The following is a 575,004-nucleotide window of genomic DNA, read 5'->3' as shown; positions in this document are numbered from 1 at the left end:
GTGACCTACACCACTGCTCATGGCAATACCGGGTCCTTAACCCACTGAGCAAGGCCAGGGATCGAACCCGCAATGTCATGGTTCCTAGTCAGATTCATTAACCACTGAGCCACAACGGGAACTCACCCTTCTCTTCTAACTAACTGGACTGTGACAGACTGAATAATCAGGCAGATATATTGGAACACTGGCCAACAAAGATTTTTCAGAAATGTTCAAAGGCTGTTTAAAAAATTCCGTCCAGGGAGTTCTTGTGTGTGGTGCAGCGGGTTAAGGATCCAGCGTTGCTGCAGCTGTGGTGGTGCAGACTGCAACTGCAGCATGGGTTCAGTCTCTGGCTGGGGAAACTTCCACATGCCACAGATGCAGAAAAAATAATCCATCCAGTATGAACTGCTGTAAACTTTATAAATAGGCAAAAGCAGCAAGTAAATATGGTCTGTTGATCAGGAAACTGGGTTTCAGCAAGTGGATCTGCTTCCTTTACCAGCATATCTGTCTCAATACCTCAAAATGTGACTGCTTTTCTTAGTTTTATATGTCTATTTCCCCTTCTTAGTCATTACCTTTAATCATTTTCTTTTGTAGTCGCACAGAAACACATTTTATTTTGGAAAGGTTTAAAATACACATATATTTGTAGATAACTGTAGTAGACATTTTTGGTGCCTGCCCAATAATCATTCTTCCTTCACCCATGATAGCCAAGCCTGGATTTTGCTAGGGTATCTGCTCAAACTTGTTAATTGGATTGTTTAATTCTCCAATTTACTAACTGACTTACAAATTTCTGAGTAAGTTACATTAAGAGAAGAGGTAGGAGAAACCCAGAAATCATGGTTTCAGAGCTCCACACGTGCTGTAAGACTGGGGGAACCTCACCGATGACCACAGTGGGAGAGGAACCACTCACTCAACCACAGTGTAGTTAGCCTGCCTTTGTGCCTGTTGAGGGTTCCACTTAGAAAGTGCTCATGCAAGTTCTAAAGGGGTCTAAAGTGGATTTGGTGTGCAGTGGTTTACAGAACTGGTGGGCTGGCGAGCCCAGTAGATATCTAGTCCTATGAGGGCTTCAGGTGAGAGAACTTGGCAGAAGTGTGATAGATATTGGCATCCTGCCTGATCTTAGGGGAGAGGGGACTGAGCCAGAGCAGAGAAGGTCTTTTTATGAGGGACTTTGTACAGCTTGAACTGACGGCCTTGTGAATGTGGTGAGACTGCACATGTGGCAAGAGGTCTGGGACTCTCAGGTTACAAGTCAAATATCACAAATATGTTGTTGACACAGACTCAAAGAGCCATGAAAGGCTCACAGAATTCCTGAGAGCCCAACAGTGTACAGTTGGGGCCAATATACCAGATGAATATGCTGCAAAACAGACACAATGCTTACATAGAGGAAGGGAAATCTTCTCTTCCATACATTCTTTTAACTTTTTTGTTATAAAATATCTCACACAGAAAATAATTGAACATGTATGAGATAAAGAAGGTGAATAAACATCACATATTCATCTAGCTTAAGAACGAGAACTCCACCAATCCCTTTTCCTATGTATATTTTCATTTAATACCCTGAGCTGAAAACTGAACACAACACCAACACCTCACTTCATATTTCATTTTGGCCAGAACTGCACCACATGCCCACACCTGAACATGCCATTTCAAGGGTGACAGGACTATTGTGATTGCTTAGACAGTGGTTTTCAAACTCTTTGGTCTCAGGACCCCCATACACTCTTAAAAATTACTGAGGAGGAGCTCCTGCTGTGGCTCAGCAGTTATCGAGTCCAACTAGCATCCACAAAGATGGAGGTTTGATCCCTGGTCTCACTCAGGGGGTTAAAGATCCAGTGTTGCCATGAGCTGTGGTGTATGTAGCAGATGCCACTCAAATCCCGAGTTGCTGTGGCTGTGGCGTAGTCCAGGGGCTACAGCTCCAATTGGGCCCCTAGCCTGGGAACCTCCATATTCCATGGGTGCGGCCCTAAAAAGACAAAAAAATTTTTTAAAATAACTTTTAAAAATTACTGAGGATGCCAAAGAACTTTTGTTTTTGGGTTATATCTATCAGTAATGACTATATTAGAAATTAAAACTGAGAAAATATTTACTTCACTTTAAAATTATAGTAATAAATCCAATACTTGTCAACACACACACTTTTTAAGAAAAATATATTTTCCAAAACAAAAAGTAATCAGAAGAGTTGCACTGTTTCACATTTTTGCAAATCTGTCTGGCTTAAAAGAAGAGGGTTGGATTCTCATATCTGCTTCTGTATTCCAGTCTGTTCTAATGTTGTTTTGGATGAACTATATGAAGAAACTTTGGCCTCAGAGATAAGCAGTTGAAAATGAGGGGATTATCTTAATAGCCTTTTCAGATATTTTTGGAGATTCACCTTTTGACGCTACACCAAAACTCAACAAATCATAGCTTCTTGGTAGCAATGTGGAGTCTAAAACCACATCAATGAACTTTTCATACTCTGTTACATTAAAAATCAACTATAATAGAAAAAACAAAAATCTTACCAAAAAATCCATTGGGCTATCTTATAATTGGAATGCAATTTTTTTTTTTTTACCCATGCATCATGGTTTTGTAATATCGTGTATTGGACATTTGGAAAATATCAGTTCACTAAATGTAGTGCTATTAAAATATGTCCACATATTCTTTGGTACTCCTTCCTTTAGGAGGTGGAGCTTAATTTCCCTCTTTTTGAGTAGCGGCTGTGCATATGACTAGGTTCTGATGAGTAGAATATGGTAGAAATTACAGACTGTGACTTATGAGGGTAGATCATAAAAGACACTGGGGCTTCAATCTTGTTCCCTCTCTCGGATCACTTGCTCCGGGGGAAGTAAGCTGCCATGTTATGAGAACACACAAAGCCCTGTGGAGAGGTCCATGTGATGCGAAACAGAGTCTCCTGCCAACAGCCAGGAGTGCGTTATCTTAGAAGCAGGCAGTCTAGCTCCAGGCATGCCTTTGGATGACTGCAGCCTCAAGAGGCAGACATCTGGTCTGCAACTGTAGCTGAAACCCTAAGTCAGAACCACCTGTATAAGTCGCTCCCAAATTCTTGACACAGAAACTGTGAGATCATAAATAGTTGTTGTTTTAAACCACTATGTTTTCTAATAATTTGTTATGCAACAACATGCATCTAATATACTGAGCTTTGAAGATCTTCTAAATGTTGACACATTTTATTATTCGATATATTCAAGAAGTCACATTTGCCAATATCACCATCAAGCTCATCAGAAGAATCCTTTAAGTGTGTGAAGCTGTCAAGATGGTAGACAGATTTTTCAAAATTCTAATTTTTGCTTGAAAGACCAAATTTTATCACTGGGAATGAATATGTAAATTGTTCCCCTTAAAGTGACAAGCTGACTTTTTCATCTTCTAGAAATGTCTATCAGATACCTAAGTCTGAAAAATCTCTGTTATCCAGTTACTCAAGTAAAAGAAGTATTTATCAGAGGAGCATCTAGTACACCTAGCAAATCAAAGAAGCAAAGAATTGCTTTTTGCCAAGCAAGTGACACCTATTGCCACCTCCAGGGCAGGAGTCCTACCACAAGAGGACAGCAATGGGTATACAATGCCTGCTGCCAGAGTAGCAGCCCCAGGGTATCAACCTACTTCATGGTTTGCAAGTGTTGGAGGTGCTAGAAAGACACAACTCATACAGGCACTAGGCGGAACAACGCTTTACTCCCTACTCTCCAAGACAAAGAGCAAGATCAGCTTCAATGGTGATTTCCCCCACAGCCAGCAGATCTTTATGCATGCTTCTTGTACCACAAGTAAAATACCTCACTTCCTTCCCTCTAGGAACAGATACAGCAGCAGGTTTGGTCAGGCGCCATACGACACATATGCTCAAGCAGAACAAAGTACACATCCAGTCTGCAAGTGGGAAAGATATTTCCAAACAAAGACATATACCCAGCACAGGATATGATAGCTCTTTTTATCTTTGCAAGGAAATGTTCTAGGCCCGTGGCACATTCTTACACAACTGTACAGGGGTTGAAAGACTGAGAACCTGACTCCATTTCCTAACACTTCTCCTCAAGACAAATACAGTAATTTGGAACGCAGGAGACTTGCTTGATGTATACTTCCCATTCTATCACACAGAATAACAAAAGGACAGGTACCCAAGGTTCAAAATTGAGTAAAATGAATATTTTTAAAGCTTTCATTAAGGAAATTCTGTTAAAAGAAGAAAAAAACAGCGTCCAAATGGAGTCACTGGTGCTAAGGCTCATGTCAGCAAACAAGGACTTAATACTTTTTTTTTTTTTTTTTTTTTGGCTTTTTGCCATTTCTTGGTCTGCTCCCGTGGCATATGGAGGTTCCCAGACTAGGGGTCCAATCGGAGCTGTAGCTGCCAGCCTACGCCAGAGCCACAGCAACGCGGGATCCGAGCCGCATCTGCGACCTACTGCACAGCTCACGGCAACGCCAGATCGTTAACCCACTGAACAAGGGCAGGGATCAAACCCTCAACCTCATGGTTCCTAGTCGGATTCGTTAACCACTACGCCACGACGGTAACTCCATGGACTTAATACTTAACCTAAGTGCAGTTTTGGCCTCTCCCAGAAATGTGACCTTTATTCAGTCACTCTGAAATTTCATGACCAGCAAGCATGAGGTAATCCATCTGACAGACCCCTGCCTTTCATCAAGGAAGATTTCCTTGCCTGAAACTCTATAAAATGTATTCTTCATCTGCCTGCTTACGGATACATATAGTTCTGTCTTTCGAGATACACAGTAATGGTGGGCCTCATTTCCTCTCATTTCCCAAGGCCTTCACGCTAACCCTCCCATTTTGCTTCTGTAACTTTGTCTCGAATATTTTACAGCTCCTTCTCAGTCCTTTCCTTCCCTTCTATTTTCCTCTTTCCCTCCAAACGCTCCAGACCCCCTATCTCTATCCCAATCCCACTGTTGCTCCCATTTCTAGCCAGGTACTCTAAGTGACCTCCAAGGGGAAAAGTGAAAATAAGCATTGGGGCCCAAAGAGGCTTTGGTGGGATCTGAGAGATGAGGTTGGGACCGCAGGGTCTGAGGACGGAGGCTGATTTTTTCCAGAATCCAATTATTAAAGGACATGTGCTGGACAGGTCCCATATAGCCATAGGGCTGGGGCCACAGATATATTATCTTCTTGGGAACCAGGACAGCCAGTCAGGAACCACAGACCTCTCACCTCCCTGCTACTGTCCACATCTGTCTCACTGCCCACAGTTTCAACTCCTGCAGCTACTGCTGGAAAAAGCAAAAGAGCTGTGGGATCCACACGGGGAACCCTATGGGTAATGCCCTTAAAGCTAAGACCTTCACTTCTTAGTGGAAGACAGGCAATGCAGAGTTGGGAATAGCGGTACCCGAGACCGTCTAGTCATCGGCCTCCATTCCCAGAAACGCCCAGAGGTAGGGAGACAGCACCAAGGGGCGGGAGGGCGACAAGACTGCAGCAGGCCTGGTTGTGCGCACCAGAGGGAACAGAACAATGCACTGAAGCCCTGTCGCCAGGTCCCTGCCTTCAAAAGTCCCGGTTTCTCTGACTCACAAACGACCTCTGGAGGTAGACAATGCGCAAAACCGCGCACAGTTCCACTCTTTCAGAAACCAACTCCAGCACCAGACTCACCCTAACTTCCGCTTTTGAGCGCAGTTCCGGAGGGGGGGGGTCCGCGGGGCTTTCTGGGAAATAGAGTCTCGGTCAGGAGGGTTCTGGGAATCGTAGTCCCTACTGGTCCGTATGCGCATGTGCATTTCCGTCTTCACAGCACAGCTTCCAGTGCCCCACGGCGCGGGAAAGAAACATGTGAGTTTGTGTATGGCGGGTTTCTGATCTGCGGCGGTTCAGGCTTTCTCCGCTGGGGCGGGGTCCCGAGGTGGGACGTGATAGACGGACTTGGGCCCTCGGTCGATCACAATTGCCAGTTGTAATTGGGCAATTACAGCGGCAAGTGATAATCTCTGAGATGTTGGGTGTAGGAGCAGCGCGTAAAAGCTGAGAGGACGAAGCATTAGAGCCGAAACTTTGGAATGTGGCGTAGGACCAGACACGGGGCTACGTGTTTAAAAACCCGGGGCCTTGAGAGAGCAGAGTTCCCAGTGAGCAGGCTAGGGACCTGAAGGAATCCTCGAATCACACAGAGGAGATGGGCATTATCCGCTGATCGTGTAAATCTGTTGTCGGTTTCAGGTGGGGCGCGTTGCTATCCTGACTTCATTTTTTAAGGTCACTGCGGTTGGGGTTCAGAGGATTCGCGAGGGGAGGGCATTGAAGACCGAGTAGTAGTTCAGGGAGCAGTGATGGGAGCCGATGCTGGCAGTGGACTGACGGATTGATGCGGGCTCAAGGAGGGTGAAGAATCGAAGATTCCCAGATTTCTGATGTGGGCCACTGGTGTGTCAGTAGATATTATTACTTGTGAAATTCTTTTTCAGAATCTGTTTCAACCCCGCCCCCAAGACTGGAGGGGTCCACGAGTGAGCAACTTCATTCATGAAACTATTCATCTGCACTCTGACCCAAAGGACATTCATGCATATATCCACCTTGTGAGTACACCAGTGTGTGTAAATACACACAGCCACGTAGCTACTCATAATCACATGCTCACATATACTCCCTACCCCAAACAAAGGCCTTAGTAAATGTAATCTTAATACCTTAGTAAATCTCAGCACAAAGAGCCTCTGCCCAGAGCTGAGGGCGCCACCATCTTGGGCTTAGTGTAGCCTGCAAACCAAAAGGACACACACTATCTTCCGGCCTCTCTCCAGAAACTTCACCCACAGCTCAGCCTTTTTCCTTCCACCCTGCTACGTACATGTCCTCTTTGACTCTCTAACTCTTCCTAGTTAACCTTCCTGCCACCTTGACCTAATGTGAGAGAGAAATGGGGCTTGAATTTAGGTAAGGACTTTGCTTATCTAAATACATATGCTGAGGTCTTTCCAGAGCAGTAGTACCGAAGATATGTGTGTGTGTTGGATTCTTTTGAGAATTCAGTGAAAACTGTGGACCCTCTTCCAGATAACACACATCTTTTATATCCACACTGTTTGGAAAACAAAATTGAAATCCACCTGTGGAGGCTTAGCTAAGATGCTCACTAGAAGTAAATCAGAAGGTCTTTTTCCTGGTTGCCCCTCTGTGGCCTTCAGGTAGCTCTGGAGAGGAGGCCCCCAAACCTGAAGAGGAATCAGGGTATAGGGAAGGTGCAGCCTTTCCTCCCATCCAACTGTTATCCCCAGTTAAGGAGCCAGGCTGTCAGTCTTGCTAGACTTCTGCTGGGCAAAGTCAGTCCTAACCACTAAATGGTTAGTAGGAGAGTCAACCAGGCAGGTAGTTCAAGCTTTCAAGTGTTTAGTTATTTAGGCTTACTTAGTAGGTCAGTTAGAAGGACAATAGGTCAATCTGTCTTTGATTTGTGATTTAGAAGCTAAATCAAACAACCAGCCAGTTAGTTACTCAGAATTAGTTTTTCAGACAGTAGTCCATCAGGATCTATCAGTCAGAAGGTCAATTTAATGGTCTATCTATCAAGGAGCCAGTTAGGAGACTGCTAAACAGCTGTTTTATCACTAGACAAAAGGGCAATTGGGGTGAGACCATCTGGAGACAGTGTGTCTCCACCTGTTACATCTTGAAGGCAGTAGGCTGCAGGTGGAGAGAAGCGTTGACTCCTAGGCCACCAGAGGGAGCTTCAGTTTGGGGAAAGAGGCCTCATCTGGTGAGGGGAAGAGGGAAAGAAGAAAAGAAGAAAAACTGCAGAAAAGGGGCCAGACGGAGTTACCACTAGAGGGCGTCCCTTTACAGGTACACAGCACAGCTTCAGGCTTGTGGGAGCCCAGTCTCTGGCCAGCTTCTGAAAGGATTTGTCATTTGGAGCGTGCCTAACCAAGACACACTTGGTTCCAAGCTAGGAGGAAGCAGCCAGCTGCCCACCAGAAGGACTTGCCTTTCCTGGGCACTGCAGCCAAGGTCATGCCAGCACTGAGCACTGGCCAGGGGTGGGGGTGGGGGTTGGAGGAGAACTGCCTCACCAATCGATCCCAGGAGCATGGAAAGGAGCAGCTCCCTAAAACAGCCACTGAAAGCAGGATCTGTCCTCTGTCAAGATGTCACTTCCCAGGCTACTTCTCCTTCCATGCCTGTAAGAGCCAAGGAGGTACCAGACCAATGGCCTAAAGCCGCCAGACCTCCATTCCTTTGCTGAACTCTGGGGTCAGCTGCTGCTTCTGCAATGGACAGCAACTCTAACTAAAGCAGGAAGAGGGAGGTTACACATTGATAATGAAGGAAACACAAGGAAAGGATGAGCAGTGAGCAGCCTTTCCCTTGAGGAATAATTGAGATGTTTATATAATGTGTCAAAATCGGCCCTGGCACAAAGGCAGGACTCAGAAGATTTGAATTTTTTACCTCAAAGAGAAGTACATGAGCTTGGGGAGTTATAGCTCCCAGTTATGCTTAGAGCATGATATTGTACTTCCAGGCAGGCTTCCTGGCTTAAAAAAAATGGGCAGGGACACTTCGTGGTTCCAGCTGGTTTTGGTGACTCAGCACAGTAAAGAAAGCCTGAGGGGGGACAGTCGTGCAGGCTCCCATTGTAGAGGCGCCCCATGTACCCCGGGCTTTATGTACACTCTCCCTCGGGAGGTGTCATGCTGGCTTAACAGATGAGGAACTTGAGGCTGAGAGAGATTTGATATCTTGCCTGAGGCCTCATAGCTAGGGAGTGATATAGAACTGGATTTGAACTCTGTGTACTTTCAAAACACTTTCCTTTTCTGGGCTATGGGGGAGGGGACATGGATGGGAGGAAGGGAAGAGGGTGAAGGACTATGGGTTTCTAGGTTCTGGGGAGGCTTGCTGGTTGGGGATGGGAGGTGGCTCTTTGCAGAGACTCTAAAGTTGACATCCCACATGGTGATTTGAACCCCTTTTCCTCTCTCCCAAGGATGCAAAAAATGCATCGACAACTACCATCTGCGGACAACCCTTCAGTCTTGTACTGCTGCAAATAATAAAGCTGGAGAGGTTAGTGGGGGCTAGAGTGTGAAGAGCTTGGTGAATCACCTTAGGGAGCTTGCATTTGCTCTAGAAGGCAGTGGAGGGCCAAAGAGTGGCATGATTTGATCTGCACTGACATTCCGTATGGGACAGAAATACTGAGTGCCTATCAGTAAGCGCTCACACATACGTCATGTGGGCCATGGGAAGAATGTTTAATATAACGGTGCAGTGATCCCCATTGAGGGCTCAGGGGACAGTCAGGTTTGACTCCCAGTTCTGTCACTTCCTGCCTGTGAAGGCTTGGTGAGTGATCTCTCCATTTCTTTCCTCCTCTGACAAATGAGAGGTGATAATGATGATTTCTAAGCCACGGGGTTGCTATAAGGATGAGACAAGGTTATGCATATAAAATATAGCACAGCGCCTGGAACATTCACACACTCAGGGAATGCTGGCCTGATCTCACACCCCACACATTGTCTGCTCCACTTCCAGTCCTTTTTTTTTTTGTCTTTTTAGGGCTGTAGCCATGGCATATGGAAGTTCCCAGGCTAGGGACTGAATCCAGAGCCACAGCTGCCAGCCTACACCACAGCCACAGACATAGCAACGTGGTATCCAAGCCACATCTGCGACCCACACTACAGCTCATGGCAACACCAGATCCTTAACCCACTGAGTGAGGCCAGGGATCGAACCCCATCCTCATGGATATTAGTTGGGTTGGTTACCACTGAGCCATGACGGGAACTCCCCACTTCCAGACCTCTTGGCCTTTTGTCTTTTCCCAGCTACTGTGGTGCCCAGGCCCATGCAGGCTTTGATCTAATAGCACCTCCTTCTTTTGCTTCCCCTCCGAGAGCTTCTTGGATGCTCACATGGACCTGTTCATGCATTTTCCCTCCAGAAGCATGGGTCAGACAGCTGTGGACAGAGCCGAGGAATGAATGTACCCCTCCATTCCCCAGGTGACCAGTGAGGAGACACATTTCATAAGGTTTCTGGGAGGTCCTGCCACTGGAGTAGCCTGTCTCCATGGTCAGCTCAACATGCATCTTCACTCTTTCTCCTCTCCTCTCTCCCTCCCTATCTTTCACCTCTGCTCCTTGGGACCACTTTCCCTATTGAACACCTACACTTTTTTTTTTTTTTTCTCAGACTCTGCTTTTCAGAAGGACCCAGGCTAAAACAACCCATTATAAGATGATCCTACTTTCTTGGAAATGCTAGAAACATGAACATCTATAAGAGAGAATCATTCCTTGTGGTTGGGTAGCCTCCTCCCTATAACCTAAGGTTCCAGTTTTACTTATTCACTAGTGTGAGGGTAGAGGAGCTGGTGAACTAAGGGAGCTGGAAGAACTCTGAGGTCCAAGGACATGTAGGTGGAGCCCTGTCCAGTCCTGAGTCTGCTGGTGACTGGGCCATCCTAGGCAGGTGTCTCCCTCTGAGCCTCCTTCTCCTTACCTGTAAAACGGAGATAACAGATGCCTACTTGTACTGTGGAGAGACTCTGTGAGTTGAGTGCTTGGCCCTGTCCAGCCCCTGATACGTGTTCAGTGAATGGTGAGCCTTGGTCTGTAATCACCGCTGGACTGTCCTAGATCTAGGGTCTCCTATTGCTTCATATGTGCTTCCTTAGCTTCCACAGTGAAATGGTGAGCCCGTCACACTGCAGTGGTAGAAGAAATTTGTGATCAATAGATCCATGATCTCTTTCAAATAAATGACTCCAGCTTTATTGTCCTAAATAGCAGAGGCTTTGGTATTCCTGGGACAAGGGAGTTCCTGTTGTGGCTCAGGTAATGAACCTGACTAATATCCATGAGGACGAGAGTTTGATCCCTGGCCTCACTCAGTGGGTTAAAGATCTGGTGTTGCCATGAACTGTAATGTAGGTTGCAGATGTGGCTCGGATCCCACGTTGCTGTGTCTGTGGCTGTGGTGTAGGCTGGCAACTGTGGCTCTGATTCAACCCCTAGGATTTTCTTGCCTTCCATATTGAGGGCCTGGTTTGTTTGAGACAGGAAGTGCCCAATAAAATTACTCACTTTCCTGGCAGTGGAGGTGGGCTGAGGGACCCCATTCTGGCCAGACAGTGGTAAATAGCAGCCTGGGTTCCTGATGACACGGTAGAGCCAGTGGAGAAAATGGAGGACTTTATTTGCTTCATCTCTGTAGTTAGGTTTCTGTTGTATGTAACCAAACAGTTCTGGATGGTTCAGAGACACATTATCATATCCTGCTTAAGAGCATGGGCCTTTGAGTTAACAGATGACAGCTTTCAGTCTCAGCTCTGTTGCATACTAGCCAGCTGTGTGACACCTCAGACTAGTCACTCCGTCACGCTTCCCTGTTTCTATAAAACGGGAGTGACAGTACCTCCTAATGTGTGTCTCATATAACATGAAAGTAATCAACTTGTTCCAGTTTGCCTGGAACTTGTCCAGTTTTAGCACTGAAATTCGCACATCCTAGGAAACCCCTCAGTCCCAGACAAGCCCGGCAGCTGGTCACCCTATTAAAACACCTCCCCAAATACCTACCTCCTTTACCAATGGAAGAGTGGGCCCTGAAGGCCAACACTTCTATTTGATGTTGCCATCTAGTGGCTGAGCAGAATAAAACATCACTGCAAAGACTAGTTTTCCATTATATAAGCCGTTTTTTCTTAACAAAAACGAACCACAGGTCAAAATGGAATATTCTACTAACCATTTAAATTTATAGCTGTTGTAATCCCACTATATTTTAAGACACACTGGTATTTGCCAGCAGATATGGTATCCTGTTGAGCTATTGTGAGGATTTAATGAGTGTAGGAAGGCCTCTTCCATGGTGTATCACAGTTTATGTGCTTAAGGGTCACTGGTGTCACGTAAACATGGGTTAGACTCTGTGCTTTGACTCATCCTTTGAAAAGTGATTTCATCCCCCTGAATCTGTTTCCTTGTTTGTATTGGGGGTAATAGGACCTTCCTCAGAGGGTTGTCTAGATTGATAGCGAGATGCTTGTGGGCCCCTTGAGGGAAGCACAACCCCCAAATAGTGCTTTTCCTACCGAGTTCTCCAGAAGCCAAGCCTCAGGCCACCCCCCTTTGGGGGGGTTTGCAGCTCTGGGAGGAACTGACCTGGAGATAACTTTTCTGCATCAAGGCCAGTCTCAGCTGGAAGTAGGGCTTCAGAGGCCAGGAAGGCCTGACTGGACACTGTGATGAATTCAGCTGGTTCCTCTTAAGCTAAAGCTATTATCCCTCCTCTGAGATGGATACTAGGCAGGCACTATACAGGGGCATGACCCAGTACTCAATTCAGTGGCCTTAAGCAGTGGGAGCTAACTAGTGCCCAGGCCAGTACTGTGGGCGAGCCCTGATCAAAGCCAGAACTGCAATGTAAACCCCAGCTGTTTTCTGCTTTCTACTTATGCTGTGTTCAAACACACTAGGGTATGCCTGTACCAGCCTGGCCTGCTCAGTCTGTTCAGAAGGCTTCCTAAAGATTCAGAGAAACAGACGCATCCCTGCCTTTCCTGCACCGGTCTTTGTGAGTTCTAGAAAAAAGAATCACTCAAATCTTTCAAACATCTAATTCTGCTATAGCTATGAAGACCCACAAATAGGCTTAATAGCAACACTGGATTTAAGTTCTTCAATTCTATTTCTAAGTGAAATTAGAGAAAGATACATATGCTACTTATATTAATCAACACATATAACTGCTGGCCTCTGCTTTGTTCTGTGTACCTCCAATGCCTTGTAGTCCTGTTTTAGTGCCTGGGTGTTAAGTTTTAATTTCATTCATTTTTAATGAAAATTTTAAAATGTCTCATCTGTATCGTCAGATATTATGCTATGGCTATAAAAAGAGCTGTCTTTCTTTCTACATTTCCCCTGGCCTGCTTCTCTCAATGTAGAAATTTCCAAGACATGCTGTTAAGGGAAGGAAGTTAATGAGAACGATGTCTAAGGCATAATGTTAAAGGAAACAAATGAATAAAATATATTCAAAGGAAGCAAGTCACAGAACAATACATATTAAATGGTCTTGTTCCTATTAAAAATGTATATTTATTTCTGTTATCTCCATGTTAAATTTCTGCAAGAATATCTGTCAGGCAGCTCACAGTGTTCTCTCTGGAGGTGAGATTAGAGGAGAACTTCACCTTTGAAGTTGTTTTCAGTATTGTTTGATTGTTTCTCAATGTGCACGTATTAATTTTAATCACGAAAACAAGAAAGCTGAATATGCAGTGCACACCCACACCTTTCACAAACTGAGCCTGTGAGACCATTGTCCTGAAACCAAGGACAAACTCTGTCAACTTTAGCTGGGTGCTCTGCATTTGTTTATGGAAACAGAATGTCTCAGTACTTGATACTGAGGAGGACTACTTTAATGCCTTACATACCTGGTGTGTCTTCGGAGGTAAAACCTCTATCTGCATTTTTAATGTTGGTTCCTGTGCAAAATATTCACCTTTAACAACAGATGTTGCAAAGTTATTTTTTATTTATTTTATCATTACTTTTTGGCTGCACCTGCAGCATGCAGAAGTTCTCAGGCCAGGGATCAAATCCACACTATAGCAGCAACCCAAGCTGCTGCAGTAACAACACTGGATCCTTAACCCACTGAGCCACCAAGGAACTCCTCAAATTGATATTTAAAACATCTTCTGATTTCCCTTTATTTTTAAATCTTCAAGCTGTGTTTCGCAGTTCTGATTCAGATAGACTGGGAGTGAGAGCCAAAAAAAAAAAAAATTGCTTAGGCTTTAAATACTTGAGGGACAACACATGATTTTCAGCAGTAAAATAAGCACTTGAGATAAATTTTCACCCAGTCCGAGGCCATGCGCATGACACGTCGTCCCACCCGCCACACCCTGATGCTGCAGTTAGAGAAGGAAGTTGCAGCCCCTCTGTGGCCCAGTGCAAGACTCTGTCCCTTCCTGTCACTCATGCTGAGCCCAGCATGGCCCACGGCTAACCACATGAGGCTGAGAGGGCCTGGCCCTCCCTTCTACACGTGTATTGCAGAGTTTTCTAATTTAAAGCACTATTATTTTACTTTTTGAAAAAAATGATAAATTAAGAGTTCCCGTTGTGACGCAGCAGAAACAAATCTGACTAGGAACCATGAGGTTGCGGGTTCCATCCCTGGCCTCACTCAGTGGGTTAAAGATCCGGCGTTGCGGTGAGCTATGGTGTAGGTTGCAGACACGGCTCAGATCCCGTGTGGCAGTGGCTGTGGTGTAGGCCGGCAGCTGTAGCTCTGATTGGACCCCTAGCCTGGGAACCTCCATATGCAGCGGGTGCAGCCCTAAAAACCAAAAAAAAAAAAAAAAAGATAAATTACAAAATATTGGAACTCACTTGAAAAGAAAGTGACTTACAGGTACAACCCATGACTTTGTGTGCAAGTATTCTTCAAAAATTTATTAATAGAAGCAGATTCATATGCAACAAATGCAACACTGGACAAAAACAGAGAGAAGGTTGGAATGCCAATGACACTGGAGAATCTCACTTGCACTTTTAAGTTCCTTCACACAGAGCTAGCACCATTTTAGTCAGAAATCACAGATTTAATTATAATTGCTTCTACTGTATAAAATACCTTATAAAGATTATTTTACTGTCTAGTAACAAAGTTCTTCCAAAAACTTATTTAAAAATCAATTCCAATTTACCATTTAAAACTGACAAAAATGGTTTAAAAATCGATCCAATTCTACAGCTTCTCAAAGGGAATGAGCCATAATTCGTTTTATTGGAAGAAAGTGCCTGAATTCAGCTTCTGGCTCCCTCCTAACCACCAAGCAGAGAGAGTAAATTGACTATTACATGGGGATTAAGAGCACATCTAAAACTGGTCTTAGAAAATACTTTCCTAGACTATAAAAATACTAAGTGGAATACAAAAATTTCAGCATATACAGCAAGTAGACTACAGCAGACACATATTTAAGATACTCGAAACTATCTTATACCACAATCATCATGAACATCAAGTATTATTCTAATAGTTTTTCTGTGATTCATTCTGATCGAATGTTTGTTTCCCCTCAAGTTCTGACATAATATCAGATACAGACCAGATTCTGTGTTTCTAGCAGAAATTACTGGAGGCACCACTGAATAATTCTTGGTATTCAACTGGTTCCCTCTCAAAGTGCTGAAAGTGCAATTGTAGTAGAGCCTGTTTTTGAGATTGGGGTCAGCAAACAAGAGGCCTCGCACCACACCCGGCCCACTGCCTGTTTTGTGCAGCCTGTGGACACAGCCACGCTTATGCATTCACATGTTGTCTGTGGCTGCTTTCACGTTATAAGAACAGAGTCAAGTAGCTGTGACAGACCCTGCATGTGGCCTTTTGGTCCACAAAGTCGATAATATTTACTCTCTGGCCCTTTACAGAACAAGTCTTCTCACTGTTATTTTCAATATATCACTTCAGGAATATTTTCACTGAACAAGGACAAGGTAAGACTGTCCTATATTAAGAAACTTTCAGCTGAGGTTTGCTGGTTCCATCATACAGTACTAAGGCAGATCAAAAGAATACACATTGGGATTGGCAACTTTGGGTATTAGAGTATTATTCTGGCATCGTAAGCAAAGTCTGGCTATGATAAAGTAGCTTCCTTTCTCTCTGAACTGGCCATTGTGTACCAAGGAACTCATGTACCCAATTATAACAGCATAGTCGCTGTTCAACCCAAACCACCTCTGCCCAAGCATGGATTTCCAGTCTTTAAAAATCATCCCGTGCCCTTAGCAATGGAGAGAACTAAAAGCAGACTTTTCCCACCCCTCCTTATTGGCATAGATTCTGTGAGTGCTTCACTGTGTACCTTTTAGACTCCTTCCCTGTGACAGGCATCATAATAATTAGTAGTGCCGCCCAGGGCCACAAACATGTCCCTTTTGACAAAGCGGACTAAGTTTTCAAGGGGGCACATGGGCTTGGGAGACCGCTTGTGGTGGTCCTGGCAGAACGAGGTGTGGAACGTGACGTCAACACCGTTGTAGAGAATCCGGACAGCGTGCTCACTGGGCTTCTCTCTGTCTTGCCAGAGCTCAAAGATCAACCTGGCTGCAAACCTTGGGAATCTGGCTTCTGTAAGGCCCAAGGCACTGAGAACTGGGGACAGGGTGACGTCGTGAGCAGAGTAGAGAGCAAAGAGCTCCTCCCTCCTGCCCTCGGCAGCGCGCTGCATGCGGCCCACAGTTTGGTTCAGGATGGGGTGGGCACCCAGGAGCGCGTACCCAAGGTACAGTTTCTTCTCCTGCCTCTCCCTCTCGTCCTCTATCTGATGCATCTTGATCACCTTGAAGTGCTCCATGTCAATGCAGCCGTTCTTGGTGCAGGGGAAGCTGACGTTGTGGCAGAAGTGGCAGAGCATGGAATCTATGGGGTTGGCAGCGCGGAGCTGCTTGGTGGGGATGTCCACGATCCTGGCCATCTCCCCGTAGGTCTTCTCCAGCTGGCTGTTCTTCAGACGTAAGAGGTACTGCCGCCGCTGCTCCTTTTCCAGGTACTGGTTTCTTACAGGGCAATAGCAGTTCCCAGAGCAGAATAGAGCGCTAGGCTGGTGCCTGAAATAAATCTTCTTCCAGTCAAAATCTGGGAGGAAGCCATAAAGCAAGGCCAGCCCACTCTGCAGCGTCCGGCTTTTGCCAGTGGTCTCTAAGTAAAGCTGGTCTGTGGACCAGTCACCAGGCAGGAGTTTGTGTTTCTTTAAATAGATGTCCCTCAGCAGCTGGCCATTCTGCAGATGCTGCACGACCCCTGAAACACAAGAGTGCCACACGCTTCCTTACTACCAGCTCAGCAAAAGGAACAGCAAGGGGAGTCGAGCCTGTCCAACCCTGGATGCTTTAGACAGTGAACGATTAAATAATTGAGCCCGGCCCCCACTTTGTGCAAGCCACAAGAGCAGGCTCACGTCAGTGTGCGAAGGGAGCCCCGTGGGGTTACCCACAAAGGGAGCACAGTGGGGCCCTGTCCTCTGACCCACGGAGCCCAAGGATCAGGTATCTGCCTGGATCCCTCCCTCTTGACTGGCCCCTCCCCTGGAGGAGAGCTGTATCTGGTGGGCCTCAGAGGGTGGGACTCACTCTGCTGGTGGACGTCTAGGAGGTAAGTGAAAGGGGCCTAAGGAAAGTTTTCTCCCTCTTGCCGCAGGAGCACATCATTCCTCAGTGTGCCCAGAAACTCACAGAAATCAGTCAGGCAAGGAGAACAAGTCACTTGCTGGCTGCCTAGTCCCCTCGCTGTGGGACCCCATCCTCCCCGCTCTGCCAGCTGAAGGCTCTCTGCTCACCTTCTGGGTACATTCTGCCCAATCCTGCTGGGGCTTTACCTGCTCATCAGCAAGGATACTCTCTTGGTAGGGATATGGAATGACCTCCCAGATAGAATATTTGAAAAAAGAAAAATAAACTGCAGAACAATATGTTTATTATGCTTTTAAATAAAAATGAGGGAAAAATATGAATGTGTATTGGCAGCCACCTGTGTTTTGTATAAAGAAACTTTGGAAGGATGCACAATGGTTACCTGGGGATGATGGGGGCACAGAAATGGGGGGGATGGACCATGAATTTTAAATTTTAAGTTTACCTTTTAGTTGTTATAGTTTTGAACTATGCACCACAGTATAGTATTTTTTTTCCCCGGCATGCCCGTGGCATGCAGAAGTTCCCGGGCCAGGGATCCAACTCAAGCCACAGCATCGACCCAAGCCACAGAGGTGACAATGCCAAGTTCTTTAACCACTAGGCCACCAGGGAACTCCCACAGTATAATATCTTGAAAAAAAAAGCAAACTGAAAAAGCCTTCTTTTCATGTAGGAGAGGGCAATTCAAGATAAAAGCAAGTATATCCTCTAGCCAACAGGATGTTGGGATGCCATTTCAGTGAGATATCTGCATTCTCTGAGAGTGTAAATCATAGGTAGGCCCTGTAACAGTAATGCCACTATTCAGATGCCCAAATGGTTTGAAAAGCCCCACTACAAAGATGAGACAATTTCAGGCTGAAATGAGTAAAACAGAGGGACTGGTGTTGGCCCAGGAAGAGAAATAGCTCAGCTAAAAAATGTGAAGGATGTCTAGGTCCTCCTCTGAATGAGGAGTATTGAGAGTGGATTCCCTCAGAGATCTGGGCTGAGGCAGGTCTCAGCATTTCTAAATGACCTGCAAAGAGGGCCAACCATGAGTGACAAACATCCAGAGTCAGTGTCTGGTCCCCATTCCTCTCTTGGCCTCCCCTGTATTCTGAGGCTACATTTCTTAAGGTTGGCATGCTCACTGTGTGCCAGACTGTTTTCCTTTAATCCTAAAAAAAACCCAGCAAAGAATGCATATTATTTTTATCCCCCTTTCCCTTACTTTATAGATGAGAAAACTGAGGCCCAAGCCATTCACAGTTAAGAAGTGGCCAAGCTAGCACTCCAGCCCCTGTCTGGCCCCAACCTATGCTCTTAGCCCTGCTCACACCTACAGGGTCCTACAGAAATACTGAGGTCTACCCACTCAGGGCTTCTCCTCTCCAAACACAGCCTGGATCTTCATGACTCTGTTCACGCCCCTCCCTTTCTCTGCCCAGTGAAATCCTCACGCAACAACCAGCTCCAGCACTACCCTCTCTTTCCTCCTTCTCGCCCACATCGAATTAATCATTCCTTTCTGTTCACATAGGCTGCTGGACCTCTAAGGCACTGGCTTCATCGTTGAGCCTAGTCTATGCTAGCTCTGTGCAAGGTGCTCTCACACGACTCACCACTAGCTCCGGGGAGACGTCATGAGCCCCATTTCACAGGTCTGTCTATGCCAAAGCCTATGTTTATTTTGAAAGAGCTTACAGCTTGCAGCAGTACCCTCAGGGGTCTCCATGCGCTGTCCCACTGCAGCTGCAGGCTTCCCTAGGACAGGCAGGGGAGCGCCTCAGTCATCCAACCACCCTCCTCACCTACACACAGTAGCTGCCAAAGCATCGGGGGCAGAGTAGGCACTAATGATCAATCGCATCTTAAACAGTTCCTGTGGGGTGCCCAAAGTGTGCCAGTTATATGTGTGATTATTCTAATGGTGATGCAGAAGTTCATATAGAAGACAAAAAAGTGACCATTAAACAAAAAAAGTGACCATTACCCATTCAGAATGGATAAACAACAAGGTCCTAGTGTATAGCACAGGGATAGACCATGATGGAAAAGAATATAAAAAAAGAATACATACACACACACACACACACACATATATCACTGAGTCACTTTGATCTACAGCAGAAATTGGTAGTATGGTGTAAATCAACTATAATAAAAAAATAAAGTACAAAAAATAAATCTTAACACTTTAAAAAAGGAGAACAAGGGAATGGGAGCAAGTAGTACTGCAAAAATGATTTCTAGAGTAATACTAATTTAGAAAAATGACGATGATAATAGATCAATTGAGAAGAAAGGTCAGAATGAATAGCTGCTCATGCAGTTACCCTGACCTTCTAGCTATTAATGGACACTGACCCTCAAGGACCCCATCAGATTCTCTCAAGAGCCTGAACCTGTAAGTTCATCTCTGCATGTAGCTAGTACTGTCTCTGTGGACAGACACACAACCATAGAGGCAGGGACAGACAACTTTTTTATTCCTGGTTCCAGACTCTGGAGACTCAGTCACATTCCTGCCCTTAGAGCCTGTGTGTTCACCTTGAATCTTTCTAATAAATGTCTTTTTTTTTTTTTTTTGGCTTGAGTTAGTTTCTGTTTCTTGTAACCAGAATTCTCAGCAAGCACAGTCCTGCCCTCTGGGAGTGTCTGGTTTGTTACAATAACATGGCAGGACCATTCTTGACTCCCTAGTGGGTGGAGGCCAAGAGCTGGACAGTTCCACATAACTATTTGGCATGTATAAGACATTCCCACATGTGAAAACCCTGTTTAAATACTTTAGTCTTGAACAGGTTTTTTTGTGTGTCTATAAACACAAAACCATTTATTTTTTATTTTTAGGGCCTCACCTGCTGCATATGGAATTTCCTAGACCAGGGGTCAAATCGGAGCTATAGTGACCGGCCTGCACCACAGCCACAGCAACATGGTATCCAAGCTGCATTTGTGATCTACACCACAGCTCCACAGCCTGTGGCAATGCTAGATCCTTAACCCACTGAGAGAGTCCACGGATAGAACCTGCATCCTCATGGACACTATGTTGGGTTCCTAACCTACTGAGCCACAACGGGAATGTGCACAAAACCATTTTTGAATAACATTAACATCCACTGAATTTTCCAGAAATGCAATATAAATTGAGACATTTATATTCTGTTTCCATCAAAACTTGTCAAAAAAATCATGTCCTAATATGTGGTTTTAGAGTCACCAATACACACCCCTCAATCAGTCTGCATTTGTAGCTGTCACAGACACCAAGCTACATTTCAATGCAAGCAACTGATTACTTCATTCTATTTTCTAGTAAAGATGTGCTCAAGCATTTATACTGAGATATATGGAATTGTCTAACAAATTAGTTTCTTTTTATTTCTACTTTATATTACAGTTAGGGTGCCTGATATAACTTTCTAAAAATTATGTATATAGGAAGGTTATATTTGAATTTTACTTCTGGATAACGAAGGGAGCACCACAAAACACTTGTTAATAAAAGGGGGCATTGGATCTGGTAGGAGGAGAATTCCCGTTTTAAAACTAACACAGAGCTTGTGCACATGAAATTAACTTTCAAAAGCTTTTGACAAGACTCCTCATTCAAGGCTTGTTCTCTAGAGCCTTCAGCTTGGCCTCCTCTGTCACTATCATTCTCTCCAGTAATAATGGCTTTCGAAACATGACAAAACCAGAATTCCTGTCGTGGCTCAGTGGTGATGAACCAGACTAGGACCCATGAGGATGTGGGTTCAATCCCTGGCTTTGCTTAGTGGGTTAAGGATCCGGCATTACTGTGAGCTGTGGTGTAGGTCGCTGACACAGCTCAGATCCTATGTTGCTGTGGCTGTGGCCTCCCTATAGCTCTGATTTAACCTCTAGTCTGGGAATTTCTGTATGTCACAGGTGTGGCCCTAAAAAGCAAAAAAAAAAAAAAAAAAAAAAAAGACATGATGAAACCAACATGGCCAAGTACAGGACAGAGACCTTCCTTCCATCAAAGCTGAGGTCCTATGATGCTGGTAGATCCAGGAAAACAACATAGCCAGTAGGTTATCCACATTTCTCCAGAAAGGCTGGTGACTAAGCAAAGGTCTTTGAGGTCCCAGACTGAAGTAGGAAGCTGGAACCTCTTAGGGGACCACCAGTTCATTCTCTTCCCAACAAAGGTGACCCCACAGTTAACTCACTAACCTATGCTGACAATGAATTGGCTGTACCACAGTATCAACAGGGCTGCAGAGGGAGACAGGCTTCTGTGAGCAACAGGCTCACCCAAGTCCACACTCAGTGGGGCTCTGCCATACTCGTGTCTCCCCAGAATCTTGCAGATTAAAACCTTTTGGCTGTTTTGTTTGAAGTATCTAAGAACCTGGGATTGGTTACATCAGTCATGGCCCATTCATAGTGGAACATGAAGCCATCAGAAAGGAAGTTATTGATGACTATTTATTGATGGGGAAAGAGTATCATATATTAAGTGAGAAAGTGGGTTACAAAATAGTGTTTAGGAAAATAGCACTATGAGTGTGTGTGTGTGTGTGTGCGTGCGCACGTGTGGACATAAATAGGAAGGAAGATAACTGATTTCTTTGGTGGGATTATGGATGCTTTAATTTTTTCTTCCTTTTGCTTGTCTTTCCTTCTTTCTCTTCCATGAACATATATTATTTCTTAATAGGGAAAAAAGCTTATTTTTAATTTTTAGAAATCAGATGTTTAATTAGAAGCCTTGGTAGGCCCATTGAGGCTGAAGATGCTGGTCAGGACTCACCCCTGTGGCCACGGCTCCTTGCTGCACACATCCGCCAAGTGAAGGAGCGGGGGGCAGAGGAAGCAGGGGCATGGCATTGCACGTACCTGTCTGCGTGAGCTCTCCCATCTCACACAGCGGGTGACTGGGGTAAAGAGGCAGTGAGTGCAAGGGGCTTTCGAGAGAGGCTCCAGATCCTTTGGCCATGTGACTAACGAAAGCCTCCAGTTTGGGGTGATACGGTTTCCTAAAGAGACGACACGGAGAATTAGTGGTCAGCGTGCTCCAAAGCCGTCCATAACAGTTTCAGCTTCAGCCAGTACGACCCCAAGTAAGTACAATCCAACTTCATGATTGCTCAACCACTGACCCCTACATGTGAAATCCCTACCATGCAGGGCTGGCCCGAGCCCCTGCCCTCTTCCCCAGCCCTTGCCGCTCCTGTCTTCTTCTCCAGGAGGCCACTGACCCCCTCCAGGCAGCCAAGCCTAGCTAGGCTAGGGGATCTCTCTGACCCCTGGCCCTGCACATGTGCCCTCCTGGGCTTTCCTGCCCCTCTCTCCTGCATCCCTGCATCTCTGGGCAGGTTCTGGCTCAGGCAGCTTTTGTCTGGATGGCATGGGTGCTCCCTGTCTGCCTGCTGGCTAACCTTGCCTTCTCCACGGCCAGGGAGATCTACATAAAAGGCAACCCCGACTGTCACTGCCTTTCCACAGTGCTACCTTCCCAAGGAGCCACACACAACTGGCAGTCTATTCTGGCCCCACCTCACTCGGAGGCCCAGGACTCCCTAACGCTGCACTCTGGCCACACGCAATATCCACCTCTGTGGTCCAGCACACCTGTTCTTTTGTGCTTCCAAGATGTTCCACATGCTGCCTCTTCCTCCTAGAAAACCCAGCCCAGCCTTCACAGGGATAACCCTTAATCTTTAACTGATGTGACCCCCTGGAAATCTCCTGAGAAGAAAGTAAACTGATTAAGATAACCCAGATCTCTATAACTCACTATACATTTTGCACATAGGTATTTCATTGCCTGTGTGGTGGTAATGAATAGTGAAAAAACAGGTTATTTATGTGATCTGACATTATTTGTATTTCTGCCATGAAGCACACATGGTGAATCGAGATTTATCCTTTTTGTCACTAATACACAATTTCCCTGAAAAATGAAATGACCTATGAATATATACGCATTTTCTCTGAATAATGAAATGACCTATCAATATACACACCTTTTCACTGAATAATGAAATGGCCTATAAATGTTTACACATTTTCCATCTGAATAGAGGTAGATAGATAGAGCAGTTCCCAACTAAACTAAATCAGCATGAAAAGAAGCAAAGATAAATTGTTTAATGGCAGACCCCTGCTGTCTGAAAGCCTAATTAACTGTGGCAATGCTTTTAGAATGGCTGCCAAAATAGATTTATTATCTTTCAAAATACATAAAGCTAAAAAAAATTCCATTAAAAATATGTTTTAAAATTAGAGAATGCTAATCCTGTCATGCAGTGGAGTCCAATAAATCACCCTGGATTGCTGTAGGACATTATGGCTTTCCATAAAAACAGAGGGGATGTTATTTTTCCTGAAGCTAAAATACATAAATATCTGCAAACTGGGAAATAAAATGTCCAGACTGATAATGAGGCTGCCAAAACAAATCCACATAAACAAAGGCTATCCATCAACGGGAGTCAAATGTTCTGCTCCAGGCCATTATTTCAGGTTGGTGATTTCTGAGGATCTGAGAAAGCTTTGCTGCCAATTTTAGAAATGAAATTTCACTACTGAGAATATTTGCTGTGATGTCCTAGGTTTTCAGGGCATCCGACTGCTTAAGGATGCATTACTATCTAACTGTATTCATGGGAACTTGTTTTTGATATGGAAAGATGAAGATTTATCTTCTATCTCTTCACTTATGGTAGAGATCACAAATGACTGGGTCTTTTGTACAGGAAGAAGATCAGGTAACCTGACTCAGGGAGCCTCTCTTGGATCTGAATGACCAGGTCCTGCCGCTATCTCTGGAGCTGAGAGGGCACCTACCTAGCATGTGGCAGAGACCCCCAAAACACATGTGAATGAATCCCACTGTGAAGTACCCCATCCTTAGATGCTCCATGTAAAGTTCATGCCTTCTATAGTTTGCAGTAATGAATATGGCAAGTTCCAACTGTGTTTATTAAAAGAGTCAGATTTTGATGTAAATATTAAAAATAAAGGCCAGGTGGAGTTCCGGTTGTGGGTTACCACTAACAAACCCGACTAAGTATCCATGAAGATGCGGATTCAATCCCTGGCCTCGCTCAGTGGGTTAAGGATCGGTCATTGCCATGAGCTGTGGTACAGTTCACAGACAGGCTTGGAGCCCACGTGGCTGTGGCTGTGGCGTAGGCCAGCAGCTGCAGCTCTGACTAGACCCCTAGCCCAGGAACTTCCAAATGCTGCACGTCTGGCCCTAAAAAGCAAAATAAGTAAAGGCCAAGAGTTCCTGCTGTGGCACAATGGGATTGCTGGTGTCTCTGCAGAACCAGGACACAGGTTCGATCCCTGGCCCAGCACAGTGGGTTAAAAGGATGCAGTGTTGCTACTGCTGCAGTGTAGGTTGCAACTGTGGCTCAGATTCAGTCTCTGGCCTGAGAACTTCATGTGCTGCGGGGTGGCCAATAAATAAATAAATAAATGCCACCGAGAGTGAAACTATTACTTGTGAACCTCTTTGACCAAACTTTAGTCTCCTCTGAACCCTCTTCGGAACAAGGCCTTAACCTTTGGACTTTCATGGTCTTTGTTTTTTTTCGCGTCTTTTTTTTTTTTTTTTGTCCTCTTAGGGCTGCACCGGTGGCATATGGAGATTCCCAGGCTAGGGGTCTAATCCGAGCTACAGCTGCCAGCCTACGCCACAGCCATAGCAACGCCAGGTCCTTAACCCACTGAGCGAGGCCAGGGTTCGAACCTGCAACCTCATGGTTCCTAGTTGATTCGTTTCCACTGTGCCACTAGGGGAAATCCTGGACTTTCATGGTCTTTGGATTTATGTATATCTTTGCATATCCCAGTTTTAGCAAAAATCCTGCTAAGTCAGTTTAACCAGACTCTCCCACTCTTGATATTTGACCAGATCCCTGAACTTCCCACCCCCATGGTATCTGATCACCCTAGTCTGCCTTCAGCAAGATGCCTGTGGAGTCAGTTTAGCCAGAACCCCTCACCCCTGATATCTCCTCTGAGTAATTCTCCATCCATTGACCACCCCCCCACACCCTGCTCCTTGGCTGTAAGGCCCCATTTGTTCATTCTGCATTTGGAATTGAGCCCAATTCTACCCCTACTGTTTTTACTGCTTTGTCTACTGTCTGGCTCTGGTTTTTCTTCAACAGTTATACACTAAAATCTATTCTTCTCTTCTTGGGAACTTGGTTAGATCCCATTTCTGAGGTCCTGGTTCAGGGGGCCATGTGACTAAGTATTCACTAATGGAATGGAAGGATGTTAGGCTTTCAGATCATGGACATGCCCCCTCCACACTCTCTTCCTTCCCTCTGGCCACTGCTCAGGCACAGCTGCAACCAAGGTTCAGTCACATAGACATCCCTAGGGCATGGTGGAAACAACCTGGAAAGAACCCGGGACCCTGAATGACCAGGTGGAACCAAGTCATACAACCTGGAACACTCATTCAGACCTTCATGCAAGGAAGAGATAAACCTCTGTAATCCAAGGCAATGCATCCTTGGCTCTCTTTATTATAACAGCATGCAGCCTGGCCTTACCCTAACTAACACAGAAATGATTATGAGTTTTCTTCAGGAAAAACCCATGTATTCGCCTTGGAATTCTACTTTCATTTTGGAAATTGAAAGAACCAGCAGTGCTACTACCTTAGGCCTTCAAACAATTCACTGCAGAGCTCTTATTTACATTTCTATATGCATTTTATTTACATTTTTTATACCCATTTATGCCACAAAGTTTGGGACAGAAGGCTAATCTACACGCCTATAAGAAAACATTGTGCTTTGGTCACAATCAAAGCAACTACTGAATTCTGCACAGAACACTGAAACAAGCCGAGAAGAGGTATAAGACTAGTGACCCTGGGAATTCCTGTCTTGGAGCAGCGGAAACAAATCTGACTAGGAACCATGAGGTTGTGGGTTCAATCCCTGGCCTTGCCCAGTGGGTTGGGGATCTGGCATTGCTGTGAGCTGTGGTGTAGGTCACAGATGAGGCTCCGATCTGATGTGGCTGTGGCTGTGGCTATGGTGTAGGCCGGCAGCTGTAGCTCCAATTAGTCCCCTAGACTGGGAGCCTTCAAATGCCACCGGTGCGGCCCTAAAAAAATAGCAAAAGACTAGTGACACTTTTATCAGAAAAAAGTTTAAAAACTTTATGTGACTGGACACTGGAATAAGTTTTTACCATTTACGTTAATTCAAGAATGTATTATATTTTTATAAACAAAAAAGATAATATACTTTCTTTAGTCTTTAGGTTCCTAGTTTTTTTTTTTTTGCTCTATTTGACGTGATTACCCGCCTTCCTTCCCCTTCCTGAAACCCTCCTGCCTTCTTCCTCTTTGCAAATTCACCATCTCCTCCTGGGCCCCTCCTTTCTCTCTGGGCTATAACTGGTTGCGGCTCTCATAGGACTGTTTCTGGCCCTTCCCTCGCTCCACAGGCTATGTGTGTGTGTTACTATGCAAGCCTCAGCTTCACCTGCCATCTACATACATGCTGAACTGTCAAATCAACCTCTGTCTCGCAGCAAGACCATGTTCCTGAGCCCCACAGCTACACAGAGGCAGCTTCCCCTACAAAGACGTTGAGAGTCATGGAAGGCGTCCCTGTGAAGGGAAACAGCAGGGCGTCTGGCTGTACTGATTCTGCTTCTTGCAAATCCCCACCCTTGCTGGCCCAGACAGGCTCCTTCACAAGGCAGGCAGGAGTCATGGGCACACTTCAGGACATACAGCCTTCAAAGAGGCCACAATTTATGAAGCCTCGTGAGGCTGAACTGGCACCTGGGAAGGCAGCAGGCATAGCTGGTGACCCAAATCCCACAGTCACAGGAGATTCAGAGGCCCAAAGTGGGTCCCCTTTGCTGGGAGTCCTGTTCACTCTTACCCAGAAATGTGTGCTTATAGTGACAAGTCAACTTCGATTGTTTTTAAAGCTGGAATTCATTAAATGCCATTAATTAATTAAACATGCATACCCCACCCATTTTCTATAAAGGCCTGAAAGTAGCTTCTAAAAATACAGAACGCTGAATAACACAGAACTAGGCCAAAAGATCAAGGCGAAGGGAAATGAGGACAGAGGTGGCCAGATCAGCTGGTCCCCAGGACATTCGCCCCTCAAGTGGGAGTTCCAGAAACAGGGCCCTGCCATTGCTGGGGCAGAACAGCGGCCCTGGGAGCTGGCCTGGCTTTATGACCACAACTGAGAGAGGAAGAGTCTGGGCCTGGAAGACTCCAGGCTGTGGTGATAAATAAAACACCACTTATCAAGTTTTCAGTGGAGATCAGGCTCAGAGCTTTACCCCATCACCTTAGTTGGATTTCAGAGGGATATTTTAGGGAAGTATTACTATCCCCTGCTCCAGAACAAAACACTGAGGCTCAGAGAGGTGAAGGGATTTGCCTTCCATCAAATAGGTGACCACGGCTTTAGAGGATTTCACCGCTGAGGTTCAAATCTACTACAATAGATACACGAAGCAATGATGACCTGTGATTCTCACTGAGGTCCTGAGTTCATTCTGCAATGGACCCAGTCCAACAACGATTACATGTGGGCTCGGGCTGGGCACAGTGATACAGGAAGGAGTGAGACTCGGTGCCCTGAGAGCTGGTGGTGAGTGGAGGGAAGAGAGAACGATGCCGGGCAGACAAGCTGCAGAGTACCCCAGGGATGGCTGTGAGCTGCCCAGTGGCCCCACCCCATGGGTCCCGTCCCTGGGAACAACTAAGTGGCCTCCAGAGGCCTCCTGGTGCCCAGGTGCCTGCCAGCAACCACTGACTGGTCTAGGGACAGACCCATTCTCACACCTGGGAATCTGAAGTCCAACAAGAGAAAGGGGGGCAGAAGCTGTGAGCTGCCTGGGCTGAAGCATGGTACCACCCACAGAGTTCTGAGGCTGCCCTATGTCCGGCCAGCTCAGAGGCCTAGTAGTCCAGCCAGGTCACTGTTCAAAGGGCAGATATCCAGTGAGCAATGGCAGGGCTGTGCCAGTTGTTAACACGCTAATGCTCTGCTGTGCCCGGTGGAGCAAAGCCACTTCCCTGAGCTGCCCTCCCTTCATCCCACCCTGTGCTCTCCCGCCACTCTGGATGCTCTAGCCCAGAAACTAAAGGCTGCAAGCACACCACCAGCACAGCACCTTTCCCCTAGTCCTAAAGCCAGCTGAGGTCTGGTCATTAAATATTTTGTCCTGGGATCCTTCCCATATACCCTGCTTTTCGGGTTGAGTGAGGTGGTGGCAGTGCCAAATATAAGCAGAGGATCCCTCCTAACACACAGGGAGTTTCCTAGGAGGGGTTCTATCTCAGGAGGCCTGGAGGGATCTAGAGGAGGGGGCCAGCAAGCCAAACGGCAGGTGCAAAGGCCTAAAGGGGGAAGGGCTGGCAGGCAGTGGTTGGCAGGGGCAGAGGGTTCCAGCAGAAAGGCTGGTAGAGAGGGCTGGAGATGAGGAAGAGAGCCAGCGTCTGTGCAGGTTGGACTCGACCTAGGGTGTTTTCCAGCCCTTGGAACAAGAGGACATGCATCCATGATTGCTGAACATAGAAAAATAAGGCTGTCAACTTCGTGACCTCCAGCAGGAAATGAAAGGCTAGAGTCACACGGTATTTCATGATGTTTTTACATAAAATGATTCACTTCATCTTCCCCAGGATATTAGACAATAAGAAGGCTGAGATGCAAAAGATGAACCTGGAACTCCTGGGTCCACACCACAGCCCACTGTAAACTGACAGCCAGACTGCAGGGAGGCAATGCATAGTTCCAGCAGGCTGGCACCACCTGGGGCAAGGTGGCACTCAAGGCACCCCATCAAAATAATGTCTTCCCCACCGAGCACTTCCCCCCGTTTCCTCTCCTCATTAGTAAATGCTACTTGGGGTGTTACGTGCCTCCAAACCATTTGCTGAGGCCTGGCCCATCACTTTATTGCTAACTGTGCCTCTCATTTTATAAAGAGCCTTGCCATTTCCACATGCACACTTTCTTTTCTCTTTCCAAGTATTTTTCATCCAAAGGCCTCTCAACTGAGAACAGGCTGTCTCTACTCCCATGAAGAATGAAAAGGCAGAAGGAATGTCTTCCATGTGTGTGGCTTTGCAACTGGTAACGTGCATCCTCCTCTCATCCCACCTACTCCTCACCCCAACCCCACACGGTCAGCATCGTCACCCCCATTTTACAGACAGAAGACTGAGGCTTAGTGAGACTAAGGGTCTTAGCTGCTACTCTAAACGGAATGGCCAAGGGGTCCCAGGACTCCTAACCCAGTGCTCACTGCACCATGTCCCAGATGTTTCTCACCCTGAAGAACAGCTGGGTGGGAGCCTGCAGACAACAGACTGGCCTGGGCTCAAATCCCAGTTTATCTGCTGTGTGGCCTTAAAAAAGGTGTCCTCACCTCTCTGGGCTTCTGTCCTCTCAAGTGTGAAATGGGATTAACCTGCAGGATGGTTCTGAAGATCATATTCCTGGCCAACAGCCCTCACTGTCAAGTGCAGGCCATTCCCCATCCTGTAATTCTCCAGTCAGCCTTTTGATTCAGGGACAACAGATTCTTGAAAATGACTTTTAGGAAAAGTGCAATTTACCTGTTAGCCACCAGAGTGCAGTCAATTTCTGGGCGCTTGGTTTTGGGAATGACATACAGTGGGTACCTGTCTCCGTGTCGGATAAACACGTGCACGGAGACCAGCTTAAAATGATGCGGAGCGTGACCTGCAGGAGAGAAGCACATGGTCAGGATTACCCGGGAAGGGTCCAGCCCTTTTACCTTGCAGAGGCAGGAAGGGGTGACCATGGTGGAAGGGTTCCATTCTGGGTGGGGGGCCTCTGATGAGCCTCATAAGGCAGGGCAGAGGAATGCGAGAGGGCTGGCTGTGTCCCAGACCTCTGGAAGTCACTGGGAGGCTCTGGAAGTGTGGCTGGGGGTGGAGGCCAGTGAAATGTGGAGAAGACTATTCATGGAGCCTCGAACACTTCCACAGACTAGGGGGAGGCCCACAGAAATACTGGCAACAGTGACTTCTGCCATATGCAACATCATTCTTTTATATACTTTCCAAAAAGCAAATCTCAACATGGAAATCATTTTCCTAAATTTTTACTGCAAGACACCAGGGGGCATGCTGTGGAGGTCCTAGGCCCTGAGAGAGCCTGCCCGGGAAAGGGATTGGCCAAGGTGACACCCTAGAGCCCGATGATGCCATCTTTCCATCCTGCTGTCTCATTAGAGAATCAGGATGATGGCAAACATTTGTGGAGGGCTTATCGCGAGCCTCATGATACTCAAGGCGGTTACTCAATCCTCCCAGCAGCCCTGTGAGGAGGTACTGCTAGTTACTCCCACTTTACAAGAGAGGAAACTGACCTGGGAACTCATTCAAGGGCACAGCCTGTGCAAGTGCAGGATTTGGGCCCTGGCCTTCTAGCTCCTTAGATGCTTCGGGAAGATGGTACCCAGTTGGGCAGCGCAGCCAGGCCTACCTTCCATGCTGCGCTCGGCCACACTTGGAATGTTGCAGTACAGAAGAGCTTCGTAAACAGGGTCCATCACAGGGGGCTCCGTCACCGGGTCGGGCATGATTCTCTTTCGACTCTTGCCATTCACTCCATTCTTAGCTACCGACACCGGGATCAGGTGGACTGCGGGGAAAGCAAAGCAGGTCACGACATGCATGGTCTGGGGAAGGCGCAGTTTGGCTGGAGGGGCCCAGAGGGCAGCTGGATTTTCACCATGAGCAACTATCTTCTCTCTCTGAATTAGGCTGGACTTCAGAGTTGCAACAAGTCTGCTTCCCATTCAAGAAGTGTTTCTTGAGCCCCCTCCAGGCCCTGCCTCTTTCACAATGCCATTACCCTCTTGTCATCAATAATTATCTATGCAACACCAGATGGGTCACGCAGGGAAAGGGGGCCTCGCCCATGTGGTAAAGGAAGAATTTACACACTAACTTTATGCACCCTGATTACTTCATCATGAACACCCTTTGAATTCCAGAAAATACTAAGGCAGAAAGTTATCACCTATTGAGCCTACAAAGTGCTAGACACGTATGACGTAGCTCACTTAATGACACCTGTTTTGCATTCTGTGGCCCCTTGAGCCCAGTCACAGGCATCTGCTCATTAATCCTTAAGAGACCATTTTAGACACAAGAGACACAGACCCAAGGGGAGGCTGTGGCAGCTGCCCATGGTGTACACAGTGGATGGAAAGTCACCTCAAGCTCACATCTCTGCCTCCAGGCCAGGTTCTCCCCCACCACCTGCCGGATGTCATGCCTGGGCCCTGAAGTCTGTTACGCTTGTCCATCTAGCACCCCTCTATCTGTTGGTGAACAACTCCCCTCCCCCTTCATGTGGTTTGGCTGAATTGTCAATCACGATGTCTTGCCCCTTTGAGAGAGAAGAAAGGTTTCTTTTCTCCTGGACGCTGATCTCTAAGAATGAAAACCTGGGGCTAGGAGTTCTGTGGCACGGCATGTCAAAGATTTAGCATTGTTGCTACGGCAGCTTGGGTCACTGCTGTGGTGTGTGTTCGATCTCTGGCCTGGGAATTTCCACACGCCACAGGTGCAACTAAAACAAAAAATTTTTAATCGAAAAAAAAAAAAAGGAATTTCCACTGTGGTGCAACTGGATCGGCAGTATCTCTGGAGCACTGGAATGCAGGTTCGATCCCCAGCCTGGCACAGTGTGTTAAAGATCTGGCCTTGTCAGAGCTGCTGTGTAGGTTACAACTGTGGCTTGGATCTGATCCCTCGCCTGGGAACTCCATATATTGCAGGATGGCCAAAAAATAAAAATAAAAATCTTCTTAATTTAAAAAAAAAGAAAGAAAAGAAAAAAGAAAACCCTGGGCTGCTCCAGCCATCTGTCCCTCCGTGAACAAACAGCCTCTGTCTACATGGAAGAAAATGAAGATAAGGAGACAAGCCAGATCAACAAATGAGGAGAGGAAAGAGGAAGGAAGATCTGAGGCCATCCATCCTCTGAGCCCCTGGGTTCAGGTGTGGTCCAGGTGTCCCTTAGGTGTCCCAGTTCTTACTTAAAACTAGTTTGAGTTGGGTTTCTGTTACTTTCAGTCAAGTAAGTCCTGATTCAGACACTTTATCAATTATTTATAAGCAGATGTCAGTCCATCCTCTGGGTCAGTCTTTCCAAGTATTCCCAATCCAGAATGCCCCACATAATAACAGTTGTATTTTTAGCACCTGCCAACTTAGGAAATACACAAAAATAGGTGTGTCCTTGAATCATTTAACTTCTAAAGGACTTATTAATCATTATATAGTATATATGCATACATTTGAACAATAGTTAAAATGGGGCCCAAACCCTAGTCTAAATCCATTTAAATTCCCTAACTTCTTCGACAAATTCTTCTTTTTTTTTTTTTTTTTTTGTTTTGTTTTTTTGTCTTTTGAGGGCCACACCCTTGGCACATGGAGGTTCCCAGGCTAGGGGTCTAATCACAGCTGTAGCCGCCAGCCTACACCAGAGCCACAGTAACGCCAGATTCAAGCTGTGTCTGTGACCTACACCACAGCTCATGGCAACGCCAGATCCTTAACCCACTAAGCAAGGGCAGGGATCAAACCCGCAACCTCATGGTTCCCAGCTGGATTCATTTTCGCTGCACCATGACGGGAACTCCGACAAATTCTTCTAAATAAATGTTTAAAACTTCCTTTGGCAAACAGATGTTATAAACAAAGGTAAAAGACAAGCAATCCACTGAGAGGAAAATATTTGCAACATATATATAACAAATTATTAATATCCAAAGTGCAGAGATGTCCTATAATTGAAAAATCAATAAAAGGATACAAGTAGGCTAATTATAGGGAAATGAATACCAGGGGCATTTATAACTTATGAAAAATGTTCAGCACTATACATACTTAAAGAAATACAAAATAAAACAAAAAAATATGATTTCCTATCTACCCCACCAGACTAGAAACTCATGCTTAATAATATCAGTACTGGCCAAGGTGTGAAACCCACACTCCCATATACTGCAGGTAATAGTGAAAACTGGAGGGACTTTTCAGAAGGAATATATGGCAGTCAGAACCAAAATGTTACCTGTGCTTTATCCATGATCTCATTTTTCTACCTCTTGGAATCTATTTGACAAAATATCAATTCCCATCACAACATCCCATGGCCAAAGAGATTCACTGCAGTGCTGTTAATAATAACAAAAAGGGGGAAATGACCCAAATATCTTTCATCAGCTGCACAAAATGTTGCATCCACAGTGTGGAATATTCTGCCACAGTTAAAAAGAATGGACATTTAGGTTGCTTCCATGTCTTGGCTATTGCAGAGAGTGCTGCAATGAACATTGGGATACATGTATCTTTTTGAGTCATGGGTTTCTCTGGATAGATGCCCAAGAGTGGGATTGCTGGATCAAATGCTAATTCTATTTTTAGTTTTCTGTGGTATCTTCATACTGTTTTCCACAGTGGTTGCACCAATTTACATTCCCACCAACAGTGCAATAGGGTTCCCCTTTCTCCACACCCTCTCCAGCATTTATTGTTTGTAGACTTTTTGATGATGGCCATTGTGGCTGGCATAGGTGGCACCTCATAGTAATTTTGATTTGCATTCCTCTACTTATTAGTGACATCAAACATCTTTTCATGTGTTTCTTGGCCATCTGTATGTCTTCTTTGGAGAATTGTCTGTTTAGCTCTTCTGCCCATTTTTTGATAGGATTGTTTGTGTTTATATATTTTGGAGATTAATCCTTTGTCAGTTACTTCATTCACAAATATTTTCTCCCATTCTGTGGGTTGTCTTTTCATTTCGTTTAGGGTTTTCTTTGCTGTGCAAAAACTTTTAAATTTAATTAGGTCCCATTTGTTTATTTTTGTTTTTATTGTCATTACTCTAGGTGGATCTGAAAAAATATTGCTGTGGTTTATGTCAGAGAGTGCTCAGCCTATGTTTTCCTCTGACTTTTAGAGTATCCGGTCTTGTATTTAGGTCTTTAATCCATTTTGAATTTATTTTTGTGTGTGGTATTAGGGAGTGTTCTAATTTCATTTTTTACATGTAATTGTCCAGTTTTCCCAGCACCACTTATTGAAGGGACTGTCTTTTCCCCATTGTATATTCCTGCCTCCTTTGTCATAGATTAGTTGACTGTAGGTGCATGGGTTTATGTCCATCAACAGGAGTGGATAAAGAAGATGTGGTACATATACACAATGGAATATTACTCAGCCATAAAAAGGAATGAAATAGTAGCATTTGCAGCAACATGAACGGACCTGAAATTATCATGTTAAGGGAAGTTAGTCAGACAGTGAGACACAAACATCATATGCTATCACTTACATGTGGAATCTAAAAAAAGGAAACAATGAACTTTGCAGAACAGAAACTGACTCACAGACTTTGAAAAACCTATGGTTACCAAAGGAGAAAGGTTGTGGGGGGAGGGATGAGCTAGGGGTTTGGGATGGAAATGTTGTAAAGTTGGGTTGTGATGATGGTTGTATAACTATAAAAATAATAAAATTCACTGAGAAAAAAAGAAAAGAATCAAAGACAAATGAAGTGAATAAACCAAGTCACTGAATATTTATATAATCCTCCTTGTGGAAAGAAAAAAATAAATCATAAATATACGACTATATATAAGCTTTTGTTAATTATGTAAGTGAGCAGAAAAATGTCTTCAAGGACACCCACAACAATGCAGCAGTGGTTTCCTCCGGGGAATGGGTGAAATGGGATGTGAAGAAGAATTTTCACTTTTTTTTCTCTAACTGCCCATATTGTTTTATAAACCCATGCATATATATAGTAAGCACATATTACATATATTCTATATGTATAGAAATGTCTATATCTTTCTATACTGTCTACATACTTTTTTTTCCAACAAGCATATTTTCATTCACTACTTCTCTCTCTCTTTTTTTTTTTTTAGGGCTTCACTCGAGGCATATGGAGGTTCCCAGGCTAGGGGTCCAATCGGAGCTATAGCTGCTGGCCTACACCACAGCCACAGCAACACCAGGTCTGAGCCACATCTGCAACCTACACCACAGCTCAGGGCAATGCCAGATCCTTAACCCACTGAGCAAGGCCAGGGATCGAACCCACAACCTCATGGTTCCTAGTTGGATTCATTTCTGCTGCGCCACGATGGGAACTCCACCTTTCATTACTTCTGATAAAACAATAACCCCAGAGCTACAGAACTGGCCCTTCACTAACTCAAATTAACCCTTTGGTTGGTCCTAGAGCCACTTTCTTCCCAGCATCTGGAAGAGTCCAGAGCAGCTACCACATAGGTGTCCAGATATCATTTATCCCAGGGGGTGGGGGTAGGGATTTGTGCCAGAGAAAGAGAATGATGAAAGTAGAGCTCCTAAGGCATTATGTTAATGAGCCAGCCCTTCCAACTGTGTGGCACCTCTCAATTCATGACTCTGGTCTTTCTGGAAGTAGTACCAGGTCCTGACCCCTTGACCATGCCTATGGGCACACTCCCTTTGAGTCTGGGCCAGGAAAAGGTGAAGCAATGGAAACATGATAATATGAGTGACAGAGGGACAGAGGGGTACCCGTCCCTGGGCAGAGTCCCCACAGCTTGCTGCTTTATCTGAGAGCACTCAGGGTAAGGCTTGTTGGGGTTGCTACCTGGGAACTGCTGCAAGCTGAAGGTTTATGTCCCCTCAGATTCACATGTTGAAATCCTGTCAATGTGATGGTATTTGGAGGTGGGGGTCTTTGGGTCAAGAGGGTGGAGCCCCCATTAATGGGATTAGTGCCCTTGTAAAATAGACTCCAAAGAGTTCCCCTAGCCCTTTTCTGCCACATGAGGCTATAGCAACAAGATGCCTTCCAGGAAGGGAGCTCTCACTAGATACTAAATCTGCCAATGCTCTGATCTTTGACTTCCCAGTCTCAAGAACCATGAAAAATAAACCTCTGTTGTTTATAAGCCAAACAGTCTATGGCATTTTTATGAAGCAGCCCAATGGACTAAGACAGGATCCACCCACAACTCAAGGAAGCAATGGTTTGAAAGCCACAGGTAGAGAGACCTTCCATCTAGAAAGATTTTATCTACTGCTTCCTCCGGCATCTGGGGCCTGTCTGCCTCACCCACTAGCTGTGGAGATTACCTTGCCCTGTTTCGTACCTTCCTAAGTCACCAGGACACAGGGTCAGTCCAAGTGGGGCCCTTCAACAGGCCCTCCAGGTACTAAACAATCAGGGGAAGTTCGGGTGATGCATAGACACCATGGGTGAGACGTCTCCCCAGCTCCATCTCCCTGCTTTCCCTCCCCTAAATCAGTTCTCTTTATCCTGAACTGCTCAGAGCCCCCCCCACTCCCACAGGATGTTTCCCTCCCCTTGCTTGTGACTCTACTCTTACCCCAACCTCTGTTTCCCAGATCTGACCGATTCCATAACTGATCCTAGGGGCCACCTCCTCCAGGAGGCCCACCTTGAATCCCCAAGTAGTTTGGATATCCCTCTTTTATGAGCCCAGCTGGTTCTTACTGCCCTCCTGGCTCACACTACACTACATGTAAGCAGGGGTGTCCATAGTTTGTAAACCTGCCTCCCTGATGGTCCAGAGGTCCAGAACCATGTCTCTTCTAACTTTATAGTCCCCCGCCAACCAGCACAGTGCAGGTCCTCCATAGATGCTTACTGAACTGAGGACCTGCTCTGGAGTTCCTCTCGTAGCGCAGCAGTTAACAAATCTGACTACGAACTATGAGGTTGCGGGTTCGATGCCAGGCCTCACTCAGTGGGTTGGGGATCTGGCGTTGCCGTGAGCTGTGGTGTAAGTCGCAGATGCAGCTTGGATCCTGAGTTGTTGTGGCTGTGGCGTAGGCCGGCAGCTATAGCTTGGATTAGACCCCTAGCCTGGGAACCTCCATATGCTGCTGGTACGGCCCTAGAAAAGACACACACACACACACACACACACAGACCTGCTTAAATGCGTCCTTGAATCCTCGTGTGGGAGAACTGAGGGAGGGGGGTTACTGTGGTACTTCAAGGCCTCTTCAAGGAGACAGAACTCAAAGCCTCTGGCCAAGACAAGGATTACCAGACACTTATCATCACCACACCCGTCTCATTGTAATGCCCCCTCCCCCATCTTGAGCAACCTGACCTACTCCTTCCTGCCCCTACAAGGAAAGGTATGTGGTCCACTCCTCACCCCACCCCCCAGGCAAACCCCAACCAACTGGCAAGTGTATCATAACACCCCTCTTTCCCCAACCAATCAGCAGGTCAGCAGATGCATCATAAGACCTCTCCTCTCCCTGGGTTATAAAAACAGAGGTGAGCACATGCCCAGGAGTAAGGGCAGCTCTCGCTGACAATCAGGAAATCTCCCACTGTGCTAGCAGCATCTCTTATCTTACTCTTTCTCTTCACCGGGTAATGCTGGAAATTTTTCTTTTTTCTTTCTTTCTTTCTTTTTTTTTTTTTTGTCTTTTTAGGTCTGCACCCAGGGCATATAGAGGTTCCCAGGCTATGGCCTGAATCAGATCTGCAGCTGCCAGCCTACGTCACAGCCACAGCAACGCAGGATCTGAGCCATGTCTGTGATGTACATCACAGCTCACAGCAACGCCAGATCCGTAACCTACTGAGTGAGGCCAAGGATTGAACCCGCATCCTCATGGATGCTAGTTGGGTTCGTTAACTGCTGAGCCACAATGGGAGCTCCTGGAAAATTCTTTTTCTGACCCACCTGCATGGCCCATGACAGTTACCTGACCAGCTAGGGATGGGGATTGACCAAGCAGGTTTCCTTGAGACACCCAAGCAGAGACTGAGAGGCTAAAATGAGCCTAGCTACATGGGGAAGAGGAGCAGAAGGCAAGGGAGAACAGCAGACAAGAGGCAGCAGGTGGCCCTAGGTACCTTTGAAGCCTGGCCCCGTTGGCCCCCAGGGCTTCCTGGCATGAAAGGATCCTGGGAGAGGTGGGCTGCAAAAGATCCTGATGGAGCAGACCTGGGCTGGAGGCACCCCTGCCCTGGCTGCTGCCTGACTCGCCACATTTGCCGTCCCAGGCGGGCTTGCCTTTTCATCGCAAAGGGGACTGAGGGGCAGACTCAGGGGCTGGGGAGCAGATTTGATATTTGGGGCTGCAGGACACTGCTTCCCTGGCAGGCCAACCCAGCTGTTCTGCCCTGGAACAATTAAGAACTCTGGTGGTCCCAAGCAGAGGACAGCAGCTCAGATGTCATCAGGCAAGAAAGTGGGGCCCTGGGGACATCAGAATGGACATTGGGCAGGCAAATAGATGGAAGGATAATGAGTTTCATTATGTAGGTGTAAAAAACCCCATGAACCTAGATGAGTGACCTGAGGCCACTGTACCACTATGGCCAACATGAGTTTTAGAACAGGAGACAGCTTGTATTGATAATTAGCTCAGCACCAACAGGCAGGAAATTCCCTTGTGGTGTGATTTTGTAACCAAGCAGGACCCTATGGAGGTCTGCCCAGGGGCAGGCCCTTCCCGCATTTCTTCTGCTGTAGCTCCTATCTGAGGTACCGAGAAAATGGCATAATTGTATCTGATGTGCATTTCCTGAGTTGCTTTACAAATGTGAACCGCTTCCCCCCCACCCCCCGGCCCAAATGGAAGATGTTAACTACTTCATGATCATGGGCACAAAGCCCCAGTCCTCCTGGAGCCTAAAGATTGATCATGCTCACCCCTGTGACACCACTGCCCTGTTACCTCACCATCAGCCAATCAGAGAATTGTGCACAAGCTGATCACTTACCCTGCCACCCCCTCACCCCTTCACCTGGCTTTCAGAAATGCTTTCGAATTTTAGTTCCTGGAGTTCAGGCTTTTTTAGGGGGCATGAGCCACCCGTCTCCTTGCACAGCCTGCAATAAACCTTTCTCAGCTCCAAACTCCGATGTTTCCATTTGTTTGGCCTCCCTGTGCATCAGGCACATGAACTTGCACTAACTACTTCCCAGCAGAAGATAAGACTTCATCAGCCACCTGTGGATATGGGTCTTTCCCATCTATGTCTGCTTTACCTGCTCATCTTACCTATAATCATTTTCATCCCGTCCTCACATCCATAAGCTTCTTGTAGAAGGATACCCATGAGGTCCCTGTGTCAAAGGAGGGCAGAGAACAGGGCCTCTAAAGCAGGTACTTGGGCCCCACAATCATAATAGCAACCAGGAAACTTTTCAGAATCACCAGTAAAACAATCAGGTGCTTTCCACTTGGGCCCCTCCCCTGTCTCACTGCCACCCTTTCCAATGCACAGAGAATGGATCCATATGCCTCATTGGCAAACATTCCTGCAGCTATGACTAAGATTCAAGCCAAGCTGACCCACACTGCTTTTTCAGCCTTGGACCTCATCCTAGGAAGGGTAATCATCAGCCAGGCAATGGACCTCGGGCAGAGGCAGGTCAAGAGCCTTGACCTGAGGTCCGGCAGCCTATAAGCCTCGGCCTGCTAACCTGCCAGACCTGGTATTTATGCATCTCCCAAACAGCCATCCAACCTTTACTGAGTACATGCTGGGACTTCTTCAGAGAATAAGAAACTAAGATTGAGAATTAGGTTAATATTGCCTTCCGTGGAGTTCTCATCGTGGTGCAGCGGAAACAAATCCAATTAGGAACCATGAGGTTGCGGGTTCGATCCCTGGCCTTGCTCAGTGGGTTAAGAATCTGGCGTTGCTACGAGCTGTGGTGTAGGTTGCAGACGCGGCTCGGATCTGGTGTTGCAGTGGCTGTGGCATAGGCCGGCAGCTGTAGCTCCGATTAGACCCCTAGCCTGGGAACCTCCATATGCCGCAGGTGCGGCCCTAAAAGGACAAAAAAGACCCCCCCCAAAAAAAAGCCTTCCATATCAGTAAATAAAGGATGTCACAGTCATTCGCAATTGTAGCCATCTCCCAGGGTGAGCCCTCAGTATGTGAAAACACAGGATACTGTCCCCAAATAGCTGAAGTGTGTATCAAAGGAATCATTTCAGTGAATCTTGTTGCCTCTTCCCATACATTAAAAAGCGCTCAATTCCTTGAGATGTCTGGTTTTCTTTTATTAACAGTAATCTTTTGTTCTGACTACCTGTCCTTAGTTGCAAAATCCTAGCTCCCCCTCTTGCCTCCTGGGAGCAGTTTTCTCAGGGTTACTTGAGATGCTGCCTCCCAGGCTAAAGTTCTCAATTTTGTCCACCAAATAAAACATAACTCTCAGCTTTTAGGTTGCACGTGTTTTTTAGTTGACAAGGTCTCTGCCCTTCTGCTGGAGCTTACAATCCAGTTGAGGAGGGTGGTCATAAGATATTTCAGTTTATTCTATTGATGGTCCCCACAGAAGAGAGGAGAGGAGAATAAGAAAGAGCCCAGGGTCCAGGACAGATCAGGACTTATCAGCAGAGGCTCCTAGGCCACAAATTTCTTGCTGTCTCCTTGGGTCTCGGGCCCCCTTGGTTGCTTCCATAGGCTCAGTGATGCACAGGCTCAGTGGGTCGTGTTAGAGCCAGGTGTGTGCAGCCAGGTCATTACCTGGGAGTTCCTCCCATTCAGGGCACCAAGCCCACAGCCATAGTCTCGAGCTCTTCATCCCATATTAGGATCTACCTGCTTCCTGGCCTTCTTGCTCCAGCTCTAGGCTTAAGAACCTCTGTATGCAGCCCTTTACAGGTGATTTTGACAGAGCATGGTGAGCCCACCCCCGGGTGAGAGCGCCACCCCTCTTTTCCTTCTTTGTGGCAGCTTCTCTCCCATGCCAACCCCATGGTGCGGTGGGGGTTGTCACACCACTCCTCTAGGACCGTGTCCCTGCCATGCTGACAGCCCCAGAGATGGGACCTGGCACTAGTCAACTGTGCCAATAACGGCCTTTCCAGGAAGAAGCTTCCCCAGGTGGAAGAGTCAGTTTTACAGGGAGTCAGGTGACTTCCAAATCTCTGCCTCCTGCCATCCCTGCCCTATAGTTGTTTGGTTATCCTGCTGCTGTTTAGTTGTCAGCTCTTCCTCTGATTACACAGACTCTGGAAGATTGAAGTCAGGTGTCAGGTATTCACAGGCGTCCCATTGCAGGTGAGCACGACAAGGCTAAAGTGTCGGCTGAACTCAACTGCTCTGAGCTCAGCTGCCCCAAGTCTCACCACTGACTGTGCCAGCAAAGAACCTGGTGGGGCTGACGTGTGGCCCTGATAGGGATGGCATAGGCACAGGTAGTTGCAGAAGTCCCAATAAGGGACCATAGATAGAGAGTGAAACTTAGGGGACTTTGGAAGGTCACTGTAGGTTAATAAGTTGCTCAAGAAAGCCATCAGAACAAGCTAGGCTTGCTGGACTAGTGGAGGTGGGAGAATTGCCTCAAGTCATTGGGTGGGGGATGGGATGAGCCCTGCATTCAGATTCAGACCAAGGACAAGAGTTTGAGGCTGGCCCTTCAGCTGATTTGAATATACACCTTACTGGATACCCAGGAGGAGCTACTACTCTCAGAAAGGAAGAGCTTGTCTTTTCCAACCCCCACTCCCCTTGGATTATAAAACTGTGGCCCACCAGATCCTGGGGGCAGAGCCTCCTTGCCTGCTGCTTGCATCTCCCACAAGCGTCCTATCTTAATAGATCTATTTCTTGCGTATCACTTTGTCTCTTGCTGAATTGCTTCTGCGCAGAGGCATAAAGAACCTGAACCTCAGTATGTCCAGACATCAGGTGAGTGATTCTAATTTAAAACGTGGGTTCAAGTCCCAATCTGGGTTTAGGCTGAGTTCAAGTCCCAGCTTGTGGGTTCAAGTTCCAGTCTGTGTTCTGACTGGGTTCCAGCTAGCGTGCTGTCAGCTTCAGCCCCACCACCTGCTTTTCACCCTTCTAGCTCCAGAGCCTGCCTTACCCTTGTTGGGACCTCAACCCTGGGCTGGTCACCTCCCTAAGGGACTATAGTCACCTCTTTCTTTTTCCACTCAAGCCTGTCCTTAGCCACCTGTGGCCAGGATTGTTCATGGTTCTGAATGCAGGGAGGTGGCGCGGGGCCAGGGTCATGAGACCTGGGCTTAAGTCCTGACTATGTTCCTTCCTAGCTGTGTGACCCAGGGCAAGTGTTCCTGACTCTCTGGGCCCTGTTTCCTTCACCTATGAAATGAAGATGATGAAACCCGTGTCAGGGTGATGGTTAGGATGATGCGAGACGTCCCCTGTGAAAGGCGGTACTGTGCCTGGAATGTGTAAGAGATCAAGAAGAGCTATTTCTACATCTGTCCCCCGGATGCGATTATTTGTATATCTCATGGGCACTTAAAAGGTATTCCCTTCACCTTGGGATGCGGAAGGGACGCTGACGTGCTGTGTCCACGCCTTTCACAGAAGCACAGTGAGCCAGCCTTCCCTTCCCCTCTCGACAACCCCAATTTCAGCTTTTCTGACTCCCTTAAATAATTCAGCGTATCCACGATGGCGCCTTCTCATAAGGCAAACACCCCTTATCCTGTCACCTGATTTCTCTGCTTTCTTTCTCCCAATAGTCCAAAAGGCTCCTCAATGCCCTCCCCTTCACTGGCCACAAAGAATGATTTGCTCTGACAGGCAATTCCCACAGCTCCCTTAGTGTTCCTCAGTCCACTAGGGTGTCTTTCATGCCCTTTCTGCCTCCAGCCTGCACTGCAGATCAACATGTGTACAATTCTCAAATAGAAACCAGAACCACACCATCACCAGCACCCACAGTTCTGCTATTTAAGTCATTTGCTTTTAAAGGCAGGGGTAGAACTCACATTTGCAGGTGCAAAGTGAAAAATCAAGGACACATTGAGTGGCTCGGTTCTACACACACAAGTCTGATCAGACAGCTGAATCCACAGTTCCCTTCAGATTGATCCACTTTTGGTCACAACACAACGCCTACCTTCCTTGGTCTCCTCATTCTTAGTCATTTGACATCCCTCATTCTTGCACCCGAGGCATATGGAGCGTCCCAGGCTAGGGGTTGAATTAGAGCTACAGCTGCCAGCCTACGCCACAGCCACAACAACACCAGATCCGAGCCACATCTGCAACCTACACCACAGCTCACAGCAAGATCCTTAACCTTAAGGATCACCAGATCTTTAACCCACTGAGCGAGGCCAGGGATCAAACCCGCAACCTCATGGTTCCTAGTCAGATTTGTTTCCACTGCGCCACAACAGGAACTTCTGGACATCCCTCATTCTTGCTGCCTCATGGTGAATCACTGTTAGGTAAGAATCTGGTAAGTGCTTTTGGTGTCAGTGATAAGCCTGGTCCCATTCAGGGAGCCGGGGACCACAGCAGGGGGCGCTCAGGGGATTGGGGACTCAGCTCCTGCCAGAGGCTGTTCCCAAGTTTCTCTTTCCTCCCTGCCTGACCCCCTCTGACATGTGAGACCTAGGTCCACAGGACGGCCAGAGTGCAAGGGAAGGAGTCCCACTGTGGCCTAAGCTGGAGCCCAGCTGTGGCCTCCTGGAGGAGCCAGGAAACCTTACACTCCTCTGGGGCCACTGGTAACTGGCCTTGACCTAGCTGTGTCCCTGGGGTGAGATGCTGCAAGCACCAAGGATTCTGAATCATAATGGAAACTAGAAATCAGAGAGATGTTCAAGACAGGTCCCTCCAAAGAAACTATGAAGAGAACCTCAGCCATCCTTAATCATCACAGGACCTGGATCCCCTCTGCTGCACCTCTGAGAATCTGATGAAAGCCACTGATCCTCAGCCCTGGAAAAGGACTGAAGCACACATAAGTTTTTTTGTTTATTTGTTTGGTTTTGCTTTTTAGGGTCACACCTGCTGAGAGCATATGGAGGTTCCCAGGCTAGGGATCAAATTGGAGCTATAGCTGCTGGCCTCCACCACTGCACAGCAACATGGGATCCGAGCCACATCTGCGACCTATACCAAAGCTCACGGCAGCACCAGATCCTTAACCCACTGAGTGAGGCCAGGGATCAAACTCATGTCCTCATGGATATCAGTCAAGTTTGTAATCTGCTGAGCCACAACAGGAACTCCCACACACATAAGCTTTTAAATTTGACTTCTGGGGGTTCACGGCACCCCTGAAGCCATGTGAGTCAATGCAGACATCCATGGACTGAGGCTAAGAACCCAAGGTACCTGGAAACAGGTTTCCAATTTCAACCCCCTTGAGAAGAGATTTTTCTTTTTTACAAACTGAAAAAGGATCTTCACAGTTCATATAAACATGCATTCATCCTAAAATAGCTATTCGAAATGAAGGTATAAAAAGAAGTGAGTCACACATATTCTCACCACCCAGAGAAACCCACAGTGAACACTGCAGTGTGAGTGTGTGTGTGTGTGTGCGCGCGCGCGCGCACACACACACACACACATCTGTCTGGATGTCCTGCTGGAGGTGAAACTGTGCTTCTGCCTCTGCTCTGGTGGTAATGGTGACAGGGTCACTATGGCCAAAGGACCCTGCTCCCCCTTCCCCAAGAGCAAAATGTTTTCTTGGTCTCAAAAGTCTGCATCCATTGAGGCCACCAAAACAATGGCCCCGGAAGGTGGGTCAAGACTGGTCATCTGCTTCTGCAAAAGAGTCAAAAGGAAGAGCCGCCACTGGGTGGGTGTGAGAGCTTTGGGGAGGCCACTTTGGCGAGAGACCATGAGCTGTAAGAGGGCCACGTCCTCAGGAATCCAGATGCTGTGAAGACCGACCATCCCACCCTCTGGTAGACACCTGGGGCTGGGGACAGGGAGAGCTGGGTTCCAAGTTCCCCAAAAGGCAGACCCCTAGCCAGTGGGGTCCAGCCCCTCAGATGACCCAGGAAAAAGAGGGAGGGAGGCAGGGAGGGTAAGAGGTGATGCTGGAGCCTGAACCAAATGAACCAGAGAGGGCCCTGCATGGTGGCCAACTCCCTGCCCCCGTCCTAAGGCAGGCTGGCTCTGCGGGGCCTCAGTGAGGCATCGTGTGCTGGGGCTATGCTGGCAGGAAGGACGGTGAAGTGGTTCCAGAGCCCTGTGTGGACTTCCTGACGTCCTCCCCTTATTCATAATTCAGGTTCTGCCCCAAGACCTCATTTCTGAATAGTCTCAAAAACCTCCCCCTCCAACCCCTTCCCCCAAGGTGGGATGCTACCAAGATCACCGGGCTCTGCCTCTGATTGCCACTTACCTCACTTCATTTTTTTTTTTTTTTAATGTTACCAGCTTGGAGCCCTGTTGTCAGGACCACAAGAAGTGAGACCCAAGCTGATCCGTGCAAACTCCACCTGGGCAGACTCCTGCTGTGTCCCCAGCTCACCCCTGTTCAATGCCTCCTCCTAGGTTGACATCCTGCAGCTTCCTCTCTCACTTTGTCTCTCCCTTCATCATACGGTCTTGGCGATCTGCACGAACTCTCCTGGACTCACTGACTCATTTTATTAACACTTCCTGGTTTTACTAAAATGGGAGATTCCCTGGAATTCCCATCATGCCTCCGAGGTTAATGAACCCGACTAGCATCCATGAGGACGTGGGTTCAATCCCTGGCCTCGCTCAGTGGGTTAAGAATCCGGCGTTGCCGTGAGCTGTGGTGTAGGTTGCAGACACAGCTCAGATCCCATGTTGCTGTGGCTGTGGTGTAGGCTGGCAGCTGTAGCTCCGATTGGACCCCTAGCCTGGGAACCTCCATATGCCCTAAAAAGAAAAAATAAGTAAATAAAATAAAATGGGAGATTCCTCTTTTTATCAATACTGCTGACTACACACACAAACACACACTCCTGTATAAAAGTACCACAAGTCCTTTTAGTTAGTACATTATGGGCAACCTTCCAAGTCCATACAGACAGGTTTATGCAAACAAACAGGTGGTGTAATGCCTATAGGAGTATTTACTGTTGGACACTTTTGTTGTCTACCCCACTTTCCTGTTATAAGCAGTGCTGCAATAAACAACTTTTTTTTTTTGGCATGTGGAAGTTCCCAGGCCAGGGATCAAACCCGCGCCACAGCAGCAGCCAGGACTGCTGCAGGGACAACGCCAGATCCTTAACCTGCTGTGCCGTGAGGGAACATCTTTGTGCTTACATTTTTATCCTCCTGTCTATTCTTAGGAGAAATTCTCTAAGATCAGAAACAAGGAAGAAAGGAAGGAAGGAAGGGAGGAAGGAAGAATGAAAGGGTGGGGGTCAGGGGTGGAGGGGAGAGAGAGAAATAATGTCCCTACCCTAGAAAACCAGAAATGACCCGTGGACACAAATGTGTCCCGTGTTTAGTTCATGGAAGGGCCTGGTACCTGACACACTCACCTCCTCCAATGGAACTATGACAAGAGCTTAAGAGGCTGTCATAAAAGCTGACTTGTCAGACTTAATTTTGTCACTTATCTATAGAAATTTTTTAACACAGATACTTAACACTATGTGGGAGTTAGATGAGAAACATTCAAAGAAAGAACTCTCGGAAATCAAACAAATTAAATCTCCAAGAAAAGGATCAAAAAAATTTTTTTTTAATTTTATGGCCACATCCAAGGAACTTGGATGTTTCTGGGCCAGGGATTGAATCAGAGCCACAGTTGCAACCTACACCACAGCTGCAGCAACACTGGATCCTTTAAACCACTGCACCAGGCCAGAGATCAAACCCCTGCTTCCACAGTGACCTCAAGCTGCTGCAGTCGGATTCTTAATCCACTGTGCCATGGCAGGAACTCCAGGATCAAGGTTAATTTAACAAAATACTAAATAAAAAATTTTAGCAATAATGATGAGATGCAGATATTGGGACAGAACCTTTAGGTTAAAAATGCAAGCCATCATTTTAAAGTTCTCATTCTTTTTGACTTCAGCTCAGCAAAATAAATACCCAGGAAGAATCTTACTGTGTTTTTTTAAATATACAGTGCACAAGTGCCTTGGCTTTCTAAGGGTTGCACCCCTAAACCTTTGTCACCAAAACATATTAAGATCTCCATGAATCCCCAAATGTACACACACCACTGGGACACACGCTTTTCTCCATAAAATGTACCCCAGATGGAGAGGAGGAAATGACAAAGCACCCCCCTCCTTGCCCTGCAGCTGGAAGGCAGGATGCAGGACCAGGTCTGCTCAGCAGCCGAGGAGCCCACTGGCAGCTATGATGACATGAATTTGTGCCTCAGAAAAATCCCTGCCACCATACACCATGGACCTGCAGGGCGCCCACAAAGAGCTGGAGCTGTAAGTGCCCACAGCCTGCCGAGACTGAGGAAGCCAGGGCCTGGTGGACCAACGTGAGTGTCACAACACCCGGGTACCTTGCAGGGGCTCCTTGCTCTCCTGCTCAGAGGCAGTTTTCTTTTAATTTACACACTGTTCTACCAAACCTAGTTATTCTCTTTCCTAGCAGACAACAGGCTCCAAGCAGCATAAGGGAGGGGACATGGGGGCTGTAGGATACGGAAAATGATGGTTTTGCAGGATAGGAAAGTGCTGGGGAAACTACTGAATGTGCACATATACCACTCACACACATGCCACTCACACACTACATTCACACACACACACACACCATATTCACACACATACCACACATATCACAGCATACTGTATTCAGACACATCACTCACACACACCCCACACGCATCAAATACACCCTACATTCACACAACATACACCCCACCACACACCCTACTCCCTACATTCACACAACACACACCCCACTACACACCCCACTCCCAGAGTACATTCACACACAAACATACTACTCACACATATACACCACACACACATGCGCATCTCACTTACATACACATTCACACACACACACACACACACACACACACATCAAATACAGCCCACATTAACACATACCACTCACACACACACAGGCACACAGCTGGTTAGGCTGGGCCTCCTCAGCCACCCACCTGAGGATTTGGGACGGGTACCCTGCCTCCCTCCACTTCAGGGCCCCATTTCCCTGCTGCTGTTCACCTCATAGATGGCCTCTCCTTCTCCATATGCCCAGATCCCACCTCTTCCCCTGTCCTCTCCCTCCACCTGCACCCTGACGACAAACTCCAGAGCCTCCTAGGCCCGGCAGGCGGCTGTGGAGAAAGCCGGGCTCGTGCTCCCCCTGAATGCAAGGCCCCCACCCAGCTGTGTCTCTAGCGCAGTGTCCCTGCAGGGAGGGGACTGTGGACCTCAGCTTGTGGACAGTCTAGTGTTTAAAAGAGGGGCTGGAAGTTTATGTGAAATTGCCTAGTTTTAAAACATTGGTAAATACATTTAAAAATGTGAAAACACTGGTTGTGCCAAACAAAACAAGTCCACAGCTGTGGGTCTGGAGCAGCCTCCAGATGCTCCTGGGAGACGAGGGCACATGGAATGTGAAGTCCCCCAAAAGGGGCTCTGACGGGGTCTCCCTTAGTCTCAGCCCCTAGACTCCACCCACCAGGCCCCTGGGTGCCTCCAATGGTCTCCATGCACCTTACCGACACCCCCACTTCCCTCCTGCTCTGCCCCTAGCTCATCCTGCTGCCTGGGCTTGCCCTGCTCCTCTGCCTGCTCAGAGCACTGTCCCGGGCCTCCTCGTCCAGCCAGACCCAGGGTGCCACCAGCCTCACAGGGTGAAGCTCTCAGACTCTGTTCTATGCATTTCCTTAGGCCCTCAGCATGCTGTACTCCAGATTGGGTGTGGGGGGAGGCATCTGTGTGAGTGATCATGTGAATGCACAGACAAAGGCAGCATCTACTGGAGCCCCAAGCCCAACTCTGAGGTCAGGGTGGGACCTCTCCTCATCTCTCTTCCCCCTGGTCCGATAACACCACACCCACAGCCTCACCTGACACTCTCAGCTTCGCTCCTTCCTTTCAGGGCCAACACCTTCATTGGAGGCACCCTCAGCCTTCAACTGGGGGAGGAAAAAGGCACCTGAGTTGTCTGCCAGCATCACCCTCCTACTTGCCTCTGAACAGGCAGCAGCCAAATTTTGTGCACCTTAGAATCCCCCCGGGACCCCTCACCCTTGCCACAATCCTGAATCTGTGAGGAGAAGCATAAGAGACACTCTTTTTGAAGTAATGTTTCCAAAGGTCTTGAGAAGTTCAACCAGAAGTTTACCAGAATCAAATAACTAGGAGATGTAAGACCAAATGGGAAGGTAGGATTGAGGGGTGAGCTGAGCAGAGGCTTGAGAAGAGAAAGCTTAGAGCTGGTATCCAAGCAGATAGACTAGGACGAGGAGATCAACAAAAACAGGGGGCTAAACCAGCATTGATTTGATATTAACACCAGACAAAAAAGACATCACAAGGAAAATGAAACTGTAGATCAATATCACTCATAAACATAGAAACAAAAATCTTTACTAAAAAAAAAATAAAAAAAAAAAAGACACTCTTTTTTGTTTTGGGAACATGCATTTTAACAAATTCCTGGGGCTATCAAGGCACTCGGGAGACCACGCTCAGGCAACTGCTGTATCAGACTGTGGTCTTTCCCAGACACTCATCTGACTATGAGGTCTTCCCTGCTTTAGCAGCTCCCCATGTCTTCAGGATATAATGGGGAGCTGGAGGAGCCCGGCCTTTGTCCACCCTCACAACTGGTCCCGTGTCCTCTCCCCCTGCCTTTGCACACCCCCACCTCCCTCTGCTGGGGAGGCCCTCCCCAGCTTCCTCCTTGGCCAACTCCAACTCACCCCTAAGGGCTGAAGCTCGGATATCACCCCCTCAGGAGAGAGTCTCTCCTGCCCTCCCTGGCTGGGTTAGCTTTTTTGTTGTTTTTGTTGTTTCTTTTTTCAGGGCCGCATCCACGGCATATGGAGGTTCCCAGGCTATGGGTCGAATTGGAGCTACAGCTGCCAGCCTACACCACAGCCCCAGCAACACCAGATCCAAGCCATGTCTGCGACCTACACCACAGCTCACAGCAACTCCGAACACTTAACCCACTGAGTGAGGGCAAGGATTGAACCCATGTCCTCATGGATACTACTAGTTGGTTTGTTTCCACTGCACCACGATGGGAACTCCTGGGTCAGCATCTCGTCCTCCATCCTTCCATGTGATCCTGCCATGAATCACTGTTAATTCATTTTACTTAACATGCATATAGGGATTACTATGTGCCAGGAACTATTCTAGGTGTGTTATAATTATCCCTTACCAACCCGAGGAAATAGGTACTCTCGTTAGCCCCATTTTAAAGATGAGGAAACTGAGGCATGGATAGGGTAAATAACATGCCTGAAGTCCCACAGCTGCTAAGTGGCAGGACAGGGATTTGATCCGGCAGTCTGGCTCTGGAATCCACGTTCTTTCCCACCTCCTCATACTGCACCTCCTTCCTGTCACAGCACATGGTACATGCACTGTGTTCCAATTCTCTGCTCATCATTCTCGGCACTAGACAGAGCACTCCTGTGGCTCCTGAGAGAGGAAACTCTCAGCCCAGGCCCCAGCATGCAGTGGAAAGTCAAGAAGTGTTTGCTGGGAGTTTCCATTGTGGCTCACTGGGTTAAGAGCCCAGCTAATATCCATGAGGATGCAGGTTTGATCCCTGGCCTTGCTCAGTGGGTTAAGGATCCAGTGTTGCCACAAGCTGTGGTGTAGGTCACAGATGCTGCTCGGATCTAGAACTTCCATATGCTGCAGGTACAGCCCTAAGAGGAAAAAAGAAAAAAAAAAAGTGTTTGCTAAAGGACAAAGCTGTGCAAACTCATAGCACCACAACCACCGGGAAAGATGAAATTCCTAAAACCTCTGAGTCTGAAGAGGCTTTCCTCCTTTCTTCCTTCCTTTCTTTCTTCCTTCCTTCCTTTTTTTCTTTTTTTGGGGGCAGCACATGGAAGTTCCAGCTAGGTGTTGAATCAGAGCTATAGCTGCCGGCCTACACCACAGCCACAGCAATACAGGATCTAAGCCACGTCTGCGACCTACACCACAGCTCGTGGCAATGCCGGATCCTTAACTCACTGAGCGAGGCCAGGGATCGAACCTGAATCCTCAAGGACACTAGTCAGGTTCATTACCACTGAGCCACAATGGGAACTCCATGAAGAAGCTTTCAATGGGATCAGGTCCAACAACCTGCCTGCTATTCTATTCTGCACAGATGGAGGCTCCAGGCTGTGCACACTGCCCACTCTACCTCCACATGATGATGACGCTCAGGAGGCTCCACCTGACGCTTAACTGAAAGGTGTCTCCATGGTCACAGGCCACACAGATTTGGCTCCTCTTGCAGATACTGGATACAGACAAGGACTCTTCAGATACTGATGACAACCCGGCTTCACTTCAGCAGGTTAGCCCCCACCCCTTCCACCTGGAGATCTGAGTTTCCAGGACACCCTGGACATTACCTCAGAACCTGCTCTGGCTACCCAGAAGGTGACCCCCAGATACAGGAGCCATGTGCCCACTGTAGACTGACCCCTATCATGGCCAGTGAACTCTGATCAAAAAGGAAGAAATGTATGATAGACTATTTCAAAAGCTCTCTCACCAAGTGGCTGGAGCAGCCTTGGGGCACCAGGAGCCCTGGATCCTGACAATGATGAGTCAGAAGAGGACTCTGCCCTACGTACACTGACTGTGCTTCCCCAGGCCAAGGGTTTTCCCACAAAATCCCATTCTCATGACAATGTTGCAAAGTAGCAACAAGTAACTCCCTTTTTTTTTTTTTTTCCTGGCTGCATCCACGGCATGTGGAAATTCCCAGACCAGGGACTGGACCCGTGCCACAGCTGCAACTCGAGCCGCTACAGTGACTATGCCATATCCTTAACCCACTGCACCACAAGGGAACTCCTTAATTCTGTTTTACAGAAGAAGAAACAGAGGCTCTGGCAGGTCCCACCTGCTGAGAGCACAGGGTTGCTAAGTGGTAGGGCAGCATTCAAACCCAAAGCTGTGGCTCCACAGCCCATGAACTCCCGCCAACCTGCCATTTTGGGAACACGGGATGGAACGTGGCAAGATGAGCACAGAATAAGCTTGAAGCAAAGGCTGGGCTGAAGCAGGAAAATGGAGGACTGCAAAGCGGGAAAAGCAGCAACGTAACTAATCACCCGCAAATCCCCATAACCCAGTGGTCTTTTTTTGTTGCACAGGAGCCCCTCAATTTGAGAAGTTATTTTCCCACTTGTACTCATTGTAACTGGCATAATTCATGAGATTTACACCTTCCTTGTTCCCTTCTTTGAGTATCAGGAATCCATCAATTTCCAAACTCAAAAACATCAAGGACTTGAAAATACAAAATGAACAATTCTCATTAAAGTCTATTAGAATACAGCAAGTCATCACCACCATTTCAAATAAACCTATTTTGAGGTACTATGAATTGTACCTCAATCTTTTTTTTTGGTATCCATTCCCTACACCTCCACCCCAAAAGTGTAGAAAAATATCCAACAGACAAAAGCACTTAATAAGGATATGTGGGTTCATATACACACTTTCTGTACTGAGAGGAAGAAGTGCTTATTTAAACAACCTGAGATTTTCATTGTAAGTTGCATCATAACTCTCTCATATTTAAAACATCAGAAAAAGAAAACTACCAATGAGACAAAATAAATTATACAATCATTCAGAAAATAAATAAAACAATACTGTTCACTTAAAACATGAGAAAATCAAGTTATTGCCTCAAATATTTTACCTAAAACAATTACATGTGCTAATCCGGTATTCCTAAATTAGTCAAAAGAATATTCTGAGGTAAGGATGAAAAGATGTTACTTAGCAGACATCTTTGTGTTATGAATTAGTGCAGTTTCTTACCCCGTAATAATTAGCAACCGATGAAGCAATTAAATACATAAAGCCATTAAACTCAATGTTCACAGAAATTGTTAAATTCCAAAGTTACAGTTTACCTAGAAGTAGAAGAGCAGTAAGAAGGTCCATATCTTTAAAATCCTTCCGTACTCCAATGGACTCAAGAATAAAGACCTCAGACCCAGGCAGGCTAATTTACCCTGCAAAATTTTCCCTAAAAAAAGTACGGCTGAAAATTAGTTCTCCTAAAACAGAAGGTACTTTCAGAAGAGTTATATAAGCAAAACACACAGGCCAATTCAGTGACGTGGAAACCACCTCATGCAAGAGAAACACAGCAAACACAAGGAACCCACATTCACGTCTCAGAACCCGTCAGCTTCTCAGAATAAGAATCAAGGTTGACTGTAACCAAGGTTGATTTCCAACCAAAGCATGGAAATTTTTTAATGAAAAGTTATAAACAAACAATTGACATTCCCTAACACACTTTTTGGAAAGGGTTATTTTTTTTTTCATAGTTCATTAACTGTCTGGAGTATCGTTAAACCTCTTTTCTTGATGTTCTTTCCTTATTTTTTTTTTTTTTTTTTTTTTTTTTTTTGCTTTTTAGGGCTGCACCCATAGCATGTGGAAGCTCCTAGTCTAGGGGTCCAACCAGAGTTGCAACCACTGGCCTACACTACAGCCACAGCTACAGCCACGCCGGATCCCAGCCACATCTGCAATCTACACCACAGCTCACAGCAATGCTGGATCCTTAACCCACTGAGCAAGGCCAGGGGTCAAACCCACATCCTCATGGATACTAGTCAGGTTCTTTACCACTGAGCCATGACGGGAACTCCTCTTGACCTCTTTTCCTATTCTGGAAGAGTAAAGTGAGTATTTTTAATTCTCTTTACTATTATAAATGGCTGTCATGGGCACCAAATGTGTGAATGGAATATGTCACAAACTGGAAGTGAAGTAGAGAAATTTGCTTAAAGCCTTCTCCCTTGAAACCACTTATTCCAAATGCCATTCAGCACACTCGGAACATCCCACCCTCACAACCACCTGTTCCTCCGTCCATCACTCAAGCTGTGACAGCAATGCCACCTCCTGACAGAACTGTCCGAGGCGGTGACAGTGGATGAGCACTTGTGTCCCACCTATCAGGGTGAGGTAGAAAGTGGAGGGAAGGTAGCTGGTAGCAAAAACGCAATAGCCAGCATCTCATGGATGTTTTCCCCGCTTCAAGGACACAGCACCAGAAGGACGGGGCAGCAGGGGAAGCCTGCTTTCCCCACAGGTACAGATTCACTTAACAAACATTCCTGAGACACCTACGGTGTGGTTAGCAATGCTGGTGCATGCGATAAAGAGGGAAACAGGCATAGTCCCTGCTCTCAAAGAACAGACAGTCTTGCAGAAGGAAAAGATGCAAGAACTGAAAATTAGAAGACCACAAGGCTAGTGTAAGGAGGGGAACAGGTTTAGGGCACCTCAAATGTACAACCAAGGAGCCCATCCGTTAGGGAGTCCTGGAAGGTTCCCAGAGGAGAAAGGGCTGAGTGAACAATGTGGAGGAGAGGCCAGAAGGGAGGTGAGGAGAGCAGTCCAGGCAGAGGGGCTGGCGGGATCTGGGCACAGAGAGTAGCCTGAATGTGCAGAGAGTGCCAAGCAACTTGGCAAGGCTGCGGCATAGAGTTCAAGACAAGAGAGGGGCCCAGGGAGGCAGGGAATCTCCCAGAGACCACGGGCCACCACCGAAGGGTTACAACCAAGGAGGTGCCGGGCTGGACCTGAGGCAGAATATTAACTCAGGTGGTCAGTGTAGGAACATGGGCTCCATACATTCTTTTGATATGGATGTTGATTAACATTTGTGGCTTAAGGGCTCCAGGGAGTAACATGTCCACGGGCCTTGCTTTATTATAGGAAATGTGCCTTCCCCACAGACTTTGTTTACTGTAGGAAATGCGAATCTCTAGCCCACTCCTCAATGGATAAAAAAAGGAATGAGAGGAATGGTGACTTAATCTAAAGAAAAGGACAAAGAAACCATAAAACTTCCGGGACATTTCCAACACTAAGACCCCTATTGGACAAGGACTGATACATGTAATTGAGCAAGGCCAATGGGAGAAAACCACATCTTTCTGGACCCCATATTGGTACCTCCCCATCTTTCAGAAAGAAAAACCCTTAAAGGACAATAGAGAAAGGGGGCTCTTCTCCCCTCTCCCAGCTGTCCTGGGAGGTATTTGCTTTTCTTCAATAGAGACTTTACTTGCTTTCTGCGGAGCAAGTTCTCGGAGTTCATTCTTCGACTGCTGTGAACAAGAACCCGGATTCCGGGATCATCTTTCAGGTATCAGATCTGTGTTGAGGACGACAACCCCAGAGAGCAGTGGGGTACACAGATTTGGAGCCCAGCCTGAGCACAGGCTCCCAGGAAGGGCACAGGTGGTGAGGCCTGTGGACTGGCTTCCTCAGCTGGGTTCCTGCCCTGCCACGTGGGGTTTCCCACGCCGGGTCCCTTAATCCTCGCACCCTCCCCAGCAGCTCCAGCCCCACTGCTCACTGAACATAATGGCCATCTGACCCCCAAAGAGCTAAGCCGTGGGCCAGGCACCTCTGCTGTGCGGTCCAGCACAAGGGGACAAGCTGGCCACTCCCTGTCTCCTCCTTGGGAACCTGAACTAATGATCCAGGAATAACCAGGCAGTTTAGGAATCCAGGGAGAAGCCAAAAATGAGTCATGAGGCCTAGTGATGGCCCTTGTTCAAACCCAGACTCCTAGCCACACTCATCCACCATGAGCGCCAACAGTACTAGGACTTGGAAGTTTGAAACCTCACTGTGCATTTAAAGAACCAAGGCTTTGGGGCCTAGGTGTTTCCTCCCCATGGGTTCCTCTATTTCACAGAGAAGCCCCCCTCCTCCTGGGACCCACAGCCATACTCACAGAACTGCAGGCTGAGGCTCACAAAGGCCAGCAGCGCAGCCAGGGCCAGCAGCAGCAAGAAGCGATTTCGGAAAAGCATTATTATTTGTTCTATCTTCTCTTCATGGTTTCACCTTAAATCGGAACATATCCTGCAAAGAGAGGAGGGGCAAGAAATGTGTGCTGAGGTGGAAAACCAGGTTTGTCAACTGAAGATAATCCAATTAGCCCCGCGCTCCTGCAGGGAAGCGTGAATCTCAAGTGAATCCCAATCGGAGAACAATCACACATTGTTATTGATGTTTCTGCTCCCAAATAAGCCCAGCTGAGAAGGCGCCCTTTAAATGAATAAGCAGGGCCGGTCTGTGAGTGCTTCCAGCTATCTGACCTCACAGGGAAGGAGATTTTACAGCAGGGTCTTTACAAAGAAAACGGACAGGAAGTTTATCAAGCACTTACAGTGCATCAGACATACAAAATTTCTATAAGGACCAGCAGCAAATGCTTACCCCCTTCTGACCCCCAACATCTGAATTTTCAACCTTGTCCTTTCTTCTTTCTTGCTTTCCTGTTGTTTAGGGCCACACCTGTGGCATTTGGAAGTTCCCAGGCTGAGGAACTGCAGCTACCAGCCTATACCACAGCCACAGCAATACCGGATCTGAGCCACATCTGTGACCTACATCAGAGCTTGTGGCGATGCCAGATCCTTAACCCAATGAGTGACGCCAAGGATCGAACCCACATCCTCACGGACTCCATGTCAGATTCTTAACCCACTGAGCCACAACAGGAACTCCTAAATTTTCAACCCTTTCTGATGAACACTTTGCTAAGATGACCCTGCTTCTTTAATATCGTGACCCTGAACGTCAATCGCTGTCTCTTGCCCCATTTTTCATGCCTACAGGGATGGCCGGGGTGTGCCTCAGAGGATCTATCCCTACGCTAAGTAGACCCATCTGCTCATGAGAGACCTCCCCCAATCCTGGACCACTGGGTCTATTTCAGCTGCATTCATGGGCCTGCAACCCCACCCATCATCCTGATTTCCTCTGACCATGTTAGGACTGTGCAAAAGGACTTTTAAAAGATGCTGAATGAGGCTCTAAATGTATGTCCCTTGTGTGAAAAAGTGAATGGTTGCTACAGGTTTTACCCTATCAGTCTTAGATACCAAGTTTATTTCCTGATTCTCACTGGGGTTTAAAACAGAACTTGAAAATCACCATCTCTTCCAAAAAAGTTTATAACTGCAGCCAGATTATATGCCATTTCAAACCTGATTTCAGTGGCAGGACCTTTTTCTCCTTCAGATACAATAGAAAAGCAATCAGATAAAAGCTCAACTCTATGAATATGTTAAAAGCTACTGAATGATACATTTTGGGTGAGTTGTTTGGTATGTGAATTAACTCCCCACGAAGCTGGTTAAAAAAAGAACACATGCAAGAAATGAAGCAAGAGTCCTTTGCTCCCCAGCTGCCCTTCCCCACCACCTCACCCCTACTCCAAGGGCCCTACGGGGGAGTTTGAGAGCCAGTCCTTTGAGGGACCTGTCAGATTTTCTACCACAAAAGAACGTTGCCTAAAAGGCTGACTTGTACCTCACAATAACGCCTCCATGTCCAGCGTCTGGCAACTCTTAGCTAACAGATGCCAACATACATCTTCAAGTGAGCACTGCTTCTGTCCCTTTAGTCACCACTGATACCCACAGGCCAGCACCTTGAGTTCCAAGATGATCTGCAGCTCCTCCTGGGGAGGCTCCCTCCTGCCCTGGTGAGCACTCACCAGCCTCACCAGCATTCTGGCTAAAACAACACACCACCCTGGCTGATCCCACCCAGGATTTAATATATTTAGGACCCCAAATAAACCTTTTCCAAAATTCATATTCCCCATAGCCTCCACCGGAGGGTGTTGGCAAAGACACGTACAGCCCCTGAAGGCAGCTCACCGGATCCGCACTTGGTAAGGGGCCAAGGCCAGGACTCCTGCCCTAAACCACTAAGGTGGCTGAGGTCACAATAAGAGATAGCATGTGGGCCCATCTGACTGTGGGCCTGCAGGGGTTCCCTCCTGAAGCAACAAAGAGGGTGAAGCCTTCATGCTGACAAAAACCCAATCCCACAAGTAAAGCATCAAGCCTGGGTGGCTCTGGGTCCCTAGTCCAGGTGGGCGAGTTCCTTGCCTGGGCTGCCTGGGAGGCATCATGGTCCATTCTCTCGTATCCTTGACCTTGGGGATGTCCTTGGTAATGCTCATCTGATAATCTAACAGCAACCACCAGCACTCTCCCTCTCCCCTACAAGGAAAACAACCTAAGCCAAATCCAAGTCACAGTCTCTCTACCCTTGACCCTGGGCAGGTTCTGCTGCCTGGCCAAGCTTGCCAAGGAGGGCATGGAAGGCACCAACATTCACCTGCAAACACTGGTCACAGTGTTTCCAAAGCATACCCCACCTGGGTGGCATGTCAGCGTTCCCCCACAGCAGCCTCCTCTGCCCAGCCTCCTGCCAGTTAGCCTCCAACTTCTGCTCTGCTCTTCCAAAAGCCAGGAACTCCTAACTGCTCAAAATCACCCATTTCCTTAGGTTTCCACTCACTGAGCACAGTGTGAGCCAACAGCCACGTGGGGCCCTTGACATCCCCTGAGGACAGGCTCAGCAATTTCTAACACGTAAGCAGAAAACCGAAACTCAAGGGCACAGGTTATTAAGCAGTGGGGATGCGATACAAAATGAGATCTGTGCCTCTATAGTTCTCTCTTATGCCTTAGAGTATCACCCGCACGTCTGCACACTGATTCTAGTTGCCACCAGAACAAATTAACTCTTGGCATGTGCTGGCTTCCTAGATATCTGAGGATGGTGGCTGGCAGCTTCTGGCTCACCAGCCTGTGCATTTCAGCACCCTCTCGGTATCTCAGTCCTTCCAGGTTGGGTCTATTCTACTTTACAGTGACCCTCTTATAAGGGGATCCTTTTAATCTGGGGAAGGTAAGTGGGGTGTGGGGGTGGAGATTAGATCAGAGAATAGGGAGACAGCAAATGTCTCCTTTTTGGGTGGGTGTCATGCATCCCCAACAAGAAATATGCTGTGGCCTTCCTTCAAACATTTCTCTCTCTTCTACTATATTACCCCGTTCTTTTGAGGCTAAGACACCTTTGGAAGGGCTCCTTTTCCTTTACATGAGTGTCCTCAAATGTCCCTGCTGGGCAGATGGCCTTCGGGGGCTTTCAGAGTTCTCTTAGGAGATGCTGCCTGGAGATGCTTCTCCAGTGGACCACAGCAGCAGCACGTGCAGAGAAAGGGCGCAGCACTCTGGAGGCAGACATACCCAGGTCAGAACCTTGAGCCCAGTGACCATGGCCCAAGTGACAACCTTTCTGAGACTCAGTTTCCTCACCTGTAAATTGGGACTAATGAGCCAGCGATGTTGTGAGAACTCAATTAAAGGCTAAGTACAATCCCAGCATATGATAGAAACTCAAAAGGAAACGCCTGTCATCAGCTTTGTTACCCACTCATCTTCTATCAGTTCATGTGGCTGCTTCTTCCCTCCTCCTGGGAAGCAGGAATCATTTGTTGGTTCCTCTGGGTATGTGGGGACTGAGGCTCACATGCTCTTGTCCCCATCCCTCCTCTGTCACTCTGGCTCAAATGCTGCCTTCAGTGCCTCACCCTGGGCCCGGGACGCCACCTTGCTGGCTCAGGAAACCACCCTCCCCTAAGGTCTGAGCCTGGTGCTGTCTCTTGCTTGTGCATCTCGGAGACCAGACTTGCCGCTGGGGTGCTCTGAATTTGGGTGTGGGAGGTGAGAACTTTCTCTGTGCCAGGCCAGGTCTGACCCTTCAACCACTTCCTGCCTCCAGTCTCTCGGGAGACTTTCCCCCACTCTTACCAGCAGAAGAGGCCGCTAAAATTGCTATATGCACTGCCTATAGTTTTACCTAACACTGCCTTTCACACGAGGATGAATCACCCTGGTTCAGGGCCGGCTTCAGATGGGCATTAGGTGGCAACAACTGCTTTGGCTGAGTTAAATCTCAGGCTTATAGACACATTTGATTTGTTGCATTGGGGGTCCCCAATTTGTTCATGCCTTTGTGCCTTCATGGTCTTGAGAAGTCTCTTCCCGAAATGACTTTTAAGTTGGACAAGGTATATGTTTGGCTAATGGGACAACAGCAAAAAAGCTGAAAGGAGAGTCATGACAGGTGCCTATGCATTGGAGCTGGGCCCCTTTGGCTGCTACTGAAACACTGAGACCAACATGTGAAGATGCCCAGGCAAGTGCTGGAGGATGAGGGATCACGTGGGCTGAGGTGAGCCGTCTCGGCTGAGGCTCTCTTCAAACAGCCAGCCTGCCAATCACCACACATGTGAGCAAGGCCAGCCCAGACCATCCAGCCCAGCCACACCACCCGCAGACGGGTATCAGGAGAGCCAGCCCAGACAGACAGCACTGTGTGGCCAGGCCCCAGATCACAGCAAATATAAAGGTTGTTGTTTGAAGCCAGTAAGTTTTGGGAGCTTGGTATATGTAAAGCCAAAGCTATCTAAAAATATATATATATACTTTGGGTCTTTACCAGGAAATTCTAAGCCAGGCAAGTCTAGCTCTCCATAGGCTCATCTTGCTTTTGCAGGCACCGCATGCAAATTTGCTCCATCTTGTCTACATCCATTGATATGCTGAGTGCTTTTGGGGAAAGCGGCTATATTTAGTTCTTGATTTAAAACACTGAGGCTATGTGGGTTAACCAGATGGCTGGGATCATGTGACGGCCTCACGACTTTTAGTTTTCGGGCTGCTGACATGTCTACATATCTGTGGCTTTTCATGTGATGATACAGGCCTCCATCAGGGAACACCCACCATTGGCCCTGGGTATGCTCTGGGTTTCCGTGCCTCTGCTTTCTGACTCTCTTTTGGCAGATGTCAAGTGGCAACTAATGGTCAGGATCTCATTACTTCTACCTGTGCTAGGACCAGCCTGGTATGCACACAGACCAAGGGCGGGGGCAGCACAATGACGCACAGTTGTGGGATAAACATGCATCTCCTCCTGAAGCTTATTCTCCTAGAAAATTTGGTGAGAAAGGTCATGCTCTGTTCTTTTTACTATTTCCTTTAAATGGCTAAACAATAATGATCTAAAGCAAAATTCTCATGGCTTTGGAGTCTGTGTTTGCAGCTGGAGCTACGACCTTGGCATCTGTGTATGCATGTGTGAGTCCAACGTGGGAACCCGGTGCATGGCTCTGCCCTGGGGTGTTTCTTCACTGGGGACACTTCCTCAGTGGAAGAGACCAAGGGAAGCCCTGATACAGTGAAAAGCATGAGGCTCCAGGGTCTGGCAGATCTGTGTCAGTTCTCTCTTCTGCCACCCTCCTGACAACTTTGCTGAGTTTCAAGATCTTGAACCTTTCTTTTCTTTTTTGGCTACACCCGCAGCATGTGTAAGTTCCTAGGCCTGGGACCAAACCTGTGCCACAGTTGCGACCCGAGCTGCTATGCTGACAACACTGGATCTTTAACCTGCTGAGCCATCAGGAAACTCCAGGATCCTGATCTTTAAATAGGATTGGGGATAATAGTATGAAAGAGCAGGAAGACGGTGAGGAGTAAATATCAGGATATGCAAAGCAGGGATGTGCTAACCCGCCAGCTCTGCAGGAGTCATAAAGACTCCTAAACACAAAGACTCCATCATCTAAGCACAAAGATTCACCCTTTCACAAGCTGCTGCTTCTGCCCCATGCTGTGGTTCCCCTTCCAAATCCTGGCCACTTCCCTATTCCTGGGCCCGGCTCCATCCATCAGGGCAAGCAGCCACGTCTGCAGCCCGTTCCTGGCCCCTCTAACCACACGAGCCTTCCTTGGGGCTGACTCAGCTGTGGTGTCCCGCCTCACCACAGGTTTCCTAGCCTGGAACATCTGTCTAAACTTCTGAAGACAGGATTACTAGCCAAGGGGCTCTGTCTCTGTGGCCCAAATTCTAGCCCCATTCTTCAGAACCCCTTTCTCCTTTTTCACCCCTAGAGAAGAGGAGGCCCACGGTCACTCTGGAAGTCAAGCATTCCTTGGGTTCCTTTCTGGCCATCTTCCTGCATATTACCTCCATGGGAGATCTGAGCTCGCACACCCCTGGGGTCTATGGCAGCTCCTCCAGATACCCCATCAGACCTGCCCAACTCATGCCAAGTGACAGCTGGGACTTGGATTACAGTAGAAGCCCCACAGCCTGCTCACCCAGAGCCCCAGAAAGAAAGTCCACAGGAAGAGTCATGGCCACATCAGCAGGATGAGATGCTGTGGGGTTACAACCTACTTTGATCCAGCTCCCAAATCTCCTAATCCTCAAACATCTCTCTCCAGTGCCATCACTTTCCATGGGAGATGCTCAACTCAATGGGGCATCATGATCAAACCCAACTCCTATAGATACTTCAGTGGAAACAACTGTTTTATGAAGCAGGCTGGACATATAACAGTTACCAGTCATCAAATGTCTACTAGGCACAGCCTCAGTCCCCTGTGCTAAACTCACATGGTAAAATATCTTACGTCTCAGAAGTAGAATTGTTACTCTGAATGCCTAATGAAGCAGCGAAAAAGAAAACAAACTGAAAGCTCAGTTATTTCAACTTTACAGTAGATTTGAATAGTGAAAGAAACTATTTCAGAATTTAATTTTGAAAAAAAGCACTAGCTAATAGGCAGTTCCATTATATTATTATGGTAAATAGCGTTGATGAATTAAGAGGAAAAGGAATATATCAAAGGCATTTTTACAAGCCTCCATTCTACCACTAGAGATTTCCAAAGCCCAAGTCTGGCCTGATTTTCACATTGTAAAAGCTGGAAATGCCACATCTAGTGACTCTGGCCTCAGAGTCCTCTTCAAAGTGTACAGAATTTAGGGTTTTAAACATGATCGTGACTGTTGGAAAGAAAAATGTGCATTCAATTATCTCTCATTTGTGTAGTTAAAATACCATTTCTATTTACAGGAATAGAAAGATGGTATTAAAGAAAATGCTTTTGATGTATTCTATACTTTGATCTTTTTTTTTTTTTTTCGGTCCTAATCATTTTGGTCTGAGTAAATACAGCGTTATAATTAAAAAAAAACAAAAACCCCTCAAGTCTATAATTGTGACTAAACATAAACCAAGCAAAGGTAAAATCTACATGTTCATAGTCCTCCCTCTCCAAGGTCACCTCAAAGTAGAGTTTAATTGCAAAATCAAAGATACACAGCTAAGAATAAACCAACCTTAAAGGCTGATGAGTGAGAGTAGGACAGATTCCAGAACCTCCTGGAAAGCCCAGGCAGTGGGCTAGGCACCAAGGAGACTGTGGGATCCAAGCAGTCATTACACTCCAGCTCTTCAAATCCAGCTCATGTGCGGGCTGGGCTCTGAGGGCTGAAACCAATTCATTCATCCAGCCTATCAGCTGATTCGAAATAACCTAATTCCCCAAAGCCCATTGTATCAGGCAGCATCCAAAGTGCTAGGGACACAGGACATAGGATACTGGACAGTTTCTGCCATCTCCAAGCCTGCAGCCAGAGTGTACTTATAGGAGAAAGGATATGAGATCTTAGAACTGCTTTAAGATATTCTGGAAGGAGGGAGTTCCCATCATGGCGCAGCGGAAACGAATCCGACCAGGAACCATGAGGTTGTGGGTTCGATACCTTGCCTTGCACAGTAGGTTAAGGATCGGGTGTTGCCGTGAGCTGTGGTGTAGGTCGAAGACACAGCTGGGATCCGGTGTTGCTGTGGCTGTGGTGTAGGCCAGTGGCTGTAGCTCTGATTCGACCCCTAGCCTGGGAACCTCCATATGCCATGGGTGGGGCCCTAAAAAAGCAAAATAAATTAATAAATAAATAAAATAAAATAAAATAAAAAAGATATTTGGAAGGACAGCAGGGCAGGTCAAGGAGGAATTAATGAAACAAAATGGACAAAATGTTGACAACTGCTAAAGCTGGCTGATGAGTCCTAGAGGGCACTCCTTGCGATCTTCTGTGCTTTTGTATATGTTTGAGGTTAAAAAAAAAAGTTCTAAGGGGTTTTGTTGTTGTTGTTTTAAAGGAACCTCACACTCTGGTCAGTGGAGCAGTGAGTAAAGAGACCATTAGTCCTATAAAACTAGTACCTCCAGGGGGAAGCAGAGTTGGGGAGGGGCGGGAACCCACCAGGGTCTAGAGAGGGTGGTAGGTTTCCTATGGAGGAGGCTCAGCCCAAGTTCAGACTTTAAGAGCAGCTTGGAAATGGTGCATTTGTAATTCCATTTTAGGAAAACATTTGCATTTTAGGAATGAACCAAAGAAACAGCACTAAGACTGACCTGACTACTGGGGGGCAGCAGGAGAGTCTGCATCTTTGTGAGTGAGAAGAGCCAGAGCAGGGAGATGGGTTAGTCTGGGCATCACTCCACAGCTGCACATGCAGTGAGTCTGTTACGCCGGGAATGGCTGGCTGCCCAGAGGCCCAGAGGGGTTGGGCCAGGGAGCCTGTACCCCGTCCGGGTCTGCTTCTCCACGGGGAGTTTGCCTGTGGCATGGCCTGGTGTTTGCCCCCCACCTAGGTGACCCATCTCAGACCCCAAGGAACCCCACCACCAAGGGGACTAGACTGCACACCCACTGATGCCATACCCGGAGTCCCCCTCTAGGCACAAAGCTATTGACCTCTAGGTTGGGGCGGGAGGTGGGGTCTGATTCCAGGAGCCAGGCCACCAAGCAGTGCCCGTCTGGGGGACAGGCCTACATTATGGACTGACCCAAATTCTCTAGGGCCGGGGTTCTACCTTTCCCAGCACCAGCCTCCTCCAGGAATACAGGACAGGAACAGGCCCAGACGCTCCCTGTCCCTCTCAGTAGGGGCGACACTTTAAAGGATGCAATGTGCCTCCCCTGGAACATTCTGTGCTGTGCCACCGCATCCACCCACCTGGGCACCTCTCTCACCACATTACTCTCCTCCGGAAGAACAGCCTGTCTTCCGCCCTGGGTTGGTACAGGGTGATGGAACCCACGACAATATGATGCCCAAATGTGACATGGAGTGGCAACAGCCACCTCCTGGCTATGGGGTCACCAATCAACACGGTAGATTGCCCCCGAAGCTGGCTCTTGCTCAGCGTGGCATCAGGCCCTGTGCTCTCCTGCCCTGCTTGCTGGGCTCACTAGGACCTGGCCACACCCCACAAAACATGCTGCAGGGCCCCGCCGTCCTTTCACAACATGGAGTTAAGCATGTGGCTCGGGGTCAGTTGGCCTGGACTAGAGCCCTCCTCTATCTAACCCTTCCAGAGCCACAGTTGCCCATCTATGAAATGGGAACAATCCATCTCATTGGGTGTGAAGGGCTCACAGATTAATCCATACAAGGGATACAGCTCAGTACCGGGCTCCTAATAAGCTCTCAGTAAATGTCAGCAGTGACTTCTCTTAGGGCCTAATCCCCACCACTCACACAGCGGGTACTCACACTGCTGTCTCCTCATCTCTGCGCCCACTCTAGAAATAAGACGCCTGTGCTATGGCGCCATGCCAGAACAAGTCAGATTTGAAGAGGTTTTAACCACCACCTAGTAGAAGTCCTCTGTCTGGCCAGGAGAAAGGCCAAGGGCAGGTCAGATCTGGCACACGGCTCGAGGCTGCCCAGGGAGCCAGGCCCTCGTGGCTTATAACTCTGCTTCATAATCAGAGAGTGGCAGCCAACACTCTGCCTTTGTCACGTTCTTCCTCTTTACTGCAGAGGACACATGTGGCAGGCACTCCTAACTGTCCTCCAGTGTCTATTCTCTCCTTCTTACTAAGAGAATACTCTACGTTTCAGCTGGATACCTGGCCACCTAGCTAGAGACAGTTATTTCCCAGACTCCCTTGCAACTAGTTGCCATCACGTGATCAATGAGTTGTGATTGGAAGTAATACGTGCAATTCTGGACCAAAAGGAGAGTGACTAGGAGTTCCTTTGTGGCACAACAGGTTAAGGATCCAGTGCTGTCACTGCAGCAGCTTGGGTCACTGCTGTGGGGGTTTCAGTCCCTGGCCTGGGATCTTCCACATGTTTTGGGCTCAGACCGGAAAAAAAAAAAAAAAAGGAAAGTGCCTAAGCTACCTAACTCTGCCTCCTTCTCCCCCACTCCCTGTGCTCTAAAACACTGGCATGGTGGTGAACCAGCTGTCTCAGTGCCCATGGAGACAACATCCCAGCAGATGACAAAGAAGAAGCCTGGATAACCCCATGGGGCAGGTCACTATCTCCTTGACCTCCTACCAGCTCAAACTGTTTTGGGAGAGAAACATCAATCTCACCACCTTTTGAAGTCATTGTTACTTTACTTCTGCTAGAGCAGCCAGAGCAATCTCTTAACTAGATCTCACCATGAGCTCTAAAGAACATTGGTCCTCTCCATGGGGGTTCCCTCTGTGGGGTGTGATGACTAAGCATCCACATTCATGACAAATTGCGTTAGGCAGGAAAGGCTCATCACTGACCAGGCTGAACATCACACTTAGATGTGCTATAAATGAGACAGGCTCGTGGTATCCTTTGTTCTTTTTGAGTTATATTTTTTTGTTTTATCTTAAACGATTCATGCATCTGTGAAGATGGTTTGGCCATAGGTAGTTTTTAAAAAAACCCTGATGGTATTCCCGTCATGGCGCAGCGGAAGTGAATCCGACTAGAAACCATGAGGTTGCAAGTTCAATCACTGGCCTTGCTCAGTGGGTTAAGGATCCGGTGTTGCCCATGAGCTCGGATCTGGCATTGCTGTGGCTGTGGCATAGGCCAGCTGCTCTGGCTCTGATTCAACCCCTAGCCTGGGAACCTCCATTTGCCGCGGGTGCAGCCCTAAAAAAAAAAACCCTGAAAACGCAGTGACCCACAAACATTCTTACATCACGAGTCACAGCATTAAGAACTGCTGCTCCAGGGCTCTTAATTTAGCAACTCAAAGGCATCATCAGGAAGCTAGAATCTCCCCATCTCTGGGCTCTCTGCCATCCTCTGTGTTTGATCTTGTCCCTAGGATGGTTTCCCTCAAGGATCACAGATGGTGCCCACTTTCCAGGCATCACAGTTGCTCTTGGCAACATGCAGAGGCGGAAGGGACCACCCTGTACATTTCTTGGGAAGCAAGGATGCCTTTCCCAGAGGCCTTTCAGCGGCCTTCCCCAAACGCATAAGGTCCAGAACTGTATCCCAAGCTCATGCCCAAACTGATCACCAGCACCGGGAATGGACCAATCAGGATTCAGCTCCTGGAGGAGGCCCACACAGGGAGGGAGACGGTGGAGGCCAGAACAGAACTGGAGACTTGTAAAGTACTGGAGGGAGGGGAGGGCTGTAAAAGCCCACAGCTGGAGAGGATTTGACAACACACACAATTTTTCTAAAAAATTACCCTCAAACCCAGTCATCTGATGACAGTCCCGGCCCTTTTCAGATCCAGCAATCAAAGCAGATGGAGTCATAATTATATGTTTAAGGAACATCAGTCAGTGCTGGTTTGGCTCAGGAACAGTTTAGCAGCGACAGTCAGCAGCATAGCATCCCTCAGCCTACTGACTACATGTTCTGCCAACAAGACCTTTTATTCCATATTTCACATGTGCTTAAATATGCAGCATGAATTATTTATCTATCGTTTCTTTCCCAAAAGGATTTTTCGGCAGACAATCTGCAGATTTAGTGGGGTTTTTTTCTGGGGGGGAGTACATCCATGGCATATGGAAGTTCTAGGGCCAGGGACTGAATCCAAGCCACAGCTTCAGCAATGCTGGATCCTTAACCCACTCTGCTGCGCCAGGGATCAAACCTGCACTGCCACAGAGACAACGCCAGATCTTAAACCGCTGCATCACAGCAGGAACTTTCAGATTTAGTAATTTTAAATCCCTCCAATAATAAAAAGTTTTTCCTCTGGATTTGTGAGCTACCCATACCCACCACCCTCCCCTTTGAGGTTTTTTTCCAGCTCGACAAAGAATAAACTTGTCAGGGCTACTGATCATTTCTCAGGACCAGAATAAGACTGAAATAAACAATTCAGCAAGCCAGGATTTCCACTTTTATGTACTCTCCAGTGATTTTTTTCCCCCTGACATTCAGGGAAAAGTCTGGATTCCAGCCAATTTGGCTGCTTTGCTCTTTCTTGAGTTTTAGAAGCATCACATGTGAAACTGGCATTCTTATTTTAGAATGTCAAGAGCAACGATAAGTACTTCAACAACAAAAAAAGGAGAACACGGAGTTGGCATGCCTTACTCACCACAAAGCCCTTAAAAAATACAGCTGATTCTTTTTATTTTGCAAGCAAACTGTGTCAATGAAAAGTTTCTTAAAATGTCAAGGAAAGCACAAAAAGGATTAAATAGGCAGGGCTGTAAAACTGGAAATATAAGTGGTGTACAATTGAAGATTTCAGTGACATAGTTAAAATCTTAAAGAAAAAAAAAAAAAAAGCTTACCAGGTCCTGAGAATCTCAGCTGTGCAAAGCAAATCAGGTGAAATTGCAGGTTGCCAAGGCCACCTGGGCTTTGTGAAAGCTGCATTTTCTATGTTAACAATACTATACAGAAATCGGATTTTGCCCTGGAGGGATACATGAACAGAATACTCATCCATGCCATAGATTGAGGCATTTCTCCCAGGGAAGCCTTTCTCAGGTTGGCAGCACACTCAGCCACAGAGCTTTGACAAAACTTTGTGTCCACTGCTGGCCCATCCATGACTCAACCGTGGGTGAGGCATGAGGCCCCAGGTGCTCTGTGGGTCATTATCATAGCCAGTGCTGCTGGGCTGGAACTCCACTTCCCTAAAATACCTGTTAGAAAACTACTGGGGAGTTCCCGTTGTGGCGAAATGGTTAACGAATCCAACTAGGAACCATGAGGTTGCGGGTTCGGTCCCTGCCCTTGCTCAGTGGGTTAACAATCCGGTGTTGCCGTGAGCTGTGGTGTAGGTTGCAGACACGGCTCGGATCCCGCGTTGCTGTGGCTCTGGCGTAGGCTGATGGCTACAGGTCCGATTCGACCCCTAGCCTGGGAACCTCCATATGCCGCGGGAGCGGCCCAAAGAAATAGCAAAAAGACAAAAAAAAAAAAAAAAAGAAAACTACTGGGTGCTTCAGTGGGAGGCTGGCAACATCAGTGTCAATAAAGAATGAGCCTTCCTGCCAAGAAGGTGAGCGAGTGGGCAGCTACCTGCTGGAGGTGCTGTGGAGGGGCTGACATGTAGGAGCATCCACATGCTGAGATCCAAAGATTCTCTGATTCGGATGTTTTGAGAAGCTCTCAAAACTTTTTTTGGTTCCTTTGCATGTATTAAGGGACAAGTAGAGCAAAAACAGAGCTAAGAACATAGTCACACAGACTCACAGACATTTAGCTTGGAAGGAATCTGAATTGCAGTTTAATCCCAGCTCCCTTCCAACAAAATAGGGAATAACGCTGTAATAAACTGCATTTAAACTGATTCAGCTTAGATTAAAATTGGAATGAAACACAAGCCTCAAAGTCAATGGTACTCCTATTCACAATGGTGAAAAGCTAAAATCATTCCCTCTAAGACCAGAAACAAGACAAGGATGCCCACTTCCACCACTTCTATTCAACACAGTACTAGAAGTCCTAGCCAAAGCAATTAGGTAAGGTTAACAATTAAAAGGCATCCAAATCAGAATGGAGTAAGTGGAGTTCCTGTTGTGGCTCAGCAGGTTATGAACCCAACTAATATCCATGAGGAAGCAGGTTTGATCCCTGGCCTTGCCCAGTGGCTTAAGGATCTGGCATTGCCGCGAGCTGTGGTGGAGGTTGCAGACATGGCTCAGATCCCACGTTGCTGTGGCTGTGGTGTAGGCTGGTGGCTACAGATTTGATTTGACCCCTAGCCTGGGAACTTCCATATGCCGCAGGTTCAACCCTAAAAAAATAAATAAATAAAACAAGAATGGACTAAGTCTCTATTTCCAGATGACACATTATACATAGAAAACCCTAAGGACTCCTCAAAAAACTGTTAGAATTAACAAAGGATTTCAGTAAAGTTGCAGTACAAAATCGATACACAAAAATCAGTTGCCTTTCGGAGTTTCTGTTGCGGCTCAGTGGTTAGTGAACCCGACTAGCATCCATGAAGACGTGGGTTCCACCCCTGGCCTTGCTTAGTGGGTTAAGGATCCAGCATTGCCATGAGCTGTGATGCAGGTCACAGATGTGGCTCGGATCCCACGTTGCTGTGGCTCTGGTGTAGGCCAGTGGCTATAGCTCTGATTCAACCCCTAGCCTGGGAACCTCCATGTGTCTTTGCCAAGTAAAGACAAAATAAATGGAAAGATATTCTATGTTCATGGATCAGAAGAATTAATATTGTTAATATGTCCATAACTCCCAAAGCAATCTACACATTCTATCAAAATTCCAATGGCATTTTTCCATAGAAATAGAAAAACAACCCTAGGAGTTCTCTCATGGATCAGCAGGTTAAGGATCCAGTGTTGTCACTGCTATGGCCCTGGTTACAACTGTGGCAGGGGTTCAGTCTTTGGCCTGGAAACTTCTGCATGCCATGGGAGCAGCCAAAAGAAAAAAATCCTAAAATTTGTAAGGATCCACAAAAGACCCCAAATAGCCAAAGCAATACTGAGAAAGAACAAAGCTGGCGGCATCACACTGCCTGATTTCAAGCTGTATTATAAAACTATAGTCATCCAAAAAGTATGCTATTGGCATAAACACAGATCTAGAGATTAATGGCACAGAACAGAGAACCCAGAAATAAACACACGCATATATAGTTAATTAATTCACAACAAAACAGCCAGGAATATACAATGGGGAAAGGGTAGCCTCTTCAATAAATGGCATTAGAAAACTGTACAGGCACATGCAAAAGAATGGAACTGGATCCCTATCTCATACCAAACACAAAAATTGACTCAAAATGGATTAAAGACTTAAATGTAAGACCTGAAACGACAAAACTCCTAGAAGAAAAGATGGTGGGTAAGCTCCTCGGCAATGATTTTCTGGATTTGGACACCATAAGCAAAGGCAACAAAAGCAAAAAGAAGCAAGTGGGACTATATCAAACTGGAAAGCTTCTGCACAGCGATCAAAAACAAAATGAAAAGGCAATCTATGGCGTGAGATAAAATATTTGCAAATCACATATCAAAGAAGGGATTAATATCTAAACTATATGTGAAGAACTCATACAGCTCCACAGCAAAAAAAAAATCTGATTTTAAAAGGGGCAGAGGACCCGAACATTTTTCCAAAGAAAACACTCAAATGGCCAAGAGGTACATGAAAAGATGTTCAGCATTACCAATGCCTATTCACACCTCTGTGTTCACCAACCTGGAAGCTCCCTACACCACATTGCTTAGAGGGTTTTTGTTTTTTGTCTTTTTAGGGCTGCACCTGTGGCATATGTAAGTTTCCAGGCTAGGGGTCAAATCAGAGCTGCAGCTGCCAGCCTACGCCACCACCACAGCAATGCCAGATCCGAGCTGTGTCTGCAACCTATACCACAGCTCAGGTCAGCACTGGATCCTTAACCTGCTGAGAAAGGCCAGGGATTGAACTTGCGTCCTCATGGATAATAGTCCAGTTTGTTACTGCTGAGCCATGACAGGAACTCCCTAGAGTTTTTTATAGAGGCTTTACGTAGGCAAGATTGATTATATCACTGGCCACTGATGGCTGACTGAATTCAACCTGCAGCTTTCTTCTCTCCCCTACCTGGAGTTGGGCTGATCATTACAACTCTAATCAAGTCTTAGTCTTTTTGGCACAAGCCCCCATCCCGAAGCTATGTAGCACGCACCCTCATCTCCCTATCCCCCTGCACCTCAGCTCCACATCCCACCAGCTACCTGTCATCTCATTAGCATATAAAAGACACTGCACTCTGGAGATCCCAAGGGTTTTAGGAGCTCTGTGCCAGGAACCTGGGACAAAGACTAAATATTAATTTTTTTGTAACACCACAACAGCCAATCCAAGTACTAGAAAGTGCTAATTCTTGGAATTTTCATTAATATTAAGCTAGAGGAGTTCCCGTCGTGGAGCAGTTGTTAACGAATCCGAGTAGGAACATGAGGTTGCAGGTTCGATCCCTGGCCTTGCTCAGTGGGTTAAGGATTCGGCGTTGCTGTGAGCTGTGGTGTAGGTCACAGACTTGGCTCGGATCCCGCGTTGCTGTGGCTCTGGCATGGGCCAGTGGCTACGGCTCTGATTAGACGCCTAGCCTGGGAACCTCCATATGTCACGGGAAGCGGCCCTAGAAAAAGCAAAAGGACAAAAAAAAGCTAGAATTAGCCTCTAACGACTAGCCCACTCTTCCCCAGGCTTTCCAAATACACTCACACGCTGGTCATCCTCACTGCACAGACCCCAGGGAACCCCAGAGGTTGGGTGTCTTCTCCAGGGTTATACAGCAATCGGGGATGTGGGTGGGGAGAGCCAGAGTCTGGAGCCAGCTCTCCACCTGGCCAGTTCAGTGCTATATTCCCATCACACCACACTGCCTCCTGGATGTTTTCACAGCTGTTGAATGCTCTGGAAGCATCATAATCCCTCCAGCCAAACAACAACAAACAAAGCTGGGCACTCTTCACAATGGGACATCTGAAACTGGTGAAGCTTCTTTATATGTGACATATGATAGTTATAATCTACATTGAACAAGAGTTTGTGTGATTCTTCTGCCAAATACCTATGGAGTGAACCCCCAAGCAAACATCTAATTCAGATTTCAGTTTGGTTCCTATTTACTGGACAGACCCTGTGTCAATTCTCTGCAGAGAGTTTCATTTCTCTTCTTTGTCATTCCCAGGGTCTTTGGAGATGAAGGCCAGAAATAAACTCTGGGTGATCCGCAAGAGTTCACCCCCGAACAACTGAGCTTTTGAAAACAATGCAATGACCAGGAAAAGAAAAGGTGAAAATTTTAACGTGACTTAATGTGAAAAAGAAAAAAAAAAGCATACAGAATCATATACTGTACCACTCCAATTTTTAAAAATGTATATAGATATATGATGGCAAGAAATACAAATTTTTTAAATGATATGGCATTTCTCACCCTTCAGATGGACAAAAAAAATAGCAGATCATTCATTTCCGGTGAATGCTAATCTTGATAGGGATGAGTTCTTTCACATACCGTTGGTGAGAGGGTTAACTGGAATGGAATTTGTGGAGAACCAGTGGTCTTATTAAAATAATAAACACACATATCCTTTGCCCCAAGAATCACATTCTGGGTATCTCGTGTCCCAGACTGCTCACTCACGTGTACAAAGCAGCGATAGGGACAGCTCTAAAAACGTGAAAACACCAAAACATTCACCTGTACAGGAATGGCTGGAAAATTACAATGGAACATTGTAAGGAAGAGCCTTAAAAGAAAGGTGGATTTAGGTGTGGACATGGACAGATGTCCAGAAGACAACACCCAGAGAAAACTAGATGAGAGAGAGTGCCTACAGCAGCTGATACAGGAGAATGTCATATAGATAAAAAGTGTATTTGCATATCTCCACATACATATGGAAATTTTAAGACAACATGTAAACTTACAGAAAAAGGTCTGGAAGGAGACAGCCTCCTCCCCCCACCCCCATCAACAGGATGGACATTTTTTTTGGTTTTGTTTTGGCCAGGCCCGAAACCATGCAGAAATTCTCGGGCCAAGGATCAAACCCTTGCCATAGCAGTGACAGAATCCACAGCAGAGACAATGCCAGATCCTTAATCCACTGTACCACTAGGGAACTCCATAGTCTGCTGTGGACTTTTCAGGATTTACTGACATATTTAATGCTTACTTTTTACATCACATTGTGTACAAATTTTAAAAATTTCCTACTGATAGAAGAAAATGTTATGTCGCTAAATCAAAATGAAACGCTATAATACAGCATGTACTGTTTTAACTCAATTATGTCACAAAGAAAATATGTTACCAACTGGACTGAGTGGTTTGAAACAGGGATAGGAGTGGGATTTTTATTGTTTACTCTTCAGAATTTTGAACCTATTAACTTTTTTTGGGGGGGGGGCGGTTTTTTTTTTTGGCCAAGCCCACAGCATGCAGAAGTCCCCAGGCCAGGGATCAAACCTGCGCCACAGCAGTGACAATGCCAGGCCCTTTACCCATTGAGCCACCAGGGAACTCTGAGCCTATTACTATTTTTTTTAATGAATACAAATAACAATTTTTTAAAAACACTGGAAAGAGAAACTATGTCCTTAATATTACAAGTGTTTATAGTTGGGATTACAAGCAATCTTGATTTTCCTTAAAACAAACAAATTGCAAGAGAGAAGACTGGCTTACAACTCTTTAAGCAAGTGGTGGGATCCTAGAAGATTTCTTTTCTCATTTATAATTTTCTGCATTTTCCAAAGTTTCTTAAGTAAACATGTCTTCCTTTTAAAATCAGAAAAAAGAAAGCTGCAAAATTTATCTAAATTATTTTTAAATAATGTAGTTAAGCAAGAAGTCACAAGGGGAGGTACATGATAAATTATAGAGACTAGTGGTTTTGAAAGCGTGTCCCCTTTCAAAGCTCAGTGCAACATGAAACTTGAAGTTTAAGAAAAACAAAAGGAGGAGTTCCCATCGCTGCGCAGCAGAAACAAATTCCACTAGGAAACATGAGGTCTCGGGTTCCATCCCTGACCTCACTCAGTGGGTTAAGGATCCGGCATTGCCATGAGCTGTGGTGAAGGTTGCAGTCATGGCTTGGATCTGGCGTTGCTGTGGCTGTAGCGTAGGCTGGCAGCTACAGCTCTGATTCAGCCCCTATCCTGGGAACCTCCATATGCCAAGGGTGAGGCCCTGGTGAAAAAAAAAAAACAAAAACAAAAAAAATAAAAGGAGTGTTTGGTAGAAGGGGCCTCATGCCCTACTCAATTAGAGCCCCAACGTATTGCAGAAGTCAGGGTTCTAGGGACACTGTTAGGAAACACAACTCTATAGACAGACTGGGCCTCAGGAAGTTGGCGAGGGAGCGGGGGCTGGCTTGTGCTAGAATGGTCAAAGAAGACTTCAGCAGAGAGGCAGAAACTGGGGTAAAACTCAAATGGCAGGGCGTTGGTCAGTGGGCACGCCTGATGTGAGCGGGCATTTGGAGGAGGATCAATGATGTGTGCAAAGGGCCAAGCCCAGCCCTCCCTGAACTGCTGAACTGCTTTATGCTGGGACTTATCAGTGAACAGGGTGGAGAATGATTGGGACCAGACTAGGTTCCCTAGGTTCCCAAAGGAGTAGAGAGCCACAGAAAGTTTCTGAACGCTTGCATAACAGGATGAAGGTGGCATTATAGCAATGTCACTCTCTGTGGGTGGGTACACTCCTGCATATTCATTCCATCCTTGAGTTACAGCAAGAACACAGAAAACATTCTGGGCCTTGAGCTTGTTGTTAATCAACCCAAGGTTTCATCATGGCTGTGCTGCATTTGGTCAATGCTATCCTAGAAATAACCCATATTCCAAGGGCAACAGGGCTGGGAACCCCAAACCGCAGCTCATAGTACCTCCCTGGAACCGAGATCCAGGCCACTGATCAGCTGTGGCCCCTCAGGCAAGTTGCTTTACCTCTCGGAGCTGTAGTTTCCTCACCTGTAAATGGTGATTCGATTATTCACTCGATATTTACCCAGCATCTGCTATGTGCCAGGTATAGTCACAGAAACTGGGGAGCAGTAGTGACCGAATCAGTTCAAAATTACTACTCTTGTGGTACTTAGATTCTAGTGGAATCTAACCTACCCAACTCCTGAGGTTGTGGAAGGAATTAGATATTTCCTGGAAAGCACTCAGGGTAGTAATAATTCTACATCTAATTCCAATGTATATGGGGTTTTCTTCCCCACAGCACCAAGCTATTCTCAAACACCAGCTGGGCGTCCTACCATTCCACTCAATTCTGACACTATCTACTGGAAATGGCCTCAGATCTCACAGGTTAAGGGCTTAATTGCACAACACTGTCTCATTATCACTTGCAAATTGCAAAATCCAATTGCAAACCCAGGTTGTCACCCATGCTTTGAACTAGCTATAGCTTGGTGGTTCCAATGCCGTCGCCCCCTACCCCCCCGAATTCTTTGGGTTCAATTAATTTGCTAGAGTGGCTCTCAGAACTCAGAGAAACATTTTACTTACTAGATGACCAGTATATTATAAAAGGATAGACTCAGGAACAGCCAGATGGAAAACATGCATTGGCAAGGCATGTGGGAAGGGGCCCATAGCTTTCACATTCTCCCTCAGAGCACCACTCTCCCTATACCTCCGTGTGTTCAACAGCCTAGAAGCTCCCCTAACCCTGTCCTTTCAGTTTGTTTTTTGTTTTGTGGGTATTTGTTTTGTTTTTGTTTTGTTTTGTTTTTTGCTCTTTAGGGCCACACTGGCGGCATATGGAGGTTCCCAGGCTAGGGGTCAAATCGGAGCTACAGCTGCTGGCCTACACCACAGCCACACCAATGCCAGGTCCTTAACCCACTGAGTGAGGCCAGGGATCGAACCTGCAACCTCCTGGTGCCCGGTTGGATTCAATTCCTCTGTGCCACAAGGGAAACCAAAAAACTCTGGTTTTTACGGAGACATCATTACAGAGGGATAACTGATTATGTCATTAGCCACTGGCAACAGATACAGCCCTCAGCCCCCCCACTCCTCCTCAGAGGTCAGGGGTGGGGCTGTAAGTTCCAATCCTCCAAACACAAGGTTGGCTCTCCAGGCAACCAGACCCCTTCCGGAGAGTACCTGGGGGCTTGCCAAAGCTCACCTCATTAACATAATAAAAGACACCTTTCCGGTCTCCTCTAGGAAATTTCAAGGGTTTGGGGAGCTCTGTGCCAGAAACAGTGACAAAGAACAAAAGTATTTCTTACTCTAAATCACAGTATCACAGGTTGTAATAATCCTTCTCCTCCTCGTTGTGTTGCTATGCACTTTCCCTACAGCACTTGGCACCAAACTGGTACCCAACAAACACCGCAGGACTGGCCCTCAGAGTGGGATCTCCTGCCTGGAAACAAATGCCCTACCTTCAGCAGTAGGCTTAGACTAGCATGAAGGTTCCTCTCGCTGCACCCCGCCCCCAGCACTGTCAATTCCAGCTTAATAAACAAGGCTGGGAAGGGAGAAAGAAGGAAACCACCCTTGGGGCCATTCATCACAATGAAGGCAGCTGACAGCTCTTCCAAACCCTGACTCAACCCTCATTTCCTTGGGGAGATGAGTAAAACTTTTCAGGCTTCAGAGAGCTGGTCCCTTCTCAGGCAGTGTTGACCACAGTCCTCCCCTGGACGTGAACCCCAGATGGGCTGCCCCACGGCGATGACCCAGGCCCTCCAATCACGCCTACTCAGGGCAAGGCCAGCCCTCACTTGGTGAATTTCAGCGTTAAAAGTTCCTTTCAATGTGCTCAAGGCACAACCAGGACGTATTTGTTCTGAGCCAAGGGGCCAGAAGTTTTGGTAGGAGTTGAAAGGAAGCAAAAAAAAAAAATTGTAAGCAAATATTAGAACCTTATCCTTGAGGCTCCAAGAAAGTGCTCCACCAAAAATCTAGCTGACACATTCATACCTTGACGGTTTCCGCTTCCCTCACCAACTACACGCTGGTGTTATGGTGCCAGCCTCTATTTTTATAGCCTGAGTAACGCCTGGGCAAAGGACCAGATGAGAGTTGGAGACAGAGAGACGGAGCACCAGAGGTGATGGCACAGGCAAGGGGGCTCACATCCTACTCGGTCTCCTACAGCAAACCCTTCGGACAGAGTCTGGGACAGCAGCCAGGCCCTCCACAGGTTCTAGCCCACCCTCCTCTGCAGCCTCACCCCCTTTCAGGGTCCAGACCTCAAGCTCCCTTGGGGCTGGGACTTTCTCTGGCTTGTCCATTGCTCTAACCTCAGGGCCTGGAGCACAGCAGCGTTAAATGAATGAATGACCACACAGTCCCACCCCAACTTCAGCACACTGGACTCCCTTGCTGCTCCCCGAACCCCAAGGGCCCCTTCTTCCAACTCAGCATCTGTGCCATTTCACACTCTTGGCCCAGATGCCTTCTTGACTGTGTTAACCTTTGTTCATCCTTAAACTCAGCTCAAATGCCACCTCCTCCCAGAAGCCTTCCCTAATTCCACAGCTGGGTGAGGTCCCCCCCATATTGGGTAACTACAGCCCTCCCATTAGCACTCTTCAGCAGCACAGGCTCACATCAGCTTCCTGGCCTACCTCCCCCAGGGCTGGGGAGGATGCAGAGCTGAGTCAGCAGCAGATACCCTTTAGGTGTGTTTGGGAAGAAGAAAGAGAAGGAGGGAAGAAAGAAGGACACCCCAGAAAGGATGCTGTGGATGGAGAGGCACCTGTCACTGAAACCTACAACAAAGGGAACAAGAACAAAGCACTGAAGCCCAAGGGATCAATGAATGATTCACCAATGTTTACTGAGAAAAAATAGCAGGACATGGTGGGAAAATACTTCTCAGTGGGTTCAAGTAGGACGCAGAAGGGTGGACTACGCCGCAGCTTCTCCTCCCCTCTGGGTGTGGGCTGGGGTGGGGGCTAGAGAGGAAGAGAAATGTTGGAAGGCAGGGTGAGTGGGGGTTCTTGAAAGGCTCATGAGCAAGGAGCTCTCAAAGGCTGGCTGTTCTCAGAGACAACTCTGGTCTTAAGGAGGCTGAAGGCCATTTCTTCTGGGGTAGCTTCCACCTGCTGAGGGAGAGCCACTAAGACTCACTCCCTCAAAGCTGGTAAGAACATGGCCTGGGTCAAGCAAGTGGGATAATGAGGACTTTGCACTGTCCTGCTGGCCCAGTTCCCAAAGGAACAGAAGCCAGCATTTAAGATGGATGATCTGGGAATAAAGGTTATATTTGCCTGGAGCTTTCTGAGTACAGCATTTCCTTCCAAGTTGCCGCCCCCATATTCATTCCTTCCTTGCTAACAAAATTCTGGGGTGGCGGGCAATGTGGCAGAGACTGCCAGCTCACCGGGAAACCCATCTCCTCTTCGTCTTAGGCACAGGGCTGGACCACATTTCCCAGCATCCCTTGCAGGAGGTGTGGCCATGTGACTGGGCCCTGGCCAATGGAATGCCAGTGGAAGTAATTCTCCATTTCCAAGCCTGGTCCATAATATCACTCCTATATACCATCCCCCATGCTCCTTCCTTTCCCACTGATTGAAGCAAACTGGCATGGCAACCTTAAGAGCCCAGGTCCCTTAATCACCTTTTGGAAAAGAGCCCCTCCCACCTCTTCTCTTATCAGGAGCAGCCACTTTAGACTTCATGTAAGCAGAAAGTAAATGTCCATCAAATCTGAGTCATTAAATGAACAGCTGACCCTTGAATAACATGGGTCCACACACAGGCAAATTTTTTTCTATAGTAAATACAGTACTATACGCGCTGAGGTTGGTTGAACCTGCAAATGTGGAACTGTGAATATGGAGGGGCATCTATAAAGTTATATGCAGGAATTCCCTTGTGGCTCAGTGGTTAAGGACCTGGTATTGTGGTTAAGGACTGCGGTATCTCTGGTTACAGCTGTGGCACAGGCTCAATCTCTGGCCCAAGAACTTCCACGTGCTGAGGGTGTGGCCAAAATAATAAAAATAATGAAGTTATATGCAGATTTTTCACTGGGGGGTGCTCAGTGCCCCAAACGCCTGTCATTGACGAGTCAACTCTATTTGGTTTGCTTATATCAGCAATGATCCTGCCTAAATCTTATAAGCCTTGTTCAATATTCATATGGCCCTTTTAACTGGGAGTGGTCATGTGACACAGTTCTGGCCATGAAATGTCAGCAGAGGTCTGCTGGATGTTTTGGGGAAAATCTCTGCTTTGCTGATAAAAGGTATTAATATGGCTGGTGCCTCCTTCCTGCAGGAACCATTTTGCCATCATAAGGAAAGGGCAAGGAAAATAACAGAGTGTCTGTCCAGACAGACATCAGCTATTGAAACCACTGCCAACAACCACCTACCTTCAAACGTCTTGTTACATAAGAAAAATAAACCGCTATTTACTTAAGCCACTAAGGTAGGGGTTTCTCTTACTTTGCAGCCAAACCCAATCCTAACTGCTTTGTAGCCATTCATTCATTCATTCACCTAACCTTTATTGAGACCTATTTCCTGAATTCTTGTGCTAAAGGCTGAAGATGCAGAGATGAGCTGGTTATAGCCCCTTCCGTCTATAAGCTCCCAGTCAAGCTGGGGAGAGAGGCCTCTGAGCAGACTTCTGAATGCAGTGGGAACTGATGCTGCGGTTTCACATGATGATGGAGGGTGGAGTGGTGTGAATAGTGGGTGGTGGGTGGACACTGAGGCAAGGAGTTCCCAAATCCCTTTTTGGAGCTGAGCACACAGAGCAAACAGCCCTCAAGCTAAAAAGCAAGTAACGAGAATGTGCTATGATCAGCCAAGCCAGAGGCAATTACTTAACTGCAATGTTGGGTCGCTAAACACCACCAATGAATGCAGCTGTTTCAAGATAATCAACAGTCATTAGAGCAGGATGTGCAGGAGAAGAATATAAAAAATTATCAAATGCCGCTAGCTTAGAAATGCTGGAAATTCTCTGAACCAAGGATGAGGCAGGCTGGCTTAGATCCTCCTGACCGCTGACGTTAAAATCTCCTAAAATATACTTTCTTTCTCAAAGACACAGTAATTTTTCACCTTGAAGACAGAGCCAAAGAAATCAAATGTCTGTGCCATGACCTTCAACCATAAATGTCCAAGCTTCAATTCTCAGGTCTGTGTTTCCATTAAGAACTGTGATGGAGACAAATGGGTCACAAAACTCAACCCCATTTGGGAAATCAAAAGGCAACCAAGTCAAAGAAGTCTGAGCAGCTGGGGAACCATTTTGGAAACTAGAGGAGAGGTTTTCCTTCTCTTAACTCAATGCTGCCTTCATACAATAAATGGCTTAAAAAAACCCCGAAAAACAGGGAGCTTCCACCCTGGCACAGTGGGTTAAAAATCTGACTGCCTTGGCTCAAGATGCAGGTTCAATTCCTGGCCTGGCACAGTGGATTAAAGGATCCAGCATACTGCAACTGTGGCACAGGTTGCAGCTGTGGCTCAGATTCAGTCCCTGGCCTGGGAATTTCCATATGCCAAGGATGTGGCCATCAAATAAATAAATAATAAAAATTTTTAAATTAAAAATTAAAAAAAATTTTCAAAAAGCAAAAATGAATGGCATTATTTGCCATTTCTTTCCTTCCAAGTATGGGGGAAGTATTTTAAGGAAAAAAGACAAAGCCTCATTGACTTTAAGTTCCAGACATTTTAAAATGAATAAAATAAGCAGACTCCTCACTCAGAGAATTGATTCTCAGGTTTCCAGTCTGACCGCTGACTCATGAGTGAAAAGAACTCCAGTGTAGACAGAGCATGTGCTGATCACAGAGGACAGAGACACAAGCAAGTTCTGAAGCAGCAATCCTAAACTGCTCGAATCCCCAGCCCATCGCTGGAAGACATCACAAGATGGCAAAGGCTGGCTGGGCGGGCTGCCATGCTGGAGTGTCTTTGCAGGATGCATGGAGCAAAGGAGAGTGGGGTCCGAGGAGGAAGGACCTCCCTTTCCAGGACCAGTCATCAAACCCAAGTCCGTCAATAGCTTCCCAGAGACCTTCAGATCAAGAAGGTTCCAGCTATGGCAGACACAGGACTCATGGTAGCATTAAGGAGAAAACCACAGGCCCCAAATGGCATCACTTGTGCTAAAACCCATGATTCCAAACCCAGATTTAACACCTGACCTAAGTGCAGTTTCAACCTTCCCCAGAAATGCAATCTTAATGGGCCAGTCTGGAATTTTCTGGCCAGCATCAATGAGGTAATGTGTCTCACAGGTTTTATCTATACCATTCTCCCAAAGGAAGTAGAGGTAAACTACATACAGACCCTCACCCTTCACCCAGAAGGTGACAGGGCCAGAAACAACCTGTGATTTTCTTTTGCTGATAGCCTCCTTGGCCCTCCCTCCTTCTACTTATAAAAACCGACTTAAGTAGTTCCCTTTGTGGTGCAGCGAAAATGAATCCAACTAGGAGCCATAAGGTTGTGGGTTCGATCCCTAGCCTTGCTCAGTGGGTGAAGATCTGGTGTTGCCATGAGCTGTGGTGTAGGCCAGCAGCTGTAGCTCTGACTTGACCCCTAGCCTGGGAACCTGAGAACCTTCATATGCCGTGGGTACGGCCCTAAAAAGAAAAAAAAAAAAAACCCAAAAACAAAAACAAAAAATCCGACTTTGCACAATCCCTCAGAGTGTCCTATTTACTAGATGGGAGGCTACCCAATTCACGAATCATTGGATAAAAGCCAATTAGGTCTTCACATTTACTGGTTGGATTTTGTTTTTTAGCAGCTGTCTGACCTTCTGCCTCAGGCTATTCCCCTATGGCCCCAGGAGCAGCTGTGCCATTCCTCACTCCAAGAACTGGGTTTCTGCTGGGATCATGGGTTTCCGGGGCTGCTGGAGAGCCAGTCAAAAACAGTGGTCAGGGCATCTGGGGCTGTCAACTAAGACCAAGAACAGTGCTGGCAACCCAGGTGAATAAATACTGACTTTACGGTCTCTAATCATGCTTCCCACTAACAACCTGAGGCTGAGAGTGAGTTAAAACGTGAACCACCAGCATGGGTCAGACTCAGACCACCAGTCCAATGACTGCCTGTCTTCAACACCTGGCAAGGCCAGGTCACCAGTGTGAACCAGCTGTAGATCAGTTGCTGCCCCTCCCCGCTCCATGGTCAACCCTTTATAGGCCACACCCTGGCTTTGCTTAGCCACAACAGGTGCCCAAGAGCCAGGATGAATGCCTGGGAAATGCCCGCACCATCACTCATGGCCTTTACCGTGAGGACAGAGGCTATGATCCTACAGCCATCATCTCAGTGCAGTTGATTGGTACCAAAAATATTTTTGAATAAATAAGATAAGGATTGAATAAATAGTAAAAAAATAGCAAACATTTAAGCATGTACTATGGGCCTAGGCCCTGTTCTAAGTCCTTGTCATGTATGATCTCATTTCAGCTTCACAGCAATACCACACAGTAGGTATTATTATCATCACTTCGGTTTTATAAAAAAAAGGAAACTGAGGCATAGGGAGGTTAAGCGATTTCTCCAAGGGTACAAGGCTAATCATGACAGACCCAGGATGCAAAGCTAGTCTGGCTTCAGAGTCTACACTCTTAACCACCGCACTGTGCTGAATACACACCTTCAAGAAATTTTGTTCTAGAAAATCATCAACAGAGAACCTCAGACAAAATCCTAAGAAATTCTTCCAGGAGATTTCTGGTGGTACTGTTCTTGTTTGACTTGCAGAACATTTTATTTATTTTTGCCACACCCACAGCATGAGGAAGTTCCCAGGCCAGGGACTGAACCTATGCCACAACAGCGACCCAAGTCACTGCAGTGACAAATGACGGATCCTTAACCCACTGTGCCACAAGGGAACCCCTGCAGAACAATTTAAAGAAAACTAATACATATTTTTACTCCTAAGCAAGAGACTACCTATAATTTTTCAGGTAAGTGTGTAACCACATTGAGTTATCAAGCAACTATAGCAAGAAGATCTAGGAACAGAATATTTCTTTCTTCAAGAGATCTGAATTCTAGGGGAAGCTTTTTTTTTTTTTTTTGGCTGCACTTCCAGCATGCATAAGTTTCCAGGCCAGGGATCAAACCAACCCATGCCACAGCAGCAATCTGAACCACTGCAGTGACAACGGTGGATCCTTAACCAGCTAAGCCACACAGGAACTCCTAGGGGAAGCTTTTTAAACACCCTGTGGTCTAAGAAGATCCCAGACTTGCCTGGAGGATTGAACAAGACCATGGACACAGTCACCTATTTAAATAAGTTACTAAATAAGCATAATATATGATAATAGAGTTCAATAATGTGACAGATCAAAATTTCTATGCTCATCAGTCTATACCTGTCAAAATTCAATACTTGGGGATACTTCCATGGAAGTTCCTATTTATATCTCTCCAGGTTTTAGTAACAAGGTTTAAAGCTTAGTTTATTTTGGAGTTCCCGTGGTGGCCCAGTGGTTAACGAATCCGACTAGGAACCATGAGGTTGCAGGTTGATCCCTGGCCTTGCTCAGTGGGTTAAGGATCCGGCATTGCTGTGAGCTGTGGTGCAGGTTGCAGATGTGGCTTGGATCCATTGTTGCTGTGGCTCTGGCGTAGGCCGGCAGCTGTAGCTCCGATTGGACCCCTAGTCTGGGAACCTCCATGTGCCATGGGAGCAGCCCAAGAAATGGCAAAAAGACAAAAAAAAAAAAAAAAGTTTAGTTTACTTTTCTAAGACTGAGTCCCACTCTGAGCTTTCAGACATTTCTACTACAACTTTAATAACTTTTCTCTACCTTAATCCAACTGCTTCTTTCATCTTAGAAGCATAGTTAATAAGGTAGTAAAGGTCTTTTTCTAACTTCAGCGTCTATGTGAGCAGCTGACAACAATTAGCAAGCGAGAGCTTCATTTTGCTTTTTAATTAAAAAGCTCAAAATGATACTGCTCTCTCTGAAGCCCTGAAGTTTGGCATCAGAGCCAAGAATGAGGTGGGTCCAGGAAAGTAAGCCGTGGTTTTTGTTAGCTGGAAAGACACACGTCTCCATATAATTGAGGGGTAGGACAAATAGTATTCAAACTATTTGTAAATTTGGTGTAAATGATGACCTTAACCACAAACAGGAGTGGAGAGGAGAGGAGGGGAGGCGGTGTCAAAACCGGGTGCAAGAATTTTCACCTTAGTCTGTTCTTTAAAGCTCTGGTTTCTGAGCTATTGATGACGGCTCTCTCTAAGGAAGTCGGTTATACAGAGGCAGAGAGAGTGGTAAGCAAATGAAAAAAGGATGCGTCATAATACAGAAACATGAACGAATAATTTGGGGAAGTGAGTGTGCAAATATGCACAGCATTTTTAAGTTCCTAAGTTGCTACCAGTAGCTATTTGAGTTGCCCCAACTCTCTCCTACCCTAGTACCAGCCCAGAGGTGGCTCAAATGGTGTGTGCGGTGGAGGAGGATGGGCCTGGGGGAGAAGGAAGGAGGGAGGAACAGGGATTCAGGGATGAATCAGATACTCTTCGTGGAGTAGTTTTTGCAGCCAGGAGGCAGCCTAGAGGATATGGGTGAGGGCTGCCTCCTGGATGCAGGAACTACCCTACAAGACTCCTCTAAGTTCTTTTGCAGTGCCTTTCCCATCATTAGCATCCTGCATGCTCCTGTGATGGCTTCCTCTCTTGGTTACGGGCTCCTCTCTTGATTACTGATGGCCCTATTCCTTTGCCAAAGCCAGTGGCTTCCCCAAGCAAGGCCCAAGAAGATTCAGAGCCACTTTCTGGTCCTGGGGCGGGTAGTGGGGGAGGCTACTGACTGTGTTGGATGTGGCTCAATTAGCTCACCCCGGCCCTCCTGCCTTTTGGACTCAGAGTAGACCCCACAGGTCATTCCCAGCTCACAGGTGCCCCCCATGGCTGCCCCACAGGAGCTCCAGGTTGAGGGACTTCCTCCGCCTACAAGGCTGTCCAGCAGGTTTAAGAGTCCCCAGGAGGCTGCTTCTGCCAAAAGGCCCACCCTTACTAGAAGGCAGCTGTTGCCTCTTCTTCGCCTTCTAAGTGCAGGTGCAAAGACCCTCCCAGCTGCCTCTCTTTTGGCCACTCCCCTGCACGATCCCCTTAGCATCTCTGGTGGGAGCTGGCTTCCCAGACCAGACCCTAGATTGAGGTCATCGCTCAAGTCACCACTTGCCAAGGGGCACAACCCTCATGCAAAACTTCATATGGCTCAGGGCCCTCCCATCTCACCTCATCCAGCCCTCACCTGGCTTTCAAGGTCTTCAAGGAAGCAGAACAGTGGGCCCAGCACACGTCATTTCAGGTAACTGTGGGGCCATTTTTCCTATCGCAGTGACTCTGCTTCTAATAGGAACCTCTCCACCAGAATGCAGGTCCCCATTTATCCGCCAACCAAGAACCTCATCCCAGGGCTGAAGTCCACCTCTGGGAACTTCCAGGACCTTGGCTATTCTGTCACCCTTTTCCCTACCCCCCTCCAGAGAGCAAGTTCGCTCTCTCTTTTCCTCCCTCCCTTTCTCACTCACAAACTGCAGGCATTAATTAAACCTCTTCTAGAAAACAGATTTTCACCAGCTGCAGGAATCCTGGGGATGAGCCAGACATGACGATTGAGATAGTCCGGGTGAGGAAGCCAGCTTGTGAACCCATGCGCAGTGGCACTCTGAATTCCAGCTCTTCCCAGATTCCTGAATAAAGGGGACATGAGTTGCTCCCACCCCATTAGCCTCTAGCCGTCCTCCCCAGGGCTGGCCTTTGACAGGGACAGAGCTGGACTTTACTCCACCTGCCAGCGGATCCCCACCACCTCCCAGAGACAGAGACACCTTCCCCAAACACAGCCTCCCCCCGCCCCAACAGAGGAGCAGACCAGACTGCCAGAAAAGTGCACGAAGAGGTGCTCCCAGCCCTCCCCCGGGGGTGGGCAGGACCCACTGAAGTGGCGATGGTGTGATCTGACACAGCCAGCAGGGCTCCTCAAGTGTCTTCCCCCCATCATGTGTAGGGATGAGGGATACTAAAGGGAGCTGTAGCCACAGCACTATGGGTTAGGTTGGACCCACCCCTCAGCAAAAAGCTATAGCTCCCTTAGTGCCAATCACCTTCTCACCCCAATTGCGTGGGGGAGGATAACTGCTTTTCTTCATGGAAATTCTGGAGTCCTCACTGCAGTTAGAGACCCAGGGGTCAAAGCCTAACCTATAAATTGAGTTCTCTGCCCCCAGTACAGACAGAAATGAATGTCTATACTGAGCGAAGAGATTTCCTAAAAATGTGATAAATTTAAGGATAACATTTTGAAAGCAGTGTAGCACAATGGGAAACCATGGGTTACGGACTTGGATTGGATTCAGAAGGGAGACTCAACTTTTTTTATGGCCACATCTGTGGGATGTGGAAGTTCTCAGTCTAGGGGTTGATTCTGATATGAGGCTACAGATCGAACCTGCATCCTCACGGACACTCCGTCAGGTTCTTAACCCCCCGAGCCACAATAGGAACTCTGAGACTCACTTCTTTGTGAGACAAACACTGAGTACCAACCACTTAGAGGGTGCCAGGCTGGGCGCTGGGGCCACAGACATGGTTCCGCCCCACCTCTGAAGGGGCTCCTGGCCAGTGGGGCATCAGGCATTCAACAACTCATCACGTAGCAGCCTGGCCAGGGCTGAGGAGATACCCACAGGGATTTGTGGGCACCCAGAGGGAGCCTACTGAGCCCCAGTATGCCCTGGGTCTAATTACTTATTAGTTCACTATTGAGCTAATTACTATTCAAGCCAACCACCAGGAAGGGCTGCAGATACCCAGTTCTGCAAATGCTCTAAGTGCAGTGGTCCAAAGGCCACATGGCCTATCTGGTCCGAGGTGCCCAAAAGTAGCCTCCCAAACCTCAGTGCGGGTGGGCTGGCTAGGAGCTCATCCCTGAAAGAGAATTACCTCCTACATGCCCTTTCTCTTCAATAGGCAATTAATTTAATCCAAGACTTAATGAAAACCAGGAGAAGGGATGGGGCAGGTTGACGCACTGGCTTTCTGGCTGTCACCCTGCATCTCCACCTCTCTCCAGGGACCATGAGGCTTTTCAAACCATCTGTTCTAAACCCTCTTCCCACAGATGTCCAGACTGGGCACCAACACCTCTGAGGAGGAGTTGTTGCCAAGCCCATCTGCAGTCTCGTCACGTTTGTAAGGCTGGATGGGCACTGCCTGCTGCACGCAGGTTCATTCGCGGGCCTTCTGCAAATAGCAACAAATATCTACAAGTTGTGGAGCCTACTTGAGGCTCCCTCTGCCGTCCACCCCCCACTTCCCCATTCGCACGCCATCTGATTCCACATCTCTCCTGATTTTACTTTTTGAATGCTTACAAAGCATCCTTGTCTTCCCACGAAGGCACTGGGCATCCAGGCAGTGACAGCCAGCCTCTCTCCCCAAGAAACGCCCCGCCGAAGCGGGGAGAAAAAATGGCTCCACATCTTCCTGCTCCGGTAATCCTTTAACCACTCACAGGTACAACCTGAGAGATCGCTGCAGCCGCTAAGAAAGCAATCAGCTCTAAGCACATCCAATTGTGTGTGTGTGTGTGACAAAGCCGGCTTCTCTAAAGGACTGAGACCAATGCAAGTTCACGAGCAAAAGCAACTTCGTGGGTATAAACCACGTAGCCCTAACCTGAGTGACCATTCAGTTAGGTTAAGCTGCGCATGGAGCGGCCCCTCCGCGGGGCCTCGGGACTCCCGGGGGGACGCCCGGCACAGGTAGCTGCCCAGAGGAGCCCGCCCCACTCCCGAGGAAGGCCGCGGAGAAGTTGCCGCCTCCTCCTCCTTACCTGGAGATCAGCGGGATCGGAACTGCCGGGGAAGGGGGATCCTGGGAGCTCCGGTTCAGGCAGGAATCAGACGGCAGGAATGCGGGGGCCCGGAGGGAGCGGGCTGGAGGGGCGGGGATGCGAATGGAGGCAAGCGAGGCTGGCGAGGTGCGGAGCTGGAGGCGGAGAAGCAGGAGGCGGCGAGGGTTAGGAGACGCACCCAAAGGGGGCGACAGGTCAAGGGCTTGGGGAAAGGACCGCGGAATCGTAGGCTGGGTTCGGGGGCGCTGGGGCTCGGAGAGGGGGCGGCAGAACAGACAACGGGGGCTGGGATCGGGGCACGCGGGGTAGGAGGTGGTTTGAGGAGAGGGAGCGAGTCCGGGGCTGAGGTTTGGGGAGGGGGCGGGAATGGAGGAGGGAGCTTAGTCGTGGGTTCAGAACCGGTGATCGGAGCCCGCCGCCAACGCCACCCCCCAACTCATTTTCGTCCCAGCCTTGGCGCGGACCCTTTCTGTCTGCGAGCCCCGCACCCCAAGACACCCGCCTGCCCGGAGCCTCTGTGCCTCTCAGCCTCAACAGCAACCACCCCGGCCGCAGCCCGCGCCGCGCTCACCGCTCATGGTCCCGGCTCGGCCCGGGCTCCGCCGCTGCGCTCCGGGTTCGGCGCTCGCCGCCTGCTCCGCCCCGCACCGGGGGAGGCGAGGGCGGCCCGCTCCGACTACTGGGCAGCGCTGCATCTCGCAGCGCCCCCTACTGACCTCGCCTATCTTCGGGCTCGGCCCTCCCCGAGCTGGGCGCCCTCGAGCTCCGCCCCGGAGGCGGAGTTGTGGTGCGGCCCGGCGGACCAAGAAGGGACCGGAAGGAGTTGCGGAGAGGTAACTTCCAGGAGGAGGCCAAACACCGGCCCAAGAGACCCGCCAGTCTGTGGAGATCCTGGCATGCGAAAGCCACGGTCACCGGCACTCTGAGTGCGCAGGGCCGCTGAGCGCCTAAGAACGCGGGACTCAGGATCAGAGACTGCGTGGACGCACCCCTAGGCCGGGTACACAGACACGGCCCGGGCCGGGAACCCCAGTGTGGGTGCCTGTGGGCCATGTGCCTGGCCAGGCGCCTCCCGGGGCTCGGAGCTGTGCTGGGTGCACATGTTTGGTGGCAGCCACTGCCGGTGACTGCTGCCGCGTGGACCCAAACTGTCACAATTCTAGCCACCTGCTCCCCTCCCCCCAACCTACTCCACGTTTCCCTTCCGGCTCTGACCACATCCGGCCCAGTGTGTCAAATCTAGTCCTTGGTGCTGCTGTCTCAGGAAGGCCTGCAGGCGCCCTGGGGAGGTCTGGGTCCGGGCAGCCTCCTTCTCCACCTGCTCCAGGCCCGGTGGCTCTCAGCCTTCTCCGAGTGAGCTACAGGAGATCCATGGAGCACTTGACTGATTTCCGTTAACTCTGTTAAACACCCGAGAGGCCCACAGTTGAACCAGATTCGATACTGTATATGTCATTTCTTTCAAATGCTGAGTTCCAGCTGGTGTTATTCCTATCTGATTTCTCTGCGTGAGATGATCTGACCAACTGTGTCTGTGAGAAAGGTCTTTGGTGACTGTCCGAGATCTACAGTGACCCCTGTGTGCCCTAGCGCAACTGCTCTTGAGCAAAATAGGCTCATAAGTATATACTATTGACCTTGCCAGTGCACTCTCTGTAGGAACTTCTCGCTTGCCTCTTCTTTCACTCCCGTATTGATGGCTCCCAAATCCATACTCATCACCGAGGTATTTTACCCATATTTCTACCTAATCTCTGGTTTTCTGCTTAGAACATTCTGTCTCAATTCAGTTCTCCCAGCACCAAATTCTCTCTCTTCCCAGCGCTAAACCCCACCTACTCAAGTGGTCTCACCAACCACTGAGATGCCCTCCTCACCTGAAGGCTTAATATCCTGGCAGCCTTTGCTTTCAGATCTGGCTAACCTGCCATTCCCACCCCCATTCCTGGGACACCATACTGTACTCAGCTCCTTCCTGCCTCACCACTGATGCAACCCCTCCTAGTCATGAACCACACCTCCCAGCACAAAATTGCTTCACTGTCCCCTTTAGCATCACTCCAGTCTCTCCCACCTGGGTCTCAGTCCACCTCATCCCACCCAAGATTTCTTCCCACCACAGTCTCACTGATTGTCCTCTTACTAATTCCAGGTTCTACCCCTTCTCTGATGCTACCTCCCTCTTGCCTACATGAGTTAGGGTGCTTTCTGCCGTAAATGACAGACAACTCAATTCACATTTGCTTAAATGAAAAGGAACTGATTGACTTACGTAAGTTAAAATCCCAGGGCAGGTCTACCTCAGGCCTAGATTTAATTCCAGAAACTAAAGCCTTCAGGGACTCTCCATCTCACAGCTTTGCTTTGTTCCATGTGAGCTGTACTCTTAGGCCCTAGGTAAGACCCCAGCAGATGCAGGCTCACAACCTCAGAGCAGCCAGGCTAGCAGAAAAACAGATTCTCCTTGCCATTCCTGCAAGCCTGGGGCCTGACCCTGGCTGGCACAATGGGGTCACCTGTCTATCCTGCTCTCTCAGCCATTGTGACCCCATGGTGGTCCCCTCTCTCTCTGCTACCTTCTTCTTCTTCTTCTTTTTTTTTTTTTTTTTTTTTTTTTTTTTGCTTTTTAGGGCTGCAGATGTAGCATATGGAAGTTCCCAGGCTAGGGGTCAGATTGGAGCTACAGCTGCCGGCCTATGCCACAGCCACAGCAATGCCAGATCTGGGCTTCGTCTGGGACCTACACCACAGCTCATGGCAACATTGGATCCTTAACCCACTGAGCAAGGCCACGGATCGAATCTGCATCCATGTGGATACAAGTTGGGTTCCTTACTACTGAGCCGTAATGGGAACTCCTCTGCTACCTTCTCATCCCCCCCAGGGAACAAGTGCTTGCTCCCTGATCTCTTCCCTGTCACAGCGGGACTGCAGGTGACACAGGGACACCGTCACTAACCATTGCTGCAGCCCTCCTGTATTGGCACAGGACGTGTCGTGGGACCAGACAGAAAGTGGGGCACAGGCCCTGTCTGCTTAGAGCTTCCTCCTCAGCCTAGCTGGGTTCTGTCTTTATATCATACCCCTCCCTAGGTCAAGATTTGGTCCAGAAGTGGCCTCAGGGAACTGGGCATCATACTCTCTCTAGACTCATTTTCTCAGTCTCTCTCCTCATTATCTCTAGTCTCTGATGGCTTCAATCCCCCCTTCCATCCTGGAGGAGGTATCTTCCCCCTCCTCCCTGTAGACTTCAGGTTCCCAGTGGTACTCCCTGCACCTAAGGCAGTAACACCTCTTGGCTGAAACTTAAAAGAGGAAGGGGCTACAAGGAAAGAAAAAGAAAAGGTTCCTGCAGGGAAAATAGTTTCAGGCAAGCATCTCAAAACCATTATTCCCACTGAACCCCTTTCCTCTGTGATTGTTGAGGAGGTAAATTGTGGACTGAAGCAGCTGGTGGCCTTCTGGTCAGCACCTGGGGTGGCTGTGCCAGAGACTGTAGCAGACACAGGGGGAAAACAAAGCCAAGAGATAGACAGCTTTCAGTCCTGCCTAAAACCCGGACCTGGATTTTTCATGTACATGTCCAGTAAATCCCTGCTTTTCCCCAAGCAAACTGGAGTTGACTTTTTTATCACTTGCTACCAAGAGTCCTGAGTAGCACAAGCCCATAGCACAGTGGCTGGCACATGGGTCCCTGCAAAATAGTAACTATTTTCATTGTTATTCACCTGATAGAGGTGCAAGCTATGCTCATTGATGACCAGAAAACAGAGCAGAAAGGAAAAAGTGCAGTGCCATTTGCTTGTAAGGCTGGTCTCCTGTTCTCAGCCTTTATCCTTTCTGCACATACATTTTGGCGCCCACAGAAGCTTAAAATTCACTGAAAGTCAAACCCTCCCATTGTGTAAAAATAGTCCCAGACTCACCCAAGTCATGAATATTCTGCCAGGCAGCACTTGCTGTGATTTTATGCAAGCAGCCCCTGCCTGGAGCAGCTGGGAGCAGGTGTCTGTCTTCAATTCAGTTTCAGTCCGTTGAGCACAAAAGCTGAGCAAATATTTGTACAGCGTCCTTTGTGCAGCTTTCCTGCACTGTAGACATAGGGAAACAGTGGGCTATGCCCCTACCTTTAAAGGGCTGATGAGGGGGAAGACAACTCATCTAGGATGGAGACTGAGGTAACTTAATGAAACCAGGGAGGCCCTGAGGTGTCCAGATGAGGTGGTTTATTAGCACCAGGTTCTAAGTTCCAAAGATCTGTGCTATCCACTACACTGCCTTCTGACAGAATTATAGAACCATACAAAACATTTCTTTTGTGCCCCCCATAATACGTACATTAAGAATTTTTTTGGCCATGCCCAATATGTACATTAAGATTTTTTTTTTGGAGTTCCCATCATGGCTCAGTGGAAATGAATCTGACTAGGAACCATAAGGTTGCGGGTTCAATCCCTGGGTTAAGGATCCAGCGTTGCTGTGAGCTGTGGAGTAGTTCGCAGACATGGCTCCTATCTGGTACTGCTGTGGTGTAGACCAGCAGCTGTAGCCCTGATTAGATCCCTAGCCTGGGAACCTCCATATGCCACGGGTGCAGCCCTGAAAAGACAAAAAAAAAAAAAGAATTTTTTTTCTGGTCACACTTGTGGCATGTGGAAATTCCTGGGCCAGGGATCAAACCCACGCCACAGCAGCAACCCGAACCCCTGCAGTGATAACACCAGATTCTTAACCGACTGCATCACAGCAGGAATTCCGTGAATATTGTTATTCTTATTTAATGGCCTTGCCCCCAGCATATGGAAGTTCCTGGGCCAGGGATTGAATCTGAGCCACAGCCATGACCTACGCTGCGGCTGTAAGCAACATTGGATTGCTTTAACCTACTGTGCTGGGCCAGGGATTGAACCCTCACCTTTGCAATGACCTGAGCTGTTGCAGTTGGATTCTTAACACACTGCACCACAGTGGGAACTCCAAAATGTTATTTTTAAGTTCCATTTACTATGGATTTTGTTTCTCTGATTATAAAAGTACCCACTTATTGTGAAAAGACTAAGTACACCGAGATGAAAATTTTAATTACTCATAATAAGTTTGTGTCAAATACTATAATCAAACTAAGATTTAAAGCAAAAAGACAATCCCATGCTTGCTTCCACTCCACCACTGGCTACCCCAGGGCATCAGGGAAATAAATAATCCTGCAGAAAGTTAAAGTTCTTTTCTTAGGTGCTTTCAAAAATTCTGCGCTCTCCTTAACACGTGTTAAAAACTACTATTCGGGCCTCCCAGCTCCAGGGTGGTCTGTCCTCTATTACTTATGTATGCATGAATCACTGTACTTGCTACCAGCTGCAACCCCTTCTCCCCACTGCAGTAGGCTTATTATACAAGCCCCAGCCCCTCCTGAGAACAACCAGGGAGGGCAAACTCATTTTACTATCTATCTGGGTAAAATCTAATTAGAAAGGCAAATCTAGAAGAACAGAACACAAAATAACCACGTTAAATTTAAAAAAAAGGGGGGGGGGGAAGAGATGCCTTCAACCTTAAGCCAGCACACACACACACACACACAACTGAAGTAACTTGCTGAATCATAGATCTAAATATTCATTTTTACCCTCTAAACTCTGAGCCCAACCAAAAGATATTTCTAAGGAAAAAAGAAACAGGAGTTTCCTGGTGGCCCAGCAGGTTAAGGATGCAGCATTTTCAACTGCTGTGGCTAGGGTTTGATCCCTGGCCCAGGAACTTCCCCATGCTGTAGGCATGGCCAAAAAGCAAAAAAAAACAAACAAGCAAACACAAGATGAACTCCCACGAGCCTTATTTAGAAACGGTAAAACCACACCAAGGATTCCAATTGTCTATTTCATCTATGACAGTGTTGGAAACACATTTACAAAAATTGGATGAATGGCCCAGGAGCCCATACCTCTCTCATTTTACAATTAGAAACCAAAGAGAAAGGAGACAGGAGGACAGGAGGGATCTGGTAGAGATTTCTGTAATCTCAGGGCCACTTGGGGGACAAAAATGGGAGGTCGGCACCCATAAGAAACTTGGGACCCAGCTAACACCCAGACTTTGGGTTCACCTAGAACCCAAAACAGAAAAGATGGAAGCTGGGAAACAGCTTTTGAATGCTGAAAGAAAATCACTGGCAATATACAATTCTGTGCCCAGAGAAAATGAGGGACAGAGGGTAATTTGCCCCAAATCAATCACAGTAATGGAAAAGAATGTCCATTCTGCTCTGATTGTGTAGAGGGTCATATAAGTGTCAATTTATTTATTTATTTATTTTTGCCTTTTCTAGGGCCGCAGCACATGGAGGTTCCCAGGATAAGGGTTGAATCGGAGCTGTTGCTGCCGGCCTACACCACAGCTCACGGCAACGCAGGATCTATAACCCAGTGAGCAAAGCCAGGGATCGAACCCGCAACCTCATTGTTCCTAGTCAGATTCATTAACCACTGAGCCATGACAGGAACTCCCCATATAAGTGCAAATTAAGTCAACAGTGGTTTTCAACTCGGTCATATCCTCACTAATTTTTTTTCTGCTTTTCTACAAGTTATTGAATGGTTGGCATCTACAATATTTAATATAATCAATTTATTTCTCCTTTCAGATCTATTAATTTTTGCTTCATGTGTTTTTTTTTATTAGAGTTGATTTACAATGCTGTGCCAATTTCTGCTGTACAGCAAAGTGACCCAGTCATACATACATATATACATTCTTTTTCTCATATTATCTTCCTTCATGTTCCAGCCCAAGAGATTGGATATAGTCCCCTGTGCTGTACAGTAGAACTTTATTGCTGCTTCATGTGTTTTTAAGCTTTTATTAGGTTCATAAATGTTTTAGATTTTTATGTTCACTTGATGAATTGCCCCTTTATTCCCCCCCCCTTTTTTTTTTTTTTGGTCTTTTGTACTTTTAGGGCCACGCCCACGGCATATGGAGGTTCCCAGGCTAGGGGTCAAATTGGAGCTGTAGCCGCCAGTCTATGCCACAGTCACAGCAATGCCAGATCTGAGCCACAGCTCACAGCAACACTGGATCCTTAACCCACTGAGCTGAGGCCAGGGATCAAACCTTCGTCCGCATGGATACTAGTCAAATTTGTTTCCACTGAGCCACGATGGGAACTCCAAAGTAATAAGTAAGCGTAAAGTTGTATAATGCTTTTTTATTCAATCTGACAGTCTGCCATTTACTTGAGGTATTTATTTTTAGTTAATGAGATTAATAATTTGATTGGGTTTAATGGTATCATTTTACTATTTGTTTTCTATTCGGGGTTTTTTGGTGGGGGTGTACTGGCAGCATACGAAAGTTCCCTGAGCCAGAGACTGAACCTGTGCCATAGTGACCCGAGCCACTGCAGTGACAACTCCAGATCCTTAACCTGTTAAGCCACAAAGGAACTCCTTGTTTTCTATTTGTCCCATTCTATTTTTTCCTTTTTTTTGCTTTTGTTCATCAAGGGTTTTGTTTGTTTTTTGTTTTTGTCTTTTTGCCATTTCTTGGGCCGCTCTCTCGGCATATGGAGGTTCCCAGGCTAGAGGTTGAATCGGAGCTATAGCTGCTGGCCTACGCCACAGCCACAGCAAAGTGGGATCCAAGCCATGTCTGCAACCTGCACCACAGCTCACGGCAATGCTGGATCCTTAACCCACTGAGCAAGGCCAGGGATGGAACCCACAACCTCATGGTTCCTGGTCGGATTCGTTTCTGCTGAGCCACAGCAGGAACTCCCATCGAGTATTTTTTTTAGGATCGCTTTTTACCTTCTTTGCTTATTTGTTGTATCTCCTTGTTTTTCTTAAATTTTCAGGGGTTGTATTCAGGTTATGGTATACATTTTTAGCTTTGCACAGTCATGCTCGTTTTATTTTACCACTTGATGTACAGTATAAGAAACCTATAGCCATATTCTTTGATTTCCCCTCCTGTCCTTTGCAATATGGTTTTCATATATTTTATGTCTACATTTGTTATAAACTCCATGATGTACTGTTATCACTTTTGTTTTAAACCATCAACTATCTTTTAAGGTGATTTTTAAAATAAGAAAAAGTCATTTTATACTTACTTACATATTAACCATTCCTGGTGCTCTCTGTTTCTTTGCATAGATCCACATTTCCATCTATTCTCATTTCCCTTTTGCCTGAAGGACTCTCTTTAACATTTCTTATACTATATATCTTGTAGTGATAAATTCTTCCAGCTTTCATATGTCTGAAAAACACCTTGACTTCACCTTTGTTTCTGAATATTTTCACCTGGTATAGAATTCAAGGTTGACAATGGATTTCTTCCAGTACTTTAAAGAGGTTGCTACACTGTCTTCCGATTTGCATTGCTTCCTAGAAGAATCTATTGTCATTCTTGTCTTTTTTCCCCTGCTTGCTTTTGTAATTTTCTCTTTATCTCTGGTTTTAAGCGTTAGATGATCATTTGCTTTGATGTAGTTTTCCTCTTGTTTCCTCTGCTTGGGGCTTAGTGAGAAACCTATTCGCCTCCCTTTAGTGGGAGCTCAAAAGAGTCCAACCACACAAAAAACTAAATAAAGCACTGTCAGATCTAACTAATGTTGGATATAGCTACTCCCTCAATGACCAGAGCACCCAGCATATTTGCACACATTGTACAAGGAGCAAGGAGCAAAAATAGCCCTCACCTCTCGCTCCTCTCCCTCTTCCCTCTACCCATCATACCTGGCTCGATGACCCTGTCCCACTCCCTTGGATCCTCCCTGGGCTGCAAAATGGTGCAAAGCAGAGAAGTTGAGTTGAACTATCCACAGTCTGGGGTAGAGTGGAAAGCAAGCCTGGGACAGCTGGGGTGCTCCCTGCTATCTCAGAGAACCAAAGGTGGGATTGACCCAACTCCCATAAGGACAGGGCAGGTGGGTGGGCAAAGAATGGAGAGGTTTCAAGAAGCTTCCAACCCCCATTGATTCATTTCTTGAGTGCCTAGGGCATGTCCAGCATCATGCTGGGTGCCTTGAAGACACAGTGAATCATCAAGGCCTGAGCAGCCTCCAGGGCCTGTCTGGGGAATCATCTGGTCAAACAAGCAACAGATCACAATGGGATCACTGTGGATTTGGCAGGGAAAAAAAACGTAATCTAATCCCATTTCACATAAGTGATAGAAGTGATAGCCTGGAGAGGTCCAGAGACCTGCAATGTGGTGGTCGAGTCTACATAGTATTATGGACCAGGGCTGGTTTCCCTTCCCCTGTTTTAGGTGTCTCATCAGTGCAGCCCTGCTCCACAGATCAAGAACCCGCTAGCTGGTCATGACATCATGATTCTTCACCAGGGTCTTCTGTGTGGGTCCCAGGTCCCTGTCCCAGGTCTGTACCATTCAGAGGTGGGTCCCACTCAGCTCCTGCTGCCTCATGTGGCTGTGACTTGTCACTGCAGTGGGCCTGTCAGCTTCTCAGACGGTAACGTGCTGAATCCCCCAGAGTGCCTTGCACATGCCTGGCAAGCAATAAATGTCTGGTGATCAAGTCTCTGTTAATGAAAGGCAACGACTTCATCAGTAAATATTGATGGATTTGAGACTCTGGCTCACTGTGGACAACAAGCCAGGGCTTTTGCCAGAGGAGGCAGGAAAGAATTCTCAATAAGCTGGATGTGTTCCAGTCCCTTACATGGACAAATCTGTAATTGATTCAGGGGGCTGTAAAGGCGGAGGAGGATCTCTGTTGTCATGGCGACTCTGAAAAAAAAATTTTTCAACGGCATCCCAGACATTGAGGCTCTGAAGTAATGGCCCTTTTGAAATTGAATCATATTAATAAGATCTACCCGACTGAACAATGTGTTTGTTTGTTTCTTTCTTTATTTTTTTTATTAGATGCATTATTAACTTGGCTAGCAGCAAGACCTTGTAAATGCAAAGTGCCCATTCAAGGAGAATACCACTTCCAGCATGGAATAAATAAGGCTGCAGCTCATTAATTCCACAGATCTCAGAGGATAAGGAATAAACTCTGTGAATGATGATCTTGGGTCGTAGATTCTTGAAGGGTCTAGGTTGTGTGTGGGTCGCTTCTCTTGAGTGAATCCTCAAAACGTGGGGCAGCCTACCCCACCCAGGCCATCAGACCAGGCTGATCAAGAGCATCAGAGGAAGTTGAGGAATGAACAAGAAAATTTCGCAGAAGTTCTACATTGTGCAAGAGAGGAATTGTAAGAATCTTGAATCTAACAGCTTTCCTGACCCATGTCACTTTTAAACATTGGATTTAGTAATATTTGGTGTTTATTGAGCAAGTAACATGGCAAATAGGCTCTTAAATGTCCCCCAATGATCCCCAGCTCCTGGTATTCACACCCTTGTGTAATCCCTTCACCTTCAGTGTGGGCAGGGCCTTACTTTTTTTTTTTTTTTTTTCCCCTTTTAGGGCTGCACCCAGCCCTAAAAGGAAAAATTGGAGCTACAGCTGTGGGCCTAGACCACAGCTACAACAACGTGGGATCTGAGACTCATCTGCAACCTACACGACAGCTCATGGCAATGCTGGATCCTTAATCCACTGAATGAGGCCAGGGATTGAATCCGCATCCTCATGGATCCTAGTCGGGTTTGTTAACTGCTGAGTCACGAAGGGAACTCCTGTCAGGACCTTACTTCTAACCAAATGAATATGGTAAAGAAGCTGAGGTGACACTTTTGAGATTACAGAAAAACGTAACTTCTGCCTTGTTAGCTGACTCACTCTCTCACTGGCTTTGATGAAACAAGATGCCATATAGTGAGCCACACTATGGAGAGACCCCCTGGAAAGCAACTGAAGGTGGACTCCAGCCAACATCCACGAAGGAACTTGGGCTCTTATCCCAAACAACCTACAAGAAACTGCATCCTGCCAACAACCATGTGAGCTAGGAAGTAGATTCTTCCCCAATCGCACCTACAGATGAGACTCCACCCTTGGTCAACTCCTTGATTGCAGCCTCATGAGAAATCCCGGAGCAGAACTCAGCTAGGCCTTGCCTGAATTCTTGACCCACACAAATGCTGAGATAATAAATCTGTGTCGTTTTTAAGTCGCTACCTTTGTGATGAGTTGTTACACAGCACTAAATAACTAATACAAGCACCTACTAATGTTCTAAATGCCATGGACACGCTGGTGGACAAGACAGTTTGCCGCCCTGGTGGACATTCCCTTCTAGTGGAGGAGACAGACAATAAGTAAATCAATAAATAACTGTTGTGAAGAAAAGGAAATTAAGGCAAGGGAATGGAGAAGGTACATGGTATGTTAGAGAGGGTTGATGAGTAAGGCCGTCTGTAAGGAGCAAGCATTGGAGCAGAGAACTTAGGAAGTGAGTGTATCAGAAGGAGCAGCATTTCAGTCAGAGGGAGGGAAAGTCCAAAGGTGCTGGTGTGGATCAAGCTTGGCAGGTTGAGTCCCTGTGAGTATGGGGAGTACTGTCACAGCTGAGCTCAGAGTTAGTGTGGTCAGATCATAGCTGCCCCTGCAGGGGGGGCTTTGCTTATATTCGCCCAGTGGGAGGACACACCTGAGCCCTCTGAGCAGGTGAGTGACATTATTTGACCTGTGAAGAAGAGCCTCTGGAAGGATGATCCTCATCCAATACCCCCAATATGAATTGCCTGGAAAATGACAAAGAGCATCTCATCTATTTTTCCTCAGGGATTCTCCCAGCAGTCCTGTGGAGTAGATGGGGCAGGTATAGGCATTCCTCCCCAACTCTGCATTCCTCTTGTTCTAAAGGCTGATCTATGCGGTTGGATTCCTGAGTCCTTTTTCCACACTCAGGAGCCCCGTTAGAATGGTGAATCCAGTCATGACTTGGGGATCCTCAAAATAATATGAGAAAGACTTTGAATATTTGCATGAAGGATAAGGCAGATAAAGAACAATGCCTCTCAGAGGCACAGTATTTGCAGCAGGGCAAGTGGATGTACAGGAATCTTTTTAATTTACAGGTATCTTTTTGAATTTTCAGAGAAAGAAGATCCTGAAAACATTTTTTGTGACTTAATTACATAGGGCATGTTACTGCTAACCTAAGATGCTTCAAATGCTATTAAGATGGTATTTTTGAGTGTTAAGATGCTACATAAATATATTAGAAGTTTTATATATTCACATACATTATTAATCCTTCAACCCTAGAGTTTTGTAAGGTTTGAATTCCACACATATAATATTTTTGTTAAGTAAGTATAAATCTCAGATTTGAAATAGAAATCTGTATTATCTCTTTCAAGAGGTTAAGTGAAGAACCTCTATGTTTTCTTAGTGGGTCCTGTTGGCTTGGGCCACAGGAGAAGGGACGGGCTGCAAACCTATCACAGTGGAAAACAGGTAAGTGAAACCTCATCCTACCCTCCATCCATCCCTTAATTCATTCAACACATCCATTCACTCATCTGTCCATGCATGCAATCATCTGTTCCTCCACACATCCATCCATTCATCCATGAATTCATTTATCCATCCATCCATCCATCCATGCATCCAGTATTTAATGAGCACTAAACAGAGCAAAACATTGTAATAGAAAACTGGAGATGAGGCAGCCATGGCCTCTGTCTTCACACAGTCTAATCTTTGTTCTCCACACAAAGTTGGATACCTTCCCTAAAGCACTATCTCCTCCACTGATCTGAAGCTTTTATGCAATCCCACATCTCAGTCTTGCTCCCCAGTCTCGGGGAAGCAGCATCCAAGAGATTCCCTCAAAGCATCTCAGAGATGGATGGATGTGGTCAGAAGTACACGGAGGTACACGGAGTTCCCGTCATGGCTCAGTGGTTAACAAATCTGACTAGGAACTATGGGGTTTTGGGTTTGATCCCTGGCCTCGCTCAGTTGGTTAAGGATCCAGCATTGCTGTGAGCTGTAGTGTAGGTCACAGACGTGGCTCGGATCCCGCGTTGCTGTGGCTCTAGCATAGGCCATCAGCTACAGCTCTGATTAGTCCCCTAGCCTGGGAACCTCCATATGCTGCAGGTGCGGCCCTAGGAAAGACAATGACAAAAAAAAAAAGAGAAAGAGAATCTAGTACAAAGTTCTTCTGGTGCCTAATTTATGGGGAAGCTCTTTTGGTACCAATACTAATAGCACAAAGCCTTCTGAAATAAATATTCACGTGCATTGAGTAATTATGATGTGTTGGCAGGACTGATGAGTATATTCTTATTTTCAAAAAGTACATGGTTCTTTCTAGGTCCTGCTCCTCTACTGCTCCTGCCCTAAACTTTAGATGTGTTCCCCAAGGTGAACTTCACGACCTTTACCTTTACGTGCCCTGAATGATCTCACCTACTCCTTTTACCAAACCTGAATTCTGGTTCAGCCAGATTTCCTAAGCTCTCAACTTGTGTGTCTTCCTGCTGGGCTCACAATGTTCCAGAGAGGATGGAAACTCAGCGTGTCCTAGACCAAATTCTTAAGGTAAGCACAACAGCAAGATCCCAGAACCCTAAGATCGGATGAATAAAATCCACAGGAATGTCTCCTGGGCTGACCAGAGTAGCACAGAGAGGCTATAGCTAATGCAGGGACATGAACCCAGACCAAGAGGCGGGCAGCAGAGAGAAGGCAAGGGGCAGAGAAAACCAGGGGCTCAGGGAGAAAACTATATTATGGTCCAAGCATGTGGATAGAGGGTTCCTGGGCAGACCTGCCATAGAGGGACCTCGGCTATGGGGTGGGAAGTTATATTTTCGGACCCTCTGGTTCACGGTCCATTCTTGCTAAGCAGCTGAATGCTTAAAATATTAATCTTCTTAGTACACTGACACCTTCAGAACCGTCCTGACTCCAGATCAGGACCCCACTCTGTGAAGATACCCCTCTCCTGGGGCGGAGGGACATCAGACTCCTATGAGTGCGGTTAGTGTGAGTCAGATGCTGACAGACATCATTCTGAGGACCCCAGGCCAGCTGGGGCCTGCACTCCAGGCCTGTGGGCTGGAGAGGCACTATCTATTTTGTCTGCTATTAATGACATCCAACAGATCCACATTAGTACAGATGGACATGACTACCTTCTTGCTGTGATTCCCAGGACTACTGGTTCTGGCATTTCCCTTATTTACTCGATAACTCCTGACAGTTCACTTGCAGGAGCCATCACTCCAGTGGCTAAGGTTTCTATGCCATTTTGCACCTGAGTATAAATCAGTTCAGTTTGGGGAGTATGTGCTAAAGAGAAATAGCTACTCCTGGATCCAGAAATTCCCATGTATATACGCAAGAGAAATGAGTGCATATATCCAGCGAAAGATGTGTATATGACTGTTCCTCATAATCTTTTCCATTATAGCAAAAACCCCAAATTCTATCGCTAGAAGAATAGATTAAAAACTGTGGTATCCATACAATAAAATATTACACAGCAGTAAAGAAGAATAAAGTAGTAATATGTGCAGCATTCATCTAAGATTCATATATATCTTACAGATATATAATGAGTGAAAAAAAGTCAGACACAAAAGGCTCCATACACTATCATTCCATCCATATGAAGTTTAAGAACAGGTAAAACTGACAGTAAGAGAGATCAGAGGAGAGGTGACCTCAGGGTAGAGATACTGACTAAGAAGCGGCCCAAAGGAAACTTGGGAGGGGGTGCTGGATATATATTTTATCACGATCTGGGTGGTGGCTACATGAAAGTATTCATATACGAAAATTCATTGGCTATCCATTAAAAATGTACACATTTTAAAACATTTACTTCAAGTCACAATTCAAGTCACACTTTAACGTCAAAAAAGAAAACAAGGGAGTTCCCATTGTGGTGCAGCAGAAACGAATCCAACTAGTATCCATGAGGACGCAGGTTTAATCCCTGGCCTCGCTCAGTGGGTTAAGGGCCCGGTGTTGCAGAGAGCTGTGGTGTAGTCAGCAGCTGTGGCTTTGATTCGACCCCTGGCCTGGGAACTTCCCTATGCCTTGGTTGCAGCCCTAAAAAGCAGGAAAAAGGAAGAAAGAAAAAGAGAAAGAAAACAAAAATAGGGCAAATTTGAAAGTACGAACTTAATCCTGAGCAGGGTATTCCTTGAATCCAAAGAGAACAAGTGGTTTAATCTCTCATGCAGACTCTAATCCAGCTACATTTTTCTTAAGGGGCAGATAGTAAATGTTCCCACCTTTTGCGCCAGCTCTGACACAATTACGCACCTCTGCCCTAATAGCAGGAAAGCAGTCACAAACAGTAAGTAAATGAGTGGGAGGGATTGTGTACCAATAAAACTTTATTACAGAAAGAGGAGCAGATTCACAAACATAGAGAACAGACTTGTAGTTGCCAAGGGGGAGGGGGTGATTGGGAGTTTGGGGTTAGTGACATAAGCTATTACATACAGAATGGATGAACAACAAGGTCCTACTGTGCAGCACGGGAATTATATTCAATATCCTATGGTAAGACCAGACACTATAAAACTCTTAGAGGAAAACATAGGCCAAACACTCTCTGACATAAACGACAGCAGCATCTTCTCAGATCCACCTATCAGAGTATTGACAATAAAAAGAAAAATAAACAAATGGGACCTAATCAAACTGAAAAAGTTTCTGCACAGCAAAGGAAACCCTAAACAACACAAAAAGACAACCCACAGAATGGGAGAAAATCTTTGCAAGTGAATCAACTGACAAGGGATTCATCTCAAAATTTATAAACAACTTCTGCAGCTCCATACTAAAAAAACAAACAACCCCATCAAAAAATGGGCCGAAGATCTAAATAGACAGTTCTCCAAAGAAGACATACAGATGGCCAAGAAACACGTGAAAAGATGTTCAGCGTCACTCATTATTAGAGAAATGCAAATCAAAACCACTCTGAGGTACCACCTTATACCAGCCAGAATGGCCATCATCAAAAAGTCCACAGGAGTTCCCGTCGTGGTGCAGTGGTTAATGAATCCGACTAGGAACCATGAGGTTGCGGGTTCAATCCCTGGCCTTGCTCAGTGGGTTAACGATCCGGCGTTGCCGTGAGCTGTGGTGTAGGTCGCAGACACGGCTCGGATCCTACGTTGCTGTGGCTCTGGCGTAGGCTGGCAGCTACAGCTCCGATTGGACCCCTAGCCTGGGAAACTCCACATGCCAAGGGAGCGGCCCAAGAAATGGCAAAAAGACCAAAAAAAAAAAAAGTCTACAAACAATAAGTGCTGGAGAAGGTGTGGAGAAAAAGGAACCACTGTGGAAAGCAGTATGGAGATTCCTCAGAAAACTAAACATGGAACTACCATTTGATCCAGCAATCCCACTGCTGGGCATCTATCCAGAGAAAACCACGACTCAAAAAGACACATGTACTCCAATGTTCATTGCAGCACTATTTACAATAGCTAAGACATGGAAACAACCTAAATGTCCATCCACAGAGTGGATCCAGAAGATGTGGTACATATACACAATGGAATATTACTCAGCCATCAAAAAGAATGAAATACCAGCATTTTTAGCAACATGGATGGACTTAGAAACTATCATACTAAGTGAAGTCAGACATACAATGAGACACCAACATCAAATGCTTTGACTGACATGTGGAATCTGAAAAAAGGACAGACGGAACTTCTTTGCAGAACAGATGCTGACTCACAGACATTGAAAAACTTATGGTCTCCAGAGGAGACAGTTTGGGGGGTGGGGGGATGTGCTTGGGTTATGGGATGGAAACCTGTGAAATCAGATTTTTATGATCATTATACAACTACAGATGTGATAAATTCATTTGAGTAATTTAAAATAAATGAATAAATTAATTAATTTTAAAAATATATCCTATGGTAAGCCATAGTGGACAAAAATATATATACATATTTTGTCTTTCTTTAGGGTCGCCCCTGCAGAATATGGAGGCTCCAGGCTAGGGATGGAATTGAGCTGTAGCCACTGGCCTATGCCACAGCCATAGCAACACAAGATCTGAACCACCTGCGACCTACACCACAGCTCATGGCAACATCAGATCCTTAAAGCTCTGAGCAAGGCCAGGGATCGAACCCACGTCTTCACAGATCCTCGTTGGGCTCATTAACCACTGAGCCAAGACAGGAACTCTGCCTGCCTTCTTTTGATGCCCCCATGTAACCACTGTTGGAAGACTCCCAACTTGCATTCATTGATTGGGGACCTATGAATTAACTGAGAAAAGACAGGCTAACAGGAGAAAAGACAAGGTTTACTTTCACACATGAAAGCAGAAGCGCCCAGTAATGAAAAAACTCACAGAATAGTCCAAAGTAAAGTTAATATAGATGTCAACTTAACAAAAGTGGGGGGCGGGGCTTAGGGTTTCGGTGGGAGAGTATGGGAAGTTCTGCTGTGCTTTTCCATACTATGGGTTGGGGCGTCTGTCTTGGCAGTTGAGATCATGAGAAACCCCCTCGGAGGGGACTTATGGGCAGCTGTGTTTTTAGGAGGCTCTGTTTTAGTCAGATAAGGTTTCTTTCTGCTCCTTCTGTAGCTCAAATTTTATTTATTTATTTATTTATTTATTTATTTATTTATTTATGTCTTTTTAGGACTGCATCCGCGGCATATGGAGGTTCCCAGGCTAGGGGTCGGAGCTGTTGCCACATGCCTACACCACTACCACAGCAACACCAGATTTGAGCCACATCTGCGACCTACACCACAGCTCATGGCAACGTCGGATCCTTAACCCACTGAGAGAGGCCAGGGATTGAATCTGCAACCTCATGATTCCTAGTTGGATTTGTTTCTGCTGCGCCATGACGGGAACTCCAAACGTTTCCATTTAAAATAATCTTTATACCAACTCTGGAGGATCTGAGAGGGTTGCCACACCACTTATACAAAGCATTGTGGGCTGGCAGATTTTACTGATCTGGAGACCAATGGGTTTACATAACAGGAGGGCAAACAACCTAAAAGTGAACAGTAGAATTTTCTATTGGTAAAACTCCCTCAGCCGCTTTTGCCAATTACAGAACATCTCCTGCCTACCACTCTCCCTTGGCCTCTGCTCTGCCTTCATTCCCAGCTCAGCAAAGGGTAACACCCCAATCCCCTTTTTCAGAGCAGTGTAGCAGTCTCCAGCCTCTACACGGACATTGCCCCAGGCTTCCCTTTATGTGGCCAAAGACTCCATATAGGCAGCTCTACAGTGGACACTTCCCTGCCCTGCCTGGTCTCTGCCAGGAGGAGGGGAAGGAGAGAAATTCCTTCCCTGCCTCCCCCAACTTCAAAGCCTCTTTCAATTTTATCTTCAGTCTCCAGCTGCTGCCCTACCTTTCCCCTGTTGTTCCCAGCCAAGGTCTGGAAAAAGTCACCTCTACTCACGGTCCTGGCATCCCCAGCCCCGGCTCTCCAGGGTCTCCACTCCACCGGTCCTGGCATCCCCAGCCCCGGCTCTCCGGGGTCTCCACTCCACCGGAACCTGCTTGGTTTACACCACGGGACAGGACAACCTCTCAGCAGCCCCGCTCCCCTCTCCCCGCGGGGTTCCCTGCTGAGAACGCGCCCTCCGCTCCAGACCGGTTCCTCCTCTTCTGGCTCTGGGACCTCGCCCAGGTCCCGATGGCTTCCCTCCAGCATCTCATCTCCTCCCCTCGGGTCCTCCCTCTCCCCCAACCCCGTCCTACTCTCCAGGCGTCTTCTGACTCTGGGTACTCTTGTTGAGCAAGACTGGTGTCCTAACCGTCATTTCCAAGGTCACGCCTTTTCCTGGAAAGTTCTGGCATCTTGGAGGTGATTATATCAGGGACTGCCGGTTGCATCTATTCTCCCCCTTTTAACCTAGTGACAGGTCCCCGATACTTACCTGGGTACGTGGTTGTCCGCAGTAAAGACGGTATTTCTCAGCCTCCCTCGCTTGTGATAGTGGCCACGTGACTTGGTTCTGTCAGGTGGATGCAAATGAGCTATGGGGGACATCTGAGAAGAGTACTTAAAAGAAGCTCGCTTCGGGGTGTGGGGGGATGTGCTTGAATTGTGGGATGGAAATCCTGTAAAATTGCATTGTTATGATCATTATATAACTACAGTTGTGTAAATTCATTTGAGTAATAAAAAAATCAATAAAAGTTAAAAAAATTAAAAACAAAAGAAGCTCATTTCACTTGGGGTCACCTCCCCTCTGCCTTTCCTCCTTCCTTCTTTTCACTGACTGGATGGAGATGTGATTCCTGACTCCATTGCCATCTTGGATCACGAGGTGATTTCAAGGGTGGGGGTCAAAGTGGTCCACGGAAAAGATGGGAGCAGCCTGGTCCTGGTCCTGGTAACTTGATACCCTGCCTCAACACCTTCTTGTATGCCCATATGGACTTCTTTTATAGGAGAAAACTAACACACAAAACAGAACGCGGTCATGTGTTTAAGCCACTGTTCAATCTCTTGAGTCTGAAAATCAGCAGGAATCCTGATACAGTTTTTCTTCTCCTCCTGCCCATTAAGAAGTTGATGTGTCTTTTTCAAGGAAAGTTTTGTCCGGATATATGACCAAGAGTGGGATTGCTGCATCATAAGGTAGTTCTATATATAGTTTTCTTAAGGCACCTCCATACTGTTTTCCATAGTGGTTGTACCAATTTACACTCCCACCAACAGAAGATTGACAGAACACTGTAAATAAGCTATAATGGAAAAAATAAAAATCTTTATTAAAAAAAAAAGAAGTTGATGACTTTCTCCCTTCCTAAACTTGCTCCTCCTCCTCTCTGTCCTGCCATCCCCCTCCCTCCCTGCTCCCTTCTTGGCTCCCCCCTTGCCCACCCCAGAAACGGGGGTGTCACGTTCCATCCCCCCATCTCCTTACACCCACCCAGTGATCAAATTCCATTGTGCCTACCTCCTCACAGGATCTCAGGATGTGCACTGCCTCTAGGCCCTGGTTCAGGCCACCATAAACAATCACTCTGCAACCACCCATAGACCTCAGGGTCCCGGGGTGCTGGGAAACTGCTGAATGCAAGCAGTGATCCTGGAAGCTAAGCCCAAGACAAAAGGGGAGACAGGAGGTGAGGGTGCCTGGTGGTGGATGGAAGGGGGAGGAGCCCCTGAAGGGATGTGAGGCCCCAGGGGACAAGCCCCATCTGCCCACCTCTTCCTTCCAGGGCCAGCCAGCTGGAATGGTGTCACAGGCAAGAGAAGAGCCAGGTCAGATCCCACCATTTGCTTTTTAGATCTGCTGCAGCAGGTCCTTCCTGGGGACTTCCCTCTTTTCCCCCAAAGTCTCTCCAGCTACTTCTTCTTGGGGATACTTAATTATCAACTCACAGGCCATGTGAGTGGAGGGTAGGTAAGGGTGGCCAGGGCCCCCAGGCATGGCCAGGTTTAATCTTCCATCCATTAGTTACCTGCTATGTGCCTGGCACTGTACTGGGAGCCTCCAATATCCTTTGGGAGAGTTTTTCATGCCTATTTTGTAGGTGGGACCCTGGGACTCAGAGGGTGAAGTGACTTGCCCAGGGCAGCCAGGGGAGCACTGCTCCAAAGGAACAAGCTAGAGACTGGCGCTGGGTCTGACTCCAAATCCCTGCTCCCCCACCCCTCCCATGCTCGCTTACCAATTATCCTAAGCCCGGATAAGGATCTCCATCACCTGCAGAGCTCTTAAAGTCTTCTGGTTCTAGGGCCGAACTCCAGAGATTCTGCTTCAGTTGTTTTGGGCTAGAGCTGGAGAGTTTGTGTTTTCACACGTCTCCCAGGTGCCCTGACACTCAGCAGGCTTAGGACTGGCCCAGCACCAGATGTCCCATGGTCTCTTAGTGATAGAAGCTGCTGAGCCTCCTGGTGCAGCAGGGAGGGGGAACCACTTGGGGTCCTGCCAGGTATGAAGAGTTGTTCTCATCAGTAGCCCAGCAGGGCTTGCTGAAAAGTGCAGGTACCAGGAGACAGCTGTGTCCCCCCCCCCCTTTTTTAATTCCTCCCCAGTACTGGGTTCAAGGATTGTTGCTTTGAATTCCTTGTGTATTTCACCAGATTTGGTCATTCTTCTTTCCATCCCCCCTAGGCAAAGAGGCCAAATTAAGCTGCTATGAATAGCATCTGCCCACATCAGCCCCTGTTTGAACATTTTCATGGGCTCTCTCCATCAAGAGGGCCCAGGTGAAGCTCCCAGCCCCAAGATGGTCTGCCTTGATCTTCTGCACCTGCCATCTCTCTGGCTGATCTCCTTAGTGAAGATGCTGGAGACCTTTGCTCTGCTTCCTCCCCTCCCTGATCTTGAATACCCCCCAAAGCCCTTTTTGACTCCACAGAGCCCCCCACCCCCAGATTAAATATCCCCTCCTCCAGGGGGAACATATGGAGGTTCCCAGGGGACACTTGCTGTTGTTTACGTCTCAGGTTCTGCTGCGTCCTGTGACATCCACACGTCTGTGTCCTACCAACAGGAACAGAGATAACTTTTATTTTTTTTTGTCTTTTTTTGCTATTTCTTGGGCCACTCTCGTGGTATATGGAGGTCCCCAGACTAAGGGTCGAATCGGAGCTGTAGCTGCCCGCCGACGCCAGAGCCACAGCAACACAGGATCCGAACCGCATCTGCGACCTACACCCCAGCTCAAGGCAACGCCGGATCGTTAACCCACTGAGCAAGGGCAGGGATCAAACCTGCAACCTCATGGTTCCTAGTCAGATTCGTTAACCACTGCGCCACGACGGGAACTCCAGAGATAACTTCTCAAGGTCATTGCCTGGTCTTGAATGTCCTCAACTCGGCATCTGCATTCCCCAGCTGTGCTCCAAGCCCTGGATTTTCCTAACAAGCTCCTTTCCCCTCCTTCCCTTGTCCTCCAAACTTACCTGTCCTGTGGCCCTTTACTCTGCCATAAAATCAATAAGCCAGTTTGTAATAATCTAATCATGCTATTTAATTATTCATTTTTTATTACAAGAGCTAAATTTTACACCGCACTGCCCCTTTTTAGGTGTTTTGCTTCAGTTATTTTTCACAAAGCCTCTCAGAGATGGGTGTATTACCCATTTTACTTATGTGGAAACTAACATTCAGGAAAGTTAATAGATGTGCCCAAGGTCCCAAAGCCGGCAACTGAAGGAGGAGGCAAGCGAGGTCCAGGCAAGGCCTGTTCAATCATTTTCTTAGGACAGACTCCTTTCCTGCTCTGCAGTGTTAACAACAACCGCTAGATGGCATCGCGGGGCAGCTGCGAGCCCGGCTGGCCTGGATGGAACATAGATGGGCTGCTGAACCTGTGGTGCCTACATTCACCACCAGGGGGCAGGCAGGGGAAAGAAATGGCACATGGGGGACCCCGTAAGGGGCGTTTTCGTCCCTAGACTATAGAATCCCCTTGTCAAATGGCTAGTGAACTCCATTATTTTAAGGCTTGGCAAGAACACAGAAGCTCACTGATTGTTTTAGTTATTCTAAACATTACAAGTTCCAAAATATGTCTTCCTTGCCTATTACTGAAGCCACATGGCCTAAGCAGAACTTTAATCTTTCTGTTAACTTAAAGGTATTAGAATGATTGGTAGAAAGAACAGAACCCATCTCTGCAACATCCTGGCTTGGGCAACAAAGATAATCACCATTAATTGTCTCCTGTGTACTGGTGCCTTATCTCATTTACTCTTTACATGTTCTGGGAGGTGAAGTAACTTGCCCAAGTTTACACAGAGCCAGGATTTCAACCCCAACGGATCCAACTTTAGAGCTTCTTAACCTCTCTGGGCCTTAGGTGCCTCATCTGTTAAAGGGGCATAATTATAATAATACCTGTCCCAGTGTTGATCATGTATGTGAAATGCTTCAGAGAGGGAATGGATGAAGTCAAGGATGGTGGTTTCCTGAGATCTGTCACAGAGTGGATTCTAAAACAGGTCCCCAAGAACAGCCTCCCTTCTCTAGCAACAATAACATTAGAAATTCTGGAGGCAGGTGTTTCCATATCTTATGTACACAAGAAACTGAGGCCAAAAGGGGCATGAGATTTGGCTGAACTCTCTGAACTGGGTTGAGTTCTGCAGCAGTCATGCTGGTGGAGAAGGGGACATCCAGACAAGGGAGTGGCACACAGCCAGGGCGGAATGGCAGGGGGAATTAGCACTGGAAAGGGTTAGGGATAGGTCAAAGACTCAATGGGCAGTTTCCCTGCCCCTCTCAGCAGATTGCTCCAGGCCCCTCCCCCACCAACCGCCTCCTCTGACCTAATTGTCTCTACTTCCAGACTCTTTCTGGCTTCTAACTAAGGCTTCTGCTTTTATCACTGACATGCAATTGCTCTCCCATCCCCCTGCTACTGGGTTTGGAGACCCTGTTTTTTGGGCTAGCCGCTCAGGCCCCAACAATTCTGCTGCATGGCTTCCTCCTCGGCTCTGACTCAGATCTTGGGAACATGGTGTCCTGAAAACTGTCACTACCCACATGGTGGCTTTGTGCCTCTTCCTCCAACAGACACAGCCTTGGGCCAGAGTTCACAGATAAGCAAGTGGAGTGCTGACTGCACTTCAGTCACACTAGCCTTTTAGTGGGGAGCCTTTGCACAGTGCTCAACCTGCACAACCGTACATGGTAATCCTGATGCTTAAGAACCTGCCTGACTTTCTGCTCAGACTGGGGTGGAGGGGGCACCTTGAGAACAAAGACACTGTTGTATTCATCTCTGACACCCCAGTGCCCAGGAACAGGGCCTGGCACTCAGTGGGATGAGTGATAACCTCACATCCATGTCCTCCAGCTCAACTGCCAAAGTAAGAGCAAGTTATGCTTGCCTGAGTGTGCTGGGGCTAAACCTCAGTCTCTAGCTCTCCCTGGCTTGGGCTGGGGCACCCTATTTCTGCCCTCCAGTGGGACCCAGTCTAGGCAAGTATCTGAAGCTGGAGGTGGGGAGTAGTCTCTGAAATTCTTTCCCCAAAGGAAGATCTGCACCCCTCAGCCACGGAGGGATAAGGGACAGGCACTGCTGTGGGGGAGCTCTAACCAGGGTGGGGAGATATTAGGTGAATGATGAGAACAAGTAATGAATGATTCAAAGCCACATTTCAGGGCAAGACCCTGAAGTTCAGGTCTCCTAGACTCCACCAGTGAGTGTATCCACTGAGCTTGGGGCCCCTGGGAGCCTGGGGTGAGACTGTACTACCTGCTGCCAGCTCAAGGGCTCTTTGAAATTACCTGTTTCATCTTAAAAACTCATGAGAATTTTGCACTCTACTTCTGGGCGTGTTTTAATGTAACGTCGTGTGTTAAACTTCTTTCTGTGAGAAAAACAGAAGCTGCAGAGAGATGCCTGAGTTTCCCGGTGACTCCACATTCTGCCAGCACAGTCTTGGTGTTAGAGACAGCCCTACTGTTGTTTCTCCTGCCCTGCCCCGCCCTCTCCTTTTCTGGTACCAGTGGCTCAGTTTCCCTTTTGGGGGAATCATCCCTCCCCACTTTCTGTCCATAGCCTGCCCTCTGTTCCCTGGGGGGAGGACCCCTAAATCAGGACACATCCCCCTGAGACCAGTGGTTGCTTCAGGAGTGAACACGTGGCTCAAGTTTGAACCAATGAGCATCAGCCTGAGGACTTCAGCTGCTACTACTGGAACAGAAAAGGCCTCTTCCAACTGGGATGGCTCAACTGCTTTGGGAGATAACCTGGAAGATTTGGGGCCTTCTAGCGGAGAAAAGCTGCCTAGGAATGGATCAATGCAAAGGACAGCAGCGCTGAAACACGGAAAGAGGCAAAGTCCCAACGGGCTGTGTAAGCCCCTGGATCTGGCTATACCTGAAGCCATATAATTTTGGGGTTACATTGGTTTGCCTTAGGTTTCTTCCACTTATAACCAACAGAGTTCTGACTAATTCAACCAGTGGACACATGCCCCAGTTTGGAGGCCCAGGCTTACTGGAAAGAATTTCAGAATTTTGGCATGGAAGCCAAAAGACTGGATTTGGGCCCCAGCTTTCCCACAAACTTGGTATGTGATTTTAAGGGTTGGATTAGGTCATCTCCAGGGTTTCTTCCAATGGTAAGATCTTCCGCCTAAAAATCTTGCATAAATTTAATGAAAGGCAAATTTACCCTAGACTTGGGTTGGGACTCCTGGGCTGCAAATCTGGAGATTCTGACTCTGTGTCTGGGTAGGGCTTAGAAATCTGTATTTTTAACGCAAAATCCAGGTGGTTTTGATTCGTAGCCAGATTGGAAAACCACGCCAATTCTTAAATTCTTAAATTCTTCTTCCTGAGGCCGCCGGTTAAAGGTTCATCCGATAAGAATTCACTGGGTACCCCCCATGTGTCAGTGGCACCTTCTTCTGACAATGGCCTTCTTGTTGGGTGGGGAGGACAACCTCCATCCTCACGCTGGACTTCTGTACAACCCTAGAGCTGGCTCCGAGAAAGAACATACATCACTGGCGACACACTTCCTCAGTCATTCATTCGCTTCGTGAATGGCATTTAAAACTTTTATTGATGAATAAGCTATTCACTGTCCACTTGGTTCATTTATAAACGGCAAGAGGTGAACGCATGCATTTATGTCGCAGTTGCCGTTGACGTCTCAGTTAAGACCTTAACAAGGCCCTGCCATGGCAACCGTAACCCCCACATTACTCGAATTCAAATGGCTTATTATCAAGATAAACATTTATTTTATTAAGGTATGCAATATGAGTGTCATATTTTATACATGGTTACTTGCAGCATAGTTCAGCTCGAGGCCAACACCATATTGAATTATTTAACACCATTTCTCCCTGGGTTATTAAAAAGTTCAGTAAAATATATATTAGTGTATAAAATTTTAATGCATAGTTCACATTGCAGTGTTTGCAAGCTCTTGGTCTTTTAGAAGAGGAAAGCCAGGGAAGGCGCGCTCCGAACAGACTGTCTTTGAGAAGGTGCTCACCGCACAGCCAAACAGCCTGTGCTTTGTCTCAGCACGGCTCCCAGCCCCACCAGGCTCTCTTCTGCACATTCCTGGAGAGGCGGCCTTTAGTCCTCCTCATACAGTTTTAATATTTAATATTGATAATAGAATTTTGTAGTCTATAATCACTGTGCTGTGTATTAGATCTCCAGGACTTGTTTATCTACTAGTTGCAAGTATGTAGCCTTGAGCCGCGTCTCCCCGCTCCCCCACCCCTCAATTTCTGGTAGCCACCATCCCACTTTCTCTTCTTTTGAGTTCAGGATTTTGTTTTTCCATATTCCACATGTAACGGATAGCATTCAGTAGTTATCTCCGTCTGACTTATCTCGCTTTGTACAAAGTTCTCAAGGTCCATCTATGCTGTTGCAAATGGCAGGATTCCCCTTTTTCTCAACATTGGATTGTATTCCAATGTGTGTTAACCTGTTTTCATTTCCTTTGAATATATGCTCAGAAGTGAGATTGCTGGATTGTATGGTGGTTCTATTTTTAATTTTTTGAGGAACCTCCGTACCGTTCTCCACAATGGCTGCAGCAGCTTACATTTCACTCACAGTACACAGGTTCCCTTTTCTCCATATCTTCACCAGTTTTTATTCTATCCATTCTGATAGGTGTGCAGTGATATCTTACTGTGATTTTTTTTTTCCTTTTCTCTTTTTAGGGCCTTACCAGCGGCACGTGGAGGTTCAGAGGCTAGCAGTTGAATCAGAGCTACAGCTGCCAGCCTACACCACATCCACAGCAAGGCCAGATCCGAGCCACGACTGCGACCTACAGCACAGCTCACAGCAACGCTGGATCCTTAACCCACTGAGCAAGACCAGGGATCAAACCCATGTCCTCATGGATACTCGTTGGGTTAATTAACCACTGAACCACGATGCGAAATCCTTATTGTGGTTTTAATTTGTACTTTCCTAATGGCTTTTTATGTTGGACACCTTTTCATGTGTTTATTTGTATACCTGTTTCAGCAAAATTTCTGTTCATGTCTTTTGCCCATTTTCTAACTGAATTGTAGTTTTTCTCTTTAGCTGTTGAGTTTTGAGGTTTCTTTACATATTCCGTTTTTTTTTTTTTTTCTTTTTTTTGGTCTTTTTTTAGGGCCACACCTGCTACATGTGGAGGTTCCCAAGCTAGGGGTTGAATCAGAGCTGCACCCGCTGGCCTATGCCGGAGCCACAGCAATGCAGGATCTGAGTGAGCCACATCTGCAACCTACACCACAGCTCACTGCCAATGCCGGATCCTTAACCCACCAAGCAAGGCCAGGGATCGAACCCACAATCTCATGGTTCCTAGTCAGATTCATTAACCACTGAGCCACGACAGGAACTCCATTCTTTACATATTCTAAACACGGCTAGTCCTTTGTTGAATATGAGTTGCAAATATATTTCTCACACTCTGAAGCTTGTATTTTTTTCTTCCTTACAGAGCCTTTCATGGGGCAAAAGTTTTAAATTTTACTTAAACCCAATTTGTCATTTTTCCCTCTTCTAGATTATGTCTTTGGTGTCAGGTCTAAGAACTTTTTGCCTAGCCTTAGATCCAAATGAGACACTTTAAGCAAATAGAAGTAACAGGAATAGGATTTCCCATTGTGGCTCAGCAGGTTAAGAACCTGACATAGCATCCAAGAGGTACAACCTCTCTGGCCTCATTCAGTGGGTTAAGGATCTGGTGTTGCCACAGCTGCAGCATAGGTCACAGATTTGGTTCAGATCTGGTATTGCTTTGATTGCGGTGTAGGCCGCAGCTGCATCTCCAATTCGACTCCTCGCCTGGGAATTTCCATATCCTGCAGGTGAGGCCCTTAAAAAAAAGGAATAACCAGAATCAAGCACAGCCTGTACAGGGCAAATCAGGATGTCTGGTCACATTGCATACTTGCCATGATACAAAACTGTACTTACTCTTGTAAGTAATGGGAAGCAACAAGGTGAGGTTAGGTAGAAAATAGATTGGCAGGGCTGAAACTGGAGGAGTAAGCCCTTTAAGGAGGACTATTAAAATTCAAAGAGTCTGGAACGACAGAGTAGGAAGTAGCCTCAGAAATCATTAGGTCCAACCGGTTTCAATATGTGGATAAAGACACTGAGACACCAGTGATGTGTATCCCCATTGGCAGATTCTTAACTACAAATCATGGAAACCTTCAATGGGGGAGTTGAGGAACTTTTTAGTATTTTATAACTTCAAGGCCGATTCAGGCCACTGGGATCTTATTAAAATGCACATTTTGATTCAGTAGTTCTGGGGCAGGGGTGGCAGTTACTGCTGAGATTCTGCATTTCTTTTCTTTGGTTTTGGCTGTGCCCACAACATGTGGAAGTTCCTGGGCCAGGGATCAAACCTGCACCACAGCAGTGACAATGCAGAATCCTTAATTACTAGGCCACCAGGGAGAGAGTCTGTATTTCCTTTTTTTTTTTTTTTTTTTTTTTTTGGTCTTTTTGCCATTTCTTGGGCCGCTCCCACGGCATATGGAGATTCCCAGGTTAGGGGTCTAATTGGAGCTGTAGCCGCCGGCCTACACCAGAGCCACAGCAACGCGGGATCCGAGCTGAATCTGCGACCTACACCAGAGCTCATGGCAATGCCGGATCCTTAACCCACTGAGCAAGGCCAGGGATCGAACATGCAACATCATGGTTCCTAGTCAGATTTGTTAAAGACTGAGCCACGATGGGAACTCCAAGAGAGTCTGCATTTCTACTAAGCTCTCGGGTCATGCTTGTGAGCCTGGTGCATGTAGCAAAGTTTAGAGAACATTAAATAACTCATATAATTTCCACATAAGCCAGAAAAACAGGCAGGGTAGTTTCAACATCAGGAATAATGCTCAGATCATGATGGGAAGCAGGCCTGCCTCTGCAGGGCCCTGCTGGCACTGCCACCACCCTTACAGAATAGTTCCCATGGGGACCCATGTCTTCACATCATGAGCTTGAGAATCGGGGGCTGGCATGTGGCATCTGACTGGCAGAGTGGGGCTCAGTCTGGTCTCTGGCTGCAACGGAAGCTGGGAAAGGGAGATCCCCTAGTCCAGATGGCCCAACCCCTACAGCGGGCGATTCCCAAACTCAATAAAAGGGATTAGACAGCCAGAAAGAATGATAGTTGTCCACTTGGGGACAAAGTCTACAATCTCCTAACAACCAATAAGGTTTAAAGTCTTCCTCCCTGGAGTCTTGGAGGAAGAACATATTAACTCAAGCGTGTGAGGGCCAATAAAAATTTTTTATTCCTCTATGAAAGAGGTGAGTGGATATTTATTGAGTGTCTATTATGAGTAAAGCACCAAGGGGGCAGCATCCTGTGTTCATTTTCCATCTTGTCAGGAGCTAGGTTCCACACATCTCTGCAAATTTCTTCAGGCTGATGACTTTTCTCTGACCTAAAGAACTCAGAGAATGGCCTCTCTTCAGGAAAGAGAAATTTTTCTAACACCCACCATCCCTTTGAACTTCCATTCAGATTTCAATTCAGTTGCACTGAATTGTTAAACTCCATTTGTTCATTTTACCAGAACACTTGGGGCATATCCTTCACACAGTAGGGAGAATGGGCTGTTTTTCTGGAACATTCCAAAGCATACTTGAATGGTGGTGATCTTTAACAATCAGAGAGGGCTATGACACACCACAGATGGAAAAAACCTCAAGATGTTCAAAGCCTGCAGAGTAACAAACAATGGGAAGGGAAGAAGATGGAAACAGTATTTGCTAACAGATGGTCAGTATGAAAATCTGCAAACCTAATTCAGATATGCAGATATGAACCTCTAGGAAGAAAATGGAAAATGGTAACTAAAAAGGTAAGTATATAATATTTTTTCTTCTTATTTAAATCTCGTTGAAAAGATAATTGTCTAAAATAACAATAACAGCAACAATAGACCAGAGTGGCTTGTGGGGCTTATAATATATATATAGATATAAAAGTAAAATATATGGTAATAAAAACACAAAGGCTAGGATGGGTGAAATGAAAGCATAGATTGTAAGGTTCTAATACACTATGAATAGTGGTACCGCATCACTTGAAGGTGTAGCATGACAAGTTAAAGATGTATAAACCTTAAAGCAACCATTAAGATAACAAAACAAAGAGCTATCGCTTATAAGCCAACAAAGGAGATAAAATGAAGCAGGAACAATACTCAGTTCATCCAAAAGAAGGCAGAGAAAGAAGAAAAAAGAGAACACAGAACAGATGGGTCATGAATACCCTTAAAAAAAAAAAAGAAGTACTTCTTTTAGGCAATATAAAGTTGGGTCTTGCTTTTTTTATCCCTGAAGAAAAATCCAGGCACAGATGACTTCCCTGATGAATTCTATGAAACATTTAAGGAAGAAATGATATCAATTCTACACGAACTTTTCTAGAAAATTCAATAGGAAGGAATCCTTTCCAACTCATTCTGAGTTCAGTATTACCCTGACACTAAAATCAGAAAAAAAGATGTTACAAGAAAACTATGGACTCTATCTGCACTAAATTGATGCAAAAATTCAAGAAATTAACAAAATTCAAATATTAGCAAATCAACGCCAATAATATGTAAAAAGAGATTATACATCACTGGTTTTATCCTAGGAGAAAGTTTGGTGTAACATGTGTCAACTAATCAGTGAAACTTACTGGTTCCTAGATGGATTCATTAACCACTGAGCCGTGACGGGAACTCCAGAAAGAAAAAAAAATATGCAACATCAACAAATATTAAACATTTAGAGGCGAATCTCATAAACGATGGCAAGACTTATCCACTAAACTTATTAATCACTTTTGAGAGAAATTAAAGGAAGACCTAAGAAATATATATATATATGTTTTTTCATGAGTTGAAGGACCATATTGTTAAAATGTCAATTCTTCCCCAAATTAATCTGTAGATTCAGTGCAATCCCTATTGAAATTCAAACAAATTTTCTTTTTGGGAGAAACTGACAAGATGATTCTAAAATTTATATGGGAATACAGAAGACCTAGGATAGCCAAAATAAATTTCATAAGGAACAAAATTGGAGGACTAATGCAAACTGATTTCCTGACTTATTATAAAGCTGTAATAGTCAAGACTGTGTAAAATTGGCATCAATATAGGCAAATAGAGGAATTCCCACAATGGCACAGTGTGTTCAATCCCTGGCCCATTGCAGTTAAAAAGGATCCAGTGTTAGAGATCCCATTGTGGCACAGCAGAAACAAATCCGACTAGGAACCGTGAGGTTGTGGGTTCAATCCCTGGTCTTGTTCAGTGGGTTAGGGATCTGGAGTTGCTGTGAGCTGTGGTGTAGGTTGCAGACATGGCTTGGATCCCGCACTGCTGTGGCTGTGGTATAGACCGGCAGCTGTAGCTCTGACTAGACCCCTAGCCTGGGACCTTTCGTATGCCGCCAGTGTGGCCCTAAAAAGACAAAAAAAAAAAAAAAAAGTTCCAGCCTTGCCCGGGCTGCAGTGCAGGCTTCGAATCAATCCCTGGCCTGGGAACTTTCATATGCCATGGGTGTGGCCATAAAATTAAAAAAAAAAAAGATGGACAAATAGATTACTAGAACAGAATAACGCGTGCAGGAAAAGACCACACATAGACACAGGCAACTGAGTTTTTACAAATATTTAGGTGGTCTTTTCAACAAATGGTACCAAGATTTAACAGATATTTCAGCAAAGAAGATCAATGGATGGTAAATCAGAGTAAGAAAGGATGTTAACAGCATTAATCATTAAGAATCTGGAAATTAAGACCTCAATGAAATACCACAGCACATCTAAACTTATAAAAAGGCTGATCCTATCAATGGTGGCAAGGATGTGAAGGAACTAGAACTCTCACCCACTGGGAAGGTAAAATGATACAACTCTGGAAACAATGTGGCAATTTCTTAAAAATTAAACACACACAGGAGTTCCTGTCCTGGCACAGCAGAAACCAATTTGACTGGCAACCATGAGGTTGTGGGTTCGATCCCTGGCCTCACTCAGTGGGCTAAGGATCTGGCATTTCTGTGGCTCTGGCATAGGCCGGCACCTACAGCTCCGATTCGACCCCTAGCTTGGGAACTTCCATATGTCCCTAAAAAGACAAAAGACAAAAAAAAAAAAAAAAAAAGAAAAAAAATCAAACATTCACCTACAATATGATCCAGCTTTCTACTCTTGGGTATTTACCCCAGAGAAAAGAATGCACATGCCCACATGTAAATATTCATAGAACCCTTATTTGGAACAATCCCAGTCTAGAAGCAACTCCATCAATAGTGAGTGGATAAACAAATTATGGTGTATCCATCCAATGGAATGCTTCTCGGCAGTGAAAAGAAATAAACTATTGCCGAACATAGAAATGTGAACACATCTTAAAATAGTTATTTTGAATGAAAGAATCTGGATTAAAAATAAGAACAGGTAAAAATCAAATATGTTTATTAGCGATCCAAAAAATTTGAAAATAACAAGCTCTTAAACTTCAGGCTTAGACTCCTGTCAATGAAGAAGACACTGATGATAGGAAATTATTAGTGATCTGGAGATGAAATGAAGGAATTTTATTTTCATTTCCAAAGACTGATCAGCGGAATTCCCTTGTGACTCAGTGGGTTAAGGATCCGGCCTTGTCACTGTGACAGCTCAGGTCATTGCTGTGGTACAGTTTCGATCCCTGGCCCACCTGCCGTGGGTACAGCCAAAGAGAAAAAAAAAAAAGAATAATCAAAGGTTGATGAGAGATGGCAAGTTGATTTTGACAATTAGAATCTCCATGATTATTAATTCATGCGATCATCCTTCCAAATGTTCATCCTTCCAAATCAATTTACCCACAGAGAATCTATTCTCTTTATTATCATTATGAATAATTTTAAACAATAAGAGTAGAATGAACAATATAAGAAACTCTCCTGTTCATGTTACTCAGCTTCAATATTTTCAGCTCATCACCTGCTTCATCTAAGTATCCCCACCCACTGCCTGTGCCTACAGCCCCAACGTCATGCTATTTCATCTGAAAACATTTGTTGGTGTTTCTACAAGAAGAGGATTATTTTCAATCTGTCTCAAACATCTAGTCATTCAAGAACTAGTCCTGGCAACTTCATCTGAAAATCTTGGAGGGGTTGGGGGAGGAATGTGGGACTGCTCACACATTGATCAACCTGCCAAGAGAGTTTTCTTAGGAAAAAGAAAAAGAAAAGGCTTATCGTCTCTGTATACAAAAAAAAAAAAAAAAAAAAGTTGCTTTTTCTGTAACTGGTGGGCAGTGACAGCCTATTACCCTCGATGGGAAAATCCCAGGAGCAGTTGTGTAACGTGACCATTATCCAGGACAGGAATGCACATTTTTGGATGGAAATGTGAGATGCTAGAATCTATCCCCTGTGTGCAGCCAAGGCCCCAGAGGGCATTCACACTTGCTTTAGAGGAGGCCTGGATGTGGGAAATCATGGAACGTGCTCCCATGAGTGCTTCTAAGACATCAGCTCTCTGGAGATGATTTCATACAACAATGGAACTCTTTGTTCTTCAAAACCTTCAAATTTCTCAGCCCACTTTTCTTTTTTTCTTTATTTCTTTTCTTTTCTTTTCTTTTTTTCTGCTGTGGAACTATCTCCCTTCTCAGATGCAATAGCTGTACTTGTTGCTGCCAAGGGAAATACTGCATTGAGTCCAAAGTATTTCTAGTGGGAAGGAAGTAACTTTGAAAACAGAAATATTAGGGATCCTGCTGCTTCTTTTATTTTTTTTCCCTTAATTTCAGTGTGCTATACATAAAAACGTACAGAAATCCTAAGTATATAGCTTGATGATTTTTTTTTTCTTTTTGGCTCCACCTGGGGCATATGGAAGTTCCTGGGTCAGGATCAAACTGGCGCCATAGCAGTGACCCAAGTCGCTGCAATCACAATGCCAGATCCTTAACCCACTGTGCCACAGGGAACTCCAGCTTGATGAATTTTTCCACATGTATGTATGCACATAACTATCACCTGGATAAAAATGTGGAACTTTTCTAGGACCCCAGCAAGCTACCTCTTGTATATTCCCAAGACCAATAACACACTCCGTGCCCCCTCCAAAGTAACACTATTCTGACTCCTACAATGAGAGCTGGCTTTTGCCTATTCTTGAACTCACCTAAATGATATTACATGTTCTTTTAGGTCTAGCTTCTTTCATGAAATTCATCCATGCTATGTGTAGCACTAGTCCACTCCTCTTTTTTAAGAGGTGCTCCATTGCATGCATTTTGCCACAATGTATTTTTCTCCTCTCCTGTGGATGGACATTTGGGTTGTTTCCAGCTGGGGCACATTAGGAATAGTGATGCTACTGCTGGTCAGTTATGCATGTGGCAATCATCTTCTCCCAGACTAAGCCCTGGCCTTGCCAGTTTCCTAATGTGTCTTTTGATGAAGTAGAGTTATTCATTTTAATGAAGTTCAATATATTTAGTTTGTTCTTTATGGTTACTGCATGGTGTGTGCTGTTAAGAAGGCTTGCTTACCTGGAGGACATGAAGATTTTTTCCCTGTTTTCTTCTAGAAGCTTTTTGTTGTTCTTGCTTTGCATTTCATGTTTAGGTCTATAATCACTTTCAATGTAATGCTGATCTGTGCTGTGAAGACTTGTGTTTTTCTGCAAGGATATGCAAACACCCCAGCAACACTTGTTGACAGACCATTTTTCTCCCACCAAATTTCAGTAACACAACTCATTGGCCATGTAAGCATCGGTCTGTTTCTGGACTCTATTCATTGGTCTATTTTTTTTTTATCCTTACACAAATCAAACTATCTTAATTATTATCACTATAGTAAGTCGCAGTATCTGGTAACATAAGACCTCCTACTTTTGTTTTTCTTTTTTTAGATCGTGGATAGCTATTTTAGGTCTTTTGCATTTCCAAATGAATTTAGAACCAACCTTTCAATTTCTACAACACAAGTCAGAATATTTTTATTGTTATTGTATTTATTTTATAGATCATTTTGGGGAGAACTGACATCTTGACAATATTGAATCTTTCAATGGACATGGTATATATATCTCTCCATTTATTTAGATCTTCTTCAATGTCTCTTAACAATGCTTTATAGTTTTCAGTGTAGAGGTTCTACATACCTTTCATTAGATTTTCCTATTTTTTGTTACTATAAATGATATTGCTTAAAATTTCATTTTCTAAATTTTATATCTAATAAATAGATATAAAATTTAAAGAATATCGACCTTGCATCCAGTGACCTTTCTAAATTCTCTTTATTCTCATAGTTTTATTTAGATTTGTTTCTGTGTATACAATGATGTCATCTATAAATAATGTTCATTTCATTTCTTCTCTTCCATTTTTTAATACTTAGTAATTTCTTGTTCCTGTCTTATTGAATTACCTAGATTTCCAATATAATGTTGCATAGAAGTGGTGAGATTGGGCAATCTTTCTTGTTTGTCACTTAAGAGGAAAGAAGTCTTTTTTTTTTTTCTTTTTCAGGCTACACCTGTGGCATGTGGAGGTTCCCAAGCTAGGGGTTGAATCGGAGCTGTAGCTGCCGGCCTACACCACAGCCACAGCAATGTCAGATCCAAGCCATGCCTGTGACCTACACCACAGCTCACGGCAACACCAGATCCTTAACCCGCTGAGCAAGGCCAGGGATTGAACCTGCAACCTCATGGTTACTAGTTAAATTCGTTTCTGCTGAGCCACAACAGGAACTCCGAAAGCATTCAATAATTTATCATTAAACATGATATTAGCTGTAGGTGTTTGTAGAATTTTTTACTAGATTAAGAATGTTCTCATCTTCTTAGTTTTCTGAAATTAAAAAAAAATCATAAACAAACAAAATCATAAACAAGTGTTGAATTTTAGAAAATGCTTTTTCCTACATTTGGGATGATAATGTTTTTTCTCTTTTACTTGGTCAATGTAATGAACTGCATCATTCTTTAATTTAAATTTTTGTTTTTGTTTTGGCCACACTTGTGGCCATGCAGAAGTTCCTGGGCCAGGGATTGAATCCGTGCCACAGGAGCGGCCTGAGCCACAGCAGTGACAATGTCAGATCCTTAACCTGCTGAACCACTAGGGAATTCCACTTTAAAATTTTCTTTTGGTCTTTTTTTCTTTTTTTTTAGGACCACACCCACAGCATATGGAGGCTCCCAGGCTAGGGGTAGAATTGGAGCTGTAGCTGCTGGCCTATACTACAGCCACAGCAACACCAGATACTTAACTCACTGAGCGAGGCTAGGGATCGAACATGCATCCTCATAGATACTAGTCATTTCCACTGTGCCATGATGGGAAGTAATTCCTTCACTTTTTGATTTTTAAATCAACTTTGTATTCATGAAATGAACCAACTTAGATCATGATAAACCTTTTTACATATCCTTGGATTTTTTTGCATTTTCTTTAGGACCTTGCATTTCTACTTTGGGTAGTGTCTGAAAATGTTATGTGCATGGCAGGTGCTCAGATGCATAAACTCCCAATTGTGCCTGGGTCAGACTCTGGGTCATTGTTGGAGGGCTTCATCCAAGGCATGGTTTCCTCATCCTTGTCTATTCCAAACTAGCTTCTCATCACTCTGCAAGGGGCACTTCAGAAAAGAGACCACTTTATTCATCAATCAAATGTGCTCACGCCTGGTGGAGTGCCCAAATCTGATCAGGATGATACTGGGATAATTACAGTCCCAGCAACTTGGTGGCATTCTAGAACTGGCTTATATTGGCTTGTTACAACAGATGGTTAAGATTTTAGGAACTGTGAAAGCTGGTTATTGATTATAATCATTATTAAAAATTAAATCATAGGAGTTCCTACTGGGGCACAATGGGATTAGCAGCATCTCTGGAACCCTGGGACGCAGGTTCCATCCCCAGCCCAGCACAGTAGGTTAAGGCTCTGGCTGCAGCTTCGGCATAGGTCAGAACTGCAGCTCATATCTGATCCCTGGCCCTGGCCTGGGAACCCCATATGCTGCAGGGCGACCAAACAAAAGGGAGGGGGAACATTTAAAAAAAAATTGAATCATATCAACTTGTAATGAAATAACTTATGTTAAGAATAAAGGTAATGAATACCTAAACTCATCACTTTTAAATTCTATTACTATTATCTTTGCCCTATGGGTAATTTACATTTATTGTCTCTATATCATGGAAATACTATGTAATGGCAGGCCACCAATCATCTTTTTCCAACTCTGTATTTAGTGGCATCACACTGGAGCTTGCAATTGGCTGTGGGGGGAGTATTTGCACAATGGAAAACAGAAAACACTACAAATCAGGGTTTTTAAATTTTCCCCAGAGAGCTGGTAGTTAAACATTTACAAGCACATCACTGTAGCAACTCTGCCATCTGCTTCCTGCATCTCTTCCTTTTTTGGTACCATCCGACATACTCTATATTCACCAGCTTATTTGTTTGTGTACCTTTCCTACTGGAAGATAAATTCCACGAGGTTGGAGATTTTTTGTTTTCATTGCTGTAGTGTCCTTAGCACCACCAGCCATACCTGGCACATGGCAGGTCCTCGATAAATATTGGCTGAATGAATGAGTGAATGAATGGACATTGGTGTCCTCACATCTTCCCCTGCCTAACTCCCGCGTGCACCCAGTCATCAAGTTCCACGGATAGGGCCCTTCTACATCAGCTTGCTCCTCCCCAACCCTACTCCTAAGGTCCTGTGAACTGGAGATTGACACATGCCATCTGCCTCTACACATACTGAATCACGAGCCACTGCAGCTGTGGACCCTCAATAGCCCTTGAAAGGAGCTCAGGGTGGGGATCAGGAGTGAGGGGCTCTGTGCTCTGGGAAAACTGGCAGAACGGGTCTTTAGATAGTTAGATATTTTCAGGAGAAGATTTTATACAAGCCCAATTCTTGCATCTCCTAGTACCTGGAAAAGCACTAAAATCCTTCATGGTGACATCTGCTCCTTGTGACAAGGAGTAAACTTCAGGGGACTAACAGCAACCTTCTGTAAAATGTGTGCCTAGTTGCATGTACCTCTCTCTTCACCAAAATCACATAGGTACTGATCTTCCCCCTGCCTCTTTGCACAGTATTTCAGAGCTATCTGAAATGCTGCCTCCTGGGCTGTAGTCCTCATTTTGCCCCAAGTAAAACTTAACTCTCACCTTTTTTTTTTTTTTTTTGTCTTTTTTGCCATTTCTTGGGCCGCTCCCGCTGCATATGGAGGTTCCCAGGCTAGGGATCTAATTGGAGCTGTAGTTGCTGGCCTACGCCGGAGTCACAGCAACACAGGATCCAAGCCATGTCTGTGACCTACACCACAGCTCACAACAACGCCGGATCCTTAATCCACTGAGCAAGGCCAGGGATTGAACCCGCAACCTCATGGTCCCTAGTCGGATTCGTTAACCACTGAGCCATGACGGGAACTCCAAAGGTGACAGACTTCATCCAGGCCTTCCTTCTGTCTTTGGGACCAAGAGCCCTTCCCTTGATTTCTCCACCACTACTTCTGTCTACTTGTTAAGCCCCCTTCTATAAACCTTCAGGAAGGCTGTACAGAAACACAAATTAAACCTCATCATTCCTGCTTCAAGCCTGCTGCTGTGGCTCCTGAAACAGCATTAAAAAAAAAAAAAAAAAAAAACTAATTCCAAGCCTGCACCTGCTGCTTCTTGTTACCCACTTGGGGTATACTTTGGAAGAATATAATTTTGATGGTAACCTAAGGCTCCTTGGAGATGCTTCAGCTATTTAGCATCTGAGGTTCAGATGGGAGAGGCACTGGGGTGGGCTTCAAAAGCACCCCAAGATACATATTTGGAATAAATAATCTTTTATCTATTTCACTGAAGTTTTAAATCTCTGTGATTTTGTTTGAAAAAAGAACTTCGCAGATCTATCAGATAAAGTCTAAGGAATGTCCTCTTGATACCCACGATCCACATCCTTCCTTCTCTGTCCTGCTCTGTAGGGCCTCTGTGGACATCACCAACCTGGTTCCCCCTTGCCTGCTATGCTCCCTGGGATTTTAACCAATGGGAGGCACTGATGGAGATGGGAGGCGGGACCAGAGATGGGCAGGGTATTGAAGCCCTGGCTTGCTCCTTGTCAGACTGTGGTTGGCACAGGCTGTGTCCCTCCATCTAAGGCCATAGGTAGCTCCTTTTCGGTGACTCTCTTACACAATTCCAATTACAGCTCCCTTCTCTTAGTGCTTCAGACCTAGGGATGTAACAAACGTCCCTTCCCACCGATGTGAACCCCGGGCTTCACTCTCTGTGGTTGGTTTCCTGAGCCCTGCCCACACCTCTGAGTGTAGCCCCTTTGTAGCTCTCCTCTGCCTTCCTTTTGAGTGTGTGACTGTGTCCTGGAACTCTGACTCACTTCGAGCCCTTATTCCCGAATGCGGCTTCATGTCCTTATCCTGAAGCTCTGCGTCCTGCCCCAACGTGACTCGTCCTGCCTCCCCTGGGCCTTTCCTATCACCTCTGGGCCTTTTCCTGACTCCACACATTGCCTCTGCTGGGCCTTCTCTCCTCTGGGCCCGTTGCTCACACTAGGCTTTGCATCCACCAGTTTGTCTGTCAGTCCCCCTGCTGGGCCGCAGGAATGACAGAGCCCTTGGGCCTGGCACAGCGCCACTTGTTGACACAAAGTGATGACTGAAAGGCAACTCTTTCCTTCAAGTGCCATCCCTGTGCAGCAACTCATTAGCATATTAAATCCCCTGGATGAAAAAACCCTCAAGCACAGGGACAGTGTAACTGAGGTCTCTGTGCTGGTTGGAGGAAAGGAAATTATTTACCCTGATCCGCCCTTACTGGCTGAAGGGCTGAGCACTCAACCAATACCAGGGCTCCGCATAGGAAAAGAGCCTGATTTGTTGGGTAGACAAAGCAGATGAGGACACTGCCACCAAGCCAGAGCTGGCTTGTCATGGGCTTACTTACTCCCCAAACCCATGAAGGGTCATCATTATTAATTCACCAAATGTGTCATCTTGCTTAAGGAAGCGAAGTTGGGAAATATTCAGAACCAAATCATTCTCAAAGCCTATCTCAATATCTCAAATTCTTCTATCCAAAACCAAACCATCTTCAGTCTGTTCCATACTTAGTCTACAGTTATTCTGATGGATCATGACAATGCTCTCTGGGAAATTCTTTACACACTTGGGGCTTCACAGGACAGAGGGTGGGTGGGGCTGGAATCAATTCCTCATGAATCATGCAGCATCAGAGCAGAGGTCCCTGGTCCTTCCTCTTGGTTTTGGAGAGCAACCAGGTCAGCATCAGTAAAAGAAGAGGGATGGGAGGGACGCCGGGCGGCTTTGCACTTAATCATGTTGGTAACAAGTGCTATTGAAAACTTCCCTTCTCTGAGAGTTCTGGGTGGGCTGAGGCAGCTTCCTCTAGCCTATGGTATAAGTTGGTCCTTCGTATTCATAAGTTAAGAATTCTCAGATTCAACCAATCAGGTGGATCCGCCATTGGTTAAATCACACATGTGGAACCCATGGATAAAGAGGGCTCAGGGCACCAAGCCATTTTGTACCATAAGGAACTTGAGCATCCAAGGAGTTTGGTACCCCCAGGGCAACCTGGAGCCAGTTCGTGTGGATACTGAGGGACGACTGTGCATTCTCACTAACATCAACCGTGTCCTCACTGAGATGATGTAATGAAGCACTTCATGGGCAGGGGAGGGCTCCAACCTGGCTGCACATTGGAATCACTAGAGAGCTTTAAAAACTACCAAGGCTGGGGCCCCACCCCCAGAGCTCCTGAGTTAATTGGTTTGTGGGATGACCTGGGCCCTGGAATTTTTTTTACAAAGTTCCTCAAGGGATTCTAAGGTGCAGCCAGGCTTGTCCAATCATATATCACTCAGCTCATTAAAAGGAGGACCCAAGAATTGTTGTCCTCATCCTCAAGAATCACGTCTAACAGGGACACACAGGTCACCTCTGGGGTCTGCGAGCTCCTTGGATGTCAGTTGCTGGGCACATGTGATATTCCAAAGTCAGGAGGGAGGCTGGCAGTGAGAGGCCCGGAGGTGCCCTGGGAGGGGTGGACACAGAACAGAGGCCTCTTCTCAAGAGGAGGTCCCTACTCAATCTTGGCTATCACCACCATCAAGGAATGCGGGCCTGGTCTTACCACATCTCCCTCATTTCCAAGAGAAGTCAGAAATCTGGATTTTTTTTGTTCAATTACTTGATTTTTCTGAGTTGGGCTCAATTTTATTAAAACACACACACATACACACACACTCTAAGTAGGTCGATAAAACACATCTGCAGACAGGGATGGGACCCAGGCTCCCAGAACTAGAAGGAACGGCAACACAACTGCTGGTATTTTGGATTACAAGTGGAGATTTCTACTCCTTGCCAGGGACGGGGGGCAGTAAAGTCACAGGGTCTCCTGGTTGCTGAGGCACAGACATGTCTCCAGTGCAGAGGCTGCAGCTGGGAGCTAGGTCCTGGGAATTGTCCTGGCACAAATCAACCGCCATGTAACTGTGCTACTTGCTACTTGACGCCACTTTGGCTATACTATCATGCAGTGAGGAAATCTTTGTTTTTTGGTGAAAGACAGCCCCCGAAAGTAGCCGGCTCCTGGCCTGAGTGATGGGGAGAAAGAAAGGGCAAGACAAAGTGAGAATGTGAGATGGGGTAAAGCATGGGGACTTAGATCTGCAGGGAACTGGGCCCGTCACATGCTCTTTTTGCAGACAATTAAAAAGCAATTAGCAGGACTGTTTCTTCAGGTGCCTCTGTCGGGAACCTCAGAAAACACGCTGGGCTGGGAGGGCCTGGGGCTGGGTTATGACCTGGGGCTGGGTTATGACGGTTAAGAGGTGCCCAGGAATCGTGTGTGTGTGTGTGTGTGTGTGTGTGTGTGTGTGTGTGTGTGTGTGTGTGTGAACCCCAGATGCATGTCATATACACACAAACAGACAAAGTGAGAGTGAGAGTCCAGGGCAGACTGCAGTGCAGGGGCTGGTGACCTCAGCTCAGATCACAAGACACTTTGGGCATCATGGGTCTGCCACAGGGCCACCCTGCCACTGAGGCCCCATCACCCACTCCCCTTTCACTTCCCTTGTTTGGCTCCCTCTTGTTTTCTCAGAACCCGTCATCTGTCCAGAGATCTTCCTCCATTGCTCTCAGTAATGGGGTCCCTCTGCTCCCCCCTCTCTAGCCCCCACCCAGATCACCTCTTCCCTCCAACATCATCGCATAGTGGTTTTACTTCTGTGTCATCTGTCTCCCCGGTAGAATGTGAGCTCCAGCGGGGCAGGGGCACGTCCCCAACACTGCTGGGCACACACAAGTACCTGACTACACCTGCAGAACAGCCGAGGGAGTCAGAGGCATGAAGCCCTGGAAGACCCAGCAGGAATTCCTCCCTGTCCCCAGGACTGCAGGTTCCATGGGCACCCCAGCTATAAAGGGGGCCTTCCCCATCCAGTACTTTGCTGAGTTCATGTGTCTGGTCCCAGGGCTACGTGGGAAGGAATAGGTTCGGGCCCCACCATCCAAAGGCTCAGAGCCTGCTGAGCAGATAGGCCACAGGCAGAGAGGGGTTCCAGTCCAAGTGCTTGGGTGAGGGTTGAGGGGCCAGGAGAGGCATCTTCAGCCCAGGAGGCAATGAGCTGACTCTCAGAGAGGGTGGAGTTTGAGGGAGGAAGAGGAAGGGCTTCCTGGATGAGGGTGGATTGAAGCCTATCCTGGAGCATGTGCAGTAAGGACCGGGAGGGCACTGCTGCGGGAAGGAAACTGCACAAGCAAGGTGGATGGGGCCAAGCTGGAAAGCTGATGCTGAAACTGGGACCTGCTGAGTTCAGAGATGAAAGGTCCACATTCACTGGTCACCTGGGCCAGCTGCTACCTTGTGTATAGGAGGAGACAACTTAGCAAAAATCACAGCATATATAAAGCTGGGACTCATATCCAAACCTCCTGACCCTGAAGCCTGAGGTCCTGCCTTCCACAACCCAACCACAGAGCCTGCCTGAAGCTGAGCTCAGCTCAGAGGTCTGAGTGCTAGAGGACACGGCTGTGTGTGCAGGTGCAGCACATCTGGTTCTTTTGGTCCCTTAAACAGCAGGTGTGGACAGAGCCTCTCCCTCCAGGAAGCCCTCCCTTCAGGCCCTACCCTCCCCCACACCTGTGCTGTAAACATCCCTACTGGGGATGCAATGGACCTGCTTGAGCTCTGGGTCCTTAGCGGCTGGCACAGTGTGTGTTGGTGGCCTGACTGCTAACTGGATACCGCACTAGTCCTGACCTAGATCCTGGCCTGAACTGGCTTCTGACCTGCTTCCAGCTCTGAGCCTGGCTGAGCCGCACACTCACCCTTCAGCAATTTGTACTGCTCCTTGGTGATGACATGTGCTTCCAAAGCCGCATCTAGCCCCGCTACCATGTCCACTATTTAAGGCCATACCTGCAGCAAATGGAAGTTCCCAGGCTAGGAACTAGTTGCCAGCCTACACCACAGCTACAGCCATGTGGAATCTGAGCCACGTCTGTGACCTACACCACAGCTCACAGCAACACTGGATCCTTAATCCACTGAAAGAGGGCAGGGATCGAACCTGCATCCTCATAGATACTAGTGGGGTTCCTTACCACTGAACCACAACAAGAACTCCCCAGCTCCATCTTCGGGTCACTTGAAACTGTTGTCCCTTAGGATTTACCCTGCTGGACCCTCTGCCCTGTGCAGAGCCACCCCGTGGACATCACAGTCCTGGCAGCAGGAATTTGGCTTGTTTTTCCACCATGGCGGCTAGCTTTGCATGATCCCAGGCCACAGGCTCATTCTGCTAAGGCAGGCCTTTGTAAAATACTAGTCTGTGCTCGTGTGAGGACAACGAGGCAGAAGAGACAGGAAGTGCCTGGGGAGAGACGCACAGTCCTGCCCCCTCTGGGTGTGGCAGCCAGGCTGACAGGAGATGCCCTCCCAGCCCCTCCCCAAAGAGCAGTGAACAAACAGCTGAAGGATGAACAACAAACTTTACTAGAAACGCTCCTCATTTGTCAGTCAAATTCACATTAAAGTGGCGGGAGACAGTGCTGTCTGGGGCTCTGGTATCCCACTGCTGTGACAGTTTCCAGTTAAAAATCAGTCTGGGCAGAGAGCATTGGAGACATAGGAGATGCCCAGCGGTAGCGACGGCAGCAGCAGCAGCAGCAGCATCGTCGTTCCTGGAGGAGGACAGGCTGAGGCAGAGGGAGTAAATGCCCCACACCCACCCGACCAGTTACGAGGCCACCCCCACGGCCCCAAGCTAAGAAATGGCACATCACACACACACACACACACACACACACACACGCACACGCACATGCACGCGCGCCCGTGGGCAAGTGAAACAGAAACAAACCCGAACAAGTCTCCTAAAGTGAAAAAATAATTCGCTCAAATAAAGCTTTGTGGCAGCCAGGCTGCATCCTGAAGTGATGGTTGCCTGGAAACCCTCAATACCCCAGGAAGGCTCCCCAGGCAGAGGACATCACCCCCATGGGTGTCACCAGGCCCCCAACTGCCCCATTAGCACCTTTGGACTACGTACTGCCCTCACCACACTCCTCTTTAAAAATTCGATGCTACTTAAAACAATAATAATAATAAAGGATACACTCTGTCCCTGGGTGAAATCGTCAGACTCTTCCCTGAATAGAGGTGGGTGCCGGGGGCATCCAGAGACCCGGGGTGTGGGTGGGGAAGGAGGGCGCGTGAGGGGGAAGTAAACAAGGGTTCAGAGGTAAGCCGGGGGCGGGGTCCTCAATACCGCTTTGCCTTGCCAGTTCCGCAGCTGGGCATTCCTGGGTATCAGTCCTCCAAAGGGGCACAGAATCCTGCTGCCCTGGCCCAGGGGGAGGCGGGGGGCCAGAGGGGCGCCAGCTTCAAGCTGCTTTCACCATTCATTATTCAGAGGCAATCTCCTGCCGCAGCTGGCCCATTTTCCCCTGGCCCTGACTGCACCGGGGCTCACAATACAGTCTCCTGCCCCAATGTTTTATTCATTCTCTTGAATAGGGAAACAGGCTCTCAGATCAATACTGGTGGCCGCTGTGTCCTGCCTGGCAGCGGGCAGGATCTCCGCCCGACGCAGGCTCCAGGGTCCTCGCGGCTTCCCAGGAGGTGTCTGACTTGAGAGGGCTGCTCCCAAGGCAGCAAATCGGTTGGCAACAGACCTTCCATTTTCAAAGTTGGGAAGACGTCCTTGCCTTTCAAAGCACTGAATCTGAATGTCCTGGGGAACCAGGGCGAGGAGGGAGCCCTGTGTGACCAGGAAATGATGACCCAGGGCTGGGGGTGCCCCCTGCTGCCCCTCAGCCCCCAGATCACTGGTACTGCAGATAGTTTTTGAGAGATTGAGGCAGAGGCAGAGAGCCGATGTCCTGAAGGCGCTGGCGGCCCAGGGCCAGGCGGATGGATCTCCGGCACAGGTCCATCAATGGCAGAGGCTCAGCTGCAAGGAGAGGGAAGTGGGTTAGAGTCTCTTCCCTTTATTCCTTAAATCTCTCACCCCACACACCCACTGCACACCACCAGCCCACCAGCCTTCTGAGCTGCCCCGGCTCCTCTGAGAAGCCTTCTCTGGTTATGTTAGCTGAAGGCTCAGAGCAGTGTTTTTCAAATTGTAGTTTGCAACCCATTAGACAAAAGAATCATGGAATCAATTCACTGGGAGGTGACCAGCAATTAAAAAAAGAAAAGAAAGGAGTTCCCATTGTGGCTCAGTGGAAAGGAATCTGACTAGTATCCATGAGGATGCAGATTCGGTCCCTGGCCTTGCTCAGTGGGTTAAGGATCCGGTGTTGCCGTGGGCTGTGGTGTAGGTCACAGAGGCAGCTTGGATCCTGTGTTGCTGTGGCTGTGGTGTAGGCTGGAAGCTACAGCTCCCATTAGACCCATAGCCTGGGAACCTCCATATGCCCATATGCCATGGGTGTGGCCCTAAAAACACAAAAGACAAGGACAAAAAAAAAAAAAAAAAAAAAAAAAGGAAGAGAGGGAGGGAGGGAAAAAGGAAAAGAAAGGAAAGGAGAGGAAAACAGAGCAATGCCCACAGCAAGGTGTGAATATCATTCCACGAAAGCTGTCTCTGATGTAGGTATTCAGTGTGTCTCAGCGTAAAAACTACTTCTCACTGCAAGTCTTGATAAAAATGAGAGCTGCCAACTTAGGAATCTGCAGGTGGCTGTCTCTTAGAAACAGATGAGGTTCAAGGGGGCTGTATGAAATGGCTTTGAACCCTCAAATTTCTCTTTTGCTAGTCAGTGGAGGAATGCATTTTAATGTCCAATTCTGGAAAAATTCATGACTTAAAAATCATAAGCCATGGAACAGCTGGACATAGGGCTGAGGTTTCACTAGGTTTATTGTAGACATACTTATGAAGCTCTTATTCTCTTCCTGGCTCTCTGATTGAACCCCAAGAATATGGAGACAACGAAGCTAGGCCAAAGGCAGTCTTTAAGTAGAGGAAGGCTTGAGGTCTGGGAGTTTAAACATGTGAATAATTTTAATAGAGTGTAACATATGAAATGATTATTAAATGCATGGGAAACAGAAACCAAGTAGTTCCTGTATGGAAGAGTTGTTTGAAAGCTTCAAAGGGATGATACCTGATGGGGTTTTGAAGGGTGAATAGTTTTATGAGATGTGAGGCTGGAGAGGGTGTTCTAGGCAGAGAGAACAGGTATAAGCACAGAGGCATAGAACAGGACAGGCCGGGATCTGGAGGGAGAGGAATAGTGCTGGTCAGCTGGATCAGAAGTGAGGGTGATGCGGGTCACATGTTGTCTTGTATAACTTGTACAACCCTAGTTTCCCCAGGTCCACAGGAACATAGTAGAGGCCTGGGGCTGCATCTTAACATGTTTTTTGGTCAACAGAAAAAGTGGTATTTTGAAAGCAGTCTATAAAGTATGCTAAGATACAACAAAACTGTAAGTGGTAAACACTAACACAAGAGTTGTGACAGGAATAATATCACAAAGGAATGGAAGGGACGGGAAGGTGGTCAAATAGCGCATTTTACAGAGGTTATCATTACTGGAGCTGCAGAGTTAATAAGGACAGCCAGCAAAGCCTGACTTGGAAGCCACATACAAGAACATGCTCAGCCCTCCCTCATGTGGGGCGAGGCTGCATAGTGGCATATCTGTGGAGCGCTAGTGGCTTTAAACACTTTCACCTCTGTAATCTCTTTGTTCCTCATAAAATCCCTTGCATTTGGCTAGGGAGGCGTGGGCAGTTCCTCTTTCCCAAGCCTAGAAAGCAGATCACTCACCCGAGTCTGTGGCCACATGTTCTCCATGCCTACACCAACACCCACAACCGCCCCCCTCTCTCTCCCAACTCTCCCTAGCAACACCCCTGCACCAGCTCTCCTCTCCCTGTTCTGAACCACCTGGTTCTGACCCAAGTTTTGCAGAGCCCCCCAAATTATGCCTCTGTGAACCCCGTTCCCTCCCTCCCAACCCAAATCTTCCCATATTGGTCATCTTACTACTGGAGGCCACACCTGTGCACTGCAAGTTCCCATAATCTCCTCTTAGCTTCCGTAACACCAATGCTTGCTGCCTGTGCCAGTGGATGGTGGGGAGCAAAAACCCTAAAAGTCCTTATTTAAGGAGCAACTGCTACCTACCTCCCAGGCAACATGAAAAATGAAACATAATTGTAGCTACTATTTATTTAAAGTGTACTATATGGTCAGGTGCTGTATTCTTTATTTGTATCAACTCACTTGAATGTATGTAACAAACTCACATTACAATAACTTCTTGGGTAGCAACTACTATTATTATCCCCATTTTAAGGAGGAGGAAACAGAAACGCAGGAAGGCTAAGTCACTTGCCCAAGGACACACAGCTGGTAAATGGCAAAGCTGGGAGTTGGACCCAGGCAGCTGGAAACTGGAAACAATCTTATAGCTTAACCACATTTATTGAGCATCTGTTCTGTCCCTTTGCTATGTTAGGTTTATCTCATTTACAGATGACATTTATTTTAGAGAAAAGGAAACTGAGGCTCAGAAGTGAAGAGGCTTGTCTGGAATCACACAGCCCAAAAGCCTATCTGTGGGATTTCACGTGACCTCCCTTAAATACCTTGCAATAATGGAAGATTGCTTTAAAGTGTGACAGGAAGGCGAGGGTCACCTGTCTCCCTGGCTCACACAGTCCACAGGCTCTTATTCTAGCTTCCATCGCTTTTCAGCTCACCAGTGCCCATCTCTCCTGCCACCTAAATGGGCTGCCCTGCCACCAAGATGCCTTTTTTTGCTTACACACCCACCCATTTCAGTGTGGACCCTGCCAGCCATATTCCCACTGTCACAGTCTTTGGGGCCATCAGATCCCCGCCCTCCTCTGGCACATCCCCCCCTGGGGATCAGCAGGAATTTGGAGTCCCTGATTTCAAGCTCCAGTGCTGCTGACTATAAGTGTGTGCCTTTGTGAAGGATACTCTAAGTGCTTGTTTCTTTTTCTGAAGATGGAACAACAATCCCCAGGTTTCTGGAGAAATTAAAGGAAATGACAGGTGCACAGCGCCTCACTCTAGGCATCAAGGATAGCAGGCACTCCGGAAGCGATGGTCCCCACTCAGTCCACATATTGGCAGAACATGCATGGGTGCTTGAGCCCTGGAAACTGAACCCAAAAGTAGCAAGAATTTTTGATTTTGTTCATTTCACAATGAATGGTTACAAGGAGACTATGGACTTATTAAAAGACGTGAGCCTGACTCATTTATGGACTCATCTATCTTTCGGCCCTCACAGGGGGACAAGCCCAAAAAACTGGCTGTTGAGTGAATGAATTGACTTGCTTCTTTGGGGGCGTGTCTCCTATAGCTGTTTTAAGCTATTGAAATAAATTGTTCTTACCTGGCAACATTTCTGTCTTAGCTCCCCACTCTCCTGTAACCCCCCTGAGAACAGCCCAGGTTGTAATTTACAAGAGGCTCCTGGTGAGGGTCAAATGAGTTAGAAAGTATAAAGCACTGGGCACAGCGAACCAGCACATGCTAGGCTTTTGACATATGGTACTTCTATCTATCTCCTCTCCCTACAGGCATTTGTCTGGTCACCCTTTGTGAGGATCAGCTAGGGCAGGATTGTTAATGAGGTGAGGTCTGCTGGGAGACCAGCAGTTTCTTTTCTGAGTGAAGAGAGATGGGCTTTCATTTCGCCTCAGGAAAATGTTGAGCTGTTAATGTTTGATAACCATTGCCAGAGACTGAGAGCTTTTGTAATCACTTTCAAGCTCCAGGCACACAGTAGGTACTCAGATACCCCAAATGCCAAGTCTGGTCAGCAAACTCAATTCCCTGTGTGTTCAATGCCCAGGTAGGAGCTGAAGAGAAGGAAGGAGCTCTGTTTCTCTTCATTCCTCTACATTCAAATCAATCCTGAGCCCAAACTCCAAAGGATGCGAGAAGATGGGGCTGGAGTTCAGAGCATGGCTTTAGCTCTAAATGTGAAATATAAACCATCTCTCCTAATTTATGAGGGAACTTCAACTGATGACTTTACAAGCAACCCCAAAGTGCACAGAGAAAGTTCTTGCCATGGCTGTGGAACTTCCAGAGTTCTGAGGGGGCCAGAGTGTCCTGGGCCAACACTCAGCTCCTCTTTCTTATTCTCTTTTAGCTTTGAAACCCTTCTCAGAACTGACAAATGTCAGGGTTTAGAGATGATCACCCAAGTGGGAAGAGAAACACAGTATCTTTCAATATGGGAGCCATTCTGAGAATACTTTCCAACAAAGATGAACTTAGAAAGGAATCCCTGTTCTCAAAAGTGAATATCCAAATAACCAATAAATGTATGAAAAAGTCCTCAACTTGAAGAATCATCAGAAAAGTGCAAACTTACACCGTAATGTGACTCTGCTATATGCCAACGAAGAGTGGCTAAAATGAAAATAAGACAGTAGCAAGTGCTGATGAGGCTGCGGAGCAACTGGAACCCACATGTAGTTTCCAGTGGGTGTGAAAAATGGCATAACCACTTTGGAAAACTGGAAGCATCCACTAAGGCTGAACTTATGGCCCCGCCTCCCCCTGGTGTACACATGGTCACCAAAATGCATGTACATGGATGCTTAGAGATGCACAAAACCGGAAACAAGAATTCTGTCCACCAACAGTGGAATGCACGCATAAACTGTGTCTCTTCATATAGTAGAATACTAATCAGCCATGAGAATGAAAGAACCACAATTACACGCCAAACACATGGATGAATCACCCAAACATAATTTTAAGTGAAAGAAAACATTCTGTGTAACTTCATCTGCACAGAATTCAAAAACAGGATGATGAAGTTAGGGTGGTGGTGACACTGGGCAGGACAGTGATTGGGGGGTGGGTATTGTTCTGCTCCTTGATTTGAGTTCTGCTTGTAAAAATCGTTAAGTTAATCACGTGCGACTTGAACACTTTCAGCATATATGTTATACTTCAAAAACAAGTTTACATTAAAAAAAAAAGTCACTGACTGAGTTAGGAATGCCTTGGCTCCCTTGTGGATGGGTGTGGATATGAGACAAGCCAGGCATCTTCCCACTTGCCCCAACAGGCAGAATGGGGGCAGAGGACTGGCTTGGAATCTCAGCTCTTGCTGCCACCATCAGTGGGCCAGACAGCTGGCTCATCTTCCCAGAGCCACATTTTCTCATTTGTAAAATGGGGGTAGCAGCTCCTCCATGCGGGCCTTGTGACAATGATATGATACAACATGCCCCTGGCCTCAAGGGTGTTCTCTCTATGGTATGTCTTATTTCAGGCCATCAGCCCAAGAGGTATCTTTAAAAATAGTAATAATTTACTTATTGTGGTCCTAAAACTGCCCTGGTACATCATCCTAATTGACAACGATGCTCTACTCTTGATGACTTATTGGAGCTGGAGCTGGATGTCTGGTCCTGTGCTAAAAATATCATATGGCAGTCATTTCCAAAGTGAGCTGAATTTCCCATAATTCTCCACCACTCACCTCCTGCATGGCCCAGAGTAAGCCACGAGACTTCCCAGGGGCTCTGTTTTGCTGTCAATAAAATGGGATAGTTAGCTGCTCTGGTTTGGATGGTCTATGCCTGCAATGGAACCAGTGGAGATCTAGGTACTTGGTGCCTGAAAGCTGCTTCTCTGGGCCCCTTGAAGTCTCCTCTGCTGACAGTGGAGAGATGTTAAGACACAAGTATCACCCTAACCCCATTCCTGCCTTCATATTTTGGGGGAAAAAAAGATCATCACTTTAAGGTCAAGAGGTGAAATTTTTTGCAACAGTTTCAGACAATGGTCAGCAAGTGGGGGAAGCTTTGAGTGACAGCCCTGAAATCTGAACTTAAGCAGACACTTTGCTTTAGAGAAAAGAAAGAAGAAGACACACATGTGGGCAGGCGCGCACACACACTGGACATGCCAGATACCGTACCAGTCACTTTCTGCAGACTACGCTTTTGGTGTCCAAAGACTCAGAGAATTGCCTGCATGCCTCTGGGCCTCCCCTCATGCTATTCCTTCAGTGAGAGCACCCTTTCCTGTACTGCCTGCCAGAAACCTGCTTCCTCTTTCAGGATCCAAATCAAGTGTCACCTCCTCCCCAGTGCTGGGGCTCCTCCACCCTCTGGGTCTGCACCTGTCAGGTGTCAGTCCACTTAGCGAACTACACAAATGGACAAATGTGACATTAGCTGCTCACTTCTAAAATATGGCATCCTGGTACCAAGTGGCCCTATCATGGCCCACAGAGACCTCAGCTCATATATAGAAGGCCCTTGGAATCTGGAGTTTTCTCTCAGCAAGCTGTTTCCTCAGGAAGAAGTGTTGTGACTACAGCCAGGACACAAACAGCACCTTCAGGCAAACTCCATGCCAACAAGTGTCATGGGCATAGGTGGTCCCTACAGCCCAGGCGGGGCCCTGGTTTCCTCTGGGATAGAAGGTGATCCAGTCATTTCACGTGTGGAGGAAGGCTCCACAGCAATGCGGCCCTACATTATGCAAGGTGTGTGGCTGTGCTCCAGGGGGCAGCCTGGGCCCACATGCATGTGCCTCTCCCACCCAGCAGCTCCCTGAAAAGACAGACATGCACGTGGGTGTGTGTTTGTGTATGGAGGAATTGACAACAATGCTGGTGTGTCAGCCACCTGGACCTTATGGTATATTCCAGGAAGACAGAAAGCAGGTGGGACAAGCTGGTGGAGAAATCAAGCAGAGAACTGGCAGCCCCATAGGCTAGGGGTGAACATGGCTCTCAGCAAAAGAGCCCCCCAAGAAGTCCCATGCTCTGGCAACACAGGGCAGGTGGGAGTGGAGTAAGCATCCAGGTGATCCCCTAACCATCTATGAGCCCAACAACTGGGCTCTCTGGCCCAGCTGAGGCCCCAGCCTGCTCTCTGAATGAATGGGCAGCCTTGGGGAGGCTCTCTGGTCTATGGTGGTGTCCAACAGAGAAGCTGAAGGGAGCAAAAGCTCTTCTCCACAGCAGAGGTGGCCATGGTGGGTGGTAGGGACAGGAAGAGACTTCCACTTGGGTGAAGTGTCAGAGGGGCTGACTCGCCCACCAGCTCCCTGACCCAGTACTTGACAGAAAGTGTGGCCAGCGAAATATTCTCACCTAAAGACTCCGTGACGTTCCCAGGCAAAGGGGAGTGATGCTGCTGGAGATGTGTTCAGTGGCTCTAAAGGAAGCGCCTTATCCACCTAGCCTGAAAGTTACTTAAGGAGGTACTCCAGCAAAATGAAAAGGGAATCCAAGAAGAGGATGGCACAAGCTTCCAGGAAAAGGGGAGAGTAAACGGAACACAGAGGCAGAGGAAGGTAGAATGAGTGATAGGAAGACCCATTAGATTGTGACGCTTGGAAGAGCCTCCAGTCTCTGGCTGTCATGACTCTAAAGTGCCTTTGCCTGCAAAGCTCTGTGTTGCAATGCTTATCCCTGACCTTGCCCTCAGCTTCCCCACCCTCAGATCTCCCATCGTGCCTTATGGAACTGCTGCTCCCTACGGAAAACTCCACCCCAATTCCTCTTCCGAGAGCTCCCTCCACCTCCCACCCTAACTGAACCCAGCATCCTATCCCAGGACACCACTGCCCTTCCACCCTCCCTGGGGGCTGTTTGCATCTCAGGGCCAGGAGGTGGGCAGGACCCCTTGCTCTTTCTGCCATTTACAAAGCTCTGCAGCCTCCATCTGCTGTGGGAAGCCCAAGCTCTTCCATGGTTCCTATCACTTGGCCTGGCCCTCTCCTGTTCCTCGCTGCTGTCATCTACTGACCTCTGCCCCCTTGTTTGTCAGGGCTCTGGCTGGCCTCCCTGGTCCCCTCTCCATCCACACCTACCACCCCCTGATGACAGAATCTTCCACGGGCACACCCTTCTCATCACTCAGATGCCTGGTTCTAGACTGTCTCTCATCCTCAGGTCCGTGCCATGGAGGACCACAGCTACCCACTCCCCAGGCCACATCATGGACCTCAGCATAACCCCTAAATGCCCCTTCTAGAACCCCAGTGACCAATGGATCGGCCACCCCTCGTGACCATTCCTTCCTCTCACAGAAACCTCGGCCACAGAGCCCTCTCTTTGCTCAGCCCATCAGCATTCCTTTTCTTCGCCTCCCTCCTCACCCAGCAGAACAATTCACTCTCCCCAGGGTCAAAGGGGACAGGGGCAGGCAGGAAGGGGTGGCTGGGAGTGGCTGTGGCTGGGGTTGTGGTTGGGGTTGCAGTTGGGGGCTGGACAGTGAACTGGGAACAAAAAGCCTCTTGGGTTCAGGTCATCTGTGTTCAGTTCCACTTCAGAGCCTCTCCTCCCGACCCCGCCTTCACAGCTCAGTGGGAAGCATCTGAGCAGCTGGCAGCCCTGGGCTCTGGCCGGCCTCGGACACCATCTGGCAAAGCAGCCTCACCATCCTCCTCCAAGCCTCAGCTTCTACCGGTGCAGCAAGTAGCTTGGCAAGAAGGCTGGGGGTCCTTTCCACTAGCTGGTGCGTGGTGAAACAGAAGTCACATTTAATCTTGGCAGTGGAAGGACACTGACTTCCACTTCCCAATCAAATTGGGCTTCATTGCACAAGAAAAAGTGAGTGGCAACGCCAGGATGCATGGTAGATGAGCCTTGGAACTCCAGAGCTGTGGCTCCCAAGCTGCTGGCATGGCCAGGTGGGCTTCCTGGAGGAGGTGGTGTTGAGTCAGGTCCAGGGACCTGGCTGGTTATAACCCACTGGGATTTCAAAGGCAAGGCTGGCTGCTCAGAGGCCACAGTCAGCTTTGCTGAGTGAGGTTCATCTTAGCCACAGGTTCCCATCAGCCCTGTCAAAAAACTGAGAGATCTGGTGACCTGGATCCCCTCTCTAAGGGCCTTCCATTCATGGGCACTCTCTGCCCCGCTGGCCAAGACCGTGATAGGGCTGTCTGCTCACCTTGCAGCCATGCCTGGTCCTGCCAAAGCTAGGGGCCTGTTAGCTGTTGCCCTCTCTCAGTTGTGAGGGGCTAATGAATGGCTCCAGGAAGGCACTGGTGACACAGGCCCTCCTTGGGGTGGGCTGAGGGGGGTTGGCCTTGGCCTCCTTTGGGCTTTCTCCACCTCCAAGCAGATGTAGCCTGGAGAAACTTCTGTGTGCCTGGGTGGGGAAGGAGTGGGGAGAGAGAAGATGGTCTCATCACTGGCCCGGCCTCTGTGAGCCTGGCTGAGGTATGGGGAGCTGCTCTGGAGAGAGCTCCTAGCTCAGCCTCCACCCTCTTATGTGACCAAGGCCAGTCTGTTTCAGCAGCAAACTTGAACCACACAAGATGTCTTCATTGGCTCATTCTGCAGATGGGGAGATCAAGGCATGACAAACATCACTGATTTAGTTACAGGCTTCTCAAGAAGGGTTTGCGGGGATACAGTGTTCTAATAGCATTTTGTGGACTCTAAGAATAAAGTCTTGTCCAACTGATGCTCATCACACATGTGCATTTTCATCACACTTACTTACAAATGTGCTTTGCAATGTAGGGACCTGAGGACACAGAGGTTCACAGGATTACAGACAGGACTGGGAGACTGAAATAAATGGTCCAGTTCAGAGGGGTCTGTGCTTAAGAAAAGGAATTGTAGGGGGAGCTGTGGGAGCCAGGAGGAGGGGTACCAAATCCAGCTGGGAGGTGGCCTGGACGACTTCTTGGAGGAGGCTAAGAGAATTTTTACAGTATGAGTAAGAGTTAGTTCTACTGAGGGTGAGGAGGCTGCCTGTTGGCTCTGAAGGCATACCTCCAAGACTTGTTCAAAGAAATCTCTTTTGTGTAATACTGGTAAAAGTTCACAGTGTCCCATAAGATACTTTGAGGGCACAATAATCAATTATTGGAGAAAATCTAGTCTGTTAAAAAAAAAAAAAAGTTAGTGCCCTAAGTACCTCACTGGGAAGGGAGGCTATACCCTAGGTATCTTAGGCAAGTGCCCATGGGGTGACTGGGAAAGTCTGGGGGATGAATCCACACCATGTGACATCCTGTACCTCACGTGACGTTGTGGTGACGCTATCTCTGCCCCCATAGACTAGGCACCCACAGGTAGGGACTGGCTCTTGCCCTCACTGCCCAGTCCCACAGCTCTGCTCTGGGCATCATGGGTGCTGGGTCAGTGGGAACAGGCAGGCTGGTGTCTGGGAGAGGGGAAGCAGTGGCAAGGAGCCGTCATCTCTACAAAGCGAACTATGGCCCAGCTCTTCTGGTGCAGGGGATGAATTTTAAAAGGAGCCCTTGGAGTTCTTGTTGTGGCTAAGTGGTAATGAACTCGACTAGTATCCATGAGGATGAGGGTTTGATCCCTGGCCTTGTTCAGTGGGTTAAGGATCCAGCATTGCCATGAGTTGGGGTAGGTCACAGATGTGGCTTGGATCTCACGTGGCTGTTGCTGTGGTCAGCAGCTGCTTTGATTCAACCCCTAGCCTGGGAACTTCCATATGCTGCAGGTGTGGCTCTAAAAAAACAAAAACAAACAAACAAAAAAGGAGCCCTTGCATACTGCCCTAAATTGGCCAAAGAAAGCCTCCAGCAAGGCTCCTGCAGGCAGACAGAATTAGCAGCACTCTGAGCCAGTTCCTCCGGCTGCTGGAGGGACGCTCCTGACTCAGCTGAAGAACTTCCCAGAAAATCTGACTGTTTTCAATTTGAAGCCCGCCCCAGGGAGCTGCATGATGGCTGGACACCCTGGTCCTGGACGAGGAGAGGCCCTGGTCACATGGAGAGGGCCTCGGGGCAGGGGTGCGGGTGGGGGGGTCTCTGGCTGGCAGATGCCAGTACCACGGATCATCCCAACGTTCCTATGGGTTTCCTCTGCTGCTGCAGCCATGGTAACAACCTGGCTGCCCCTACAGATACTGAAAAGGCACATCCAACATGGGGAGACCAAAGTGGGGAATAGGGTCCTTCAGAGATCCCATCCAGGGCAAGGTGGGGCCCTCAAGGATGGGACCCCCATTCCTCAGGATGTGTCCCCTTCTAAAGAAGAAGGAGTATGGAGGAGTGTGGACAGTAGGACTTACTGACCAGAGGCCAGGACTTACTTAAAACCACAGTAACAATACTGGGAAAGGAAGAGGCGAACTAGAAAGTCTGAGAACTAAAACTAAACAAGGCATTATTTAGACACATACTATATGTGAAAAATCTACAAGGGACAGTAAATACTAAGTTCAGAAGAGTGGTTTGTCTTGAGGCAGAGGAGTGGGGTTGGCAAGGATGGATCAGGGAGGCACAGAGGTGCCCGGTTGTCAGTGTTCTACTCATTAGCTTGGATGATGGATTTACAATGGCATTAAATTAGAAGCAGGGAGTTCCCGTCGTGGCGCAGTGGTTAACGAATCCGACTAGGAACCATGAGGTTGCGGGTTCGGTCCCTGCCCTTGCTCAGTGGGTTAACGATCCAGCGTTGCCGTGAGCTGTGGTGTAGGTTGCAGACGCGGCTCGGATCCTGCGTTGCTGTGGCTCTGGCGTAGGCTGGTGGCTACAGCTCCGATTGGACCCCTAGCCTGGGAACCTCCATATGCCGCAGGAGCGGCCCAAGAAATAGCAAAAAGACAAAATAAAAAAAAAAAGCAAATAAATACAGGAATCAACAAAGCAGAATGAAAGAGAGCTGTGCATGGGACCAATTATGACAGCATATTACCACTAAAGGTTAGGTTTAATCCATTTCTGTGTATCAGAAGTTCAGTTAAAAACAAAAAAAAAAAAAAAAGAGAAGGAAAACAAAAACGAGAGAAGTTATGAGTTGGCTTCAATCTGGCTCAAACAAGAGCTTGGCTAGAAGATGGATTATAGTTCAATTCTAGTTAATGGCTAATAATGCTCTTGCCTGCTGAGGACTTAGCACAGCTGGGGTAAGGCAGCACTGGAAAGGGGTAAGAAGACGCAGGCAGCTGCAGAATGGGACAACACCTACAGGGGGAGGATGAGAAGGGGGGGGCAGGGTAAGGCCTGGCCCATGAGGACATCATCAAATGACAGCTATACTGTCTTCAGAGAAGTTAGTCCATTAGGACAAAGTGAAAAAAAAAAAAAAAAAAAGAGGCAGGCAAGCGTTGAGCTGAGGACAGAACACCCTGCGGGGGCGGGGGGAGGATGCACCTCCACATTGACAACCACAGATAATTCTGACCAGAGGTCTGAGCAGGCTAGCACAGCCAGTGCGACAGGGAACAGGATCCCGACCCAGACTCATGGGGCCCCAATGCCAACCCCATGCATAGGCCTCCTCTACTTTGGGGGATGTTCCTTCCAAACTTTTCATCAGAAGCAGAAGCAGGAAGACACCCATGAGTGTGGATAGATTTTCAAGGTCCACCTTCGTGCTCTTCCTGGGCTCTCTGGCTGGATTTTTTTGGCAAAAGAGCTAGTAATAATGTGAAGAGTCACAGCAAGGACTTGCTAGCACTGCCTACATTGCGAGACATTCTAGGCACTTTATGTCCTGCTCTACTTACTCCTCACTATGACCCAGTGAGGTAGCTGCTATTATGAAAGCCCACTTACAGACTGAGGAAACCAAGGCACAGAGACATGAAGTAACTCGCCTAAAGCCACAAGTATGTGGTGAAAATGGGACTGGAATTTGGACAGTGTGGTTGGCAGTGCATTCTGTTGCCAAGCTCTGCTGGGGGCGGAGGAATGAGAGTCACTGCAAAGGAAATCCAGCCCTATGGATTCTGTAGCTCAGTGTCATGTCCACGTGCCCTGGACCCCACCCAGCTCCATATGGTGGTGCTAGATTGCTGTCTGTGCTTCAGGGGTCCCCAGATGGACCGGAGGTGGGCCCCTGACCCAATAAAGCCCAGCCCTGGCTGGCAGGTAAGCCGTGAGGTGGCCCAGAGGAAGGACCCTGCCTAGTGGGGACGATTACTAATGGGTTGTCTGATCTACCTGGCTCTGCCTGGGGTTTGACCTGAAGACCTTGGAGAGGAGAAAGAAGCAGGTGCAGACTGCCTGAGGGGGGGTCTTCTCCCCTCCAGGCCCAACCACCAGAACCATCCTTCCCGAAACAGTCCTGGGGCTGTGCCCCCCACTTAGGCCAATAGGCACAGTTGACTTCTGTTTTCTAGCAAATTGCCAAGGTCAGGCCAAGTTCCTTCCACTTGGGAAATGGTATCACTTTAGCCTCTTGCTAAATAGCCCCAGCCCCAGGGGTTTAATATGAAGGTCTTCTAATGGATTTATTGTGTTTATTTGCCCTTTCCCAGGGTGAGCTCAGAAACAGGCCCAGAGGAGGATGGTGGAAGCTTGTTTTTCTTAAGCTAAGTAAAAACTGATGAGTAAACTGAATTCTTGGATGGAGTGTGCCGAGTTTTTTCACCCTGGCTGCACCCTTCCTTAGTCAAAAGATCCAATTAGACTCAAGAGGAACCCCGTATTTATGGGTTAGCTCTGGAAAAGGAAAGCTGTGTCTACTAAGAAGTAGTAAATGATGAGGTCTGCAAATAATATTTTCAGTGTGTAAAGAGCCCTGATACAGAATAATAGCTGGCAAATATAGAAACAATTGGTCTATTTACACTTACAGTTTCAAGGCAAATGATTTTTTTGTTTTTAGGAGACTTTTTTGTTGTTGTTGTTGCACCTGTGGCATGTGGAAGTTTTCGGGCCAGGGATCGAACCTCTGCCACAGCAAGGAACCCGAGCCACCATCGTGACAACACAGATCCTTAACTTGCTGAGCCACAAGGGAACTCCAGGTGACTTAAAAAAGCTAATCATCAGTGTGTGAATGAAAACCACTTCTAGTATCACAGGTATGTTTGGGTTTCAGACCAGAGGCTGAGAACTCCAATACCTGGAGGCCAGGCTGGAACCCTGTTACTGTCTCAGAGAAGATGGAAGCAGTCAGTATGATGGGGGGAGTAGTGAGGCCCACAGACACCAGAGACACACACAAGGGAGCATGGCTCAGCCCCAACTTCAGCTCCAAACAGGAACGGGGGCTCCTGTTACCAGATTCCCTGCCCTTCCAAAAAGCCAGGAATCCAGATTTTTAGGTGACATGTCTGAGTGACTTTAATTTAGTATGTCCAAACAAAGCATTTTCAGACCCAGACATAGCCCTGAGCTGACAGTGCCTCCACTACTGCAGAAGGAAGCTTATCTACCACCGTGATGGGAGGTCAGAACCTGCCACCCCACCAGGGGGCAGCCCATCCCCCACGAACTGCTGGAGGGTCAGCTCCAATCACAGTCCCACAAACTCCATGGCACTCCCTGCCCTTCCGCAGCCATAACATCCACAACTATATGTAAAAAACAGACCTTCACCAAAGCCCATTTTCTCTCTGGTCTCTGCGTGGATTCTGAGAGTCTGGGTTGGGCAGAGCTTCACTTGCCTGAAGGTCCCAGACACACCCACTCACTCTTCCCACCCAGTTCTCTGTGTGGTCACCAGGCTGGTGTGCGCGCGGTGAGAACGAGAACGCTGGGAGTCGGGGGCACCGCAGGGACCCCACAGAGATTTGGTAAGGGTACCGCCACCACTATGGAAAAGAGAGTTAAATAACAATAACAGTAACCTAAGGCAAGCGCCCCGGCCAGGTGCTGGCAAGCATTAGGCCTTGGGGAGCTGGGCCAGTCCTCCCAGGCCTGAGGCACCATGTCTGCCCCACCTTAGAGATGAGGAGGCTCAGCACAGAGAGAGCTAGTGACTTCCCAGGAAAGGCAGAGCCGTGGTTCCAGACTCTGTGGTCCCCACACGACACCCCTCAATGCCCAGAACATTTCTGTATGAAATGCCTATCGTGATATCTATTTTTCCATATAATCAGACACCTTCAAATGTTCCCACCCCAAATAAGAGATGGTAATCATGGGAGGTGATGGGAGTGTTAGCTGACGGCACAGTGGTAATCATTTTGCAGGACCTAGGTTTATCAGAGGAGTTCCTATCATGGCGCAGTGGAAACAAATCTGACTAGGAATCATAGGTTTCGGGTTCGACCCCTGGCCTCCCTCAGTGGGTTAAGGATCGGGCATTGCTGTGAGCTGTGGTGTAGGTCACAGAAGCGGCTTGGATCTGGTGTTGCTGTGGCTGCGGTGTAGGCCAGCAGCTGTAGCTCTGATTAGACCCCTAGCCTGGGAACCTTCATATGTTGCACGTGCGACCCTGAAAAAGACAAAAGACCAAAAAAACAGGTGTATCAGAGCAACATGCTGTGCCCCGTAAACTTACACTAGGTTATATGTCAAGTGTATCTCAATAAAGCTGAGGAAAGATTTATTTCCCAATTTAAATAACAGTAATAGTAACCTAAGGCAAGCAGCAGCTGCCCTCTGCAGAGCCCTGCCTCTGGACCCAGCCTGGCCTAGCCAAATGGGGCTTAAATGCACTCATGTCACTGGGCCGACACAGTGAATGCAGGCACAGCTGCATGTGCCATGTCATTCTGCAGTGAGGAAAAGCATGGAGGCTGAGCTGGGGCATAGTATTGCACAGAGACCAAGGGGAGGGCAGAGCTGATGTGCATTCACCATGTTTTTGTTGGTTACCTGCTCGAGCCCCATGCTTCTTGAGGATCCGCTATGTGCCAGGCTGGTGCTGTGGAGTCAGAAATAGGTCAGACGCCCTCAATTTGAGAAGCGCACAGCTTCCCGGGGGCCCTGGGGGTAAAGGGTACTTCCCTAGTGCTGTGCCCAGAATGACTAAGTTCACCCCTTGGATATTTCCTGCCTGCACATAATCGCCCTGTTGACCGAAGTCTGGTGACAACTTTCCTGCACTGAAGTTATTTTTAAATTGAAGTTTGCATAACATAAAAGGAACTATTTTAAAATACATAATTCAGTGGTATTTAGTATACTCACAATGTTGTACAACCATCTCTATCAAGTTCTAAACCATTCTCATCACCCCCAGAAGAAACCTTATATTCATCAGGCAGTTCCTTCCCATTCCTTCTTCCTCCAGCCCCGGCAACCATTAATCTGCTTTCCATCTCTATGAACTGATCTATTCCAGATACTCCATGTAAATATGATGTGACCTTTGGACCTGGCTTTCTTTACTCAGCACAACATCTTTAAGGTTCATCTACATCGTAGCATGTATCAGAATTTTGCTCCTTTTAATGGCTAAATCAAATTCGATAGTATTTTTCTTTCTTTTTAGGGCTCCACTTGCAGCATATGGAGGTTCCCAGGCTAGGGGTCAAATCAAAGCTGCAACTGCCGGCCTACGCCACAGCCACAACAATGTGGGATCTGAGCTGTGTCTAAGACCTAGACCACAGCTCGTGGCAAGGTTGGATCCTTAACCCATTGAGCGAGGCCAGGGATCGAACCCACCTCCTCATGGATCCCAGTCAGGTTCATTAACCACTGAGCCACAAAGGTAACTCCACTATTCCAATGTATTGATACACCCTCATTTTGCTGATCCATTCATCTACTGATGGACATTCTGGGGTGCATTCACCACATTTTGGCTATTGTGATTAGTGCTTCTGTGAATATTCATGTATAATAAGTATTTGAGAGTCTGTCTTTGTTTCTCTTGTGGATACCCCTAGGAGTATAATTGCTAGGTCATGTCGATTCCATGTTTAATTTTTTGAGGAACTGCCAGACTTGTCCATAGCGGCTGCATCACTATACACTCTCACCAGCAATTTCTCCATATCCTTACCACCTATTTTCAAATACATGACTTTAGTTGAGTAAGATTCTTGGAGAGACAGAAGACACAGGTTCCAGCTCTGCCAAGAACTCACTGTGATATTAATAACATAATAACACATATAATAACAGCCAGCATTTCTAGTGTGTTTACTGTACCAGGCACTGTTTTAAGAACTTTCATAAATTAACTTATTTAATTCTCACTATCAATGTCTTCCTTTACAGATGAGGAAAGTGAGTTACAGGGGGTCTTAACTGGCCAAGGTCATACAGCTAGTGAGTTGGCATTCCAACCTAGGCAGTCTTAACCCAGGTTTAAGGGCCACATACAGGGACAGTTCTCAGCCTGTGTGAAGGGGAAGGGCAGGTCTCTGCCAAAGCAGCAGAACCTCTTTGCCAGATGACATTTTATGGAGAACCCCAGTTTATTTAGCAGATGGAAGGGAAGCTGCTTGGAGGACGGGGTCCCAGTTTCCAACCTAAAGGTGAGACCTTGGAGACTTTAGAGGAGTAGGGTTTGGAACCTTCTTGCAAATTCCACAATTCTGAGTGTGATACCGAGAAGTGGGGGATAAGACAAAAACCTCAGACTCTCTCCCAATTTACATGTAAGAACAATACCTTAGATTTATAAAGCATGTTGTATTTCCTGAGGACCTGCACAAACTTCCTACGTGCTGCCAGAGTGAAGTATTTCCAAAACACACTCAAGGATTTATGAGGTTCTAAAGAACCTCTGTTGACTGGGACAGAACACCGAGGAACCAACGAGATGTGCTGATTTCAATCATGTGCCGACTAGAGCAGCCCCCTGTCTTCTTGCTTTGGTTTCAGCTCCTGTGGCACCTCTTTCCTGCCTCAGTCTAATCAAGGGACATAAAGTAAGTAACAGTGACTGCATACTTACTATGTGCTGGGCCAGTGCTCAGAACGTCTGACACATCAGTTCTCTTCATCCTCACTGTAGCCCCTTGAGGGAGGTGGGACAGACTGGGGGCCCTTATCCAAAAACCCCAGGGCAGACTGTTTGGGAATTCATAGACTTCCAGAGTTTGGTAATTAGGTTGCATATGCCACACATTGCCTAACATCCCAGGGGTCTGGAGCAGTGCCTGCAATCATGCATGTTGATGTTTCTACAGTGAAACCTATGAATATTCACACTGAGGGAAAGAAGGGATGACTATCAATAGCCTCACACTAGTTCAGGTTGATCTGGCTGCCTAAAGAGTTTGCCCCAAACTTAGGAATAGAGTTTTGTTTTTTAGTACAGTCCTGGGCTGGCAACTTCATTTGATGGAGAAAAGAGGCTCTAAGAGGTGGAGCAGCTTGCCTGGCGAGGGTGATACATCTGGTGGCTACTGGAGAAAGGATTCAAGCTGGAAGTCTGACTGGAGAGCCCATGTCTAAACACAGGGAAAGAGCACAGATTGCTGGGAGAAACAGCTGAGTGTTTGAGTCCCTGATCTGCCACTTAGCAGCTGTGAGATCTGTCAAATCACTTCATTTGGGACCCTAGGTTTCTGTGGTGGTTGTTAGGACTATTCTCAAATATTCCAGCTCTCACCCTCCAGACACAGGATCACCTTTACCTTCCCTACTCACTGAAGTGAGGTGTGGCCATGAGTCTTGCTTTGGCAGAAGTGCTGTGTGTCACTTCCAAAAGGAAGCTTTAGCAGCTGGTCTGTGCACTGCTGCCTTCTCTTATCCATTAGGGGCTGCTCCTTCTGCCCTGGACCTGAAGTGAGGACACAAGCCTTGCATAACAGAGCCTCTGGGGGACCAGTGACAGCACATACCAAAGGCAAAGACAAATCTTGGTTGTTTGAAGTCACTATGACTTGGGGCTTGCCTGTTACTGCAGCAAGACCTGGCCCATCCTGACTGATACAGCTTCTTCTCTCTAAAACAAGTGAAGACTGAATAAGGTGGCACACGTAAAGCTCCAAGACAGTGCCAGGCAGTAACACTTGTTGATTCCCTCTCCTGTGCTCGGCCTGAATTCCCCAGCTGTAAGGATGGGCAGGCAGGGGGTGGGGGTGGGGGGATAGTTACCTTGCTCTGTTTAAATAACTGAAACTCCTAGCTAACCCATGAGCCATTCATGAAAGTATTTTGGAGATGTTTACTGACATATTGAGTCATACGTGTCCCTCACCCCACCCTGGCATTGATGGAGAGGCTAGGGAAAGGAGGGAGGAGGTTGAGCACAGAATCCCAGGCCTGAGACAAACAGCTGCCCAAGGACTCCAGGTTCCTGATGGGAGTGACAGCTGTGGACCAAATATCCTCAAAGGCGGGACTGCAAGGGGCCTGCCTGTGTCAGGAGGAGGTCAGGAGGGCCAGGCAGCCTGCTGACAGCTGGTGAACAGGAGGAGGGGCCACCAGATGGAGGGAGAGAGGCTGCGGGAGGAGGCTCTCCATGATGAGAGTGCGCAGTTGCCAGGGGACTTGCATTAAGACCCCATTTAGCAACACCGATTAAGGAGCTATAAATAGCACCTGGGCTCTCTCACAGGCCATAAAACACACTTCCCTGCGCTGCTCCCAGCCAGCAGCCTGCCCTGCTTAATTGGGGCTCAAAATAAAATACCTGGAAGGCCACTCTGGGATGGAAGGCCCCCGTTGTCATAGTGACCAGCTGCTGGGCTAGGGATGGGACAGAGGCTGAAGAGCGGGCTGCTGCGGCAAAGGTGGGAAGGAGGAGGAGGAGGAAGGGGGAAGGGAGGGAGCACAGCTGAAGGTCACTGTGGAAGTCTGGAACCACACCTCAAAAGGTGGTGGTATAATGATGACCTCAGACAGCAGCCTCACCCCTGGCCTTTTCCAACCGACGGTCTGATAAATAAGGACCACCGAGACGGGGAAGTGGGCCTGGGTGGCCCTGGGTAGATGTGAGGGCAGACGACTTGTGTTTCAGTCCTGGCTCAGTCACTGGACAGCTGGGAGACCTGGGGGTGTGTCCCCATCTTTCCTGGGCCTCTGGTCTTTTCCACTCCAACATGAGGGTGGTATGAGAGGTCTCTAAACTCTAGATGTTCAGCCAGGGCACCACCGAGGAACTCCCACCAGTGTCAAGAAGGAGGAAGCCCATCATGTGCTGAGTCACCTCCAAGGTCCATGAGGTGTAGAGGGCAGGGTGAGCACCTGCAGCATGGAGAGTGCTGCTGTTGGTTTTTGAAAAATAGCTTAGAAGAAAACGTGAGAATCTGACAGAACTGGTTACCTCTGGGGAAGGTGGCTGGGAACGGGGTTGGGCAAGGGACTTAGTGATCACTGTCATATTTTAATTAAAGCTTATGACGGTATTGAGCATGAATAAAATTAATTTAAAAAATACAAGACTTCTAAAGGCCCGTGTTTTAATGAATGAATAAACGACCAACTAGGCCAGTGGGGTATTCCTCCATGAGCTGGTCCCCTTGCTACCCCCTCTCTGCTCTGTGTACTCCGGAACTTCTTGCTGTCCCCTGAACTGGGCTGTATGCTTTAAGCCTCTGTGCCTTTGCACATGCTGTGCCTGCCCCTGAAATGCCTTTCCCAGCAGGGCCCAGGTCTGATTCTCAGATGTTTGCTGTGCCCTAGCACACAGCATGCTCAGCACAAGGCTCTGTGTCTCTGAGGAGACACACACACACACACACACACACACACACACACACACAGCATGCATTCCTGGTGATCTCCTGGTGATCAAGTATCTGCTCTCACACCACCTCCTCCCTTGGGCTCATCTGAAGGTGCTGGGAAAGTTAATTTGTAACACTGGACTGAGCAAAATACAATTTGGAAGGGATGCCCCGTCCTGCGAGGTGCTTGAGGTAGTGGTACCAGCAACACCACGGTGAAGGGTTTGTCCATTGCTCCGCCTGACTGGGGATAACTGATTGTATGGATTACTCACGGCAAAGGTGTCGCCTGGGTCTTCACCTCGGCTGCTTTCCTGTCTGCCGGCTCGGGGATCTCATGGTAACAAGATACCCATGGGATAGGGCTGCCAGGCAGAGCATCTCGGCTCTGTGATGTAACTAGGCAGATGAACTCAGCAACGCCATGATGCTCACTGGTCCCAGGCACCACCTGGGGGGCTCGGACCAGAGTCCCTAAAGCCCTCCCCATTTGGAACTCTCTCTGGAATGTTAAACATCGGCCCAAGTAGGGCATAGCAGTGAGAGAAGCCCGGTCTAGATAGACAAGTAAAATCTCCCAGGGAAACCAGAGGAGAGGATATAAGGATGCCCCAATAGTTACAGGAAGATGCTCACATGCAAGGCACAGGCCCATGTATAAGCCCAGAAACCTTGGCAAACACCTCTCTCCTTTCAGGTCTCTGAATTGAAGTCATCACTGAAGTGTGTCTTCAGTGTGACTGTCCTCTGTGGATGGCCACATGGAAGGACAGGATACAGCTGCTACCAAATGAAACTTCCCAGGGGAAATGAAGTGACACTATCAGAAGGATGGCCTTGATTATCACCCTGATTTACTGGAAAGATCCATCATTTATCAACTTTCATTCTATCAACCATTATGTTAGTTACTAATGGATTTTTGATGGTTTTGTCTCCAGCATCCTTTGCTTCCTCTTTTAGTAAAACACCTTTGGATTCCTTTGGGGAGTGTATTTGTTCCCAAGACTTTGCCCCATCTTGGCTTCAGGGGTGGTGCCTGTGACAACAGCTGAGCCAATGAGCAGTTCCAATCCAGGGGTCACAGTGATTGACTAGGGGTGGGGTGAGGGCATGTGACCCAAGTGGGACCAATCAGAACACATTCCAAGATCTGCACTAGGCAAAGCTGGTACAGGTATGCTGGCTCCTGCTGGATAAGGAGGTTCCTGCAATCATTTAGGGACCTAAGAAAGAAGACCCCAACTATGGGGCCTCCATACAAATGCATGTGTAGAGGGCTTAGAGATGGTGCTGGGAGATCTAGGGATCAGTGTGGAATCATCATTCCTACTTAGATTGTACCAATTCATGAAGGTTGACAGTATGAGGACCTAAAGCCCCCTAAGACATCCCTAAGGCACCACTGGGCTTGAAGGAAGAAGGTCTGAGAAGTAGAGAGAGAGAAACCAGATCCAGATCCTGACAATGGTGCTTGAGCCCTGGATACAGGTGAAGCTGCAGCCAGATTTATACCAGGACTAGTCTATGACAAAAGCACATACATTCCCTTTGTCAACTTAAGACAGCTGGGGTCAGGGTTCTGGTTCCTTCCAGGTGAATACAACTAATATCCTCCCTTCCCTGCCCCCCAACTGTGCTAGGCCTTCTCTAGACCCTGCTCAGAGATAATTCCTGGCGGAGACACCCTAGTGTGTGGAAGAGGATCTCTAGTCCCCTGAAAAAAGGCTGAAGTTAAGAAGTGACCTTCAGAGACCTAGAGCCAAAGAGGATCCCAGAGAGAAAGAAAGAACCCCCAGCCTGCCAAGCTGCACACATGGAGGAGAAGGTGCTGCCTTCACAGAGTGGCCAGAGGGCCCTGCTGCACACATGGAGGAGAAGCTGCACACATGGAGGAGAAGGTGCTGCCTTCTCATGGGCCAAGGTGCACACATGGAGGAGAAGGTGCTGCCTTCACAGAGTGGGCCAAGCTGCACACATGGAGGAGAAGGTGCTGCCTTCACAGAGTGGCCAGAGGCCCCTGGAAAGTCCTCTATGCCCAACCCCACTTCCTCCTCTGGTGTCTCAAAAATCCACCTGGGCATTTTTTTCCCTCAAGTTCAACGCAACATAAGAGAGACAAAGGAGAGTCAGGGAATATCTTTTAGAAGGGATCTCCAGGAATACCAGTCCATGTAGGAGCTGCACATCAAGGATCTGCTGTCCAGAGAGCTGAAGTGGCTGACTGGGTGCCTGCAGAGCTGGTCTAGGGCAGAGCTCATTTCCAACATGGAGTCGGGTCCACTCCTGTGGTCGAGTTGAGTCTTTGCTCTTCTCTTTTTAATCTCTCTCACCTGCTATGCAAAGGCTCTGCCACCAGATGGTGACATGGAGTTACCGCATTTGGTGTGAAGTTAAGAGGGCCTCCTGGATTTGCTTTTACATAAAAATGTATCTTTATTCACCTCAAAAGATAATCAGCATATAAAACTATGATTAATTTGAATGTAACCTCCAGGACAAACCAAAAGACTACAATCTGGTTACATACATTTTCTCTTCTTTACTAATCACTTGCCTCTTTCTAACCCTGTTGGTGAGGGAGTGGAGAGAAGCCAGGCTTTGAAGTCAGGCTGGCCAGCTCTGCTGTGTATTAGCTGTGGTGTCTTAGATGTATGTTTTTGCAGGTCACTCTTCTCCGAGCTCCAGTAGCCATCTGTAACAATGGGTTCACTACTACTCCAGACAGTGCTGCTAGGAAGGAGGACTTTCTGGCTACATTTTTAGAGCAGGCAGAGCAGGTATCCAGTAGGTCTCAGTTCAAGGAGTAAATGCAGCACCTGGTGAAGTACTTGACATCATACAGCAAGTACTCACTAAATGACATATTATGAGAGGCAAAAGGGAAGCAGGTCTGCCAATGAAATTACAGGCCATGGACAATAAAAAGGGGGTTTGAGGGAGATGTGAGAACTCACTGGAGGCCAGAAATCACAGCGTGTCCGTGGCTGCCCACTTGCTCCCTGCCTAAGGCTGATGGTTTTCAACTTCAGGGCACAATATCCCCACTCCAGCATGCACCTCGACTCTGAACCCTTCTAGAATCCTCTCTGCCTTGTGAGGAGGTTCTGCAGGGCAATTCCCATTCACCTTTCTCCATTAGCTCCCTGGCCTCACCTGTGAGCAGGGCACTAACAGTCCTGAAAGTGTGGTGTTACGGGTTCTCAGGGAACAGATCTCAGGCTGGAGGGCTCATGTCCCAGGCCCAGGGCCTCATTCTCTCTGTCTGCAAAACCTGCAGCTGGCTTGGCTGGTGCCACGTCCCCTCCAGAGGCAGGATCCTGGGAACACCCCTCCCGCCTCGGGCTGACAGGCCTTCCCAGGGGCACAGAATTCTCTTAACTTCAAACCTTCTCAACTAGAGCGGAGCAAATTATGTGACGCTTTATTTTTCCCAGGTTGAATGGGCAGAGCTAGCACCTCATAAAGTGACAGGGAAAATATTTGGCTGGTTTTGTAAGCTGGGGCCACAAAGGCTCGCTTGTGATGGGTGGCCCTGCCCAGATCTGGGCAGTGAGGTCCACAGACACCACTGCCCACTTGACACCGGCCACCTGTGTGCCGGCCATGAGGCCTGGCAGCCTCTCTGCCCTGCCACACCATCTCCTCCCACACTCTTCCAGACCCTGAGCTGTCAAAAGCCACACCAGCTATCAGCTCTGCAGCGGGGATCCTTGGGGGGCATGCCTAGGAGCCTCTCAGAGAAGCTTCTGTGGACTGGTCAGCAGTGGCCAGCTGGGGGATGTCTGCAGGGCAGCCAGATCATGGTCCAGTCCCAGCAGGCTCCCCTCAAGGAATCCACCCACTAACTCCCAGCCTTTGCTCCCGCCACTCCCTCTGCCTGGAAGACCTTGCCCCATGCTCTCCACCTACTCCTGTCCAGCCCTGCACAACGTCCTCCTCTCAGCCCAACACCTTCGTAACTCTGTGTCCTCAGGGACTGCTCCTTTGCGCGAGCTGACGGCACTCACCGCCTGTGCCTCTCATTAGATAATTAATCACACCCTTCTTGATTATTTAATGCTGAGATTATTTATTTCACTGACACCTCATTTATTTGAAAGAGGGAAAGAGCTTTTTCAACATCAGTGAATTTTTCTGATAAATTATCCTTTTAAGTACCAATTTACTTTTAGTTTGATCTCTTTGGGTGGGAATTTTTCTAAAACACATTATGCCTTTGTTTTTTTAATTTTTTTTCCAGTTTTATTGAGACCTAATTGATATACGGCACTGTATCAGTTTAAGGTGTACCACAATGATCTGACACGCATATATTATGAAATGATACCACGCCCTCCTCTTAAATGAATTATCCCTAAACATCATGGAGTCCATTTTTAAGGATTCAGGGTTAGAAAAGGAAATGGCCACTTTGGGTACTGTGACCTTGCTCTGTGGGGCTCCCAAGATGGGGGCTGTGTGCCCCTTTGCTGAATGGCCCCAGATGGCTATGCTTCGGGAGCTCTTGCTTCTGCCGCTGTCCTGTGTGCCTGCATGTGGGCAGGTGGTCTGTGCGGTGGGGCTGCAGTTGGTGCACTTGTCTCTGGCCTCACCTACCCCCCACGCTGCCATTTGCTGTTTCTATTCTGTGACGGGAGTGGGAGGCAGATAACCGAGCCTGTATAAATTCAAGCAGAGTGTAGATGAACAGCAATAGTTTCTGAGAAGATTGTTTCTCAACTTCAGAACAGAAATCAGGTTCCTTTAAGGCCCTGACTTGATCCGTTCCTTCTTAGGTTGGGTTGCACAGAGCCAAGGGGGCCACACAAATGCATTGTCCTATGCTGATGCATCCTTACAGACACTGATATGGTCTGCTGTGCCCAGACAGAGCCTGACCCAGGGTAGTTCAGAAACAACGTGGCTGATGTGCTTGAGGCCAAGTGTGACCTGGACATGGCTCATTCCAGAGCTCTGTTGTCAGCTCTTACTTTGGAATCAACTGCATCCAGAAAGAGTGGCTGGGCCTGCAGGTGCAGCCTGCTCAGCCTCAGTACCGGCTCCCAGGGACTGTGGTGCCAGGTCTCCAGAGAATGCACCTTCAGGACACAGAAGGATTTATAGAATTTGGTGCAAAAAATCGTTACACCTGCTTTCTGGTTCTTGGGAAAAATAGAGATGTCCAACAACTTTATTCAGCATACAGGACAGGCATGACCACTCAGGAACCATTTGGTTTCTTCTAAGTTACCAAAGCTGGTTTGTGCTGCAGTAAATCCTCTTTTAAGGCCTGGGATAGAGGGGTTGACAAAGGTCAAGCTGAGTGCAGAGCCCACACTGCACTGTCAGGATCCAGGGACAGAGGGAAGAAAGGGCTTAGGAGGAGGAAGGAGGAGCCCAGAAGGGAGGTGGGGGCAGAGGGGTGACCTCTCTCCCACAGGTGGATGGCTGGGCTACCCTGAGGTTGACGAGCTCGGCCAGACAGTTGTGCTCCTCATTGGCAATGATGATTTCCCTGTAAAGTCACTTTGACCACGAGGCACCTGGAAGGTGCCACCTGGCCACCTGGCCTTAGGCACTGTTACTGAGCTTGTGATCTTGCCCACACCCCAAATTATCCTCACTCAAAATTCTTACACACACAAAGCTTTCTTTCCTGCTTGCTTCTTTTTACCTTTATGAGACCCCACCTGCCCTATCCCCAGCTTTGTTTCCTGCCATGCTCCATGCATGCCACATGCTAGCTCCATTCCTAAACTGTACCAGGCTCCTTCCTGCCTCAGGGCCTTGGCACATGCTGTTCCTCCCTCCTGGAATACCCTTTTCTTCACTCCTGCCCCAAGGTGGACACTTTACTAGTTAATTCCTCCTCTGAGCTTACAGGTCCCCAAGATTGGCCATCTCTGGCTCCTAAGACAGACCAGGCCCATCACATACTCTCTCAGCACCCTCTGCTTCCCCACTATGCCACCACAGTAAGCACAGGATAATCTCTGTACTTGGCTGTGACACATCTTCCCGCTGAGTTATAAGTTCCATGGAGTGGGGCCCCCGGCTGCCGTGTTTATGGCCTTATCTTCAGTGCCTAGCACAGGGCCTGGCAGAGTTCATAGTCAATAAATACTTAACTATTAATCACCATACCCTTCATTCCAACTCCAGCCATGCCAAGCTGCCCCCAGGCCCCAAGCCCTCCCATAACTCTAATTTCTTGTTCTTTCTGCCTGGATGCACCTTTCTTACCTAAGTAATTCATGCTCTTTGATGAAGGAATGAATAAATCAATGAAAGTCCAAACAAATAAATTAGAATTTCATAGAATTTATATTCTGAGGCCCTCCTCTGCACAACGGAAAAGGCAATAGATGTGTGGCAAGAGAATCACAAAGGGAAAGGCCCTTGAATGGGAGCACTGCCTGCAACGAAGCTCAGGGGATTTACAAGCCTCCCTCTAAAATGCTTTTGGGAAATCCTCAAAAGTCTCTGGTGAGCAAGGGCTAGTGGGTGGAAATGAATAGTGCGGAACCTGCTATGATTAATTTAAGATGGCATGTGTCATCAATGCATCTCATATTTAGTGCGCTGTCTGTTATTCAGCTTAAGGAAGGAGGAAAGGTGGAAAAAACCTAGATGTCTGTCATCTGGAGGATATCATGCAGGTGGTAATAAGACCTAGCTGGCAGTGATCACTCCTACTGCATTATTTAATCCTCAAGAGAACTTTGAAAGGTAGGAATTATGTCCATTTCGCAGATGAGAAGATGGAGATTCAGAGAGGTTGAGTAACTCAGCCAAGGTTGCAGAACTCGCTGTGGCAGAGCTGGGCTTTACCCCTGGCAGCTAGACTCTGAAGTCTGCCTCAGTTGCAGAGTGAGGTGTGGGCGGGGGCCCCTGGGCAAGCATTCTTTGAGCTGAAGATCAAGTGCTGCCATGCAAACAAGGTTCCCAGTTTCCGGTCCCATTAGGTCTGCTTCCTGAGTCTTTAGCCAGGTCTCCCCCAGCCTCCCAGCCTGGGGGTCTTCAGTGGCCAGGAGGGAAGGGAAGGAAGGCCCTTGGACCACTCAGGCCAGGCTATTAGGACATGCAGGGCCAGCCTGTGGGGGCTTGCGGTGATCTCCAAGGGTACGGTAGTTGGGCTCCAAGGTCCCCCGTCCTTCTCCACAAGCCCTCCTCCACTGCTGGCCTTGGCCAATCTGGGGGCACATTTAATGGCCAGCCCCACTCACCTCTCCTGTCCTTCTGCACCTGCAGAGCTGCAGGTGTCATGAAGCCCATCCTCTGTCTCCTTGCAGTTACAGTCCCCACGTGGTCACTATGGATCTCCACCACCAGAGGAGCAGCTTGGGCCCTGAAAATGGGGGCTTCTGACCTCTTCACAGGGACTCCTTGTCAGGTTCATGCAACAAGCACTGCCAAGAGAGCTACCTGATGATTAACTCTCTGGGTATCAAGGGTACCTTCGCCTTCTCGTTCTAGGCTCCAGCCTCATAACCAGGGCAGCCAAGTCCTGAGAGCCAGGATGTCCCCTGTACAGGCTCTGTGCCCTTCATGTCCCATCCTGACACAGCATTCCTGAGCACATGGGGACCTCTGTTGAGCAAAGGAGCCTTTACCCTCCATATCAGTTTGTCAGGGCTGCGGTAGCAGAGTGCCACACACTGGGTGGCTTACGCCACAGAAATGCACTGTCTCTCAGTTCTGGAGGCTGGAAGTCCAAGACCTGGGTGTCAGCAGGGTTGGAAAGGCCTGTTTCAGGCCTCTCCCCTGGTGGTTTGCAGGCGATCTTCGGTGGTCCTTGGCTTGGAGACACATCTCTCACATCTGCCTTCATGTTCTCTGGCGTTCTCCCAGGGTCTGTGTCTCTGTCCAAATTCCCTTTTTATAAGGACACCAGGCCTATTAGATTAGGACCCACTCTCCTGACCTCATCTTACTACATCATATCTTATTTCCAAGTGCGGGCACATCTGAGGTACGGGGGGTTAGGATTTCATCCCAGGAATTTTAGGGGGACCCAATTCGACCCATAAGGCTCAGTTTACTTTATGCAAGGAAAGTCCAGGGGGACAGAGAAGAAAACGATGCAGCCTAGCAGCTGACTACAGCATAGCTGGGTTGACGAGAGCCGCAAAGACACCACTAAAGAGCCATGAAAGAAAGTGAGACTTTTGTGCAACAGGCAGAAGCAGGGGGAGGGCGGTTGGTGCTGGGAACCAGAGCGGGGGCTGCACGGCTGCTGTGGGGTTAACAACCACTGTCACAGACATGTGCCTTCTCAGGCCAGGGCAAGGCCAGGCAAGACGATCCTGGAGCACATGTGTGGCGGCTGCACAGTTTACAACAGCCCCTAACAGAGGGGATTCTCAGAGGGTAAACACAGGCCTTTTTGGACTTCAAGTCAGGAGGCCCCAAGAGGCTGGCCAGCCTCAGCACCAGCCCATTCTGATGTCCCAACCTCTTGTTCTTAACTCAATCTCAGTTCACAATAAAATCGCTTCCCAACAAGACTAACAACCAAGCTCACTTAACACAAATCCCCTCTAAGGAAATGGTTCCCCAGTCCTAAGATTCTGCAACGCAGCAACCAAAAGCTTGAAGCTCTAAAATATACACCTTAGTTTAATTAATTAGGAAATCCTTGTCTAGAAAATCAATTGGCATTCACCATCAGCAATCTCAAAAACAGTTCATATTCCTTGAGGCATGATTTTTAGTCCTAGCAATCTACCATGCTGATATAAATAAAAAAAGATAGCAAGTATGAGCAAAGGATTCGCTGAAATGTTATTTATAAAAGGGAAAAATTGGATACACCCTAAATGTACAAAAGTGAGGATGGTTAATTAGATAATGATATAACCAAATGGTGGTAATATATTATTTAGTCATTAACAATTAATTGTATCATCTCACTGCCACTACTGCTACTTAGCACTGGTCTAGAAGTACTGGCCGAATAATTATATACAAGAAAGAAAGCAAAACTGTCATTAGCTACCGACAATATGCTTGTATGCCTAGAATACGCAACAGAATCAAAAGAGAAACTACTAGAGAAATAAGAATTCAGTGAGGCAGAAAATCACTGGTAATCAAAAATCAATGGCTTCCCACTAGACATATAACAAGCCGGGAAATAGAATGGAAGATAGGATTCTTTCCATAATAAGAGCAAAAAGATGAACTACGGGTAAACACAACAAGATATGTGTAAGACTTCTAAGAGTAAAAATTTAAATCATACTAAAGGACATAACAGAAAACCTAAGTAAATGGAAAGACATATTTTATGCTTGCAGTGGAGTACTCAATAACTCAAAAACACCAATTATCCCCTAAAATAATCTATAAATGCAGTATGATCTCAATTAAAATACCTACAGGATTTGGGGGAACCTTACCAAAATGATTAACTGAGGTTTATCTGGAAAAGTAAACACAAAAGAAGAGACAGAAAAAATACTAAAATAAAGAGTAATGAGGCAGGAGCAGTCCTACTGGCTATTAAAGATTTTTAATCACAGCGTCACGGTAATTAAAACCAGGTGGTCCTGGTGAAGGTCTAGACAGATGGATCGATGGAATGCTGCAGTTCTCCAAGAATCGGCAAAAAGCTGCTGCTTGTAAGAAGGTGGTCTGGTGGAGAAGGAAGGGCATGGGTTGGAGAGCCAGACAGACTGGGGCAAGCCTGTGTGGCCTTGGACGCCTGTGGCATCTGCTCTGAGTCTGTGTTTGTTTCCTGTGAGAACGCAGTGGGGTAAAGTATGTAAAGTGCTCAGAAAAGGGTCTCAAGGGCAGTAGATCTTCACTGAAAAGTCACTATTAACTATCAATTATGTATTCTTATTTTTATTTTAAAATTATTTTAAAATAATAATATTGATAATATTGAATATCACTTTGCCAACCAATTGGAGGCCCCCTAGCCTCGTGTCCTGTGGCATGAGCCACACCCAAGCACCCCATCTGGTCCTTAATCCCTAATACAGCTGCAGCAGGTCCCTGGCCCCTCCCTCCTCATCTAACAGAAGGAGGCCAGTCTCCCTCCTTCAAGGCAGACAAGCGGAGAGTCCAAGTGGGAAAGCCTTAGGAGATGTTCCTGAGAAAGGATCAAGGCTTTGGGAAATATGAGTCTTCAGAGAGAAACGTAGGCAGCCTCAGAAACATGGTCTCTCTGGTTTAAGAGCCTTTGTCATGGGCCCAGGCTTGTATTGCTGAAACACTTCCCTTTCTCAGGGTGGGTAAGGCCAGCAGCAGTGGTGGAGTTGGATGGATCAGCCTGGAGGGCCCGGGGGCAAACAAAGGCCCTGGCCTGACCTGAAGGATGGCCTACATTAGGGCAGAGGGTCACTGGGTCACCTGGGGGTTTGGGGTTAGTGATGGAGGGCCCCCATGCAGGCTGAGTGGTCTGGCCTGGTTCTGGCCACCAACACAGACTTTCAAGAAAGAATGGAACAAAAAGAAAAGAAATTGCAGAATGATGAATCTGGAAGCCATATACCAAAGATATCAGGTTGAGGACAGGGGACCCAGAGACAGGAAAGTTAGCCAGCTGATGCAGCTGACCAGGAGAGAGGGGAAAAAACCAGGGGCCACTTCAGCTACAAGGCTCTGGACCACAAACTGTTCAAGGACCTTAAAAAAAAAATGTTTCAGGAGTTCCCGTAGTGGCTCAGTGGTTAACGAATCCAACTAGGAACTATGAGGTTGCGGGTTCAATCCCTGGCCTCACTCAGTGCGTTGAGGATCTGGCACTCCTGTGAGCTGTGATGTAGGTTGCAGACGTGGCTGGGATCTGGCGTTGCTGTTGCTGTGACGTAGGCCAGCAGCTACAGCTCAGATTAGACCCCTAGCCTGGGAACCTCCACACACCGAGGGAGCGGCCCTAGAAAAGACAAAAAAGAAAAAGAAAAAATGTTTCAAACCTGGGATGAATTTGTTGTTTCAAAAGCTACTGAAAGAAATCTTCAAAATTAAAATGAATACATGTTTAGTTAAATCTACCCCCCCCCCCAAAGGAGATCGTGTCAAAAGTCAAGTGCAACACAGGACAACTCAACTGACAGTTACATCTTCATTATATTTAATGTTGGATGTTGTACATTATAACATGTTTGTTATGGTGTCACCACACACATAATCTGGAAAAGACAGATAACAGAGAGTATGGAATTAGAAACCCAATGACCTCCATAATCTAGGAAACTTGGCATAGTTCAATAAGATGGAACCCATCAGGGATTCCTATGAAGTCCTGCTTCTTGGCCTTGGAAATAAACCCAGCTGGAAGGACATATTATTCTGTGACAATATTATTCTGCGACATAACATTCTGCAAAAGAGAGTCCCAAGCTCCCTGAGACTGGACAATGAGAGATGCCTGCTCAGTTAGCTAAGACTAACAGAGACCACATCAAAAGAAGTATGAGGTCCAAATGAAAGGAGATGATCCCACTATAACTTGTGTTGGAGAGGCCCTGACTATGCATACCATCTTTCGTCACCAAACTCACTTGTTGCCTTATTAACCTATTCAGCTGTTCCCATCTCTGGCCCTAGGTGGTCATCACTTCCCAGGTTTCCTTTTTGCAGAGGAAAGCACATAAGAAGCTTCTGGCTAAGGCAGAAGACACCTCCAATTTTCTTATTTTGAGCCTTTTTTCTTTCCACTCTATGCTCGTCTTATAGCTTCCCAAATCTAGGCACAGATGCAGCCCAGACTTGCCTGCAAGGGTCTCCTGGCTGCCCACCAGTTTAAACCCAAGATCTCTAACAATGCCACGTCCCTTCTCATCTTGGGAGAGTTCTACCCATGGTGCCAGCTCCACCCTGGTTACCCCCCAGCCCAGCCTAGGCAGAAGGCACTGAGGCAGATTACCTAAAATGTTCCAGGGACAAAGGGCACCAAGCGTCCTGAGCCATCCCAGCATTCCAGGTCCCAGCTGCTTCCTAGGAAGCTCCGGTAGGCATGGGCCCTCCCCCTCCATTCCCCTCCCAGAGAAAAGTGAAAATTCCCTCCTTTCTCCTGACGTCTGGGGCCCTGCAGTCAACAGAGCCAGATGACATTAGGATTTATATGAGTTTTGACAACATCAAGTCCCAGCAAAGTCTCAGGGGAGCTGGGAAGGGAGCAGGTGGGGGAGCAAGGAATGAGTAAGTCTGTTCTGAGCCCCAGGACAGCCTCTTCCATTATGCATTTGTATTCATCCCGTAGCCATGGCGCTCCAGGCAGCGGCCCAAACAATACAGAGGACACAGCTGTTGAGGAGCTTACAGTCTCAAATTTTCCGCCTCAGAGTAGCCCGGAAATCCCTTCCTGAACATGCCCTCCGCAGTCTCGGCCGCAGAGCCGGCCTCTCCTGGGGGGCTGCAGGGGGCTGCGGCATTGCCCTCACACCTAGCATCAGTTCTGTGCTAGGGCCCCACCTGCCAGGGCCTCCCTTCCCCACTGCTGTCTCTAGCCAGGCCCAAGGGAGGGGCCGTGAGCATTCTTCAAGTGGAACAGGCTAGTCACACCCTGTTGGATTGGGTAGCAGAATATATAGCTAGATAGTCAAGACTTTATTCAATACACTTTCTCACAAAATACTTCCCTGGTGGCCCATGAGACCACTGCTAAATCCCTCATTTTCTCTGAGAGGGAAAGTGCAGCTGCAGAGAAAAAGTGTAGGGTCAGGGATGAGAGAGTCACAAGCAAGAGGGCAGAGGTGACACTAGAAAGGGTGTGTTACTACTCCAGCTACTGCAGTGAGCACCAGAGATGTAACCCCAGCGTGACCCCCACCCGAGGAGCGAGGGAATAGGGGTGTCCCCACCCTACCTCCACACGGTGCCTGCGGGCTGCTCCAGGGCAGTGGGTGGCACAAGCCAGCTCCCAAGGCAACTGTGGCCAGCACAGACCTGCACAGGGCTGGAGCACGAATTCCACGATTCACCAAGTTCCCAAGCACCCACTCTGTGCAGCAGCGCAGTGGAAGGAGGGGTAGACAGTGCCCAGTCAGCATGGATAGGCCAGGAGGGAGAAGAGGGGCTGCCGGTGGGAGCCAGAGGAGGACGAGGAACATGGACACAAGCTGTGTCAGGTGCAGAGGGTGACTACTGGACTCCAACTGCCCCCCTGCAAATACTGTTCTAGAAACAGTGTGAACACACTCAGCTACCAGTAACTAAAGGGAACCAGGCCAGGCCAGGGCAGCATTTGTTAAATGCTAAGCAGCATGCTGGATACCTGGCTTCCTTTTTGATAGACGCCACCACAAGGAAGCCCCCTGACATCCCAGGAGGAAGGTGCCGTGAGTCCCCACTTCCCAGAAGAGAAAACTGAGGCCCAGTACATGGCAATTACTTGCCCAAGGTCACACAGAAGATTTATGTGATATGGGGGGAGGGGGCTGTTTGGCCAGAGTTCAGCAAGGTGTGGCTCAGGCTCTGGACAGCTCAGGGGTCTTTAAACCCAGCTGGTAAGGAGGATGCTTGGCTTCTGGTCTGAGCCTCTTGCAGAGGTTGAGCTGCTCATAAAAATGTATACATGTGTGATAAATGTGTGTGGGAGGAGGTGGAGGGGAGGGCACAGCCAGGTCTGGCAGCTGGCATACAGCTCTTCTCCAGCACTGCAGGGTGGCAAGGTGGCTCTGGAGATCCGGAAGTTTCCCCAGCTGTGACTAATCCACTGTGGCCTCGAGCCCAGCTTAACTTCTCTGGGCCTCCTCTTTGCCACCTAAGAACAAACTTTCTGACGAACTAAATTACACCTCAGCATAGCAGAATAAGCATGTTTTTGGAATGAGGCAGACTCTGGTTTGGATCCTGGCTCTGCTACTTATTAGCTGGGTGACCTTGGGCAAGTTAAGTGACCTCTCTGAGCCCCATTTGCCTCATCTACAAAGTAGGAAAGGAAGTAACATCTGCTTGGCAGATTTGCTGGGAATATTTTACAATATAAAAAGTGCTTACCACAATATATGGCATTACTACATATTTTACTATTGTTGTTGTTATTATGACCAACTGGCACTTTTAGGTTTAAGTTCCAAGAAGCCCTGATTTCTCCCTACAGACTCGATTATGAAAAGGAACAGCTTCATCTCCCCACATGACCTCTGCAAATGTTCCCACAACACTGAGGTTGTTCTACTTCTCACCTCCTCTTCCCTCCCTAAGTGGAGATCCTGGCACCTTTCATCTCTAGGCAGGCCAGGCTCAGACCCACCACCGCCCACCTGCACAGAGCCACAGTGCGGCCTACAACCCCCTCTGAGCAGGGCCGAGGGAGGGAGGCAGAGGAGAAAGAGCCCAAGCCCAAGCATCAGACTGTCCTGGAAATAGCTGTGTGATCTTGGGCAAGTTGCTTTACTTCTCTGGGCCTCTTAAAACAGCAAGAGCAGCCCCTCCCTGCAGTGGAGCAGGGATGGAGTCAATCAGATAACAAGGGTACACTGGCACACAGGAGGGGCTTCCTTCCAGTGGAGGGGGCAGGGCCTGCTCTCTCTCCCTGCTTTGGGTCAGTGCTAGGCTCCTTACCCAGCCTGTTTTTCTCTGTGCTCTTCTTGTTCCAAGGAGCTGAGGGCTGGACGCTCACTTGGAGTAGTTAGCAAGTTTCGGAAGCTCTTGGAGATGCTTTGAACCCCATGGCAGGAGACAGGGCCCCATACCAGCCATTCCTCCAGGGGACCAATTCGTGGGCAGTGCACAGCAAAGCCAGGAGCTACCTGAGCAAGGCCCGGATCTCCTGAGCTTCTCCAGGGGAGTTTAGCTGTGTGTCCCAGCCTGAAGCCTCCTGGAGCACAGGGACACACAGAGGTGCTAACTGTATTAATGATGAAGGCCTTCAATGCCATAGGTCCTAATCAACCCTCCGTGACTGACCGTCTGTTGATGGTCAAGAACGGAATATATGGTTAGTGAGGGAACAGGGCTTGGCTGAATGTAGATTGATTTCACCCTGGAAGTCTTCCTTTTGTTTGATAATAATGATATCATCTACTATTCATCAATTCTTGTTGGGTGCCGCTCACTTTGCCTATGTTATTTCTAGTCCATGAGTGATGCCGAGAATCAAGGATTACCCCTCGCACTTTGCAGGAAAAGAAGCTCAAACTCCAAGAAGTGAAATAACCTACACCAGGTTTCCCGCTGGGAATAAGGACAGCTGAGATGTGAACTCTGCTCCGCTTGACTCAAAGCCAACCCAGGCTCCCCATCCCCATGCTGCTAACTCTGGGTTCATGACTTCTTTCAAAGTTTGTTTCCTGCTGGGTTGAATGATAAACTGACTCTTACGCCAAGCAGCAGCCGGGTGGGCTGGCTCTGGCGAATGCTTGTTTTGTTGAGTGAGGTAGGATGCTCGTGAGCTCTACTTCCGCATCTGCTTTTAAAAAGGAAGTCATCCAACAAAAGGAAGATGCCCTGCCCTGTGTCCCCTGGCTTTTCAGCATGAACCTGGGCCCCTGGCATTGCCACTGGGGCTTGTCTCCAGCAGAGCTGGTGTCCACATTCTCGTGGGCAAGCAGCACCTGCTCTGCTCAATTATGACATTTGTCAGCATTTACAGGCTATGGCAGAAAGATCAGAGAAGCAGGAGCCTGGGGTCTGCACTCCAGCCCTGGCTCTGTCACTAACATGTGGTAGAAAGCCAGGCACCTCCCTTAACCTCTCTGAACCCCAGGTTTCTCACTTGCCAAATGGGGAAAAGTATGTCCTATCTTACTGTTTAAGACATTTTGGAGGACCAAAAATAATAGAAAGCAAATCTGAAAGTTGAAAAGCATTTGTAAATAAGAGGCATTATGCTTACTGAGATAATAATGTACATCATTAATAACAACTCTTGGAGTTCCCGTTGTGGCTCAGTGGTTAACAAATCCGACTAGGAACCATGAGGTTGCAGGTTCGATCCCTGACCTTGCTCAGTGGGTTAAGGATCCGGCGTTGCTGTGAGCTGTGGTGTGGGTCACAGATGCGGCTCGGATCTAGCGTTGCTGTGGCTCTGGCGCAGGCCAGAGGCTACAGCTCCAATTGGACCCCTAGCCTGGGAACCTCCATATGCTGGGAGTGCAGCCCTGGAAAAACAAACAAACAAACAAAAGACCAAAATAAATAAATAAATAAATAACAACTCTTGTTTATGGTACACTTACTCCATGACATCTATTATTAAAGGCTCAACAGGTACCACCACACATAACCTCCACAACAGTCCCTGGGACATGGTAGTTTTTATCCCTCTTTTACAAAACGGGAAACTGAAGCTTGGTTTCTATGCATTACAGTGCCCCAGGGTTGGTCCTGTTCTGAAACCTCTTCCCTTCAGTAGCTGTATCTATTCCCCAGGGGATTTCATACTGTGTCATGGTTATAAAAACCATCTACATGCTGGACCTCTTCTGCGCACATTATGGCCAACTGCCAAGCAGCTGCTTCTCTCGGATGCCCAATGGGCATCTCAACCCTCACATGTCCTAAGTCAAGCTCCTGACCGTCGTCTGCAACCTGAAGTCCTGCCCATCACGGTTAAGGCACCTCCATCCTCCCACCAGCCTGGGACCCAAACCTTTGACCCCTTGGCTCTTCCCTTCTCTCACCCCCCATAGAAAATCCTGTTGGCCTCACTTTCAGAATACATCCAACATCCCCACCCATCACCCCCCTGCTACCATCCTTATCCAAGCCACCAGCATCTCTCATCTGTACTGAAACAACCCCCTAATTGGCCTCCCTCTTTCTGCCCTGGCACCCCTATAATTTATTCCCAAGATCGCAGTCAAAGTGACCATGCTAAAACTTAAGGCAAATTATGTCGCTCCTCTTCCCCAAAGTCTGTAGTGACTTCCCATCTCACTTGGGAGAAAGCCGGACATCACACTTGCTCTGTCTCCTCCCTACCCTGCCTGGTTCCCCTCTGGCCTCATCCCACTCCTCTTCCCTTCACCTTTCACTTCTAGCATGTGTGACCACATGATTCAGGGCCTGGGCACTTGGCTCTTTCTTCTGCCTGGACAGCCCTTCCCAGATATACCCACCTGTCTTATTCCCTTTCCTGGGTCAAGTTCTTTGTCAAACGCCACTTTCTCAACAAGGCCTTCCTCAACCACCTTACTTAAAATTACAAACTCCAGCTTCCGCCAACACACTCTATTCCCTTCCCTACTTTACTTTTCTCCAAAGCACTTATCACTAGCTAACAGCCTACTGTTCATTTATTGGCTGATTGTCTATCTCCACCTACTAAAACGTAAGCTTCATAAGGACAGGAATTTTTATCTGTGTTGCCCCTGCTATTCTGTATCCTCAGTGCATGGAATGGTGCCTGGCACACAATAGGTGCTCAATCAATATGCACAGAATGAATGAATTTTTTACAAGTTACTTACCTGCCCAGGGGCACACAGTAGAACTGGGGTTTAAGTTCTGGGCAGGCCCTATGTACAGTCCCAATATGGGAGGCAGCTGGAAAGAGAATTGTTCTGCCTACTATTTCTCTTAATTTATAAGCAGTCTGGAAAGGTGGCAGGATCAGAAAAAAGGGCTGGGTGGCCAGCATCACCCAAGACAAGTGTTCATGAATGTCCCTACCCCTCCTGCACTAGATCTACATGCATCTGACTAGCCGCTTTAAAGAAACAAAAAGAGGCTCTAAAGTGACTTTCCCAAGGTCACTGAGCTGATTAGTGGCAGAGCTGTCAACACCCACAAATTCTGAAAAGGTTTCTATGAAATCCCTGAAAATTGGTTTTCCAAAGATAACTGGCTTTTGACAAATTCCCTGAAGAATAAGATAAGGGCTCTATCCAAGGGCATCCATCATCTCCCCTGGTTCCTGGCCCTGAGGCTGCTGGCAGACACAAGCCTGCTTGTGAAAGTCTGTGATAAAAGAATTCACTGCAGGCCAGGAAAATGACAGGGTAAGTTGTTAGCAACTCCTCATCCGCTCACTGTCCTCCCCCCACCACCTCTTTCACACCTCCACACCTTTGCTCTAGCAGTGCCCAGGGCCTACTTTGCTCCTTGAGGTTCTATCCCACTTGACAGAAGTCCCTTCCTCTGCAGAGTTCTCCTTGATTGGATATCTGTGTCTCCTGTGTGCCCTCTGTCTCCTTTTGAGGTCTGTGGGAACCTGGGGCTCTTACTAGACTGTTCCACTCCTGTTGGACATATGGGCTAGACTACGTGAGCTCATCTTTGCAGCTGCAAGGGCCAGGCTAGGTCTGCCTGCTGGGGGAGGTGGAGGAGGCTCAGCCAGGGTTTGGACAGCGCTTGCTAACCCACAGGATGAGGACGAGGATTTGTCACACACTTCCCTTTTTGAGGACTAGTAACCTCTAGTTGGGGCTGGTACCATCCTTGGGGGAGGGGGTGCTGCCATAAACTGGATCGAGGTAGCCAGGAAGGAGTCCCAGGTACACCGACCTGGGAAAGCCCCTGCAGTATTTTCACCCAGTCATGAAGGAAGAATGTTGTGGAATAGTCCCATTGGTGGATTTTTTTTTTTTTTTTTTTAGTTTACTCAGTAAATGTGTTGAGTAGATGGAATAAGACAACCATAAAGGGACAAGATATGAATCTGGAAATCAGTATTTGGATATGGATACAGACGCACTTGTGTGTGCCTAGAATATGTCTTAGATGCTCTACAAGAAAGAAGGCAGAGAGGGCCTGCCTTAGTTGGGATTCCACTGACACAAGGCTTTGGATGCAGGTAATTTGGAGGGGAGATGATCTCAGGAAATAAAAGTGAAGGTGAGGGGAGACTGAAACAGAGAAAGGAGGAAGACAAAAGAAGGTGTGTTAATGAGGACACAGCTGGGGGCAACTAACTGGTGCTTGAGCTCAGACCCTCTAAGCAGCTTGTAGAATGCGTCTCAGAACTACCCCAGTGGAGGTTGGGGTGCCGGGAATACTTATCCATTGACCCCTGTTCCACCAGTGGTTGAGGGGTATCCTCAAGGGTATGTCTAGGTTGTACCTGCATCCGGCTGAGTGTTGGCCTGCAGCTTAGGGGAGAGCAGAGTGGACAGATGCCGAAGCCCCAAAGCAAGAAGCACGGGGCCCAGGACTGCCCACCACTACTGAGGTGCTGAGGGGAGGGAGAGTACCATAGGAATCTACTAGAAAATGGGGACAGCCGGAGAACACTTAGGTTTTGCCCAATTATATCCTTTTGTGAGTGTTGATTTGGAAAGGACATTAAACACGAAGAAGAAGGAAATTCACCTCCTCTCCTGCCACCTAGATTACCTGCTTAGGGTACAGCCTTCCAGCATTATTTAAAAAATTTTTTTGGCTGTGATGTGCAGCAGCTTGATGTGGGATCTCAGGTCCCAGACCAGGGACTGAACTTGGGCCACAGCAGTGAAAATGCATATTCCTAACCACTAGACCAGGGAACTTCCATTGCAGCGTTATTTTTTATGTGTGGATTAACAGTCTATATAACTTTGTCCCTCTTTGTGTGTCCCCATGTTACATGGGTGATGCCTCCTCTTGCAGTCAGGTCTGCTATCTAGAGGAGGGGATGGGAAGCCACCAGTACACTTCTGAGCCAGGCTTAGGAAGGAGTCTGAGGTCCAGATGGAACTCAGAGAGCAGGGAGACCCCGGTGTGCCAGCCCCCTACCCCATGATGCAGAGCTGATTTATCACTGACGTAGCCATCCCAGCTATAAAACATGGGGCTGCCTAAGCAGCCAACAGGGCCTTAAATCTCTGCCCCAGGGTCACTTTCATTTTCTTGCTCACTGAGCACGATCAAACTTTTGCTTCCTAAAGAAAAGTCTATTCTTTAAAGTTGTAAGCGCAGAAGTGACCTACCACTCCCATCCCCACCACAGACAAGGCAGGGACCCCTCCAGAAGGAGCTGGAGATACTCACCATCCCCCTCCCCCCTGCCTATTCAGCTTGGCACTCGGCTCCGGGCCCAGGTCCAGCTCTGCCACTTCTGGCTGGGCAACCTCAGGCAAGCCCTTCACTTCTGGAGCCTCTGCTTCCTCACCCACTTCCCAGGACAATCTGAGGATCCAATAAGATCAGGGATGTCAAGCAGCTACCACAGTTCCTGACACTACTGGGACCCTACCAGACATCCTGGAATTTTCACCTCCTGCTAGGTCCTCCCTCCTGGACCCACCTCCCTTCATGACCAGCTTCCCCCACCCTCTTCTCTGAGTTATCTGGCCCCTGTCCACAATCCCCCCCCCCATCCCTCCCTCTGCTAACTAACAGGGAATCCTCTGGAAACCTGGATTTCACCAGGCTCCTCCACCCCTCCCGTGGCTTCCACTGCCTCCCTGTGGATCTAAATTCTGCAAGGGTGTGAGCTCTGTGCCTGCTGCCCCACCCCAGCACTACTGTCCACACTGCCTGCCGTGAGAGCCCCAAGACAGGCCTCCCTCAAGACTGGCCCAGGAAGCACGTGCTCCCAGAGAGGGTTAGGGTCCTACATGGGGAAATATGACGACAAGGCCTCAGAAGCCCTGGTCCTCTGTGTCGCGTGGCACCTTAGGGAAAGCTGTCCCTGAAGCTCTGGGCCACTTCCACTCCCAGCCCTTCCTCCTTTAAACCCAGGACCTGCCCCTCTTTAGGACTCAACGTTCCCATGCAAGACAGCACAGGCTGTTGGTCAGCTGACCCAGGAGGTCAGATCTCAGCTGCATTTCTCAACAGCTATGTGACTTTGGGCAAGTTCCTATGCCTCACTTTCTCCAGGAGGAATGTCACTAGCAACCTAGCTCTCCAGTCTTCTTACAAGGTAAAGGAACTAATAACAAAGCCTGGGATGCAGTATCATTATTATAACTGTCACCACAGTGCTGACTTATTGAGTGTGTCCTACGTGTCACTTTACAGTTACTCTGTCACCAATCCTCACCCTGCAAGGCAGGTCATATTATCCTTGTTATACAAATGAGGAAACTAGGGTTCAGAGGAGTAATATAGCTGGAATCCTAGCCCAGGCTTGCCTGGTCCCAAAGACCATGCTCTTCAGAGCCATGACCTCTCATACGCACAAGCCACTTGCTTGATGTGTGAGCCCTTTACGTGAATATTATGATATGTATCAGCTGTACAATAACCCTCCAAGGTTGCTACTATTATTATCATCCCTATTTCACAGATAAGGAAACTAAGGAACAGAGAGATTTAAGTAACATACGCAAGGTCACACAGCAACCAGCAGCAGAGCCAGAATTGGAACCCAGGCAGTCTGAGGCCAGAGCCTGTGCTCCTAATGGCCACCCTCTGTGTCTCTTTCCTTGCTTTGCCTTCCCGTACTTCACGTGATCCTTCCAACAACCCCTCAAGGCAGGTCATTTGAACCCCATTTCACAGCAAAGGAAGCTAGGGCTTTGACACACAGCAGGTGTGAAATACAATGCATTTCCAGCTGTGAAAATAAAATAGCTCAGAGCTTTCCTCCAGTTCTTTCTGATTTTTCCTTACTGTATTATTTTCTGTATTATTCTAGAAAAGCTCTCGCTGGGGGATGAGGCTGCAGCTACCTTAGTGACACTGTACTCCTTTCTTGTCCCCCAGTCCGCGCTCTAACAGCAGAGTCCATTCTGCAGACTCTAGGCTTTGCTAAAGGGCAATGGATGCTTAAGGAGGCTGTAGATCAGAAACCAAATCAGACTGTGAGACACCAAGAAACCCTTCACCTAGAGTTGTGCTTAGCTCTAGGGCTGTGGAGAGTGGCTGGCCGTGTGCCTGGCTCTGTCTGCAGGAACTGCACCAAACACCTTGGGAATCCCTGGGGAGAGGACCTTCTGGCAGAAGACTAGCAAGACAAACACTGGGATGCATGCTGTTGGCTCCATGCCCACAATGAAGGGAGACATCATTAATTGAGCAGTGTTCATTCTCACAGAGGCAAGGAAAGGCCTCAGGATCCTCTGCAAAACAATGTTCTAGTCAGTACCTATTGATCAGAACTACATCTCTCAGCTTCCCTGCAGCTAAGAGTGGTATGTGATAACATTTTAACCACTGAGCTACACGTATAGCAGCTATATGCAGCTAAACGTAGTAGGGTATTTCTGAGACACTGCTTTTAAGAGAGACAGTGTGCCCTTCAGCTGGTCTTCCACCTATTTCCTGGAATGTGGGTGCCGAGGCTGGAGGTCTGGCAGCCATTTGGGACCATGAGATACCTTTGAGAAAGAAAATCACAAGCTGGGGAGGTAGAGCAGCAGGCAGAAGGAACCTGGGGCACTGATGACCTCAGAAAGCCCCACAATATCCTTGGATTTTCTGTTCCTAGACTTATCTTAAGTGAGAGAGAAATGAACCTCTACACATGGTTAAGCCCATGTTCTTAGAGATTTGGGGTCACACACAATGAAACCTAATTCCTACAGATATACCTCTAATCCCCATGCATCCTCCAGGTGTGCTTCCAGCAGGTGCTCCAATTTGCAGACTCCTGACTCAAGCTGCTTCATGTTCTGAGCCAGTACCCGCCTCATGCTGTTCCTCTGTCTGAAGCAAACTCTCCCCTCCTCTAATTGGCAAACACCAAACCATCCTTCAAGGCAGTTCAAGTGCTCCCCTCTGAGAAGCTGTCCTGGATTCCAAGGTTAGAGTGCATCCACCCACCTTCTGAGTTATTATGGTGCTCTGAGTCTCCTGGTCATCCTGTCCTGTAATTATCTATAGTTGTCTCGGGGAGCTCCTGGTAGCAAGGCAATATCCAAGCTTCCTGTGGGCATAGGCAGAGGAAGCACAATGAATGTCTGTAAACAGTGAACAGTGTATGAATGAGTACCTGGGAGAGTTAGACTCTCTATGCTATAGAAGCACCAGGAGGTGCTGCAGCCAAGGAAGGCTTCCTGGAGGAGGAGGTAGACAGTGGCATAAAGCATACCAGCTCAGGCTACAGAAAGTAGATACCAAAAACCCTTAAGAGATCTTTATATGGCTTAATGGAATGTCTCCAAGACAGTCTCTAAGCGTCTCTGAGAGGTCACGGCCCCCAGCTGCTGCCAGTGCCTGGATCACCAATTGGTAATGATTGACAGGGCAGCTGCCTAAAGAATCTCCAAGGTCCTGGGTCGGGCAAGGGAGGGGTCAGGCATTGTTGGAAGCTGAGCCTACTCTGTGCTGGTGTTGTACAGCCATCTGGTTTGGGTCAGAGGTCTCCAGGGACAGGTTTGATTTATAGGCCAATGCAGTCCCCTGGGCAGCATGGGGGCAGGGCACAGGGAGGCCAGGAGAGGGGTGGGGGGGGGGAAGGGCCAGGCAAGGGCCCCCTCAGAGGCCAAAGGAGCACCACGTTTCCCACTCTCAGCCTGGAGTACTTCAGGTTGCTTTTAATAAACACTGCAAAAGAAAGTATTGGAGAAACCATTAAGACTTTATTGTGCGCCACTGTCTACCTGGGGCCTTATCTCAGGCTGTTATCATCTAGGAGAGGAAAGGAATCCTGGTGAACTCCATCCAGCAAAGTCCTGCCTGGGGGCTGTGTTGGACTTGCTGGCTGATAGGTTCCCTGAGTTCTCTTGGCCCCTTCCAGCATGGCCATCGCTCTGCACCTTCCAGATGACACCAAAGGGAAAGCACAAAGCGGCCGCAGCCCAGAGTGGCACAGCTAGGATTCAAACCGGGCTTTTTGCCTGACTTCAGAGACTTTCCCCTGCCCTACAGGGCCTTCGCAGTGTTGTGGAGTTCAGAGGAGGAGGGGTAAGCAGGGGCCAGAGTCCAACAAGGAAGAGCTACAGAGAAAGACGTTGGAGGGTTGGTGGCTAAGAACGAGGCCGTGCCTTCATCTCTTCCGAGCTATACAGTCCTACGGAGCCTCCATCGACCCAGGTGTGCTCCAGCAGCACAGAGCAGAGTTGTCACTATGGACTGAAGTCATTAAAGAACACTTTACAAAGGAAGCTGGCATCTCTCTGTGCCTTGAACAAGGATAGCTTTAGGCAGGTGGAGACGGAGAGGACAGCATCCGGGCAAGGGGCACAGCACAGGCAAAAGGGTGCAGGTGAACTCTGCCTGGTGAGGTGGGGATGCTAGCCTGAGGACTGGGGGCCAGCTCCTGGGACAGGAGTTCTAAGAAGCCAGCTCTGGGGAGGGAGGCCACACACAAGGTCCATCTCCTTGGGCCTGCCCAGAGAAAGGGGTACAGTTAAGACACCCCCCACACACCAGGACTGAGTCAGCTAGCTATGCTCTCCCCCTCCTTGCAGGAGGCGGAGAACATGGGGCCCAAGTGGGGCTGATGCCCTTCCCATGTCCTCTGATGGGCATGTCCTGAGATCGAGAGAGGCACCACCCAGGGTTCTACTGGGGGCGCTGGGGGTGCAGAGCAAGGGGACAACAGTGACTCTCCTCTGAGAAAGCAAGAAGCACAGTTCCCCTGGACCCTCCAAACAAGCAGGGGAGACCCTGTACCTGGCATTCCAGCTCCTTGGATATGGAAGGGGCCCCCACCGTCTAGTGAGGGCACCTGGGGCTCAGAGGGGCCTAGGTCACACGGTAAAATGTTGCCTTAAGCCCACACCTAGAGAAGTTCAGATCATTACTCTGAGGCTAAGCAAGGAGAGCAGGGAGCATTTCAGGTGTTGAAAATGCTGACGGTAATCAGAGGGAAGATGCCGGGGCAAGAAAGACATTGGAACCTGGAAGTCAGATTAGGGTCCAAATTCCAGTTCTGACCCTGCAACTATTTATCTTCTCACAGCCCCAGTTTCCTCATCTGTGAAATAGGCCATGACCCACTAAAAACGATTTAATGGGATGGTGTGTGTATACATAAAGAACTTGATTGGGGGCAGGCAGATGTTCGGAAAACAGTTACTTTGACTTCTCTTCATGGCCAGTTCTGTTGAGAAGACCACCAGTTGCGCGGCAAGACAGGTGAGATTCAACTCCCCTCTCTGTGCTCTGCGTGTCTGTGGTGGGGACTTCACGAAAGGCCAGAGCCAGACCTAAGCCATGAACCCATCCAGGGATGGGGTGCAGCAAGCAATCCATCATCCTCCGTCAGCCAGATGTGTCACCTCCCAGTTAAGAATGCAGATGAAAGCCTATTTCATCATGAAACTAGACACCAGGCGACTTCCTGCCAAGCACACCCCTTGCGAGATGCCGGCAAAGACCCTCTATAGCCTTTGACCTCTGCCCTTGGTTTGTTTACACACAGTGGGGCCGGGGTCAGAGCTGAGATGAGCTGTGGGTTCAGAAAACGACAACCAGACCCAGGAAGACACACATGTGTGTCAGGGACAAGAAAAGAGTTGGAAGACTTGCAGAGCATAACTATGTGCTAGCGAAAGGCCACTAGGTCCGGAGGAAGGAGAAAGCCGGGGGCCCCTGTACGGTGGCCACCAGTGCCGTTCTGTTCAAAGGTGGTGTGAAAATGTGGACAGAAGCCACCTGCATGCTCAGGGCTGTGGAGACATGGGAAGATCAGGCTTAACCTTTCTCTGCCCAGGTGGAGAGACAGGACGGGCACCCCAGAACCTGAAAATCATCACTGAGGGCAGCTACAATTACAAGTTAACAGTGCCTTGTGAAGCCACCCCTACCATTTATGAAGGGCTCTCAAGAGTCTGGTTTTATCTCCATAACAACCCTCTTTCTCATCCCTCCCCTTTCACCCTCAAAGAGGTGGAGGCTCAGCAGGTTCAAGGATGTTCCCAAAGACACAGATCTAGCAAGGGGATCTGCTGCTCCCCAAACCTGCACCTAGGTGTCCTGGGCTCTTGCCTCTCCAGTGCAGCTGCCCCTCCTCCCAACAGGGCTCCTGACCCCTGCTGTTCCCCAGGCCCTCCTCCTTGCATTCCTGGCATACCTCCTGTTTGGCCCCTCTCCTAGTTCTCCCCACCCAGGACCTGCAACATTCTCTAAGGTTTCCTGGTCCCAACTCCCTGTGGATGGGCATCTGTGCTGAATCTTCTTTCTGACCCACCATCCTCAAGCTGGGTTCTGGAGTAACTCATGGCAGAGCTGACCCTCCTCATTAACACTGGCCCCAGAAATAGCCCCATGATGGAAACAGTGGCCTAGGTCCTCTCCATTAGGCTCTCCAGTCCTCCCAGTAGCTCTAAAGCAGCACTGTCTACTATAGTTTGGGGCAAGGATGGAAATAATCTATATCTGCACTGTCTAATATGGTATCTGCCAGCTACATGGTGGCTATGGAGTACTTGAATGTGGCTAGTGCAACTGAAAACCTGGACTTTTAATTTGATTTTAATTAATTTAAACTTTAATGTACATAGCCACACATGCTAATGGTTACTGTACTGGACAGCACAGCTGTGTAAAGTTTGTCATCCAAAAAATCAGATGTGCAGACACTCTCTAGATATTAGATACCACAGAACAATGGAGACCTTTCTGGGACATCTTGACCAATCCCTTCCTTCCTGTGATGGAGAAGCAGAGGCACAGAGAGGGGAGATGATTTGCCTAAGGTCACACAGCTGGTTTCCATGCTGGAGGGGCTGAGCCAGGTTTCTTGGCTCCCAAAGTATTGCTCTTTTCAGGACCTATCCCCCTCACTCTTTTCTAAGCACTTCCCCAAAACTAGTACCTGTAAACATGGGGCATCACTGTTTGCCCACCCACACCCTCTCCTACAAGACCTTGCACTCCCACCCACCCCCGAAGCCTCCTTCCAGCCAGTGCTGAGTTGATGGCATGATCAACTGCAACTGGGAAGCTTATAACACATACACATGCACCTTCCAGGGCCCACGGATTCAACAGATGAGGGACAGCTACAATCTGTGCTTCTCATACTCTCCCTGAGGTCCAGGCAGGTGTGCTAAGGGACCAGCTCAAGGACTCCCCACAACTAAGGGAACCAGCAGGAAGGAACCAACCCAGAGGCACCAGTCAGAGGGCCCATGGGAACCCCTGCACCATTGGAGACTCTCAGGACTTTAAACCAAGATCTGGGAAAATAACATGCCAGCTAGCAGTGAGGCGGAAGCAGTCAGGGACCAGGGGCGGGGCAGGGGCAGGGCCACAGTGAGCTAATCCCAAGGGACTTTCGAATTATGAGGGATCAGAGAAGACACAGAAGAGGCCGGGCAGGAGGGGGCCTGGGACAGATGTGCAGAGGGGGCAGCAGTGGGGTGCTGAGTGCATCCTGTTCCTGAGTCCACCAAGGCCTCCTGAAACCTTACACTTACCTGCTTCCCTGAGGCAACATGGGGCTCCCAGGGTCTGGACTTCCAAGGGAGCCCCAACTAAATGTCCCTCCTCTGATCAGTGCCTGGCCCCAGGGTGTCCTTTGTGAATGACCCTGGGCTGTGACTCTGACCACGCACCCTAGAGGCAGCCACCATCAGGGTGAAGACTGGATCCCACATGGCCCTCCCAGCAAGGCAGAAAGCTGCTGTCTACCTCGCTAAACTCTAGGGCAAAACTGCTCTTACCCTGGGACACCCTCGTAGATGAATTTTAAGGGAGAAACATCAACAAATAGGACAAGATCTGGAATGCTGCTATGGCTCCAAATGGATCGACTCAAACACTTCTACTTAAATGACTCCAAAGCAGGGACAAAGACGATGTCTCTGCTGGCGGCTCTGGCCCCTCGCTGCTCCACTGGGGTCATGGACCTGGGAGGTGTAAGAGATGGGGGCCTCAGGTGTCTGGTCAAGTGTGGTCCCAGGGGCCCAGGATGGGGCAGCCTGTACCCGTCAGGGCTCCCAGGAGGCGGGTCACCAAGCGGGGCTCACAGTTCTATTTATAGAAAGCGGCTGCTGTGGAGGATGAAGAACTGGGGAGAACCGGCTTGGCAGTATTTTCCAAGCTCACGCTGTCTCGGCTTAATTTCATCCCAAGCAAATAAATCATTAAGGAGGCACCGAGTCCTGGAAGATCTGATGAAGAAGGGCCATTAAACAGCACAGCCTTAACTTGAATTATGGAAGGCCTCAGACAAGCAGCCTTATTAGTGTCTGGGCTAGGCCGTAACTCATGCTAACCACCCCCTTGCCTTAACCAAGGGATGAGATGGGGAGAAGCAACCAGCTCCCCGCCTCAGACACAGCCCAGCAGGATGTCTGCTCTCCCAGTCCTTTAAACACCCTTCTCACTGCTCACTCAAGCCACTGCTTGCCCAGCAGCATCACCCCCTCGGGAAAGGGTGAGAATGGATGGTTTGGCTGTGCTGTATTTAATGGTCTTCGCAGGCTGTGTCCAGCTTTGGGAAACCCTTCTGCTGAACACAAAGAAGCCAAGGCCTGGGACCACCCACAGAGCCATGAAAGACTCGCTATGACCCCCTGCGTCATGGAGGTGAGAGGCCTGGCCTCAAGCTTGCTGGACGGCTGCCTCCACGCTCATGCAGTGAGCAGGCTCTTCGTCTCCCTCAGCCTCAAACTCCTCACATGTAAAGTGGGACAGCAGTGCCTTCTAACCCGTGCGGATCAAATGAAAGAAGAAGCATGGGCTGCTCACTAGTGTCTGTGTGGGGCTGTGGAGATTTAAATCAATGATGCACGCACAGCGCTGAGCAGTATCTGGTCTCTTGTAAATGCTCACTCGACGACTGTTTAACACAGAGCTGTTTCTAATCCCTTCCCAAACAAAGTCGCCCTCATGAGAAATTCATGGATAACAGTGTGGATCCACTTGGGTACACCTCGCTGGCAACAGTGAGAACTTGGGTCCCAGGACACATGAACTGAGTCCCCTGTGGTTGGGGAAGATGAGAACGTGAGGGAAGCGGGTCTGGATAGAAGAGGGAGGGGCTACAGAAGGCACTGTGGGTGTGGGGGAGGCACAGGACACCCTCGCACCAGCCAGGCAGGAGGGGTAGTGGGCAGAACCCGCTGGGCCACCCTGGGCCTCACTGGGGTGAGGGAAGCAGGCCGTTTCCAACAAAGAGGTCAGCACAGACCAAGGCACAGAGGGACAAGCAGGATCAGAGCGGAGTTAGGCAGGGGGACAGAGGGGAGAAGGGGCCAAGATGTGTCTGTGGAAACCTTGCCCTACAGTCCTAAGTCACTGCCTTCCCAGCAGCACCCACACGGGTCACGCCTATGCCCATCTGTAGCGGTGAGAATGGAAGGGCTGGCTGTGCCGTATTTAAGGGTGACCAAGCACTACGGGAGTGGGAGCTACTGACACCAGCTTCAGGAAGTCCTTCTGCTAAACAGATTGCCTGATGCCTCAACAGGCTACATCAGAGCATCACCAGGATCCTGTCAGAAGTGTATGGTTTGGGGCCCTACCCAGATCTACTAAGTCAGAATCTGCTTTTAACAAGATCCTCAGCTGACCTGAGTGTACATGATTTGAGAAGCATAGCTGACAAGCAGTTTTTTGGGGGAGTCCTAGCATCATGCCAAATTTACAGGTCTGAGATGTTAGGAAATCTAGGCCCAGGTCATCCGCATAGTAAATAGATTAGTTATGTCCAGTCCTGACTGTGCTGGACCCCCTCATGCTATGGTCTGAGTGGGGTAAGGTCTCTGACATGTGGGAGACACTGAGAAGCCAAGGAGGGTCTTCCTATGTGTGGAATGTGGAGGTGGGGGAGCCCCTATTCTAAACTCCATCCAAACTCCAAAGGCCCTTCCCCCCACCTATCCTTCTCCTCCTAAACTCCCATGTCCTCCTTCATCTACACTGGGTTTTTTAATACAGACTCATAAACTGCACTGAATTTGCATTCGCTAGTTTCTGGTGAGGTGCACTGCCAAGGGGGATTGGAGGCCAAGGTTTTAGTTCTGATTCTGCTGCTTATGAGTAGGTGACCTTGGGCAAGTCCTTCCAGCTCTCTGGCCCATTCAGCTCCCACATGAAAAATGTGGATCTTGCATGGGCTGCCACACAGCAGGTTCCAGCTCTAATGCCTGGGGCCTGCCTGCACCCTGGCCAGTCCCTAAAAGGTAGAGACTAGCTGCCTCTTCCCATTTCCCTTTCCTTCAAGGTCCAGTAGCAGCTAGCCCACAGCCAGGCCTAGGACCATCTGTTCAGAGGCAGATGCTGCCCCTCAGGCCCACCACCTCACAGCACACCCAGGTGAATACACATGTGGGCACAGCTGGTGAGGACCCCACCTGTTTGGATGTCCTTGCTGAACACAAGCCTACCAGGCAAGTCACCACCTGGAGCTACAAAGTGCCTGAACCAGACATTTAGCTGGAAACCTTTAAAACTGCTCATAGGGAAGGCTGAGCAATTTCAGCTTGTTTGTGACCAACCCACGGTGGCCTCTGAACCTCAGCTGGCATCTCCATCATGTATCTTAAAGAGAAAAGAGTCAAAAAACTCCTCAAACCAGGAATTCCCATCATGGCTCAGAGGTAATGAATCCAACTAGTATCCATGAGGACATGGGTTCGATTCCTGGCCTTGCTCAGTGGGTTAAGGATCTGGAGTTGCTGTGAGCTGCTGGTGTAGGTCGCAGACATGCCTCTGATCTTGCATTGCTATGGCTGTGGCATAGACTGGCAGCTGTAGCTCCCATTGGACCCCTAGCCTGGGAACTTCCATATGCCGCAGGTGTGGCCCTAAAAAAACAAACAAAAAAAACCCTCCCCAAATCAATGTACTCCCTTGTGCGGAATCTCTCATTCACAAATATGGACACACATTTAATAACAATAATTATTTCTACATCTAATAACACAAAGTAATTTTACCAACTTATGGGAGCTGTAATAGAATCGGCAATTTTTAAACCTACCTTTTTAGATACCTACTAATATTCCAGGCACTAGCCCAGTCACTTCATATATGACCCACAATCCTGATGCCTTTCTATTACTATTATAGATGAGGAAACTGAGCTTCAGGGATGAAGTGACTCAGGGCCATGGATAAATAGCAGCCAAGTCAGGACTGGAAGAACCCTGAGCCACACTTATTCCCCCTACTCCAGGCTGTGGCCCTCTGAGAAAGACAGCAGCTTCATGTTGGCCCTTAGTGACACTTGTCCCAAATGGACCTGCATTTCAAAGCTCCCTTCTGCAGTCAGGACTTTTTGGACTGACCTGCTCATGATAGTGTTAGATGTGAAAAACAAAAACAAAAACAACCCTCAAAGCAGGGCCACAGTGTCTGAACGAAAACTTGCTCCAGCTGATAATCTCCTTTTTGTAAAAAACAAAGGGTGGGTGGGCAGTTTCTGGATGTTGAGATCCTAAATGGAATTGCCAGGCCATTGTGCAGCCTCTGCTTGGCCTGGGTGCAGGGACAGATGTGCTGTGCACTGCACACAATGAGGGGTGGAAATGGGTCACTCTGGGGTCAGGCTTCAAGGTGACGGCAGCTCAGAACCAGCCCCATTCCGTTCCAGCCAACTGTTGACTCCCATCCCACTGTGGTGGAGAAAACAAAAGCTAAGCAGGTGGTAGGAGTTCAGCACATTAACATGCACTTATTGAGCACTTACTATGTACTCTGCTATAGGGGTGGCTGAGAAGGTGATCATGCAGTCCCCACCTCAAAGAACTGCCACTTTTAGCAGTAGTAGCAGCAGCAGCAATAACAAAACAGCAAAACACACTTCTTATGGACCTGTTTTGTACAAGAAAGGGGCCAGGGGGCCTCACCGTGCTGACACATACCCCAAGTAAGGATGGCCTGCATTGTACAACTTAAATGATCGTAGTCCACCAATGAGAAAACTTCTCAAAAGCAAAGTAATATGATTGTGCTATTTATTAAATTAGAAACCAAATCATTCATGAGCATTCATCAGGTGCTTGAGATGAGCTCAGTACTGGGCACAGCACAGTCAGTAATGTGGGATAAGCATGTCACATTGATAGCTCCCCTCCACCTTGCACCTATTGTGGGCCAGACGCTGGACCACGCTGTGTTTCTGCATCAGTCCTAATACTGCATTTCGGCAAGGTACATATCATAATTCCCACTGCACAGATGGGAAAACTACACTTGAGGATGTCTATTAGCCAGAGGGGACAGAAATAAAATTCCAATCAGGATCAAGAATTTATTCTCAAGATGGGAAACTGCCTAAATGTCCAAAAGTAAGGGCCTGAATAATCAAATAATGATACCACCATACCATGGAAACCCATGCAGCTGTTAATAAGGATGGAGGAAGCTCTACATTAATCATATTAAACAATCACCAAGATCTATTAAGGGGGAAAACGAGATGCAGGGATGTGTTCACAGTATGATCACATTTATGCGAAACTCCTCTGTCATAAAATTCTGGAAGGACATAGGCGAGAGTATTAACCGTGGATGCCAGCAGGAAGAGGAGCCAGGGAGCTACAGAGTGGTGGTATTTCACCAGGCACGCTTTTGTGGTATTTATCTTTTTTTTTTTTTTTTTTTTTTTGTCTTTTTGCTATTTCTTGGGCCGCTCCTGCGGCATATGGAGGTTCCCAGGCTAGGGGTCCAATCGGAGCTGTAGCCGCCAAGACTACGCCAGAGCCACAGCAACTCGGGATCCAAGCCGCATCTGCAACCTACACCACAGCTCACGGCAACACCGGATCCTTAACCCACTGAGCAAGGGCAGGGACCGAACCCGCAACCTCATGGTTCCTAGTCGGGTTCGTTAACCACTGCGCCACGATGGGAACTCCTTTTGTGGTATTTAAATGTGTTGCCACATGCACAGCTCACCATTCAAAAGTAAACGCATCCATATTTTAAAGTCCCTAGTCTGCCCACTTGCCTACACATGCTTCCTGGGTGACCATCTGAGCCCTCAGTCCCACACCCACCTGGGGAAAGGAGGCATACATGAGTGGAAAAGTGAATGAATGGGGCAAATGGGGGGAGGGCTCAGTGCTGAATTGCAGGTGCAGGGGACAGAGCCCTGGGCTAAGGGCTGGGGTGAGCTGGAGTCAGGGCAGAAAGACATGATGGGCGGCAAAGCAGAGAGCAGTCCTTGACCAGGGTCAGGAGGGAGGAGGAGCAAAGGCCAAAGGTCAGGGAGGCTGGAGGATCGTGCCACCCAGGAGACACACGGGAGCCGGAGAGGAAGGTCGGGAGTACAGTGCAGACGGCTCTGGCAAGGGGACAATGTCCTTGCAGTCATTCTGGTAGAAAATTCTTGCTGGCCTTCATCAATACCAGAAGCCTTGGCTGGCAGCCAGCCTCCTCTGCCGAGCTGTTGCGCCAATAAATACTTGTTGGCAGATCAATTAAACCATCTAGGAACGACGTCTGGGACGACAGTTTCCCTGGCTCCAAGCAGGTGGACAAGCCCTCCCTGCCAATCAGGGCTGAGATCCGAGAGTTCCCACCTTCCACCACCCAGAAGGTCAGCCCTGGACTCTCACACCTGTAATTTGTAACTGGTGGGCAGAGTGGTGGCAGGGCTGGCCCAGGCAGCAGGAGGCAGGGCACAGGCATGGGCACAACCTGGGTTTCAATACAGCTCTGCCAGTGGCTAGCAGTGTTGCCCTGGGCTCACTCTAAACCTCTCCAAGATTCAGTGTCCTTGTCTATAAGATGGGGACACTAACAATAGCATTACCTCAAAGTTTACTGTGTGGACTGAAAAAAAACTGGTAAAACACTTGGCCTGGGCATAGAGTATGGGTGGTGTCCCCCAAAATGTATAATTTTGGCTCCATCTGGGGCCCCCTCTTCCCTTCCTGCGTCACTTGAATACTACTCACCACCCAAGAACTCCAAGGCAGGAGACAAAGCCGTTCTGTCAGCCCTCCTGGCCGCTGGCATGTGGAAGGAGCAGCAGGGGGGCTGGGGAAGCAATTCTGGAAACCAGCCTGGAGCTGATTCCAAAGGCCTGGCCCACCCCAGGGGCGACCCTCACAGCAGTTGGGACATTTTCAGTGACATTCCCCTGTTGGCAACCAAAGCATGTCTGATTCACAGCCACTGCTGGGGCTGTCTTTATGCAGCAAGCTTTTCAGAACACCCCACAGAGTTCTGCACTAAGCCAAGAGCTTTGAGGGCTCAGAGGTGAAGCTGGTGGGAGGGACAGCAACTCAGGGCCTCCCCCCACCTCACCATTGAAGGAAAGGGTCCGTCCTTTGTTGAGTGGCCACCCAGCCTGGTGGAGCAGCCTCTCCTGTTCCTTCTCTGCCTGCCTTGTCTGTAAACATCTCCACAAGGGGCCCAGTCTGCCTCAGTGTGAATCCTGATTCCTCCAGTTATGAGCTCTGTGGCCTTGAGCAGCTCACTCAAGCTCTCTGGGCTTCCATTTCTTCATCAGAAAATGAAGATGATAATACAGCTATTAGCTCAAAGAGTTGTTACAAGCACTAAATGAATTAAAATTTGTAAAGGGCTTAGAATTGAGCCCAGCACAGACTAAGCACCAGAGAAGTGTTAGTTGGCAGTGGTGGTATTACTGCTGTTATTATTTGGGTCCTAGACCCAGTCATCTGGAGCCAGTTTGCCTGTTTGTCCGGCCTTGGTACTATGCTTGCCAGCTCACAGAGACGGCAAAGACCTGCAGCTTTTTATGATAAAGCCCCTGAGCTGTTTTGCTCCATGATGTAGGTGAAGAACACGTTTGTAATAGGAAAATGCATTTCCAAAAGCTCCTGTCCTCCACAAACACGTACTTCAGAGTTAAATGCAGTTAGTTCTAAGTCTTGCTTTTATAGTCACAAAAATTCAAAAACTGAAAAAAATGACATCTGTTAACTTCCTTCCTTCACCTTGGAGGAGAAGCCTCTACTGAGGCCACTTTTTTTTTTTTTTTTTTTTAATTCCCAGGACCTGGCCCAGTTCACCTAATCAAAACGGTAAGCACCAGTTGCTGTGGGCCTGCTCTGTGCTGGCGAGCTTCATCATGCCTGTTTTACAAAGGAGAACACTGAGGTCCAGACAGAGGAGGCAATCATTGTCCACAGCCTCCTGGTGAGTGCTGAGGCCAGACTCTAACCCCATCTGTTCTCCCCACCATGATCTTGTGAGGAAGCAACCCCAGGGAGCAGCCCCGCTTTTCTGCTCTGGAGCCCGTCTCTGATCGCAGCTCCTTATCTGAATCCGGGCACCTGCCTTCAGGTCCACAACCAACGTTAGCTCAGAATTCTCCTCAAGCACAGAACTCCATCTTGGGTCATTTTACCTGCCCAAGGACTCCCTAGGGCAGGTAATGTCCAGGATTGATGTCCAGGATTCACTGGACCTCAGCCCAGATCACTGGCTACAGGCATCCCACAGTCCCTTCCCAACCAGCCCTTGTCAGACTCCCCTGCAGCCTGTCCTTTGGTGGCTCACCCTGCAGTCAGGGCTTGTCTCACTGACCATGGGCCTTTTAAAGCCCAGAAAAGCCGAGCTCCCCTTTTCTGCAACCACACGCTGTCCAAGATAGAAAACATCACTTCTGCCTGGAGAAGGGGATTCAACATGGGATAGACAACCACAGGCACCCCTGTCCAGGGGCCACCATGCCTCCCTGAGTGACTTCCTCTGAAAACCAATAACCATGTTTGTTACTATGATTTTTAAGCTGCCTCACAGGCTGATTGTGTATGTAAAATGAGAAGAGGCCTTAAGAGTTGTCAGGAGTCAAACCCAGCAGCCTATGGGCTTATCTGCAACCTTGCAAGGATGTTTTGTTTACTTACATGGTGTTTTTAGTAGCTGCCAACTTTAAAAGTTGGAATAGATTGCACAAAATCTAGATTTCTGGGTCCTCTTGAACAAAACCCAGAAGATTCCACACCTTGTGGCTCTCACTCCCACAAGGCAATAATCAGCTAGATGCCCCCTTTAACAGAGAGTTCAGCAGGAAGACCTAGATCTGAGTGTTCAGCTTCTGCATACATTAGGTGTTCAATAAGTGACTAGTTATTATTATCATTACTTATTATTTATAAGTACAGATATAACTCGAGTTATATTAGTAACTGAAGTGCAGGAATTCAAAGGCAGGGACTACTGAATTCTCCTCCCACTGTGAACTTGAAGCCAGGCACAGAGGAGATGTCATTTTGCACAACCCTTATACAGACTGAAAAGTTTGTAATTAGTATCAACACTCAAATCATGCATTAGGTGCCAATTCTAAGCACTTCAGATATATTATTATCTTATTGATTTCTCACAATATTCCTGAGCTAGATTACTATCATTATGCCATTAGTGCAGATAGGGAAACTGAGGCATGGCCCAAGATCACCAGGAGAGCAAAAGAGTCAAGACCCAAACCCAGGAGCCTGGCCTCAGAGTCCACGTCCTCACCACAACTCCACACGACAGGATAATCCCAAGTGCTGACAGAGGATGAGGCCTCACCTGTTTTACACACCTGCCGCCCCCCGCTACCTCCCTCCCAAACTCCACTAGAGGCAGGCAGCCTCTGAACACGCCGGACCTCTTATCCACTCCCGCCCCCCTCAGGAGGCTGCACTTACGGTCAAGGCCGTTGATATAGCGCATGGTGACTTCGCAGTGGCCCCACACGGCACTCACCACCGGATACAGCTTCTTGCCCTTGAGGCCACGGAAGGCCACACCCAGGTACTGGCCATCGACGACGAAGCTGAGCGTGCCCTCGTCCATGTCCAGCACCACGAGCAGCGAGTCGGGCAGCGCGAAGGCCTCCTCAGGCCCGAGGAAGGCGGGGTAGGCCACACCGGGCCGGTTTTTGCCGTCGTGGTAGAGGCGGCTGCGGCCCAAGTCCCAGCCCCACGATTCGGCGTCGCTGCCCACCAGCGCCGTGTAGCCCACCGAGTGCAGCGGGGCGCGCGCCGTGGCCACGCCCACCACGGCGTGCGTGCCCCGCTGCCGCGCTGGCCAATGGATCTGCCAGGCGTGCAGGCCGCGGGCATGGCCCACCTTGCCGCGTATGCCGTCTGTGCTCTGAGCTACTGGGTGCCGGTGGAAGGTGAGTCGGTCGTCATCCTTGACGAAGACGTTGAGCGAGCGGTCCTCGGGGTTCCACGCGTGCCGCAGCTGCACCGCCAGCCCCGCTGCCGGCATGTCCAGTAGCTGGTCTAGCCGCGCCGGCCGCCCCGGCTCCGCTCCCCGCAGCTCGCGTTTGGCTGGCCGCAGTGCCGGCTCTCGCACCTCCACCGACTTGAGGCTCCCGGAGAGCTTCTGGCCCATGGCTTGCTGCTGGGACGGGGCCGCTGCCGGCCACCGCTACCTTATGGGAGCTTCCACGCCCCGCAGCCAGGGATGGGCCACGGGGCTGGAAACCAGGCTTCCGGACCGTATGCGTCCACAGCCTCTACGGGGCTGGGGCAGGGGCCCAAGCTCCTGGAAGGAAGCAAAAGACCTGGTTATAACAGCAGCTTCGACCTCCACTTATGCCCATGCCTTGACTGGGCCCTTGACATGCATTAATAATGATAACTAATGAATAGAATGATATCTGCACTTCTCTAGTACTTGCCAGATGCCAGGCACTCTTCTAAATGACTCACATTTATTAGCTCATTTAATTCTTAAAACTTCCCTGTAAGACGTATTCATTATTTATTCCCATTTCATAGATGAGAAAAGTAAAGAGCAGAGAGGAGATAAGTACTTAACCAAAGTCCCACAGCTAGTAAGGGGCTGATCCAAGATTCACAGTGAGCCCCTGTTCTGCTCTTTGAGCAGTCATGGGCAATTTTATTTTAGAAATAAGGACCAAGCCCAGAGAAGGTGCGATTTGCTCAAAATCACAGAACCTGGAGAATCCTGGTGCATTTAGTCCCAAGAAACAAGCCCTGTACCAAGCCTGGGGGGACACATTACCCAAGGTATGAAGTGAAGATATGGAAGGGTGTGGCCCAGTGGTTTCCATCCCTGGCTGCCCGGAGGAGCTCACATAGCATCTAAAGTACAGCCAGGCTTGAGAAGCCAGGCACAAAGCAAGGATCCACCAAGGTCACCTAGGGCCGTGAACATGGACATAAGGCAACCATCTGAAGATGGAGTGGGGTCTCCTTGGAAGGTGAGCCAGAGGCAAGGAGATAAGGGAGTTAGTGTCCAGGCTTTAGCGTCAGAGACTAGATGTCCACATCCCTCTCTGCATCTCTGAGCTGTGTGTCCACAGGAAGTTCTCTTAGTCTCTCTAAGACTCCAGTTTCCTCACCTGTAAAATGGGGAGAAAATGCTCCCTCTGGGTGACGTGGAAATCTGAGAGACAATATCAAGGGCCAAGCCTGAGGTGCTGTAGGCATGTTTTCCTTGCTGGCTCTATCTTCTGGGCATCCTGCACGTGCCCCTTCCCTTTGCATGGGCAAGCTCTTTCTCTGAGCACATACTCACCATTAACAGCTTTAACCCTAAACAATCTCCTCTGAGACAAATCCTGGTTTTCAGGGAGGAGGACTTGGCCACCATCACTAAGAGACCAGTCAGAACCCAGAGTGCTTGGGCTGTTTGGTATGGGGAAAGATGGAGCACTGAGCCCTGCAGCCCATCCAAAGCAAAGGCATGTACCCTCCCCTCCCTGCTGGGCTCAGAACAACTTCCCTTGAGACAGACCAGGATACAGGCGTCTTTCATGCCCAGACCTAACTGGCTATGACCTCCCACCCAAACAGTGGCATACTCCCAGCCAAAGTGCCATACAGTACAGGCAGCAATGCTGTGCATTGCTTTTTTAACCCTCCGATTTTAGTCTCAACTCTCATTTTTTTCCTTTCAATTGTCAGACCCCAGCTTCAGCTCATGTAGACCCTATCCAGAGAGCTCTGGCTAATGTTTATCTAAGGGAATACCAGAATACATAAAAATTTGCAACACTAGACAGTTCTAAGATAGCAGAGTAGAGTTACTCCTTTTCATATCCAAAATCACCCCAAATAAAAGAGAAAGAGAAACAGGAATGCAAATTCTATCTTCAGCAAAACTAGAACACATTTGTAATCCAAACCACAATGTATAAGGAAAAGGCTGCCAAAAAAAAAAAAAAAAAAAAAAAAAAAGGTAAAGGGCTGCCAAAAGCAGTGAAGATCAGACGAGGTGTGAGAAAACACCTACGGAAGACACCTGTGGCTGCACGTCTCAGATGAAGATGGCAGAGCCAGCCAGTAGCTGGCACTCTCTGAGGGAAAAAAAAAAAAAAAAAAAGATTCCTAATCAGGAACAGTGGAAACAGGGTATGTGGTCTAGCAGTGGACCTGCCTCCGACACTGTGGGGAAAGAGGAGGGCAGGGCTAACAGAGAAAACCACAGTCCTGCCATCTTCACAGGAAGCAGTGTGCTGGTGAGGCAGAGTGGGAGAAGGGCCTGAAATGGGGGAAGCCCATGGCTGCAGATCCCTGCTGACTGGGCAGAAGCTAAAAGAAGTCACTGCCATGGTCCTGTGAACAAAGTAACCATGAACCAGGAAGCAATCCTGCTCTCCTAAATATCTCCTGGCACCTCCTCTACCCTCATCCCCCGCAAAATACTGATCCAGGAAGATTTGCCTCTTCCAAAGAGAAACCAGGACATGGTATAGGCAAAGATGCTGGAAAAGAAATAAAGGAGGAAAAGAACTGGAAAATATATGGCAAACCAAGAAAATTCCCCCAAAAAGGCTGTCACAAAGCAAATAAAAATTGTGACCAAATTTGTAAACTATTTTTGTGATCACTTAATTTCAAAAGGTAGACAACTAGTACAGCCTAAAAAAACCAAAAGGATTAAATACATTTTACATAGTTACAAAGACAACCTCCAAAAGAGTTCAAAATAAACTATGAAAGTTCCTCGGAGTTCCCGTAGTGGCTCAGTGGAAACAAATCTGACTAGCGTCCATGAGGATGCAGGTTTGATCCCTGGCCCCACTCAGTGGCTTAAGGATCTGGCATTGCCATGAGCTGTAATGTAGGTCACAGACTCAGCTTGGCTCTGGCATTGCTGTGGCTGTGGTATAGGCCAGCAGCTACAGCTCTGATTAGACCCCCAGCCTGGGAACCTCCATGTGCCACGGGTGTGGCCTTAAAAAGGCAAACAAACAAACAAAATGACCAACTTCCCAATTGTCAGAAAGAACACAAAATTAAATAGTCCATACACTGAAAAATTTTGCTTTAAGAAGCAATAGAAACTGGGAGTTCCTGTTGTGGCTCAGTGGTTAACGAATCTGACTAGGAACCATGAGGTTGCGGGTTCGATCCCTGGCCTCCCTCAGTGGGTTAAGGATCTAGTGTTGCCGTGAGCTGTGGCGTAGGTCACAGACGCGGCTCGGATCCCGAGTTGCTGTGGCTGTGGTGTAGGCTGGCAACTACAGCTACTATTCGACTCCTAGCCTGGGAACCTCCATAAGCTACAGGAGCGGCCCTAGAAAAAGACAAAAAAAAAAAAAAAGAATAGAAACAAAAATACAAATATGTAAAATATGATAGCAAAACTAAGACCAAAATACTAGCTATGTCAATGAATGGCCACAGTTAACTGCTAAAAAGAAGAGAATCTCAGACTGGGGAACAAGACAAAACCCCCAACTCTATGCCACATTTAAGAGACATCCCTAAAACTAACTCAACAATGTTGAAAAAATAGGAAAGGCAAATATATACCGAGCAAGCACTAATGCCAACCAAGCAGACACTGTAACCATATTATTACAGTAAAGTTGAATTCAGGGAAAATGATTTTAAAATGAGACAAAGAACACTTTATACAATAGAGAATATAATCCACAAGTGAAGATCAAACATCAAATAACAGCACAAAAATTCAAAGCAAAAGCTACAGGAAATACAAGGAAGGTCAGACAGATACAGTAGAAGCAGATGATTTTAATTCACCTCTTTTAGCTCATGACAGATCAATGGACAAAGTGAAGTAAAGACTTAGAGAAACCAAAATGGCATAAATAATAAGATGGATGTAATTGATGTATATGAATTTCTAAAAATTTCTTATGTATTTAGGCCACAAATAAAACCTCACCCAAAAAAGTAGAAAAAATACGGAATATGGCAACACAAAAGAAAAACTAGAATATACAAGCAACTTATACAACTCAACAGCAAAAAAGCCAATCAATCAATGGAAAAATGGGCAAAAGACCTGAATAGACATTTCTCCAAGGAAGATATACAGATGGCCAACAAACACATGAAAAAATGCTCAACATCGCTGATTATAAGAGAAATGCAAATCAAAACTACCATGAGATACCACCTCACACCAGTCAGAATGGCCATCATTAATAAATCCACAAATAACAAGTGCTGGAGGGGCTGTGGAGAAAAGGGAACCCTCCTGCACTGCTGGTGGGAATGTAAACTGGTACAGCCACTATGGAGAACAGTTTGGAGATACCTTAGAAATCTATACATAGAACTTCCATATGACCCTGCAATCCCACTCTTGGGCATCTATCCGGACAAAGCTCTACTTAAAAGAGACACATGCACCCGCATGTTCATTGCAGCCCTATTCACAATAGCCAGGACATGGAAACAATCCAAATGTCCATCGACAGATGATTGGATTCGGAAGATGTGGTATATATACACAATGGAATACTACTCAGCCATAAAAAAGGATGACATAATGCCATTTGCAGCAACATGGATGGAACTAGAGAATCTCATACTGAGTGAAATGAGCCAGAAAGACAAAGACAAATACCATATGATATCACTTATAACTGGAATCTAATATCCAGCACAAATGAACATCTCCTCAGAAAAGAAAATCATGGACTTGGAGAAGGGACTTGTGGTTGCCTGATGGGAGGGGGAGGGAGTGGGAGGGATCGGGAGCTTGGGCTTATCAGACACAACCTAGAATAGATTTATAAGGAGATCCTGCTGAATAGCATTGAGAACTATGTCTAGATATTCATGTCGCAACAGAAGAAAGGGTGGGGGAAAAAACTGTAACTGCAATGTATACATCTAAGGATGACCTGACCCCCTTGCTGTACAGTGGGAAAATAATAAAAAAAAAAAAAAAGAAAAACTAGAAATTAATCACAAAATTATGGATCACAAAATTCTATCACTTAGGTTTTTTTAAACTCTCTTTTAAACAAAAGATCAAAAAAGAGATCTAAACAAAAATTGTAGAATATCTAGAAAAGAAGAAAAACAAAAAACATTCCATATATTAGTACCTGTGGGATCCCATTAAAGTAGAGCTCAGAGGTAATCATGGCTGGTGTGCTTAGATCAGTAAATAAAAAAGCCAAAATATACAAATTAAGCGTAATAAAATAGAAAAATAAAAGAACTAATCCAAAATTCTGAGAGCTGGCACTTTAGGGGAAAAAAAATCAACAATGAAAACAAAACAAAAGCAATAAAACATATTAAACAATTTAATTCAACCATTTAATCTATCATATTATGCCATATACGATGCCATAAGATGTGGTATATTGGATATATTTATCTATTATTAATTTATTATTTAGACTATTAATCTATCATATTGAAAATATGTATCCTTGATATGATATAATGAAATAAAACTTTACCTCTATGGTCTTCCTTCTCAAAACCTATAATTTCATGGATCCTAGTCAGACTCATTTCCGCTATGCCACGATGGGAACTCCCATAACCCCATTCTAATCATGAGAAAGACACAGGACAAATTCCAACTGAGGAGCATCCAACCAAATACCTGATTGGTATTCCTCAAAAGTGTTAAGGCCTTAAAAACAAGGAAAACCTGAGAGATCGTCACAACCAAGAAGAGCCTAAGGAGATCTAACAACTACATGTAATGCGGTGTCCTGAATGGGATTCTGGATCAGACAAAGGACATTAGGTGAAAATTAAGGAAATCTGAGGAAAGTGTGGGCTTTAGTTAATAACAGTGTATCAATATTGATTCAAAAGTTATGATAAATGGAGTTCAGATCATGGCTCAGTGGTTAACAAATCCGACTAGGAACCATGAGGTTGCGGGTTTGATCCCTGGCCTCGCTCTGTGGGTTAAGGATCCAGAGATGCTGTGAGCTGTGGTATAGGTCGCAGACGTGGCTTGGATCCCGTGTTGCTGTAGCTCTGGCGTAGGCCGGCGGCTACAGCTCTGATTCAACCCCTAGCCTGGGAATCTCCATATGCTGAGGGTGCAGCCCTAGAAAAGACAGAAAAGACCAAAAAAAAAAAGTTATGATAAATGTACCATACTAGTATAAAATGTTAATAATAGGAGAAACTAGGTGTGAGTATGTGGGAACTCTCTGTACTATATGCTTAGTTTTTCTATAAACCTAAAACTAATTTCAAAATTAAAGTCAATTAATTAAAAAACATTATATCAATTTTCAAATTTTAGAAGCTGTAACAATACCCCCAAATCATCTTCTATCTCATTAATCAGATGTAAACATGGTTAACAATTGGATGTATTACATGTTATTCTTTTTTTTCTACAAAATATTCAAAATTTTCCTTGTAAAAATTGGCATCATGGACCTTTATTGAGCTTATTTCACTGTAAACTAAAAAATTAACATTTTTACATAGTACAAAATATACTTTAAATGCATGACTTCAATGACTGAATTTTAAAGAATAAAATTGGAGTTCTCCTGCAGCACAGCAGGTTAAGGATCCAGTGTTGCCACTGTAGCATCTTGGGTCACTGCTGTGGCATGAGTTTGAGCCCTGGCCCAGGAATTTCCACATGCTGCAGGTGCAGTCAAAAGAAAATAAAAGAAAACATATAAGCCATTTAATCCAATCATTCAAGGGTGAGGAGGAGACACAAATATGTAAAATGAGAAATGAAAATGGGAAATAACCAAACGGCATAGGGAAAAGCACTCATAAAAGAAGTTGGACGTGTTTGTTGTTCAGTATGGTGAAATACATACAACACAAATCACAAATTAAGATAAACAAATTCCTACAAATTAGTGGGAGAGACCAACCTAAATACAGAATGTAAAAAGATGCGACAAACAGGTCATACAAAAAGAAAAACATCTCTTTGAAGAGATGCTCCACCAAGTGCATAATAAAAGAGAAACAAGTTAGAGCTACAACAAAATGCCATTTTTGTCCATCAGATTAGAAAAGATCAAAAAAATTGGATAACTCCTCAGAGAAGCAGACAGGTCATATTGCTAAACTGAAGGTAAGATAGCATAGCCTCAGTGGATGGCAAATTAGGACCCTTTGACCTAGCAATTCCACTTCAGTATTTATTCAGATATATTCTCAAATGTACAGAGCTACACATATACATGTATGCTACACACACACACATAAAACATTACATACATACGTATGTAGCATTGTTTGTAATATCAAAATATTGGGGAAAACCCAAACTGAAAATAGGCTAAATAAATGATGGTAAATCCATACAATGGAATACTGTGCAGCTGGAGAAAAGAACATGCACCAGTGTGGAGGATCTGACAGAGAAATGAAGTCAAACAAACAAGGTGCAGAATAATATTTGTAGTTCTCTACCTTTACTGCAGAACAGGAGGGAGAGGAGGAGGAGTAAAGGGAGTAGGAAGAGGTATTGGAGTAGGAGGATCGTGTCTGTAAGAAAACTGGACAGTCCAGGAGTTCCCATTGTGGCTCAGTGGTTAACGAATCCGACTAGGAACCATGAGGTTGCAGGTTGGATCCCTGGCCTTGCTCAGTGGGTTAAGGATCCGGCGTTGCTGTGAGCTGTGGTGTAGGTCTCAGACATGGCTTGGATCCCGCGTTGCTGTGGCTGTGGTGTAGGCCGGTGGCTACAGCTCTGATTGGACCCCTAGCCTGGGAACTTCCATATGCCGCAGGTGTGGCCCTAGAAAAGACCAAACAAGAAAACTGGACAGTCCAGTTCAGCTTTATAAGACAACTGGCTTTTCTCTACTCACCATAGAGGTTCATACAACCCTCACCCAGCCTTTTCTCAACCAGGTTATGAGAAATAAGAGAATGTGGGAGTGATGCAGGGAGCCGTGCTTGGTGGGGATTCAACCCACCAAAACTAACCCTCATCAGAGCTGTCTTTATGAGTGTGTGCAGGTGCCCAAGGGCATCTGATTGGGAGGAGTTGGGTGGGATCTGCCTCTTTTGTAATTCACTTAAAGACACTATGCTCCCATTCTAACAGCCCAGGAAATGGCGGTTTAGAGAAGAAGCAATCTGACCAAAGCCATGTGGCTAAAAGATGGCACAGCTGGTCCCATCCTGGGTAGCCTGAACCCAGAGTCCCCACTGCATTGGCTGGGCTTTGTCCATTACTAACCTAAACATCTGCACTTGTTCTATGCAGGCACATGACTATGCTTTGCAGGCATGGCAGGCTCAGAGAGGATCCTCAGGGTCCCACAGCCAGTAAGGGGTAGGGCTGTCATGGACCCCAGGGCTGCGATGGGACCAGCCTGTGCTCTCCCATCTTTCTCCACAAAGTTCAGAAACGGGGCCTCTCATGGCACCAACGGTAAGTAGCTCTATGTGGCTCAAATAAGGCATTTCTATGGGAAACTGCTTTATCCTTGTGCACAACCATGCCAACTTTGGAACTGTTAAAGAGACGCCTTGAATGTTTTTGAAAGCAGCAGCCAAGCAGCAGCCCCAGAGGAGACCCACACTTGGTCATGGAGGGCACAGAGCTTTCCTTTCTGGCTTCAAGGCCTCTGCCCCATCAGGGTCATGCAGGGACCTCAAAAGCTGCTCACCCTGGGTGGTGAGGTGGACACACAACAGCCCTTTTGCTGCTCCCCCCAAGACAGGACTCAAGAGTTGAGTGCTGGTCTCCACTACTGGCCATCCACTATGGAAAACTAGTGCCAGCACAATATAACCAACAGCAGGGTTTGAATCCCTTCCTGGCTGCTAGGCCCTGGACAAGGGCTTAACCTCTCTGAGACTCATCTGAAAAGTGCTCCATCTATGTGCTAACCTTGCCTGTCTTTGCAAGGATCAGGGGAGCCCATCTGTAATGTCTGGAATAGCACAGGGCACCTAGGAAGCACCCAGTGAATTTTTTTTTTTTTTTGTCTTTTTAGGGCCACACCCATGGCATATGGAGGTTCCCAGGCTAGGGGTGGAATCAGAGCTGTAGCTGCTGGTCTACACCTCAGCCACAGCAACACAGGATCTGAGCCGTGTCTGCAAACTACATCACAGCTCATGGCAACACCAAATCCCTAACCCACAGAGCAAGGCCAGGGATTGAACCCCATGGGTACTAGGCAGATTCGTTTCCGCTGAGCCACGATGGGAACTCTGCACCCAGTGAATGTTAAGCGCTCCTTTAAACTTGTGTGTCCTCCAACACTGCCATTTCACCACCTGAATGCAGCCTAAAGAAACACCAAGCTGTGCACTAGGATTCAGCTACAGAGGCGAAAGGCAGGGTGGTTCATAGCCACAAAGGGCAGAGATCAATATAAATGCTTACAATAAGGGGCTATGACTTTTGCACGGAAGTCCCCAGCTTCCAGCCTGATCTACTCCACCCAGACCTCCCCTGCACCCAGCTGGGACTTAGTGCCTCTGTGGTCCTCGCCCCAGGGAAGGTCTAACTCCTACGGTCTCCCGCAACTGTGACTGAACTAACAAATGAATAAAAGAGGAGCTAAGTAACTTAATTTTGGTCCCGTGGAGCCTGTTAAAGACAGTGGTCAGGATCAGAATGACCAGATGAAGACAAGGTCAAGGCCAGAGCTGGAAGACAGAAAGCACTTCATGCAGAGTTACAACTCCTGAATTTGGGTCACAGGTGAATCTTCATGTCTTTGTCTGGGCAATTGGGGCTCCCTGTCCTTCCTTCCTCACCTTCCCAGTCCTGCCTTTGAGCCCAACAACCCCAGGAAGCCTGCCTTGATCCCCCCGGGCCACTGAGTGCCTGCACCACATCTCTGTTCCCCTGAGCCAGCCAGGACTTTCTGGTCCACTGACCTGCTTTTTCTACCTTGAGAGTACATGCCTCTGGGGACAGGAAGCTCTCCCCTGGCTTCTTCATTCCACACCCCCAAGCATATATATAAGCACTGAACTTTGAAGGCAGGGCAGAGTACCCACACGGGTGTGGAAAGGAGATGCTGGCTTCCTGCTCTCTCTAGAAGATTTGGCAGGGGAAGGGTCAGGACTGGAGTCAGGAGATGGGGACGTGGGCTGTAGTTCAGCCACAAACACCAACTCTAAGCTGCTGACCCTTGGCTCTATCCAGTCTGCCCCTTCTTAGATACCACTGTGCACCCTTCCTGCTCCCAGTCCTCATTTATTCATTCAACAAACATTCGGTGGATGGCTGCCATGTGCTGGACTCTGTGCTGCTGAGAGCTTGGGACCCACACAATTGTGGTCAAGTCAGCCTCAGCTCCTGCCCTCTCCCTCCAGCCAGAGAGAGTATGTGCTTGTTACCTTCTCCTCTAGTCTCTGCCACAGCACGTGGCACTGGGCCAGGCACAGAGGAGGAGATACAACAGAATCTAACTTCCTGGTAGGAATAATATCATCTCTCAACCCAGCAAGCAGTGGGCATACTGAACGATGCCCAAGGATGCCTCCATCACAGTTCCTCAAACCAAACATAATTTCTTAGGCCATGCTTGGATGGGATGCTTAATGACATTATCTAGAAGGATCTGCCCCAGGGCTTCGGTGATGGCTGAGAAAGAAAACAAAAACTCAAATTGCCCATTGCCCTTCCCAGAACCCTGGCAGGTGTTTTGCAACCCGTTGGGGAAAGGAAGAGACCCAAGCATGGATGTGACACTTCTTAAGAAGGAGTTTGCAAAATGTGACACTCAGTCCTCAGAGTCCCAGGACCTAAAATCCCACTCTCGGAGTCTTATCTGCTGGGCTCACCCAGGCATGGGGTCTGCCAGGAGACATGGCTGCTGCAGGAATTGGTAACAACTGGGTGAAATGCCCTCCCCTCAATGCAGCCTATGGCTCCGGACTTGCTGGGGAAGGGGGTGGGGGCGGATTTCATTCCTTCATTTAACCAGCAGCAAGGATACCTCCCTGGGGATCTGAGGCTACGGGAAGGTGTAAGACCCGATTACTTCCCTCTGGGGAGAGCTCACGCCAAAGGGGTCAGACTCTGTGACAGGTCTGAATAATGACAAGGACTGTAAAAAGCAGCTCAGTTTGATACCAGTTGAGTTCCTATAATAGACTGCATCTTGCTTTCAAATATATAGGACAGTGCTTGTAAAATGCAAAGCGGATCTAATCATGCTCTCTGCTTAAAATCCTCCACAGGCTCTCCACTGCTCTCAGGATAAAGCACAAGCTCCTAACCCTAATCCTCCCCAAATGCTCCATGATGATTTCCTGGCCTATCTCCCTCTGTGAAGCCCTTCACAGCATCCCCACTAACCTGCCTGGATTTTCCCGTAGGCACCACGTAGGTGCACACATGGTATTCTGACCCTCTGTACCCCTTCCCCCTCCCTTGCACACACGTCCCACATACACACACGTGGGTGATTCATTCAGCTTGGGTATCAGTGCCCCTGGGGAGCTCCCCAGCCCGGGTCCTCAGAGACCCTCACCTGTCTCCATCACAGATTTACCCCAAGGGGCTATGATGTCGCCTCAGCTGCCTCCTTCCCACCAGAACCAGGGACAACTCAAGAGCAGCGTCTGGGTCTCTTCTTCAGAGTCCCCAGGACTCTACAGAGCTCTGGCTCAGAAAAAGTGGTGAGTGCACATCTCTGTGTGCACAAGCACAAGCAAAGGAATAAAAGCAACCTGCTGCCTTAGAAAGAGCCTCCAGGGAGTTCCCGTCATGGCTCAGTGGTTAACGAATTTGAGCAGTATCCACGAGGACTCAGGTTTGATCTCTGGCCTGGCCCAGTGGGTAAAGGATCTGCATTGCCGTGAGCTGTGGTGTAGGTCGTGGGCGTGGCTCAGATCCTGTGTTGCTGTGGCTGTGGTATAGGCTGGTAGCTACAGCTCCAATTTGACCCCTGGCCTGGGAACTTCCATATGCCTTGAGTGCAGCCCTAAAAAGCCAAGGAAGGAAGGAAAGAAGGAAGGAAGAAGAGAGCTTCCACCGAGGCATGACAAGGAGGACAGAGCTCCACGAGCTTGGGCAAGTCATTTAACATCTTCGGCCCTCCATTTTCAGCTGTGTGCCATGGTGCCAAATGGCACCTACTTGGACCCAGTTCGACTGGGGTGTTTCGAGGACTTTCTTAGTACAGATGTTAAGTAGAGGGGCTATTCCATTAAAAGACACTCATTCCGAATCAATCTGCCAGTGGTGAATGAGCTGAAGAACCCCTGAGGTCTTTATTTACAGGCATCCATTAGCTTTTCCCTCTATACACACACGGAGCTCATGCACCACCAGGCTGGGCAAGACCTTTCTTCCCAGGAGCTCACAAAGAAAGCCATCTGTCCAGCTCCAGGTGGACCCGTCTCACGCCCAGTCTTCCTGGAGCGTGAATCAATGAGGCTTCCCCGCGCCTCTCCTTCTTGTGAGGTTTCCATGGGAATCCTCCCACGTGTGACTGAGCCAGGAGCCCCCAAGGCAGAAACTCAGGCTGTCAGCCAGCAAGAAGAGCAGGGGGTGGACTGAAAGAGGTTTGCTGGGGGGGTGACCAAACCAGCATGCTCTGCAAGGTCATTTGAAAGAAACACACCTCAGAGGCAGCAAGGCCAGAGGCCCTCCATCCACCTATATTCCTAGAGGGCCGGTCACCACTCCAGCTGCCCTTGTGCTGCAAGCACATGTGGATGGATTCGTAGGACAGCTGGCCTCTGTGAGGCCCAACATGGCTCAGGCTGGAGCAGAGCTGGGAGGAGGGATGGGGGGTGGCTCTCTTCATAAACTTTTATGAAGAAAACACAATAATCTTCATGTCCAGCCCTCATTTATCTCCTCAGCTGAACTTTGCCTACTTGGTATGACTGGCTGTCTGAATACTTTGGAGGCCTGAAGGAAAAGGGAAGTTAATACATGCCTCAGGCTTGGTCTAGGCGGTCATAATAGGACCCTGCTGGGATTTCTGAAGGTCCCTCTCTTAAGCTTGAGATATCTCTGGGAGCATATTTTTTTCTTTCTTTTTGCTTTTTAGGGCCGCACCCATGGCATATGGAGGTTCCCAGGCTAGGTAGGTGTCGAATTGGAGCTACAGATGGCGGCCTCCGCCACAGCCACAGCAACATCAGATCCCAGCCATGTCTGTGGCCTACACCACAGCTCACGGCAATGCCAGATCCTTAACCCACTGAGAAAGGCCAGGGATCAAACCCACAACCTCATGGTTCCTAGTCGGATTTGCTTCCACTGCGCCACAGTGGGAACTCCACTGGGAGCATTCTTGAGATTTGAGGGATACACTGGAGAGGAAGAGAGGATGCTGAAGAAATGGGAAGGCAGGGAGACCCAGAGAGAAAGAGAGAGAGAGATTATAAAATAGCAGGGAGCCACTCTGGCCTCAAGAATCTGTATGACTGGAGTTTCTGTCATGGTTCCATGGTTAACAAATCCGACTAGGAACTATGAGGTTGCAGGTTCGATCCCAGGCCTTGCTCAGTGGGTTAAGGATCCAGCATTGCCATGAGCTGTGGTGTAGGTTGCAGAGGCAGCTCGGATCCCGAGTTGCTGTGGCTGTGACTGTGGCGTATGCCAGCAGCTACAGCTCCAATTCGACCCTTAGCCTGGGAACCTCTACATGCCATGGGAAGAGGCCCAAGAAATGGCCAAAAGACAAAAAAAAAAAAAAAAAAAAAAGGATCTGTATGACTTGCATATCTCACAGATTGTGACTGACTTATGAGACATCTCTGTGGACTCAGCCCACCTCCCTTTCTGGAGAAGGTAGAGCTCCAGGCTCACCCATAAATGACATTTCACAGCACTGAAAGCCAGGTGGGTGACTTGGGAGCTGCTCTGGGCCTCTGCCTCTGTGTATACATGGAGGTGTGGCGCTTGGGGCAATTCCCTGCCACCTCCCAGCTCCAGAGTCCACTTGGCCTGCCTCATAAAAGGGGCACCCCCACTGTTGCTTCTTCCACATCTGCAGCTTCCTCTTGGTCCGCATCTTCTCTTATGACTGGCATTTCCAGCCCTCGGCGGATTCTCCCAAACTGGGTCTCCAGCTCCACTTTCTCTCCCCAGTACCAGACCCACCTACCTGGAAGCCTCTGGCCACTGCAGACTAGGTGCTCCTTCAAATGACCTTGTAAAGCCAGCTGGCCTCTTTCCCTTTGGACACGCCCACCTTGTCTAGATATCAGACATGGGTGGTCAGGGGCCACTGGCATCTCAGAATCCACCTGCCCAGGACTGGAGGCAGCCTCTTTCTTCTCTGCAAACCAGGCTCCTCTCAGCACGCTCCCATTTCGCCCTGGATCCCCCTGTCTCTCGGTCTCCCTCAATGTCTTCAGCTCTTCTTCAGTTCAGACCTTGCCTGGAATACCGAAACAGTTGCACAGTGGGGCTCTCTGACTGTAGTCTGCGCCCCCCAACCCACCCTCTACACCCTCCATGCTGCCACTGGGTAAATCTGACCACCCCGCCCCTACCCTGTCATTCAACTCTGCAGGTGGCTTATCTAGGGAGACACTGCACCCTTAATTTGGCACACAGGAGTCCTCAAGACCCACTGTTGCTTATTTCTCCCATGCCGAATCTCCCAGCATGGCCCACATCGGAACCAATCATAGCAGACTGCCCCCAGTAACCACATCCTGCCCACACCTCCGTGTCCTGGCTGACACTCATTCACTCTCCTCCCATCCCCAAGAGGCGCCAGACACTCTCTGTGGCATGCCCCCATCTCCCTGTGACCTCATCCTGCTCCATCCTGTCTTCTGCACCACATGCTGCATTTCTTGCTGGTGAGGCCAGCACCCCACTGGCCTCTACCTCCGACCAGTGCTGTGTTGGACACCTGCTACCTCTGGCTGCATTAGAAAGCATTGTCCAGCTGAAGGATACATTTCCACTCCATGCCTCTTGTATAGTTTGCATTTTTAACAACAAACTTTTTTTTCCCATAACTAAAGTATACATTTCAAATGCGGATTAACTCAATATGTGACGTAAAAATCACATGCAGTCGACACGGCCCTGGTAAGTTCTTCTGAAGGTCTACAAGTTTCATGATGCTTGATATGGGTCTTCCATCCTATTTCCCAAAGGGCTTGGCACAGACAAATGTTTTTCCTACAGCCTCAGAACAGATTACTATTTCTTGAACTGAGCAGCAGCAGATACACCAGGAGAGACTTATTTAGGGACCATGCTTTATTAAAAATATGTTGCTGTTTTATTTATTTTTTTATTGCTGATCTTTCCTGCCAAGTCTGTATAGTTATGTTCACATAAGTTAAATGCATGCACTTACGTACCTATTTTTTTAAAGGACTATGAGGCAGAGACTTCTGGTAACTTTGCTCCAGGTACCTCCACACCCTCTGATGTTCTACACCGAGTGGCCTGTTCTAGCCAAGGGGCTGCCTGAAACCCTTCATTCCTGTATGGGTAGAGATGGGGCCTTTTAAGAACCAGGTCAGGCAGGTGTAATACCAGGTCAGGCAACCCAGGGAAAATCAAGGAGCCCCAGTATGGTGAGCAGTACTGGGTCTTTTCCAAAAGGGTGGGAAACTGTACTGGCCCAGGTCTTGCCACTTTCTGGGATAGAAGTGAAGCTCCCCAGGTGAGCCCTGTCTAAATGAGGAAAAGGAGCCAATCTTAATGAAAGCCAAAGGAAGAGTTCTCTTGCAGTGCAGCCCATTAAGAATCCAGCATTGTCACTGCTGTGGCTTGGGTTACTGCTGTGGTGCGGGTTGGATCCCTGGCCTAGGAACTTCCATAGGCCTCAGGCAAGGACAGAAAAAAAAAAAAAGGCACGGGGAAAAGTCCTTGAAGTGTTGGAACAAAACCGAAAGGCCAGGGAATGGAGGGTAATGAGAGAAGAAAATGATGAGAAAGGGGTGAAGGGGGCAACAACCTGACCTGGATAGCCTTGGGGGCTCGTGGATTTTACTTCTTGGCAGCCTTGATACGGTGCTAAGACCGGGAGGGATTTGATCTACTTTATATTTTTAAAAGATGTTTCTGCTAAATGGTTATTATTACTTGCTAATCTGATACATGAAAATGGATCTTATTGTGGTTTTTAACTTGTATTTTTCGTACTGAGTAAAGTAGAGCATCTTGTTATATATTGAAGTGTTATTCCAAATTTTGTGTGTGTGTGCGTGTGAACTCTTAATGGTCTGTTTTTGATCATCTTCTGGTTGACTTGAGGATATTTACACATTAAAGAGATGTGCCCTTTGTGACAAGAATGACAGTTCTCTCCCCAATTTGTCATATGTCTTTTGACTGTCCATGGTGATGTCCCTGTAGATTTTCTTTTTGTATAATTGAGTTTATCAGTCTTTGAAACAAAATAGAAATACCTACTGAGGAGGTATATGAATACCATAGCCAGCAAGTTGAATTTTGTTTGTTGTTTAACAAAGATGGCTTAAATTCCTTTTTGGTCCTTTTTTTTTTTTTTTTTTTTTTTTGGTCTTTATAGGGCTGTACCTGCGGCATATGGAGGTTCCCAGGCTAGGGGCCTAATCGGAGCTGTTGCTGCCAGCCTATACCACAGCCACAGAAACACCAGATCGGAGCTGCGTCTGTGACCTACACCACAGCCACAGCAACGCTGGATTCTTAACCCACTAAGCAAGGCCAGGGATCGAACCTGCAACCTCATGGTTCCTAGTCGGATTCGTTTCTGCTGCGCCATGAAGGGAACACCCCCTTTTTGGTACTTTTTAAGGAAATTTTAAAAATGGAATCAATCAGAGGGTATGTATCTGGGAGGATTATGCCCCTGTGTCAAGCATGTTTGTATTATGCTACTTACATGGTATCTTTCTACAAACTCCATTAATCAGCAGCACTTTTTGAAAAATGAAGGTCCGAGGGGATGAGTGGTCCCCTATCAGCCTCAGTGACAGATGCTGCACGATTTGGTCCGAGGACAGAGATACCAAGGCGGGGGAAACAGAAGGAGAGATGGGAAAGCGCCATAGTCTCTACCCGGGTGCAATGACCACATGGAAGTGGCAGGGGAGGGGGAAGCAGCTCCTGGATTCTCCTCTTAATAGCGCTTTCCTCAGGCTCAGGCACGTCTTCCTGATTTATGCTCATTGATTGCAGGGGGGCAGAGGGTGGGTGGAAGCCTAGAGGCTCAGATTCCTAGAGAGGAGAGAACTCCTATCTTCGCCCCCCTCCCCCCCCCAAAAAAAAAAAACTCCCCCAGGAGGAGGATGTGACAGAGGAGGAAACTGAGCCGAGAGAGAGATTAGAGCACTTGCCCAAGGTCACACTGCGGGCTGTGGTGGAGGCGGAATTTGAACTCAAGCCTGACTCCAGCCTGAGAGCTCTCCACCTCCTAGCGCTGGCGGCACAGAAGTGCCCCTCTCTCCCTTCCAGTCCGCAACAGCCCACCAGACCACGCTCCGCCATCCAGGAGGCGGGAGCAGCCACTTCCCCCGCCCCCCAGCCCTGGCTTCTCCCGCCAGGGAGAGGTCCTGGGCTCGGCGTCCCCTCCTGGCTCTGAGCCCGTGGCGCGTCTTGCTCTACCCAAGCGGACACATTTGCCGCGCTCCAGGCTCTGGCCTCCTTCCTCCTTCCCAGACCCCACCCCCCATCCCCTGCCCATGACTCATGGAGCGCGGGACCCCCTCCCTTCTTAAGCATCGCCAAGTTTGTCTCCAAGCAAGACCAGGAACTGGCCCCTAGCAGCGCTCGGACTGGGTGACCAGCCTCACTATCCAGCGTCAAGAGTAGGCGATAACAACAGCCACCACTTCATTAGCGCCTACTTGCGTGCCAGGCGCTGGACTTGCACAGCTCTGAACCCCAACCCCCCAAACCCGGACGAACAGACCCCTGGAAATTACTACCCCCATTACATACACGAGAGATGTGTTGCAGCTCCGGAAAGTTGGATGACACGCGTGGACTCACACAGCTAGTAATAATGCACGCTAACATTTGATGGAGTGTCTCCTATGTGCCAGGCACAGGTCTACGTACATTAAGAGGACCACCCCAAAGATGCTACAAATAGCACTACAAAAAGGGTGCCATTGTCATCCCCATCCTATGGATAAGGAAATCGAGGTTTGGTGCCTTGTCCAAGGTCACCCAGTCAGTGAATCATGGACCCAAACCCAAGCAAGATGACCTAGGGGAGGGGGGTAGTTTTTTGTGCTGTCTCCATTACGCAGAGAAGCAGTGGGTTTCGAACCTAGGGCACCAAAAGCCTGAAGGCTGCGCACAAACGAAACCAGCTTGGACTGCCCCAGCCCGCAGAGAGGAATTCCCGGGGACCTGGACGGGACAGACGCCAGGAGTGCTGGCTGTGGCGAGTGCCGGCCAGCACGAGGTCCGCGCGGCCAGATCTCGGTTCCCGCGCGCCCCTCACCAGAAGATGAAGAATACTCACCATAAAAGAGAGGGCAAGAGTCTGCCCAGGAGGAATCGCCAGCCCTGGCAGGTCCTTGACTCCGGGGAGAGGCGTCTACCGTCGCCCACTCAGGGGCGCTGGAGCTACCCCGAAGATGCCGGTTAGCTCCCCAGGGCCAGGGGCGCGTCGTCACGGCTCGCGCCCAGCAGCAGCGCCCCCTCTGCCTGGCAGGGTGGCCTGGAGTTGGAGCGTTCTTGGGGAAGTTGGCGTTCTGGCGCGGAGGGAGGGCGCGGGAGGTCGAGTGGGAGTGGGGAAGCTCCTTCTGCGCGAATCCCGGAGGTGCGCCAAGGCCCGCTCGCTAGCCGTGCCGAAGCTCCGCGCGGGACCTGGAGGGCGGCGAGTCCCTAGCTCAGGGCGCACGGGCCGCACCTCGGCCGCCGGCCCCCGGCGCGCCCTGCATCTTCCCCCACGCCCGGGGCGCACTCCTTGGCGGTTGGAGCTGGGGCCCGGGCTACGGTGCGCTCATCGCCTTCCCCAGGGGCTGGGCGCCTTTGTGCGCCGGGCGCGCCGGCCTCCGCGGCCAGCTCTGGATGCTGCAGCCGCCGCCGCCTCCCCCTCCTCCTCCGCCGCCGCCCGCTCCCCGCCTTCCCGGCCGGCCCGGAGGCTGCAGCTGAAAGCCGATCCGGCTGAGCTCATCCCTGAAGGCCACTAATCCAATAGCCGCGGAAGGCGCGGCCGCCGGGAACGCCCCTTCCCCCACCATCCCGCGCCCCGGCCCGTCCCAGATCGGGCCGCTGCTGGCGCCGCCACCTTCCCGAGGCCACCAGCTGGCGGGAGAGGGAAGTGGAGCCCGCGCCCGCGTCCCCGGGCCGAGTCGGCGCGGTCGCCATTCGCCCACCAGCTAGCCCGCGCACTCCCTCACTCACGCACTCATTCATGCGCGCGAGTCTCCCCCACCCCATTCATTCAAGCTCTCGGGGAGAGCCAGGGTGGGTGCCCATGAGCCGGAGGAGACACCCACGGTCACTCTGCAGCGATGATGTCTTACCCAACGCAATGTGGGAAATAACAGCTGGGGAAAGAAGATGGTTTAATAACCTTTCCTCGGACACGTGTCTACACTTCATTTTTTAAGGTCAGGCTCCAACTCATCGTCTAACGTCCAATTTCATAGCATTCGCTTCATTGAGTCTTCCCCGCCCACCAGAGGAGCAGAGAGGTGGGTCTTTCTACTCAACCCGATGCTGGTGCTGAAGAGGGCTGCTTCACCACCCATAGGAGCTGAGAGATATGGAAGGGGGCGTGGCCAGAGCAGAGGCCAAGAGGTTGCTTTAGCATCCTTGCTTCTTTGAGGAAATTGAAAGTTACTGGTCTGAATGCTTTTGTCTGTGTTCCCAGAGTTGACTTCAGTTCATTCCACAATCATTCCGTCGGATCCCAGTCCTCTCTATGCCAGGTTCCAAAGAGGGCCTATTAATCAGGGACACCTAAGTAAAGTCAATCCAACCCAGTGAGGGAAATGTTTTGATAGAGGATCTGGATCTCCTTTCTCAGACTAGGAAGGACTATCTGGAAATGCTTCCTAGTGGAAGCGGCCACACGAATTAGCTCCTGGAGGCAGGGAGATGGGACTAGGTACCCATCACAGCACAGATCCTACGAAATAAGATGTAGCTGGAGGGATGGATGGTGGCTAGGAGCCATGTGAAGAGTTTGACATTTCCCCAAGATTAGCTGAGGGTTTTAACAGGGTAATGCTTTATCAGCCTGACATTCTAGAAAGATCTCTCCATCACAGAGTGGATGGATGGAGAAAATAAGCTTGGAAGCAACTGAAATAGCCCAAGCAAAAGATTATACTTCATAAACAAGGGTAGCTGTGATGTGATAGCAAAATGGTGTATTCATCAAGTATTTATTGTACTTATTCTACTGTTTCATCATTGCATGTTTGTATATCTGTCTCCCTTCTAAGGCTGTGAACTCCCTCAGAGGGCAAGTATCCTACTTTATACATCCCCGGATCTCCTATACCCAGCACAGAACAGATGTTGAGTAAATGTTATTTGAACTGACCTGAGTGGCATTTCTGCCCTAACTTCACACTTACTGTATTTTGGGGATCTCCACAGCACTCCTTTCTATCCCCTATCAGGAAGCTCCTAGAGCACCTAGTCTGCAAGGTAGCGAGGCTATGGACATAGGTAGGGGGCAAGAAAAGAAAATGTGAGGAGAAAAGATACAAAAATCAAAGAGGAATTTAAAGAAGATTTTCAGTGGTTGCTCCACCTGGACCCCACCTAATCTGGCTGACAAAGGAAGAGCAGAGGGTGCCCATTACTTACCCTCTTTGTTGGGAAACATCACAACAGCTTCAAGGACAAGATGGGGAGAGAACAATGGCCATAATTTGAGAAAATAACTCTTCTGTCCCTTGGAGCTTCCAGATAGGTTCACCACACTGGCCCTACCTAATGTGCCTCAGGCCCAAAAGAATGGCCATCACAGCCACCAAGTTTCCACACAGGCCCTAAAATACTCCAGCCCCTGGATACCAAGGGAAGCAACTTGTCATTTTGGGAGAAGCCAGAATAGCCTGGCTATTAAAACTCTTCATATTGAGGTGAGCAACCTCTAATCTAGTGATCTCTGTCACTTGGGTGTGAAGTCTTTCCCCTTAGGTGTGGGCTGGCCTCATGGGCTTACTCCTCATCAAGGTAATAATGTAGAAGTGGGGGATGGCTCATCCAAGATTAGGTTATAAAAAGAATGTGGCTTCTGCTGTGATCATCCTTCCCCACTTTGGGATTAGCTCTCTGGGAGAAGCCAGGTGCATGTGCTGAAACAGTCTTGAGGAGAGTCCATGTCTGGAGGCAGAGGCCTGCCAACAACCACGTAAATGAGCCTAGAAGCAGATCCCACCACCTACCCCCAGTTGAGCCTTCATATGAGACTGCAGCCCTGTCTGACACCTTGACTGTGATTTCGTGAGAGACCTTGAATCAAAGTCACTCAACTACACTGTGCCCAGATTCCTGATCACAGAGACTATAAAAGAATAAATGTTTTTTTTTTTTTTGTATGAAGCTGCTATTTGGGGGGGTAATTTGTTGTTCTGTGATAGATAACTCATGCAAGATGTTCCTAACTGTCCAACGGTGAGTCAAAAAATAAACCCTCAAAGAACTAGCCACTCCAAAGAAAGCACAATATTTCATGGGTATGGCCAGGCAGGCTTTAGGTTTAAATTTCAGTTCAGACTCTTTGGATCTTAGCTTTCTCATTGTAAAATGGAGAAGGAAGAATTTTCTGAATATGGTTATGTGTTGTAGTGTGTTACATACATAGTAGGTGCTCAGTCTTTTCCTGCTACTGCTCAGCAGTAGAGGAAGATCTGCAGTATTCTTGGAACTCTTAGACTAAGGTAAAGTCATGCCTGGAGCAAAAGGTCCATTAAGGGGCTGCTACCGCCAAGGGTCCAGAACCACTATATATAATGCAAAGCTGTGAACCTCACCACCTGCCTTTCTCTTCTCCCAACAAGCCTCAGTTTAGAATTTACTTACCAGGTTTCGGCTATTGCAACCCTGGTCTCCTTCTCTGTCTTCTGAAAGTATCAACCATGGTATAATAGAAGTTAAGGAAAATCCCTCAGTTCTGAGAAATTCCGGCACTTGAAGCTTGCTCCGAGGAGGCGCATGGTAGGGAGGAGAGCGGTGGTGTGTGCTGTCTGCACATCTTCCACCCTCCTTCAGAGGAAACCCCCTTTGAGCTGAGCCTACAGTGTGGGATTGCCGGTAAGGGGCCCTCCTCTCTGACCTTGGTCCTCTCTACCACTCAGGTGCCACCATCTCTTTCCCCAGCAGTTGTAGCAGTCTCCTCACTTATGCTCTACAGCCAGAGCTGTCCTCTCAAAGTGAAAATCACCCCTACCACTCTCTCCAAAGGATAGTCTTCAGGATGGATTTCCCACTTCTTAGCTGAGTCTAGCTCCTGGGCCCTATTCTTACACCTTTGCTCTGGGCCAGGCCACAATGAGCCTCTGAGCAACTCCAGGGAGCCAAGCTTTCTCCCTGACAACAGCATTCACACACGCTGACCTTTCTCCCTGGCATCGACTTTGCCCAGGTAATGCCAGTTCTCTTCCTGCTGGCATGCCCTCTGCTCCAGGAAGCCTTCCTGACAGTCTAGGCTCAGTGTACGCCCTTCTGGGTGTGCCCTCTGGCCTGTGTTTCCCTGTGGCCCCAGCTCCACTGTTGCTGCCACTGTAACCCCCACCCCCGCACTCCCGCCCAACCCAAGATGTGAGCACTTCCAGAGCAGAGCTGTCTTTTTCATCTTTACAGCATTTGCATTCCCAACACTTCCATTTCACTAATTTCTCTAAGCCCCACAAGTGCCCTTCCAGCAGCCCTGGGTGGGTTAGGGACCTTCTCAGAGCCTAACACAGCTTGTCTGCTCACCTCTGTCACAGCAATTTGAAGACCCTTTGGGAATTGTCAGACTCCTGCAGCAGTCTGTTAAGGGCACAACTCTTGTCTGTTTCATCCCAGTGCTCCTGGGCCAGGTATGTCATAGACAGCCAATAAATGTCCATGGAGTAAGTAATTGAAGGCAGGGCAGAAAGACAAAGGTTGAAAGGAAGAAAATCTGTCTCAATTGGCCCCTTTTCTTTCCTTCCTTCTCCCCTCCCTCCTCTTTCCTCCCCCCTCTTTCTTTCTTTCTTTTTCTTTCTTTCTTTCTTTCTTTCTTTCTTTCTTTCTTTCTTTCTTTCTTTCTTTCTTTCTTTCTTTCTTTCTTTCTTTCTTTCTTTCTTTCTTTTTTTTCTTCCTTCCTTCCATCCTTTTCTTTCTCATTCTTTTTTCTTTCTGGTGTCAGTGCTGAGAATTAGATGAATCATAGTCCTTGGCTCATGATACACTGTCATCATTAACCCATACATGGTTTTATTCATAGTATAATAAACACCTGTGAACCCCCCATTCAACCCAAGGCACCCACATCTTCCATGTGCTCCTTTCCTAGCCCATCTTCTTGCCTCCCTGAGATATAAAACCACTCTTCTGATTGTTGAGGTTTATCATTTCCTTAGATAACTTTTTTCAAATATCTGTATGGTTGATCTTTGAACAACCCCGGGGGTTAGAGGGGCTGACCCCACAGTTGAAACTCCTTGTGTAACTTTACAGCTGGCCCCTTGAACCCGAGTCTCTTCATCCAGGGATTCAACCAACCACGGATTATGAACCATAGTACAGATTTTTTGAAAGCCATCCACGTGTATGTGGACTTGTACGGCTCAGACCTAAGGGTCGACTCCGTGTGTGTGTGTGTGTGTGTGTGTGTGTGTGTGTGTGTGTGTGTATGCTTAAACGTTATTTAGTTTTATTTGTTTTTTGAACTCTATTAAAAGATATGATGTCGTATATGGATTTCTAAGACTTGCACTTTGGACTTGATGTTCACCCATATTGACGCATGTGACTATTGCTCATTAATTTTCATGGCTATAATAGCTTATTGGGTGAACAAACACAGTGTTAGCAAAATTATTCCTGACACTTGTTAAGTTTGATAAGGAAGACTCTTCAAGGAGAGGCCACTACAATGGGGTTTTGTAGCAGGAGAGATATATCAGGCTCAACTCTGAAGACATGGACAAGTGGGAATTTAGAGCCAAGGAGCAGGGTGGGGGTCAGAGGATGAAAAACGACTAATAGCAAATGCAAGGGTGAGGAGGGTTCTTGCTAGACTGACTCAACAGGGTCCTTGCTGAAGGCAGGCCAGTGACAAAGATGAGGGGTTTGATCAGATATCCAGAGTGGTCAAATACCAAAGGGTGGGAGAGTTTTGCTAAAATGACTTAGCAGGATTCTTGCTCAAACTGGATTCTATGGGAGTTCCTGAATGGCCTAGCAGGTTAAATCACCTTCATTTTCACCCCTGTGGCTCAGGTCGCTGCTGTGGCACAGGTTCCATCCCTGGCCCAGGGAACTTCTACATGCCATGGTGTGGCAAATAAGAAAAAAGAAAAAGAAAACAAGAGAGAGAAAGAGAACTTGAAATAAATGTTGCAACTCTCTTTTAAAAAAAACAAAACAGGGCATTCCTGTTGTGGCACAGCAGAAACGAACTGTCTAGGAATCACAAGGTTGCATATTTGATCCCTGGCCTCGCTCAGTGGGTTAAGGATCTGGTGTTGCCGTGAGCTGTAGTGTAGGTCACAGACGTGGCTTTGACCCAATGTTACTGTGGCTATGGTGTAGCCCAGCAGCTGTAGCTCTGATTTGACCCCCTAGTCTGGGAACTTCCATATGCCGTGGTCTTAAAACACACACACACAGACACACACACACACAAAATACATATACAAAAACAAAGCAAAACAAAACAAAACAAAACTGAATTCTACAGGGACAGAGAGGAAAGCTTAAGGTCAGGCCTGGACAAGCAGAAGAAACCTTAAAGTTTGGTTAAAGGGAAGTGTCTCTGCCAGAACTTTATTTGTCCTGGTCCTTTCAAGGGATGTTAGAATTGATTCTCATTTGGGGCTATTACAAACAATGCTGCTATGAACATTCTTGAACAATCTCCCTACTTCATCTGTGCTACTGTTTTCTTGGGCCTATGCTTAGAAGTGAACTTGTTGATTCACCATCTACTATGAGTCAGCCCATCAGATGATATGCTAAAAAACTGTTTGCACACCAATTGTTGTCAGGGAAATGCAAATTAAAACAATGAGAGGAGTTCCCCTTGTGGTGCAGTGGAAACAAATCCAGCCAGTATCCATGAGGATGTGGGTTCAATTCCTGGCCTTGCTCAGTAGGTTGGGGATCTGGCATTGCCTTGAGTTGTGGTATAGGTTGAAGACACAGACTCGTCTTGGATCCGTGTTGCTGTGGCTGTGGTGTAGGCTGGCAGCTGCAGTTCCTCTTCAACCTGTAGCCTAGGAACTTCCATATGCTGTGGGTTTGGTCCTAAAGAGCAAAAGCAAAACAAAACAAAACACAATGAGATACCACTACACATCTATCAGAATGGACAAAATCTAGAACACTGACAGCAACGAATACTATCGAGGATGTGGAGCAACATGCATACTCATCCATTGCTGGTTGGAATGCAAAATGGTGCAGCCACTTTGGAAGACTGTTTGACAGTTTCTTATAAAACAAAAATACACTTACTAAACAATTCAGCAACACACTCCTTGGTATTTACCCAGAGGAGGTGAAAATATGTTTGCACAAAAACCTGCACATGAATGTTAATAGCAGCTTTATTCATAACTGCCAAAGTTTAGAAGCAACCAAGATGTCCTTTGTAGGTGAATGGATAAATCGACAGTGGAATATTATTCAGCACTAGAAAGAAATGAATTGTGAGAGTTCTTGTCATGGCAGAGCAGAAATGGATCCGACTAGGAACCATGAGGTTGTGGGTTCAATCCCTGGCCTTTCTCAGTGGGTTAAAGATCTGGCACTGCCATGAGCTGTGGTGTAGTTTGCAGACGTGGCTTGGATCTGGCGTTGCTGTGGCTGTGGTGTAGGCTAGCGGCTGTTCCCCTAGCCTGGGAACTTCCATATGCCACAGATTCACCCCTAAAAAGCAAAAAAGAAAAAAGAAAGAAAAAGAAAAAGAAATGAATTATCGAGCCTTGAAAAGAGCTGAAGGAACCTGAAATGCATTATTACTTACTAAGCGGAAGAAGCCAATCTGAAAAGGCTACATATTCTATGATTGCAACTATATGACAGTCTGGAAAAGGCAAAAGTATGGAGACAGTACAAAGATCATTGGTCGCCAAGAGTTAGAATGAATAGGTGGAACACAGATTTTTAGAGCAGTGAAACTACTCTGTAAGGAGCTGTAATGGTGGGCATAGGTTATTAAACATTTGTCAAAACCCATAGAATGTACACCAAGAGTGACCCTAATGCAAACTCTGAACTTTGGGTGATAATGATATGTCAATGTAGTTTCATCAGTTGTTAACAAATGTACCACTCCAGGGTGGGGGGTGCCGGTAATCGGGGAGCCTATGTATGTGTGGGGGCAGCAAATGTATAGGAAATCTCTGTACCTTCCTTTCAGTTTTGCTGGGTCTCTAAATTTGCTCTAAAAATAAAGTCAGCTTAAAAAAAAAAAAAAACACAGGAGTTCCCGTCGTGGCGCAGTGGTTAACGAATCCGACTAAGAACCATGAGGTTGCGGGTTCGGTCCCTGGCCTTGCTCAGTGGGTTAAAGGATCTGGTGTTGCCGTGAGCTGTGGTGTAGGTTGCAGATGCGGCTCGGATCCCACGTTGCTGTGGCTCTGGCATAGGCTGGTGGCTACAGCTCCGATTAGACCTCTAGCCTGGGAATCTCCAAATCCCCCATGTGTGGCCCAAGAAATGGCAAAAAGACAAAAAACAAAAAACAAAAAAAACCAAAAACCTATTTCAATCCAGCCACAAAACATGGAGGACCAAAGGCACCAAAAGTAATTTGCATCATTCCTAGGTCACAAAAATGACTGACCCAGGAGTACCTGCTGTGGCGCAAAGGGATCATTGGAGCCTCTGCAGTGCTAATATGCATGTTTGATTCCTGACACGGGTTAAAGAATCCAGCTTTGCTGCAGCTGTGGTGCAGATTGCAGCTATGGCCCGGATCTGATCCCTGGTCCAGGAACTCCTTATGCCATGGGGTGGCCAAAAAAGAAAATAAATAAATAAATAAATAGACTTTACAATAAATAAAAAGACTTTAAAATAAATAAATAAATAAAAGATTGATCCAGGGATCCCCAATACTATTTCCTTGCAATAGTGCAATCATTTGCATTCAAAGAAATGATTTGCATACTGACACAGCTCCAGATCCCAGTCTTTTTTTTTTTTTTTTTTTTTTTTGGTTTTTAGGGCCGAACTTGCGGCATATGAAAGTTCCCAGGCTAGGGGTCAAATCGAAGCTACAGCTAGCTGCTGGCCTATGCCACTGCCACAGCAACGCCAGATCCAAGACACTTCTACAAACTCTACCACAGCTCACTGCAATGCAAGGTTCTTAACCCACTGAGAGAGGCCAGGGATTGAACCTGTGTCCTCATGGATACTAGTCAGATTCATTTCCTCTGAGCCACGATGGGACCTCCCAGATCCCAGGTTATTCCATGTCCCATCCTGTCATCCTTTACTTCCTAGATAAGCAGAGTTATTGGGGTCCAGAAGTCTCCGCACCCCAGGAGGACTCTGGAATACACTTGAGTTAGTCTGTAGTGAGAAAGAAGACCCACTGACAGAAACACCCAAACCCATGCACTGAACATTGACCTTGGTGTAGAACAACATATTAAAGAAGCACACACACACATGCACAGAAACACTTACACCCAGAGTCCTGGAGAGTTTTGTCATCATAAAACACCATGGTACCCTGGGATGAGGTGAGCTATTTAATCTGTCAGTTACTAAGTCCCCACCTGCATGAAGTAGGTGGTGTGGATTCTGCTGTTGGCAACTAAGAACTCCTGTTACTCTCCCTTCTCCAGTCCTCCTGACATTATGGCCAATCTGAGCCTCCTCTCCGGGCATTCAAGCTTGAAGCAACGATTCAAAACAAGCAAAATTGGTGGGGAATTCGTTCTGATGGGGGTAATGTCGGCAGCAGCAACATCCAGACCCCAGGGATGTCATTAGCAGTGGTGACCACCTCCATGTCCCAGGATGGGTGCTGGGAGTGGCAGCTCAATAGACTGGATTTGGGGCATGATTCCAGCTGTATTTCTGCTGCCGTGCATTTGGTGTTGATTTTGTTGTTATTGTTTTTCCTGCTTGCTTTTTCCTGGATGTGGCTCTCCAGCCTTCCCAGTCATTCTGTGATTTCCCAATTTCCTTTCTTTCTGAATCTAGTCATACCGTGAATGACACTGATTGAGTTTTGAATGTGGAGCTAGCTTTGCATTCCTGGGATAAATCCCACTTGGCCATGATGTATTATCCTTTTAATACACTACTGGATTCCATTTGCATCTAGGTTCATGAGGAATATGGTCTGTGCTTTGTTTTGCTAGTAATATCTTTGCCTGGCTTTGGCACCAAACTAGTGCTGGCTTTCAAGAATGAGTTAACAATGCTCCTTTTTCTTCTAAGAAGAAAAGATTTTGTGTAGAACTGGTATTATTTCCCCCTTAAGTGTTTCATAGAATTCACCAGTGAAGTAATCTGGCCCTGGAGTCTTCTTTGTGGGGAGGGTTTTAAAAAGAAATTCAATTACTTTAATAGATATCAAGCTATTTGGTTTATCTATTTCTTTTTGAGGGAACCATAGACATTTAGCACTTCATATAATTGCTATATATTTTGACATTAAGTTGTTCATATTATTCCTTATTGTACTTTTAATACACAAGGAAGCTGTAGTGATGTCACCTCTCTTGTTTCCGATACTGGTAATTTGCCTCTTTTCTTTCTTTTTTTTGCCTGTTCTGTTGGGCTAGCAGTTTATTTATTTTATTGATCATCTCAAATAATCAGATTTTGGTTTCATTTATTTTATCATTTTTTTTGGGGGGGAGCTTCTATTTCACTGATCTTTACTATTTCCAAAATGCACCTACTTTGGTATCTCTTTGCTCTTTTCCTAGTTTCTTAAGGTAGAAGTTGAGATCATTGATTTGAAGCCATTTTTCTTGTCTAATACAGGCCTTTAGTGCCATAAAAATTTTTTAAGTACTGCATCTCACAAACTTTGCAATGTAGCATCTTCGTTTTCATTCAGTTCAAAATACTTTGTAACATCATTTTTTTTTTTTTTTACTTTTTGACACATAGCTTATTTAGAATTGTGTTATTTTGTTTCCAAATATTTAAAGATTTCCAAACTCATTCCAGTGCTGATTTCTAGTTTATTTCTATTGCGGTCAAAGAACACTCTTTGTATAATTTGAATGTACAGTTTTAAATTTGCCAAAACTTATTTTATGGCTCAGAGTACAGTTCAATGTCATAAATGTTTTGGGTGCACTTGAAAATAAGGTGTATGTATTCTGCTGTTGTTGGGTGGATTGTTTTGTAAATACCAGTGAGATCATGTTGGTTGCCTTATTCATATCTACTATGTTCCTACTGATTTTTCTGTCTTCCTGTTCTGTCAATCATTAAGAGAAGGAAGTATGACCGCACTTGAGGATGTGTTTGTTTCTTCTTGTGGGTCTTTCAATTTTTGTTTCGTGTGTTTTGAAGCTTTGTTTTAGGTGCATATACCTTTAGGTTGTAATGTCCATTTATGAAATGACTTTCTTTGTGCCTGCTAATGCTCATCGCTCTGGAATCACTTTTGTTTGAAATGTCTGTATCCACTCTTGCTTCTTTTAAAAATGAGTGTTAACATAAAGCATCTTCTCCATCCTTTTACTTTTAAACTATGTGTGATTTTATGTTTAAAATGGGTTTCTTGTGTGAACATATATTTGTGACTTGATTTTATTATCTTACTGGGTAATCTCTGCCTTTTGATTGGGTATTTAGACAATTATGTTTAATATAATTGCTGACATGCTTGGGTTTAAATCTACCATCTTGCTATTTGTTTTGTATTTGCCCCATTTGTTCCTTTTCCCTCTTTCCTTTTTCTGCCTTAAAAAAATTTTTTTAGGAGTTCCCACCATGGCGCAGTGGTTAACGAATCTGACTAGGAACCATGAGGTTGCGGGTTCGGTCCCTGGCCTTGCTCAGTGGGTTAACGATCAGGCATTGCCGTGAGCTGTGGTGTAGGTTGCAGACGTGGCTCGGATCCTGCGTTGCTGTGGCTCTGGCGTAGGCCAGTGGCTACGGCTCCAATTCAACCCCTAGCCTGGGAACCTACATATGCTGCGGGAGCGGCCCAAAGAAATAGCAAAAAGACAAAAAAAAAAAATTTTTTTTTAGAAGTCCGTTTTATATCCTTTGTTGGTTTATTGGCTATAAGCCATTGTATTATTTTAGCGGCTGCTGTAGTCTACATCTTTAACTAGTCACAGTCTACCTCCAAGTATTATTATACCATTTCATGTGTAATATAAAAAATTTACAATAGTGTATTTCTGTGTCCCTTTTTGAGCTTTTGTGTAGTTGTCATAAATTGTACTTCTATATGTTATAAACTCTTTAACACGTGTTATTTTTGCTCTAAACAGTTGATTATCTTTTTAAAATATTTGAATACTAATTTAAAAGTCATTATATTTACCCATATAGCTATGATTTCAAGTAATTTTCATTTTTTTGGTATAGATCCTATTTCCATTTAGTACAATTCCCCTTCTGCCTGAAGGATTTCCTTGTAGCATGTTTTATAGTCCAGGGCTGATGGTGATATGTTCTTGAAGCTTTTGTATATCTGAAAAAGTCTTATTTGCCTACACTTTTGAAAGATATTTCCTCTTGGTAAAGAATTCTAGGTTGATGGATTTTTTTTTCTTTCATTGCTTTAAAGACATTGCTTCATGGTCTTTTAGCTTAAAATATTTCTGACGAAAAAAATCTGCTGTCATCCTCTTTGTTCTCCTGTATGTAATGTGTTCTCTCCTTTCCTCTAGTTACTTTCAATATCTTTTCTTTATCAGTGGTTTTAATCAATTCCATTATGATGTGCCGTGGTGGTTTTTTGTTCGTTTTGTTTTGTTGGCTGCAGTGACTTGATGTGGGATCTCAGTTCCCAGACCAGGGACTGAACTCAGGCCACAGCGGTGAAAGTGCCAAGTCTTAACCAATAGCCCACCAGGGAACTCCCAGTCATAATATTTTTTAAAATGTCCTTGTCTACTAATTCTATCACCTGGGTCATCTCTGGCTTAGTTCAATAGAATGATTTTTCTCCCACTTTGGGTTGCATGTACTTGCTTCTTTGCATACCTGATAATTTTCTTCCCACCAGGGAGCAAGCTTATTTCTATATTCAACCTGATGTCCACTCTGGCCAGTGGGGTGCTATTTCTAGCCATAAGTGAGCTCTAGGTATGGTCCCACTGTTTTTTTTTTTCCCCCCTGCAGCTGCAGCAAATGAAAGTTCCCAGGACAGTAATTGAATTGGAGCTGCAGCTTTGACCTATGCCATAGCTGCAGCAACCCTGGATCCTTAACCCAGTGTGCCAGGCTAGGGTGGATCCTTAACCCAGTGTGCCAGGCTAGGGATCGAACCTGTGCCACCACAGAGACAACACTGGATTCTTAACCTGCTGCACCAAAGCAGGAACACGCCTTCTAGTTCTTTTTTGTTGTTGTTAGTTACTCTCCATGCCTTAGATAGTTTCCTCTTATGCACACCCTGATCTGTGCTTGGCTGAATCTTTGAGGGGGACACTTTGCAAATGTCCACGGTCTTCTCTCTCTGTCACTTTCTCCTTTCTAGTATTCTGCCCTACACATTTTGGTTACCTTGGCCTCCTTGCTCTCAGCTGCATGTTCCCAAATCAAGGGGCTCACCAAGCTCTGCCAGGCTTCCCCTTGTTTGCACTGTGGCCCGGAAACTCTCTCCAAGCAGCAAACTGTCTCAGTTTTTCCCATATCAGAGATTATAGCCCTTCATTGCCCATTCTCTAATATCTTAAAAACCATTGTTTCATATAGTTCACCTAATTTTTAGTTCTTTCAGATGGGTGGCCACATCCAGATTCTGTTGTTACATCTTGGCTGGGAGTAGAAGCCTTCCTTTTGTACAAAGCACAGCCAGAGTAATTTTCTGATGTTAGCAATGGAAAACCCTGGCTGAAACCCTCCTTTGCCTGATTAATGTGAAGATTAAATGAGAGAACACATGTAAATGCTTAGGATGGTGCCAGCACTGAACAAATGTTCAGTTAACGTTGATGTACTAGTCATCTTCTGCTGTGGCAACAAACAACCTCCACAGTTCAGTGGCTTACAATAACAAACACTCCTAGCTCACGAGTGTTCTGGGCTGTTGGTCTGCTTTACTCTCTCTGTCATGATGCAGCTGTGCTTAACTCACCTTGAGCCCTGGCCTTTCTCATTCCAGGATCCAGATTGACAGTAGCCTCCATTGAGAAGACAAGAGCACAAGGCCAAATAAACTATTGAAATACATTTCATGTTTCTGCTCTGATGTGGTGCCTGTTGCATCCTCTCATATCCCATTGGCCACAGCAGGTCGCATGGTCATCTTGAAAATCAATAGGGTACTACTCTTTTCCATTCTCAGAGAGTCCCAGCAGAAAAGGGATGTACTATTCTCTTACAGGAGAGAGAGCTGATGATTGAGGACAAAATAGAATTTACTACAGCTGGTGATGGTTATTAACATCTTCCGCAAGTAAGTTTCTCTGTACATTTTTGTTCACAGCAATATTTTGTGAGGAGTTTGGGGGGGAACCCATCTTGGTCCATTGACATGTCCTTTATTTTAGGTAGGTATCTGTCTGGCACATGGTTTGCTATTGCTCAGTGGACTCCGATTCCTGCAGAAGGAGGAATGATTCATGCCTACTGGGAGGAAAGGTCATTGAGCAGATGGATGGTGAGAACTGGCAGTTCGAGAGCAAACAGAATCAGTGGCCTGGGCATTGGAGAATAACAGATGACTTTCTTGAGCCTCCAATGTGCCACATCTATTGCAGGCACCCAAGTCCTTATTCCTTGTCACTGGTGTAGGAAGCAAGGCTCCCATAATGCAGCTGAGAAAATTAGCCCATCCTTGGTGGAGGTCAGTCACTTCCTGTCTTCATTCAAGAATCTACCCCACTCACCTCAGCCTGAATGGGTCTCTCCTCCACTGAACTCCAAGAACTTTTACTTTGGGGAATTTCACTTGGCAATGACTTATAGGCAGTTTTGTAGTTGGTTTTCTGACACACTATTTAACTACTGTGTGGTTTAAGGACAGAAGAACTCAGATTTCTTAAGGTCCTACTTTGTGCCAGGTCCCTTGTATGTGGCAGCTATTCTACACCTCGTGATGACCTGAAAAGCTAGGTACTGGTGGCCTTGTTTCACAGGTGAGAAAATAGAGGTTTGGCAAGGTTAAGTGACTATTCAAAGTCACATAGCTAGTAAGTGGTGAAGGTGGGATTTGAACCCAGGTCTGTCAGCTTCACGTTGGGTTATTTTGGACTCTTAGTGGGATTTTATGTTCCCAGAAAGCAAGGATTTCGTCTTATACTTCCTTATATCATCCTCAAAATCCAATATAGAGACTGAGCACTGCATAGGTGCTTGGAAATATTATTAAATATCTTTATATAGAGAGATAAGCAGGTGACTTAGTGCTCCTTGAGTCCTAAAAAAAATACCAGATGTGGTGTGGGAGGAAGTATTGCCCCTCTCTGCCCTTTTTCCTCTGGTATCAATCCTCAGCTGGCTGATAGCATTTAGGCTGAGGCCACTGTGTGGCTGAGTGGCTAGATGGATAGATAGATAGATAGATAGATGAATAGGTAGATAGATAGGGCTTTGACAGGGCTCAGAAATAAATCCATGAAGTTGTGGACATAGAAGGGTATGCACATTTACTGTATGTCTCCGTGCTGGGCTTTCATCATTTATTATCTCATCAAAGGCACATGATATCTTTTGGGGTCAGATTTCTTAACCCCTTTGAACAGCCCAATTTCATACAGCAATAATAATAGAGCTGGACTCTGAATACAGGTCTGGCTGACCCCAAAGCCCCAGTTGCTGCCTCCACATACCCCACTACTGACACAGATAGCACCCCTTCTGTTAAAAAGCAAGCCAGGTCAGGCCATCACAGAGGATGGCTGGCCTTGAGCGCATGGGGAAATAATAACTTGGAATATATTCCACTCACAAAACTGAAAGTTACCTGCTTCCTGATCTATTGCCACTGGAGACTTTTTTTAATCAGCTCTTACCTGTGTGGTAGTCAAGCATTTCACCTTTTTCATTGAATTATCGCATTAGGCTCTTGACAGAGTCATTCTCTCTGAAAATAAAGTGGTTTAAGATGAAAACTGCAATTATGGTGCCATCAATTAGGAGGATCTGGGATTCCTGTAGCGTTAAAAGGAATACGTAATTGCCAGTTAAAGCAAAGCACGCTATTGGCCTAAACCATTGATTAGAAGTAAATTGGGAAAAATTCTCTGTGTAACATCATGGATAGGCCCACACCCTTTCTCGTAGAGCTAAAGTGACATGTGTGAGGTTCAGAGAGGTTAATAACTTGCTCAAGGTCACACAGCTAGTATTCTCCTGACACTAGAGAATGCATATCTGAAATGTATAATCCAGGGAGCTGGTACAAACTAGAGTGTGCAAGATTCTAGAAGGGCTCAACTTGGTCCTGCTAGGCTTCCCTGGTTCAGGCCTTTGTCATCTCCCCCTGGACCTTATCATCTTAGTCTCCTCTCCTTCACCTCACTCCCTGGTATTCTCCAAATAACAAACACCCAGAGTGATAGTGGCAATTATTATTGGTTGCCCACCAAAAAGCTTCCCCCATCACTTTAATGTTACCAGAACAATAGTTTTGGTCCATCCCACCTCAGGGATGAATCCAGATGGGTTTGGCCATTCCTGGCAACTACACATATAAATGTCTGTATTTTACTTAATAACTTTGGTTTTCTGCCGTACTATGAGTACAAGAATTCTGAAACTATTTTCTATGTTTGTAGATCTGAGCAGATAAATGAATATACTTATGTTGTCAGGAATCAGAGTTCTCACTGTGGAAGAAAAGCGACACAACCTGAAAAGGGAGCAAAGCAAGCAAATCTCTACAGAATTCAACTGGAATTAGAGATACCAGGATTTCTAGCTTTGCCCAGTGAAAGGGCCAGGAAGCCTGACATGACTGGAAATGAGCACACTCCAGCACACAGGGAATTTTTGTTTTCTAAAAAGCATTCTTTGTTAAAAGGAACCAGGGATTCTTGAAGAAGTGGCTGATCCAAGGACTGGGGCAAGACAACTACAAGAAGAGTCAGGAACATTGGACTGTAACAGAAAATAAGAGATAGTATGAATAGAGATCCTGCTGTATAGCACAGAAACTACATCTAGTCACTCATGATGGAACATGATGGAGGATAATGTGAGAAAAAGAAGATATAGGGAGTTCCCGTCGTGGCTCAACAGAAACGAATCCGACTAGGAACCATGAGGTTGCAGGTTTGATCCCTGGCCTTGCTCAGTGGGTTAAGGATCCAGCATTGCCGTGAGCTGTGGTGTAGGTCATAGATGAGGCTCGGATCTGGCATTGCTGTGGCTCTGTCGTAGGCTGGTGGCTACAGCTCCGATTCGACCCCTAGCCTGGGAACTTCCATGTGCTGTGGGTGTGGCCCTCAAAAGACAAAAAGTGAAAAAAGAAAAAAGAAAAAGAATATATATATATATATATATATATATATATATATATATATATGACTGGGTCACTTTGCTGTACAGTAGATATCGACAGAACATTGTAAATCAACTATAATAGAAAAAATAAAAATCTTTAAAAAAAACAATATGAACTAATTGAAGGTACAAGGAGAGATTTCCCATTGTGGCTCAGTGGGTTAAGAACCCAACATCGTCTCCATGAGAATGTGGGTTCTATCCCCAGCCTCACTCAGTGGGTTAAGGATCTGGTGTTGCCTCAAGCTGTGTAGGTCACAGATACTGCTTGGATCCCAAGTGGCTGTTGTGTAGGCAGATACTGCTCGGATCCCAAGTGACTACTGTGTAGGCCAGCAACTGGAGCTCCAATTCGACTCCTAGACCGGGAACTTCCATATGCCACAGGTGTGGCCCTAAAAAGAAAGAATATGAATAGATCAAAAGTACTAAGAGACACCAGAAGGCAGTAAGCATGCAAATACATGACAGTAATGGATTATAATCAATTAAGTATAATAAGAATTCATAAGTTTAACCAAATCCATACATACATACCTAAAGGACAGCTCTTTTTTATTATAGAATGCCTACTAATAAATGCAGAAGAAATGATGGTATTAGAAAACCACCATTTTGCTATCACTCCAGTAACAGAGCCAGGCAAGCATCATTAAGGGATGCTAAAATGAGTGGTTGTAAGTCTATTGAGGAATTAGATATTTATGGTCTCAATGAATCTCTCCACCAAAGTAATTATTAATTAGAAAAGGAAAGATAGGAGTTCCCATCGTGGCTCAGTGGTTAACAAACCCGACCAACATCCACGAGGACACAGGTTGTATCCCTGGCCTCACTCAGTGGGTTAAGGATCCGGCGTTGCTGTGAGCTGTGGTGTAGGTCACAGACACGGCTCAGATCCGGAGTTGTTGTGGCTCTGGCCTAGGCCGGCGGCTACAGCTCCGAATGGACCCCTGGCCTGGGAACCTCCATATGCTGCAAGTGTGGCCCTAAAAGACAAAAAGACAAAAAAAAAAAAAAAAAGAGAGAGAGAGAGAAAAGGAAAGATAGAAATGTGGCAGGTATCATTTCAACAAAATGATTCAAGTTAATATCACCAGTAATGGGGCAAATCAACATCACTGCCTCCTGATACATTGTACTGAGAAAAATACCACATCACTTCTGTGGGATTCTGGCCCAAAGTACATAACCTAAAACTAATAATGAGGAAATATCAGACAAACACCAATTGAAGGACAGATTACAAAACAACTGGCATGACTCCCTTAAAATGTCAAAGTTGATTGTCTAGGGGGAGGAGGAGGGAGTGGGATGGACTGGGAGTTTGGGGTTAGTAGATGCAAACTATTATATTTAGAATGGATAAGCAATGGGGTCCTACTGTAAGCACAGGGAACTGTGTCTAATCTCTTGGGATAGCGCATGATGAAAAATAGTATGAAAGAAGAATATGTATATATATGTGAATGACTGGGCCACTTTGCTGTACAGCAGAAATTGATACAACAAAAATCAACCATACTTTGGAGTTCCTGTTGTGGCTCAGTGATTAACAAATCTGACTAGGAACCATGAGGTCGCAGATTCAATCCCTGGCCTTGCTCAGTGGGTTAAAGATCTGGCGTTGCCATGAGCTGTGGTGTAGGTCACAGACGTGGCTCGGATCCTGCGTTGCTGTGGCTGTGGTATGGGCTGGCAGCTGCAGCTCTGATTAGACCCCTAGCCTGGGAACCTCCATATGCTGCGGGAGTGGCCCTAGAAAATGCAAAAAGGCAAAAAAAAAAAAAAAAAATCAACCATACTTTAATAAAGCTGTTTTAAATAACTGAGAGTAATTAAAAGTTATCAGTAAAGATATTTTTTATAAATGTCAAAGTTATAAAGGAAAAAGGGTAAGGAATCATTCCAGATTAAAGGAGGTTAAAGAGCCCTGATAACTAAATGCAATATACCACCCTGGATTAGATCCTGGACCAGAGAAAAAATTTCTATAATTTATATTATTTAGACAATTGTAATATGGACTAGAGATTAAATTATAGTAGTTTCCAATGTTGAAATTCCTGTCATACTGTGGCTATGTCAAAGAATTTTGTTTTTAGGAACTATATAAAGAAGTATTCAGGGGTAAAGGAGCAAGACGTATTCACGTTACTCTCAATTAGCTCAGAAAGATAAAGATGACAAACATGACAAAATGGTAATAACTGATGAATTATGGCTCAATAGAGATGGCTACAAATTTATCATTATTCTTCTGATTGCGAGATAGAGGTGAATTCCTGTCTTTAAATCTGAGCTGGTCTTAGTGACTCGTTAGCCACCAGACTGCAGAGGAAGTGATGCTCTGGACCTTCCTTGACACTAGAGAAGCCTTGTACCACCTCTTGGAAAGCTTACTCCAGGGGCCTAGAGCTGCTATAAGACATCCAGCTCCCTGAGACCACCAGGTGGAAAGGCACTATGTGGATACTCCTATCAACACTTCCAGCCCAGCCCAGCCCAGCCTTCCAGCCATTCTCATCAAGGTGCTGGGCCTGCGAGTGAAGCTCTCTTGAATTCTCCAGATCGTTCCATCCACCCGCTGAATAGCATTACATGACCTCTGTCAATTCCACATGGAACAGAAATCACTCAGCTGAGCTCTGCCCAAATTCTTGACACAGGAAATCATGATACATCATACAACAGTTGTTGTTTTAAGCCATTAAGTTTTGGGGTAGTTTTTTACACAAAAATGGATAACTAGAACTAGGTAGATTGATTTTTTAAAAAACAGCATTTTTGTACTGTTCTTGCAACTTTTCCATATGTTGATATCGATTTTAAATTTAAAAAATTTAGAGCCATAAATTCATCTGTTAAAATGGGTGTGTATTTTTGCTTAACCCAAAAGCTCTTTTTTCTCAGCAGGAAAATCATTTAGCAATTCCTTAAATCTATGCCAACCTCTAGACCCAAGTTGAACTTTTTGAATGAAACCTTGTGAGTCAAGACCACGAAGGGGTTTGCTGAGCTTTGATGTTCAATGTGGAAACCAAGACTCATAAAGTGGAAACACACCTGTTAAAATGTCTCGCCTCTATGCTCCATCACTGTGGATGCAACAACTGCTTCTTTGACTTCTCCCCTGGATATCTCAGCCATACTTTAACATACTGTGTCCTAAACCTAACATATTCTCATCAACCTGAGCCCCAACCACCCCCCACCAAAACAAACAATAGATAAACCACCTAGCCCTCCTGACATGTTTGATTTATCAAAGAGTGGCTGCTCTGTTCTACTGCAGAAGCAGAAGCAGGAACCCGGGGTCACCCTTGGTGCCTCTCTCACTCTTATGCTCCATCACCAGTTGCACTGGCTTTGCCACTTGATCTTTCTCCCATTTGTCCCCTTCTGGCCAAGCCACCATCCCCTCCCACCTTTTAACCACTCTCCCTGGATTGAATCTTGCTTCCAGAGAGTCGGTCTCCAGTTCCCTGGGCAGCAGCCATCTTTAAAACACCAATCAGATCGTTATCACTTCCCTGTTTAAAACCATTCACGGCTTCCTTTTGTTCTTGGACTTCCTTCAGGAAGCCATAAAGGAAAACTTTAAATTTAACCAGGAAAAATGTATATGTATACAACTCTCTGAGGCAAACAAGAATTCATATAAATTATCCTAAAGCAGACTAAAAACAAATAACCACATGACTGACAAAGAGCTATATTTCTCCTTCTATGAGCAACCTCACACATCAAAGAGAAGCATCGGCATCCAATAGCAAAATGCATCTAGAGCACAACAATTTAGTTCACAATAAGATGAAAAATGGCATATCAATATATAGAAAAAGTCCTCAACTGCCCTTATAAATATGAAACTAAGGAACAAAAAAGTTTTCTATCAGGTTGGCATGGATTAAAGTTTTGAAAATACACAGTATTGACAAAGGTATAAGGATACAGGCAATTTTCTACACTGTTTGCATAATCAAGGCCATTTAAAGACCTTTACAGATCTCAGGCACTTTTACTATTGCAGCCATACCCCACATCATATGACATATACTAAAATACGCATATATCCTATATTGAGTATAATTTTTGCTGACATTGAAATATTGAAAGGGTTTTTTTATAATTTTGCTTTGGAAATTACTTGGCTGGAAGTAATTCTTAGGATGGGTTATTTAATTTGCAGTAGGCTTATCTAATTTACGGTAGCCTATTTCTCAACAGTCATTATACATACCCGTGAATCCTTGCAAAATGAGCAAAATATATAACCTACAAGTTGTTTTCAGAGCTAATGAACTTTTTATGAATAATAGCGCTGCAAGTAATACATTGTAGAGATATTTAATTAAATATTTATTGATCTCAGATTTGCAGTTTCCCATTGTGACAGGAGGGTAATCCTTACTGTTCATACTGATGATAAGCTATGCCTATAGAACATTTTAATGGTGAAAGGGCCCTGGACAAACATCTCCAAAGGACAATTAGGCAATGCCTCTCACAATTATAAAGGGGCATACTTTTCGCCAAGAAATTCCACGGAAGTGAATTTATGCTATGCATATACTCACGCATGTGCCCCAAAATGTCTTTTTTTTTTATTTTTTGGCTGCACCCACAGCATGCAAAAGTTTCCAGGACACAGATCGAACCCAAGCAACAGCAGTGCCAATGCTGTATCCTTAGCCCTCTGAGACACCAGGGAACTCTCAAAATGTCTTTATAAGAGTATTCCTGGCTGCATTGTTTGTAACAATAAAGAATAGAAAGTACGATGGGAAATTGAGTAAATGCATAAGGGCACATTCATGCATTACGGCACCATGCAACCATTGAAGAGACTGATATATATCCAACTGTGATGACATGGAAAACTCTATATGTGTACTGTCAATGGAAAAAATGAAGGTACAAAATACTTTGAGCAGAACCCCAAGCCCCTTCTGCTCACACATTAGTTGTTTTTTAGGAGAAGCTATGTATTCTTTTTTTTTTTTTTTTTTTTGCCTGTTTTGGGCCGCACCCGTTACATATGGAGCTTCCCAGGCTCGGGGTCAAATTGGAGCTACAGTTGCCAGCCTAAACCACAGCCATAGCAACTCAGGATCCTTAACCCACTGAACAAGGCCAGGGATGGAATCTGCGTCCTCATGGATACTAGTCAGATTCGTTTCCACTGAGTCACAGTGGGAACCTGTGGAACTGTGTGTGTGTGTGTGTGTGTGTGTGTGTGTGAGAGAGAGAGAGAGAGAGAGAGAGAGAGAGAGATAGTTCTGGAAGCATATATGAGAAACCTTGACAGTGGTTATTGCTGTGGAGCAGGGCAAAGATGGGGCGGAGCACATTGAGTTTTCCTTGAATACAATTTGTGAGTTCTTTTCTTCTCTTTTTTCTTTCTTTTTAAGGTTGCACCTGGGCTAGGGAAATTGGAGCTGCAGCTGTAGGCCTACACCACAGCCACAGCAACATGGGATCTAAGCCTCTTCTTTGACCTACAACACAGCTTGCAGCAATGCCAGATCCTTAATTTGCTGAGCGAGGCCAGAGATCAAACCCTCATCCTCATAGAAACAACATCAGGTCCTCAACCCACTGAGCCACAATGGGAACTCCATCCATGAGTAATTTTCATTACAATTTAGCAAAGGGGTAAGAGGGGAAGGCGGACAAGGAAGGGGAGGAGAAGTAAAAACAAATTCCTGAACTGGACCGAAAGTCTTTGCAATGGGCCCCTTTCATGAAGGTGAGTCTTCATCTGTGCTTTGTAGCCTCTTAGTCCTCCACGCTGTAGCTCACCAGTCTCTCTCTGTTCTGCACACTTCCAATCTTCCCTTCCATCTCTGAGTCTTTACACATGCTGTTCCTTCTGCCTGGAACTATACCCCTCCCCCCAACACACACGCTTAACTTCTACTCCTCTTTCTGATGATGTCTCACTCCTAAGGGAGCCTTTTTCTGACTTCTCAACCTGGGCCAGGTTCCCCGTTATTCACTTTTGTAACATCCTATGCTCTTTTTGTGTGTCTTTTTAGGGCCACACCTGAAGCATATGGAAGTTCCCAGGCTAGGGGTCGAATCGGAGCTGTAGCTGCTGGCCTACGCCAGAGCCACAGCAACGCAGGATCCGAGCTGTGTCTGTGACCTACACCACAGCTCCCAGTAACGCTGGATCCTTAACCCACTGAGTGAGGCCAGGGATCGAACCGCCACCTCATGGTTACTAGTCAAGTTTGTTAACCACTGACCCACGATGGGAACTCCACATCCTATGCTTTTTTTTTTTTTTTGGCCACACCCATGGCACATGGAGGTTCCCAGACTAGGGGTCCAATTGGAGCTATAGCTGCCAGCCTACGCCACAGCCACAGCAACGCAAGATCGGAGCCGAGTCTACGACCCACACCACAGCTCATGGCAACGCTGGATCCTTAACCTGCTGAGCGAGGCCAGGGATCGAACCAGCAACCCCATGGTTCCTAGTCAGATTCATCTCCACTGGGCCACGACAGGAACTCCTACATCCTATGCTTTTAACTCAGGGCACTACTCACAGTTTCACATCTTATGCCGGTCGGTTGTTTCATGGCTGGCTCCCTTAGTAAATTGCTGATAATCGTATTCCTGTCATCCAGCACCTTGTCTGACACATAGTAGATGCCCTGTGAATATTTAGAGTAAATGAATCACCTGCAGAGGAAGCAGGGTCTCCCTTTAGTGGAAGAGTGGGGTATTGTTTATCCAGCACAACCCCTCTCCTCTTCTTCCTGCCCCCACAATATGACCTAAGGACTTTGCCTTCATCACAGAAAAGCATCCTGCAGATGGCATCCCCTTATAGCGCTGTTAAAACCCATAGGAATGAACACTCTGTTCTGCAGAGCTAGAAGGGGTGTTGATAGGCTTCATTTTAATAATCTTAGATCTTTGTTGATATCATGGTTGTTAGAATTTGGCAAAATAAAAACTGTTATTATATTGGACAATACTTTGCTACACATGTCAAAAAGCTGAAAATAAATGTAAAAGGAGAAACTATATAGACCCACCTTGATATAACTCAGGTGTTCAAATGAGCATATAAGGATTTTAAAGCCTCTATTATAATTATATTTCTATACTATAATTCTTCACAAACTCTTGCAGGAAATAGAAGAGAAGAGAACACTTCCCAATTCATTCTATGAGGTCAGCATCACCCTGATACCAAAGCCAAAGACACAGCAAGGAAAGAAAACCGCAGACCAATATGAATGTAGGTATAAACATTCCTCTAAAAGTTTAGCAAATTTAATCCAACAGTCTATTAAAGAAGAGACTACATCAAGACCAAGTCAGGTTTATCCCAGGAATGCAAGATTGGCTGACTATTCAAAAATCGAACAACATAATTCACAATGATAACAAGCTAAAAAGAAAAGTATGTGATCATCTTCATCGATGCAGACGCAGCTTGGATCGACATTGCTGTGGCTGTGGCATAGACCAGTGGCTACGGTTCAGATAGGATGCCTAGCCTGAGAATCCCCTTATGTCGTGGGTGCGACCCTAAAAAGACAAAAAAATAAAAGAGAGAGAGAGAGAGAAATGAGGCCAATATATAAAAAATGAGGGGTTCCCGTTGTGGCTCAGCAGTAATCAACCTGACTAGAATCCATGAGGATGCAGGTTCCATCCCTGGACTAGTGTAATGGGTTAAGGATCCAGTATTGCCCTGAGCTGTGATGTAGGTAGAAGACACAGCAAGGATCTAGCGTTGCTGTAGCTGTGGTATAGGTATGTAGCTGCAGCTCTGATTCAGCCCATAGCTAGGGAAATTCCATATGCCACAGGCCCAGCCATGAAAAGGAAAAAAAAAAAAAAAAGAATCTTGATCTTAAACTTGTAACATGAACAAAAATTAATTCAAAGTAAATCATAGAGTTAATGCAAAATCTTTCTGACCTAACGTTTAGGCTCTAATTTCTTACAGGGACACAAAAAGCCTGATCCCTCCAAGAAAAAATGGTAAATTGGACTTCCTCAAAATGAAAACTTTCTGTTCTTTGAAAGACTGTTAAGATTATGAGAAGATAAGCCACGATGCAGAGAAAATATGTGCAAAACACATATCTGATAAGGGACTTGTGTACAAAATTTATGAAGAAATTTCAGCTCAATAATAAGAAAACAAATAAGTCAGTTTTTAAAAATGGGTAATAAAATTTGTACATGTACACAAATATAGAATGTTAATAGAAGTATAAATTACCCTTTTTAAACTTAAGGGAAAATAAAGTGGGATCTTGGAGACCTTCATTATTTAGGGGTGCAGCCTGGGAAAAGCACTGCATCATAAGCTGAGTAGGGGTACCCTGTGGGGTGTGTGTGTGAGTGTGTATGTGTGTGGGGGGGCATCCAAGGTCACTGGAAGGTCAAGATGCTAAGATGGCTTCTTTCCTGTGGCTTCCTTCTTTCCTTTGTGTATGACTCCCTCCTTCTGCTGTCAGGCCTCCTCCCTGTCTCTGCCTCTGGGATGCTCATCATCCCTCCTGCCTCCTCATCTTCATCCCTTGCTTCCTGGGGCCATCACAGTCAGCTGCCTGCTCCCTGGTTAGAGCTGCTGCATTTCTCCCCTTGTCTATTGGGGTAGATCCTGAACCACTGTGGAGCATGCCTGGATTGCAAATGCTGCCTATTAAAAGAAATAATAGGCTCCTGGATAAAATGCAGCACCTGTACAGAGAACAGCTGCTCTTTATACTTTTAAGAATCCCTCCATACCTATTATCTCGCTTAAGCCTTAGGAAATATTCTCACTTTACAGGAAAGGAGGCTCAGAGAGTCCTCTTACTGCCATCAAAGTGAGGAGACAGGGAGTGCTGAAACCACAGACTTTGGAACCAGAGAAACTCAGATCTGATTTGACCTCCCCTTGCCAGCTGTGTAACTTTGGTCAAGTCACTTACCTTCTCGGGGCTTTCATTTTCTGTACTCTGCTCTGATAATACTACCTACCTCTCAGGGTTATCAATGATGATCAAATCCACAACAAAGATACAATTCTTCTATAAGGAACTCATTTGATTTCTTTCTCTATGAAGACAAATCTGCTTATTTGTGATTTTTTTTTCTTTGGGAGTGTCTTTCCTCATTCACTTTCTTTTGATATATTAAAACCTAAACATTCAAAGCCTCCTGTTATGTATATAATTTAAAATGGCACTATTTCCTCCCCTCCCAATTATTTGAGACAATTCTTTCCCTTCTCTGTTTAACTTTCTTTTGTTCCCTCCTCCTTGGCCCCCTACACATAATCACACACCCTCAGTCCATGAGTTCTCCCTGATCTGGAGTCTAACTCAGAAAAAAATCTGTAAATGTAAAGGGAAACTTTGTGCACGTCGGTGGGAATATCAGTTGGTGCAGCCACTACGGAAAACAGTATGGAGAGTCCTCAAAAAATTAAAAATAGAATTTCCGTATGATCCAGCAGTTCCGCTGCTGGGTATATAGCCAAAGAAAAGCAAATCACTGTCATCAAGAGATTTGTGCACTCACATGTTCATTGCAGCCCTATTCCCAGCAGCCAAGACATAGGAATAAGCTAAGTATCCATGGACAGATGAATGCATAAAGAAAGTGGAATATTGGGAGTTTATGTTGTGGCTCAATGGGTTAAGAACCTGACTGGCATCCATGAGGATGTGGGTTCAATCCCTGGCTTTGCTCAGTGGGTTATGGATCCAGCATTGCCGTGAGCTGTAGAGTAGGTTGCAGAGGCAGCTTGGATCTTGCGTTGCTGTGGATGGTGTAGGCCAGCAGCTGTAGCTCTGATTCGACTCCTAGCCTGGGAACTTCCATATGCTATGGGTGTGGTCCTAAAAAGCAAAAAAAAAAAAAAAAAAAAAAAAAGTGGCATATTCTTCAGCCATAAAGAGAAGGAAATCTTGCCATTTACAACAACATGGATGGATCTTAAAGGCATTATGTTAAGTAAAATAAATCAAAGACAAAACTGTATGTTCCCACTTATATGTGGAATCTGAAAAAGCTGAACTCACAGGAATAGAGTAGAATGGGGATTACCAGGACCTGGGGGTGGGGGTAATGAGGAGATGTTGGTCAAAGGGTATATACTTCCAGCTATAAGATAAATAAGTGCTGGGAATCTAGTGCACAGCATGGTGCCTGTAGTTACCAATACTGAATTATATACTTGAGAGTTGTTAAGAGAATAGATCTTTAAGTGCTATCAACACACACACACACACACACAAGGAATTATGTGAGAGGATGGAGAGATTAACTAACCTTACTGTGGTAATCATTTTGAATGTATATGTGTATGAAATCATCATACCGTACACCTTAAATTTACACGTAATATATGTCAGTATCATAATACAGCTGGAGGAAAAGAGAAAAAATCCACAGTCATTGCAAGAAAATTATAGGAAAGAATTTCTTTAAAGAATGCCACCTGAACACACTGAATGGGTTGGTGCCCAAAAGGAAGGAAGCCTAGTTCCCAGGAAACAGGAATAACTTTGCATAAAGTTCTCATAAATCCAGACACACTTGTGCCTCTAGGCCTGCCTGGTCCCCACACAAGCTGAGAACCATCCCTGCTAAGGAAACCAAGGCCTGGGGTGAAGAGCGAGGGAGTCTGGGAGGCTGTGATGCCCTGTCCTCTGTCCCTCACATTCCTGTTCACAAAGCCCCCCCTTTGAGGTCCCCTGCAAGGGCCTCAGCTATAGGCCCATCTGGGCTTGGCTGGGAAGGAGAGAGGTCGCCAGGCGGACACAAAGCAGAGGCCTGACCCAGGCCCCAGCAGCGGGGCTGCATTGTTCTAAGGGAGGCCCCAGGGTAGGCCAGGGCTGGGGGAGGGGAGCAGGTGGGGCCCAGCCGGCTGGGCCAGACAGATGGCGAACAAAGGGGGCAGACAAAGGAGGCCAAGGCCCCAGGGCAGTCCCCACAGAGGCCCCCACCCACGGCTGCACCTCAGACCATCCTGACATGGGGACATTTGCTGCCCTCTGAGCTGGCCTGCCTGGGCCAATGCAAACCAGTTTCTTCATTTAAGTCTCACAGTCAAATTCTAACCCCCATTTAACAGACGAGGAAACTGGGTCTAAGAAATGTTTGTCCAAGGTCACACATCAGGATTTAAACCAAGCAGTCTGTTTTTAAAATCTATATTCTTGACTTGCTTTACTGAGTTCTTTCTCTATGGTCAATACTGAGCTCTTGGCTTGTTGCAGCAATTCTAACCTCAGACAAAACACTAAAAAGTCCTCAAAATGTGTTATCAAAAACCTAGGAAATATCAGAATTCTCAGTGGGGACAAATGAATCAAGCCACCAAATGTCTTGACTAGGGATACTCATATCACAGTAAATTGTGTTGTTTGGTGTTTTTTGGCTGCACCTTTGGCCTGCAGAAATTCCTGGGCCAGGATTGAACACAAGCCACAGCAGTGACAAAGCTATATCCTTCACCATTAGGCCACCAGGAACTCCAAATGGTGTGTTTCCAGGTGTTTAAAATCATTTTTTCAAAAAGAGTTTTGAGGAGTTCCTGTCGTGGCGCAGTGGTTAATGAATCTGACTAGGAAGCATGAGGTTTTGGGTTCGATCCCTGGCCTTGCTCAGTGGGTTAACGATCCAGCGTTGCCGTGAGCTGTGGTGTGGGTTGCAGATGCGGCTCGGATCCTGCGTTGCTGTGGCTCTGGTGTAGGCTGGCAGCTACAGCTCCAATTAAACCCCTAGCCTAGGAACCTCCATATGCTGCAGAAGCGGCCCCAGAAAAGGCAAAAAGACAGGAAAAAAAAAAAAAAAAAAAAGAAAGAGTTTTGACCACACACACTCATGCTGAAGCACAACCAATCTGAACCATGGCCAGCTCCATGGAACACACTTTGCAAATTTCTGGAGGTGGCCCAACCAGTTGCTCTGTAGCTCTCCTCCTGGGGTTTTTTCCATTTCCAGGGCTCCCGGGTACCACAGAGCAGGAAGGGTGGTGACATGAAGCAGCTGTCACGCAGCACACACAGGCTGACTTAAGGGCTACCTGTAGCACAAGCTCTGTCTCCATGGAAAGGAACAGAAGAGGAACAATTGGAGAGAGTGGAGGTGAGAACAGTTACACTTATCATATGACTGAGTGCCAGGATTTGGCAGATCCCATTGACTCTTCAAGTAGGCAGCATCACTACCACTTTACAGCTGAGGAGTAGGGGGAGCTGGGGATGGTGATGGGATGAAGGGATATGGGGTCTTCTCTGCCAGCAGCAATCCTCGTGCCACTTACAGCCAACTGTGACTCAAGTTGCTCTGCCTGGCTCCCAGGCTGCCTCCGACCCAGCGGGGCCCCTCACCATATTCAGTTCCTAGGACACAGCAATGGGCTCAGGGTTGCTCAAGTGACCCAAGTCAGCCGAGGAGATTCACTTCTGGGGCTTCTGCTGGCTTCTTGGGAAAGAGGAGTCCTCTCTGCCATGGAAGGGCAGAAATGATAGGTGGGTCGTTGGCCTCAGGAGGCTGGGGACATTCTGTGAGTAAGAGCCTTCCTGAGACTGAACAGAGCAGCACCAGGAGCAGTGAGACCCAGTCCTGGGTCCTCCCAGGCCTGCGTTGCTTGCACTTTCCAGGTATGTGAGCAAAGGAAGGCCTAGTTTTGATTAAGCCAACTGGCTTTTTTCTTGCTCATTTCCCTCTGCTTCCCTAGACCCTCTTCTCTTCTTTTTAACCTCAAATTCAGATGACCTAATCATATTCCTCAGTCATGATAGGTTGTCAGCAGCCTATCATGAGACTAGGCACATGTATAGAGGATCTGACTGAGTTCTAGCCATTCTTCTTTCAGTTATTCTATCCATTATTGCCTCGCTTTTTTTTGGGGGGGGGGCGGGATCATTCTAGATATCTTATCATTTTACCCTCAGATGAGGACTTTAAAAAAAGAAACATGACCATAGGATGGAATTCCTACTGTGGCTCAGTGGTTATGAATCCAACTAGTATCTATGAGAACTCGAGTTCAATCCCTGTCCTCACTCAGTGGGTTAAGGATCCGTCATTGCCATGAGCTGTGGTATAGGTCACAGACGTGGCTCGGATCCTGTGTTGCTGTGGTTGTGGTGTAGGCTGGCAGCTGTAGCTCTGATTCAGCCCCTAGCCTGGGAACTTCCATATGCCACGGGTGCAGCCCTAAAAAGACAAAACAAAACAAAACAAAACAAAGCAAAAAACAGATAAATAAATAAAAACATGACCATAGGAGTTTTCTTGTGGCAGGTTAAGGATCTAGCATTGCCACTGTTATGGCTTGGGTTGGGTTGGATCCCTGGCCTGGGAACTTCTGCATGCCTCAGGCATGGCCAAAACAAAACAAAACAATGATAATACCATTAGCACGCCCAACAAAATTATGGTAATCTCTTTTAATTTTTTTGCTACACCTGAGGCCTGTGGAAGTTCCTGGGTCAGGGATCAAACCCGTTCCACAGCAGCAACCGCTGCTGCAGTGACATCGGATCCTTAACCCACTATGCCACAAGGGAACTCCTATAATTTCTTAAAGTCATCTATTACCCAATCCATGTTCATGTTTTCCCAGATGTATTAAAATGTCTTTTTATAGTTGCTTTGTCCAAATCAGAATCTGGTTGTGTTCCTTTTGCATATGGCTTATGTGTCTTAATATATTTTAATTTTATTTTAATCTATGATAATAGACTCTTTCATTCTTTTTTTTTTTTTGTCTTTTTTGTTGTTGTTGTTGTTGTTGTTGCTATTTCTTGGGCCACTCCCATGGCATATGGAGGTTCCCAGGCATATGGAGGTTCCAGGGGTCGAATCGGAGCTGTTGCCACTGGCCTGCGCCAGAGCCACAGCAACGTGGGATCCAAGCCGCATCTGCAACCTACACCACAGCTCACGGCAACGCTGGATCGTTAACCCACTGAGCAAGGGCAGGGACTGAACCCGCCACCTCATGGTTCCTAGTTGGATTCGTTAACCACTGCGCCACGACGGGAACTCCGACTCTTTCATTCTTTACCCCCACATCATTTATTTATTGGAGAAATGGAGTCACTTATCCTGTAGAATTTCCAACATTCTGGCCTTGGCAGAGCATACCCTCCCAGAGCTTCTTCATACATTCTTCCATTCTTGGTATTTTCTGTAGGATGATCTAGAAGTGTGACTCCATTCAGGGTCAAGGCTGGGGGTGAGGCTACTTCATAGTTGGTGTGATGCTATGGCATCACACCTGGAGGCGCATCACATCTGGGCGCTGCACTTCGGATGATGTTAAAGTAAATCAGAGGGGTCATTAACCATCATAAACCCTATCACCTTTCACTTTGTAGTTTTAACAGCATTGATAATTAATTGTGTCTCAGATCCATTATGTCAATAGGGGCCGCAAAATGCTGGTTTCCTAATCCAATCATGTTTCTTGCTCTTACTCATTTTTTTTTTTTCTTCTATTTTAGGTCCGCATCCCTGGCATATGGGAACTCCCAGGCTAGGGGTCAAATCATAGCTACAGCTGCCGGCCTACCACAGCCACAGAAATGCAGGATCTTTAACCCACTGAGTGAGGCCAGGGATCTAACCTGCATCCTCATGGATCGTAGTTGAGTTTGTTAGCCAATAGCCATGAAGGGAACTCCTGCACCAAGATACTTTAAAAAGACAAAATTTTCCCCATCAATTTGATTGTTCTGAAATTATAGTCCATCCAGGAAAGACAGAATAAATACTTGTTTTTTTCCTTTTATTTACCTCTTCTCAGCATAATGACTTATTCCCTACCAAGCTTGAATGAACAAAACACCCACAATACTGTTTTTTGTTTTTTTCTTTTTTGGCCGCACCCACCACATATGGAAGTTCCCCAGCCAGGGACTGAATCCAAGCTGCAGCTATGACCTGAAGCACAGCTGTGGCAACACTGGATCCTTTAACTCACTGCACCACAAAGGGGACTCCCCACAATACATTTTTAATAAGTGTCACTTAAAGAGGATTTAAAGTTTATATGATATTTCAACAAATTATGATCATTTTTCCTTTTTGATGCTCAAACTCATCTTTGGCCAGAGAGAGCCCCCTCAGGTGGAGTCTACATCCTTTCCATAGTCCTGAGAGCTTCCTTGTTTTCTGGTACAAGACGTTCCAGGCTTATCGTGTCCACATCCTGCTCTGGCCCTGGAGTCAGTCATTTTTCCAAGGAGCCCTGGTTCCTTTTGGTGGTAAATGGTGCTTAAAAGAACACAATCATTTAAAAAGCTCTTCTCCTGTGGAAGCAAAGCAGACAAGCAGTTCCCACAATCTCTGGTCAGATCTTTTCTGGTGCAGCCAGGAGAGACAGATGCTGCAAAGAAACCTCACCGCTTTCAAGATTTTGGCCTCTGGCTGGCCCTGCCGGAAAAGACCATGGAGAAAAGCCCAGAAAAACCAAGCCCAGCTGTCTCCGCATCCTTCCCGCAGAGCAACAGGCCAAGAACTGACAGGTGTGAGGCGGGGGTTTTCCTGGAGACCTGCTTCCTCTGCTCACCAAGCTGAGATCTCAAAGAGTGCCAGGCTTCCTCATGGAGGACCCAGTGGTGTTGTCACTAAGCATGTAATTGTGGGAGAGGAGAGGTGGATGCTCCTATGTGTTTGGTAAGGACTTTACACACAATTTAAACCTCACATCCACCCTAGAAGCTATAAACTATTTCTATCCCCATTGTACAAATGAGGAAAATGAGGCTCAAAGAGGTTACGTCTCATGGTTAAAGTCACCGTATAGTAAGTGGATGGTCAACCATGTGACCCAGGTCTCTTGGACTTTATAGTAGTGAAGCTCCCTATGCCTGGAAAGGGAGGTGCTTTTACAATATCAAAAACACTGGCAGCAACAATTAAAAATGCTGGAGTTCCCGTCGTGGCGCAGTGGTTAACGAATCCGACTAGGAACAATGAGGTTGCGGGTTCAATCCCTGCCCTTGCTCAGTGGGTTGATGATCCGGCGTTGCGGAGAGCTGTGGTGTAGGTCGCAGACACGGCTCGGATCCTACGTTGCTGTGGCTCTGGCGTAGGCTGGCAGCTACAGCTCCGATTAGACCCCTAGCCTGGGAACCTCCATATGCCACAGGAGCGGCCCAAGAAATAGCAAAAGACAAAAAAAAAAAAAAAAAAAAAAAAGCTAAATGCTGTTCCAGTACCCATTGTCCCTTTCTTTCTTATGATCAGAACTCTTCTTTTATTCTGGAGAGCAATGCGCACAGTTGAAAGACTACATTTCCCAGCTTCCCTTGCAGTTTGGGGCAGCCAATAACATGTAAGCAGAAGTTGTCAGCTGGGATTTCTGGGTAAACTCCTTACAAGAGGACAGACAGCTGCAGGGTAGCCATTGTCCTCCTCCTTCCTAGCTTCCTACTTAGATTGTGGCCAAAATGACTGGAGCTCCATTGTCGTCTTAGGTCATATAAACAGCATTGAAAATGGAAGCCTTGCAGTAAGGATAAGGGAATAAAAAGATAGAAGGAGCCTGGGTTTCTGATGATGAGGAGTTGCTGTGCCAGGCTACACTGCGGATGACCAATATTCTCTCTTTCACTAGATTCTAAGACTCCCCTGAACTCTCTTCTCAACTAGACCCTGACTTTTGAGCTTCCATGTTCATCTCTACATTGTCCAGTTTTAGCAAGAGTCCTGCTAAATTAATTTAGCCAGAACTCCCCCTTCAATATCTAATTACCCTTGGTATCAGATCAGCTTCCTCATCCACCACCACCTCCATGTGATGTTTGATTGCACTGGCCTGCCTTCAGCAGGAATCCCATTAAGCCATTTTATCCAAAATCCACCTTTACCCCCAATGTTTGCTTTTAGTAATTTCCCATCCATTTACCTGCAACCCTGCTCCTTGGCTATAAACCCCTCCTTGTCCTTGTTGTACTGAGTTGAGCCTGATCTTTCTCCTCTGCTACCAAACCCCACTCCAGGGGCCCTCCTTGAATAGAGTCTTCCTTACCATCTTGAACAAGTGTCATGAATCATTTTTTTCTTTGACACCTATCTTTGAGCTTCATTTATGAGAGAAAGAAACAGAACCCTATCTTGTTTAAGCCATTCACTGGGGGTATTTTGTTCAGAGCAGAAGAGCCTAATCCAAATAGATAAACAACAATACCAGATGCAGAAGCAGCGCAGAATTCTGGATCTTTAGTGACGCTCAGCTTCAGAGCCCTATCAGCCTTCCCAAGAAAACTTTCCTTTTACATGACAGATATTTTGCAAAGTCTCCTTTATCATCTTGAAATAAAAATCAATCATATGTAACATATCCAAATCAATATCATGCCCCAATGTTATATTAGGAGAAATAAAAAGAAAGTAATGTGTATAAATATGTATTTCAATATATAAATGCTTGGGTGGGGTTGTACAAGCAGATACAATGAAGTAGTTAGATTCCAATATTTACACATAAAATCACCCAGTGTGTGGCTGCTTCCAATGCAGGCTAAGAGGGGTGTTTCGATAGTGACTCAAATACCGGAGTGGTTTCAATTCTGAAATGGCAAACAACCCTTAGTAAATTTTCAATTATAATGAAGCGAAGCATCGTCTTACCTTGATTTACAGTCAGATACATTTTTAGAAAACACAATATTAAAACCACACAAAAATTCTTTGGGTTTATATACAAAACAAAGTTCCAGGATGAGCTTATTAGGAACAGGTTTTTCATCTACATGAGTTCCTGGTAGCACAGTGAGAATTAGTGTGGGATGCAGGACAGCTTTGTGGTATAGGACTGTCCCACACATTGCAGGGGACAATGCATCCCTGCCACACCCACCAGGACTCCCCCACCAGTCAGCCTAGATGCTAAGAGCACTTCCCAAGCGCCCCCTAGTGTGTTTTACTCTGCTTGCTGAAGACTGCTGGCACTGCGCAGCTGCAAACATCACCTCTGTGGTCCCACATTGAGAGCAGAGTCGCCACAGTAAGAGCTGTGCCTGTTGCTTCATGCTTCTCCTGGATCGCAAGGGTGACTGTGGGGGTGGGGGTCATTGTCCCCATTTGCTAGATGAAGAAGCAGAAGACATTGGGAAATTGCCCTCAACAACTTAAATTCCAAATCTTTGTTAGAAGAGCTAACACAAAATAAGGAAGTATAACCATCAACACAAGTCTGTTTTATACACAAACACCTAAGCCAAGCCAAATGCTGCATATTTTTCTCATAAGACACTTGCCAATTAACTTGGGTTGACTAATTGATCCCTGGATGATATTAAACTATAATCTAACCATGCCTTGCTTTATTGTAAGAACAGAGAAGCAACGTCTTTATGACAGATTTCACCCTCTCAGCCTGAAATGGGACATGGGTAAGCAGGAACTCTCTTGAGATGCACAGTCTAAACCAGCCTTTGGCTGATAACTGCAAAAAGGAGCTTATCATAGGAGTTACTAAGAACAATGACTTGAGAGGAATCAATACGAAATACACCAAAATTCACATTTCTTCTACCAAAAAACAAGCCAGCTTTTCATCTTCTATAGCAACGTGGCTTTGCAGAACTTAGGCGTGGCAAAGTTACATTTTGATTTCTTTCTTTCTGTAGGCACTGGGTGAATTCAGCTTACTGGCCTCATCCTGCTCACTGTTTCCATATATGTTTTTCATTTTAAAATAAAGAAAAATGCTTTCTTTACTCAATACTTTGCTTATATGTTTTTGCTTCCCCCCCCCCGCCTTGAAACTCCCCCCGCCTTGAAACGGCACAGAATGATGCTGGTTTTGAAGCATAGGTCAGGCAGATAAAGGGTTTTCATGAAGGCACAGTTGACAGCTTCCCTCTGACTTGGCAAAAAAAGGACACTGCATGTATTGCCTTTCTACTGGGGAATAGCTCTGCTACCTGGTACCCTTACCTGCTAGCAGGTACAAGTCTCTGTGTGGTACAACGATCTGGACTTTCTTCCCTTGGATTCTGTCTCTGTCTCCAAATCTGAAACTCCAGGGGCACAACTGGAAACACAAGTTCTACCCACCAAGGCCTTTGGAAAGCAGCTCTCTCTCCCACTTCTGTCTCTCCCGTGACACAACCAAGTGCAATTATATTGGTCTTTCACTATAAACAATGAACTGATGAAGGAAGTTCTAAATCCCAGTGAGCTCTGCCAGGATGTCTCTATAACTCAGTAAACACTGCTGAATATTAATAAACAAATACACAAGAAAACCGATGAATGTGTTCTGTGCTTCCATTGACTGAGAACATGTTCTCAGTGATGGAGGCCCAGGGAGCGGCCAGGACAGGCGGCCTGCAGTCATTGGCTGTTCTCCTGTCTCACCTGCTTTAAAGGGAAACCCTCCGGGAACAAAGAGGAAATTGCACCAATAAACACAATATTACTTTAAATCCTTGATTTCCTGTATGACAGCAAAGTGCTCACTCTCTTGCCCACTCAAGTCAGCATGAAATCCCATCCCCAAAAGGAAAGGAGCTAGAGGAGAGAAAAAGAGGCCATTTATTACTGCTGCAATTAGAATTGGAATCAAATTGTTTTAAAGATACAAAGTCAATATTTTGCAGACTAATCCCTGACTGAGTAAAAATTCTGGGAGCACCCAGCTGCTGTTTTCAACTTCATAATTGCATTCTGGCTAAATTATACCCTTAAATCATATAATTATTAATATCCAGCCCACATTTGGACATATACAAGCAGTAGCAAATAGCATCTTTCTTAGAGGACAAATACCTAATGGTGACTATAGTTATTCAAATTACATTTAATTCATTCTCTATCATTACAGAAAACTATAAAATCATTCTTTATTTCTCTCAATGTTTGGAAGTTCATAATTAACCAGGCCCTTAGGCATCTCTCAGATTTCCCTAAAATGTTAATGTAACGAACTTTCGGGGGTGCTCCTCAGTGGGGTCATGCTGTTTCCGCGGCTTCCGCGGCTTCTGGGTGCCAGCTCCTGGGCTCAGAGAGGAAGAACTAGCTGCAGAACCAGGAGACAGACGGGGCTTCGAGACCCGAAGCAGCTGCCGGGCGCCCCCTAGAGCTTCGGAAAGGGCAAGACGCCTTGTTTCTCCATAAGTCTTTTTAAAACTAACTCTATTCCTAAAGCCTTTTCCGTTAGAAGAACGTTTGGATTGAGAGAAAAGTTGGGGGTGGATTTTTTTTGTTTTTTCTGAGCTATTTTTTCACATAAATTAAAAATTAGGTTGCCCCAGTAATCATTTTCTAGTAATTGCAGAAATAGAATGATCAGCTCTTTATAAATAACTTGCAAAAATAAAATGTCACTTCTGCACTCTTCCTTCCCAAAGAACATAATCTCAATCTAATCATAAGAAGCAAATAAGACAAACCCAAATCACAGGTCATTTTGCAAAAGAATTGGTCTGTACTTAGACAAACATCAGGGTCTTGGGAGCATAAAGCTAAGAATTGCTCCAGAGTGAAGGAACCTAAAGAGACATGACAACAAAATGCAACCTGTGATTCTGAACTGAATCTTTTTGCTCTAAAGGACATTATTGGGACAAGCAGCATATTTGAATATGCACTGTATGTTAGGTAATAGTAGTGTGTAAACGCTATACTTCCTGAATTTGATAGCTGCACTATCGTTATTTGAAAGGATATTCTTGATCTCTGAAATTTACTCAATTAAAAGAAATTAAACTAAAAAAATGAGAATGTGCATGTAATATGCATACTGTTTTAGTTCTCTATTATTGCTTGAGCAAATTACCACAGACTTAGTGGCTTTAAATAACACAAATTTATTATCTTGTAGTCCCGGAAGTCAGAAGTCTGAGACAGGTCTTACTGCACTAAAATTAAAATCAATGTCTGTAGAACTGCCTTCCTGGAGGATCCAAGGGAGAATGTGTTTTCTTGCCTTTGCCAGATCCTGGAGGTTGCCCACGTTCTTTGGTTCATGATGTCCTTCCATCTTCAAAGCTCACAATGGAGTCTTTGTCACCATACCATCTTTTTGGTTCTGATTCTTCTGCCTCCTTTGTCCCCATTTATAAGGACTCTGGTGATTACATTGGATCCACCTGAAAAACCAAGTTAATCTCTTTGTCTTAAAGTCAGCTGATTTGCAACCTTAAATTTGTCTGCATTTTTAATTCCTCCTTGCCATGTAGCATAATATATTCCTAGGCTCCAGGAATTAGAATGTAGACATCATTGGGGCCATTATTCTCATGCGCATACACACACACACACACACACACACACTACACACATACACACACACACAATGAAATATATAGAGAAAGCAAATGTATTAAGATGTTAACAAGTCAGGCGTTCCCATTGTGGCACAGCAGAAACGAATCTGACTAGGAACCATGAGGTTGCGGGTTTAATCCCTGGCCTCACTCGGTGGGTTAAGGATCCAGAGTTTCCATGAATTGTGGTGTAGGTCAAAGATGAGACTCGGATCTGATGTTGCTGTGGCTGTGGTGTAGGCCGGCAGCTGTAGCTCTGATTGGACCCCCAGCCTGGGAATCCTCATATGTCACAGGTGTGGCCCTAAAAAGCAAAAAAAAAGTTTGAAGTTCCCATCATGTGCAGCGGAAATGAATCTGACTAGGAACCATGAGGTTGCAGGTTCAATCCCTGGCCCTGCTCGGTGGGTTAAGGATCTGGCGTTGCTGTGAGCTGTGGTGTAGGTTGCAGACGCGGCTCAGATCTGGCATTGCTGTGGCTGTGGTGTAGGCAGAGGCAACAGCTCCGATTAGACCCCCAGCCTGGGAACCTCCATATGCTGTGGGTGCAGCCCTCGAAAGACAAAAAAAAAAAAAAAAAAAAAAAAGTGAACCCATAAATGAAAGGTATATGGAAATTAATTGTAATATTTTTGCACCTCTTTGTGGGTTTAAAATTTTTTCCAGGGCGTTCCTTTGTCATCTAATGGTTAGGACTCTGTGCTTTCACTGCTGTGGCCCTGGTCTGGGAGCTGAGATCTCACATTAAGCTGTGGCATGCCACAGTCAAAAAAAAAAAAAAAATTCAATTAAAAAACAGCAAAATAGAAAACCCTCCTCACAATAATGCTTGATATCTCAAGCAACACAAATCCACAATCTCTTAATTGAAATTCAAAAGCTCTCAAAACCGTTTTTCCTAACTCCCTAGGCTTCAAAGGCCCGCCTGAACCATCAGAGGCTCTTCACAGCCTCTACTTGGCTCCTTGCTGTGGCTGTTCATCAGCATCCCTTCACATCCTCAGCACTATTTCACCTGGGGTGGCTCATGTGCCCAGATCTGCGCTAGGCTCTGGGAGGCAGCACAGAGAGCCCAGAGCCAAATGCAGCCAATGCCAAAGTCACTGTGAGATCAGCAGAACCTAACCTGGGCTTGAGGGCAGGGAGACAGAGTGGGAGCAGAAAGGGCTTTGTGGAGACGTGATGCACATTAGTAAATAGGTGGAGAAGGTCAATGAGGAGAAGACACCCTACATCGGGGAGCAGTGTACGGAAATGCTCAGAGGCCTGTCAGCACGTGGCCTGTTTGAGAAAAATCAAGTCAATTGGTCTGATGGGAGGTTCAATGCAGGTTGGAGGGCAATCAGGCCAAGTCATGCAAGAGGGCTTCTTTGCGTGGGATTACCATGGTAAGGAAACTGTTGTTTGTTTTTTTGTTTGTTTGTTTTTTTGTCTTTTTGCCTTTTCTAGGGCCACACCTGGGGCATTTGGAGATTCCCAGGCTAGAGGTCTAATCGGAGCTGTAGCTGCCGCCTACGCCAGAGCTACAGCAACGTGGGATCCGAGCCGCATCTGCAACCTACACCACAGCTCACGGCAATGCCGGATCCTTAACCCACTGAGCAAGGGCAGGGATCGAACCCGCAACCTCGTTGTTCCTAGTTGGATTCATTAATCACTGCACCATGACGGGAAATCCAGTAAGGAAACTGTTTTGATCCTAACGTTCCTGGGGAGTCACAATATGGATTTTTATTATGGAATATTTACTAAGAGAACACAATACACATCCAAATATGTGTGGTAGGTGGCTTTTAAAGTGGCTGTGGGACATAGAGAACAGACTTGTGATTGCCAAGGGGGAGGGAATGGGATGGACTGGGAGTTTGGGGTTAGTAGATACAAATTCTTACATTTAGAATGGATAAGCTAGGAGGTCCTACTGTACAGCACAGGGAACTATATCCAGTCTCCTGGGATAGAACACAATGGAAGGTAATATAAGTCATATTATATATATGACTGGGTCACTTTGCTGTACAGCAGAAATTGTCACATATACTTAAAAAAAAATAATAAAGTGGCTGTGGGTTATTCCTCCCTCCTGGTGTTCACAGTAATTCCTGCTCTTGAGTGTGGGCTGGACCTGCGACTTACTTCCACTTGAATAGAATATGATAAACACAATGAGCTGTCACTTCTGAGATTAAGTGATAAAGACTCTGGCTTCCCTCTTGCTCACTTCTTCTCTTCCACTCACTCTGATGAAGCCAGAGGCTGTGCTGTGAGCTGCGCTGCAGCAGGGAACTGAGAATAGTTTTGGCCAAGAGCTATTAAAGGAGCTGAAGCTCTCAGTCTAACAACTTGTGAGAAACTGAATCCTGCTGACAATCACACGCGTGAGCTCAGAGGCAGGTCCTTCCCCAGTCAAGCCTTGTGCTGAGTGCAGCCCCAGCTGACTCGGCAGCCCCTGAGAGTGCCTGAGATGGAGGACTCAGATCCACAGAAACTGTGAGATAGTAGTTGTTGCTTTAAGTTATTAAGTTTAGGGGTAATTTGTTATGCAGTGATGGATTCAAAGAAAAACTAAATTCTCAGACCCACCAGCAGCTTGAGGAAACAGAGCATCCTTTCCTTCATGCCTCCTAAGTGCCTTTTCTCCATCCCACCCTCACTCCCTTTTCTCATGCCAGAGGTAACCATCATCCAGAATTTTTGTTTATCATTCCCTTAGTTTTTTTGATCATTTAAACACATGCATATGTTTACCTAAACATATTTTGTTGAGTTTTGCAGATTTTTGGACTTTATATGAGCAGAATCATGTTGTGTATGCTCCTGTGATTTGTGTTTCTTGTTCAAAACTAAGTTCCCAAGACTGAGCCATGCTGACCATGTGGTTCATTCATTTTCACTGATGTGAATTTCTCCACTCTTGTCCTTGGACACTTAGAACCTTTTCAGTGTGTTGCTATTGCAACCAAGCTGCTGTAAACATTCTTGGTAATGACTCCTGGAACCTATGAGCCAAGGTTTCTCTGGGGAATACATTTAGGAGTGGAAGTACCAGCTTTACATGATACAAGAACCTTCAACTTTATAATACAATGCAAAATGTTCTCCAAAGTGATGTTACCACTCTATACTCCCAACTGGAGTGCATAGGAGTTCCTTTGTTCTACATCCATATGAGAGTGTCTGATTTATTCCTTTTTCATCTTTTTGATCGTTACGGAATGACATCTCATGATTTTGATTTGCAGTTCCCTAATTACTACTAAGCTGAATGGTTTTTTTTTTTTAACATGCTTATTGCATGTCAGGTTTTAGTCTCCTGTGAAATGCTTTTCTATGATTTTGTCCAAGTTTTTACTGAGTTGTCTTTAACGGATTTGTTCACAGGAATTCTTTATATATTCTGGTACTATATACCTTGTCAGTTATATGTGTTGCAAATATATTCTCCTAATTTGGGGATTATCTTTTCATTCTTTTTGGAGTATTTTAAGGAAAATAAGTTATAAGGTTTAATGTAGTAGGTTTAGCAATCTTTTCCTGTATGATGAGCCCTTTTTTGTGTTTTGCTTAACCTTTTCTTCCACTAGTTTATAGAGACTTACTCCTGTATTTTCTTCTTACAATTGTAAACGTTTGGCCTCTCACATTTAAGTCTAATCCATTTGAAATGATTATTTTAGTGTGGCATAACGTAACCACCAACTGGATATGAATACCTAATTTCACAATTTTTCATATGGACAAACTTGAACCATATTGAATGGTTCCTCCAGTTCTCACTGCTGATTGTGATGCTACCTCAGACACAATCAAGTCTCTGTCTAGGTGTGTGTCTGTTTCTGGGCTTTGCCTTCTGCTCCATTGTTCTAGTTGTATATCCTGTACAAATACCATAAGTCTTAATTACTCTAACTTTATAATAATAATGTTACTTCATCTTATCCCTCTATTTTTATTTTTTTATTGTTTTGCTTTTCAGGGCCGTACCTCAGCATATGGAGGTTCCCAGGCTAGAGGTCTAATCGGAGCTACAGCTGCCAGCCTACGCCACAGCCACAGCAATGCCAGAGCCAAGCTGAGTCTGTGACCTACACCACAGCTCACGGCAATGCCGGATTCTTAACCCACTGAGCGAGGTCAGGGATTGAACCCGAATCTTCATGGTTCCTAGTCAGGTTCTTTAACCGCTGAGCCACGACGGGAATGCCTTATTCCTCTTCTTTAGAAGCATCTAGGTTATTCTGGCCCTTTGTTTTACCATCTACATTTTGTGATTAATTAAATTAAAAAATGCTGTTGATATTAAATCCTATAGAATCCATAGGCCTACTGGAGTCAATTGTTATTGTTCTAAGTTTGCCTACCTATAACATGTTGTAACTCTATAATTATTTGGGTCTTCTTTATTTTCCAAAGGAGTTTTATCATTTTCTCCATATTTTCCAAGCTTTAGGTTATTTTCCACTGTTGCTATTGTAAATGGTATTATTTTAAAATTTATATCCTGTTTGTTGCTGCAATAAAACAATTATTTCTATATATCTAGCTACATTGTTAATCATATGTTAACTTTAATAATTTATCTGTAGGTTCTTTTGAGTTTTTGTTTTTGTTTTTTGCTTTCTAGGGCTGCACCTGCTGCATATGGAGGTTCCAGACTAGGGGTCAAATCGGAGCTATTGCTGCTGGCCTACACCACAGCCACAGCAACACCAGATCTGAGTTGCATCTGCAACCTCACGGCAACACCGGATTCTTAACCCACTGAGTGAGGCCAGGGATTGAACCAGCAACCTCGTGGTTCCTAGTTGGATTTGTTTCTGCTGAGCCATGATGGGAATGCCTCTTTTGAATTTTCTATGTGGATAATCATAATAACTTAGCCTCTCCATTTTTCCCTTTTTTTCTTTTTATGGCCACATCTGCAGCATATGGAAGTTCCCGGGCTAGGGGTCAAATCGGAGATGCAGCTGCAGGCCTATACCACAGTCATAGCAACGAAAGATCTAAGCTGTATCCATGACCCACAACGAAGCTTTCGGCAACACCGAATCCTTAGCTGACTGAGGGAGGCCAGGGGTGGAACCCAAATCCTCAAGAACAATATGTTGGGTTCTTAACCTGCTGAGCCACAATGGTAACTCCTATTTTTTTTTTGTTTGTTTGTTTGTTTTTGTTTTATTTTGTTTTGTTTTTGGCCATGCCCGAAGTACGTGGAAGTTCCTGGTCCAGGAATTGAACCTGAGCCACTGGTTAGGATCTTAAGTACAATGTCAAATAAAAGTGGTAATGGCAGGCATTCTTGACTTGTTCTTGATTCCAAAGGAACTACAGTAACATTTCACTTCTACGTATGTTGTCCACCATAGGTTTATTGAAGATATTTATTATCAGATTAAAGAGCACTCCTTCTATTCCTCGTTTGTGAAGAGGTTTATTATGAATGGATATTAAATTTCACTGGAGGCTTTTTCCATATCTGTGACGGTCCTATCACACAGATTTTTCTTCATTAATGTGCTGATGTGATAAATTTGCATTAACACATTGTTTCATGTTAAACCAACCTTGCGTTGTTGGAATTAACCCAATCTGGCCATATCTACTGTGGACAAAGAATGTCATCTGCCATTTCACTTACCTAAGGATGTTGCAGAGGTCATAAAGCCATCAGCCACTGCGTGATGCACGCTGGTGCATGCTGAAGGGATTTAGGATAGAAGACAAACAGCCATGCGTGTGTATTCAACTAAAATTGCCACCTGCCATATCAGTAAACAAAGGATGTCTCAGTCCTTAGCCATTATAGCCACTCCCAATGATGTGTCCTCTGGGAAGTCAGGGGGAAGCACAACACCTGGCTGGGTCATCAGACTGCAGCTTGAGGAGACTCAGGATGAGAAAACATAGGATACTTTCCCCAGAGAGCTGGCACACATCAAAGGAATGATTTCAGTGCACCCAGATTTTTGCATCCTTTTTTTTTTTTTTTTTTTTTTTTTTTGGTCTTTTGTCTTTTCTAGGGCCATGCCTGCAGCATATGGAGGTTCCCAGGCTAGGGGTCTAATCGGAGTTGTAGCCACCGGCCTCAGCCACAGCCATAGCAACTCTGGATCCGAGCCACGTCTGCAACCTACACCACAGCTCATGGCAACCCTGGATCCTTAACCCACTGATCGGGGCCAGGGATCAAACCCGAAATCTCATGGTTCCTAGTCAGATTCGTTAACCACTGAACCACTATGGGAACTCCTCTTGCATCTTCTCATATATAGAAAAGCACTACATTCTTTAACTTGAGATGCCTGATTTTCTTTTATTAACAGTAATATTTTGATATTCCAACTACCCGGTTTGGTTGCAAAACTTCCTATATATCCTGGCTTCCCCTTCCTCTTTGGAACAGTTTCTTGGCATTATCTGAGGTGCTATGTCCCAGGCTTGAAGTCCTCAGAATATCCACCAAATAAAACATAGTTCTCAACTTTTAGATTGTGCTTTATTATTTTTTTTTTCAGTTGACACCTGAAACTGTAAAACTCCTAGAAGAAAACGGGAAAAAAAATCCCCTTGATTTTGGTCTTGGCAATAATTGTTTGGAAATGATACCCAAAGCAAAAAAACAATAAGTGGGACTGCATCATATTAAAACTTTTTCTTCACAGCAAAAGGAACAATCAACAAAATAAAAAGGCAACATATGGAATAGGAGAAAATATTTGCAAACCAATATTCTGATAAGGAGTTAATATCCAAAATATGTAAGGAACTCAAAATTTAATAAAAAACAAATAATCTGATTGAAAAATAAGCAGAGGAACTTTTTTTCCAAAGAAAATATATAAATGGCAAACAGGTATATGAAAAGAGGCTCAAAATCACTAATCAGGGAAATGCAAATCAAATCCATAATGAGATATCACCTCACACCTATTAGAATAGTTATTATTGGAGTTCCTGTCATGGCTCAGAGGAAACGAATCTGATTAGTATCCATGAGGCAGGTTCAATCCCTGGCCTTGATCTGTGGGTTAAGGATCTGGCATTGCCATGAGCTCTGACGTAGGTCAAAGACACAGCTCTGATCTTGCCTTGCTGTGGCTGTGGTGTAGGCCAGTAGCTGCAGCTCTGATTTGATCCCTAGCCTGGGAACTTCCATATGCTATGGGTGTGGCCCTAAAAGAAAAAGACAAAAAAAAAGAATAGCTATTATCACAAAAGATAAGAGATAAGGTGGGATGTGGAGGAAAAGGAATGCTTGGGCACAGTTTGTGGGATGTATATTGGTGCACCCACTATAGAAAATTGTGTGAAGTTTCATCAAAAAGTTAAAAATAGAACTACCATATGATCTGGCAATCCTGTCACTGGGTATATATTCAAAAGACATGAAACCACTATATATATATATATTTTTTTGTCTTTTTGCCTTTTCTAGGGATGTACCTGCAGCATATGGAGGTTCCCAGGCTAGGGGCCTAATTGGAGCTGTAGCCGCCAGCCTATCCCAGAGCCATAGCAACACGGGATCCGAGCCGCGTCTGCAACCTACAGCACAGCTCACGGCAATGCCTGACCCTTAACCCACTGAGTGAGGCCAGAGAATGAACCCGCAACCTCATGGTTCCTAGTCAGATTCGTTAAACACTGTGCCACAATGGGAACTCCATGAAACCACTATCTTGAAGAGATAGTCACACCACCATGTTCTCTGCAGTCAAGACATGCTACAGACAACAGCCAAGACATGCAAACAACCTAAGTGTCCATCAATGGATGAATGGATAAATAAATTGTGAAATATATGTAATATTCCATTATATATATAAATTCCATAATATTCCATAATATATATATAATGGAATATTACTCAGCCATAGAAAAGAAACAACTCCAATCTTTTGTGATAACATACTAATTGAAATAAGTTAGACAGAGAAAGACAAATACTGTATGATTTCATGGGAATCTAAAAGGACTGAATTCATAGAAATAGAGTAGAATGGTAGTTGCCAGGTGCTGGGGTTGAGGGGAACTGGGGAAATCTTAATCAAAGGGTACAAACTTGTTCTAAGAGGAGGAAGTTCTGGGGAACAGCATGGTGACTATTTTTACAATACTGTATTATATACTTGAAAGTTACTGAAAGATCAGATCTTAAATGTTCTTACCACACACACACATGCAAATGGTAATTATGTGAGGTGACAGAGGTGCGGAAATCATTTTGCAATACAAAAGCGTGCTATCAGACGTACTACATTTACGTCTTAAGCTTACACAGTGTTATATGTCAATTACATCTCAATAAGGTGGGAGAGAAAAAAGAAATTATTTTGGGAGTTCCTATTGTGGTTTAGTGGGTTAAGAACCCAACTAGTATCCATGAGGATATGGGTTTGATCCCTGGCTTTGCTCAGTGGGTTAAAGGATCTGGTGTTGCTGTGAGCTGTAGTGTAGGTTGCAGACATGGCTTGGATCACACATTGCTGTGGCTCTGGTGTAGCCCTCTGCTGCAGCTCTGATTCAACCCCTGGCCTGAGGACTTCCATATGCTGCAGGTGCAGCTGCAAAAAAGAAAATAAAAAGAAAAGAGAAAATACTTTGGTAATAGTATGGGGAAAATATATCTAAAACTTCTATTCTCTGAATTATTTCCCCAAAGGATGGAATTTTGCCTGCTTACATACAGCTTCTCTAAGATAGGTAATGTTTATTTTTTACTTTATTTTTATTTATTTATTTATTTATTTTATTTATTTAGTCCTTTTAGGGCTGCACCCGCTGCATATGGAGGTTCCCAGGCTAGGGGTGTAATCGGAGCTGTAGCCACCGGCCCACGCCACAGCCATAGATAGCAATGCCAGATCTGAGCCGCCTCTGAGACCTACACCACAGTTCACGACAATGCCGGATCCTTAACCCACTGATCGAGGCCAGGGATTAAACCCATGTCCTCATGGATACTAGTTCCACAATGGGAACTCTGTGGGTTCTTTAGAAGTATGTGTCTCAGTTTCCAAACTTAGGAAGTTCTTCAGTTATGTTCTTGTTGATTTCTGGTTTAATTGCTTTGTGATCAGAGAAGCTCCTCTGAATGACCTCAATATTTTGAAATTTGATGAGATTGCTTGGGTCCATTTTTATCAATAGTCTTGATAAAGTCTTGATCAATAGTCTTTGAAAGAAGTATGCATATTCTGCAGATGTTGAATGCAATTTTCTAAGCATTTTCATTGGGTCAGAATTGATAATTATCTTGTGGAAATCTATACACTTATTATTTTTATTTGCTTGTTCTATCAATTTCTGTTCAATTTGTCCCAAACCCCTGTTATTGCTCTGGGTTAGTCTGTTTCTTCTTGTAGTTCTTTCTGTTTTGGTTCTATACAATGATGAAGTTTTATTAGATGCACGCACATTTTAAATCATTGTATCTTCAGTGAAATAAAATTTTTTGGAGTTCCTGTGGTGGCTCAGTGGTTAACAAACGAGACTAGGAACCCATGAGGTTGCAGGTTCGACCCCTGGCCTCGCTCAGTGGGTAAGGATCTGGCATTGCCGTGAGCTGTGGTGTATGTTGCAGATGTGGCTCAGATCTGGCGTTGCCATGGCTGTGCTGTAGCTCCGATTAGACCCCTAGCCTGGGAATCTCCATATGCCTCAGGTATGTCCCTAGAAAACGCAAAAAAAAGACAAAAAAAAAAAAAAAGTATTTATTGGAGTTCCCGTCGTAGCGCAGTGGTTAACGAATCCGACTAGGAACCATGAGGTTGCAGGTTCGATCCCTGCCCTTGCTCAGTGGGTTAAGGATCTGGCGTTGCCGTGAAATGTGGTGTAGGTTGCAGATGTGGCTCAGATACCCCGTTGCTGTGGCTCTGGCGTAGGCTGGTAGCTACAGCTCTGGCTCAACCCCTAGCCTGGGAACCTCCATATGTCATGGGAGCGGCCCAAGAAATGGCAAAAAAAAGGACAAAAAGAATTTTTTTTATCATGCAGTGACCAACCTTCTTGAATTCTATTACTGTTTTCTTGCCTTAAAATCTGTTTTCTCTGGTACATTACATAGTTACGTTTATTTTCCTTTGGGTAGTATTTTACGTCTTTTCCTTTTTCATTCTTTTACTTTCAACCTTAACATGTCCTTCTGATTTATACATGTCTCTCACATGTTTTTGTTGTTATTGGTTTTTGTTTTTAAATCTAGCCTAAAAAAATCTTTGAACTGAAGCATTTGGTCCTTTTCCACTTAATGTAACCAGTGATATATTTGAATTTAAAACTATACCATTTCATGCTTTTGTGTCTCCTTTCTGGCCTTCTTTTTAACAGAAATTTGCATCCCCTTCTACTAGTATGGGAGATGGTATTCTTTCTACTAGTATGGGAGGTGGTCCTTTCATTGGTTATCCTACATTTTACAATGTACACTTAACATTTTAAATGAATCAAAATCTTCATCTTCCTCCTGGATAACACAGTTTCATAGAATATTTGCACTCCATTTACCTTCTCCGTTTTCACAAAATTGTGATGTGTTGTGCATATGGAGGTTCCCAGGCTAGGGGCCAAATCGGAGTGATAGCTGCCAGCCTACACCACAGCCATAGCAAAGCAGGTTCCAAGCTTCGTCTGTGACCTATACCACAGTTCACGGCAACTCTGGGTCCTTAACCCACTGGGCCAGGCCAGGGATTGAACCTGCATCCTCATGGATACTAGTCAGATTTGTTTCCACTGGGCCATGGCAGGAACTCCAGGTTAAGCGTCTTTTATATTTTCCCACCTACTTTTTTGTTTTTCATTTTTTCTTGCATCTTAAGCCTTCCATTTGCTATCATATTCCTTCTGCCTAAGTCTTTTAGGATTTCCTTGGTAAACTTCTGCTGATAGCAAACTTCCAGTTTTATTTTTTCTAAAATTTATTTATTCCATCCTCATGTTATCAAATCAGGTCCAGCTGCTCACCACTTGAAAATTAATACTCAAGTAGTTCCCACTGTGGCTCAGTTGGTTAAGTACCCTAAGCTGTCTCTGTGAGAATGTGGGTTTGAACCCTGCCCTCATTTGGTGGGTTAAGGATCTAGTGTTGCCATAATCTGCAGTATAGGTCACAGATGCAGCTTGGATCTGGTGTTGCTTTGACTGTGGCACTGGCTGAAGCTGCAGCTCTGCTTTGACCCCTGACCCAGGAACTTTCACATGCCACAAGTGTGCCCATTAAAAAAAGAAAAGGAAAAGCAGGAGTTCCCATCATGGCACAGCAGAAACGAATCCGACTAGGAACCATGAAGTTGCAGGTACAATCCCTAGCCTTTCCTCAGAGGATTAAGGAGCTGGTGTTGCCATGAGCTGTGGTGTAGGTCGCAGATGCGGCTTGGATCCCATGTTGCTGTGGCTGTGGTGTAGGCCGGCAGCTGAATCTCCAATTTGACCCCTAGCCAGCCAAAAAAAAAAAAAAAAAAAAAAAAAAAAAAAAAGCAGTTAAAGGGAGAGAGGAGTCTGGGGATTAAGATGGCAGAATAGAAGGACAGGAGCTCAACTCCTCTCCTAAAAACAACAAAGTTTACAACCAAATGCTGAGCAATCTTCAATCAAATGGACTGGAAACTTTCAAAAAGATATCCTACTCCAAAAAACAAAGAGGAGGCCACATCAAGAGGTAGGAGGGGTGATTACACAATATAAGAAACCCCATACCTCCCAGCTGGGAAGCCCCAAGACTGGAAAGTAACTGTATCATGGAGACTCACCTACAAGGGTGAGAGTTCTGAGCCCCACATCAAACTCCCACGAGTGGGGATCTGGCACTGGGAGAAAGCCCCCGGAGCATCTGGCATTGAAGGCCAGTGGGGCTTGTGTGCAGGAGCTCCACAGGACTGGGGGAAATGGAGACCCCATTCTTGAAAGGTGCACACGGACTTTCACAAACACTGGGTCCCAAAGCAAAGCATAGTCTCCATAGGAACCTGGGTCAGACCTGACTGCAGTTCTTGGAGGACCTCTTGGGAAAACAGGAGTGAATGTGGCTTGTTGTGGGGGATGATATTGGAAGCAAAGCCCTCGGGAATATTCAGTAGCGTGCATTTCTGTGCAGGCAGCCATTTTGGGAAAATCTGGCCCCACCCATCAGCACTGAGAAGCCCCAGGCCAAACAACAATCCAGGTGGGATCACAGCCCCATGCATAAGTAAACAGGCTGCCTAAAGACCCCCCAGGCACACAGCCACCTCTAATCTCACCCAGAGACAAAGCCTCACCCACCATAGGGATTAGAATCAGCTCCACCTACCAGTGGGCAGGCATCAGTCCCTCCCATCAGAAAACCTACAGCAAGCCCCTGTACCAACTTCAGCCACAAGGGGGGAAGACACAAGAAGTAAGAGAGGCTACAACTCTATTATCTGTAAAAAGGTCACCACACCAAAAACCTATAAAAATGAAAAGACAGAGAACTATAACTCAGATAAGGGAGAAAGAAAAAACCCCAGAAAAACAGCTAAGTGATCAGGAGATTCTCAGCTTCCAGGAAAAAGACTTTGGACTGTTGAGGCTGAAGATGATGCAAGATATTGGAAATAAACTGGAGGCAAAGATGGATAATTTACAGGAAACACTGAGCAAAGAAATACAAGATATAAAACTTAAGCAAGAAGAGATGCAAAATACAATAACTGAAATAAAAAAATTCATTAGAAGCAGCCAACAGCAGAATACAGGAGGCAGAAGAACAAATGAGCGAGGTGGAGGACAGATTAGAGGAAATCATGGATGTGGAACAGAAAAGACAAAAAAGATTGAAAACAAATGAAGAGAGTCTCAGAGAACACTGGGACAATGTTAAATGCACCAACATCCATATTATAGGGGTGCCAGAAGAAGAGAGAGAGAAAGGGACAGAAAAAATATTCCAAGAGATAATAGCTGAAAACTTCCCTAACATGGGAAAGGGCCCACTCACTCAAATCCAGGAAGCGTAACAAGTACCATATAAAATAAACCCAATGAGGAATACTCCAAGACACATGTTAATTAGACTGGCCAAAATTAAAGACAAAGAGAAAATCTTGAAAGCAGTTAGGGAAAAGAAACAAGTAACATACAAGGGAGCCCCAGTAAGGTTATCAGCAGATTTTTCAGCAGAAACTCTGCAGGCCAGAAGGGAGTGGCATGATATACTTCACCTGATGAAAGGAAAAAACCTCCAACCAAGATTACTTTACCCAGCAAGGATCTCATTCAGATTTCTATTTTATTTTATTTTATTTTTTTGTCTTTTTGCCTTTTCTAGGGCCATTCTCGTGGCATATGGAGGTTCCCAGGCTAGGGGTCTAATCAGAGCTGTAGCCACTGGCCTATGCCGTAGCCAACAGCCTATTCGATAGCCACAGCAATGCGGGATCTGAGCCACAGCAATGCGGGATCTACACCTCAGCTCATGGCAATGCCAGATCCTTAACCCACTGAGCCAGGGATTGAACCTGCAACCTCATGGTTCCTAGTCGGATTCGTTAACCACTGTGCCATGATGGGAACTCCCGGCTCTCATTCAGATTTGAAGGAGAAATCAAAAGCTTCACAAATAAGCAAAAGCTAAGAGAATTCAGCAACACTAAACCAGCTTTACAAGAAATACTAAAGGAACTTCTCTAGGCAGAAAAGAAAAGGCTGCAACCAGAAACAAAAATACCACAATGACAAGGCTCACCAGTAAAGGTATACATACAGTAAAGAGACGAAATCATCCACACACAGTTATGCCACCAAAATCAGAAATCGTGAGGAGCGTACAAACGCAGGACACCGGAGATGCACTTGCAATTAAGAGACCAACAACTTAAAACAATCTCATATATATATATATAGACTTATATTAAAACTTCAGAATAACTGCAAACCAAAAATCTGCAATTGATACAAAAACTCAAACACAACACTAAAATAGTCATCAAACCACAAGAGGAGAGAACAAAAGACGGGAAGAAAAAAGAGCAACAAAAACAAACCCAAAGCAATTAATATAATGGCAGTAAGAACATACATATCAACAATTACCTTAAATGTTAATGGACTAAATGCCCCAACTAAAATTATCTTCTTACACTTGTCAATTTCAATAATGTAATACCATATTTGGACATTTAATAAGAAAATTATTGAATTTCTACATATCCATACTTTATATCCACTCTTATTTTTATTAATCCATGTACTCTTGGATTTTGGCTTTGTGTCAGCTGTTATTGATGTATAATTATTTATTAAATTAGATGTCTCACTGAAAAAAAATTAAAAAAAAAAGATGAAGTTTTTAAAAAAACACCTTCAGACACATAAAAATTGAGAGTACATTACTAGCAGAGAGGTCCTCGCTAAGGAAAATGTTAAAGCAGATTTAGTCCATAGAACAATGTCAGTCTGTGAGCATTGGCTACCAATCCAGATAAGAGAAGTCCAGGAACAAGGAGGAAGCATTCAGAAAGTGTATAGCAATTTGACGGAGTACTTTTATGTCTATTGAGTCTAAGAATAAAAATGTCGGGCTTGTATTTTGATGTCTTTGTTTTCTTCATTTAATTGTTCTACTGAATTTAATTTGTTACTGTACTTAAATAAAATTAGTCTGTGATGATTAAAAGGAAAAAAAAATAAAGGGAAGAGGAAAGTAATCTCAGTTAATCATTGAGATAAGGGGTCAGAGTCATCACCATCCCCCATAGTGTGCAGGCTTGTCAACTCCCCATGATCTTTATTTTTTCAGTGTTTATTTTTGGCCTTGCCTGTGCAAGTTCCAGGCCAGGAATCAAACCCATCCACAGCAGTGACCCAAGGCATGGCAGTGACAACACCAGATGCTTAAAACCCTCTGAGCCACCAGGGAATTCCTGCTCCACCATTTTTAAGCGTTCCATTCTCCTAGATAGATATTTTAAAGTATGTCTTATATTTTAAAAAATGTACTAATTTGCATTTTACAATCGATATTTGATAACTCCAGATTCTGTTTTCTTTTGGGGAGAATGGGCTCTTTTTGCTTCTATTTTGAGGGTTGTCACCAATGGTGCAGTCTTCTGGGGTCCCAACTTAATGGGAAGGGTCTACAAGGCATCTCAACTTAGGTGAGGCCTGGCCATTTGCCAGGTCTTCCTTGTTCTGAAAAGTTATCAAGATTATAATTAGATCACCAGATTCTTATCATGCTTGGATTTTGGCCTGCTCATTCCTCACTATTATAAACTCGGATGCTAAGATTTTTTGAAATTGTTCATCTAGTATTTTAATTGCACTCATTAGGAGAGTTGGCCCTGAACACGGCTAACCATCATGTAGGCAGCAGATATTGAGATCTTCACCTTGCTTTGATGTTCCAACCTCCTTATCTGCTAACTTCTCTTTCATACTGTCCTTTCAGCTTTCTGCTGTTTTCTAGGTCAATTACTTACATATAGCCAGTTTAAATCATTTCAGTTCTAGCTAGTTGATTTTTGACTTATCCATTGAGCTGATCAGTCCCTTTAGTTTCCATTTTTAACCATAAATTTTAAGTCTATTTATTCCTTGTTTCTTTTTGTATGCTCATCTTTGTAATTATAGCAGCTCTGCATTTTATCTCTTGATAGCTGGGACATTGGAAGCACCCCTGCTTGCTCTAACTCCCCTACTCTTCAGTCCCAGACCTGAGATATAATTGCTCCTGGCCATTGAATCACCACTCCCTACCCTGATTAATCCAGATTATCTCTAATTGCTTAGCTTTGGGCTTGGGGTATGGGAGGGAAGAAGAAAAAGGCCTTGGGAGTGCTCTTCATTTTGACCAGCAATGCCTCAAAAAGCAAGTTCTGAGGAGTTACCTTGTGGTGCAATGGATTAAGGATCTGGCATTGTCATGGCAATGTGCAGTGTCAGGTAGCGTGGGTTTGTTCACTGCCCTGGGAACTTCCATATACCGACATACTGCAGGGATGGCCAAAAAAAAAGGATGTTCTGAGATTAGCTGTCATGGAGGTGAATCCTGTCCTGATTAGTCATGGTGCCAAAATCAGATAATCACTTCTAAAACTTTTATTTCTTGAAATATACAAAGCATGGCTATTTTGGTACTTTGACTCCAGTATCTCAAGTTTTCACAGGTTTTATTCTGTAGTTTTCACTCAAAATTTACTCCTTTCCTCAAATATTTTTATTTTGCATTAGATTTTAAATTTCGTGGCTAAAATGAACGAATATTAAATGTATGGCCATGATTTTCATATTGTGTATGCACCTGTTTCACCACTATCCAGATCACTCCAGAGTTTCACTAGGCCCCTTGTTAGTCAACCTCACCTCTACACTTCCGGGTAAACATTAATTTGACTTCTATCATGTTGACTAGTTTTGCCTGTTTTTGACACACAAATGGAATAGAGCATATACTATGCTGTACCAGGCTACTTTCACCTAACATGTTTTCAATATTCATCCATACTATTGCATGTAGCAATAACACATATTTTGTTGGAGTTCTCCTGAGGTGCAGTGGGCTAAGGATCAGGTGCTGTTATTGCGGCGGCTTGGATTGCTGCTATGGCATGGGTTTGAACCCTGGCCAGGGAACTTCCACATGCCTTTGGTTAGGCCAAAAAAATGAAAAATAGTTCCCACTGTGACTCATCGGAAATGAACCCGACGAGTATCCATGATGGTGTGGTTTTTATCTCTGGCCTCCCTTAGCGGGTTAAGGATCTGGTGTTGCTGAGTTGCAGTGTAGGTTGAAGATGTGGTTCAGTTCCCATGTTGCTGTGGCTGTGGTGTAAGCCAGCAGCTACTGCTCTGATTTGAACTTCCGTATGCCTTGGATGTGGCCCTAAAAAAATTTTAAAGTTTAAATTTTTTTTAAATCCACATTTTTTGTTTCACTATGGAGTATTCACTGTGTGAAAATAAATTGACCTTCTTTCTTTTTGGCTACCCTGCAGCGAATGGAGTTCCTGAGCCAGAGATCAGACATCCTAGGCCACAGCTGTGCAGTGCTGGATCCTTAATCCACTCTTCCCGGCAGTAAAGGAAACTGTGTTCCATCACTCCAGATACCACTGATCCTTCTGCATCACAGCAGGGACTCCAAAATTGATCTTCTCTTGATGACCACCTTCAGTAATGAAAGCTGCTGTGAACATCAGCCAACACACTTTCAGTTCTCTTGGGAACACTTGCCTCCCCACCCAGTAATTAATTCTAGGTAATTAAGTATAGTTTTAAACTTTCCTAGAAACGGCATATTTCTGAAGTAGCTGTATCATTTTACTCTCTAAACAGCAAGGTATGAATTCCGGTTGTTGGTACATCTTTGGTATATACTTGTCACTGTACTGGGTAGCATTGCTGTGTTCAATCTTGGTTCTAATGCATGAGTCATGTTAAGTATCTTTTCATGTATCTACCACTTTCTGTAAAGTGAGTGTTTAGGTCTTTGCCTTTAAAAATTTTATTTATTAAATGTCTTGTCAGATATATTGTGAATATTTTCTGGCCATGGCTGCGTTTTCATTTTTAATGTCTTTTACATTTTCATGTTTCTTTTAAAAAAAGTGTTTTGTGAATGCTAATCCTTGTCTACTCCAAGATTACAAAGATACTGTCTTCTTCTCAGTTTACAATTGTGTGAGGTAACTATTCATTTCTACTCATATTATCATCCAGTTGCTGTAGCACACATACTAGGAATGTAGAGACAAAACACACAAAATCTCAAATCAGTAGTTTAGGAACACAGATCAAATAACCTGGGAAACGAAAACAGCTAGTATATATACAATTTTGATCAATTTTACTGGACAATCTTGAAAGCTAAGATTCAGAAGTAGCCATTGACAATGCGATTTATCCATCCTTGACAACGAGATTCAAATTGTTATGAGGTGCTTTTAACAGTAGGGAACTAGGTCACAGAAAACACATCTACCACTAAATTTTGTTGGGCTAGATATAATAGTGTCTTTGAATTTGACTAGGTTTAAGAGAAAACATGGGTCTACCATGTTTCAAAATGTCAAGACAGTTACTTTTTGAGTCAATTCCCAGGAAAAAAATTTTTAAATGGGCTATTTTTCCTCCTGGGCCATTAGAAAACTGTTTCAACAAGGAACGCCTTTCCCTGTTTTATCAGGCCCATGAAATTTGTCCTTGTTTCAAAGCCTGGTTAAAAAACCATTTTTTGGAGTTTCTGCTGCGACGAAGTGGAAACGAATCCAGCTAGTATCCATGAGGATGCGGGTTCGATCCCTGGCCACACTCAGTGGCTATGGTGTAGGGAAGCAGCTGCAGCTCCTATTTGACCCTTAGCCTGGGGTCTTCCATATGCCATGGGTGTGGCCCTAAAAATGCAAAAATATTTTTTTTCCCCAGGCACCATTTCCAGATTTTTTGAGAATTGATCACCATGACACTTCAGAGAAATAGGACATCCTTGTGGTTCATAGATAGTATAATTGAGGGCAGCTCTCTAAGACAAATTGAACCTAATGTCTGACTTTCTATGTCACAGTGATGCTACTGGGCTGGAGGGTTTGGCAGGGCAGGGGGAGAGGGAGAATCCAGTGCTTCTCCAGTAGCTTCAGGATGTAATCTAAGGTCTATATAGACCAGCTTCAAAAACAGTTCATCTTGTTCCAATTTACTCATTGAGCTCCACCTCCCATTACTCTTCAATGTTTCATTCTGAGCCAATCTTCCCTTTAAAGATGAGTAAGCTAGTGTAGTGAGTAAACACAGAAATAATATTCAGAACACCTAAATCAAAAAAGCCTGGGTGTAACCAACATACCTTTCATTTTTTGGCCAGGGCATGCAGTGGCTTGATATAGGATCTCAGTTCCCAGACCAGGGATTGAACCTGGGCCACAGCAGTGAAAAGCGCCAAATCCACTAGACCACCAGAGATCTCACCACCCAACATCCCTTTAAACATCATCTATCTATTCCCCCAACTTACAGGCTGTTGGGGAAATCACTGAATAAACATAGCAATCTACAAACTTAGAGTTGATTCCATGTATAAAGGTAGCCAGCAGCTGGTCGGTACGTTACAAAAACATAATGGAAACAAATCAACTTCATTTTGCTTGCTTGCCTTTTATCAGTTATGGAGACGTCACACTTGAACCTTAAAGAATCAAACTCAGATTCCTTCCTCTATCTCAGCTCCTGATATGTAGAACTGAACACATATCCACATGATATAAACTTGGGACACCTGAGCTAAGTAATACCAACCTCAACCATTTTGTCAGTTACCTTCATTCTGTTTCAGCCTTCAGTGGAAAAAAGTACTGTTAGAAGACCAATTTCAGTTTTTTTTTTTTTGGTCTTTTTGTCCTTTTTAGGGCCATACCCGTGGCATATGGTACCCGTGGCATGTGGAGGTTCCCAGGCTAGGGGTCGAATCAGAGCTATAGCTACTGGCCTAAGCTACAGCCACAGCAATGCCAGAACCTACACCACGGCTCACAGCGACGCTGGATCCTTAACCCACTGAGAGGGATCGAACCCATAACCTCATGGTTCCTAGTCGGATTTGTTTCCACTGCGCCACGACGGGAACTTCTTTTTTTTGTCAGCACTCATAGCATATGGAAGTTCCAGGGCCAGGGGTTGAATCTCAGCCACAGCTGTGGCCACACTAAATCCTTATCCCACTCTGCTGGGCCAGGGATCAAATCTGTGATACCACTAGAGACAATGCAAGATACTTAATCTGCTGTGCCACAGTGGACACTCCAATTTCAGCTTTATGTTAACTTTAGAAATGGAACATGACAAATTTGTCCTGGCTTCCTCACCCACAAAACTGGGTGATGTTTGATAGTAGCATGCTTTGGGAAAACCTAAAAAAACAAATAGACAAACTGTAAGTGGGTAGGCACTACTTAATACATACCATAACCTAACCAGACTCCAACTTCTCAAATATTCTTTGCAAATTAGATACTTTGATACATGAATGGACTAGACTTACAGATCAATAAACCTATGGAATATGCAATAGAAATTCCTTCCTAAAGTGTTGATTATATTCTCAGTATACCAAAATATCAGGATACACTGTAGGAAAAAAAACCCCCAAAATGAAACACCAGATCTTCATAAGCATATTTTAATTTTTTAAATTTTAACAATTCAAATAAAATTCAGCTAGTTAACATAAATACGAAGTAAATGCACATAATTTACAGCCACAGACAGAAATGCTATAATAGCAAACCTCACATAAATGGTCAAAGGACATCAACACTTTGAAGTTGATTACTTAGCTATGACTGACAGGTCATAATTTAATTGTTCACATATGCAGGGTACACATTCAAAATGTTTATTAACACAAAGAAATCAGTAAAACTAGACTCTTCAGTTTCTAAAAGGAGTAGCATATGGAGTTCCCCTATAGCTCAGGGGGTTATGGACCCAGTATTATCACTGCTGCGGCTTGGGTTTGATCCCTGGCCGGAGAATATCCATATGCTGCAGGTAAAGCCAAAAAAAAAACAAAACAAAACAAAAACAAAAACAAACAAACAAAACAAAAAATTAAATAAAAGGAGTAGCATTAAAAGCAGAGTATAGGTTGAGAAATATAAGGGCACGATGGAGAAGAGATGTGTGTGGGCAGAGTATACTATATTAAATACTTCTCTATAATTAAAATCCCAATTTAAATCATTAAGAAATACCTATATTCTTAGGAATGTTTAAAGTCATGATCAATACTTGAGGAAAAAAAGGCTGAATTATTCTATCAGCTTCAAAGGGAACCCTATAGTATTATCAATCTGGGCAGAGGAGCACGTAAACAACAAAAGACAGCACAAACCACACAGAAGAGTATAGGATAAACTGATTCCTAGCAATTGAGTTCTTCAAGATCAAGTCAATATTTTCAGTGTTTTAAAACAAATCTTAAAATGCTGACATATTCACACTCCAGTAAAAGAGTAAACACTCATCATTTTTAACAACCCAAACTCTGCTGGTCCTAATAGAAGAACGCTATTCTACAATGGGCACTAGGCTTTCGGAGACAAAGGCTGGATTAAATAATGTATTGATATTCTCTCTTGGTGTCAGAGTTAAAAATCAATTACCCGTGGGTCCCATCGAATAAGGTTGGTTCCACAAAGTTACATACGTAAAGAAAACCAAGACAAAAGCTTTGGTGATACAGTTTTTTCCCTGGATTTAAAAGCACTGTATGGCACCCCACAATCACAGGCTGGTCATTCTCAGATTTGGACTTTGAAATCTAGTAAACTGTTTCTGTGACAGGTAACAAAGTTCTTATCTGCTCTCTATGAGAGTATGTACCACTTTAACCTGAATAAGTTCAACTTTCTGAGAAGATTCTCCAATAAAGTATACATCAAGTTGAGGAGTGCTGACTACCTCTAATACTAGAAATAAAAAGTTAACTGACAGGAAATACATAAAAAATAAAAGTTTTCTTTTAAAGAAGTCCAATGCTTTAGGTATGCGTTTTTCTTTTTAAACATTTGCATCAATCTAAAAAAATTCCAAAGAAATGTTTCAGAGAAACTTCATAAACAATTTTTATATAAAGTTTTCTTTTTAAAATTATTTTTGTCCTACATAAACAACAGATTGTACTTTGGGGGAAAAAAAACAACAATTAAAATAAACTTCACTGCTCCTTTCCAGTTGTTGCACAAAGAAGCAAAGTCTGAGACTCTTAAGATCTTTTCCTTCCAGCACATACGTACACTCACTTTTAAAAGCTGAATATAATGCACTAAAAGGTCAATACAAATCCAAACAGGAATAGAATGTGTTCATCCTTGAAGGACACTTGTTATGAATTTGCTACGACTAAATAAGATGTTCCTTAGCTGCTGGTTTTCATATCATTCTTAATCATCTGTGGGGCACTGAGATCAGAGTCTCTGTCCTACATTCAGTACAACTAATGTTTACAGATCTTCACAAGGCAAATGGCACTGTATTAGGCAGTATAAGTGGCACCTGAAAATGAAAACACCATAGATTGACACTTTCTTTACAGATGCAAATTGGAAACCTCTTAATGATTTTTTATTTTTTTGGCATGTTCCTCACAATAAATGTCAAAGCTGAAATTCACCACAAAAAGTATGAATAATTCCAAAGGTAATGAAACTGAATTTGCCTTTGGTCTCCAAATAGACTGGAATATTTTTAATTCCAATCGAAGCACCTCAAAAACATCCAGTTACTATTGATTATAAGGAAGTTAAAAAGGTGAATGAATTTTAAGAGGGCACTGGTTTTACTAGAGACAGCAGAGAAAGCTTGCAAGGACACACTATTTTCTATGTTAGGGGCACTGCAGTGAAAATAGAGTATTTAAAACATTTATATTACAGATCTCCAAAACAAAATACCTAACCTCAGAAAAATGTTATGAACACTGTTTCTGCCTAATACATGACCAATGTTTTAAGAAAATAATCTTAACATGGGAATTCTCTCCTAATCCCAACCCCTCCCTCAAAAAAAGGCCACAAAGTGCATTCACAAAAATTCATTCTTAAGATAAAGCCATTGCACAAAATGTACAGTTTATGTATACTGAAATGAGTACCACACTGGCGCGTAATTGTATGTTTCATAAGCCAGTATAGCAACATCCATAAGCAAAAGTCTTTTAACAGAATTACAGCAAATATCTTCATAAGGGCCATACATATAATACATTTAAAGTGTTAAAAGGTGCAGCTGAACTCAATGGCAAAATGTAAAAGTTACATCCTGTTAACACACTTAATCTGAATTTACTCTATGACTTGCCATTCAAAAAATTAGGATGGAACAAATTTCTTGGCAAAGTAGTTTATTTATAAATCCATAAGTCAACTAGGATCGCTACCTGCTCAAGAGGGCCCCTCTTTTATGATGTTTATGCTGCTCAAGATATTTATAATGTCACCTTAAAACAAAACAAAACAAAACAAACACCTTGTAAGGGTAAAGCTGAAAATTACCATTTTCTCCACTAAATAAATGCAATGTATGCAGGTCTTCTGGAAATATTTCAAAGGTTCAAATTCTTAATGTGAAACCAAATAAAAGATTTTGAAGCAGTAAATTTTTCCCTTTTAAGAAAATGACACCTTGGTGTGTGACAGGTGATAATTCAAGCTCATAATTAATAAATCATTGAAGACAATTGCATTTGTTCATGTAGCATAAGGTTAGGAAAAAAATAAGAGAACATGCTCAAGTTATTGAAATGGCCAAGAATCAATATTTTAGTGGATTATTTTGTCTCAAACTATTACCATTTGAGTTAATACATTAGCAAACAAATTGTTTATATTATGCTAAACATAAAGCACCTGTGAGCAGTGGAAACCAAAATATACACAATATTTAGACACTACTTCATTTGTTATCAAACACAGTGACTACTAATACCAAACAGCTAACTTTAAAATATTGTGCCAGATCCTCTCAAGGAAATGTATATACTCTTATTGTTATTTTTCAATTTAGAGGAATTATATACAAGCCAGAAGTGAGAAATTTACGACTGTCAATACTATCTTTTGGATAGTTATAGTATATATAATTAGGGATGGTTTTGTCTAGAAGACTGGAAAAGTGCTCATGGAATAAACACTATATTCTGATTGCCATAAATCAACAAAATGCCAACTGTGTCCCATGGATATGGTAGAGAAAAATGGCAACTTTGAGGAAGGACCGCTTCTAATAAAGGCTTTTTCTCAGAGGCAGCCAAGGTTTATTTTGTCACATTACTAAAAAGACTAAGTAATGTGGTTATGATTACTTTACTTCCTACAACCAAACTTCCACTTAGGCAATACACAGTTGCATGTTCCCAAACTATTTTCCTTCTGTCCACCATGCTGGCTTCGGTACTCCATGGTCCACTGTATCTTTTGGTCTTCCCTCTTTATAGTACAGCAGCCTGGTGGTGCTATCCATTGAGCAGGTAGACCACCAATTCATAGGTGGCCATCATAATGGCTGTGTTTGGAATCTGTCTCACCAGATGAGTTGTCAGACCACGGTAAAGAGACCCATAGCCTTCTTCTTGAACAAGCAAAGATAATGTCTGAAAAAAAGATCTGTATTTTGTTCCCTCTTCACGTAGTCTTGTTCTTACAACTTCTGTATGGGAGAAAAATAAAGTCATTTTATTTAAACACTAGTAGTAGATTTATACCCTTCTAATACTGAGCATGTCCCATTTATCAAACTCTGTAAGTGTAAGCTGAGGATACATGAGGAGTGATTTTTAATGTATAACTTACTGAAACTAGTTATTATAATAACACCAACCCCCTAAGATAGCCAGCTAAAACAATGTATACTAATTATGAAATTTCATAGGTTATTGAATGAGGAAAGATAGATTAAACCAATTATCAGTTCTATGTTGGATATAAATACAAGGGAAAATAGATGTGATTACAAAAAGGTGAAGTAGGAAAGAAAACAGAGGTAGTATTGAAGATGAATATAGGAGGTCCCGTCGTGGCTCAGAGGAAATGAATCTGACTAGTATCCATGAGGACACAGGTTCAACCCCTAGCCTTGCTCAGTGGGTTAAGGATCCAGGCTTGCTGTGGCTGTCATGTAGGCCAGTGGCTATAGCTCAGATTTGACCCCTAGCCTGGGAACCTCCATATGCCATGGCCCTAAAAAGACAAAAAAAAAAAAAAAAAAAAAAAAGACAAAAAAAAAGATGAATATAGAACGATGCAGTGAGAAACAAGCAAGGAAGTTTTTTTGTTTTTTTTTTTCTTTTTGGTCTTAGGGCCACACTTGCGGCATATGGAGGTTCCCAACCTAAGGGTCAAATCAAAGCTACGGGTGCCAGCCTACACCACAGCCACAGCAACACTAGATCCAAGCCGCATTTGCCACCTACACCACAGTTTACAACAATGCCAGATCCTTAACCCACTGAGCAAGGCCAGGGATTGAATCTACAACCTCATGGTTCCTAGTTAGATTAGTTTCCACTGCGCCACGACGGGAACTCCAAGATTTTTTAGAAGTGGACATTACAATGAGAAAATAGAATTACTAATTTATTCACAATGGTCCACATTTACCAACATGAAATTTCATGTGGATAAGGTTGAAAATGTTTAAAACATTAGCTGCCAGCTAAAAGGAGCCATCTGGGAAGCAACTAGGCAAAAATCATAAACTTTCAAAGCTGAAAAGGATTTAAAGATTAGTTAGATTTTTCTCCATTTTAAAAGGCAAAGATGTCCATTAACAAAGGAATGGATAGAAGATGTGGTACACATACAGAACAGCATATTACTCAGCCATAAAAAGGAATGAAATAATGTCATCTGCAGCAACATGGATGGACCTAAGAGATGATCATAACTGAGTGAAGTTATTAGATAGACAGTGAAAGACAAACATCGTCTGATTTCACTTATATGTGGAGTCTAAAAAAAAAAAGATATAAATGAACTTATTTGCAGAACAGAAATAGACTCAGACTTTGAAATTTATGGTTACCAAAGGGGACAGGTGGGGTGGTGGATAGGGGTGAACTGGGGGTCTGGGATTGGCACATGCACACTGTGTATATGGAATGACTGGCCAATGGGGACCTGCTGTATAGCAAAGGAACTCTACCCAATATTCCATGATAATCTACATCAGAAAAGAATTTTAAAGAGAATGGATGTGTGTATATGTATAACTGAGTCACTTTGTTGTCCACCAGAAATTATCACAATACTGTAAATCAATGCTATTTCAGTAAAACTTTAAACATGAAAAAAATGGAAAGAAAAAAAGATAAAGAAATTGTGGCTACTAAGAAGTTTTACTCCGTTGAAGGTAGAGGCTAGGACAAGAATTCAGAGTTTCAACTAAAGAACCTATTCTTTCCACATTCATTATTTTGCAAACGTTGTCAACACACTATTCCTGATGGGCCTGAGGGAAATGAGCGAAAGTGACTTTCACTGTAAATGTTAACATTTGAAATCTCTTATGTCCTGTCTTAAAAACCCATGCCACTTACATATATTCCACTCCAAAATATTCTGTTTATAAACTACACCTCTTCTATAACGACACCATCGGACCTAAAGAGACAGGGTGCTCTCCAAACTCACTCTCTTACTTGAGCAGGTCGCTGTCCTAGCCCTCCCCTTGGGAGGCCAGAACCTACACAATGCTGCTGGTACCATCCTATTTTGACTTCTCTTAAATAAATTAGGAATGGCCCTCAGGAAATGAGGGGTTAGGTTCACAGTCCAATTTGGTTAAGGAATTGGTTTTATTCATAAATTACATTTTGGGAGTTCCAGTCATGGCTCAGTGGTTAACGAATCCGACTAGGAACCCATGAGGTTGTGGGTTCAATTCCTGGCCTCGCTCAGTGGGTTAAGGATCTGGCATTGCCGTGAGCTGTGGTGTAGGTCACAGACGCAGCTCAGATCCCGTGTTGCTGTGGCTGTGGTGCAGGCCGGCGGCTACAGCTCTGATTAGACCCCTAGCCTGGGAACCTCCATATGCCATGGGAAGCGGCCCTAAAAAGACAAAATAAATAAACAAATAAACTACATTTTGGAGGGAATACTCAATTTGTAGCCCTATTTTATTTTTTCCAGATACAACTTTAATCACAGAGCCTTAGATTTACATGGTGAATGTAAATGTTAATCAGCATAACGAAAGTAATGCACTTCGATTAAAAACCCAAACCAAATATTCCAAAATCAAAGGCTACATTTTAACATAACAACAAAAAAGTTACAAAAAACCCCTCAGCATGTGGCAGAGAAATTCTTAAGTGACTTCCTTAGTTATTAAAGAAACAGGCTAATACTGTAAAACTTAAAAAGGTATTTAAAAATCATTCATATATACTCATTTGCCAACATGAAACCATGTAAAATAGCTTGGTCGTTGGCACCGTAGACTTCAACTCAAATTTAAGCTCCACCACTGAGTAAGTTATGTGACCTTGAGCAAGTTACTTAATCTTAACATTTCTGCTTTCCCATCTGAAATGAAGACAATTCTGGTTATGTTCTGGCATACCTAGACTTATAAGTACTTTGCCGGACTTTTGTGCAGATTAGCAATAATGTATGCAATAACATAAAGTATCTAGTATACCATCTACATCCAAAATGTTATTAAAAAAAACAGAAATTTGTCTAAAAGTCACACTTTTTTAAAAAAAAAGAAACTTGGCCAACGGTCACTTGCCAGGAATCTGACTCTGGGCTGAAATTTGAATGTCCAGAACCCATGCTAAACCACCACCATGCTACTATAGCATACATACGTTGATCTATTAAAACAGCCTTATGTCACTTATACAGATTTAGTCCCAATATGGTTAACTGCATTTTGTTACACCAGAATTAAGTAAAATTATAAATGCTCTAATTGGCAGAGGTGGGAAAATATTTCTGAATTAACAGATTACTCATATACATCAAGTCCTCTTACCATGTGGATATGCTATAGTTGTGGCACACGTTTTTGAGGTGGCAGCAGCTAGCATCATCCCCACAAAATCTGATGCTTCTTTTACAGACTCTTCTTCAGTTTCCATTGTAGAAGCAATCTTATATTCCAGCAGTTTTTGCTTAATACTTTCATAAATAACGAAATGGATAACAGTCTCTGATATGCCAGCATACGAAGCAGACATGCCCCTATAAAATCCTCTAAGTCCATCTGTCTGATACACTTTACGGACACATTCAAAAGCGCCCATTCGCTTTTCCCCACGATTTCTGAAAAGCAAAAGGGAAAAATCTAATTTATTAAAAATAAAGTAGTACAGATTTTTAAATAAAGTACATAGAAGTATGTCAATCTAACAAAAAAATAACTCTAATTAATGTAGGGGTAAAACCAGAATTTTGAAACATTCGTTTTAGATCTCCTATTCTTTTGTCCCAAGTTGGTCATATTAGGCAGGAACATATAAGTGGTTTATTTTACTGAATGCAAAATATACTACACTGAATCTTCAGTTTCACTGAATCATGTATGTACTATAGGAATAAGCAACAAAATCTTTTAGTTCAAATACACTGTGGGGAATTTCCTGGTGGTCTAGTGGTTAGGGTTTGGCACTCTGCAGTTGGGGTTCAATCCCTTGAACTGAGATCCCATAGCAAGCTGCTGCACATCTGCAGCCAAAAAACAACAAACAAGAAACCAAGCGAATACACTGTGACTTGCAGCTCAAGATAAAAACAAGGTAAATAAAACTGCCTCATATTATATTAAATAAATCCAGTTCTAAGTTGAGACAATTTCTTTTGCATTTACTAACATACATGTAAAGAATGACTGCGGCTCCAGTGATGACAGAATATCCGAAAGCAAGGAGTACAATTCAACTAATTTCTGTGTACCTAAGGATTCTTCCAAGCCCACTTGGTTCTTCCCCAAAAGTGACTGGGTGAATTTAAGTCAAATTTCCTATGATCCACTGAAGGCAATTGCTGTATCTTTCATCTCAGTGAACAGTGAATGAGGACCTCTACAGTTATGAAGTATTTATTGAGTGCTGTGCCCAAAAAACTTTCTTTGTGCTACTTAAGGGTGCAGCATCTACAAGGACATCATTTCAAGTTTGTAAAAATACTTATTATCTTCACTATGATTCCCCCAGTAGAAGAAATGTCTTTTAAATGCTACCTACAGGGAAAGAAATAAAAAACTTAAATTATTTATTTTTTTGACACCAACTCTTAACAAATTTTGTTTAAATGAATTAACATACCTTGCATCAAGTTGTAACCGAGTCTTTATAAGCCAAATGGGGTTGGTCGCTGTGATTGCGGTAAAACCTAAACAAACATGTTTAAAATGAACTTTGGTAAAAATGAAGAACACTATTAACTTTAAGGTTTTGAAAATTATATAAATCTATATTAAAGAAAAATATATATAAATATTTAAACTATCAGCTGATGTACGCTTTACATTTTACAAATCTATCCAACCACGAACATTTGTACTTTATTTTCAATCTACAGTCTCAAATTCTGAACATAACTAAAAAGATTATTTTAAGAGCAATATCTGAATGTATATATACCTCTTTCAACATATCTAGAAAATCCTCTGGGGCACCCTCTACTCTCTAAGCTAAATTTAGAAACCCATTTCTACAGACAAACACATAGAAATTTTGTGTGTTCTAGGGCTTTTTAGCATGCAAACTCTACTAACAGCTACTTGGGGTTCAACTAACATCACAAATCACTATGTTCAAAATGGAGTCTACATAAATGTTAGCATTTACTAATATTTGAGCTTAAGTTGATTGTGTAACAAAAAGGACTGTTGTTTTGGCCTTATGAATACTTTATGGAGACAAATACTAACACTGTTAAAATGATGGTATCACAGAGATTAAGTTTATGTTTCTCTCAAAGGTTCATAGGACAGATCTATTTTTCATCCACTTAAAAACATACAAAAACTCAAAAGTTCAAAAAGTTACAAATCAGAACTTCCCTGTCACTTTTATAGACACTGAAGAGAGCAACTTAAGGTAGAAGGTAGCTTTAGTTTATTTTAAAACTAAAGTACTATGTATTAACTATCAGTGCAGAAAGATGGTGCCCTAAGATGGCTCATTTCAAGCTATAAATTATGACATCTGGAACTATGTTTCTAGGGTAGTGCATATCTTTTACTTGCCATCTTCCTAGTATTATGGGAAAATAGCACATGAAATGCAATCTTGATGAAGGAGATTTACAAAGATTGCTTCATCTATACAAAATAGGGTTTTAACATACTGCTTATGAAAGATCAGCTTCTCAAATTTCAGAGCCACATACATCAACCTACATTTATTCAAATTAGAATAAATTCAGTGAAAACGCACATGTAGAAATAAATGTCTCAGGATTTTAACTGTTTTATTTATTCTTTCTTTTTAGGGCCACACCCATGGCATATGTAAGTTCCCAGGCTAGGGGTTGAATTGGAGCTGCGACTGCAGCCTACACCACAGCCACAGCAACACCAGATCCAAGCCGCGTCTGTGACCTACACCACAGCTTGTGGCAATGACGGATCCTTAACCCACTGATTGAGGCCAGGGATCAAACCCATGTCCTCATGGATATTAGCTGGGTTTGTTACCACTGAGCCACGATAGGAACTCCTAGGATCTTAAACGTTTTAATATTTTCTATCAAATACTAGCAGGTCAAGCACTTTATTTTTAGAAAGTTTTGAAATATAACCAGCACATTTAACATTAGTAAAGTATTTTCAGGAAGAAAAATGCTGTGGTGCACTTAGGAATAATTTAGTTTTTCAATTAACATATACTGGAGAACTAATCATAAACCTTTCTTCACTTTCATAGTATGGGTGTATCTACAAATGCAAAACAATTTTACTAAATTTTTTACAAAGTGGAATTTAGTCTCATAGGTTCTTTTCCCTTCTGTAACCTCAGTTAATTAGCTAACTCAAATTTTACTCTCTAATCTAATGTTTTAATACTGTAAAAAAACAGCCAGATGTTTCACAAAGAGATGCTCAAATTGAATCTATCAAGATAAATGAAATAAAAGTTTTGTTTAATAACTCCTTTAATAATTTAGTAATGATTATATAGTCTCCATTTCTCTTGAATGCTTTTAATACTACATACATACATATATACATACATACATATAAAATTAGAAAGGGACCAACAATTTGGTAAGCATCAGCCAGTACTAAAAATAAAAAGGTAACATGTTGGAAAGGGTGTCAGGAAAATGTTTTAAATAAAAGGTTCTTTTCATGCATATATTCTGGTAAAAGGATAGAGAAGAAAAATATGAAACTGTCGGATTAGCTTAAATATTTTGTTTGGAGAGGATTTTTCTTGCATGGTCTGGCTTAACAGAGTAAAGTTATGGAGTACTATTTTTTTTTTTCTCTTGAATCTCATTTTTCTCAGTGAAAGTCAAACTAAAGATATTCAAATTATATTCTAAAGCAAATGTGCACCAGACATCAGAATTCCGGTCATATTCCTAAATTTAATGATTCTTTATCTTATTAAACTTAAATATTTGTATCACAAATGTCTGTACAGTAATATTGGTTTATTAGTAAAAAGCTGCTAGGCAGCACAAATCAACAAAATACTCTGCACTACTCACAATGATTTTTATTAATTATTCTGTGGAAATTTTAAGAAAAAAAAGTGTTTTGTTAAAATTTGAAAGCCTAAGACTAGGAATGCTTATATCAAACTTTCTAAAAAACAGTCTATATAAAAATCTCATTCAATTTGCTGTATTTTATTTGAAAAGATGTGCATCAAAAGCTCTATGCTTAAAAACAAACTTAGTGTCCAAGTCTATTAACACTCTTCCAAGTCACCAAATTCCTCAATTAGAGGCTGAAAAACCCAATATATGTAAATTTAAAAATATTACAATAAATATTTATAAATGTTACTAGGAATACATTTTTAAATGCCCGCAATTTATAGTATTAATTATGCTCTGTAAATGTTAATAAATAAACAATGACAGGAAGCAAACAACAGGTATTTCTCACTTAACTAAAATTCATTTCCAGACATAGATTGACCTATGGAACATGACATTAAAATTTAGGTAAGTGAGAGATTGCTGTCATCTTATCTCTATATAGCTTGTGCTTACTGTCACTCTCTTGGCTCAATTCTTCCAGTAACAAGCTAGCTCTTAACAAAAAGACACTAGCCTAACTGCCAGTAAACCATTAAGTTAGATGACGAATTGAGGCATAACCTATAAGATTTTAGCTATTGGTCCTTTATCAGTTCTGCTCCTTGGGCTTTATGTTATCCTATTACCTTAACCAAAGATACTCTAATAAATTACAGAAACAGTATTAGTCTAATTAGATCTAGAAAATATAATCTATTACTTCAAAAAATGAAACAGGCAGGAAAAAACAAAAACTTACTACTTAGAATTATGTAAGTCAATTTGAAGTTGACAAATAGCCAAAGCCAAACATATATTCCTACTTCTTCTAAGATGAACATACACTAAAATACTGGGTGCCCCTGAAATTTAGAAATTTCCTATTAATTTTGATATTAGCATTTAAATTTTGTGACATTTTGATAATATGCATTTCATATTAATACTGAGTACCTTGTTAAACATTAAAATTGATTTGGAAGTATACGAAGAATCTATTTTCAGATTAAGAAGAATTATTATTGCTCCACAGTCGGTTAAAGCAAAATGGCAGTAAAAGGCCCTGCTTTAATACTATGGTTAATATTTTATTAGAAATTTTTAAAGTTTTTATTTATTTTATTTTTTGGCTGCACCCGTGGTATATGGAAGTTATTGGGGCAGGAATCGAATCTGAGCCATAGCTTCGACCTATGCTGTACCTATGGCAACACCAGATCCTTAACCTGCTGTGCCATAGCAGAAACTCCTAAGGAAGTTTTAAAATGCAGTTTTAAAAGTTTTGCTCCATTTATGACTCTTTTTTAATAATGTAAACCAATTAAAAACCAGATCAATAGAAATACTTCTTACAATAAACTAGCTGAAAATGTCTATTTCATTAAGTGAGTGATACCTGTAGTATTGCATTTTCAGTACTTTTTATTTCAATTAACTTGTGAGAACAAAACCCACCTAACCTTCTAAGAGAAATGTATTAAAACTACTACTAAAAAAACCCCAAACTAATTAAAACTAAAACAGCTAAGATCCCATATTCTTGCCCTGTATTTGGAAAGTAAAAGCAGGTATTAAGATCAATGTTTTTGCAAGAAAGTAGAAAGCCAGGTATCAACAGACAAGAGAATGGAAGGCACTTTATTAGACTTTGAAAATGTTATGCTAAAGCAAAAAGAACTACTATTTTTTCCTTAACTTTGTCAGACGGTATGATACCATTTATAGCTATGTAAATCTTAAATACTGTTAAGGAATTCTTTGGAGGTCACGGCTACTATGGCCAAACTAAAGACCCCAGGCTTTTACTACATGATGACTGAAAAGTTACCCCATTCTTTCTTCTAGAAGAAATATTATAAAGGAATCAGAATTAAATTTTACAAAATACTCAGATAATGCACACACAAATTCAGGAAATAAAAATTCATTTCCCGCCTTCTATTAATTCTACAGCTATTATAAATTCCCAGGGTGTGTTTCTTATAACTAGAGGCTGCAAGAGATGCTCAGATCAGTACTCACGAGGTTTAAGTTAGTCCATATTTCTACAGGAAGTGACCTGCGGATGGGGAGCATGAGATGACACGATCTCACTCTTTTCTCGGGAGAAATGTACAGTAAATGCCTAAAATAGACACAGGCTTTTCTGTATCATAACAACAAGCAGTGACCTCATCAGAAACATGTGTACAAAATGAATCCCATTGGAAGGATTTGAGAAATATTTACTGTGAGATCTAACTTTTTTTTTTGAAAAATTTAAGTTAAAAAAGAAAAGAAAGGAGTATTAGAATGGGCCATGATTTTTTAAAAAAAATGTACCGAGTACTGAAAATTCTGCCATCTGTAGCAGTTTCAGAGTCCATATACTTACCTAAAAGAAGATCAATTTTGCCTTAAAGAAAAAATGCTAACCTTGTCCAGGGGAATCTAAGAAAATATTTAAGAGGGGATTATCATATTCCATTTTCCTACCATTATTATCTACCATGATCAAAGCTGAAATCACAATGTCTATTCTTTCAAAACAGGAAATTCTACTTCATTTTGTAACTATAGTTTTTTTTTTTTTAATATAATTTGCTACAATAGTACCTTTCAACTTTTGCACTATGATCAGTAATACTGCACATACATTTTTATGAAACATTTTGGATTATTTTATATTTAGTTTCTGGTGCTCTACAAAACAAAATAGGAAGAATGTTTACACACACACAAAACACCTAACCATCCATCTGGCTGAATAATCTGCCATGGACAACTTATTAAAAAAAATATTTTACGTATGCAAGACAAAATTTCTTTATTTTTGTCTTTTTAGGGCCACACCCACGGCATATGGAAGTTCCCAGGCCAGGGGTCGAATTGGATCTGCAGCTGCTGGACTATGTCACAGCCATGCCAGATCCAAGATGCAAGCTATGCTGCAGCTTGTGGCAATGATGGATCCTTTAACTCACTGAGCGAGGCCAGAGATTGAATCTGCATCTTCAATGGATACTAGTCAGGTTATTAACTTGCTGAGCCACAATGGAAAGTCCTTCTTTTTTTCTTATTTGGCTGCACCCACAGAATACTGAGGTTCCTGGGCCAGGGATCAAATCTGAGGTGCAGCTGCAACTTATGCCACAGCTGCAGCAATGCTGGATCCTTAACTCACTGTGCCACAGCAGAAACTCCCAAAATTTCTACATTAATGAGCAAAAATTTGACCTTTAATAATAAACTTTAAAAAATTGAGCAATCACTGTGTGAATACATAATCCAATAAAAATCAAAATTCATTTCAGTTAAATCCATACTGTTGTATATAAAAGTATATACATTCCAGACAAAAACTTTTCAAAATTGGGAGTTACTATAAAGAAAGAAAAAAAATTAATACTATTTTTTTGTATACATGCCTGTTCGAGGTGTACATAGGATATGCCAATTCATTTAAACAAAACCACAAATACCCTTAAGAAAATAAATACCCTTAAATAGCTAAGATACACTTAATCTAGCAAAGGTCGTATGTAGGAGGAAAAAGGGGCAGGTAAAACAGAGTCACCATTACTTAATTTGATTAAATAGCCTCATAACTGGAAAAAAATTTTCAGTGAATGAAAATTTATGCTTAAATTTAATTTACAAATTCTCATGCTATTCCTTTGAAATGCTAAAACAAATGAAAATAAAATGGCTTTAAATAAACTTTTTTTTTGTCTTTTCTAGGGCCACTTCCCATGGCATATGGAGGTTCCCAGGCTAGGGGTTGAATGGGAGCTGTAGCCACTGGCCTACGCCAGAGCCACAGCAACGCGGGATCCGAGCAGCGTCTGCGACCTATACCACAGCTCACGGCAATGCCGGATCCTTAACCCACTGAGCAAGGGCAGGGATCGAACCCGCAACCTCATGGTTCCTAGTCAGATTTGTTAACCACTGCGACACAACCCGCAACTCCAATAAACTGTTCTTTTAATTAAAAAGGTTTAGCATCTAAAAACTCAAGTTCATATGGATAAAATGTAAAATGCAACTGAACTGAGAGGCTGCTTGGAATAAAAATTATGTACAAGGTATGTTACTACATCCTTAATGTATTTGCTATTTGATGTGGTAAAATCTTGTAAACGCTAGCGTTAATGGTATATTTTAGTTTATTTTTTGGATACTAAAGTGACAAGGTTAGCATTTTTTTTTTTGAATAGCCAGTTAAAAAACAATTTTTCTTCACATGATTGCCTCTAAGCACTTTGCACCCTTAATTCATATTTTGAAAACTTCTAAAAATGATCCTGAGGAAAAACCAGTGCAATCTGGTCTAGATTATTATAAGAATGAAGGGGGCAAAAGGCTACCTTAATGAGTCTGTATGGGACCATTCAGTTTCATCAACCACGTAGCTAAGTATAAAAAAACTGCAAAGCTAGATGTTAATGCTCATGAATAGTGCAAGGAAGCTTTGAAGGAACAATTCTGAGAAAAATCTAACTGCTAACAAATGGAAGAAGTATTATCAAATTATACAATAAGTGTGTAAGTACAATACTCTCTGAACAAGTAAAAGACTATCAATTTACCAAAATTCAAGGAACTCAAGTTGGGAAATAGTATCAATGTACAGATAACAACAGAAAACTATGAATTAATATTTGTATGCATTTGAGAAAAAAGTGCAAAAACGACAATTCCACTGAAATTCTTTGCAATGTAATACAAATATAGTGATAAAAATTCTGACGAGATATTCTCATTAAAAAAAGATGTTCCAGTGGGAATGAAGATATTCTGAATTTACATTATATATAACAACTATCCTCACCTTAAAATAATTGCTTACCTACTTTCTTGGTATCAATTCTTTCAAAAAAGAAAGATTAACATTTCTTTACAATTTTCTGGGATTAAAAAACAAAAACATAAACACTGGTAATCCAGAAATATATTCTTAAAAATCCTAATAGTTTAGCCACTAACTTTTACACTCAAATTTGAAGAGGGAAAAATCATATTTATTTGTATCCAACATCTATAAAAACACATTTAAAAATTCTAGTTGTAAATAGATGATCTTTGTGGTATTAAAGAATAAATTCAAAATATAGATCTATGTGGAGTAACACACTAATTCCAAGAATAAGGTAATGAAGATTCACATAAATTACCTCCTAACTTGCCCAAGATCTCTCTTCATTGGGAAATAAGAGTATTATACACCTTGATCTTTAAGTTTTACCTTCCAGCTTTAAAACTTCAATGAGTCAGTCAACAATTACTAAATATAAAAAGCCATGAAAATAATTTGTAAGGTACATGCTAGATTTATTATAAGGCTTTTGACATTTCAGAAATTACTATTTCAAACTTACACTTAGTTCATTAAGTATGTGGTTCAAATTGATCCACTTTATTTCTAAATAGAAAATGATTAACAATTTAAGGCACTCATTATTAAGCACATGACACACTCAATTTATTGATAAATAGTTGATAAAAGTACTTATTATTGGCTTTATAAAGTCATAGCATAATTTGGAAATGTGAGATTTGGTTAAATATGCAACAAATCTCAAAAAACTACAGAGAACTTTCCAATGAGAACCAAAGGTCATGGCTTTGTCTCAACATGCATGGCAGCAAATGATTCCAGAACAACACTGGTAAAACCAATCTCCCAATTTAAGGCAGTGCAGAGGCCCATGATTAGTTGTTTTAAGGCAAAATCATATATTCTCATCAATGATGGTAGAAAAGCTCCTGAAAACATTTCTATAGCAAGCATGTACATATAGCTGGTGCCTAAATTTTGCGGGCTACCTTAGTGTGATTTATGTGGAATGCTATGAACACATTTTTCAATACATACATTACAATAACTGAGTTATCGGTAATAATACATCACTCACAAAAATTTCAGCATTTGAGCACAGGACAAAATGAATACTTTACCAAGAACTGCCGGCACATTTCAGACAGAAGCCAAAACATGCAGCAAAAAGGGAAAAGGCACTAACAGAAATTGAGGAGAAAAGAGTAAATTACAGCTCTGTAACTTATAAGTGTTGATTATGGTCGGATTCTTAAAACTGTTAAAAATGATCACAAAATATTCAGTGCGCTACACAAGACAATGTCAATATTATATTACCTGCATGCTGTCACAACTCCTAAATACAAAAATGCCAACTGGCAACAGATTTTACATATACCACCTGATCAAATTTATTGTATACTAATAAATGTAAAAATCACATTTGCAGATGTGAATCAATGAAAAGCACATTAACTGCCTTAACTTCACAAGGTTAAATTCATCAAAATTCAATTAAGTTTCTAGGTGTCAGAAAAGTCTTTGTTTTTAATATTATATATTCATACCTGCCATTGCAGCTGAAATCATGTGTACCTGGGTAGAATCAGGATCAAATAAACCATTCAACTTTTCCTTGCAGTTTGAATAAGCAGCAAAATATATTGCTCTAAAATAAAGATTTAAATTTTGTCAATAAGTATGTTGCTTAATTCATAAGATTTAAATGACATATAGGTTATCTTTATTATTTTAGAGACAAGGAATCTAAAAATATAAAGTCTTTGTTACATTCTCATGTAACATCACATACACATTTTTTCATGAAGACCATGAGGTGCTTTTTCGGTACTGACTCATTAAAGACAAACCCAAATTAAAGCATCCTCAAACAGACACTCTCACCCCAATATTCAGACAGCAACTGACTAACTGAAACAAAAAAGTATAAAGACTTTGATGATCAAAAAACACATGGATAAGGCTCGAAGGCCTATGTAAAAAGTAAATATGCTTGAGTTAAGTAAATGTGGTATGAGTTCTCTCTCTCTACATATATATGTTCTTTTGAAGAGAGGAAGGCAGAACTGACCCGAGATCAAAGTAAATAGTAAAACAATTTTGATACTATGCTATCTGCCAGTCTACACTACACAAACAGTAGTTCAAAACAATCGCAAAAGAAATCAGTCCCATCTGGTCAGATCATGTTTCCTAACATTTGTAAACATTGCATTAAGTTTGTAAATATTTTCCCTGTTAACTTATTAACTGTGACTTTATGCATCCAAAATACCTCCTCACTGTTTAGCTTTCCAGGCACTCAGTTACTGGCTTGCTGTATCAAATATTCTATTTTTTTCCAACAATCCTGATTATCTGTCCAATATAATACAGAGTAAATAAACAAGTAAAAATGAGGAGAGGTTCACTGTTGTGCTTTTTTCATGTGCTTAAGAAAAAAGGGAAGCTAATATAACTGAAAATGAAGCCTTCTACTTCATGAAAAGGAAAAAAATTGGTATTTAATGATACCAAATCATGGAGAATAAATAAAGCATTGCTAGAAATGAATAAGAAAAAAAGGCAGGGTCCTTTCCTACTTCATGAGCATGATGATTGGGTGTTCACATGCTTGTGTGACATGTGCCTCCCTGAAACCTTGTTGTGACATCGGCACATTACTGTCTGACGTTTAAAAGAAAAAAAAAAAAAGAAAAGAAAAAAAGGCATCCTAATGAGAAAATGGGCAAGGAATAAATAGAGGTAATTCACAGAGGAGATATACAAATGACAAGTAATTACAGGAAGGAGGGCCTGAAAGCACCAAAAATAAAACAAAGGTATACTAAAACAGTGAAAAATCACATTTAGTCAATTTGGCAAGTACTACATGAGTAGGAGCCAACCCTGGTAGCACATGGATAAAGAGCAACTGATTCAATATTTGAGAATAAAAAGATGGCATGCCTTTTCTGAAGGCAACTGAACAATATTCACTAACTTTACATGTTCATACACCCTTTTATCTAGAAATTCTACTTTTTAGGTAACTATCCTAAAGAAAAATATGTGCTTAAGGACTCAAGGCTAATGGTACAACTATGTTCACAAAAATCATTGTTTTTAACCGCAAAACTGTGGAAATAAATCTAAAAGCTTATCAATAAGGGGTCAGTCATATTACACAATTTAAAATAACTCTACCTATTTTCATGGAAAAAGCTTTTAGACAAACTTTGTGAAAAAATCTTAGTATGATTCAATTAATGTAAATGATAGTAAGCATACATATTACACTTCTTATGAACAAGATAAGCCAGAACAATTAATGGAAGACTATAAACCAAACTGTTTATCAATGTTGGTTATCTAAGGGGAGAAGAATAAGTGCATGTGGGAAGGTGAAAAGGACGAGAGGTGATGTGTTTAAGGTGGTATGTCAAACTTTGTATATTTTTTTAGTCTTTACAATGAGAATGAAATTTTGGATATTTTAAAAAGAAAGAACCTTTATAAAAAGTTGAAAGATGAGACATGTATCTGCAACACTGTTTGAATACGAAGAGCTGGGTATATACATTTTCACTCTGAATGTGAACTCTGAAGCATTCTATCATGACAAAGTCAATCTAAGATAAACAGAAATCAGAGGAAAATTACAAATTTGTACATCAAGCGCTTTTTAGCTTCTTGAACTTGGTGCAAAAAAACCTTCGCCCCTCTAAGAAGTCCTTTGTACCTGTACATGGTATAATATGCCTATTCTTTAAGATGGTTACTGATACCTGATTGTTATACTACAGCACTTTATCCTTATCACCTTGAGTTCTCTTCAGCATCTCCCTTCATTAAGCTTGAAACAAGACCACCACGATTTGATTAATTTAAAAGTACTTTTTTTTTTACCTGGAAGGGGCCACCCCCACTAAATTGGGGCCTAATCCTCTAAACAAGGAACGAGGTCCTTCTTTTTCCAAGATCACTCTGAAAAAGAAAATTATTATTTAGAAAGGAATGTCCTTCAAAGTGCAGTGCTTTATTTATATAAATAGTCTAAATCCCTTATGTTTGTACTGTAATATGTCCTAATGCTCTCTTGTCAGTGTTCCTCATTTACAAAAAATTGTTTTTCTTGACAAAGTGTAATTCAATAAGGACTGATAATAGATTTACTAGTAATAATAAAAAGATATCTATTCAACTTTTTTTCCTGAAAGTTTTAAAAACAATTATCAATACAGATCTCATTTATTTTCACATGATCATGCTCATCTTCAATTCCTCCATTTTACTATTTTATCAGAAAATTCAATTCCCAATTAGAAATGAGGTTCCCTCCTAGTATTTGAGGTCCTTTCCTTGGTATCGGACAAATCCCTCACACTGCAGCATTATCTTACCCAGCTATTCCAGTGATATGCTATGGCAAAATTGATCACCCTAACATCCTTCAGGGTACTAAAATGGTTACTTGCTACCAGTTCTCCCACTGCTCAGTTAACATTTACTATATAAAGAATAAGCAGAATAAGGAGATAGAAAAGAAAATAAAGCCCCTGCCATTGAGAAATGTGGTGTCTAACTGTGGAAAAAGGGATCATATTGAAACAATTTCACAGACCACATTAATAAGTAAGTACTATACAAGCTAAACATGCATGCCCAGAGTTCCCATCATGGCTCAGTGGAAATGAATCCAACTAGGAACTATGAGGTTTCAGGTTCCATCCCTGGCCTCGATCAACGGGTTAAGGATCCAGTGTTGCCATGAGCTGTGGTGTAGGTCGCAGACTTAGCTCAGATGTGGTGTTGCTGTGGCTGTGGTGTAGCCCGGCAGCTACAGCTCCGATTAGACCTCTAGTCTGGGACCCTCCATATGCCGTGGTGTGGCCCTAAAAAAGGACAAAAAGACAATCAATCAATCAATACGCATGCCCAACATGGAAAGGAACAGAGGCATGTCCAAGTCACAAAGGCTTTCTGAAGGTGAATAATTAAACAAAATTTTGGAGTAAGAAACACAGACTGAGGTATGTATTTTAAGTCAGAGGTAACAGACTAGGCCAGTGGTTCTGAAGCATCTATATGCTAAAAAGCAGTTGAGCAAAATGGTTAATTAAGGGCTTGAATTGCAGGGCCAAACACCTCAATATAAAGCCCAATTTTGGTAATCGCCTAGTTGTAAGAACATAAAGCAGTAACTTTCTCTTTTCCTTATTTTCATCAGCAGTAAATGATTGACACAGATGATACACCCTCCCTGCTCGCCCCCCCGCATTTTTAAGGCCATACCAGTGGCATATGGAAGTTCCCAGGCTAGGGGTATAATCGGAGTTACGGCTGCCAGCCTACAGTAGCCTACGGCTGCCACCGCCACAGCAGAGGTCTGAGGCATGGCAACACTGGATCCCTGACCCACCGAGCTAGGCCAGGGATTGAACCATCGTTCTCACGGATACTACACTAGTCAGGTTCATTTCCACTGAGACACAAAGGGAACTCCTAAACCAGTTTTAATACAATGAGGAATGACAAATTATAGAGCACAATTTGAAAATTTCAGGGTTTGTTAGCCCCTTTTGTGTTATAAATCCCTTTGAGAAGTTAAGGAAGCCAGGTGTCCTTTAAAAAAAAAAAATACGTGTTTACAAACACTCACAGTTTTGCATACAATTTCAGTTAATTTATAGACCTCCTGAAAACTGGCAGTTCTCCAAAGTGTTAAGCATAAAATTACCACAAGATCCAGCACATATACTTCTATTATATCCCCAAGAGAAATAAAACATATGTTCCTATAATGGCATTATTCATAATACCTCAAAATGGGAGACAACCCAAACTAAACTATCATCAAACCAATGAGCTGATAAATAAAATGTGGTACATACCTATACAGTGGAATACTTGTTAAAACATGGATGAACCTTAAAAATATACTATGTGAAATAAACCAGTCACAAAATACCACATATAATTCCATTTATATTAAATGCTCTGAATATGCAAACCTATAGCAATAGAAAGTAGATTAGTAGCTGTTGCCTAGGACTGGGGGAGAGGAAAAGAAGAAATGGGAGCGATTGCTAATAGAGTGAAGGTTTCTTTTTGTGATGATGATGAACATGTTCTAAATGTAGAATGTGATGATGGTTGCACAACTCTATGAATATACTAAAAACAATTGAGTATACACTTTCAATGGGTGAATTTTATGGTATGTAGATTATATCCCAATAGAGATGTTGGGAAATTAAACAAAAGGAAGAAGCCATGAAATAGACTGATGAGGACAGAGCCCCAGAATAGGGAAGCAATGAGAATGAGTGAGGAGAGGTTAAGGAAAGAGAATGCAGACTTGGAAGTCACCTGGATATCAATAACAGGGGAACATTAAAATGACTCTTATATAAGAAGGCCTGAAAAACTGAGAAATTAAAACAGAGCCGAGGAGTTCCCGTTGTGGTGCAGTGGTTAATGAATCCGACTAGGAACCATGAGGTTTAGGGTTTGATCCCTGGTCTTGTTCAGTGGGTTAAGGATCTGGCATTGCCGTAAGCTGTGGTGTGGGTCACAGACGCAGCTCGGATCCCGTGTTGCCGTGGCTCTGGTGTAAGCTGGTGGCTACAGCTCCAATTAGACCCCTAGCCTGGGAACCTCCATATGCCACGGGAGTGGCTCAAGAAAAGGCAAAAGGACAAAAACAAAACAAAACAAAACAGAACAACGAAAAAACACAGAGCCCAGAGGGATTCCTACAGTTCTGAGAAAGTCAGAGAAGGAAAACTCATTGATGAATAGAATAAAAAATATAGTATTATTACAAAGGTCAAAGGAAGTGTTTTAAGGAAAGGTACTTAGTAGTAATGTTAAAATCATATTAAAATATCCTATGATTAATCAGATAGAAGTATTTATCTACAACTACGGCATGTTAACAATTTTGGGGAGTTCCCTGGTGATCTAGTGGCTAGGATGTGGCGCTTTTACTACTGTGGCCAGGGTTCGATCCCTGGTTTTTGAAGAGATCTCACATCAAGCCGCTGCATTCTGTGACCAAAAAAAAAAAAGTTGATTTTATTCTACCTACTTATGTACTTAAGTGTTTGAAACAAAAAGAAAAAAGCAATGAAATTTTGGGGTAGCAAAGGTAAACACACAATAATAAATTTACTTCCTATTACAAAATAAACATTACTAAATAAAGTGCAAATAGATTATGTCCCAAGTGAGCTGATAAGATAGACACACAAGGCATTCAGTTACACACCTAAGTTTAAACGTGCAAAAGCTAGTTTCAATGGTTTTGAAATTGCAAATCCAATTTGTAACATAATGAAATATGATTAAATGTAAAAACCCATCTTTTCCAAACTATCAAGAAATGTCATGATCCCTGCAGTTGCTTGGGTGGCTGCTGTGGTGTGAGTCCAATTCCTGGCCTGGGAATTTCTGCATGCCACAGGTGAGACTTAAAAAGGGGAAAGAAAAAAAAAAAAAAGTGCCAAACACTGCATTTTATATATATATATATATATATTTACATTTTAGGGCCACACCCAAGGCATATAGAAGTTCCCAGGCTAGGGGCTGATTCAGAGCTGCAGATGCTGGCCACAGCCACATGGCATCAGAACTGCATCTTCGACCTATATTACCACAGCTCACTGCAACGCCAGATCCTTAACCCACTGAGCGAGGCCAGGGATCAAACCTACGTCCTCCTGGATACTAGTCAGGTTTGTTACCACTGAGCTACAACAGGAACTCCTGAATTATATTTTAATATCAACAGAACTCTGCTTTAAATCTCAGCTATAGTTATGTTACATAACAATCAGAACTGCCATTATTAATTGGATGTACTTACCTGTGAGTACTTTGAAAATCAAAAATACACACAAAAAGTCAATACTATCACATTTAGAAAATAAATGAATTCACAACCTAAAAGAAAACACCTATAATATCTTTAAAAAAGAAATCCATTGGGTAAATATAGAAAAAACACTCCAAATACACATGATTTTGGAAAAAATATTACATTTGATATTACATTTACATGACTTCCTATTCCTCTCCATTAGGGATTACCATTTCTAATGAATATGAGAGTAATTCTATCATTAAGTCTGTAAAACCCTTTTAAAATATGGAGAATATAAACAAACATGGGCATCATGAAGGTAAAAAGACAAAAAAAAAAAAAAAAAAAAAATCATGAATACTGTGCTCTCACTTTAAGCAATGGAGAGGTCCAGGAGACACTACTCGGTTGACACTGGCTCCAGCCATGGTGTTCAGGTGAACTTCAGAAATATAAAGTGTCACAGAAGATGACTGCAGCCGTGTTTTTACAACTTCCAGTGGACATGTCAGAATAGCTCCCACTGTACCACCACATCTACAAAAAAACCAAAAAGAACAAAATTTATTTAACTCATAAATGAGTATACCTGTGCAGAGCTATGAAATGAGTAAGCAACTGTGACTTTGCGAAGGTACTAAAACTTAACCATTTTTGATTTTAGAAGACTGAATAATGTTTTAAGTGTTTCACTTATTTGACTGTATACAAACACGCTTAGTAGCTAAAAATAACTGAGCTTAATACCTACCCAGCAAGAATAATTAGCTAAAGACTCCAAAGAGCAGGTGTTGTTACTAAAATTTACTGGTATGTCACATTATGGCCTTAAATACTACTCTAAGGGTTTATTTGGTACTCCTTGCTCAGATACTACTTGTGTTGAACTTTAGAACATTATTTGAAGTATACCTTATTTCTCAAACTCCTATCTTTCGAAACTCAAGAAATAGTCTTGAGAACAGTAAGAAATAAACCTGTCTCAGAGGTATTTAAATATTCAAATACTCAGAAGCATTTCATTTACAAATAAATACAAAATTTGAGTCTCAAAACCTGTATGTTAGACCCACATGTGGAAATTTATGCAAACTATGTAGGCTTGGCTAGAAAAATCCAATTTAGGATTGATCCCCCAAACAACAAGACAAAAGTTCTTTAATGACATTCTTTTGAAAGGTATGTAAAAGAAAGGCTGAGGAATTATTCTTTTTAAATGCAAAGAGTGGAAACTAATTTTCTTTTAAAGCATTAAAGTTACCCAATGAAGCCCTGAGAACTGCTTTATAACCACAGGAAAACCACTCAGGAGTGCTCTTACTGCCAAAAAAAAAAAAAAAAAAAGAAAAAAAAAAGAAAAGAAAAGGAGACTGAGTTAGAAGTAACCTGGACCTCCAGGGAAAGAATCTGAACTGTAGCTGCAGCCTATACCACAGCTGTGTCAATTCTGGATTTTTTACAGCAGTAATTCCTACCATGTTTAAAATTAACACAGAAGAAAACATTTGGATAAAAAATCTTTTTGGGGAGTTCCTGTCATGGCGCAGTGGAAACGAATCCCACAAAGAACCATGAGATTACGGGTTCAATCCCTGGCCTTGCTCAGTTGGTTAAGGATCCAGTGTTGCCGTGAGCTGTGGTGTAGGTTGCAGACATGGCTCGGATCCAGCACTGCTGCAGCTGTGGTATAGCCCGGCAGCTGTAGCTCCAATTAGACCCCTAGCCTGGGAACCGCCATATGTCATGGGTGCAGCCCTAAAAAGACAAAAAAAAAAAAAAAAAAAAAAAAATCTTCCTGACTTTGGGTAGCAGAAATTTTCTTAGATTTAACAACCAAAAGCAAAAGCACGAATCATAAACAAAAAAAAGTTGATGAACTAGACTATCAAATTTTAAAAACTCCATCCTCTGGAAGAGTTTGTTAAGAAAATGAAAATCCATGGTCTGAAAGAAAATATTTGTAAAATACACATCTTATAAGTGCTTATATTTGGAAACAAAACTCAATAATAAAAAACAACTAAAAAAAGATAAACAGAATAGCCAATCCAGATTTCCCATCATGGTGCAGGGGAAACAAATCTGGGAACCATGAGGTTGCAGGTTTGATCCCTGGCCTCGCTCAGTGGCTTAAGGATCTGGCATTGTTGTGAGCTGTGGTGTAGGTCGCAGATGCAGCTCAGATCTGGCATTGCCGAGGCTCTGCTGTAGGCCAGCAGCTGTATCTCTTGATTATATCCCTAGCCTGAGAACCTCCATATGCAGTGGGTGCAGACCTAGAAAAAGTAAAAAAGACAGAAAATAAAATAAAATAGAATAGCCAAAGCCATCCTGAGAAAGAAAAATGGAGCTGGAGGAATCAGGCTCCCTGACTTCAGACTATATTACAAAGCTACAGTCATCAAAACTGCATGGTACTGGCACAGAAAATCAGAAATATAGATTAATGGAACAGGATAGTGAGCCCAGAATTAAACCCATGCACCTATAGTCAACTAATCTATGATAAAGGAGGAAAGAATACACACAGAGAAAAGACAGTCCCTTCAATAAGTGGTGCTGGGAAAACTGGACAGCTACATTTGACTGAAATTAGAACACCTCCTAACACCATACACAAAAATAAACTTAAGACGGATTAAAGACCTAAATATAAGAGTGGACACTATAAAACTCTTCAAGGAAAACAGGCTGAACACTATCCAATATAAACCACAGCAATATCTTCTCAAGTCCACCTTCTAGAGAATGACCGTAAAAACAAAAATGAACAAATGGGATCTAATTAAACTTAAAAGTTTCTGTACAGCAGGAGTTCCCGTCGTGGCGCAGTGGTTAACGAATCCAACTAGGAACCATGAGGTTGCGGGTTCAGTCCCTGCCCTTGCTCAGTGGGTTAACGATCTGGCGTTGCCGTGAGCTGTGGTGTAGGTTGCAGACGCGGCTCGGATCCCCCGTTGCTGTGGCTCTGGCGTAGGCCAGTGGCTACAGCTCCGATTGGACCCCTAGCCTGGGAACCTCCATATGCCGCGGGAGCGGCCCAAGAAGTAGCAACAACAACAACAAAAGACAAAAAGACAAAAAAAAAAAAAAAAAAAAAGTTTCTGTACAGCAAAGGAAACCCTAACAAAATGAAAAGACAACCCAAAGAATGAGAGAAAATATTTGCAAAAGAAGCGACTGCCAAGGGATGATTAGTCTCCAAAATTTATAAATACCTCCTGCAGCTCAATACCAAACAAAAAACAACCCCATCAAAAAATGGGCAGGGAGTTCCCATTGTGGCTTAGCAGAAAGGAATCTGACTAGCACCCATGAGGACGCAGGTTCGATCCCTGGCCTTGCTCAGTGGGTTAAGGATCCAGCATCTCCATAAGCCATGGTGTAGGCTGGCAGCTGCAGCTCCGATTAGATCCCTAGTCTGGGAATATCCATATGCTGCAGTGCAGTCCTGAAGAAAAAAAAAAAAAAAAAAAAAAAAAAGAAAATGGGCAGAAGATCTAAACCACCAGTTCTCTAAAGAAGACAGATGGCCAAAAAACACATGAATAAATGTTCAACATTGCTATTTATTAGAGAAATGCAAATCAAACTAATATGAGGTACCACCTTACACCATCCAGAATGACTGTCATCAAAATGTTTACAAACCTGATTTGACCCCTAGCCTGGGAACCTCCATGTGCGGCCCTTAAAAGAAAAAAAAAAAAGTAAAGTCTACAAACAATAAATGCTGGAGAGGGTGTGGAGAAAAGGGAACTCTAATACACTGTTGGTAGGAATGTAAATTGGTGCAACCACTGTGGAAAACAGTATGAATATACCACAGAAAACTAAATATAGAACTACCATTTGATCCAGTAATCCCACTCCTGGGCATCTATCTAGAGAAAACCATGACAGATGTACCCTAATGTTCACTGCAGCAATATATACAATAGCCAAGACATGGAAACAACCTAAATGTCCATGGACAGAGAAGTAGATAAAGAAGATGTGGTACATATACACAATGGGATATTACTCATCCATTAAAAGAAAAGAAATAATGGCATTTGCAGCAACATGGATGGACCTAGAAATTATCATGCTAAGTGAAGTTAGTGAGACACCAAGGTCATATGCTATCACTTACATGTGGAATCTAAAAAAAAAGGACACAATGAACTTTGCAGAACAGATACTGACTCACAGACTATGAAAAACTTAGTTTCCAAAGGCTGGGGGGTGGGGAGATGGGCTAGGGGTTTGGGATGGAAATGCTATAAAACTGGGTTGTGATGATCACTGTACAACTATAAATGTAATAAAATTCATTGAGATAAAAAAAAAAAAAAAATTACTCTAGGAGTTCCCATTGTGGCTCAGCAGAAACAAATCTGACTTGGCACCCAGGAGGACACAGGTTCGATCCCTGGCATCGCTCAGTGGGTTAAGGACCTGGTGTTGCCCTGAGCTCTGGTGTCAGACACAGCTTGGATCCCGTGTTGCTATGGCTGTGGCACAGGACGGAAGCTACAGCTCTGATTCTACCCCTAGCCTGGTAACTTCCATATGATGCAGGGGCAGCCCTAAAAAGCAAAAAAATAAAAACAAAAACAAAAAACAATACTTCACCAAATATATCTGGATGCAAATAAACAAAGATAAGACTTCGAAATCATCTGTCCCCAAGAAAATGCAAATTAAATCACAATGAAGCACCACTGCACATCTACAAATGGTTAAAATAAAACAGACTGCAAATAAGTGTTGATAAAGAGCAACTAGAAATCTCAGATACTGTTGGTGGAAATGCAAAATGGTAGATTTTGAAGAAAATGGTACAGTTTGGAAAAAAAAATCTGGTGGTTTCTTACAAAGTTAAACATACTGTTGGAGTTTCCTGGCGGCATAGTGGGTTAAGAATCCAGCATTGTCTCTATTGTGACTCAGATTTGATTCCTGCCTTGGGAACTTCTGTAAACCATGGCCCCCCAAAATAAATAAATAAATTAATTAATTAAATAAAAATAAATAAAAGATAAACATGCTATTGTCATACAACCCTGCAATCCCACTCCTAAGATGCTGACCTGGGGAAAAAGTCAATAAAGTAAAGGCATACCTTAGAGATACTATAGATTCACTTCCAGATCATCCCAATATAGTGAATACCACAATAAAGTGAGTCACCCAAGTTTTTTGGTTTTATAGCACATATAGAAGTTATGTTTACACTATACCATAGCATATTAAGTGTGCAAACACTGCATCTAAAAATATATAGATACTCAATTAAAAAATAACGCTGTTGATAAAACTTATCAGCTCTTGCACAGCAAAGGAAACCATACACAAAATGAAAAAAAAGACAACCTGCAGAAAAGGGAGAAAATATTTGCAAATGATTCAACTGACAAATTTCCAAAATGTATAAACAGCTCATATGGCTCAAAAAATAAACAACCTAATCAAAAAATGGGCATAAGACTTAATAGGTGCAGCCACTATGGAGGACAGTATGGAAACTTCTTAAAAAACTAAAAATACAGTTACCAAATGGTCCTGTAATCCCACTCCTGGGCATATATCCAGAGAAAACTCTAATTTGAAAAGACACATGTCCCCCAGTAATTACAATATCCAAGACATGGAAGTATCCTAAATGTCCACTGACAGATGAATGGATAAAGAAGATGTGTATATACATACAATACCATAAAAAAGAATGAAATAATGCTATTTGCAGCAATATGAATGGCCCTAGAGATTATCATACTAAGTGAAGTGAGTTATACAGAAAAAAACAAACATGGTATCATTTATATGTGGAGTCTTAAAAAATGATATAAACAGGGATTCCTGTTGTGGCTCAGCAGTAATAAACCCAACATGTATCTGTGAGGACACGCATTTGATCTCTTGTCCCGCTCGGTCTGTTAATGATCCAGCATTGCTGAGAGCTGTGGTATAGGTTGCAGATGCAGCTCGGATCCCATGCTGCTGTTGCTGTGGCGTGAGCCAGCAGCTGCAGCTACACTGGATCTCCAGCCTGGGAACTTGCATTTGCTGCAGCTAGGCCCTAAAGAAAAAAAATCAAAAAAGAAAAAAAAAAAAAGATAAAAATAAACTTTATTTACAAAACAGAAACAAGTTCATAGACACAGAAAACAAACTTATGTTACCAAAGGAGAAAATGGTGGTGAGAGAAAAATTAGGAATCTGGGATTAGCAGATACATACTACTATACATAAAAATAAGTAAACAAGGTCCTATTATATAGCACAGGGAATTATATTCAACATCCTGCAATAAACTATAATGGAAAAGTATATATATACACATATACATACACACACATAAAGTGTATAACTGAATCACTCTGCTGTGCACCAGAAACTACTACAACATTGTAAATCAACTATACTTCAATTTTAAAAAAATAATAAATTCACCTCAGAATCTAAAGAAAGAAAGCAAGCAAAGGTAGCACATAAGAATGACTACCTATATCCTACCCAGTCATTCCTGGTTCCAAGAAAATAAACATATTGCAAAGAAAACAACCAACCAACCTACCAGAGAAAAACAAAATCTATGTATATCTCACAGGCTTGTTATAAAGATAATATATGATATAGCCCATGATATGACACAGAGAAAGTACTCAATAAGCTTTAGCTAGTGAAGTTGTCAGTGCCTGCTACTGATAATAGCAAGCAAAATTTTTAACAAAACCATTACAAATACTTTATGGCAAGACCACAGACTCTGTGTATGTGTGTGTGTGTGTGTGTGTGTGTCTACTACAATTCCTAAAAAAACACATGAGGATCTAAACTGTACAGAGCTGGGGTGGTGGTGGTATTAAGTGGGTGTACACACAAGCACTTAGGCTGTCTGATGTAGACTCACTTTATAAAATGCAATAGGTATGTAGTAGTAGAGTAGTCACACTACTCTATGAGTGTTTCTCATGCTGCCCTTTTTTTTTTTTTTTGGCCATTTCTTGGGTCGCTCCCGTGGCATATGGAGGTTCCCAGGCAAGGGGCTGAGTCGGAGCTGTAGCCGCTGGCCTACACCAGAGCCACAGAAACGCAGAACCCGAGCCACGTCTGCAACCTACACCACAGCTCACAGCAACGATGGATCCTTAACCCACTGAGCAAGGCCAGGGATCGAATCCACAACCTCATGTTCCTAGTTGGATTTGTTAACCACTGAGCCACGACAGGAACTCCTCATGCTGCTTTTATCTTAAGTAATTTTTAAGTAACTATTTTGTACACTGAAATTATTAGAAATGATGTAAAGACCAAAACTACTGCTGTCAATAAACATTTAAAATCTCTACTTATGAAAACAGGATTGGAATTCCTGTTTCAGCTCAGCTGGTTAGAACCTGACTAGAACCAATGAGGATGGGAGTTTGATCCCTGGCCTTGCTCAGCAGGTTAAGGACCCGGCTTGCCACAAACTGTAGCACACAGGTCACTGATGCGGCCTGGATCTGGCGTTGGCTGTGGTGTTGTGGATAAAACTCTGATTAAACCCCTAGCCTGGGAACCTCCATATGCCACAGGTGCAGCCCTAAAAAGACACAAACAAACAAAAATCACCCCCAAAATTAACTACATTTGTTTTATCTCCTCTTCATGTCAAAAGTCTGTCTATTCCACAAGGACAAAGAGCCAGATGAGAAATTAGCACAAGATTTCAAGCAATAGCAATTCCTTGGTTAAAGATCTGGCATTGTCACTGCTGAGGCACAGGTTCGATCCTTGGCCCAGGAACTTCTACATGCCTCAAGCAAAGCCAACCCCCACCCCAACAAAACAAAAATCAAGCAGTGAAGAAAACGGGAAGAATTAACTGAGTTGGCAAAGAGGAAGAAAAGCTTGAAGATGTTATAAATATAATAAAACTGTATTCCAGGGCAGAAGCCTAATTCTCTGAAGAATATGAACTCAAGGATCTCTGAGCTAAGGTTTAACAGGTGCCATGTATACAAAAATCTCACAGCAAGTTGTGCAATTTTTCAAAATACTAGAGACAAAGAAGACCTCATCAACTTCTGGAGAGAACAAAAGGTCACATAGACAGAAAAAGTCAGAATAACATCGGATTTCTTAACAGCTGCACAAAGATTACTTACTCAAAAACATACACGCTATTTCCAACCTTGTGTCCTTTCTTACACAGAAAATAATCAATTTCATCTCAACAGAATGGGGGTGCGGGTGAACTGAATGCAGGAAGAGAATAACCCAGAGAGGGAGAAAGGAGTCCCAAGAAAGATGATGGAATGTCAGGCTTAGAAAATAACCAGTGCAGACAGCATTAGGGTGACAGAGGTCAGAGGAATGAAGATGTTCAGGAAAAGACTGATGGATGAATATATCTGAGCACATAAACATTTAAGTTTAAGTACTCACCTAACTAAGAAAATACTTTTAAATGTGGGGCAATTATTAACTCCAGAGTACAGGGAAAGGAATGAAGTTATTCAAGAAAGAAAATGTTGATATAATATATAACTTAGCTTTGCTATCAACGAGATTTACACAGTCAGTCAGGTAAGCATTGACTATTGATTCAACAAAAAATTGTGATATAACATATTGAGTGGATTTGAGGAAAATAAGGAGTGGTGGAATATAACTAAAGCCTCATCTACCAGAACAGAAAGTATGAAGAAAATTCCAAAAGTAATAACTAAGACTTAAGAAGTTTCCATTAGGAAGGAGAGACTTATGAGAGGGAGCAGGGAGATGAAGTTTTTTATTATCTTCCAGCAGCTTTTTTAAAAAAGTAAAACCACATGTATACATTTCTTAAAAAAAACCCAGACAACATTTTCAATCAAAATTTTATCAGTAAGCATCCTTTAAAAACAGCAGGGTTTTTTAAACCAGAGAATGTGGTTGTTTCTGGTACCCATAGGACTCTGAAAAAAGTGATGTGTTTTGTGCAAGTATCACAGACTCAGAACTCCAAAATACATCCAGAATCTTGACCACTTACTTCTCACAGTTTCCACCCTGATCTAAGCCATAATATTTTATTGAGGTTAGTAGAGTAACCCACTTAGTGTCCCTCTGCTTCTACCCTTGCTCCACCCCTTCCAGTCCTCTTCAATACAGTAGAGTGAATTAAAAACTTAAGTCAGATCAAGTCACCCCTCTGCTCAAAACTTTCCAAAGATTTCCTGTTATTCAGAATAAAAATCAAACTTTTACACACCAATGACCTACAAGATCTTAACACAAACTGATCTTCCTTGCTCCCTCCAATCCCATCTATTATCTACCTTCTCACCAATTTTGCTCCAACATTACCGGCCTCTACTTAAGAGTTTAACCCACCAAGCATGCTCCTGTGGTACAGGAAGGCTATGGACAGATCAATCTGAAAGGAGATAAAGGATTGTTAACAGGCTTTCTGATCACCAACTACACCCAAGGTCTCAGGGGTTCTACATTCTCAACTTCCTCTCACATTTCCCCTCACCATCCCGCACTGCAAGTGTCTTAAAGCAAAGCCTCATTTCACTCCTAGCCTTCTAACTGGTCCTGAGTCCATCTGATCCAGTGATGTAGCCAATGACTTAAGATTACTGCAAAGTATCATCACTTTAATTTGGTACTAACATTTAAAGTACTAAATTGGATGCTTTACTGTTAAAAAGTTACAATTCAAAGTCTCTTGCTCACTTGCTTCTTAAATGCTTTGATTGCAAAGAATTTCAAGGAGAGAATAGCCAAGTTTGATAGCTAAAGAGCATGTAAATTTGTTATTCTGTAACATCAAAAATCTAGAAAGGACAGTTTCTAAGGTTATGGATCTAATAAAACTGTTGAATGCCACTGTATCCAGGTTAGAGATAACTACTTGGATTAATGCTCATTTTAAAGTTTTAAAGAAAAATGTCACACATTTTAAAGAGGCCAAGGTTGCAATCACATAACTATACACTGATTTTAGAGATATTTAGGAATTGTTTAACATGGTTATCACTAAACATTTTTAGAAGACATTTGAAGCTATTCTTTTTTCCTGATGTTTGAGAAATTATGTAACTAAAAGAAGTCACCCAAGAATTTACTGGAATGTAGTCATGTTTTTAGCCTAAGATAATGTGGAAGTGTAAATGTCTCGGACTTTCTCAAGTGTTGCTTCCACTTGTTCAATATAATGAGGATAAAAATTTTGACATGCCAGGGGTTCTAACTACTCAAGGGTCTATGGATTCCTTGGCTAAAAGCTGCTTAGAATGGAGGGTTTTTTGGTTTTTTTTTTTTTGGTCTTGTCTTTTTAGGGCCACACCCGCGGCACATGGAAGCTTCCAGGCTAGGTGTCTGGAGCTGTAGCCTCTGACCTACACCGCAGCCACAGCAATGCCAGATCCTTAACCCACTGAATGAGGCCAGAGACTGAACCTGTGTCCTCATGGATACCAGTCAGATTCAATTCTGCTGAGCTGCTACGGGAACTCCTGCAATTTTGTTTTTAAAGCTAGGCACAATGTTACTAAGAAACTGGTTAAAAAATAAAACACACAAAAATCTCTGCAAATAGGTCTTGTAAGGAAGAGGAAGACTCCTGAGGTCCCTAAATTACTCTCCCACACCCAAGCTATAGCAACACAAGAATCAGAAGTTTGGGAGGCTGGAGGAAAATAGGGAAGGGGAAAAAGAAATTATTCACTAATTAAATATGAATAATAAGCAGATCAGTTTCAGCCATGATGCTAAGAGTCAAATATCCCTAGGTCAGTGCAGGGACAAATCCCTGCCAGTCTGACAGTCCCAAAGGCAAAAAACCACTACTAGATTTGGCTCCTCTGGCTTTAAAGAACTTTTACTAGCTGCACCTGTGGAGGAATCTAAAGTACTTCAGGTTTTTAATAAGGAAGGGATGTACCTCATGGGAAAGAACTAGGATTCCAAGAATGTGCTTATTAGACTTACATCTTTGATTTTAACCTTTCGAGTATGTATGGATCAAGACATTTGTTTTAACTAGGCAAGGTAATTTATAAAATGGACCACATCTATTCTGACTGGGTCCACAATATTGGTGTGTATGTGAATGTACACATATAGACGCACATATACATCTATGTACATGTATATAATAGGTACTTTAGGAATATATTTGTTAACATTGAGCAAATTTTTTATCTTTTTAGGGCCGCCCCCATGGCATATGAAAGTTCCCAGGCTAGGGGTTAAATCAGAGCTGCAACTGCCGGCGTACACCACAGCCACAGCAACATTGGATCCTTAATCCACTGAGTGAGGCCAGGGATCAAACTGGCATCCATACTAGCTGGGTTTGTTACCGCTGAGCTGTGATGGGAACTCCTAAGCAAATCTATTTTGTCAGACAATTGTAGCATTTAGCTTTGTAAAGCAAAGGGGGTAGGTTAAAATATTTTGTTGTTTTTCTGCTGCAGGTAACACTCCACTGTAATCAAAACACTAATAATATTGAAAAAAGAAAACACTAGCCAATAACTTTGATAAACAGGGAAACACAGAAGGAAGACATTATCATACAGCTCAAGATGTAGATGTAGATGTGTAGTATCTGCTACAAGGAAAAACAATGACACTAGACTCTGAGGACTAAAATTCACTATGAAAACAAAATATGCTAAGGGAGTTTAGTAAAAGTAACTCTACCCCCCCCCAGCTACTTCTTTGTTTCTTTGCTCCTCCTTTGCAACAACTCTCAAAATTCTACTTACTGTCTCTAATTTCTCTCCCTTTCCTATCAGACTTTCACTGCCTGTTCTGCCTTGGAAACTGCTAATCAAGGTAACCAAAGGTTTCCACAAGCGTTGCTCTCAGACCTCATCTCTTCTTAATGGACAACATATGACAACTGATCACCCACTCCTTCCCTACATACTGTACCATCTGTTCCTTCATTTGACTTTCAGAACATTTTCTTGGTTACTTTTTCTAAGTCTACTTTGCTAGTTCCTCCTCTTCTGATCTCTCGCTCAAATTTTCCAAGGTCAGTTTCTGGTCCTCTCTTCTACTCTGTATTCACTCACTCCATGACCTCATCTAGGCTCATGTCGCCATCTATGTTCCACTAAATGTGTCTCTAGTCCAGACTGCCTTCCTGGACTCACCTAATATATCCATCCACCTAAAACAACTGGCTTTTTGACCTCTTAGACTTAAAACATCTTAAAAGGAACTACCTACTGATCTTTTCCCACCCCAACCTTATTCTACCTGCATGCAACCTTGCCCATTTCAGTTAATGGCAATTCTCTCCCTCCAGGAGCCCAAACTAAAAACCTTAGAGTTAATCCTTGGCTTTTCTTCATACTTTACATTCAATACAGTACAATCATCTCATGCCCTCTCATTTTGATTACTCCAATAGCCAAACGATTTCCCTACTTCTGGCCTTGCCCTATGTATAGTCTATTCCAAACACAGTAGCCAGAGTTAGCCTTTAAAACTCCTGCAATGAGTTTAAAAATGAGTTTCTTAGAGTTCCCGTCATGGCGCAGCAGAAACGAATCCGACTAGGAACCGTGAGGCTTCGGTGTTCGATCTCTGGCCTTGCTCAGTGGGTTAGGGATCCAGCATTGCCATGAGCTGTGGTGTAGGTCAGCAGCTGTAGCTCCGATTAGACCCCTAGCCTGGGAACATCCATATGCCTCAGGTGTGGCCCTAAAAAGCAAAAAAAAAAAAAAAAAAAAAAAAAAAAAAAAAAAAAAAAAAAAGCCAAAGTTTTCCAATGGCCTAACAAGGCTCTACTGGCTATACTTGCCTCATTTCCGTGCTCCTGCCATAGGGTCTTTTCACTACCTGTTTCCTCTGAATAGCTAACTTTCTCCCCTCCAGGTTTTTGTTCAAGTCACCTTCTCAGTAAGACTCCACTATCCCCATACTCAGAACTACAGTCTACCCCCATTTCTCCCCTTTATCTTGGTCCACTCATCTACCTCATGGCACTGAAACCTTTTAATCAATGATATAATTTACTTGGTATGACAATTCAATCCCCCCCTTTCGATAATCATGGATATTTTTCAATATTACATTAAAACTGGACATGCTATAGATTCTTGAAGTTAGTTGCAATACAGAATCTGACCTATAATAAACTTTTCTGTTACATTAAAATCCACTGCTTTATTTTACATTATGAATCTTTTACCTATGCACAACTTTTTTTTTTTTTTTTGTCTTTTTTCCATTTCTTGGGCCGCTCCCGCGGCATATGGAGCTTCCCAGGCTAGGGGTCTAATCAGAGCTGTAGCTGCTGGCCTATGCCAGAGCCACCGCAACGCGGGATCTGAGCCGTCTGCAACCTACACCACAGCTCAAGGCAACGCCAGATCGTTAACCCACTGAGCAAGGGCAGGGATCGAACCTGCAACCTCATGGTTCTCAGTCGGATTCGTTAACCACTGCGCCACAACGGGAACGCCTGCACAACTTTTTAATATCATGCATCAGTCATTTGAAAAATACTGGTGCACTGGGTTATACAGGTGCTGGGTTATTCCAAATGCTGACTCATTTTATTATACAATATTTTAAAAACTGTATTTCCTATTGATTCAAGATTTCAAAAATTCTAATTTTTGCTTAAAAACTAGAATTTTATCATATGGCAACAAATGCTTTCTTGAAGCAAGAGGACCACTTCTTTCATTTTTTGAGAAAATATCTGCCATCAATCATCCTTTCAAGAGTGGTTCTCATGAAAAGAGGCTACAGCTACTTCAGCTCAAGGCTGAAACAACATATTTTATTAATATTTCCCATTTTGTCACACAGAAATATGAAATAAAGATGTGTACTCAAGAGTCAAGATTCAATAAAATTAATTTTTACTGCTTCAATAACACTCTTAAGTAAATCTGTTTTTAAATTGCAAGTGCTAATGACCATAAGCACAGTTTGATGATGCTGCCTTGATGCATGTTAAGGAATGAGCAGCTTTACTCATCATTGCTTTTGCCTCATCAGTCCAAATGTTAACACACTAGAAAGACAAATAATGTCTTAGCATTTTTATGAAAACAGCTTTAACGTCTGGAAAGGCAAATAATATCTTAGCATTTTTATGAAAACAGCTTTACTGTCTTAGAGCACCAAAAGGGTCGCAGGAACTCCCAGGGCTCCCCGACCCACAATGCTGTACCACAGTAATCCTCTTACAGGAAAATAAGCTTCTTCAGAATAGTCTACATCAGGATAAGCAACTTATCTTAGCCTTGTAATCTATTAGTAAGAATTAAAGAATGCATTTTTAAGAAGGAAAAAAAAGAAGATTGTGACAATTATGGAAATAAAGCTAATAAAAAAATACAGAAGTTTCTGTGGCACAGCGGGTTAAGAATCTGGCACTATCATTTTTTTTTTTTTTTTGTCTTTTGATCTGTTGTTGTTGTTGTTGTTGCTATTTCTTGGGCCACTCCCGCGGCATATGGAGATTCCCAGGATAGGGGTTGAATCGGAGCTGTAGCCACCGGCCTACGCCAGAGCCACAGCAACGCAGGATCTGAGCCGCGTCTGCAACCTACACCACAGCTCACGGCAACGCCGGATCCCAACCCACTGAGCAAGGCCAGGGACCGAACCCGCAACCTCATGGTTCCTAGTCGGATTCGTTAACCACTGCACCATGACGGGAACTCCTGGCACTATCATTGCAATGGCTTGGGTCGAGTTTGATCCGTGGCCTGGTAATCTCCACACGTCACAGGCATGGCAAAAAAAAAAAAAAAAAAAAAAAAGACAAAATGTAAATAAACCATAGTAACCATAATTTTTATGTATTCTACTTCTGCCCTAATCCTACAAGGAAACAGGTGAAGGAATTTAACAAATATTATGATGAAATGTCTGCAGAATCAACATATCTGACAGTCAAAAGGAGTTTCTTACTGAATATATGAATAATAATTAGTTCAATAAATGGACTGATTAATTCCGGAGTACAAAAATAAACAATTTCTTAGATAATTTGAGATTACTATCTGTATTAAGCTCTCACCATCATAGGAGCTACATTCACCCACTTAAAAGGTCGAAGGTTTGTTCCTCCCATTTTAGAACTCTCTCTCAAATAGAAAAAAGCAAACTACCTCTTGGTGGACATGTGCAACTGACACAATAAGTAAACAATGTGATTCTATCAAAGAATTTTAAAATATAGTACTTATATCTTCATACACAAACATATAGTGTTATTAAAAGTACAGCTAAAATTAAACCTTATTTTCATCCCTTTTGCAGGCTGTCATGAATAGCCTCCATAACTTAGTCAACCTAACCAATGACCTTACAGACTCTGAATATTAACCCTGGCAAAAACATAATGGGACCAAAGGGTGTGTTAAAGAAAGCACGAGTTATGCACGTGAGTCTGTCACTCAGACCCAAGGTCCAGTACTGGTTTATTTCAAAATTTTCTGATTTAATAATATAGCTACAAGGTAATGAGAAGTCTGAGACACTGTTAAATTAGGTTTCCTAACTCCTGACATTCTATCATGCTAAAAAAATTAAATGAAATCTAAGAAGTTTTCTATGAAGAACGTCCTAAAAATGACAGCCTATATATACAACTTTGAGATTTATTAGACCGCTTCAATTAAGAACAACGTTATTCACACAACCCGGTTTGCATTTCCACAATGTTTACCATACAGACTTCCAGAATATTCTACAGAGTTGATTTTACATAATACAGAGCTGGAAGGTCTTTGAGAGATTATTTACCTCTCATTTTACATGTATGAAAAGTCATTTGACCTTGGGTAAGGTCATTTTTTATATCTTGGTATTTTTCCATATTTTGGAGAGGCTAACCCAGATGATCTTTACCATCTTTCCTAGTTCTAATGTTGATCTAAAAAAGATAAGCCAAGTCTTATTAAAATGACTTAATGCAACCACATACAAAATCAAGACAGGCTGCAAAGGAAAGGAATTTAAAAGGCTGAGCACCTATCTTATGTCAGGTCTTGTATATAACAACCCCACTTAATACTCTAAATAACTTGAACATGCTACTTCTTTTGGGGTTGGGAGTAGAGAGCCTTCTACTAAACCTATTTGGGTTTGGATGCTGCAAAAATTCCCCATTTCTGTTTTTAAAGAAAAAGCTAACCATAAAGATCTTTACATGTATTAATAATAACAAAAGTGGCTGATGATCCTAATCCCAACTGGGAAGTCAATGCAATTAAACTAACATTTCAAATAAATGTGCCTCAGTTTTCTAAAACAAAACTTGATACATATGAATTCTGAATATAAAGCAAGACCTAGAATAGACCTTAAGACCTAGAACAGAGCCTTTGAGATCATACAGTACAATTTCTTCATTTTACAGATGAAGCAATTAAAAATCAAAGAATTTGTCCATTTTTCACTCAAATTAAAATAGTGACCAGAAGTAGATGTTTGGGATCCTAACTTTCAGGAATTACCTTATGATCTAATTACAGAAGAGAACCCATTTACTTGCAGGACAATAAATCTTTACAATAACATCTACATGGCCAATGGTTTTTTAAAAAACGAATTAACTTGCCAAGATTATTGGTAAACATATCGGAAATAAAGAAAGCAAACTATGCCTAAATTAAGTCTCACGAATTAAATGAAAAGCATTTTTTTCTTCCCAGGACAGTGGCTGGCCCATAATTAACGTACAGTAAATATTTGCTGCATGCATGTGCCAACCCAAGGAAAGTACTGTCATCACTGGTAATAGAATTCATGTTCTAACTCAAATCAAATCACTGTGAACAGAATCGCATATGCATTAACATTCCTAAAGTGGTCGATTGGTAAAAAAAAATTGTATGCTTTAGGGGGATGCGACTTTATATGGCCATAAAAGCAGAAAAGAGCTTCGGCGTAATTCACCGTAGCCATTTTTGCTAAGACTTTTTATGATCCTACAATAAGTACTTCTTAAATTTAAAATTGCTGCAATTCTCCTAATAATGTGCAAAGAACAACCGAGAAAGGGGACTAAACTGGCTGAACAAACTCAAGCTGGCAATCGGGAAACTAAGACTAGGTTTAGGGCTAATCTTGTACACACAGTAATTATTGCCAAAGCATCTGACCTCTCCCTACCCCCAACTTTCTCTTTGAGCAGACGAAAAGCAGCTGGTGTGCAAGAGGGTTGGTTTTCAGGAAAAGATCTTATCTCAAAAGCGTTGCCCCTTTCGGGAAGAAAATTTTCCAACAGCTAGAATCCTGCAGTTACTGCGGGCGACAGGATCCCAACGCTTCCCCCTCTGGCTCCAGAAGCCCCCCGACGACCCACCTGGGCAGAGCCGGGCCGGGATATCAGCTGCCCAAGGTGCGAGGTGGGGCATGAGGAAGGTGAGGTGGCCCGGCAGACCGCGCGCCGGGGAGGGGAGGAGGAAGCCCGGCGCCCATTTTGTCCTCGGCCTCCGCACTTCCCGCCCCCCCCCCCACCCCACCGCCCCGGCCTAGCAACCTACGTGAGGCCTGCAGCTACGCTCCTCCCGCGGCCCTGCATCCCCGACGCCCGCTAGGCCGCGGCGCATGGTCTGGGCCTGCGTGGACCTCAGCCCCGCCGGCCACTCCCTAGGCCTCGCTCCAGCTCCGCGCGGGCCCAAAGCATGACGTCCTGCCCGGCTTCTCCCGCCCATCTCTCCCTGCCTAGATCTCAGCCCCCTCGGTTTCCCCAGCTCCAGTCCCCTCACCCTCCCCTGCCTAAGCCGCATCCGTTCACCCCGGGGGCCCGAAGCCCCCTCCTCCCTCGGGCCTCATCCCCTGGAGCCCCCGGGGCAGGAGCCCACTTGCCCTTCTCGCCCACGTCTCGGGCCTCGGCCCTCGGGCTCAGCCCAGCGTCCGCAGCCTAAGCCTACCCTCCGGCAAACAGATGCACCAGCGTGTCCCTCTGGCTCATTCTCTCTCCCGCATGTCCTCCAGGCGCTGAGGCGGGACGCGGATCCGGCCGCCCGCGACGGCCGCAGCTTCCGTCCCGGACTGGAGACGCAAGGAGACCCAGTTACCGCGAGGAGAGCTGACAGAGACGCGGCCCTTCCCGCGGCTCTGTAGCCGAGCCACCTCTGGCTCCGGCTCAGCGCTCACCACCAGCGCTGGAGGGCAGCGCGGCTGCGGCGGGGGCGTGAATATTCGGACACCCCCCCCACCCTCGACATAAACAGAAGCTCCTATTGGTCCATACCGCGTGACGTCACGAAGCTGGCATGCCTCTTTCACGTGATCGGTAAGGGGTTCCTCAATGAAAAGGGCCAGGAGGCGGGGCCAGAGCGCGTGTCCCGAGGGTAGTAGGTCACCGAGCCCTCGCACCTCATCCGCCAGCCCTGAGGGCTGCAGCAGCCGCCCTTGGGCCCGCGCGGATCGGCGCATTCTAGCAGCACGCTTCCGGCCCCGACCGAGTGAGAAACCGCTTGGATTCCCGGTATGCAAGCAGGCTGGGGGCGCGAGCCTGCCCAGTCTCTAACTTGCTTTTTCTTTAAGATTAATTTTTTGGTTTAAAATAGCAGCTTTAGAGTCACAAAAAATTGAAAATGAGGTACAGAAACTTTCCTTTGTCCCCTGCTTGATTCACGTTTTAAAAATTGGATCTATGACCCAGCATTTCTGCTTCCTGGTATCTATCTCTGAGTAACACTCAAACTTCATGAAAAGGCTTGTACGAAGATACTCATATAGGATCACAAACAACGGTACAGAATTTACAGTGTTGTAATAGTGAAAAATTGTCATCAGTAGGAAAATGGAGAAATAAATCGTGAAACATTCCTATCCTGGAGCATTACTCAGTTGTGACAAGGGGTGAGGTAAATCCATGTGGAAAACAATCTCCAAGACAGAACTAAAACAGGCAAAGAGAAAACAGTAAGGTTTATTTTATTTTATTGGCCACACCTGAGACTTATGGTGGTTCCCAGGGCTAGGGATTCCATCCAAGCTGCAGCTGCCTGGTGGATACTTAAGCCACCGCAATTTGGGATCCTTAACCCACTGAGCTAGGCCAGGGATGAACCTACATCTACATCCAACAGGAACGCCATTAGGGTTTATTTTATTTTATTTTATTTTATTTATTTAATTTGCTTTTTAGGGCCGCAGGTATTGGCATGTGAAAGTTCCCAGGCTAGGGGTCAAATGGGACCTACAGCTGTGGGCCTACACCACAGCTACAGAAACACCAGATCTGGGGAATCCAAGCAGTGTCTGCGACCTACACCACAGCACACCGCAAGACCAGATCCTCAACCCACTGATGGAGACCAGGAATCGAACCCACAACCTCATGGGTCCTAGTAGGGTTCATTGCTGCTAAGCCACAAGAGGACCTCCTTGGAAAGAAGGAGGTCCCCTTGTGGCTAGCAGAACCTAACAGTGTCCATGAGGATCCAAATGGACCCCTGGCCTTGCTCAATGGGTTAAGGATCCTGCAAATTAAATAAAGTTTGGAGTTCCTGTTGTGGCTCAGCTGTAACAAACAAAACTAGTATCCATGAGGTCACAGGTTCATCCCTGGCTGGGCTCAGTGGGTTAAGAATACTTCCTTGCCTTGAGTTGTGGTGTAGGTCACAGACATGGCTTGCATTCCTCAGATCTGGCATTGCTGTGGCATAGGCCTGCAGCTGCAGCTCCGATTTGACCCTGAGCCTGGGAACTTCCATATGCCCTAAAATGTGTGGCCTAAAATAAATAAGTGTGGACCTAAAATAAATAAGTACATAAATATTTAAAATTTTTGTTAATTGGTAATTATTTCTCAGGTTCAGAAGTGCAGAAAATAATCTGTATTCATCACTAGCAATGAACAGATGTTAGCATTTTCTACCTCTTTGGTAATTTCCGTTTCACCTTCAAGGCCCTCACCACCCTTCCCCACACATGTGGGGTTGTCCGAGACCCACCTTACTTTCCTTACAGGGCCATTTCCTTCAGGAAGCCCCCCCTTTGACTTCCTCAGCACCCTGTGCTCTTGACCTGCTCCTAAATTTTCACAAAATATACAGACTGCAAGTATTTATCCACTCCAAAGTAAATGCTGGTCTATAAAATGGGCATAGGAGCACCTGCCTCACAAGGGGTAATTGTAAGGACTAAGAGAACTTAAAGTTATATAAAACTCCATAGCACTGCTATATAACTGCTACCTATAATAGTGAGCAGACTATTTTCTTTTTTTTTTTTTTTTTTTTTTTTTTTTTTTTTTTTTTTTGTCTTTTTGCCATTTCTTGGGCCGCTCCCGCGGCATATGGAGGTTCCCAGGCTAGGGGTCTAATCGGAGCTGTAGCTGCCAGCCTACGCCAGAGCCACAGCAACGCAGGATCCGAGCCGTGTCTGCGACCTACACCACAGCTCACGGCAATGCCGGAACCTTGACCCACTGAGCAAGGGCAGGGATCGAACCCGCAACCTTATGGTTCCTAGTCGGATTCGTTAACCACTGCGCCACGACGGGAACTCCATATTTTCTGAGATATATTCTTAGTAACAAAATGGCATTATTTTTTGAGCATTTACAATATGTCAAGCTCTGATCTAAGTGCTTTACAGCATTCTCTTTTTAAACTCTCACAACTGCCCTATGAGGTGATCAATGCTATCCCCTCCGGCCCAATTTTTCATGACGAAACAAAGATATAGAATAATTGACTTGCCCATGATTATCATGTTCATCCAGAAAGAGATTGGATTTGATTCCAGCAAAGTTTCTGTGATTCCAGAGCTTTAGTTGATATTAATAGCCACACATTAGAGCGGGAAATTTTGAAAAAGTAGAAATAAAAATTGACACCCTGGCCATACTTCTCCAAAACTGTTGTATTCACATTTGTGGGGTGGAGGTGTATTTCTTTATTTTTTTATAGCAGTTTTATTGAGGTATCATTCATATGCCATAACATTCACCTATTTAAAGTGTACAGTTTAGTGGTTTTTAGTATGTTGCACAGCCATCACAACTACCTAATTCTAGAATATTTTCCTCACCCAAAAAGAAACCCACGCTTGTTATCACTCACTCCCATTCTCCTCTCTCTATCTTTTGCCAACTTTGTCTGGATTTGCCTAACCTGGACCTTTCATATGAATAGAATTATGCATTATGTGGGCTTTGGTATCTGGTTTCTTTCACTAAGCATAATGTTTTCAAGGTTCATTCACGTGGTTGTAGCACATACCAGTACTTCATCCCCTTTTATGACTGAATAATAGTCCATCATATAACTATACTACATTTTGTTTATCCATTCTCAGTTGATGGCCATTTGGATTGTTTCCACTTTAGGGCTGTCATGGATAATCCTGCCATGAATATTTGTGTACAAGTTTTAGCATGCACATGTGTTTTCAGTTCTCTTGGGAATATGCCTGGGAGTGGAATTGCTGGGTCATATTATAACTCTATGTTTAACACTTTGAGTAACTGCTGGACAGTTTTCAAAAGTGACTGCACCATTTTGGATGTGTTTCTTTTAAGACAATGGCTGTAGCCCCATGTTTTTGGCATGATGAATGCTGTAGTAATTACAGTTAATGAAACTTCTGAAATTGGTAAGGAGGGAGCCCGAGTTCTTATGTGAAGTTAAGTTGTTCCCATTAGAGCAATAATAAACCGTGAGTTTCCTTTGGAACCTCCTTCAGATGCCACGGTGGAAGGAGACTCTGCCCCCAGCACATTCTGGCTAGTTGTGCCCCAGGGCCGCTCACTGGGGTGTGGTTGCTGAGGCCTTGGCAGGGATTCTAGGCTTTGGTTGGCTGTCATGTTTGTTGAGGTTCCACTGCATTGTGTTATCTGTCAGCTCTTTTAGAACTTCCCTTCCTCATTCCTGTTGGCTGTTGTCTTCAAGTGATTCCTTCAAGATCAGCACAAAGACAAGATTTCTTAATCCCTTGTCCCTTAAACAAACAAGCTTCCAGGTGCTTTTTTTAGAATGATATTAGGGCAGGATGGGTGAAGCTAAGAACGTGCTTTGTGTCGGGCATACCTGTACCTCTTCCAGCCCCCTAGTCCTGCCAAGGGGTCTTCTGGGAGCTGTAGTTTTTGACAATATAGAAAGAGAAATTGATGGGAAAGTGTGGTCACAGCTGGTTGCTTGCCTCAAAAACAAACACATTAGCTCATTGTGAAGTAGAGGGGACTTTACTCTATTTCCTGATTGGTACTGATCTCAAATTTTAATTGCCATGGGCTGAAGAAAAGTTCTTCTTTTTTTATTTTTACAGATGCACCTGCAGCATATGGAAGTTCCCAGGCTAGGGGTCAAATTAGAGCTTCAGCTGCTGGCCTACATCACAGCCACAGCAATGCTAGCTCCCAGCCTCATCTGCTGCAGCTTGTGGCAACACTGGATTCTTATCCTACTGAGCAAGGCCAGAGATTGAACCCAAATCTTTACGGAGCCCATGTTGGGTCCTTAACCAGCTGAGCCACAATGGGAACTCCTGAAGAAAAGGTCTTAATAGCTATTTGTTAGGGAGTAGAGGCCAGAGGGACCACTGATGTCATTTTTTCCCCCAGCTTAGACTCTAATGGTCTTTTAGGTACGGAAAATTCATATGGATTTCAAGCCTTAGATTGGCAATGTTACTTTTAAATATTTGGGTAGGATTTTCGAAAAAAATCTTTGTATCTGCTTAGCTTTTAGTAGGAGGTTTGGAGAAATTGTTTTATATTCTCTTAGCCGGGTGCCGTTAATTTTTTCCCTTATTTTGCCTTTTTTTTTTTTTTTTTTTTTTTTTTTTGGTGTTTTTGCCATTTCTTGGGCCGCTCCCGTGGCATATGGAGGTTCCCAGGCTAGGGGTCTAATCGGAGCCTACGCCAGAGCCACAGCAATGCGGGATCTGAGCCACGTCTGCGACCTACACCACAGCTCATGGCAACACCGGATCGTTAACCCACTGAGCAAGGGCAGGGACCAAACCCACAACCTCATGGTTCCTAGTCAGATTCGTTAACCACTGCGCCATGATGGGAACTCCCCTTATTTTGCTTTTAATAAAAAGTAATACATTCAAATAATATGGATGGAGGTGCCTCAACCTCTCTTCCTAAATCCTGCTCCTCAGAGGACATCATGGGTAAGAGTTGGGTAAGTGTCCTTCTGGGTCCTCGATGCCATGCCATAATCATCTTGAAGAGCTTTAGGTTTGTACTGTACTCCTCATATGCCAGGCATCATTGGAAGCACTTGTTGTGTATTTAACTTTATAACCTAATGAAGGATATTTTGCAGATGAGGAAACTTAGATGTAGAGGGGTGTGATTTGTGAAGGTGACTCAAATAGCAGGTAGCTGAGTTGGGATAGAAACCTAGGGAATCTGTCTCCAGAGTCTGTGTACTCATCCTCTCTTCTACACCATCTCAATTGTTCATTTGTCGATTGAGAATATTAGTATAGTTTCAAAAGGTGGTGGGGGGGGCTTTTGGAGGAACTTAAGGAGATGTGGTGCCCGGAAGATGAAATATGCACTTGTGTTTGAGCTCCAGGTGGAGTCATGAGGACAGTTGCTCCCAAATGCACTTCTCTCCTCAGCAACATTAGTGTAACACTGCAGTACAATCATGGTTAAAAGCTCTCCTCAGATACATAGGTAATAAGCAGAACTAGCACTAGAAATAAGATAAGGAGCTAGTAGAAATGGATTTCCCCCAGAAGGATTCAGTTAGCTTATTGAAAACACTGTCCCCAAGGTTAGGAATGTGTCCCAGGAAACTTGGGGAAAAGCCTCCCAAAACAAAAAACTTTTCCTGCCTTCTAAGACAGAAGTATTAAGATAGTGAGACTTTGTAAAGAAGTGCATGGATTTTTTTGAGATAAGGATGCAACATATTTTTGTGTGGACAATGCTTAGGACTTCAACAGTTTATGATAAGGCAGAATTAGTGTCCTGCCTCCCATTTAAGAAACCATCTAAGGGCCTAACCAAAGGTCCCTGATTTGAAACCCAACTTGCCTGTCGGCATTTAAATATTGCTTTTAACATTAATGCTATGTTTTTATCTCAGGGTAATAAAGGCAGGAAAACAGCCCAATTCTAAAAGATGGACAAAGAATTTGAATAGACAGTTCTCCAAAGAAAATATACAAATGGCCAATAAGCACATGAAAAGATGCCCAATATCACTAATCATTAGGAAAATGCAAATCAAAATGAGACACTACTTTGCATTTATTAGTGTGGCTATTATAAAAACAAAACGAAAAACAAAACCAAACCAGAAAATAGCAGGTGTGGGCCAGGATTTGGAGAACTCAGAACTCTTATGTGTTTCTGGTGGGAGTGTAAAATGGTACAGCTCCTGTGAAGAACTGTATAGCAATTTCTTAAAAACTTAAACATCAGAGTTCCCACTGTGGCGCAGTTGGATGGACGCTGTCTCTGCAGAGGCCGGGCCTCAGGTTCTATCCCTGGCCGGTGCAGTGGGTTAAGGATCCAGAGTTGCTACATGTGTGGCATAGGTCACAACTCTAGATTGGATTTGATCCCTGGCCTGGGAACTCCATGTGCCAAGGGGCAGCCAAAAAAGGAAAAAAAAAAAAAGCTTAAACATATAATTACCATATGATCCAGTAATTCTACCTCTAGGTATATACTCAAAAGAATCGAAAGCAGAAATGCAAATAGATACACTCATATCAGTGTTCATAGCATCGCTATTTGAAGGAGGAAAAAGGTGGAAACAACTCAAATGTTCATTGTCAGATGAATGGATAAACAAAATATGGTATGTACCTACAATGGAATATTTATTCAGCTTTATAGAGGAGGGAAATTCTTACACATGCTACAACATAGATGACTCTTGAAGACATTATACTAAAGTGAAATACTAAAGTGAAATACTAAAGTTAAACAAAGTGACAAAAATATTGTAGGATTTCCACTCATATGAGATACATAAAATAGTCAAATTCATAAAGTAAACAAATGGTTCCCAGAGGTAAGGAAGGAAGGATTGGAGTTAGTGTTTAGTGGGTATGAAGTTTCAGTTTGGGGTGATGGGAAACTTCTGGAGATGGTGTGCTGGTTGCACAACAGTGTGAATGTACTGGAGTTCCTGCTGTGGCACAGCAGGTTAGGGTTCTGACTGCAATGGCTCGTGTTGCTGCAGAGGCATGGGTTCGATCCCTGGCCCAGCACAGTGGGTTAAAGGATCTGGTGTTGCTGCAGCTGTGGCATAGGTCACAGCTGCAGCTAGGATTCAGTGCCTGGCTTGAGAACTTCCATATGCTGAGGGTGTAGCCATAAAAAAAATTAATAATAATGTGAATGTACTTAATGCCACTTTCTGAATTATATACTCAGAAGTGGTTAAAATGGTAAATTTCATGCCAAAGAAAAATGGAACTAGCAATGCACATGGTTGTAAAAAAGTAAATATATAATATTAGAAAAGTTATTGTGACTTTAGACTGCTATCCCATTCCTTACTCTTATTTTTGCTTCTGCTTTCAGGATTTTACTTTTCCTTTAGGTCTGTTTTTCTCATTAATAGCAATTCATACTATTCTTCTTGATTTATTAATTTCAGATGTTATCTATTATACTTCAGGGTTATGATAGATGCACAGTTTGTTTTCGTATTCCACTCCTATACTTGCCATTTTCCCTGCTTCAGGTTCTCAATAATTATATCACAATTGTTAGTTAAATCAACAATTATTTATGTTATAATTTCTATGTAAATTTATTACACTGGAAAGCCACAATGGTGTACATTTGTTCTTGTGCAACCTTTTATTGTTTTGGATAATAGCCGTACTTTTTTTTCCTATTTAATTTTTTCTACCTATCCTTAATTTTTCCCACACCATTGTATCAATCAATGGCCTAAAAATATTATTTTCTAAATGTTTTAATAGCAACCTGTCAATCTCATTTTCCCCCCTCCCTTTGGAGAGCTCCCTCCTGGATTCTTACATCTTCCAGCTTCAGCCTGAACTAATTACTCATGTGGCTGCACAGTTTTCATCCTGAGATTTACATCCCCTTACCTGTTTCCTGGATCTCTTTGTTGTTGTTGTTGTTTTTCCTTTATTTACTACTTCATTTTGCTGAAGTACATCCTTCAGCTGCCAAAGAAAATGTGCACAGGAGGTATTATTATTATTATTTTATCTTGCATATTTTAATTTCATATTAGATAACTTGGCTAAGTATGGGAGTCTGGATTGAAAATCATTTTCCCTCTGACTTGAGTTCACTGCCCTACTGGTTTCTAGCATCCAGGGCTAATTTTGAGAGGTTTGACTCCATTTGCAGCTCCGGTGTCTATATAGAATGTATTTTTTTCCTCTCTTTTAACATTTTAGGACCTTTTATCCTGGGTTTTGGGAAATTTCACCACAGAGTACCATGATGGTGGTGGAGTCTCTACCTTCATTGAGCTGGGTACACTATGGGCCTTTTAAGTCCTGAAGTGAAAAACTAGAATTTGTCCTTGGAGTGCTCTAGTGGTTTCACATGTGTTAGTTTGGGTCTTTCAGCCCCCACAGTCAAAAAGTGCAGGTGATCTTCTCTCTCCTGAACAGTACCTGGTAAGAGGTTAGCACTGGCTCAGTTCCCAGAGTCAAAAGGATAGACTTCAGGTCTGGCAGCAATGTTGTGCAAAGCAGCACTTGACGGATAGTTGGTGGGGAAGAGAGTGATAACAGTTTTATTTCAAAAGTAGCCAGTTTCCTTGAGTCTGGATCCCCCCTTAGCCCAGAACCAGTCCAGCAACTTTCCACCTTCTCCAGCCTTGACCTCAGAGCCCTCTTATGCTGCTTAAAAGTTGGGTAAACAGGACTGGGGGGTCCCAAGTTGGGGTTAGGGTCAAAGATCAGTGCTGGAAAGCCCCATACCCCATAGTCAGAATTACCTTGGAAAAGCCTTTAAATCTTCCTGAAGAACGGGATACTAAGAACTTTTTCTACTTACTGTTTCTCTCTGCTCCTCAATTATTCCCTTAAGGTCTTCTTTCAGGATGTCAGTGAAACCATTGCTATCCAATTTCTTGACCACAGTAAACAGTTTGTTTTTCCTCTTTTTCTTGATTGGGAAAATACTTAGAGTTGTTTTCATAGTTTTTCCATAATTTTGGCTCTGTAAGACTTTCACTTTCAAACAAACTAGAGAAATCAGAAATATCATTAAAGTCCAGGCAAAATATATAAAACTGTAAACAAAAAGAATAAAGAGGAGTTCCCCAGTGACTCCTTGGGTTAAGGATCCAGTGTTGTCACTGCTGTGGTGAGGGTTTGATCCCTGGCCCAGGAACTTCCATGTGTTACAGGTATAGCCAAGGGGTAGGGGAGGGAGGAGAATAAAGAGCATTGCTCCTCATCCCCTCATGCAAAGTGTTAAGTTACAACCCACAGTGACACTGCACCCTGAGGGAAATTCAGGATGGAAAAAGCTGGAAGCATTCTGTACTTTGGGATATACCAGTGCCTAGGTAGTTAAGTTGCATGTCTAAGGAAGAATTTCACTGATCCCAGTTTCTTGCATCTTCCTATACATAAAAAAGCACCAGGAGTTCCTGTTGTGGCTCAGCAGTAATAAACCTGACTAGTATCCATGAAGATGCAGGTTCGATTCCTGGCCCTGCTCAGTGAGTTAAGGATCCAGTGTTGCCATAGACTGTGGTGTAGGTCGTAGGTCCTGAGTTGCTGTGGCTGTGGTGTAGGTCAGCAGCTGAAGCTCCAATTTGACCCCTTGCTTGGGAACTTCCATATGCCACAGGTATGGCCCTAAAAAGTAAACAAAAAAAAAAAAAAGAAAAGCACTAAAATAATTAACTTGAGATGTCTGTTCTTTGTGATTAGCAGTAATCTTTGACTTGACTGTTTGTATTTCCTAGCCCCCAAAATTCCTGTATGTATTGGCTCCTCCCCTACCTTTTTGGAGCAGTTCCTCAAATCTACTGAGAGGCTGTTCTTGGGCTATAGTCCTCAGTAAGATCCCTGAATAAAATTTAACTCTCAACTTAAAAATTTTTAAGTTAATTAATTAATTAATTTTATGGCCACACCCACAACATATGGAAGTTCCCGAACCAGGGATTGAATCTGAGTCACAGCTGTGACCTGTGCTGCAGCTGTGGCAGTGCTGGATCCTTTAACCTGCTGTGCTGGGCAGGGGATCAAACCCTTGCCTCTCCAGAGATCCAAGCCATTGCAGTTAGATTCTTTTTATTTATTTATTTATTTATTTATTTATTATTAGTTTTTTTGCCACTGCACCTGTGGCATATGGAAGTTCCCAGGCTAGGGGTTGAATCAGAGCTGCAGCTGCTTGCCTATGCCACAACCACAGCAGTGCACGATCCTTTAACCCATTGAGCGGGACCAGGGATCAGACCCCCATCCTCAAGGATAATAGTTGGGTTCATGACCTGTTGAGCCACAATGGGAACTCCCCTGCAGTTGGATTCTTAATCTACTGTGCCACAGCAGGAACTTCTTAACTCTCAATCTTTATGTTGTATGTTTTTCTTTCTGTTGACAAAACAATGGTTTTTAAGACAGTTGACATCAGGCAATGAAGGACAGTGATTTCTGAAAGACAGAAAACAAAGTAAGTCATCTGGTTGCCCCAGTTTGTTGCCTGGAGAGAGTTTCCAGGCTACCATGCAGGAAGATGGAAACAAGGCAGAGGCTGGCAGACTCTCTGGGTTGAGGATATGTAGCTAAGAGTCCAGGGAGACCCAGGCAGCTACGGTTTTTGGGTCAAAGTACCAAGAACCCCAGTTATTTGCAGAGGGTCCTCCTTAAATTTTCAGCTGAGTATACTGATCAGAGCAAGCGCATGAGGAGATGACCTGGGTCAGGGAAAAAAAAAACTTGCTCATAGGATTAGAAGGAACAGCATTCACATAGGGCCAAGGAATAATATCTGTTCCCATCAGCCATGATGGGAAAGATCACAAATTATGGAGCATTGGGCTAAATACTCAGAAGGGTCCCGCCTCACTAGAGGGGAAGAAATAGCCTCTGACTAAACACTGTTCTGTTCCTAATACATCTTATAAGTGATAATGTGGAAGGATTAAACTGTGTGCAATTAAATGCATCCCAGAACAAAGCTCAAAAATATTTATAGGAGCACAAGGAGTTCCCACTGTGGTGCAGTGGACTAAGAATCTGACTGCAGAAGCTCGCGTCCCTGTGGAGGTGAAGATTCGATCACTGACCCAGCACAAGTGGGTTAAAGGATCCGGTGTAGGTAGCACCTACAGTTTGGATTCAATCCCTGGCCTGGGAACTTCCATATGTCATGGGTGCAGCCATAAAAAAAAGTTTATAGAAGTAAAAAAATATCCAGGACCCAGCAAGGTAAAATTCACAATGTCTGGCATCCGAAGATTACTGGTCATGCAAAGAAGCAGGAAAATATGAGCTGAAATATACTGTTCTAAGTTTCTTATGTATATGCAAAGAAGTATATAATCATTTGAAGATAAACTATAGTAAGTTAAAGATGTATACTATAAACCCTAAAGCGTCCACTTATATAACAAAGTTATAGCTAATAAGACAACAAAAGAGGTAAAACAGAATCATAAAAAATATGGTATGTAGTACAATCAAATAAAAGACAGGAAAAGGGAAAAGGACATAAAGAACAGATGGGACAAGTAGAAAACAAATATCAAGATATTAGGATTTCCTTTGTGATGATCATTGTACAACCACAGGTGTGATAAATTCATTGAGTAATAAAAAAATAGAAAAAAAATAAACATTTTACCACCAAAGGAAAAAAAAAAAGATATTAGGAGTTCCCGTTGTGGTTCAGTGGTAATGAACCTGACTGGTATCCATGAGGATTTGGGTGCCATCCCTGGCCTTACTCAGTGGATTAAGGATCCATCGTTGTAATGAGCTGTGGTGTATGGTACAGATGTGGCTCAGATCCACCATTGCTGTGGCTGTATCTATAATTGAATCGGCTTAGCTCGGATTCAACCCCCAGCCTGGGAACCTCCATATGTCACAGGTTTGGCTCTAAAAACCAAAGAAAGGAAGGAAGGAAGGAAAGAAAGAGATATTAGACTCAAACCTATATCGACTGAAAGAAAAACATACAATGTAGAAGTTGTGAATTAAGTTTTATGCAGGGACCTTACTAAGGGCTGCAGTCCAAGAGGCAGCTTCTCAGATAGCTCTGAGGAACTGCTCCTGCGAGATAAGGCAGGAGCCAGAATATATATTCGGGTGTTTTTTGGCTGCCAAAAAACCCCACTAAACATGTTGTTGAACATCAAAAGTTTACTGTTAATCACTAGGAACAGGTAAATGAATGATTACAGTGTTTTTCCATCTTCCATGAGAAAATGCAAGAATCTGGGGTCACTAAAAAATTTTCTTAAATATGTGTCTTAATTATCTGGGACCTGTATAAGCAAAGCACAGAATGCTCCTGGTTTTTTCCATCCTGAATTTCCCTCAGGGTGCACTGTCAGGTGGGCAACTGCAGCTATTAATGGCTTGATCCTTGCAGAAATGGAATGTTGGGCCAAGTTCTCTGTTTATGCCTAACTAATAATCATAGTAAATGGCCTTCAATAAAAAAAGGATATAGTCATATTGGACAAAAAACCAGACCCAACTACTACATGCTGCCTATACTTTAATGAAGATACAAATATGCTAAAAGTAAAGAAAAAAGATGAAAAAAGATATGCCATGGTAACTCTAGTCAAAAGAAAGCTAACGTGGCTATATCTTCAAAGTAAATTTCCACACAAAGAATATTATCAGGGATAAAGAAGATCATTTCGTAATGAAGAGTCAATTAATCAAGAAGAACAATCCTGAATGTTTATTTACCTACTAATAGGGCTACTGGCTGCAAAAGCTGATAGAAATGCAAAGGAGAAATAGATCCACAGTTGTAGTCAGAAATTTCAGTACCCTTCTCTAAATTATTGACACGACATCAGAGTTCCCATTGTGGCTTAGCAGAAACGAATCTGACTAGTATCCATGAGGATGCAGGTTTGATCCCTGGCCTTGCTCGGTGGATTAAGGATCCGGTGTTGCCATGAGCTGTGGCATAGGTTGCAGATGAAGCTCGGATCTAGCGTTGCTGTGAATGTGGTGTAGGCCGGCAGCTACAGCTCCAGTTTGACCCCTAGCCTGGGAACCTCGGGTGTGGCCCTAAAATAGCAATAAAATAAAATAACTGACACAACAAGAAGATAGACAGTTAGCAATGGTATACTAGTTTTGAACAGCATTATCAACTAACATGCTCTGATTCACATTTACAGGACACTTCTCTCACCAACAGCAGAATACATATTCTTTTCAAGTGCAGAGGGAACATTTATCACATTCTGGGCCAGCAGACTCTATCTGAAAAAAAATTTAAGAGGGTTCAAGTCATACAAATTATGTCCTTGGTCTGCAATAGAATTAAACTAGAAATTACAGGGTTGTTTCAGGCTTGAGTGCCTCTACTGCTCATACACCCTTTGATCCCTGTAAAGTTGTGCATGATTCCACTCTTAGGTGGGCAAAGACAGGATGTGTTAAGTAGAGCATGATGATCCCTCAAGGTGTGTGGCAATAGGTGACTGAAGAAGTGACAGGTTGGTAAAATTGTGGGTGTGGATGAGAAATAATGCACCATCCCTTTGAGTCCAAGAAACGAAATGTTGTGTTACACTTACGCAACTAATTTTTATTCAGCAGCTTTTTATCAATTAGGGATCTGACACATTGGTGGATGCTTTCACATGTTCTGTTCTCACAACACACCTGTGAGGCTGGGTTTCTCTCTTTTTTTCCAACTTCTAAGAAAGGGAAAGGGAGGGAGGGAGAGAGAAAGGGAGAATGAAGAAGAGGAGGAAGAAAAAATAAGACAGAGAAACAGAGAGGCAGAGAAAGAGAGAGCGAGGCAGAGGAATGGGGAGAGAAAGGAGAAGGTTCAACTCCTTAGCTTGACACTTCATGATGAAGTCTCTCTACCCTTTCTCACCCCCTTCCTATAAGCTCAGGCTCCTCTAGGCCAACTGAACTGCTGGCATTGCCCACACTCACACAGTTGCTTCACTCCTCTGGGCTTTCAGACATGTCCCAACATCTCCCTCCCCTCCCGTGTGCCTCCGTAGCTCTGTGCTGGCCTCTCCAGATCACGCCCTGTCCATTCTGCAGGCCCATGCACTCCGTGAGAGCCAGGCGTCCTGGCTCACAATGGGTACCAGGTTTCTCAAGTTGGAAACTATTTCATGTTTGCCCACGTAACCTCTTGGGCACTTGGCGTCGTGGACATGCAATAAATATTTTCCATGTGCCTACCCTGTGCCAGGTATGGTCCTTAATAAGCTCCCTGCGTAAAATGAGACAGACAGCATGCCAGCTCTCAAGAGGTTTATATTCTGTTTTACAGCAGACACCATGCTGGTCAGCAAATAAAATAATTTCATGCTGTGAAACTATTTTATTATGAAGAAAAATAAGTGGTGGGAAAATGGCCTTTAGACTGAGTGGCTAGGGGATGTTCCCATAGTGGTGCAGCGGAAACCAATCTGACTAGGAACCTTGAGGTTGCAGGTTCAATCCCTGCCTCACTCAGTGGGTTAAGGATTGGTGTTAGCTGTGGTGTAGGTTGCAGATGTGGCTCAGATTCTGCCTGGCTATGGCTGTGGTGTAGGCTGGCAGTTGCAGCTGTGATTCGACCCCTAGCCTGGGAACCTCCGTATGCCACAGCAGCTGCCCTAAAAAGACGGAAAAAAAAAAAAAAAAAAAAAGATACTATATTTAGTGGACTTACTAAGAACTTAAGCCTGGAAGGCAGCCTCTCAGATATCCTCTGAGGGACTGCTCTGAAGAGGTAAGGGAGGAGTCAGGCTATATAGGAGGTCAAACAAACAAAAAAACCAGGTAGTTGAGCATCAAAAGATCACTGCTAATTAAAGAAAACCAGACATCTCAAGTTAATGAATTTAGTGCTTTTCTGTGTATGGAAAGATGCAAGAAATCATTCCTTTGGTATGCTTTAACTATCTAGAGCCAGTATCTTGTTTTTCTCCATCCCAAATCCCTTCAGGGTGCACAGTTTGCGGGGGGGTGGGGGTGGGCTGCAGTGTCTGATGGCTTGATGGCCCAACATCCTTTGTATACTGATGTGGCAGACAGCAACATCCACATAATCCTTTTTTTTTTCTTTCTTTTTTTTTTTTTTTTTCTCTTTAGGGCCACATCTGCAGCCAGGTTAGGGGTCCAATTGGAGCTGTAGCTGCCAGCCTACACCATGGCGACAACAACTTGGGATCCAAGCTGTGTCTGTGACCTACACCACAGCTCATGGAACACCAGATCCCTGACCCACTGAGCGAGGCTAGGGATTGAACCTGCATCCTCAAGGATACTAGTCAGATTCTTTTCTGCCATGCCACAACAGGAACTCCCTGTCATCCAGATAGTTTAAGTGAGATGAAAACCCACCAGAGGGTTTTAAGCACAGTAGTGCAAGGGCCCAGTTTTTTTTTCTTTTCTTCCTTTTTTTACTCAGAATCAAATACCACATTTTATTTGAATAGTCAGTTTCCTATCTTTTATATAACTTTCCTCTGCCCTGTTGCCCTACTCTGAAAGCATACGAATAGAGCACTCAGGGAAATAATAAAGATAGAGACTTTGGTATTGAAAAGATCTGGGTTCCAGTTCTATTTCTGTCACTTTGTGATACCAAGCAAGTAAAGTAACAGTCTCTGACAATACTCACCTTACATTATAACTATGATTTAAATTATGCCTCCCAAAGTAATTGTCATAAGGTAAGCACATGATCAATATACATTGAATAATTTTCTTACTGAAAACTATGTAGTTTTTTTTTGAAACATCAATTTTTTTTCTTCCTAGCCATTTTTTAATGGTTTTGTATATATATATTCTTTTTCAAATTTCTTTTCTGTGACATGTTATTACAGAATACTGAATATAGTTCCCTCTGCTTTACAGTAGGCCTTCGTTGTTTCTCTATTTTATATATAGTTGTGTGCATATGTTAAGGGACCAGCTTTCAAAAGATCACTCTGGTAATGTGTGGAGGCTAGATGGAAGGAGGGCCAGAAAGGAAATGAGAAATACATTAGGGACTATTACAGTTGGCTTGGGCTGAGTGCTCTCAGGTGAAAAATGAGTAGGCTGGAGTGTGGGGATGAGTAGGTGAATGGGGAGGAAGAAGATGGTCCATGATACCTTTTATTAAAATGTAATTTTGAACCAAGATTCATCATCATGGGGAGTAGAAGGTGCTAATTCAGAAACACTTTCATAAGTACAGCAAAGTCATTTCGATGAGTGTTGGATAATTTGATTGGAATAATAGATGCCATTCATTGAGCCTCAGCTATGTGACAGATACTTGGCTTTACATGTAGTTTCATCTCATCTTCATGACAGTCCCTTGAGAAGGAGTTGTGCCGTCACTGCGGAGAGGAGGAAACACAGGCTGTATTGAAACCATTAGTGAACGTTGGAGCTAGAAATGCACTCTCCAACCCCCAGTCCCCTGTTTTGTCCCCTGCCCTGGGCCCTTCCCCAGTGCTTTGCTCACTGCTCACTGGGCCCCAGAGGAGGACTGTTGGCTCCTTCATCTTCTTGGGCCCCTGAGCCCTCTCAGATCTGCCAGCAGAGTGAGCCTCCCAGACCCGCAGCTGCAGGCCTTTAATAAGATAGAGCTGCTAAAAAGGAACATTGAATTGCATGTTTTATTAATCTGTTTTCTATGAAATATTAATCCTGAGCTCTTGCTAACACAGAGTCCGGGGAGCAATGAGTAACTCTGTTTTTTGGCTGCACCCATGGCATGTGGAAGTTCTTGCACTAGGGATCGAACCTGCGTCCCAGCAGCAACCCAAGCTGCTGCAGTGATAGATCCTTGACCCCCTGCTCTGCAAGAGAACTCAGAGCAGTGAGTATCTTTGACTTATGGCAGTCTTCAAAGTCCTGTCATCTCCCCCTCCAAGATCTGGTTTCAGAGCTGAGTTCTATCTTATGATCCTCTACTCTGTCCCATTTAGTTTATGAAAAGGAAAACAAAATACTCAAAGGGAAAGAAAGAGGAGAAGCTCAGGGTAGGAAGGGCAGCAGCTGATAATGCTGGGAGAGCAGAGGCAGTCCTGGAGGAGAGGGGCTATGGGACGAGGAGAGGTCAAGATCCTCTTCCTGCCTGGACCACTGAGTGAGGGAAGTGAACCTGACCTGAAGCCACTCTCCACCCTAAGTGGTTTTCTGCTGACCGAGAAGAATGTCAGCAATGGAACAAACAGAGGTGGTCTTTATTTTCACTCAGCCCACAGCCTTTTCCTCAGGGAACCTCAGAGCTGGGAATAGTTCTAAGAAACAGTCGACAAGGAGGAGGGAGTGGCGAGAATGTGGGTGGGTCTCCAGGTGATTTTCGGAGTTGGTGCAGCCTCTGCCTCAGGGCATTCTCATTTTAATCATAGTTGCAAAAGGGTATTATCCCCCAGGGAGCAAGAAAAATCTTATTGTGTGATAGCTTGCTGATAAAGAAGGTACCTGGTTTGCTACCCTTAGGGAATGGCCAGTCGGAGATAGTGCACAAGTCCAGTCACTCCCAGGCTGAGTTCCCACTGTGGCACAGTGGGTTAAGGATATGGTGTTGTCCCTGTGGCAACACAGGTTTGATCCCTCACCTGCTCAGTGGGTTAAGGATCTGGTGTTGCTGCAGCTGTGGCTTAGGTCACAGCTGAGGCTCCAATTCAGTGCCTGGCTTGGGAGCTTCCACATGCTGTGGGTATGGCCGTAAAAGGGGCGGGGGGGGGAGGAGCCCCCAGCTCCTAATTTGTTCTTGGGCAAATTCCAGTCCAATGTAGTTTATACAACCATCATTTCCAATAAAGTCCAGGAAATGGTGAATACATGCATGCAAATGACTTAAGTACTTTGTCACATTTGAAGGAGGTTTAGGAAAATGTTATTTGAGAAAACATGTTGGGATGATTGGATTATCCCAATGGTAGCAAACAAACAAAATTTGGACTCCCAATCTCAATCCTTTGATGAAAATATATTTAAGCTGGATCAAAGATTTAACTATAAGAAGGTAAGCCTAGTCAAGAGAATGAGAAGATAAGCCACAGACTGGGAGATAATATTTACAAAACACCTGCATTATAAAGGACTGTTATCTAAAATTTAAAAAGAACTCTCAAAATTCAATGATAAGAAAATGAACTATCCAATTAAAACATGGGCAAAAGATCTGAACAGACACTTTACCAGAGAAGATATACAGATGGCAAATAAGCATATGAAAAGATGTTCAACATCGTATGTCATCAGGGAAATCCAAATTAAAACAATGAGGTACCACTGCACACCTACTAGAATGGGCAAAATCCAAAACACTGACAATACCAAATGCTGATGAGGATGTGGGTCAACAGGAACTCAGTTATTCCTGAAGAAAACAAAATGGTGCAGGCACCTTGGAAGAGTTTGCCAGTTTCTTACAAAACTAAATATACTCTGGAAGTTCTTACTGTGGTGCAGCAAAAACGAATCTGACTAGTATCCATGAGGATGCGGGTTTGATCCCTGGCCTCGCTCAGTGGGTCAGGGATCCAGTACCGTGAGCTATGGTGTAGGTTGGAGATATGGCTTAGATCCTGAATTGCTGTGGCTGTGGTGTAGGCTGGTGGCTGTGGTGTAGGCTGGCAGCTGTAGCTCTGATTCAACTTCTGGCCTTGGAATGCCTATATGCTGTGTATAAACAAACAAACAAAAAAACTAAACATACTCTTAACCTACAGTTCAGCAGTTGCACACAGATGTTTATAGTGGATTTATTCATAACTGCCAAAATTTAGAAGCAGCCAAAATGTCCTTGTAGGTAAATGGATAGACTGTGGTATATCCATATAGTGAAATATGATTCAGCACTGAAAAGAAATAAGCCATTAGCCCATGAAAGAACATGGAGGAGGGATCTTAAATGCACATTACTAAGGGAAAGAAGTCAATCTGAAAAGGGTACATACTGTGTAATTTCAATTACTTGACATTCTGGAATAGGCAAAACCATGGAGACAGTAAAAAATCAGTAGTTGCCAGGGATTGAAGAAGGGAACGCAAAGCACAGTGGGTTTTTGGAGTTCCCATCATGGCATAGAGGAAATGAGTCCAACCAGGAACCATGAGGTTGCGGTTTGATCCCTGGCCTCACTCAGTGGGTTAAGGATCTGGTGTTGCTGTGGCTGTGGTGTAGGCTGGCAGCTGTAGCTCCAATTTGACCCCTAGCCTGGTATGGCCCTAAAAAGACAAAAAAAAAAAAAAAAAAAAAAAAAAAACCCAAACAAACAGAGTGGGTTTTTAAGGCAGTAGAACTAAATTCTATAGAATATTATAATGGTGAATGTAGATCATTACATACTTGTCAAAACCCATAGAATGACAACACTATGAAACCTAAGGTTTCATATGGACTTTGGGTGACAAAATGTGTGTGTTAACATCATCAGTGATAACAAATGTATCACTCTGGTTGGGGTTGCCGATAGTGAGCAGGTTGTGCATGTGTGGAATCAGGCTGGTGTATGAAATTCCCTGCTTTCCACTCAATTTTGCTATGAACCTAAAATTGCCCTAAAGAAATAAAGGCTATTAAAAAATTAAACTGTCAGAAACAAAACAAAGCAAAAAAAGTGGAGCGAAGCAGCATTATTTGTATAACCCCAAACTAGAAAATACCCAGCAGGTGAATGGATACTTGAATTGTGGTTCATCCATACAATGAAATATCCTACAGTAAAAAAACAAAGATATATACAATAAATAACATGGATAAATCTGATAGACATTAAGCTTAGTGAAAGAAGCCAGAAACAAAAGACATACTGTACGATTCCAATATGACATTCTAGAATAGGCAAGACTAATCTAGAGGGAGAGAGAGCAAGATACTTGATTGCCCAGGGTGTGGGTTGGAGGTGAGAAAGGAGCTGGAGCCACAATGGAGGGAATTCAGTGGCTGGAACTCAATAAGGTGATGGAAATCCCTTAATTATACTGGTGATGAATTGACTGTATATATTTGTCAAAACCCATTGAACTGTACACTTGAAATGGGTGCATTTTATTGTATGTAAATTATACCTCAATAAAAGTGATTTAAAAAATGAAACCATAAAACCATTAGAAGAAAATATGAGACTTCAAAAAAGATTTTAATTCTGTCATATCTAAACAGGGCACAAAACCTAGATGGCATAAAAGACAGATAAAATGTGATTGTAGAGACAAAAATTTTCTGTAGAGCAAAGAAGGACTATGTACAAAGGAAGAAAACAAGTGACAATTTGGTGGAAATATTTAAAGCTTGGTTTCTTTTGTTCTTAAGAACTCTAAATGAAACGGTGTGTTAATGTAAACCTATGTTGTCTCTAAACTGACCCTGGTGAGGGATATAAGGGCATGTGTGTTCTGAGGTCTGCAGGTGGTTGTAGTTGTGCATGGAAGGCTTGGCTTACTGGAGGAAGTGATTTATATTAACAGGGCATATATCCTATCTGGGCAGTGCCCCCCAGGACTGAGAGATGCAACCATAAATTCACAAACTTTGGTTTCAAGAAATTCCCATGTGGCACAGCCGGTTAAGGATCTGGCTTTGCTGCAGCTGTGGCTTGGGTCACAACTGTGGTGAGGATTTGATCCCTGGCCTGGGGAACTTCTATATGCTTTGGGTGCAGCCAAAAACCAAAACAAACAAAAAAGCGCATTGGTCTCATTTGGTCTTAGACTACTAGTGAGCTGCAGCTATTGCCACCACTGCCACTGCTGATGATAATGACCTGGCATGCTTGGGTTTAGAGTATTTGTGCAGATTAAGGTTGGAAGGGGTCACTGGGATCTAGGTGGATTTTTTTCCCCCCAGGATAGCCTCCTTCCCAACTCCTGTGTCTTGATCAAGATGCAGGAAAGAATCCCTTATGAATTTGAACCGTTTTCCCAAATGAAATCTTAAGGAAACAAATGGAAAACTACCCCTGGGTACTTCCCCCCTCCTCCTCCACCTTCCATCTAAGCATGTCTAGAAACCTGGTTTCTGATTAACCAAAGTATAGTCCCAGATTAGATTGGCTGACCTTGCTGACCTCACACTTGGCCCCAGGCTCCTTTTCCTTGTGGCAGCTCTGTCTGAATCCTGAATAAAGACAGCCTGGCTCCTAGGCCAAGGTCAACTGGTTGGCACAAAATTCAGGCCTATTTCGATGCTGTGTCCTGCCCAGAGCTGGCTTCCTGGTCTCAGACCTTGGGCTCCAAATCACCTTCCTCAGCCCACTCCTTTTTTTTTTTTTTGTCTTTTCAGGGCTGCACCCTCGGCATATGAAAGTTCCCAGGCTAGGGGTCAACTCAGAGCTCTAGCCAGTGGCCTATACCACAGCCACCACAATGCCAGATCCGAGCCACATCTGTGATCTACGCTATAGCTCATGGTAATACTGGATCATTAACCCACTGAGTGAGGCCAGGAATTGAACTTTCATCCTCATGGATACCAATCAGATTCATTTCTGCTGAGCCGTGATGGTAACTCCCCTCAGCCTACCCTAAATGGTGTTTCTACCCTAAGCCATGCTGCCTGATTGCCTTGATCCCTGCACTGGCCTCCGACTTCTCTAAGAGGAAGTCCCTTTCCTGTGTGTCCCAAAGATCCTCCCCTTGTTCTTCAAACCACTCATCCCTTGCCTTAAAGTTGCTTGTTTCTCTTCTCTAGGAGATTTCTGTGGATCTGAGCTCCCAGAAGTCCTTCTAAAACCTTCCTGGGTACCTGCTAGATGCCAAGTACTTAGCTAGATGCCGGGATCAGCCCTGCCCTCAAGTTGTTTACAATTTATCGGAGGTGGTCAGACAAGTAAACAGGCCATAACAAATCAAGGCTGTGATAAAGGGAAGCATGACCGAGTTCCTGTTGTGACACAGTGGAAATGAATCCAACCAGTGACCGTGAGGTTGCGGGTTCGATCCCTGGCCTCACTCAGTGGGTCAGGATCTGGCATTGCCATGAGCTGTGGTGTAGGTCACAGATGTGGCTCAGATCCTGCGTGGCTGTGGCTGTGGCATAGGCAGGTAGCTGTAGCTTCGATTAGACCCCTAGCCTGGGAACCTCCATATGCCAAGGGAGTGGCCCTAAAAAGCAGAAAAATTTAAAAAAAAATGGAATCACTAGGTGGGGAGGAACAGTGGGATCCTAGTAGACACAGCAACTCACCCAGCTGAGGCCATCAGGGGAGATTCCTGCAGGAGGTAATGTTTGGGCCCCAACCTGACAGGCAGACAGGAAAACAGCTGGGAAGATGCTCCAGGCAGAAGGAAAAGCTTGTGAGGAAGCATGAAACAGGAGAGTGAGCTTTGGGACGTTGAGGCAGGAGCTCATTTTCCTCTGTTGGGCTGTCTTCTACCTGACTGTAAGGCCCATCCTACCCTGGCTTAGCTATTTAAGATCTAATATAAGATTTAGCAGCTTAAAACAACAAATCACCTGCAGTTTCTGGGCCAGGAATTGGTAGCAGCTTATCTGGGTTGCTCTGATGCAGGATCTCTCACGCAGGTACAGTGAAGCTGTCTCCCAGGCCAGAGATTCTGGCTCAGGTTGGAGAATCTGCTTCCAAGCTCACTCAGAGGGTTTTTGTCAAGCTTAAATTTCTCACCATGTGGCTGCTCCAGAGGGGTGCTTATAACATGGTAGCTGACTTTAGTAAGAGAGAAGAAGGGGGAGGAGAAAAAGGAGGAGATTGGGTGGGGGGTTAAGGAGGAGAAAAAGAAAGAAAAGAAGGGAACCCAAGAAGCCACAGTCTTTTTTTTTTTTTTTTTTCCCTTTTCTTTTCAGGGCCGAACCCGAGGCATATGGAGGTTCCCAGGCTAGGGGGCCAATTGGAGCTGAAGCTGCTGGCCTATGCCACAGCCACAGCAATGCCAGATCAAAGTCATATCTGTGACCTACACTACATCTCACGGCAATGCTGGATCCTTAACCTGATGAGCAAGGCCAGGGATTGAAACCATGTCCTCATGGATACTAGTCTAGTTCGTTACTGCTGAACCACAATGAGAACTCTATTTTTTTTTTCAAAGCCACAGTCTTTTATAATCTAATCTCAGAAGTGACATCCTGTCACTTCCATTGCATGAGGTTGATCACACAGAACAACCTTGGTGCAATATAGGAGGGGACTACACGAGAGAGTCCAGGAGATGGGATCAATGATGCCATCTTAGAGGCTGGGTACCACATATCCTATGGTTAAACTGGATTGTGTCACCTGTGATCCTAGGTGTGATAGCACATAAACTTGGTTTCCCTGGCATCCCTGTGGCTTCATTGAGGCCCCTCATCTTTACTTGGAGTTCGTTAGCATTGGGTCAAGTCTCTTAGAAAGCTAGGCATTTCCTTGCCTCTTCCTACTTGGGAGGTGGGGCTTTCCTTTGGCATCCCTTCTTCTGTTTCTAGTTTGTGGAAGTCCCTACTTCTCACTCCACTCCTTAGGGGATTTAGGACACACTCTCAGCCAGATAAATGACCGGATCTTCTCTGAGTCAGCTGAAAAACCAGGTTTACCTTTTGAGAGCCTAGTTGCAGTTGGAGGATGTAACTGTAATAAGTTCTTGAACCTTATTACTTGGGTTTTACAATTCCAAAATATCACAAGACAATTTTCCTCAAGAGAAGAGGAAGGGTGCTGTTGCCCGCATCTTGGAGAGATGGTAAATGTGGTGTGGTGGAAAGAACCGGAGCCTGGAGTGTAGACCAACCTGATTTCATCATTGACCAAGATCCTTTGGAGTTCCTGTCATGGCACAGCAGAAACGAACCTGACTAAGGAACCATGAGGTTGCGGGTTCAATCCCTGGCCTTCCTCAGTGAGTTAACGATATGGTGTCATGAGCTCTGGTGTAGGTTGCATCTCAAATCCAGAATTGCTGCGGTTGTGGTGTAGGCCAGCAGCTATAGCTCTGATTGGACCCCTAGCCCGGGAATCTCCATATGCCATGAGTGCGGCCCTAAAAAGAAAAAAAAATCCTTAACCTCTCTGAGCCTTACTTTTCTCATCTGTGAAATGGGTTGCTCTGAAGATCAAATGAGATAATTCATATACAACATTTGCTGGTAGTAGTTTGTAAAGATTGTATTTTATTTATTTTTTCTATTAATAGTGCTGGTTTTAGTATTATCACTACTATCTTCTCTCAAGGTCCAACTCAATTTTTTTCTTCTACTTTAAATCCACCACAGTACCAAACCACCATTGCCATCTTTTTTTTTTTTTTTTTGTCTTTTTGCCTTTTCTAGTGCCGCTCCTGCAGCATATGGAGGTTCCCAGGCTAGGGTAGGGGGTCTAACTGGAGCTGTAGCTTCTGGCCTACGCCAGAGCCACAGCAACGCAGGATCCGAGCCGAGTGTGCAACCTACACCACAGCTCACGGCAACGCTGGATCCTTAACCCACTGAGCAAGGCCAGGGATTGAACCTGTGTCCTCATGGATACTAGTCAGATTTGTTTCTGCTGAGCCACTACAGGAACTCTCCTACAGTTAGACTCTATCTTTTCCTAATTGCTTGACAGTTGTTCAAGATACCGAGTATTCTTGGGAAGCTGGCTGCAAAGTAAATCCCCTGCTCTGAGCTCAAAAAACTTTCAGGTGAGGAAAAAAGTGGGAGGAGGAGGGGGCAAAGTCTCACAGCACAGATAAAATCAGGAATCTCTGCATGTAAAGTGTTGTATATTATGTCACTTGCTTTGATTTTGTTGGGTTTCCAAACTAAATGCCCTGAGGACAGCTAGCAGCTGGCAGGGAAGCTATCAAACCGGATTGGATCCATTTCTTAACAACGGTGTGAATTCATCTGACTTCTACAGAGGAAAGCAGGCTCTTGCCCTTTAACATTCTGCTTAAAATAAACCAGCCTAATGTTAATCTGAAAGTATAATGTAAACAGTTCTCCCTGCAAGACAGAAGTGCTACTATTTATAAAAAAAAAAAAACCCCAAACCCAAACCTACGTTTCTTTACCACAGTTGACAACATGTTTATCAACGTGGAAACTATTTTGCAGTAAGGGAAGAATGGTTCCATTAAGGCATCAGCTTTATGGAATCTAGTGGTGGCTTCAAGTGCTATTTTAGGGCCTTCATGACATGTATAAATGTCTGTGTTGACAGCTCTAGCTTCCTGTTACCAAATGTGAATAAAATGAGTCCTCATTTAAAGAAGGAACTTATTATATAGAGAAAGTCAAATGACAGGGTTTTTCATTAGTGCAGCCAATCCTTTTATAGAACCTACTGTTCCAAATGGGAGGGATCTCTAGCACACTGTGTATTGTTGAAAATGTCTGCAGAAGAATAACATTGCAGCATTGCTCTGGTAATGACTGGTGGGGGTCTGGTGAAACCAAGGACAGGACTGTTCCCCAGAAAAATTCATAGACTCAAATGAAAAACGTGCAAGGGTTCCATTGATTACTTCCTAGTCAATGGATCCTAGGTTAAGGAACTCTAGGTCAAGTTGACCAGAAAGTTTGGGGTTTTAGGAAAAAAACTGGGAAGTCACTGATGGCCTGGAGGGTATAGCCATGTCTCACTGGCTGCCTAGAAGTCATCATGTTGTACTCAGGGAATGGTGTTTGAACGAACACACACAGTGAATGCTGATGTCTCTAAGATCACGACAGAGTCAGGTCTGTGACTTTAGGGAGGAGCATGGGTGTCGGAGACAACCTCATTTATAATCTCTTTTGTCCTTTCTAATGTTTGCATGGGATTGCAGGTGGGTGTACATAGCTGAAGAGGTCATGCTTGCATCTGACCTCTGGCCTTGTGTGGAGAGGAGAGAATCCAGACCTAGCCAGAAGGCACACCCACTGTCCCTTTGCTGGTCCTGGTTCTCCTCTAGGAATCCCCATCCCCAAAGGTGAGGGTCCACCTTGCAAGTCTCCCCTTTCTACACAGCATTTGGGGCCTGTCTGCACCTGCCTTTTCTTCCTGGTAGGATACTCACATCCTTGGTGCTGGGATCTCAGGAGGCAGTCTGATAAATGAATTCACACCAGCCAACATGTAACATCTCAGCTCTGTTACTCAAAGGGTGACTCTCTTGGGATGCTGATTTGATTACCAGGACAGGCCACTGGGGGAGGCTTTTGTGAGTGGAGTAGCCCTGCCCAAGGGCTTTCCCACCAGTAGGCATCACATGAGACCATGGAGCCCAGGTCTGGGTTTGGGTCCTGGCTCCCCCAGTCATCAGCTGTGGGATCTTAGCTAAGACATGTTAATTTCCTTGAGCTTTAATTTCCTCTCTAAAGTGGGGAAATAACTCTCAGCCCTTCCTGGGTGGTGGGGAAAAATAGATGAGTGTGTAAATGTAAAAGAAACTATTGGGCATTTGGCAAATATTTTAATGAATATCATGCACGGACTAGCCTTGCTCTGGGGGTAAAAGTTGGGGTGTTGTGGAAATGCATCCAAATAATCCCATTGAAATTATGATATCTAGGGGTCAGGTTTGGAGGCAAATTCCAGATATGATTGAAATCTTGGGGGCTCCCCTACCCCTAAACCTACCTCCACTGCCCCCAGTGGGTCCCAACCAACACTGGAGGACCCTCAGAGAACCCCTCGAGACCTGGGCACTACACAAGCAGGAGTCCCCATGGGAATGAAGAGTAAGAAGTGGAATGTGACTTGAGGCTTGTTCCCTTTCCTCTCTGGGAAGAGGTTGGAGGAAGCAGAGGCTATATGTGTCTTGGATGTTTATGAAGGAGATTTGTGAATAAACAGCTTGTGTCAATGCCAGGCCACATTTGGTCTGCCCCTTAGGATGTCCGGCACAGAGCCTTGCTGCCAAGAGAAGGGGCTGTGAGAGGGAGGCTGTGGCTGATTCACCTGAAAGATTAGGATGTGTCTCCTGTGTTCCTGATGTCTCTCCTAAGTACTTGAGGAGATGCATTTTCTGAGATCAGAAGCACAGGGGAAGCAAGGCAGAGTTCAGTATCAGACAGAGGGTTTGTCGAAGCGGAAATGTTCTTCAGGAAGCTGCTGCTGCTGCTGGGGGAGAGAGAGTTCTCAAAGCCACCAGCCAGGAGGTGGCAGGTGAAGCTATGAGCGCTGACAAGCTCTTTGGATGGGTGTGCTGAGAAATAGGAGGGACTTCTACTATTAGAATCACTACTATTCTAGTGATGTACCAAAGGCAAGGTGATGGCCTGGGTGCAAGAATTGGGGGTGGGGGCACTGTGTGTAGATAATTTAAAAACAGTAATAAGGAGTTCCCACTGTGGCACAGTGGAAACGCATCTGACTAGGAACCATGAGATTGCGGGTTCGATCCCTGGTCTTGTTCAGTGGGTTAAGGATCTGGCGTCGTGAGCTGTGGTGTGGATCGCAGATGTGGCTCGGATCTGGCGTTGCTGTGGTTGTGGGGTAGGCTGGCAGCTGTTAGACCCCTAGCCTGGGAACCTCCATTTGCTGTAGGTGCAGTCCTAAAAAGCAAAACAAAAAGAAACAAAAAAGTAATAAAAATGAAATAAGGAGTTCCCTGGTGGCCAAGTGGTTAAGGATCTGGCATTGTCCCTGCTGTGGCTTAGGTCATTGCTGTGGCTTGGGTTTGATCCCTGGTCTGTGAACTTCCACATGCCATGGGAGCGGCCAAAACAACAACATCAGCAACAGCAAAAGCAAAAATTCCAAATACTTCTTTGGCAGTTCTAATAAAAGAGTATGTTTGTAGAAAAAGAAAAACTGATTAATAATTAGCTTTTATTATCATGAGTGTAAGTGATTCTAAACAATATCAATGATAAAACTCTTCTGCTGGGGCGGATGGCTCCCGGTACCCCATCCTTGGAATGTCACCACCTCTGTCCCATTGCATTTGTTCACTCCTTGACTGGACAGTGACTTCGTAAATGGCATGCCACTCTCCAGGTGTACTCTGGCCAAGCCCCGTGCTGCTGTTTGCCTGAGATGCTTGAACAGAATTACAACGTGGTGAGATCTGGAAAAAGGAAGACAAGAGCATCTAGAGATGAGAAAGATTCCTGGATCCGGAGCCAATCATGCCTGAGGATTTCCCTAAAGTGTTCATTTATGGAAGCCAACAAATGCCCTTCTGTATCTACTTTGATTTGCATTTTTGTCACCTGCAACAGCAAGAATTCCAGTCATATAAATACCATGTTAGTAACTATAGGCACAGGAAACTCGAAAAGCATTTGGTTGTACACAAGGGGTGCTGATTTTCACCTAGTGACTAAGGTGGAGGCTGGGGTTTCTAGGTTTTTTTCTGGCTTTGGTGACCTCTCTCATCACTAAGCAAGCAAACACAGTTGGCAGATCACAGAGACACCTTTATGTACACATCAGAACTCAGCAGAAATCTGCTTGGACTCCATCCAAGGCAATTATTTACAGAAGTTCCCAAAGCGTATAATTATAGGGCCACAGTGCAGGGACCTCCACCTTGAGGGCAGCTCCTAAGTGTAACTCTAGAGTGTTAGACAAGAAAATCACTGAACTGGCTGAACTTACATTTAGGGTTAAAAAAAAAAAAAATCCTCTACATAAGCTTAAAGTAAGGAGACCTGACTCAATAGCATTTCGTACATGAAAAAGCTTTGAAGATAAAATTTTTGAAAGAGGCAGAAGAAACTGTCTTTGGAGTTTTTGAAAATTTATTTTATTGAAGTATAGTTGATTTACAGTGCTTTGGGGTTTTTTAATTAAAAATCTTTTTAATTTGGGTCTTTTTTTTTTTTTTTCTTTTTTTCTTTTTATGGCCACACCTACAGCATTTGGAAATTCCCAGGCTAGGGGTCAAATTGGAGCTGCAGTTAGTTGATGGCCAACATCACAGCCTCTGGATCCAAGCCGCATCTGAAACCTACACCACAGCTTATGACAATGCCCAATCTTTAACCCACTGATCGATGCCAGGAATTGAACCTGAATCCTCATGGAGACTATGTTGGGTTATTAACCTGCTGAGCCACAATGGAAACTCTCAGTTTGAGTTTTTAATTTATCCTGCATCCGACACTAACCAGTAGTTGACACAATGGCAAAAAAAAAAAAAAAAAAAAAAAAAAAAAAAAAAAGGCAGGCTTTCTCTCTTTAGTAGGGAGGTGATTGCAGCACCTTCAGGCTTACAGGGTCCTTATAGCACAAGATCTCTTAAAGTGAGAGGTCCTTTTTTCCTGGCAATTCCCCCAATGCCTGTGAATATTCCTGCCTGCTTGGATCACATGCTTGTACCCAAACTGATCACTGCCCAAGGAAGTAGGAGTGAGAGCCTGACTTGTTGGACCCCTTGGCACCCCTGTGGAGTGGGAGGGGATATCCTCCCTGATTGACAGTCCCATATAATCCCATGGATCGGTAAAGGGCAGTTCCACAAAACCTGGAAGCAGGGTTGATAGAAGGTAGCAAAGGTCTGCAGTAATCCCATGAATTTCTTTTTCTTTCCCATTGCCGCTCCCTTCTCTGCAATCACATTGTTTGAAGACCTATGAGTTGGATAGAGTCTGTTGTCAATCAGCTTGCCCTCTATACTCCCCTAGGCGGAGGCTTGCAAACTGCATTTCCTGAAATCTCTTTTCAGCTTGCTTCCGTTAGGATCTTCCAATGATAGGCGCTGGCCAGAGACTGGAAGGTGAAAGGGAGAAGCCATTTTCCCCTCCAGTTTCTCTTCTTTTCTTTTTTTGTTTCGTCTTTTTAGGTCCAAACCCACAGCATATGGAGGTTCCCAGGCTAGGGGTCGAATTGGAGCTGTAGCCCTCAGCCTAGCCACAGCCACAGCAACACCAGATCCCAGTCACATCTGTGACCTATACCACAGCTCACAGCAACGCTGGATCCTTAACCCACTGAGCAAGGCCAGGGATTGAACCTGCAGCCTCATGGCTCCTAGTTGGATTCGTTTCCACTGTGCCACAACGGGAACTCCTCCCTGCAGTGTCTGATAGGGCTTCTGGGCACAGTGGGGGCAGGAGCTCAGGCCAGCAAGTGCAGGCTCCTGGCTATGGCAGCCTCAGAAGTGTGCTGTTCCTGGACCCTGGGTGACAGCGTCATCTCTTTTACATCTTCAGTTCATGGGTTAGGATGTAGTCACCCTTCAATTGCTAATCTTTTGGTGATTTCCCTCCTTTGCACCTTCCAACAACGTGTAAACAATTCCTGGTATTAATAGCTCTTTGTTTAAGATTTCTAGAGTGGTTCCTGTTTTCCTAATTGTACTAATATGGTTTCCATTTTATTTTGTTATTAGAAATTCTTGTTTTATTATCTAAATTTAAAAATTGTGACAAAATACACATATCATGAAATTTTTCATTGCATTTTGTTTAACTGTACGGTTTAGTGACGTTAAGTACCTTGATGTTGTTGTGCACCCATCACCACCATCAGTCTCCAAACCTTTCCCATCATCCCAAACAGAAACCCTGGACCCACTGAACACTAACTCCCATCTCCCCCTTCACCCAAGTCTCTAGCAACCACCATTTCACTTCCTGTCTCTATGAGTTTGACCTTCATGTAAGTGGAATTACATAATATTTGGGGACTGTCTTATTTCACTTAGTGTAGTGTTGTAGCATACGTCAGAATTTCTTTCCTTTTTAAGGCTCAATAGTATTGCATTATATGTATGTGACCCATTTTTATTATTCATTCACCTCTTGATGGATACTTTGTTTTATATCAGCTTGCTAAGGCTGCCATAACTAAGTACTACAAACTAGGTGGTTTGAACTAGAAAATTAATTTTCTCACAGTTCTGGAGACTAGAGATCCCAAATCAAGGTATTGACAGGGGAGTTCCTGTTGAGCTCAGCGGTAACAAATCCGACTAGTATTCATGAGGATGTGGGTTCAATCCCTGACCTCACTCAGTGGGTTAAGGCGTTGCTGTGCGCTGTGGTGTAGGCTAGTAGCTGTAGCTCCAATTCTACCCCTAACCTGGGAACTTCCATACGCCACAGGTGCGGCCCTAAAAAGCAAATACATACATACATACATACATGAATAAATAAATAAAAAGATGTTGACAGGATTGATTTCTTCTTAGGCCTCTCTCCTTGGTTTGTCAATGGCTGTCATCTCCTTGTATCTTCACATGGTCCTCCCCCTGTGTGTGTCTGTCTAAATTTCCTTTTCATATAAGGACACCAGTCATGTTGGATTAAGGCCCAAGCTAATGGCCTCATTTAACCTTAGTTACCTTTTTAAAGGCCTGTCCTCAATTATAATCACATTGTGAAGTGCTGGGGGTTAGGACTTCAACAAATGAGTTTGCAGGTACAATTCACCCCCTAACAGGCTGCTTCCACCCTTTGGCTATTCTGAATAATGCTGCTATGAGCAGGTACAGACATTTATTCATGTCTCTGTTTTCAGTTCTTTCGAATATATATCCAGAAATGGAACTGCTAGCGCATATGGTAATTCTATGTTTAGTTTTTTGAGGGACTGCCAAACCATTTTTCAAAGCATCTGCACCATTATACACTACCACCAGCAATGCAGACTTCCAACTTTTCTACCTCCTTGCCAACGCTTCATATTTTCTATTACTATTTTTTTGTATTTTATTTTATGTTTTTTGCTTTTTAAGGCCACACCCACAGTGTATGGAAGTTCTCAGGCTGGGGGTTGAATTGAGCTGAAGCTGCTGGCCTGTACCACAGCCACAGCAATGCAGGGATCTGAGCCATGTCTGCAACCTACACCACAGCTCACGATTGGGTCCCTGACCCACTGAGTAAGGCCAGAGATTGAATCCATATCCTCATGGATTCTAGTTGGATTGTTTCTGCTGTGCCACGAAGGGAATTCCATATTATTATTTTCTAAAATGATAGCCATTCTTATGGATGTGAAGTAGTAGCTCATTGTGGTTTTCATTTGCATTTCCCTAATGATTAGTGATGTTGAACATTTTTTTAATGTGCATATTGGCAATTTGTAAATAAGTTTTCTCTGGTGAGATGTCTCTCAAGTCTTTTGCCCACTTTTAGACTTTATTTTTTTCTTTTCTGGCTGCACCAGTGGTACATGGAAGTTCCTTAGCCAGGGATCAAACCCTAGGTGGAGCTGTGACCTGTGCCACAGCTCAGCAATGCTGGATCTTTAACCCACTGTGCCAGGCTAGGGATCCAAACGGTGCCTCCACAGAGACAAGATGGATCATTAACCTGAACTCCTAGACATTTTTATTTTTAAAAGAAACCATATAGGGAGTTCCCATTGTGGCACAGAGGAAATGAATCCAACTAGCATCCATGAGGATGTGGGTTTGATCCCTGGCCTCACTCAGTGGGTTAAAGGATCTGGCATTGCCATGAGTTGTGATGTAGGTCACAGACATGGCTCTGAAACCGCATCGCTGTGGCCGTGGTATAGGCCAGCAGCTGTGGCTGATTTGACCCCTAGCCTGGGAACTTAATGTATGCCGTATGCCATGAGTGTGGCCCTAAAAAGGCAAAAGGCCAAAAAAAAAAAAAAAAAAAAAAGAAAGAAAGAAAGAAAACATATAAACACTGTAGCAACAGTAAGTGCACTTCCAATGAAATGGGGAAAATATTCACCAATAATCCCTAGATGTGAGATGGGCACATTGTGGGGTAGACAGTTGGTACAGTCTTACAGAGTCGGCTATGGCAAATTGGCAGAGCGAGTGGGCTCGAGCACCAGCATTGCTTAGGATTTGATTCCTGGTTCCTGCACTTATGAGCTATGTGACCTCAGGCAAGTTTCTTAATCTCTTATGTGTTAGTTTCCCTACTTCTAAATGAGAATAATAATACTGCCTATGTCATAAGGTTGTTAGAAGGATTAAATGAGTTAACAGATAGCTAGTGCCTGGTACAAAGCAAGCACTTCATATCAATTAGCTATCATCATTATTATTCTCTCGGTCTGGACCTTCCAGGCTGCCTGTACAGCTGGGCACCTTCTGGTGTCCCCTCTCTCACTGCTGGTGTTTCTCATTACCCAGTGATCCCCGAGGCAAATGGAACTATGTAGCAGATACTACATATTAAAGGCTTTTTACATATTAACTTTAATATTCACAATTACCTTCAATTATAGCCTGATGATCCTGAGTTCTGGCTTACTGATCAGCTGGGAAGGAATCTGGATTCAGATTCTACATCTCTTTTTCCTGTGTTATCTTTGGCAAGTTACTTCACATCTCTGGGCTTCAGTTTCTATATTTGGTAAATGATGAGAGTCATTCCTATTTCATAGGGTCACTGAGGGTTTAAGTAAGGTAAGGCATATGAAAGCATTTCGCACACACAGTGCTTGGCACATAGTATATGTTTAAAAGATGTTTATTACTATTATATCTATTTTGCAGAGAGGAAATTGAGCCTTAGCTGAAGTTCTTGCCCAAGGTCATAAATCTGATGTTGAAAGAAGGTGGGCCAAAACAATGTTCTTTGTTATTTCCTTCCAACCTATATACATGATTTTTGTGCAATTCCTATTGTATGATAAGAGTACAGACATGATGTGGTATTTTTAAAAATTGCACAATGATGGAAGGTAATATGAGAAAAAGAATATATACATATATATAAGTAAATATTATATATATATAAAACCTGTGTCACTATGCTGTAAGCACCATAAATCAACTATAATAAAATTAAAATTTAGGAGTTCCCGTCATGGCTCAGTGATAACGAACCTGACTAGTATCCATGAGGATGTGGGTTTGATCCCTGGCCCTGTTCAATGGGTTAAGGATCTAACATTGCCGAGAGCTGTGGTGTAGGTCAAAGAGGAGGCTTGGATCTGGCGGTGCTGTGGCTGTGGTGTAAGCCAACAGCTGCATCTCTGATTTAACCCCTAGCATGGGAGCTTCCATATGCTGCTCCTGTGGCCCTAAAATAAATAAATAAATATAAAAATAAATTTAAAAAAGGTACAAACACAAATTGCACATTAAAGAATAAGTAATTTTCATATTGCTGTGGCAATATGAAAACCTGACTATATAATATTCCACAAAATAATCCAGCATCTTCATGCTGATTATTTCCTTTCCTTCTCTTGAACTTTTTCTTTAGGATTAATCCCCAGAAATGGAATTTGATACATCAGAGGGTGTTAACCTTATTTTGATTCTGGATCACAGAACATCTTGCTGCTTTTCTAAAGAGTTTTGCAATAGTCATTGTGTTCGTGTGCTGTAATTTACTTTCTAGTCTCCTAGAAATACTTGAACATTGAAAAAGAATGAATAACCTTGTTATAGATAAGTCATCTCCAGGCTGAAAAGGAGTGAATAGGTTGGGGTTAGATGATAATCCTGTCTGAAAACCTGTGACTAAGTAACCCCAGTTCCTGGATGTGGGTATATAGGTCTTGTCTACTAGATACGGTGCTGACATCCCCTGGTTGAGGAGTGCATATGTGATCTATAAATGTCCAGCTCAGGCTCTGGGCATCTGAGGGGCCGAGTATTACCAGGAGGGTATGCCTTGTTTCCTGGGTCCTGCGGATCACCTGGCTCACCTCCAGAAGAGGCCTCTTGCTCTTAAAGAAACCTGGATCTGAGGTGCAGGTGCCCAAGTGGGAGGCACTCTTCATATTCTTTACTCAGGGTGTGGAGTCCAAGAGAACAGAACTCACATCCTTCTTCCTTCACTATTCATCTTGGGAATCTACAGAAAGCTTTGAGAGCCTGTTTCTTTATCTATACCAGGAGGAGGGTGATAAGGTAGATCATAAATATTTAACAAGCCTTCAAATGTCTTCTGTGTTAAATCACACCCCTCTCAAACAACTCTATGGAGGAGGTATTGTCACTATTCTCATTTTACAAATAAGAAAATTGAGGTACAGACTGGTTAAATAACTTACATTCAGTAAGTGGAGGAGCCAGGGTTTGAACCCAGGCTCTTGGGCTCTAGCGCTTCAATACCATGCACAATGCTGAGTAATATGGGGAGTCAAAAGCCTTAGCTTTAAGGGCTTTTGTGAGGATTGGGGATGATGGCACATCAGGTGTATGGCTTCTGGTTGTGCTGTTGTACAGAAATGGTCACTCTTACTATTTGTTAATGACTTCCATATTACCCAACCCAATAAACACTTTTCTGTTTTTGTTTTTCCTGACTTCTCAATAGCTTTAAAAGGAGTTGACCATTTCCTCTTTTTTTTTTTTTTAGACTCATAGGTCATGGGGTTGGTTTTTCCTCTTTATCTCTCTCCTTTTTTTTTTTTTTTTTTCAATTTAAACAGTTATGCACCAGAGTGATTCAAAAAGTTGGGCAAATGCCTTGAATATGAAAGCTGCAGTTTGCACTATACCATATCTAGAACCCAGGGGCGGTGGATTAGACAGAAGTGATAGTCATTGAACAGTCAGGTGACATCATGACAAATTGGTTTGCAGCATCAAAACTGTCCGTTGAAGTTTCTTTTCTCTTGACTATCAGAGGTCCTGTGTTGGCTCGTCTCCTCATCTTTGTGTTTTGTGTATGATCCATCACAGAATGGGAACTTTTTGGCCTCCAACAACCTTGGTACACAGCCTTATCTCTCAAATCCTCCACATCAAAAGCATTCACTGTCTTGGAGTTTTCTTTCTGGTTGTGAAGGTTGCCCATAGATTTGCTGCAATGATCTTTAACATAAAATCTATTGTAAACTAGGTAACCAATTGAAGCTGTCCCGTCCCAGCAGTAATGGTAATGACTGTGATCCATTTGACTTGTGAGCTGGAGGTCAGACTTGTGGCACCACCACTTTGAAGGTGTGTACACTGGACACTGAACACAAGCATGGCTTGTACGGCCAACCTGAGTCAAGGTGCGAGAAGCATTTCAAGGGCGCTGACTCCAAGCTGCTCCCTTCTTGAAACACTTTTTTCTTCTGGCTTTAGTGACAGCCACTCTTGAGAGTTTGCATTTATTCCACTGGCTCTTCCTGTTCAGCCTCTTTCCCTCTCTCTTCTATCAATGGATGAAAGTTGGTGCAAAAGATAAACTTGCTCCCCTTTGTAGTCGAAGAGCATGGTTACTTAGTGAGGAAGGTGGAACAGCCAGGAACCTGGATGGGTGGCTGAAGGCACTGGATGGGAGGGAATGTCTCCAGTGACTCAGAAGCTGCCCAAGATACACTGGCGAGTTTCATCCCTCCTGGCCCAGAGCACCTACCAAACCTGACTTCTGCTCTTATCAATCCCACCTGAGGTATAGGAGTTGCTGTATATAAACGATCTTGATCTCAGGGAAAGCTCTGGAGACCTGGGGTTTTAGAAGAATTACTAACAGCGGTTAATATTTTCATTCACAGACAGAAAATGGAATTTAATTAAACAGATTTTCTTCCCCTTGAACTGTTCATGCCAAATCTTCAGAGACTCATGCTCATTGCTAAAAAAATGTTTTTACTCCTTAACGTTGGGAGCATGGGATATAAGAAGACACACTGTGAGGAGGTTTAAGAAATGCTATTTTATTATCTTGCTTAGGTTAAAAAAAAATCCCACTTAAATTCTAAGAAAAAAAAAAAGAGTCATGCATTAATCAGAAAGCAGGCCTCCTAGAAACAGCTGTGAAAAAGGCTAAACTAAAAGGGGGGAAGAATGACAGCTTTATTCCAGATATGAATCTCAACACTGCTCAGCACAGGCAATGCATAAAATTGCTGTAGGGCAAGCAGACATGATGGCTTATTTATTTAATTGAGTTGAGAGAATCATAATTTCTTTTAAGCCTCTGAGCAAAATGTAATGTATTTTAGCACTCAGGAATAATGTTCAGGGAAGTCATAGGGCAGAAAACTATTTGAATGAGAATGGGGTCCTCTGTTTATCAGGCTAATGGAAGTGAAGGGGCAGGGGAAAGTTAGGGAGTTTTTGATTATTCCTTGTTCTTCACCTCTCAGATCCATCTTCTTCCCTGCTCTGTGCCTCAGCAGTGGGTTCTCTCCAGCCTCTTCCCTCTAGCTTCAGGTCAGGTCCAGGCAACAGAAAACACCAGCAGGAGATTAGGAGGCGGAAGGAGAGAGGTCAGAGTATTTATACCTCCTCACTGTGGTTCTGTTCTTCCAAGGCAGTGGTTCTCAAAGATTGGGCAGCACACCAGCAGCATCAGCATCTCCCAGGAGCTTCTTAGAAATGCAAGTTCTGGAGTTCCTGCTGTGGTGCAACAGGATAGGTGGTGTCTCTGGAGCACTGGGTCTCAGGTTCAGTCTCCCACCCAATGGATTATGGATCTGGTGTTGCCGCAGTGTTGGCATATGTCTCAGCCACAGCTCAGATCTGATCCCGGGTCCAGGAACTCCATATGCTGTGGGGAGGTCAAAAAAGAAAATAAAGAAAGAGAAATATATATATATGCAAAAATTTTCTTTTTTTAAAAAAATTACTCAATGACTTTTAGTACATTTATAGTTGTACAGTGATCATCACAACCCGATTTCATAGCATTTCCATCCCAAACCTCTGGCCCATTCCTTACCCCACAACCTGTCTCATTTGGAAACCATACGTTTTTCAAAGTCTGTGAGTCAGTATCTGTTCTGCAAAGAAGTTCAATGTGTCCTTTTTTTAGATGCCACATGTAAGTGATAGCATTTGATGCTGGTGTCTCACTGTCTGACTGACTTCACTTAGCATGATAATTTCTAAGTCCATCCATGTTGCCAAAAATGCTGGTATTTCATTCATTTTAATGGCTGAGTAATATTCCATTGTGTATATGTACCACATCCTCTTTATCCACTCCTCTGTCAATGGATATTTCCATGTCTTGGCTATTGTATATATTGCTGCAATGAACATTGGAGTACATGTATCTTTTCAGGTCATGGTTATCTCTGGATAGATGCCCAGGAGTGGGATTGGTGGATCAAATGGTAATTCTATTTTTATCTAAGGAATCTCCATAATGTTTTCCACAGTGGTTGCACCAATTTACATTCCCACCAACAGTGCAATAGGCTTCCCTTTTCTCTATACCCTCTTCACCATTTATTGTTTGTAGACTTTTTTGATGATGGCCATTCCAGCCTGTGTAAGGTGGTACCTCATAGTGGTTTTGGTTTGCATTTCTCTAATAATGAGTGATGTTGAACATCTTTTCATGTGTTTTTTGGCCATCTGTATGTCTTCTTTGGAGCATTGTCTGTTTAGATTTTCTGCCCATTTTTTGATGGGGTTGTTTTTTTGGTATTGAGCTGTAGGAGGTGTTTATAAATTCTGGAGATTAATCCCTTTTCAGTTGATTCATTTGCAAATATTTCCTCCCATTCTGTGGGTTGTCTTTTCATTTTGTTTAGGGTTTCCTTTGCTGTGCAGAAACTTTTAAGCTTAATTAAGTCACATTTATTATTTATGCATAGGTTGCAACCACAGCTCAGATCTGATCCCTGGCCCAGGAAGTCCATATGCTGTGGAGAGGGCAAAAAAGAAAAGAAAGAAAGAAAGAAAGAAAAAAAATATATATGCAAAAATTTTCTTAAAAAAAGAAAAAAGAACAAGAAATTAAAAAAAAAAAAAGAGAGAAAAAGAAATGCAAGTTCTTGGGAACTCCCTGGTAGTTTAGTATTCACTGCTGTGGCCCCAGTTCAATCCCTGGTCTTGGAAATGGGATCCCACATCAAGCCACTGCATGCCATGGCAGAGAAAAGAAAAGAAAGGAAAAGAAAGGAAAAAGAAATACTAGTTCTTGGTTCTACTCCAAACCTTCTGAGGGCCCAGCAATCTGTATTTGAACAAGCCCCCTAAAGAGAACCTGATGCTCTACTGAGAACCAATGATGTACAGCCATAGTTCCTCGTGGGCAGACCTTCTGCTGCAGTTCCAGCTTTTCCTGGATGCCAGTAATTCTGTCCTCTTCTTTTGTCCTTCAGGTCTTGGGGTAGAAAGGGCTTCTCAGCACAGCTGGTACTTCAGTAGCTCATAACCTCTTGTTGGTTGCCTTATCCTTGCCTATTAGTGCCTTTGTAAAGTTTTTTTAGTTAACAGGTTTGAGTGCGCTGTGACTCTTGCTGGGTGAGCGATTGATTCACAGAGGCGCCCACTATGGGCAATGGCTGGAAGCAAAACGTCCATGGGTAATAGTAGCACCTTCACACCAGGAGAGCAGGGCAGGGAACACCTGGGAGTGAGCCTCTGGTATGTGAGCATTCACTCATTTAACACTCATGAACTTCCTAGACAAGGGTATCTTCCATGTTGTACTGACGATCACCTGACCCAGACCCCAGACTGCACCTCTGTCCATAAACTGGGTTGATTCCTCTTCCTGGTCGAGAGGGAGTCCTGAGAATTCTGGGGTCAAATTGGAGCTGCAGCTGCTGGCGTATACCACAGCTACAGTGAAACCAGATAAAAGCCACATCTGTGATCTATGTCACAGTAGCAGCAATACCGGATCCTTAACCCACTGAGCGAGGTCAGAGACCAAACCCTTGTCCTCATGGATACTAGTCAGGTTCATTACTGCTGAGCCACGATGGAAACTCCCCAGGAAGACTTTTCTAAGCTCTGATGAACTTGGTCAGTTCTTGAGACTTGGTGAGAGAGAGGGAGGGCTAACCACTGGGAATACAGCTTGCTTGTCTTTTACAGTAAGTTATGCTCTGGAACTTGCCTCCCCCATCTGTATCCTGTGTTCTTCCTGTCTCCCTGCACTGTGGTGACCAGAGGAGGGTAGTGCCTGAGGGTTATCGGGAAAAGGAGTTCTTCTAATGTGACTTTGCAAGCTTGACTCCCTGTGCTTGGAACAATCTCCACCTCACCCAGGCCAACTCCTGCCAACTCTTGCTGTCTCTGCTCAGACAACATTCCATGGACTTGTTCTCCAGCTCCAACCATTCTAAGTAGAGTTAGTTATTTCTCCTCTGCCCCCACGCCTCCCCTGTACTATGCATTCCTCTGCTGCAACAGCTGCCACCACGGGTGTGGGGTCTGGGGCAGATATTTTTCTTGCACACAAGCATCCCAAGTCTCTCCCAGAACCTGGCCCACAGTGGGACCCAGGGCTCGCAGATGGTCAGCAGTGCACTGAGGTGAGGCTTGAGGGGAGGACTTGCCTCAGGCCTGCTCCATCTCCTGTTCTTCCCTGGTTAAAGCACATACACATTTACTTCTTCTGTAGACACTGATGGAGTAGGTACGCCCTGGGTTTCCTTCTGGATGCTGGCGATGCAGGAGTGGATGGGAATCAGCTCTCCCAAAGCCTGCAGGCTAGTAGGGAGGACAACTGTGTGCTCCCTAACACTGACACACAGCAGAAGGCCTGTGAGGCCCAAGGCCCCTCCTACTTTATAGCTGAGTAGTATTTCATTGTATATATAGACCACTTCTTTATCCATTCATCTGTTGATGGACTCTTATCTATCTTGGCTGTTGTAGATTATGTTACTGTGAACATTGGTGTGCATGTATTGTTTCAAATTAGTGTTTTTGTTTTTTTCAGATATATGCCCAGGAGTGGAATTTTTGGATCACATAGTAGTTCTATGGTAGTTTTTAGTTTTTTGAGATACCACCATACTGTTTTCCACAGTGTCTGTACCAATTTATGTTCCCACCAACAGTGTACAAGGGTTCAGATGAGGGCCCATTTGGCTGGCACAGTGATCGGGGGATCTGCTGGCAAGGTCAGAGTGAAAAGGCTCAGGGAAAGACCTGTGGATTGCACATGATTCTCAAGTGCCCTGCCTGCCATTCTAGTAGGTGAAAAACTTGTTTATAAAGCTTTGAGCCTAAAACCTAATCCTGTTTTAAATGTAAACACAAAAGTATTTTCTGTTTGATTTTAATAAACACTGAATTTTCCGGGAGTGTAACTATTATGTAAATAAACTATTGTGCAAATGAAAGAACAGTGTACTTTATTTTGTTTGGAACTTTGCCAAAGATTGTTCAAGGGTTTGGAAATCATGTCAGCAGTGGCAACACTGTCAAATTCGTTATCCAATTCAACTTTCCTTTTTCAGCCTGCATTTAGAACTGCTGCATTTGTATTGATTTAAACCTTAATTTACAATGCCAAGAATGGAAGTTCTCTTGAGGCGCAGTGGGTTAAAGAGCCAGCATTGTGCAACTGCGGCACTGGTTCAATCCCTGGCCCAGGAATTTCCGAATGCCGTGGGCCTGGCCAAATAAATTATTAAATCAATAAAGTGCCAAAAATAAAGAGTTGGCTGTATAGATACCTTAAAGCAAACATAAGAGAGATTATACTGAGTGTGGAGGAGAGGTGAATGGGTGGTGAAGTGATAAAGAACTTCAGGACAGGAGCTCTTTTAGACAGAGAGGTCAAGGAATCCTTACTGTGAGGGGATATGAGGTGAAAGGTGAAGGAGGACAAAGAACCAGCCATGCAAAGGCCCTGAGGTCGCAATAGCTAGGTGTGTTCCAGGAACTATCAGAACCCCCCTGTAACTAGACTGTGGGCGAGCAGGGGAGAGAACAGCAGGGATTGAGGCCTGAGAAGTAAAAAAAGGGTCTTGAAGCCCCAGCAAGGATCTTATTCTTTGAAAGCCATTGTGGGGTGTGAAGCAGGGAATGATCTTAATAATAAAAAGTTATTTTATTATTTTATTTATTTATTTATTTGATCACATCTGTAGTTGTATAATGATCATAACAATCTGATTTCACAGGATTTCCATCCCACAGCCCAAGCACATCCCCCCACACCCCAAAATGTCTCCTCCAGAGACCATAAGTTTTTCAATGTCTGTGAGTCAGCATCTGTTCTGCAAAGAAGTTCAGTCTGTCCTTTTTTCAGATTCCACATGTCAGTGAAAGCATTTGATGTTAGTGTCTTATTGTATGGCTGACTTCACTTAGCATAATTTCTAGGTCCATCCATGTTGCTAAAAATGCTGGTATTTCATTCTTTTTAATGGCTGAGTAATATTCCATTGTGTATATGTACCACATCTTCTTGATCCACTCCTCTGTGGATGGACATTTCGGTTGTTTCCATGTCTTGGCTATTGCAAATAGTCCTGCAATGAACATTGGAGTACATGTGTCTTTGTGAGTCATGATTTCCTCTGGATGGATGCCCAGGAGTGGGATTGCTGGATCAAATGGTAGATCTATTTTTAGCAAATTTATTTATTTATTTATTTATCTATCTTTTTACCTTTTTCTAGGGCCACTCCCGCGGCATATGGAGTTCCCAGGCTAGGGGTCTAATTGGAGCTGTAGCCACTGGTCTACATACACCAGAGCCATGGCAACACAGGATCTGAGCCATGTCTGCAACCTATACCACAGCTCACAGCAACGCTGGATCGTTAACCCACTGAGCAAGGCCAGGAATCAAACCTGCAACCTCATGGTTCCTAGTTGGATTTGTTAACCACTGCGCCATGACGGGAACTCCAGCAAATTTATTTTTTAAAAAGATGACGGAGTTCTCGTCATGGCTCAGCGGTTAGCGAACCCAACTAGCATCCACAAGGATGTGGGTTTGATTCCTGGCCTCGTTTGGTGGCTTAAGGATCTGGCATTGACATGAGCTGTGGTGTAGGTCGCAGATGAGCCTCAGAACTGGTGTTGCTGTGGCTCTGGTGTAGACTGGCAGCTGCAGCTTCTATTGGACCCCAAGCCTGGGAACCTCCATATGCCACAGGTGTGGCTCTAGAAGACAAAAGGACCAAAAAAGAAAAGACAAAACCAAATAAACGAAAGATGAGGCTGCAGGAAAAGTTTACTATGAACCTGGAATATTTTGTGATACCAGAAAGCAAAGAAGGCGGTCAACATAGAGAAATTACACAAGTCATTTCCTTGTTGTCTAAAGAGCTTAAAGTGAGAGAATAAGTGCTCCATAAACATTTAATGTTACCCTGTATTGACAGACACCAATCACAGAGAACAGTGCATGGCAGTTTTGTGTTGTGGATTTGTGTGCAGCTGCACTGTCTGATATAGTGGTCCTAGCCAGATGAGACTATGAAGCACTTAAAATGCAGCCAGTGCAACTGAGGAACTGAATTTTAATTTTATTTAATTTCAATTTACATTTAAAAACTGAAACTTGGAGTTCCCTGGTGTCTCAGTGTGTTAAGGATCCCATGTTTTCATTGCTTGATCCCTGGCCTGGGAACTTCTGCATACCACATGTGTAGCCAAAATATATTAAAAAAAAGAAGATAAAAAAATAAAATTAAAAACTGCAACTTGATTGTTATTGGAGAATGTTCAGCTGTGTTTAGAATAATTTGATACCTTATTAATAATTTAATATTGATTACATATTGAATTGACAATATTGTGGATATATTAGATCAGGTAAGATACTTTATTAGTATTACCAGTTTACTTTTTTTTTTAATGGCTACACCCATGGCATATGGAAGTTCTTGGGCCAGGGATTGAATCTGGGCTGCAGCTTGGACCTACACGGTAGCTGCTGCTGCAGCAACGCTGGATCCTTTAACCCACTGTGCCTGGCTGGAGATCAGTCCTATGCCTCTGCAGCGACTGACCAGAGCTGCTGCCACAGTCAGATTTTTAACCCACTGCATCATAGCGGGAACTCCTCTCTCTCTCTCTCTCTCTCTCTCTCTTTTTTAAGTACGTTGTGGCAATCTTTTTTTTTTTTTTTTTTTTGTAATTTTAAAAATTAAAATATGGTTGATTTACAATGTTGTGCCCATTTCTGCTGTTCAGCAAAGTGACCCAGTCATACATACAATATACATTCTTTTTCTTATACTGTCTTCCATCATGTTCTGTTCTAAGATATTGGATATAGCTCCCTGTGCAGTACAGTAGGGAGGCCTCTAGAAAATTAAAATATATATTTAAAACAATTTTTTTAAAATGAGGCTACTAGGAAACTAAAAATAATTCTGGCTTAGATATTTATTTCTAGTAGACAGAACGGCTCTAGATGTTTTAATGATGAGCCCTCAATGCCAGTTTCAACCACAAAGATCATCACACAGACAAGGAATGTTGACTTCCACTGTTGAGATTTAATGTTCCAATTAAGTGAAGGCTGTAAATGAGATTAATGGGGAAAAACAAAGGCAAAGCTGGGCCTGGCTGTGGATGAATTCTTAGAGGGTAACGTGCCCACTTCTCCATCCTCTTTCTTAAGTGCCTTCCCTGTAGCCCTCGCTGCCTTTGTACAGCTTCCTTTTTCTAAGGAAAGGAAGCAAGGTTCTGCAGTTCTCTCAGTCAGAACTTCTGGGCTCCCTTTTCCTTGTCACCTCCCTTTCCTTCCTTCTTAGGGGTTCATGTCCTTTTACTCTCCACATCACCCATGGTTTCTGGAGAAACATAGGAGAGAACCTTAACTCTAAAGCAGGGGTTGGCATGGAGTTCCCATCGTGGCTCAGTGGTTAACGAATCTGACTAGGGACCATGAGGTTGCAGGTTTGATTCCTGGCCTTGCTCAGTGGGTTAACGATCCGGCTTTGCTGCCATGAGTTGTGGTGTAGGTTGCAGATGTGGCTTGGATCCCGTATTGCTGTGGCTGTGGCGTAGGCCTCCGATTGGACCCCTAGCCTGGGAACCTCCTTATGCTGTGGGTGCGGCCCTAGAAAAGACCAAAAAAAAAAAAAAAAGCTGAGGTTGGCAGGGGGAAGGGGAGGGAGTGGGATGGACTGGGAGTTTGGGGTTAGTAGTAGCAAACCATTACATTTGGGGTGATAAGCAATGAGATCCTGCTGTATAACACAGGGAACTGTATCCAGTCACTTGTGATGGAACATGATGGAGGATAATGTGAGAACAAGAATGTATTGTATATATGTATGACTGGGTCACTTTGCTGTACAGCAGAAATTGGAAGAACATTGCAAATCAACTATAATAAAAAATTTAAAAAAATAAAGCAGGGGTTGGCAACCAGTTTTTGTAAAGGGTTAGAGTAAATAATTTAGGCTTTGTGGCCATAGTCTCTGATACAACCATTCAATTCTGTTGTAGAATGAAAATAGCCATAGCCAATGTGTAAACCAATGGTCAGGGCTGTGTTCCAGTAATATTTTATTTATGGACGCTGAAATTAGAATCTCATGTAATTTTACCATGTAGTGAAGCATTCTTCTGATTTTTTTCCCTAACTCTTTCAAAATGTAAAATCCATTTTAAACTCAAGGACCATGTGAAAATAGCCTGGCAGGATTGGTCCTAGGGTCCTGGTTTGCTGATCCTACCTAAAGTATAAACGAAGACTCAGTGTAATGGACTCTCCTTTAGGGAATATTAGGACAGAAAGATCTTTTCATTCCTTTACTGTACAGCTCAGCCTAAGCCAATTCTAAGTACTCAGTACCGTTCCTGAGCGATTGAAATTTCAGAGTAGGGAGGTTAAACACTGAAGATCATCAGAAGACCTAGGTAGCTGGAGGGACTTCTGTGAAGTCATCACTCTCAGAGACAGCTCCCTGCTCTGAGACATATCCTTTGGCCCTGATCTGGCTTCGCTCTCCCCGTGGGATGAAGAATCTTTAGGGCAATGATGATATGCCACCTGGAGAGACAGCCCTTCCTCCATGCTTGGGACCCTGTAATTCCCTGCCCGGATGACCTCAAGTTCACTTTTACGCTGGCATGGCCTCTACCCTGGGCCCATTCTCTTGTGCAAAGACCACACTGCCAATGTGCTGACGCTTGGGCCAAGGGATGGCCAAGGGCTCACTGCTTGCACAAGGTGCAGTAGAGCTTGGAAACAGAGAGCAGGGCCGTGTGTGCTGAGGGTGAGTGGGGGCAAGGGCTGGACCTCAGAGAGCTAGGCATGGCTTTTTCTATCTGGCTATGTTTGGCATAAAATTCCAAATTTAAACCTGACTTTCCAGGTAATTATGAAGGTATATTCATCATGGCAGCAGGATAAACTATATTTTAAGGCACAGTTATTTTGACTTATTAATTAAATATCTAGACATATAGTCTATGGGCCTCCATTTGTATCCTTACCCTAAATCCTCCATATGTTAGGGTGGGCCTTCTCCTATGGTTGATTTTACTTTGAGGTGGAGGTGGGGGTGGGTGGGAGTCAGTGGTGTGGTCAAGCTTGCTTGTTCTGGCTGGTGAGAGCCCATTGTGTGGCTGTATTCCCAACTCTTATGTTCAGTGTCGCCATGTTGGTAGCTTGAAGTTGGCCAGGGCTGGAGTCTTTACACCATGGAAATGGCAGATGCCACAAATGAGAGTTTTTGCTTTATTTTGAGACCTGGTTGCTAAACCTTTACCAGCACACCACACGCTATGTAACTGCCCACTTTGACAGAAGCTAGCTTGTCCTTTCCTTGCCTCACAGAGAATCTCTCCTCATTTTCTCTCTGAGGAGACAACCTGGAGAGATCTTCTTTCTTTCTTTCCTTTTTTTTTTTTTTTCTTTTTTAGGGTTGTATCCAAGGCATGCGGAGGTTTCCAGGCTACAGGTTGAATCTGAGCTATAGCTGCCGGCCTACACCATAGCCACAGCAACACAGGATCTGAGCCATGTCTGCAACCTACAACCACAGCTCACTGCAACGCCAGATCCTTAACCTGGTGAGCTAGGCCAGGGATTGAACTGGCAACCTCACGGTTACTAGTTGGATTTGTTTCTGCTGTGCCACAACGGGAAGTCCTGGAGAGATTTTCAAGATGTGTGTTCAGTAGAAAAGTGTGATTGAAGCTTGCTGAATCATTCACTCATTTGTAAGAATTTATGTAACAAGCCAAGCTCCTGGTTGTTCTGAGCTGCACGCTTATGTGCAGTGCCAAGCTTTGATTTTTAGGCAGCACCACCATAGAGATCCCGCTTCAAACTGTTGCCACTGATTTTGATCAGCTCTAGTAAGTCATGAACATTCCTAGCCTCATACCTTTTGTTTGCAGAATACTTTTCAATTCAGATAAACATGTAACATTTTTGCGGTTAATATTCAGATATACATGGTTAATCCCTAGATTCCTTTCCATGAAAGTACTGGTAGTAGCAAAAGCTATGGGTTTCTCTTATTTTCCATGGCTGCCCTCTGATGGTGAATTGAGAGAAATACAGGCAGATTCCCATGAATGCAGTAGATCCTAGAAGACTGGTTCATAAGCTCAGCTACCTGCTGGGCCAGGCAGGAATCATAGAAGGATGAAGATGGCAGGTTTGGAGAAGAATGAGAGTTGTGGGGTTACTGAAGAACTCAGGCCCCATCTAAAAGGGAATGACCCTACTCATGCAGGGTTGAAGGCTACCTCTAAGACTATGGGACTATACAGAGGTCATAACCTTGCAGCCTAGAGATAGATGTCTTTTGTTTGGCCTTCATAGTGGGGATCCATGCAGCGTTTCTTTCTTTCTTTCTTTCTTTTTCTTTTATTTCTTTTCGTCTTTAGGGCTGCACCCACAGCATATGGAGGTTCCCAGGCTAGGGATCTAATGGAAGCCACAGCTGCCAGGCTATACCACAGCCACAGCAACACAGGATCCTTAACCCACTGAGTGAGGCCAGGGATTGAACCTACAACCTCATGGTTCCTGGTCGGATTAGTTTCTGCTGCGCCACAACAGGAACTCTGCAGTGTTTCAAAATAGTTGCATACATTAAAGTTTTTTTAAATTTCCAGATCTTTGGGTAAATATTTGAATATTGGGATTAAAATCAAAAGCAAGGGGAGACCAGTCTTGAAGTTTTGCTAAGCAGACAAAACCAGTTTAGTTATTAATTTAGCTTAATTACCAATTACTGTGAAGACACTCTTCTCACTATATGAGCTGTTTTGTAATGGTGTACCCTGGAACCAAACCATGTTTGGTTTGACTGCTCCCAGTTTGTAAACTGTCTTTTTGGTTTTGTGAAAAATTTTTTTTAACTGATTACTATTTTTGTGATTCACTGGTTTTATTTTGGCTATTTATAAACACTTGTTTGGCATGGGCAACCTGAGTTTACACTGCCTAATGGCAACAATCTGGTGATATAATGACTATTAGAGAACTTTGTGTGTTTTTTTTGGCTGTGCCCAGGGAATGTGGAAGTTCCCAGTCCAGGGATCAAACCTGCACCACAGCAGTGACCCTAGTTGCTGTGGTGACAATGCTGGATCCTCAACCTACTGAGCCACTTTGGAACTCTGGAGAAATTTTGAAAATGGCAGCCGACATTCAAGAGCAAGTTACTGCAATTTTTCCAAAGCGAGAATTATCTCTACAACATTCCCAACAGCCATGGCCATACGTTTTATGCTTTAGAAATTCCAGAAATTTCCAGGGCTTTGCGCTGTGGTACAGTGGGTTAAGGGTCTGGCATTGTCTCTGTGGCAGTGCAGGTTCAATCCCCGGCCTGGCACAGTGGGTTAAGGCTCTGGTGTTCCCACAGCTGTGGCTTAGGTTGCAGCTGCAGCTTGGATTTGATCCCTGGCCCAGGAACTTCCATATGCCACGGGTGCGGCCAAATAAATAAATATATTCCAGAAATAGGGAATCTATTATTTTTTGTTTAATTTTTTATTAGTAGTATTTTATACAAACAAAACCATACACACTCTAAGGTATGTAGAATAATAAAATAAACAGCTTCCTCTCTACCATCCATCTTAAGAAATAGAATATCACTAATGTTTTTGAAAACCACCTGTGTTCTATCCCAGTTGAACCCTTTCTCTCCCACTGAGAGTAAATGCCATTCTGTTTTCTTTACCATTCCTTGCTAAACTTAGTTATCCTGAGAATCATTCTAATAATTTGGTTATTATCACTTTGGGTTTTTTCTAGGTAGAGAATAACTTCATTTGGGAAAATTAATTCTTATTTGCTCCTTCCCAATCCTTATATCTCTCATTTATTTTTCTCGAATTATTGTACTGATTAGGTTCTCTGATTCAACATTGCTGAAAAATGGTAATAGTAGGCACATCCTCATTTTATTTCTGATTTAAAAAATGTTTGTTTCATTATTAAGTACAAGGTTTGCAGTAGGTTTTGATGGGCTTGCTTAGTTAAATAAACTCTCTTCTATTCCTACTGTGCTAAGAATAGCAATTGTGAACGGGTGTTGAACGTGATTAAATGAACTTTTCCTTCAACTAGTAAGGTAGTCACATGTTTATCTTTATTTTGTAACAGAACATACATAAAAATAGAGAAAATTTATAATTAATCCTCATAACCCATCACCCAAATCCAACAATTGTCAAATTCCTGCCGTTCTTGTACCATCTGTTCTTCCACTTCTTTGAGTTTTGAAAGTAATTTCCAAGCATCATATAACTTAATGTGTAAATACAGTACCTCCAACAGATAAGGACTTTTAGGAAACATAATAACAATATCTACAATTATTCTCCCTACCACCATAATAATAATTCCTAATGTCATCTAATATCCAGTCTGTGTTCAATTTTTCCTGATTTCCCAGACTATTGTACTTTTTACTGTTGGCGTATTTGAACCAGGATGCAAAAAGTGCACACATATCAGTTGGTTAGTATCTTTCTGTCTGTCCTTCCTTCCTTCCTTCCTTCTTTCTTTCTCTCTCTCTCTTTCTTTCTTTCTTTCTTTCTTTCTCTCTCTCTTTCTTTCTTTCATCTTTTTAGGGTTGCACCCTCGGTATGTGGAGGTTCCCAGGCTAGGGGTCAAATTGGAGCTGTAGCCACTGGCTTATACCACAGCCACAGCCATAGCAATGCGGGACCCCTGTGACCTACATCACAGCTCACAGCAACGCCGGATCCTTAACCCACTGAGCAAGGCCAGGGATCGAACCTTCATCCTTTTGATACCAGTCAGATTAGTTTCTGCTCAGCCACAATGGGAACTCCTGGTTAATGTGTTTCTTAAATTTCTTTTAGGCTATAAAAATTGTTCTCTGCTTTTTAAAAATGCTATTTATTTGATGAAGAAATGAGATCATTTGTACCAGAAGATGTTTTGCCTTCCGTATTTATTTGATTTAATTTTTGAACTATTATTTACACATTTACATGTTACATGTTATTCCATCCCCTGTATTTCCCTCTTTTTTTTTTATTTGATTGCACCTGCGGCATGCAGAAGTTCCCAGGCCAGGGATCCAGCCTGCATCATAGCAGCCACCTGAGCCACAGCAGTGACAACACCAGATACTCAACCTGCTGAGCTACCAGAGAACTCCTCATCTCCTGTATTTCTGAAAATGAATAATTATAACCAGAGACTTGATTAGAGTTAGGATCTTCCTTTTCTTTTTCTTTAAAAAAAATTTAAACATTTAAAATATTGGCAAAAAATCTCTATAGGTGGTGCTGTATACTTCTAATTGCATCACATCAGGATATACACAGTATCTGGTTGTCTCACTTTTAGTGATCTTAATGCTGATCAGCTGGTGTCAGCCTAATCCATCCATTATAGTCTCCCATCCACCTGTTCCTGAACGCTTTTGGCAGTCATTGTTGATCATTATCTGTATGTGTGATTTCATTAGACACTGTGAAATAGTGACTTTCTAAGTCATTACCTCTTCTTACATTTATCATTTGTGATTTTTCTGTAAGGAAGAATTTAATCAATTATTTAGTTACCCTGAAAAAGAGTCTGAATATGAAAGGCAAGTTAAGTGCTGGAATCTTTTCTTTTGGCTGTGCCCTCAGCATAGGGAGGTTCCCGGGCCAGGGATCGAACCTTAGCCACAGCAGTGACCGGTGCTACAGCAGTGATGACACCAGATCCTTAACACTCTGAGCCACCTTCAAGGACATCCAATGATGGCTTTATAAAATTCTCATTACATATGAATGGATTTTTATATATTTATTGTGTTTTTAAAGTATGTGTTTACATACTTGGTGTTTCAATCTATTGAAATCATTATTATTATTGCTATTGTAACTAAAGTATAGTTGAATTACAATATTGTGTTAGTTTTAGGCAAATAGCATAGTGATTCAGTTATACATGTTTTACTCAGGTTATTTTCCATTATGGTTTATTATAAGATGTTGAATATAAATACACTGTGCTATACAGTAAATCCTTGTTGCTTATCTATTATATGTTTAGTAGTTTGTATCTGTTAATCCCATGCTCCTAACTTATCCCTTCCCCTATCACTTTCCCCTTTGGTAGCCATAAGTTTGTTTTCTATGTCTGTGAATTTGTTTCTGTTTTATATATAGATTCATTTGTATTATTTTTTAGCTTCTTCATGTAATTGATGTCATATAATATTTGTCTGACTTCACTAAGTATAATATTCCCTAGGTCCATCCATGTTGCTGCAAAATGGCAAAATTTCATCATTATTTTTAATGTTCAAATTATCTCATCTTTGGCCAGTGGGAGCTACTTCATATTGGTTCCAGTGTACGTTGATATGCTCTCAGCAGCCTTTGCTATGTTCCTCGATTTCTGTTAATGACAAGATGTACCAGGCTCTTTTTGTATATTTCCTTCCCCAGTTGTGGAGCAAATTATGTGTCCAAAGAGCCCTAGGTCCTTTTAAAGGGCAATACTATTTATATACCATAATCTTGGGGTTAGGGGTATATTTATTATTCTACTCAGAATAACAATAGCAATTTTACAATAGACAATAAGACCGCTGAATGCAGTTTTGACTCCTTTTGATCCTTTTTTTAACCCTATAATCTATGCTAGTAGGGTGTACTGTCAAAATACTGTTTAAAGTCACTTGAAATAACTGTGTGCTTATGCTATCAAACTGACAAAAGAGTTAGGTTCTTCCTGTTTGTTTTTAGTTGCTTTTTATTTGTTTTCAAATTGACAAAAGAGTTAGGTTCTTCCTGTTTGTTTTTAGTTGCTTTTTATTTGTTTTCAAATTGAAGAAAGAGTTAGGTTCTTCCTGCTTGTTTTTAGTTGCTTTTTATTTGTTGATTCAGTTTTGTTTTAATTATGCAAAATATTTACATGATTCCAAAATCAAATCATTGTTAAAAGAGAAAATCCAACTGAGTAAACTTTGAGGATCTTATTGTCTTTATTCAATAATTCCTGAATCAGGCAGCATTCCATCTAGCAGATGGAAGGGAGCACAGAAGAGCTGTACAAAATGAAAGACTTTTACAGGCAGAAGTGGGCAGGAACAAGGAAGTTACGCTAAGCAAAAATTCAGGTAGAGGGAGTTCCCATTGTGGCTCAGTGGTTAACAAATCCGACTAGGAACCATGAGGTTGTGGGTGCGGTCCCTGTCCTTGCTCAGTGGGTTAACTATCTGGCGTTGCCGTGAGCTGTGGTGTAGGTTGCAGACGCAGCTCGGATCCCACGTTGCTGTGGCTCTGGTGTAGGCTGGTGGCTACAGCTTCGATTTGACCCCTTGCCTGGGAACCTCCATATGCCACAGCAGCAGCCCAAGAAATAGCAAAAAAAGACAAAAAAAAAAAAATGCAGGTTGATTATTGCAAGGTTACTTTCCTTTATGGGATGATAGGGGTCTGGTAGGCAGATTATCTAACTAGTGCTGAGCAGGCAATTTCTGATCGACTGGTTTAAGATTCCATTTCTGGGAGAATCAGAATTGTAATTCAGTGAAGTCTTGGTTTGGTGACCTGCGGCTCAGCCTAAGCAACTATATTTTGGTCCTGTTTTCTTTTCTTTCTTTTTATGGCCACACCGGAGGCATGGGAAAGTTTCTGGACTAGGGGTCAAATCAGAACTGAAGCTGCTGGCCTACACCACAGCCAGGGCAATGCTTGATCCAAGCCGCATCTGCGACCTATGCCACAGCTTGAGAGAATGTTGGATCATTAACCCACTGAGTGGGGCCAGGGATCAAACCCACATCCTCATGGACACTATGTTGGGTTCTTAACCCACTGAGAAACAATGAGAACTCCCTGGTTTCTCATTTATGACATCTCAAAACAAGGTGTATTCTGTCTAGCAGCTTCTACCCTGTCTTAGCCCACCTGTTCTCTCCTTTTTTTTTTTTTGTCTTTTTTTTAAAGGCTGCACCTGAGGCAAATGGAGGTTCCCAGGCTGGGGGTCAAATCGAAGCTACAGCTGCTGGCCTACACCATAGCTGCAGCAATGTGGATCCGAGCCGCATCTGCCACCTATACTACAGCTCACGGAAATGCTGGATTCTTAACCCACTGAGAGAGGTCAGGGATCAAACCCGCATCTTCATGGATCCTAGCTGGGTTCATTAACTGCTGAGCCCTGAAGGGAAACCCCTCTTCCTTCCCTTTTATATGACCATTTATTGTTAGGTTTTGGTTTATCTGTTCTTTGCTGCAGTGGCTTGTGATACTAACTACTCAGAGTCAGGCCAGACTTCATGGGTTAAGAGCACAGTGCTCTGCAGACTGGTCTCACTTTAGACACCAGCCAAAGCTATGGGGTTTCCAGGACCCCTCGCTGCTGAAGAACTGGCTGTAGATTCTGGGTTTCTCACAACCCAAACAGGTTTGATAATTTTCTGGTGACTCACAGAGCTCAGGAAAGTACTATAGTTACACATACAGTTTTATTATAGCCAAAGGGAAACAAGTCGGAACCAGTCCAAAGAAGAGGTGCTTTAGGGTGAGGTCAAGGAGGGTCCCCAATGGGAAGCTTTTTGTGTCCTCTCCCTGTGGCATCAGGACAAGTTGCCATCCCAGCGCACTGATGTCTACTGATCTGCACAGTGTTGCCAACCAGGAAGCTTACTCCAGTTACGTTTTATTGGATTTTTAATTGGGATTTCATTATGTTGGGCATGATTGATTGAATCAGTGGCCATGTGATTGAATTCAATCTCTAGTCCCCTTCCCTGGAGGTCTGGTTGCTATCACCTTGTTCAAAGCCTCAACCCTCTAATCACACGGTTGGTCTTTCTGGGGAGCCAGCCCCCATCCTGGGGAGTCATCTCCTTAGATAAACTGTCTAAAGGCTCACTGTCTGGGAGGAAAACACTGTCCTCTTCCCTTCTAGGTTCTTCTGACTTGCCTAAGAATGAAATTGACATGAGGCAAATTAATAGGAGAAAATCCAACAAAAGTTTAGTAACATGTATATGTGAGAGAGACCCAAGAAAATCAAGTAACTCACAAAAATGGCTGAAGCCCTCACCTTAAATACCATCGTCAGCTAAAGACAAACCAGGATGTCAGGGGTAGTAGTTTGGGACATCAAAGGGGAGAAAGGGAATTCACATGGAGATGGAAAAGCAACTGTTTGGTAAATAAATGCTTGCTGGGCCATGCAGAGATGATGGGATACAGAGGGAACTCTGATCTCTGGGCCCTCCTGGGTCTCCTCTGTTACAGCTAGCCCATATTCTTTGCAGATATCTCGTGACAGGCCCTTTGCCTAAATTCTTTTAGTCAGTTAAAAGGGTGGTAATAAAAACTTCCTGAGTCTTCTCTCTCTTAAAAATAATCAGCTAAATTAATCTTCATGCCAAAGAGACACATTTTGGGGCAGCAAATTTTGCTCCCGGACACCTCCATGAGTCATGTCAATGTAAGCTCAGCGTGGTCTGAAGGCTCATCAGGAGTAACACAGGCACTCAGGAACAACGACCAGCCAGATTCTCGATGATATAGGACCTGCTTATTCTGTTTTGAAAATGTTGGAGTTCCTGTCGTGGCTCAGCAGTTAGCAAACCTGACTGAGGGTTTGTACCATGAGGACATGGGTTCAATCCCTGGCCTTGCTCAGTAGGTTAAGGATCCAGCGTGGCCATGAGCTGTGGTGTAGGTCCCAGATACAGCTTGGATCCCACGTGGCTGTGGCTGTGGTGTAGGCCGGCAGCTATAGCTCCGATTGGACTCCTAGCCTGGGAACCTCCCATATGCTGCAAGTGCGGCCCTAAAATAAAAAAAATTTTAAAAAAAAGACAAAAAAAAAAAAGAAAATGTGAATTGTATTTTTCTTTCATGTGTTAATTTAATTGATTATATTAGTGCCTTGTCTAACATTAAGTATACCTGAATTCCTAGGATAAACTCAACTTGATGAATATATTTTTCATTAATTGCTGGATTCAGTTTGCCCATATTTTATTATTTTTTTATGTATGTTAACCTTGATTATTTTATCTATGTATGCTTTTGATAGCAAGGTTATTATAGGCTCTAAGAATAAAAATGGGAGTTTGAAATATTTGTTCCTTGAATGTTTGGTAGAACTTACCTGTAAATCCATCCAGTCTGACGTGGTGTTTAATTGTGAGGAAAATTTTAAACTATTGACTTAGTTTCTTTAATGATTATAAATCTATTTACATTTTCCAGCTGCATCAGTTTTATCAGGTTATATTTTTCTGGAAATGTATTTGTTTTATTTATATTTAAAACTTTATTGGTATATTGTTCACCATACTTTCTTACTCCTTTTTTTTTCTTATTATTATTGAAGTATAATTGACAATGTTTCATCAAGTTCTGTTGTACAACAGAGTGAGCCAATCACACACATTTCCCTGTACTGTAGAGTAGGATCCCATTGCCCATCCATTTCAAATATAACAGTTTGCATCCCTCAAACCCCTAAAATGCCCATTCCTCCCACTCCTCCGCTCCCTCCCAGGAGCTCTAAGTCTGCTCTTCTTGGCCATGATCTGTTTCTATTTTTTGTTTGTTTGCTCATTTGTTATTTTTAGATAGGATCATCTGTTCCATACCTTAGATTCCACAAATAAGTGATATCATATGGTATTTGTCTTTTTCTTTCTAGCTTACTTCACTTAGTATGAGAGTCTCTGTATCTATCCATGTTGCTGCACATGGCATTAGTTTGTCTTTTTTATGGCTAATATTCCATTGTCTATATGTACTACATCTTCTTAATCCATTCATCTGTCAGTGGACATTTAGGCTGGTTCCATGTCTTGGCTATTGTGAATAGTGCTACAGAGAACATGGGGTGCATGTACCTTTTTCAACGAAAGTTTTGTCCAGATATATGCCCAGCAGTGAAATTGCTGGATCCTATGGTAGCTCTATACTTAGTTTCCTGAGGTACCTCCATACTGTTTTCATTAATGGTTGTACCAACTTACATTCCCACAACAGTGGAGGAGGGTACTTTTAAAGTTTATTTAAATTTTTATTTTGAGGTAAATTCAAACTTACAGAAACACTGTGAGAAATATACTAAAGAACAATATTCTTTGTTTAGACTTACCCACGCTTAATATTTTACCATATTTGCTGTATCATTTCTCTTTCTTGTTAATAAACAAAATTCAACTGAGTAATTTTGAAGATCTAATTAACTTTTTTCAAGGGCTTCTGAATTGGGTAGTCTTCCATCTAGTAAAAAGAACTCTGAGGGGCTGTACAAAATAGAAGGTTTTTATAAGTAGAAGGAGGAGGGGGGCAAAGAAGCTATTAGCAAAAGAAAACAGAGGATCATCTCAAGGAGAGAAGGGTGGAGGGCCCCTCATACAGTTTACCTCTACTTCCTTTGGGAGGGCTAGAGAGTGCTGAACAGAAAAGTCCAGACTGGCTGTTTCAGATGGCATCCTTGGGGAAGATCAAAACCACAGTCAAGTTAAGTATTAAATTTAAGTTTGGTATCATTGGCTTTAGCAGAAGTGATGCCATTTTGGACCTGCAGTTTTCTCCTTAACATGCTATTTTTTATCTTTTTCCTCCTTAATCATTTGAGACTAAGTTGCAGGTAATCATACCCCTTCCACCTTAGTGCTTCAGTTTTGTTTTTTTTTTCCCCACTGTACAGCAAGGGGATCAAGTTATCCTTACATGTATACATTACAATTACATTTTTTCCCCACCCTTTGTTCTGTTGCAACATGAGTATCTAGACAAAGTTCTCAATGCTATTCAGCAGGATCTCCTTGTAAATCTATTCTAAGTTGTGTCTGATAAGCCCAAGCTCCCGATCCCTCCCACTCCCTCCCCCTCCCATCGGGCAGCCACAAGTCTCTTCTCCAAGTCCATGATTTTCTTTTCTGAGGAGATGTTCATTTGTGCTGGATATTAGATTCCAGTTATAAGTGATATCATATGGTATTTGTCTTTGTCTTTCTGGCTCATTTCACTCAGGATGAGATTCTCTAGTTCCATCCATGTTGCTGCAAATGGCATTATGTCATTCTTTTTTATGGCTAAGTAGTATTCCATTGTGTATATATACCACCTCTTCCGAATCCAATCATCTGTCGATGGACATTTGGGTTGTTTCCATGTCCTGGCTATTGTGAATAGTGCTGCAATGAACATGCGGGTGCATGTGTCTCTTTTAAGTAGAGTTTTGCCCAGATAGATGCCCAAGAGTGGGATTGCGGGGTCATATGGAAGTTCTCTGTATAGATTTCTAAGGTATCTCCAAACTGTTCTCCATAGTGGCTGTACCAGTTTACATTCCCACCAGCAGTGCAGGAGGGTTCCCTTTTCTCCACAGCCCCTCCAGCACTTGTTATTTGTGGATTTATTAATGATGGCCATTCTGACTGGTGTGAGGTGGTATCTCATGGTAGTTTTGATTTGCATTTCTCTTATAATCAGTGATGTTGAGCATTTTCTCATGTGTTTGTTGGCCATCTGTATATCTTCTTTGGAGAAATGTCTATTCAGGTCTTTTGCCCATTTTTCCATTGATTGATGGGTTTTTTTGCTGTTGAGTTGTATAAGTTGCTTATATATTCTAGAGATTAAGCCCTTGTCCGTTGCATCATTTGAAACTATTTTCTCCCATTCTGTAAGTTGTCTTTTTGTTTTCTTTTTGGTTTCCTTTGCTGTGCAAAAGCTTTTCAGTTTGATGAGGTCCCATGGGTTTATTTTTGCTCTAATTTCTATTGCTTTGGGAGACTGACCTGAGAAAATATTCATAATGTTGATGTCAGAGAGTGTTTTGCCTATGTTTTCTTCTAGGAGTTTGATGGTGTCCTGTCGTATATTTAAGTCTTTCAGCCATTTGGAGTTTATTTTTGTGCATGGTGTGAGGGTGTGTTCTAGTTTCATTGCTTTGCATGCAGCTGTCCAGGTTTCCCAGCAATGCTTGCTGAATAGACTTTCTTTTTCCCATTTTATGTTCTTGCCTCCCTTGTCAAAGATTAATTGACCATAGGTGTCAGGTTTATTTCCGGATTCTCTGTTCTGTTCCATTGGTCTGTCTGTCTGTTTTGATACCAGTACCACACTGTTTTGACGACTGTGGCTTTGTAGTATTTCTTGAAGTCTGGGAGAATTATGCCTCCTGCTTGGTTTTTGTTTCTCAGGATTGCTTTGGCGATTCTGGGTCTTTTGTGGTTCCATATAAATGTTTGGATTGTTTGTTCTAGTTCTGTGAAAAATGTCGTGGGTAATTTGATAGGGATTGCATTGAATCTGTAGATTGCTTTGGGTAGTATGGCCATTTTTACAATATTGATTTTTCCAGTTCAGGAGAATGGAATATCTTTCCATTTCTTTACATCTTCTTTGATTTCTTTGATTAAAGTTTTATAGTTCTCGGCATATAGGTCCTTTACCTCCTTGGTCAGGTATATTCCGAGGTATTTGATTTTGTGAGGTGCAATTTTAAAAGGTATCGTATTTTTGTATTCCTTTTCTAATGTTTCATTGCTGGTATACAGAAATGCCACTGACTTCTGAATGTTAATCTTATATCCTTCTACTTTGCTGAATTTATTAATCAGTTCAAGGAGTTTTGGGGTTGAGTCCTTAGGGTTTTCTATGTATAGTATCATGTCATCTGCATAACAGTGACAGTTTTATCTCTTGTCTTCCTATATGGATGCCTTTTATTTCTTTTGTTTGTCTAATTGCTGTGGCTAGGACTTCCAAAACGATGTTGAAGAGCAGTGGTGAGAGTGGGCATCCCTGTCTTGTTCCAGATTTGAGTGAGAAGGCTTTCAGTTTTTCCCCATTGAGTATTATATTTGCTGTGGGTTTATCATAAATGGCTTTGATTATATTCAGGAATGTTCCCTCTATACCCACTTTGGCGAGGGTCTTGATCATGAATGGATGTTGGACTTTGTCAAATGCTTTTTCTGCGTCTATTGAGATGATCATATGATTTTTGACTTTTTTTTTGTTAAAGTGGTGTATGATGCTGATTGATTTGCGTATGTTGAACCATCCTTGTGAACCTGGGATGAACCCAACCTGGTCATGGTGTATAATTTTTTTGATATGTTGTTGGATTCGGTTGGCTAAGATTTTGTTGAGAATTTTTGCATCTATATTCATCAATGATATTGGCCAATAGTTTTCTTTTTTGGTGGTATCTCTGTCTGGTTTTGGAATGAGGGTGATGGTGGCCTCATAGAATGTCTTTGGGAGTATTCCTTCTTCTTCAACCTTTTGAAAGAGTTTAAGGAGGATGGGCACCAGATCCTCTTTATATGTTTGATAGAATTCACCTGTGAAGCCATCTGGTCCTGGACTTTTATTTGTAGGGAGTGATTTTATGACCTCTTCAATTTCATTTCTAGTGATGGGTCTGTTCAGTTGGTCTGTTTCTTCTTGATTCAGTTTCGGCAGGCTGTAAGATTCTAGAAAATTGTCCATTTCTTCCAGATTGTCAAACTTGTTGCCATACAGTTGTTCATAGTATTCTCTTATGGTTTTTTGTATTTCTGCTGTATCCGTTGTGATTTCTCCTTTTTCATTTATAATTTTGGTGATTTGGGTTCTTTCTCTCCTCTTTTTAGTGAGTCTGGCCAGGGGTTTGTCAATTTTGTTCACCTTTTCAAAGAACCAGCTCTTGGTTTTATTAATTTTCTCTATTGTTTTTTGAGTCTCTATTTTATTGATTTCTTCTTTGATCTTTATAATTTCCTTCCTTCTGCTGACTTTAAGACTTTTTTGTTCTTCTTTTTCTAATTCATTTAGGTGGAGGGTTAAGTTGTCAATTTGGGATCTTCTTTTTTTGAGAAAGGCCTGTATTGCTATAAATTTCCCTCTGAGCACTGATTTCGCAGCAGCCCATAGATTTTGAGAGGTTGTGTCTTCATTATTATTTTTTTCAAGGTAGTTTTAATTTCCTTCTTGATTTCCTCTTTGACCCATTGGTTTTTTAGTAGCATGTTGTTTAGTCTCCATGTAGTAGGTTTTTTCTCTTTCCTCTTCCCATGGTTGATTTCTAATTTCATGGCATTGTGGTCAGAAAAGATACTTGAGATAATTTCCATGCTCCTAAATTTATTGAGATTCGCTTTGTGTCCCAATATGTGGTCGATTCTTGAGAATGTTCCATAAGCATTTGAGAAGAATGTGTATTCTGATTTTTTTGGATGTAGTGTCCTGAAGATATCAATTAAGTCTAACTTTTCTATTGTTTCCTTTAGGATCTCTGTTGCTTTATTGGTTTTCTGTCTAGAGGATCTGTCCATTGGTGTGAGTGGGGTATTTAGGTCTCCTACTATGATTGTATTCTCATCAATCTCTCCCTTTACGTCTGTTAATATTTGTTGTATGTATCTGGGTGCTCCTGTACTTGGGGCATATATGTTGATGATAGTAACATCCTCTCCTTGGATGGATCCCTTAATCATTAAATAGTGTCCTTCTTTGTCTTTCTTTATGTCTTTTGTTTTAAAGTCTATTTTTTCTGATATGAGTATTGCCACTCCTGCTTTTCTGTCATGTCTGTTGGCGTGAAATATTTTCCCCCACCCTTTCACTTTCAATCTATATGTATCCTTTGTCCTAAGGTGAGTTTCTTGTAGGCAGCATATTGAAGGTTTTTGCCTTTTTATCCACTCAGCCACTCTGTGTCTTTTGATTGGGGCATTCAGTCCATTGATATTTAAGGTGATAATCGATAGATGATTATTTATTGCCATTTTGAACCTCGTGTTCCAGTTGATTCTATGGTTCTCCATTCTTCCTTTCTTTTTTTTTTTGGTTGGATGGTCTCCTGTTATTATCTGCTTGAGTGTATTTTTTTTTCATTTTTTGCAAATGCAATATTTGGTTTTGGCTTGTGGTTGCCCTGTTTTTTAAGTATGCTAACCCCTTCCTATAATTGTGTGTTTTAGCCTGATGGTCCTGTAAGTTCAAACACTTCATTACTATATTAAAATTAAGAAGAGAAACATACAAACAAACAAACAAAAAGGGTTATTTATTTCCTAACATCCCTTGCCCATATTTTATGGTTTTGATGACTCTTTTTTATTTTTTTCTTTTTAATTTTATTTTGTTTGAAGCATGTTCATGATTAAATCTGTATGCTGGCTTATTTGAGTGACTGCTCTCTGATTGCGGTTTCCTCAGTCCTAGTTATTCCTCTTCTTCTTTTTTTTTTTTCTTTTATTTTTTCTTCCCTTTCCTTCCTTTATTTTTGGTTTAGAGAAGCCCTTTCAATATTTCCTTTAACCTGGGTTTTGTGTTGCTGTATTCTTTAAGTTTTTGTTTGTTGGAAAAAATTTTTATTTCCCCTTCTATTTTAAATGATATTCTTGCTGGATAGAGTATTCTAGGTTGCATATTTTTTCCTTTTAGCACTTTAAATATCTCTTGCCATTCCCTCCTGGCCTGTAGTGTTTCTGTAGAGAAATCAGCTGATATTCTTATGGGGGTTCCCTTGTAGGTAACATTCTGTTTTTCTCTTGCTGCCTTTGGGATCCTCTCTTTATCACTAACTTTTGCCATTTTTATTATGATGTGTCTTGGTGTGGGTCTATTTGGGTTCAGTTTGTTTGGGGCCCTCTGTGCTTCTTGTATTTTGAATCCAGTATCCTTTAGATTTGGGAAGTTTCCATCGATAATTTCTTCAAATATATTTTCCATTCCCTTATCTTTTTCTACTCCTTCTGGAATTCCTATTATGTGTATATTGGCCTGCTTTATATTATCCCATAGGTCTCTTATATTGCTTTCCAGTTTTTTGATTCGGTTTTCTTTCTGCTGACCTGATTGGGTGATTTCCATTATTCTTCCACATCACTTATTTGTTCTTCTGCATTATTCATTCTGGTTTTTACTGCCCCTAGTTCAGTTTGCATCTCTGCAAATGAATGTTCTAGTTTTTCTTGGCTCCTCCTTATATTTTCTAGTTCCTTTCTGAGGGTATCTGCATTACTGTTCATATCTTCTCTTAATTCCTTCAGTATTTTCACTATTTCTCTTTTGAACTCCAGGTCTGTCAGACTGCAGAGATCTGTTTCATTGTTGACTGTTTTAGGTGAGTTCTCCTGTTGGTTTGACTGGGGGTGGTTTCTCAGCTTCTTCATCTTGCTTGTTGTTTTCTTTCTCCTGAGGGAGTTGTACTCTCTGTGATCAGGTAGTGTTTGCCTTGTCACTGCCATGGAATATTTCGAGGGCTGGCGTTGTTGGTCAATCTTTTTTGAGGCAGTGTGGCTTTTCTGGAGTGTTGATGGGGCTAACAGTGTTTCTTTGAAGCAAAGGAGGACTTCCTGAGGGCAGAAGGACTGGGAGGTCCACACCACGATGGTAGCAGATTTCACTTGGTCATAGGCTGTGGGGTTCTTGCAGGGGGTTGGTGGTGTTGGACAGCTGTTCCTCAGGAGTGCAGCACCCTCTGGGGGCTGGAGCAACTATCTGGGTCACTGAGAACCTAAGAGGCTCTTCCCTAGGGCAGCCCAACTCAGAAGGACTGCCTGAGAATGTAGGCGGATCTTTTCACAGTCTGGCCAAGCTTGTTGCAGCTTTTCTGGGCTGCAGGGGCTCCTCCAGGGGGCTGGTGGTGCTGAGAAGCTATTCCACGGGAGTGGGGCACCCCCTGAGGGCTTGGGTGGCTAGCAGGGCCGCTGAAAACCCAAGAGGCTCCTCCCTGGGGCAGCCCGACTCAGAAAAACCATCCGAAAATTAGGCAGATCTATTCACGGCCTGGCTAGGCTTGTTCTAGCTTTTCTGGACTGCAGGCCTTTTCTCGGGGGCTGGTGGTGTTTGGTGTTGCTCTGAGGAAGTGTAGCCCCTCCAAAGGGCAAGCAGGCCTGTGCAGGGATAGCCCCTGTGGTGGTAGGCTTCAGGCAATTGTTGAGGTCAGCCCTCCCGGATGGCAGGCAGCCCCAGGTCCAGCGAGAGTGTAGGGGGTGGTGGGGGTTGGGGGAGGGGTGCACTGGGAAGCACAGCTTTCTGCTAGCTAGCGGGCCTGTAAGCTTGCTGTGGAGTGGGGAGTATTCTATGGGGACCCACCCCTTCTTCTCTCCCCTCCCCAGCACGGGCGCAGACCAGGCTCTTCTCCCAGGTTCCCTCTGATGCGGCTTTCCACTTCCCAGCCCTTAGCGTATTGCTTCCTCCCCCTGCAACGCTCTGCTTTCTAGTCTCCCAGGCAGTCTCTGCCCTGTCAAACTTGACAGACCTGTTTCTAGACCTCCCAAGCAGTCTCCGCTCTGCCCCACCCCCCCAGCCCTTTCTCGGGGACTAACCTCTGGAGCCAAGGACTTGGTGCCCAGCCCCCACCCAGGCATCTCAATTTTTGGTGACTGTGCCCGTAGTTCAGATGGTCCCTTTGGTTCTTGATCGGCTTTTCAGTACTCCAGCTTACTGCTACACTCTTCTCTGCATCTGGAGATTCCTCCGGTTCGTTTGATCTTTCCCCCGAGTAGGTGACTTTCCAGGGTGCAGGATCCCTTTCTCCTCCTCTGTTCCCTTTTGGGAGCGCCCGTCCCGCTCGGATTCACCTTCCCTCACTCTCCTCTTTTCTCCCGTTCTGCCCAGTAATGTCACGAACTTCTTGCCATTATTGGAGTTTAGGTTCCTCTGCCAGCGATTGGTTGCTGTTCTGTGCTAGTCATTTATTCTGTAGATGTGCTTTTTTTGTTATGTTTGTGGGAGAGGGCGAGTGTGTCCCCCTACTCCTCTGCCATCTTGTCCTCCACTCCCTTCAGTTTTTATTTCTTCAGAATAAGGGCACTCTCTTATATAACCACAGGAAATCTAATGAATTCAGGAAATTTAATGTTACCCTAAGCATTAGACAATTTGGCATTACCTAATACCCAGTTCATTTTCTACCTTTGCTATGGTCCCAGTAATGTCATCTCTAGTGAAAGGGTGCAGAATTTGTTACCCTACAATATGCCTTTGGCATGAAGAACATTTTAGGCTGATTGTCTTTAAGAAAGAGCAGACATAGGAAAAGTTCTGAAAACTGAGTAGAAGTTACCGTTTTGTAGGAGATATTTACATTTATAAGGGAACTCTCCATTTGTAAGAGCATCTCCCTGTCTCTTTACCAGGAAGAGAAGGACAACTCTAAATCTCAGGAAACTTATCAATGGAGAAAACAGTGATGTAAATCTGTGTTGTGACAACTTTATTCTTGTCTGCTGTGCTTTTCCTTGTCACTTCCTAGCACTGGCCTTCCCCAGTCCCTGCCCCAGCGTCTTCTTTTGTCTTTAACTTGAGATGGTATGTAAGGTGGTGGCTTGGGCCACTTCCTTAGGGAGTTTCTCAGTTTTCCTGGATGTCTCCCGTGTATACAGTATGTATGCATGTTATTAAACTTCTGTTTTTGCTTGTTAATCTATCTCTTGCTACAAAGGTTCTTAGACAAGAACCTAGAAGGGTAGAGGGAAAAATATTTTTTCCTCCCTTGCATTCTTTTTTTCTGGTCCATGATCCAAGTCAGGGTTGCCTGCAATTATCGTTGCTCTTAGATTTCCCCTAATTTGAATAGTCCCTCAGAGATCCCATGATCCTATGCGGCATTTACAGTTTGGAGAGGACAGGATGGTTATTTTATAGATGTTTCTCACTTTGAACTTGGCTCATGTTCTTCATGGTTAGATCTGAGTTATGCATTTCTTCATAGGAAAATATTGTTTGCTTCTATCAACTCATACCACTCAACAACAACAAAAAACAAACAACCTAACTGAAAACTGGGCAGTAGACCTAAATATACATTTCTCCAAAGAAGACATATGGAGGGCCAGCAGGTACATGAAAACATGTTCATCACTATTAGAGAAATACAAATCAAAACTGGTCGGAATGGCCATCATTAATAAATCTACAAATAACAAATGCTGGAGAGGGTGTGGAAAAATTTAACCCTACTACACTGTTGGTGGGAATGTAAATTGGTACAACCACTGTGGAAAACAGTATGGCGGTTCCTCAGAAAACTATAAACAGAAATAATGTATGATCCATCAATCCCACTCCTGGGCATATATTTAGAGAAACTACAATCCAAAAAGATACATGTACCCATATGTTCTTAGCAGCACTATTCACAATAGCCAAGACATGGAAACAACCTAAATGTCCATTGACAGACGAATGGATTAAGAAGATGTAGCACATAAACACAATGGAATAGTACTCAGCCACAAAGAATAATGAAATAATGCCATTTGCAGCAACATGGGTGGAACTAGAGATTTTCATACTAAGTGAAGTTAGTCAGAAAGAGAAAGACAAATACCGTATGATATCACTTATATGTGGAATGTAAAATATCGCACAAATGAACCTATCTACAGAACAGAAACAGACCCAGACATAAAACACAGATTCGTAGTTACCAAGGGGGAGTGGGAGGTACTTGGAAATGGTGGAACTATTCCATTCTTTATCAAACTTTCACACCTTGGTTTTAACATCCATAGTTGATTCTTGCCTGAATTAATCACTATGATGATGGTTGCAAAATAGCAGTTTTTCTAACACTTTAATTCCTTCTGTGTTTACTGGTTGGTATTTTCTTTAAGGAAGAGTTTTTCCTTCTCCTCCAATTATTTATCTTAGTCCTTTCAAATCTCAACAGCATCTATGGTTTTGTCTTCTTTTTAATTTGTAATATTATCTATTTGTTCTTCCTCCTTTACTAGTCCAATCTTGCCAGAATTTTGTGTATTTTATTAGATCTTTCAAAGAACTAATTTTCTGATTTAGTGGCTGCCTTCACTTTGGTCCATCTAGAAGCAGTCAATCTGCAGCTCGCAGATAACTGTGCTGGGCAATGTACTTTGAGCAGAGAAGGCAAACCCATAATCAGAATATGTATCATTCCTAGTAAAGATGAATTGTTACCCTGTCCAGGGTAGAAGAGATCTAAGACAATGAACTTGACACCAAATGGCTGCTTATGCCCTTGAGAGATTTTACATCTCAAGGGCTCAGCTGGTCTGCACTGCTGGTGGTCAGGCATTCAGCAGTGGTGGTAGCTAAATCAGCCTTGGTAAGAGGCAGCCCATCATGTCAAGCCACCCTGACTAATCCATTCATTCACGAAACCCTTTGCAAGGCTTGAGGTGGCTGAAAATAGAGGCTCACTGGCATTCACTGAATGAGTCATCCTACCCATCCCCATCTGCTTATTCAGTGCTTCTGATGTTCATGCTTCCTGGAGAGCACTGATGAGGAACAAAAGGATCCACACACTATATGTCCATTCCATATCCATTCCATACTCCATCCACTTGCCTTGTCCTCAGACATCCTTGTTTCCAGTTTTCCAACTGTGATCCTTCCAGGCCTTTAACCAAGCAGCAAAATCATTTGCCATTACCTGGAAGTCAGTATACATTTTCCCTGAAGGCTGCTTCTTCCCCACACAAAGTGGATGACTGATTGTACTTTTTCTTTTAAAATTAAAAAAAAATTTTTTTGGTTGTGCCATGTGGAGGTTCTGGGGCCAGGGCTGGAACCCATACCATAGCAGTGACCTGAGTCACAGCAGTGACAGTGCTGGATCCTTAATCTACTGTGCCACCAATTGTACTTTAAATGCTGCCCACTGGGAGGATTTTCCATCACCACTCTTTTTCAGGGCCATTCTGTGTAGCAACAGTTCATTTTTAGTTTATACCAACATATTGTGTTGACCTGTGATCAGACCTTTTATTTTTTTCTTCCTCTGTCAATTGGTTGTAGAGAAAGCCCTATAAGTGCACTGATAGTAAGGCATCAATGTGAGAGAGGCAGGGTATGTGGAACCTGAACCACCTGTTCATACAGATTTCTTATTTCCTTCATACCTGATTGAGCCTGATTCCAAATGTGTGATTTTCACTGTATGACAGATTGCAATTGCGCCTGTTTCAGCTTATGATGTGGTGGGTTTGACGACTGCCCCAATTTATCATGTTCTGTGGTCAGACATTCAGTTTCCTCCAGGATCTAGTACTGAGCCAGAAGCTGGTGATTGAGAGGCATATAGTTCTCTGGCCTTGCTCCAGAACCTTAGGGGTCTGGGCTGCAACTCTGAGGTCTTGCCAGAGACTCCATAGAGTGTCCTTCACTACCCCAGATGCCTCTGGCATCAATGGATCTGCCAGACCATATGCCCAAACATTAGGGCTGCTTGTGCTGCAGTGCCAGTCCCCTGCAAAGCTCCCTCTTGCTCTGGGCGCCACTGAAAACTGGCAGCTTTCCATGTTATCTGCAGTGGGTTCAGGCAGTATTCTCAAGTACAAAATATGCTATCTCCAAAACCCAAAACAAGTATTGTGTGTTTTGTTTTTTTTTTTCCCCTGGCAGATGTTGCAAAGTACAGTAACTTGTCCTTTACTTAGGAACAAATGTTTGACATATTCCAGACCATGGACTCCTAAAAACGTCACTAGCTAGGCAGGTCTCTCCATGTTTGTTAGAGTTTAGCCCCCGCTCCTTGGTATGAATGCTTATTTTCAGGACATTCAGAGTACTTTGTCACTTCCTAGTCACTAGGTCCAATTAATGTGATGTCATCAATATAATAGACCAATCTTGGAATGTCAGTATGATCAAGATTCCTTCAAGTTACATTGTAACAGGATTTCCCTTGTGGTGCAGCAGGTTAAGGATCCAGCGTTTTCACTGCAGTGGCATGGGTTGCTGCTGTGGATTTGATCCTGGTCTGGGAACTTCCATGTGCTGCAGGCACAGCCAAAAAAAGAACGAAAGGAAGGAAGGAAGGAAGGGTTATATTGTAACAGAGCAGGAGAATTAATACAGCCCAAGAGCAATATTGTAAATGTACACTGTTGTCGATCCCAGGTGAATTCAAGGTGATTTGATGATCATCCTTCCTGAAGAGACCAGATCAGTAGATTCATTCCAAGTACCATAGGTGGTTTCCATATGTTCTAATAAAGATATTGTATCTTCAGCATAGAAACTGCAAATGTGACTGCCTATAGTTAAGCTTATAGTAGTCTGCCATCATCCACTATTTACTTATTCATTTTCCTTTTTGACCCCATGACATATGGAATTCCCAGACCAGGGATCAGATTTAAGTCTCAGTTGCAACCTATGCTGGAGCCTGAACACACTGTCCTGGGCTAGGGATTGAATTTGCATCTCAGTGCTCCAGAGATACCACCAATCCCATTGCACCACAGCAGGAACTCACCATCACCCATTATGATCCACCTGGTTTTACAGGCCTTACATCAATGAATTAAAAGGGGTTTATGTATCTTTAAATCTTTGAGAATGGCACTAATCTCTGTCATTCTACCTGGCATTTTGGGACCCTGGTCTCAGTGTCACTTCACAACTTACATGCAACAGCATTGTAAAGGTCTGGGTATTTTACTTACTCCAGTGTACAGCTACTCTGATAAATGGCTGGAGGTCCCTGTGGGGGAAGAATTGGGAGAAATGCTACTATACTTTGTGAAAATCAATAAAAGGAAACCTCAGTTAAACTTGGAGTTGGGAAGGCCTGTAGTGAGAGTTCTCATGCCCTATCACTCACTGTCAATTACTCCAGGCAGGAAGACATCAGTAACCCCAACAGGAAGATGTCAGTTACTGACCACAACAGGAAGAGTGGTACCTTGCACTAACAGCAGGAAGTACAACTACTTTACTCCCTCAGCAGGAGGAAGGAGGACTTCTTTCTTGCCCAGGAACAAACTCAGCCAATAGAAAACCCCACAGTTCGGCCAATGAGAAGCTGCCCTCATCTGAACTTTTACTTTTCTCCAGTGAACTCTCATTTTTTCCCCTACTGATGGCTTCTTTCCCTTGTTTGCAAAGCCTATTATGTTGTGTAACTCCTTGGAGCATCTCTGTCTTTGCCAGATGAAATGTTCCCTGATTCATGAGTCATTTAATAAAGCCAATTAGATCTTCAAATTTACTCACTTAAATTTATTTTTTATTTTTTTTTTTAAGTTTTTTGCCTTTTAGGGCTGCACCTGTGGCACATGGAAGTTCCTAGGCTAGGGGTTGAATCAGCCACAGCCATAGCAACACAAGATCTGAGCCGAGACTGTGATGACCTATACCACAGGTCATGGCAACGCTGGATCCTTATCCCACTGAGTGAGGCCAGGGATCGAACCTGCATTCTCATGGATACTAGTCGAGTTTATTACCACTGAGCCATAACAGGAACTCCAAGGTTTTTTTTTAACAACCTATTGTGCCGATGTCTATGAGATCGGACATCCCCTTTTATAGATGGGCCCTGGGTTTGAGCAGCATTTGTTTGCCTTCTGCCAACTGGCTCTTGCTCAGTTTTGGTTATACAGTTACCCCTTGGAATCTGCAAAGAATTGGTTCCAGGACCCCTTTGGGTACCAAAGTCCATGGATGCGCGTTTCCTTACAGTCAGCCTCCCTTATCTGTGGGAATCCATGTGCATCCATGGGAAAATGTGTGCATTCATGGGAAGGGAGGGTTGACTGTCTAAGAGAAACACAGATCCTTTTTTATTAGTGGTTTTCTTACTTTGTTACTTAATATAGCAAAGTCAAAAATTACTTACTTATCTCCTCCTAAATCTTAGTTTGCCTTAATTGCCTTCATTCTGCTTCCATCTTACTTAACTTTACTGAGCTTCAGGTCCCTTGTTAATAAAACCTAAATTCCAAGGGGTTTGCTTGTTAATTCTAGTATCCTCAGTGCCTGGTTTAGTATCTGACACTTCGTAGGTGCTAAGTAAATGCTAGTTGACTATATGAATGAATAAGGTAATAGCACCTACTTTGCAGAGGTTGTGAGGTTTAGATAAAATACATGTCAAGTGCCTAATACCAGGGTTAGGGCACCAACCAACAGCAGATATTCTCACCAAAAAATGATTGCCTTGGAGTTCCCGTCATGGCTTGGTGGTTAACGAGCCTGACTAGCATTCATGAGGATGCAGGTTGGATCCCTGGCCTTGATCAGTGGGTTAAGGAGCCATGAGCTGTGGTGTAGGTCACAGAGGCATCTCAGATCCTGCGTTGCTGTGGCTGTGGCATAGGTTGGCAGTTACAGCTCCGATCCGACCCCTAGGCTGGGAACTCCATATGCTGTGGGTGCAGACCTAGAAAGACAAAAGACAAAAAAAAAAAAAAAAAAAAAAAGATTGCCTAAGCCAAGATGCTTATGGCTTTCTACTTTTTCCATGCTAAGAAAGAGCATAAATCATTGTTTGGGGTTCTGGTGGATTAGTAGGGTTAAACTGTCACACAGTGCACATTTTCTATGGAATCCCACTCTACTTAGGGTGTATGTGGATTGCCAAGTACTACACTCTCCAGTAGGGTAGCCACTGGCCACATGTGCCTATTTAAATTTAAATTAATTAAAATTAAAATTTCATTTAGACATTCACCAAACTTTGCTCAGTGACTTCAGGTGACTGGGTGGCTGGCATTTTGGATAGTGCTTATCTAAAACATTTCCATCATTGCATGAAGGTCTGTTGGGTAGAGCTGGCCTAGAGTCCGTGGTGGCTGTAAGTAATGCGGTAGAGTGTGGGGCAGGACCATAAATTAGGAGGCTGAAACATAACCATGACACGACAAGCTCCTGAACTTGAGAAAATGGAGAAGGGAGGACAAGCTCTTAGGACATTTTGGAGAAAGAATGGACAGAATCTTGTGGCAGAGCAAGGTGGGCACTTAGTGCAAGGACTCTGGAGCTTGGCAGGGTTGAGATCCTAGCTCCATTGCTCTCCAGCCGTGGTGACTAGCCACTTAAGGTCTTCAAGCCTAGTTTCTGTGTATAAAATGGGATTAATAGTATCTACCACAAGGTGATTGAGAGCATTAAATTAGGATGAATGGATTAAGTAGAAAGGCTTAGCACAGGGAGAGTCATAAGTAGAGCAAAATAGTCGATAATCATACTGTTTTAGGGTTCTAGGTTGGGGGCCAGGGGAAGTGGTGTTGATGGACAGAAGCACCTCTCTCTGCATATTTCCTTTTAGGACCTCCCCACCCCCCCACCCCGCAACCTGGAGGCCTCAGTGCTGCAGATCTCTGTATGGTCTCCCTGGCAAGGTCCCAAACTCTGGACTGTTTCCCTGTCAGTATCAAACATCCCTGTCTTGTGTTCCATTCCCAAATCCGCAAGATGGCAAAACAAGGGAGTCAAATTTTAGGTTGAAAAAGACCAAAATGGTTATGTATCTCCCCCTCCCCTCAATCTGATATTTGAAGCTATTCTACAGCAAGATTATCTATCATCATTAAAATAATCACATCCATATTGGAAGGTCTTCTGTTTGACTTATTACATGAAAATATATTGTCCATTTCCCAGAGGAGGACATTGGGGTTCAGAGAGTCTCTTGTTATCCCTTCAAAGAATAAGACAAAGATTTCTTCAGCTTGGTCATTCCTCTGTTGCTTTTTTTTTTTTTTTCTGTTGCCTGTCTGGTTTCCTGGGGTTAGTCAGATGTCAGCATGCTTCACAGGAAGCGTGGCAAGAAGGAGAGCTTTGCCCATGAGGTGCCTGGCTGAAGGTGGAGGCAGAGAGCAGGGCAGCCCACCTTCTGGGGTCTGTAGGAAAGAGGAAAAGAGAGCAGAGAGTGGGATGTGGCTATGGGACTGAGTATATTGACCAGCATCTTGGACCTAAAGGAGGAAGCCAATCTTCCCAGTCTAGACAGCGGAAGCAGTGTGTATTCTGGTTGAACATTTGATTAAATTTACTGCATTGAAGAAATCTTGCCAGCAGGTGGCAACATGAAACCAATAACTCAGGATCCAAATGCAAGCTTTCCTGAGAAGTGCTGCTGTGTCCTTGGCAGAGTGGGTGTCTAGCTTCCTCTTGTGATTTCTGGGATGCTGGATTCTCCACCTCTGCTACCTGGGGGCTCACCTTGGTTTCCTTAAGGCCCTCAGGACAAGTCTCCATGTCTTAGCCCTGCCCTGACCCTCCTGGTCTGGTGAGTGAGTCCCTGTTTTTCTTTTGTCCTCCCTTGCTCCCTGCCTCTGGACTTAATGCTCCTCACCCGCCTTGTTCTTCCACATTCCAGGCTTTTTTTTTTCCTGCTGGTCACTCTGTCCTGAAAACCATTCTCCCCTCCCCCATCTGCTTAATTCAACCTTGTCATCCTTGGGGACTCAGTGCAAAGCTTGCTCACAGGAGGCACATTCTACTCCATCCTCCCCCCAACCTGCCCCAGCCTGGTGGGGTCCCTTCACCATGCATCTGCCTGTTATAGCACTGGTGGCCCCAGGTCTGACTCTTCTGTTTGTCTGCCTTCCTCCTTGATGGTCCCCTTGACGGTTGGCACCATGTCCTATCCATTTTGGGTTATTCTTAGTGCCAGGCATGGAGGAGGTGCATTAAAAAAAAGTTGATAAGCAAATGAACAAATGGGTGTTTATAAAGTGGGCCAGTGATCTGGCTGGGGTAATTCCGCTGGGGCCCTTGTGGAGCCCCAAAAGACTGAGTCTCTCATAGTCATAGACAGCCATCACCCGGGAGGCCGGCTCTCCCTGGCCAGCAGGGTAGGGTATTTGTGTTTTCCGCGTGGGGCATTTCTTGCTTCATGGGGCATTTCTTGCTTCATCTCAACAGCCTCATTGATTCTCCTTAAATACCTCCAAGGAAGAATGCATTCTCTCAAGATTCAAAACAAAACAAAACAAAACAAAAAAACGGGTAATTTAAATAAGTAGAAGGAAAATGCATTTTAATTGTATTATTATACTAATTCATGTCTCCTGCCCCCCTTGAAAAGGTGCTTTTTCACAGTGTGGAAGCCCATTAGGGACAAGAGTTGAAACTAATTGTTTCAGATGGCTGCTGAGAGATGCTGGGTCTTGTTTTTATAGCTCTCAAAGCAGGTGGGTAAACAGCCCCCTTGTGGCTGGCTCTACAAGGCCAGATCGGTTTCAGGACTTGGGGACCATAGCTGCGGTGTCTGCACTCCTAGCTCCATGTCTGGCACACAGTAGGGGCTCAGGAAGATTTTGCTTAGTGGATAGAGAAGGGTGGGGCTGAATGCTAGAGGAGGAGGACCCAAGGTAGTGGGGCTCCTCCCTGTAAAGTATCGCGAGACCTGGCTGTAGTCTTCACGTATGCTGGACCCATTTGTGTTGCTAGGTGCAGGGGAGGCCGCTGCGCCCTTCCTCTCTTTTAATCTTCACAATCACTCTATTGGGTGAGCCAGTTTACAAATCAGGAAGTTGATGCGGAGACCAATTAAGTAACATGCCCAGGTCTCAGTGTCAGTGATGCGGACCAGACATGTGTGATGCCCACGTTCAGGCTCCTCCCACTTCCCAAGTCAGGCTCTTTTAAAGGGTAGCTGTTGCACATTGAGCACCTATTATGTGCAGACATTAAATGCGATATGGTTGTATATCCCAGTATCTGACACATAGATGGCATCAGGTAATGGCAGCAATCACTGTCAATAAAGATCCTCACAAAATCTTTTTTTAGGTTTGTTTTTTTTTTTTTTTTTTTGTCTTTTCTAGGGCTGCTCCCGTGGCACATGGAGGTTCCCAGGCTAGGGGTCTAATCAGAGCTGTGGCCTCCGGCCTACACCACAGCCACAGCAACGCGGGATCCGAGCCACGTCTTCGATCTACACCGCAGCTCACAGCAAAGCAGGATCCTTAACCCCCTGAGCAAGGCCAGGGATCAAACCCCACAACCTCATAGTTCCTAGTCAGATTCGTTAAGCACTGAGCCACAACAGGAACTCCCCCTCACAAAATCTTTTTTAAGGATGTATTGTTGTTTCCATAGTGTAATAAAATAAAATGCTAATACTGGTTTAATCGTTCTGGGGCACAGCCTGAGATCCTAAGTGTCTAACAAGCTCAATTGTGTGGGTCCCAGTTGAACCCTGAGTAGAGGGATGTAGAGAACAAAGCTGAGGTAAGGACACCTACCTCACTCTCTGGAACTAAGCTGCCTTCTTTCACATTCTCTGGCCTCTTGGCCCCCAAGTTGGGTCCCTTACCCCTGTGGGTAAACCTTCTGGGCTGTGCTCTCACCATAGTCCCTAGGCTCTGCAGGGGGCCAGCTGGGTCAGGCTCAGGGTGCCGGACTGAGGGCCCTCTCAGTGTTAGAACTGCTGCTCCAGGCCAGGTCGGTCCATGTGCCCAACCTGCTTCTCTGTTTTGTCTGGTGATTGTCTTCTATTATGTTACCATTGTTTGCTTTTGCTTAACAGCTTTATTGAGATGTAATTCACATACCAAATAATTTACTCATTTAAAGTGTACAAGTCAGTGGTTTTTAGTATATTCACACAGTTGTGCAACCATCACCACAATCGATTTTAGAACATTTTTATCACCCTAAAAAGAAACCCTGCACCCAGTAGCCATTACCTTCCAACCTGCTAGGAAGGAACCACTATTCTGTTTTCTGTCTCAATGGATTTACCCATTCTGGACATTTCATATAAGTGGTATTGTGTGTGGTCGTTTGTGACTGGCTTCTTTCACTTTGCATAATGTTTTCAAGATTTACCCATGTTGTAGCATCAGTATTTCATCCCTTTTTATGGCTGGATAGTATTCCATTGTGTGGATATATCACCATTATCAGTTAATGGATATTTGGAGTGTTTTCACTTTTTAGTTATTATGAATAATGCAGCTGTGAACCTTTGAGATTTTGTGTAGACAAGTTTTCGTTGTCTTGGATATAAAATATCTAGGAGTACAATTTCTGAGTCAAATGGTAACTCTATATTTAACTTTTTGACACACTGCCAACTATTTTCCAAAACAGTGCCACCAATGAATGAAAGTTCTGATTTTTCTGAACCCTTGCCAATACTTGCTATTATCTGACTCTTTGATACAAATCATCCTAGTGGTGTACAGTGGATGTCACAGCATCTCAACTATTGGAGGATCAAAATAACTTTTTATAGTACCTGCCCTATAGCTGTGCTTTATTGATCTTCCTTTCCTTTCAGATTGCAGTAGCTATCCCCTGATCAACCTCTGGGCCAGAGTATATAGCTCGTCAGCTATGAAGCTTTTCATTCCAGTATTAAAGACACAATCCTATTTGCTTTAAAAAAAAAAAATGCAACCTTGGAAGTTCACTGGTGGTCTAGTGGTTAGGACTCAGCACTTTCACCACTGTGGCCTGGGTTCAATCCCTGATCTGGGAATTAAGGTCCCACATCAAACCAAAAAATAAAAAATAAAAAAAAAGATCCTTGGGAACTCCCTGGTGGCTCACCAGGTTATGGACCTGACCTTGTCGCTTCCATGGCTCTGGTCACTGCTGTGGTGCAGGTTCCATCCCTGGCCTGGGGAACATCTGTCTGCCCATGGGTGCAGCCAAAAATAAATGCAGTCTCATGTTTGATCTAATACTCTCCCTCCCTCCCAGAGCTGTGTCTCTAAATGTAATTTTGTATTATTTTGTGAGTGAGATGGCTGTGAGATCGTACCCCTCTCTTCTGTTCTGTATTCTGGCATCTCCGGTGGGAAAATGAGAGGGAACTGCCTCTCATCTGGCAAGGAGACTGCAGGTGCCTGGTCATCAGTGCTGCTATTCCGGTCAATGCACCTGGCTCTTGGTGCCCTCTGTGTAGAGACCACCCAAGTGCAGGCTGTCTAGGGAGGTGCCTAGCTGAGTTCTTTGCGGGGGTGCTGTGAGACCTCCTTACTGCACAGCTCTCTGCCATTGGAGACCTGGCTTGTCTGACATCTTTTCCCTCCAACCCTGATCCCCTGCCCAGGCAGCCCACCTCACAGCCCCTCCCATCCAGGTCTCCAGCTTGGATCTCCACTCCTAATGGAGTCCTCCCTTGGTCTCATAGGGGAGGTGAACTTAAGGACTGGGGCAGGAATAGCCATTCTCTGTGCTCACTCTATGCCTCCACAGGCTGAGGACCCCACACCTCCCACTCATTTCGTCCATCACTGAGGACTTTTTGAATTGAGATTATGAAGAAATATATTACCTTTTCCCTGCAGCTTTGGATTTCAAGGGTGATACCAAGAAAAAGGAAGGAGTAACACTGTACTTCTTACTTCCTGTTCTGTGGGGCACCAGGGCACCTGGCTGCGGTGAGGAAGAGCTTCTTCTCAGGAAACTCAGGCTAGGCACACAACCTGTGACCTGCATGGTTGTCAATTTGAATGACATTAAAAATGAAAATGTATGAAAAGCACTTCCTAATCGCAGGTCAGGAACATGGAAGCAGACCCATTTTGTAGGTCCAGGGGATTGAGAAAGCCTTCCAGATCAGCTCCAGCACACTTAATCCTGCACCATCTCAACCCTCAGCCTGAATGGGATCTGTTGGCCTGTGCTGTTTCCTATTCTCTTTCCCAGGGTCCCAGCGTGGTGGCTGCCCTGCCACGGGATCCCCTCTGATTGGCTTCAAATCCTTACTCTTGCTTTACTAGCCGTGGACCTGGAAAGAGTCACTGAACATTTCTAAGCTTTGGGGTCCTCATCTGTAAAATGGGACTATTAATACTGTCTACTTCCTAGGTTTGTGGGGACTAAAAAGAGACAATGCATGGGTGTCTTAGTTCATCAGGCTGCTGAAAGAGAATGCCATAGACTGGATGGCTTATAAACAGCAGAAATGTATTTCTCATAGTTCTGGAGTCTTGAAGTCCAAGACCAAAGTGTTGGCAAGTTAGGTGTTTGGTGAAAGCTCTCTTACTGGTTCACAGATGGGCATTTCTTGCTGTATTCATGTGGTGGAAGGGATAAGGGAGCATTCTGGGTCTATTCTAAGGGCACTAATCCCATTCATGAGGGCTGCACCATCATGGCCTAATTACCTGCCGAAAGCCCTACCTCCTAATACCATCATGTTGGGGGTTGGTATTTAACATTTGAATTTTGGGAGGAAGCAAACATTCAGTAGCAATATGCCTTATTTGGAATCTGTATAAATTAAGAACTCAATTCTTCCTTCCCCTAACTCCAAAACAATTTGCTCTCAATGAATAATATATGAATTTCAATCCCTGTCTTCACTAATTGTGGAACAAGAACTTATTTATTGGTTAAAGGAAGCTGGTCAGCTGTGGATGAGTGAGGCTGTGTGGAGAGGTATGATGGTTACCCATTAGAGCTTCTCACACTGGCAATCTGTCTACCTCTCCCTCCAACACATAAAGTGGGCCCTCCACCCACAACCTCTGCCCGATCACATGACACAAGGTGAAGGAGGCATGCAAGAGGAGATCTGTGGCTTTAAGATGTCTGGTCTAGCGCTAAATTAGGAAATTCAAATTTAGCCTGATGCAGGTGATATAATAGTAACCAGAAAGAATTTTTTTTTTTTTTAAATGGCCACACCCGAGGCAAATGGAGCTTCCCAGGCTAGGGGTCAAATCAGAGCTACAGCTGCTAGGCTATACCACAGCCACAGCAACACAGGATCCGAGCCTAGTCTGCCACCTACACCACAGCTCACAGCAATGCCGGATTCTTAACTCACCAAGTGAGGCCAGGGATCAAACCTGTGTCCTCATGGATCCTAGTCAGGTTCATTACCGCTGAACCACCACAGGAACCCCCAGAGGAAATATTTTAAAAAGCTCTGCGTCTAGAAAATAATGGAAACCCTTTCAATTTTGTTTAAATGTATTATAGACTTCTTCTGAAAGGAAATCAAATTGTAATTGCCCATTACAAAAACGAACACTGCTGGGATTTTATGTTTTGAAAGATCCAAAATGGCAGGAAAAGAATTTTAAAATAGTCATTTTGAGTTAACATCTCAAGATCTCAATTTATGGTAAGTCATAAATACAGTTAATGCACAATGCATATCTCCTCTTTTTTTAAGAAAAATTTCATTTATTTATTTATTTTTATTTTTAGGCCATGTCCGAGGCATGTGGAAGTTCTCAGGCCAGGATCAAACCCACACCACAGCAGTGACCCCAAGCCGCTGAGGCGACAACACTGGATCCTTAATCTGCTGAGCCACAAGAGAACTCCTTGTATCTCCTACTCTTACCAAGTTTTATGACAATGCCTCAATTTTCTCAAACAAGTTTCACACTTAGACAGCTATACAAAGAGCGGCCATCATTTATATCAGTGAAGATAAGCTGTGTAACATGAAAATAACACGGAAAGAGGAGTCTGGCACCTAAATACAGCAGAGCAGAGGTGGTTGTGTCTTGTCTTACTTGGCTATTAATCAACCAGCTAAACAAAAGCTCTTTGCTTAGCAAACCCAGAATATTGTTTTCTTTTCTTTTCTTTTTTTTTTTTTTTTTTTTTTTGCTTTTTAGGGCCACACCAGTAGCAAATGGAAGTTCCCAGGCTGGGGTCAAATTGGAGCTACAGCCGCCAGCCTACATCACGGCCACAGGAATGCCAGATCCAAGTTGCATCTGTGACCTACACCACAGCTCACTGCAACGCCAGATCCCAACCCACTGGGCGAGGCCAGGGATCGAACCCGAGTCCCCGTGGATACTAGTCGGGTTCGTTTCTGCTGCGCCACAACAGGGACATCCCTATAGACAGCATCTTAATTTTAAAGATACTTATGGGTCCTAAGAAATGTTTCCATGGTTTCCTTTTAGATCTAATTTTCTTATTAGAGAGAGAGAGCTTCTCATTTATTGGATCTGCCTTGTCCTAGTTTCATCCCAGCAGGCCATAGCAAGCTCTCAACAGCATGCAGCCTGACTCTCTTCTGGAATCTGGGAGAGGGTATCAGGTCAGGCTGCTTTTCAAGTAAGGGCTGGAGTCTCAGATGCCTCCATGACAAGATGAACAGTACCTCCTGCACTCCCATCCTTCTGTGGTATACCCTGATACCCTGCCTCCATCACTGAGTAGCATGCTTCTCTGTCATGTTCCTTCCACAAGAGGGCAGGGAGTTAGGAATTATGCTGTAGTCTGTTGCCTGGGGCCTGTCTTTTCCCCCACACCTCATCTTACCAACTCCTTAGCAGTGCCTGGCTCTGCCCCTATTCTTACTGGCTTTTGTTTCTCTGCACTTTGAAATGACTTGACTTGATCCTGAGTCCCCCTGCCCCACTCACATGTCTGCTTGTTGTCTCTGAAGCCACATGCCTCTACCATGATGATGTATTTAATTATCCTTGTCTAGCCTGGAAAGGGACAGGTTCACTAAATGAACAATATTAAAAATCATCACATATTATTATGTGATGATTATTAATGTTCACATATTATGCTCATGTATGGAGCATTCTTGTTCTATCTACATACACACTTAATCTTTTTTTTTTTTTTTTTACTAATTTAATTTATTTACTTATTTATTTATTTATTTATTTTTTGTCTTTTGTCCTTTTTAGGACTGCACCAGTGGCATATGGAGGTTCCCAGGCTAGGGGTCCAATCGGAGCTATAGCCACCAGCCTACGCCAGAGCCACAGCAATGCCAGATCCAAGCCCTGTCTGTGATCTACACCACAGCTCATGGCAACTGCGCATCAAACCCACAACCTCATGGTTCCTAGTTTGGATTCGTTTCCGCTACAATGTGCCACAATGGGAACTCCCATACACACTTAATCTTAAATATAAAATGGAAAAGAATATGAAAAAGAAGATACATGTGTAACTGAATCGCTTTGCTGTACAGTAGAAATTAATGCAACATTGTAAATCAACCATACTTCAACAAAATGAAAAAAAACAAAAACAAAAACAAAAAACAGTAGTTCCCGTTGTGGCTCAGGGTTAACGAATCCCACTAGGAACCATGAGGTTGGGGGTTCAATCCCTGGCCTTGCTCAGTGGGTTAGGGATCTGGCGTTGCCATGAGCTGCAGTGTAAGTTGCAGACGTGGCTTGGATCTCTTGTTGCTGTGGCTGTGGTGTAGGCTGGCGGCTACAGCTCCAATTGGACCCCTAGCCTGGGAACCTCCATATGCCGTGGGAATGGCCCTAGAAAAAAGGCAAAAAGACAACAAACAAACAAAAACAAAACACAAAAATAAACCATAAATTTATGAAAATATAATGAACATAATTGCCTTTTGATCTATATCTGCTTAATTTCCTGTCTCTTTTGTAGTTTTATTCAGTTTTTTTTCCAATTGGGTCTCAAGTGGTAAACTCAGTCCTTATTTGTTTGAAATAACTTCACTGGGAAATACTGGTCTAACTGAAATTGGTATTATAGGTTGGTGGTTGTGTTCCCTCAGCATTTAAAAGATTTTTCCAGGGTTCATGCTGTGGAGCAGTCGGTTGAGGATCTGGCGTTGCCACTGTTGTGGCATAGATTGCAGTTGGGGCTTGGATTCAGTACCTGGCCCAGGCATTTCCATATGCCACGGGTGCAGCTGGAAAAAAAAAAAAAAGGAAAAAATATTTTCCTATAGTCTTCTGGCCTTTGTTGATTCTATTGTTGAGGTCGTACTAGCTTAATTGAGGTTATTTTGTGGGAAATCTTTTACTGTGAAGTGTATACCAGTCTAATTGTTGTTATTTTATTGGAAGTTTGCCCTTTATCTCTACCCGCTTGTAAGATCTTCTTGGGTGTTCTGCTGTTTTGCTGCACTATGTCTAGGTTTATATTTATTTAAATTTATTTTCCTTATATTCATTATGGTTCTTAAATCTGAGAAGCTACGTGTTTATGGATTCTGGAATCCTCAGCCATTATTTCTTACAATTTCTTCAAATATTACCTCCTTCATTTATTCTATCTTCTTCTGGAAATTGTATTAGATATAGGTGAACATTATTGTTCTATCCTTAGCTCTCTTACATGTCCCTTCATATTTTTACATTTTTTTATCTTTTTTTTTTTTTCACCCCCGTGGCCTGTGGAATTTCCCAGGCTAGGGATTGCACCTGCCCCACAGTTGTAACCAGAGCCACAGCAGTGACAATGTCAGATCCCTGACCTGCTGAGCCACCATAGAGCTCCCACATGTTATCTATTTGTAGAGTCTGTGGCATTTCCTCAAGTTCATCTTCCAGTTCATTACTTCTCGGTTCAGTTTTATCTAGTGCTATTTTTCTAAACCTGCCTTAAGTTTTTAAAACTTTATTTCAGTGGTTGAATCTTTTAAAAATGTTGAGATGCATGTTGCAACAGAACAAAGGGTGGGGAAAAAATCTAATTGTAATGTATACATGTAAGGATAACTTGATCCCCTTGCTGTACAGTGGGGGAAAAAAAAATGTTGAGATGTAGTTCACTTACTCTACAGTTCACCCAATTAACGTTTACAACTCAGTGGTTTTTAGTATACCTGGCTAAATGTCATTTGTTGATTTAAAAAATTTTTCCTACTTAAAAAAATAATGCCTTGTTTCTTATGATCTCACTTCCTTTTTTTAGCGTTATTATTTTAAACACATTTATTTATGATCTCTATTTTATTATCCTGTTATCTGAAGCTCTTATGAGTGTAAGCATCCTTTTCTTTTCCCTTTAAATTGTATGTTTTCTGATTCTCACTCAGGGTAGGTTTGTTCCTCATTTGCTTTTTAATTTTGAAATTAGGTTCAGTGGACATTTATCTATTGGAATCATCCACAGTAGGGGATAAAATTGTGTCCTTCTACAGTGATTTTTTTCCTTCACTTCTGTCAGGGCCTCTAGGGATATTACCAGCTGATGACAGATTTCTCTGCTAAATCATCAGCCTAGGGTTTTTTGGGGTATACTAATAGTAAAATTTTGTTTTCTTTTGTTGCTTTTTAGGGCCCCACCCGTGGCATGTGGAGGTTCCCAGGCTAGGGGTCTAATCAGAGTTGTAGCCTCTGGCCTACGCCAGAGCCACAGCAACATGGGATCCGAGCCGCATCTGTGACCTACACCACAGTTCCTGGCAACATGGGATCCTTAACCCACTGAGCGAGGCCAGGGATCGAACCTGAAACCCCATGGTCACTAGTCGGATTCGTTTCCACTGAGCCACAACGGGAACCCCCTAATTTTTTTTTTTTAATTATTTTTACTGCCATACATGCAGCATGTGGAAGTTCCTGGGCTGGGGTCGAATTGGAGCTGCAGCTGAGACCTATGCCACAGCTACAACAGTGCCAGATCTGAGCCGCATCTGTGACCTATGCTGCGGCTTACAGGAAGCCTGGATCCTTAAACCACTGAGCGAGGCCAGGGATCAAATCTGCTTCCTCATGGACACTATGTTGAGTTCTTAACTCACTGAGCCAAATCAGGAATTCCTCATGGGCTTCTAAGCATTACTTTACTTAGGCTGATGGTCTCATCTCACAGTATCCCAGATGAGCATTAAGACCCAAGCCCTGCATATGTCCACCAGAAGACATACGCAGGAGTGTTCTCAGCAGCTTTATCCATCATAGTTCCAAACTGGAAACACTCTAAATGCCTATCAACAGTAGAATTGAAAAATAAATAGAGGGTTTTTTTAAAAACTATAGAATACTACCCAGCGATGAAAAAGAGCAAACTGCTGATACATGTGATAACGTGGATGAATGTTACAGACAGACTATTGAATAAAAGAAGGTAGACAAAAAGGAATAGCCAAAGTATGATTGCATTCCTAAAAAAAATTTATTAATCAGGCAAAACTAATCTTGGTGATGAGTCAGAATAGTGGTTGCACTTGAGAGGAGGTATTAATGAGAGGGGAGTGAGGGAGCCTTCTGTGGAAGTATTCTATATTCCTATCTGGGTGGAGGTTGCATGGTGGTACACATATATAAAAATCCACTGAGCTCCATGCTTAAGAATTGCATATCATGGAGTTCCCATTGTGGTGCAGTGGAAATGAATCTGACTAGTAACCATGAGGTTGCAGGTTTGATCCCTGGCCTTGCTCAGTGGGTAAGAGATCCGGCGTTCCTGTGAGCTGTGGTGTAGGTCACAGAAGTGGCTTGGATCCTTGTATGATGATTATATCTCAATAAAAAAGTAAACAAACAAACAAAAGCTTAGATGCTCTTTGAGCAGCTGTGATGTAGCTAACATGTTTGCCTCTCTGGTTTTGAGTTCCTTTGTATTTCTGAGCCTGGGAGATTTTCCTTTCTTTTATTGTGAGTTTAGCTGAGAAGGTAAAAGAATATTTGTGATATGTTTTGCAGAATTTCTGCTGTTTCTTTGAGGATGGCTCATGTTGTCTTAGGTGTCCTTCTATCTTAAATCATTTTTGCATGCATGTAGCAGGTGTAGCCAGCTGACTACGACATTTGTAGCATAGGTGTTTCTCTGTCTAGGTGTTCATGACAAATCACTTGGAGGTAGATTTGTGTTCAGGAAGAGCCCCTGGTGTGGGCCTTTTAATTATATATGTGTAAGCCCCCAAGGGCCTGGGAAAAGGGCAGAAAAGGGTCTGATCTGGCCTAATGGAGAGGAGCCCTATTAAGGATTCTTGTATTCAGAGCAGATTTGGGGAGGAAAGCTGTGTGAATCTGCACGGGAGCCAAGGAGTCTCCTGTGGGGAAGGTGCTAAGATTCTGATTGCCTCCATTGAAACGTTCAGCTGTACCAGACCTTCTCTGGTGGACTGGGATGATTGATCTATGCTGAGATCTTCCAGTAAGAAAACAGACATCCTCTAGGGAGTCTGGTCAGGTGGCCCAGGCTCAAAACTAGGGTCTCAGGGATCCTGGAGGGGTCATTTCTGATGCAAGGTACAGCCAAGGCAAGAAGCCCTTGATGACTCAGCTTCCTTTCCACTAGAGTTATAATTGGGGCATCCTGGCTGTGCATGTGAATGTAACTCAAATGAATGCAAAATGAGAAACAAGCGTGAGACCCCTTTTTCCATGGGCCATACAGTGAACCAGAACAATGACAGCCTCATCTCTGCGGTAGACCAGTTGTTAACAGCAATGCTACAAAGGCAGAACCACAGTGACAGATGACAACTTGGGCTTCTTTGTGGACAGGTCAAGTTCTCACTCCACCTGGCCTTTGGAAGTGGAACTGAACCACTTGGGTTGAAGAAACTTATTGAGCATGAGAAGTGAACTTAGCTTCCCCTCTTCCCTTGCAGCTAGAGGTGGTCATGTGATTTAATTCTAGCCAATAGGATACAGGCAGAATTCCCATTCCAAGTGAAAAGACACAAATCTCTTTGCCCTTTGGTCTTCCTCCTCCTTTCCTGTAGGCACAGCAGCTTTCCTGTGACCACAAGAATGAATCACAAACTAAAGATGCTGAGCCAGGAGGCTGGATACTTGAGGACATCCCTGGGCAGTGGTCCAATCCTCTGGCTGGCAAACTCTGGATTTCTTGTTATGGGAGGGAAATATACCCCACTTGTGTATGCCACAGTTAGTTGGGTTTCTGATGCAGTGGAACCCATTCTCAATGCCCTTAGGGGGAGACCCAAGAGGGCAGACACCGTACTGCTTAATAGCAAGGGCTTGCAGCTGCTTTGAGTGATTAATTGGAAAAATGAAAGAAACATGCTCATGTTTGTAACTCAGCTGGTGATCTGGATCATGCGGATTTAGGCATTATCTTATCATTCCCCAAGTAGGACTGTGACAGAAGCAAGGCAGGTGTGATCCATACTTGATACCCTTGGAGACTAAAGCCCAGAGATAGTCAGTGGGGGATTTTCTAATTATGAGAAGTAATATAGGTTAATTGCACAAATAGTGGAAAACATAGAAAAGTGTAAAGAAGGAATCACTTGAAATTTTCCCTGCTACAGAACATTTTGATACATTTCATCCTGGTCCTTTTCCTTTGTGCAAGCACACATCTGTACACACACTTTTTGACTTTTTATTGTTAAATGACTTTCCAGAGGTCTCACAGATCACCAGTGTGGAAACCAGGATGGGGTCTGCAGGACTAAGGACAACCATTTTGTTTAGTAAATAGTAGCTTATGGTGTAACTTACTGGTTTTTGCTCTTCAAAGAATGAGAAGAGAGAGGATGCAGAGAAGGCCATGCAAGGACTGTGGTGTGGGAAGGGCTACCCTCTCCAGTCTCCTTTGTTTCTCACTCAGAACCTTCTCTATGATGACCTCCTTAGTGCAGTACAGAGACCTTTGCACAGAGATGGTTCTCGGGGATGAGCCAGTGGTCACGGTCTTCCGAAGGGGCTCAGAGGGATGGTCAGCAGTCAGGATGGGAACACCTGTAACCCCTCCTTCCAATTGGAGTCCTGGGGCCCCAGAAGGCTTGGGGAAAGGGAAGGAGCAGGAAGAAAGGGATGGTAGGAGAGGATGAAAGGAAGAAAGAGAAAAAGGAATAACAACAACAGAAAAGGCAGAGCTCGTAGACCCCAGATTGGTGGGTTTCTCCCATCCCTGCACCACCAGCCTGCATTTCTGTCCCAGCACACAGAGATCTGGCCCAAGATTCTGCGTTTGCTTCCTATTGGCTGTGACTTTGGCAAGTTCTTTAAATTCCTCGAGGTTCTGTTCCCTTTTGTGTGTCCTGGGATGACAGAGCAGCCAGCTGGGGGCAGGGCGGAGGTAAGAACCAGACACATGATTCTCCGATTCTCCAGGGAGCTGGGTAGAGATGCCTGGTGAGAAACATTAAAGTGTGTTCTTGCTTTACTCAGAATTGGGAGGGGTAGTCAGAGTTGGCTGAGTTCTTTCCTTGAAGGAAGCTAATTCTGTCTTCTAATCTGATTGGTCTAATTCCTGCAGATGAGGGGATAAAACCACTCTCATCTGCACACAAATATTGGTGGAGGAGAGAAGGAAGACCTACACTTCAAATCCTCCCACGTTCCTGCTGTTAGAAGGCAAGAAGCACACAGGAATGTGGCTGGGCTCCCGGAACTCGGAAAGCAATTTCTCAGATGTTGTCAACTTTTTCTCTCCTTGTTATTTCTCTTCCTGGCTTTTTTTCTGCAAATATGCTTCATTCTCTTCCTGTGAAATGAACTTTCTTCACCTGTTGAAGCATGGTGGTCAGCACCTCTAGAGAGTTTTATGGTACGGCCTCAGGGGCCCGTGAGCAGCTGACCTGATCACCTCTCTGGTCCCAGTTCCAAAAATCTCAGGGAAGGGCCTCTCTGGCTGAACATGGATTTGATGGCCACGCCTTGACCAATCACCTGGGGTCATGTAAGAACTCTGCCGGATCCATATGCATGGATAAGGGAGTGGGGATTTAGAATGAGGGGTGCTAAAAGGAAATTCTGTAAGTGTTCACTAGGGGGGTTCACATGTGAAAAGTGTTTTGAGGGAAAGGCTGGAGCCTCCAGAGAAAGGTGGACAGTGGGACACCCCCCCTCCCCCGCAACCTTCGCTCCCAGAGGCTCCTGAACAAAGGATTCTGTGAGCAGAGAAGTCTGGTAGTCTTTTTTTTTTTTTTTTTTTTTTTAGCTTTATATTATTTGGTTTATTCATTTAGATACATGTATATATATTTATTTTTATTGAAGTATAGTGGTATAAAATATGGTATACATTTCAGGTGTACAGTGTAGTGATTCACAGTGTTTCAAGGCTATACTCCATTTACAGTCATTATAAAATGCTGGCTATATTCCTTGTACTGTACAACATATCCCCGTAGTTTATTTATTTTATACACAGCGGTGTGTACCTCTTAATCCCCCTGATAGTCAATCTGAAGCTGTCTGCTTTGCTGGGATATAAAACCACTCTGTCTCCCCAAACACACTGCAGAGCCTGTCCTATGCTTTTTAGTGCCTTGTGTGAGTGATTTGGGTGAACTAAAAGATCTGTGTCTTATATCTGGGTTGGTGCCTAGCAGGAGTGGGGAGGTAAGTTGCAGGTGGTGGGTGTGGTGAGGTGAGTATGTTTGGAAATGGAATTTGCCTCAAGAATGTGAACACTCTAGGAATTTTTAAAAATCTTGTAGATGGCATGGGGTTTTTCCACAGAACGAGGGGCGCTGCTTGAGCCAATTTTAGTTATATACCAGTGGATTAGGGACTTCAGCTGACATTTGTGTTCGTGTGCAAAATGGGGATACCTTGTATCACAAATAAGAAATAAATGATACAATACACATACAGAGTTTAGTGTACAATAAACGTGCGGTAACAAGAGTTTCTGCCTCCGTCATTCATCTCATTCCCAATACTCAGGGACGTGATTTTAAACACTTTCTAAGATTTACTTTTGTGTGAAAGAAAAATAGTTTTGAAAGGGTAAGGGTTTTGGAAATAGACCTAGATTTTCATCCATTTATACCTCTTATTCTCTGAGGATCTTCTGCAGCTTGCTTAACCTCTCAGACATCATCAGTTTCTGCATCTACGGGGTCATAGTGCTCACCTCAGGGCATGGGTGTAACTGTTAGGTGAGAGAAAGCATGTTAACACACCCCAGTGCCTGATGCATACCTTGCTGCTCACTAAGTAGTAACTTATCCACTTCCTGTGTTTCTCATATTTTTAATTTTCCCACAAGCTCCTTGAGGGCAGAAGGCATGCTTAATAATAACATTTATCTTCCTAAGGTACGATAGCATTTGCAAAGTTTTGTTTGTTTGTTTGTTTTTGGTCTTTTTTTGGGGGGGGTGTGGCTGTGCCCAAAAAAGTTCCCAGGCCAGGGATCAAACTGGTGCCACAGTCTCAATTTGAGCTGCTACAGTGACAACACCAGATCCTTAACCTGCTGCACCACAAGGGAATTCCTGCAAAGTTTTGCTTTTTGTTTTTTGTTTTGTCTTTTCTAGGGCTGCTCCCTTGGCATATGAAGGTTCCCAGGCTAGGGGTCTGATTGGAGCTGTTGCTGCTGGCCTACACCACAGCCATAGCAACTCGGAATCTGAGCTGCGTCTGCGACCTACGTCACAGCTTACCACAACGCCGGATCCTTAACCCATTGAGCAAGGCCAGGGATCGAACCGGCAACCTCATGGTTCCTAGTTGGATTCGTTTCGGCTGCACCATGACAGGAACTCAGTTGTGTTTTGTTTTTAGCCCACAATTTGTGAAGCAGGCAGAACAGAGTCTTTTCTTCCACTTTAAGAAGGAGCTGACCGAGGTGTGCTTAACTTGGAGCCTGGCGCATGTCAGATGCTTAATGTTTGTTGAGTAAATGTTGAACGAGTTCCACATGAATGGGCACTCTGATGGCTTTCTGAATCCCTCCATTTGTTTATTCATTCAGCAAATATTTATTGAACACCTGCTATGCACTTGTCTGTGAACAACAACAAAAATCCTTGCCCTCGTGGTGCTCGCCTTGTAGGAAAATGATTGAATAAATTTAGGACCAAATGAATTGAGAAGATGAAGAGTTGCTGCTTGGATGCCAGGTGCTATAGACTGAATGTTTGTGTCTGCTCAAAATGTGTATGTGGCAGCGTAATTCCTAATATGATGGTTTAGGAGGTGGGGTCTTTGGGAGGTATTAGCTTGTGAGGTTGGAGCCCTCATTTGGTACCCTTAGGAAAGAAACCCCGGAGAGCCCTCCCAATCTTCCTACTTGTGAGGACACAGTAAGAAACGACTGTCTGTGAACCAGGAGGAAGGCTCTCACCAGATGCCAAATTTGCTGGCACCTTGATCTTGGACTTCCCAGCCTCCAGAACTGTGAAAAATAGATGTTTATTGTTTAAGGCACTCAGTCTATGGTAGTTTACTATAGCAGCCCGAATGGACTTAAGACATCAGTCTTGGATATTTTCTTTCTGACCTTTGAAAAAGAAATAGTAGTAGAACTTTAGAATGACAGATATGGAAGGGACCATGGGGAACATCTAGTCCCATGCAAAACGCTTTTTAAAGCCTGAGAACACAGTGTTCAAGTGAGAATTTACTACAGACAGTCAATTTATAAAGCAGATAAAAGAAGTGCTTCTTTGTATCTGTCTCCAATTCCTTTAAAATGTTCTTTGCCTCTGAATCTCTGTCCAGCTTCTGTTTCACTTCTACACTTCCCTAACAAAACTTGAAAGCGTATGTATACATGCTGTCTCCATGCTCTACGTTCCCATTCCCGCTCCAGCCACCCCTATCCAGATGTCACCCTTAGCCTCCATCAAAAATGCTCTGTTTGTGCATCTATTTCTGTTTTGCAAGTAAATTCATTTATATCACTTTTTTAGATTCCACCTGTAAGTGATATCATGTGATATTTGTCTTTCTCTGTCTGGCTTACTTCATTTAGTATGATAATTTCTAGGTTGATCCATGTTGCTGCAAGTGGCATAATTTCATTTTTTAAATATTCCACTGTGTGTGTGTGTGTGTGTGTGTGTGTGTGTGTGTGTGTGTGTGTACTACATCTTCTTTATCCAAACTCACAGACATAGAAAACAAACTTATAGTTGCCAAAGGGGAAAGGGATAAATTAGGAGTTGGGGATTAACATATATACACTCATATAGAAAATAGATAACCAACAAGGATCTACTGTATAGTGTAGGGAACTATACCCAAGTCTTAGTAACCTATAAGGGAAAATGATCTAATATATATTTTAGATTATTATATATTATTATATATATACACACATATATTAATAACTGAATCACTTTGCTCTGCACCTGAAACCAGCACAATGTCGTAAATCAATTATACTTCAATTAAAAATAAAATATATACCTTCAAAACAAAAAAGATTCTCTTGGAAAAGTTCTCCAGCGTTTCTGTCTCACCAGATTCAATGGCACCTTTCTGTTCACCTTGTACTTGACCCCTCAGCAGCTCTGGCACACTGCTTTCTCTTCCTTGAAGCACTCTCTCCTTTGGCATCTATGGAATCATTCTCTCCTAGTCTCCCTCCTGTTTGCTTGATCACCTTCCGTCTCTTTTCCTGGCCCTCCTCTTCCATCTCTATGTTTTGAGTATCCTATGAGTCAATCTTACATCTTCTCACTTATCCCCATAGCCACTCCCTAAGTAATCTCATTGATGCCCTCACTTTTAAATATCCTCTCTGTTTTGATATAGTCTAGATCGCTCTCACTAGCCAGATGTATGCTTAACATTTTGATGTCTCCTAGTCAGCTCTAAATTAGTTACCTGAAGCTCAACTCTCCATTTCCACCAAATTCCAGTGGTTTAACTCCCATTTGCCCTCTCTTGGTAAATGACTCCACCCTTCAACCACCTGCTCAGTTCATGAAATTCCCTGTGATTCTCCCCTTCCCCTCCATCCACGTATCCAACCGTACAAGCCCTGTCTCTTCCTCCTCCCAAATGTATTTCTCATCTTTTTGGTTTTTCCATTTCCACTCACTGTAGTTGCAGCCACGTCAACTTTTGCTGGATTGCTGCAATGGTGGCCTCTTTCCCACCCTCTGTTTCTACTCACAGTACCCTGAGGCTTAAAGATCTTCTCATGGCCTTGCTGTACATCAGAGTAAAATCTGGACTCCTTTCCAGGGCCCGTGTGCCTGACTCTGCCGTCTCCAGGGGCAGATCTTCCCTTTTCGTCCAGCCCACTGGAACTTCTTTTAGTCTCCACAAAGTGTAGGATCTTTTCTGTTTCAGGGATCTGTGCACAGAGCTCCTTTCCGAGTCTGGAATCATCTTCTATTGTTCTCCCTGTAGCTCCTTTTCTTTTCTTTCTTTTCCTTTTTTGTTTTTGGAGCCGTACCCATGGCATATGGAGGTTCCCAGGCTAGGGGTTGAATTGGAGCTGTAGCCACTGGCCTACACCACAGCCATAGCAATGCAGGATCTGAGCTGCATCTATGACCTACACCATAGCTCACGGCAATGCTGGATCCTTATCCTACTGAATGAGGCCAGGGATCAAACCTGCGTCCTCATGGATGCTAGTCAGATTCTTTTCCGCTGAGCCATGACAGGAACTCCACTCCTTTTCAGTCTTGATCATATCTTCATAGCTTGTCCTCTGAGAACCTTGTCTAAACATCCTACCTGAATAGCTGCCTAATTTTCTATGTCACTTCACCCTGTTGGTTTCCTTCATGGCACTTGTGACAGTTTGTAGCTATTCGTCTGCTTTCCTGTTTATCTTCTGTCTCTCTCACTAGATTGTATGTCTGCGAGGACAGTGACCATGTGGGTTTTGGTTACTGCAGTGTATCTGATGCAACCTGTGCTCATTGAATCAGTACTAATGGATGAGGTCCAGGCCAGATGGTTGGCCTTCTGACCTCCTCGCTTTGTTGTAGCCTTCCTATCAGTGACTGGAGAGGCTACTGTTTTGCTTGCCCAGCACCTGTTCCTCTTATTTCATCTAGAAACACACCCAGGTGGGAGTGGATGCAACATACTGACCTGGCTGAGCCAGCAAGGTTCTCCATGACAAGGCCATAGTCGTGGCCTAGGAAGGGGCATATGACCCAAGCCTAGTCAATCAGAGTGCTTCTCCAAGGTTCTGCTAACTGAGGCTGGCAGGAAAGACTTCTTCCCTCATTAGCTGTGAGGCTGTAAGGATGTTTGCTTGGAGATGCTGAGGCAGCGGGCCCAAGGCAACAAAGCCAGAGAAGGGGAGACAAGAGGCAGAGAGTGTGAGGGACCTGATGGCACCCCCATCACGGGCAGCTCACCGAGCATGCTCCAGTCCTAGAATGACCATGTATGTTAGCTCATTACCCCCTGGCATTTCCCATTCTTGACGCAGATGCTCAGGAAAGTCACAAATATTGAGAAGCAAGCTTCTGGATGAGTATTAAAACCTTCTATTGCCATTACTTTTTTTTTCTTTGGGCTGCTAGGAGACCTTCTTCATTACCAGCGTCACACAGAGAGGTCGTATGCCAAGGGCTTTGATCTAAAACTACTTAAAGTGAAAGCAACGGCCTTGGCTGAGCAGTCTCACCCCAGGTCCCGGGAGAATACAATGGGCTAGTGAAGTGCAAATGGTTGGATCAAGGCTCTGGGGTGGAGGGTGCCTTGCTTGCCTCATCAAACAGTGGCCGCCTAAAGCCTGCTTAAGATTTCTCCAAACCATCTATCCCATCTCCAGCTGCCCCTCCCAGCTGTTCCAAGCATCTGAGAACTCAAATGTCCACATGAACTTGAATTTTTTCCCTTGACGCTGCATTCGTGTAAGTCTTCACTGCATCTCACTTCTTCACTATGTCCATCCCCTGGCAGTGCTCAGGAGTGTCCGGTGCCTCCCAGCCCTCTGGTGATTGCCGCCCCAGTGATGTACATCTTCTGATCTCTAGTTCCTCCTCGTCTCTCACCAGTCATTCAGTTTCAGAGCCAGCCTTCTGTCACATGGAGCACTACCAGGTCTAAAGGGAGAGTCATGCTTCCTCCCCCCACCCCCCATCCAGTCTCTTTATCTCTTGTAGCGCCCCCATCCTTCTGCCCTGATCCCAGGCTCTGACCTTCAGACCCACCTATACCCTTCTCTTTAACTTGCTTCAAAACAGATCCAGGCAGCCACTAGTCCTGGTGATTTGTTGATTGATGGTTTCATCCAACTCAATTACCAAAGTCTCTCTGTCAGATCTTGTGTAAGTGCCAGGAGACAGAAAATAGAACTTCTGCCTCTTGGTCTATTGCTTGGATCACTGAGGCAGAACCGCTGTGCCTCAGCCCAAGGCTAGATGAAAGCTCCCTAAACTGCTTTTTTGTGCATTTCAGTCCTCTGGCGAAAATCCATCATGGCTCTCCATTGTCTGTAGGATGAAGTCCAACTTTAGTCTAGAGTTATACTGTCCAGTCAGGCTGTCCAGTTTAGATCTCTGATGTAGCTCTTAAACACATGAAATATATCCTCTCTGAATTGAGATGTGTGGTAAGTGTACAATACAGATGGCATTTAAAAAACCTAATACAAAAGAAAAAAAATGCCTCATTAAGTTTTTGATTAATTACTTTTTTTTTTTTGATCTCCTCTGGGGCATGTGGAAGTTTCTGGGTGAGGGATCGAACTCGAGCCATGGCAGTGACCCGAGCCACAGCAGTGACAACACCAAATCCTTACCTGCTGAGCCACCAGGGAACTCCAAATTACATGTTGAAATTATAATATTTTGGATATGCCAAGGCTTATTTAATCATTTTCACTTAACATTTTGAAGGGGGCTATTAGAAGATCTAAAATTAGGAGTTACCTTCATAAGCTCAGCAGTTAACAAACCCGACTAAGATCCATGATGAGGCAGGTTTGATCCCTGGCGTCACTCAGTGGGTTAAGGATCTGGCATTGCCATGAGCTGTGGTGTAGGTCTCAGATGCGTCCCAGATCCCGTGTTGCTGTGGCTGTAGCTCTGATTAGACCCCTAGCCTGAGAACCTCCATGTGCTACAGGTATGACCCTAAAAAAAAGCAAAATAAATAAATAAATAAAATTTGTGACTTGCATTGTAATTCTGTTGTCAGCCCAAGTCCAGAATATGAAGTTTCCTATAATCTGATTCCTAATACCTTAACATATTAAATCTTATTATCCTCACAATAGTGTTTTTACACTATTTTACTAATGAAGAGCCTGAAGTTCAGAGAGGAATGGGGGCTGGATAGATGGATGTGAAGGTCAGCACTAGGCACACACGCCTGAAGCCCCACAAACCTCCTGAGAGCCCTGCATAGCATCACATGTGTGATACCTGCAGGCCATTGTCCTGTTGTCTCCTGTCCACCATTCCCCAGTGGACAGGCTATAGAAGAGGGACAATAAAGCCATGAAAGCCCTGACTGGACAGACCTGATGCTGGAGGACTGACTGCAATTATTTACACAGAATCACATGTTAGGTGAGCTCAAAAGCATCTGGTTGAGATCCATCTGTCGTGGATACCATTTGGTTACCCTCCTACCATGATTGGCCACCACGATGAACAAAGAAAGGCCTGGTCTTAACCCAAATTGGAGGTATCTGGTGGCTGATTTCTTGGGCTTTAAAGATTGCTTGTTTTAGAAGCTGGTGGGGTGAGCAGCTGAGCTGGTCAAGAATGGCCCCAAGGGCTGCAAGTAACAAAGGGAAGCAGGACCATGTGGCTTGGGAGGACCCCCTGATAGCAAAGGACTCGCTGAGGCCAACCAGCTGCTAGGAGGTGGAGCTGGGATTCCAGCCTCAGTGCCTATGCTGGGTTCTAAGTGTCGCACTGCACTGCCTCCCAGAGGACACCTCCCACCTTTTGTGAACCTCCAGTGTCAAGGACACGTCCATGCACATAGTTGGGCTCTGGGCTCTGTGTACCACATCGGGGAGTTGAAATTTAACCTGAAGACACAAAAAGCCATTGGAGAGTTCTGAGCACAGGAGTCAGATAAGGAGGTTTATAGCTAGCATCTAAATGAGATTTTTTTTTTCCTTTGTCTTTTTAAGACAACTCGGGTTCAGAGCCATGCCTGCGACCCACACTGCTCATGGCGACACTGGATCCTTAACCCACCAAGCAAGGCCAGGGATCGAACCTGCACCTTCATGAATACTAGTCAGGCTCGTTAACCAGTGAGCCATGACGGGAACTCCTAAATTAGAAATTGATCATGCCTGGAACATGGATCAAATAGGCCTTGCTTTTGGAGATTGTTGAACACTCATCTAAGGGAAGAAGTGTCCAGGGATGATGAGCGGTACCCTCGATAACTGCTATGCATCAAGGTCTCTTTTACTCCCACCAGGGGAGAGGTAGTGCCCAGCAAACCTGCTTGTGTTGAGTTACTGGCAGATGCCCAACAAGGGATGACTGGCAGGTGCCTGGGGGATGTGGGTGGGGCAGCAGTGGTGCCTGCCAGGAGTCACATACCGCTGGCATTGGGGAGCATACACAGAAAGACCAGACCTGATCAGGGGTATCTGCAGGGAGCTGGAGGCCCTGATGAGCAGCCTGGGGGTGTCAGGAGCCAGTGACATTTGAGACATTTCATGTGGCTCCATCTGCCCTATAAGCCCTGGGAGTTTGGAGATTTTCAATATCCTGTGCTTAGAGCACCTTTAGTTGTTTACTGATACCTGGTGGCTGGTGGGAAGGGAGCATGGCTCAGTGTCTGGTGGCTGATTTCCTCTAGAAACTGTGGAGGGATTCCTGATTTTTTTTTTCTGTCTTTTTAGGGCTGAACGCATGGCATACAGACGTTCCCAGGCTAGGGGTCAAATCAGAGCTACAGCTGCTGGCCTACACCACAGCTCACGGCAACGCCAGATTCCTGACCCCCTGAGTGAGGGCAGGGCTCAAACCCGCATCCTCATGGATGCTAGTCAGATTCGTTTCCGCTGAGCCACAACGGGAACTCCAGAATTCCTGATTCTGGTGGACCACGGTAGCCCTAAGAATTGCTCAGGGAGTCTTTCAGGGCCTTTTCCCCATATTCTGACTGGAGGGCAGCCTCCCAGTTCTGACAGATATGTCTCATCATCGAAATTAATCTTCGCATTTGTCTTGTGTCCGAGGCCCTGGCTCCCTCCGTGGGTGTGAGGTCCTCTGTGGCCCACCTCCATCTAATGAATAAATGATGTCAGGGGAAAACAGCTTCATAGCTAACTGAGTGTCACTTTTAAATTTTTTTTTTTTTTTTTGCATCTGAGACAAAAAGGGAGTGGCCTCGGGCAGCGCTATCTCAGTGAACTGTTTCTCTGCTCACTTTGTTAAGGGGGCTCCCATCCAACTTCTCACCCATCCCATGACTCGATGCAAACACTATGGCTTATCTAGAGGGGCCATATGTTTTTTTTTCCTCTAGCCAGCCTTTGATTTGGAAACATTTAGAGCAAGACAGAGACCTCTGAGACCCTCCGGTCCTATGTCCATGTTGTGCCAATGGGGAAACTGAGGTTCTGGGAGGGGATGTGACTTGTATAATGGAGAGCTGTGCACAGAGGTCTGGCGCCAGGGCCCACGTGGGTACTCATGGACTCCCTTTATAGGTATGTGGCTTGTGGATGGAAATCTGGGCCCCCTTTGACCTGCTGCAGTGTGTCCTGTTCCTGCATTTCGTTTGATGCTTGTCACCAGGGCAGGCATCACAGTGACATGGGTAGGGCTCTGGATATCAGGAGGGCTGGGCTCCAGAGCTCTCTCCATCTCACCAGGCTGGGTGGCTCAGGGCACACTGTCTGATGCCTGCCTGCACATTTGCTGCCACCTTACTGAATTTGGATAAGATGCTTCTTGAGCGTGAAACACAGAAACTCCCAAATGATCCAGAGCCCACCCCCATGAATTAAAACATACTGTCTTGGTTTGGTCTGCTGTAACAAAGTACCATAGACTGGTTGGCTTAAACCACAGACACTTATTTCTCACAGTTCTAGAGTCTGGGATGTCCAAGATCAGGGTGCCAGCAGGTTTGGTTCCTGGTGAGAGCTCTCTTCTTGGCTTATAGGCAGCTGAGTCCTTCCATGGTGAGAGAATGAGAGTTGTGGTCTCTCTTACAAAAAGATACTGATCCTATCTGGGGGCTCCACCCTCATGACCTCCTTTAAACTTAATTACACCTCCAAATAGCATCACACTGGGGATTAGCTTTCAATGTATAAATTTTGGGGGGATATAAACACTTAGTCCATAACACATACATTTATAAGGCAATTTTTAAGACCCACTGTGTGCTCAGTACTAGGAATATAGAGATGAAAGACATGCTTCTTCTCCACAGGGAGTTTATGGGTGAAGGGTGAGAGCCATGGAAATAGCACCCTGTAACTTGGGTAATTCTTGGGTTTCCTGAGCCCAGCAGTGGAGAAGACATAGAAGAAGGCATGGTGCCCGGGAGTGAGTTCTGAGGGGCAGGAGACCTTGACGCATAAACTCCCTCTTCCTGCCTGCTGGCCAAGGGCTCTGAGACACACACTAGGAATTAATTTCTCTGTCTCTCAAAGATACCTGGGAAAATGCAAATGCTGCAGGGAGGGGGAACTTTAGTTTTCTCTCAGTTATCAATATCATGACCAGTAGGTGAGTGCCCAGAAGGAGTAGCTGGAAAGGAGTGCCGAAAAGGCTGGGAGTAGGGCACAGAGGGGAGGTCAGAGACAGGAAGACACCACTGGCTGCCCATCTTGCTGGTAGTGCATCATCCATGTCTCTGGGTCAGATGGTTTCCTCCACTTTCACCCCTCTCTTTTTTCTTCTCTCACTTACAAACCTTTCATGGAAGGGAATCATATGTTGAAGAGAATCAAACAAATGATTTGGGTCCACCCAGTCCTTCTGACTAATCATTAAACTCTACTATCTTTTTTTATTTTTATTTTTTATTTTATTCTTTTTGTCTTTTTGCCATTTCTTGGGCCACTCCCAAGAATCGGAGCTATAGCTGCTGGCCTACACCAGAGCCATAGCAATGAGGGATCCGAGCCACGTCTGCGACCTACACCACAGCTCATGGCAACACCAGATCCCCAACCCACTGAGCAAGGCCAGGGATCGAACCTGCAACCCCATGGTTTCCAGTCGGATTCGCCAACCACTGAGCCACGATGGGAACTCCTACTATCTTTTTTAAAATTTTTTATTTTTTATGGCTGCATCTGTGGAAGTTCCCAGGGCAGGGATTGAATCCGAGCCACAGCTGTGACCAGCACTGCTGCTGTAGCAACAGTGGATCCTTTAACCCAATGCACCAAGTTTAGGACGAACCTGCACCTCTGCAGTGACCCGAGCTGCTGCAGTCAGGTTCTTAACCCACTGTGTTACAGCAGGAACTCCCTGAACTCCACTATTTTTACCCTTAAATGATTTTAACTTTGTTCCATTGAAACCTCAATCCCATTTTCTCTTCCGCTTGACGACTTTCTCTAGCCAGCATTAAATTACAGCTCACTCATTGGCCCACCTGCTGTGACAAAGGTAGCAAAATTATTTTAGTATTAGTATGAATCAAGTCATTGAGAATACAGTATTTAAAAAAATCATTTTCTGTGTGATTTAAATTATGGTTTGTTTTCATGTATATTCCAAGGGCATTTTAGGTATAGTGCTCAATATGTGTCAATCAGGGTTACTGTACATTTATGTTATTTAGCCCATCTATATACTGATTTAATATTTTTATCTACTTGATCTGTTGTAGATTGAGAGAGGAGCTAAAATTTCCCCAGTGCATTTTTTAAAAACTCTTTTTTCTTGCAGATGCTATACTTACTGGTTTTTGACTGCTATTTCTATGTGTCTTGTTGCATTGATATTCATAACTGTTATATATTCACTGTGGGTTGCACCCTTTGGCCTTATAAATAAAGGCCTTTCTTTGTATTGTTTAATGTCTTATGCTCTGAACTTAACTTTGTCTGATATTTAAGTTATGCCCTTTGCTTTTTTTGTTATTTGCTTCTTCCTATTATACCTTGGCCATTCTTTTATTTTCAAGTTTTCTGAATCACTTTCTTTTTCTTTGTTTTTTGGTTTCTTGTTTTTGCTTTTTAGGACTGCCACCTGCACATGGAAGTTCCCAGGCTAGAGGTCAAATCAGAGCTGTAGCTGCCTGCCTACACCACAGCCACAGCAATGTGGAATCCAAGCCACATCTACAAACTGAATCACAGCTCACAGCAACACCGGATCCTTAACCCACTGAGCAAGGCCAGGGATTGAACCACAGCCTCATGGATACTTGTTGGATTCATTTCTGCTGAACCACAACGGGAACTCCTCTCTCTCTTTTTTTTGGTATATCCCTTGTGTATAACTTAGGGTTTAACTCTACTTAGTGGTCTTACCTGAAATATGTTTTTTTAAATAGATAACCTCATTTACATTTATTAATGTGACACATATGAATATTTGATCTTATTATGGCATATTATTTGTTATGTTTCTTATACTGTTTATCAGCAAGTTGTTACAAATGAATTTTCTTTGTTTTAAAAGAACAAATTCTGTTCTAACATTCAGCAAGATTTGTGTTTTTGTTCTCATGGTTACCTTTATAATTATAGCTCTATGTAATATTGTGAGTGCTCTATTCTCTAGACAGAATTGATTAGTTCTTTTGTATAAATAATGATAAAATTAATATGCTTCGTGTTCCTACCCTCTCTTTCATCACCCAGTGTTAGTTATTTTAGTGTTTACCATTGTCTTGTAAAGATGTTTACACATACTTCTTACATGGTATGTCAGCTTTGAACTGAACTGGTTTTTGTCTTTTTTTTTTTTCGGTTTGTTTATTTTTGGCTGTGCCCTTAGCATGCAGAAGTTCCCGGGCCAGGGATCGAAATTGCACCACAGCAGTGACCCAAACCATAGCAGTGACAGTGCTGGATCCTTACTGCTAGGCCAGTAGGGAACTCCATATTCTTTGGCTTCTACTATTATAGATGCAACAAGCTGCAAACTTACCCTGCTTTTCATCTTCTCTACCCCTTCCCCTTTCTATTTTTTGATGGCTTGTGTTACTTAGACATTGTCAAGGCATATAACATTTAAATTCTGTCATCCCAACCTCGAGCATTGTTTAATTAATTAATTTTTATTTTTCATTTTTTTATTGAGGTATAACTGACATATAGCACTGTATTTGTTTTAGGTATACAACGTAACGATTCATTATTTGTATCTATTGCAAAATGGTCACCCCTTTTTAGTCAAGCTAATATTTGATGTTTAACCTTAAATTACTCTTTCACTCTCCAACCGTGCAGGATATTCTAATGGTTGACTGTTCTCACTCAGTTTTACCTGGTCCATGGTATGCCTTTCTAATATCAAATCGTTTTTATATTTATTCAGTTTCATTGTTTCTGTTTTCTTCCTATGGACTAATTTTTGTGTATGTTGGATCTCCTTTCCCTGTTGTAGCTATCATTTTCTTTCTCATCCCCTTTAGTTCTCTTTATTTCGTTTAATCTTGGGTGTATTTCTTGTATCTGTCTTTTATATCCTTTAATGTCCTATCCACAGTGTATAGTCTCTCTTGTAAATTTTCCAATTTTGTTTTCATTTTTCTGAAGGCTTTTAAAACTTTTTGTCAGTCATTTTACAGGGTTTTGCTAGCTTGCAGTTCATTTCCTCCTGTTTTCTTGCTACAGCTTCCCTGAATTCTGGCATTTCTATTTTGTGATATTCTTTTAGAGGGGAGCTTGCTTTATTAATTTTTAAAATATCATGATGAAATATTTATGCACTTTTTTTTGCTTGATAGCAACAATTTTTTTTGATGAATGTTGTTCATCCGTTGGTAAATTTTGCTACTCTTTTCAAGTTTTTACCTTACAGTGACTTTATAGATGCCATTCCAGTTCATCTTAAAAAATCACTTATCATTAAATGTGTTGAATTTTTTAGTTCCCGCTAGTTGCATATGGTTTCTGATACAGTGTTTCACAAATCAAAGCTTTCTCTTTATTTGTTTTTCCACAAAAGGACTAATTGCTGAAAGAATGGTTTGACTGTGTCATCCTTTGCTTTTTTTTTTAAATTTTTATTACAGTTGATTTACAATGTTTGGTCAGTTTCTGCTAAAGAGCAAAGTGACCCAGTTATACATTTATATACATTCTTTTTTTCACATTATTTTCCATCATGTTCCATCACAAGTAATTTGATGTTGTTCCTTGTGCTATAGACTTTGTCATCTTTTGTGTAGCTTTACTTTCTCTGTTTCTCTGCACCCCAGGGGGACCCCTCTTGTGCTTTTTACTTCCCTCTGTCCCTGCACCTTGCTGCTAATAAGGCGGTAGCTTGTATCTCACCGTGAGTTGCCTGCCTTCAGGAGTTTTATTTCTCTTGGTGCACTTAAGACCTTAAGTTCTCTCACATCTCTGTTTTTCTTTTTTCCCTTTTCTTCCTATGTGGTTTCTATCTGATATCAGTTGCTTTTGCCAATCCTAAAGCATGTTTTAGAGTGCACAGGTTATGTTTGGTATCTAGTTTCACCAAAAATTGAGGTTTTAGATATGTATATATCTATATCTATATAGATATAGATATAGATATTTTTTTTTTGTCTTTTTGCTATTTCTTTGGGCCGCTCCCACGGCATATGGAGGTTCCCAGGCTAGGGGTTGAATCGGAGCTGTAGCCACCAGCCTACGCCAGAGCCACAGCAACACAGGATCCGAGCCGCGTCTGCAACCTACTCCACAGCTCACGGCAACGCTGGATCCTTAACCCACTGAGCAAGGGCGGGGAACGAACCCGCAACCTCATGGTTCCTAGTCGGATTCGTTAACCACTGCGCCACGATGGGAGCTCCAGATATATTTTTTTTGATTCTCCTTGCTCCTTTCTTGTGGTTTCAATGGAGAGGATGGATAAATCAGCTGAAACAGGCAGCATATTCATACAAGAAGCCCCTGCAATGACTTTGAGGTTATCTCCCATCATGGGTTTTTCTTGTGAAACACTGGAGAGCTGAGGTCTGTGAGTTGGTCTGTTGGAGGAGTCCACTCCCTGTTCCCAATTTAAGCAGGGGAGGAGGTTACATATTTTTTTTTTTTCTTTTTAGGGCCACAACAGTGGCATATGCAAGTTCCCAGGCCAGGGATTGAATTGGAACTGCAGCTGCTGGCCTATGCCACAGCCACAGCAACACCAGATCCAAGCCATGTCTGCAATCTGCACCACAGCTTGCAGCAATGCCAGATCCTTAACCCACTGAGCGAGGCCAGAGATAGAACCTGCATCTTCATGGATATTAGATATTTTTAACCCGCTGAGCTGCAACAGGAACTCTCAGATTTTATTTAAAAAATCTCATAACTTTGGCTCTCCAGAAAGTTAAGGAAGACATTCTTTTAGTTAAGTGTGAGTTAAAACTTTAAGCAACAGAATTTCCCACTTGAACCGTTTGGAAGGAAATCGTTCTAAATACTAACATATTTCTTGCTTTCTTGGCGCTTAAAGAACCTACTCTGGAGTTCCATGAGGATATGGGTTTAATCCTTGGCCTGGCTCACTGGGTTAAGGATCCAGCATTGGCATGACCTGTGGCGTAGGAAGCAGGCATGGTGGATCTGGTGTTGCTGTTACCGTGACTCTGGCATAGGCTGGTAGCTGCAGCACCAATTAGACCCCTAACCTAATATGAGAACTTCCATATGCTGCAGGTGCAGCCTTAAAAAGAGAAACAAATTAAATAAAATAAAAAGAATCTACTTTATGTAGATGATTGGATACTAGGGGTTATTATGACTATATTGTACTAAAACACAGTTATTTCATTGAAAGAGTGGAGGATGTTTGCTTCTGTAATAAGAGGCTCCAGAATGTATGTTTGGAGTTTCTTGTCATGCAAGGTTTTTCCCTCTTTTCTTCTGGTGGGTAGATTTTCTATAGGTGGCCTCTTTTTAGCTGTTGTGGTGTTTGCTCGAAATAGTCCTTCTTTGAATGTGATGAAGGCTCACATTCAGACAACAAGGCTGCTGAACTCATACAGAGAGTAAGAGTACCTAGACCTTGGGCCTGACTTGAGGGACTCTCCCATGAGGAAGGTGACTCAGTGTGCAGACCTGGGAATAGCCACTTGGGTTGCTTGGGAATCTGATATTTCTTGGATCTCAGCAGCTCATTCCTCTTTGGAGCACCCTCCTAGAGCAAGAGAACTCCCATGGCAATAGCTCCTCAAAATGGCAGGTAGGGAAGTCAAAAATACACTTCAGCTCGATAGGCAGATGCTGTAGGCTACCTGGAGAAGATCATCTAACCAGCTTGTGCCAGGTAGGTTGCATCTGTAGGCATTGCTAGGACTAGAGTTAGTTGGCTGTCATTTGGCAGGGACATAGAGCAAAAGGGAAAGGAAGTTGAACAGTTACATTTCTGACACACAGGTGGTTCTGTAGTTCTGATGTTATATATGCTTCCTGACATTCCTGTGATTGAACATTGTAACTTGAATTTAAAATGCCGCCACCGCAGTCTCTTTCTCTGGAAATATCATGGCAAGTCTAAAGAAAACATCTGCCATTGTGTTCTGTTGCTTTGCAGAGAAGGGCGTTTTGTGTTCTCAGTGCCCTGTGGTTCCGGTATTGGGGGAGGGGCAGGTGTTTGCTATGCAGGCCAAGTACACAGGGAAGGTTCTAAAGTTGTTAAGTGCAAGCTGCAAGATTCTAAGATTAATTGTGCTTCACTCTCCAGTGAGATTAGTGTATTATAAATCATAGAGGCATATCCCATCAATCTGGCGCCTGGATGCAGGGAACATGATAACCCCTAACTCAGCAGAAACGTACCTTCCATCCATTTCGGCTTCTCTCCTCGAATGAACCATGCGCTCTTCAGACAAGGCCAGGGCAACAGACAGCATTTTAAAGACATCTTTGAGATAGCGTCCTTCTTTTACAGCAGAGAAACTATTTCTATGGCTCCTTGGTTTTAGTCTATAATAACTTTTAAAGGAGACAGATTTAAAGAAGTATTTTCTGGGTACTTAGTTTTGTTCAGCCCTTGGGGAAGTTCTCTGGGGAATTCAAAAGGAAAAGAAATAATGTGATCCCTACCCTTGGCGAGCCTACTCTTTCGTTGAGGAGCAAAGCCATATTAATTCTGCTAATGTGATGTTGATGCTAATTGCTATTGTTTATGTAGCACTTACTATATGCATGACAATAGAATAGACTAAGAAATTATTCACAAGACATACTTCAAAATACATGCTGACAAGATCAGAGAAAGGAGATATGTTTTGGCTGGATTCATTGTGAAGGTCCCTCAGGAAAGTAGGCCTGTGCCGGGTCTTGTCCACAGGAAAGCTTTAGTGAGATAAGGCAGGTTGCATTTCTCAGTGTGCGGGTGTAGACTGCAAGAGAGAAATAAGGTTAGCTAGGCAGTGATGAGTCCAAGAGGAGGCTACAGGTGGCCAGCAGAACCACAGAACATGCAAAATTCTCTTGCTCTGCACGTCTTTGCCCTTCCATGTTCCCTCTGTCATCAGAGTCACTTCCATTCCTCTTTGGAGTACCCTGCGTAGAGGAAGAGAGTGCCCATGGGAACATGTCATCAAAATAGCAGATGGAAAAGTGAATGTACTGCAGCTCCACAGGCAGGTGCTCTAGGCTATGCAAAGATCACTTGACCAGATTATGCCAGCTGGGCTCTGAGCGTAGACATGGGTGGGGCTAAAGCTAGTGTGCTGACATTGGGCAGGGACATTAAGCAAGCTTTCTTCCCTTCCTCCCTCCCCTCTCCTTTCTTCCCATCCTCCTTTCTTATTATGAATATTTCAAGATTATTGCTCTGCCCCCCCTGCCCCTTTGAATCCATTCTCTGCCTTGATGCCAAGCTCAGTTCTCTTAGCTACAGTGTCACCGCCAAGCACTGCTCATTCAAGCACTTGCTGGGAATTCTGCACACATATTCAGAAAATATATAATCTTACAAGGAAGACAATTAAGATGTGATTACAATATGTTGTGACAAGTACCTTGAAATGAGAATGTGGGATGCTATGGAAACAGATAACAAGAGGACTTGATTTTATTAAAGCGAGGAGGGTGTCAGAAAAGAAATGACATAAAAATTGAGAACTAAAAGCACAAGTAGAGATGTTCCAAGTTCTCCATAAAGCTGTTGAGGGTACCCCCTGTCTGATCTGGGGAGCTGTCAGGCACTTAAGGTACTTGGTTGCCTTTGGTTGCTGCCACCATCACACACAGGAAATGAATTTGTTTATCCAGTTAATACATATTTCTCAAGCTCTTAGTTCTGTGGTCTAAACTGTGGGACTTCAAGGCCTCTCCAAGGAGATAAAACTCAAAAACCCTCTGGCCGAGATAAGAATTATCATACCCTTATCATCCCACCTGTCCCACTGTCATTGTTACAATGTTCTGAAGCACCACCCTGCCCCAGCAACTTGGCCTATTCTCCCTGCCCTCTACTGGGAAAGGTATGTGGCCCACTCCTTACCCCACCCCTATAGAGGCAATATACACCCCCAACAAACCAGCAAGTGTATCAGAAGACCCTACCCTTCCCCAACAAATCAGCAGGTCAGCAGGTGTATGGCAAGACCTCCGCTCATTCTCTTTTGTCTCTGGGCTATAAAAACAGACACAACCATGCGCCCAGGGTCAGCTCTGCCTGTTGTCTAGAAGTTGGCCTGCTGTTTAACAGTGTCTCTTGCCTCAATAAACTTGTCTTCTCTTCACCTTATTTTGAATCTGGAACATTCTTTTTCCATAACAGTGGTCTAGGACACAATAGTGTCCTAGGCTCTGTAAACAAAATGAGCAAAGCACCTGATCCAAAAAGGATGAGTAGACAATGAATAAATAAATAAAAATTAATAATATTTTGGGTGTTACAGAAAAAAATGAAACAGAGTGAGATGATAGATTGAATGTTCTTGTATGTGTGTGTGAACATGTACTCTCTTAAATGTGGTGGTCTGGGGACCCTTCTCTGTTAAGGGATATTTGAACAAGAACTGATGAATTGAAGTTGTGAGTCATGTGGCTATCTGGTTGGTGGGGTGGGTGGGGTGTGGGGGTTGGGAACATCATTCTAGGCAGCAGGAGCAACTAGGGAAAAGTCTCCCTGGAGGGTGTGTGCCAGGAATGTTTGGGAAACTATAGAAAGACCAGGTGGCTAGAGCTCTAGAAAGAAGAGGATATGAAAGAGGTTATGGAGGTAATTGTGCACCTGATAAAGTAGGGTCTTATCCCATACGAGATTTGCATTTAAGGAGTTCCCATTGTGGCTCAGTGGTTAACGCATCCGACTAGTATCCATGAGGTTGCAGAGGTAGGTTTGATCCCTGGCCTCGCTCAGTGAGTTAAGGATCCGGCGTTGCCATGAGCTGTGGTGTAGGTTGCAGATGCTGTTTGGATTCCATGTTGCTGTGGATGTGGTGGAGGCCAGCAGCTGTAGCTCCAATTCAACCCCTAACCTGGGAACCTCTATATGCTGCGGGTGTGGCCCTAGGAAGACAAAACACACACACACACACACACAAACAATTTGTATTTAAAAGGATCATTTTGGCTGCAGTATGGAGATCTGATAGTGGAGGGGCAAGAGTGGGAATGGGGAGCTCAATTAGGAGCCTACTGCAATGGTCCAGGCAGGAGATGATGGTAGCTTGCTGGGGTGGAAAGTGGAGAGTGGTTGGATTCTGAGTACACCTGAAAGGTAGAACTGATAGCTTTGCTGGTGATTTGCATGGGGAACTAAGTGAAGAAAGGGATCAGTGGGGAGTTCCCATTGTGGCTCAGCAGGATAAAGACCCAGCATTATCTCTGTGAGGATTCAGGTTTGATCCCTGGCCTCACTCAGTGGGTTAAGCATCCAGCATTGCCACAAGCTGAGGTGAAGTTTGCAGATGTGGCTTGGATCCAGTGTTGCTGTGGCTGTGATGTAGGCTGGCAGCTGCAGCTCTGATTCAACCCCTGGCCTGGGAACTTCCATGTGCTGCATATGCAGCTGTAAAAAGAAAAAGAAAAAAAAAGAAAGGGATCAATGATGGCTCGAAGGATTTTGGTAAACCAGATTTGCCACTGACTGAGATGGGCAAGACCACAGGAAGGTTTGGGGAAGCAAAGATTTATTATGTTTGTTATGCATGGCAATCATCCAAGTGGAGACTTTATGTAGGCAGATTGTTTTACAATTTTTGTTTTTTGTTTTTTGTTTTTTGTTTTTGTTTGTTTGGGTTTTTTTAGGGCTGCACCCATGGTGAAATTGGAGCTGTAGCTGCCGGCCTGCACCACAGCCACAGCAACATTGGCTCCGAGTTGTGTCTGTGACCTACACCACAGCTCACAGCAACAGTGGATCCTTAACCCACTGAACAAGGCCAGGGATGGAACCCGCATCCTCATGGATACAAGTCAGGTTTGTTACTGCTAAGCTATAGTGGGAACTCCCTGTTTTACAATTTCAAGGGAGAGTTTGGGAAGTTTTCATTTAAAGCCATGAGACAGGTTGAGATTACTAAGTGGGTGAGCCTAGAAGGAAGAAACGAGGTATGAGAGCTGAGCCTTGGTGGTGGGGGGCTCTATTGTTTAGAGGTTGGGGAAGATGAGAAAAATCCAATAAGAGACGAGGAAGCCTCCAATGAGGTGGAGAAGTTAAGGCATGAAGGCTGCCCTGGAAGCCTTACTTGAACATATTTCAAAGAGGATGGGATGACCACTTCTGTCAGATGCTGTTGAAAGGTCAATGGAGATGAGGTCTAGATGTCATTGGGGACCACAGCATGTGTGATGGACTAGTGGGGCCAACACCTGATAGAGTGAGCTCGAGAGAGGACAAGAGGAGGAAAGTGGAGGCGGCTACGAGAGTCACCTCTTCTGTGGAATTTTGCTACCAGGAGGAGACAGAGAAGTGAGGCTGTAGCTGGTAGGGGAAGCAGGGTGGAGAGAGGCTATTTCCAAGTGGGAGAAAAGCAGTGAGTTTGTCTGCTTGTGCAGGTGATCCAGTAGGGAGGAAGAGTGATGATGCAGCAGAGACTGACAGCTCTAGGGGTTATGTTGAGCAGGCGAGAGGGCATCCAGCGACCAAGTGGACAGGAGCAGGGGCAGCTCATTCCTGCAACAGGAGGGCAGGTGGTTGGGAACCTGGGGTTGGTGGCACATGAGTTCTCTTATGAAATGAGAAGCTGGGTTCTCTGCTGTGCATGAGGGTGGGGAGGAGATGTCAGAGGTGTAGGGAGAAAGGAGAAGGTGAGATGGTTGTCCAGGAGAGTGGGAGAGCCTAGGCTGGGGCATGAGACATGGCTGTGGGGCAGCAGCCAGGTCCCTTTAGGGAAGTGGTCATGAATTAAAAACTGGCCCAGGCGGAATGGGACAGGACCGCATTTAATTGGGTAAATCAGATCTTGGGCACATTAAAGCCTTGCAGCAGATATTTTTGAAGAAGGAGTCTCAGGATGGACTCAGTATTGGAGCCCATTGCTGCCAGCCTCATGTCAGGAGGATGGGGCTATGTACTCAACAGGTGACCCCTGGCCACAGCCCTGAAAGCCAGGCACAGGCTCAGGGGACTTCACATGGTAGGCAGGTCCCCCAATGGTGGCCACACACGGTCATCGCATGATTCACTTCTGCTTCCTCTAACTATTGGTGGAGGAATGCTGGAAGAGTATAGGAAATCACACAAACTTCACACAAGTTTGTGAAGACTGACACATGAGGATTTGGGGCAGAGATGTGTCAGCTGACACAGGGGAGCTCTTTAGTGCACAAGGAGGTGGTCAGGTGGAGTGGAGGGAAGGGAGTTCCAGAGGGACTGTGTGGTCAAAAGCTTGGTGGAGGGGGAGCATGGAGGGAAAGGGGTACTGGGGACATGAAAGTCATTTGGAAATGCTGGATCGTAGGTGCTCCAGGCAGCTGTCCTCCTCACAGTCCTCCACCCTGCCATGCCCATCTCAGCCTTTTCGCGTGCTAGTTTCCCTTCCAGGCATGCTTTCTACCTCTCAGATCATGGGGTTTTTTAGCTCCAGGAAGTGCCATTAACATTGTACTTTATGTTTCCTTCCCCAGTCAGTTCAACCTCTATCTCTTCCAGCACAGCCCCTTCTTTGGCTCCATGCCACACTCATTCTCCTTTTCCAAATTCCTATATCTAGAGAGTAGGATTGCCAGATTTATCACAAAAACACAGATGTCAGTTAACGATTACATGGAACTTACTTATATTTAAAAGTTACTATTGACCTGAAATTCAAGTTTAACTAGGCATCTTGTATTTTACTTGGCAACCCCACAAGATTGGAAAACACACAGTTATGCATTCACTCAACAAACCTTTGTAGAGATGGAACATGCCCTCTCCTGGGGACTGGGGAAATAGCATTAGGCCTGGACCCTACCGTCTGGGCTGGGAGGCATCAATCATGTATTTAGGTCACCAGCTAAGCAGGGGCTCAGAAAAAATGTTGCAAAAGGTTCAGTTTGAATAACTCTTCCAAAATTTTGCAACATAATATCTAAAGAAAAACTACTTTAACTTCAGTATATATGAAAAATTCGTGACTTATTTTCACTGAGTACTATAATTTTAATTTTAATGACCATGAGGATGGAGGCATCTGTATCTTTTCAATTCTTTGGACATGGAAGAGTCTCCACGAAGACTTCTTTGCCTATGAGGAGTTTGTCATTTGTTTTTATCATCTTCCATCATTGCCTTTGGCATTGAGCAGAAGTGGCAGTTGTTAGGCAGAGGCAGAGTGACCCAAGGCTGCCTCCCTGCTGTGCCACTTACTTCTGGGAGATCTTGGGAAGCCACTTCTTCTCTGTGCCACAGTTTCTCCATCTGTACAATGAAATATTGATCTCAGAGCGTTGGTGAAAAAATATATAAAGGGTTAAAATTTGTGCTCAGAACAGTGCTTAGTGCATGGTAAATACTAGATAAATTATGATTAATATAATTTAAAAATTATTGAAAAAAATGATGCTGTAATTGATGTATGTTAGCCCTGGCCAGGGGGTGGGGAGTGGCACAGTATTCCTTAATTGTGAAATGACTCTGCTGGCGTTGGTCTTTTATTTTAAACCTCCTTGAAGATGAGAATCACTCTGCCCACAGCTTTGTATCCATCCCTCCCCTCCTCTCAGCTCCCCCTATACTTGTGTGGTAGGGGCTTTGAAAATATTTGTTGGTGGGGATATTAAGGCTATTGGCAGCCTAAAGACATGCTAATGACATTCATGGGTGATGTTTCTCCAAGGTCACTGAGTTCAAAAATACTCTAAGTGCCTATAATTTCAGTAGTCCTGATTTATTTGTAAAGACTAAGGCAAATGTACTTAATTTAGGATACCCAAGGTGAACTTTATAATACCCTAGGAATGAGAGTAAGCTGAGAACTCATTTACCAATCACCTTTAAGTATTCGCTTGTATACCAGGTAAGAATTAGTTTCAATTGATGGAGCATTTAATAAATGACCAACATTGTTTTAACCTTTACACATTATTTAACTAAATTCCGCAAATCTCTCTGAGAGTTAGGTTTTATTAACCCCACATTACACACAAGGAAGTGGAGGCATGGAGCAGATAAGAAATTGCCTAAAGTCACCTGAATAGTAATGGCTTGACCCTGGGTTTGAGTTCAGGATTGTCTGATTTCAAAGGCCATGTTCAAAATGAGTAGGCAGGGAGTTCCTGTCGTGGCACAGTGGTTAACGAATCCGACTAGGAGCCATGAGGTTTCGGGTTCGGTCCCTGCCCTTGCTCAGTGGGTTAAGGATCCGGCGTTGCGTGAGCTGTGGTGTAGGTTGCAGACATGGCTCGGATCCTGCGTTGCTGTGGTTCTGGTGTAGGCCGGCGCCTACAGCTCAGATTAGACCCCTAGCCTGGGAACTTCCATATACCGTGGGAGCAGCCGAAGAAATAGCAAAAAAAAAAAAAAAAAAAAGACAAAATGAATAGGCATATTTCTCAATCAAAAAACACACGGAGGGCAGAGAAGAGGCCTGAGACCATTCACTCATTCATTCGTTCATATGTTCATCCAAGTGTGGTGCCTGCAGAGGTGCGAAGGACAAGGCCTTGCACTCAAGGTCACAGTCATACAGAACTGAGTGTGGAGAATATGGTCTGTGTTCTAGCAGAGGCAGGGTAATGTTAAGTGCCAGGGTAACACAGAAGAGGCAGAGCTAACGGTATCCAACAACAGAGTGGTAGCCATGGAGGCATCTGAGAGGCAGTGGCATTATGCTGATGATGCAGTCCAAGTAAGAGAGACAGGATGAAAGCCCTGGGCATCAGGAAGGCTCAGAGACAGGTTCTATATTCCCTAAGACCAACTTTCTCCTTTTATCACTTTGAAAAGGGCTGATCCTGGAGGGTGTGTTATTCATGGTGATGATTTCTTTGTTGGTTTAAGGTATTGGTCACAGCAACAGAAACAGATCTTTTCTCAAAAAGAGAAAAAAAAAAAAGAAACAAATCTTGTCTAATGTAACCAATTGATTGAGAAATCTCAATTCACTGAGACATAAATATCAAATATTTTATTTCATCCAACTATACCTGTGATTCCCAAACTGTCATGTGTTTGTGAATCACCTGAGGATCATGCTAAATGCAGATTCTGTTTCAGCTGGTTTGGGCTGAGGGCAGAAATTCTGCTTTTCTAGTAAGCCAGTGCTGTAAGTCTGTAGACCACACTTGAAGTAACAAGGGAATCTAACTTTGCAATGCCCCTTTGTGATTCTGTAAACATGTGATTTTGTCCTATTCTAACACTTTCCAACACTTGCAGATTCTACTCATTCTGGAAGTCAAAGCTTATTCCTTCTGTTCCTTATTTTAAAAACTTAAAAATAATGGTTTTAAGAATTTGTTGGTCTTGGAGTTCCCACTGAGGCACAATCCAGCATTGTCTCTGTGGCAGAATGCATTTGATCCCCATCCTGGCACAGTGGGTTACGGATCCAGTGTTGTCACTGCTGTGGTTCAGGTTGCTGATGTGGCATGGGCTTGATCCCTGGAACTTCCATATGCTGCAGTTGCAGCCATTAAAAAAAAAATTGTTCCTAAGACTTTTTAGACAAATTCTTCTCTTTCTCTGGTGCAGGCTAGAGTTATGCCCCTGCCTTCTTAGATTAAGGAGGGGGTGTGAGAGCTGGTCCTGAGGTTACCCCTTCTCCCCCCAAGTGCATCTCATCAGGGGTCTGGAGACAGGAAATAGAGGTGGGGAGGGGACAGCGCTCTCCTTACCCTCCTCCGTGTTGGCCATGGGCAGGGTCACTGATGCTACTCTGCTTCAGACAGCTCCAGCCATCACTGGGGGTCTTTGCTAGTTTCTCCATGATGGTGGGATCCCACACAGGTGAGATCCTGGGGGCTGTGTTCACCATGGGCCCCTTCATTTCTTGGGAACCTGCCAGAGGGGCAGCATCACCTCCCTTTGGCTCCTGACAAGTGTCTTTTCATTTTGTTGATGCTTTCCTTTGCTGTGCAAAAGCTGTTATGTTTAATTATGTCCCATTTCTTTATTTTTGTTTTTATTTTCATTAATCTAGGAGGTGGATCCAAAAAGACAGTGCTGTGACTTATGTCAAAGAGTGTTCTGCCTATGTTTTCCTCTAAGAGTTTTATAGTATCTGGTCTTACGTTTAGGTCTTTAATCCATTTTGAGTTTATTTTTGTGTATGGTGTTAGAGAATGTTGTAATCCCATTCTTTTACATGTAGCTGTCCAGTTTTCCCAGCACTATTTATCGAAGAGAATGTCTTTTCTCCATTGTATATTCTTGCTTCCTTTGTCATAGATTAATTGACCACAGTTTTGAGGGTTTATTTATCGGCTTTGTATCCTGTTCCGTTGATCTATGTGTCTGTTTTTGAGCCAGTACCATATCGTGTGTTTTTTAAGTTTTATTGAAGTATCATTAATTTACAAGGCTGTGATAATTTCTGCTGTATCACTTTGTTGTACCCAATCATACATGAACACATATCCATTCACTCTGATTCTTTTCTGACACAGATTATCACAGAATACTGGAAAGAGTTCTCTGTGCTATATAGCAGGTCCCCGTTGGCCAGTTATTCCATATACCCAAGTGTGCATATGTCAATCCCAAACACCCAGTCCATCCTTCCCACCTCCTCATCTGTCCCCATTGGTAACCATAAGTTTTTCAAAGTACCATACTGTTTTGATGACTATAGCTTTGTAGTATAGTCAAAAGACATGGCGCCTGATACCTCCAGCTATGTTTCTTTCTCAAGATTGTTTTGACTTGGCTCCTGGAGGTATATCTCAGTGGCCCTCTCACAGGCTGGATGTCCTCTCATATGGCCCTGGAACCACCTGTCCTATTCCTGTGGAACCAGCCATTGTGTCTGGTGCTGGGTCCTGGCTATGGGGTGGTTTAGGGCAGTAGACATTACTACTCCCATTCATGCAGAAGCCCCTTTGGAGGAGTACAGTACTTGAATCCAATGTCAGGCCATTGGGCATCCCACATCAGCCTTCCAGGAGTATGTGGGAAGTGGGCCGAGGCTCCTCAGAAAACTCTGCACCTGTCCTACTTCATGCCCAGGCCTGTCTCTCCCTTCCTGTTTCCAGGAACTACCACCCTTGGAATTCAGTCAACACACCTGACTTGAGGCTTGCATTTCTCTTCGAAGCTTTTTATCCCAGATGAACTGATCTCAGGGAAAAGAGGAGAAAGCAGAGCTGAGTCTCACAACACAATCCTTGCCATGTCGGTGCTGATGGCTTCCCCTTGAAGGTGTTCTACCTCCTTTTGACTCACAGTGGGCTGGATGGTTGGATGTAGATCTCTTCTTAGCCTAAGCCACTGCATAGCACTGAGTAGCAATGCTCCCCTGTTCCCTGTGCACAGAACCCTGTCTACTGGGGAGAGCAGCTCACTGAGGAAGGCATTTTCAACATCCCCGGATGTTTGGGGCTGTCATTTGTGCTCTTGCTGCAGGATCTGACATCATGCTTGTCACCATCATCCCTCCACAGGAAACTGTCACACATTCATCTGGAGAGACCTCAAACCTGAGCCATCAGAAAGCAGACAGTTCTTTGTATCTGTGAAAGCTCCCAATTAATATTTCATGGAGAAAGGATTAATAAAACATCACACAATTAGCTGCTTCCCTTCAGCAATCACATCTCATTAAGGGTGGCACAAGGAGACCCCAGGACTCCTGAGCAAGCAGCTGGCCTGGGCCCTGGCTTGCGGGGCAGCCCTGCTGGTTTAGGGGAGCTACAGCCCTGGTTCTGCCTTGTCTGAAGAATTTCCTCCAGTAGATGATGTGATAAATTGGGTGGGCTCTCAGCAGTTCACTTTTGGCAGCCACACCTCTACCTGTATCCCTGAATTTTCCCTTCATTTACTCATTTATAGTCTGCTGTGGGCTAGGTGCTATGTGTAAGGAGCTGTACTCTGTATTTCAACTTTTGAAGCCCCTGCTGGATGGATCCCATCAAAGGCTCTCATTTTCCCTGCGAGCCCCTTCCTGTCTCACGTGCCCCCTGCTGCCCCATTCCACCTGCTCACTGCTTGCCTGCTCCACTCTCATCTTCTACCTTGTGATGACCCGGATGTCTTCATCTCACACTTTGTGCCTTTGCTCTGGTCCTGTAGGAGGCCCTTCCCAGGCTTCCTTCCCTGAATAGCAAATGTACAAAAAGACCCCCTCCCCTCCCCGCTTCATGAAGAACAACATGGAAGAGGCAGTGGCAGGGCCATTAAAACTGTATTTCAATGCCTCCTTACCTGAGCAGAGAATAATCACGTGAACCTAGCTTTTCTCATCTGAGACTTTCTTTCTGTCTCCTATTGGGTCATGATTTTTTTTTCCTTCTGCATAGAATGCTTAGCAGAGGAAAATAGATTTGAATGTGAATCTCAGGTCCTAGGAGGGTAGCAGGTAGCCTTGAGCAGGAGGCTGCATCTGTCAAAACCTCAGGGTCTTGCCCTGTGGAAAGAGGAGGATAGTTTAGACTGCACCGTGTGGCAGAAGGATTCAAGGGCTACACTTATGGCAAAGAAGCTGCGAAGGTTACAGTTTGGGTAGTGCTGTGTGGGCCTGTGACCCAAAGGTGCCTAGCTGAGTGATCAGCCCCTAGGGGACACGTCTATCTCCCTACTTTCCTGTGCAGAGCACCAGCACTTATTTATTTATTTATTTTTTTAGGGTGGCATCGATGGCATTTTAAGGTTCCCAGGCTAGGGGTCCAGTCAGAGCTACAGCTGCTGGCCTACACCACAGCCACAGCAATGTGGGATCCGAGCCACCTCTGAAACCTATACCACAGCTCATGGCAAAGCTAGATCCTTAACCCACTGGGTGAGGTCAGGGATCAAATCTGCAACCTCATGGTTCCTAGTCAGATTCGTTTCTGCTGCACCATGACAGGAACTTCAGAACCAGCACTTTTGTGCATCTTGCTGCCGTCTTTAACTGGTGACACAGTCTCTGCTTCCAAGCTGATGTCCCTGTGCAAGGCTGTGGCCATGGTCTGGGCTCAGCATGTTGACATGGTACAGAGGTCCAGGGACAGGAGCTGATAGCATCTTCTGACTCAGACTGCATCAGCTCCTGTCTTCCCGAGGAGGCTGTGATTGTCACGAAGCCCAGTTAGACATGTGGGATCAAGAGCATTGGGCTAGACTGTCAGGGCCTGACAGCCTGATGGTCTATTCATGTGTCAGACCACCTTCTCTGAGCCCTTCTAGGCTGGAGACAAGAGAACCAGACCTCAGCAAAGCATCTTCAGAGCCAGAGTGACAGAGGAGAGGATGCACTCATAGCTTTGTTTGATCAACCCGTGTGGGCAGTTTGGATTGCTGTAAAGTGAATGGATTAGGAAATACAATTATCTGGATGATTGCCTCCGCTCACTAGCCAACTTCACCTCTGAGGATGAGAGCAAGAAGGAGGGGGAGAGGAAGAAGAAGGGGAGAGGTAGAAATGGAGAGAGAGAACAAATTAGCAAGGTTGATTTGGACTAGTTTCTAGTGGTCTTACATGAAGATGGAGAGTTTAGGTCATGTGCCGGGATCCCAGTCCAGTGCAGCTGGAATCATTTTGACAGTTTTTTTTTTTTTAATTTGTCTTTGCATTTTGTTTTAGTTTATTTTATTTTGGCTGTACCTGCAGCATGCAGAAGTTTCCAGGCCAGAGATCAAACCCATGCCACAGCAGCGACTCAGGCCACAGCAATGACAACACTGGATCCTTTAACTGCTACGCTATCAAGGAACTCCTGGAATCATTTGACAGTTTTAATCACACACCTGATGAGGCAGATGAGTTTGTTGGGAAGGTCGTTGAAGGTCACTGTAGTGGATACTGTTGGTGTCCAGCCCAAATCTCGTTTTTATGTTGGTGCCATCTCCCAGCTCCTGAGGGTTTGCTGCTAATAGCTCACAGCTATCCTCTTTTCCTAAAGTGTTGTCCTTGGTCAAATTGGGCCACTATGCCTGAAAAACCACACGCCCTCCCCCTATCCCCCCCTCACCAAGTCAGTGGCTGACAGTCACAGGAGGCAATCCACTTTGCCTTGGGATAGGACCAGCTCCGGTACAAATAATGCCCCTGAACTAACCTGAGGGTTCACGCTTAGAGCACATTCTTGCTCGGTTCCTTTCTCTGCCTCATCCTGCTTTGCTCAGCTCCATTCTTCGAGGGCATTCCCCAATCTATCACTTGAGCAGGAATTTCCATCTTAGGCTTTGCTTCTGGGAAATCTGACCTATGAGTCATTGTGCACAAGAGTGTGGAAACCTGGTGATGAGAAGATGGAGCAGGAGGCTCTGCAGTGGTTCAGATAGAAACTGATAAGGTCATGACCAGGGAAAGTGGCAAGGAAAAGAGAGGAAGAAAGACATGCCAGAGACAATAGGATGGACAATCTGCTAGGTTGTCATGAGAAGGGGGAGAAAGAGGAAGCAAACATGAATATTTCAAGTGGAGGTGTGTGAGGGTACTTGTGATGCCACTGGTTCATGGAAGGAAGCAGGTTCGCTTTGTCCTTTCCCATCTCTGGCTCCCTTCTCCCATCTTCCCTGGCCTGTCACTGCGGCTGCTGCTCCTCTTCCTGGACTTGTTTAGGATCACAATTGCACCCTGCATGGCTGTCTCTGAGCCTCACGTGTGCTACTGCTTTCCAGCCAGACAGTTGGCTCCATGGGTTCCAGGACTGTGCTGTTTTTTCATCTGTGCAGAGACCCCATCTGTGTTTTTCATATGTAAGGGGTCTAAAGAGATGTTTGTTGATGAATTGCTAAGTTGGCTCTTAAAACTTCCTCTGAACCCTGGTGAGTCCTCCTTGGCCTGGCTGAGGTTGTCACAGCTATGATATCATGACCTAAGTTTCTGGACCATTAACTTATCTCTATTTCTTCTCAACTTTATTGAGAAATTATTTAGAATAAACCACATTCATTTGAAGTGTATGATTCAATGAGTTTTACCCATTATTTATATTCATAAATCCACTATCACAAAAAAGACCAAAAACATTTCATCACCTTCCTGCCCCTTTGCATTCCATCTCCCTTTACTCCCTAGCTCCATGCAACCACTTATAGGAAATTTTGTATTTTCCAAAAATGGAATCACATAGTTCATGTTATTTTGTGTTTGGATTCTTTCACTCAGTACAGTATTTTGAGATCATTCATGTTGTTGAGTGCATTAGTAGTTCATTCCATTTTTTTAAATTACAATTTTAATTTGGGGTTAATTGTAGATTCACATGCAGTTGCAATAAATAATACAGTGTGATCCTGTGTACCCTTTACCCAGTTTCCCCCAATGGTAACATTGTGCAAAAATATAGTACATCATCAACAGTGGGATATTGACATTGATAGTCAGGCATCACGTTTTGGAAGTCCTTTGTGTTGCCCTTGCTAACCACTTTCCCTTTCTTTATATCCACCCCCCACTTTAACCCTTAGTGGCCACTAGTCTGTTCTCCATATCTATAATATTGTCATTTTCAACATACTATATTAATGGACTCATTTATATAACAGTATGTAATCTTTTGGGACTGCTTAAAAAAAAAAAGGACTTTAGGAGTTCCCGTCATGGCGCAGTGGTTAACGAATCCGACCAGGAACCATGAGGTTGCGGGTTTGATCCCTGCCCTTGCTCAGTGGGTTAATGATCCGGCGTTGCCGTGAGCTGTGGTGTAGGTCGCAGACGCGGCTCGGATCCTGCGCTGCTGTGGCTCTGGCGTAGGCTGGTAGCTGCAGCTCCGATTTGACCCCTAGCCTGGGAACCTCCATATGCCGCAGGAGCGGCCCAAGAAATGGCAAAAGACCAAAAAAAAAAAAAAACAGCAAAATTGAGGGGAAGGTATAGAGGATTCCCCCCTGCCACACACACATGCACATCCTCCCCCATTATCAACATCCACGATAGAGTGGTACATTTGTTATAGTGGATGAACTTGTGTTGACACATCATAATCACCCAAGGTCCATCATATACAAGGGGGTTCACTGTTGGTGCTGTATATTCCCTGGGCTTGGACAAATGTATAATGACATCTATTTACCATCATACAGGGTAATTTCACTCTCCTAAGAATCCTCTGTCCTCTGCCTATTCACTTTTTCCTCCCCTGCCCTCACCCTTGGCAACCACAGATCTTTTTATTGTCTCCATAGATTTGCCTTTTCCAGAATGTCATGTAGTTGGAATCATACAATGTGTAGCCTTTCCAGATTGGCATTTTTTTCCCCCATTTAGTAATATGCATTTAAAATTCTTCCATATCTTTTGGGCTTGATAACTCATTTCTTTTAGACAATATTCCTTTGTCTTTGAGTACCACAGTTTATTTATCCATTAACATACTGAAGGACATCTTGGTTACTTCCAAGTTTTGACAATTATGAGTACTGCTGATATAAATATCCACGTGTCGGTCTTTGTGTGAACATAAAATTTCAACTCCTTTGGTAAATATCAAGGAGTGGAATTGATGAATCATATTATAAGAATATATTTTGTTTTTAAGAATCTGCTAAATTGGTAGATGCATTACAGTTAGAGAAGAATTCATATCCAAAATATATACCCAGTCTAGTGAGCACATGTTGCCATCCACCCCATGGTGAAATGGGTGCAGTGTAATCAACCTGCCACTAGGCGGCTGTCTAGTCCCCTTAGGGAATTGTGCCACACTTGGGGCTCAAGGTTGGGCCTCTGCTGAAGGTAAGTTAGACCTTAGTAGAAGTAGTAACTAAGTCAGCCTTAGTAAGGGGAAGTTCATGTTGTTGAGCTTGTGTGTAACTGCCACTCCTGCCAGCATGCCTACTTCAAATATCATCTATAGAGCAAATGTTGGGGGTGATTGATATCCACAGAACATTTCATCTTGTCCATGTTATGAAGAGCCTCCTTTGTATTGGATGTCCTTTGGTGAGCATTTACCTGGATCATAAGTATCCCTCCATTCTGTGCCCATTCATAGAGAGGTTCATTCCCATATCTTGCATAAAATTTAGTAAGTTTTTGCTCAGTATTTTTTCAATTATTTTTCTACACCAGTCTCTTTCTTTTCTAATTCTGGCACTCCACTGCTGCAAATGTTAGATAGACCTTCTGGTATTTTCCAGGAATAGGTTTTTAAGGCTATATTCATTTTTAAAATCTTTTATTTTCTTTGTTGTTTGTATCAGATAATTTCTACTGAATTTTTATTTTTATTTTTGTCTTTTTAAGGCCACACCTGTGACATACACAAGTTCCCAGGCTAGGAGTTGAATTGGAGCTGTAGCTGCTGGCCTACACCACAGCCACATCAACGCAGAATCTGAGCCTGTGTCACAACTCATGGCAGCGCCAGATCTTTAACCCACTGAGCGAGGCCAGGGATTGAACCCATGTCCTCATGGATACTAGTTGGATTCGTTACCGCTGAGCCATGCCACTGAGCCATGACAAGAATTTCTCTTCTGATCTATTTGCTGACTCTTTCCTCTGTCATCTCCATGCAGCTTTTGAGTGCATTCAGTGACTTTTATTTTTCATGTGTTCATAGTCTCTTTTTCAGTTCTTAAGTTTTCATTTTAAAAATAGTTTTTATTTTTCTGCTGGTAATGTCTACCTTTAAATTCATTTCAAGAGTGTTTATCTTTACCTCATGAAGCATGTTTATAATAGTTCTTGTAAAGTATTTGTCTGATGATTCCAATGTCTGGATCATCTCAGAACTGACATCTGTTGATTGTATTTTCTTTTAAGAATTGTTAACACTGCCCCTAATTTTTGTGTGGTGAATCTTTGAGTCCTGTTAAACTCTTCACAGGATGTTGATTTTATTATTTTAGCAGGCAATCAATCTGATTGGGTTCAAACTGCAGGTTTGTTCTTGATATTTGTGGCAGTAGTTCCAATGTTAATATGGGTTTGAGAGTTTTTGTTATGCTGCTTTGGGTCTATTCCATACATGTCCCTATCTGGAGCACGGGCAATGAATGATACTGTAGTTCAGATTTCAAAATCTTGGCCGTGATGCTTTGGGTTGATTTTGTGCATGGACAGCTTAGAGGTGATCCAGGGTTTGTGGTGGAATAAAAGATCCCCCTGCTCCATCTTTCTCCTCTCTAGGATTTCCTCCAAACTCTTTTAGCTTCCAGGAGCCCTTTTCCCAGGTCCTCTTGTCTGGTTTTCTGTCAGTGTTTTACGACTCCTCTTTGCTGCACAATTCTGCAATGGCATTGCCCTTAGGTCAAAGTCAGAAGATGAAACGAGGGAAAACTTAGGAAAATCATCCCCTGATATGGATCATTGTTTACATGTTGGTTCCCTTCTCTAACCTACTTATTTTGTTAACTTTTCAAAGTCTGCAAGTAGTTGCTTTTTGTACTTTTTATGAACCAGTGGGAGTGCTTTTTGTATATTAATTGTAGCTAGTGGGAGAGAAGGTTGAGGTAGACTTCCTTTAGGATGGCACTTTGAGGTAGACTTCCTTTAGGATGGCACTGGAATTTCTAGACAACTGTGTTTTTAGAGATATTGCTTGGGCATTGGAGTATGCTGCCTGAGAGTTGAGTAGCTTTTTTCATTCTTCTGAGCTAGTGGACAGAACAAGCTGGTCAGTGGGACCTTGAGTAGAGTGTGCCACAGAAAAATAGAGGGGCCTTATTTCCACAAAAAAGCTATAAGTGGCTTTTTTCCTATTGAAGTAGGTATTTAATTAAATTAATTTTTATTAAAATACAGTTGATTTATGTTATTTATGTATGATGTATGTACTAAGTATGATGTATGTTTCAGGTGTACAACATAGTGATCCAATAAATACATTATGAAATGATCACTATGACAAGTCTAGTAGCCATCTGTCCCATGCAAAATTATTATACTATTATTGACTATATTCCTTATGCTATTTATTGTATCCTCATGACACTTACTTTATAACTGGAGGTTTGTACCTCTTCTTAATCCATTTCACCTATTTTACCCAGGCCCTCACCCTTCTCTTTTCTGGCAATTACCAGTTTGTTCTATGTACCTATGAGTTGGTTTCTGTTTTGCTTTGTTTGCTTGTTTTGTTTTTTAGAGTCCACGTAAAAGTGAGATAATAATATTTGTCTTTCTTTGTATGACTTATTTCCTTTAGCATAGTACCCTCTAGGTTAGTCTATATGTCATAATGGCAAGATTTCATTCTTTTTATGGCTGAGTAGTATTCCATTGTATATGTGTATGTATGTGTCTATCTATATGTCTTATCTTTCTATTTGGCATTGGTGCAGGCAAAATTTATATTTGTTGGTTGAGGTGGAGTGAGGAACTGATATAGATAGGCTTGTTAGGTGGCCCTAAAGCTATAGGATCTAGTCAGATAATATTGAAGAGGACTTTTAGTGTTTATTCCTCTTTCTCTTTGTCAAGGTTGTGGCCACAGAATCAGTTGTAAATAAACAGCATTTTCAACTTGAACATTTTCCCATTTTATACCTGCAAATATTACTTTAAAATATTTTATTATAAAAATAAAGTGTGGCAAATGGTTTAAAAAAAATCACAACAATTTGGAAAGCACAAAAAGGAATTAAGAAGAAAGTAAAAAGTCACCACTAAACAGACCAGTACAGAGATCACTATCAGTGGTATTTTAGTGAATTTCCTTCCTGATATTTTGGATGTAAATAAACAGTTGTTGAACTTGTGTTCTCTACCAAGTGAGCTGACCAGGTGAGCCATGCTGGTTAGGTGTGAACCACATCAGTCAGCATCCATTGTCCAGAGTAGAGACCTCCAGTTGGAGTGCTGTTGGAGACATCTTCAGACACATTTACCCTCAGCAGATGCACTCTGTTAGTGGTCCAATATTATTTTGTCCATATCATTGATGCGATTCATCCCATGGAGTGTCTGATACCATTTGGACACAAGACCTGGGAAAGTAAAGCCCAGAACTATCCAATTAAGGGAATAGCTCTGCTTCTTGTGCAAGTCTAAGGAGGCCCATTTTCAAGTCAATGTCATTACAGTCACTCAGTGGGGGAGCATAATTCTCCAAGCATCTTCTGCGCTAAGACCTTATTACGATGATGGGTGTAAAGAAATATCCATAAGACATGCACGTTAGAGGATAACGAGAACCCCAAACCATGACGTGTCCAATGAACTGTTTAATTGGAAAGGATTTTATCCGAGACGGCAGCCGCCCTCCTGACTCTCCAACTATGATGGGAAGTTATGGAGTGTCGATCATCATCAACGCTGCCCACAAAATGGCAGGATGAAATCATATAAATGCAAATTATGCTGTAATTAAAGAGGAAAGAGGCAAGAAGCAAAAACATTTAGCTGAGCATGGCCTTCAGAGTCCGCTGTTGCCTTTGAGAGTCCAGGAAGGCTCTGAGGGTTTGCTTTGAAATCATCCCCTTAGGCTGTTGACAAGGGCAGGAGGTTAATGAAGAGAATGCGGCAGTGGTTTTGAGGGAGCCAGCACTACGCCATTCTTCAGACTGACAGTCCCTGGGGGTGTCAGATTGATGGGACTCTGACCCACTCCCTGCAAGGAGAAAACAGGTTCTCTGTTTTCTATCTCCCTGTTATCTGGTGTGTCTCTCCCCCCCCCACTGTTTATCATTCAGGGACCCAGCACTGGGGCAGATGGAAAAGGAAGAAAGAGCAGGAGTGTTCTTCATATGGGGAGGCAGTTTTCATGGGCTGAAATAACATGTAGTTAAAAAAATTTTTATTAGAGTTAGTTGATTTACAATGCTGTATTAGGTTCAGGTTTACAGCAAAGTGAATCAGTCATACACATGCATATATCCATTCTTTTTTCCCATATAGCTTATTACAAAACATTGAGTAGACCTCCCTGTGCTATGCAGTAGGTCCTTGTTAGTTATCTATTTTATGTAGAGTAGTCTGTATGTGTTAATCCCATCTTCCCAATTTATCCCTCCCACCACCATTTCCCCTTTGGTAATCCAAAGTTTGATTTCAAAATCTGTGAGTTTGTTTTTGTTTTATAAATATGTTTTTTTTATTTATTTTTATTAGAGTCCACATAAAAGTGATATCATATGATATTTGTCTTTCTGTGTCTGACTTCACCTAATATGATAATCTCTAGGTCCATCCATGTTGCTACAAATGGCGTTAATGACATCTATTTTTAAATTAATTTTTTCAATACTTTTAAAAATCAGTTCCAAAATAAAATAAAATATGAACAAGTGGAACTCCTTTTCCATCTTTAGCCCTTGTCCAGTCCCTCCATCTTCCATCCTCAACTATGGGAACCGCTATTATGTTAGATTTCTGGGTATCCTTCCAGAGTGTCTTTCCTCTCTATTCCTTTCACTCCTTTAGCTTCCTGCTATCTTTAGCTAAAGAGCAGAAGCTCCACCTTGGTTTGCCAGTCATTCACGCCTCGTTGTGGGGCAGGGGCGGTCTCCAGTCCTCCCCTCTTCTGGCCACATCACACATTTTGACCATTTAGGAAGCAGAGGACAGAGACCTACAACAAGTTAAGTCATCACTGGCTCTTATTCGTGCTGCCAGGTGATCACTGATGTGGTTGGTCCAGGGCCTCCGAACAGAGATTCTGGTCTCAGATCTCAGCTCCGCCACTTGCTAATGTGAGACTTTGGGCAAGTCGTTTAATCTCTGTGTCTCCATTTTTAAAATCTATAAACTAGAGATACTTGACATTTATACCTACCTCATAGTGCTGTTAAAGGGATCAATGAGCTAATGTGTGTCGAGTACTTATGACAGTTAAGTGTGGTGTAAGTTTTGCTGTCATTGTAATTGGCCTTAGGGTGGGCAGGGGAGTGGGTACCTGCTATCTACTCTGAGTCCTGGGCAACCACCTCAAAGCTGGCAGGGGTTGGCAGTCTCCTTACTGCATTCCTGGGGCAGAAATTTTGGGTCACTTGCATGGACCAAGGACAATGTACATGAACTTCGCTAACATTACATGCTCCTTTCCCATGTCCCATTTAACTTGTTAGTCTCCTGGGAATGAGCACACATATCTTTGATGAGTTTTGCTTAAGAGCTATAAAGAGTAGCCACAGACTATTAATTCCATCAATTTCTAAGTCAGAAGGAAAAACCATGCCATGATGATAGCACAGGATTCCCTAGAGAGATTTGATTGAGGGTTTCCTGTATCAGTGGCTTTCTCAGGCAGGAAACAGAGTGAGGGGCAGGGCCTGGCCTGTATTGTTGCAAGATTTCTACCTTTTACATGAAATGGTACAATTTTAACTGTAAGTAGACTGAAAAATTAAGGACGTATATTGTAATCCTTTCCACAACCCTAAAAATTATAATTTAAAGAGACATAGTTAAAAGTCAAGGAAGAATTCTGAAAATTATTCAGTTAATCCAAAAAAAAAAAAAAAAAAAAAAAGCAGAACAAGAGGCATAAAGGAACAAAAAACAGAGAACACAAATAGAAATCACATAAAAATGCTTAATCACTATCTAAAAATAAATGAATCATTGATGTATGGAACAATATGTATGAATCCTTAAATTCATCCAGAATAAGCACCAAAAAAGAATGCATCCTGTGAATCTTTATTTTCTATATCTATATCCATCAAATTCCATTTTTTTGAAGTACTAAATTACTAAACTGAAAATATGATGGAAAAAATCAGCAGTTTTGCCTTAGTGGGAAAGAGGCAGAGATTTAACTGGAAGGGGCATACGGGGATTTTCTTGGGTGATAGTTATACGTATTCAAAGAGATTTTGTTTAAATGTGTGTATGCATGTCAGATTCACCAAATGGTACACTTAAGATTTGTGTGTTTCATTACGTGTAAGTTTACCTAAAAAGTAAAGCAATTTTAACCTCAGTTATGGTACACATGCTGAAATATTTAGGGTGAACTTTACTCATTCCAGCAACTCACTTGCATAAAAAATAAGGCAAATGATGGATAGAGACATAGTAGATATGTAATAAAACAATTATAATCAAACGTCAGTGATAGAATCTTGGTAGTGAATATAGGGTATATACATTTTTCAGTTTTCCTGCATGTGTTAAGTTTTTATAGTGAAAAATTGATTAAGAAAAAGATGAAACATTTTAGATAAAACCTGAGAAATTTTTTTGCCTTGTTGCCAGCATACTTACACTATAATAAATACTTGGAAAGTTTCAGGTGGAAGGGAAATGAAACCAGATAAAAACTTGAATCTACAAGGCGAAAAGAAGAACCCTGGAAATGGTAAACAGCACATACTGTCTTTCCTTTATTTTCTATGTTCCTTAATGCCACTGATTGTTTAAAGCAAAAATGGTAACAAAATTATTGTGGCATTTAAAATATTTGTAGAGAAGTTCCCATTGTGGCTCAGTGGCTAATGAACCTGACTAGTATCCATGAGGATACGGGTTCAATCCCTGGCCTTTCTCAGTGGGTTAAGGATCTGGTGTTGCCGTGAACTGTGGTGTAGGTCACAGATATGGCTTGGATCCTGTGTTGCTGTGGCTGTGGTGTAGGCTGGTGGCTATAGCTCTGATTCGACCCCTAGCCTGGGAATCTCCATATGCTGAAACTACAGCCCTAAAAAGACAAAAGACAAATATATATATTTGTAGAAGTAAAATAGGCAACAACAATACAAAGGCAGGAGGGGGTGTAAAGAGAATAACACTTTGTAAGAGTCTTCATTTTAAAGGAAGTGGTATATTAGTAATTCCAGACAGACTGTGATAAGGATACATATTTTAATTATGACAGCAACCACAAAATATAAACAAAGAATTATAGCTAAATAACCAATGGATGGAATGTAGAACTGAAAAATGCTTGATTATCTCCAAATAAAAGGAGGAAAAGAGGAAGAGAGAACAGAGTAAATAAGCAGAAAATTAGAATTACATTAAGTGTAAATGGGCTAAACATGCTGTTTAAAAGGAAGAGATTCTTAGAATAGATAAGAAAGCAAGACCTAAATCTATGCTGTTTAAAAGATATACACCTGAAATACAAAGACACAGGAGGTTAAAATAAAAGGAAGGAAAACATATGCCATGCAAATACTAAGCACAAGAAAACTGGCATGGCTATGTTACTATACCAGAAGGAGTATCACCAGATATAAAATGGGCCATTTCATAGTGAGGGGCTGCATTTTCCTTTAAATGTCTCTAAGAAGGATTCTGAATTTCAGTTAGAATATTTGCCTAAGTCAGCTGTTTTGGGATTGTGTTCTGCATTTTTAATTTTCTTTCATGTCTCATCTAACTCCTTCTTCTCAGTTTTTTAAATCATGGTTGATTTACAATGTTGTACCAATCTCTGCTGTTAACGCCTTCCTTTCTATTAATTTGTTATAAAGTGCTTTTCCCATTTTTATCTTGAAAAACTAGGAGTTCCCATCGTGGCTCGGCGGAAACGAATCTGACTGGGAACCATAAGGTTGCCAGTTCAATCCCTGGCCTTGCTCAGTAGGTTAAGGATCCAGTGTTGCTGTGAGCTGTGGTGTAGATTGCAGATGTGGCTGGGATCTGATGTTTCTGTGGCTGTGTCATAGGCTGGTGGCTACAGCTTCAGTTAGATCCCGAGCCTGGGAATCTCCATATGCCACAGGAGTGGTCCTCAGAAGACAAAAAGACCAAAAAAAAAAAAAGGGAAAAACTAATTAGCAAAAATAAAGTAAAATTTAAAATAATTGCCCATAGTTTCCCCTTTGTAGTAATACATCTGCATTCTTGTTATCTTGTTTCTTTGTATTCCTGGTGCATATGCATATATAGTTTTTATAGCTGAAATTACAGTATGGATACAATTTTGTGCTCTAGTCATTCTTTTATATCAGTAACACCCTGTTTATGTTACATGGATTATGGCAAGATTTCTTAACTTTGCATAATGATGTTTTGCACCAGATCATTATTTGTTGTGGGGAGCTCCTCTGTACATTGTAGGTAGCTTAGAGGCACCCCTAACCTCTGATCACTAGATTCCAGTAGACTCCAAACTCCTAGTTGTGGCAATCAAAACCACCTCTGGGGGTTCCCTGGTGGCTCACTGGGGTAAGGACCTGGTATTGTCACTGCTGTGGCTTGGGTCACTGCAATGGCACAGATTTGATCCCTGGCTCAGGAACTTCCACATGCCATGGGCTTGGCGAAAAGAGAAAAGTGTCTCTGGACTTTGCCAAAAGTTCTCTGGGAGATAAAATTGTCCCTGGTTGAGGATCACTGAATTCTGGGAATCATTTTTATTTATTTCCTAACATTATATACATTTAGTTGAAGATCCATACTTAGCCAAAATTGTTCCTATTACTGGACATCTATATTATTATTTTTAACATTTTTCCATCTTAAAATTTTTGTATTTATTTTTATTTTTATTTTTTTGGGGGATGATGCACCCACAGCATATGGAATTCCCAGGCTAGGGGTCAAATCAGAGCTGGGGCTGCCAGGCTACGCCACAGCCACAGCAGCACCAGATCAGAGCCATGTCTGCGATCTACACCAGAGCTCACTGCAGCACTGGATCCTTAACCCACTGAGTGGGGCTAGGGTTCAAACCTGTGTCCTTATGGATACTAGTCAGGTTCATTACCACTGAGCCATAATGGGAACTCCTAGAGGTCAAATTGGAGCTACAGCTGCCAGCCTACACCACAGCCGCAGCAACACTGGATCCGAGCTGCATCTGCGACCTACACCATAGCTCAAGGCAACACCGGATCCTTAATGGATTTTGCCATTTTTAACTGCTCTGCTAGAAGCATGCCATTTCTTTCTTCTAGGTTATTTATTTCCCTTAGAGTAAATTCCTGGGAGAGGGGTGTGTGGGTTCAAGGGCATTTGGCCAGCCTTCTTTTGGAGACTTTGAGGAGAAGAGTGATCTTCAGAGTGATCAACAGCTGGGGCTTTCCATGGTTTCATGCCCTGAATTAGTCCCTGCCAGTATAAATCACCCAAATCATTTAGGGCCCATCTCCATCACAGAGAAAAGTGCGAGGTGTCTTATACATTTTGGTGCTGGGTCGACAAATTAGTTATTTGAGCTATAAATTACTACAATGATCCATAAATCAGACCTGTATTACATAAATCAAAAGACACAGACCTACAATGGGAATTTAAGAATACTAATTTATAAAATGCATTATGATAGATTGAACCATACAATAAAGGAAAACTGTGGCACATTCATCAGTGCTTCCTCAACCGAGGAGATATTCGATGCCCAGATGGGCAGAGGGTGCCAGAAAGTAAAGCTGATAGACTCTGCGTGGAAGGGGAATATGGGAAAATCTTAGTGGTTCCTGCACAACAGATCGTCCATGTGTATTTTAACTCTCGAGAAACTTTTAAAGTGCAATTTTCCTTTTTTTGTATTTTTTTTCCCCTCCAGAGTGTCTGGTACTACTGGGCTTAGGGGTTGAAATAAGATTTTACAAAGTAGCCAAGCTTTTTCCTGCCTCTGCATGCTGCTGCTCCAGCCTGGAATTCCTTCCTGTTCTCTCTTTTTCACTTATATTCATCTTCTGGTTCTCAGTTTGAATGTCCTTTCTTCAAGGATACCTTCCTCCACACCGTGGACTGGATCAGGTTATACTGCCCAGGGCTCCCACAGCTCCCTGCTTCCTCCTTGCTAGTGCCTCCATTCCCATTTGCTGTTGATGAGCATAACTGCCCTTCTTCACTAGAGCCTAAGCTCCAGAAGGAAAACAGCAGCTTCGGTCTTATCCTTTGCTATATCTTCAGCACCTAGTACATTGCCGCAGATGACACACTGGTGTTTCTGGAATAAACGAATGACAGGAGAAAGGAGTGTCCTTCAGCTAGGGGCTGGGGGCTGGGGGCTGGGAGGGGCCATCTCTGTCAGATGCTGGATCAATGCTATATAGGATAGTATTTTCTAAACTTCCTTAGCTGTTTTATGAGAACTTATTAGAGAATCTAACAAAAGGAATGTTTATGGGTAGGTAAGTTTGAGAAAGTTGTATATTTCTTCCCCCACTGGGAGAGTCGAGATGCACATCACCATAGGAAAGGTTCTGTTGGGTTTTCTAGATAAAAATGTTAAATATTCTTTCATGGAGATCAGTGTTTCCAAACAGGGGGAGGCTCTTTGGTTTTTGAGTTTTGCTGGATCCAATTGCCAGCCCCTGACCAACACAGATTTCTTAGGGCTTCCCATGCTGGACAAGGTGATGCCAGAGACACAGGCCACAGAATCCTTTCCCATCAAGAAATTATTTGGGAGTTCCTGTTGTGGTGCAGCAGAAATGAACCCGACTAATATTCATGAGGATGTGGGTTCCATCCCTGGCCTCACTCAGTGGGTGGGTGGGGTCTGGTGTTGCCACGAGCTGTGGTGTAGGTTGGAGAGCTGTTGTGTAGGTTGCAGACATGGCTTGCATCCCATGTTGCTGTGGCTGTAGTGTAGGCTGGCAGCTGCCGCTCTGCTTTGACCCCTAGCCTGGGAACTTCTATATGCCATGGGTGTGGCCCTAAAAAGACAATAGAGAGAGAAATAAATAAATAAATTAATTAATTAATTAAAAAAATTTTTAAAGACACTCTGTCTTGTTGGGGTTACACATACTTACCTGTAACTGGAATCTTAGTCCAAACTCTCTGGTATAGAAAACAAGATTTTATTTTTTTTCCCATCCACAGTCTTTACACCTGCCCTGTTGTATTTCCCTTCCCCACCTCTTGACGACAGTTCTCGCAGACCCCCTAATTTTATGGTCCCTTTAACTAAAGGAATGAATGGTCATGCTGACAAATGAGACTCCCATTCAGGCAGCAGCAAGTCTTTTCTGGTCAGGTCAGCACCTCCACCTCCCTCCTATCCAAAGCCTCTTGGCCCCTGGCTCAGCTGTGGCCTGTGACCGAGTTCTCTCATTGTCTCTCCATTCTGGAGGAGGAGGCGGGGCTTAAAGACAAGGGCCATAGCCTTTGTGCTTACTGGGCCTTGCAGTTGCCCCCTCTTGACTCATGGGAGCTGCTAGGGACAGGCAGGGACATGGGGGTAAATATGTGGGCTTTTCTGAAGCCCCTTCAGAGGGGGCTTGTCACTGCCCAGGTCCCTGACCTCTTGTGACACTCCTGTCCCCACCCCCCAGACCTGTCCTGGTGGAGCCCCTTGCCCTGGCAGTCTGCCCCTGATGGTGCCAGCCCACCTCCTCCCATGGCACTAGTGCGGCCTGTGGGAGGGACACCTTGCCCCTCCAAACTCTGTAGCTCTCTTGCCTCATGGACTGCTCTGCTCAGCCTCCCACCTTCAAATTTCTCTATGTGACACTCAGGAGATTGTGATTCCTGTCTCCAAAAGTCCAGGCAACCCATGGCCAAGCCTCCCAAGAACAGACTCTCCACATTTTACATGGGGGCAGCCTTGAGGCAGGCGTTTGGTGGGAGAAGGGAACAGGCTCCCTTTCGGCAGCACCCTCCATCTTTCTGAGTGGTACCTCAAGAGCCCTCCTCGGCTGGTTCTGCTGGACCAGAATACCTACACCCTCCCAATAGCCACTTCCTCCAAGGATTCCCTCCTCCATTGGATGTCCTCTGACCTTCTAAGTGTGTATGTGGGAAGTGGGCAATGGTGGAATCAGGCTTACAGGACCTCTAGCTTGTTTCTTAACAAGCACCATGGGGCTTTCTTCATAAGTAGGGGCACTCAACACTGAAGACCCTCAGCCATGGGGCTGTAATTCTGAACTAAGTAGGAAAATCTCATTCATGCTTCTGTTCATGCACAGATAAATGGGTGGCTGAGACCACACATGGCCATGGACTTGGCTGGGGCAGGGGGGGGGGGGTCTCTGCTCTGCTCAAGGGGTGTCAGAGATAGGACGGGACCACAGATTTGGGAGTCTAGGGAGGTTTCCTATGGAAGTTGGGTGCCTGATATGACTTTTTCCCTTAAAAAATACATTATAAAAGTTATATATAATTCTTATAAAAAACAATCATGAGGTCAAATAAAACTCCTTTCCTTCCAGTCTCTCTTTCCCAAGATAATCTCTCATAACATTAGCTCCGTATTGCCTCAGACCTTTTTCAATGTATGTATATAAAAATAAGCACACACATCTAAGCCCACATATAATAAGGTACAAGATTTTTTTTTTTTTAAAGATCATCCCATGTGTACTGGCTTGAAAGATTTTGAACAGTCATTCATCAAACATTAGCAGGTAGCTGTGTCTTGGTGTGACACCGTGCTGGTTACCAAGGGCAGGGAGACAATGCATGCTAGCCAGGCTTGGAGGAATAGGCTTACCAGCCATGGCTGCGCCTGTTTCATGTTGCCCAAGCACATGCCCTGGCTGTGTGCACTCCAGGAAGGGGCCCTGGCAGGAGGGGTGCCTTTTCCTAATTCCAACAAAGACATTGGCCCCCTGGGAAAAGTCCAGCTTCCAGGCGGAGCTGGAGAAGGAAACAGACCACTCTAATGCTGGAGCAAGGCTGGAAGGTGACCCACAGCTGTGTGGGTGAGGGGCTCGGAGATCTTCACACCAAGAGAGCATGAGCTGTGAGGCTGGAGACCTCTGGGGACTCGGAAGAAGCCCTGGCTCCCACCTCTGGGCACTGACTGTTTACCTGGGGTGGATCTCACGCATCTGAGGTACATGTCAACATATTGACCAAACCAATGGTGAGGATGTGCTAAAGTGCGAGATTCAGCTGGTATTCTACATGCTGGGCTTCTGTCGGGGGACATGCTCGTCCAGGCTTTCTGATGGTCAGTGTTACTCATTTGCTCAAAGCCCTTCACTGGTCTGTGTCCTGTCACCTTCAGGAGAAAGAAAACCCAAACTCTTTTGCAGAACACATAGGAGGTGGGAACTCTGCCCCTCACCCCTGCCCTCTTTCCTGGCCCTTGGGTACTGTGGGACCCTCCACTCACATGGAGCCTCACGGAGTCCCTGAAAGTCCCCTGCCCTCCAGGCTCTGCTGTCTCAGCCTTGGCACACGCTACTCTCAGTGTGGATGCCCTTATGTGTCCCCATGTCCCCTGCTGCCCCTCTCTCTGACTCACTCTTACTTGGTTCCTAGATATGGTGATGCTTGTGGGATTTGGGAATTTCCTCCAAAAGACCACCGTTGGGTTTGATCTTTCTTTTAGTTTAAGCAGGGTTGGGAGCAGCCCAGCTGGCGACCTACTTTCTCCTATCCTGTCATTCATCCCTAAAACTTCACGGCAGACAGAGAGGAGAAAGAAGGTCCAGATAACCCAGCGTGGGTCTCAGAAAGGAAGGCCAGCAGGAAGACATACAGAGCCTTTGTGAAAATTAAACTTTACGTGCAGCGGCACACCATTACATGCTCTGCTGAGGTAGAAAATGGCATTTTTCTTTAAGCTCTGTTATGTTGGAAAGTTATTTGAATAATAGTATACTTGTCCATCCAAATCAACTCCTTGTTAGAATGACTCTATGCTTTTGAAACATAGTCTTTGAGGACACACATATTTAATCTTGGTGGAATGTCATTCCGTTTGCTGATACCATTCAGCTTCAGTGTTCATTTGCAGCTGGAATTAACATGAAGGAGCTCCTAATTGTGTTTTGTGAATTGAAGCCTAGGAAAAAATGGCATAAACATTGGCCTCAAAAAGAAAATAGACTTCTCATATCTAGTGCTTTCTTAGTACCCTGGAAAGCCTGAGATTGTTTCAATCAGCCAGGCTGGTGAGGCTATTTGTGCCAGTGTTTGCTACGAGTGATGGATGGACTTGCCTTCTGGAGCATCGAGGAAGGTGGATGATGAAAAATGGTGACCCCGCTGCTTGCACAGGACCCTTCCATCTGCCCTGCTGCTCCCATCTCCTGCTTTGTGAAATTCACCAGATGAGAGTTGTGCTCATGGCAGCTCCAACCAAAACAGTGAAAACCTATTCAGGGAGTTACCTATTTTTATCCAGTTGTGTTAACTTCCCACTAACGTGCTTTTTTCTAACCTGCTCTTAACATCGTTTGATGGACGATATGAGAGACTGATGGGCGAAGCCCCTCTGCAGTATTTATTGTAGCTGGCTGGTGAGGATATTGTCCACTAAATCAGCGGACCTTGTTTGAAGAGCCATATGAAAAATTTAAAGTCTGAGTACAAGAAAGGTATTGTTTCATCTGGAAAACTACTCTGCTTTATTTTTCATGGACAGATTCAATTTCATAATTGATTGTCTTGCTTTGCCTGACAGGAAACTCAGAGCCATATTTGTAGTCCAATTTTTCACCAGTGTATGACCCCGTGGACCCATACTTATGTATGCTGTCTCTTGATTCATCTATTTTATTTACACTTCTTCTTTTCTGATTTTATTTGATGTGAATTTATATTTGTATCTCCAGCTCTAGCCCCTTCTATCAAGCATACAAAATAAGTAGAGACAGATAGGCTGCTAGCAGGAGATAAGTATTTATATGTATTTATTTTTTTCCACCACTGTCCCATCAGACCTGCTGTGTGGATACTTTCCTGCACCTTGGATGAAATCCCTGTGAAGTTCTGTAACTTAGGGAAAAACATCTTTTGTTTACTTTCAGTCGCAAAAACAGTCTCATCTTAAGAGTTCCAGTGTTCATTCCAGAGCAGTAATCAAAACTCCGAACTTTTTTCCAAGTGAAATTTCTCCAGCTTTGAGCTCGTTTCCATATGGGAATCTTGTTGGGAAGTTGTGGACTGGGGGGTGCAGTCAGCATCTCTTTTTTCCTGAATTTCTCTTCTAACCACCCCCTACCCTTTTTGTCAGACTGCGTTTTGCTCCTCCTGAGTTGGATGGAAGATAAGGGGGAGGAGTGCTCTTACATGGCTGAGCTTGTCTTGTTCTAAGATAGAAACAGTCTTGGTCTTTTTAAAATGACCCATTCAGCTTCCATACTGAAGCCTAGGGAGTAAGATACAACACACATCTCTGCCCTGCTGTTGGTGAAGGACAGTTTGCTCCTGGGCCACCTCATGCCAAATCTCTCCTACACTTCTTTAGACCAAGCTGTCGCACCTGTCTCTGTACCTGTCATACTCTAAAAGCATGGGGCAAAATCCACAGATGGTTCTTGTGATGCCCCTTTTTGGATCTACTTGACTTTGCCATTTGGGTATTGGACTCAGAGAGCACCCTAGGGGGGTTTAGTGAAGGAACTGTGGTCAGAGGCATGACAAGGTTAGAAGAAAAGACAGTGAGGTTCCCAGGTACCAGCACTGTGTCTTGAAGCCAATAGGGGAGGGACCGATGTACTTGTGGAAGATGCTGGACAGATGCGGTGGTTATGAGGAACCAGCCATAGCCAGGTAGGGGTGTGTTATGGGTTGAATTGTGTCTCTTCAAAAGACGTGTTGAAGTACTAACTCCCAGGATTCTGTGGATGTGACTTTAGTTGGAAATAAGGTCTTTACAGATGTAATCAAGTTAAAATGAGGTCAAGAGGGTGGGCCCTAATCCAATATGACGGGTGTCTTTATAAGAAGAGAAGACAGAGACATAGACATGCAGAAGGAGACAGGATAATGCCAGGTGAGGGTAGAGACAGAGAGTAGATTGATGCATCTACAAGCTGAAGAACCCTAAGAACTGCTGACAAGCCAACAGAATCTGGGAAAGAAGCACAGAATATGAACTCCCCGGAGCCTCCAGTGGAAACAACCCTGTTGACATTTTGATTTTTAGACATCCATCCCCCAGAAAATCTGTGACAGATATGTTTTTTGTTTGTTTGTTTGTTTGTTTTTTAAGAGCTGCACCTGCAGCATGTGGAAGCCACAGCAATGCCAGATCCAAGCTGTCTGAAACCTATACCACAGCTCATGGCAACTCTAGATCCTTAACCCACTGGGCGAGACCAGGGATTGAACCTGCATCCTCATGGATACTAGTTGGTGCATTACCACTGAGCCATGATGGAAACTTCTGGTTTGCTGTTTTAAGCCACCCAAGTCTCTGGAAATTTGTTATGGCAGCACTAGGGAATTGTATAGAGCGAGATGGAAAAATTCCTTCAGCTCTGTTCTCCTGTCTTTTCTCATGATGGTGCCTCTCACTGGACAGACCCTCTTCCCCCCAAACTCCCTAGGAGCCTGAGAGCAAAGAGCAGCTGCACAGTAACTAACAGTCAGCCTCCAGCACAAGGAAGGGCGGAGAGTGGACAGGGTGTGGTCGTAAGTGGAGAATAAGCACAGACCTGCCTTTGGCTTCCCTCTTCTTCAAGTTCAGAGTCGAGTGGCAGGGGATCAATCCCAAGGGCATTGGAGAAACTACTGCCTTGACTCCCTGTTTGCTGTCCTCTGACTTTGGTTCTTTTGTGAGCACGAGAGGACTAGAACACAGCTGGCTCCTCAAAACTGCATCTGGGATCAGAAGTCAGCTTTCCCAGGAGAACGATGTTATCAATAGGCGAGGAATGGTATGTGCATATGGAGAAGGGTGATGATGTACCGGCTGGAAGGCTGGGGAACAATAAACATGAATTACTATTCAGACTCATTTGTAAGCAGGCAAACTCAAGTCAGAACAGCACCGAGATGAATCAGCTGTCACCCTTCAGGTTGGCTGGCTCCTAGGGCTGGCAAAGGTCAGGAGGAAGGCCATCCCTTCACTGCTACTTGCAGGGCTGGCTGCAGATTCCACCAGATGTAGGGGCCCAGCACAAGGGCTGGCACATAGTAGATGCACAGCAAATATGTTTCCTTCTCTCTACTTGCTCAGCCCCTTTTCCCACCTCCCCCAACTGGCACTGTAAGGAATATGACATTGAACACGCCAGGCCCAGCATCAGTGTATCAGCACATCCGTGCAGTGCAGAGCTCCCCTGTACTGATGGAAAGCCCTGTTGCTCTCACACGGAGTGCTCTGGGCAGTACATGTTCCTGGGGCAGAGCGAGTGCCATCGCAAGAAAACAGATAGAATTCAACCACATGGGTCTCAAGGGAAGTGGAAGGGAGGGGTGGGAGCTGAGAGTTAAGAATGACATTTGTACCTTATGAAAGTTCCATCAGAACTGTAATCCCATTGAGGGAGCCCATAAAAGTTTGATGAGTGTAGCTATGGTGTGTGCTCTGCTCATATCCCCTCAGATGCTTTCACCATTTCCACCTGTGCCAGCCTGACATCCAGGAGCCAGCATCTCTTTTTGTGTTGTGGTCGCCCCTGGGCTACTGGAACCCACTTTGTCCCTGTGCACCACTGGCTGGATGTGCCTATGAATTAACTTTCCCTTAGGGTCAGCCCTTAACCACTGGCTGGTAGATGTTTCAGGCAACAGTCTCCCAGCCCCCAGGAGCTTTGACCAGGATAATTCTGAGCCATATTTTTTCATCGTTTCTCAGGGTTTTCCCATGAGGTTAAACTTTAGTCTTTTGTGTGGTAGTTGGCTTAATAAGGTGCCTTTACTCATTGCCTTCACCTCCCATGACAACTAGCCCTCTCTGCTACCCCTGTTCCTTGTATTTCCTATGTAGATGGCTTGTCCTCCAGTGCTTGGCTCAGAGTCTGCTTTTGGGGCCTCAAAACTAAGACAGGTGGCAAGCTTGGCCCTCTGGGCCAATGTTCTCCAGATATTGCCCTTCTGAGAGGCAGGGATTGGGCCAGCCTTGGCCACTGGCTTCTCACTTTTTGTGTTGATTCATCACCAAGAGTTGTGTAACTCACTCACAACCTTGATGTAATGAAAACATGTATCTACCACTTATCATGTGCCAGGTCCTGTTCTAGGCACTTTGTGTGAACTAACTTATTAAATCCTCATGGATACCCTATAGAGTAAGTATGACTATTCTCATATTGCAGGTGAGATAGTAGGCTCAAATGAGGAGACCTATCCCAAAGCATAGAGCAAGCTAGCAGGTCTCTGAGCTAGTCTTGTGATTCTAGATTGTACTTTCCCCACTGTACCAATAAACTCTGTGAGACGTGCTTTTTATTTCTGTGTGTTTTCGTTGGATTCAGTGAGACTCTGGGGTATAGCGCCTGAGTCCTTTTGTGGAGGTTATTAGCCCTCTATGGGGAGATAAAGAGAAGGTGTTAAGACTGAAAGTTTTGCATTTCCCCAAACTCATATGTTGGAGTTCTAATACCCAATGTGATGGTATTTAGAGGTGGGGTCTTTGGGAGGTAATTGGATTTAGATGAACATATGAGGGTGGGCCCCCATGCTTGGATTCTGAGAAGAGGAAGAGAGACCAGAACCCTTGCACTCTCTGCCATGTGAGGGCACAGCAAGAAGGTGCCATCTGCAAGCCAGGAAGAGGGTTCTCACCAGGAACCAAATCTGCTGGCATCTTGATCTTGGACTTAACAGCCTCCAGAACTGTGAGAAAAAAGTGTCTGTTGTTTAAGCCACCCAGTGCACGGTATTTTGTTAGAGCAGCCTAAATTAAGACAGAAGGGAAAAGCCAGCTGGGTCTCAATTTTCCTCTCCTGCTGTTTCTACATTCTGTTCCTTTGACTGACCCTCATTCTTTGCACCTTGGAAGGGTCCTTTGATCATCCTCAGCTCCTTGCTCTCATTAGCTGGACAAGAATCCCTCTTTTTTTTTAGTTTTTAGGGAGGTTCCCCGGCTAGTGGTCCAATCGGAGCTGCAACTCCCAGCCACAGCCACAGCCACAGCAACTCGGGATGCAAGCTGCATCTGTGACCTACACCACAGTTCACGGCAATGCCGGATCCTTAACCCACTGAGTGAGGCCAGGGATTGAACCCGCATCCTTATGGATCCTAGTTGGGTTTGTCAACCTCTGAGCCACAAAGGGAACTACTGGATGAGATCCCTTAACTGCCCCATTTTAAAGGTGCCCAAATCCTATGTTATATGACTTCAGAGCTCAAGGTATGAGGCCAGTAGGTGCCAGGGCAGGGTGGGAATTGGGCCTTTCCAGCTCCTAATTTCACTCACGCACCACCTTGGCCCTGGCCACATTTCTACCAGGTGTGTCTTAGAAACCTGGGCATCTGAAGAGGAATTGAGTTTTCTAAATTGTCATCAACAATGACCTTAAAAAAAGGTCCAATAAGAAGCAAAGAGGATTTATCTCTCAATTTCAACCCTGTGAACCTCAATTAAAGGGTTGTATTTAGGGAGCTTGTTCTTGGTAAGCCTATTACAAAAATAATACAACTACATAATTGCAGGGGGGAAATAAAATTTTATTCTCTTTCTGTGATGGCCTGGAGGGAAAATAGAAGCACACAGAGAATTTTCTACTTAAGAAAAATAACCAGAACCTCCCCAAAATGCTATGTAATTTAGTCATGAGGTGCTTTGAAAAAAAAAAAAAAGTCTATTTATCTTAAGGCCCTAAAGAAATATCTTCATGGAGAGATTATTTCATTGAAATTTATTTTAAGGAATTATTTAAAGAACATTGGTCTTTACCACCCATTAATCAGATTTCCCTTGATCTTACTTGGGTTCCTCTTTAGTTAAGGGTAATTATTTTACGACTGCTGATTGCCTGCTATAACGGATTGGATTTTTTGTGTTATAAAAACATTTCAAATGATCTATGGGCCTGAACCCTGTCGAAGAGGACTGGAAAAGTTCTGGGAGGCAAATCGCTTTAAAGTCGATTGGGCTTAGTCTGGGCTGTGACAAGGAAGAATGAAAATGGAGCAGCTCTGGAGGTTTGCTTCGGAGGTGGAAGCTTCCTCAAGTGTGGCGAAGGCTTTATAGGTGGCAGCAGATTGGAGGGAATCTCTGGAGATGCGCTGTGAGGGCTGGAAGCCACTGCTACAGCTTCCCCACCACAGGCTTCTCAGGGCCCCAGAAGAGCTCAGGTGGAAGGACGAATCTTTGCACATCCCCAGTGGGAATCATGCCTGTCATTTCCCAAAGTCTAATATCAAAGGTACACAGACAGGAAGGGAGAACCCCTGTGGTGCATACAGTCTTAAGCTTGGCGCCAGTGGGACCCTGAACAAGGCTCTCGAGTGCTCCAAGTCTCGTTTTTCTGACTTGCGCAATGGGAGAACTAAGATTGTCATGAGGAATCAATGAGATGCGGTACTTAAAGCATTCAGCCCAGGACCTGGCCCATGAGAGACATTCACTATGTGTCATCCTTGTTAGTAGCTGGTAAATAGGTTCATAAGCTCCATCTTGGGAGTTGTTATGATGATTAAATAATATAACTTAGGCAAAGGACTTAACAAAGGGTTGGGCCCCTGACAAACACTCAGTATGGGGTAGACATTAGTGTATCAGAAACATGTCCAAGTAGGTATTTGATTAGGTCCCTACCCACTTTCCTCCTCCTCTCTCCTCTTCCCTCGTGGCCCTCCACTGCTCTGGCCTCCATCTGTTCCACCCCCGCCCAAGCCCCATTCCCCGCTACCTGTCCCCTGTATCTGCACTCAGGGCTCCTCCTCATCACTCAGCTCTCAAGTCTGAAGTTATCTCTGCAGACAGACCGTGGGCTCCAGAGCCTCCTCGCTCCACCCCTACTGTGACCACTGTCTGCCCTGTGCAAGGCAGCACAGGCCAGGCTGAGGTTTATTCAGTTAGTATGTCTCCCTGCCATCTGGACTGGAAGTTCCGTGACAACAGGGATCTCTCCTGTCCACTGCAGGAGAGACAAGCAGCGGGGGTAGCCAGAAATGGTCAAAACAGAAGGATCAGGGAGGGGCAGGCTGAACATCCATCCATCCATCCATCCATCCATCCATCCATCCATCCATCCGATGTTTCTATCTTCCCTTCCTTCCCTCCCTCTTTCCCATCTTTCTTTTCCCCCTCTTTCTGTTCATAAATCAATCTAAGATCCACTCACCAGCTGCTTGCTGGGGCACAAAGTAGGGCCTAATCCAAACTCTCAATGAATGCACACATTTTTTTTTAAAAATGTACCTTAATGCTTTACCTTGGGGGGAAGACAAACGAAAGTGTTAAGATACATTTCTAAATAGTTTTTAAAGGTGCTTCTTCTTTTTTGAAGGAAAGGGAGCTTTTTTTCAAGTTAAAGAAAAAAATCAGTAAGTTGATAAATTGTTCCTTGAGCAGTGGTCCCCATCAGTTATGCCTCTGCCACAGGCAACGCTCCAGAGCCCTGGCAGGCTGTCCTAGGGCTGCAGGCACACACATACCTGCCACCCTGCCTGCTGACTTGCAGGCGTGAAGACCCCTGCCTGTCTCCCGCCCTCCAGCAGGGGTCTGAGGCAGGCTCAGACTCGGACCACATCTCCCAGAGCAATGGGTAGGCAAGAGAAATGAAGTCAGGGGTGGCCGGAAGTGCAGCTGGAAGAAGGCAGAGCTGCATGAGGGAGGGGGAGCCAGGGAGTGTGTGCAAGCCCAACTGTGCCCATGTGGACTCATATTGGGATGGGGTGGGGGTGGCGGGCGGCCCGTGGATGCCGTCCCAATGCCAACATGACAGGCAGCGCTATCCTGAAAGGGAGCATGGGGCTGGGCTAGGGGGAGGCACTGACACTGCTCCAGGGGGCTCTTTTCAATGCTCCTGAACTGCCTAAGCCTGGGGCCTCTGAATTCTGTAAAGAGCCTCTCAGCCCGCCAGGAATGACTCCAGCTCCTTCCTCCTTCCTCCCCTAGACCCCCTGCCACCTTGGTCCCATCAGCCTTTGTGTCTCAGTCCTGTGCCCTGCCTGGCTTGCTGAGGTGGGGTCCTGGCCTCCCTGGACTCTGGAGCGGCCCCTCAGCTGCTCCATGACCACAGCATGGCCATGGCCATGGCCACAATCCAGGGACAGGAACTGCTACATCCTGCTCTTGCTGAGGCTGGACACTTGCACACTGTGTGGGCCCCACAAGGAGGGAGCAGCAGGGCCTGTGCTCCTGGTGTGTGATCATAGCCTCCTGGAGGGACTCTGGTCTCAGGGCTTGAGGTGGAATGAGCTGGAATCAAGGAGAGAGCGAAACGCTGTGACTTATCAACCCCCACGCAGTGGATTGTGCCAGGGCCAGCATTAACTGTCACATCACAGAACAGGCACTTGAGGGATTCTGGAGTCGTCTGTATTTGATTTATAAAAGCTTCTCAAGAAGGATGGCTTTGGGCTGGCAGTGGATTGCCACTGCTGGATTATCTTAATGTCTTTCTGGAGAAACTCTGTGTAGGTTATCCTTCTTGCTAATAAGAATCACCTATCTATTTATCTATCTGCCCAGGAATAACAGTTCAACATTGCCAAGGTTGTCCTTGCAGGAGAAAACCCGGCCTTTACTGAGATGTCTGCATGTGCAGGCTAGGTGACTTAGCACGGGGCTTCCTGGGCCCTGGCTGTGGCTGCATGCCTGATGCTCTGTCTGGGTGAGAGTGTCAGGGTCTCCCTCATGTTTGCTGGGGCTGTCTGCAGGGGACATGGAGGTCTCCACGGCCGAGGGAAGCGCAATTGCATGAGTCCTTTTTCCACCTGCATATCATGGCTTGCTATTTTCTAATGCTTTCAAACGACTAGTTCTTTCTATCAACATATGCACCTATATTAGAAGATAGAGTGGAGAAGTGGAGAAAAACAAAACAAAACCATAAATATGGACTCTGAGGCCAATACTGGGGTTTGAATCCTGGAAATATTTGTCCTGGTAGCTGTGTAATCTCAGCCATTGCAGTAGACAGAGTAATGACACTCCAAAGAATCCATATCCTAATCCTGGGAATCTTTGTATGTGTCACTTAATCACACGGCAGGTGTGATTAAGTTATGAACCTTGAGTTGGGGAGATTATCTTGGGTTTTCTAGGTGAGCCCGAAGGAATCACAAGCATCCTTTTGAGGGGGAGGTAGAGTCAGAGAGGGAGATGTGATGATGGAAGCAGGGGTGAAAGAGACAGAGAGGGAGAGAGAAAAAGAGAGGAGAGAGACAGAGAGACAGAGATAGAGATTACAGGGAAGATGTTTGGCTGCTGGCTTTGAAGATGGACAAAGGGACCATGAGCCGAGGAATGCAGGGGGCCTTTAGGAGCTGGAAAAGGCAAGGAAAAGGATTCCTCCTAGAGCCCCTGAGGGAATGTGGCCTTACTGACACCTTGATTTTAGCCCAGTGAAACCTATTTATTTATTTATTTTGCTTTTTAGGGCCACATGCGTGGCCTCACTCTTCCTTCTGCTTGGAATGTGCTTCTTATCCAATGTTACTGCCTCAGGAAGCCAGCACAATGCCTAATGGTTTTCACACAATCTCATTATTCCTTTAGTGTCTGCTCTCCAGCCCCTGCTGTACCAAAGGCCCCATAAGAGGGAAGACTTGTACATTCATGCTCTTCATGACTGTATTCCTAGAACAAAGTCTGTCTCACAAAGGACGCTTGATGCACATTTGCCAAATGAACAATTCCATGCATCTGCCAATATCCCTCAAGTTCCTGGGCCTTGTGGGTGTTGGGCAGAGGACACCACTCACCTCCAGGGGAGCCTGGGCAGGCCATCAGCTCTGCCTGTCCAGATGGGAATAGATTTCCAGCCAAAGGTACACAGTGATAGCCTCTTCCTCTGTTGGGCAACAAGCATGGCTTCATTGGGGTGTGAATTCCTCAAGCTCGGTGGGCAGGCTTCTCTTTTGAGCCTCATTGGTCTCTAAGGCAAGGTCAGCACTCAGTTGTGCCTGATTAAGACTCACTGACAGGCTTTTCCCTACAGACGCCAGTTCAGAAACCCAGAGAGGAAAAGTGACCTTGTGGAAAGAAGCCAAGAGGGGGTTAGGAAGAGTTAGGGCAAAGGTGCGTGCAGAAAGGGAGGCGATGGGGCTGGGCCTGGTGAGCATGACAGGGTGGTCTTTGGTGAGGCTAGAGGACTGGGCTGATATCCCATGGGCCACAGAAAAGAGCTTAGGCTTACTGCAAGTGGGAAGAAAATTCTTTTCAGGGGCTTGAGGAGGGGCCATTGTGATCTGGTTCGTAATGGAATACAGCATCTCTCTGTCACAGTTGTCCATGTGAGAGCTGGTGGTGGCCTGGACTGGGGTGGTGGCAGTGAGCAGGGACAGGCCTGAGAGGCGGGCTATATTTTGGAGGGAGAGGAGAAAGGAATTGCTGATGAAATGGGGGGAAAGAGTACAAAAGAAGAAACGGATTCAAGGAAGATGCCCTGATGCCTAGGGAAGTGGTGATCCAGCCATCTCTGAGTTCAGCAGAGGCCCCAGATTGGGGTCAGCAATGGCACCTGCCACAGAGAGGCCAAAGCCATGGAGGCCTTCCCTGGCCACTCCCTTCCTCTTACCTGAACACTGGCCTAACACTCTCTAACCTCCTCCTTAGTTCCCCCTTCAGCTGGCCAGAGCCACCTCTGGAAGCACTTCAGGCCACTAAGGCTACCATGTGCTTCTCCTGTTTCAAGCCCGCCTGCCAGCTGGGGCACCTCCTTCTCCCAAGGCAGGAAGGCTCCTCAGTTCCTGGGCCTTGTGGGTGTTGGGCAGAGGTCACCACTCACCTCCAGGGGAGCCTGGGCAGGTGAAGAGCTTCATCCAGTGAGCCAGGCTCACATCTGTGCCCTGCTCAGGCCTGGTTCAGCCTCTTCTGAAGACTAACCCTGCCCAGCCTTGGGGCCTTTTCTGCCAGCCCCTCCCACCCCTTTTCAGCCAGGCCTCCCACTGCCTCTCAGTTAAAGTGAATTGTCTCTTTCCTTGGGGATCAGCCTTGATGAGCTGGCGAATTCCTTGAAGGCAGGGACCAGGTCTCGCTTAATAATTCAGCCCCTAGTCCTGGGGGCTCAGTGCCTGTTTTGATGGAAGCAGCTGGTGAATCCAGCCCTGGTCATAGCAGCAGTGGGCTGGAGAGAGAAACTTGCCTTTTCCAGAGATGTCTGGCTTCCTTCCACATGCTGCTCATCACACACCAGCAGGACAGTGACAATAGACACCAGCTATAGCTCCGTTTCCCTGATTATGTAGACCTAGTTCTGAGTTCAGGTTGTAAGGAGGTGCTGTGATTGTTTCCTGAATAAAAGACCAAAATTTGCTTGAACTTAGGCCTAAGTACTCTACTTTCCTGACCTCTTTGGCCTTAGGTTCAAAGCAGAATGCTCCAGATGTTCTATCATATAGGCTTCGCGTTGGGCTAAAATGCAAATGTACTCACACAAGTGGGAAAAACATCTGGGGGCTTTAGTCACAGCTTGTGATTCAGACTGAGTGACAATGTTCCCATTTTTTAACGTCCCTGTTTTTCATGTGGAATGACTGACTCCTTTTCCGTTTTGCTCCTGTGATGGGAACTGTGGGCATTGTGGCAGGAAGTCTCCCCAAGCAGCCCTTTACATAGTAAAATATTACTGCTGCGCTTGAGCGCAATTATCCTGGGAAGCATCGGTCCCCGAGGGTGACCGTCGCAAAGGAGGTTTGCCCATGTTGCCGAGCTTGGAGGCAATTTGTTCATCATTTAGGGGGACCTGCATTCAGCCTCAATATCCTTCTTCTTCCCCAGATGAAACTTTGGTCTGGCCATCAGCTCTGGAAACTCCACTCCATCTACTTCAAGCGAAAAAGGACTTGGTTGGAAGCATTTTGGGGTGTGTTGCTGAATCCAACCTCAGAGATTAAGCTGGGAAGCTGGAGGAAAGCTGGCCTGAGTCTCATCCCAACCTGTCTTTATTCCATCTTCCTTCTTCAGTCGCCTCTCCTTGTCCTCTGTCTTGCTGTTGTCCAGCCTTCTCTGTTCCCCAGTTCTCATGGTGGTGACCTGGTCATCACTACCAACTCCCCAATTTACAAGCTACACACCAGCCACCCAGAGAGAGTCTGACTCCTTTCCTGAATGCAGTACCCTTCCCTGGACCACCCGTGGCAAGCAGTGGATGGGGGCATTTTCCTGGGGAGCTTCTATGACAACCCAGTGGATGGAGTGGGACGGGGTCGATTCCTAGAAAAGCAAGAGTAGGAAGACAATCTAAGAAGTGTCCGTTCTATTGATAGCAAGAGCCTAGGGTCACTCCACAAGTGGATAAGAAGCTCAGCGACTCCTGCCATGTTGGAATTCAAGCTCTGACAATGAAATTCCTAAATAACTGCTTAGGAAGAAGGGGTTCTGATTCCATGGGAAGCTGTAGCTTGACCTAAGTCCCAGGTTCTTGTCACCTCATTCTGGAAGCTTGTGCTGTCGATTTAGTCTTCGGTGAGGGTGTGGTCACCCTTCCCCGCAAACGTGGTTGCCTCTCCCTCCTTGAACTAACTCCTTGCTAGGTAACTTTCACAGCAAACTAGGAACTCCTGGCCACACTGAATGAAGCTGCTGCTCCTCAAAGCCATTGTTTCCATTCATAATCTCTCAGCTCCCGGCGCCCAGCAGTCCCACTCACCTTAGAGCTGTGTCATTGAGGCTCACCAAGGTTGGAGAATTTGTAAAGGTCACATAGGTAGGAAGAAGGGGGACTGGGATGGGCATTCGTGTTTCTGGTTCTAAAACCTTTATTTCATAGCACATTCTGACAGCATCATCCCCACGGCAACACAATGCGAGAGCAGTTGTTCGCAAGGAGAAAACAAAGAAAATGGGCCTCTAATGAGACAGGATGCAGAGATGCAAGGGTGGACCAGATGGGCTTCCTGGGCACTAGGACCTCAGATGGGTTTCTAACCCACACATGTCTTATGGAGGCTCACAGCCTTCCTCCAGGGGTTGGGAATTTCTGGGTCTCCTTGGTACCCAGGTTGCTGGGCCCGAGTTCTTTCTCCTGCAGCTATTTTCTCCATGTGATCAAGCTTTGATCCAGATGTGGAAACACACTTCTTTTTTTAGGTAACACCCTGAGCCTAAGTATTCACACAACGTAACGTCGCGGCCTTCCTCAAGGACTTGGAGGTGGGGAGAGGTGGGTTTCCAGCCTGTGATCCAGATGGTCTAAGGCCTGACATCACTCACTCCCAGTCTTACAATATGTGTGGTGATCACACGCAGGGACATTTCCACGTGTGCCTCACCTCTCACCATCGGCAGAGCTCTCCTCACCCCTTTCCTACCCTCTCAAGTTTCAGAGAGAAGCACCTTCTCCATTGTCTTGTGCTGAGTAGCTGCTGGATGCAAATTCTCTCACCCCTTTCCTAAGTGCCTGGGTGGAACTGAGACCTCTGGTCATGGAAAGCCCCGCCCCTGGGAGGGGGTGTCTCTATTTTCCCAGGTTCGTTCTTGTCTGTCCACCCTTTGTAGCCACTCCCATAGGTATCTACTGTTGGAAGTCGCCTTTCTGTGACAGCACAGTACTTGCTGGCTCAGCTTTTCCTGCCCAGAGCTTCCGGAAGCAGCCATCATTGAGGAGCGAGGGAAGACATTTCCTGCGGGTCGAGCCGCCAATAAAGAAGGTGGTGGCAGGACCAGGCACAGGTGTCTAAGGACTAGTGGTGAGCAGGGCAGAGATGGAGGATGATGTAGGGCTCTGCCAGACTGGAATAGGGCTCTGAAGTCTGCGTAGGGAATAATGGGAACAATGAACTTGGTCTCTGGTCATGCATGGAAGGTAGGGGCTGGTCCTTAAATATTTCTATGTCCCAGCCCTAAGCATAGTGTCTGGTTCATGGAAGCAAATGGTAAATATGTGCTGATGAATGTGTAAGTGCAGGAATAGGTTTAGTCAACTGTGAAAGGGACTTACAAGTTCATCTTATAATCTCTAAAATCCCACTCGGCACACACCCACTTCAGCGTCAGCTCTGTGTTCAGAAAGGTAGTCTCCGGGCACCATAGTTGATGGACTAGTTGCAGGACCAGCCTGCAAACCTTTTGAGGGAGGAGTTAGCCTACATTGCTATTGTATTTCTTGTATAGCCTCAGCACGCACAGAACATGCCCTCCTAAAAGACTCTTCTAAATAGAGATTCTTATGGCCACAAGGTGGCGCCATTGTTCCAACCAAAGCCCACTGAGCCTGTTGGCAGGGCCACTGGGCTTGGAACTTGGAGTTGAATCCAAACTCCTCCAGCCTGTCTGTCAGGCTCTAATCTCAACATAGTGATATGTTCTAATCCCATAACAAGGGGATTAACTACACCACTGTAGCTAATTTGGATTGAGGAAATCTGTTTCAGAAAGCCAATTCCAAGACACTTCCCTCCCTCAGCTAGCCTAGACGGTAGGAGCAGTTTCTGCCCCGGCTGGCTGGCGAATCTGCTTGCAGGTTGAGCTGCTCACACAGCCCACACATTGCAGACTTACAGAACCTCGGTGCTCACTGGGCCTCCAGCCCCTGTGTGCCATCTTGGTGGCTGTCACAAAGCAGCTGAGGACAAATGGAGGAAGGGTCCCCTTTGCACCAAGCTCTTGGTGTTGGACGCCCTTCTTCTCTTCTCCATGTGTTCACATCCTACACTGTCTTCAAGGTCCAGTTCCCAGAAAGCCCCTTCGTGGGCCTCAGCCCCAAGGACCAAGACCTTCTATGAATTCTGAAAGCTCTTCTGACGCATGACCTTCTATGAATTCTGAAAGCTCTTCTGAGAAACATGACTGGGATCCACCTTTTCCTGTACCTGTTGTTTGTTTGTTTCTTTTTTTTTTCCCCAATTGTCAATGTTTTTATTTTTTGTTTTGTTTATTGCTTTTTGGTTGTTGTTGTGGAAAATTTTTGTTTTACTGTTATTCTATTTATTTATTTTGCTTTTTACAGCCACACCCACAGCATATGAACATTCCCAGGCTAGGCGTTGAATCAGAGCTGCAGCTGCCAACCTACACCACAGCCACAACAACAGGGAATCTGAGCCACATCTACAGCCTACACCACAACTCACCGTGACGCCAGATCCTTAACCCATTGAGTGAGGGATCAAACCCTCATCCTCATGGATAGTAGTCCAGTTCGTTTCTGCTGAGCCACGACAGGAAATCCTATTTTTAAATTTTTTTTTAAGTTTTATTGAAGTATAGTTGATTTATAATGTTGTGATCGTTTCTGCTGTGTGACAGAGTGATTCACTTATACATATACACATATCCATTGTTTTTAGATTCTTGTCCCACACGAGTTATTACAGAGTATTGGGTAGAGTTCCCCATGCTATTCAGCAGGTCCCTGTTGACCATCTATTCCATAGTACCTGTTGCTTCTTGACCCCACTTTGACTGCTTGACTTCCCTTGTGGCCACACTGCATACCCCCATATTGTTGTTTCCTGCACACAGCAAGTGCTTGGTTGACATTTGTGGGTGTGGAGGAGTGAAGTAAAACATTGCTCCCCCATTCAAGGAGCTGGGAGATGTTTAATAGCAAAACATAAAAAGAGAGAGAGTTCTGTGGGCCATTACTCTTGTTCTCAGATAGCTATAGATTCTGACCTGAGATCATAATCTATAAACTAGCAGCGAGAGTTTGTATTAATACTATGGATAAATGATGTTAAGAATAGGTGCATTTATTGAGTTCCTGATAAATTGTCACTGTGCTGTGCCTTATACATATGTACTTCATGGAATTTCCCCAACAATTTAGGAGGCATTATTTCCAATTTCCACATAAGAAAAAAAAAAGTATGGTTCAGGAAGATTAAGTTACCTGCTTGAGTTCCTAAGTCAGCGCTGGCCAAGCTCCTTGGGATTGATGGTAGAGTTGGAAAATTCAAGTCAGTTTCATAGGCACTCATACGCTGGGGTCATGCGTGGCTGCACTTAATCAGATCTGACTCTTGAGGGGCTCCCAAAGCACAGAGAGCATTGCACTGGGGAGGGGTGACCTGCTGGAGGCCAGAGGGGTGCATGTTGGGGACCCTGATTGAAGTGAATCCCTCAAACTGTCTTTTAGTGAGAACCAGACAAGGCCCAAAGTATAATGTATTTGCCTGGTAGGATGTGGGCAAAGAGGGTGTATCATTGCTACTTGGTATGATTTCGGGGTCACCAGGGAGACTTCTATGCCCCCAAATATCTCCTTCTCTGGCCTGTTATGGTGCCCCAAATTAGTTCTTATTTTCTTTGAGTTTGGAATATTTTCCTATCTCTCAGCATCTCTGTGATCTGTTATAATGGACAAGGGATGGATTGAGAGCCATTTGGGAGGAGGAAGGGTGCCTTGAAGTGACAAGGGACCAGGACAGCTTTGTTTCCTTCTGCTTTCATGGCCAGGGATGAGGGCAACAGGCAGGCAGAAGGTCACTGACAGGGCCTCTGTAAGACAGGGAGAATCCTGCCTTCGGGTTTGGACCACAGAGTCTTTGCAACCCTGCTCTTTGCCCATTCCTGGTACCCTGGCTCCCCAAAGCTGCCATTCCTGCAGCAAGAGTCCCAGACACACTGGTTTGTTAAGCAAGCACAGCAGGTGTTGCTAGTGACAGAAGATGGAGGAGGAAGAGGAGTCTTCAGCAGCATCTTTACTCAGCTGAAGATGCCTGCGATGGAAAACACATTTTCTGGGGGAACGAAGTCTCTGGCTTAATGTTGACTATATCTTTGGTGGGGAAAAAGGCTAACAGGGCATTATTGCCTGCCTGCATCAGCAGAAGAAAGCCCCAGTTGGTCTTTGATGTTGGAAATTCCTTCGGCAGAGGATAAGGCCTTTCATCCTACTGTTAAAACCTAGGCTCAGGCTGCAAGTCTGTGGCAGAGTAAATTTTCTGATACCCATTTCCCCCAGAGAATCCTTTGCTGTAGAGGAGAGGAAGAGAAGGCCTGAAATGTGAGGGCGCTGAGCTCCAGGGACAGCAGGCAGGCAGCACAAGGCAGCTGGGGAGTCAGGGCTGTCTTTGTCCTTTACTGGTTCACAAGTGTCCTGGGCAGTGGCCTCCTGATGCAGGTTTAAAGTGTGCTCCTAAGACTAGCTGGGCTGTGGCCTTGACTATTTAGTAGTTTTCCAGGTTACTTCTTTAGAGTGGCTTTGTTTGGTTTCAGAAACTCCCTAAAGATACCAAGACCCTTCCCTGGAATCTTTCTTTTCTTTCTTTTCTTTTTTTTTTTTTTTTTTTTTGTCTTTTCTAGGGCCACACCCATGGCATATGGAGGTTCCCAGGCTAGGGATCTAATCGGAGCTGTAGCTGCCAAGCCTATGCCAGAGCCACAGCAATGCGGGATCTGAGCCTCATCTGCAACCTACACCACAGCTCACGGCAACGCTGGATCCTTAACCCGCTGAACAAGGCCAGGGATCGAACCTGCAACCTCATAGTTCTTAGTCGGATTTGTTAACCACTGAGCCACAACGGGAACTCCTTCCCTGGAATCTATGAGTGTCACCTTATATGGAAAGGGGTTTTGCAGATATGATTAAGTTTAGGATCTTATAATGGGGAGATAATCCTGGATTTTCTGGGCGGCCCCGATATGCCATCACAAATTTCCTTGGAAGAAGAAAGGAGGGGGAGACTTGGCTATGGACAAAGAGGAGAAGGCCACATGACAGGAGCAGAGGGAGGCAGGTCTGAGTCAGAGAGTGAAGATGCTGGCTTTGGAAGTTCCCGTTGTGGCTCAGTGGTAATGCGGGTTCAATCCCTGGCTGGGCTCAGTGGATTAAGGATCTGGCATTGCCATAAGCTGTGGTGTAGGTCACAGATGTGGCTCAGATCCCGAGTTGTTGTGGCTGTGGTATAGGCCAGCAGCTGCAGCTCTGATTCGACCCCTAGTGTGGGAACCTCCAAATGCTGTGGATGCGGCCCTAAAAAAAAAAAAAAAAAAAAAAGAGAAGAGAAGATGCTGGCTTTGAAGATGGAGGAAGGGGCCATGAGCCAAGGACTGCAGCCAGGGAGGCTGAAAAAGGCAGCAGGAATCCTCCCTAGAGTCTCTATGGGGTGGGAGGGTGGGATACTCGCCCTGCTAATGCCTGGGTTTTGGCTGGTGAAATAATTTTGGACTTCTAACCTCCAGAACTATAAGAGAATACATGTGTGTGGTTTTTAGCCATCAATTTTGTGGCATTTTGTCACAACATCACAGGAAATTAATACATGGGCTAAGGCGAGAATTTTCATCCTTAGGACCCTAGCCCTTAAGGGGCTTTCACTTCAGGAGGTAAAACAAGACCCACGGGAAACTTTGGGTGCTGATGTGCATCATATGGTTCCCCACTATCCTTCAAAGGGGAGTGGAACAGGGGTGGGGGTGGGAGGCAGTTGAGTTCAAGTTCAGAGACACAGGTCAAGGCTGGTACCACCATCTACCACCATCTGAAAGACTCTGAGAGTGTCACTTGAACTCTTGAATTCCAGTGGCAGGAAATGGAGCTAAGAATACAGGCTTCTGTGAACATTAAGTGAACTAAGGGCTGCAGTGGGGTCATGGTGAGCTCAGTGCCTAGTGCATTAATCTTAAATCCCTCATCTTTCTCCCCACATATACACAAGGTATTGACATCTGAGTAACTGGGAAAATGACAGAATTAGTAAAAAATCTGAATTCTAGGCTTTTGGGGAAAACAACCTCATCATGTTCTAGACGAGGAGACTGAGGCTCAGAGAAATTCCTGCCTATAGCTGTGGCTCTGCCAGTCAAGGGCTCCTTACTGCTAGTAACATATATAAATAGCTTATGATCAAATGCTGCTTCCTACACTCTCAGTCACCAAACCCGTGACTAGTTCTTTGGCCTTTTGCTCTCCCCCTACAGGCACAGATGGAGAAAAAAACAGATTGCTCTTAAGTGAGTGTGGCATGGGCTCTGCCGACATTAGGTAAGTAGACTCGGATTTTTGGTGATGCAATCTACTGTATCATAAGAAATAATAGCATCTAAAATCAGGCCCTGATGAGGCTGAAGAGGACAAATGCTTCATTTGCCTCAACTAAAAATGATTGCTCAATGCAGATAAAAATTCCTGAAGGGAGTTCTCTTGTGGTGCCACAGGTTAAGGATCCAGCATTGTCACTGCAGCAGCTTGGGTTGCTGATGTGGTGTGGGTTCAATTCCTGGTCTGGGAACTTCTGCATGTCACAGGCGTGGCCAGAAAAAAAAAAAAGAAAATAGAAAAGCAAAAGAAAATAGAAACAAACAAACACCCTCCCCCTCAAGAAAAAATCCCTGAAGGATCCAGAGTGGTGTGTGAAGCATATACCTGTACAGGTGACTGAGGGTATGTGGGTGAGCAGGTGTGTACAGTGCCCTGTGTGGGCCAGCATGGGTACCACATCCTCGTTAGCTTGGACTAGGAGCCTCAGAAAGCAGAGCCCCAGGGAAGGGTTTGTATTCAGGTAGCTTATTTTGGCAGGAGATTCCAGGGAACAGGAGTGGTGATCTCAGAGAAGTGAAACAGAGAAGGTGGGAAAGCCAGTCCAAGGATGCGTCATCATCATCAAGCTGGTCATCAAGCCTCTGGGAGCCCTGGGATGGAGGGTCCGGGATGTGCCTTTGGCTGGTCCTCCTGAAGGGTAGGCCAGGGAGTTGTGGTGGGCGGTGTCGGCAGCCCTTGCCCTTCTTGCCTGGCTCACGCTGCTGAGGGGCTGACCTCGAGGCCGTGTGTGGCTCACAGGCAGGGGCGGGGCAGGACACACAGCCAGGGTGGCAGGTGCTTGCAGCTGGTGGCTGCCGTAGCGAGGACAGTAAAAGGGCAGGCAAAGAGGATGTATGATGAAGCTGCAGACATGTGTGGCCCTTCCTCACACCAGAATGTCTTTTTGCGTTGGTGTTGAAACCTTAATTCTGTGTTGTTATTAAAAAGCTTCTGCCATACTTTGGAGACCCCAAGTGGAGACCTGATGGATTTTGTCGAAGCTGCGGGGACTATTTAGTACCTCTCTGAGCTAATGGACATATCAAGGGAGTGACATCGGGCAAGGATCTGGGATGCATCATATCCTGTGCTGGATGAAAAGATGAGGAGGAGAATACCTTAGGAGGTGCCATAGTGGAGGGAGGGATGCTGGCTTGTGACAACTGATGGGGGTTAAAATCTCGGGTCCTCAACTATTAGCTGTGACCCTCACCACTTCTCTGAACCACAGTTTTCCCACTGGCGTCATGGAAATGATGATAATGTCTCCAGAGGGAAGATGTCAAAATTAAATGATCAAATGAAGGTAAATTGCTTAGCCTGGTCCCTGGCACATTATACATATTTAAAATGGTGCTGATGAGAAGCTTAACTTTCGAGTGGGAAGATACCCAGTACATGGGTAATTCTTGTGCATATACTAAGTGCTGTCTATATTTGAGGGAAGCAGAGTAAGGACTTAGTGAAGGCTATGTAACAATAAATCGTGGACACAGTAATATAAGAGAAAATAACCTCACATGGGTAGTTTTAATATAAAATTGAGTCAAGGTAATTGAGACACCATCAGAACCACTAGCAGGTTCAGAAATCTGAACGCTTAAGTTATGTAACGAGAGACTACATGAGAGAAGGTTTGAGAAAACAGACAGCCGTACCATGTATCTAGATGAGAGAAGATGATATTTTAAAGATGCAGTTCTCCTCTAATTACTGTATAAATTAATTAACTCATGTCCATTGTTAGTGGGAAACTAGTTGCTCCTTCATGATTGGAAAAAAATTAGGCAATATATGCCTGATCACACCTTTTTTTTTTTTTGTAATTTTATGGCCGCATCCACATCATAGGGAAGTTCCCGGGCCAGGAATTGAGGCTGAGCCACAGCTGCAGCAACGCTAGCTCCTTTAACCCACTGTGCTGGGCCAGGGATTGAACCCTCACCTTGGCAGTGACCTGAGCTGCTGAAGTTGGATATATAACCCACACTGACACAGTGGGAACTCCCCAAGCACACCTTTTGACCTGGCAATTCTATTTCTAGGAATCTATCCTCCAGCAATACTTAAATGAGCACAAACAGATCCAAGTTTCATTGCAGTGGTTCGTGTTAGTAGAAAATTTTGGAAGCTGTCTAACATTCTTCAATAGGGAATGGCTATTTGATTTATGGGATGCAGTGTAATGGCAAATACAGCCTGTGTGCATTGACAAGGAAGTTTGCTAAGACACCAAGTCACAGGATGCTATGCAGAGTATGATTCCAATTGTGTAGTAAGCAGCATGTAGGGGAATGAAAAAAATGGGCTTAGAATGTCACCAGTTTCTCTGGGGACTGAGGCAAGATTAAAGAGGGGCTTAATTTTTTTTTCACATGAAAGAATATTGTATTTGTTAATGTAAAACCAAAAGGTTAAAAGGAGTAAAAGATATATTTTCTTTATAGAGTAGTCCCAGTACAGTTTTGAGATATTATTATTCCAAAATTTGACTCCTAAGTGACATTCCTAATATCATGAAAATAACCTAGTCATCAAGCGAAAACCTAAATAAGGGTATTCATTTCTCTTTTTCTTGACTTACGGCTCAGTATCTAAAATATAGCTTTTCATCATGATCATTGACTATTGAATTTTCCATTTTCCTATACTTTTAGATTAATTTCCCTATTCATGTAAAAATCAATGGGTGACTTATTAAAGTTTCACGTTCTTTTTTATTCCTTGATTCTTCTGCAATTTTTTTCCCTTTTTACATAAATAATCCTTGAATACACTCTTGATTTTCACATTTCACTTTACAGCCTGCTGTGCTGGTGGAATTCGTTACCTCCCAGTTTTGCCATGACGTCTGTGAGTCTTTGTGTTTGCCTGTACTCTGATATCAGGGTGTGGTTGCAAACTCTTCCCCTACTGGAGTTCCCATCAGGGCTCAGTGGTTAACGAATCCGACTAAGAACCATGAGGTTGCGGGTTTGATCCCTGGCCTTGCTCAGTGGGTCAAGGATCCGGTGTTGCCCTGAGCTGTGGTGTGGATTGCAGATGTGGCTCAGATTCCTTGCTGCTGTGGCTGTGGCATAGGCCAGCAGCTACAGCTCCAATTAGACCCCTAGCCTGTGAACCTCCACATGCCGCAGGTACGGCCCTAGAAATGGCCAAAAAAAAAAAAAAAAAAGACACCCTCTTCCCCTACTGTTCTCATACGGTCACCGATGAGCCCGACAGACACTGGTCCACATGGTGGGTGCTTGGGGGCTCTTTGGCCTCAGGCTTCCCTCTTTTTCTGCTGCCTCTTTTAGGGTCACAGCCTCCTGAAAGTCCTGCACGAGAACTTTGAGTCTTGTGCAACCGGGAGGGGAACTCAGAGCTTTCAGACTCTTCCAGGGAGCTCCCACAAGATAAGCAAGTCTCTTTTCTCAGGATTAACAACATTTCCTAGCTGTCATGATGTGAATCTCTTCTCCAGAAGGGGGATAGTTAGAAAGAAAAGAAGGTGGAGGGAAGAAAAGCAAACTTTTTTTTTTTTAAACTAAAGTGTAGTTAATTTACAAATGTTTCATCAAGTTCTGTTGTACAGCCAAGTAACCCAGTCACACCCAATCACACAGATTTCCCTGAGCTGTACAGTAGGGTCCCATTGCCCATCCATTCCCGATATAACAGTATGCATCCAAAAAACCCCTTCAAATGCCCATCCATCCCACTCCCTCCTCTTTCCCCCTTGGGAACCCCAAGTCTGCTCTCCTTGGCCGTGTTCTGTTTCTGTTTAAAGCAAACCTTGAGCCATAGCTGATGAGAACATAAGGAAAAGAGGAACAGGAGGGTCAGACGGAAGAGGGGGATGGGCGGTCCAGGCAGAGATGATGGTCGGAGAGAAGGAAGAATTTTGGGAGGACACAAAATGGCCAGGACCCCCCTTCTCACCATACCTCCACCTGCCTCAGCAAACATCTGTCAGAGACCTTGTCAAAGGTTGTAGATCTTGACATCACAGGCTTTCTCTTTTGACCTCAGTTCCTTCATCTATAAAATGGGGCTAATGCTACTGTATAGCTTGTAAGATTATTATGAGGATTTAATGAGTTAACATCTGTAAAGTGTTTAAAACTGGGAGCCATGAAGGCCATATAAGTGTAGGTATTATTATGAACAATCTATGGCCCCTCTTTTTTTTTTTTTTTCTTAGAGATGAGTTATCTGTTTTTAAATGTTCTTTAGCAAATTTTCTTTTCTGTTCATGGAGAGAAAAAAACCTGTCAACTGTGCACATTGAAACAACAAAGTTGATTTTATTTCAGAAACAGTCCCTAATGTCCTGTCCTGGCCAAAATTTTTTTTGCATTTGCTTTTCCATTGGGTTCCTCTGACCTGATAAAAAGTTTGGCCCCTGGGTGCATGTTCTTTTTGCTAGGTTTTCCTCTTGTTGGAGAGTCAATGGTGGCCCCATGGAGCTTGTTGAGAAAACTCTGTGTTGTTGGGAGGGAAGCTGTGTCTTAGGTCCAAGCTCCCTACAATGTCCAGCCCCCTGTCCCTAGGTCCTGGATGGGCCTGGGTAGGTAGGATGATGGAAGAGTGTAGCCTGCCAGCAGGGTGGGCAGGTAAACAGGCTCTGGGATGGGAGCTTTGATGTGTAGCACTGCCTGTTGCTGTAGTGTAAAGACTCCTACTGTGGCCGATTTCAGACGGCCGACATGAGGTCCCTGAATGCAGAGCTGGGAGGAGATGATGCTGGTGGTATGAACCAGCTTGCAAGCTGGTATGAGCCGGCTGGGGCCACCACTGCCTTCCTGGGTAGGACATGGGTGAAACAGAAGAACCCTGACTCCCGTGGCAAAGGGGCTGGGGTTGGAGCTGGTAAGGTCGGGAATGTTCCTGTGGGGATTTCTTTCCAAGCAAGAAATGTTGAAGGAACCAGAAGAGGATTAACATTGGCCGAGCATCTTCTGAGTACTTTCCGAGCTCAGTGCTTTGCAGACATGATCTCATTTGATCTTCGTGATGACATTGTGAGTCAGCTAACATCAACCCCATTTTCATAGGAGGAGACAGAGCCTCAGAGCTTTAAGTAACTTGCCCAAGGTGATGCAGTGGGGGGGCATGGATGGAGACAGTGCTGGCGAAAGCATAATGACTCCTGGGACTGGAAGCCGCAGAGAATCACACTAATGAAGACATTATAGGAAATTCTCTATGGGGGAATCCATTTCCACTTCGCTCCATCACTCTGACATGAAAATCATGGATTTAAGACTTGAGAGGAACTTTTATTTAGCTTAACCCCTCATCAAACAGATAAGGAAATTGAGCTAGAACAGCTGAAACGGGGATAATCTGAGCATATGAGCTGCTGTAGTGAGGAGCATATGTGCTCTTGGAAGAAAGAGGCAAGAGGTGATTTTACTTTCCCAGACCCCTTCCCCCCAGGGCAAAGGCAAGGTCATTAGCGCCTTAACTTGAGGAAAGCAGCCATTCCTGGGACCAGGGTTGTAAATCAGCCCAGGGGAGGATGTGCCTCCTTTCTTTCTTTTCCGTGGGGCCTTACTGTGGATGCTGGGGACACGGATTCAAACCCATGGAGAGAGATGCTGCCTAAGGATGAGGGTGACGTCACAGCTGCCTGCAGCAACCCAGCTGTGCACACCCCGCCCCTCCCCTGTGATCTCTGTCTGAGGAGGGCTGCCCCTGGCATTTCAGTGCTTCCTGGTGTGGCCGTCCGTTACTTCCCACTTCCGTGCTGGGGCTGGGGTGGGGGTGGGGAAAGTTCCAGCCCTCACCTCACATTTCAGCCTTTGTGTATTAGGGAGGAGCTGAAAGGGACCTTTCAAGTCTGCTGCCCAGCCTGCTTTGATGTCCCCTGTGACTGTGGGGACTTAGCACCTGGGTCACACGGGGCTGTGGTACCAGGGCACAGTCACCATGCTTCCCCGTCATGTCCAATGTCCAAGGACAGTGGGCCCCCTCTCCCTCTGGGATCTACATATACACCCACCTGGGCAGAGCCCTGTCAGCTTCGGGCCACACCGTCTTTTCTCCACTCCGAGTGGTTAAGTGAATAAGATCATTCTACTGGTGGAGGCATAATAGGTACTCGGTCGAGATGGATTTTTTCCTACCATGCTGTCTCTTGGGGGTGTTGCATATACACCGATGTAATATGCTATTGTGCTTCCCACAGTACGTTCATTCATTATTTTCTGCATTGATCGTAGGTGTTTATGTGATCACAGGGTGGCTGAGCTCTTAAAGATCTTGGTGGCTGAGCTCTTCACTTTTCTCTTCCATCCCTGCAGGAGTGCTTGGCCAAGAGTTATGGCATGTCCCCACCTCCAGCTTCTGGGGACCCTTGGAGTTAGTCCAGTCCTCTGGGGTGGCCTCAAACCCTCAGTTACAGGTTCTGAGTCTGTGGGGCCAGATCACATGTACCTTGCTCTTCGCCCACTCCAGGCATTAGGTTGGACTATGAATCTCTGGGATTTCAAAAGATTCATGTTTAACGACCCAGCTCTGGCTCATGTCTATAAAAGTCAGGGAACCTTAGCAAAGCCAGGCGGCTTAGAAGGATGGGAGACCCATGGAGAAATGGGGGCTCAGAGAAGGAGGAGGGAAGTTGGGGAGGAAAGAAGGACCCAGAGCAAGGCTGCCTCTTCTCCTGGCAGACTCCAGGGTCTGAGCTAACACAGCAGTAAAGGGGCAGGCGAGCCAGGCCTCAGTGATGGATGGGCCTCACGGTCTCTGTGGGCAGAGCAGGGAGCTGGGGTCTTTTCTGGATGGAGCTGGAAGTCATTTCCCTTTCCAGTGAAAGGGCAACTTGTCCAAGTGGAAAGGAGAAAGGAGTTATCAGCATGTGAAGTCCTCTGTTTCTTGAGGCAGAAAAGCCAAGAAGTGGTCACCTGGGGGATCTCTGTGGCCCAGGCTGATCTGAAGACAGCCACAGGCTCCAGAGTCCACAGTCCTGAGTTCAAGTCCTGGCCTGGCCACTCTGTGGTTTTATGACCTTGGGTAAACATGTAATCTCTCTGGTCCTCAGTTGCTTTTCTTCCTCCCCCTCCCCATCTCGCCTCCTCCTCCTCCCCCCCCCCTTCTTTTTTTCTTTTTAGGGCCACACCTGCTGCATATGGAGATTCCCTGGCTAGGAGTCAAATTGGAGCTGTAGCTGCTGGTCTACGCCACAGCCACAGCAACTCAGGATCAGAGCTGCATCTGTGACCTACACCACAGCTCATGGCAGCGCCAGATCCTTAATCCACTGAGCAAGGCCAGGGACTGAACCTGCCTCCTCATGGACACCATGTCGTGGTCTTAACTCACTGAGCCACAACAGGAACTCCTCAGTTGCTTTTTCTTAAAAATGAGGGAAAGAACACCTTCCTGAGGTTGTTTTGATGACTACATAGGGTGGTATATTTTACAGGCTTGACAGGTACTTGATAAATACTGACCTTCTTCTTCCTATCCTTAATTAGCCCCCCCTTTTTTTCCTGTGGTCACTGGTCTCCAAAGATGACACCCAGTAAGCAGGACTTCCTGAGGGTCACATCTCACCTCTGGGCTGGTCTGGGAGTGGCGCTTGGCCCACAGAATGAAGTGGGAGTGGTCTTGTGTGATTTCCAAGACTAAGTTCCTAGACGCTGAAGCTCTGCTGCTTTCCCTGGCTCTCCCCAAAGCCTTGCTTCTGGGGTGTGGCTTATCAGAACCCAGCTGCCATCATTATATGGAGAGGGCATGAGTAGTTGACATGAGGTTGACAGCCTCAGCTGGGCTCCTAGGCAATCAGTCGCCAGCATCAACTGCCAGCCATGAGAGCAAGTCGTCCTAGTCATCCAGCCTGCTCAAGCCTTCAGATGCCTCGTGCCCTGTGGAGGCCCCAAGGCCCCATTTACTTGATTCACTGGACCAAGAGAATAAATAAATAAAGAAAGAAGTTTGGTTTGGTTTGCAGCACTGTGGTTTGCATTGGTATTGCTAGGCAGTACTAGACAACGGGAACCATCAAGATCCAACATTTATTATTGTGTGGAATTTCCATCATGGCTGATTTATTTCTTGGGGTTAGATACGAAGCTCTCAGAAAGTCCCCTTTTAGAATGCAAGGTCCATCTTACTCTGAGTTTTACCAGGCTTAAGGTCTAGCATAGACTGAAGCCTTGGCCATGTGAGTGAGGGAAGCAGATGGCCTGGGGATTCAGCTTGGGGTCCACAGAATGGTCCGAGGGCCCTGGCTCAGTTCTCAAGCTCCAGGAGGTCACAGCATCTCCGTGGTGAGTGCCTGTAGGGAGCCCAGCACTTTCCAACTGCGGTAGTAGCTCGTCTTACCCACAGTCCTGCGAAGTAGAGGTGATCACACCCACTTCACAGATGGACAAACGGAGACTCAGAGATGTGGACGTGGGACTTCACCCAAGGTCACAGAGCCAGTGAGGACAGAGTCAGGCTTTGTGTCCATTTCTGCCTGATTCGGAAGCTGGGTCTCTTTAAGCGGAGACCAGAAGCATTTTTCTGGGTGTGCTTCTTCCCCATTCTGAGAGCTGCCCTTTGGCACCAGAGACCTGCCACACATGTTTGGTGTGGTGGAGGAGGTGCAATTTCCCCTAGAGGATCATAGCCAAGGCCTGCCATCCATCCCCTCAGAGTACTGATGTTCCAGAGCCAGGCTAAGGGGCTTCCTTCTGCTAAACCGCCAACCCAGCATGAGCTGTCATTCTCCCTGGACCCCAAATTTCCCAGCAAAGCAGACCGGGAAGCCATGCAGGGGCAGGCGCCTGTGGGGTAGCAGGGTAGCAGGGTGGGGGCTGGGAGGTTTCTGCCTGGCTGCACTGAGACACTGCCGCCACCTGCTGCTGTCATCAGGATCCCAGGTCCATCCCAGGCCTCTTCACCAACAAGAGAAATGACCTTGGAGAGGTTTAGAGTGGGAAATGTCTGGGCATCTCCTCTCCTCAACATGGAACATAGATTTTCCTGATAGCGGGCTCCCAGCCTGCCTGCTTTATCGTCAAGAAACTAATAAGATGTGCTTCAGCCCGAACAGCTTTCAACATAAGCCTGCCAGTCACTCCCTGCCCACTTGCCTAGCTTTCTGCAGAGACAGCGCCTCCCTTAAGTTCCAGAACAATCTCATCTCCACAGTCAGACCTATGGGCTGGGTCCAACTCAGGAAAGCTGTCGATCACTGCAGGCCAAGGGAAAGGCCCGGATCACCCAGGGGCAGAGAGGGGATTGTCCATGCAGTGGGCTTTCCTGTGGAGAGGGGAGAGTTCTACAGAGCAATGCCTTAAGGGGGTCAAGGGGGCCAGCATGGTCCAGCTCCAGCTGTTTTTTTTTTTTTTTTTTTTTGGTCTTTTTAGGGCCATACCCTTGGAAGTTTCCAGGCCAGGGGTCGAATTGGAGCTGGAGCCACAAGCCTGTACCACAGCCACAGCAACACCAGATCTGAGCTGCATTTGCCACTACACCACAGCTTATGGCAATGCCGTATCCTTAACCCACTGAGACCAGGGATCGAACCCACATCCTCATGGGTACTAGTCAGGTGTGTTACCACTGAACCATGACTGGTCCAGGTGCTTTGTGACCACCACTTCCTTTAATTCTCATAATAACCCTGTAAGGTGAGGATTATCTCTGTTTACAGGTCAGAAAATTGAGGTTCAGAGATGCTAAATGGCTAAGAGTCATTCCATCCATCCATTCATTCATTCAGCAACTCTTTACCATGCCAGTGTGGGTTCCCTTGAAGTAGAGCCTGATGCAGGGATTTGGACACAGGTAAAGTGGTGAGGGGGTGCTCTCAGGAGCATCCCAGCAGGAAGTGGGGGAAGTAGGTAGTCTTGGGAAAGTGTTGAGCAAGAATGTAGTCTTAGCTGTTGTCTTGTCTTGGCCTGAACCACTGAAGGGGCTCTAGAGCCTAAATGGCACTGCGAGAGAATGGATATGTGTATATGTATGATCGAGTCAAGAAGTTATCACAGCCTTGTAAGTTAACTATACTTCAATAAAATAAAAAAAAATAGCACTGCAGATTTTCCCCACCTTAAGACAAGGAGACTGAGATTTTTTGCCCTTGTGTCAGCTGGTCACTGGCCCCCGAGCATGGTGCCACCTCCCAGCATCCCAGGGTGAGGCCACTCCTGTCATCCCAAGGCCATTCTCTGGGGATGGTTCCATGTATAAGCTCTTGGTGCCAGCTCTTGTAGCAAGAGCAAGGAGCTGGTGCAACTGACATTGCAGGGTGACCTATAATGATCTGATTCACCCAAGGGGACCATGATCAATGTAGGGTGCCTCGCTTTGCCCAGGACTGAAGGGTTCCCAGGATATAGGATCTTCACTGCTCAACGCTGGGGCATCCTGGAAGTCCTATGCTAGTTGTGCCCCTTATGTTGCAGCAATGGGCTCTGAGTGACTTCTGACCATGTCTCCTGCATTGACTGAGGTTCTGGATGTATAAAAACTCTTCTTGGTGATGGAAGGGTAGTGGTCAGTGGTGCAAAGACATGGTCCCTTCCTTCAGGAGCCCAGAGTTTGGTTGGGGAGACCCACAAAGATGACAATGGCTGTACTGAGTGGAAAGAAGCACAGGGGACTCAGGGAAGGAGGGATGGCACCTAGGGAGAGGGACAGGTGAGCTTTTCCAGAGGTGATGCCCAGTTAGAATTTGAAAGGTAAGAGGGACAGAACTAGATGAAGAAGTTGGGAGAGTAATGGAAAGGCGACATTCTAATAATGGAAATTTCAGATGTAAAGATAGCAACCTAACTCGACCATAGAAAAAATACGGGTAGCCTAGCATGGACCTGGAGATGCCTCACATATTAGTTACCTAACATGGAGAAACAAATCTCCCAACACCGAGTGTCTTAAAAAAACAGATATTTATTATCTGTGGTTTCTGAGGGTCAGGATTTGGGTAGCGGGTTATGTGGGTGGTTCTGGTTCTAGGTGTCTCATGAGGTTGCAGACAAGAAATTGTTACTGGGGCATCCAAAGGCTTGACTGGGGCTGAAAGGTCCACTCACATGGCTGTGGGCAAGGGTTGTCAGTTCCTCTTTGGCTGATGGCAGGCCTCAGTTCCTGACCATGTGGGACTTTCTTTAGGGCTGCTTGAATGTCCTCTGACACGGCGGCTGGCTGCTCCTAGAAATGAAATCCAAGAGGGAGCAAGATAGAAGCCACAATGCCTTTAAGACTCTCACTCTGTAACTTCTGCCGCATTCTATATGTTAGAAATGGGAGTTCCCATCATGGCTCAGTGGTAATGAACCCAACTAGTATCCATGAGGACATGGGTTTGATCCCTGGCCTCGCTCAGTGGGTTAAGGATCCAGCATTGCTGTGAGCTATGGTGTAGGCCAGCAGCTACAGCTCCACTTTGACCCTTAGCCTGGGAACTTCCATATGCTACAGGTGCAGCCATAAAACCACAAAAGGACAAAAAAAAAAAAAAAAAAAAAGACTCACCAAACCCAGCCCACCTACAAGTCCCTAGTTAAGCTCCACCTGTTGAAGGGAAGAAATGCCATTAAATATGTAGATATATTTTAAATTCACCACACCAGGTTTGACTGGGTTCAGGGATGAAAATGAGGTTTGTTAATCTTTCCCTCCCTCCTTCCCTCTCTCCCCTCCACCCCATTCTCTCTCCCTTCTTTCTCTCCTGCTTCCTTTTCTACTGTAGCTCCCTGGCTGACAGATCTGTCTACATTGGAGGCAGGAGGAGGGGACAGCTTCTGGCAGCCTTTGGTGAACATTATTCTAGCTCCCTGACCAAAGAGATAAGACTTCCTCCTCTTCATTAAGTAAAATCACAAGGGAAGGCTCTGATTTGCCTAATTTGGGTCAGTTGGCTGTAGCTCTGGTTGGCTGAACTTGGGTCACACATCCATTCTTATGTCTAGAAGGACCAAGTCTTACAATCACTGGTGTCACAGGAATCACATGATAATTCTGAGGGAGCAAAGTTCCCCCCCAGACCATGACAGAGGCAAAGAGGAAAACTCCTATAAAGGTGACAGATAAAGAATGTTGGGAGTTCCTGTTGTGGCTCAGTGGTTAACGAATCTGACTAGGAACCATGAGGTTGCAGGTTCAATCCCTGACCTCACTCAGTGGGTTAGGCCGTGAGCTCTGGTGGCTCAGTGGCGTTGCTGTGAGCTCTGGTGTAGGTCACAGACACGGCTCAGATCCTGCATTGCTGTGGCTGTGGTGTAGGCCAGCGGCTACAGCTCCGATTAGACCCCTAGCCTGGGAACCTGCATATGCCTCAGGTGTGGCCCTAGAAAAGGCAAAAAGACAAAAAAAAAAAAAAAAAGTGATGCTCTCTGCCTAGGCAATTTGTGTGTGTGAGAGATAGAATATTGTTGGAGATGAGGGAGCTGGAGGCAGAAGTAAAAGACAAAGCCAATGAAGGGGCCTCAGGTGTGATGGTGGGGGCTGTCTCATGCCACACCAAGGAGTCAACCTCTATTTTTAAAGCAAATGACACTAGAACTAGTTCATGACACGATAACCTCTCTTTGTAGCAAGATTACCTGTGGTAATACAGAGGCTGGATTAGAGGAAGCTGATTGGAGACAAGAATGTTGGCTTAGAAACTATTGCACTGATACACAGAATTTTAATGTCATTGCACAAGGTGGCATTTGAGTTACTCTTGCAGGACAACTGGGGAATTACTGGGCAGGAGAAAATTTCTAGCTGTTTTCATCAAAATACATGTTAGAAGTGCCTTGGCTACTCCTGTTAAGCCCTTTCCCTCTGTCCCTCATTTACTCAATCAGTGTGTATAAGGCACTTACACAAGGCACTGATTAAGCCAAAGGAATGAGTTTCTAATGATAAAATACTAGGCATCATGGCAGATTGGTAGGGGAGATATTTTCGGGTAAGGAGGATAACTGTCTCCTTGTTCCAGGCACAAAATTATTTCATAATAATTAAATGTAAGGGACCACTGCTTTTCATATTTTTTTCCCATTTTATTCTCACAGCACTTACTGGCTATGCCCTCCCACATAAGCACCAAGGGCATAGCTAAATGAGTGTGACCATCAATGCGCAGGGTTTAACACCAGTTACAGGCTTGCAGGAGCTGGGCCAAATAACGGCACTACCACCAGCAAAAATAGCAATTTAAAAAGTCACATATTATCTTTTGGGAATTCTTACAATAGCTCCAAAGGGCAATTACTGGAACTATTGTCATTTTGCTGCTGGGAAAACTAAGGCTCAAAGAAGTTGAGTTAGTTGTTCGCAGTCACATTTTAAAAAGGGGTGGTTTTGAACCCAGGTAACCTGATTTCAACAGCACTGCTCTCTCCACCTGCTGTGCTGACTCTGGTTCACATACTACAGTCAAGATCAACAGCATGACTCTCTGGGTGAAGACCTACTAGTCTATTAGTGTGGATGGCATGTGGCATCTCCATGTGCTCTATGGAGCTGGCAGATGGATACTACTGTGAAACTTCCCCTCCCAACCCACCCTGGGAAGATTTCATTCTCCGTGAATCTGTGGGCAAGGTCAAGATTTCCACCACTGTCACTCCTCTGGGAAATGTCATAAGAAATAGCAAAGAAAAACTTGGCACAATAATTAGAGCAGGAGAATATAGCATGACCACATGCATTTTCTTTCTTCATCTTCATTCGGGTGCTCTGCATTGAGAAGGGGCTCTGAGAGCATCCTTGAGCAGAGTCCTGGGCATTTCCAATCTAAGTGTGGTCATCAGGAATGCAGTTCTCTGATTTTCATCCTTCTTGGGCAAGGCAAGGTCAAAGTTGCACACACCTGCCCCTTTGGGGTGAGGTGTGGCCATGCGACTTGCATTGGCTGGTAGAATGTGAGTGGAGGTGATGTGTCCCACTTCTGGGTGGAAGCCATTGTCCCCCCCACCCTTTGCAACCGGGCTAGGAGCTTGCAGATGGCTCAGGCTCTGTCCCCCTGGGTCTCAGAGCTGCAGAGCTCAGCTGACCTGTGACAGGCATGAAGTGAGAGAGAGATATACTTTTTTAAAGCCACTGATTTTGGAGTTGTTGGTTAGTAGATCACAATCTGGCATGTTGTGACTCTCTGTCACAGACTCTGCTGAAAGAATTACCCTGGGTCTCTAATTGAACTTGATCTAAGGCACAGATAATGCTTGGGAGACTGCTGTAGCTGAATTTGATATGAACCCATTGCTTACCTCAAAGTCACATTAACCAAAGCAGACTAAAAATGAAAAATTGTTGGAAGTTCCTGCCATGGCACAAAGGGTAAAGAATCTGACTGCAGCAGCTTGGGTCACTGTGGAGGTGTGGGTTCCATCCCTGGCCCAGCACAGCGAGTTGAAGTATCCAGCATTGCCATATCTGTGGCTTGGGTCATAGCTGCAGCTCAAGTTCAGTCCTTGGCCTGGGAACTTCCTCATGCCAGGGATGTGATCTTAAAAAAAAATGGAAAATTGAAATGAGGATCGAGATTAGATGATCAGTTATATGATCATCCTAAATTTAGTTCAATCTCTTTGAATGGCATTTTGGAAATTTATATTAAAAGCCTAAAAAAATGTGAATTTATAGTAATAATTCTAGTACTCAAATTTATTCATAGATATTCACAAAGATCTTCATTGTAACATGCTTTGAAATGAGTTTATAATATTAAAAGTTTGTGAACAATCTGCAATCTACAATCAATAATAGGAGATTGAATAAATATGAAATTATATCAATTTATTTTTAAGAGCAAAAACTCTGCCTATTATGGAAAGATGTTCATGAAATGCTGAGTGAAAAAATCAATCTACATAAAATGTATGGCTTTTGTTTTTTTATTGTTGTTGTTGTTCTTTTTAGGGCTGCACCGTGACCTATGGAGGTTCCCAGGTAGCAATTGAATCAGAGCTACAGCTGTCGGCCTACACCACAGTCCCAGCAATGGGATTCAAGCCGCATCTGTGATGAACACCACAGCTACAGCAATGCTGGATCCTTAACCCACTGAGCAAGACCAGGGACTGAACCTGCATCCTCACGGATACTAGTAGATTCATTTCTGCTGAGCCACGACAGGAGCTTCTTATGACTTACTTTCATTTTGAAAAAAAAAAAAAAATGGAAAAATTTTTGGAGAATATATACCAAAATATTAATAATGTTTAGTTTGGTGGATTATGATTGTAAATGATTTTTACTTTATTCTTTTTTATTATATTTTCATTAGTTGTTAAAAGTTATAAAAATGAATGTAAACAATGTATAAAATTAATTATCAGAGAAAAAAGAGATGAGGATCATAATAACACTTGATAGATACATGGAGGTTTAATTTTTCAAAGACTTTCTACATCGATCATAATCTTTGCCCAGAATAACAACAAAGCCAATATGTGGCAGATCCTATTTTTCAACATCTACCATCCCATTTGCTCTTCTGCAGTGTAACCTTGCCATTCCTCCAGCAAGAGATGAAGTCGATTTCCCAATCCTTGATTCTAGGCTGGGCTTTGACTACTTCAACCAGTAGAATAAATCCAGTGTAATCTATGCTTTGCCAGTTCTGGGAGTAGGTTTTAGTTGAGAATATCTTGCCTGCTATGTTTAGGCTCTGAGATGAGATACTGTGTGGAGGGGGTGAGGAGAGAGAGGGAGATGAAGAAGTATCATTGTGGCAGGTATTTGAGTAAAGAAGCATCACGTTACTGGATTCTCCAGCTCCAAAGGCCCCAGCAGATGCCACGTAGGGCTAAGATGATCCACCCAGCTGGGTCCTTCCCCAGATCCATGACCCACATAATCAGGAACAAAATAGATGGTTGTTTTTAGCCACGATGTTTTGTGGTGGTATGTTATGTAGCACTAGATAATCAAAACATGAAAACAAGAGTAAAACCTGGCGGTAGCTAAGGCATGACTTATTTTCTTATTTTAAAGATAAAGAAACATGCTCAGTGACACTAACTCTTTGCTTGGGGTCATAGCACTCCTTGGTGCAATAGGGGAGACTAGGACACGCATGTTTTGATTGTCAGCCTCACTCAGGGTTTTTCCACAACAGAAAGCATCCTGGCACATAGGATGCTTGGGGCATATCTTGCAGAGGATCTACATGAGAGGAAGATGAAACCCAGGGAGACTGAGGGCCTTGCTCAAGGTCATGTGGGGAGTCTGAGCCACTGACCCGACAAAAATCCCCCATCTTTTGACTCCAGGGTCCAGTTTTCTGCCTTACAGGGTTCTGATTTCCCTATTATCTGAAAGAAGAAGAGCCGAATTGCTTGAGCAATTTAAATGTGTTTTGTTGCCTTTGTTTCTTGGTAATTCCCTGTAAAAGCAAATGCTAATTCTCAGGGGGATGGTAAATAAGAAGCTATAAAAGTATCTCATTGCCATAGGCTGAACATTTGAAGGGAAATTTGCTGAGCGTGATCCATATTGTTAAAGCCAAGGGAAAGGAGGAAAGAAGCACTGCGGGAGACCCTTCCCAATATATAGCCTTGCTCTGACCCACTCCTGGCCATGGTTTCCTCAAAGTAGAAATAAAAATGTAAATATCTCAACTGACATGCTTAACATGTAGCATTTAATATTGTCATGTATAAATTACAGAGTTTATATAATGCTGTAATCATTTCATCAAATGGTGTAAAGCCCCATTATTGTCTTCTAATATGTTCTGTCCCATCTCTTTCTCTTCCCATAATGTTACCTCTCTAAGCTCATCTCTCACTTCTCTCCTCCTTCCAGGTTAGAAGGAGCCCAGCTGAGGGATGTACAATGAGAAAGGAGGGTATGGTAACCTTGTCATCCTTCCTTGCTGTTCTTCCATGCCCCTGCTGCTGGCTCCTGCACTCTCTACTCTTGCCCCCAAAGATATACCACAACCCCTTACTGATGGATTGCCTTCCCTGGCAGACACTGCTTCTGAATAAGATTCCATCAGGATGCCTCAAACTCAGTAACTCCTTTGTCCATTGGACACATGGGCATCTCATACAACCTTACACCACCAAGTGGTAGCAGTGCAGTCTGCCCAACTCTGTCCTTGTCCTGACATCATGAGCAACTTTTGCCAGGCTCCACCCTCATAATTTTCCTGGCATGAGTCTGTAGTCTCACTGTGTCAAAAATCCCAAAGTAAATTATCAAGGTGTGGGAAGAACTCTCACTATTGCATCAGTTAGTGTGCAATAATGCTATGTAACAAACAACCCCCAAACTCAGCAACATGTAGCAATAAGCATTTATTCTCACAGTGGTGGGACTTCAGTTCAACTGATACAAGTTTGCCTTCTCTGTCAGCTCAGATTCAAGTGGTGGTTCTAGGTGGTCTTGGCTCCTTGCTACTGGTTGGGATCAGATCTGTTTCCTGTGTGTTCCTTCTAGGCCAAAACTAAAGGGGAAGCAGCTTCCCTGTGGAGAGTATACCCAGGAGATCACAGAAGTGCAAAAGAACAAAGCAAACCACACACATACTCTTCAAACCTCTGCTTGCACCATGTCTGCTAATATCTCATTGGGCAGAGCAATTCCTATGAGTGCAAATCCAAAGGTGAAGAGGTTGGTATACTCTGCTCACCATGGGGCGGGTGGGGAGTGATCAAAACAAGTCATATACCTAAGGCCCAAATCTATGGGGTGGGAAAGAACACTCCCATGGTGATAGTTGATTGGAGGGAATATTTGCCCAATAGAATCGCAGTTGCTAAAATGAGATTCTCTTTCTGCAACTCAGCTTCTAGCTGGAGAGTGAATTGCCAGCCCTCCGTCTTGCATCCTCAATCTTTCCAAGGAGTTCTCTCTGTCCTTCCTTTCCCTCCACAGCAGAGGAAGGGAGGAGACCAATTCTCTAATCCTACTTTATTTTCAGTGAACTCTCTCTTAGTGACTCACTTTCTCAATTATAACCAGGATGGAACAGTGGTCACTGAGCTGGTTTTGTTGTCTTTTAGCAAGTCTGCATGGATGAGTTCAAGGTTTCTCTTTAGAATGGGTGTATATATATCACCTTTTGTTCTCAGCTTTGGAGCTTCGGCCAACCAAAAGAAAAGTCCAATGAATTCTGCGGTTCCACAGGATTATGTCATAATTCCTCTCAGGCTATCTGTTTCTTTCCCCTCCTTAACACCCATCAGTGGACACCTTTCCACTCCAACACATAAACTCTCATTCCTTTTAATGCCCTTAGAGCATTTTATTTATTTATTTATTTATTTATTTATTTATTTATTTATTTATTTATGGATGTACCCGCAGCATATCAGGCCAGGGACTGAATCTGAGCCACAGCTACAACCTACACTGCAGCTGTGGCAATGTTGGATCCTTTAACCCACTGCCCTGGGCTGGAGAGCCAACCTGTACCTCTGCAGTGACCCAAGCTGTTGCAATCAGGTTCTTAACCCACTGGGCTACAGTGGGAACTCCCCTTAGAGCATTTTAAAGTATGGAGAGATCATTATTTATATACCCAGGCTCTTAAATGGTAGACATTTAGTTTGTTTTTATTGTTTTGTGATTTGGAACAGCTTGGCAGTAAGTATCCCTGACATGCATCTTTGTACACATTTATTTCTGAGGAATGTATTTCTAATAGTGGAACTGCTGAATTAGCAATAAACTCCAAATCTTTAAAAAAAAATTTCATGGAGAAATTAAAACCTAACATAATGTTTCCATATAACGTTTCTTTACAACCACTGTTGCCGGAGGCATTACTCTTTTAAATTTTTGAAGACTGGCAATTCTGATGTGAAAGTAGAAAATCTCAATGGTAAATTCGACTTAGAGTTGAGAAGATATAGGCAAGAAAAACACCTCAGTTTCCCCCTTTCCTTTCTCTAAATTTTGTTGTACACACACTGAGCAACAGTGCCAGATTGAAAGAATGTCTTAAGACCAAAGGAGAGACCAATCACTGGAGTTTCTGGTCCTTTGTAAGGACTCCAGATTCTTTGCAGCAGCAGCATTGGGTGTCTTCTGAGCCAAAGATGCTGAATGCAGGGGTGGCAAGGATGACCATTCAAATAAACAGCCACCTAATAGGATGAGCAGCTATAGATCATGATTGCATCCAGATTCCCTCAGTTCATCATGTACACCATGGAACATAAACTCTTATGTTGAATGGCAATAGAAGGTAATATCTCAGCATCTATTTTTCTGCCTTTGTTATTTGAGCAATAGTATTACATTGTAATGACTTTAAAATATTTTCAGCTTCTTTCTTTCTTCCTTCCTTTTGTTCTTTCCCCTTCCTTCCTTCCTTCCTTCCTTCCTTCCTTCCTTCCTTCCTTCCTTCCTTCCTTTCCAGCAGCCTATGGAGGTTCCCAGGCTAAGGGTCTAATCAGAGCTACAGCTGCCGGCCTACACCATAGCTCACGGCAACACGGGGTCCTTAACCACTGAGCAAGGCCAGGGATCAAACCCTCAATCTCATGGTTCTCAGTCAGATTCATTTCTGCTGCACCATGACGGGAACTTAAGCTTATTTCTCTTCGGATTATCAAAGATATATGTTCTGTTTTGAAAGAAGTGTAAAGATGCAGAAAAAAAAGATTTACTCTGTAATCCCACCACGTAGAGGTTTATAGAATTGCATGTTGGCCCTAATTTATACAAATATTATTGCTGAATCTGCAAGAGAGGAGTATCACCCCCTGGTGGAAGCTTCCTGAATTGCAGGTCATGCCAATGATTTACTAAGGAAGAAAGTGAGAAAAGGAAGTGATAGATTTACTTTTAAGACAAATGTCCTTGGAAGATTCAGTAAGGGGTTGAGAGAGGGGACGGAAGCACAGGCTTTGTATCAGAGGAGGAATACAGAAGTGATGGAGAGAGCTTCAAATAAATCTTCATTTATTCATCTCTCTTGTTAGGCATCTCTGCTTGTTACTATGATTAAATTTCTTCATATTTTCATCAGCTAAAGTATAGTACGTTGAAGACAGTGTAAACCTACTGTTTTGATTGAGGAGCTCTTTGGGAGCAAATTGAAACATAGGTTTCCCACATTTGAAAATCAAGCAAAACTATTTAATCTTTCTACCTTTGTTTCTATGACCTAAAGAGAGCAAGATGAAAGGAAAAGAGAAACAAAGACAAGCAAACCAACCCAACTATAACCTCTCTGTGTAGGAGAGTCCAAGTGTGGAGAACTGGCAAAATGGCTGTGAGGAGAGTCTGTGACCCATGGACCCTGGAAATGGGATTTATTTGCAGGAGCTAAATAAAGGGGACTTTTGGATGTGGCATGATTCTCTTCTGTTTAAACCGTGCTCTAAAAGGTTTCCACTTTAATTATATTAGTCGTCACAGGAGGCCCAGTGCTCAGACATTGCCTAGGCAACCCTCTGTCACGGATGCCTGATGCTGGGCTGGGGGCTGGGGAAGGGCAGCTGGACCGTAGCAGGAATTTCTGACCTTGTCAAGTTTGAAGGTCTCCCTAAATGTCAGTCAAGCTATTTCTGGTACCCTCACAGGTTGGTGCTTGTGCTTTCGGAAGTTCTTTGTGTACTGCATTCGTGTGTTGCGTCAGCATCTTCAAGTTCGAAAAATGCCAAGGTTGCTCATGGGACAAATGCTGCTTTTTTCCCAGGCTGTGCTCACTGCGTGGGGAGGATGCCAGTTCCCCCAGGCTCTTTGGTTGCTCTTTGGCCCATTGCTGGGCCTCTCTAGGCTGGGAGATCTCTGTAAGCCATTCACGCTGGTGATGGTGACAGGCCTCCTAAGACTGCCCTGGGAAAAGATGCAAAGAAGCCCCTCACCCTCATCTCAGTGCACAATTATAGAACTCAGGGATAGGCAAATTCTCTTGAATGCGAGGCCTTTGAACTTGGAGCCCCTGGACTCCTGCAGGGCAGAGTAGGTAGGTGAAATTAGGGGCTTCTGGACTGCATTGAAATCTTGTCCCAAATATTGGGTGCATGTGCTTTTCACTAGGGTCTGCCATCTCTCTAGATTCTCTCTCTCTCTCTTTTTCTTTTTATGGCTGTACCTGCAGTTTAAGGAAGTTCCCAGGCTAGGGGATCAGTCGGAGCTGCAACTGCTGGCCTACACCACAGCCGTGGCAACACCAGATCTGAATCACATCTGAGACCTACACTGCAGCTTGCAACAATGCCACAATCTTAATCCACTGAATAAGGCCAGGGGTCAAACCTGAATCCTCATGGACACCGTGTCAGGCTCTTAACCCACTGAGCCACAATGGGAACTCCCTAGATTCTCAAAGAGAGTCTAGGAATTTGGAAAAAGTTCGGAACTGCTGTGCCTTAAAAGAGGCAGAACTCATCAAGACACAGCTGAATGGGAGAGTTCCCATTGTGGCTCAGTGATTAACGAATCCAGCTAGGAACCATGAGGTTGCGGGTTCGATCCCTGGCCTTGCTCAGTGGGTTAACGATCCGGCGTTGCCGTGAGCTGTGGTGTAGGTTGCAGACTCGGCTTGGATCCCGCATTGCTGTGGCTCTGGCATGGGCTGGCGGCTACAGCTCCGATTGGACCCTTAGCCTGGGAACCTCCATGTGCCGCTGGTGCGGCCCTCGAAAATGCAAAAAGACCAAAAAAAAAAAAAAAAAAAAGAGACACAGCTGAATGGAGTGATGACAATTGCATGGATTCTCATTGCAATTGTAGCAGCAAATCCCAGTTATGGGCATCTGCCTTGGGCCAGCGCTGAACTTGAGGCTGTGGGGATGAATCCTCATTGTATACCTGTGCTCTTCATGACCCTCCTTCCCAGCGGCTGTTACTCTCCCCTTTCACGGAGGCCCAGAGGCTGTCAACCCTCCAACAGGGTCCTGCAGAAGCAGAGTGGCAGAGACAGGACAGGGGCTCAGGTCTGACGCCTCAAAGATGTCAGTGCCTCTCTGAGGAGTCGCCCTGGGAAGGTGACAGTTGCTCAAATGAGGTGTCCTCCTGGAAATCCCTGCAAAGGTGTGAGGAACTTGACCTTCCCATCCTGGCTGTCCCTGGAGAGCTGGGAGGGAGAGCTTGTTTTTTGGAGTTGGGGGTCAATCCCCTGAGAAGATCCACACATCACAGGCAAGGTCTGAGGTGTGGTGCCTCCAACCAGCAGGCAGGTGGAGTCTCACCTTGCAATCCACAGAGTGCTGGGCGGGGCTGGGCCAAAGAAAAGATGCCCCCCCTCATTTCTCTAAAGCTTAGCCCTTCAGTTTTGCCCACACAAGACCACAGCTGCTTTTTTTTTTTTTCTTTTTTTTTTCCCATTTCTTGGGTGCTCCCACGGCATATGGAGGTTCCCAGGCTAGGGGTTGAATCGGAGCTGTAGCCACCGGTCTGCACCACAGCCACAGCAACGCGGGATCCGAGCCGCGTCTGCAACCTACACCACAGCTCACGGCAACGCCGGATCCTTAACCCACTGAGCAAGGCCATGGATTGAACCCGCAACTTCATGGTTCATAGTCGGATTCGTTAACCACTGAGCCACGACGGGAACTTTGGGGCCCTAATGTCTGACGCTGGATGTCAGTGGCCCTTCTGTCACTGTCCTTTGTGGAGGACGAGCACTGCAAACCTCTGCGAGACAACAATGCAGGGGAAGGGTGTGTCTGGACCTTGTCACAGGGTCCTGGTGGGCGTCTCTTGGCACAGGCAAGGAACCGGACCCCTCTTGCAGTGTCTCTGGCAGACTCCACTCACCCTCCATGTGTCACTTGGGTGTCACTGCCTCAGCTGGGAGCCTTTCCTGACTCCTGGCATCTTGGCCCTCCTCCTAGCACGACCCACCCTGCCCTGCAGGCCGTGCCCTTTGCACTCCGTTTCACTCCAGGGGTGGGACTGGGCTTCCTTCATCTCTGTGTCCCTGGCATCTGCACAGTGCCTGGTGCTTAGTAAGTACTTGGAAGAGAGCAGTAGGGGTGGGGTGGGATGGGGTCAGCACATTTCTCCAGCTGAGGACAAGCCCCAATCTGAAAACAGTAAACGGTTATGGGAAAGCATATGCAAGTGGCAGGACCCTCTGCTCCAACCAGAGGATTCCAGAGGGTGGTGTGGATCCTGATCCAGACCCAGGAACATCCCCAAGCCCCCTCTACCTCCCACCTTTCAGCTGCATCCTCAGACTAGCTCTGCAAAGATGGGGTGCAGGCTGAAGGCAAGGCATACCCATCACCCATCACAGCCTCCAGGGCAGGGCTGTGTTCTGTTTCAATCTCTCTGGGCCCCTTACAAGCTGTGTGACCTCAGGCAAGTTTCTTAACCTCTCTGGCTCAGTTTCCTCACCAGTAAAATGGAAATAATAATAGTGCCTGCTCGACAGGGGTTTTGTGAGAATTGAGTCCATACAGATAAAATGCTTGGTACAGTTTCTGGAGTATAGTCACAAGTATTAGCTATTTCAGTTGTAATGACTTATTATTGTTCATTGTCAGATCAACACCCTATACATGCTCCTCATTAGACACAGGATAAACTTAAAAATTGTTTTTCAGGAGTTCCCGTTGTGGCTCAGTGGTAACAAACCCAACTAGTATCCATGAGGATATGGGTTTGATCCCTTGCCTCGCTCAGTGGATTAAGGATCCTGCATTGCTGTGGCTGTGGTGTAGGCTGGCAACTGCAGCTCTGATTTGACCCCTAACTTGGGAGCCTCCATATGCCACAGGTTTGGCCCTGAAAAGCAAAAAAAGAAAAAAAGGTTTTTCATTGACCCCTCCAATGTGTTTGCAAATCCTCATCTACGCTCATCACTCATTGAAGAAAACCTTACTCTCACGTATTTCTCCTTCAGAGACTTCTGGTTACCAAATGCATGTTTTCCCACCCTAAGCAATTCTGCATGATACCAGTTGGATGTCCTTTAATGCACTTTAGTTCTGACCCTGTCTATTCGGTGTCAGCTTCAGATCCCACAAGTTGAGGGAAAACTGCCCCCGCTTCAGACCCCAGTCAAACTTCCTGGTCGTCGCCTGCATTCCTGAGCAACTGGCCAAAACTAAGGGTTCCCACAAGCCCTCCTTGGGTTTGATCATTTACTTGAACACCTCACGGAACTCAGAGAGACAATTACTTATGTTTACTAAGTTTTTTTTTGTTTTTTTGTTTTTGTTTTTTTTTGTCTTTTTGTCTTTTTGCCTTTTCTAGGGCCGCTCTCGTGGCATATGGAGGCTCCAGGCTAGGGGTCTAATTGGAGCTGTAGCTGCCAAGCCTACGCCAGAGCCACAGCAATGAGGGATCCAAGCAGTGTCTGCAACCTACACCACAGCTCACGGCAATGGCAGATCCTTAACCCACTGAGCAAGGCCAGGGATCGAACCCACAACCTCATGGTTCCTAGTCGGATTCGTTAACTACTACACCACGACAGGAACTCCAAGTTTTTTTTTTCTTACTTTTTTTGCCAGTCTGCGGCATATGGAGGGCCCAGGGCCAGGGATCAGATCTGGGCTGCAGTTGTGACCTATGCCGCAGCTGCGGCAATGGTGGATCCTTTAATCCACCATGACAGGCGGGGGATTGAACTTGTGTCCTGGTGCTGCCGCGACACCACCAGTCCTGTTGTGCCACAGAGGGAGCTCCCACTAGTTTATTATATAACAAAGGGTATTGTAAAGGATACTAGTGAATGGCCAGATCTTCATCTGGTTCTGAGTTCAGGAGCTTCTGCCAGGTGGAGTTGGGGTGTCTCACTCCCCCCACCCCCAGTACAGGGGTGTGTCCACTAGCCCAGAAACTCCTAAACCTGAACTATTGGGACTTTTATGGAGCTTCATCATGACCTCATTATTGATTGCTAACTCTGTTTCCAGACTCTCTCCTCTCCCTGGAGTATGGGGGCTGGGGCTGAAAAATTCCAAGCTTCCAACCATGACCTGTCTTTCTGGTGACCAGTCCCCCACCAGGAACCACCCAGGAGCCCACCCAGAGTCACCTCAATAGCGCAAAACATGCTCCTTGTGCTCTGATCATTAAGGAATTTACAAGGGTCTTAGGGGCACTTCATCAGGAGCTGGGGTCAAAGGCTAAATGTTGGAACAAAAGGTCTTCCTAGCGCTCCTTTTACAAGGGTATTGGAAGCTCTGCGTTAGGAGCTGAGGGCAGAGACCAATATACAGTTACCTTCTTCTGATTCACACTCATGCATGTGACACCCTCATCCAGCTTCTACACTGTTGCTTGTGTTGTTCCCCTACCCACCACGCCTACTTCTCGAGTTTCTCTGCTCCTTTAATTCTCATCAACTTTCATAACGCCAGGGATGTTCCACACCTTCCATAAAACCTGGTTGCACACAGAGCCCATGGGGTGGACCTCATTTTCTCCCGCTGCTCCCTGTGCAGAAGCCATGGAAGGCAGAGCATCTTCTACTTGCTCCACAGGCCCAGACTGGTGCAGTACTTGATCAATTGCTTTTCTTTTCTTTTTTCTTTTTTTGGCTGCCCGGAGGCATGTGGAGCTCCTGGGCTAGGGATCAGATCTGAGCCACAGCCTTGAACTAAGTGGCAGCTGTGGCAACGACAGATCCTCAACCCACCACTGTGCTAGGCCAGGGATTGAACCTGTGTCCCTGCACTCCCAAGATGCCACTGATCTCATTGCACTACAGTGGGAGCTCCTGGTCAATTTTTATTGAGTGAGTTTGTTGTCGCCTTTGGTGCTCGAAGAGAAACTTTCTGAGCCTCCATTTATTAAGATGAAAGACTCTCTTTATCTTGATTTTCTTGGAAGGCACATAAAAAAAATCAAAGATATAAACCCTGAAACATCTATAGTTTTATATAGAAAGCATTATTTCTGAGCTAAATGATTTTTTTTCCTGAAGGAAAATTTAGAAATTGTAGCTCCTGGTGGAATTAAAGGAATGGAAATGAAGTCATGCATAGATTCACAGCAGCTGAAGAACTCTGTTTGGGACTCTATTCTGCTAACTTTTACAATTCGGTATAAAAAATTCAAGCTTCTGGGCCTGCTTCAGCTTTGCAGTAACCCATGTCCCTTGGGCTTCTCCCCAAATTGCATTTTTTTTCTTAGATTCAGTCAATTATTTGCCTTGGAGTGTATTGACTTTCCCGAGAACTTCTACACAACCTGACTCTTTTGGTTGTTCACTGGCAAAAAAATCCTTTGATTTTAAACCAAAATGTCCTCACAGCTCATTTGGAAACTCCAGGGTGACAGGGAAATGTCTCACCTTGCTCTCTTCTATCAGATCAGCCCTTCCGCTCCTTCCTGTTCTGCATTCTGTTGTAGAATCATGCCTTTTAAAATTTAATTTAATTTAATTAATTTCTTTTTTTCTTTTTGGGGCCACACCTAGGCATACTGTAATTCCCAGGCTAGGGGTCAAATCAGAGCTACAGCTGCTGGCCTGCACCATAGCCACAGCAATGCCAGATCCAAGCCACATCTGCGACCCACACCACAGCTCATGGCAACGCTGGATCCCTGACCCACTGCGAGAGGCCAGGGATAGACCCTGCATCCTCATGGATGCTAGTCATATTTGTTTCTACTGAGCCATGATGGGAATTCCAGTTTAATTATTTTGTTTTATTTTATTTTTATTGAGGTAGAGTTGATTTGCAATGTTGTGTTTATTTCTGGTGTACAGCAAAAAGATTCAGTTATACACACACACGCACATGTATATATTTCAGATTCTTTTCATTATTATCATAAGATAATAATATTATAAAGTTATTATAAGATACTGAACATGTTTCCTTGTGCTATACCATAGGTCTTTGCTGTTTATTTTATGTATAGTAGTTTGTATCTGTTAATCCTAAACTCCTAATTTATCCCTCCCCCCCTTTCTCTTTGGTAACCGTAAGTTTCTTCTCTGTGTCTGTGAATCTTTCTTTTTTGTAAAGTTCATTTGCATCATTTTTTAGATTCCATGATTAAGTGACATCATATGGTATTTGTCTTTGTCTGGTTTACTCCCCTTGGTATGATAATCTCTAGGTCCATCCATGTTGCTGCAAATGGCCTTATTTCATTCTTTTTTATGGCTGAATAATATTCCATTGTATATGTGTATCACATCTTCTTTATCTACTCCTCTGTTGATATACATTAAGAACCATGCCTTTTTGGAATTCCCTGGTGGCCTAGCTGGTTAAGGATCAGGCATCGTCATTGCTTTGGCTTGGGTCACTGCTGTGGTTTGATCCCCAGCCTGGGAAATTCTGTATGCCACTGGGTGCAGCCAAAAACTATACCTTTTTTTTTTTTTTTTTTTTTTTTGTCTTTTTGCTATTTCTTGGGCCACTCCCGTGGCATATGGAGGTTCCCAGGCTAGGGGTCTAATCGGAGCTGCAGCTACTGGCCTACGCCAGAGCCACAGCAACGTGGGATCCAAGCCGCGTCTGCAACCTACACCACAGCTCACGGCAACGCCGGATCATTAACCCACTGAGCAAGGGCAGGGACCGAACCGCAACCTCATGGTTCCTAGTCGGATTCGTTAACCACTGCGCCATGACGGGAACTCCGAAAAACTATACCTTTTTGATCTAGTCCAGGAGGTTCTCACTGACATTTCTGTGGATGATGTGGCTCAGAGATAGTGAAGTGTGTGTGTGTGTGTGTGTGTGTGTGTGTGTGTGTGTGTGTGTGTGTGAGAGAGAGAGAGAGAGAGAGAGAGAGAGGGAGATACAGCTAAGTGTGTGGGGCTGGGTGCTGGTGATGGTTTGTACTGGGAAGACAGGCCAGTGGGCAGAAATGGGGCTACCTGTGTGTAGCAGGACTCCTGCCATTTTGGGATTCATATGATCTCTCTGTTCCCTGCTTATCTTGTAGTAGAGCAACTGTTCAAATGATACCGACAGTTTAAATGATAACAACATTTCCCCACATACCCTGTTTCTCATTACCTACCAAAGCAAAAAGAGGGAGATACATCACATGGTAAAATTCAGACCTTAACCACTCAAACCAATAAGCATTTTCTGAGGACCTGTGCAGTTCCTCACCCACTCCTGCCTCCCTGCCCTCTTGCAAGCCGTCGTCCTGGTGGCCTGGCCTCTGGCCTCTGCCTTATCCCATACCCGCCCATCTCTCAAAGGCTGACTCTGGTTCGACTACAGTTGGAGGCATCTTCCAACAACTCAGTTACCATCTAGTGGGTTCTAAATGCTTGCTGGTCTGGAAAGGGCTGTTCCTCACAATCACTCAGAGGCTTTTAGAAAACATCAATGCTGAGGCCTCTGTGCTACATAATCTGATCAGTGTCTCTGGGGTGGGACCATCTTATTCTCAGAAGCTCCATACATGATTGCAATGCTCATTTGGGGTGGGACCCATAGCTCCAGCACCAAAGTGATGGATTCAGTGCCCAGTTGCTTTCCCGTTGGCCTTGTGGTTAGGAAGTGACCTGAAGACAGGAACCAGCGTCATGCCTCTCTGGTCTCTACTGCAGAGCCTAGCTGAAATTGGGACAATCGACTCTAAAAAATCACAGCGCCACATCCACTGATGCCTTGAGTTTGTTTTCCCAGCCCAGGCCTATCCTTTGAGTCCTACTCTTATATAATTGTGCCACTTATTAACCTGGTGTCTCTCAGTCTCCACCCTGCCTTTTTGGACTTGGTTTCTGCTGCTGAGGCTGGGGCTCTGGAGTCAATTTTTTGTTTGTTTTTGTTTTTGCCAGCTGGCTCCACTAAAGCTTTGCTTCTAGGGAATATCAGAGGAAGATTAGGAGCCTGGAAGTGGGGTGAAGGGAGATAGAGCTCCTTTCTATCTTGCTCCCTCTTCTGGGCAGCATCACTTTTGAGTCCTTCCCAAACTTTAGCACTTTAGCTGTTGCCATCAGCTTCCTGCTTTCCCCCACATTCCTAGAACTGGCTTCTTGGAACTCCTACAGAGACAGCAGCCCCAGCCTGGTAGCCACCCTCTCTCAGAGATCTGGGTCCCAGGTCAGCAGGGATCATCCTCTGAGCCTCTGGTTCTGATAACTCCACCCTCCTCCCTTCATTCCCCCAATCCTAGCAGTGACAGTGGCTCCTACGGGTTAAGGGTGGCCACCCCTGTGCCATCCTGTTATCCCTTTTCTGTCCTCCAACATCTGTGGAACCAATTCCCGTATTCAATTATCTCTATTAAAAGGACTGGTGTGGTTTCTGGTTTCCAGACTGAGTCAGACCAGTACAATACCCAGCTGCTGCTATTTGATTTTGCTCATGTGTCCCCCAAGCATCTTCATTCATCTAAGGCAGAACTCTGATGTTTCCCCCAAACTGAAACTTATCTCTTCTTCCCTGTTTGGACCCATCATCCACCTAGTGTTGAACCCAGAATCTTCAACATCATCTTGAATTACTCTCTCTTGCTCACTCACACACACACCATTGTTCAGAAAAGGCTCTTAAATCCACCTGAAATCTGTCCCCCAGCCCAGATCACCATGCCTGTGCTAACACTATCCTCACCAGTCCTCCTGCCTTTTCTCTTTGTTCCCCACAACCCACTTCCCACTCAGAACAGAAAGTAACACTTAAAATATAAATAGGCTTGTGATATTGCCTGGCTTACAGCTTCCTGAGATGTGTGCCCTCTGCAGTGGCCCACATGTTCTGCCAAGGCTATTTACCTGTCCTTCTCTCATTCTTGTTTCCTGCAATCCAGACTCTGGGGCTGTGTTTCTGTTTGTTTGTTTGTTTGTTTTCCTGCCTCAGGGCCTTGGCACCTGCTGCCCCTCTGTCTGGAATGATTTTCTTCTCTGTTTGTCACATAGCTGGTTCCTTTTCATTCTTTTATTTTTCTTTTTGTGGCTGCACCTGTGGCATATGGAGGTTCCCAGGCTAGGGATCGAATTGGAGCTGTAGCTGCTGGCCTGCACCACAGCCATAGCAACACCAGATCTGAGCCACGCCTGTGACCTACACTGCACTTGTGGCAATGCCATATCCTTAACCCACTGAGTGAGGCCACAGATCAAACCTGCATCCTCATGGACACTGTGTCAGGTTCTTAACCCACTGAACCACAATGGGAACTCCCTTCCTAATTCTTAGGGAGACAGCTTTCATTAACCTCTTAAGGAGCCCATTGCTGACAGCCTCTATCTTGGTCTGTTTGGGCAGCTATAACAAAGTATCATAGACTAGGTGTCTTAAAACAACAGCAATTTATTTCTCATAGCTCTGGAGGCTGGAAGTCCAAGACTAGAGTGCCAGCAAAATCATGTTCTGGTGAGGACCCTCTTCTGGGGTGCAAACTGCTGTCTTCTCATTGTGTCATCAAATTATAGAAGAGAGTCTGCTAACTCTCTGGCTTCTTCTCATAAAGGCACTAATCCCATTCTTGAGGGCCCCACCCTCATGACCTAAGTACCTGCCAAAACTCCACCTCCAGATATCATCAGATTGGGACTAGGGTTTTAACCTAGACCTGAATTTTGGGGACCACAACATTCAGTCCACTGCACCCTCTTTAGAATTGATGCCTCCCAGTTCCATGCACCTTTCCTCCCTACCACTTGTCATCATTTTCAGTCATCTACATACTTATATCATTACTTTATCTGGCTTCCTCAGTAGCCTATAAAATATGTGGAAGCATGTCTGTTTAATTCTCCACTGTGTTCCCATACCTTGCATCCAGGTCTCATTGCAGATAAGCTAAGTGGATAAATGAATCTAGAGTGAATATCAAAAAAAAAGTAAAAAAAAATAAGAAGAGAGGGACAAAGGACTAACCATTTACTTAGCTAGCAATTGTTCTAATACACTATGAGCTGTTTTCAAGTGGACACACCACTGAATTTTGTTCTTATAGCCACAGACCCTTTAAAGAAAGTCCCTAAAAAAGATGGATAGGGAGTTTGAAGTACATAGATACACAGAGAGATTATGGTTCAATATAGAGGTTTATATTTATGAATCTCTTGATTTTATATGGCATATATATATATATGTATATGTATATATACATATATATATACCCTGACACATATGTGTACTACTGTGCACATGCAGAGTTATAAATCACTGTATATTGTACACCTGTAACTTACATAAGATCATACAGTAACTACACTTCAATAAAAAAATACCCTTCATCCTCTCTAATGGTATTTTCCCTTTGTAACATGTCTTCATGTATGTTATTCATTTGAATCTGACAACAATCCTAAGAAGCCAGCAAAGGAGCATTATTCTCATTTTATTAAAGATCAGCTATAGGAGTTTCTGTCATGGCACAGTGGTTGACAAATCTGACTAGGAACCATGAGGTTGCAGGTTTGATCCCTGAATTCGCTCAGTGGGTTAAGGATCTGGCGTTGCTGTGAGCTGTGGTATAGGCCGGTGGCTACAGCTCTGATTAGACCCCTGGGAACCTCCATATGCCTCGGGAGTGGCCCTAGAAAAGGCAAAAAGACAAAAAGTAAAATAAAGATCAGCTATAATCAAACCACATCATCTTATAGACAGAGAAGCTGACACCCAGAGTGAGAGGGACTTGCTCAAGGCCACACAGCAAAGTTAGCAAAGTGCTGGCTTTAAACCAGATCTTTGCCTCCTGTTTCACACCTCAGGAAGGGTCCTGGGAGGAAGGACCCGTGTGAATCATAACCTCAGGGACCAAAGGATATGCAGGAGTATCCGTGCCATCAAGAATTCCCATCTTGCAGTTTGAAGAATAGCGCGGCTACCGGTTAAGTGAGCCTCTCAGAGAATCCCCGTCTTGGTCGCTGAGTACAAGTTCACACGTTCTCTAGAGTGGCCAGTTCAGGGTGTTGGGCCTCATCTGATTCTGGGCATCCTTCTAGGCTCTGTGAGGAGGTATGATCATTGTAATGCAAAATTCGTATCATTCAATTTTTTTTTCATTTAATTTCATTTTCGTTTATCAGTAGTAAAATCCCTGCTGGCATGTCATTTAATTCGCTCCCCTTGCTAATGATGATTCTGAAGCCTTTTACAGAAATGATTATGTGGTAACACCAAATCTGATGGTGGATTCAAGTCATCATTTACAATAATAGGATCATAATGAAGCTCCCTGGGGTAGTCCTTCTTGTAATTCTGTTGGGGGTGGGGGGTAAGAATCTGCTTGGCTTCATCTCATATTATTAGATCGTTGCTAGGGACCTCTCTCAGGGAAAGGGCCTTTTCTGGCTCTGATGCTGAGCCTCTGGGCAAAATAAAGGGCTGCAAAGCCGTGGTCCTATGGGTGAAGCTAGATGGGCCACACCTGTCAGTGGGACAACTCAGAAAAAGTTGGCTTTAGAAGACGGTGAGACCACTGACCACCTGTCCCTGCCCACTCCCACTTCTGTGTATAGCCTCTCATTGTGCCAGTTGACAGGTGGGGGGTGGCGTTTAGGGGAGGGTCATTCTGTGTGCCTGCCTTCCCGTAATAGTTCCTCTGTCCCTGGTACTAAAGTACAATGTGAGCTTCATGGAGCCAGCCACTGGAACAGAATAAATGAGATCCTGTCTCTGCCTTAAAGCCCGGGGACCAGTGAGAGCTCCTGAGCATCATGGGCCAGAATGGATGTCTCTACGGGGATGGGGTAGGGGAGGAAGGCTCTGTGTTTAGTGAGAACCCAGGGGAGGAAAGCGGTAGCATTCCCATCTGGAGAATCAGCAAAAGATTCCTGGAAGAAGGGATTGAGCTGAATCTTGAAAGACTGATGGTGTTTTCCAGGCGGCAATGGGGTGGGGTTCAGGAGAGGGTTGTTCCAGGCAGATGGGTCCTTGTCAGACAAGAAACTTCCGCATGTCATACTGTCTGAATGGACTGGCTGGGTTCAGCAAGGCTGGAGCTGACACGTGACTCCACATTCTTTTCTGCCTTGCTTCAGAGAAGGATAGGGGGCCTCCACCAGGTATTCCACTGCTCCTCCTCCTCTCATTTTTTATAGCTCTGAGACAGACCTCCGACCGCAGGGTTAAAGTTATGGGAAGGTAAGTTCAGTCTCAATAATTAGGAAGTACATTCTAACATTGGCCTTTAAAATAGACTGCCTGGTGAGGGAATGAGCTCGCATCCATCAGTGACTTGCCCAAATGTTGGTGTGAGGTGGGGGGGTTAGTTAGACCAGGGTCAGAATGCACAGGCAGGGGGTCTGACTGCAAAGAGAGTGCCCTTTTTTATAAAACAAAAAACATCACAGAATTCTGAGCCTAGCGTTAGGCCTGAGCTCATGGAAACAGAGCAACTGCTGACTGTTTTGTTATCTTTGCTTCAATTTAATGAGCAAACAGCAAGCCAGGACATCAGGCAGTTCCTTTTATTGGTTCTTAGTAGACTCCAGCTTAAATGGCTCAGAGGTCCGGGGAACATGGTCTACAAACCCACTGAAGAACATGGTGAGAAAAATACATATACATATGTGTGTGTCTATATATGTCTCTTTTGTGGTGTGTCTCTGAGGTGGCTACCTGCTCTGCGGGGGCACTCAGAAGCGTTTCTGGAGGGCGGTCTGGATATTCTTCAGCAGGCCCCACTTAGCTCGGTTCTTTCCACGCCCATCTGGTGTTACCACCTGCAATCAGAAGCAGAGAGCCATGGCACCAGCCACGAGGGAAACAGCAGCTTGCGGGAGCTTGGCCCTGGCTGCAGGCTAGATGCTACACACTTCAGCTCATTAGCTTCTCATGCTGACAACCACATGAGGCAGGTGCCATTGACCCTGTTTTATAGATGAAGAAGAGACTGCGGCTCAGGAAGACAAGTAGCTTTTCTAAAGTCCCACAGCTAATACATGGTGGGGGTTGGCATTTCACAGACAAGGCCCACCTCTTTAAGGCAGCTCCCAGGACTGAGTGCTGATGACTGTGTTGGGGTTGGGACCATAGAGAGTAGCCCCTGGAAACTGCTTTTGACGCAGCTCTTATGGTTTGTAAACTTCAGCAAGTGTGTGCGATTGTGAGCACCTTGATTGGGGGATGGGGGAAATGACAGTCTCTCATCTTCCTAATCCTGACATTGGTTATGATGATGGGACTTTTCTTAGAAAAGTGAATGCAAGGAGAAGAGAACCAGAACTTGCACATCTGCCAATTGCTGATCTTTGATGCTTCATACCACCTCTGATAACGGTGAATAGTCAGTGCTGCCTAGAAAAGGCAGTTGCATTGGGTCACAGGTCCTCCTAGAAGCACCAACTCAGCTTAGATATGGGTCTCCATGCCTTCCTGTGAAGGTGGTGGACTTTTCCACATCTCCAGTCTGGCAGCATTCCCTTTTCTTCCCGGTACACATTTACTGAGGAGGCACTTAGGGAGTGAGGTTGAGATCCAGAAAACGAGAGACAGCCCATGGGATCTATGAGCTCTGTCTAGATGAATCAGGACTCATGGGCAGATGCGGGGGCAGGGGTTGCAGTTTGGAAGGTGAAGAGCAATATTTGTACAAGGTACAATGTCTCCATATACAAAGGTTTTATGTTGGTATTCAAAGGGAAAGGGCAAAAAATAGAACTATTACCATTATGCTCTCTAGTTTGATAACATTTATTGTCTTAGAGAAAACAGGGCTTCATGCAAGGTAAAAATCACCTTATATATGTGATGTTAGATTACCCACTGCTGGGTTAAAAATAGAAATAACACAGAGAGATACCCTGATAAGGGTAATATAAATGAGTAAGATAGTCACTGCGAACTATCAGGGGGCAATAGGGAATGAATAACAATATGTGACGAGTTGTGAACTGACTCATAAAAATTGGGGACTTAAGTTTTGCCTTAAGTATAGTCCGGATCTCCAGCGATAAAGACTGAGTGTGACATGTGAATAGGGCAGTGGGGATTGAGGTGTCTATGAACAAGAGGATCAGATGAAACAGGACAGAAGAAACAGAGAATAGAACTTGAGATACTTAAGAAATTGAATGATAATTGACATCCCCTTCCCTATGCAAAAAGGCTCAGGTGGTTTTACAAGTGAATTCTCCCAAACTTTTAAGAAAGAGTTGTTCCAGAAGATAGGAAAAGAGTAATAGCTTCCCAGCTCATTTTATCAAGCTAGTAAAATACCGATTCCAGAACCAGATAAAAACAATATAAGCAAAACATTATAGATCATAGATGCAATATTTCAAAACAAATATGAGCTAACTAAAAGCAACTATATTGAAAAAATAATATATCATGATCACATAAGGTTTATTCCACGAATACAAATAGAGTACAACATCAGAAGAACCAATTGTAATTCATTTCATTGACGCCTAAAGGAGAAAAATCATAGTATCTCAAATAATACAAAATTTCATAAAGTTGCACAAGCTCTCAGATATTTAGAAGCAGAAGAAAGTTTATTTATTTTTATTTTTAGGGATGCACCCTTGGCATATGGAGGTTCCCAGGCTAGGCGTTGAATCAGAGCTACAGCTGCCGGCCTGCGCCACAGCCACAGCAATGCGGGATCCGAGCCACGTCTGTGACCTACACAACAGCTCACAGCAACGCTGAATCCCCAGCCCACTAAGTGAAGCCAGAATTGAACCAGCATCCTCATGGATGCTAGTCAGATTTGCTTCCACTGTGCCAAGACAGGAACTCCTAGTTTCTTTAACTTAATAATGATTATATATCATAATCACCAAATCATAAATCATCATAACTCAATGAGAAACATTAAGATCAGGAATAAGACAAGGATATCAACTTTCACAGGTACCATTTTCTGTAGGACCAATGGCCGTGGCCAAAGCTATAAGGAAAGAAAAAGAAATAAATATTCAAGAATTTTAGGAAAAAAGATAAAATTATCATTATTTATAGATGATAGGATCATATGCCTAGAAAAACAAGTGGAATCAACAGATAGATTCTCAGAATAATGAGAGCTTTTTGAGAGTGCCAGAATCAAGATTAACCTATCAATACAGCAATTTTATTCTAAACTAGCAATACATTAGAAAATATAATCAAATATAAAATAATAATGATATCAACTAAGTCTGTAAAATATCTGATTTAACCAGGAATATATAGTACCGCTATGGGAAGAACTTAAAAGCCCTAGTAAAGCACATAGAAGATGATGTGAATAAAAATCAGACATTACAAAAATATTAATTTCTACCACATTAGAAACAATGTTTCCCCAAACAAATCCTTTCTGGATTTGTTTTTTAAGAAATTCCATTTATTTACTCCAAAATTTATATGAAGGAATACGTTTCTATGATTAGCTAAAGAAAGGAGGGCTTCATTGCTTATCCATTCTAGATGAGGTCCTTTTGTACAGCACAGGGAACTCTATCCAGTCTCTTGGGATAGAACATGATAAAAGGTGGTATGAGAAAAAGAGTGTTTATAGATGTATGACTGGGTCCTTTTGCTGTGCAGCTGAAATTGACACAATATTATAAATCAACTATACTCTAAAAAAAATAAAATAAAAAGAAATAAGGGCAATGGGCAGACTTACCTTAGCAGTTCATTAAGACACAGCACAAAGCTGAGGTTAAACAACCATAAAACTAGTGTGGTGTTGCTATAAAAACAGACAAATTGACCAATAATTGAGAGGCCAGAGACACACCTTTAAATATATGGTAATTTAAAAGACGATCAAAGTGGCGTCTTTACTATATTTGAACCTTGGAACTGAGAGGACATTGTGGTAGATGATCCTGGGAAACAGGGCCACTAGATGGCTGAAAAAGTACATCCTGCCTAGCACTGCATACAAAAGTGAACTCTAGATGGATTAACATCCTAGATTTGAAAGGCGAAACTAAAATTAATAAAAAAAATGTAGAAGATTACCTTTGTGATCTAAGCCTTTTAAAGGACTTTTAAAACTTCAAAAGGTCAAACCATGAAGAAAATAATTGATGACATTGATCACATCAAAATGGAAGATTTCTGGTGTTGTATGAAGTGTATATATGATGAACAAAGTTAATAGGCAAATGTCAGAATGGAAAAGATTTAGCAAGATCTAAAAGCATCACCTAGAATATATAAGGTCACGCTGCAAACCACCTAAAAAAGAAAAATGCAATAGAAAAATGGGCAAAGGATATTTAGTAGGCTATTGACAGAAGAAGAAATCCTGAGAACCTACGAACATATAAAATGAAATTTTAGACAATAAGGAGACATCACTTTATACCTATTGGGCTAGCACAATGGCAGAAAGCTGGATCTTGCCAAATGTAGGTGAGGCTTAGGCTATGGTGGCCCTCATTCATTCCTACGGAAGCGAACATGCATGCAGTCAAATCAAGGATGCACATGCCCCACCACCCAGGAATTTCATTCATAATATATGTCTGATAAGGGCTGAATTGCATCTTCCCCTAATTCACATGTTAAAGTCCTATTTCCAGGATGTCAGAATGTGACTTATTTCCAGCTGGGCCTTTAAAGAGGTGATTTAAGTTAAAATGAGATCATTATGGAGGGCCCTAATCCAGTCTGACTGCTGTCCTTATAGGAAGAGGAAATTTGGACACAGAGAGACACACTCATCACATGCATGGGAAAAGGCTATATGAGGGCACGGAGAGAAGGCAGATGTCTGCAAGCCAAGGGGAGGGGCCTCAGAAGAAACCAGACCTGCCAAAACCTTGATCTTGGACTCCTGGCTTCCAGAACTGTGAGAAAATAAATTCTTGTTGTTTAAGCTGCCCAGTCTGTACCATTTCGATGTAGCAGCCCTAGCAAACTACTACTATGTCCCAGAGAGACTCCGAGCCCCTCCCTACCAATGCCATGAATGAGGCTGTTCACTGCAGCATTATTGGACATCACCTGGGCGTCCATCCTGGTTGAGTAGACAGGTGAAACGTGGGGAACAGATGCATACTGTAAAGGATGAGGCAGCAATAGAAGTAAGGGAGTAAAAGTCCCTAACAACATGAGTGGATCATAAAAATGCAGCATTCAGGGGGAAAAATAGTAAGACACAAAGTAAGTTACATAGCACAATACTATTAATAACACATTCAAAACAACACATCCCATGTAAGAACACAGAAAAGCAACAAGATACACATAAAACAGATTAGAATGGATATCTAGGGAGGAATGATCACAAAAGGGAATAAATACATAAATTAGAATAGGGCCTTGGGCTTCCCATTGTGGCTCAACAGTAACAAACCTGACTAGTATCCATGAGGATGCGAATTTGATCCCAGGCCTCGCTCAGTAGGTTAAGGATCCGGCGTTGCCATGAGGTGTGGTGTAGGTCACAGACACGGCTCAGATCCCACGTTGCTGTGGCTGTGGTGCAGGCTGGCAGCTATAGCTCTGATTTGACCCCCTAGCCTGTCAACTTCCATATACTGCAGGTGCGGCCCTAAGAAGACAAAACAAACAAACAAACAAAGAATAGGGTCTTGCATAGACCCATCATGGTAAAGCACCACAAGCTGAGGTGTCTGACTATTCGACCTTCTATGTATGAAGTTAAAAATGATAGGTCCAGCTTGAGCCTAAATGCTACTCATTCCAGGATTCAAGCCTATCCATAGGGAAAGAAGGGAGGGACCAATAGGGGTCTATTTATGCGAAGGATCAAGGAGCCTTTTGGAAAAGGATGAATTCTAAGGAGATAGAGAAGGCCAACCATTCTGATTTCATTTCAGGGCAGGGAGTCTCTGTGAGTATGTGGGTGGGCAGGTAGGTTTGAGGTAGTGGTTCTAAAGGTGGAATAGAGTGGATCACTCGGATTGTCCTCTAACCCCAGCACCTGAAGATGCATGTCTCAGCCTAAGGCAGAGCATCTGCAGTTGGGACAGAATAAAAACCAGAAGGGGGATTTCATGAACCCGAGGTAAGAGGCTTAAGAAGGCCAGGCAGCCCTGCTCTGTAGCCTGAATGCAGCCTGAGCAGGAAGGGAGCAGCACTGCAGGGGAGTTGCTGGGACCACTTCCTCTGCACTCGTGAGGCAGTCAGGGGGTGGAACCCAGCACAGACTGAGAAGGCATTTGGGAGGATGGGAGTGGGGTGGGGTGGGGTGGGGGGGGGGAGGGGTTTCTGCCTTTCCTAGGGAAACACCCAGAACAGTGCCAGCTGGTGACTATTGTAGGGCCTGAATATTTATCAAGTCTGATGTAACCTGGGGCATCTGGTTATAGATTGTGGTAGGCAGAATAATGGCCTCCTGAAAATGCCCATGACTGAATCCCAGGAACATGTGAATATGTTTGTTACGTTATGTGGCAAAAGGGGAATTAAGGTTGCTAGGCAGCTGGCTTTAAGATGGGGAGATTATCCTGAATTATCAGGTGGATCCAGTGGAATCACAAGGGAGAGGGAGGCAGAAGGGTATGAGGAGGACTCAGCCTCGCTTTACTGGCTTTGGCAGTGGAGGAAGAGGCCATGAGCCAAAGGAGGTGGGTAGCTCCTTGAAGCTGGACGAGACAAAGAAATGCATTTTCCTTAGAGCCACCAGAAAGCACATAGCCCTTCTCACACCTTGGGTTTCTGATCTGCAGAATTGTAAGATAATAAGAAAGTGTATGGTTTAAGGTAAGCTTCTAATTTGTTACAGCAGCAATAGGAAACTAAGGCACAGGTGGAAGGTTAGATTTGATATGGGGAGACTTCCTGGAGGTAAGGGCAAATTTGAAGTCAGAGGGAGACAATCCAGGGGAAAAGACAATTTTTAGAAATGGGGACAGTGGTCAGCAGGTACAGTGAGATCGAGAGGAAGAGCAGGAGGAGAAACTGAGGCCACAGAGTACATGGTTTACCCCCAAACACCTTTCTCCATTCCTTTGAAAACATCGGGGGTCTTGAGTGTTAGAAGCTCTCAACTGGGAACTGGGGGCCAAGAAAGGTGAGTCAGGCCAGCAGATGCCCGGCCTCACTGAGCCTGCCATCTAGTGGAGCTGGGGCTTGGACCCAGTTTCACCCACCTGAGTCTAATCCTCTTCCCAATGCATGATCTTGTCTCACAAAAAAAAAAAAAAAAAAAAAAAAAAAAAAAAAAAAAAAATTAAAAGTCCCACTCTCAAGGCTGTTGCTTTGACAACATTCTCCAGTGTGGTATCAGGTTCCCAAGGCTGAGTCCACCCTGCCCAGAATTTGCTGCATTTACTCTCTGATTATGATGCAGTGGACAAAGAGCTCCTGCCTTGGATGAGACCTAGATTCCCAGTCAACTCCATCAAGTTGCATGGGGCCGGACACATTCCCTCTCTGAGCTTCAGTTTCCTCATCTGTAAAATGGGGCAATAACTCCCTACCTTCCAAGCAGTTGGGATGATCAGTGACAACGAGTATAGTGTATCTGACACAGAGTCAGCCTTCAATAAATGAGACCTTTAAAAAGCGTTAAATTTTCATGCTTCGTGTATTAAACTTCAAATAAAATCCCTTAAAAAAATCAACAAGCCACCGACTATGAAAATCAAATGTAGAAAAGGTGTTATTTCACTTCCCTCACAAAGGTATGTATGATGGAAATATTGCATTTTGGATAAGAAATGATTCTGCTGCCTCATTACAGCGTTTTAAATGAAACCTTTCAGGAATACCTGCATCGAACGGATGCCAAAGGAAAAATATTTCGATTTTTTTATAGGAAAGAGCTAAAGTCATTACTTTTATGAAGCTTTATAAATGTCATTCAAGCACACCGTCTTATTTTCATTTGCTACTGAAGCCGTTACTTATGCAAATCATGACAAATGTTAAGGAAAGCTGAGTTTCTCCTGGAATGCTAATATAATCACAAAGAGGGAGGAAGAATTACTTCTGAAGGAAAAATCTATATTGTAGCTCTGCGAGTCAGATAAAAATGAAGCTTCCAGAAAACCTCATTAATTAGTGCTTTGCTCATTTAGACATTGTGTTAAAAAGCAAAGAAACTGGAATGAGTTTCCTTCCCTTATGGGGAGGGCAAATTAATCGCATAAGCACAATTTTAGGGGGATGTTACTTCTTGATTGATTGTAAAAAACACTTAAGAGCTTCCGGGCATCTTATGGTACTTTGTAATTATTAATTTTATTTATCAGTTTATTTCTTCACTCTTTAACTGAGACATTCATTCATATATTCATTTGTTTGGCCACATTTTCACTCATGTATTCATTCAATAACCATTAAGAACCTGCTGTATGCACAGTGCTGTGGTAAGCATTGTGGGAGAAAGAAAGACGAATGAGACATGAATTTTGTCTTTAAGGAGTTCAAAGTTTATGAGGAATGACAAACTAAGAATGGCTGACACACTTCGGTCTCCCTACCTCCATCCTGTCCCTAGCATCTAAAAATGACCTAAGATACTTAAAAATAAATTAGTAACAGCACTGAGGGCCCTTTGTGGGCAAGAGAGGTCTGAGGAATTTCTGAAAAATGAGAAAGTAGTTGGAACTAGACAGAAGGAAACACCCATTGTCAAAAGGACATGCAATCAAACCTGGGAGCAGCTGTGGGTGTTCCATGCTCTGGAGAGAAGTGTGTCAATAAGAACTGGCCTCTGGGGCAATTGACTGCCAGGGTGTCTGGTTGGGTGTAACAAGAGGAGCAGCCAGGGAACATTCTCAGCCCACATTCTTGTCCTTCCCGCCTGAGTGTCTGACTTCTCGGGGGGTGACGGGGAGGGAGTGCTTTGGGTGCTGGGCTCCAGAAGCAGAGCTTCATGATAGAGTTAGAGGACCCCCACCTCCAGGAGACTTGCTTCTAGTATACCGACCAACAGCACAGTTCCTGCCCACCCTACATTCTGCTTTATCACTAGAGGTAGCAACCAGTCAGAGTCTCTTCTGCAAACACTTAACCAGAGCCAAAGGACATGGAACTAGTCAGTTGTGTTGGTCACGCAGAGGTTGAGCTATGAACCTCCCAAATATGCAAGCCGAATGTTTAGGGGAGGAGAAACAGAAAAGCTAGCTGAAAATGCAGATTCAGAGAGAAGTAGAGCTGGAAGTGGGGGGGGCGGAATTGATTTAGGGGTTGAGAGAAACTGATGACCCTCCAGTTTTCTTGGGTGTCAGACGTCTGTCCTGGCTGCAAGGGCTCTCACGAGACTCGCCTCTCTCTGCACCATAAGTTTCCCTTTTCAAAAGCTGAAATGAATTTATTCTCTCTACTTCTAAAGAATCCCCCAATCAAGACATAATCTACTCTGATTCCTAAGAACACCATCATGGTTGTACAGTAAGATAGCTCCAGGCTATTGATATTTTTCCTCCCTTTCTCCTCTGAATATCAATAAATTTATACCCATGAATGTATGTCCCCTGGGGATATAAAGATGAACAAGCCTGGCATCACAAAGAAGATTGGAATCATCTTGCCCTTTTTTGGGGGGGAGTCCAACCTGACTTGCTTAGCGGCTCTTCTCTGACTTTCAGATAGACAACGAATATTTTTTTTTGTTAAATTGCATGGGCCATATTAACACTAAGATAAATTACTCACTGTATATATGCTGTATTTATATTCGTTAAATCTGACACTGTATCTTTGCTTTAAGTCACCACTGGGGCTAACATTTAACTATTTTTTTTGTTTGTTTGTTATTGTTCTCCTACCACAAATTTTTGTTTACTAGACTCTGAGCTCCTCAAAGGCAAGCATTATGCCTTATTTTCCTCTGAACCTCTAAATCCTAATGCAATACCTGGCACAAATGTTTTCTTTTTTTTTTGTCTTTTTTGTTGTTGTTGTTGTTGTTGTTGTTGTTGTTGCTATTTCTTGGGCCGCTCCCGCGGCATATGGAGGTTCCCAGGCTAGGAGTTGAATCGGAGCTGTAGCCACCGGCCTATGCCAGAGACACAGCGACGCGGGATCCGAGCCGTGTCTGCAACCTACACCACAGCTCACGGCAACGCCGGATCGTTAACCCACTGAGCAAGGGCAGGGACCGAACCCGCAACCTCATGGTTCCTAGTCGGATTCGTTAACCACTGCGCCACGACGGGAACTCCACAAATGTTTTCTGAATCAAACTGAAATGACAATTCTCAAGCCCCCTTTGCCAAGTTGGTCAACACCAGGGCCCTCTCTGTGCTCTTGAATTAAGTTTTCTGGGAGTAGAGGAAGGTGTCATTTGGTGGATTCCATGATCTCATGATCATCCTAATGGAGCTGCATCCTAAGCTGATCAAGAAAATCTGTCAAGAAATAGTGTACACAGTACCTTGCAGATGTCGCTCCATTGCCCAGGACCGTTATCGTTGATGGCTCTCACTTTGAACAGATACTCAGTGTTGGGGGTCAAGTTGTGCAGCTCCAGGCTCTGCTGCATTATGTCTCGAATTTGTCCACAGAGCTCCGTCCGCACGTTGTTAGGAGGGGAATTGACAAGTTCGTAGAATTCCATCTCAAAAGAATCCACGTCTTCTGTTGGGCATGTCCAGTAAACCTAGAGAGATATGAACATGCCATTCAGCTCTCTTTCCCTTGAAGATCTGAGTCATCAACTGTCTGTGGGGTGAATTTAAACTGACTTGTCCCCTCCAGCTGCTGAAGACTTTGTTTTATATTTTTATTTATGTCTTTATTTTTTTTGCTTTCTTAGGGCTGCACCCACAGCATAGGGAAGTTCATAGGCTAAGGGTCGAATTAGCTGCAGCTATGGCTCCATGCCACACGCAGAGCAACTCAGGATCCGAGCCTCGTCTGAGACCTACACCACAGCTCACAGCAATGCTGGATACTTAGCCCATCAAGCAAGGCCAGGGATTGAACCTGCATCCTCATGGATACTAGTCGGGTTCATAACCTGCTACACCACAACGGGAACTCCTCCAACTGCTGAAGACTTTGAGTCAGACCTAGTGCAGCAGCCTTGAAAGGCTGTGTGATGAGTCTTGATGTGATGCTTGCAATGCATTTCAAGGACAGATGTAGTCTCCTTTGGCTTCGTTCCTGTCTGTCAACATGGAGGTGATGACCCAAGCACCATTTTTGGAGCACCTACTATGCATCAGATTCCGAGTCAGACAAACCATTTGGTCCTCACAGCTCCCTGGGGGGGGGGGGGGGGGATTTTATTATCCCATTTTACAAGGGAGGCTCAGAAAGGTTATATTTAGCAATTCCAATAGAACTACAGAATACTAGAAGTTGAAAAGTGTACCTACTTCAACCTTCTATTTTATACACAAGGAAGAGGAATTCCAAAGAGGTGAAATCACTTACCCACATAATGGGGAATATATGTTCACACGCAAAGCATAAAACGTCAACTCTTAGAAGAGATACATTAACAAGCGTCAATTAGCAGATTGTGCCTGGTGTATAAATATTTTATAATGATTGTATTTTTAACCAGATATTGCATGCTTTATTTAAATTTTAACAAATTATATGCTATTGCATATAAAATTAATTATATATAATAATTATAATTACTTTTATAAGGATGTAAATTTTAAAGTTGTGCGAATGCATTAATTTATAATTATTTTTATATATTTACACTTTTAAAGCTTTCTCTGTTTTATAACTTATTAATAAAAATTGAATTTTCTGATGATCAAAACATATTTTAAGTATGTACTTGGAAAAGACAAGAAAAGTGTAAGGAAAGAAAGAAAATTAACATTCTTCATAATCCCACAATTCAGTTAATAATTCATTATTATTTCTTTCCAATTATGGAATACACACACATAAATATATATATAATTTGGATTATATTGCTTTGATTCCTGCTTTCTTTCACTAACTACATTTTATATATTTCCCTATATCATTAAAAATTCAGTAAAACACCACTTTAATAACTGCCCTGTAAATGATTTACTCCTTTTATAGTTTGAACATTTAGGTTGTTTCTAATTTTACACTCTAATAAATAACGGCGCAGTGAACACTTTTGGGCATGACTCTTCATCTGAATTTTTAATCATTTCCTTGGGAGGGATTTCTAGAAATAAAGTTGAGTTTTTATAAAAAGAAAAAACTCTTTAGGATTTTTAAGATACCGAGTGACAAGTTCTAAGACTAACTCAAAGAATATTTCCTGTGCCAAAAGAGGACTGTTAAGTCAGCCATCGCTTGAGAGAGATGCCAGCAAAGATTTCATCTCCTGCATCACTGAGCGTTAAGATTGCTGTATGAATTCCATCTCATGATCCGGAAATAGGGATCCATGATATTTTTACATCAAATACCACTGTCTGGCAGTAGGTTTAGCTGTCTTACCTTGAGAGTCAGTGACTTGACTGGGTTTTCCCATGCAGCCTCTCTTGAGCACATCGAGGGACCATTTACCATTTACCCAGGTGGCTGGGGTGAGCTTTCTCTGAGCCCAAGTATAGAGAGATGACCAGTCCTTCTCTTCCAGAGCAAGACCTGCCCACCTCCCAAGTGGTCTGAGTTGCGTGGAGATGAGACCTAATGCCATCCCTGAGATCGTGTCATATACACTGCAGGCTTTGCTGACCTAATATCATTTGGAAATGCAGATTCAGCTGCTCAGGTGTGGTGTCTGTGATATGAAGGGCAGAGATACTTTGGTGAGTCTGACAGCCCATGAGAGGGATATATTCTACTTTGCAGCAAGATCATGGAGTCCATGGTAGATGGCAAATCATAGATTATGATGACGACTCAGGAGGATAGAGAAGTAAGGCTTGGTCAGTGCCTGGCTTTCATTTCTTGTGTTTAGACCCTTGCTACTGAAGTGTGGTTTGCAGACCGGCAGCAATGCCAACACCTGGAAGTTTGTTACAGTTGCAGAATCTCAGGGCCCACTGAGACCCATTGAAGCAGACTCTGCATTTTAACAAGATCCCCACGTGCATATTATTGTTTGAAAACCACTAGTTTAAGCTTCAAGGATACTAAGTCTTGGTGAGTATTTTCAGATCATAGGGGCAAAATGTGGGCTCTGCCACTTGGAAGCAGACCATGGGTTGGCTTGGGAGATGTGCCTTCAGGGAAGCCCAAGAAGAGGCAAGATGTGCTGCTCTCATAAGATACCTTTTTTCCTACTGGGACTTTAATAAAACATTCTATAAACAGTTCAGTTTAGGTTCAGCTGGATTTGAAAGTAATGTTAAGAGAAGGGCCATTTGTTCGTGTTAGGCCAGAAGGACAAGGGAGAGTCCTGTCCCCTGAGGCCAGGTGATGGCAGAGGTTTGTGAGAAAGCGACACTCCCACCAAAAAAGCAAAAAACAAAAAACAAAAACACACACACAAAAAAAAACAGCTGAATTTCAGGAGATAAGAATTGGAATTTCATCCAGGATTATCCTTCTAATCTTTCCAAATCCAGAAGCGTCCAGATATTTTCTTTAGAAAAAGTAGCAATTTAGAGGAATCACAGCTAATATATAATGGAGCCTGCATTTCTAATTCCAATTTCTGCGCTCCCTCTACTGCTACAGGCTTTTCTCTGGGAAATACTACTCTCTCCGAGCAGTCTCTTTCAAATTACTTTGGTTCCCAAGCTGCATTCTCTGTCAATAGAGAAGCTGCCTTTGAAGTGGCATTGGGGTTTTCAGATGTATCTCTGGCTATAAGTTAAATATATTGTTTGGTTTAAGCCAATCTTGGGCTATTCATGATTTCAGGAACTTATTCCTTTTGAATGGCTCAGCACAAAGGGTCCAGGGGAACAGACTTGAGTGACCCTAGAGGTCAAAGAGGTAAGTGCAACCTTTCCTGACCCCCCATCTCCATGCCATGGCCCACACCCTCCCATCTTCCCTGAGGGGCCCAGAGCCTTTCTTACCTTGGCAGCTCTCGGATATACCAGAGTCTGGTAGATAATGATGGGGCCTGGAGTCTTCACAGAGCCATCACTGAATGAGTACCAGTTGTGGAAACTGCTGCTGTTCTGGACAGGCTGGTTTTCTACTCCCGCACTCCAGTATGTGTAGAGGCCGTCTGTGGGCTTGGCAGGTGCGGCTGACTGGGCTCGTCCATAGACCTCCAGACCCCCCTTGGTCTTCTCACAGCTGGGGCCACTGAAGGACAGCAAGGAGGAGCTTCGCTGGTATATCTGCTGGTTGCCGAAGCTGTGGGTGCTGAAAGTGACCTTCCTGGCAATCATCATTTCTGAGTGCAGGGGATAGGGGGACGGCAGGGAGTCCCCTGAGGAGCACACCTTCTTGGGACCTGTGGGGAAGAGCTCATGGATGGCGCTGGAGAGCTCAGCAAAGTCCAAGGACATGCAGGTCAAAGAGTGTAGCCGAAGTTGTGGGTCGGGCCTGAAGGTGCTCTGGATGCCGTCCTCAATCTGGTCCACCAGAATTTTGGCCGACTGTAGGAACGCCACCTGCCCTGTCTCCTTCAGCGCTTCCTTGGAGTAGGCAATCAGGCCATCCATTTCGTTCACTTTCATGGTGGTGACGTACACATATTTTTCTATCTCCTTCTGCCTGGCCACTTCTAGATTCTCTATCTGCTCCATGATGGCTTTCTCTTTCTCCTGGAGAATGCTGCGTAGCTTGAGAAATCCAGTTCTGATCTCCTTTCGCTTTACCTCCTTGTCCGCTTTAAAGCTGTTTTTTAAAATGTTGAATTCCATGAGGTCATTATCAATCTCATATCGGACTGCAAAACAACCAAGTTGGTTATGTCAGTTCAATTGTTCATTTCCCCACGTGTCAAAGCCCATGGCAAACTGGGGCAAATTAACTCGGGCTCCAAAGTAGTGGGTGGAAAGGGAGGGAAGCCACGTGGAGCTGGGCTGAAAGATGTTAGCATAGGTTTATAAAGTGAACATGGCCTCGCTCCAAATGGTCCGCACTTCCTCCTACACTTCCCTTGGGTATGACAGCTGTCCTTCCCTGGCGTACTTCTAGTTAGTAATCCCTGCTGCCCTAGGTCTGAAGTTAGAAGTTCAAGGCCACCCTTGATATTAGTTTTCACCAGACTTCACTTGTCAGTACATTGAATTTGAGAAGAGGTGATGTCACAAAGTGATGGGTTTTGTGGCAATGGGATAAAGTCTAAATTTCTCTTGACTACTTCCAAATATTGCCTTGCCCCATTCACCAAAACCCAGCCCTAAACAACAGCGGCAAATCAGCAAAGTTCCCCTTTGCCGTGGCTGCTCTCTGACTTATCCTTTTTCTCCACTGGAGGCTTTGACTCCTTTGGGTTCATCTAGGCTCCCTCTCTTACCTATTCTCCACTTCCTTTCCAGAAAGAGTCTGCTGTTACACTTCAACGAGAAACCAACTCATTCTTCAGTCTCTCACATGGCATTTGGATTTTAAGATCACTTAGTCATTCAACAAACATTTACTGGACACCTGTTCCATGTCTCATGCCTGTCTAGGCTCTCGGATACAGATATGAGTATGAAAAGGCACCAGTGCTCCAGTGTATCCATAAACCAAACGATACCAGGTGCAGAGGATGCCAGGACAGGGTGAGCACATGGTGACCTCTGTCTATGAAGTGGCAACTTTGTCGGCTTTAAAGGGTTTCAGGCATTAGGCAGTGATTTGAAGAAATGTCATCCTTCTATAGTCTATTCTAGAGGAAATGTCCTTCCCATGAAAGGCTGACTCTGGTACATTGCTAGGCTATAATTTACTCTCCAAATTTACTCAGCAGTGGGGGTGACCAAGTTGTGGTTCTTAACATAGCCCTGCCTGGGTACACAAGACCATGACTGCCTTGGGTACCACCATGACTAGGGTGTGTAGAGATGCTGGAAAGATGTTTGTTGAGTGACAGCCATTGTGTCCTGTTTTCTAACATCTCTGGGGTGAATATCAGCAGTGTTGCTCTCTGGCCTATTTTCTGAAGCCCCATTTCCTTTGCCCACCTCTTCCCTCACACTGGCCCAGAGGATGGAGAGGCAAAACAGATGGGGGCTGAACAGGAAGCTCTTAGGACGTGATTACAGCGTGTTGAGAAATGCTCTCTGTCTCCCACCCCCATGCCATATGCAAGCCCTACTGTGGCTTAGAGCAGCTGAAATTCCACTTTATGCATTAATTCCTTTGACTCGTCAATAGTTACTCACTTCACTTTTTTTTTTTAATGTCTTTTTAGAGCCGCACCTGGGGCATATGGAGGTTCCCAGGCTAGGGGTCTAATTGGAGCTGTTGCTGCCGGCCTGCGCCAGAGCCATAGCAACGCCAGATCCGAGCCATGTCTGTGATCTACACCACAGCTCAGGGCAATGCCGGATCCTTAACCCACTGAGCGAGGCCAGGGATTGAATCCACAACCTCATGGTTCCTAGCTGGACTCGTTTCTGCTGCACCACCATGGGAACTCCTAGTTACTCACTTGAATAGGAAATCCCTTGTTTCATTAGGGAACAGTCAGGCTTCTAGAGAGCCAGTTCTGGAGTGATAGGATAAAAATATCTTAGATCAGGGGAAGAGGGAGCACCAGGATAAGAGAAAAGAAAGACGAGGCCAGAAGCACATCCCCATCAATGCCCCTTACAAATATAGCAGCTTTGCAAGAGTTGGTCTTAGAACAAAATTAAAGTCTCTTTCAGGCAACATACTTAAAATTGGCTACTATTTATTAAACATTTATTTAGATCATATCCTTATATGATTATGTATCACACATATGGGTCATATCCATATATTATCATACATTATCCATATCTTCGTATAAGGAAGATACTGTTCCCATTTACAGATGGGCTCAGAAAGGTTAATTGACTGTTCAGTGTCACACAGCAAGTAACTAGGGAAAACCAGGGCTAATTCTATTTATCTACCTCCAGACCCTATGTTCTTAATTGCTCCAGCTGTCCTTCTCTACACAAAGCAAAACAAAACAAAACTTCTCTTGGCCTTACCTGCTAAGTGAATCCACCTGAGCTGGGGCTCAGGCATCCAAGTGAGACAGTTTGCAGCTAGGTTTACAATCTAACAGAGGGAATCTTCTGGGGATCTTTTTTAAAAATGCTGATTCTGATGCAATCAGTATGGGGTGGGGTCTGAGGCTCTGCATTTCTAACACGCTCCCAGGTGATGCCCGTGCTGCTGGCCCTTGGACCATACTTTGAGAGGCAAGGAGCTCAACTTCTGAGCCCCTTTAAGCCAGTGGTTCTCAACTTTGGTGTCACATTAGAATCACATGAGAGCTTTTGAAAAATCCTCATTGCTTAGCCTGCATCTCTGTAGGGATGGGATATGGGTATTTGCTGTCAGTAAACCTCTGTGCTGGTCTCAATGAGCAGCTGGGGTTGACCCTGAGGCTTTCAACATCACCCCAAACTGGATCTTCTCTCCAGAGCCCAGAGTTTCTCAGAGTGTGTTCTCAGATTGCTTGCTTTTGAATTGTATGGAGATCTATTAACAATGCAGATTTATGGCACCTCCCCAGAAAGTCACTGGAGTCCTTAAGGGCAAGTTTGAACCCTGGTTTGAAAAAAAATTTTTTTAACAAGGATGCACAGGCTACATTCTTTAGCCCTGTATCTGAATGGTATATGAATGGATATGCCATGAAAGTAGCCCCTTCCCAATGGCTGAGCTCTCTGGAATTTGTACTGATGTCCCTTCATTGTCTGGCTTTTAGGTGTCCTGGACTTTGAGAAAATGATCCCAGGTTTCTCCTGTGTTAAAGACCCAGGCTTCCTAGGGTTGCATGGGGCTCTCAGCAGGCTACAGGTAGCAGCCCCTTCCCTAAGCTGAGGCTCCAGAAAATCCAGCCAAGCTCAGACCATGGGGTACCACCTTAAAAAAAACCCTCCAGGAATAATGGGGGTTCTATTGGCCTGGCAATATGCTTCCTGTAGGCTTTCTTTAATATAGGGGCTGCCCTGGTGGCGTTCCCATACTGAATAAACCTCAGCTGACAAAATGTTTTCAGGTATGGGGCAATTGAGAAATCAAGGTATTCCTAAAACATTCATGCTGGGGAGAGGTCCTGGGGACATGGTTAGCAAAATCTGACCCACCTGTATGTGTGCTGGGACCTTTCTGTGTAGCTCAGGGGAAAGTCGCCCCCTTCTCATCTGTCCAGGCATGTTTGCATGGACAGTGAACTATCTAACAGGGGAGAGCATAGGTTGATCTGCTGCACTCTGGTCACTTGCCACTAAGCCACTACTTAGGGAAATAGACCCCAAGTAGGGTGGTAGTGGTGGTTGCCATTGTTTTTAAATCTATCTTTAGATTCTGGTCACTCTTCTTTTTTTTGCGTGGGGGGAGTGCTGCATGTGTAGCACAAGGAAGTTCCCAAGCTAGGGGTCAAACTGGAGCTGCAGCTGCCAGCCTATACCGCAGCCACAGCAATGGGAGATCCAAGACAGGTCTGTGACCCACACCACAGCTCATGGCAACACTGGATCCATAACCCACTAAGAGAGGCCAGGGATCGAGCCCACATCTTCATGGGTACTAGTCAGGTTTATTTCCACTGAGCCACATCGGGAACTCCTGATTCTGGTCACTCTTCAGCAGAATAGGTTAAGTGAATGCTAGGGAACTGACATGGGCTTTGGAGTCAGAGAGACTGGGTCTGCCACTTACTAGGGGCTCTGTGCCAGTTACAGAATCCCAGTTGTCTCAACCACAACGGGAGTTTTAATGCCTATACTGTAAGATTTTTGAAAAGATTAGACATAATTCTTCTAAAAGGCCTGGGTGAAATAGATCTCTGTTCAAAGAATCTATTCCCAGGAGCAAAGAGCCTAAAAGGATCCCTGAGATCCTCACGTCTAACCTGCTGGATATACAGCGAGAAATTACTGAACCCTGTAAGATATTGTTGGACTGGGTTCCATCATGAAAACTTGAGTCAGTTTCTCTTATAGAAACTATATTACATGTAGCCAATGTCAAATAACCACGCACAGGCAGGCAGGGGAAAAACAAGCTGTTCACTAGAATGTTATTGACTATTTCTGGGTTTTTGCATTATTATATATTTGCTACCAGTTCATTTGCTTTGTTGCTTGTAACTTTGGGGGAAAATCTGTTGGGGAAAATGTAAAATTGAGGTAACTCTCAACACTGCCAATTCTTTTCCCCTTCAAACTGAAGATACTGAAGAAATCCAAATTTAGTGGCAAAACACCTTAGAAAGGCTCACAGAACTTCAGGATACTACAGGATCAAACTCTCCATTCTCCAAAGGGGAAAATGAGGCCCAAGGTCATGAAAACTATAACCAATATTATAGAATCTTTATGTATTTATTATGTGTTAGAGAGAGAGTTACTACTATTATAATAGGGAAAAACAAATCTGACTCTGTATTACATCTACTCCTTTCGCTTTACCTACCTTTGTGCTCTGTTGCCTGTGCTTAGTCATGCTGGCTTTGCACCTTTTGTAAAAGCATGCTGGCTACCTCCTAAAAGATACAGGATAGCCTATTCTGAAGGCTCTGACCTTTAAGAGTCCATTCATATAAAGATAAAAAGTTGCAGTACTGAGAATAACATGTGTTTGTTGTAGGTTTACAGAAACATTGTGACCTAACCTACAAGTAAAGCTCTAAGGACAAAGGATTCTGACATGGAAAAGTTTGCAACAACAAATCTCCCGCCTCCTTCAAGTTGCCATTAAAAGGGCTTTGCTGAAACCCTTTGGTTTGGTTTTGGGGTACCAAGCACCTGTCTTCCTGTACAGCTCCCCAGTAATCCTTTCTCTGCTCCAAACTCCAACATTTCCTCAGTTGGTTTGGCCTTGCTGTGTGTGGGGCACGTGAGTTTGTCGTCAGTGACGCTATTATCCCCATTGTATAGATAAAAAAACCAAGGCGCAGGGAGGTTAAGTGGCTGGCTGGTAGTTGCCAGGTATGGGTACCAGGCCACTGACTTGCGCCTTGCTCAGTGTCTCCCAGGGCTTGGACTGCTCTGCCAGGTGGAGGTAAGGCTCTCCCTAAACAGATCATCTCCAACCACCTTCCCCATCAGTTCCTGAGCTAGGAGTTGTGGAGGGAGGGAGGGCGGGGTAGCAAGACCTGCTTTGAATTTGGCGATGGCGCTGAAGAGTGCAGCAGCCCTCTCTGAGCAGGCATCGATGAGGCTGACAGTGTCGTGGCCATTGTGGAAGGAGGTCTTGCAGAAGGTGCAGAGCAACTCGTTGTCGGTCCGGCAATACTCGATGATCCGGCTGGATGGGTGGTGGATGCAGATCTTCTCATCCTGGTCTTCGGTGCTGGTGTCTACGAACACGTGGTCCTGCATGGCCACGTCCGAGTGGAAGGTCTTGAGGCATTCGTTGCACAGGTTGAGGCGGCAGGTGATGCAGCGCTTGTAGGCGATGCGCTGGCTGCGGCAGACCTGGCAGACGATGGGCCCACTGGAGCGGTCAAAGCGCCACTTGAGGTAGCCGTGCTGCTGCATGTAGCGCTTGGTGAGGCGGCCGCGCAGGTAGTTCTCGGGCAGCTGCATCTTCTGGCTGTAGGGCATGCAGTGAGAGCGGTTGCACACGGGGCAGATGAGGATGAAGAAGTTCTCGGTGACCTCGGCGTGCTTCTGCAGGTGCCGCAGGCACTTCTCGCATAGGCTGTGGTGGCAGGGCAGCATGAAAGAGTGCAGGCGCAGCCGGTTGCAGATGGGGCACGACAGGTGGCTGACCAGGTTGCTGTTCGGGGGCATCGACTTCACCTCATCCACCTGCGTGTCGCTGCTGCCAATGCGCAGGGCAGTCTTGGAGCTGAAAGAGGAAGCAAGCACAGGACCTGAGCAGGTAGGCTCCCTTTTCCCACCTCCAAAGAAACCGGGGGCATCACTGAGCCACCACATGATGCACATGAGTGGTGGGGGGAAGGGCTGGGCAGTGCCACGGTGTCTGGGTTCTAGACCCGCCTCCACCATCATTTAGCTGGGTGACCCCAGGTAAGTTCATTAACCTCTCTCTTTTCTCTTTGTTATAAAATTAGTGCTCACCTGTTAAGAGTTTTTTGGGAAAATTAAAATTGACATAAATACCAACATGGCCTTACAGTGGTTCCCTGAAACACAGTAAATACTATGCCACTGCTTGTTATTCCTGAGCAAGACAAAAACAGCTGAGACTAGTCCTGTATTGTCAGCTGGTTCTTGGGGTTCTGTTGATCACTGATAATATCACAGCATACCCACAGCAGACAAGGCCATTCCGGGACATTTTGGAACAAAGCAGAAATGAGACCACTTCATCATGTCTGAACTCAGGCAAAAGCAAGAATATTGCCTAAACCACAAACATGACCCAACATCCCTGGTTAAAGGCAGTGACTGCTGCTTTTTCACTAGTTGCAGCATTAGTCTCAACTCTGTTCTTCCTTCCTTCTAGGCAAGATTTATTAACATTCCCAATAGGAGATTTATCCCTGTGTCCTCACCTAAACCCTGGAATGACTTACTGATACCTTCTTACCGAGACACCTCTCATTTGCTCATGGTGTATGCCTCACTTGTTGCAATAGGCCAATACCCCCAATCTCCTCCAACTGTACTAGGTGTGTTCTTGGTGGGTTTTGCCTAGAGGGACACAGACATCATTATTATCCGGATGGAACACAGAATAGAATGGGTAAAGTGTTCTTCCCAGGATACCAGGAGGTCAGTCCCTCAGCCAAGCCTAGCAGCTGTGTGTTCTGACCACCAGACCACAAGTATGACTTAAGGCACCAGGTACTCAGGGCAGGTTACAGACGGTGGAAGGCACTGCCTTAACAGTTGCACCTTCGAGATAAATTTTTTCACCTCCCTCATCCTCAGTTTCCTCATCTGTAAACTAAAGTTCACACTCTTATTTCCTGCATAAGGATTTTAGAGTCTTCCTGAGATAGTCCAGGGTAAATGCTTAACTGCTGGGTTATAGTAAGCATTCAATACATGGCTACTGTGATGATTCGCTGCTGCTCCTAGCCAGCTCATGTCCACAGCTGGGGAAAGCAATGGTCAAGTCCACAAGAAACATATGCTTCTGCTGTATGTGTGTGTTGAATCTTTTCTAATAACTGGAGCTGACTTCATATAGTATAAGAACTATAGATGAAGTAAATGCATGCTCGTGAAATTCAAGTTCACATTCTAAGAAGCTACAATCAGCGCAAAAGCAGTTCATGAAAATAAGTGAATTAGCCATGAGGATGGAGGTATAAACAGATGTGTAATTTGTGACTATTCCTGTTGCTTCTTTTCTGTTTGTATTAGCGATGCCTGGGGGTTGAGTTTGACACTGTGACTATATTCTTTTTTGCTTTCTCCTTCTTGAAGTCCCTATACACCTTTGGCTCCTTCCCCATTCCCTTAGCCAGGGACCCAGGTCTCAGAGCCCAAACAGTCAAGGGTGATGACCAAACATGCTAGAATGGGGTGGCCCTGTGGTGACAGTGTCCCTTTGGGAGACTCAGGCACCTGGAAATCTCATCCCTTAGAGACTTGGCTGCAGGTGTCCTGGTGTTCAGGCCTGCCAGACTCAACCTTCTCAGCCTTGCTCCTTTCTGCTTTCCCAGCCTCTCTGCTTCCTCCTGCTCGAGGTGTTGAAGTGGTCACCTGGAGGGGCAGGGCAGTTATACACATGAGAGCTGGATGGACTTCTCTAGTTTGATAAGTTGGGACTCAGAATCAGGGTGTAATATAAAGGGAGACAGCACAAGAAATCAGAAAGAAGGAGGGAGGCAAGTGTTGGGGAAAGAGAAAGAGAGAGAAGGGAGACAGGTATTAATGACCCAGGGAGCTGGGGTGGAGATGAAGAAGGAAGTGAGAAAAAGAGATGAATAAGGCAGAGGGGATGAAGGAGATTAGAGTGTGGCTGGATGAGCAAGATGCGGAACGGGGAGGCGGTGGTTCAGACCCCAGGAGAGACTCTGGAGGGAAGAGGAGCCTCAGTGTACCCAGTGCCAACCTCCTGACACTTGCAAGAGCTTCTCTGACCATCACTCGATAGCCTTAGGCTTGGCCTTGGGTGTTCAGTGGCCCAGGTTCCGTGCCAAAACAATCACCATGGTCAGCAGCCTTGTCTTCTTGTTGAGATAACTGGCTTCTGCTCCTCTGTACGGAAATCACCTCCTCCCCAGTTTGGGCCTGTTCTTGTACTTGGGTTCCCATTGTATCACCTGGCAAATCTCCTGGTTTCCCTTCTGTTCCTTCTGGGACATTTTGCACTTCAGAATCACCTGGAGGCAGGGAAGGATTTTAAAATTCTGATTTCCAGGGAGTTCCTGTTGTGCCGCAATGGAAATGAATCCAGCTGGTATCCGTGAGGAGGTGGATTCGATCCTTGGCCTCCTTCAGTGGCTCAGGGATCCAGTGTTGCTGTGAGCTGTGGTGTAGGTTGCAGACGCAGCTGGGTCTCGCGTTGCTGTGGCTCTGGCGTAGGCTGGCAGTTGCAGCTCCAATTTGACCTCTAGCCTGGGAACTTCCATATGCCACGCCCGCAGCCCTAAAAAGCCAATTAATAAATAAATAAGTGAATAAAAATAAAATTCTGGAGTTCCCGTCGTGGCGCAGTGGTTAAGGAATCCGACTAGGAACCATGAGGTTGCGGTTCGGTCCCTGCCCTTGCTCAGTGGGTTAACGATCCGGCGTTGCCGAGAGCTGTGGTGTAGGTTGCAGACGCGGCTCGGATCCAGCGTTGCTGTGGCTCTGGCGTAGGCCGGTGGCTACAGCTCCGATTCAACCCCTAGCCTGGGAACCTCCATATGCCGGGAGCAGCCCAAAGAAATAGCAAAAAAGACAAAAAATAAAATAAAATAAAATTCTGATTGCCAGGTCAGCCTCCCAGCCAGTGAAATCAGAATGTCTGGGGATGGGGGCCGGGCATCAGCAGTTTTTTGTTTGTTTGTTTGTCTTTTTGCCATTTCTTGGGCCGCTCCTGCGGCATATGGCGGTTCCCAGGCTAGGGGTCGAATCGAAGCTGTAGCTGCCAGCCTACGCCAGAGCCATAGCAACGCAGGATCCAAGCCATGTCTGTGACCTACACCACAGCTCATGGCAACGCCGGATCGTTAACCCACTGAGCAAGGGCAGGGATCGAACCTACAACCTCATGGTTCCTAGTCAGATTGTTAACCACTGCGCCACGACGGGAACTCCCATCAGCAGTTTTTAAAGACCCCTCCCCCCAGGGGATTCTAATGCAAAACCAAGTTTGGGAGCTACTGGCCTAAGCTTCTGCCAAAGCACCCATGCCCTCCCTTCCCTGTTGAAATGGGCTCCGTGGCTCTGGACTGCTGCTGTGCAGAACGTGGGGCAGTTGAGGGGAGTGTGCTTGCTATTTTCTGCATCTTAGAACTTCTGAACTCCCATCCAGAACCCCTGGGTTCTCTATTCATGCAAACACCAGGAGGGGCCCATGAGCTGAGAGGCCCCTTTATTAAACATCTGCTAAGTGCTGAACTGCCAGAGAGATCATGTTCCTCCCCTGAATTCATGGAACCTTTGCTCAGAAAATCATTTTCCCATCCTTGAAAGGCTTCCAATTTGCCTTTCATTTTTCTGCCTCTCCAAGTGCTGTCATCTTAAAGTGCTGACCTCTGGTCTTTCCCCGCTAAGAAGTCTGCCCCTGCTACTCCAGAGTCCCCTCATGTGTGACATCCGGAGACCACTGTGCTCAAAGCAGGAAGAGACTATGCAGTGCAGGACACCAAGTGTTAATGCCCTAAGGGAGTAATTGAGACCTCCCTGCTGTGACTTCTGGCTGGGAAGAGAAGGCTGATCAGAGTTCATGGCCATCTGGGGAACCTGTATAGGCCTTAGGGATCAAAAGTGACCTGAAGAAGTTACTGCTTTTCTGATAAGTGTTGCAGATATCAAGGGTTCTAAGGAGGATGAGGAAGAGCCATTTAAATTTTGACATCACGTGATAGATTTCAGGGCTCTTATTATTCCTTATACCCCCCTGAATCATGGCAGATACCTTACTCTCCATTTTGCATGACAGCATTTTATTTATTTATTTATTTATTTTTATTATTTTCACTTTTTTGTCTTTTTGCCATTTCTTAGGCCACTCCTGTGGCATATGGAGGTTCCCAGGCTAGGGGTCCAATCAGAGCTGTAGCCACCAGCCTATGCCATAGCCACAGCAACGCAGGATCCGAGCCGAGTCTGTGACCTACACCACAGCTCATGGCAACGCCGGATCCTTAACCCACTGAGCAAGGCCAGGGATCGAACCTACAACCTCATGGTTCCTAGTCGGATTCGTTAACCCCTGAGCCACAATGGGAAATCCTGCATGACAGCATTTTAAACACAGACTCTGTGTTCCAAATCTGACTGCATCTTACTAATTATGTGATCTTGGGCCACTCAGCCTCCCAAATATTTGGTTTCCTCATTGATGTGGTGGGCCTGGAGTAAAGGTTACCTGGGGTTACCCATGCAATATCTGGTAGATTGCTTTTGCATAAAGTATTAGCTGTTAGTATTTTGTAAAGGTGAGAGAGGTGGGGTTCCGGAGAGCACAGCACTCACACACTGGGGGGAGCCTGGATTTGGAACTCAGGTCTACACTGGTTAGTGGCTATTTAGGACACATACACTTAATTGCTACAAAATTCTTTTTTTTTTTTTTTTTTTTTTTTTGTAGTTGAAGTAAGTTTTATTACTGCATTGTTAAACACAAACCCAAAATATTTAAAATAATAACACCATTGAATATATACTTTTCCTACTACATTAAGTACAAAACAGATTATTTAAAGTTTTTTTTTTTTGTTTGTTTGTTTTAGCTGCACTTGTGGTGTGTGTATGTTCCAGGGCCAGGGATTGAACCTATGCCATAGTAGTAACCAGAGCTACAGCTGTGACCATGCTGGATCCTTAATCCACTGAGCCACCAGGGTACTCCCTATTTATATTATTTTTGGTTCTTTTATTTCCTTCCAGTTTGAGATATAATTGACATATTGCACTGTATAAGTTTAAGGTGTTCAACAGAAAGATTTGATTTACAAACATCATGAAGTGTTTATCACCGTAATTTAGTGAATATCCCTCATCTCATACAGATACAAATTTAAAGAAATAGAAAAATAATTAAGATTTTTTTTCTTGTGCTAAGAACTCTTGGGATTTATTCTCTTACCAACATTCATATATAGCCTACAGTAGTGTTAATTGTATTTATCACACTGTACATTATATCCCTAGTACCTATTTATCTCATACCTGGACATTTGTACCTCTTAACTGCCTCCATCCAATTCCCCCCTCCCTACCCCTGCCTCTGGTAATCACAAATCTGATCTTTTCCTATGAGTTTGTTTGTTTTTGAAGTATTACCGACCTACAACAGCTTCTGTTATCAGCTTCTGTTACACAACATAGTGATTAGGCATTTCAAATGATCACCATGATGTCTAGTTACCAAAAACTATGTAATATCTTCGTAGGGTGACATATTGTAACTAGACTTAATTACCACCAATTCTTGGCCTCCTTTTTTTAGAAAAAGAGATGGACTTCGGGGGGTGGGGGTACTGGCCTGCCCTGTCCCAGCTGGCGGGGGCCCCCGTTTTCCCGAGCCCCAGTGGCCCACGTGTGGGTGTGCGGTACTTACGAGGTACGGATGCTCCTGAGGCGGCCCTTGTGGAACGTGATGGTGGCATTGCGGCAGCAGCGGCTCTCATAGTAGTGGCACTGGAGGTTGCCGCTGGTTGTGCAGCAGCACTTACAGTTGGGGTCATTGGCCCAGGAGCAGCAGCACCAGTGGCAGTTGGGGTTCTCGGAACAGGTGCAGTGGCAGCACTGGCAGTTCCGCTCGTCCTTATAGGGGCAGGGAAAGCAGGTGCAGTTCCGCTCCGAGGTGAAGAGGAACTTGCAGCACAGACACGAGCATAGCCGGGGACAACATCTCTGCCATGTACAGCATGGAGAGCAGACACACATGGCAGTCTCCATGTCTGCTTACATGATTGCAACCGCCCTCCAGAGTTCTTGATGCCTCCCCCACCAAAAGCCTGCTATCAGTTCTCCTGTGGAGGGGGTCCCTCCTCCCCTGATGAGGCCTGTCAGCTTGGAGGTTGCAAGAGGTTGGCTGGTCTGTGGCCTTCACAGGCGGTGTCCCTGCTAGGAAGCTCATGGGCTGGTATTTATGTAGATCAGCCTGAGGCCATTTGCTTATGTCACAATCCCTGTGTCCCCACCACTATCACTATATAGGGTGGGGATTGGCATCTGGGGAAGTGGCAGGTGGGCTGATGGACACTCCCTACTTCCATAGGACCAGCTCCAGAGGCGGTGTCAAAGCAGAGAGCATCGTCAAGGTTCAGCTGTTGCTTGTCACCTTTTGGGTTATGGGGTGGATTTCAAAAGCTATTTCTCTTTGCTTGGTGCTTTCCCTACAACGAGGGCAAGATGACTTCAGGGTATGTTTTCATAGGCTGAAAGGCCCAGGATGGTCAACATGTAGACTGACATGATAATCCTTTCCTGGGACTTTTTTTGCATTGATAGAACTCTTTATTTGATGAACGAATTGCAGTGCTTACAAACAATAATAATGCCATATATAAAGGGAACCGCCATTTGGAGAAAGAATTAAAGAAAAACAAGACATGGGTTCTTTAAGGCACTTGTTTCAGTAGCCATTGAGTTTGTCAGTTACTGCAGAGTCACTGCTGATTTAATGAGGCTTCAGACATAAATCATTCTGACTATTTCTTGGCCTTTTTTGCAGCCTCATGGGGTTTGGCTGAGACTCAAGCTCTGTTTCCTACGGCCCCAGCCTTCCCACTCCCATCCCATTGTATCCCTTTTATCAAGAGGCTGGAACTCTGCATGAGACTTGTTATCTTTTCTTTTAGTATATGCTCAGTATCTCTAGAAGTGACCTTCTATTTTAGGGGAGAAATTTGCTTTTTACTTTACGTAGGCTGTAAAGATTAAAAGCGCAGAAATTTGACCAACATATCATTTATATGGTCTAAACACTGTCTTATTTTTTTTCCAAAAAGAAGCAAAGGTGGGAGCTGAATTAGGCTGCAGGAATTTATTGCATAAAAATTATCTCTCCCTATGATTATCACCTTTATGATAAAAAACATTCACTGAGTGCTAACTGCTCCAACCACACAAATGAAAATTCTGAATCATAGGCTATGTGCTTAATCGGCTGGTTGATTTAGTTAGTTATTTGTAATTACTAAATCACTTACATGATATACCAGTTCATACTGACGCCAATGGTGTATGAGAGACAATTTCCCCCCACCTTTCCCCAAACTCGGTTTTATCAATATCCTTTTCTATTTTCTAGGCATAGAAGTTGGAGTTTCACTCCTGAATTTATTTTCACTGGTCTATGCAAAGCTTCCTCTTTTGGGGGGTGGGGGTCTGCACCTGTGCATGCGGAAGTTCTGGGGGCCAGCAGTGACCCAAGCCACAGTGGTGACAATACCAGGCCCTTAACCTACTGAGCCACCAGGGAATGCCCAAGGCGTCCCTTTTTTTAAAACTTTTTTAAAAAGTTTTATTGAAGTATAGTTTATTTACAAGGTTGTGATAATTTCTGCTGTATAACAAAGTGATTCATTTATACATATACCTACATCAATTCTCTTTCAGATTCTTTTCCCACATAGATCATCACAGAATATTAGGTAGAGTTCTCTGTGCTGTACAGCAGGTTCCCACTGGCCAATCATTCCATATACCTGCGTGTGCATACACAAATCCCAAACCCCCAATCCATCCCTCCCCCACTACCCGACCTCTCCCCTATGGTAACCATAAGATTTTCGGAGTCTGTGAGTCTGTTTCTGTTCTACAAATAAGTTCACTGGTGTCCTTTTTTTAAGATTCCACATATAAGTGATGGAATATGATGTTTGTCTTTTAAATTTTTTTAAAAATTTTATTCACTGGCCACATTAAAGTCATTGTTTTAGAGTAATTCAATGCATATTTACAAGATCGTGTAATTATCACCGCTACCTAATTCCAGAACATTGTCGTCACTTCCAAAAGACACTCTGTACTTATTAGCTGACACTGTCTATGCCTCTTCTCCACAGTCCCTGGCAAATATTAATCCACTTTCTATATCTACAATTTGTCTATTGTAGACATATGATATAAAAGGAGTCAAATAATATGTGACCTTTTGAATCTGGTTTCTTTCACTTAGCAGTATGTTTTCAAGGTTCATGCATGTATCAAAATTTCACTTTATTTATTTATTTATTTTTGTCTTTTTGCCTTTTCTAGGGCCGCTCCCATGGCATATGGAGGTTCCCAGGCTAGGGGTCGAATCGGAGCTGTAGCTGCCTGCCTACACCACAGCCACAGCATTGTGGGATCCGAGCCGCGTCTGCGACCTACACCACAGCTCACGGCGACGCCAGATCCTTAACCCACTGAGCAAGGCCAGGGCTTGAACCCGCAACCTCACAGTTCCTAGTTGGATTTGTTAACCACTGAGCCATGATGGGAACTCCCAAATTTTACTTTTTTATGGCTGAATAGTATTGTATGGATATACCTCATTTTGTTGATCCATTATCAATGGATGGACACTTGGATGGTTTCTACTTTTTGGCTAATATGAATAATATTGCTGTGAACATTCATGTACACGTTTTTGTATGAACATGTGTTTTCAGTTCTCTTGAGTGTATTCCTGGGAGTGGAATTGCTGGGTCATATGGTAACTCTATGTTTAACTTTTTGAGGAAATGCCACATTGATTCCAAGTATACCCCTTTATTTCTGTTCTCCATATGAATTTTCTGGGCTGTTCTTGCTGTTTGTTTTTTAAATAAACTTTATAGTCCACAGTTAGACTATATATACCTGCACTAAATATTTAAATACTTATACTAATACTAAATATTTTGAAAATATTTTAGTGCCTCTAATAATTAATACAGTATTGGTGTTGGTGAAGAAATAGACTAATACTGAAAGAGAAATAATAGAAAAATCTAAATAGACCAAGTTGCGAATGAAAATTTAGTATTTATATAAAAGCAGCATCTTAGGTCAATGGGGAAAAGACAAGATATTTAAAATATGTGGTAAGGAGGACTGCATAGTCTTCTGTAAAAAATAAAATTGAATCTATTCCTCATGATAAACACTAACTGGATTAGAGATTTAAATGTGATAAAAAATGAAATTATGCAAGTAATAAAAGGAAACATTGATGAGTTAACTGCTCTATAACTTGGAAGTGGGGGGAACCTTCCTAATGATGACAAAAATACAAAAGCAATGGAGGAAAAAATTGATAAATTTTATTACATATACAAAAATATTTCAAAGGGCTGAAAAAAAACACTAACAAAAAAATGAAAGAAACCTCCACAAAAATATCAAACCCACCAACCATTAACAAAATAGAAAGACAGTGATAAATCGAAAACAATGTGTAATCTATGGGTAAAGATTTGATAGCTTTAACATCTAAGGCCCTTCTAAAATTTTTAGGTGGGAAAGATGTTTCCGGCAGAAAAATGAACTAAAATACGAAGTTTATAGGAAAAAGGGTTATTAGCCTTTAATTGTATATAAAGTTTCTTACCTTTGCACATCATAAGTGAAATGCAAAATAAATCAGCACTAACATACTATTTTCCACTCGTCAGATGACCCAAATTCCCCAAAATTGAGAACATACTCTCGTGGCAAAGCTCTAGGAGAACAGGAGTTTTCATATATTGCTGAGGAGAATGTTATTAATGACACAAACACTTTGGAGGGGAATTTGGCATAATTCTCAAAATTACATCTACCTGTTGACTCAGCAATTCAGTTCTGAGACGCTCTCCCAAAGATATACTGACAAAAATAGAAAAAAGATTTGTTCATGGTGTTACTTATTACAGCACTATTTATAACAGCACAATACTAGCAACAATCCAGTGTCTATCAACAGGGAATTGATAAAGTACATCCACATAATGGTGTCTAATGCAGTTACATAAAAGAATGAGAAAGGCCTCTTTTGGCTGCTTCATAATGATTTCTAAAATATATTATTGAAAATAAAAAAAATTAAAAAAAATTAAAAAAAAGCAATGTATACATCTAAGGATAACCTGACCCCCTTGCTGTACAGTGGGAAAATAAAAAAAAAATAAATAAAAAAAATTAAAAAAATAAAAATATATATATATATATTATTGTGTGCAAAAAGGTGTAGAAATGTACATATCATATGCTATCATTTATCTCTGAAAAGGTCTCAAATAATTGCTTTATTTTGACATATGAGATAGAAGTATAAACCCAAAGTGTAGATTTATGAGGGAGTGAAAGAATAAGATCAAAGTTTAAATAGACATTTTTCCAAAGAAGACTTACAGATGGCCAGTAGGCACATGAAAAGATGCTCAACATCACTATTTATTAGAGAAACGAAAATCAAAACTACGAGGAGGTACTGCCTCACATTGGTCAGAATGGTCATCATTAAAAAGCCTACAAGCAACAAAAGCTGGAGAGGGTGTGGAGAAAAGGCAACTGTTCTATATTATTGGTGGGAAGGTTAATTGGTACAACCACTATGTAAAACAGTATGGAAGTGCCTTGGAAAACTAAATATAGAACTACCATGTGAACCATCAAACCCACTCCTGGGTATATATCTGGACAAAAATACAGTTCAAAAAGGTACATGAACCCTTATGTTCATAGCAGCACTATTCACAATATCCAAGACATAGAAACAATCTAGATGTCCACTGACAGATGAATGGATAAAGAAGTAAATTTATTCAATGGAATACTACTCAGCCATAAAAAGAAAGAAGTAATGCCATTCTCAGCAACACAGATGCAACTAGAAATCATTATACTAAGTGAAGTAAGTCAGAAAGAGAAAGACAAATACCATATGATATCACTTATTTGTGGACAGAAATGAAACTATTTACAAAACAGAAATTGACTCACAGAGCACATTGGTGGTGCCAAGGGGGATGGGCTTGGGAGAGGGATGGACTGGGAATTTGGGATTAGTAGCTGTAAACCATTACATATAGAATGGATAAACAATAAGGTCCTACTGTATAGCACAGGGAGCTAAATTCCATATCCTGTGATAAACCATAAAAGGAAAAGAATGAAAAAGACTGTGTATATATATATATATATATACATATATATATATATATATATTTATTTATTTATTTATAACTGATTCACTCTGCTGTACGCCAGAAATTAACACAACATTGTAAGTCAGCTGTACTTCAATATAAAACTTTTTTTAAAAAAAGAATAAAGTTGGGGAGTTCCTGTCGTGGCTCAGTAGTTAACGAATCCAACTAGGAACCATGAGATTGTGAGTTCAGTCTCTGGCCTTGCTCAGTGGGTTAAGGATCTGGCATTGCCGTGAGCTGTGGTATAGGTTGCAGACTCTGAATCCCGAGTTTCTGTGGCTCTGGCGTAGGCCAGTGGCTACAGCTCTGATTTGACCCCTAGCCTGGGAACCTCCATATGCCATAGCAGCAGCCCAAGAAATGGCAAAAAGACAAATAAATAAATAAATAAAGTTGAAGGGGACAATATACCTTAATTTATAGAACTGATTTAGAAACCACTTAAATATTTTACATAATTATAAAGCAAAATTAAATTTGAAAAAGCAAAAGGAAAAAATGGACCTGTGACTTGAGTTGGTGGCACAACCATACAAAAATAATTTTTTTTTTGTTTTTTTGCTATTTCTTGGGCCGCTCCCGCGGCATATGGAGGTTCCCAGGCTAGGGGTTGAATCGGAGTTGCAGCCACCAGCCTACGCCAGAGCCACAGCAACACGGGATCCGAGCCGCGTCTGCAACCTACACCACAGCTCATGGCAACGCCGGATCCTTAACCCACTGAGCAAGGGCAGGGACTGAACCCGCAACCTCATGGTTCCTAGTTGGATTAGTTAACCACTGCGCCATGAAGGGAACTCCCAAAAATAATTATTTTTAAGTTACCTTAAAACACAGTAATTTGATTGTACATCCCCAGTAGGGTTTATCCCTATGTAGAAGTAAAACAAAACAAAGAGAAATCTTACATTCTTTCAGTAATCATATTGTGTTTTTTTGTTTTGTTTTGTTTTGTTTGTCTTTTGTCTTTTTAGGGCTGCACTTACGGCATATGGACATTCCCAGGCTAAGGGTCAAATCGGAGTTATAGCTGCTGGCCTACACCACAGCCACATCAACTCGGGATCCGAGCCGCATCTTTGACCTACACCACAGCTCATGCCAATGCCAGATCCTTAACCCACTGAGCAAGGGCAAGGATTGAACCCACGTCCTCATGGATACTAGTCAGGTTTGTTAACCACTGAGCCATGTCGGGAACTCCTTAGTAGTCATATTGCTAATGGTAGTGTTTGGAATTGTTATTTTGAAAGGTTTTTGTGTGTGTATTTTTCAATAAAATAAGCAAGGAATTACATTGATGTCAGTAAGAACCACAACTTTTTTTTTGGCGTGGGAGAAAGAACTTACAGAGGAATGACTGCCAAAGTTAAGAAAATCAGGTAGTCCTGATTTTGAACTCATGATGTATTTCCCCTGAAAAAAAAAAAAAGTGTGTATTTCTTAATTCTGGCTGCTAAAAAGACCAGAAACCATGACTTAGTAAAAATGAGCCCCCTGTCTCCCAGATTATGGTCTCTGAACATCATGAAAACAAACCAGGGTTGTTTGGGGACATGGGTGATCCCAGGTCTGGGACAGGAAAGGTACAAGACAAGTGTGAGTTTAGATTTATATTTTATAAAAGTCAACGTATCTCCTTTGACACCTGTTTATTTAGCTTTGCTAGAGGATATAGGACAAGAAGGATGGCATGCCAGCAGGGAAGGGGCAGGTGTAACAGCTCAGATATGAAAGGATGAGACTCAGTGAGTAGGTACAGTGATGCTGTGGTGCACGCCCAGGTATCCTTGTTAGGACTGAAATATGCATCCCTCTTGTTAGCGGGAATATTGGCTGCTCACAGTCCATACCTGAATCTTTCTCCAGGAATTGCTTTTAGTAGAGGGGAGCTGCCTTGCTCAAGACAATTCAGGGAGTAGTCCTGCCTGAGTTTGCACCACTTTAAAGGGCCATCTCAGCTACTGAAGAAGTCCTATTGGATTGGCTGAGGTTTTCAGTTGCAACCATACTGTCACTTAGCTTTTGTGGCTGCACAATCCTGTTTCCTTCACTCCCTCAAAGCCCTCCCCAGGAAACCTCCTTTTCATCAATCTCCATCTCATAGTCTCTTTCTTGGGGGAACTAGGCCCAAGTGAATGGGTATAGGAGCCATTCTGGCTTCTAAGACCCTTTCCCCATGTGAGCCAATCTGTTTTATTTCCTCCCAAGAGAACAACTTCCAGAGGTCCTAGCAAGGGACATGCACAGTTACAAGAATGCATTGCATTCAGACAAGCTCAAACTACAGATCTCCCCTAACTAGGTATTTATAGTTAATTCACAGTCCTCCCAGGGCAGGTGTAGTTTACTAATTAGAAGTCATTTTTATCATAAGCAATGTTGCCTGGTAACACAGATGATGTTCCACCTTTATTATGTTTCCAGGGAAACAGAGCTAGAAAGTTAACCCAAGGTCGTTTTTCCATAGAGAAAGAGAATGAGTTTGTTAACCCTTCACTCACATGTAATTCATATTATTCTTTTGAATTCATAAAGATAAGTGAAACAAAACAAAAATCCTAACAACCCTCATTTAGCGGATACTAAGAAACTAGTTATTTTGAAGCTTGGTAAATAGAGAGAGAGAAAATGATTTATCTAGATTTTGCTGTATGAACTGTGCTCCAGGAAAATGGGTTGATAAGGGGAATTTTCTTTTCATGGAAGCATCCCAACGAATAAATGAAGAGGGATGGAACTGAGATGTCATCCACTGCGACTCTGACTGGAAAGCTGAATCTAGGCAGGAACGCCAGGCACTGCTAACAGGGCCAAAGGGAGACCACCAGACATGGTGTGCCCCCAGCCGAAGTCCACAACCCTCCCTGCAAAGTATTCTTGCCAAAAGTTCTCACTTGAGTCGGATCAGACTTCTTTTTTTCTTTTTAGGGCTGCACCTGAGGCATATGGAGGTTCCCAGGCTAGGGGTTGAATCGGAGCTACAGCTGCTGGCCTACACCACAGCCACAGTGATGCCAGATCCGAGCCGAATTTGCAACCTACACCACAGCTCCTGGCAATGCTGGATCCTTAACTCAATGAGTGAGATCAGGGATCAAACCTGCATCCTCATGGATTCTAGTCAGATTCTTTTCTGCTAGGCCATGAGGGGAACTCCCTGATCAGACTTCTTGATCTAAGTACCAGAACTTGTTGGGGATAGTTGATATCATGGAGAAGCAAGTTTGCAAAATGCAGATTGTGGAAAACTGTACCCAAAAAATGACCTAGTTTCTTCAACAAAGACTTGCAAGGGAGATGCCCATACATACACAGATGTAAAGGGTGAAATTTATAAATTAAAAGAGACCTAAGACATAAGAGACTTTTTTTTTTATTTTTTATTTTTTTTGGCTGCACTCACAGCGCAGGCCAGGGAGTTTCAGGATCAAGGATTGAAACTGTGCCACAGCACTGACCTGACCAACTGCAGTGACAATGCCAGATCCTTAACCCGCTGCATCACACAGGAACTCCCCATCAGAGACATGTAACCAGTTGTAATTGTTGCATCTTGAGGTCTTGATTTGAACAAACTAAAAACATTTATTATTTATGATTCAATTGAGAGATTTGAATACTGTCTGAAGATTAGATGATAGGAAGAAATGATTGTTAATTTTTCAAGTCTGATAATGGTATTGTGGTTATGCTCTTTAAGAGGGTCCTCAACTTTTAGAGACACAGACTGATATATTCATAGACTGAGAAAATGTATGTTTTTTCCTCCAAATAATCTAGACTGTAGGGAAGTGGGTAAACCTACTGCTTAAGCTGGGCAGTAGGTTTAAGGGGGTTCATTATACTTTTTCCATTACTTTATGCATTTGAAAATTTTCATTATAACAAATAGAAGCCTATATACATTGACATTTTAATAGAATCATCTCACTCCTGGGAATCTTTACATAGATATTATATTATCCATCTAAGGCTATGCAATATAGCAACACTAACAAAAAGGAAAAAAAATCCCAGAATAAATTGAATCCCCAACAATGACATATAGTTGAATAAATCATGATTCTATACGGTCATTAAAAAGAATAATTTAGAGCCAGACTAGTTCACCTGGAGGAGTGTTGCTGAACGAGGAAAGCAAGATGTACACGAAAGTGTGTAAGACCTCATTTTACGGGGGGGGGGGGTAACTCAGAAGCTCTACACGCACATATTTGTATACTATGAGTATATGAGAGGGTGTCCAGAGGGCTGTTACATGGGTTCCTTTGGGTCAAGGGAGTGAGAAAGCATTTTGGGTGGTTGGTGGAGAGAGGAGGCTGCTGAAAAAACTCTGGTAAAAATCAGAGGAAGCTGTGACATGGCCCCTATCTGCTGGCAGGGCGAGCTCTGTGGCACAGGGCATGGCCAGGGGCTCAGCTGCACTCCTGTCCAGCTTGCTGCCTCCTCCCCCAGCAGGCTCCAGGGAAGGATCTGTTCCAGGCATTTCTCCCAGCATCTGGTAGTTCATTGGCTTATAGAAGCTTAACTTCCATCTTTCCAGGGCTTCCTCCCTCTGTGTGTGCCTGTCTCAACGTCCAAATTTTCCCTTTTTATAAGGATACCCATCCTATTGGATTAGGGCCACCCTACTCCCGTATGACCTCATCTTAACTGATGACACTGGCAATGACCTTATCTCCAAATAAGGTCACGTTCAGATACATGGGGGTTGGGACTTCAACATATGAATTAACTTAACTGGAGGGGAGATTGAGGTGCCCAAGAGGGTGGGCAGCCTGCGGTGTTAAATTAGGAAATTTGATGAGCAGGGGACTCTGGGGAGGGGCCAACGTGGCTATCTGGAGAAGAGTGTTCTGCGTAGAGGGACAGCCAGTGCAAAAGCCCCTTTGACAAGAGTGTACTTGTGATTTCCCAGGAGAAGCAGAGAGTGTGTGGAGGGAACCAGGAGATGAGGTCAGATGGGTCAGGCCCAGATCCTGTGGCCCTTGAAGGCCCATGAAGGAACTTGTTTTTTTGGTTTTATTTTTGCTTTTTAGGGCCATACCTGTGGCATATGGAAGTTCCCAGGCCACAGCCACAGCAACACGGACCTGAGATGCACCTGCGACCTACACCACAGCTCGCAGCAGTGCTGGATCCTTAAGCCAGTGAGCGAGGCCAGGGATCAAACTTGCATCCACATGGACACTATGCTGGGTTCTTAACCCACTGAGCCACATGGGAACTCTAAGGACCTTGGTTTTTTTCAGAGCGTAATTGTTGGTAGTTCTGGGCAAAGTGGCCTGTTGATAGGACACTGTGGAGGGTGGAAGGCAGTTAGGAAGCTGTGGCCATGATTCTGGTGGGAGATGACTGAGATAGGAGGGAGGGGAGAATTCCTGGAGCAACGTCCTGAGTAGAGAAGAGGGGAAGGGTCTGGTGCACAAGTGGAGAGATTGGCATGGTTACCAGGCCTCTGTAAATATGTATGATTTAAATACTTTGCCCTAATTGCGTATGTAGAGAATCCAGCAAAGTATGTGGTGGATAGAAGAGTCTCAATAAAGGTTAGTTTCTTTCCTCTCCCTCCCCTCCCAGAGTCTGGCCTCTGCACCCTGCCTGCTGTGCTCCACTTCCCATCACTCATCTTTTTTATTTATTTATTTTTTACCATTTTTAAATTAAAATATAGTTTATTTACAATGTTGTGGCAATTTCTGCAGTACAGCAAGTGACACAGTCATACATATATTTACATTCCTTTTCTTATATTATCTTCCATCACGGTCTATCCCAGGAGATTGGATATAGTTCCCTGTGCTGTATAGTAGGACCTCATTCTTCATCCATTCTAAATGCAATAGTTTGCGTCTTCTAACCCCAAACTCCGCAGTGGAATACTACTCAGCCATAAAAAAGAACAAAATAATGCCATTTGCAGCAACACGGATGCAACTAGAGATTCTCATACTAAGTGAAATAAGTCAGAAAGAGAAAGACAAATACAACGTGATATCACTTATATGTGGAATCTAACATATGGCACAAAGCAACCCATCACTCATCTTGATCTCTTCTGGTCTTAAAAAATGTGCTGGTAGTGGCTGAAAGAAATGTTTTGAATGGTTGTCCAATGAAATCTAGGTTTTTGAGGTAGTGCCTTGGGGCACAGGTGAGGATACAGGAAATCCTAAATGAGGGAACTCCCAGGTACCCCTGCCCATTCCTGCCACCCTGGCACCATTCCCCACTTCATCCCTAAAATTCGATATCTATGGTTTGTGTAGAGGAGCTCATTAAAGTGTTTTATTTAAAAGAAAGAAGATTTCTGCTTCTCTTAAAAATAACCCATTGTCTTAAAGCATATCTCCTGTCTGAGATATTTTAAAACTCCCTAGCACCAAAGAAATGAATCTCTAACAGTGGAATTTTAGATCCTAGTTCTGCTTGTTTTTTTTTTTTTTTCAGATATACCCTCTGCCTTTATCAAATAATAATGATGATAACAATGATAGCTAATATTAATTAAGGACTAAACTTGCCCTTGTATAGGATCTTACATAGGAATTATAAGGAATGAAGCTATTCATTGTCAAAGCTGTAGATTCATGAAGCTATTCACTTCAAGAGCTCTTAACAACAGAACAGCTTCAACCCTCTCATTTTATTAACAAATTACTGAGAGAAATGTTGACTCAGCCAAGGTCATCCAAGGACAGCTGGATCTAAAATCCAAGCAACCTATGTCCCACTTCTCCCATTACATCCTGCTGGAAGGCAGGTGTCCTCAGACTAGGGTAAGGAGGGCCATATCACAGCTGTTGAAATAAAGGGCAGGCAGCAAATGAGTACTGAAGACATTCGATGTGACATTTACCATCCCTGGGAGTTCAGGTTTATAAGCTCCACCACATTTAAGAGCCTTTTAAAATCTCTAATTGCTCATTTATCTGATGTTACAAAAACAGTCTCCACAGATACACATTGACAGGTAAATAGCTTGTTGAGAATTTATTAAAAGTGATAAACTAACATAATGCATCTTTTCTTGAGAGGATTATCAAAGGCCCAGGCGCGTACCACAGTTTGTAGTGATATTTCTTCTGTAGTCTCAGTATTGGCTGTGGCCTCTTAATTTTCTTGAGGAATATTTCATTTCTTGATCCATGAACTATTGCACTGTAGATAAACGTGCTGTTCCCCAGGGGGACAGGTGGATCAGAGCAGCTTGGTGAGGGATAAAGAAGACAATTGGTGGGTGGATGAAGGGGTGGAGGGCTGGGGTTGGCCATATCTGGGTGTGAGTCCTGCCTCTGCCTCTTAGATCTGTCTTACTTGGGGTCAGTACTTTAGTTCTCGATGCCTCGATTGTCTCTCTGGTAAAATGGGAATGATCATAGTATTTACCTCATAGAATGGTTGGGGGGATTAAGAGAGTAAAGTCTAGAGGGCATCTTGTGCCATGCCTGTCTGTGGTTGGTGCTACATAGTGAACCACTCTATTGGGAGGCAGAATAGAGCTGTGACTTTCATACATGTGTAGCCTTAGAGTCAGCCCCATTAGGTTCAAGTTTCAGTGTGGTTACTAATCACATATGTAGCTTTGGATGAAATCACTCTCTCAAAGCTGTTGTTTGTTCATCTGTGAAATGGGAAGAATGGCCATAGGAATCCCTATTTTATGGGTCACTTTTACATATCATGAGATGCTACAGAGTCTCCTACCACATCTGGTATGTGAGGAACCATTATTAGGATTTTCTAGAGCCTGCTGCCCAGAAGCATCAAGCCTGTGGTAAGTAAAACTCATGTGATATTTGGGGATAAGGAAGGATACTTCTGTGGACCTACCTCAAACCAAGGTATTAGATGGATCTTTGGTTTCTGGACCACAAAACCTACCATGTTTGTCTCAGAATTAAATCTTATTAGCGGTTAGCACACTTTGGGAGCAGGTGGGGAAGAGGGGAGGGGAGAGGAGGCCTGCCACTAGGCTCGAGCATATAAGAGGCTTTTACTGGCTGGACTGGAGGGTACCTTGATGGTCATCTGCTCCCTCCTCCTTGATAGAGCAACACTCCCCCATCATGCTGGAGTCATGCACTCTCAGCTTCTCCTTGTGCTTCTCTAGTGTCAGGGAGCTTCTTCATTGTGCTTGAGGAAGCCCATTTCAGTTCAGCTGAGGGGACCTCTGGGTATTAGTAAGCTCTTAAGTTAATATGTAGTAAAGCTCAAGGAAACATTGAGTCAGTTTGCAACTGCTATCAAATGAATGTTTGTGCGCCACCAGGATTCATGTGTTGAAATCTAATTTCCAGTGTGATGGTGTTTGGAGGTGGGGGAATTGGCAGGTGATTAGATTACAAGAGTGGTGCTCTCATGAGTTGGTTTAGTGCTCTTAAAAAGCAGACCTCAGGGAGTTCCTGTCATGACTCCATGGTTAACGAATCCGACTAGGAACCATGAGGTTGCAGGTTCGATCCCTGGCCTTGCTCAGTGGGTTAAGGATCCAGCGTTGCCGTGAGCTGGGGTGTAGGTTGCAGATGTGGCTCAGATCCTGTGTGGCTGTGGTGTAGGCTGGCAGCTGCAGCTCCTATTTGACCCCTAGCCTGGGAACATCCATATATTACAGGTAAGGGTGTAAAAAGGGAAAAGAAAACAGACCCCAAAGAACTCCTTATCCCTTCTGCCATGTGAGGACATGGCAAAGACTGCTATTGATCAACCAGGAATAGGTTCCTGGCCAGATCCCAAATCTGTGTCTTGATCATAGACTTGCCAGCCTCCAGAACTGTGACAGATAAATGTCTGTTGTTTAAGCCACCCCATCTATGGTATTTTGGTTACAGAAGCATAAAATGGACCAAGATAGGAACTAGATCTCACTTTTGGGAACCAGGTTCTCCAATGTATTACCTCCTTCAGTTGAAATCATTTTGGTTGATTTTTATTCATTAACCAGTTTGGGGGACATTTACAGTCTCAAATGATGAACCATGTAATTTCTGTGACATATTCACATGTTTGACTTGCAATAAAAGTTTTTTTCAAATTCCATAGGAAAATAAGGAGTTCGTTGATTGAATTAAGTATATAACTTATTTATTTTGTATTAGCTCCAAGCTACACTCAAAACCCATCAGATTTTTCTTGTGCTAATTATATGAAAGGGCTCGTTAGCCTTGTTATTCAGAACCCTCATTTTATGACAGCTCTGAATGAGCTTAACAATTGCTGGTCAATGGCATTTACTTGAATGAACTGAATCCTTGCCAGTCCTGCAAAACCTGTCTTTATTGAGTAGAAAGGGTTCAGTACTTGGATTCTAGGCATCAACACTGCCCGCAGCAACCCAATTTCCCCTCAAAAGTTAGGATTAATCATCACAGGCAGCAGAGTAAGCCATGTGGTTACCTGTTGGATCTCTAGCTTGCAGAGTCCAACATGACCAGGACTCAATCTTGACTTCCAGTTCAAAGGAATTGTTGTTGTGTCATCTAGCGGGAAGATGGTCCTCTTGGATATAAGACTTTTTTTTTTTTTTTTTTTTTTTTGTCTTTTTGCCATTTCTTGGGCTGCTCCCATGGCACATGGAGGTTTCCAGGCTAGGGGTCCAATCGGAGCTGTGGCCGCTGGCCTACGCCAGAGCCACAGCAACTCAGGATCTGAGCTGCATCTGTGACCTACACCACAGCTCACGGAAACACGGATCCTTAACCCACTGAGCAAGGCCAGGGATCAGACCTGCAACCTCATGGTTCCTAGTCGGATTCGTTAATCACTGAGCCACGACGGGAACTCCTGGATCTAAGACTTTTAAAATAGAGCCCAGAGGTACAGGGGCAGCAAGTAAAAATTCTGCATGTGGATTATCAGATGTAATCATGAGAAGGGCTACCCCTATTTTCATCTTTTGAGTCTCAGATGCATGTACACTGCCTATGGGGGAAAACTACCATATATTGTATACAGGTTCAAAAACATCCTTTAGGATTGTACCCCAGTCTTTCAAGGTATTAATTCCCAACTGGCTCTGCGGTGAGTCTCCAGAAGGCTGTTCTCTGTATGAGTTCAGTTGCTTCTGTGTGGGAAGGATGGGGTAGGAGTTGGAAGTTCATGAGCATGCTACTGTTGTACTTCCATTGGTCATAAAAAGAAGTTACTTTGTCAGAAACACTGTTGTGAGGGTTCATGAGACAGTGAATAAACATTTTTTTTTTTTTTTTGGTCTTCTTGCCATTTCTTGGGCCGCTCCCACGGCATATGGAGGTTCCCAGGCTAGGGGTCGAATGGAAGCTGTAGCCACTGGCCTACGCCAGAGCCACAGCAACTCGGGATCCAAGCCGTGTCTGCAACCTACACCACAGCTCATGGCAACGCTGGATCCTTAACCCACTGAGCAAGGGCAGGGATCATACCCGCCACCTCATGGTTCCTAGTCGGATTCGTTAACCACTGAGCCACGACGGGAACGCCTGAATATACATTTCTTAAGTTCACAGATGGCTGTGTGCTCAGTAGGGCTGATCCATATTTGGCAGAAGGGCCTCTTTCAGTGAGGCCACATCATTGCCTTCATGGGATGGAAGGGCAGCACTGTATTGCTCCACCACCAGGTGAACCGATGGCTCCCCAGGGACTGGTGCTGTGTCAGGTTTCCAGCATTGATCTCTGCTGTTGGTGAGTCACCACTCAGCAGTGGCTCAGACAGTTATGATGGGTGAGGGAGGTGCATGGATGGCCTCCATCCCTGTCACTATATCCAGGAGCTTGCTGAGCAAGCACTGAGATGGCTGGAGAAAGAGATTGGCTGATGGATTGTATTTTGACCACTTGATCATAAAGACCATCTTTGAATGAGCAGTCAAATAGGATAGAATATTCATATTTTGTGCTCATGTTGAAAGGTCTGTTCGCATACTGTTTTGGTGATGTCCTGGCCACTAATCCTTTTCTTTTACAAACCTCGACTGTATAACCAAACCATTAGCCATGGCTGATGAGTCAATGTAGGCTCTAACTTTCTGTAAGGTGATACATCAGGCTTCTTCCTGCACCACCTAGAGTATTTGCAGCTATATAGATACATGAATTCTTCAGCAGGTTGTCAAAGTCTTTCATTCCGAGGGATGCTGTAGTCAATTATCCACTGAAAAATCTAATGGAGCCAAAACACTGATAGCCTCTTTATCTCAGTTTCCCAGCATGGTGGTTACACTAACCTTGCATCCCAGCATGTGATTACACCAACCTTGATTAAGTTCTACTACTTTCAGATCCCATTATTTTCATTAAGATAGTGGAGGCATTAAAAGGGCAGTGATATTACACAGCCTGTGTTAAATTTTTTCCCAAAGGATGTTTGTTGACTGCTTTGCAATTGAACATTTTAATTTCATTTTCCAATTGTTTTCTGCTATACTTGATTTTAGCACATGGCATTTGTATGCTACGAACTTGTTAAATTCACTTATTAATCCTAATAATTTCACTGTAGAGTTCTTAAGATTTTTTACACAAACACGTCATCTACGCATAAATATTTTACTTTTTCCTTTTCATTTTTTTCTTTCTTATTGTGCTGGCAATAAGATTAAGTAACATTCCAGTCCAGTATTGAATAGAGATGGTCATAGTGGACATGGTTGCCTTGTTCTCAGTCTTAGTGGTAAAGAATTTGATCTTTTACCCTCAAGAGTGATGTTGACTGTAGTGTTTCTTTATATTCCTTTTATAAGCTACTTCTGTTCCTAGTTTTTAAATTATTAATAGATGTTATTTTATCAAATAATTTTCCGCTTTTATTGAGACAATCAAATGATATTAAAATTTTTTTTCTTAATTCACAAGTGAGACCTTCTGTTCTTTGAGTTTTCTTTGCAAGAATTTTTTTTTATTACAAAGTCGATGTCTTTAATAGTTACAGGACTATTCATATTATATATTAAATCTTGACAGTGTTGGTACCTTGTATTTCTAAGGAAATTATTTCTTCTAACTTGTTGGATATATTGGCATATTACTCATAACCTCTTATTTTTTAGTATTCACAAGATCTATAATGATGTTTGTGCTTCAATTTCTGATGTTAATAACTAGTATTTGTCCCTTTTTTTTTTCCCTTGGAGTTCTTATTAGGGATTTTTAAATTTATTAACTGAAAAAGCAACTCCTTTTTTTTTTTTTTTTTTTTTGGCCTGTGCCCATGGCATGTGGAAATTCCCAGACCAAGGACTGAACTGAAGCCACAGCAGTGGCAACACCAAATCCTTAACCAATAGGCCTCCAGGGAACTCCAATTCTTGCTTTTATTGATGTTCTTTTTTATTTGTTTTCACTTTATTCATTTCTATTCTTATTTTCATTGTGGTTTTCCTTCTAGTTGCTTTAGCTTAATTTTTCTAGCTTCTTAGGAATCTTAGATTACTGATTTTAAAACTTTCATTTCTGGAGTTCCAGTCGTGGCTCAGTGAGTTAAGGACCTGATGTACTGTCCATGAGGACATAGGTTTTTTGTTTGTTTGTTTATTTGTTTGTTTTTTGTCTTTTTGCCTTTTCTAGGGCCGCTCCTGCGGCATATGGAGGTTCCCAGGCTAGGGGTTGAATTGGAGCTGTAGCCACTGGCCTACGCCAGAGCCACAGCAATGCAGGGTCCGAGCCTTGTCTGTGACCTACACCACAGCTCAAGGCAATGCCAGATCCTTTAACCCACTGAGCAAGGCCAGGGACCAAACCCGCCACCTCATGGTTCCTACTCGGATTCGTTAACCACTGAGCCACGACGGGAACTCCGAGGACATAGGTTTGATTCCTGGCCTTGCTCATTGAGTTAAAAATCTGGCATTGCCTTAAGCCATGGTGTAGGTCACAGATGTGGCTCAGACCCTATGTTGCTGTGGCTGTGGCATAGACGAGCAGCTGCAGCTAGGATTGGACCCCTAGCCTGTGAACTTCCATATTCTACAGGTGTGGCCCTAAGGGAAAAAAAAACCAAACTTTTCATTGCATTTGAAGCTATAAACTTCCCAATAATTCCATAAATGCTATCTTATATTTTAATTATTATTTAGTTTTAGTATTTCTTTTTTATCTTTTTTTTTTTTTGGTCTTTTTAGGGCCACATCCATGGCACATGGAGATTCCCAGGCTAGGGGTCTACTCAGAGCTGTACCCGCCGGCTTAGGCCACAGCCACAGCAACGCCAGATCCGAGCTGCATCTGTGACCTGCACCACAGCTCAGGGCATCGCCAGATCCTTAATGCACTGAGTGAGGCCAGGGATCAAACCTGCAACCTCATGGTTCCTAGTTGGATTCATTTCCACTGCACCACGACAGGAACTCCTTTCTCATAATTTCTTATTTTTTTTTTTTTTTACCTAAAAGTTATTAGAAATGTGTTGTTTAATTTATGATATGATTTTTCTAGATCTATAAGATTTTTCTAGATCTATACTGCTATAGATTCTAATTTAAATGTATTGTGGTTAAAATATACTCTGTAAGATTTCAATTTTTTGAAATATCTTAAGCCCTTTATGACCCAACACAAGATCTAGATTGAAGAACATTCCATGTACATTCTTCAGTTTTCCTAAAATTATTAATTAGTCCAAGGTATTTGATAATATTCTTATCTTTATTATTAGTGATTTTTGACTAATTCTTCTATAAATTACTCAGAGAAGTATGTTAAAAATCTCTAACTGTAATTGTGGTTTAATTTTTTTATTTCTTTAGTTCTGTCGTATTTTGCTTTATTTTGGAAGCTCAGATATTAGGCATATAACATACATCATAGTTATTATTTCCTAGTGAATTGGTTCTTTTATCATAATAATAGTCTTACTTATTTCGGTAATAGGTATTTTTAAAAAATATGATTCTGTCTTACATTAATTAACCACTAATTTTTTTATGTTCAGTATTTGATGGAGTATTTTTTTGCTTTTAACTTATTTCTCTTTTATATCTAAATGCATCTCATGTTGATAACATATGGTTAGTTCTTGCTTTTTTTAAATTCAATATTTAGATATCTTTTTGTGGTATTTCTTAGTTTCCACCATTGTTTTCTCCTTAATTTGACGGTTTTGGTAATTTATATGTTTTTTAAAACTCATACATTCCATTCATATTTTCAAAGTTATGAAATGTTGAACAAAGTGTTATCCTATATATCTTTGGACTTTTCTCTGCATTTGTGTTTTCTTCTTTATTCATTTCTAATTTTATAATTTTTCACTTACCCTCCTTCATTCTTGATTAGACTGCCTAATAATGTTTCTTGTTTGTTTTTTGTTTTGTTTTGTTGCTTTTTAGGGTTGCACCCATTGCATATGAAAGTTCCCAGGCTAGGGGTCGAATCAGAGCTACAGCTGCTGGCCTACACCACAGCCACAGCAATTCAGTATCCGAGCCTCATCTGCAACCTATACCAGACCTCACGGCAATGCCAGGTCCCTAACACACCAAGGGAGGCCAGGGATCAAACCCACGTCCTCATGGATACTAGTTGGATTTGTTTCTGCTGTGCTAGTAGTATATTAGTTGCACTGATTTTTTTGCCCAATGAACCTGATTAAAATACTACTATTTATTGATCAGTAATTCATTGTTTTCCTTGAATTTTTTCTTTCTCTTTAAACTTTCTATGTTGAATGTTTAATTTATATTCATTCTTGTTTACTTTTGTAATATAAATGTTTGGGGTTATGAATTTCCCTGTGGGTACAATTTTGAACGTATCCCAGTTCTAATTTGTGATGTTATTATCTTATTTTTCAGGCATTTGACAATTGTAATTTATCTATTATCGTTGACCTAATAGTTAATTGAGATATTTTCCCTTTAATTTTCAAGTATTTGGCATTTCTGTGCTTCTGTTTGCTACTTATTTATTGTTTTATCCTATTGGAATCTTAGAGTATAATTTGCATTATAACAGCTTCTTGGAATTTTTCTTGGGACATATAGTTCATATATTTTATATCCTTGCTATTTTTATATACTTGATCTGTCAGGGATCTAAAGAAATATGTTAAAACCTTCTATTAGGAGTTCCCGTCGTCAGTGGTTAACGAATCCGACTAGGAACCACGAGATTGCGGGTTCGATCCCTGGCCTTGCTCAGTGGGTTAAGGATCCGGCGTTGCCGTGAGCTGCGGTGTAGGTTGAAGACGTGGCTCGGATCCCGCGTTGCTGTGGCTGTGGTGTAGGCCAGCGGCTACAGCTCCAATTCGACCCTTAGCCTGGGAACCTCCATATGCCGCAGGAACGGGCCTAGAAAAGGCAAAAAAACCAACCAAACAAACAAACAAAAACCAAAAAAACAAACAAACAAAAAAACCTTCTATTAGTGTTATGTTTTTGTCAGTTTCTCTTTGTATTTCCTATGGTTTTACTTTACAAATGTTGATGCTTTGTTATTTGGTTCCCGATAGTTCATGACAGTATTATCTACACTGTGGATTGCAGCCATAATCATTATGAATTTATGGCTTCTGTCCTCACACAATGCTTTTGACCATGAACTCAACTTCGTCTAACAGAAGAGTCAAAATTCCTGCCTTGTCTCCATTCAGGCTTCTGCTCCAGGGTTGGAAGCTGGTTTGGGAAGAGCAGAAGTGGTGTGGTGCCCATCTCTCTCTCTTTGTTCTGTCTACATTGTTTCCCTGTGTGGTGGAGGAATGGCCTCCCACAGGGGGCCCTGCTTCTCCCCTGGCCCACCCAAGCCCAATGTCTCCATCTGCCCTAAGTGAGAGCTCTTCAGGTCCCTTTCCCCTTTCAAGTTTCCTAAGTATTGGGGGTTCACTGGTGAACAAGACATTCACCTTGGGTCTTAAGGCCCTCTCATTAGTGGAGACAGTGAGAGGGAGAAGTCACACTGGAGAACAGAAGGAGTTACAACTGATGCAACCTCTGCCATGTGGGTGGATGCTGTAGGACCCAGACTAGGAGTTCCTACCCTGTTCAGTCTTCCTGAGGAGGTGACACAGGTGGCATATAGCCTACATAGAAGGTAGCCAGGCAAATGACAAGGAATATGTGGGCATTCATGACAGAGAGGATGCAATGGTCAAAGGCATGGAGATGGGTATTTATATACCTATGCCACAAAGAAGGTAGTTGAGTTTCAAATGAGTGAAATAATTAGCCCAAAGTAACCATTAGTTGATAATAGTGTCAATATTTGAATTCAGGTCTTTCTGACTCCAAAGTCTGTGCTCTGCCCACTCCTATGTGCAATTTGCCCAAATACCATTTCCCCTTAAGTGACATCCCATTTCCTCATCCTTTTCATGCATTTATGTTCCTAGTTATCACACTTTCTTGTCTGGTGACAAAGATTTCACAAAGACAAGCAAATGATTGGCAACAGCTTGAAGTCTGAGCTATTTTCTCTCCAAAGAGATCTGTATTTTAATGAGATTAAAATCAGAGGCAGAGGGAAGAGAGAGAGAGTGGGGGATGGACTGGGAGTTTGGGGTTAGTAAATACAAACTCTTACATTTAGAATGGGTAAGTAATGAGGTCCTAATGCATAGCACAGGGAACTATATCCAGTCTCTTGGGATAGAACATGATGGGGGATAATATAAAAAAGGGATTATATATACATATATATGTATATGTATGTATGTATATATATAGCTATATATATCTGTGTCATTTTGTTGTATGCAGAAATTGGCACAACATTGTAAATCAACTATACTGTAATAAAAAAAAAAGAAAAGACAAAAAAGTCAGAGGCTGAAAGAATGCAACTCCAGCAGAATTCCATTTCTTGTTTAGAAAAGGGAGTTTAGGGTTATGTAGGAGTCTTGTCAAGCACAAGAACTTTCACCTCTTGAGCTGAACTGAAGACTGGCCTCACTCTCAGCATCCTTTTTTCCTATGGTTTTCTATTCTTGATGTTCTTTTGCTTACACTAATTCCCAATTCCTTTGTTCAGAGGACTCTTAACACACCTCTTCTGTGACTGAAGCCACACAAGAGCAGTGGACCTTGAGGAGGAAGGTGCTGAGAGGAGACGTGTGCTTCCGTGGTTGAGAGCCAAACTTTGCTCAATTGACAGTTTTCTAAATCCATTCTTGGAGTTCTATGGTGCAACAGGTTAAGGATCCAGCACTGTAGCTACAGTGGCTTGAGTTGCTGCTGTGATGCAGGTTTGATACCTGGCCGGAACTTCCACATGCCCTGGGTGCAGGAAAAAAAAAAAAAGGATAAAGCCATTCTTGCTCATGTCTAGGGTCTTCCTTCATTTCCAGGTCTTGTGAGGACTCCTTTCTTGAAGTCTAGGTTTTTTTAAATTAATTAATTAATTTTAAAATTTATTTATTTATTTTTAATTGTTATTTCCCCAATACAATTTTTTTTTCTACTGTACAGCATAGTGACCCAGTTACACATACATGTACACATTCTATTTTCTCACATTATCATGCTCCATCATAAGTGACTAGACATGGTTCCCAGGGCTACACAGCAGGATCTCATTGCTAATCCATTCCAAAGGCAATAGTCAGCATCTATTAACTCCAAGCTCCCAATCCATGCCACTCCCTCCCCCTCCCCCTTGGCAACCACAAGTCTATTCTCCAAGCCCATGATTTTCTTTTCTGTGGAAAGGTTCATTTGTGCCATATATCAGATTCCAGATATAAGTGATATCATATGGTATTTGTCGTTCTCTTTCTGACTTAACTTCACTCAGTATGAGAGTCTCTAGTTCCATCCATGTTGTTGCAAATGGAAAGGAGTTTTGTGTTGCCAAGTATGCTTAACTTACCAGTGTCAGGAGGAAGCCAGCTTCTTCTAGCCATGAATCTCAGTCTCTGCATGAGTTTCTTCCCTAAGACTATGCTGCCCCTTTCACCCCCACAACCCTTACACTCTTCTGAGATGGGAGGCAGCCTGAGGCCCTGAATCTGATTATTCCTGCCCTAGGGATGTATCTGTAGTGTGGAAGTGGGAAGGGGGCCTTCCCTTAGGTTTGGTCTCCTCTATTTTGGGGCTACAGTGGCCTTGTCAAGAGTCTAACCTAAGAGCCTTCTTGCTCATGGGCATTTTATTCTGTGGCTTAGCCTTTCATGAGCTCTGCTCCTTCAACATTGATAGGCAGTTGCATATTTACACTGGAGCCTTCAAATTCCAGTGATTATTGTTGTAAAACCCAGGGATTTCCTAACTTGACATGATTTATTCTTGACCTTCCATCCATGTCCATTTGTTCAATCAGTCCAACAGACACCGCACACACTGACTGTCCTGGGAAGTTGGAGCATGGTTACGATGTGCTAGCTACTCCAGGAAATGTAGAAAGATAGGCTCTTTGTCACTCACTCCCTCAGTTTACACATTTACCTTCATTGAATGTATTTTCCAAACTTGAAATCAGGGTACAAGGTGAGTGGGGTGTGTAGGAACTATTGTTTGGTATGATTTTGAAGTAAAAGAATTCCCAGTCAAAACCTGCTCAAGGAGAAAAAGGAAATTTTGGCTCAGTGAACTGAACCACCCAGAGGTATTGATGGTTTCAGGCACAGCTGGATTTAAAGATTCAAATAGCTTTATACAAGGACTCAGTGTCTCTCCATGTCTCCGCTTCACCTTTCTGTCCTGGCTGCCATCTCAAGTATCATAGGATTACATGATGGTGGCAATGCCTCCCAAATTCTTTCCTCCTTACAGTGTAAATCTGGAAATGAAGACACGTGTCTCTCTCCCAGAAGCCCCAGTAGTGTTCTGTTGACTCGCATTGGGTCATGTGACCAGTCCTAAGCCAATGGCTCTGGCCAGGAAAATGCTGCGTGCTGACTGACTTACACCCAGGTTATGTGTTCACCCCTGGAGCTGGGCATGGGCTGAGCCCACCAGGAGCACATGTGCTGGGTGTGGGAGGGGGTGGTTCCCCAGAAAAAGACAGCAGTGAGTTACCAGCACTGCAAATGGATGGCAGGGAGCAAAAACTGAAGATATTCAGGCACCTGATCTAACCAAGAATTTTTGAACTTCCAGACATAAAACCAGATTGAGAAAAGGAATATGAAGTCTGTGTATTGTCATTTCTGGAACATTTTTTTTCTTTTTTGCACAATGACAAGCCTGTCACAGAATATCTGTCATTTATGGTCACTGATCTGTTAGCTCAATCCATATGGTCTTTATAATTATTTGGTAATATCTCTCAGGGGAAAGCAACAGAGAAAAAACAGTCTCTCACCAAGTCTAGATATTGTTGACAATTTTAAGGGAAATTGTTTGAAAACCTAGATATTATAAGTGCTGAGAACCTATAAATTGTTTTCCACGTTTTCTAGAGAACTGTGAAGTGCTCTGAAGGCTGCCAACAAAATGTCAAGTCAGCCAGAGAAAGGAAGAGACACCTTTGGAAAAGAGGTTGTTTCCCATTAGTTTTCATTCCATCTCAATCTGAGCAGCTAACCTGAGGGAGGAAATAGGAGAGAATAAAAGGCATGAATGCTGAGTAAGCTCTTTACTAGCGGTTTCAGTGGGAAAGGTGCCCCCCTTCATCCTTGTAATTCTAAGGGAGACACCCATAGCTTCAAAGACAACAGAGTGTCTCTGCCTGTAGAACAGAACTTTACAGTGTCAAAAAGAGACTTCAGCACAAATTTGGGCAGAGGGACATCTTTTATGAATAAACTCAGGCTAACCAACTGATTTCTCTGAAGCTCATCAGATTTCCAAGGCAAGCAAGATGCTTAATCATGAGGAGTTCTCACGGTGGCTCAGCAGTAATGAACCTGACCAGTATCCATGAAGACTCAGGTTTGATCCCTGGCCTCACTCATTGGGTTTAAGGATCCAGCACTGCTACAAACTGTGGTGTAGGTTGAAGTCTTGGCTCAGATCTGGAGTTGCTGTGGCTGTGGCTGTGGCTGGCAGCTACAGCTCTGATTCGACCCCTAGCCTGGGAACGTCCATATGCCATGACTGTGGCCCTAAAAATAAAAAAAAAAAAAAAGACGATTAATCATGAAATATTCACCGTTATCATTGCACATATTTTAGAGTGAACACAGAACAGTGAATTTGTTCCAGGACAGTGATCTGATAGTGGGGGCTGGGGGTAGGGGGGAGAGACAGAACCATGCTGCATAGACCAGAAAGCCAGGCAGTAGAGAATGGATACAGGTGAGTACAGGCCATTCAATTCAAGAGTCTCAATGAGAAACTTCCATTCCAGTGGAGGAAGTGTCTCGCTGATGGTGAGAGGAAGTATTTGGGCAAACTCATTAAAGACAAACCTAGAAAGCCATAGGCCCATAAACTCTGAGGGCGCTTGTTTCTCATGGCCTTGGATGGTTAAATCACTTGGCTGGAAGGTTTTTGTTTTTAAGTTAATTAATATGATATATTACTTTTTGGAAGGATTTTGTGCCAGAAGACAGACCAATGATCATTTCCATGGTCCTGAGGTCTTCTAAAAGACAAACTGGGAATTCCCATCCTGCCTTAGCAGAAACAAATCTGACTAAGCATGCATGAGGATGCAGGTTTGATCCCTGGCCTTGCTCAATGGGTTAAGGATCCAGCGTTGCCGTGAGCTGTGGTGTAGGTTGGCAGCTACAGCTCCAATTTGACCCCTAGCCTGGGAACCTCTGTATGCCATGGGTGCAGCCCTAAGAAGAATAAATAAACAAACAAACAAACAGACAAGCTTAGGGACTTAGATGGCCCGGGGGAGGGGGGGGGGGAATTAGAAGCAGAATATGCTAGTGGCCTTATATGATCTGGTCTAAAGTTTTTTGCTGTTTTTTTTTTTTTTTTTTTTTTTTTTAAATGGCTGCATCTGTGGAATATGAAAGGTCCTGGGCCAGGAACTGAATCCAAGCCACAGCTATAACCTATGCCACAGCTACGGCAATGCTGGATCCTTTAACCAGCTTCACTGGGCTGGGGCTTGAACCCATGCCTCTGCAGTCACCTGAGATGCTGCAGTCAGATTCTTAACCCACTGTTCCATAGTGGGAACTCCATTATCTGACTTTAAAGCCCGATTAAATTTCACCTCTACTCCTTTTTCTTTCTCCCATTTCCCCTGTGCTTATATGTGAAGATCAGGGCACTTTCTGCTTGGAAATGGCCTTACTCAAAAAAGGCCTGGGTGGTGGCCTGAGATGGGCATCTCTACTCTTAGTGTTGGAAGTTCCTTTCCATCTATGCTTTGGTGCTTTGCTTTGAGAATACCTTTCCTCCCCTTTGTAGGGAGGTGAGATCCTGAAAGGAAGCATCTCAGATGGCTTGGTCATAGTTGCCGGTCACTCAGGTAACAGAAGCCCTCTCCATGGTTCAGCCTAGCTTACTGAGTAGAATGTGGGGCCATAGGTTCATGGTAACACAGAAGGTGTCTCTGCAGGAAGTTGTTCCTGGGATATATGTGAGAAGGAGAGGAAGCTGAGACAGATGGCTATGCAGAAATGGAAACTGATTAATTGGTGTCCTTGTTCCAGACACATTCAACCTCTTCCTATCATTCAGAACCACTTTAGGTGAAATTTAAGCCCAAGTCAGTCTATGACAAACTCATGCCAAAACCTTTGCTACTCAGGAGCAGTGACATGAATTACAGGCAGAATTTAGAAAGGCATGAAGAAAGAGGATCCTGCAGGGGGAAGAGGAACAAGAAAGTGCATGAAGGGAGTTCCTGCTGTGGCTCAGCAGGTTATGAACACGACTAGTATCCATGAGGATGCAGGTTCCATCCCTTGCCTTGCTCAGTGGGTTAAGGATCCCTCGTTGCTGTGGCTGAGGTGTAGGCTGGCAGCTGCAGCTCCAATTTGAACCCTAGCCTGGGAACTTCTATATGCTGTGGATGTGGCCCTAAAAAGCAAAAAAAAAAAAAAAAAGAAAAAAGAAAATGCACGAGGATGAGAAGGCATTGGTTTTCCTAGGGATGGGAGGTGGAAGGGTGATAGAGGTGCTAGGATTCGGGGTCCATGGAAAAGTTGGAATGAAGAGTCATGGTGGAGAAATTGTGACCAGGAAGGAGCTCTCTCTTTGAGAAGCAGATGGATCATCTGGAAAGTCTGAGCAGACACACAACATGATTGCAGCAGAGTGGCAGGGACAAGAGCCTGTTGGCTCTTCCTGCTGGCTTGAGGACCTGTGGGCCATGACTGAGCAGGTGCAGCTCCCAGCCTGCCCTCAGCACAGTCACTTAGAAGAGGCCGAGAATGTGAAGGCTCTTGGTGGATATTTCAGTGTCCCCACAACAAGTTATGGCTAGATTTAGATGAGTCACAAGTGTAGAAGAGATCCTGGAAGTAGACGAAGGTGGATCTAGAAAGAAAAAAGTGACTCCTTATTAGCTGGTCTATGTTACAAATAAGCAAAGACAGCTCCTGGAGGGAGGGTGGCATGTTGGATAAACAAATGGGGAAGGGGGTTTCCAAGAAATAAACTGCCTCCATCCCACTTCTTACTTACCTTTGGCACTTTGGGGCCAGTATGGTAAGGATACATTTGATGACCAGGTAAGAGGAAAAATACTGGCTAAAACAAATAATGACTTGAATGACTGAAATGTCTAGAGGTAGAAAGATTAGGCTTCAGGTTCTGTCTGACCAGGGCGCTGGCTTTGTTTCTCTGGCATTCTTTCTGCTCTGCCATCCTGTGGGTCAGCTGTGTACACAGACTGGCTTGCCTTAGAGTTCAAGAAGGCTGCAGCAGTTCTAGGCTTAACATTCACACACCACTCCATCCAGAGAAAGAGAATTGCACTTTTCCAAACTATCAAAAATCCTGAGTTTTATTCTATTTGGATCAGTTACTCAGGTGAAAAGAAGGGAGTTATGCTGATTGATTTAGGACATTCAAAGTCAATGTTAGGAATGGGAGGGGTAGGTCAGTCTCACTAAGACCCTGAGGCTGCTACACAGTGGGGATGTGAGGGATAGATGGTATGGAGGCTGAGGGTCAACCAACAGTGTCCTCTCCAGGGCCGGTCATTTTCTCACCAGGGCAAAGGACAAGTACATTCATTTTATGGTGAGTGTGTGGAAGAGGAAAAAAAATCCATATTTACATCAGCAGTGCAGATCTGGGGCCACAGGTGGGAATGGCTATGGTATTGCAATGGAAATATCATACAATTCACAATCCATGTTCCTTCCTTCCTTTCTTTTTCTTTCTTTCTTTCTTTCTTTCTTGAAATTAACAAATTGCTTTATAAACATAGTAGTCCTAGGAATTCATATTAAAGAGTTGGTCTAAACATAGCATTTATAAATGAGCAGCTTATTCAAGGTAAGCTATTACTTGAATATGTAATGGTGTTTGCCAAGTAACTGAATACTTGAACAGAAATTTACTATGAAAATGAAGTATTTAAATACATAAAAATTTCTTTTTTTCCACAAAAATATACTATTTGCAACAAAGGCAATGACTACAGAATCATCTGCTCTATGACATTTCCATAGCTTTGTCACAGAGATAGATAGATAGATAGATAGATAGATAGATAGATAGATAGATAGATGATAGATAAGGTGAATTATCTCCCTTTACCATGTTTTCCCTAAAGATCTTGATAAGCGTAGGCTTCTGGTTGCTTGCTTCTTGATGGACCCAAAATTTGATGCCAGATAGTCATCCACCCAAACTAGAACACAGTGTGTTTCTGTGCAAAATTAATTTGAAAACTAGCACATTATCTTTGCTCTCTCTATCTTTAGGGTGATTTGACTCAGGTAGGACAAGTCATTGCAGCAGCCCCAGCAGAGGTGACTGAGGACACACAGGTCCATCACTCCTTCAGGGGGTGGAGAAACTCAGGATGGAACTCTACGTGGTCAAGGGAACCAGAATGAGGGGAGTTAGTAATGGAGTTGGATTTTTAAGCCTTTTTGGGATGTGCACAATGTTCATTGTTTATGATTTTGAGATGTAATTATCAACAGCAGCAAAATAATAGCTCTGAAGAGACAGGACTGAACCATGTGCTGGAGCCAGAACAGTGCAACAGAACAACTAAACTGTATAGTTTCACAGTCTGTAGCTTTGGGTCTTGTCAAGGACACGGCTCCATGGAAGCACCTGGGATCCCAATCTGTCCCCTGCTAGTCTGTTTCAGGAGCTGAAATTTCATTTAAAACTGAAAAAGAATTTTCCTCTCTCCCTGTAAGACACATATACCCAGACTTTGTTGATTGTACGCTTCAGCCCAAGGCATATTACTGACCCTTGTTTGGTGCAAGGACCTACTTTCTTTTATTTCATTTCTGCTTTTCCTCTTTATCCCACAAGCCCTGTTCATTTCCCTTATTCTGTAGGAGCCCATTCTAGAATATTTTATGTGCATCCATTCAATCTACCTTCTATGTGTTTATTCAGATAAGTCTGTTCTTAAAAATATATAACACAGGATGTTTGTTTTAATTTATGTCAATGACTCTGTGCTATAGATCTCATTTTGTTGTTTACTTTGTCTGCTGAATATGTTTTTTAGATTTATCCAGGTTTCTGCATTAAAATCAAATCTATTACTTCCTCCTTCTGCATAGTATTCTATCATAGGCAAATTCCACAATTATTTATCCAGAGGGACATCTAGGTTGCTTTCTTCTCTTTGCTATCACAAACAACACAGTGAAAAACATTTTTGCATATTTCTCCTTGTCTTGGAATTGTGAAAGAGTTTCTTCCAGGTAAGCATCAAGAAATGGGGCTACTTCTTGTCACTCATATCTGTGAGAGTGCCCTCAAACACAGCAATACCAGTTAATCTGCCCAACCAGACACTTGGTAGTAATGGTTTAATTTACATCAATAATTGAGTGTTTCATCATGGCGTCAAACTCTTGTGTCCTGATGAGAGGGAAGCTTCTGGATCCCAGAAGTAGGCTCTTGGGATCACAAGGTAAAGTATGGCGTTTTCTTATTTTAACGTGCCGTTTTCTGATTACCAGTGAGATTGTGAATTTCTTCATATATTCATCAGCAATTTGGGGTACCATTCTTGAAATTTTCCCACATCATTTGTCTATATTTTTTCAGGTTTCTTATCTTTTATTGCTGGTATGATAAAATAAGAGAGAAGAGTATGTGTAAGCCACCATTTGTTTAACCATTGTCCTTTTAACATGTGAGCCATTTCCAGTCTGGGATAAAGCAACAGATTGCTTTATTATTTGAAATCTCTCAGTATAATTCACCATAGTAACAGACTAATAGAAAAGAAATACTTGTCTTAATAGATAAAGAAAGAAATTTTACAAAATTAAAACAACAGGTGATGAAAACACTTGGAAAATTAGGAATAATTGGAATTTCTTAAACCTGATAGGACATTTATGAAAAAGCCATATAGGGCATTTTTGGAAAAGCCACACTCAACCTCATACTCAGTGGTGAAAGACTGAATGATTTCCCCTTAAGTTGGTGAAACAAGGGAAGCATGACCATTCCTTGTTTTATTTTCTGTCTTTTTAGAGCTGCATCCATGGCATATGGAAGATCCCAGGCTAGGGGCCCAATTGGAGCTGCAGCTACCAGCCTACACCACCCCCACAGCAATACAGGATCTGAGCCGAGTCTGTGACCTACACCAGAGCTCATGGCAACGCTGGATCCTTAACCCACTGAGCAAGGCCAGGGATCGAACCTGCAACTGCACGGTTCCTAGTCGGATTCATTTCCGTTGCACCACAATGGGAACTCCAACATGGCCACTCTTACCACATCATTTTACCATTGTACTAGAAGTGATAGCCAGTGCAATAAGGCAGGAAAGAGAAATCAGAGCACATAGACTGGGAAAAAAGAAGTAAAACTCTCTATTCACAGATGACATAATTACCTCCATGGAAAAACCTTAATAAATCTATTTTTAAAACTTTTACACTACTATGTGATTTTGTCGGCTTGCAGGACACAAGGTCAATGTACAAAAATAAATTGTATTTCTATATACTACCAACAAACACATCAGAATTGAAATTTAAAATATTGCTTAAAACAGCATTGAAAACATAAAATTACTGAGGGAAAATATAAACATCTAGGAGAAAAATTTAAAGATACACACAAAATCTGTATATACTGAATATATTTTTAGTATACTGAAAAATTATTGCTGGGAAAAAATTTAGAAGACTTAAGAGACTTCTAATTTCTGGTTCTGCACACAAGGAGCTTAGAAGTCATCATTCCATCTTAACAGCAACTGTTCAGTAAAAACTGAACAGACTTAAAAATCGACTCTTTTTGAATCTTCAAGAGAGGAAAGGAGGCGGGGGCAAACTGCTGCCCCCAGGATTGAAGAGACAGGGGAATGCAGGGAGTTACAGCTCACTGGAGCAGAATCAGCAGTGCTTATGGTGGAAAAACCTGCCTTGCGACTGACTAATTGCTGGAGGCTTACTGTGGACAAGTATGAGAGTTAAATTCTCTAGAAGAACCCACTAGAGGAAGAACCCACAAATACTGTGAGATTTACCTCTAGGATCTGGAGCAGCTTCCCACAGTAGGTGTCAGAGAAAATTCTCTTGTGCTTCCCAGAGGAGGTGGGGAATAGTAACCATTCTGAAATTTGCCAGAGCTCTTGTTCTTTGCACTCATGGAAAATGAGTTAACCAGAGCTTAACCTGTCGAGGGATATTCGGAGCCTTGCTGACTTGGGGAAAGAAAATTAACCAAATCGGGCTAGTTTTAGCCCATCTTGTCCTGCCTAAGAGGGGAGGAGAAAACTGAGAAACTCTGATGAAGTTCACAGACCAGAGACTGAGTCTTAGTTGTAGGATGATTGGACACTTGCCCTCCCCCTTCCCCCCATTCCCTTCACACTACTACATACTGGAGTTCATTTTACCCAGGATATCATGTCCTGCTATCAAGAAAAAAAATCACAAGGCACACAAAAAGGCAAAAACAAATGAACAAACAAACAAAAAGCAAAACCACCACAATTTGAAGAGAGAGAGCAAGACTCAGAACCAGGCATGGCAGGGATGTAGGAATTATCAGGCAATTTAAAACAAGTATGATCAATATAGTAATGGCCTTATGGATAAAGTAGAGAGCACTAAGGAACAGTGGACAATGTATGTAGAGAGATATAAATCATAAGAATGAACAAAAATTAGATGCAATAAATAAAAACCACTCTAACAGAAATGAAGAACACCTTTGATAGGCTTATTAGTAGATTGGACATGACTGAGGAAAGAACCTCTGAGCTAGAGGATGTATCAATAGGATCCCTGAAAATTGAAAAGGAAGGAGAGCAAATACTGGAAAAAGCAGAACAGAATATTCAAGGACTGTGGGATAACTACAGAAGGATTGACATACATGTAGTGGCAATACCTGAAGGAGAAGAAAGGAGGAGACAAAAGAGATGTATGAAACAATAATGACCAGAATTGCCCCAAATTCATGTCAGACACCAAATCACAGTCCAGGAAGCTCAGAGGACAAAATTACACATAGACATGTCATTTTCAAACTATAGAAAATGAGAAAATAAAAATCCTGAAAGAAGCCAGAGAGGAGAAATGTTACCTATCAAGGAACAAAGACAAGGAATTACACCTAACTTCTCAGAAATCATGACAAAAACTGGAGGATGGAGAGAAATATGTAAAGTATTATGAGAAAACCTACCAAACTAGAATTTTGTACCTTGTGAAATTATGCTTCAAAAGTGAAGGAGAAATTAAGGCTTTCCCAAACAAAAATTAAGAGAATCTGTGGCCAGTAGTAGGCCTACCTTTCAAGAAATGTTGAAAGTGCCAGTAACTTGGCTCTATATAAAGTAAGGAAGAGAATTAAAGAAGGAATACATGAAGATAGAATAAAAACTTTCATTTTTCTTCTTCTTCTTCCTTTTTTGGCCATGCCCACCACATGCAGAAATTCCCAGGCCAGGGATTGAGCCTAACCATTGTGGCCAGAACCAACACAGGATCTTTAACCCACTGTACCACCAGGGAACTCCTGTGTTTCTTATTCTTAGTTGATCTAATGGGTAACAGTTCGTTCAAAATAATACCAACGTTTTTGCTTATGTATGCTTATGTGTATAACTCATGTGTATATATATATATATGTTTATATTTACTTTAAAAAGACTTAAGAAATGGAGTGACATACTATTTTTATCAATTTGAAGACTCAATATTGTTAAGATATCAATTCTGAAATTGATCCATAGATCCAAAACAACCCTAACTGAAATTCAAGTAAGCTCTTTATAGCTTCTTTAAGAAGGTGATTCTTTAATTTTTATAGAAATGCAAGGACCCTAGGATAGCCAAAGCCACTTTTATGGAGTAGAATAATAAGGGAGGACTCACAAAACCTAATTTCTAGTCTTACTACATAAAGCTGCAGTAATCAAGGTAGTTTGTATTTGACATAAGGATAGATGTGTAACTCAATGAAATAGAATGAAAAGCCCAGAAATGGACCAATGTATATATGGTCAATTAATTTCAGCAAAGGTGCTAGGATAATGCAATGAAGGAAAGCTAGTCTTTTCAACAAATGGAGTGGAACCAATTGGATAGTCATATAGAGAAACAACGAAACCTTGGTTCTAACCTAGTACAACATAAAAAATTAACCCCTAATGGAACATATAGAAGCAAAAATTATGAAGTTTCCAGAAGTAAATATAGGAGAACATGTTTATGACCTTGGCTGAGGTAAAGATTTCCTAGGTAAGAAACAAAAAGCAGAAACTTTTAAAAATTTTTTAACTTTAGTTTGACATATTGCTGGCTTTTTTTTTTAATTTTCCCACTGTACAGCAAGGGGATCAAGTTATCCTTACATGTATACATTACAATTACATTTTTTCCCCACCCTTTGTTCTGTTGCAACATGAGTATCTAGACAAAGTTCTCAATGCTATTCAGCAGGATCTCCTTGTAAATCTATTCTAAGTTGTGTCTGATAAGCCCAAGCTCCCGATCCCTCCCACTCCCTCCCCCTCCCATCAGGCAGCCACAAGTCTCTTCTCCAAGTCCATGATTTTCTTTTCTGAGGAGATGTTCATTTGTGCTGGATATTAGATTCCAGTTATAAGTGATATCATATGGTATTTGTCTTTGTCTTTCTGGTTCATTTCACTCAGGATGAGATTCTCTAGTTCCATCCATGTTGCTGCAAATGGCATTATGTCATTCTTTTTTATGGCTGAGTAGTATTCCATTGTGTATATATACCACATCTTCCGAATCCAATCATCTGTCGATGGACATTTGGGTTGTTTCCATGTCCTGGCTATTGTGAATAGTGCTGCCATGAACATGCAGGTGCATGTGTCTCTCAAAAAGCAGAAACTTTATAGTTTAAAAAAATTCGATAAATTGGACTTCATGAAAATTAAAAACTTTTGTTCTCTGGAAGCCCTGTTAAGAAAATAAATATGCAAGTCTCAGACTGGAAGACAATATATGACAACCTTCTATTGGATAAAGGACTTGTATCCAGAATATATAAAGAACTTTTAAAACTTAGTATTGAGAATCCAAAGAATTCAATATTGGGAAAAATGGGCAAAGATTTGATGACTTTACCAAAGAAGATACAGGAATGACAAATAAGCATACAAAAAAGATGCTTAATATTATCTGTCAAAAGGAAATTAAAACTAAAGCCTCAGTGAGATACTACACACACATATTAGTATAGCTAGATTAAAAAGACCAAGTGTCAAAAAAGATGTAGGACAACTGGAACACTTCTAAATTATAGGAGAGCAAAATGGCATAGCCACTTCGGAAAATAGTTTGGTACTTTCATATAAAGTTAAGTATACATCTACCATATGACCCAGCCATTCCAACTCTAGAGGAATTCCATCTTAGAGGAATGAAATAAAACATTTTCTTTCTTTCTTTTTTTTGCCCACACCCTTGGCATATGGAAGTTCCCAGGCCAGGGATCAAATCCAAGCTGCAGGTGTGCCTTATGCCACAGCTGCAGTAACACTGGATCCTTAACACATGGTGCCAGGCTGGTAATGAAATCCATGCCACCACAGAGACAATGCTCTTAAACTGCTGAGCCACAGTGGGAGCTCCCTGGAAATATTTTTCACATAAAGGTTTATACATAATGTTCATAGCTACTTTATTTGAAATCAACAAAAACAGAACACAAATGTCCCTTAATGGGTAAATGGATAAATAAATTGTGATATAGTCATGCAATGGAATTCTATGCACCCATAAAAAAGAACAATCTGATGATAGATGGAACAACAGAGTTGACTTTTAAAAATACTATGTTAAGGAGTTCCCATCATGGCTCAGTGGTTAACGAATCTGACTAAGAACCATGAGGTTGTGGGTTCGATCCCTGGCCTTGCTCAGTGGGTTAAGGATCCAGTGTTGCCGTGAGCTGTGGTGTAGGTTGCAGACGCGGCTCAGATCCCGCGTTGCTGTGGTTCTGGCATAGGCTTGGCAGCTGCAGGTCCAATTAGACCCCTGGCCTGGGAACCTCCATGTGCCACGGGTGTGGCCCTAGAAAAGACAGAAAAAGATTAAAAAAAAAAAAGTTATGTTAAGTGAAAGAAGACAGACCCCAAAGACTCTATTCTCCCATTTTATGACATTCTAGAAAGAGCCAAACCTTAGTGACAGGATACAGACCATGGCTGCCTGAAGCCAGGACCTTTGGGAAATGCCAAGGGGAGATTTTGGGGATGATGGAAATATTCCATATCTTGACTTGCGGTGGTTTACAAGATGGTAAACTTTTGTCAAAACCCATCACACTGTGCACTTAAAATAGGTGAATTTTCAAAATTAGACTTTAATAAATCTGATTTATCTAATTTTTAAAAATTGTTGTAGTGCTCCTTGTTCTGGTTGCAGTGTTTCTGTGTTGTTGGACAGTGGATCTGGCCTCAGAGGGCTGGAGGGCATATGTTAGGGCATGGGTGGAGTGCTGGGAGGAAAGGGGAGCAGCCTGGACCTCGAAGGTGTCTGAGGCTTTATGGAAGGTACCCACTTCCTCTAGCACTGATGGGGTGATGTCACATTTTCTGCTGGAGCCCCATCAGCAACCTGGGATCCATCCTGCAGTGGAGGTAAAATTCCCCACTGCTATCCGATGAAGAAGTAGTGGGCCCAAAGGAAGTTTAAGGAAGTGGAAGGAAAAATAACGACGTTGCTGTGGAGAACAGTGGTCTGGGCTCAGGCCAAAGCAGGACCTTCTTCTCCGATGTGGGCTTGCCCTCTGTTGATGGATTGACTGATTCTGTCAGGGCTGGCCAAATACTTCCCTGGGCCCCTCCCTCTGTGGTCCAGCAGGGCTCTGGTGGGAGCTCCCACTGGTCCCTCATTTGAAGGTTCTCACAGCCTAGGAGGCAAGGCAGACACAGGTGTTAGATAATTATCACAATGCATTTGGTCAGTGCTGTGAAAGATGGATACAGCAGAGCACCTACTGAAGGTGGGTAATAGAGTAGCAGCCTCCCAAGAGCAAGGTGAGAAATTAAGGAAATATCTAAAAACATTTTTAAACCATACATTGTGCAGGTTATATAACGAAGCTGCATTCCCAGCGTGTTTCTGTTCTCCATCAGGCGCCCGCTGGCGTCAGCCCCTTCGTTACCAAATGGAGTATGGCTTCTGTCTAAATAAACTAATCATAATAATAGCTACCAGGTGCTGTGCAAACATTATACAATTTAATCCTCATAAACATCATGTGGGATCTGTACCATTAGCCCCATTTTACCCAGGAGAAAAGTGAGGTTCCTGGAATTTTATAGACCTGTCAAGTCACCCAGCCAGTGCGTTTTAACTGGAGTGAAGGGCCATTAGGAAGGAAAGACACTGTGTCTTTTTTGTTGTTTTTTTTTCTCTTAGTCTTGTCCTTGCTTGGTTATCTTCATTTTATCAAGAATCACTAACTGGGAGTTGGTGCAATGGGGTTGGTGGCGTCTCTGGAGCCCTGGGACACAGGTTTGATCCCTGACCTAGCACAGTGGGTTAAGGATTTGGCATTGCTGCACCTGCAGCTCAAATCTGATCCATATGCCACAGGGTGGCCAAAAAAGAAAATTTAAAAAAAAAAAAAAAAGAATAACAAACCCCCAAACCAGGTTGGTAGGTGATGTAGAAAAGGGAGAGGGTTGGGTGTCAGACTGTTGAAAGAGTTGGCGCTATGGGGAACACACCCCTTCTAAAGAACCAGCAGCTTCTTCACTCCAGCCAAGTTCTGCCAAGCAGGGGTTCTAGCTCCATGTGGCCAGCTCCCCTGGTTTTCCAAGAGAAGTAGAAATCTGAATTTCAAAGCAATCGTTAAAGTGAAATACCTGTATTTTTAATTGTTAGGGTGAAAATTAAGAAAGATTTTGTGTGAGCCTAGCTAATCACATCTGGGTTAGATTTGGCCCCAGATTTTGCAACATCTGGTCTATATAATTTCCTTTTAATCTAAGATTAAGAACTAAAAAAGGAATTTTGCTATATGTTATATTCAAAGATCTGGAATAGTGTATTGAATTTTTGGATGACATGCTACTTCGAACCATCCTGGCAGGTGTATTAGTTAGAATTTTCCGGGGAAACAGAACCGAGAGAATGTGTGTGTGTGTGTGTGTGTGTGTGTACACAGAGAGAGATTGAGAGAGATATATATTAAGGAATTAGCTCACATGATGATGGAGACCCAAGAAAGAGCCAAAGTTGCAGTTCCAGTCAGAAGATCATCTGCTGTAGAATTCCTTCGTGGTTGAGGGGGCAGCCAGAGGTCAGTCTTTTGTTTCACAAAGGCCTTCACCTGATTGTATGAGACCCACCACACTATGGAGGACATTTTGCTTTACTCAAAGTCTACTGATTTAAATGTTAATCTCATCCAAATATGCTCTCATAAAAGTATCCAGAATAATGTTTGGCCAAATATCTGGGTACTGTGGCCCAGCCAAGTCGACACATAAAATTAATCATCACAGTTGGTGATATGGATAAAGGAAAGGCCATTTTGACAGGTAAGACTGGGCTTCTTCTTCTGGCCATGTGGAAGTTCCAGGGCCAGGGATCAAGGCCATGCCACAGCAACAACCTAAGCCACAGCAGTGACAATGCAGGATCCTTAACCCATTGAGCCCCATCAGGGAACTCTGAGGGCTGGGTTTTTCTGCTGTCCAGAGCAGGGATTGATTTGGGTCGTGAGCAGCTGTTTTACATTTGGGACCATGTTCCATGTAAGTTGTCTCTAGAATATACCCATAAAAACATGCAGGAAACTGGCCAACAGGAACAGCAGCCTGTTATCCAGACTCTACGGCCTTAATAACTTGCAAGGGATAGGCTGAAGTTGGGCATTTGCTGCTGCTTACAATAACTTTGTTAATCAGTACGGGTCTTAGGGCTAAAAGCCAGGACATTTAAGAAATTAAAGGCTAACACGTCTGAGTTGGCGAAGATATTACCTACCTGCAGGTCTACCAGTAATGCTTGGCCAATGGACAGAAAGTTTTGACTTGCATGCATATTATAAGCCAAAGAATCACTTATTCATGAATTCAGGCCTCAAATGGAAGAAGCAACTGCCTGGAGAGGCAGAGTGGTGTGGAATAGAGAATCACAGAGCCAGGTCTGGACCCAACCACTAGTGCTCAGAATCTTTGCTGTGTCCCCAGTACAGAGCGTAGGTGGCTCTGAAGATTAGGGACAGGGCCCTGTGCTGCAGGGTTGGAGGTCCAGCTTCCAGCTATGACCTGTTTCTTAAGATATTGGGGACATGCAGCAACCACTCTGGCTTTCGTGGTCCTCATCTCTTAAATAGGACAGTTTCCAGAGCTTGTTTTGGTACTTTTTTGGCCATATACTCTTAGATATCCTTAACATATGTCAATGATTCTATAGCATTGTTTACGGAGTAAATCAATGGTACCTCGGTCTTTGCTCCAGCATGGTTGATCCAGATTTGCTTTTTAATATTGATCATTTTAAAGTTCTTCTTTTGGTTGAAAAATGTAGTTTTGGAAAAGTCATTTAAATTTGGGGGGTTATTGTCACAGTTGGGAAACTTTCAATTTTTTTAATATGTGTCTCATCTAATGACATATTTATTTAAATATTTATAACATTACAAATTTGGAAGTTCCCATTGTGGCTCAGCGTAACAAATCCAACTGGTATCCATGAGAACATGGGTTTGATCCCTGGCCTCGCTCAGTGGGTTGAGGATCCTGTGTTGCCATGAGCTCTGGCATAGGCTGGCAGCTACAGCTTGGATTCAACCCCTAGCCTGGGAACTTCCATATGCCACAGGCACAGCCCTAAAAAGACCAAACAAATTTATAATAATATGAAATTGGACAGTTTGGTCCTTGATGTAATTTCTACTTCCTTTGAGGTATCGTTTTCTACTTTGCCTTCTTTAATGTTTCAAAGAATTTTACCAAGTCAAATGGATATGCCCTTAAAGAAGTTCGCTAAAGCATCTTTAAAAGGCTTAAAAATAGGCAAAAGAGAAAAAATAATGAAAATGAGAAAAAATGCCTCAAATGGTCTTCACAGGTCACGTTAAATATGATGAACTGCGTAATCAATAAATCCCTATCTACCAGAAGTGCACCTTTAGGGGAATTGCCTAGCCTGCTCAGATGTGGCTTCCTTGATGAAGAAGCCACATAAGTGAATAGCGCGCTCTGTTCCATCCTGTGTACTTCAAAACCTTCAGCAGGTCGCTCGGTAATTGGGTTTTTGTGACTTTATGGTACTGAGGATAGGAGCAAGAGAAAACTTGCAATAGGGTCCAGTATCCCTGGCTTCTGTTTGGAAATGCTCCTTCTTACCAACTGGGACACTTCTGTGTTATAGAAACTAAGTATATTGGCTGAAAGTATTTCTCTTTTTGCCTTAGAAACTTGGAAGCTGCTATCAAACCATATAATCTTAGTAAATACTGGACTGTGTGATATATATTTTTAGGAATTTTGGCTTCAAAGCTTTATTCTAATAGAGCTAATCACTTTCTCTTTTTTGTCTATTGTATGCAGATTTGAAAGGCACTACCAGCCCTATTTAGAAAAGTAATAGAGGTATGAATAAAAGAAGGATGATGTTTTTGAGAGAGAACTGCTGACATGGATTTGAGCAAGAGGGGCTAGGAATGAAAAAAGCTGAGATGGGGGAATGGGTTTTGAATGTTGATGGGGGAAGAATAGGAAATTATAGATAGGATCAAGATTTAAGAGGCTATTAGCAAAGACTGTGCTGAGATCAGAGCAGTGAAGGTGTTCAGGAAGAGGAGGGAAGGGCACCCCAGCAACACCCCAGGGCAGTCTAAGGACCACATCTTTTTCTTTTTTTTTTTTTTTTTTTTTTTAAGTCTGAGTATTTTAAGGATTTTTCTCTGTATCTTTCTCACTGTGATATAGCTACTTTGGTATTAATTTGTGTTTATCCTGCTTTGTGCTCAAAGCCCACTTTAGTTTGAGGACTTCTGTGTCTCTTAAATCCCAGGAATATCCAATTTTATCTCTCAAATATTACTTCTTCATTCCTCCAAGTCTCAGCTGATCTTTCTGATAATTATCTCTATTATGTTGTCCTTTCGGTCATTTCCTCTTAGTCAATTCTTTTTTTTTTCCCTTTTAAAATTGCGGTATTATATTAATTTCAGTTGTACGACATAGTGATTAGACATTTACATACATTATGTCTTTTTTTTTTTTTTTGTCTTTTTGCTATTTCTTGGGCCGCTCCCGCTGCATATGGAGATTCCCAGGCTAGGGGTCCAATCGGAGCTGTAGCCACCGGCCTACACCACAGCCACAGCAACGCAGGATCCGAGCCGCGTCTGCGACCTACACCACAGCTCACGGCAACGCCGGATCGTTAACCCACTGAGCAAGGGCAGGGACCGAACCCGCAACCTTATGGTTCCTAGTCAGATTCGTTAACCACTGCGTCACGACAGGAACTCCTACATACATTATGAATTGATCACCACAATAAGTCTAGTAACCATCTGTCACCATACAAATTTGTTACAGTATCACTGACTCTATTCCCTATACGGTGCCTTCCTTCCCTGTGACATATGTATTTTACTTCTGAGTCAGTTCTTATATTGTGCCCATTGTAGAGGGTACTTCTGTTGCATTTATTTCAATAACTAGATGGTTTATTTTCAAGATTTCTAATTCCTTTTTCAATGGTTTACTGTTATTTTAATGTCAGCCTGACTTTATCTCATAATTTCCATCCCTTTTTTTTTTTTTTTTTTTTTTTTTTTGGCCTTTTGCCTTTTCCAGGGCCACTCCCTCAGCATATGGAGGTTCCCAGGCTAGGGGTCTAATCAGAGCTGTAGTTGCTGGCCTACGGCAGCGCCACAACAACACGGGATCCAAGCCTCGTCTGTGACCTACATCACAGCTTACAACACTTAACCCATTGAGCAAGGCCATGGATCGAACCCGAAACCTCATGGTTCCTAGTTGGATTCGTTAACCACTGAGCCACGACAGGAACTCTCCAATAATTTCTATCCTTTTTTTTTTTTTTTTTTTTTTTTTTTTTTGTCTTTTTGTCTTTTTGTCTTTTTGTCTTTTGTCTTTTGTTGTTGTTGTTGTTATTGCTATTTCTTGGGCCGCTCCCATGGCATATGGAGGTTCCCAGGCCAGGGGTTGAATCGGAGCTGTAGCCGCCGACCTACGCCAGAGCCACAGCAACGCAGGATCCGAGCTGCGTCTGCAACCTACACCACAGCTCACGGCAACGCCGGATCGTTAACCCACTGAGCAAGGGCAGGGACCGAACCCGCAACCTCATGGTTCCTAGTCGGATTCGTTAACCACTGCGCCACGACGGGAACTCCCAATTTCTATCCTTTTAATGACAATATTTCTTGTTCAATAAAGATATCCTAGACATATTTATTTAAAGCCATTCAGACTGTCTATAATTTTACTTTCCTCTGGAGTGAATTCATGTTTGATTTTTTTTTTTTTTTGCTTATTTTTTCATTTTATTGCATTTGATTTCCTCATGTGTTTGGAATTTTTGTCTGCAGCCTCTTCTTAAGAGGTAGTGCCCATCCCATCTCCCTGTCCACATACACATACCCTATTTCAATTAGAATGCATTTGACTTTATGTATGGAGAAATCCAACCAACACTGGTTAAGCCATATGACGCTTATTATTTACTTCAGAGGTGCAGATGCTGGGTGGTCCGAGGTTCACTGAGTGGTTCAACAAAATCAGGATTCCAGGTCTTCTCCTTTTCTTCAATAGTTGTAATAGGCTGTCTCAGCCTCAAGCATTCTGTCTTAGCACAATAATATCCCAGGTAAGATGGAAGATGTATGAAGAAAATGGAAACTTTTTTCCACAAGTGCTTTATTTGGAAGGAAATATTTTCTAAAAGTCCTGAGGAGTGAGCTGGTTTGGGTCCCTTACCTGCTGTTTAACATATGTACTCCCTACTCAGTCTGCAAAATGAAACTCTCAGACATCCCAGACTAATCCAGAGCTTAGCAAGACAGCAGTTCCAGCTTCTATTCACCACTTTGGGTTTCTCTTCCATGTCACATCAATAGACGCAGCCACCCTGATTTTTTTGTTTGTTTGTTTTTGTTTATGGCCGCACCTGTGGCATATGGAAGCTTCCAGGCCAGGGGAGGAATTGGAGCTGCAACTGCTGGTTTACACCACAGCCACAGCAATGTCAGATCCGAGCTGCATCTGCTACCCACGCTATAGCTTTTGGCAATGCTGGATCTCGAACCCACTGAGTGAAGCCAGGGGTGAAACCTCATTCTCGCATATACTATGTCAGGTTCTTAACCCACTGAGTCACAATGGGAACTCCAATCAAGTTGGCTATGATTTTAGCAGTTTCTTTTTATATTTCATCTGTCATTCCTATGTTGTTCAGATTGGAGGAAAGAAAGGGGGCTTCGAATTATGTACTTACAATCCTACCTTGATTCAAATCCCGTTCTTCTTTTCAGTTTTATGTTATGGGAATGTGAGCACCCATTGGGTAAATGATCAAACTCACACAACTAATGGAGTCAAGTTTATCTGGTTTGAAGGATGTAGGCTGGAGTGGTAAGGAGAGGGCCAGCTTGTCTAACCCTTCTGGATGTGTAAAGCACAGATGAAATTCAGAACAACAAGATGTAAATAAAATCCTCCACAAGAGACATACTTACCCAGCAAGGACGCTCCTGCTCATTCAGCTTATTAACACTTGAAGGCAGAGTTTGAGCCCAGATGTACTATCCACGTAAATTTAAACACCAAAATCAGCCACCAAAGCCAGAATTTTTGTTTCTTAAACCTTAAATTAGTTACACTATGGCAGTGGGGAGGAGTATCCATATTTAGTCTTGGTTAATTTTCGCAGTGATTAACTGGAATGTGATTTACTCTTTGGAAATGATGAGGTAAGATATTAACTCTTGACCCGTAAATCCTTTTTGCCTGCCCGGGTGGGGGTCTTTATGTCTGCTCCACAGGGCCTAGGGTGGGAGGGGGTTGGCAGATGGAGTGAATTGGGAGGTCTTTTCTGTAGCTTTCCCATGGGAGGACTTTTGTTTGTTTGTTTGTTCTGTCTTTTTAGGGCCAGGTGGTTCCCAACCTAGGGGTTGAATTGGAGCTGCAGCTGCCAGCCTACACCACAGCCACAGCAATGCAGGATCCCAGCCACGTCTGCAACCTACAACGCAGCTCATGGCAATGCCAGATCCTTAACCCACCGAGTGGGGCCAGGGATCGAGTCCGCGTGGGAGGGGGCATCTTTTATAGATCAAGTTATCACAGCAAAGAACACTTTTAGTTTTCTCTGCACCTGTTTGTTTATTAGTGGCTTTTCTAGACTGGCTGGATCAGTCTTGGAGCAGAGGTGGGGTTGCTTCAAAGACATTCTTTCAAAGGGTTGTTTTCAGAACTCATTTTCGCCTCTTTCTCTCAAAGGAAACAAAAATGGTAGCTCTGTAGAGTTTATTTACTAGCGGCTTTTCCAAGGGAATTGAAGTTCAGCATTTCAAAGGCCTGTTGTCCGCCTTTTTTTTTTCTTTCTACCTTTTTTTTTTTTTTTTTTTTTTTGTTAAAGATGAAACGTTAGATCTATACGGTTTACTAAAGTTTTCCTAAAGAGATTTGAGGGCGGCTTCTGATAGGGCTGCCTAAAGTGTACATAGCCAGATTTTTTTCCCCATTCCTGGTCTACTGTGTTCAAGCAAAAAGGGGCTTTGGCCTGTGACTTGGGGGCGGGGGGTGCAGCTGCCATCTTCTACCCCTCTTCATAGACTGGGGTCCAGCTGACCCAGTGCTCAGCTTCTGGCTGCTGCTCAGGCTTCAAGTTTACCTCTGCCCATGTCCATCCTCGTGTTCATGTCCCTGCCAGACTCCGTGAGCTGCACGGCACTCACATGCCATGCCCTGCCACCTTGTCCCCTCAGCTGAGACTGTGCCTTGGAAGCCATCTCTGCCAGATCTGACTCTCCAAAGAGTGGAGGTGTAACCAGAAGCTCTAAGGCTCTGTCTCCTATAGTAACACGCAGCCTTCACATTTCCCTTGCCTACTTAAAAGCAGACAAGTTACCATTGTGTGCAGCCCCTCAGCTGCTGCCCAGGGGCAGGATGCTGTGCCCATTGTTTATAAATGATTGGACTCCACCTTGGTGGGGAAAGCAAACTAACAATTTACTTTGCTCTGAGGATGTAGGTGTGGGGTGTAGGGAGCAGCGGGTTAGGGAGATGCAACAATGGGAGCATCTTTATCACAGCAGGGAGCCTGCTCTAGTTCAGAGCAGGGGTTGGCGAGATACAGATCATGGGCCAAATTCAGCTTGCCCCCTGTTCTCATACAGGGCGGAACTATAGCCTCGGTCTTTTGTTTACATAAGTCTATCACTACTTGCATGCCAAAGTCAGGTAGTTGCAACAGAGATCCTATAGTCATAGAGCCCAAACTATTTACTATCTGACCCTTTGCATCAAAAGCATGCCAACTCCTGGTCTTCAGTCTGTTGAGCAAAAGAAACCTGAGGCTTCTAGCAAATCCCTGAGAGATTCAGGAAGGCTCCCTGAAGGCTGTCTGGCATCCCTTAAGGTGTCTGTTCTGGGTGTGTGAGATACGAGGGGTGCCTAGCCATATACCCAGATGAATCTAAGTGCACGTGACTTGGCTTGTGCACCACAGCCTGAGTGAGGTTCCTAGTTTATGTGTGTTCATTGATCCCCTCCAAGAGAATCTGGGTTCGTAGGAAAGGACAGAACTAAAGAAGATACTGTAATATTAAGAACTAAACAATATTTGTGATTATTTGCATCTTTGTGAAAGTTTTAGGGTGCTTGGTGACATCTCATTAGACATAGATGTTTTGACCACGCATCTTAACTCCTTGGTATGAGTTTAAATCCCTTTGCTGGGGAGTTCCAGTCGTGGCACAGTGGTTAACGAATCCGAGTAGGAACCATGAGGTTGTGGGTTTGATCCCTGGCCGTGCTCAGTGGGTTAAGGATCCGGCGTTGCCGTGAGCTGTGGTGTAGGTTGCAGACGCTGCTCGGATCCCGCATTGCTATGGCTGTGGTGTAGGCGGGTGGCTGCAGCTCCGATTAGACCCTAACCTGAGAACCTCCATATGCCACCTGGAAAAGGCAAAAAGATAAATAAATAAATAAATCCCTTCGCTGGGCCCAAGGTCAAGGGGCACAGCAGAGCTATGGTTTCCCACAGTCAGAAACAATCCATGAAAGCCATGAGCAATGCCTTCCTTCTTGTTGGGTTTCTGCCCGTTCATCCCCTGCCCTGGGTGGGACAACTGAGGCAACACAGTGCACAAGACTTGAGGTTTAGTCACACTGGGTGACCATACCCATGGGGGCATCATCAGGAGCATCATCATCATCATCTACCTGAGAAGATCCTGAGCACACAGATTGAGATACAATTTCATCTTTATAGCCCAAGGCTATTCTCCAATGACTGTAGTGAAAAACAGTAAAGAAAATTTACTTGAAGCTTGAAAATAAGGCAAAGATGTAAGATATTCTTTTAATGGCTAACAGGCTCAACCAAGGATTATTTAATTATTTATGAGACTGTTCCTGTGTTTGACCTTGCTATTTACTACTTATTAGAGTCGAGACATTATAAAATTACATGCTGGCTTACAATTCTGTTGGATAGAGCACAGCGCCCCCTCCCAAATTATGGTTTTATAGCTCTGTAAAGCAGTTACTAGTTTTACATATGGCATGGCAATTGTCTTAACAATTTTTTTTCCCTTTTTTCCCCTAGCAATCTCATTCCAGCAATCTTTTTTTTTTTTTTTTTTTTTTTTGTCTTTTTGCCATTTCTTGGGCCACTCCAGTGGCATATGGAGGTTCCCAGGCTAGGGGTCAAATCAGAGCTGTAGCTGCTGGCCTACACCACAGCCACAGCCACGCGGGATCCGAGCCTCGTCTGTGACCTACACCACATCTCACGGCAACACCAGATCATTAACTCACTGAGCAAGGGCAGGGACCGAACCCACAACCTCATGGTTCCTAGTCGGATTTGTTAACCACTGCGCCACGATGGGAACTCCCAGCATTCTTTTTTAAAAAGCCTTCTGCTGATGGACTGTATAAACCCTGTTCCTCACACAGTCTTGGAAGCGATATGGTGAAAGGCAATACTGAGCCTGTAATTCCAAGCCTCTTCTCCCTTAATGGATTCTAACATCCCATTGGCCAAAGCAGGTCCAAACAAACACAAGGACAAGGGAGGTGGGAATGAATAGTAACTCAACTAGTATCTAACTTGCTGGGATAGTTAATTTCATGTTCCTGGGCCCTGGGGTATCCAGATAGCTGGTGAAACATTATTTCTGGGTGTGTCTCTGAAGGTGTTTCTGGGTGAGATCAGCATTTGCATTGGTAGACTGAGTAAAGCAGATGGCCCTCACCAGCGTGGGTGAGCAGCAGACAATCTGTTGATGGCTTAAATAGAGCAAAGGTAGAGGCAGGGAGAATTCCCTTGGCCTGACTGTTGGGCTGAATATCAGTCTTTTGTCCTCAGCATCCCTATTTCTCAGGCCTGCAGACTTGAACAGTAAACCCTAATTTTTTTTTTTTTTTTTTTTTTTTTTTTTTTTTTTTTTTTTTGCTTTTTAGGGCTGCATCTGCGGCATATGGAGGTTCCCAGGCTAGGGGGCGAATGGAAGCTACAGCTGCCAGCCTACACCAGAGCCTCAGCAATGCCAGATCCAAGCCGCATCTGAAACCTACACCACAGCTCATGGCAACACCGAATCCTTAACCCGCTGAGCGAGGCCAGGGATCGAACTGGCAACCTCATGGTTCCTAGTCGGATTCGTTTTGGCTGCACCATGATAGGAACTCCAGTAAACTCCATTAGCTCTCAGGCTTAGGGCTTTGAACTGCACCACTGGTCTTCCTTACCTTTCCAGCTTGCAGATGGCAGACTGTGGGGCTTCTCAGCCTCCATAGCTGTGTGAGCAAATTATCTATCTATCTGTCTGTCTGTCTGTCTATCTATCTATCTGTCTGTCTGTCTATCATCTATCTATCTCCATATCTACATCTGTATCTCTCTATATATCTTCCATCGGTTCTGTTTTACTGGAGAGCTTCAACTGTTATACCTACGCAGTGGATAAATTGGGGCATTTCATTAGCAGAATCACTGCAGTGCACTCATTGTTAGATTCTTAGAACAAAGAAAACTGATAATATGCTTTATAAAGTAGGAAAGCATGCAAACTGACTTCTAAGCAAAAGTGCTGATTGAAAATTGCACCCCCATTAATGAGTATCACAGACTTGATAGGTTGAGCCGATTGGAGATAACAAGTAAATTCAACCAATCCAAACATGCTAATTCTATAATCCTGTATTGATATTGCATACAGAGACTTTTTTTTTTTAAAGAATTCCAATTGTCACAACTTCATAGGTAAACAGATATAGCTGTTACAAGCATGTTCATAAAAGACTAAGGTAGTAAATGTCTGTTGAAAGATGAATGGATAAAGAAGATGTGGTACATGCATAGAATGAAATATTACTCAGCCATAAAAAGAATGAAATAATGCCATTTGTAGCAATAAAGATGGACCTAGAAATTATCAAACTAAGTGAAGTTAGTCAGACAGTGAAAAACAAAAATCAGACGATATTACTTATATGTGAAATCTAAAAAAAAGTTATGAATGAACTTATTTGAGCTTGTTTCTCTTCTGCAAATAACTTCATTTGTAACCTTTTTTTAGATTCCACATATAAGTGATATCGTCTGATTTTTGGAACACCTCTAATTCAAATTTTCTTTTCCATCCTAGATGTTTTAGCAACGGGTGTAAACTTAGCCTTTTCTTCCCCCCAGTTTTTAAAAGTTTCATTGAAGTATAGTTGATTGCCTTGCTGTACAGCAAAGTAATTCAGCTATTCATATACTCTTATCCATTCTCTTTCAAATTCTCTTTCCATATAATCACAGAATACTGAGTAGTGTTCTCTGTGCTACACAGCGGGTCCCTGTCACAGTCACTGTGCATATGCCAATTCTAAACACTCAATCCATCCCTCCCCTGCAACCTGTCCCCTTTGGAAACCGTAAGTTTTTCAAAGTCTGTGAGACTGTTTCTCTTCAGTGAGTATGAGGGGGACCTGCTGTATAACACAGAGAACACTGCTCAGTATTCTGTGATTATATGGGAAGAGAATCTGAAAGAGAATGGATACGGGTATATGAATAACTGAATTACTTTGTTGTATAGCAAGACAATCAACTATACTTCAGTGAAATTTTTAAAAACTGAAAAAAAAAGCTAAGTTTACACCCATTGCTAAAACATCTAGGATGGAACAGAATATTTGAATTAGAGGTGGGAGACTCTACAGCCTAGGGGCCATATCTGGCCTACACTCAGTTTTGTAAATAAAGTTTTATTGGAACACTGCCATGCACATTCCTTTATGTGTGATCTTATAGCTGCTTTTCTGTTGCAAGGGCAGAGTTGAGTATTTGCAACAGAGACACAGGCCCCACAAAAATCTTTGACCCTTTACAGGAAACATTTGTTGACCCCCCCTGGTCTAGAATGACACATAGGTCTGATTTTGCCTTTTTTTTTTTTTTTTTTTTTTTTGCTGCACCTTTGGCATGTGGAAGTTCCTGGGCCAGGGATCAAACTGCACCACAGGAGCAACCTGAACCACTGCAGTGACAAGGCTGGATCCTCAACCCACTGTGCTACAGTAGGAACCCTGATTTTTGCCTACTCTTGAGCTGTCTCTAGAAAACCACAGTCTATAAATAGCAAGTAACAGTGAGGCATCAGAGTGAGCATTGCTAGCACCCCAGCCCCAAAAAACCAGAGCCTCCTGGGAGTTGTGGGGACAGGAGTCCAATAGGGAACCTGCTGAGAACTTCTCCCTCCCTGTTCCTTTTTGGGCTTTCTAGAAAAAGGTTTTCTGAAAGGAAAAATGTACTCAGTGTTACCATCCCTGAAAGATTACTCTCTCATACATCTTGAGCTGAAAACAAGAGATATTTATTTGAAACTTGAAACACCCAATTTGCAGCAGAAGTGACAGGCACATACAGTGTCAGGCTGCCCTCTCCCCACTGACATTGCCAGGATTAAAAATAGCCGTTCTGTTTGTCCTTCAGCTCTGTATTGAACTGGAGCCTCCGAGCCGAGTTCTCCTTAGCTTCACGCTTAATGAAGCATAATTTGTATTAATAGCAGCCATTAAATCTGGAGTGCTTAAAAGGAATTTAGAGGGGAGGCACTGAGTCACTGAGCTCCTCAGACGTGGTCCCCAGAGATCTGAGCTCAGGCCTGGATGCTGGTGGCCATGAATCTTGGGCCCGGTGAGGTGAGGCAGCTGTGGGTGGAACAGGAGAGCAGCAGGGCTCAAATCTACCATCAGCCTCAGGTTTTCTCAGGGCCCAGGTCCTTTGAGGTGGTCGCTGCGTCAGGTAGTGGCTGCATTCCAGAAAAGGTGGTGTTGGGTCCTGGGAACAAGTGGACTTGACAATTTTACAGACCTACATTCAGATTTGGGTTCTGCTGTATGAACTGGCTCTGTCTCTGAAGCTCTCTGAACCTCAGGATTTTTTCTTCTGACCTGAGAAATGGAGATAACTGAATAGGGATAATATATAATATAATGTAAGAGGAATTACTATGAAGAATAATAAGAAAAGACAGAAATGAAATTTGATGATAGTTCTGTACCTCTCTGTTTTCTCTTCCCTCTTTAAAACTCTCTTGTTATTATGTTTTGTTGTTGTTTGTTTGTTTGTTTGTTTGTTTGTTTAATGTCCACACGTGTGGCATATGGAATGACCTGGACCAGGAGTTGAATTGGAGCTGCAGCAGCAGGCCTACACCACAGCCATGGCAACACCGGACTGGAGCCACATCTGCAACCTACACTGCAGCTTGTGGCAACATTGGATTTTAACCCACTGATGGAGACCTGGGATCAAACCTGCATCCTCACAGAGATAATGTCAGGTCCTTAACCCACAGAGGCACAGTGGAACTCCAAAACTATATTCATTTTAAATATCATAAGGAAGGATTTCTGTAGAAAACGATTATGGGAAGCAAAATATCTCCTTTTAGACCTCCATTAGCAAGCATTTCCTTACTTGCCCAGGAACTTCCCTCCACTAACATACATTTGTTCGTATTTTCACTGCTCTGAATCCCCTGTCTCTGCCCCCACCTCAGCACCTCATGTCTCCTTAAAGGCAGTGGGAGAGGAAAATAGTCCTTCTCTTCTTGGACCCTTTATTGCCTTAGCACAGGATCCAGAATAAAGCAGGTATGCAATCGTGTAGTTGCTGTCATCACTGTCATTTCACAATTAAGAAAACAGAGTTAAACACAGGAATTGTCTAATTGTCCTTTATAATATTCTTACCAGCTGCTTGCCCCTGGACAAATCACATAGTCCATCTGGGCCTCAATTTCCATGTCTGCAAAACGAGGTTAATAACAGTAGAACTTCATAGGTTGTTGAGAAGATTAACTATAAATATAAAGCACTTAGATTGTACTTGTGCCATGTAGTAGTTATTTTTTACTAGAAATGCTATATAGCTATTTCCACTAGAGCAGAAAAGGCTGGGGAGCCTTCAGTGCATAGCCTGTGGTGTTTTCTGACAGTTGAACGTTCAGTGTGAATGTTCTTTTCTGCTCTGGGCTGTGGAGTGAGTCCACGTGATGGAGGCCTGGCTCCAAGCACCACTCCTGCTCAGCACTTGGGTAGGTGGAAGAAGGCAGCAGAACCAGAACATTCAAAGAAATGATCAAGTTGGCAGCCTCCAGTTGGAAGGCTCTGATTAAGGCAAGGCATTGCAACAATGCCCCGGGGCTATTTAAAACATGCCTAGGAGAAGATGCCTTTAACCATCTACTAAGGCCCTGAAGCAGGAGGGTTCATAGCGGCTCTTGTCTTGAACTCAGGCAGCCACAGGAAAACAGACGTGAAGACATGGCCCTGTGGAGCCTGAACGTCCTCACTGAGTGATCTTTTCCAAGGAGCTGATGTTACGAGAGGAGGAGACTGCTGACTGGTGTATTGGTGTAAAGGTCAGTGAGAAGCTCTCCGTTTCATGAACAAGTTCATGAACCTGTGACTGTCCACCTCGTGGACAGGGGATTCTATTATTCATTTCTATGATGTTGGCTTAACTGCAATGAGCCAGTTACAGAGGTGAGCACTTTGTTGGATCATGTACATCCAAACCAGTGTTCCCAGAATGTTTGCTCCTCTGTGGCGTGTAGGCGGCTTCTGCAGGGTTGATGACCTGGCAGGAGCTGAGCCAGATCCCACAGCCCCAGCTAAATTAGCCCTTGGACAAAAAAGGACTCTGTGTTTGCAGATGAGTAAACTGTGGAGTGACTGAGGGTAGCACAGGGGCAGAGAAATAGTAATAGCACCGGCTTACAAGTTTGCCCCCCATTCCTTCACTGAGTAAGTGCCGAGGTGCTAGGTTTAAGCGGAGACAGTGGGTATGAGACAGGCTGGAACCTGAAACCTGGGTTCCTTTATTGCAGTGCTTACACCCAGACAAATGTCTCCTTGATCAATAAACACAAAGAAACTGCAAGGGACGAAAAATAACTGCTTCCATGCTGCACTGCAAGTCCCAATAAAACCTTGCCTGAATTCCTCATCTGACCTTTTATCAATTTCTATTGATTAAAGAGTCCAAGGATCCAGGTTGGTAACAGATAGAAACTTGGAAACAAGGACATTTTCCATCAGGAGTAGCCCCAACTTCTGTTTGTGTTTTACTGTACTGATCATGACTACAAAGTCAGTGGCTATTTATTTAGAATAAGAAAGAAATCACATAAAATTTCATATGTTTAAAACCAACCAAACCAAAGAAGTAATATTGTGCTTGCATCAACAGTTAGACACAACTCTGTAATGTGTTTTACTAATGTATTTTGACAACATGTTCTTTGATCATCTCTTCATGTGGCAACAATTTTGTAATGTTATTTTCTAAGGAGGACCGAGATGATTCCGTCATTTCTTTTGCATGGTTTGTCAAAAATTGCTTCGTATTATTGGCAGCTGAGGAAAGTTTCTTTCATCCTCATGTATCATTAGAGAAATGACATGGAAATGTGAGAATTGTAAATTTGGAAAAAAACTATCTCCAGTATATGGATTATATATATGTTCGATTACTCCCAATCTCTGTTTCTTTTTTGGTAGTGTTCTGATTCTAATCATCTCTTTTATCTCTCTTGTTGTTTTATTATCTATATGTTTTAGAGATCATGATGCCTTTCCTATCATCATCTGGACCAGCCTTTTAACCTAGTGTGATGTAGAGGTTTTGACTTTTTTTTTTTTTTTTTTTTAAGGCCACACTTGGAAGTTCCCAGGCTAGGGGTTGAATTAGAGCTTCAGCTGCTGGTCTACGGCACAGCCACAGCAATGTGGAATCCAAGCCCCACCTGTGAGCTACACCTCAACTTGCAGCAACGTAGGATCCTTAACCCCTGAGCGAGGTCCAGGTATCGAACTCACATCCTAGGAATACTAGTTGGGTTCTTAACCCGCTGAGCCACGATAGGAACTCCCGGTTTTGACATTTTGAAGCCTCTGTTAGTTTGTCTTTCAGTTGATATTTCAGTTGATATTTTTGGCTTCCCCCAGATAATTTCCTTCTGTCATATTTTAGTTTTAGACCCATCATTAATTCTGAAAAATTATAAAAAATTGATCTGTATTTAAGAATTACACAATGGAAATTCAAATACACTTTCGAATGCCATTACTTTGTATTTAACTGCATAATTGTGAAATTCACTGACTTTTATACTCTATGCATTGACTGTGTAGGAGTTTGGCCAGACAAGTTTCTTTAGGTCATTTTCCTGCATCAGTGGTAATTTTGTGTGCAGTTTTATCCAACACTTCCAGACTTTTTGGAGGTCAAAAAGCTACTCTAAGCTATGCCCTAATATATGGGGAGATCTCAGACATGCTATTTCCCACATAGATATGTTCTGTGTTTGCAGTGTTGCTACAGGTTTGTGCTCTATAACACAAAAATCAAAATAAAATTTACTGCTGCAATAAAAAAGAATTTTAAAATATGCTCCAAGTTCATCATTGTTTCTACATTATTAACTGTAATCTGAGAAGAAGGAAACAATTTGATTTGGCTCTGGATGAGTGCCGAAGCCTTTGCTTGCAATTGTTTTCTTTCTGTGATAATAACAGTATTACACGTCTAGCTCTGGCTCCATGCATTTTAACTTGTGTTCTTTTTCACTGCCAGGTGCTGCGGAACATGTTTATACTGTCATCTCCCCTCTGGACCTTTGTACATGGTGCTGGAGGAGTCAGCAGGATGGTTGGTAAGAGTATCCCACAGAAGTAACTGTGTAGCTCTTTGGTAAGATGCCGCCACTCAATCCAAATTAAATCTATCCCACAGCCACTCCAGTGCCACCTACATGAAGGGAAGTGACACAGGGGGCGGTGGAGGGGGAGTCAGGTGGTGAAAGATGGCAGTGTTAACCAACTGTGTTTAAACCTCTTATATTTAACAAATTGTATGACCATGAGGACACGTTGTTGGGACACCTGGCAGAGCCTTGGGAAGGAGCTGGGCAGTTGAGGAGCCCTGAGGCTACAGCATCCTCCGCTTAATGGAGAATCCTCCTTGGTCCATCCATAGAGAGGGAGGCAGGAGGAGAGATAGGCTAGCCCAGGCCACATCGGGATGATTAGT

At 44.5% G+C, this 575,004-nt stretch overlaps 4 protein-coding genes, 3 long non-coding RNA genes, 1 other non-coding gene and 1 pseudogene across 33 annotated transcripts; 4 read left to right on the top strand and 5 right to left on the bottom strand.

Moving 5' to 3' along the window:
* The first annotated feature begins 5,789 nt into the window (after positions 1-5,789).
* On the top strand, positions 5,790-16,349 carry LOC146397504 (uncharacterized). 3 transcript variants are annotated; one of them, XR_014824041.1, is made up of 5 exons: positions 5,790-5,866; positions 6,496-6,609; positions 9,018-9,097; positions 9,981-10,111; positions 10,232-13,141. It is a non-coding gene; the product is annotated as an uncharacterized LOC146397504 (long non-coding RNA). The 3 variants fall into 3 exon arrangements; XR_014824040.1 differs by having other exon boundaries at positions 9,981-13,141; XR_014824042.1 differs by lacking the exons at positions 9,018-9,097; positions 9,981-10,111; positions 10,232-13,141 and adding an exon at positions 16,153-16,349 and having other exon boundaries at positions 5,839-5,866.
* Positions 14,485-109,163, bottom strand: PXYLP1 (2-phosphoxylose phosphatase 1). Of its 8 annotated transcripts, none has more exons than XM_084989868.1 (8): positions 109,078-109,163; positions 108,360-108,498; positions 107,331-108,144; positions 55,974-56,104; positions 30,750-30,908; positions 29,855-29,981; positions 22,114-22,253; positions 14,485-16,867 (listed from the first exon to the last, which is right to left on the bottom strand). In XM_084989868.1, exons 4-8 carry the CDS (start codon positions 56,050-56,052, stop codon positions 15,933-15,935), a joined length of 1,440 nt encoding a protein of 479 aa, XP_084845994.1. In that variant the 5' UTR covers positions 56,053-56,104; positions 107,331-108,144; positions 108,360-108,498; positions 109,078-109,163; the 3' UTR covers positions 14,485-15,932. The 8 variants fall into 8 exon arrangements, with proteins under 8 accessions (XP_084845994.1, XP_084845993.1, XP_020925200.1 ...); XM_084989867.1 differs by lacking the exons at positions 107,331-108,144; positions 108,360-108,498; positions 109,078-109,163 and adding exons at positions 86,177-86,338; positions 88,483-88,637; positions 89,075-89,104; XM_021069541.2 differs by lacking the exons at positions 107,331-108,144; positions 108,360-108,498; positions 109,078-109,163 and adding exons at positions 86,223-86,338; positions 88,483-88,637; positions 89,075-89,104.
* Positions 109,164-132,413: 23,250 nt separating this feature from the next.
* SPSB4 (splA/ryanodine receptor domain and SOCS box containing 4) lies at positions 132,414-209,987 on the bottom strand. 7 transcript variants are annotated; one of them, XR_014824038.1, is made up of 6 exons: positions 209,385-209,987; positions 206,281-206,405; positions 205,062-205,337; positions 190,477-191,323; positions 176,786-176,888; positions 132,414-133,895 (listed from the first exon to the last, which is right to left on the bottom strand). XR_014824038.1 is itself a non-coding variant. In XM_084989875.1 (5 exons), exons 4-5 carry the CDS (start codon positions 191,168-191,170, stop codon positions 133,768-133,770), a joined length of 822 nt encoding a protein of 273 aa, XP_084846001.1. In that variant the 5' UTR covers positions 191,171-191,323; positions 205,062-205,337; positions 206,281-206,405; positions 209,385-209,987; the 3' UTR covers positions 132,414-133,767. The 7 variants fall into 7 exon arrangements, 3 of the variants coding, with proteins under 3 accessions (XP_084846001.1, XP_084846000.1, XP_084845999.1); XR_014824039.1 differs by lacking the exon at positions 205,062-205,337 and having other exon boundaries at positions 209,385-209,514; XM_084989875.1 differs by lacking the exon at positions 176,786-176,888.
* Positions 209,988-268,071: 58,084 nt separating this feature from the next.
* Positions 268,072-309,956, bottom strand: SLC25A36 (solute carrier family 25 member 36). 2 transcript variants are annotated; one of them, XR_014822357.1, is made up of 8 exons: positions 309,721-309,956; positions 292,211-292,375; positions 287,878-287,955; positions 285,537-285,637; positions 281,190-281,226; positions 276,737-276,803; positions 275,446-275,735; positions 268,072-272,115 (listed from the first exon to the last, which is right to left on the bottom strand). XR_014822357.1 is itself a non-coding variant. In NM_001244793.1 (7 exon segments), coding segments are annotated over 7 exon segments (936 nt in total). In that variant the 5' UTR covers positions 309,762-309,805; the 3' UTR covers positions 271,707-271,921.
* On the top strand, positions 286,560-286,662 carry LOC146397503 (small nucleolar RNA U13). Its single transcript, XR_014825414.1, has one exon. It is a non-coding gene; the product is annotated as a small nucleolar RNA U13 (small nucleolar RNA).
* LOC146397500 (uncharacterized) lies at positions 309,774-574,674 on the top strand. The gene is made up of 5 exons (XR_014822582.1): positions 309,774-309,784; positions 309,940-310,085; positions 460,859-460,922; positions 572,207-572,332; positions 574,549-574,674. It is a non-coding gene; the product is annotated as an uncharacterized LOC146397500 (long non-coding RNA).
* Positions 310,100-316,060, top strand: LOC146397502 (uncharacterized). Its single transcript, XR_014824048.1, has 2 exons — positions 310,100-310,765; positions 312,105-316,060. It is a non-coding gene; the product is annotated as an uncharacterized LOC146397502 (long non-coding RNA).
* LOC146397501 (CDGSH iron-sulfur domain-containing protein 1 pseudogene) lies at positions 345,216-345,664 on the bottom strand (annotated as a pseudogene).
* On the bottom strand, positions 471,811-524,675 carry TRIM42 (tripartite motif containing 42). 10 transcript variants are annotated; one of them, XR_014824034.1, is made up of 8 exons: positions 520,226-524,675; positions 513,687-514,384; positions 507,520-508,343; positions 503,973-504,197; positions 494,294-494,397; positions 492,559-492,678; positions 487,093-487,159; positions 471,811-472,091 (listed from the first exon to the last, which is right to left on the bottom strand). XR_014824034.1 is itself a non-coding variant. In XM_084989865.1 (6 exons), exons 1-5 carry the CDS (start codon positions 520,564-520,566, stop codon positions 494,311-494,313), a joined length of 2,175 nt encoding a protein of 724 aa, XP_084845991.1. In that variant the 5' UTR covers positions 520,567-524,675; the 3' UTR covers positions 471,811-472,091; positions 494,294-494,310. The 10 variants fall into 10 exon arrangements, 5 of the variants coding, with proteins under 5 accessions (XP_084845991.1, XP_084845988.1, XP_084845992.1 ...); XR_014824033.1 differs by lacking the exon at positions 487,093-487,159 and adding an exon at positions 475,142-475,380; XR_014824032.1 differs by lacking the exon at positions 471,811-472,091 and adding an exon at positions 478,166-478,349.
* Positions 574,675-575,004: the final 330 nt, after the last annotated feature.

The sequence above is a fragment of the Sus scrofa genome, chromosome 13, assembly GCF_054392235.1.
Source record: "Sus scrofa isolate SSC_HxYL_T2T_F1_AM1 chromosome 13, Sscrofa_HxYL_maternal_Yorkshire_Landrace_v2.0, whole genome shotgun sequence".
NCBI classification, from domain to species: Eukaryota; Metazoa; Chordata; class Mammalia; order Artiodactyla; family Suidae; genus Sus; species Sus scrofa.
This window is presented reverse-complemented; position numbering and strand designations above follow the sequence as displayed.

Bases quoted from the DNA above. Each gene is read 5' to 3' on its own strand.
- PXYLP1 (XM_084989868.1), bottom strand. From the start codon at position 56,052: ATGCTTTTCCGAAATCGCTTCTTGCTGCTGCTGGCCCTGGCTGCGCTG. The intron at 29,982-30,749 runs GTAGGCCTGGCT...TCTCTCCTGCAG, and splicing joins GGCCGAGCGCAGCATGGAAG to GTCACGCTCCGCATCATTTT. The intron at 16,868-22,113 runs GTACGTGCAATG...CTTGTGTTTCAG, and splicing joins GGGAGAGCTCACGCAGACAG to GGGTCGTGCAGCATCTGCAG.
- SPSB4 (XM_084989875.1), bottom strand. From the start codon at position 191,170: ATGGGCCAGAAGCTCTCCGGGAGCCTCAAGTCGGTGGAGGTGCGAGAG. The intron at 133,896-190,476 runs GTAAGTGCAGCC...CTCTCCTTGCAG, and splicing joins CTATATCAACGGCCTTGACC to CTGAGCCTCTGCCATTGATG.
- TRIM42 (XM_084989862.1), bottom strand. From the start codon at position 520,566: ATGGAGACTGCCATGTGTGTCTGCTCTCCATGCTGTACATGGCAGAGA. The intron at 504,198-507,519 runs GTAAGAAAGGCT...ATATCTCTCTAG, and splicing joins TATATCCGAGAGCTGCCAAG to GTTTACTGGACATGCCCAAC. The intron at 472,092-503,972 runs GTACTGTGTACA...TTTCATTTCTAG, and splicing joins AATGGAGCGACATCTGCAAG to GAGCAGCCAGCCGCCGTGTC.